This window comes from Cavia porcellus, unplaced genomic scaffold (assembly GCF_034190915.1).
Source record: "Cavia porcellus strain 051 isolate PalLab524CR breed Dunkin Hartley unplaced genomic scaffold, mCavPor4.1 scaffold_6, whole genome shotgun sequence".
NCBI classification, from domain to species: Eukaryota; Metazoa; Chordata; class Mammalia; order Rodentia; family Caviidae; genus Cavia; species Cavia porcellus.
In genome coordinates this window covers 39,467,211-40,031,714 of record NW_026947489.1, presented here as the reverse complement: position 1 = coordinate 40,031,714, position 564,504 = coordinate 39,467,211, and the positions used below count along the sequence as shown (strand labels likewise).

At 42.3% G+C, this 564,504-nt stretch overlaps 24 protein-coding genes, 2 long non-coding RNA genes, 5 other non-coding genes and 2 pseudogenes across 78 annotated transcripts; 18 read left to right on the top strand and 15 right to left on the bottom strand.

The window, feature by feature from the left end:
• The first annotated feature begins 10,692 nt into the window (after positions 1-10,692).
• Efna1 (ephrin A1) lies at positions 10,693-16,901 on the top strand. Its single transcript, XM_063250421.1, has 5 exons — positions 10,693-10,899; positions 14,227-14,522; positions 15,542-15,607; positions 15,766-15,816; positions 15,992-16,901. The coding sequence occupies exons 1-5, from the start codon at positions 10,808-10,810 to the stop codon at positions 16,102-16,104; spliced, it is 618 nt and encodes a 205-aa protein (XP_063106491.1). The 5' UTR covers positions 10,693-10,807; the 3' UTR covers positions 16,105-16,901.
• An 832-nt stretch (positions 16,902-17,733) lies between these two features.
• On the top strand, positions 17,734-20,531 carry Slc50a1 (solute carrier family 50 member 1). Of its 3 annotated transcripts, none has more exons than XM_003475603.5 (6): positions 17,734-17,922; positions 18,189-18,266; positions 18,397-18,520; positions 19,125-19,286; positions 19,535-19,654; positions 20,151-20,531. In XM_003475603.5, the coding sequence occupies exons 1-6, from the start codon at positions 17,843-17,845 to the stop codon at positions 20,250-20,252; spliced, it is 666 nt and encodes a 221-aa protein (XP_003475651.1). In that variant the 5' UTR covers positions 17,734-17,842; the 3' UTR covers positions 20,253-20,531. The 3 variants fall into 3 exon arrangements, with proteins under 3 accessions (XP_003475651.1, XP_063106492.1, XP_005006202.1); XM_005006145.3 differs by having other exon boundaries at positions 17,796-18,015; XM_063250422.1 differs by lacking the exon at positions 19,125-19,286.
• Positions 20,532-21,350: 819 nt separating this feature from the next.
• Positions 21,351-21,983, bottom strand: Dpm3 (dolichyl-phosphate mannosyltransferase subunit 3, regulatory). Of its 2 annotated transcripts, none has more exons than XM_003475376.5 (2): positions 21,827-21,983; positions 21,351-21,698 (listed from the first exon to the last, which is right to left on the bottom strand). In XM_003475376.5, the coding sequence occupies exon 2, from the start codon at positions 21,691-21,693 to the stop codon at positions 21,415-21,417; it is 279 nt and encodes a 92-aa protein (XP_003475424.2). In that variant the 5' UTR covers positions 21,694-21,698; positions 21,827-21,983; the 3' UTR covers positions 21,351-21,414. The 2 variants fall into 2 exon arrangements, with proteins under 2 accessions (XP_003475424.2, XP_013014026.1); XM_013158572.3 differs by having other exon boundaries at positions 21,797-21,884.
• A 6,531-nt stretch (positions 21,984-28,514) lies between these two features.
• LOC111758454 (sentrin-specific protease 1-like) lies at positions 28,515-30,178 on the top strand (annotated as a pseudogene).
• A 14,030-nt stretch (positions 30,179-44,208) lies between these two features.
• Positions 44,209-47,435, bottom strand: Krtcap2 (keratinocyte associated protein 2). The gene is made up of 5 exons (XM_003475604.5): positions 47,276-47,435; positions 46,822-46,976; positions 46,635-46,698; positions 44,570-44,636; positions 44,209-44,359 (listed from the first exon to the last, which is right to left on the bottom strand). The coding sequence occupies exons 1-5, from the start codon at positions 47,280-47,282 to the stop codon at positions 44,239-44,241; spliced, it is 414 nt and encodes a 137-aa protein (XP_003475652.1). The 5' UTR covers positions 47,283-47,435; the 3' UTR covers positions 44,209-44,238.
• Positions 47,436-48,119: 684 nt separating this feature from the next.
• Positions 48,120-58,662, top strand: Trim46 (tripartite motif containing 46). 6 transcript variants are annotated; one of them, XM_063250415.1, is made up of 10 exons: positions 48,122-48,302; positions 49,643-49,904; positions 50,139-50,482; positions 51,126-51,269; positions 51,386-51,481; positions 52,869-53,122; positions 53,392-53,513; positions 54,485-54,787; positions 56,271-56,568; positions 57,572-58,662. In XM_063250415.1, the coding sequence occupies exons 1-10, from the start codon at positions 48,240-48,242 to the stop codon at positions 57,963-57,965; spliced, it is 2,280 nt and encodes a 759-aa protein (XP_063106485.1). In that variant the 5' UTR covers positions 48,122-48,239; the 3' UTR covers positions 57,966-58,662. The 6 variants fall into 6 exon arrangements, with proteins under 6 accessions (XP_063106489.1, XP_063106485.1, XP_063106487.1 ...); XM_063250417.1 differs by lacking the exon at positions 48,122-48,302 and adding an exon at positions 48,309-48,656; XM_063250414.1 differs by lacking the exon at positions 48,122-48,302 and adding an exon at positions 48,309-48,899.
• Positions 58,663-60,310: 1,648 nt separating this feature from the next.
• Positions 60,311-64,725, bottom strand: Muc1 (mucin 1, cell surface associated). Its single transcript, XM_003475378.4, has 7 exons — positions 64,524-64,725; positions 62,528-63,957; positions 62,376-62,428; positions 62,080-62,213; positions 61,835-61,953; positions 61,602-61,751; positions 60,311-60,685 (listed from the first exon to the last, which is right to left on the bottom strand). The coding sequence occupies exons 1-7, from the start codon at positions 64,579-64,581 to the stop codon at positions 60,611-60,613; spliced, it is 2,019 nt and encodes a 672-aa protein (XP_003475426.1). The 5' UTR covers positions 64,582-64,725; the 3' UTR covers positions 60,311-60,610.
• A 2,215-nt stretch (positions 64,726-66,940) lies between these two features.
• Positions 66,941-77,741, bottom strand: Thbs3 (thrombospondin 3). Of its 5 annotated transcripts, XM_003475605.5 has the most exons (23): positions 77,574-77,741; positions 76,340-76,546; positions 75,485-75,741; positions 75,302-75,404; positions 74,049-74,075; positions 73,778-73,860; positions 73,647-73,698; positions 73,395-73,543; positions 72,902-73,042; positions 72,609-72,686; positions 72,084-72,236; positions 71,835-71,945; positions 71,640-71,747; positions 71,153-71,312; positions 70,709-70,827; positions 70,125-70,177; positions 69,680-69,873; positions 69,329-69,507; positions 69,191-69,239; positions 68,791-68,987; positions 68,371-68,543; positions 67,332-67,471; positions 66,941-67,249 (listed from the first exon to the last, which is right to left on the bottom strand). In XM_003475605.5, the coding sequence occupies exons 1-23, from the start codon at positions 77,650-77,652 to the stop codon at positions 67,191-67,193; spliced, it is 2,871 nt and encodes a 956-aa protein (XP_003475653.2). In that variant the 5' UTR covers positions 77,653-77,741; the 3' UTR covers positions 66,941-67,190. The 5 variants fall into 5 exon arrangements, with proteins under 5 accessions (XP_003475653.2, XP_013014377.2, XP_063106481.1 ...); XM_013158923.3 differs by lacking the exon at positions 67,332-67,471; XM_063250411.1 differs by lacking the exon at positions 73,778-73,860 and having other exon boundaries at positions 73,654-73,698.
• Positions 67,471-75,967, top strand: LOC134476424 (uncharacterized). Its single transcript, XR_010048052.1, has 2 exons — positions 67,471-68,285; positions 70,240-75,967. It is a non-coding gene; the product is annotated as an uncharacterized LOC134476424 (long non-coding RNA).
• Positions 77,742-78,376: 635 nt separating the features above from the next.
• On the top strand, positions 78,377-84,074 carry Mtx1 (metaxin 1). The gene is given in 9 exon segments (XM_005006151.3): positions 78,377-78,725; positions 78,728-79,071; positions 80,194-80,263; positions 80,553-80,632; positions 82,455-82,547; positions 82,669-82,851; positions 82,976-83,052; positions 83,501-83,655; positions 83,738-84,074. Coding segments are annotated over 9 exon segments (1,383 nt in total). The 5' UTR covers positions 78,377-78,556; the 3' UTR covers positions 83,950-84,074.
• Position 84,075: 1 nt separating this feature from the next.
• On the bottom strand, positions 84,076-90,050 carry Gba1 (glucosylceramidase beta 1). Of its 2 annotated transcripts, XM_005006149.4 has the most exons (11): positions 89,864-90,050; positions 89,159-89,246; positions 88,716-88,907; positions 88,444-88,590; positions 87,996-88,129; positions 87,612-87,784; positions 87,162-87,399; positions 85,955-86,179; positions 85,299-85,462; positions 84,803-84,919; positions 84,076-84,721 (listed from the first exon to the last, which is right to left on the bottom strand). In XM_005006149.4, exons 1-11 carry the CDS (start codon positions 89,888-89,890, stop codon positions 84,616-84,618), a joined length of 1,611 nt encoding a protein of 536 aa, XP_005006206.1. In that variant the 5' UTR covers positions 89,891-90,050; the 3' UTR covers positions 84,076-84,615. The 2 variants fall into 2 exon arrangements, with proteins under 2 accessions (XP_005006206.1, XP_063106482.1); XM_063250412.1 differs by lacking the exon at positions 89,159-89,246 and having other exon boundaries at positions 89,864-90,034.
• Positions 90,051-104,526: 14,476 nt separating this feature from the next.
• Positions 104,527-104,663, top strand: LOC111758560 (small nucleolar RNA SNORA2/SNORA34 family). Its single transcript, XR_002792733.1, has one exon. It is a non-coding gene; the product is annotated as a small nucleolar RNA SNORA2/SNORA34 family (small nucleolar RNA).
• Positions 104,664-106,609: 1,946 nt separating this feature from the next.
• On the bottom strand, positions 106,610-112,476 carry Entrep3 (endosomal transmembrane epsin interactor 3). Of its 6 annotated transcripts, none has more exons than XM_003475608.5 (12): positions 111,697-112,471; positions 111,431-111,487; positions 111,114-111,224; positions 110,888-111,007; positions 110,527-110,634; positions 109,890-110,065; positions 109,683-109,782; positions 109,317-109,386; positions 108,550-109,098; positions 107,790-107,858; positions 107,438-107,691; positions 106,610-107,350 (listed from the first exon to the last, which is right to left on the bottom strand). In XM_003475608.5, the coding sequence occupies exons 1-12, from the start codon at positions 111,919-111,921 to the stop codon at positions 107,177-107,179; spliced, it is 2,013 nt and encodes a 670-aa protein (XP_003475656.1). In that variant the 5' UTR covers positions 111,922-112,471; the 3' UTR covers positions 106,610-107,176. The 6 variants fall into 6 exon arrangements, with proteins under 6 accessions (XP_003475656.1, XP_005006209.1, XP_063106473.1 ...); XM_005006152.4 differs by having other exon boundaries at positions 109,890-110,062; positions 111,697-112,470; XM_063250403.1 differs by having other exon boundaries at positions 111,431-111,566; positions 111,697-111,875.
• A 574-nt stretch (positions 112,477-113,050) lies between these two features.
• Scamp3 (secretory carrier membrane protein 3) lies at positions 113,051-118,562 on the bottom strand. Of its 3 annotated transcripts, none has more exons than XM_063250407.1 (9): positions 118,430-118,562; positions 117,772-117,894; positions 116,907-117,035; positions 116,699-116,819; positions 115,539-115,667; positions 114,543-114,702; positions 114,340-114,441; positions 113,736-113,853; positions 113,051-113,501 (listed from the first exon to the last, which is right to left on the bottom strand). In XM_063250407.1, the coding sequence occupies exons 2-9, from the start codon at positions 117,775-117,777 to the stop codon at positions 113,355-113,357; spliced, it is 912 nt and encodes a 303-aa protein (XP_063106477.1). In that variant the 5' UTR covers positions 117,778-117,894; positions 118,430-118,562; the 3' UTR covers positions 113,051-113,354. The 3 variants fall into 3 exon arrangements, with proteins under 3 accessions (XP_063106477.1, XP_063106476.1, XP_003475427.2); XM_063250406.1 differs by lacking the exon at positions 118,430-118,562 and adding an exon at positions 118,229-118,423; XM_003475379.5 differs by lacking the exon at positions 118,430-118,562 and adding an exon at positions 118,229-118,423 and having other exon boundaries at positions 117,817-117,894.
• A 550-nt stretch (positions 118,563-119,112) lies between these two features.
• Clk2 (CDC like kinase 2) lies at positions 119,113-130,602 on the bottom strand. Of its 4 annotated transcripts, none has more exons than XM_005006157.3 (13): positions 130,336-130,602; positions 127,905-128,074; positions 126,420-126,645; positions 125,660-125,744; positions 125,242-125,308; positions 124,942-125,058; positions 123,743-123,909; positions 122,740-122,834; positions 121,408-121,537; positions 121,227-121,309; positions 121,015-121,094; positions 120,760-120,850; positions 119,113-119,635 (listed from the first exon to the last, which is right to left on the bottom strand). In XM_005006157.3, exons 2-13 carry the CDS (start codon positions 128,072-128,074, stop codon positions 119,450-119,452), a joined length of 1,497 nt encoding a protein of 498 aa, XP_005006214.1. In that variant the 5' UTR covers positions 130,336-130,602; the 3' UTR covers positions 119,113-119,449. The 4 variants fall into 4 exon arrangements, with proteins under 4 accessions (XP_005006214.1, XP_005006213.1, XP_003475658.1 ...); XM_005006156.3 differs by having other exon boundaries at positions 125,660-125,747; positions 130,336-130,601; XM_003475610.4 differs by having other exon boundaries at positions 126,420-126,648; positions 130,336-130,599.
• Positions 130,603-134,488: 3,886 nt separating this feature from the next.
• Hcn3 (hyperpolarization activated cyclic nucleotide gated potassium channel 3) lies at positions 134,489-152,151 on the top strand. Of its 3 annotated transcripts, XM_063249585.1 has the most exons (9): positions 134,489-134,921; positions 138,141-138,570; positions 140,479-140,640; positions 141,021-141,239; positions 141,607-141,753; positions 142,164-142,404; positions 143,375-143,539; positions 147,912-147,975; positions 148,247-152,151. In XM_063249585.1, exons 1-8 carry the CDS (start codon positions 134,644-134,646, stop codon positions 147,947-147,949), a joined length of 1,680 nt encoding a protein of 559 aa, XP_063105655.1. In that variant the 5' UTR covers positions 134,489-134,643; the 3' UTR covers positions 147,950-147,975; positions 148,247-152,151. The 3 variants fall into 3 exon arrangements, with proteins under 3 accessions (XP_063105655.1, XP_063105654.1, XP_003475659.1); XM_063249584.1 differs by lacking the exons at positions 147,912-147,975; positions 148,247-152,151 and adding an exon at positions 143,969-145,927 and having other exon boundaries at positions 134,490-134,921; positions 138,141-138,459; XM_003475611.5 differs by lacking the exons at positions 147,912-147,975; positions 148,247-152,151 and adding an exon at positions 143,969-145,927 and having other exon boundaries at positions 134,491-134,921.
• On the bottom strand, positions 146,268-153,821 carry Pklr (pyruvate kinase L/R). 2 transcript variants are annotated; one of them, XM_003475612.4, is made up of 11 exons: positions 153,676-153,821; positions 152,646-152,828; positions 150,782-150,873; positions 150,568-150,699; positions 150,303-150,489; positions 149,709-149,979; positions 149,476-149,626; positions 148,612-148,764; positions 148,352-148,518; positions 147,302-147,483; positions 146,268-146,750 (listed from the first exon to the last, which is right to left on the bottom strand). In XM_003475612.4, exons 1-11 carry the CDS (start codon positions 153,770-153,772, stop codon positions 146,644-146,646), a joined length of 1,722 nt encoding a protein of 573 aa, XP_003475660.1. In that variant the 5' UTR covers positions 153,773-153,821; the 3' UTR covers positions 146,268-146,643. The 2 variants fall into 2 exon arrangements, with proteins under 2 accessions (XP_003475660.1, XP_013014398.1); XM_013158944.3 differs by lacking the exon at positions 153,676-153,821 and adding an exon at positions 153,368-153,587.
• Positions 153,822-159,165: 5,344 nt separating this feature from the next.
• Positions 159,166-167,387, top strand: Fdps (farnesyl diphosphate synthase). Of its 2 annotated transcripts, none has more exons than XM_005008506.4 (10): positions 159,166-159,343; positions 160,369-160,531; positions 161,812-161,952; positions 164,297-164,377; positions 164,505-164,627; positions 165,048-165,136; positions 165,226-165,298; positions 166,266-166,343; positions 166,444-166,578; positions 167,117-167,387. In XM_005008506.4, the coding sequence occupies exons 2-10, from the start codon at positions 160,391-160,393 to the stop codon at positions 167,315-167,317; spliced, it is 1,062 nt and encodes a 353-aa protein (XP_005008563.2). In that variant the 5' UTR covers positions 159,166-159,343; positions 160,369-160,390; the 3' UTR covers positions 167,318-167,387. The 2 variants fall into 2 exon arrangements, with proteins under 2 accessions (XP_005008563.2, XP_063105658.1); XM_063249588.1 differs by lacking the exon at positions 159,166-159,343 and adding an exon at positions 159,474-160,294.
• A 195-nt stretch (positions 167,388-167,582) lies between these two features.
• On the top strand, positions 167,583-176,345 carry Rusc1 (RUN and SH3 domain containing 1). 3 transcript variants are annotated; one of them, XM_023567424.2, is made up of 11 exons: positions 167,583-167,729; positions 168,345-169,790; positions 170,060-170,470; positions 171,307-171,405; positions 171,574-171,650; positions 171,777-171,951; positions 172,022-172,127; positions 172,285-172,331; positions 172,914-173,463; positions 174,093-174,215; positions 175,546-176,345. In XM_023567424.2, the coding sequence occupies exons 2-11, from the start codon at positions 168,431-168,433 to the stop codon at positions 175,712-175,714; spliced, it is 3,117 nt and encodes a 1,038-aa protein (XP_023423192.2). In that variant the 5' UTR covers positions 167,583-167,729; positions 168,345-168,430; the 3' UTR covers positions 175,715-176,345. The 3 variants fall into 3 exon arrangements, with proteins under 3 accessions (XP_023423192.2, XP_063105652.1, XP_063105653.1); XM_063249582.1 differs by lacking the exon at positions 170,060-170,470 and having other exon boundaries at positions 167,584-167,729; XM_063249583.1 differs by lacking the exons at positions 167,583-167,729; positions 168,345-169,790; positions 170,060-170,470 and adding an exon at positions 170,893-171,203.
• A 2,818-nt stretch (positions 176,346-179,163) lies between these two features.
• Ash1l (ASH1 like histone lysine methyltransferase) lies at positions 179,164-346,556 on the bottom strand. Of its 7 annotated transcripts, none has more exons than XM_063249571.1 (28): positions 346,306-346,442; positions 329,752-330,278; positions 298,411-302,965; positions 281,701-281,802; positions 267,851-268,595; positions 251,869-252,048; positions 233,346-233,440; positions 214,502-214,575; positions 212,506-212,551; positions 212,291-212,399; positions 203,848-204,054; positions 203,594-203,740; positions 202,213-202,321; positions 200,917-201,081; positions 200,653-200,747; positions 198,733-198,890; positions 196,679-196,831; positions 195,959-196,013; positions 195,665-195,797; positions 194,165-194,413; positions 191,556-191,642; positions 190,264-190,354; positions 188,612-188,750; positions 188,328-188,500; positions 186,503-186,669; positions 183,899-183,939; positions 182,149-182,450; positions 179,164-181,622 (listed from the first exon to the last, which is right to left on the bottom strand). In XM_063249571.1, the coding sequence occupies exons 2-28, from the start codon at positions 330,175-330,177 to the stop codon at positions 181,531-181,533; spliced, it is 8,895 nt and encodes a 2,964-aa protein (XP_063105641.1). In that variant the 5' UTR covers positions 330,178-330,278; positions 346,306-346,442; the 3' UTR covers positions 179,164-181,530. The 7 variants fall into 7 exon arrangements, with proteins under 7 accessions (XP_063105641.1, XP_063105642.1, XP_063105643.1 ...); XM_063249572.1 differs by lacking the exon at positions 346,306-346,442 and adding an exon at positions 331,072-332,813; XM_063249573.1 differs by lacking the exon at positions 281,701-281,802 and having other exon boundaries at positions 346,306-346,556.
• On the top strand, positions 246,025-246,107 carry LOC111758520 (U4 spliceosomal RNA; annotated as a pseudogene).
• On the top strand, positions 290,580-290,698 carry LOC111758489 (5S ribosomal RNA). The gene has a single exon (XR_002792675.1). It is a non-coding gene; the product is annotated as a 5S ribosomal RNA (ribosomal RNA).
• Positions 346,557-347,282: 726 nt separating the features above from the next.
• Positions 347,283-379,416, top strand: Dap3 (death associated protein 3). Of its 3 annotated transcripts, none has more exons than XM_003475615.5 (13): positions 347,283-347,462; positions 359,046-359,098; positions 364,494-364,616; positions 366,755-366,856; positions 371,107-371,215; positions 371,348-371,440; positions 372,653-372,783; positions 374,017-374,097; positions 374,180-374,338; positions 374,855-374,914; positions 375,479-375,568; positions 377,200-377,317; positions 379,057-379,416. In XM_003475615.5, the coding sequence occupies exons 2-13, from the start codon at positions 359,057-359,059 to the stop codon at positions 379,140-379,142; spliced, it is 1,194 nt and encodes a 397-aa protein (XP_003475663.1). In that variant the 5' UTR covers positions 347,283-347,462; positions 359,046-359,056; the 3' UTR covers positions 379,143-379,416. The 3 variants fall into 3 exon arrangements, with proteins under 3 accessions (XP_003475663.1, XP_063105660.1, XP_063105659.1); XM_063249589.1 differs by having other exon boundaries at positions 347,429-347,604; XM_063249590.1 differs by lacking the exon at positions 359,046-359,098 and having other exon boundaries at positions 347,326-347,462.
• Positions 379,417-385,524: 6,108 nt separating this feature from the next.
• Positions 385,525-389,966, top strand: Msto1 (misato mitochondrial distribution and morphology regulator 1). Its single transcript, XM_003475380.5, has 14 exons — positions 385,525-385,681; positions 385,790-385,925; positions 386,307-386,376; positions 386,459-386,537; positions 386,862-386,913; positions 387,001-387,136; positions 387,273-387,390; positions 387,565-387,699; positions 387,818-387,970; positions 388,237-388,368; positions 388,442-388,626; positions 389,068-389,172; positions 389,259-389,371; positions 389,673-389,966. The coding sequence occupies exons 1-14, from the start codon at positions 385,598-385,600 to the stop codon at positions 389,885-389,887; spliced, it is 1,713 nt and encodes a 570-aa protein (XP_003475428.1). The 5' UTR covers positions 385,525-385,597; the 3' UTR covers positions 389,888-389,966.
• Positions 389,967-389,980: 14 nt separating this feature from the next.
• Positions 389,981-461,513, bottom strand: LOC100734653 (GON-4-like protein). Of its 8 annotated transcripts, XR_010047775.1 has the most exons (32): positions 461,389-461,513; positions 458,927-459,457; positions 444,943-445,136; positions 443,377-443,451; positions 443,128-443,178; positions 441,284-441,334; positions 440,812-440,907; positions 439,794-439,913; positions 438,748-438,918; positions 429,405-429,597; positions 423,430-423,531; positions 420,161-420,201; positions 418,842-418,945; positions 413,649-413,847; positions 413,128-413,214; positions 410,399-410,570; positions 408,635-408,779; positions 407,740-407,890; positions 402,177-402,293; positions 400,181-401,794; positions 399,087-399,342; positions 398,101-398,285; positions 396,900-397,097; positions 395,026-395,169; positions 394,442-394,585; positions 394,225-394,344; positions 392,850-392,966; positions 391,921-392,128; positions 391,065-391,686; positions 390,881-390,983; positions 390,554-390,640; positions 389,981-390,465 (listed from the first exon to the last, which is right to left on the bottom strand). XR_010047775.1 is itself a non-coding variant. In XM_013158734.3 (31 exons), the coding sequence occupies exons 2-31, from the start codon at positions 459,429-459,431 to the stop codon at positions 390,316-390,318; spliced, it is 6,435 nt and encodes a 2,144-aa protein (XP_013014188.2). In that variant the 5' UTR covers positions 459,432-459,457; positions 461,389-461,512; the 3' UTR covers positions 389,981-390,315. The 8 variants fall into 8 exon arrangements, 7 of the variants coding, with proteins under 7 accessions (XP_013014188.2, XP_013014189.2, XP_003475429.3 ...); XM_013158734.3 differs by lacking the exon at positions 390,554-390,640 and having other exon boundaries at positions 461,389-461,512; XM_013158735.3 differs by lacking the exon at positions 390,554-390,640 and having other exon boundaries at positions 461,393-461,444.
• LOC111758548 (small nucleolar RNA SNORA3/SNORA45 family) lies at positions 455,095-455,225 on the bottom strand. The gene has a single exon (XR_002792721.1). It is a non-coding gene; the product is annotated as a small nucleolar RNA SNORA3/SNORA45 family (small nucleolar RNA).
• A 2,284-nt stretch (positions 461,514-463,797) lies between the features above and the next one.
• Positions 463,798-484,805, top strand: Syt11 (synaptotagmin 11). Of its 2 annotated transcripts, none has more exons than XM_003475618.5 (4): positions 463,798-464,083; positions 471,010-471,836; positions 480,865-480,985; positions 481,577-484,805. In XM_003475618.5, exons 1-4 carry the CDS (start codon positions 464,050-464,052, stop codon positions 481,885-481,887), a joined length of 1,293 nt encoding a protein of 430 aa, XP_003475666.1. In that variant the 5' UTR covers positions 463,798-464,049; the 3' UTR covers positions 481,888-484,805. The 2 variants fall into 2 exon arrangements, with proteins under 2 accessions (XP_003475666.1, XP_005006221.1); XM_005006164.4 differs by having other exon boundaries at positions 463,800-464,083; positions 480,865-480,988.
• A 14,376-nt stretch (positions 484,806-499,181) lies between these two features.
• Rit1 (Ras like without CAAX 1) lies at positions 499,182-509,550 on the bottom strand. Its single transcript, XM_003475619.5, has 6 exons — positions 509,412-509,550; positions 508,845-508,991; positions 508,642-508,698; positions 504,423-504,496; positions 504,011-504,202; positions 499,182-502,143 (listed from the first exon to the last, which is right to left on the bottom strand). Exons 2-6 carry the CDS (start codon positions 508,948-508,950, stop codon positions 501,913-501,915), a joined length of 660 nt encoding a protein of 219 aa, XP_003475667.1. The 5' UTR covers positions 508,951-508,991; positions 509,412-509,550; the 3' UTR covers positions 499,182-501,912.
• Positions 509,551-510,447: 897 nt separating this feature from the next.
• Positions 510,448-530,037, bottom strand: Khdc4 (KH domain containing 4, pre-mRNA splicing factor). 2 transcript variants are annotated; one of them, XM_003475620.5, is made up of 14 exons: positions 529,837-530,037; positions 529,145-529,361; positions 525,730-525,858; positions 525,444-525,523; positions 522,721-522,773; positions 522,114-522,277; positions 521,090-521,301; positions 519,814-519,874; positions 517,336-517,393; positions 516,863-517,116; positions 514,588-514,755; positions 513,479-513,591; positions 512,578-512,669; positions 510,448-511,695 (listed from the first exon to the last, which is right to left on the bottom strand). In XM_003475620.5, the coding sequence occupies exons 1-14, from the start codon at positions 529,872-529,874 to the stop codon at positions 511,496-511,498; spliced, it is 1,839 nt and encodes a 612-aa protein (XP_003475668.1). In that variant the 5' UTR covers positions 529,875-530,037; the 3' UTR covers positions 510,448-511,495. The 2 variants fall into 2 exon arrangements, 1 of the variants encoding a protein (XP_003475668.1); XR_010047776.1 differs by having other exon boundaries at positions 511,588-511,695; positions 513,479-513,563.
• LOC111758498 (small Cajal body-specific RNA 4) lies at positions 521,730-521,858 on the bottom strand. Its single transcript, XR_002792684.1, has one exon. It is a non-coding gene; the product is annotated as a small Cajal body-specific RNA 4 (non-coding RNA).
• On the top strand, positions 529,273-561,466 carry LOC134476210 (uncharacterized). 2 transcript variants are annotated; one of them, XR_010047779.1, is made up of 2 exons: positions 529,273-529,367; positions 559,379-561,466. It is a non-coding gene; the product is annotated as an uncharacterized LOC134476210 (long non-coding RNA). The 2 variants fall into 2 exon arrangements; XR_010047780.1 differs by lacking the exon at positions 529,273-529,367 and adding an exon at positions 558,708-559,099.
• Positions 533,159-534,203, top strand: LOC100719348 (cyclin-dependent kinase 1-like). Its single transcript, XM_063249592.1, has one exon. It carries the CDS (start codon positions 533,255-533,257, stop codon positions 533,546-533,548), a length of 294 nt encoding a protein of 97 aa, XP_063105662.1. The 5' UTR covers positions 533,159-533,254; the 3' UTR covers positions 533,549-534,203.
• Positions 551,704-551,840, top strand: LOC111758559 (small nucleolar RNA SNORA2/SNORA34 family). Its single transcript, XR_002792732.1, has one exon. It is a non-coding gene; the product is annotated as a small nucleolar RNA SNORA2/SNORA34 family (small nucleolar RNA).
• Positions 561,467-564,504: the final 3,038 nt, after the last annotated feature.

Below are 564,504 nucleotides of genomic sequence, written 5' to 3'. Positions count from 1 at the left end.
CATTTCATAAAGGAGAAATAGAGGTAGCACTGATTGCCCAGCACCATGACCTAGTGAGTGGTGGGGGTGGGACTGGAATCCCTGAAGTCGGTGAGGCAGGGGAGCAGATTACCTGGAAGAGGCACTCGGGACTCTCCCAACACACCTCCCTCCCCATCGCCCTCCTCAACTGCACCCCTCCTTTGCCAAAATGAGCTCTTGCTTTCTGCCCTTCCCCTTGTCTCCTCCTGTTCCTCTTGGGGCCTGGATCCAAAGTTTCCCCCATGCCATTTGTCTACAGATTCACTCCCCTACAAAGGGCTCAAGTTTTCCCACCCAAATATAAAAACTCTTTCTCTCTGTTCTGAACTCTTTCCTGAAGTACCATACTCCCTCACCAACACCTAAGCCCCTCTGCTTATCTACTGTTCACCCCTCCTTTTAGGAACTGAAGCCCCATTTCCTGGGGTTGGGGTTGTAGCTTGGTAGTAGAGTTCCCACCTAGCATGCAGGAGATCCAGGGTTCAACCCCTAGCACCACAAAAAAGAAAAGGTCCCATGTCCCTTGGGGACTCCCTGGACTCTTAAGTCAAGTGGATTTGGGGGATCACCCCCCTTCTTGGGCCCAGTAGTGAGCACATGTCCTGAACTTGCCAGCACCAGTACAGCTCGGTGCAGCTCGAGCCTGGGGTTGGCTGCGTTCTGCCCCATGGCCAGGACAGGACAGCAAGCAGAGCTCCTGGGGCTGTCTGTCCTGAGAGTTGCTCCCTTCCTTCCTGGTAGTGGAGGTGACAGGAGCCGGCCAGAAGCCTGCACGGTCACTCATCACTCTCCTGGAGCAGCTGGAAAGTGCAGGGCAGCGGTTAGGACAGAAACTCAAGCTTTCACATTCTTGCTGTGTCACTTAGTAACTGTGATCTCACGAAGCTTATCACCCTCTCCGTGCTCAGCGGACTCTTCTGTAAGATGAGGATAACAGTACTGACCACCTTGCATGACGGTTGGGAAGCGGAGGAGCGCTAATGCATGCAAAGTGCTTCGATGAGCTGGGAATGCAGAGTGCATTCTAGAAACACAAGCTGGTGCTGTTACTATTCCCAGGGCACCTTACCCATTATCCACTCTCCAGAACTTTCCCATCTCCCTGCCATCCCAGACCAGGCAACCTCAGCTGACCATACCCCCTCAGCTTGTCCCAGGCCCCTTCTCCAGCCCAATTTGCAATGCAGCCCATTACAGCCCAGTCCTGCTCTGTACCCCGTTGTCTAGGGACCTCCCTGCTTCAAGGATCCATACATTTCTGCCCTCTCCTGAGTCCCACAGTGCCCTGTGCCTGCCCCAGGGTGTGTATCACATTCCACTTTCATTCCAGCTCCTTGCAGCTCCTGTCCCACCTCTCTGGGTGGCTTTGATCCCCTCCTGTCCCCTTAAGCTATGTCTCACTTCTCTGTCTTCTGTGCTCCCGCCATGACTTGTCCATTTGTCCTCTTGTGTAAGACCCAGCTCAGGATCTGCAGAAGCCCACAGCACCTGGCACAGTGTCAGTGAACTTGATGATGCCAAGGCCAGGGAAGGAAGAGGATAAGGGAGGCCAGAGAGGAGCCAGGGGAGGAAGAAGGGACAGGGAAGAGGGAAAAAGGACTCTGGAGATTCTCCCCTCACCCCTGCAGGGCTCCTGTGAGCCTGGGACACTCCACCCCACATTCAAATCCAGGGAAGCTGACAAGCCTTTTATCCCACTGCTCCGCAGGGCTCTCTTTGCTGGCACATCCCCAGGACATTTGTCACATGCTACCTGGTACAGCCAATATTTATGCTCCTGAGATTCCTCCTGCCTGCTTTTCCTGTAGTCTGACGACTCCTCCTTCACACTCCTATTCTCAGCACATCCTCCTCTAGTCAGCCTCGAAGGCTGGGACCACACAGTGCTCAGGGACAGTGCTGCCCCAGGCCTAGCATCAGGAGGCCCCGTACCTGTTATTTTATTTGCTCGCCATATTGCCTTCCCTAGAGAAGGTGATCTTGCTTCTAAGTCACAGGCAAGACCAAAAAAAAAAACAAAAACAAAAACAAAATCTAGCAGTACAGAGAGGTTAAATAACTCCCAAAAGCTTCTACAGCTGGGACCCAAACTGAGACACATTGGCACATTTTTATAGGTTGCCTTATCTGACATCCATACATCACCTCCTCCAGCACAGTGCCTGATACACAAGCAGATGAGTCACTATCTGGACATCTGTCACCCATGCCTTCGGGGACAGGCCAGGTCAGGCTGGGGAACTGTGTCTCGGGCCATCTCACCACGGCTCCCCCAGCACCTCACTCTCCTGGGAGCTCTCACCCTGTCTCCTCTCCTCCTTCTGCCTGCCTTGGTGCTCTGGCTCTGGAAGGAGCTGCGCCCCTCCAGCCTCTTCCTTCTCTCTGGGCACTCTGCATTTGCTCACAGTCAATTCAGCACTTTTTGCCAAAGGCTCTTGTCTGTCTCAGGAGAGCTGGGGGGCAAGGTGTGGATGGAAGAGAGCAAAGAAGACCTCAGCCCCACCAAAGGAGCCCAAGTGAGCCCTGAATGCCATAACTTGCCCTGTCCAAGCCTCAGTTTCCTCCTGCCTTTGCCCACCACAGTGTGCAAGTCTATAAAGAAGAAATAGTATGTGATAAAATGTACAACTGAAAACACTGGGCTGTTGTAAAATGTTACACAAATGTAAAGGATTCTGCTCTCATTGTAATGTGGTCATTAAAATGTAACCTTCCAAAGATATTTACCATAAAAAGTTACAGAGCCATGGGAAAAGAAAGGAGAGGTGCATGTGCTCCTGAAACTGTGCTCCTATGTGTGATTTGGTTTCTTTATTTGTATCTTGCCAAGTTTTCTGCACTGATCAAGAAATTCTGTTAAGGGGCTGGGGATTTAGCTCAGTGGCATAAGCGCCTGCCTTGCAAGCAGGCAATCACGAGTTCGATCCCTGGTACCGATAAAAAAGAAAAAGACAAAAAAAAAAAAAAGAAATTCTGTAAATATAGCATAAAGTTATATAAAAGTAAAACTTGGCTGAGGTGTGGCTCAGTGCAGAGCACAGCCCTGGTCTGTGTGAGGCCCTGGGTTCCAGTTCCAAAGAAACGAATACTTCTGAAATAAAGCTTCTCACACCTGCTCTTAACCTATGCTGCCCCGAAAGATTACAGCCAGACACGAGAAGAGGTTTAGCTGCTGAACCGAGTGGAGGCTCCTCTGCCCAAACCTCCCCTAACCTTTTCATGAGGAGCCCCTCATGGGGACCTGGCCCAAACCACAGGGAAGGGACTCCAAGCCCTGGGTTCCCTACCTGAAGGCACTGCAGTCTCTGGAAAGCCCTTCCATAAGCACCAAGGCTCAGCCTAAGCCCTCCAAATGACAATTGCTCTGAGCTCCTCAGACCCCCAAACTGCAGACCCTCATCTCGAGCTGCACCTGCCACCTTCCCGGAGAAGTCCGAAGTGGCCCCTCATCATGTCTCGGCTCACACTGTTCACTATCCCAAAGGTGTGCACCCCACCTGTTGCAGGCCATCAGAGCTAGTGCTGGAGCAGATTGCTGATAGAGAAGGTAGACTCTTGTCACCCCCAATCAGAGTATCTGCTCAACCTTTGCAGATACAGTGGTGCATGATGGACAGCTGGTCTCTGAAGCCAGGTCTGACCCTCCAGGGTAAACTGGCTAGAAAGCTGCTAGGCAGGATTTTCCCACTTTTACTTTTGGTGCTCAGGATGAAACCCAGGGCCTCAAACAAGCTAAGCACGTGTTCCCACACATCCCTGCCAAGATATTCTTATCAGTCAAAAAGAGAGCATCGGCACACCTTTCCCTCCCATTTTTTTTTTTTTTTTTCCGTGCAGCATCTGGAATTTGAAGGTGACTCTTGACTCAGGCAGCCACCTCATAAGCAGGGTCACAAGGACAGCAGAGCAGAGAGGCAGAAAGCATTCGTTTTTGTCTGGGTCTGGTTGAGGTTTGTTTCATTTCGTTTTGTTTTTGGTACTAGACACTGAACCCAGGGCCTTCACACAGAGTTGCAGAGTTACATCTTCAGCCCTTTTATATTTTGAGACAGGGTTTTGCTAAGTCTTTAAATTGCTCAGGCTTGGCTCTAACTTGCAATCCTCTTGCCTCAGCCTCTCAGAACGCTGGCATCACAGGTTGTGTACCGTCACCCTGAGCTGAATATTCTGTTACTTGCAGCTAAAATCATTGCTGGCTGACAGCGTTTCAAACCCAAGGCTTCATTTATCTTTCCCTGTCCCTCTGTTCCGTTTTCTAGCTAAAAGCCTCACTTTTGCCCTCTCTTCCCTGCCTCATACCCACAGCTCAGTTTTGGCTACCTCTGTCCTCTGCTCCCCACTATTTTCAGTTTGGGCCTTGTTGCTCCCCCAAGAGCTCCAGTCACTCAGGCCCCGCCAGCCCCCACCTCTGGGTTCCCTTTTCCACCTACATTCTATAACCACAAGGGCCTGGGACCACTGTTTGCTGTTGATGATGCTGTTTGTTTGTATTTGTTTTGTTTGGGGGTTTGGTTTTGCTACTGGAGATTGACCCACAGGCCAGGGACATGCTAGGCAAGCACTCTGCCACTGAGCACATCCCCACTCTTTTTCTTTTCTTTTTTTATTTTACTAAACTTTGAGACAAAGTCTCAGTAACTTGCCCAGGCTGACCTTGAATCTGCAATCCTCTTTCCTCAGCCTCTCCATTAGCTGTCATTATAGGCCAACTACACCAGACCCTCCACACCTCACTCTGTCCCAACTCTCCCCACTCCTCCAGATATATTTTATGATGTCTGCTACATTCATATTTACTGCACAGACCCTCCCACCTCTACTTATATTATCTGTTCCTGCATCCCTGAATGTGAATGTTTACTCATCCTCCAAAACCCATTGGTCTTACTCTCTCATTGCTGAGACATGATACCTGACACCCAAAATTGAAAGGAGAGATTTATCATGGCTCACATTTCAGCCCTTAGTTGGTTGGATCCAAGGCAGGATGGCACAGCACAGGGGTCTGGTAGAGGAAAAGTGGCTCAGAGTGTGACAGCAGGAAACAGAAAAGTTGCAGGAGGTGCTGGGAAGGCAATAGATCCTTCCTGGCCACAATTCCTGCGACCCAGCTCTTCAGATCAGGAGCCATTTCCTCATAGCAAGTCAGCTCTAAGGTCCTCATAATCTGATGGCTTTTCAAAAGTTCCCATGAGGCTCTCGGGGGACATCTAGCTATAAATCATAACACCGTTTCAAACATTCCCATCTCTGTAAAGCTCTCCCCAACCTGACCAAATATTCCTTCCTCTCTAAACCCGTGGATTTTTATATCAATTCTACCCCTATTGTAATTTTTTTCCTGGTACTGGAGATTGAACCCAGGGCCTTGGCAACATCCCCAGTTCCTTTTTATTTTTAATTTTGAGACAGGATCTTGCTAAGTAGCTATATTGTCCAGACAGGACTTGAACTTGCAACCTTCCTACTCAGCTTCCCAGAGTACTGGGATTACAGCATGTACCACTGCACTTGGCTTTTATTATAATTCTTATCTAACATTCTAACTGTATGTAATATAATTGCCAGTAAACTTAGAATCATTTAGGGCAAGGATGTATTTTCACATTCCCAGTGCCTAGACTGTGAGTGCATTAGTAAGTTTTAAATTTGTAAATTTGGCTAGGTGTGGTGGCACATACCTGTAGTCACAGCACTCTGGAGGCTAAGAAAGGATTGCTGTGAGTTCAAAGCCAACACAGAGCTACATAGTGAGTCCAAGGCTACCCTGAACTACAAAGTGAGACCCTGCCTCAAAAAAAATTGTAAATTTTTTTTTGGGGGGGGGGGGTTACTAGGGATTGAACTCACAACTTCCTGTTTGCCAGGCAGGCATTTACACGACTGAGCTAAACCTCCAGCCCAAAAATTTTAAATTTTTAAGTGATTAGTAAATGTTTGATGGAAGAAGTATCAAAATAAAGCACCGTGGTGTTTTCTATGAAGAATCCACAGTCTTATGCTCCCTAACTTTTGCCCCTCCCCAACAATTCCTCCTTATCCTGGTCCTGCCCAAACTCTCAGGGGGATGATCTCACTTACTCCGACTCTGGTCCCCTCTCAAAGGGACAGATCCATTAGATTCTGTTCACTCTAATCCTCAATAAAATAACTATTCTAATGGTCAAAAGACTAGTAGCATTGAGCCAGGTGTTGTGATACATGACTATAATCCCAGTACTCTGAGAGGCTGAGGCAGGAGGATTTTAAAGTTGAGTCTAGTCTGGGGAATTTAATGACTTAACAAGACCCTGTTTCAAAATAATAATTTTTAAAGGGCTAGGATATAACTCAGTGTGAAAGCTTCCCAGGACATCAAAAAACAATCTGGTTTTGGCTTGGCAATATTAAAATCTTTTACACCATCTGTGAAAATGTCCCCTATCCAGAAAAATACATGCCCTAATATGTGCTCAATAAAATCAGGGCAGTTACCCCTTGTCTTCCGGTGTCCCTCCACCATGGTCTGGAGCCACTCGGTCCAGAGTAGATGCTTCAACATATTTGTTAATGAAAGCCAATTACACAGTCATTTCCAAGCCCCAAGGACCCATCAATCCAATTGCTCAGCAACTGAAAAGTGTTTTCTATGTGAATATGGCCTTTGTTTTTAGTTTGACTTTGGTTTTTTTTGAGTAAATAAAATTTAATATTATGTTTTGAAGGAGATAATAGCCAATTTGAAGGGGTAATTACTATGTCCAAGTTTTGATTTTTTGAAACAAGGTCTCACCTTGTAGTCCAGGCTGGCCTGGAACTCACATCGATCCTCCTGCCTCAGCCTCCCAAGTGCTAGGTTTTCAGGTGTGCCCCACCATGGCCAGCTTATGAATGTGTTTATTTCTTTTTATGTGTGATTTTATTTCTATCCTGCTTCGTTACAATGGAAAACTGTGAGACACATTCAGTGAAACACTATGCATATGGCCCAAACTAGCTGAGACCACAGCTCAGAGGGGTTGCATGGCTTGTGCAAACCCCTGAGTTTGATTCCTAGCACCAAAATGTATATGTGTGGGTTATGTTTGTTTGTTTTGCAGCATGGAAAATGTCTTCTACCATAAAGTTAAAGGGTCAGGTGTGCTGGCACATGCCTATAATTCCACCCTGAACTACACAGGGAGTTGAAGACCAGGAAAGACAAAGGAAGACTCAAACAAACAGAAAAACAAAAAACACCAAAAAAATTAAAAATGGTTTGTGGGAAGGGAATGGTTAACACATACCTGTAATCTCAGCACTCTAGAAGGCTGAGGCAGGAGGATAGCAAATTCAAGTTCTATCTGTCCAAAAACACAAAAAAAATTGTTTGGGGATGTAGCGCAGTGTGAAGGTTGTGGGGTCAATCCCCAGTGCCATGTGAAAAGGAGGTAGACAGTGTTTTCCTGGCTCTCACATTCTCCTCCATTTTCCAACTGTGGTAAAAAGCACACATATCACTAATAAAATGAAAAACATATGCTTTTATTCTTCAAAATGACCTTGAGAAAACAGGACAGAGGCGGGTCCAGGCTCAGGCCTCTCCCCTTCATGCAGCCTCACCAGGCTGCCAGAGATACCCTCAGGGCTGAGCTGGTGTAGGCACAAGGCACTGGCCACGGGGGCGGGGCCAGCAACAAGCAGCTAGGCCAGCTCCAGACTGGAAACGCAGCTGACTGTGGATGGACAGGGCTCCGCAGATGGCACCCCTCCCTTCGGGTCGAGGCCTCCCCAGGGTGCCCAGAGGACTCACCTTGCTCCTCAGGAATCCTCTGCACGGACTCACTGGGAATTTCCCAGACTGAAGCTGGCAGACAGAACACCTCAGACTCTGTCGACTCTGAACACAGGTGTGTGCCTGGGGGTGGTGGCGCTGAGACATGGCGCAAAACAAGGATCTAGACGAGACCCGCCTGGGCAGGCTGGAGTACAGAGGGGCCCAAGGCAGTCCCCGCTCCAGGAAGTCCCTGCTATAGTCTGTCTGGACCGCACAGTGCCTGCGACTCTCCGCGTGGTCCACCAGGCGGCGCGGCGGCTCCGGGAGGGTCTGACGGTGCACGCTGCCACTCTGCCGCCTAGAGAGCTAATGGAGTCCCCACTCCTACCGAATCCAGGAAAAGCACGTCCCGGAGCCTCTGGCCACATGGATCCATGTGGTCTGCCTAGAGCACTGACTGTAGCTTAGCCTCCCTCCAGGTGCCCATCGCGATTCCCATCTTCGGGCTGTGGAAGTAGCTCAGTGGTACAGAGTTTGCCTACTCTATGTTGAGACCCGCTGCCACAAAAGAAAAAAAAAATCTCTGCACCTTATCTGTCGTCTGGGAGCCTTCCCAAATGCACAAATAAGTGGGTAGAGTGAAAGTCCTGTGATGTAGGGTGAGAACGCCTCAGCCCTCTTCTGGGTGCGAGTAGATGTGACCCCACCAAAGTGGGCCCTGCCAATTCCAACCTGTCCTGCCCCACCTGTGTTTTTTTATCCCCTTCCTTTCAGCACTGGGGTTTGAACCTAGGACATATGCACTGAGCTTACATCCCAAGTCCTATTTTTCAGTGTCTCGTTAAATCGCTAAATTACCTAAACTGGGCTTGAATTTTCAATTCTCCTGCTTCAGCTTCCCAAAGTGCTGGGATTACAGGTGAGCACCACCACGCCCTGCTTTTTCCCTTTGCCAAATCCTCCTCAGAGCAGCTAGCAGAAATTAACGCCTTCATGGAATACTGAGTGACCTCGCTCATCAACGAACATTTACAATAATTGAGCATCTACACATGTACTGGGTACAGTACCAGGCTCTACCATACCACATTGCACAAACCATAATTCCTGTCCTCACGCGGTTTCAAGTGTACAGAATTATAGGAGGTGAAAGGGGTGCCCTCACGTGACACCCAGGTGTCCCTCCCAGGTGAGCAAACAACGCATGAGGTGTGCCCCGTCTGGTCAGCACGAGGACTTCGGCCTGGCGGGCGGGACGGGTGCGCCAGAGAGAAACTGGAGCCCAAGCACGTCGCCCGGGGCAGGTGCACGCACGACGGTTTGTGGGGCCGAACTCTGACCCACCCCAGGGTCACTGGGCTCAGCGGTGCTGGAGCTTTGTCAATATTTACGTTCAGCGTGGCGGTCCGGCCTCCTGAGGCTGCAACCGCGGCCAGGGTGGCAAGAGGCTGGGGCTCTGCGCTCCGCTGGCTCCTCCCTAGCGGGGTCAGCGCCGGACTTGCCGCGGCGTCCGGGCCCCGCGTAATTACAGGGCTGTCGCCATGGCTGGCAGTAAATGAGTTGGATGAAACAGCCTGGGAGCAGAGGCAGCTGAGCCAGAGACGGCCAGAGACGCACATGCACCACCATCCGGGAGCACACCCTGCCCCAGGGTTGCACCCACACCATTACCCTGGAGAGCGCGCCTTGCCTCGGGGGTGCACACACACCACCGCCTGAGAGCACACACAGCCGAGGGAGGCACTTGCAGGCACACACAGCTCCGGCCCGCACAGGAGCTCGGTCAAACACCTGCCTGCGCTCTGCGACACCACCCCTTTCCAGACTGCAACCAAGCCTGCTGCGCCGGGAGCCCCAGGAGGCGAATTCCAGCGGGTCTGTTTACGCTGCGCGGGTGAAGGACCCAGCCGGTGCTCAAAGGCGTCCCAGGCCAGCTGGCCAGTCCCATCGCAGCCCAAACGCCCTACAAACACACCGCCCTCACTACACGCCCGAACATGTCTCCCGTCTCCACACACCGCTCACAAACATTAGTATACGTATGTCAAAGAGTTTCACGCGTGGCTCACGCGGCTGTGATAGTATGAGAATGTGTTCACACTGGCGCCATCACACACGTGTTTACACACGCCAGATGCACACGTGTTAGTTACAGTTTGTCACCCTTCATGCCAGATTCTCAATCCATATCCAAGAACCCATTATGTGATAGCACATATAGATCATTAGGGCCCTTCGCGCGTCCAGAAACACCGACCCACCTCGCGGGCCAAGATTCTCGCATGTGCCCCCGGTGCACGGGCACTATTGGCCCTAAAGCACCCTTAGCCCCGGCCGCACATGTTACACACTTGATCTCACACAGCGTCGCACTTTATTCCCGGCATCTAGGCGATGACACAATCCCCTGAACAAAGACAACATTGACAAACCCAACAAAAACAAACAGCCGCGTGTGTGGGGAGGGGCCGCGGAGAACAGAGTCCGGGAATGAGCTGGGGGTGGGGGTGGGAGGAGAGTGTGGGAACGCGGGCGCCCGAGCCCGCGGGTGCGAGGCCCAGCAAAGGTGTGAGCCTACCCAAACCCAGCGCCCAGCGAGATCTGCGCGGAGCTGCAAAGCGGGGTCCTGCACTCTCGCGTTCGCAGGCCTGCGCTTGTGAGTTAGTCCCTTCTGCAGCCCGCGGCAACGCCGACGCCCACAAAGCCCACTGGGCTTCGCGCAGCTCCCCCCCGGGTGGCACAGTGGAGACCTGCGGCGCCGAGCTGCTCACGCTCTCCCTTCCCTCCTTCTCTTCGGCCCCGTCCCACCCCCTCCCCAGCCCCCAGCCCCCAGTCCCCAGCCCCCAACCCCCAACCCCGGGGCAGCCGCGCGCCCGGCGGGGGCGGGGCGGGGGCGGGGCGCAGAGTCGGGCGGCGCCGGCCCAAAAGGCGGAGTCGCCAGGCGCCGGGGCCAGAACTGTGCGCTCCGGACTGACTTCGCGGTGTAAAGAGCCAGCGGGAGCCCGGCCCGAGGAGCTCCCTTCCCCGTCCGGCCAGGCCCGGCCCCGCGCCATGGAGTTCCTCTGGGCCCCTCTCTTGGGTCTGTGCTGCAGTCTGGCCGCTGCCGACCGCCACACCGTCTTCTGGAACAGTTCAAATCCCAAGTAAGCCCTGAGTCTCCCGCTGGAAGCATGGGCGCCCGGCTAGCATTGCTCTTCTTTAGTAACTGACCCTGCCAGCCCCAGACCTGAGCCAAAGGAAGGTGACCGGGCGGACGGGAGGGATTCTGTAGCTTTTTCCTCCTGAGACCTGGAGCACCCCACCCCGGGCAAGAACCTGCCTGTATTTGCTTGCACAGGCGCTATTTCTGCCCTTGCCTTCCTGCCCTCTGTCAGCCGTATCACTCTGTAATGAGGGACCCACGCCGAGCGCTGCTGCCTGAGTACCCGCCCTGCAGGGATCTTGTCCTAGGTCTGGAGACGCAAGACCTCCAAGCCCCACCTCCAGTAGACTTGGGATCTGCTCAGACTAACACTCCCTTGATGTGATAATCAAGAATGAGTAGTGCTCGGTGTAACACTGGAAAGACCCTCAGGAGGCCCCAACCATTGGGTATTAGGTATCCATGCTGTATTTAATACGCCGCTGAAGAACCCCTAGCAGGGGTTTCTTGGGGTGAAGTGAGGCACAGGCTCACTTGTGCATGAGTAGGTTAAAGGAATCACCTGTTTGTGCGGTCCGAGTAGAAAAGATGAAGAACTGGAGGGCAGATGGGAAGAAAGTCATGAAAAAGCTTCAATAGGAATGATAGGGATTCAAAAGGTTACAAAGGGCTCTGAGCAGGAAGGAGTTAATTTCTCTGGGGCAGATTTAAGGTTGTGAGGTAAATGGTACTGGAGGTAGACACTCTGTCTTGTCAGACCCTTTGTTCCTCCGCTTGAGTTTTGTGAAGTTAGGGGAACTATTTTCGGGCAAACTGGAGTGGGGTAGGGTGGAGCAGGTAGAGGAGAGCTGGGTAGCTGAGGATTCAAAACACCGCTCAGCTGCCCCCAGCCTTAGCATGCTTGCCTCCCACCCCCCTTGAGAAACAGATTGTGCCAGCTTCCTCTGACTCTTTGGCATTGCCTACTGGGGAAGGGTTGTGTGTGGGGGTGCTGTGGGGGAAGGGAACAGGCAGCTGCCAACCCCAGAGGCTACTACCCTTCTGGCCATGGCGTGGCGTGGCTGCCCAGCCAGCCCTCCTGTCCTCACTTTTTGCTGCCTGCTCTTTGCCTCCTTGACCCAATCCTGTCCTAATAGTGGGAGAAACAGAGCAAAGTCCCTGTTTATGCCCATGCCAGGTGTTGGCTGAAGGAGGAGGAGGGGACAGGAAGCCATAAGTGGGGGGGGGGGGGCTCTGGCCTTTTCCGTTCCCAAGCTCCCAGGTTTCCTCTCTTTCAGGAAGGAGCCTCTTCCTTGCCCCCTCCCTGCCTTCCCTGACGCCTAGGCGCTCCCCTTTCCCACAGGGAGAGCAAGAGTCAAAGGAGGGCTAAGTGTAGGAGGTGGTAACCCCTGGGGAAGAGTTGGAGGGGGGTATTGGGTGCCCCACCAGTACAGCTTTGCCATGCCCCTCCAGTTACACACATACACACACCCATACCCAAGACTAATCTAGAGTAGTGTCCATGGGCGGCCAAGCTGGGCCCTGCTCAGGGAGAGAAATGAGGTAGCAATGAACTGGGCGGTATTGAGACTGGCATGGGTGACTCAGGGCAATGGGCATTAGCCCTGGGATCTCCAGGCCTGGGGGCAGCATGAGGAGGAGGGTAGTGCCACTGGAAGCTGGGCCTTGGCGCCCTTGGTGCTGGAGGGGCAAGTACCCTGTGCCTTCAGACCTACTGCCACCCTTTGCCTGGAAGCCAGTGCCCAAGGCCAGCTTCCTGGCTTCCTGGGGGCTGCTGACACTGAAGGAGGTAAATTCTCACAGGTTCTTAGTAGTGCTAGCTGGGGCGGGGAACAGAGGTAGATGAGAAATGAGTCAGTGCCCATCACGGGAATGGGGGAAAGACGCCAGGCCCAGAGCTGAAATACCTGTTTCGAAATGGCTTCTATGTTTATCTCTCCAGAGAGGAATTTTAAAAGCTTCCCTCTGCTCCTCTTTCCCCGGGTTGGGGGAAGGGCCCTGGTAAACCCAGCTGGATCCTTGAAGCAAGCTGCTGCAAGACCAGGCCTCCAGGGGGTCAGTCAACTGGGCTCGGGTGCCCACTTCAGGGGTCTCTTGGCTTAATTCCTTCTTCTCCACCCATCCCACCACCCATGCCCAGGCCTTGGGTTTGAAGTAAATGGACGCCCAGGTCTGCTGAGTCTCTCCCTGGCAGTCCTTGGGGAATTCACTGAATCAGACCAGTTTGAAAAGGGAGGGGGACACTTTCCCCCTACAAACACCACCCACCATGCAGGCTGGAGCCAGGTGTCTGGAGCTGGGGGAGGGGCTGGTGGGCTGTGGGGCTGGAGCCTGTGGGGCTGGGGGAGGGGGTTGGAGGAGGGGATCTGGCTCCACCTGTGGAGGAGGGGCAGGAGTTGCAGCCTCAGGTCAGAGAACTCCAGCACTGCATCAGGGGGAGATGGGGCGTGGCCTCGGCAATAAAGAGGGACATTTGGGGTGCTTGAGAGAAGATGATGGGGAGACGGCATAAATATGAGTATCAAGAAAGGCAGACTGGGGTGAACTGGTGAGAATGATTTAACTGAAATGGGGGCAGCATTTGTGACCCAAGGTTTGACTTAGAAGTTTGGAGGGACAGGTGACTGGAAAGTATGGGAAAGATTCAGTAGATCAGGGAAAAGATGAGTTAAAAAAGTGAAGACATGGATTTGATGGGGCTCAGTGCAAGCGTGGTGTGGTAAAGACAGTGTTTTGGATTTTGACAGAACTGGCTTAGCAGGGAATGGTAGCACACACGTGTAATCTTCCTCAATGGAGAGGCTGAGGCTGAGGCAGGAAGACTGTAGTGAGTTCAAGGCCGTCCAGAGTGAGCCTAGAGACATTAAGAAATCTATCTTGGAGCAAATACCGGGGCTTACCGAAAATACACTGGTATCTGAGATATTGATGCTTTTTGGAGACTGAAAAGGAGATGATGGCTGGGCGGAAGAGATATTTGGAGATGAAGAGAGATTGTATCAGCCAGGCATGATGACATGCCTCTTACCCCTGGCACTCCGGGAGGCTAAGGCAGGAGAATCACAAGTTGCCTCAGCAACTCAGTGAGACCTCCTTGTCTTAAACTTAGAAAAAAATTAAAAGAACTGTGATGTAGCTTAGTGACAGAGTACCCCTGGGTTCAATCCCATGGAGACGAAGATTGGTAAACACTGAGAGCTGAGATTTTGGGAAAGTTTTTGGAGGCTTCAGTGTGAAAGGGGAGGGGTCATGTAAACAGCTGGAGACTCAAGGCTCTGGCCTGGCCTCTTAGTGACCACCTGCTTCGTCGTTTTCTGTGCATACCTAGGTTCCGGGATGAGGACTACACAGTACATGTGCGATTGAATGACTACCTGGACATTATCTGTCCCCATTATGAGGATGACTCTGTGGCAGACACTGCCATGGAGCGGTATACACTGTATCTGGTGGATTACGAGGAGTATGCAGTATGCCAGCCCCAGTCCAAAGACCAGGTCCGCTGGCGGTGCAACCAGCCCAGCGCCAGGCATGGTCCAGAGAAGCTGTCTGAGAAGTTCCAGCGCTTCACACCTTTCACCCTGGGCAAGGAATTCAAGGAAGGACATAGCTACTACTACATCTGTAAGTGCAGCGGAGACAGGCACACAAGGGCTTGCATTGAGGGCACAGCCGCATGATGGCATGGTGCATGTCACCAGGGATACCTGCTTAATGGGGACTCAGGTAGCTCAGGGCCCCTCCTGAGCCTGAATTCTATTTTCATTCATTCACATCACAGATGTGGTGTGAGCTTCTACTGTGTATTGGACGTTCTGCTTGGCAGAATGGGCACAGAGTTAAATAAAACATTTCAGAGCCCGTGAACTAGAGGAAGCTGTGTCACAGGCCATAGAACACAGTGATGTGGTAGACATGAGCATAGTAGCCTTAGAAGAAATGGCCTATGCATTTGCCAATTTAGGAGGCACACAAGAAGCCAAGCAAGGAAATGACCCCAGAGCTTAGGACATGAAGGAAAGCTGGCCAGGTGTGAGGGTACATGTACAAAGGGAACTCCCAGGTGTGGGACACACTCAGCAAGTGGGCAAAGATGAGCTTGGAAGGCAGACAGGACAGATGAGGGAGGCCTAAATACTGCAAAGGAGTTGAGGCTTTACCGTGAGGGCAGCGGAAAGTACTGATGGATTTGAAGCTGCAAGGTCAGCTTTATGTAGAATGGATCCAGGGCTGTCTGTGTGAGGGAGTCTAGGTAGGAGTGGTATAAGATGGCTCAGGTAAAGAGAAACATATATGAATGCCTCACCAAACTCCATGCTTGGAGGTGTGAAGGACAGAAGGGTCTGTCTTCTTCTTTTTTTTTTTGTCTTTTTCCTTTTTATCGGTACCGGGGATCGAACTCACTACTCCCTGCTTGCAAGGCAGGCGCTTATGCCCCTGAGCTAAATCCCCAACCCCCTGTCTTCTTTTTACTACCACTTGCAAACATTAGGGTTGTTCTAGGAAGTGAGTAAGAATCATGATTAGAGACAAGAAAGGAATTCAAATGACTAGGAGGCTAAGAAATCAGGGCCAGTCACATTTGGCCTTAGCTATTTCCAACAAAGGTTCTTTGCTTAATTCTCTGTGGGTTTATCTTACAGCCAAACCCATCTCCCATCAAGAAAACTACTGCTTGAAGTTGAAGGTGACTGTCAATGGCAAGATCAGTGAGTATCAAGTCCTATGAGCCTCCCCTCTATCTCTGTAGTAGACCAGCTCTAGTGACCTGGGAGGGTAGAGAAGTCCCACTGCCCAACCTACACAATGCTCACACCCTCTGCCTCCATGGTAGAATTCCTCATCTACTCTACTCTTTGTCTTTCAGCTCACAGTCCACAGGCCCATGCCAATCCACAAGAGAAAAGACTTCAGTCAGGTAGGTAGCTGAAACCAGTTTGTGTCTGAGACACAGGAAGGGGTCTGTCTGAGAAGGCTGGATACAGGAGGTGGTTCCTTTGCCATTCAGGGACTTGGAAACTCTGCTAGCCTGAAGGTCAGTGCAAAGGGCAAGGTCACTTATCCTGGGGGGCCTTTGTTCTCTCTCCTTGCAGATGACCCGGAAGTGCAGGTTCTACACAGCATTGGTCACAGTGCTGCCCCCCGCCTCTTCCCACTTGCTTGGGTTGTGCTGCTTCTGCCACTGATGCTGCTGCAAACTCAGTGAAGGTGTGCATTACATTAAGAAATGGAACTGGATTAAGTGGCCAGGGATAGACACCTGTTACTTGTCCTACGGTGGGCCCCAAGGCTGCAGCCCTGGGAACTGCTCCCACCACATGCACAAGCTGCCACCCATCAACCTCAAAATGGGCCATATTAAAGGTTTCCACCATCCTGTCAATGCCATCCCCACCCACACTTTAAAGGGATGGAGTAAGAAGTGGGAACAGTCCTTTCCCCACCATTCCTGCCTTTAAACCAAAGAAGCAAGCTATGCAGACATGGTCCCTTGAGAGGACACAGTAAGAGCCAAGCTGGAAAGGGCCTGAGGCCAAGCAGATGGACACTGAGCCTGGTACTAGGTGGGACAAGATGCCGCTCCCAGAGAAAGCCAGCATGCCCAGACGAACTGACTGAAGGAAAGAAGGAACAGTTTCCTGCACAGGAGCCAGGTACAGGAGAGGCAGCATGCTTGGGCTGACCCGGCATCTCACAGCAAGGTTTCCATCTGAAGACCTGCCAGGCACCGCATCCTTTCTCCCATTGTGGGGCAGCACTCCAAAGAGCTGTGCCAGCAGGGGGCTGTGCCAACCTGTTCTTAAGAAGAGCTGTAAGGGCTGTGCCCTTGTGTACAGTCTGCCTAAAGTGTAGCCTACAGGGCAGGGCCCTTGTGTATAGTGTCTGTATATAAACTTGTCGTGTGTCTAATATCCACAACTGGAGATTGTTGTTTTTTTTGTTTTTTTTTTTTTATACAGTGTTCTTTGTCTCAAAATAAAGGAATGTGTTTGGTTTTTTGGACATGTTTTTTTAATGAGCATAGAGTCCCTACTGTGTACTAGGCTCTGCTACATCAGAAACAACTGTTTATTTTTTTATCCAAGAAGTACAAGAAAGTGAAGTGGCTTCTCTCTGAGGGTTGGGCAGGACTGCAGTGCTCCCCAACAGCAGTCTTTCCACACCCCACTATGGAAGTTCTTCCTGTCCAACTTCTGCCCCACTCCCACCCCCTCAGCACTGGGCTTGGCATACCATTCAGGTACTCATGCTGGCTGTCTGCGTGACTCAAGGAAGCCAGAAGCCAGCTGAAACATGTGCCCCGCCCCTCAGCTCCACGCCAGGGGAGCCGTGGGAGGCTGAGAGGGGAAATGCCCAGCAGCAAATAGATGGGACCACGGGGTCAGTGGCAGGGGCTTAAGTGAACTGGGTATGGCTGGCCCTGTGGCTGTAGGAGGACTTCTGGTGAAGGAAGTCTGTAATTCCTGGCAAGACCAATTATTTAGAGGAGTTTGGGAGGAGGCTACAGTGAACTCAAGAGTAGTTTTCCCAAACCCTCCATCACTCAGGTCCTGATTTGGAGCTCTGGACAGCAAGATTTAAGTCCAGGAAGTCTAGCTTTTGAGTCCCACCACGTGTGCCTCTCTGGAATACAAAAGTTGAGGCCGGGGGTTAAATAATCCTAGTACGCAGAGCGAGAGGTGGACTGTGGGAAACACATACACTGAGCCCACTACCGACGCCTGGAGGACCACCTCCCTCTTGGAAAGGCCCAGCAGCCCCTAGTCGACCAGCGGGACCGGCGTCAGGAGGGGCGGGGCCTGAGTTCCGGCTCTGCGTTCTAGGAGAGGGCGGGTTTCCGGGGGGGAGGGGACGGCGCGGGGGCCGGCGCACGCCTGGCAAGGCTTTAGCGTCGGTGGCTCGTAGGCTGAGCTGTCCCGCGCCCGGGATCCGATTCGGGCAGGATGGAGACGAGCAGCGTGGCCGACTCGCTCCTTTCCGGAGCTTGCGTGGTCTTCACCCTTGGCATGTTCTCCACCGGCCTGTGAGAGCACAGCCCGGGTGGGCTGGGGCAGGACCAAGAAGTCAGGAAAGGAGAGCGAACGGCCATGCTCCCAGGCTGCATCCGGAACCCGCGGTCAACAATGGAATCGGGTCGAGGGGATTGGGATGCAAGGGCGAGCCTGGCTGCTCCGCCTGAGGGAGAAGGCAGGGGACCAGGGGGTGGGTTCTACGATCATATGGGGAGGATAATAAGCATCGGGGACCAACCACTCACCTGGCACCCCTCCCTTTGGGGCCCCATTACAGCTCGGACCTCAGGCACATGCAGATGACCCAGAGCGTGGACAGCGTCCAGTTCCTGCCCTTTCTTACCACGGATGTCAAGTGAGAGGGACGAGGGCTGCGGCGGTAAAGGCTGCTGGGGAGGTGGGGAGGAGTTGGAGGAAGATGAAGAGGCCTGTGGAAATCTGCTGCACTCAGCCCAGCATCTCAATTCCGCCCCTCCTCCCTGCAGCAACCTGGGCTGGCTGAGTTATGGGGTCTTGAAGGGAGACGGGACGCTCATCATTGTCAACGCCATAGGTGCTGTGCTTCAGACCCTGTATATCCTGGCCTATCTTCACTACTGCCCGCAGAAGGTAGAGGCCCTCCCTTGGACCCACCTCTGCTGCGTGCCCTGCCTTGTTGGCAGGGCAAACATTACTTCCTAGAACACTTAACAGGCTGGCACAGTCATCTTTTCCTAGAAGGCCCTCCAGTCTTCAGTTTCCTTTCTTTTGAAGCCCGTCTTCTGAAGCTCACACATTGCTCCCCACCCTAGCAAGGCTGGTAGCACTGCTTGGCCTGGTGATGCCTGTGCTGCCCTTAGCTTCCCTCTAGCATGCTGAAGAGAAAAGGGTTTTGTTTCTAGTTCCCTCAGGGCCATTAGCTGAGAATGAGGTGATTAGCTCTGATTCCCCACTCTTCACACAAGCATTTATTTATTAGAATCCTACAGTGTATGCCAAACTCAGAACACAGAAAAAAAAAATACCTTTCTCTCTCACAGAGGCCTTCAGTGCTGTGGCATAGGACTATTTCATTAAGTCACTGGGGGAGGGGGGGACTGTGACAAGTGCAATACTAAAAACAAAGGCAGGCTTCCCAGTGGAGAGTATGGGAGAGGGCAGGATGAATTAATTCCAGCAGGGAGATCAGACTGTGCTCCGGGCACACCTAGAAGAGACCCTCTCTCCCCTGCAGCGTGTAGTGCTCCTACAGACTGCAACCCTGCTGGGGGTCCTTCTCATGGGTTATGGCTACTTTTGGCTCCTGATGCCTGATGATGAGGCCCGGCTTCAGCAGCTCGGCCTCTTCTGCAGTGTCTTCACCATCAGCATGTATCTCTCACCACTGGCTGACTTGGTGAGTGGGGTGTCCAGGAGGTTGGGAGTTAAGGGCCAGACTCCTGTGACCAGAGAATGTGACTTACACCCCAGAGGAAAGGAAACTGTAGATCCTGGTAGACCAGGCAGTGGAGGTTGGTAAGTGGGAAGCAGAAGGGTTGGGTAACAGACCAGGGAGGATGTTTGACCTTTTTCCTAAGAGTCTTCTTAGGCAACCTGGGAACTTTCCTATGTGCCTGGTCCAGTGTCTTTAATCCTTTCTCACAGGCCAAGGTCATTCAAACTAAATCAACCCATCGTCTCTCCTTCTCACTCACCATTGCCACCCTGCTTACCTCTGCCTCTTGGTCCCTCTATGGGTTTCGACTCAGAGATTTCTACATCATGGTAAGCAAGATATAAATAGGGTGGTAAGTTTGCAAAGTGAAAACTGACTCCTGTCATTTTTTTTTCTTTTGAGACAGGGTCTTGATATGTAGTTCTGGCTAGTCCTTTTTTTTTCCTTCTTTTGAGACAGTGTCTCAATATGTAGTTCACGCTAACTTTGAACTCACTATGTAGCCCATGCTGGCCTTGAACTCATGACAATCCTGTCTCAGCCTCCTAAGTGCTGGGATTACAGGCACATGCTCTTTTTCTTTATTCTGAACATGGTCTCATGGTTCAGGATGGCCTTGAACTTGCAGCAATCCTCCTGCCTCACCTCCCCCAAGAGCTGAGATTACAGGCATGAGCTACCACACATGTCTTTTTTTTTTTTTTTTTTTTTTTTTTGGTGCCAGGGATCGACCTCACGACTTCGAGTTTGCCAAGCAGGCACTTACGCCACTGAGCTAAACCCCTGGCCTACCACACATGTCTTATAGCAACCCTTTTATTGCAGGTCCCCAACCTTCCAGGAATCCTTACCAGCTTTATTCGCCTCTGGCTTTTCTGGAAGTACCCCCCACAGCAAGACAAGAATTATCGGCTTCTGCAAACCTGAAGCAGCTCATCTGACCACTAGGCACCCTAATGCCAACTTGATACCAAAGAGTTCCTTGTTTCAGCTGGTCTTGGTGACCTGCTCCATGGGTGCAGTGGGTTGTGGGAAAGATAACTTTGAGATTAGAGGGTTCAAAAAATGAGCTTCACTCAGAAGACTGGATGGAATCTATGACATGAAATCACTTATTTGCTTGAGAGATTATCTTTTTTAATTTTGGAGGTTGGGGTGATATCTTTATACTGTGCCTTAAAATAAACTGTTCCCCACCCCTGCCAATCACAGTTTATTCTTTATTCATGATTCTCAACCTGCCTAGTTTGGTGAAGGGTAAATCTAGCTATTCTCAGGTAGAGTTGGCGTAGAAAAGATACCTGAAAAAAACCAAGAGATTGAAAAGACCTGAGAAGGCCTTAAAAGCTCTGAGCTAGGGGTGTTGGCGCACAACTATAACCCCAGTCCTCTGGCAGACTGAGGCAGACAGAGCATCATAAATTCAAACCCAACTTGGGTAATTTAGTGACTTAGCAAGACTCTGTCTCAAAATAAAAAATATTAAAGGGTGTGGAAAGCCCTAGGTTCAAGCCTTAGTAGCAACATTTTTTAATTCTTTTTTTTTTTTTAAATCAGAGTTTGGGAGCCTGGGATGTAGCTCAGTCACACAACACTAAGATTTTTTTTTTGGCGATACCAGGGATTGAACTCACGACTTCAGGCCTGCCAGGCAGACAGGCCACTGAGCCAAATTCCCAGCCCCCCAAATCGTATTTTGTAAATTATAAAGAATGAAAGTTAGGTTTAAGATGTACTTCCTTAAAAAAAAAAAAGTACTTCCTTGAGTTTGATTTCCTGGTACTGAAGGAAAAAAACTTAAAAAAAAAAAAAAAAAAAAAAACTTCCTGATGGGATTAAAACGACCAGGAAAGTGAAATAATATTTACATCCCCAGAAGTTTGAGAAAGTGTCTTTGCGTCCTCTAAAACAAAAATGGGAACAAAGATAAATACCGATAACTAGGATGGTAACTTTTCCACCTCTCACTTCACAACCGCTGGCACAGAGTCCCCAACCCCTACTCTCCACAAAAACTGGACGAGGTTAGAAAACAACCTTGCTTTTTAATCGGGACGGGAGGGAGACTGTCGCGAGCAGGGATAGGGTGTCAGAAACGCAGTCCCCTGCGGGCTAAGTCCGCTCGGGCCTCCTGGATCTGATTCTGCAGCTCCAGGGCGGCGTCCTCGCAGTCGTGAAACGTGGCTACGCGATAGCCCACAGTGCCCAAAGCATAGCAGCCAGCGGCCACCAGCAGGTAGGCAGGCAGTGGCCACAGGACTTCCCGGCAGGGTGAGGGTAACTCCAAGCCCAGAGCTCCCACAGTCAGGGCTGCCCAGGCAGAGCCCAAGAGCGCAAGTGCCCAAAGCCACTGCGCCAGTTTCGTCATGGTCACTGCAGGGAGAAAAAACGATGCTCAGGGTCCCTTCCATTCTGGTAACCCACTCTAACTTTGAGAACCATGCCCATCGCTTCCCATCCACCCACCTCACCCTCAATGTGTCCCTTCAACCCACTGGTACCTCCCAGGCTGCTCCTCTGTAGCGCGGCCCGGCCGAAACCCAGCGCCCGGAAGTCCTACGCGCGGCCCTCTGGGAGTTGTAGTTCTCAGAGGCCTTCTGGGAGTTGTGGTTCTGGGCCGTGCTGTCTGTGGGCACTCGGACCCTGGAGTGGTTCAGCTGTCTTGTTTAGCAAATGGCCGGCTGCGTCTGTTGGGGCCCAGGCGCCACAACCCTCCTTGAAACTCCCACTCCAAGCTGGTGGCAGAGCTCGTAGAAAGGCTGAGACTACCGTAAATGTAACCTTGCAACAAAGTGGGAATATAAAATCGTCCTTAAGTTCAGTCCTCCTGCGCACTGAATACAAGGCTAGCCTACAGAGCAAACAAGACCCTGTCTTAAAACAAAAGAAATAATAATAAAATGTTAAGAAAGAAAAAAATTTTTGAGACCAGAGAAATTATCTGTTTGATGTATTATCAAGTGAAGGTGCATACTTCTTTCAAAGAGTATGCAGAATGAATTCATGATTGATGCCTAGAAAAATCAAATAAAAGGTTAGGCAGCTGGGTGTGTTAACACAGGCCTGCAGTTCTGTCATTTGGCAAAGCTGAGACAAAAAGATCCAAACCTCGAGGTTAGCTGGGGATATAGCTCAGCAGCATGGCTCCTGCCTGGCAAGTGCAAGGTCCTGAGTTCAATTCCCGGTACAAAAAAAAAAGTTTGAGGCCAACCTGGGCAATCTGGCAATTTAGCAAGGACATGTCTAAAGAAAGAAAAAAGTGGGAATGTAGCTTGGATTCAGTCCCCAGTACTAGACTGACATGACAGTATACATCTGTGATCGCAGCACTCAGGATTAAAACTAGACTCATATCTTTCACTATGCACTAAACTAAAATCGAAATGGATCAATGATCTAAATATAAAGTGGAAGCACTAAATCTACTGGAAGATAAAATAGGTAGGATTCTTGAAGACACTGGCATAGGCAAAGACCTTATGAACAAAACCTGGATCATACAGAAAATTTCACCGAGTCAACACTTGGAATCTCTTCTTATTAAAAAGCTTTTACACTACCAACAGAGTGAAGATGTAATGCACAGTACAGGAAAAAATTTTGCCAACTATTCCTCAGACAAAGGATTAATATCTAAAATATATAAAGAACTAAAAAAAAAAATCAGATCCTGTGGATGGAGGGGGGCTTTTTCCTTTTTATCGGTACCAGGGATCAAACTCAGGACCACACACTTGCAAGGGAGGCACTTATGCCACTGAGCTAAATCCCCAGCCCTGATCCTGTGGATTTAAAGATCCAATCCAAAACTGGACATCTGAAGTGAATCCACACTTTTCAGATGAAGTATGTGGCAAATAAATATTTGAAAAACTGTTCAACATCTCTGGTCATTCAAGAGATGCAAATTTTTAAAATGCTAAGATTCCATCTCCAGAAAAATGGCTATTATCAAGAAGTCAACCTGTTGATGGGAGTGTAAACTGAAACAATCGCTGTGGAAATTAGTGTGAAAATTCCTCAAAAAAATTAAAACTATTTCCATATGATCTAGCTATTTCCTTTCTTGGTTTTTTACCAAAAGAACTAAAAGCATCATAACACAGCAATATATGCACACTCATGTTTATAGTGGCACAATCTATAATAGCTAAATCTTGGAAACAGCCCAAATGCCCAACTGATGAATGGATAAAGATGTGATTTTTTTTTGCGACTTTTTTAAAAATCGGTACCAGGGATCAAACTCACAACCATATGTTTGCAAGGCAGGTGCTTATGCCACTGAGCTAAATCCCTAGCCCCTCAACATGTGATTTTTTTATACAATGGAGTACCACTCTGCCATAAAGAAGGATATACCTGAGACATTTCTAGCTAAATAAATGCACCTTGAGACCATATGCTTAAGTGAAATAAATTGGACACATGCGTTTAAATAATGAATTGTTTCTCTGGTGTAAGAAACAGAAAGTGTAAATAAGGACCAAAATGCATAACAAATATTGGGATATAGGAAGAAAATGTTCAAATGAGGAGGGAAACAGGGAGAGGGAGGGGGAAAGGAAGCAAGGGAGAAGAAAAAACAATAGAAGGGAAAAGGGGAACAAAGCTTTTGTAAAGGAAGGGAAAAAGTGTTGAAGGAAAGGGAGGGGAATGGGAAAAAGGCAACATATAATATGTACAGGTACAAATTTCCTATAATGAATATTATTGCTATGTATATCTAAAATATACCAGTAAAATTGGAATTTGTGTGTCATATGCATGTCAGTGAACTGATTGTGTCAATATGAGTAAGAAATTCCCCATAGTAACAAATTCAGCATAGTTCTGGGCGTGGCTGAGATTTACCGGAGATTTGCTAGGATTTACTGGGTGTGAGTGACAGCAACCAATAGGCTTGCTGCCTCAGTGAAATAACTGGGAAACAAAAGATTCTTGCTGTTTCTTCAGGGGAGCTCCAGTCTTCACTTTTACCTTGGATGCTATTCTTTGGCTCCTAGCACTGATCTCTCAGCCCCTAGCATAGACCCATCAATCAGCCTTCCATCGCAGACCTCTCAGCCTCCTGATATGAACTCCTAAGGGACAGCATAGTGAGCTTCAGATATTTAACTGGGTCCTTTGGATCTCCAGCACATAGATCTTTTGCACTCTTCCACACCTGTCTCTGTGGGAAGCCATTGTAAACCAATCTTATAAATTCGTATATATTAGTGGTACACATGTTGCATCTAGTGGTACATGTGTTGCAACATGTGCAACACATGTTGCACTAAATGTGTTTCTCTTGTAAGCATTGATTAATACAGATTTGGGTACTGAGAGTGGGGTCAATGCTGTGATACTACCTGACCATGTGATTAACTGGCTTGTAGAAAGAGTTTGGAAAGATTTGGAAATGCCACTTGCAGATGCTTTACATTTACTTAATAGGAAATCCTGGTCAGAGGTCAGAAGACCAGAATGCTGACAGAAGTGCAGCCTGGGCCAGAGATATAGCTTAGTGGCTCAGTGCCTGCCTGGCAAGTGTGAAGTTGTGAGTTCAATTCCCAGTACAAAAAAAAAAAAAAAGTGCAGCCTGTAAAGACCAGATTCTAGAGGTTTCAGCTAGGAACAAAAACTTCATTGGGACCTCAGACATGTGTGTTAACCTTTTGCAGAAAATTTATCTGCATTTTGCTTATGTCCAGAAACTTTGCCTGAGACTAAGGTTAAAAACAGATGACTAGGGGCTGGGGATTTAGCTCAGCAGCATAAGCTCCTGCCTTGTAAAGCAGGCAGTCGTGAGTTCGATCCCCAGTACCGATAAAAAGGAAAAAGACAAAAAAAAAAAAAAACCAGATGACTAATTAATCTTATGGAAGAAACTTCAAAACAGTATAATGTTGCTGGGCATGGTGGCACACCCCTGTAATCCCAGCACTTGTGAGGCCGAGGCAGGAATATCACCACAAATTCAAGACCAGCCTGAACTATATAGCAAGACCCTGTCTCAAAAAAAAAAAAAGTCTAATGTTGAAGCAGTGGTATGTCTATGGTTGGGGGTTTTTATAGCCAGATATATATTGAGTATCAAGAACAAAGGGTACAGCAGAATGATTGAAAACATTTTGATTTTGACCAGAAAGGAAGCACCAATAAAGTTGCAGTCTGCAAAGATGAAACAGAGAATTTGATTGCTAAAGAGATTAGCCATAAAACACCAAGTGTTTCAGAAGAGGACAATAGAAAAGATGGCCCAGGAACAAAACAAGAGCTGGCAGGGCTCTTTTTTTTTTTTTTTTTTTTTTGTACATGGAAATTGAATTCACAACTTTGTGTTTGCCAGGCAGGCGCTTATGCCACTGATGTGAGTTCAACCTCCTGCCCAGGACTCCACATTTTTTTGTTTTGTTTTGTTTTTGTTTTTGGTACTGGGATGGAACTCGCAACCTTGCCCTTGCCAGGCAGGCACTTAAGCCACTGAGCTAAATCCCTGGCCCTAGGCCTCCACATTTTGCAGCCTCAAAATTGCAAAGGTGCTTGGAATATAGCTCAGTGGTATAAATGTTTGGCAAGTGCAAAATCATGAGTTTGATTCTCAGTACCAAGAAAAAAAATTGTGAGTGAGAATTAGGACCAGGGATTTAGTTCAGTGGCATGAGTGCCTGCTTGGCAAGTGTGAGGTTGTGAGTTCAATTTCCAGTACCAAAAAAAAAAAAAAAAAAATGCAAAGGTGAAAAACTGCTTTGAGAAGAGAGCTCCAGGCTACCATGTTCCAGAATAGTGGCAGCCTAGAGAATAAATTCCTTCAGATTGAGTTCAAAGTGTTCCCCAATCCAGGTACTCCACCCCTTTAGCCAACAGAGACAGAAACCTGGCTATTGCTCCACCTGGTGGCAGACACTGGTGTTATCTACATAATGCTGGTTTTAGGTGCATGCAGAATGCAAGAGTTGTGGAATCAGGAAGGCTTCCACTCAGATTTCAGAAGAAGGCCTGGGAGGCCAGGCAGGGTGTGCTAGTGAGACAGCACTTAGTGAAACTGTGAGTATAAAGTAGAAGATGCAGTGGACACCCCAGATGGTTGGAAAAACCAGGGACGTGAATCCTCAGAAAAGCTGCATGGAATGCATAAAGCCAACCCAGGGAGAGCCATGGGTGCTACAAACATTGGCAGTGCTTTAGGGGCTGAGCCACCCAAGCCCCTTGGAGTTCATCTCTTGCACAGATTTCCCAAGTTTCTGGAGATGGAACTGTGGGACTTCATGTTTTCCCTGCTGGATTTTGGATGTGCTTTGGTTGCATTCCTTCCTATCCCCCTATTTGGAATGGAATCTATGTTGTGCAATTGAATATTGGAAGTGCTTAACTATTTTCATTTATACAGAGGCCCACAACTAAGAGTTTGCCTTAAATCTCAGAAGAGACTTTGGACTTGGACTCCATAGCAATGCTGAAACTATTAGAATTTTGGCAACTCTTTGAGATGGGCTAAATACCTTTTGCATAAAGGATGTGCAAGCATCTTTTAAGGACCAGGGGAAGAACGTTATGGCTTGTATCTAGATGTTTCCCAAAGCCTGATGCACTCACAGATGGGGCATTTTGGAAATGGCTGGATCCAGGGATTAACAGTGTGAGGCCACCCCTGATGTGGGTGGCACCAATAAATAGGCTTACACCCTGGATAGAATATAAAGGCAGATCCTGTTGTTTCATTGCTAGGTGCTACTGCTGCTTGCTTGTTGTTTCAGCGCTTCCTGCCTGCTTACCATGTGCTATTTTTCCTCTGTGATGGCCCCCTGCCACTCTTAAAAGTCAATCAAGTATGGGCTAATATCTCCACAAACTCTGAGATAAAATAAATCTTTTTACATATTTTGTCTCAATTGTAGTTTCAGCACTCAGGAGGCTGAAGCAGGAAGATTGCTATGAGTCTGAGGCTGTAATTCACCTGGGCTCCATAGTGAACTACATAGTGAGACCCTGCCTCAAAAAAAAAGGTCAAAATCTGTCCATCTTGTGTCATTTACTCTGCTACTTCATCATCTGGATTGGACAGCATTTTAACTACCCAGGAACCGCTGACCCATAGTGCAAATTCCTGTCACCATATGCTCCAGATGTTGCATTTGGGGCCAAAGATTATGATTATGATTATGATTATGATTATGATTATGATTATGATTATGATTCTTGACATCAACAGGTTATGATATTAAGGTTATGATTCTTGCCATCGTCACTCTCTTCCACATCAGCCAGACAATTTGCCAGCATGAAGTACACAATCTGAAGAATCAGATGCTGTGATTTTAGTCAAAATCACAGATATTCAGACTCCAACTTCCAGTCTTACTTTCTTCCAGATAAAAGTGTGGATGAAAGAATTTTTTTTTTTTTTTTGGTCTTTTTGAAACAGGGTCTCGCTGTGCAGTTCAGGCTGGCCTTGAGCTCACTTTGTAGCCCAGGCTGGTCTCGAACTTGTAATGATCCTCCTGCCTCAGCCTCCTGAGTGCTGGGATTATAGGCATAAACCACCACGCCCAGCTTGATTGTTTGGTTTTCTTTGTTTTTGTTTTTTTTTGGGGGGGGGGTTGGTACGGAGGATCGAACTCACAACTGCGTGCTTGCAAGGCAGGTGCTTATGCCGCTGAGCTAAATCCCCAGCCCGGGTGAAAGAATAAATGAGTCTTTATGATTCTGAAACAGGAAAACTTGCGCCAGATTGAAAAGGAGGAAACAGTAGCATTATCGCTTCAAAAGTACATATTGTATAAACAAGAACATTCAGTCCATGATTCAACAGAATAAGAACATTCATGCCACGATTCAACCCATGTACCTCTTGAAAAAAAGATCCTTTCACCCAAAAAACAAAAAAGTCATAAATTACCTGATAGTGCAGGTGAATTTCCAGAAGTTGCTCTTTTTTTTTTTTTTTTTTTGTCTTTTTCGTTTTTATTGGTACCAGGGATCGAACTCACGACTGCCTGCTTGCAAGGCAGGCGCTTATGCCGCTGAGCTAAATCCCCAGCCCCGAATTTCCAGAAGTTACAGAGGAAATGAAGAAAGTAAGAAATAAGGAATGGGGGCTGGGGATTTAGCTCAGTCCTGTAAACACCTATCTTTCAAGCGCGCAGTAGTGAGTTTGATCCCTGGTATCGATTAAAAAAAAAAAAGAAAAAGAATGCATTTAAAATGCATTCAGTTTTCATTGAAGATTCAGTTTTCAGTGAAGCAGTTCACTTGACCATTACACACAAAAATATTCAAACTCTAAACCATCTGAATTGGCCCAATGAAATCATCAGTTTCTAATGAATATGCTAATGAGTGAGGTAAAGAAAAAGGATTTCCAAGTGCACATGTATTTAATGTATGTTCCTTCACTAACATAAAAATAGCTGGTTGACCAGCTATAGTGGCACATGCCTGCCAGCAATTGTAAGGCTGAGGCAAGAGGGTCATTGTGAGTTCAACACTACCCTGGGTTACACAGTGAGTTCAAGGCCAGCCTGAACTGCATAGCAAGACACTCTAGAAACAAAGAGAAAGAAAGAAAGAAAGAAAGCAAAAAAGAAAGAAAGAAAGAAAGCAAAAAAGAAAGAAAGAAAGAAAGAATACTAAGATGCTAAAAATTAAAATAATTGATCAAAAGATAATTAACAAAAATAGTTACTTAAAAAGATAGTTATTAGTAATATTGTCATTCTATACTGAGCTCATTACCCTAGTAACCAATCACCAACCAAATAGTTATAAATTAACTGACCGTATCGTTCTGCTGTTCTGTAATGCGTCATCCCCCCCACTTTAGTGACCCGTGTGCTATGTCAACTTTTGTTCCCCTTGTAAGAGACAAATGATGCTGTGTCAACCATTGTTCCCTTCATGAGAGACAAATGTTCCTGGAATTGGCAGACCAGGGGCTATGAATTGGCTCACCACCCACTATGAAATGCCTCTGATCTCAAGCAAAGGAGAACAAAGGCCCACCTTATTTCTGTTTCTCATCACTATGTACTTAATGATCAATGAGTTAATCATAAATGAACTATAAAAATCAGTCAAAACTCTAACTCAGTTGCACAGCTTTGCAAATTCCATCTGCACTGTGTCGCTGGGCCAGGTAAAATAAAAGCGCTTCTTTTAAAAAGACGTCTTGCCCCGTTTGTCATTTTGGGGTCTTGCCCCGTTTTTCATCATGGGGCCTTATTTTTTGAGTAGAGTACAACAAAAGAAAGAAAAGAAAGAAAGAAAGAAAGGCAGGCTGGGGATTTAGTTCAGCGGCATAAGTACCTGCCTTGCAAGCAGGCGGTTGTGAGTTCGATCCCCAGTACCAATAAAAATGAAAAAGACAAAAAAAAAAAAAGAAAGAAAGAAAGAAAAAAGTAGGAAAGAATGAAAGAATAAAAGAAATGAACTGGTTGTCAGGTATTCAAGCATTGGCAAAAAAGAGTGATTGCTTTTTCTGTTGATGTTTTCCTGGTGCCCATTCACCTGGGAGTGCACTTGTGTCTAGCTGTTGTAGACTTTAGAAAGGAGAACATTACCTACTATGATCCTATGGATGGAATAAGCAATGAAGCCAGCAGAATCATCTTGCAATGCCTAAGCAAGAAGGCATTGACGAGAAAAGGCGTTTGACATCAATAGTCAAACTCATCAACAAGTGCTAGGAAATTCCACAGCAGATGAATGGAAGTGACTGTGGATGTTTGCTTGTAAATATGCATCTTACTGCAGACAGACCAATCAACTTCACACAGCAACACATGCCATACTTCTGGAAGAGTGTGGTCTGGGAGGTCTTCCACCAAAAGCTCATGGGCAGACTCAACAAGCAGACATTTATCCAGTAGGTGACCAGCCCTTTGTTGTCTACCCAACCCTCTCTTCGTGGATAGCCCTGGATTCTGGACCAGGTCCTGGCAATATGCATTCACATCTGCCTTTCCTTTGTATCTCAGATGCTACTTTTGCAGAGAAATTTTAATACTGTGAAAGGGTGAGGATATTCCTAAGCCAAACAGAAACTAATTTTCACTTCCTTAGTTCTACCATCTTATTTTCAAAGAGCCCTGGCTTCACTCAGTTTCTAATCAGGAGACTGAGAAAGGATTAGAAAGAATCTTGGTTTCTTATAAACTGTTGTTGCTAGGCCTTACTAAGAAGTAGGAAAGGCCTAGTCAAGACAAAGTCCACCAGCATATACATATACATGTGATTTTCAGGAGGTATAGTCAGGAATGTTACTGTGTATTGGACTTGGAGCACATAAATAAGCTCCCACCCTCAAGTCCCTTCCTATTTGCCCCATTGGTAAAACCTGACCGTTTCTCTACAGGGCTGTAGTATTGGCAGTTTCATCTCACCCTGAGGCATAACACATGAGCCCTGTGTACCCCAAAGTCCCAAGCAGTCCTTTCCTTAAGGGCAGGGTTGCATGTGCTCACCACACATGCTAAAGGGAAGACCACCCAGAAAGGCTCACTTGTGCAACAAAAGCCCTGTTTCTAATGTTGCCTGTTCTGGTCAAGAAAAAGGATCTCAGCGTTAGCATAAATTTCCAGTGTTGGATTCATCTAGGTCTAGCTGACCTATGACTGGTTTAAATGTTTTTCTACCAATGAAAATGGCCATACTTTCAAAACTGTTATACAGATTTAGTATAATCCCAATCAAAATTCCAATAGCATATCTCACAGAATTAGAGAAAACAATCCTAAAATTCATCTGGAACCAGAAGAGACCTAGAATAGCAAAGGCAACCCTGGGCAACAAAACAAGAGAGGGGGCATCACAATCCCTGACTTTAAATTACACTATAAAGCTACTATGATAAAAACAATGTGGTACTAATGAAAAAAAAAAAAAAACAGACTCAAAGATCAGTGGAACAGATTAGAAGATGCAGAAACAATTCCAGACAGACTAGGCCACCTTATCTTTAACAAAGGTGCTAAATGCATTCCCTAGGAGAAAGATAGCCTCTTTAATAAATGGTGCTGGAAAAACTGGCTCTACAAATGCCAAAGGTTAAAACTGAACCCATATCTTTCACCATGCACTACTAAAATCACACTGGACCAAAGATCTTAATATTAAAACTGAAACATTAAATCTGCTAGAAAGATAGAGTGAGTAAAACTCCTGAAGACATTAGTGTTGGCAAAGACTTTATGCACATAACCCTGATTGCACAAGAACCATCACAAAACATCAACTGGGATCTCATCCTAAGCCTTTGCACGGCAAGAAAAACCACCAACAGACTGAAGAGACAACCCATATTGCAGAGAAAATGTTTGCCAGCTGTTCCCCGGGCAAAGGATTATTATGTAGAACATATAAAGAAGTCAAAAAAGTCAGTCCTCCCAGATTTAAAGACCCAATCCAAAAATGGGCATCTGAGATGATTACATACTTCTCAAATGAAGAGATACAAACAGCAAATAAATATGTGAAAAGATGTTCAACATCACTGGTCACTTGAGAGATACAAATTAAAACAACACTGAGATTCTACCTCACCCTAGAAAAAAGGACTACTATCAAGAAATCAAGCAACAAATGCTGGAGCAGCTGTGGGGGAACAGGAACCCTCCTCCACTGTTGGTGGGAATGCAGACTGGTGCAGTCGCTGTGGAAATCAATGTGGAGATTCCTCAAAACACCAGGGCTAGAGCCTGTCTGAAGCACAAGGTTTTAAGTTTGATACCTGGAACAACAACAAGAAACAAAAAAAAAAACCCTAGGACTAGAGGTCCCATTCAACCCAGCTATTCCTCTTCTGGATATCTTCCCAAAAGAATTGAAGCATCATATATGATATAATATATGTTCACCCACGTTTAGAGCAGCACATTTTGAAATAGCTAGGTCTAATTTTGTATTACTTGTACCCTTTTTCTGTTTTTTTCTTTTTCTCCTTATTTTTTTTCTTTTTCTCCTTAAATAAAATTTAAAAAAAGAAATAGCTAGGTCTTGGAAACAACCTAAATTCCCATCAACTGAGGAATGAATAAAAAAGATGTGGTATTTTTATGCAATGGAGTACTATTCAGCCACAAAGAAGGATAAACTGGACACTTTTATAGGTAAATGGGTGCAATTTGAGAACATACTCATTAGTGAAATAAGATAAATGTAAACATCTTACTGTTGCATTAGTGTAAGAAGCTGAAAGAAAAAACATGTAAATGTGTATGTATATGTGTATGTATATGTATATAAAAGAAAGAGTTAAGATAGTTATGCTACTGATTTCTCTGAGTTCACTAAAGAGAAAATTTGTGCTGGTATTGTTTGGACAATTGAATTCAGATGTCTTGTGCTCTGGGTGAATGATTTGGGTATGACAATGCACAATGTATGCACCATTGTTGCCCCCTGATTGACATGTTTTGAAATTTTATTGTAGTTTTTTTCTTTTGCTTTTTAAAAATTTTTATCCTTGAAATAAAATGGATTTGAAAAAAATGTGTTTCTAACCACAGAAAATTTACATATATGTGTATATATGCACACACACACACACACACATATATACACATAATCACTGGAGTATGCTTTCTTTTTCTTTTTAGTTTTTTAAGACATGGACTTACTGGGGCTGGGGATTTAGCTCAGCGGCATAAGCACCTGCCTTGCAAGCAGGTGGTCGTGTGTTCGATTCCCGGTACCGATAAGAATGAAAAAGACAAAAAAAAAATGAAAAAAAAAAGACATGGACTTACTATGTTGTTTAGACTGGCCTTGAACTCCTGGTAATCCTCCTGCCTCATCCTCCCAAGGGCTGGGATTGCTATGCCTAGCAGTCAGTGCTTTAAAAAAAAAAAAAAAAGGCCTGTCATGGTTGCTCACACCTGTTATCCCAGTACTCAGGAGGTCTGAGCAGGAGAATTGCCTTGTTTGAGACCAGTCTGGGCTACCTAGTCAGTTTAAAACCAGCCTGAACAGCAGAGTAAAGGAGATAAGTCAGTAAGTCAGGAATACAGCTTAGCAGCACAGTGCCTCCCTGGTGAGCATGAGGTCATGAGTTCAATTTCCACTACAAAAAAAAAAAAAAAAAAAAAAAAGAATGAACTACATAGTGAGACCCTGTCTCAAAAAGCAAAAAACCAGACAAAACCAAAAAAAGACTGAATGTGTTCCCATTTAGTCTATAGATCTATTTTAATTTTCCGAATTCTAGCACAGAGATTCCAGCCCTTATGAGTAGGGTGTTTGTGGACTTCCTAACAGAAAGATCTTTGATTTAGATCTGATTTAGATTTGATTTTTCCTTAATGGGAGAAAAATTTCAGCTGAAAAATAGGAGTTTCAAATGATCAACTTGAGATTTAAAAACTACTATTCTTTTTGTCTTTTCTAGGATCTTTCCTGCCCTTTGAGAGATCCTAAGGCTTGGATAATGCAATGCTCCAATTCCAGGGTCATATCATACTTAAGCTCCAAAATAGAAACATCTGTACTTTTTCTGTACTGCAATAGGTAGTTGTATATAATATTTTCTCTTCTGCCCTTGTACTTATTCACTGTAATTTTTCTCTGGGCTTATTTGAAAATTTTACTGTTTTATACCAAGCTTATTTGGTTGTTTGGTACATTTTTCTATGTTTTGCTACAATTTATAATTTGAAAAGACCAAATATATCTATAACCTGGGGACTGTGGCTGTGCTATGTGGCTCGTACAGGATGGACAGATAAGGACCATCTTAACAGTAGACATTTGCTGACTGATTACTAGGTACCAAACACTATGGTGAATGCTTCATGTGTGTTGTCTCATTTAATCTTTACAGCAACCATGTAAAATAGGTACTGTTGCTATCTCCACTTAACAAATGGGGAGACTGAGGTCCAACCCAGATAAATTGACTCCAACCACAATGTACCACTTCCAGCCAGTTGTGATGGCAAATGCCTGTAATCTCAGCTACTCAGGAAGCTGATATAGGAGGCCAGACTGGGCAAAGCAATATGACAAAACAAAAGCTGGAAATAATTTGCCCATCTCATAAAAAATATTTTTAATGTGAAAAGTGAAATTCTAAATATGCTACAAGAATTCTGGGCATGGTAATATAGGCAGGCCTGCAACCCAAGATTCTGGTAGGCTGAAGCCAGAGGATCGCTGGTTCTATCCTCACCCTGGCAAGGCTGTGATTTAGGGAGACAGTCTCCAAGACACAGAATTTTATGCTGGACATGATGGCATGAAGCTGTAATCCTAGCACTCAGGAGACTGAGACAGGAAGATGGTCTCCAAGTGCAGGCCGAGCTTGGCTACACAGTCAAATTCATCTTGAATATATAGCAAGACCCTGTCTCCAAAAATAAATAAATAAATAAATAAATAAATAAGCCAATGAATGAACAGCTACAATAAAGTGTACCTATTACTTTAATGTTCAACTCAAGCATCTTGTCCTCTAAGTAGCCCTCAGGCTTTCCTCTGTCTTGGAGGATGGTCACCACTCCCCTCCCTCTACTCACACAGAATCTCTTCTATAAGTCTCAGTAGCCATGCTGAGCTGCAGGAGTTTGGTTCCCTCCACATCCTGCCCAGGACCCAGGTATCGCCATGACCCAGTGTGGGAAACTCAGCAGAATCTCATAAATGTAAGATATGGGACAGGCTAACATCTAATGGTCTCTAAGGAAAGTGACCCAGCTTCCCTGATCCCCAGAAGTAGGATGAGTCCAAACACTCCAGCCTACCACACATGGGTCTTTGTCCCTAGGAAGCACTGGGAAAAGCTGGGCATTTGATTCCCAAGATCCAAATCCTTTCCCTTACATCTTTTTACAGGTCATCACCCTTCTGTTACCATAGTAAGATAAAGAATACATGAAATTGGGCTGTCAGAGCCCAAATGCCCTGGAATTGGGGCTTGTCTCCTTCCTTTACTTTAGCTATGTGACTTCAGGCAAGTAATTTCTCCTCTCTGGACTGTATTTTTCTCAGCTTATCATGAAACTAATAATTAACCTTGTCCTGTGTTGTTCTCAGAATTGATCAAGACAGCTATCTTGTATCTTCATGGCACCCACCCTATACTGTAGTGTGTATTTTTTTAAATCAATTTTTCCTGCCTTTTTTTGGTTCTGTAGAGCTCCCTTTTTTCCTCTACTCTTCTGTTTTTTCCCTATTTTTAATAAATGTGAAACTTTTCTGCCTCTAAAAAAAAAGGATTGAACAAGACAATGTAGGGAGGGTGGTTGAGATAAAGTTTGGTATTTGGGAGTCACACATGGAGCACCTCTCCTTAGCTACTCTGCTGATGAATAAGGATCATTAGCTACACTTCAGGCTTAGGACACGCTTTGGCTCCAGCACAGGCTCCCCGTTGCTTCCCCGCGCCATTCACAAACCATTGGAGGTAAGTGAACTTCTGCAGATGGCGAAGATCTTGCTTGTGGGCCTTGTCTGCTTTGCTAGCTTTGGTTTCAGAGGGAAACAAATTCCAAATCTGAGAATCCCTCATTCTAGTGCCCTGAGGGCAGAGGAATATGCAGAGTCTAATAGGACACGTGAGACAAAGGGCTGCACTGTCTGGGGAAGCTTCACAGAGTGAACCCACGGTGCTTCTGGAAGATGAGTAAGCTGTTCAGGTGGAGAATGAGTATGAAAGGCCAGGGAGCAGGCTGAACAACCCCAGTGAGACATGCAGGTTCAGGGTGAGTAATCACCGTGGCTTCCTCTGGTGGTGAAGACTGCCTCAGGTGGTGGTAATGGGGCGGCAGGAGATGAGGCTGTGAAAGCTGGCCAGAATCGGGTCATTAGACACCTTAAAAGTTTTGTGTTGGGGTGAGAACTGGGTCCCCAGGTCAGCTGTGTCACTCTGGACCTCTTGTGTGTGCCTGTGTGTACCTTTGCCAGCAAGTGCAATGTGATTACTTTGTCCCTGAGGAGGGCTTCGGGGGTCAGGTAGAGGTTAGTTCATCTCAGCCTCCAGGGCACCCACAGTTTCATAGGGCAAGAGGACAGACACACATATAATCAGCAAAAACACACTCTTGGAAAATTACAGACAGCCTTTCAGGGGAAAGGTAGATCAGGGATTGTGTAGCTGACTGGGGGAGAAGCTGGTGAGTCAGGGTGTCCAGTGAAGACAGCCTGGAGCAGACCAAGATCAGAAAAGATAACCTGCTGGGGAAGAAGGACAGAAAAACAGGTGTGTAAAGCCAAGGAGCATCTGGTTCATTCTGAAGTTTCAGCAATTTGGAATTGATGCAAGGTAAAAGCCAAGTTTCAGCAACTTGGAGTTTGGAGTTCTTCTTTCAATAAATATTTATTAGCTGGGGGCAGTGACATGCACCTATGGCTCAGGAAGATGAGTCAGTCTGGCTAATATAGCAAGACTCTGTCTCTAAGAAAATAATAAAAACTAAAACACATATGGGCTGAGTGAGTAGCTCAGTGGCAGAGCATTTGCCCTCCATGCATAAGATACTAGATCCTAGCATCGGCACTGAAAATCAGAATGTACTCAGCACCTGCTGTACATCAGGCAGTATCTAGTGAATAAAATAAGTGAATTCCTTGCCTTCAGTGAAGCTTATAGCAATGGTGGCAGGAGACAGACAAGAAACAGACAAATATTTTAATTTCAAGTAGTAAAAAGTACTGTGAAGAAAAGCTAGGTGAAGGGCTGGAGGATGAGAAGGTGTCTCTTACACAACACAGTCAGAAGGTCCTCTGGGAAGGAACCCTCTGCCAAGATCACAGTGAAGAGGAGGGAGGTGTGGCTGTCTGCGAGGAGCTCCCAGAACTGCAGAGGCAAAGTCAGAGGCTGAAAGGCTCTCCTTAAGCAGATTATTGTAACCCTTTTTTCTATATGCCCATTTCACTGCATGAAGACTGAGTGCACAACACATCAGGGTTCTCCAGAGAAATAAGTTGTGTAGCAGGAATTAATGTATTTATGTGTTTGTGCATTAAAACATAACTATATTGGGAACCAACAATCTAACAAAAGGAAAGAGCTGAAAAGAACGCAGTGACAGACAGAGAGTACACACCCTGCCTGGTAACCTGGGAACCGGACAGTCCATGCTCAGTCCTCTTTGTTGCCTTCCTCCAGGCTGAGCCTGCCAAAGAGAAAGCTGGCCAGGGGGCTGGGGATTTAGCTCAGCGGCATAAGCACCTGCCTTGCAAGCAGGCAGTCGTGAGTTCGATCCCCAGTACCGATATAAAGGAAAAAGGCAAAGAAAAAAAAAAAAAAAAAGAGAAAGCTGGCCAGGCCCTCCGTCCAGGTCCCCAACTTGCATTCATTGTTCAAGTACCCTCCAACCCCTGGAGCAGGCAGACCTGAGGGCGCAGGGAGTGGCACAGCATGAAGTCACAAGTGGAGTCGCTCCTGGCTCCTGCTGGCTGCCAGGCTATGCAGCACCAGTGCGTGTGTGCGCGCGTGTGTGTGTGTGTGTGTGTGTGTGTGCGCACACACACACACACGTGGGTTCCAGGTGGAAGGCATACTCCACGGTCTGGGTGTGCCTCACTAGTCCTCACTGTTGCTCCTTCTGCTTCCACATGAGGCTCTGGCGCTCTGCCTGGTGAGACCGCAGCAAAGAAGCGCAGAAATGCTTCACACCTGAGTTCAATTCCAGGTACGGAAAAACAAAACTGTTTGGGCTAGGAATATAACGCAGTGGCACAGCGGCAGCCTGGCAAGCACAAAGTCCTGAATTTGATTCCCGGTACAAAAAAAAAAAAAAAAAAAAAAAGGTGTTCAGAGCCTCGTCGAAGTGTCACAGTAGAGGGCCACAGACAGGTAGAGGAGAAGGCATACAGCTGCGGCTGGATCTGGACTTGGCTGCAGCCTCGCAGTCACGGTGGTTGTTCAGGCGGTGCTGCGGGACAAGGGGCGAAGGCAGTGCAGTTAGCCCAAGGAGATGGACATCAGTGGCACCAGCTGCAGAGAGGTCCTCCTGGTGGCCAAGGAAGCAGTTAGCCAAGGTGCAGAGCCTGGGGTGAGGTGAGGCAAGACCATGCAAGTCTGAAGCAAGGCAGAGATGGAAGGTTCCAGAAGCAGCTCTCCAGAGAAACAGGCATGGGGGTTGGTGTGGAGGGTGCCTTTGGATCAATTTTAAGGAATTGGCTCAGCAATTATGGAAGCTAGCAAGTCCAAAATTGTGTGGTGGACAAATGGAAATCCCCACCAGTGTTCTGTGCAAACCTGAAGTCTAGGTGCTGCTAAACTATCTTGGACACGGCAGAAGAGGGAAGAGATTGGTCTTTGTTCTATGCAGAACTTCAACCGATTAAGGCCCACTCACACTATGGAGGCCAATCTGTTTAACTTGAAATCTACCAGTGTACGACTTATTTATTTACTTATTTATTAGGTGGTGCTAGGCCTCTAACCCAGGGTATCACGTTCGCTAGACAAGAAGTCTACTACTGAGTTATATCTTCAAACCTTGCAGTTTTGGGTGAGAGTAACATTTACAAGCTGGATGTGGTGACACACACCTGAATACCAGCACCTGAGAAGCTGGAGCAGGAGCACTTCAAGTTTGAGGCCAACCTGGACTCAGAGACCTTGTGAGACCCTGTCACAAACAAACAAACAAAAAAGGGAAGAAGAGAGCTGGGGATATAGCTCAGGGGCCTAAGCACCTGCCTGGCAAGTGCAAGACCCTGAGTTCAATTGCTGATACAAAAACAAAAACAAAAAAAAAAGAGAGAGAGAGAGAGAATGAAAGAAACAAAAACAGGTTTTTGTCATTCATAGAAAAGAAGGTCCATTAGATCAAGTAACATCTTAGGGGCCAGGGATTTAGCTCAGCAGCATAAGCGCCTGCCTTGCAAGTGTGTGATCGTGAGTTCAGTACCAAAAATAAACAAACACACAAAAAAGTATCATTTTAGGCTTTCCCATGCTTTTATTTATTTGAATCTCTTGTGATCACAATTTGACTTAGGTATTATTATTCCCATATTATAGACAGGTAGTTTTTAAGGTATAGAGAGATCACTGAACCTGGCAGGTGTCAGAGTGAAGACTAGAACTTGAGGCTCTATGATTCCATGAAGCACTTCATTCCCATGTCCTATACACTGTCTGGAAAATTTAAACTCTTGAGTCATAATGGGCCTGAGTCAGAGGCTGGAAATGGATTAGAAGCTAAGGGCAGAAAGGAATGGGGGCCCTGGGGCATTTTGCCATACCCTAAAACAACAGTATTCATGCACCTCAGTTCCTCAAACACAGACACACATGTGCCTCAGACTCAGAAATCCCTGGAGCAGCCTGAGGTCAGCCCTCAGAACTACTGTTGACTCAGAAACTACTGTTGATTGTGGTATTCTTTTCTGTAGGATCTCGTCAGTGTGGACATGAATGCTTTGCTTCAATTCCTCCCATAGCATACATCAGCTGCAGACAGAGGGGGACCTTTCCAGCTCTTTCTGGTTTCTCTGAAGTGAGAGGGATTCTCAGAGCAGTCTTGTAGGCTAACAGGACCATTTGGTTCCTGGCTTTATTGTCACACAGAGCCTCCAATTTAGGTTTGTGGTATTATCTCCACTTATGAGTACAGTCATACTATTACTCTGATAGAACAGAAAGAAGGGACTTACCATAAAGTTAACTTTTATTATGAAATTTTAAAATGCATATAAATTAGCACAGTAAATCTGGTATACCCATTGTCACAGGCCTTTAAGTGATAAAATAGGACATATGGTTGTCTGCGATGGAAAAACTTTTATAGATCCTGTAATGATTTTGTGGATACCATAGTTATTTTTGTTTTTGGTATTTTGAGATAGAGTCTCACTATATAACCCAGTTTGTCAAATTTGTGCTGATCTTCCGGGCATGGCCTCCCAAGGGCTGAGATTACAGGCATGCACTACCACATCTAGCTTATATTGTGACTTTGTGTTAAACATGTTAATTTGTCAAATATAGACATGCCTTCTTTTCTCCTTTTGGGGGCAGGAAGTACTAGATATTGAATCTAGGGCCTCATACTTGCTACTGAGCATTATCTACAGCCCTTTTTAAAATTATTTGTTCATTTAGTGGTACAGGGGGTCAAATCCAGGGCCTTTATGCTAAGCTGCATCCCCAGCCCTTCATATATATGTGTTTGTGTGTGTGTGTGTGTGTGTGTGTTTATCGGTACCAGGGATTGAACTCACGACCATGCACTTGCAAGGCAGACGCTTATGCTGCTGAGCTTAATCCCCAGCCCCCGCCCTTTTTATATTTTAAAACACAGTCTCACTAAGTCTCTAAGTTACACAGGCTGGGCTCCAACTTGCAACTCTTCTACCTCAGCCTCCCAGATACTCAGATTATAGGTGTGCATTATCATGACAGACTTATCTCCATTTTTCATTTTGAGATAATTCCATTTTTTATTTTGAGATGATTAAATTGCCCAGCCTGAGATTGAATTTTACAGTTGTCCTGCCTCAGCCTCTTGGACTATGATAGTTTTCCTTGGTTTTTGAGTGTGCATGGACCCTCCATTGACAGTAGCAACCTGGACCTCTCTCCAGTTTGCAGAAGGCCTGTCTTTCAGGGAACAGTCAGTGAGATCCATGCGCCTAGGAGCTTCCTGCCCAGGTCCACTGCTGCCAAGGTGGGCATGACTACCTCTCAGAGCCCAAAGAAAGGTCTGTACTATACTCCTAGTGGTAACCAGGTCTATAGCTGTTTGCTCTTAACCCTTCACCCCAGGTAATGAGGTGCTTGACTGCAGGCCCAAGTAGGGGGACTTCTCTCTCTGCCTTTGTAAGAATTCAAGAAACAGCATTTACAGTGTGCTACTCTGTATGGCTGGCGGGTTCTTGACCCTGGGAGGACTGGATCTGGAAGCCAGATCTTGGCTGGGTCCCTGTCCCTCTCCCTCCAGAACTTCCAGTTCACCCTGAGGAGGAAACAAAGTACCTGAAGGAGAGCAATTAAGTGCCCCTAATGGTGCCTGCACTAGGATTCTGCCCAAGTCAAGAAAGTCTGTGCCTGGGAGGGGGCAGGCTGGAGGTCCTCCAGGGCAGGGCCTCCGCCTCCCATTCTTTCAGGGAGTTCCCACAGAGCCTAGGGCCTGCTCTGTGCACAATGAGTCTCAATGAGGCTTTTGATTGAACATTTTCCCTTTGTATCTGTCTTTAGGTCTCTCAGCATCTCTGTCTCAGGGTCTCTGGCTCTCTCTTGTTTTCCAACATCCTTCCCGAGCCCCTAGGGAGCAGAACCAGGAGAGCTGAGCAATGGGAATGGGACTGTGTCCTGTTCTCACCAAGGACAATAAGGGCCGGAAAGGGCTGGAGCCAAGGTCTGGCGCGGACTCCCCGTCACTGCCTGCCCTGGGCGCCTCAGTCCCTGCCCTGCCCTGCTAGTTTGTCCTAAAGTCAGGCACCCTCTTGACTGTGCTAACTCTACCCAGGTTAAGGAGACTATTTGCCCTGGGGCTCACCTTCACACTATTCTTTTCACAAGTGGCATCACCTTCTGCCCCAAGGAATACCCCCCCCCAGCCTAGAGACCTCGCTAACCACAGTCACCACCTTCTCCCCTCCATTATTTACTCCAGTTTCCGGAGCTGGGAGGGGTGGTGGTGAAGGAGGGTGTCATGGCCACGTGTGAGGGAGCCAGAGGAAACATCTGGCTTCCCTCATCCTCTGGGACAGAAACGCCTCTCTCACCTAGGGTGAAGCAGAGCCCTGGGAGCCCGGGGCCAATAGGTTAGACCTCCCCTCTGGTTCCATATCTGGAAGCCACAGTGTCCTTACAGGCCCTTACTTAATAATGGTGATTAGGTGGCTGGGATATCCTCACCAGTGTTAATTGGCAGGTCAGGTGCTACAGCCTGCAATAGGGACCAGAGATAGGCTGGGTGGAGAGCTGCACCCGGCGCCAAGCTGCCTTGTAAATGCACCTCTTCCTAGAGGAAGGGCTCATTATTCCTGGGCCTCATGCTGTCCCTAGTCCTAGAATAGGTGGCACCAGGTGCCCAGACCCCTTGGCACTGTCCTGGTTTCTGATCTCTTGGTCCTCCCTTCTCCTAGCCATAAAGGTGATGTGGCTGTCTGGCTGGCCCAGGCCAGCACTCACTGTGGGAGGCACAGGGCGCTCAAGGTGGCCTTTTTCTGCCCTCCTCCCCTGGACTATGATGAGGCTCTCTGCCCACTGGTCTCACTCCAGGTTAGAAGTCAAGGGGGCCAGGACTCAGCAGCAGAGTGCCTGCCTGGCATGTGCAAGGTCCCAAGTTTAATTTCCTGGTTCAAAAAAAAAGTCAAAATTCGACAGTAAGGTCTAAAGTCAACTTGGCCCACCCACTCAGTCCACTGTGGGCAAATCCCCGACTCCCTACAGAGGATCCCACAGAAGACAACTGTGTACTCCCAAGCAAACTCACTGGGTCAACTGACCTCTTTCCTGCAAGCCTCTGCTTTCCACCCAAATCTTCGCCCACTCCCAGCAGAAGAAAAAGATCCTTCTGTCTCTAGGCTCCTCCAAGCAGGTTGGCTCCCACAGGGAGACTCAGCAGCAACCCTCAACCTTCCCACCAGTCCTCACAAGTCCCTTGCACAGGAAGCTGTTGTTTACCCTCAGAAGACGTGGGCTCACAGCGCCCTCTGAAGACACTTTGGGTAAACTGCTTAGCACTCAGCCAGGAACAGAAGATTCTGGGGTCTGGCCACGAATGGGAAACAAGACTATTGTGGTCTCTAATCCTCGACCAGAATTCCTTTGACTCCCTTCTCTATCTTCACTGGGTCATCTCCCCTAACTCTGTAGTTCTCTTATACCAGATTTTGTTCTGGAAGGGTGGAATGGCAGGTTTTTTCAACTAACCCACCAGTCTACTGCCTATTACCAGGGACTGTGGAGAATGCAAAACTGAGCAAGACAGGTAGGTACACACTGCACCCAGGAGAGGCAATGCTTGGATGCCCCAAAAGACAGGCACTCTGGACAGAGCGGTTTCTCATGGCAGAGCAGTCAGAATAGGACCTGAGTAGCCACTCACCTGACTTCCATCAAGGCTGGCTCAGAGGTTGGTACCATTGCTCCTGCCATTTTATACACTTTGCTAAAATGCAGGAAGTTGTTTTTTTGTTTTTTGTACCAGGGATCACAACCTCATGTTTACAGGCAAGCATTTGAGTCACTGAGTTAAATCCCAGCCCAAGTGTAGGAAGTTCTTAATATATTGGCTGCAAAACCCAGCATGATAGTGCACACTTGTAATCTCAGCACTCAGGAGACTGAGGCAGAATTATCTCAAGTTCTGGGCCATCCTAGGCTACACAGTGTGTTCAAAGCCAGATTACACTACAAAGTAAGATCCTGTCTTAAGAAAAACAAAAAACCAAACAAGCAAACAAACGATTGTGTTGGGTAAGACAGTGAGAAATGAAGTACCAGAACAAAGAGGTTGGGACAGTGATGATCAACCTGGGGCATCTCGGAACACTGACACATTTATGCTGGAATGGAACATGTAGGTCCAAGGGGGCAATCTTGTGGACTTGCAGCAGAAGGGGCAAGGAGCCTTTACTCAGGATGGGGAGGCAAACAAAGCCTCACGTGGAACCCATGGCACAGCACAAGGCTGAGGGGCCCCTCCTTCTCTTACTCCTCTGTTCTAAGACCTATTCCAGTCTGACAAGAAGGCCATTCTGCAGGGCATTCATATACTTTTCTTCCATGATGATTCTCACACAAAAATATCCCACTTTAGCTTCTCTCAAAGTGCTTAGCACTGACAGCACTCAATAAATATTCGGTAAAATGAACCTTAGAGGAGAGCAAGTCTTATTATCCCCAAGGCCTGCAAAGAGTAGGTGCCCATCTGTTTTAACATTCTACAATATCCAGGCAGGCACTTAGAGATGAGATCCACAACATATCAACTCACAGAAGTACAAAGAATCAACTTTATTAGAAAGACAGTTAGTTCCTTTTCTTGCCTTTGCCAGTGACCTTGGTTTGTGTGAGAACTGGAGCTGTTGCCTGGTACAAAGTAGAGGAGATCTTGTTGATGTAGTACAAACCAACCATGGAGAAGATGAAGCTGCAGGTTAAAGACAGAAAAATCACAGTAATCAGTGAGTGTGCTGCTAGCCTACTGTCAGGACATTCTTCATAGAAAAAATCCTAGGAAAAATGGTTTGGGAAAATGGGGAAGGGGGAAGGGTAAATGAGGCGAAGGTTGGTGCCATCATATTAGGATACAATACCAAAAGACAAGGTGATAGGCTCACTCTTACTGTCTGGTACATACCAAGTGGTTACACAGACTCGGTGGATGAGACCAGATGCAAAGAGCGCCAACAGGAGACACAGGAGAACTAGAGAGCCAAAAAATGACAAGAACAATCAGGTGGTGGTCTGGATAGCAATACCAGGCAGTATTGCTGCAGAGACTAGGAGAAATCTAGAGCTTTTCACCAACTCTGCCCCAAATCTCACTAGTTTGTCTCCCATAAAAGGAAAAAAGGTAATACAGATCCTGAAGAGGAACACTTATTCCCATTTAGGAACACATTTCCAATACAAACCAGCAAACAAGAACTGCCCATATTAAGTTGCTGACGAGTGATAATAAGTTGAGGGTCTTCCTGGACACAGGCAGTGTCTGGATATATCCATTTACAAAAGCAAAACAGGGGGGCTGGGGATTTAGCTCAGCGGCATAAGCACCTGCCTTGCAAGCAGGCGGTTGTGAGTTCGATCCCTAGTACTGATTTAAAAGTAAAAAAAAAAAAAAAAAGAAAAAAGAAAAACAGGATATTAGGACATCCAGAATAGGATCATCTCATAATGAGCCAGGCATGGTAGCACATACCTATAATTTCAACACTCACAAGGCTGAGGCAGGAAGCCAGCCTGAACTGTGTAAGACTCTATCTCAAAAAAAAAAAAAAAAAAAAAAAAAAAAAGGCCAGAGATTTAGCTGCTGCCTGGCAAGTGTGAGGTCAGGTCATGGGTTCATCCCCAGTACCCAAAACAAAACCAAGGGTCATCTGGTAATGAGGAGGAAGAGGTGGGAAGGCAGAAAAGCCAAAAGGGACCTGAGCTTTGCCTCCCAACAAGTTTCTTGCAGAAATAAATGATGCCAGCATGCCTGTAATCCCTTAGGAAAATGAGTTAGGAGAATCATCATGAGTTCAAGGCCAGCCTGAACTACACAGGGACACTGTCTCAAAAAAAAAAAAAAAAAAAAAGAAGAAGAAGAAGAAGAAGAAGAAGAAGTAAACGATGATGGTACATATAGATATATACCCATAGAAGTATGGGAACTGCTGGATGGAAGGAGCTCTGTAAGCTTGTGATGGGCAAGGTGGAGAGCAAGACCTAGAATCAGGAAAGGAAACAAGGGCAAAAATGATAGATCTTTGTTTTACCATGTGATAATTTCACAGAGAAGGCATCTGCTGTCAATTTTTGAGCATGTGGCATTCCTTAGGTGACCTGGCCTTGATGCCTAATTTGCTTTATAAACTTAATTCTCCATAAGTAATTAAATCATCAGTTCTTAATTACACAAATAATTAAACATGGATTATTCCAAACAGAAAATAATCTAACAAGTATAATTTGGTCAGGATTCCTGCTGCCATAAAACTTTGGTATGTCAGGGCTGAGGATTTAGCTCAGCGGCATAAGCACCTGCCTTGCAAGCAGGTGGTCGTGAGTTCGATCCCTGGTACCAATAAAAATGAAAAAAGACAAAAAATAAATAAATTAATTAAAAAAACTTTAGTATGTCTAACATTTAGGCTTTACACAATTCCTTCAAATAAACAGAATTCACTAATATTAGATCAGCTTCTCACTGAACCCTTCAATGAAATTGGCCCTGCTGCTTTTGGGGGTGGGCACAAAGAACAGCTCCACAGGGTGGGTGCCAAATATCAGCTCAAATTTGCTTGTTCTCTTGAAACCTGCCCTGGCAGCTGACCAGAAAGCAACGGTTTCCTGTTCCAGAAGCCTTCTCTTCCAGTTCCACTGCCAGGAGCCAGATAAAATGCTGGATCCAAAAGCATCATCTGTCTTCACTGTTTTGGTACACATACTTCTTAGCAACTTTAACTTTTTTTGAGACAGGGTCTGGTTATGTAGTGCAGGCTGTCCTTAAACTGTGTAGCTCAGGCTGGCATCCAACTCACAGCGATCCTCCTGCCTCAGGCTCCCAAATGCACAGAGATTACAGGTGTGCACCACCACATCAGGCTCTCTCTAGCAATTTTTACTACCTAAACACCTGGAAATTCAATACTGTATCGTATTTGGGAGAGGTTAGAGAACAGACGGTTCAAGTAGTCAACCCCTATTTTTGCACTTACTCTCAGGGAAGATCTTGGCCTGGAATCCTTTGCCAAAGACCAGGTTCTCCAGATTATTGAAGGCCTGAGTAGCGGAGTTAAGGAGGAGGGCGTGCAAGGGCAGCAAGTTTGTGTGGCCAACGGTAATAGCCTACGTGGCCCTTCCTCCCTTCCAGCACTCCTCCCCTTCCCAGCACAGCGGGGATACGGTGAGAGAGAAGACGAACAGGCCGGAGCCCAGCAGGCCGCCCTGGATGGTGAGCCACTCGGTGGAGGCCAGTTGGCGGCTATATATCTGCATCCCGGCGAAGAGCAGCAGAGACAGGAGGGAGGACAGCGCCAGCGAGGTGCCAGTGCCTACCACTGGCAGCCATAAGGGTTGGAGTCAGCCGGGGCGGGCCTCCCAGGCCAGGCCGATCTAGCCAATCCCGGAGCTCGGCTGGTTCCAAGTTCCTAGGTCCGCAGCCACAGCCTAGCTCCCCACAGCCCGCGGGCACCCCGGCAAAACCCAGTCCCAGACACCCTGCTTTCTCCCGTCCCATAGAAATGCCTACTCCCTAAAGCCCAGGACACGTCAGCTTTGCTGGGAGAACCGGGAAAGCTGGCCCGCCCCCACTTCCACCCCAGCCGGCCCAGTCCAGGGGTCCAGCGGGTCCCGTTACCCATCATGCCCCGCCAGTCGTTCCAGTCAGCGGGCTTCAGTCAGCGGCTCCAGTCAGGGGCTCCGGCCAAGAAAGGGGAGTCGAACCCGGCGCGGGTCGCTGTGCGCGTGCGTCAGCGCCCAGCGCGGACCGCTGCACTCTGCCTCTTCCTCTTTCAGCCTCTTGGACTCTTGCTGCAGCGCCCTCTCCTGGCACGGAGGAGGTAATGCGTAGAAGAGCATCCCTCGGCCACCGCCCGGGTCCCTAGCCTTTGCTTACCCAGGGCATCCGCCAGCTCTCGGTACATCTGCCTTTCTGTCAAGTCCCTGGGCCCGTAGCATATCGCCTCGAGCCCAGTTCTGTCTTTTCCTGCATTCAGTTATGCCATCCTATAGTGCACGTTCCTCAAACTTCCCTGTCCCATGCTCGTTGCTCTAACGACTCCTGTGGACTTTTGCCCAACCCCAAAAGGTAGCACTCCCCACCTGAAGCTCATCCTCCCCTATAACTAGCCCTCGCTTTTATACAGTTAAGATTTGGGAGCCATAATTGACATGTTTTGACGTTTTCTTCTTCTTCTTCTTCTTCTTCTTCTTCTTCTTCTTCTTCTTCTTCTCTTCTCTTTTTATCCTTGAATAAAATGGATTTGAAAAAATACAGTAAGGCAGAAAAAAAGATTTGGGTGCCAATGAAGAACTCCAATATAAGAAACTGCTGCCCCCTCAAATACCATTTCATGTTACCCAACCTACCCCCCAACCCCCACCACCACAGCTCTTCTAGAACCACGTGGGGAGAACTATTTCCCACCCCCTACCCCGACAGACGCTGATCAAGGCTGGTCCCCTGAGCATGCGCAGTAACAGCTCACCCACCTCCCCACACCCCCACCCGGCTCCTGCTTTGAGCCCAGGGTTCGCAGCCGCAGCCGGGATCGAGCACCCGGGCACCCGGGCACTCGGGGGCGGGCGGGCACGGTAGGGCCATGGCTGAGGGTGAGGATATGCAGACCTTCACTTCCATCATGGATGCACTAGTCCGCATCAGTGTGAGTTAAGATGGGGTACAGGGAAGGGGGGGCACAAGGGATCCCGGGCAAGCCGGAACCTTGAACAGGTAGGGCTGAGGAAGATGCTGGGATGTAAACTGTGATGGCTAGTGACGCCAGAAGCCTCTGCGAGGGTCGGGCTGCAAGGATGAGAGGATAGCCCTAGAGAAGGGGGTGGCGAATGCCGCGACGCGCTCGCTGGCTGGATGTGAGCTGCGAGGAGCTGCCTGGGCAAGCCGGTGGGCTGCGGGAGCTGCCAGCAGTGCCCCCGGAACGGGCTTCAGGGGAAAGGAGCTATGACAGGAGAAGGGGGCATGTGTGCGCTTGGATATTTTCCAGGAAAACCGAGGACAGGTAGGGGACGATGAAGGAGCCGCCCCAGGGTCCAGTTTCCCCTTCTAAAGACCCCACCCCACCGCACCCCCACTCAGGGCTGCTTCCGAGCCTGAGGTTGTCATGGCAACCCGTACCCGGCTCTCCCAGGGGCGGTGCCAAACCTGCTCCCCACCACCACTTCCTTCTCCCTCCCTCCCTGTTCCTCCCTCCTTTGTGTCAGCTGCGCCCCTGACCGGGATGGCTGCAAAAAGAGGGACCAAGGTGAGGTGTGGGGGTGGGGCGTAGCCTGAGGACCCCCGCCACCAAAGAGGGGAGGGTTACTTCCGGTGGGGAGGGGGCAAGAAGGCGGGTCTCGTGTTCTACCACCACCACCCAGTTTGCTCTGGAAGAAGGGGCTGGAAGGCCAGAGGGTAGCGCAAAAGGGAATGGGTTGGAACCAGGTACTGAAGGAGATGGATGGGACGTGACGGATGGAGGATGGAGGCTGAGGCAGCCGCAGGCCTGAGCCGCGGCAGGAGGCTGAAGAGCCAGCGGCGCTGGGCTTTGGAAAGAGGCACGTTTGTAGGGAGTACGAGAGAAGGGGCTGAGGTCCTGCTTGGAACTCAGAGCGGACGGTGTCCTTGAGACCAAAGCCAGAGGCCCGCGGCCCAGACACTGAGGGATGGAGACAGGTGAGGGGGGCTGCCCATCGCCGCTGCAGCCTGGTGGGGGAGGGGCTTAAAGCTAGGGGAGGTTGGAGCTCCAACCATCCCTTCTTGTAGACCTATAAACGCTTAGAGAACTGGGAGCAAAAGACAGAGAGCGGGGGCAGGTGTATGTACCAGGCCAAAGAAGGTACCTGGCCAAAGGCATATGTACCAGGCCAAAGAAGGTACCTGGCCAAAGGCATAGGTAACTTGATTTGCCCCTTCCTGGGATCCCTGGGGTCTTTAGAGGCAGCTGAGGGACCTGTCGAGATTGCCCAGGTGTCCCAGCTCTGACTCAGCCTCCTGCTCCCTCCACAGACGAGCATGAAGAATATGGAGAAGGAACTGCTGTGTCCAGTGTGTCAAGAGATGTACAAGCAGCCACTGGTGCTGCCCTGTACCCACAATGTGTGCCAGGCCTGTGCCCGGGAGGTACTGGGCCAACAGGGCTACATAGGCCATGGTGGGGACCCCAGCTCCGAGCCCACCTCTCCTGCCTCTACCCCTTCCACCCGCAGCCCCCGCCTCTCCCGCAGAACGCTCCCCAAACCAGATCGCTTGGACCGACTGCTTAAATCAGGTGGGGCTGGGGCTGTTGGGGCAGGGTGGGAATGCAGGGCTGTCCATCACAAAGATTGAAAAGGTCCGTCTCTGGTCAGACACATTTACATGTCTTTCTGGGGAAAGCAATACTTAGCTGGGCTGTAATGAGAGCTGAGCTCTGGCCCAGTAAAAATCTAATTTTTCAGTTGAAAAATTCACCATCTCCAGCCAGCTGTAACTCATTTCCTCTACCTCCCGGGTCCATCCACAGGCTTTGGAACGTACCCTGGGCGGAAGCGAGGGGCGTTGCATCCCCAGGTGATCATGTTTCCCTGCCCAGCCTGCCAGGGTGACGTGGAGCTGGGGGAGAGGGGCCTGGCAGGGCTTTTCCGGAACCTGACCCTAGAGCGTGTGGTGGAACGGTACCGCCAGAGTGTGAGCGTGGGAGGTGCCATCCTGTGCCAGTTATGCAAGCCCCCACCACTAGAGGCCACCAAGGGCTGCACAGAGTGTCGTGCCACCTTCTGCAACGAGTGCTTCAAGCTTTTCCACCCCTGGGGCACCCAGAAGGCCCAGCATGAGCCCACTTTGCCCACCCTCTCCTTCCGCCCCAAGGTGAGCCAGCCCTTACAGGGCCTTGGGAGGGAGGGGCATGTTGGTGCCAGGTCTGTGGGGATGTCTGGCACTGTGGACTTCCAAAAGGAAGTAGGCAGGGGTTGGTACTGCCAAGCTCCTTTCTTTGTAACAAAGTCACTGGGAAAATCATTTTACATTTCTCAGCCTCCCTGCACAGGGATAATAGTACCTGCATATCTGCAGGATTGTTGATAGGATTGCAAGAGATAATATTTGTTCCCTAAAAAGTCTTATCTATGCACTAAAAAGGTTTGTATGTCTTTACTCAATGAACAGTTGCTGAGCATCTATAAGCACAGTCCTTTCCTACATGGTGCGAGCACAGCAGTAAACAAGATGGACAAAGTTAATTATGAACCACAGAACTTAGATTAATTATCATCCTTACTGTTATTACCACACATTCCTGCAAGGTAGATGGAAGGAGAAGCAATGCTGGTGAAATGGGCATTGTCTGGAGGATGAAGGGAAGAATTTGATACCAATGTGTACCACTGGGTGACACTGTAGAGCCTCACAGCTGATCTTTTGGCTGGAAACTGAAACTTGGAGGGAGGGCACCAAACTGGTCCTGGGGGGTAGGTCAGGACTCTAGCTATCTCACTGTGCTTTGTGTCGCTAGGGCCTGATGTGCCCAGACCACAAGGAAGAGGTGACTCACTACTGCAAAACATGTCAACGGCTCGTGTGCCAACTCTGCCGGGTGCGGCGCACCCACAGCGGGCACAAGATCACACCAGTGCTCAGCGCCTACCAGGCACTCAAGGTGAGGACCCTCCTCTTCAGCCCCAGCACCAGCTCACACTTACACCTCATGCGCCTTCTCCGGATGCTGGCATCTGCAAAGCCAAGCATGATCCCCACTGCTTTCTTCCCCCTCAGGACAAGCTGACAAAGAGCTTGACATACATCCTGGGAAACCAGGACATGGTACAGACCCAGATCTGTGAGCTGGAGGAGACCGTCCGGCACACAGAGGTGAGGGAGGGCAGGGAAGTGGGCCCTGGGCCCTGCCTGGGATGGGGGCAGGAAAGGACAAGCCCATGCTGTGCCCTGCGCAGGAAGCCTATGAGGAGTACACACATATGGAGGTGGGAGTTGTTGGTTGGTAGGAGCACCAGTGCCTGGGTCTGCATGTAGCCATAGCTCGAGAAGAGAATGGAAGGGCCCTCTGGTCTAGTTCCTTCCTAGGGTTAGCACATATTCCTGGAACTAGGATAGGTGAGAACTCAGTTGTCTTCCACCAGATTAGATCCGATAACTTGGGGGCTGACAAAAAGGATGCATAGCAGCCAGTGGACAGTGGCTAGTCCCATCCAAGAGGACAGTAGTAAAATGGTGGCCTTCTTATTTGGGTGTGTCTTTCAGGGCTAGGAATATAAAGGAAATATGGCAAAATATGCCAAATTGGTGCAGTAGTTATTTAAGGTTGGCATCACTTGAAGTGCTGTAACTGCAGAAAGGATATTTTGGTTCGTGTTTTCCCATATGCAGCAAGGCATAAAGATTCTTCTAAGAGGGATTGCCTTCACATACCTCAGCCCTGTAATCAGGGCTGCATCAGGAACCTGAATAAACAAACTCTGAAGAAACTCTTATCTCCCACTGGTTTCTATCCCTCCCCCCACTTACTTCATTGTAAGCCTAGAATTTATGACTCTAGTCCAGATATCCCCTGGCCTGCCATTCCTTCACAAAGGCATGGCTCTGGGGTGAGGCACGTAGCTCAGTTGTAGAGCAGAATAAGACCTTGGGTTTAATCCCTAGCAATACCCCTCACTCCAAAAAAGCAAATGGATTATTCTTTGTCTCCGAAGTTTAAAAGCATCATTCTTTGTTGATTGGTTTTTTTGGAATTTGTTTACTTGTTTTGTTTTATTTTGTTTTGTTTTTGAGACAAGGTCTCATGTAGTTTAGACTGGCCTTGAACTCACAGCAATCCTCCTGCCTCAACCTCCCCAGTGGTGGGATATAGATGTGTGCCACCATACTTGGCAAAAGTATCATTCTTTGGACATTTTATTTGGACTTCGTGCTCTTGTAAATATCCTCATGTACATGTAAAATTAATACAAAATTTTATGCTTTTTTTTCTGTATTCTAGATCTACTCAAAAAGGGGGAAGTGGAAGGGATCTCTGTCCCTACAATTATGATATGGGCATCCAGGAAGGTTAGAACAAATGGTTGGTCAGGAGCTGAGACCATCAGGGGCTACTGATGCCTTGGCCATTTTGAAAGGGTTGGTAGGATTTCCCCAGATCTTCTGTAATCCTAGTTGGGGTATTGTACCCAGGAGGGTACCCAGAAGGTAACCCTCCAAGAGAAAGAAAGTCATGCATCCTTTGGGTGTTGCTCCTGAGCAGGTTAGTGGTCAGCAAGCGAAGGAGGAGGTGTCACAGCTGGTACGGGGGCTGGGGACTGTGCTGGAAGAGAAGCGGGCCTCACTGCTTCAGGCCATCGAAGAATGCCAGCAGGAGCGGCTGGCCCGACTCAGCACCCAGCTCCAGGAGCACCGGAGCCTGCTGGATGGCTCAGGTCTGGTGGGCTATGTCCAGGAAGTGCTTAAGGAAACAGACCAGCCTTGCTTTGTGCAAGCAGCCAAGCAGCTGCACAACAGGTACTAAGGGATGTGGCACAGGGAACAGGCTCCTGGGAGGCAGGGGCATCTTGGGTGTAGCCAACATGCAAGACAATCTTTAAAGTTCTTCTAGATGGAGAGCTGGGGCCCTGGGGGCTTCCATTAGGTCAATACTGATGCTAGCTGTTCCAAGGGGTGAGAAAGACACCCAGAGCAGAGGCCAAGGCTCTAGGGACAGCAAGACAGAATGAAGGGGAAGGGTGGCTGCCCGGATGGCAGTCCCTGACCCTTTCCTGCCCCCATCTCAGGATTACCCGAGCCACTGAGGCCCTCCAGACCTTCCGGCCGGCTGCCAGCTCCTCCTTCCGCCATTGCCAGCTGGATGTGGGGCGTGAGATGAAGCTGCTAACAGAGCTTAACTTCCTACGAGGTAAGGAGATGGCCAGGCCCATGCCCAACCAGAGCCTTCTTCCCTTCCTCCCCAGCAGCGGGCCCGGGGGGCAGTGCCCACCAGGGACCTCCTGGCCTCCTGCCTGGCTTGGCCAGCCACTCCTCCCACCCTGCCACACTGTCCTACTGCGCTCAGCGCTGCTTCTCCCTCTCTTTGTTTGTAGGCTGTGGCCATCGCGGACTCTGCTCCGGAGCACCCCAGGCAAGTCAGCGGCCCTGCCCCGGGGGCCCTGCCCCTGACCCCCCCATTCCCCCATCCCACTCCCATGCAGCTTGCAGCTCAGCCACATACTCATGGCTTCCTTCTCTCCTGCCCTCACCAACCTCTCAGTCCTCCCACCTGAGCAGTGCTCTGTCTCTTCTGCCTTCTTTAGGCACTTTCCTAATCCTACTGCACTGACCCTTGTCATTGTGACCCTTGCCTTCTGGATTTTCACTCTTCCCTTTGTCCTGCATATCCCGTCCTGCTGGCAAGCTTGCTCTGCCTCTGTCCTGTCATCTCCCTGTTTTGTCTTGCTGTCTCTGTTACCTCCTTGCAGACCCCATTCCCTGCCTTCCTGCTCAGGGCCCTCTTGCCTGGGTTCTAGTGGCCTCCACCTACCTCACCCTAGGGCTCCTACACATAGACTAAGCTTCAAGGACCTTCAGAACCTTTCAGCTCTGAAAGGTTTGACTGAGGAGGAAACTGAGGTTCAGAAAGGGGCAGAGTCAGGCAGCAGCAGATCAGAACCAGGGCACAGCCCTTCTGACCATGCCCAGCAAGCCCCTCACCTTTTTCTCCCTTGGGCCCTGCCCATTCTGTGCCCAGTGCCCAGATGAGTTCTTTTCCCAGTTCCCTTACTCACACTCATCCCCCCGGCTCCCGCTGCTTTCCCTTTTCCTGTCTGCCCTGCCCTCCATCCCAGGCCAGTGGCCAGGCCCTGACTGACCTCTATTATCTCTTTCCAACAGTGCCTGAGGCTCCTGTCATTGACACCCAGCGCACCTTTGCCTACGATCAGATCTTCCTGTGCTGGCGGCTGCCCCCCCACTCACCACCTGCCTGGCACTACACCGTTGAGTTCCGGCGCACAGATGTGCCTGCTCAGCAGGGCCCCACACGCTGGCAGCGGCGGGAGGAGGTGAGGGGCACCAGCGCCCTTCTCGAGAACCCTGACACTGGCTCTGTGTATGTGCTGCGTGTCCGAGGCTGCAATAAGGCCGGCTATGGCGAGTACAGTGAGGATGTTCACCTGCACACGCCCCCGGCACCCGGTGAGTGACAGGCGTGTGTGTGGTGCGGTGGGCACAGGCATTCCAGCAGTGGGACTAGGATGCCAGCCTTGGTATTCGGCTGGTTTTATGTGGGCCCTGGAGAAGCTGTTTAATACCATGGTTCACACACATTTGCTCTGGAGCTAGGCTGCCTGGGTTTTACCCCCAGCTCTGCCTCTTCCCAACTGCGTGTCTTGGCCAGGTTTTCCCTTCTGTCAGCTTCAGAGTTCTCCTCTATAGGAGGATAATAATACATCATAGAGTATAGTGAGTAATAATACATCATAGATAATAATACATCATAGAGTTACTGTGAAATTTAAGACTGTTAGCCGGGTGTGGTGGCTCACGCCTGTAATCCTAGCACTCGGGAGGCTGAGGTGGAAGGATCCTTTAGAGTTCGAGACCAGCCCAGGCTACAAAGTGAGCTCAAGGCCAGCCTGAACTGCATAGCGAGACCCCATCTCAAAAAAAAGACCAAAAGAAAGAAAGAAAGAAAGAAAATTAAAACTGTTGTGAGATAATAAATACAAAGAGAGCAGATCCTAGCTTATAGTAAGGGCTCAATAAATGTTAGCAAAAATAGGCCAGGCGGGGGTGCATGCCTGGAATCCCAGTTACTTGAGACTGAGGCTGGAAGATGGCAAATTCTAGGATAGCACGGGCAACTTAGCAAGACCCTGTCTCAATATAAGAAATAAAAAATAAGCTGGGTGTGGTGGTACACATCTGTAATCCAAACACTCTGGGAGATTAAGGCAGAAGAATGGCAAATTCAAGCCCATCCTGTGCAACATAATGACTTAACAAGACCCTGTCTTGAAATTTAAAAAAATATTAGAAACAACTGGGGATGCAGCTCAGTGAAAAGGCCCAGCACCACACAGTAACAATAACAATGACAATAAAAATTATTACCATCATTATTATTATAAAAGGGCTGATGATATAGGTCCGTATAGTATGCTTGCCTAACACGTGTGAGGCCCTGGGTTCAGTTCCCTGCACTGTATAAAAGAAAGAGAGAGAAAAAGCAAGATGGCTCCAGAAAATAGTTTGTACCCTGAGGCTTAGGTATTGCTGAGACCACCCCAGAAACGGGCAAAAGGATTGGGGTTTGATGCAGGGGCCAGGCGTGAGCACTGGAGTGTGGTCTAGATGGTGGTGGGAATATCACCAAGCACAAGAGAGCAATTCTCTTACTACACAGCCATGAGAAAGGGGTTAGAGGAAGCCTGTCCCAGGTCTGGGACAGTGGTTTCTGTCCCTGTAGTTAACACAAAAGCTTCCCTGGCGTCCCACCTACACCTTTTGCTCAGCTCCTCAGGCCCAGTTCCCCTGCCTCTCTGCCCATTCCTGGTGACCGAAGGTTTTGACGACTTGTTTCCTCTTCTAAAAATCTATAATAACACCTCACAGTCCCTGGTGCCAGTGTTTGTCTCTAGAGTCCTTTCTTCTCTCTCAACTCTCCTCCTCCTTCCAGTCCTGCACTTCTTTCTCGATGGCCGCTGGGGTGCAAGCCGAGAACGGCTGGCCATCAGCAAGGACCAGCGAGCAGTGCGGAGTGTCCCAGGGTTGCCCTTGCTGCTGGCTGCTGAGCGGCTGCTGACCGGCTGCCACCTGAGCGTGGATGTGGTCCTGGGCGATGTGGCTGTGACCCAGGGCCGCAGCTACTGGGCCTGCGCTGTAGACCCTGCCTCCTACTTGGTCAAGGTGGGCGTCGGGCTGGAGAGCAAGCTTCAGGAAAGCTTCCAGGGTGCCCCCGATGTGATCAGCCCCAGGTCAGGCCCCTCTGGAAGGGGTGGGGTAGGGGAGCCCAGGGTGGATGCTGGGGGCAGGGTAGGCATACAGGGGGTACAGGCTTGCTGCAGTGGGGGAGGGGCTGATGAGGAGAAAGAAGCAGGAGGAGGGAACCAGGGTGGGAGACCTGGGGCCAGGAGAGAGATCTGCTCAGCAGAAGGGGCTCCACGGATTGGTTTTCAGGGTACGTGAAGGGAAAGGGACGGCAGAAGAGGAAGCCTCACCAATTCCTTCCATCTGTCACTCAGGGCCAGAATACCACCTCTCCAAGCCCCCTTTCCCTTTCTTCCTCTAAGGTCTCCTTCATCAACCTCTTTTCTCAGCATCCAAAACCCTTCCTTTAAACATCTCAACCCTCCTCACCCCCACACCCTACTTAACACCTCTGTGAATGCTTTCTCCCCAACACAATTCCTCCTGAGCCCTATTGTCCCTGATCCGACATCCCTCACATCTCTCTCTTCCTCTCTCTCTCATAGTCCTTCCTGCTTCCACTGCCCCCTTTATCTATCTTAATCATTAACCCCTCAGTCTTCCGGCATCCTCTCTCCAAACCCTCCCCCAAGCATGAATTCCCCAACAGCATTTTTTATGCCTCCTTATCTTGATGCACACCACATCCCTTCAGTGTGTTGTATCAATGTCTTCCCTCCCCATACCTCTCACCAATATTCTTTCCTTTCGGCACCCCTTTCCTGCCAAGCCAAGCCCCTACATTCCCCCTTTTTTTTTGGTACCAGGGATCAAACTTACAACCTTGTGCTTGCCAGGCAGGCACTGTGCCACTGAGCTAAATCCCCAGTCCTCAACCCTGGACTGTTAATACCTATCTCTTCAGCATGTCTTTTCCTTGATATCCAAAATTGATTCTTTCAACTTCTTGCTCCCCAACATCCGTCCTTCCATCATCCCAGTCCCCAGTCCCCATCTCCCACTTCCTTATTCCAGCCCCGAACACCTTATATCCAATGTTCACCCTTGCAGGTACGACCCAGACAGTGGGCATGACAGCGGTGCTGAGGATGCCACAGTGGAGGCGTCGCCACCCTTTGCCTTCCTAACTATCGGCATGGGCAAGATCCTGCTGGGGTCCGGAGCAAGCACAAATGCAGGGCTGACAGGGAGGGATGGCCCAGCAGCCAACTGCACAGTGCCCCTGCCACCCCGCCTGGGCATCTGCTTGGACTACGAGCGGGGCCGAGTTTCCTTCCTGGATGCTGTGTCTTTCCGTGGGCTCCTGGAGTGCCCCCTGGACTGCTCTGGGCCTGTGTGCCCTGCCTTCTGCTTCATTGGGGGTGGTGCAGTACAGCTCCAGGAACCTGTGGGCACCAAACCTGAGAGGAAAGTCACCATTGGGGGCTTTGCCAAATTGGACTGACCCTCTCAGGTGCCTCCTCCAGGCTGGGCCTCCCAAGCCTCCTGGCATTATGTTGTTCCTCCAGCAGCTTCTCTCTCAAACACTCCTTCCGGTGGCCCTCCCCATTCCCTTGTCTGTGTCTTCCCAGGGCTTTCTCTTGCCTAGGGGCTCTCCTTTGCTCACCTCTCTGGATGTGCCCAGGTCCTATACCCACCAAGCCTTTGCCCCATGCCCTCCCCTTGGCATCTTATCTAAATCAAGAAGGGACCCCTTCTTCCCCACCCCTGTCCTGTGTCCCTAAGGCTGACTGGGAAGGAGGACACCTAGAAAACTGGGCATGATCCTCAGTATGCCCTTTGCCTTGCCAATCTCCCTGCCCCATTGATGCTAAACCACAGCCTTGGGGCAGGCAGGCTTTGGCCTCCATAGTGAGGGAGAGGGGACCCTATCATCCTGCTTTATTTATTTGGGTCCCCACACCCCCAGACGCATGTCCCTATGTTCCTCTTCTCTTGCATGCTTTACCTGTCCTGCACCCATGCCAAAGTGCCAAGTCTCCCTTGAGAACAAACCTGAGGCTGGGTGTCCCTTCTGGTTTGGGTCAGGCAAGGCCTCTGGTGCCAATTCTGCCTCCCTGTGGTGGACACTGTTAGGCCCGTGCAGAACAACAGCTGAAATTTTCATGATTTATAAACAATAAACTGTGACATCAGGCACATTTTTGCCTTCCCAGAGTGTGCCATTCCTCTAAGTTTCTGTACCAGGTAGGGGAACAGAGTCTTTCAGGGTGCCCTGCTGTTGGTACAGCAAAGGTGCCAGGTGGATATGGTACCCAAGGGAAGGAGTCCCCAGTCCATCCCTAACCCTCCTGCCACACCTGTATCAGGTCCAGGTACTGTATGCCCTTAACTGCCGGGGAACAAAGCACTCTGCTGGCATCAGGCACTAGCTGGACATCCAGGCAGTGACACCAGGCCATTGGGAGACTTTTAGTGAGCCCTACCCAGGCCTAGTCGTGGTCTGGGAAGTTAATATTTGTAACCCTATGGAAAACTTATTGGAATTCTAGGGAATTCCAGTCTACCACTTCTAGTACAACTCACAGTGAGAATAAAGGCACTAAGGCATATTTCTAGTTGTGGGGAGCCAAGGGGGTCCTAAGTCCAGCTAGGATCATAGCTAACCAGAACAAAGGCCTCAACCCAGGGCCAAGCCCAGGTTTTCTTCCAGCTTTATTCATTTGTGAAGAAGGGAGTAGCTGAGGATGACTGACTGTGAGAATGATAGGACGTACATGAGTGCTGTGAGCTGAACTAGCTAGGCTTGAAATCACCTCTGCAATACGCACAGAGAAGGGTATGCAGAAAGAGTAATCTGCAGAATGCAATTCAAGGTAGTATCTAATGTTTTGGAGTCAGTGCTTCAGCTCTGATGTGTAAACTTTTATGCCCTGGAAAATCACAGCCTCTTATCTTGAGACTCCATCCCAGCCGACAGCATGGAGCCTGGCTCTCCTTCCTGCCCAGCTCACACAGGTTTTTTGGAACCTGTGGGGTAGGGAAACACTGACCTGTCACCTTGCTTCAAAGATCATATACATCAGCACCTAGGCCACACCAGTTTTTGCAGGGATAAGGAAAAACCTCAGCCAGCTCTGTACATAGCAATACATGGAAATAGGGCCAGGTTTAGCCAAATTGGAGATAATCGCTCTTCTTTCAAGGAGAGTCATCCAGGTGGTCCTCCACAGTGGTAGAGGGCACTAGGTACTGTTCCTGGGCCCAAAGAGGTCAGGGAACCAGAACAACTTTCCCATTCCCAGGGTTCCAGGGAGCCCATCCCAGAGGCAGTGGGTAAGTGGGGCAGCTAGGGGCCAGGAAAGGGACAGGCTGTAGTGCCAGCACCCGGATCTGTTCCAGCCCTTGCTTATCACTACCAGTGTTGACTCTGCTGCTGTTATCATTGCCCAAGGATTTACTTCACACTCAGGCAGCTAAGAATAGAGCTGCCTGAGGGCACAGTGCCAGCAGGGCCAGAACCAGTGAAACACAGGCCTGAAGAGAAGGGACTGTCACATCACAGGTGGAGCTCAGGCACTGGACCCAGACCAACAAAGCTAGCCTAGGTTTCGTTTCCTTCCTCCTCTGCTGCCAGGAATGGGAAAAGAAGTGACTCCCAGCTTCTTCCACAGGCCACCCTGGTGCTCGGTGTCACCTCTTCCCCACACTGCCTACTTCTCAAACACAGCTGCTATCTGGCCTCTTGTCCTCCCTTTGTGTTCTGCCAAAGTCCCTTCCAGGCCTCTTCCCAGACAATTTCTGACCACCCCTACTAGCCACGGTCACACATGAAGGATCACAAGTGGGCACAGGAAGACATACTTTATTGGGTCATGTTCGGGTTCCCACACTCCAGGCTTTCTAGACCAGTCCTCCTGGAAGGGCCAGCACACCAAGGCCATGCTGCCCCAGGCATCTTCCCTAGAGCAGGGCTGGGCTTCACCAGGCTAAGTAAGATGGGTAGGAGGCTTGGCAGAGCCTCTTGGAAAAGCTATGAGCAGCCCACCTTAGCTCCCAGATCACCAGCCCGGATCCGAGTGGAAGGAGCTTTGGCAGCGAAGAACCTGAGACTGACACTTCTGCCTGCCACCAAGCAGTGACCAGCTCCTACAAGTTGTCAGAAGTGACTGCCACTGCCGGATTCGTGTAAGAGAGGCTGCCACCGCCATTTCCTGTAGAAACCTGGGTGGAGAGAAAAAGCGCCTGGGGTGAGGGGCAGAAAACTACCTGCTAGGCTGAGGTATGGTATCTAGGGGCCCAGCCCACTCTCAAGGGGTTAACTGAGAAAGAGCACCTGCCCGCCCCACCAGCAGCCAGGTGACTATAAACAGGCTGCTCCTCCCCTCCTCTCCCTGCCCTTGGTCTACTCAGCTCCCCTGTCCACTCTTCCTGCCTCTTTCTGCCTCTATCTCTTGCTCCTCTAACACAAAGTGCGCGTGCTGTGTGTGTGTGTGTGTGTGTGTGTGTGTGTGTGTGTGTGTGTGTGTGTAACACTGAGAGGATGATCCCCAGGAAGAGGAAAATGGGGGCAAGAAAACGAAACTTCTCTCCTCCCCCACCTGAGTGACTCTTCAGCCCCAGGTGGTGTAGCAATTATTTACCAGGTCCTGGAGAGAAGGCCAGGAGAGGAAGGAGGGAGGGGTCCTTGCTCACCTGGCTTGACCAGACTTCTTAGACTGTGGAGAAAGCTCCCAACTTCCCTATCTGCTTCCTGCCTAAGAGGTGAGTGGGGCACAGGTAGTGTCACCCCTTGTGACTCCTGTGGGAAGGGCTCCCCTGGCCACAGTGCCCCACCCATTTTTCCTCAGGGCATCCTAATGAGCACCTCTCTGGTGCCAGTTCAGCCAGAGGTAAAAGTGGACAGGCCCAGGCAACACTAACAGTACTAACAGTGTAAGTGCTTGCTCCAAGGTCCCCTTTCTTCCACAGTGTCCTCCCCAGGTCTGACTCCCAAAACCACTCTCACCTCCACCTTCACCTCCACAGTTCACCTCTTCCAAGCTCCTTGGGTTTTCCAAATACCTATCCAGGATACCTGCTTGATCAGGGCCTCTATCCCAGCACCGTCCCAACCCTGGCCCATGAGGCCCAGCCTCACCTCCTCGTACGGGCTGCGCCTGGTGCTTCCAGGGGGCACATAACGCCCATGGGTGTGGTATGTGGGGTATTCGCTCATAGGGTGGTAGGTGTCCCGTGTTGGAAAGATGTCCAGGTGCCCGTAGCTCTTTCGGCGGCACTGACACATAGCCTAAGAATACAGGAGGTTACAATGGGTCATGGGATTCCTTCCCTGCCAGGGACTCCGGTGAAGGCCCAAGCCCAAGCACTCACCAGGGCAATGTAATAGACAATGGCCAGCAGGACCAGAACACAGACCAGCACCAGCAGAGCGATGCCCCAGCCTGGTACCCCAGACTGGGCAGTGGAAGAAGTAACCTGTACCTCACGTGCTAAAAGGAAAAGCAGTGGTCAGGACAGTCTCCTTCCATTAACAACACCACAAAGAGCAGGAACCCAGTGGTAGAGGAAAAGGGATGCTGCTTGGTGCTGGGCTGCAGCTGGGGATAGAGCCTCACCACTGACTTCTGAGATGACCAAATTGTATCTTGTTGCATCTTCTTTTCGCTGAGTGAGTTGTGACTTCACGAACTCTTCATTAACAGCATTCTTCCGGAAGATTACAGTTGATTCCACTGCCACAGATCCTGGCCTGGTCATTGGAAATAAGCAACTCAGGCACATTTTAGTCTCTTTCTCAGCATTTCCCCCCAACCACAAATGTAGCCTCCCTTCGCAATATCATGACAACACCGCACACAGAGTCCCACCCAGACAACAGCCAGCACACACAGAGTCCCACCCAGAGCCATACCTAAACTTGATATTCAAGAGGCCCAGAAAATCTTGTTGATAAATCTGCAAAAACTAAAGTGAGAGAGAAAGGACTCAACTTTAATGCAAAGGATTCAAGCAGCCCCAAAGGCTGCTTTAAAGGAGCACAGCAGAGGAAAGGCAGATACTCACCAATCTAGTAATGTTCCTCTCCAGCTCTTGATAGTAGCGGGTGCTGGGATTTTCCAGAGAAGAATTAAATGAGAGGTTCAAAATCTCAAAAGACAGAATGAAGAAAGAGACCATGACAGATGGCTGAGGAGAATGACTGGAGGAAGTGGAGGGAGGTACTGTGCTGTGGTTAGTGCTACTGGCAATTGTCCCACTGCTGGGGCTGGCAAGTGTGGCAGAAGCAGAAGACTGGTAGCTGGGAAATGACAATGTAGTATCCATGTTAACTGAGGTTGTAGTAGCCACAGCAGAGGAGCTATTGTGAGGTGGAGTGGTGGCTGAGCCTGATATAGAGTTGGTAGCTGGGCCCAAGGTGCCATCATGAAGTGTAGAGGTGGCCACTTCTGCAGAGCTGGTGGCTGTAGCTGAGGTGCCATGGTGGATTGTAGAGGTGGCCACTTCTGTAGAGCTGGTGGTAGCTGGTGCTGAGGTAGCATGGTGGACTGTAGAGGTGGCTACTTCTGTAGAGCTGGTGGCTATGACTGAGGTGCTGTGGTGGACTGTAGAGGTGGCTACTTCTATAGAGCTGGTGGTCGCTGGTGCTGAGGTACCATGGTGGATTGTAGAGGTGGCCACTTCTGTAGAGCTGGTGGCTGTGACTGAGGTGCCATGGTGGACTGTAGGGGTGGAAACTTCTGAAGAGTTGGTGGTAGCTGATGCTGAGATGCCATCATGGAGTGTAGGGGTGGTCACTTCTGCAGAACTGGTGGCTGTGACCAAGGTGCCATGGTGGACTGTAGGGGTGGACACTTCTGTAGAGCTGGTGGTAGCTGGTGCTGAGGTACCATGGTGGACTGTAGGTGTGGACACTTCTGTAGAGTTGGTGGTAGCTGGTGCTGAAGTACCATGGTGGACTATAGGGGTGGCCACTTCTGAAGAGTTGGTGGTAGCTGGTGCTGAGGTACCATCATGGAGTGTAGGGGTGGACACTTCTGTAGAGTTGGTGGTAGCTGGTGCTGAAGTACCATGGTGGACTATAGGGGTGGCCACTTCTGAAGAGTTGGTGGTAGCTGGTGCTGAGGTACCATGGTAGACTGTAGGGGTGGCCACTTCTGAAGAGTTGGTGGTAGCTAGTGCTGAGGTGCCATCATGCAGTGTAGGGGTGGCCAGTTCTGCAGAACTGGTGGCTGTGACCAAGGTGCCATGGTAGGTTGTAGAGGTGGCGACTTCTGTAGAGTTAGTTATAGCTGGTGCTGAGGTGCCACGGTGGACTGTAAAGGTGACCGCTTCTGGAGAGTTGGTGGTGGCTGGGGCTGAAGTGCTGGCATGAACTTTGGGGGTGGCTGACTCTGATGTAGAAGCCCTGGTGGTTATAGTGGAGCTGACACCATAGCCTGGAGTGGTAGCTGAGCTTGAGGTGCTCTGAGATAAGATGAGGACATTCTTCTGGCCTGGAATGGCAGCAGAGCCTGAACTAGGACTGAGGATGGGGAGTAAACTACTAGTCATACTCTAACACTGCTCTTAATGGTTGGGCACTGGGTTGCTTTGGGTAGCCAAAATTTGTTTTTCTGCTTTAAGAAGGGCCAGAAGTTGTAGGAGCCATTGGGTTGGAGAGCAAATCAGAGCAAAGAGAAAATACAACCTCTGGCAACAAAAAAACAATACCAGGAGGCTTGGGAAACAGGCGGTGTGAGCAGCCCCAGGGTCTGCCCTTCTTTTTGGCAGCTACCTTCTCTCTTCCCACAGAGTTGCCTCTGCCCGGCAACTACCTTTCCTGAGTTACTTCCCCTAGACTTCTCTTCAGGACATTTGCCTTCCCCTCTCTGATGCCCCCTCTCTTGGGGACCACCTCTTCTCAGCCTGTCCTCAGCTTCTCTCCATTTGGCCACAGGCCAAGCCACCCTTGTTTGCAGCTTTTGACGCTGGAGGTGCCATTGGCCAGGAAACCAAATCCAAAGAAAGGCCAGGAAGACTATGTGAGCAGGGTAGAACCCTCCCCACCTGTGCCCCTCACCTGTAAGCACCAGGAGTAGCTGCAGCAGGAAGAAGGGGGCCTGAGTGCCCGGTGTCATGGTGGTGGTGAACCGGCGGGAGCAGAGCAGGCTGGGGCTGGCACTTCAGCACTTGGTGTGTGAGGTGGAGCAGCACTGGTGCCTGCTGCTTTATACCGGTCCCCCCCTCCTGCCCTAGGCACAGCCGGAGCAGGTGACAGGTGACAACGCCCCGCCCCTTCCCCCCTTCTCTACCTCCTACTTTTTCCTCCTCCTCCCCCATTCCTGGGTAAGGTATGTGGGCTCCAATCAGTCAACCTTCTGACAACCTGTTTGCTCTGCAACTGGCCTCCCCCCTTTCATCAGCCACTCCCTGACTCCAGAAGGGGGAAGTAGGGAGTCTGAGATTTGGGGCCCTTGCTCCACTTTCGCCCCTGGACAACAGCTAAGGTGAAGACTGGGAGCAGAGAGAGACAGAGAGAGAGAGAGAGAGATTGGGTGGTCAAGGCCCGGGACCGCAAAGCCAGGAAGCCCACCCTAGATGTGCTCCACTCCCCTATTTTCTTGGGACCTTTGGAGCCCTACTCTGAGGGCTGAGTTGGGATAAGAGGGCTTAACAATGAGTGGATGAGTAGCCAGTTCTAAACTCCCCCCAGCCCCCGCCCCCTGTGCGCCACTTCCTGGAATCGCCCCACCTTGGAACCGCTCCCTGTCCCTTCCACGCGCAGCTCTACCCTGAAATCCGCAGTCCCCGCCCCGGCTGGACTCTCCAGCAGCCTAGGTTCCCTCGTTGGCTTTCGTCCCGGGTGGGAGGAAGTTTCCACTTAAAGAGGACAAAACCTGACCTCTGCCGAACCCTGAGGCTCTTCCTTCCCAACTCTGCACCTTGAGCGGTGGCCAGCTAGGTACGCTATGCGGGAGCGCTCGCCCCCTCGTGGCCACAGGCAACATCACTGGCCACTGGCGCGCGCGGAGGGGCTGCCCCAATGGTGTGGAGAGGTCGGCGATGCAGCCCAAATGGCGATAGGGAGGCCTTGGGGAGGTCGGTCCATGGCGAAGGAGTTGACGCTTTGGACAACGAAGAGGAAGGAGCAGCGTGGGGTGCTGTCTGAAGGAAATAGTGCTAAGTGGGTGGGGTCCTGAGGTATGTGTAGGACTTGGGGTTTATGGGAGGGGACATCGGAATGCGAGAGTGGGGATGAGACAGGTTTTGGAGGTCAGTGCATATTTAGGAGACAGACAGTAGGCGAGGCGACAGAATGGAATTTTGGGGCACAGAACTATCCTTTGTGGGAAAACAGTAGTAGGTAGTGGTAGTTGGGGCAGGTACGTTCATGGTGGAGAACAAAACCGTAGGGATGTGTATATTGGGGAAAACGATAGGTATTCTTAAGGGCAAATATATGGGGACAGTGAAGTATTCTGGACAGTGGGGCACATACAGGGCACCAGGTTGGGTCCAGCGGCCCCGTGTTACGGTCTAGGGGCCAGTACAGCAGTTACAACTGTGCTGGGCAATCAGTTCGTGGCCCCAACCAATACATTTTATAAACTAATCGGGCGCGGCACGACACAGCATCAGAGGCTCAGCTTCGGGCTTCAGGCGTCGGGCAGGGGGCGCTAGGCATTAGTGCGCGGGGCTGAAGGCGGGGAAGGCCCGAGTCAGCCGCGGCAGAAAGCGCTAGTATACAGGTGGGCGGCCCCAAACTTCTACTTCAGGAGTTGCCAGGCAACAGCCATTCACTTCGGTTGCTGGGACACGCATTACCATGGCGACGGCTCCAAGGAGCTCAGTCTGAATATTTAAAGAGCAAACGCGCACCGCCCCTGAGTCGGAAAGCGGCCTTTAGGGGCGCCACGGTCTTCCCTTCTTTCATCCCTCCCGCTTACTGTCCCTTTCACCGCTCCGGGCACTGAGTGTCTGGCCGGCCTCTAAGGTGAACCCTGCTCCCTTGAGCGCTCTGGGTCCTTGGGCCCTGCGGGCTAAAGTGGGTGGGGAGCGGGATTCCGGGCCCCGGGCGGGCGGGAGGGACGGGACGCGGTGCAGTGTTGTTCTTTCCCCCACCAATATTGCACTCGTCCCGGCCTCCGGCCTCCTCGGCCCCCCGGCCTCCCCTTCACCCTGAGCGGGGCAGCCCCCCCACCCCCCGCCCTCCTGGCTTTCGATCCGGCTGATCTAAGATAATCTGGAGTGTCGACACCACTACTACCACCACCGTGAGTAAGTGGGACTGGGAGGACTTTAGCTACTCTGTCACCAGTACCTCCTCATCCTTCATTTATTACCATCTAGCACCTCTCCCACCCACCCCAAACTCAGCCAAACTTTCTCCAAATCTCTAACTTTCAATTTACCAGCATTTCTCTCTTCCCCCATCAGGTTCCTTCCTGTTTCCCACGCTATCCCGAAAAATCCTTAAAATAAGCAATTGCACTGACATAGAAAACAACTGAAACTTTATGGCAATGTGCTATTATCTTTCCTGGGGTTGGTTCCTGAGTAATACCCCTTGAAAATTTCCCAAGCCCCGAATAGTGGGACACTAACCCTCTGGGGCTTAACTCCTATTGCACTCAGAGGAGGAGGATCTGTTTGGCTGAGGGGCTGTGGTTTAGATCTCAGGGTCTCCAGGATGGACCCCGAGGCCAAAGGGTCTAAAGTCAGGATTCTGAATCCGGTGGCCATTTCCTCACACCCGTCCCTGGAGCAGCTGCCTCCGGAATGGCTCAAAGTCCTCAGGTACTGTGTCTGAAGAAGGGAAATGAATAAGGTCAGACGGTAGCTCTCCCAGGACACGAGGGGTCAGGCTGGTCTTGGTGTAGAGCCTCACCATTGCACCGATACTGGAGATTGGACCAAATGATGTTTTCTTGGGAGAAGCAGAATACACCGAGACGCCCCCCTCGCATGGATGTGTCAATGATCACCCCAGAGTCCGCTACTAGTTGGGGACCCTCATAGAGCTTCACCCTGTCCAGGATAGGGGTGTCCGTTGGTGCTAAATGCCAGTGGGCACTGTGCCATCTTGTCCTGGGCCCTGCTCATCCCAGCCACCCCCTTCCCCAGCTCACCAGGCCTGAGAGGAGGGAGAGAGAAAGGGGAGGGAAGGGGGTGTTTTTCTCAGGCCTGGGGCCCCTAGCTCTTTGTGCGGCTCCTTTTGCATCTCAAAGCATCAGCCGAATTCCTAGCGAGGATTGGGTTGCCATGACGATGAACACAATGGGCTGGGGGGTGAAGTCACCCGCTTCCCAGGCTCTAGTCCACCCCCTTTATCCCTTGCCCTGGCACCCCACAGCCCCAGGCACCTTAAAGGAGAACCAACCCAATGCCCTGGACCAGGCTCTTGCCCCTAGAAAGTCCAGCTTCTGAGCAGACCCACTTCCCCTCCCTGCCCAAGTCACCCCCAACTAACTAGGGACCCTCAAGGGAAGCAAATTCAAAGTTGTAGACCAAGTACTAAACTGAGAGGCCTGTGAGATCTTAGCCTTGGTTTGTCACTCGTAAATGTTGATGATCCCTTTTAGGTCAGATGCTGATGAAGCAGGTTCTGGGCAGTACCACCTCACAGATTGGAAACATGGGCCCTCTACAGATGGGCCTGGGATTAGGAGGCTCGCGGGAACTGGAAAGGGCAGCTAGCTCAATGCCCATGTTTTACAGAGTCGAAGTACAGCACAGAGGAGGCTTGACTGTGCCCAACACTACCCACAGGTTATCTTGCCTTAATGAGAAGGGAGGTGGAGGGAAGTGGCCTACTCTCCTACTTCCAAGAAGTGGAACAGAGGTAAGGTCCCTGGTGAGTCCCAGCTATTGGGAAAGGAAAGGCCCCAGGCTAGAGTGCCCCCAGAGGGTGCAGGCTCTCTTCTCACCGAATGTAACCAACTTGAGGCCGGTGCAGTAGCTGCCAGCGATAGGAGGTCTTGTCACGCCAGCCCACATTTCGTGGGTCAGTCCACAGCAGCCGTACCTGATCAGGAGTGTGACCAGTATGCCACAGGGCATTCCGCAGGTGCTCACCTGGGCCAGACACTGATGTCACTGCCTGAGAATCATTGGCAAACACAGTGAGTCAACCATGGGATCATAGTGAAGGGAGACAAGTTCATAAATACCACTGGGAAAGCAAGTCAAAGAAGGTCAGGAGAATTTTTCTGAAGCCCAAGAATCAACTTTCAGGTCAGACCTCTGGGTAAGAGGGTTCCCAGGTAGGCCATGGGGGAGGCCCAGGGGTTGGATGGGAAGAACTTAGGAAAGGCCCCTGGGTTGAGGAAACTGGGCAGCTAGGAGACCTTGAGCTGCAGCCCGGGCTGGGCAACAGCCCGGAAAGGTGTGGCCTGCCAATAAGTCTGCTCCGTCTGCTTCCACATGACCACATAGAAGCGGCCACTGTCCTGGTAACTGAAGAGAAAGCCTGCATAGTCATCATCAGTAACTGTGTTCACATGGAAGGTGCCTTCGAAGTCCACACCATTGAAAGCTGTGTATCCTAGGGTGGGGGTGGGATAAAGGTTAGAGGCAGCAAGGTTACTCTTGGCTCACTGTGACGGTGTGTGCTGTACGTGTGGCCAGATTGCCCCACTGCCTTCTCACTTGCCTGCGCCCATCCTCTTCATCCACTTCCTCCCCTGCCCTCTGTCCCTGTAGGATACTTCCATTTGGAAGTTATTGAACTGGCCGTCCCTTACATACCAACTGCGAGGCCAGGGTCACTGTTCATAGTCTGAACGATTTCCATGCCCTGAAATTGTTAAATAAAGAACAAAACCCTGGTCCAAAAACCTGGTGGTGTACTACCCCAACAGGCCCCCATCCCAGTGCCCTAAGTACCTGATTGAGCACAACCCAATTTGGGTCAATCTGAGCATCACCCTCAGGATCCAGAACAACAGTCTGATAGGCCCGGAAATCTGTGAGGGTTACTTCTGCACTTTCAGGACACACATCCAGGGGATCAACTACTGCATCATTGTCAAAGTCATCCTCACATACATCACCAACGCCATTGCCTGCGTAAAGTGAAGCTAGATGCTCAGAAAGGCTGTGGCCAATGCTACTGGCAAACACTGTCACCTTGTGGATATTGTCTTCTTGACCTCTCCCCACCCTGACCTTCTACACCCCCCTGCTGCTGCCCCAAACAAAGCCATACAGTCAACTCTTCTGGGGCCCCAGCTTTACCATCTGAGTCCTTCTGATTGGGATTGGGTACCAGACGACAATTATCAGGACCAGGAGGCACATAATCCGGGATACCATCATTGTCATCATCTCCATCACACTCATCTCCAAGTCCATCATTGTCTGAGTCCAGCTGGGAGCTGTTGGGCAGCTGTGGGCAATTGTCCTTGGTATCCTGATGCCCATCCCCATCACTGCTCAGAAAAACAGGCAGCAGATAAGGCTGAAAGGTACCTCCATCTCTCCCCTGCTTAGGAATCTCTGAAACCTGCTCTCGTCCCAGCACACCCTGGGCCTTTAGCCAGATGTGGTACAGGTCCAGCCATAGGAATGGAAGGCAGACTATGTGAATGACTTTCTGCTCAAAAGTGCTATAGAATCAAGGCTAACCACAGAGAGAATTAAGAATGATTACAGGAAAGTAAACCCCCTTAAAAGACCTTACCTGTCTTCATTGGTGTCACAGACATCCCCCACCAGGTCACTGTCTGCATCTGTCTAAGAGAAAGGGGCCTGATCTCACCATTTTCTTTTCTAATATATATTTTTTTATTTCACAGACAAGATCTCCCTAAATTGCCCAGGCTTGGCTTCAATTTGTGATCCTCCTGCCTCAGCTTCCCAGAGTACTGGGATTACAGGTGTGCACCATCACACCCAACTCCCACTATCTCTTTTTTTGTTTTGTTTTGTTTTTAGAGGGTTTCACTGTGCAGGTCAGACAGGTCTTGAACTCATTTTGTAGCCCAGGCTGGCCTTGAACTCCCAGTGATCCTCCTGCCTCAGCCTCATCAGTGCTAGGATGACAGGCATGTGCCACCACACCCTGTTCCATCAACCCTTCTTTTTTTTTTGTCTTTTTCTTTTTTATTGGTACCAGGGATCGAACTCACGACCACACACTTGCAAGGCAGGTGCTTATGCCACTGAGCTAAATCCCCAGCCCCTCATCAACCCTTCTTGATAACTCAGAGTAACCTGACAACCCAGTCTCCTTACTTTTCCCCTACCCTCAACATTCCTCTGTACCTGGGTAGGATTGCTCATCTCAGGGCAACTGTCACAAGCATCTCCCACCCCATCCTCATCCCTGTCTGTCTGCAGTGGGTTGGGTACTTTAGGGCAATTGTCCAATCCATTGGGGATACCTAGAAGACATGTGGGAAGCACAAAATTGTTATTATGTCTTTCATATTCTTTTCTATGTTAGTAAAAACTCTGAGTTTTGTGTCTTCACCCAGAGCACAATTAGTCAAAAGTCAACCTTCCACCTTGTCCCATCCTCTCTCCCACATCCTGCTCACCCCTACTTCCTGCCTCACGTTTCTATCAATATCTGCTGTGAGTGATGTCCCCCTGCCAGGCCAACTCCCACAAGCATACCTCCCCACTTTCCTCAGACTCCCTGCCTCATCCTCACCTCTGCTAATTCACACAGGTCTCCCAGCCACCCCTACAACCCCAGGACCGCACCATCTCCATCCACGTCATTGTCACAGGCATCTCCTTCTCCATTGCCATCTGTGTCCTTCTGGTCATTGTTGGGAACATTGGGGCAGTTGTCACAGGCATCACCAAATGAATCTGTATCTGAGTTTTGCTGGTCCTTGTTGGGGAACAGTCGGCAGTTGTCCTGGGCAAAGAGTTGAGAGGGAAGGGTAAGGGGTCCCCCAAAACTTCCTTGTAAAGATTTCCATCCCATGACAATTGCCTTGTTCTAACAGTCGGCAGTTGTCCTGGGCAAAGAGTTGAGAGGGAGGGGTAAGGGGTCCCCCAAAACTTCCTTGTAAAGATTTCCATCCCATGACAATTGCCTTGTTCTAGGCCCCAGGTTTGGGCTGCCTTAGTTTGGTGTTCTAGGGCCCTTTCTACAGAATGGCCACGGACATTGCAGAGGCAGGAATATGAGCTACAGTGAGAGAAACAGACAACACAAGAGACAGGACAGTCTGGGAATCACCTCAACATTCTTGATCCCATCCCCATCAGCATCATCGTCACACTGGTCCCCAACACCATCATTATCAGCATCTTCCTGCCCAGAGTTGGGTGTCAAAAGGCAGTTGTCCTAAAGTCAGGGGGAAGAAGAAGACATATGAGTTCTGGCCAGAGCCAGCCTGGGGCTCCCTACCACACTGGCCCCCAAGCCCTGCACCTGCTTGCAATGTTTGTTATTGTCCATGCAGGGCAGCGCCTGGTCTGGGTAGCCATCGATGTCCGTGTCAGGCCCACATACGTTCCCGTTCCCTGCCCAGCCCACGTTACACTGGAACAACACAAATGGCGGAAGTTAGCACTCCTGCTTCCCATGGAGGTCCTCAGCCCAAGCCCTAAACATGCTCACCAACCTTCCTCTGTGCCCCAGCCTCTTCCCTTTTCCTTCTAAGCTCCAGCCTCAGCTCACCTGGCAGGACACTGCACCGTTGTGTTCAAAGAGACAGTGAGCGTGAACATGGCAAGGGCTGTGGGCTGGGCTGTGGCAGGTCCTCACAGGGAGGCAGCCCTGTGTCTGATTGCCCAAGAAACCCAATCGGCAGGGCCCACATTTGAAAGATCCCTAAGGGTGAAAAGTGCAGTTAGGAAGGAGTGGGCACCTGCTGGGTACTCTGGACCATCACTGCCTGCCTGTGAGGAATAGGATGGGCACTCACAGGCGTGCCAGGTATATATCTTCTTTAGGTGCTCAGGAGCTACCCTTCAAGGCAGGTAAATAGCCCCACTTTTCAAGTGAGGAAGTTGAGGCTCAAAAAGTCTAAATGACTTGCTAAAGGTCATAGCTAGTAAAAACCTGAAACCAGAATTTGCAGCCAGGTCCATGTGAATACCTACTATATGTAGTGTCCTAGGGAAGAAGCACAGGCAGCAGCAAATGTGAAGAGAGCGTTACATAGTATCACCCACCTAGACACACACAAGGTGTTCTACTCACCACAGTGTTGGTACAGATGGAGTTTGGGTCACAGCCACCGTTGTTACCATCATTGCATTCATCGATGTCACTGCAGACCTAAAGGGACAGACTCTGGGTGGAACCAACCCTGTGGTGCTTCTCCAGACAGAGGCACTGGTGTGGCCTTATCTGTAAGCACTAATAAGCTCAGATCCAAACCCAGTACAAAGCAGGCCTCACCCCATTAATCACAAAGGTCCCATGTCCAACCCAGAAGCCCTTGACCTCTACAAGCCCCAAACTGCATGGCCACACTAACTACCCAGCCTGACCTGTTTGCTGGCCCGGGCATAGTCGATGCCCACACCAGACACCTGGGTGCCCTTATACCCTCGAGGACAGGTCTCACAGTGGAAGCCAGGCATAGTGTTGATGCAGCTGGAGCCAGGGAAGCAGGGTTCAGCATGAGCACACTGGGGGCCAGATAAGAATGCAGAGGTCAGGCCCAAGGGGAAGTCCCTAAACCATCCCTCGTGTTCTTCCTCTGCAGTTGTCCCCACACAGCTGCACAGCTCCTGCCCCCTGCCCCAGCTTCTCCCTGGGTTGCTCCGCGCCTTTCCCATTTCCTCCCACCATCTCTGACTTCTCTGCCACTCCCCCAGCTTCTTCCCTGCAAAACCTCCCACGTGCCTCCCTCCAGTTTCACTTTGCTGCTCTCTGACCTCTCCTAAGCCTCAGATTCTTTTGCTTCCAACCAACATTTACCCCTCCCTCCTGACCTCCTCACCCCAGCTTTCTGCATTCTGTGGGCTCTGCCCTCCCCACCTCATTGATGTCCGCGCAGTGGGTGCCGTTGCCCTGCAGGCCCGGGGGACAGGGTCCACAGCGGTAGCCTGGGTACTCATACACTTCCATGCAGTCCACACCTTGGAAGCAGGGGTTGGGGCTGCAGTGCGAACGCTGCTCATGGAAGCCTGGGAGGTGGGCAGAGTCAGAGCCACCCAGAGGTCATTCAAACCATTGTCAGGGGAGGCCCTAACACTGCTCTCCGGAGCCCACCCCTGCTCTCCCACTCACCGCACACCTGACATTCCATGATGGTGTTTCGGATCAGGGACATCTCCTTCACCTGAAGGGCAGGGGGTAGTCAGCCCTCACATCTGCCACCCAATCAGAGTCAGTATCACCTGTGGCTGGCCCACCCATACCTGGTCTCGGATATCATCCCGCAGGTCCACCAGGATCTGGTTAAAGAGGGTGAGTTGGGTGACCAGCGCCTTGGTCTGTTCCCCTGTTGGAGTATGGAGAGGATCACAACTGGGGCAATAAGCCCTAGCTCTTCCATGGGCAGGTGATGAGCCAGCTCATGTCACTGCCACCTACTCCGAATCTTTTAAAAAGGCTTAGTTCCAGGAAGCTGCCAAAGCCTGAGGCCTCCTTGCCACCCTATTCCCTTCCACCTCCTGGTGGTCTACTCACCTAGAATGGACTGCAGCACACTGGTCACTAGAGAAGAGAAGAAAACATGATCAAGGGGGCACCTGCTGAAGAGGGAACGAGGGAGAGGGGGATGGAGGCAGGACTGGAGCCTCAGAGTATTGCAAGGTAGGGCAGAGGTGACAGGCAGCAGCTCCCCCTGCCTATGCTGGAGACTGAACCCAGGAACTTGTGTGTATTAGGCAAGTGCCCCACCACGGGGCTAGGAATCCTCCAAGGAGCTGCCTCATGGGACATCAAAACCCAAACCCTAGTTCCCAAGTATGATTATGGTGGAAGGAGTCAGGTGACAGGTCACCAAGCAGAACCAGGCCCCCCAATGCATTCCACTTCCTCCCTCCTGCCTTCCCAAGCATCCAGTTCCTTTGAAAGATCGGGGAGAAGTTGGTGTGACTTAGATGGCAGTCTCTGAGCATCCCTGTCAGAAGCCAAGCTGATGGGATATGCTGACAGACACTGCTAGTATGTGCCAGCTGTCATGGGAAGTACAAAAGACCTTGAGACTAGGATCTCAGCCAAGACCAAGCAATTACCTTCCCTCCCCTCTATCCCCTAAAAGTCCAGTGTTACAGTTTTCTCTTAGATCACTATCTTTCTGGCAACCCAGAAAGATAGAATGATCTGGTAGGTGGCATGACCTACATGGGGCTTTTGGTTTATGGTGGCACTGGGATAGAATTCAGAGCCTTTGCACATCATTTTTTTTTCTTTTTGGTACTGGCGATTGAACTCACAACCTCATGCTTGCCAGGTAAGCATGTGCACCACTGAGCTATATCCCCAGTGTATGTGTGTGTTGCCTTTGAGGGTTTCACTACACAGTCCAGGCTAGCCTTGAACTTACTTTGTAGCCGAGGCTGGTCTCAAACATACAGCAAATCCTCCTGCCTCGGCCTCCTGAGTGCTGGGATTACAGGTGTGCACCACCAAGCCAAAGCCCCCTTTTATATTTTAAAAACAGGGTCTAGCTAAATTGCCCAAATTGGGCTTGAATTTGCAATTCTCTCCTGTAACATCTCAGAGTGCTGAGACCATCACATGTGGTTTAGGGAGATATTTTTGACCCATACCTCCTGTATAGGAGACCAGAGAAGAAAGACTGGGGGCAATGGGATCAGAAGCCCCAGGATTAGGTGAGCTAGAGAAATAGGTGTTGGGGGAAGAGGGCAAAGGTTAGGAGTCATCAAAGACCACAGGACTATGGTCCAAGGCCAGCTAACGGGAGCCTCTGTTACCTGCACTGTGGATGGACTCGTCCCCTTGGAATGGACACTCACTCAAGGCTCCTACCCGGGCCATGGACCCGCCCAGAATAATTTTCATCGATTCCACAAAGCCCTGGGGGGACAGCAGGTAAGGTGCAAGGATCTACCATTTACTTCCCCCCTTGCTATGAACTAAGGGTCTTTCCTGCTCACCTGCATCCTCAAATAAGCCTTCTGACCAGTCCTAATCTCCATCCCACTGACCTCCGCTGGGGGGATGGGGGCCAGGGCTGGAAGGCCGGTGTGCTGGTCACCCAGTTTGCAGTCCACATAGAGCTGCAGGCTGGGGCTGGGCCGGGATGGACCTCGGAGCCGCAAGAGAGCTGTATGTGTGCGCCCATCAGCCAGGCCTGCTTGCTGTAGATTCACTGCGTGGACTTTGCCATCCTCCCGCTGGTACCGCACCAGTACTGTCCAGGAAGGGAGTCAGTATGTGCACTGTCCCCCATCCCATGTTTCCCTTGAGGATTAGCTCAACTCTTCCAAATACCACATCTCTAAAGCTACCACCCCTAATTCAATTGCATTTCTCAACACCATGTACCATGTTAGGTATAGAATAAATATTTTCAAATTGACTTAGAGACTAGGAGTTTCTTAGTCTTCAATAAATCTGATTACTTTATACTCTCCCAAGATTATAGCTAGTTCTGTACTCAGTGATTCCATCACTGCTAGGGCACAGACTTCCCAATGGGCATCCCCAAATACAACCTCCTATCCCTACATCTCCCTCACCCCCACAATGCAATGGATTGAAGTCAGGGTTCAAGCATGCTGGGCAAGTGCTCTACAACTGACCTCTACCCAACCTCTCCCATCCCTACAAATACTGTTTGGTTACCTGGCCTCCTGACTTAAGCACACCCTACACATGCCCTTGGCATACCTGGGCACAGCCTAATGGGCCCATGATCCCTAATGGAGGTCAAGGAGAAATAAGAGTGGGGATAAAAGTGCTCAGGTTTGTGGGATTCACTGGGACAGGAAAGAGACGCTCAAAGTCACCTTTGTTGATCTTGCCCACAACAGAGGTCTCCAGCCATCGTATGTTATCTTGGCGAGAGTACAGTCCAAAGAGGACACCACCTTGCTTGGGAGGCAGGCGAAAGGTAGACAAGAGGTAGATGTCCCCAGCAGTGAGTAGGGCTGTCCGGATCTTCTCTACCACAGCTACCATCTGCCGGGACTCTCCCACAGTCAGGAGATCAATTACTGACCAGACAAGAGAATAGAATCAAATGCTAAGGCCTGGACTCTCCCCTGAGCCTTCAGGGTTGCAGCACCCAATAACCACACTACCCCACCACCAGGTAACAAATCACTTTCTCAGAAATCAGCCTTTTTTTGCTATCCAATAATGGAAGCAGTGAGCCTTTCTCTTCCCTCATTATTGCCTACCCATCCCTCTGAGAACCTGCAGGACTGTGGCTTTGAAATTCAAAAACCACACCACAAACTTGAGATGCCACCACCAGGTGGCGCAAGAGACACAATGTGGAGATAGTCAGGAGTGGCACCTGGTGCCCATAGCACAGAAATGAGAGGCAGCTTCTCTCTCCATCCCCGGGTTTGGCTCATTTCACACCGTGATGCCCCTCCTCCCATCTAGGGGCTCAGCACACTCATTTGGATGAGAACAGCTGCCCACTGAGGGCTTTGACCCTCCCACCTGTGGAACTTCCCCCACCCCAGTGGAAAGTAGGACCTAGCTCCTCTGCCTCCTGTGTCCTGGCCAAACTGTGGTTTCTCCTCCAGTCAGCAAAGAATCTTTGCCTGTGTCATCTGCTCCAGCTACCTCTCCCACACCCAAGGGCCCATCCCACAGCTAGACCTCCGGGAGCGCCAGACCCTTCAGTCTCCACCCCCCATCCTGTCGTTGAGGGCTAGGAGCCTGGAGAGAAAGGGGACCAAGCCTAGGGACCCACACTGTGCACCCACCTTCAGGCTGCTCTCCCAGACCCTGAGATGCTTTGATGCCAGCCCAGCCAGGCAGCCCTATCAGCTTCCAAACTCACCACTCTGGCCTCATCCCTGACCCTGGCCAGTACTACTCAGCCACCACTCTCTGGTCCCCACTCCTCATCATGCCATAATTTCACCTACTCCAGGAAGTGTAATTCTTCCCTCTAGCTCAACTTCGGTACTCTTCCCCTCTCCTGTTTTTGTTCCCCAATACCCGGACTGGGAGTAAATAGGGAAGAAGCCGAAATGGGGTCTAAAAGGATGGACACAGGCTTACCCTGCAGGTCCTGACTGGCAGATGCAAAAGAGCAAAGGAAGAGAAGAGCCAGGGCCCCCCGAAGTTCCTGTGTCTCCATGCCGCTCAGCCGGCTCACTACCCTTGGCAGGCAAGCTGCTGGGAGGGGAAAAGGCTAGGCGGAGAGAGAAGGAGGGGGGAGGGACGGAGGGGGGAGTCGAGGGGGGGGCCAGCAGGCGGGGGGGGGGTGTGCTGAAACAAAGAGCTGCCAATCACCCTGGAGGCATCACCAGTCCGAGGAACCAGGGGCACTGAGAAGCCTTGGAGGCCTCCCAGTCTTCTGTTTCTCCCTAATGGTCCTCACCCCAGGTGTTTCCCTCTCCCCTATCACCCCACTATCGGGGGCCTCAACACAGCATGACCAAATGCTACTGTTTTCTGGAAGCCACAGTGAGGAAAGGTAGGAACCCCTGGCATGGGCCACACAGTGGGCATTATTCTTCAGCTGGCAGCAAAGGATGCCAAGGGAGTGGCCGGAACTAGCTTGCTATAGTGCCCAGAGGATGCCCACAAGGCATGAAGTTCGCTGCTCTGGCATGAAGTGCTCTTTATTAGTGTGGAGGTTCCCTGACTTGCGCCTGTTTCTCCATTTTCCCTCATTCTTAGGAAAACTTGGGAGTCTGAAAGCGTCCGATTAGAACTGGACTGAGAGTCGAAAACACTGGTCAGTGAGGTCGAAGCGAAGAAATCAAGAGGAAAAGGACTCCAGGGACAGAGTAGAAAACCAGGAGCCGAGGACCAGACTGGGGCAACGCGGTGGGTACCGGTGGGCCGGCCGTGACCCGGACAACTCGGAGGGGCGCCAGAGTTCCCGTTACTAAGGCAACAGTCCGCGAGCCCACCTCCCCTCCCCCACTCGGGCCCCAGCCGGGCCTCTGCTCCAGCCGCGGCCGCCACCGCCCCTGTTTTGTTTCCATAGCGACAGGCTACAGGGCTGGCTCCAAACATAACGCGCAGTGGAAAACATGCGGCTCAGGGGACCCCCCCCCCCCCGCAGCCCCCTTGCGGGGCCGAGCCCCGAATGACTCCGGAGCAGTGCAGGCCACGTGCAGTTCGGCAGGAGCCCGCAGAACAAGGCCAGGCGCCCAAGATTCCCGTCTCCTAAGCGCACATCGTCTTCAGGGGTTCGAGACTCCGCTCTTTGAGGCGCCCCTGGCCTACAGCCCGGACACCCTAGGGGAGCCGCCTCTGGATAGGCGAGCGGTCACCCTCCCCTGAGGCTCACAGCCCCGCCTCCTGTCACCCCGCAGCATCGCAGTCCCTGAAAAGCCGTGCCTTCCCGGGGACCTCCCCTTGCTCCCAGCCGGGAGCCTCCAGAGGGGCGGTGGCTGGGGACGGAACCGCGCGGGAGAAGACAGAAGCGTTCGAAGAGATGCTTCCGGGGCAGAGGGCGTGCAAGATGGCGGCGCCCATGGAGCTGTTCTGCTGGTCTGGGGGCTGGGGGCTGCCGTCAGTGGACCTAGACAGTCTGGCCGTGCTGGTGAGGGGTGGCGCCGGCGTCCTTGGTTGCGTCCTAGAGGACTGGGGAGGGAGTCCAAATTAGCTGAGCATCGGAACTTTGCCGGGCGGTGCTGGGGGAAACTGAGGCAAAGACCTGGAACAGATACGGTTTCAGTGCCCTATGCCATGGTTTCCTAGGATTCTGTCAATGGAAACAGGCTTGACCAGGGGTTTAGAGAGATAGATTATATCCTTGTTTATCTATTTACTACTTTTGTGACCTTGGGGCAATCCTTCTGGACGATCTCAGAGACCTTGGGATTTGGCTTTCTTGTCTTCTCAGCACTCCTTTTCCTCCTCCTAACTTAAACACCATTTATTGAGCCTATTTGTTGGACCAGATTCACAGCCAGACTGTGGAAAGAGTTTTGGAGTCAGACTTGATCCATATCACCTCTACATTCACTCTTTGATTTTAAAATCATGTTAGGCGGGGGCTGGAGGTTTAGCTCAGTGGCATAAGCGCCTGCTTTGGAAGCAGGCAGTCGTGAGTTCGATCCCCGGTACCGATAAAAAGGAAAAAGACCAAAGAAAAGTACATGTTAGGCTTTCTCCTTAATACCAAACATTGTCATGCAAAAAGTGAATAAGACTTGCTCTCTCCCCTAAAGTTATTTAGGGAAAGGCAGACTTGTAACCATTGAATAACATGCTCAAGTGTTAAGATATAACATATATAGGAAGTAGGAATAGCCCATAGAATCTTGTCAAAGAGAAGGCCATGATCAGTGCTATCAAGAAGAGGGTACTAGTTATGAAAAGCTTATGTGTTCAGACAGATGGCAGGAGAAAAGATAAGGAAGGGTTTTCCTATTTGTTTTTGTTTTGTTTTATCAGTACTGGGGATTGAACTCACCACTACCTACTTGCAAGGCAGGCGCTTATGCCACTGAGCTAAATCCCCAGCCCCAGGGTTTTCCTATTTGTAATCATGGACATGTCCATAATCTTTCTGAGCTCTGTTTTGCCCATTTGTAAAATATGAACAGTAATGTCTCTTTTTTGTGCAAAGGTGCTAAGCATAGGCATGACATAAAATATTCAGTAAACATTTTTCCTTTTGGCTCCCTGGCTCTTCTGTCTTCTCTTTCCTTCCCTGCAGACCTATGCCAGATTTACTGGTGCTCCACTCAAGGTACACAAGATCACCAACCCCTGGCGAAGCCCTTCAGGTATCCAGTATCCCTGGGGGTGAAGAAGGGAGTGTGTAAGGGGAGTAGCAGGAAACAAGCAGGAATGTGGTACAAATGTGTATGAATAGCAATCTCAGCACCAAAGTAGGAGGATCACTGCAAGTTCCAGGCCAGCCTGGACCATATAATGAGTTCAAGACCAGCGTGAACTACCACATAAATATATACATACATAAGTGCACACACATACTTAAATATATAAGTGCACACACATACATAAATAAATAAGACAACTAAAGATCTGGTGGCCATACTTTCTCAATGTCAGGAACTCTGCCTGCTCTTCGGACCAGCCACAGAGAAGTCATCTCAGTACCCCACAAGATCATCACCCACCTTCGAAAAGAGGTAGGTGTTTTGGATGGGAGTTACTGGTAAGACAGATTGAATCAGTTCAGTGTAACGTACTTATTGGGCACCACATAATGTGCCAAGCTGGGCAAAGGTGGTGCAGATCATTAAGGAACATACATTCTTTTTTTTTTTTTTTAATAATTTTTTTAAAAATCAGGACCTGGTGTTTGCCAGTCAGGCACTGCTCCGCTGAGCTGTTATCCCTGGCTCCCAGGAACACATTGTGATGAGGAAGACACATACACTGACACTGTGATATGCAGTAAAGCAGTTGGCTATAGATTAAGTTCAGAGCACTATTGGGGCATCTGGAGACAGTGCCTTCTGTATGCTGGGCAGGGAGGGGACAATATGGGCCAATAGCACATGAAAGAGAAAGACAGTAGAGAACAGCAGTTGGCTCTGATGAAGCCCTCAAAGGTGGTACTAGAAAGGAACTTCTAAGGCCAGCCGGAATTACACAGCAAGACCTTATCTCAAAAAAGAGAGAGATAAAGGGACATTTTTTTCCTTTCAGTGCTAGGAATTGGACCCAGGGCCTCATGTGTGCTAGGTAAGCACTGTACCACTGAGTTACATCAACTTTTTATATTTTTATTTTGAGGTTAAGGACTCACTAAGATGCCGTGCTAGCCTCCAACTTGTAATCCTCCAGCCTCTGCCTCTTAAGCTTTAGAAAGAAACTCAGTGACCACTTGTTTTTAAGGACCAGATTGGGCTGAATATGGGGCTTAGGAGGGACAAGGCTTAGAGCTAGGCTGGGGAATTTGAAAGAGCATTACAAGAGTTGGAGACTTACACTGTGATATTCACTCTGTCATTGATTGTGTGATCATCTTGGGCAAGTCACTTACTCACCCAGAGCTATAAGATCTGTCTTTATAAAATCAGGTGGCTTAGCCAACATGCTTTCCAAGGATTCTTCTACTACTTACAGCCTGGTTCCAAAAGGGAACATGTTATCAGAAATGGGACCCTCTTCCTCATTTCTGTTTTCCCAGGAACTAGAGAATGATTGGAAGCTTGACAGGCCTAGAGAAATAGGATCCAGATAAAAGTCAAAGAGCCATGGTCCTGATTATATGAACACAGCTCTTTATTTCCAAAGTGTTTTCTCCTACATTATTTACTAAGGCCACATTGAGAGAAAGAGATTATTATACCCAATTCCACTGGGGAGAAACTAATGATCAGAGACATTTAAGAGACCAAGCTTACTCAGGATGTGAAAGGGGTTGCTGAGGAGCTGAGACTGAAGTCTAGGAAGGTACAGCAGGTTAGACCTAGGGGTATAGGTGGAAGCATGCATGATGGTGGTGGTGCCTAGGCATGGAATGAGTAGACAGAACAGCCAGGGCCATGAGGGAATAAATCAGGGGGTCGTGGACATGATGAGTTCATGGGTCCAGAGAGTTGTCCCCTAGTACTTGAAGCATTGACTGCAGCCCAACCTTCATCTGAGCCCTGTTCTTCTGGTTTTGTGGAGTCTGGGTCGGAGCAGTTACTGTTAGGAAGTTGCCGTCAGCAGGCGTGTGGCCAGCTTTCCGTGGAAACTCTGGAAGCTGCTTCTAGTTTGTGGCAAGTCCTTCCTTTCCCCTGCAGGCGTAGGACCTTGACAGCCAGTAGGCTCCAAGGCCTAGGCTTTTTGCCAACAGCAACAGCCTACTGACTGGGCCTAGAGAAAGAGACTCAGGGGGTAAAGCTAACTGTATCTCCATTGCAATCAGATGCTGAGTGGGGGGTCCCATTCCCTCCCCACTTGGAAAGTGCCCCCTTACCATCCTCCTTGTCCACCTCATGGATATTTCTTCCACAGAAGTACAATGCTGACTATGATCTGTCAGCCCGACAAGGGGCAGACACCCTGGCCTTCATGTCTTTGCTAGAGGAAAAGCTGTTGCCAGTGCTGGTAAGTGTACCTGTCTTCCAAGCATTCCTGGCCTGTGGGGGTGAGGGGAGTCAGAAGCCTCCCTTGAGTCGGGGAGGTGCACTGGCTCAGATCTCTTACTCTTCCTGCCTACCCAATCCAGATCCATACTTTTTGGATAGATACCAAGAACTATGTGGAGGTGACCCGGAAGTGGTATGCAGAAGCTATGCCCTTTCCCCTCAACTTCTTCCTGCCTGGCCGCATGCAAAGGCAACACATGGAGCGGCTACAACTGCTATGTGGAGAGCACAGGCCTGAGAATGAAGAAGAACTGGAAAAGGAGGTACCTCTGGGATATGGGGCTGTAGTATGAGATGTGCCTCCCAGATGATGGCCAGGGATGGTAGAGTCAGGAGGGGAGTGGCACTGTTCCTGTGACTGAAAGCCTACTTGTGTCATGCCTACAGCTGTACCAGGAGGCTCGGGAGTGCCTGACCCTTCTCTCCCAGCGCTTGGGGTCTCAGAAGTTCTTCTTTGGAGATGCGTGAGTGACACTCTAGTGAGGGGAATGGGTGGCTTGGAAGGAAGATGATGCATGTTCAGATGCAGTGGCTGGGGTGGGCTTAGGCTCTGGGCAAGAGGTCCTTGGGCCAGACACTAGTTCTGGTGACAGCAGCTGTGTGGTGGGGCTGGAGACACCACGGTGGTACAGCAGGGTGGGGTGGGAGAGCAGCCAGGTGCAGGAGAGGCCTGCAGGGCTGTGGGGAGCTCAATGTGCTCTTTATGCTCCCTGGGATAGAGCCCCATTCAGGGCCAGGCTGGCGCCACCTGGGGAGGTCTTTCATACAAGGTCCAGAACTGTGTGTCCTGTCCTCCTCTGGTAGCTTCCTGCTGCCTAGAGCCCGCGTCCCAAGGGCGTCTCTTCCCCCCAGCTCCATTTTGAATCACCTACCCAGCTGTCATCCTCTACCCTTCTCCGTCTTTCTTTCCAGTCCTGCTTCCCTGGACGCCTTTGTTTTTAGCTACTTGGCCCTGCTGCTGCAGGCGAAGCTGCCCAGTGGGAAGCTGCAAGCCCACCTGCGGGGTCTGCACAACCTCTGCACTTACTGTGCCCACATCCTCAGCATCTATTTCCCCTGGGATGGAGGTAAGGAGACAGAGGGAGGACAGCTCTGGGAGGAGTGGGCTGCTATCCCGAGACTAGCTTCTCTTCCTTTCTTGGCCCACAGCTGAGGTGCCACCCTCACGGCAGACACCAGCAGGCCCAGAGACTGAGGAGGAGCCATACCCTCGGCGGAACCAGATCCTGTCTGTGCTGGTGGGGCTGGCAGCCATGGTGGGCTATGCCTTGCTCAGTGGCATCGTTTCCATCCAGCGAGCAGCACCTGCCCAGGCCCCCAGCACCCGGGCCCTAGGCATGGCTGAGGAGGATGAAGAGTAGATTTGTCTCCGTCCTTCCAGGACTGACATTTTTACTGTCATGCATTCCAGAGGCCCCTTTGCCTCCCCACTACTGATATAGCCAGAAATGGGGTGCTATGCTCCAAAATAAAACCACTCAACTGACTTAGGCTAAACATTCTCTTTAAGGGTCTGCCACTTTCCCAGCCAGTACCATGGAATCATTTGGGTGCCAGAGCGTACACAGTGGCTTTGGCTTCTGTGGCTGCTTCTGCCCTCATGCTGACATTGCTTTGCATGGGCCCAGTTTTGCATCTTCAAGAAAGACAAACAGTCCCCTTTTTTGGGTCCAGTTTTCTTAATCTCTTCTTTCCTCCCCCCACCACAATCTTGTGTTTGTACAGACAATGAGCTCATCCTGGGCATAGGCCCAGTTTCCACAGGCAACCAGCACTTAGCCCTCCTACAAAAGCATGGAGTCGGAGACACCAGGGTTTCCTGATCTTGCCCCTAGGGGCTTTTAGCCCCTGGCACCTACTAAAGAGAAGAGTGAGTCACCTAACCACTGCCCCTGGATTTGTGTCACTGTGAGCTCATCCTAGCCCTGTTGTCCCCTCTTAGCCACTTCCTTTATTCAGCATATGAGCTGACTCTGTGCCTTCAGTGCCCATGCCGGGCCCAGGGACCTGCTTGAGTATCTGCACCATCACTGGCGACGCCACAGGTAGGTGTGAATAGAGTAGCCAGGGGAGATGGTCTCCAGGAAGCCAATGGCAGGGTCCTTGATGGTGAGAGGCACATCCCTAGAGGAGCTGGGAAGGAGAAGAAAAGCAAGCATGTGAGCCTGCCAAGGCCCACCCCGGACCAGGTCCAGACCTGCCCACTGCCCTCACCGGTTCAGCACGACCACAACTGCAGAGCCATCAGGACGCAATAGTGCCACGGCCTCCAAGTCGTTCTCCTCACTGGCCACCAGCCCCACTCGCTGAGACCCCTCTGGAATGAACTTGCTGAATGTGGGAATAACAATCGTTAGCGACTGGCCCAGCCCCTCCACCCATCTGAACACCACCTACCAACTCTTGGCCACAAAGTCACACACCTGTCACACCCATAAATCCCGCCAAAGCTCTGCCCTAATTCTGTAGGCCTCAAACCCTGCTGCTTCACCTTGATACCACCCTCCCATGTCCCAGCCCCAGCAGCAGGCATCCTGGGTTTGGCTGTGTCTCTGCCTCTGCCTAGTCATGTTATGTCATATATCTCTAGGAAGGATAGGAATGCCTCTCCCAGCAGTTCGACCCTGAATGGCTGAATTCGGGGCAATGTAAGCCTGACGTGGAAGATGACAGGCCTGGTGTAGAATGGGAATGTGTGCCCTCCACTCACCTAAAGTGGCCAAGGTGATAGAACATGGGCTGTTTGTAAAACGTGTCCTTGGCAATATCTACAATGATGGGGCTGTCAACAAAGTTGCGGACCCAGTTAGGTCCCCCCTCAGGGTTCAGAGCGAGGTTCCAGTCGGTCCAGCCAACCACATGGTAGAGGAGGTTCTGAAGTAGAGACAAGGAAGGGCCAAGGCTCAACATGGAGGTCTCAGAGAAGGCAGCTGGGGTCAGGAGATGAATATGGGGCCAGGGGGCTCCTGTGAGTGAGGGTTCTGTTTCCTTAATAGCAAAGGAGAGGTCACTGTAAAGATGGAGACATTAGGGGCTGGGGATTTAGCTCAGTGCCATAAGTGCCTGCCTTGCAAGCAGGCAGTCGTGAGTTCGATCCCTGGTACCGATAAAAACTGAAAAAGACAAAAAAAAAAAAAAAAAAAAGATGGACACATTTTAAGGGAAGCCAAGAAAATAGAGGCCAGTCTGAATCCAAGCATCTGGAAAAGGCATAATCTAAAAAGAAGACAAGATAGAGAATTATAGTAGCCCAAAATTGCCCCAAAGAGCACGTAGGCAGCGAAGTTGGGAAGGAAGGACTTTGCCAGCCTTTTTGAGGTAGAAAAGGCTGCAGGTGCCTTGTGGGAAGAGAAGTCAGCGACTCACCGTGATGATGCTGGTGCTGTACTGCATCCCGCGATCCCAGGAACCCAGCCGCACACTCTGCTCCCAGAACTTGGAGCCCACACAGGCCTCTGAGGCAAAGAGCATGGTGTCAGGGAACAGGCGGTGTGTTGCCCCCAAAGTAGCTTTTGCTGGAGCCAGGAAGTCCAGATACCAGTGCACGGCGATCCCATGGACATACTTAGCTGCTTCTTGGTCTGTCAGCACCTACAGGCAAGAGAAAAGAGGTCTGAAGCCAGGCAGCCTGAGCCCTCAGGGCTTCAGGAAGACAAACTAGGAGTTCTTGAGATATGGCCTGCGCAGGTTGCTCTAGTAATCAAGTTGGGCAGGGTGGCAGCCAACACATGTAATCCCAGGTACTCAGGAAGCTGAGACAAGAGGATCATGAACTCAAGACCAGCCTGGGTGACATATAATGAGAGTCTGTGTCAAAAAACCAAAAATAATAAAAACAATGCTTTGAAGACATTGCTGTGCCAATGGGATTCCTTGAGCCTTTCCTGCAGGGCCATTTGCTCACCCTGCTTACTGTTTCTCAAGCACTCAAGATGAGCCCAGGCTCCTATTCCAGGCCCTTTTCACTTGGCCTGAGTACTGCACAGCCCCTCCCTCAGCTCCAGTGTTTGTTGAAGTGAAACCTGCTCGCTGGGACCTTCCCTAACTAGCTGTATTCAAACTATAGTTGCTGCTCCTGCTTTTTCCACAACGGAGTACTAATCAACATTTAATAATTAACATATTTTAATTTGTCTGCATCAGAATTTGAGAAGGTAGAAACTTGCATGTTTTGTCTACTATAACCACTACCTAGGATAGTTTCTGGCACTGATTATTGCTCAATAAACACATTAATTGAACCAAAGGTATCAATAAATATAAGGAAAAGAAAAATAATTCAAGGGAAAAAAAACTTAAGGATCAACTTGGGAATGGTGATGTACATCTGAAATCCCAACCATTGGGAGACTGGGGCAGGAGGATCACCTAGGGTTCAAGCCCAGTAAGATCCTGTCGGGAAAAACAAAAAACAAAAATAACTTGAGGGTCATCTTCATGAAGCAAGTAGAGAGTTATGAGATGGAACAAATACAAAGAGTTGGAACAGGAAGGCACTCTTGAGCTTGGAGCCAACTGTTTGGATGTTAGATTTGGGGTTTGCTAGAGTACCCATGGGGAGCCTAGGCCTTACCACCTGTGCCCAGTGAGGCAGCAGCAAGCGGTTGTCATCCAGCATGATCAGCCGGATATCACGATGCGTACTGTTGGCGAGGGTTGGACCCAGGTCACGGGCAATGAAATCTCGCTGGTGTTCAGGAGTGAAACCCAGACATTGGAAGGGGTACCCACTCATTAACCCTGCAGTAGGCTCATTCTCAACTGTCACTGCCCAGAACTTTAAGTTGTATGCAGCATAGGCATCCAGGAACCTAGCAAGAGAAAGGACAGGAGTGATCATGACCAAGAAAATGGACCACAACCCTCTGACATTAAGAGTGGGGACAGCTAAAAGGCCTCATCTGGAAGGCTCAGAAGGTAGGAGAGGCTGATGTAGAAGTAGCACCAAGTTGAGGGGTGGGACATGGATCAGATGTCTAAAGAGGAGGGCGGTCCAGGTCCCATGGCCTTGCTGATCCCTTACTTGACAAAGTATCTGGCCCAGGTCTGGTGGTAGATGTCCCCTGGCTGACCCTTGAGCGACCCCTTCCCATTCACTGCCCCATTGGTCTTGAGCCAAGTAGGTGATGTCCAGGGACTGGCGAAGAGTGAGACAGAGCGCTGGGACATTTGTAGGGCTCTGTGAATCAGGGGTATCTAGAAACAAAAGTAGTGAGAGAGACACCCAGAGGTGGATCACAAACCAGCCCAACCAGCATGTCAGGTTCAGCCATCAGCCCGCACCCTACCCCCCAGGACAAAACAGCAGCAGAGGCAGGTTTATATCCCTCTGCAGACAGCCCTAGCTGGACTCTCTCGACCCCCAGATATGAATGCCATCAGAGCCTGAGGCAACCAAAATGCCCACTTTGAGCTTGGTATCTTCCTCTGCAAGGCTGAAATTGTGCAACTGGAAGTCATCAGGGGTGTCATCATAGGTATAGGTACGGATGGAGAAGTCACAGCTGGCCATGGGTACCCGGATGATGTTATATTCAATCCCTGCAGAGGATGATCGAGATATGGGAGTCTGAATCAACAGGAGAACCTGGATCATGGCTTATCATTTGCCAGTCTTCAGTAGGGTCTCAAGACCATAGAGAATGTGGTGCTCGACCTGGGACAGTGGAAGCCAGAACCTGGGTAAAGCACAAGCCCTCTTTGCCTGAGACTCTCACACATTTAGTAGAACACTAACAAGGTAATCTATTCCAGTGGCATTAAGGGACTAAATATCAAAGAAACATGAAAAAATACAAGGAAGGGTCAAAGAAAAGTGTCAATGCATTGTGTCCTCTGGTCCCACTCCTCCTCACCTTCTTTAGAGAAGTATGACTTGAGTAGCAAATCCTGGGCAGGGGGTGACAAGGCAAGGATATTGAGAGCAGCAGCATCTGTCATGGCCCCTCCAAATCCTTTTACTTTCTGGAACTTTTCTTCTGGCTGCAGGGTCAATAGAAGCCCTGAAAATAACAGCAGGGAAAAAAAGGGTATCAGTGCCCAGCAAAGAAACTCTGAATTGGTCACTGGCATGACGGAGATCCAGGAGGACTGAGCCTAGTGGAGGGAGGGATGGGGAAGTGGTCACCTGTGCCAGTACGATTGGCCTGGAAGGCACCCACACTCAGCTCCATCCGACGTCCACTGCGTGTACTTTCATAGCGGCTGAAGTTCCCCAAGGCTGGGAAGGTCACGGGGTCAAGAGAGTCACAGTAGGTGGCATTGCAGACACAGACCACTGAGCTGTAGCCAAAGCTTTTAGGGATGCAGGGGTGGGCACCTGGAAGAAAAACACACAAGCAGAAGCAAGAGCAGGGGACAGGTAAGGGCAATAGTCATGCTAGTTAGTGGAAAAGACATCAGTTTCAAATACCCACTCCCTCCCTGCACCCCCATCCCAGTGCTGATCTCAATCACTCTCCAAGGTTTATCCAGTTCCTATAAGAAATTTCACCATGAGTATGCTGGAAGGCTATCAAAGGACCACAGAGCAGGAAGGAGCCTTGGTGCCCTTTTCCTTGGCACTCTTACCTGATGCCCATACCACCGCCTGAAGCAGAAGCAATCCTGTGAGGCTGGCAGCCATGATGCCTACCCTGCCCAGGCATTTGGGACATTCCTAAGAACAGAATGAGGAATAGCTAGAAGACAAGTCCTCTCCAGCCCCTCAGTCAGCTATCCTCCTGGCAGGCACTGTGCCACTGGGCTATATCCTCAGCCCTGTACCCTCCTGGCCAGGGTTGGGTGCCTATGAGTGTGTACAGCCTAGCTTTCTACCTTGATCAAGGATGGGACAAGGTCCACAAAGTGGCAGGTACAGCTCTCTCCACAACCCCTCTCCTGGAGACAGCTTTCTGTCCACCCTAAACAAAGATTTATGTTACCCCTCTTCCCATCCATTTCAACCTCAACCCCCACCCTCTCTTCATCTGCTGAAAAAGCCACAATGGCTTGCTTTCAGAGTCTGCTAAATGCTGTGCACAGTGGTGCAATCCTGGTTACTTGATTATGACTGTAATCTTGGCTACTTGGGACACTGAGACAAGAGGATTACAAGTTTGAGGTTAGCCTAGGCAACTTAGTGAGATCCTATATCAAAATAAAATAAAAAGGGCTGAGATGTATTTTGTTACACGCTGGATTCAATCGCCGGTACTAGGAGAAAAAAATGAGAGAAGGTGAGAGACACAGACAGAAAGAGGAAGTATCAATGATTGGGATTCCTGGTCCACTTACCTCTACTGAAGGCCTTGAAAACTCCATCACATCTGGTTACTGGATGAAGGGAAGACTGAAGGAGTTCCAGAGTCAGAAAGATGAGCGGATCTACAGGATAAAAATACACGTGCACATATATACTGCAGCCATAGGTACCTGACGAGCCCTATAGGTCAATCGCCGTCTGTGAAAAGGATGGGTCACGTGACATGCATGGGATGGTCACGTGATACAGGAAGTGAGGCAATTGCAGCCATATTTGTAATGGGCAATTGACCTCATCTTCTTTTTTTTTTTTTTTTTTTTTTTTTAACTCAAGACAGGGTCTCACTATATAGCCCAGGGGCTGACCTGGACTCAGTCTCCTGAGTACTGGGACTACAGGCACGCGCCACCACCACAGTTGACTCAGGACTTGGCCTCTGGAAGACTGGTGTGGATGTGGATGATAATTTTGGGAAGAGCCTAGAATAAAGATTTGAAGAAAAAAAAAGAAAAAGATTTGAGTGAAGTTGTGTTGGGCCTCCTCATTCCCAAAGAAGGTTCTCACATCTTGAGAAAAAATGGAAAGTGAAACTAGTAAGGGCTGATGCTCAGCAATAGAGCATTTGCATAGCATCTACAAAGTCCTGGGTTCATTCCCCAGGACCATAAGGAAAAAAAATTTGAGGCACTAAAAAAGAGGCTGACTCCCCAAATGCTGAAGCCACTGAGGTGTGTGTGTGTGTGTGTGTGTGTGTGTGTGGTCCCAGAAATTAGACCCAGAGGCTCGTGAAAGCTGGGCAAGCACCTTACCGCTGCATTACATCCTCAGCCATTTAAAACATTTTTTTTTTTAATTTTGAGATGGAGTCCTGCTTACTCATTAAATTGTTTGATCTTCGGGCCTCAGCCTCTTGAGTAGCTGGGATTACAGGTATGGGCCATAGTACTGGCCTTACATATTTAAGACCCAGCCTTTGCCCTAAAAGAGGCCTATAAACCACCAGAACCAGACACACACTTATCTACAGATAAAGGCAGAAATAGTAACATGTATACTTGGAGAGTACCCTGGGATTCAGAGAGAACACTCATGAGTTTACAGTAATCCAGAAAGGCTTCCTGGAGGAAGAGGAGTTACTAGTTGCACAGCTACAGGGAGGGTGGTTCTTGGGATGAATGCAGCCTGAGGAAGTTTGTGGCTGTTGATGCACTTTTTTTTTTTTTTGTCTTTATCGTTTTTTTATCGGTACCAGGGATCGAACTCACGACTGCCTGCTTGCAAGGCAGGCGCTTATGCCGCTGAGCTAAATCCCCAGCCCCTGGTGATGCACTTTTCTGTGCTCCTCTTGTTCCATCATCAGATATCCCGGCTCAGAAACTGGAGCATGCTGGGGGTTGGGAGGACAGCATAGTCCTAGAGTTTCCAAAGCCTCAGTGGAGCCCTAGCATTATAAAACAAAATAAAACTCCCAAATCAGGAAGTGCTACACAGAGTTAGATCTTAGGGTGGCTGTCCATGGGGTTGCTCCACAAAGCACACCAAACGATCAAATAAGATTTAGTGGGAGTGGCACACACAGTCCAACCTGACTAACTCCAGATCTGCCAGTCTGTTTCCTCATTGTAAAACAGAAGCAATCCCACGGAACCTGAAGGTAACCATGGGCATCAGAAAGATAAGCACTGGCTATGGGCACAGTAGACACCAGGAACCATTTGTTTATGGGTTGTTTTTTGTTTTGGTACTGGGCATCGAACTCAAACCTTGAGCTTGCCAGGATGGCACTTATGCCACTGAGCTAAATCCCTGGCTTTATTTTATTTTTTGAGACAAAGTCTCATGAAGTTGCATAGGCTGGGTTCAAACATGGGATCCCCCTGGCACAGTCTCCCAAAGTGCTAGGATTTCAGGTATTGGCCACCATGCCCTGTTTACTGGTTTGTGTATTTTTTTTTTATCGGTACCAGGGATTGAACTCATGACTGCCTGCTTGCAAGGCAGGCGCTTATGCCACTGAGCTAAATCCCCAGCCCCAGTGTATCAGTCCTTTTAAGACTTTTGAACTATCTCAGTGAAGTCCTTCCAAGACACACTCCACACAAAGTTGACATTTCTTTGGGGGCACATAACCTCAGAGAGACAAGCAAAATTTGGATCCTGGCTCCCCCACTTACTGGCTGTTTGACCATTGGTCAGTTTCTTACTCTCCCTCCTATAAAAGGGGAGCCGTAGCTCCTCTCTCACAGGATTATTCTGGGGTTGGGGCATGATCACGTGTATCTAGTACACTGGTGATGCCCTATGTCACAACCACCAGTGCTTGAGAAAGAACTGAGTTCCTTGAAGGAAGTGTCTTAGTCACCTTGGTGGCCTCATATCCGTGTCAAGAGACCATTCCAGGCTCAGGTGTCAAGGCGCTGGACCAAATGGGACCACCTATGTGGCTGTGTCAACATGCACTCCACTCATACCTGTTTTTCCAGGAAGCACTGGGCATGGTTTAGAAGGGCAGGTACATGACTTCCAACTCATTCCATTCAGCTCATTCACTTCCTCCAGTTCACTCGCACAATTCGCCATCTGCCCCTAGCTATCCTGTTGGGTTTTGAGGCCCCTTTCCTCCCTATTTCTCTCTCTCTCTCTCTCTCTGAGGACCCAGTGGAAGTCTCTTGTTTCTCCTCCTTCTCCTCCACCTTTCTTTGCATTATTTTCAGAGAGAGTCTGGTTAAATCCCAAGCTGGTTTTGAATTCGAAGTCCTCAAAAAAAAAAAAAAAAAAAAAAAAAAGAAAGGGGGCTGGGGATTTAGCTCAGCGGCATAAGCGCCTGCTTTGCAAGCAGGCAGTCGTGAGTTCCATCCCTGGTACCGATAAAAAGGAAAAAGACAGAAAAAAAAAAAAAAAGAAGGAAAGAAATCCTCCTGCCTCAGCCTCTCTAGTAGCTAGGATTAGCTACCATGCCTAGCTTTTTCCTTCTTATACTCCCTCTTTTCTTCAGTATAGAGGACTGAACCCACAATCTTTTTTACAATTTTTTAATTGTCAGACAGGGTCTCACATAAGTCTCTATATTATTGCCCAGCCTTGCTAGGTGTGATGGCATATGCCAGTGATTCCAGCACTTGGGAGGCTGAGGCAAGAGGATTCACATGAGTTCAAGGCCAGCATGAACTACATAGCAAGGCCTTGTCTCAAAAAAAAAAAAAAAAAAAAAAAAAGCAAGGGTTGGGGATTTGGCTCAAGGACACAGTCCTAGCAAGCATGAGGTCATAAGTTCAATCCTTGGGACCAAAAAAAAAAAAAAAAAAAATCAAACAAAAAATTCAAAACAACAACAAAAGCCAATTAGTTCTAAAAGCAAAATTGTAATTTTGTCTTCCAATAAAGCATATATATATATATATATATATATATATATATATATATCTTTTTGAGACAGGGCCCCACTATGCATTTCAGGCTGGCCTTGAACTCAATCTGTAGCCCAGGCTGGTCTCAAACTCACAGTGATCCTCCTGTTTTAGCCTTCCAACTGCTGGGATTACAGGCATGTGTCACCACACCCAACCTGATAAAGTATATTTTATTTAAACTTCTTTCTTCATAATGATCTCTCTCTCTTTTTTTTTTTTTTTCTTGTCTTTTTCGTTTTTATCGGTACTGGGGATCGAACTCACAACTGCCTGCTTGCAAGGCAAGCACTTATGCCGCTGAGCTAAATCCCCAGCCCCCAATAATGATCTCTTAAATGATTGTACTTTTCTTTTTTAAAAAGATATTTATAGGGGCTGGGGATTTAGCTCAGCAGCATAAGCACCTGCCTTCCAAGCAGGCAGTTGTGAGTTCGATCCCCGGTACCGATAAAAAGGAAAAAGACAAAAAAAAAAAAAAAAAAAAGATATTTATAGTTCTTTTTATTTTAAGCCTTTATTTATTTTTTATTTATTTATTTATCAGTACCGAGGATTGAACACACGACCGCCTGCTTGCAAGGCAGGTGCTTATGCCACTGAGCTAAATCTCCAGCCCATTATATTTGTTTTTGCAACACGCTCTTCTATGTAGTTCAGGCTGACCTTTGAACTTGCAAGAATCCTCTTGCCTCAGCCTTCTGAGCACTGGGATTACAGGTGTGAGCAACCACAAGCAGCTGTCCAGTGCTTTTTTAAAAACTTAGCTAGGGCTGAGGAATGTAGCTCTCGGTACTCTCTTGGTAATAGAGCACTTGCGCCGGATTCAATCCCCATACAGAAAAAAAAAAAAAAAAGGAAACTAAGCATTGTGGCACAGACGAACCTGTAATCCCAGAATATGGGGAGAAGGACTGAGGAAGAAGGACTGAAAAACTGAGCCCAGTCTAGCCAGTTTGTAATCCCTGGGAGGCTGAAACAGGAAGATTGCAAATTCAAGCCCAGCCTGGGCGATTCAGCAACTTTGTGAGACCCTGTCTCAAAATTTTAAAAATAATAATAAAATAATAGCCTTTTCAGGACTAGGAAATATAGGTCAGTATAAAGACCTTAAATTCAATGCCTATTAAAGAAAACAAAAAGTTTGAGGCTATCTTCAACCTGTCTCTGAAGAGGAAAAAAAGAGCTGGGCATGGTGGCCTCAATCCCAGCACTTGGAGGCTGGAGCAGGCGAAGCACTTTGAGATAAAGGTCAGCCTGAGCTACACAGGAAGACTGACCAGCACACACGCACTAAAGGAACAGTTAACCCAAGACTTGTCTTTCTTGAATTTTCTCTTTATGTAGGGGGTGGGGATGGCATAATGGGTCAACTCACTATTCCTGAGATTGAACCCAGGCTGAGCTATGGTTATAGTCACCATCCCCTACCATCTTTTTTCTTTTCTCTTCTCTTTCTTTTTTTTCTTTTTCCCTTTCTTTCTTTCTCTTTCTTTCTTTCTTTCCTTTGAGACAGATTCTCATCATGTACTGTAGGCTGACCTTAAACTCACTATGTAGCCAAGGCTGGCCTCAACCTCCCAGTGACACTCCTGCCTCAGCTTCCCAGAGTGTTGGGATTATAGTTGTATCCTACAGGCCCAGCACTGAACCTGACCTTTCAGTGTCTGTTTTCTGATCTGAGGACATCCCACTCCTTGATTATGGAACCAAAAATGACCCTACTCTCCTTGGAAACCTGAGACGGGAGGATCACTACGAGGTTCAGGCCAGTTGGGGCTACAAAGTCATTTCAGGACCAGCCTGAACAACATATGAAGACTTTGTCTCAGAAAACAAAACACACAGGGGCTCGGAATTAGCTCAGGAGCATAAGCACCTGTCTGGCAAGCGTGAGGTTGTGAGTTTGATCCCCGGTACCAAAAAAAAAAAAAAAAACCCAAAAACAACATAATAATATTACAGTATTAGAAAACAAAACACAGAAATCAACCAATAACAAATGCTGGAGGGGCTATGAGGAAAAAGGAACCCTTGACCAGTGCTGGTAGGAGTGCAGACTGGTACAACCACTGTGGAAATAAGCATGGCGATTCCTCAAAAAACTAGGACTAAAGGTTTCATTTGGCCCAGCTATTCCTCTTCTTGGTATCTTCCCGAGAGAATTAAAAGCATTGTACAATAACAATATATGTGCAACCATGTTTATAGTGGCACAATTTGTAATAGCTAAATCTTGGAAACAGCCCAAATGTTCATTAACAGATGAATGAATAAAGATGTGATTCTTGGCCAGTTGTGGTGGCTCATACCTGTAATCCCAGCACTTGGGAGGCTGAGGCAGGAGCGTCGTTTCGAGTTCGAGACCAGCCTGATCTACAAAGTGAGCTCAAAGCCAGCCTGAACTGCATTGTGAGACCCTGTCTCAAAAAAAAAGATGTGATTCTTAGGGGCCAGGGGTTTAGCTCAGTGGCATAAGCACCTGCCTTGGCAAGTGTGAGGTTGTGAGCTTGATCTCTGGTATAAAAAAAAAAAGTGATTCTTTTATATAATGGAGTACTACTTAACCAACAAGAAGGATAAAACTTGAGACATTTCTAGGTAAATGGATGGACCTCAAGACCATACTTTTTTCTTTTGTCATTTTTTTGTCTTTTTCTTTTTTATCGGTACCGGGGATCGAACTCACGACTGCCTGCTTGGAAGGCAGGTGCTTATGCCCCTGAGCTAAATCTCCAGCCCCTTGTCTTTTTCTTATCAGTACCACGGATTGAATTCATAACCACACACTTGCAAGGAAGGCGCTTATGCCGCTAAGCTAAATCCCCAGCCCCGTCATTTTTATTTTTAGGTACCAGGAATCGAACTCACAGCCTCAAGCTTGCCAGACAGGCACTTTTGCTACTGAGCTAAATCCCAGGCCAAGACCATACTCTTAAGTGAAATAAATCACACATATATAAATACCATATAGTATCTCTAGTGTGAGAAACCAAAAGTGTAAATAAGGATCAAAATATATGAGATATTGTGAAATAGGACAAAAATGTTCAAATGGGAAGGGGAACTAGTGAGGGCAGAGGGGGAAAGAAAAATAATAAAACAAGGAAAAAATGAGAACAAAACTTTTGTAGCTAGAAAAGAGAAGAAAGATTGAAGGGAAGGGAGGTGAATGGGAAAAAAGAAGCAAGATGTAACATGTACAGGTACAAGTTCTTCATGATGAATGTGGTCATTGTGTCATTATGCATATCTAAAATGAACCAATATGACCTTTATAATAAACATGGAATTTTAGGGTTAAAGAAAAATAAAAAATAAAATGTACCACGAAGGGCCAAGGATACAGCTCAGTGGCACAGTGCCTAACTGGCAAGCATAAGATTCTGAGTTCAATTTCCAGTACCAAAAATCTTTTAAGATTTTTTAAAAATAAAATGTACCGATAAATTTAATTAATTTTTTAAAATGACCCTCTTGGGCTGGGGATTTAGCTCAGTGGCATAAGGGCCTGTCTGGTAAGTGTAAGGTTGTAGGTTCAATTCCCAGTACAAAAATTAATTAATTAATTAACAACAAAAAATGACCCTCTTCTCCTACATGACCCTTTGGTCCCATACAGGGGGAGAAGGAGGTGCTATGATCAAACCCAGGGTTTCATGCATGCTAGGCAAATGCTCTAACCTTGAACTGTGTCTTCAGCCCTATTTCACCAACCATAGAAGAGTAACAGTAACCAAATGTTCACTGCATAGCTGAGTTCAAATGCAAGCTACTTGTACTCAAAAGTCAGATGTGGCAGCACATGCCTGTAATTCCAGCACTCTCGAGGCTGAGGCAGGAAGATTGCTGTGAGTACTAGACCAGCCTGGGCTATATAGTAAGTTCAGAGCCAGCCTGAACTGCACAGAAGAGCCTCTGTCTCAAAATTAAAAAAAAAAAAAAAAGGTACTTGCACCTCAAATACTGGATTCTCATTTTTCTTGAGATAAAACAGCAAAAATATTATTTTTCCTGCGTTAGGGATTGAACCCAGGGCCTCTTGCATACTAGACAAACACCCTGCTATGGAGCTACAACTCCTTTTTTATTTTTATTTTTTATTTATTTATTTTGGTCTTTTTCGTTTTTATCGGTACCAGGGATCGAACTCATGACTGCCTGCTTGCAAGGCAGGCGCTTATGCCGCTGAGCTAAATCCCCAGCCCCCCTTTTTTATTTTTTTTGTGACACAGTCTCACTAAACTGGCCTTGAAGTTGCCATCCTCCTGCCTCAGCCTCTGGAGTATCTGGGATTACAGGGCATACTACCATGTCTAGCACACAGCCAGGCTTTGATGAGTGCTTATTATGTGTACTAACCTGCCAAGTCCATGTTACAAGTGTGACAACTGAGACTCAGGGAGCTAAAGGAGGCAGGGCCACACCTAGATTCCTATCTGTGCTAAGCTAAAGTCACAGGGGATCTGAACCATTAGGTCATAACAGTCTCCCATGTGTTTCAGGGACATATTTTTAGCCTTCCTTAAAGGCTAAAAAGACTGTAATACTTGTAAAAAGCAAATTTCCTGGTGCCTAATTTTTTTAATGCAGCATATGGGCTTTTAATGGTACCTCATTTTTTAATCCTAATGCTCTTTTCCCCGGCACAAGTATGGAAAGAAATGCTCAAGAAAGAAATGTTTGTTGAATGAATGAATGAATGAAGCTACAAAGCAATCCCCAGTATCTACGGTCCTGCTTGTCCTTAGTGTGGTCTGAACTTCAGGAAGTGATATTAACTCTGAATGAAGTTATTAATCCAAGCAAGACCTAAAGGAAAAACAGAACTAGGGTATACAAAACAAAAATTCAGTACTGAATACTTGGTACCCTGCTTTGAGCCTTCTGTGTAGGGGTATAAGGGGCTCAGAGCTGGTGATAATATGTTGGGAAGGTATTTTGTGAATTTTTTTTTTTTTTTTGTCTTTTTCCTTTTTATCGGTACCGGGGATCGAACTCACGACTGCCTGCTTTCTTTTTTTTTTCTTTTTTTTTTTTTTTTTTTTTTGTCTTTTTCATTTTTATCGGTACCGGGGATCGAACTCACGACTGCCTGCTTTCTTTTTTTTTCTTTTTTTTTTTTTTTTTTTTTGTCTTTTTCATTTTTATCGGTACCGGGGATCGAACTCACGACCGCCTGCTTGCAAGGCAGGTGCTTATGCCGCTGAGCTAAATCCCCAACCCATGACTGCCTGCTTTCAAGGCAGGCGCTTATGCCGCTGAGCTAAACCCCCAGCCCCTTATTTTGTGAATTTTAAGGTTCCACAGAAATGGCAGGAATTTTTTCTTTCTGTTTCTGGGAATTGTTTTTTTTGTTGTTGTTGTTGGTTGTTTTTTTTTTTTTTTTTTTTTTTTGGTACTGAGGATTGAACTCACAACCTTGTACTTACCAGGCAAATGCTTGAGCCGCTGAGCTAAATCCCTGGCTGATTGTGGTTTTTTCAGACAGAGTCTCGCTATGTAGTTCAGGCTGTCCTTGAACTCACCATGTAGCCCAAACTGATTTTGAACTCATGGTGATCCTCCCGCCTCAGTCTCTCAAATTCTGGAATTACAGATGTGTACCACCTTACCTGGCTTCTGGTATAGGAGATTAGAAAAAGGATCTTATACTTGTTAGGCAAATACTTGAACACTGAAAATGGCACCCTGGCCCTTTTTACTTGAGACAGAGCCTTGTAAATTTTGTCCAGTTATCAGGTCCTGACTTAGATCCCCAATCTCCCAAACGAGTGTACGGCGAAGGCTTAAATAAAATGAGACAAGTGGTGTGATTTTAGGGTTCCAGGAGGTCAAAACCCTTTAGCTGAGCTCAAGACTCTGAGGGCTAAGACAAAGACTTCTCTGGATCACTCATATTTATTAGGTCCAACAACAAGGGGCGGGGAAACTGAGGAAAACGCAGGCAATGAGCAGGACCTTGGGAGTCACTTCAAGGACATCCCCAAGTAATGAATCATGTCAATTTAGGAGAACCACCTTATCATGATGACGTGGTAGGAGTGAGACTGTAGGAATAATTCCTGCACCTGCAGTCTCTATCTACTTAATTGATGTTTGAGCCAAGTGTCTGCAGCCGTGGCCTTATCGTGCCCTTTGAGGTATCTCTGGCCTCACAGGCCACTACAGGCCTCAGCCAGGACCAGTGATTCATAGAGGTTCACTTACTATGAATCAGCTCCTGTTGCCAGGCAAGGAGCCTAGGCCTAGGACAGACACACAGATAAACATAGAAAGCCAATTAGTTAATTTTAAATCCTGTTCAGAGCCCCTTTGTAAAGATCTCCAGCAACTGGTGGCCTCGGACTTGCAACCCTCTTATCTTAGCCTCCCAGGTATTTAGGATCACAATTGTGCTCCAGCCAGGAGTCTGATTAGATGGCAGGAATTACTGTTGTCACTGTTATTTGGCCCCTTTTATTCTGGGTAGTCAAAGGAGTCTTCTGTCTAAACCTCTACCCATCCTTATTCCTGACACTCACCATTCCATTTCTCTTGTCCCCTCACAGAAGGGAAACATGCGGGGCATCAGCCTGGCTGGGCACCACAGGACTCACACAGCCTTGCGGTCCTTGCTGCAGTGCTCATTAGATAGGAAGCCTAAGGGCCAGGGATTTAGCGCTGTGGCCCAGCACCTGCCTGGCAAGTGTGAGGTCCTGAGTTTGATTCCCTATATTAAAAAAAAAAAAAAGCTACAATGCCTAACCTTTCAGAGCCTGTTTCTTCATTACCAAGAACACTTTTTCCTCAAGCGTTGCCGTGTGGAATGGTGCATGCAATAATGTCCTTTACAGCAAACATCCTCTTACACCATATGACCCTCCTGCAGTGCATAACCAATCTTGCCCTGGCCACTAGGATCTTCCTAGTGAAGCTCCTGTCCTGTACGTCCTGTATGATGACCTTTAAGCTCAGTTGACACTCAGTTGCTCCTCTCCCCGAAGCAACTCCTCTTTCAAGACAAAGTCTCCCTAAATTTCTCAGCCTGGGCTCTAACTTGCAAGCCTCTTAATTCAGCCTCCTAAATCGCTGGGATCACAGCTCTATACTGCTGTGCCCAGCTCCACTCTGTCTTGTCTGCCAGAGTGGCCTTCCAGAGCGTGCCTCTGGGCGTTTTAGGCTTTTTGCCCCACATGAGATCAACCTCTCCTCGTTCCCCCAGCCAAATGTGATCTGCCTCCCATCCTCCTCCACAGGTAGAATCCCTTCCTCCAGGACCAGATGGAGCCCTACTCTGCCTTCTCCCCATTATTTCTCCCTTAGAACACCAAAGCGCTTAGTTCCCGACTCCCACACCCCACACATCCCATATACACTACACACACTGCAAACACTGTACACACGCTGTATACACCATGCACACAGAGAGAAAAGAAAAAGAATTGTTGAATTATCCAACTTTTTTTTGTCTTTTTGCTTTTTATTTATTTATTTATTTATTTTTATTATCGGTACCGGGGATCGAACTCACGACTGCCTGCTTGCAAGGCAGGCACTTACGCCACTGAGCTAAATCCCCAGCCTGAATTATCCAACTAAAACTCAAATTCCGAAAGCATCACTCACCCCCTCAAACCTCCCACTCCATACTGTATGTAAGAGGGACTGGGAGCTAGTATCCTTGCCCTTCCTCTTTTTTCCCCTTTCCATTTGTTTTTTGTTTGTTTGTTTGTTTTTGCTTTTTCGTTTTTATCAGTACCAGGGTTCAAACTCACGACTGCCTGCTTTCAAGGCAGGCGCTTATGCCGCTGAGCTAAATCCCCAGCCCCTCTCTTTCCATTTGTAGTCGCCTCCTCTCCAAGGCCACACTGCATCTCGTCCCTGCTGTCCCCTCTACTGTGCCCTCAACATTTTCTGCTTTTTTCCCCCTGGGAGAGTAAGCCCAGGGCCTCAGGCATGCTAAGCAAGCCCTTGGCCACCACTACACTACACCCTCATCTCTTCTCCCCTCCAGAAGAAAAGTAACTATTCATCATGAAGGGCTCAGTGGCAGCACCCTTGCTAGGCACTCTCAGGCCCACACACCAAGCAAACCTTACTTAGGTATCTATTGTACACAAGGCCTCCTTCCAGATCCTAGGGACACAGCCACAAATAAGATAAATTCCTGGCATGTTACGATTATGTTCTAAAGGGGCGAGTGGGCAAAAAACCATAATTTCAAGATAGAGGCAGTGGTTCAGGCTTAAAGTCCTCTGGGAAGCTGAGGCAGGAGGATCACAAGTTCAGCCCAGCTTGGACAACTCAGAAATGTAGTGAGACTCTGTCTTAAAGAGGTAGGTTGTGGTCCCTGGGAATGTAGTTCAGAGCAAAGGCTCTGAGTTCAATCCCCAGCACCACACACACATGCGCACACACACACACACACACACACACACACACACACACACACACACACGTCCATCCACACCCCAAGCACAGTTCAGTTGTGATAGCTATGAAAGAAATCAATCGGAAGGGCAGAAAGTGCTGGAGTGGCAGGGTAGGGTGGTGGTAGGAAGTCTGGACTTGAGACTCTGTGGGGCCTGGGTGGCCACAGTAAAGGACTGTAAACTCTGCACCAAGATGGGAATTCACTGGAGAGCTGGTGCAAGGAGGCGACAAGATCAGATTTATGTTAAGATCATTCTGCCTATGGGGTAGCAATCAAATGCAGACAGACTAGCATCGATGCTAGCCTGAACTACATAGCAAGACTCTGTCTCAAAAGAACAAAAGAAAAAAATCTCCTTTACACACACATACCCTCCTAACACAGGCACACAGCCTTCCCATCTCTTTGACTACTCTGATCACAAGTATAAGCATATACAAAGGATTTAATGTCTGATCTAGTGCTCAGCTCATGAACCCTGCAATAGTGACCTGCAAATTCAGTTGCCCACTGCCCTCCCTGAGCTTACGCGGGTAGGATTGGGACCAGTATGTCCCTGCTGTACTCTCAGGACTGGCACAGTGCCTGGCTTGAGCCAGCACTCAGTGAACGTTTGTCGAGTGACTCAAGAATGTATGAACTATATAAACTTTCCCCTCCACTCTTTAAAAAAGGAACTGCATAGGATTTGATTTTATCACTTCTTTTTTGTTAGTAAAATAAGACTATCCCTGCAATACTAATAACAACGACGACGAAAATGTTAAGCACAAACGTAGAGCGGGGAGCATTTAAGAACCAAAGCGTAACGGGGGGCTGGGGATTTAGCTCAGGGGCATAAGCGCCTGCCTGGCAAGCGTGAGGACGTGAGTTCGATTCGTAGTACAAAAAAAAAAAAAGAACTAAGGGACACAATCTCCATTCCGCCTACCATCGGCGTAGTGAAACAGCAGCCCCAACCCGAGGCCAAAGGAAATCCCATAGCAGGCGCAAGGCGAGAAGGCGGGGCGAGAAGCTGCTCCTAAGGCAGGCGGCCAGGGAGTTCAGCAGCAGCACCAAAATGCGCAGCCGCACACCAGCAGCCCGGGCGAGGCCGGATCCTTCTCGGAAAGGGCGGTTGATGCTTCCCCGGAGGCGGGAGTCAGGACCCTTCTGCACTTCTCATTGGTCCTTCTGGAGACGAACAATTTTCCCTCACCAGTTACAGCCCAATGGGAGGGAAAGAATATTTGTGATCTGCACTACGAAAGACTGAGTCGGTTGACAAGAAGGGACCCGGTAAAGTGGATTGAATTGTCTCCGTGACTCCAGCCCACCGAAACTGAGCAAGAAGTTTCCTTAGTTAGAGAGTTTCAAGACTTTAGTGTCCAGAACCTGTCCCAGTGGGAAGCTTGGTGTCCACCTTCTCTATCTTGTTTAGTCATTTTGGCTGCGACCCAGCCTTTCCTGAGGCTGTATTTTTGTTATGGCGAATTATTCAAGAAGCTTTGCAGGCTGCCGCCATCTCTGGACAATACTACTCCCCCTCCCCTTATCTGTAAGGCATTAATTACGGTGTTCTCACAATCAGAGGGTCCTGAGGCTTTTCTTTTCTGCTTTCTTTCTCTGTCTCTTTTTTTTTTTTTAAAAAAAAAAACAGGATCTCGCTATGTAGCTACAGCTGGGTTCGAACTCACAGTGATCCTGCCTCAGTGTCCCGTGTGCTGGGATTACAGGTGTGCACTACTCAGATCCTGAAGCTTTTTACACCCCACACAGCCATTATAGAAATTTAAGTGTCTGTTGACACTTAACATCTTCCTGTGTTTTAGATCTAGTGGTGCCCAGGTCCCTGCTCTTGGCAACTTATATTCTATGGGACAGCACAAATAAATAAAAAGATTATTTTTAACTGTCTAGGTGGCTTTTCAATTCTAGAATCTAGTAACACATCATTGCATAAAATCAGTGTTCTTCACAAAATAATTTTAAATAGTACTAAGTGGTCAAAACAACAAGCCAGGCCTGTGCCCGGGAGTCTTAGGTGCCTGAGGCCCTGAGTCTGAGCTCAATGCATTGTGATAAGTGATGATGATAGACTGGGACAGGTTTGGATGCTCACACAGTGAGATTGGAGCTAAGGCTCAACTTAGGTGAATCCACCAGTTACAAGGAAAAGTGTTCCAAACTTGGGAAACAGCACAAGTGCAAAGGTCCTGGGGTTTGGAGACAGATTGGCATCAGTGTGGCCCAGGTTGGAGATTACTTTAAATATAATGGGAAGCCAACAGATTTATGCAGAGCCTTCATAGAACATTATTCATCATCTCTTGAGAAGTGGAGAATGAAGTGTTAACAAGGAGTGCAAATAGACTAATTCAGAGATTGCAGAGAGGGTAGTAGCCTGAACCAGGTAGAAAGGAGGTGGCAAATATAGATGCATTTGAATTTGGATTGCTGCTGGACATGGTGTCCTACATTTAGAATCCCAGCATTCAGGAGGCTGAGGCAAGAGGATCACTGTTAGTAAAGCCTGAGTTATACAGTGAGTTCAAGACCAGCTGGATTATATATCAAGAATCTAAAAAATAAATAAAATAAAATAAAAAGGGGCTGGGGATTTAGCTCAGTGGCATAAGCGCCTGCCTTGCAACCAGGCAGTCATGAGTTCGATCCCCGGTACTGATAAAAAGGAAAAAGGCAAAAAAAAAAAAAAAAAAAAAAAAAAAAAAAAGAATCTATCTTAAAAAATAATCAAAACAAAAAATTTGTTTAAAGAATTTCTGTGTGGAGCCAGGCATGGTGGTATACTCCTGTAATCTCAGCACTCAGGAGGCTGAGACAGGAGAATCATTGCAAATTTGAGACCAACCTGGGCTACAAAGTGAGTCCACTGGCCCTGAATCAAGGCCGGCAGCTTCCTGACACTGTTGGTTTCAAGCAGGAGCCTCAAGAGATGTCTTTCTATGGTCTGTTGGCCATTTCAGAACTTGGGCAGTGAAATGGTCAGTTCATTAGAAAGAATGACCCCACCACCTTGGGTTGAGGCATGAGAACTGCTGTAATTTTGAGAGTTTCAAGACTTTAGTGTCCAGAACCTGTCCCAGTGAGGCCAACTTGGGCTATACAGTGAGTTCAAGGCCAGGCTGAACTGCACAGGAGACCTTGTCCCAAAAAACAAAACAAACAAAAACAATAAATACATGGATCTCGGCAGAGCCAGCAACATAAAGAGGTAGAAAAACAGGATGTAAACCACGTAAAGTGGTGCACAGCTATAAGCCTAGTTCTGAGGAGGCCGAGGCAGGAGGATAGCTGAGAATCTGAGACCAGCCTGGGCTACACACAGTGAGTTCATGGCCAGTTTAACTACATAATGAGACCCTGTTTTAAGGGGGAAAAAAGTGCCTTAGAGAGAACCCTGGGGACTGTTGTGTTCAGCAGTCTAGCGTGTAAAAGCTGTTAAAGGAGATCCAGAAGGTTAAAGTATCAGAACAAATGTGATATTTTAAAAGACAAGAAAAGGGAAAATTTAAGACGAAAAATCATGATTATCAGGATTAATTGCTGTCTTGGGGTCAAGTGAGATATAGGTAGAGAAAGTATCACTGGAAACTGTCCAAAGCAGTGGCTAGCCTGGTGTGGTGGGACACAGTGGTGATCCTAGCACTAGGGAAGCTGAAGCAAGAGGGTCACATTGGCTACACAGAAGGTTAAAAATCGGATTGAAATATATAGCAAGATGACCCTGTCTCAGACCAAAAAAAAGGAGAGGAAGGAGGAGTACTGGTAGTAACAGTAATACCGGGAGAAGCCTGACGTCAGTGGGTGAGGAGAGAACAGAGGTGCATGGGTGGAGAGGAGGTGACAGCTGCTTGCCAAGTGTGAGGTCCTGAGTTCCAGTCCTAGTTCCAAAAAAAAAAAAAAAAAAAAAGGTGGAGAGGAAGAAGAGAGGAAATCTTCTGCTATGCTAAGCAGCAGATATAATGTGGTTTTTGGAAATAGCATCTTGAGTTTTCTTTGAAAGTCCAGGAGAAATGCCAGAGATTTAGCTCTTCCACACAAGCACCTGTCTGGCTTGCGTAAGATCATGAGTTCGATCCCTGGCACACTCCCCCACCCCGCAAAAAAAAGTCCAGGAAAAACCTATGTGTTCGAAAAATGTCTATAATCCCAGTACTCAGGCAGCTAAGGCAGGAGGACTGCAGCAAATTTGAGGCCAGCTTGGGCTACACACTGAGTTCAAGGCTAGTCTGAACTACATAGCCAGACTCTGCCTCAAAACACCAAAAAAATGTGTTTAAAAAAGTCCAAGAGATGGCTGGGGATTTAGCTCAGTGGTGTAAGCATCTTCCTGGTGAGTGCAAGGTTGTGAGTTTGATCCCTGGTTTAAAGAAAAAAAAAAAAAAAATCCAACAGAACTGGGCCAAGTGGTCCACACCTGTAATTCCAGCACCAGGAGGCTGAGGCAGGATTACCACAATTTTGAGATCAGTTTGGAAAACAGCAAGACCCTATCTCAAAATAAACAAATAAAAATTTAAAAAGTCCAGAAGCCAGTTGTGGTGGCATACCCCAGCTACTCAGGAGGCTGATGTAGGAAGACTGCAAGTTCCAGGCCACCCTAGGCTGCTCAGGTAGATCTCCCCTTGTTTATTTATTTAGTTATTTATTTCAGGGCTCCGGGAGGATCAAAACTCTTTGCAGAGTTCACAGACTCTAGTGGCTAAGATGGGGATATTTCTGGATAGCCCATATTTATTTAGGAGGTTAGAGTGGAAAATGCAGGAAACTGAACAGACCTTGGGAGTGTTTCAGGGACTTTTCTAAGAAACAAATTATGTTAATTTAGGAGAACTATCTTATGAAAAGATTTTCATGTCACATTTCACTACAGGAATGAAATGTCTGCAGCTAATTGGAGTTGGAGCCAGGTGTCAATCTCCCCATATTAAAAAAAGGAAGTGTCTAGCAAAGAAGGGAAACTGAAATTTATTGAAGGCTTACTTAGTATGTTAAGAGCTTTACAAACAGTCATCTTCACAATGTTTTACTGATCGGGCAAATGAGGTTAAATAATTTGCCCAAGGTCATGCAGCTAGAAGTGGCAGAGCTGAGGCCACCTGGATTTCTCTGATTCTTTTCACGCCTGCCTCATCGCCCCACTGCACAGGCACAAATGCTCCTGGACTTAGATGTCTAGACGTGCATTACCTGTCCAGCATGCTCCTGAGAACACAAACAGCCACTCTCCAACTGGAGAGAGTTCAATGCTTTTCCTGCTCCCACACTGTAAGTGGGGCATCTCCCCCATAGCCCGCATAGCATAGGACAGAAGCTGTCACAGGACAGATGCAATCTCAGTCCAGAGGGGCAGAAAGCAGCAGAGGCCTCCAAGGGTAGGAGGGAAGGGGCACTTTGCGGGTACACACAGCAAGTTTCTTTGTGAGCCAGCTAGGACCGCTGGGGAATGTGGTCCTACCCAGATGGTGCCATGGCCCCAGCGTTCATGTGGATCTGTTCGGTGTGACCAGAAGCCCAGGTCAGAGTCCAGTCTCCCGGCCGCCCCCACTGAGGCTGAGGCTGTGGGGGCGAGTTCCACGCTCCAGCCTCCGGCCTGACAGGAGACGCCGCAGTGAGGAGCCTGAGCTCAGATCACCACAGCTTCGGAGGTGGAGGCTCTCTCGGCCCAGCCGGCCCCAAGGGCTCCGGGGCACCTGGAGGAAACACAGAAGACGGTGTGGAGTGGCCTATTCTGAAGCTCTAGGAGTTCCCAGGGATCTTTCCCTGAATAGAGTATCTACCTGCTTATGTCCATGGGCTCCCATCCCAGTGGGATCTGGTGACTTCTTGGACATCTGAAGGAAACGAGTGACCAGGCCCCGGCCTGGCCAGTTTCCTTTCAGGTCCCCCAGAGAGTGGGCGGGTGCAGGGCCCGAGGGCAAGGCAAATTTACGGAAGGTGGGCACAGGGCGCCGCTTCTCGGCTGATCGGGCACGGAGCAACTTGGGGGAAGGGCAGGGGGCCAGGCGGAAGAGGCAGGCTTCAGAACAGAGCCCTGAAGAGAAACAGCAAGAGCAGAGTGGAATGTGGGGGTACATGAGGACTAGGTTGTGTCCCCTACCCTCTACCCCAGTTGCCAACTACATGGCTGACCTGTATCTGCAGAGGAAATGGAAGCAGCTTCTTCCTCAAGCACTTTGGTATAAAGGTCCCTGAAGTCAGCTGAGGAGGAGAACGACAGGGACTGAATGCGGACACGCTGGACACATGTGCTCTCCCATAATCAGAGGACCATTAATTATGTCTGGCTGCATCAGCCAGTCCCTAGATGGTACAATGTCAGTGCTGCTGACATTACACCACCATCATTGCCGAGGAGCTTGTGTGTCATTTGGCATTATCTGCTTCCTAGGCACCAACCACCTGGGGCCCTGCTTAGCTTCCCAGGTCGGACGAGGCTGGGCACCTTCAGTCTATTTGACTAGTATTATCTTTTCTCTCAGCAATTCTATAGCACTTTTGTTTGAAATGCTGTTTTTATACCTGTTTTACAGGTAAGAAACTGATATACCAAATCCTCACCCACACCTGTAATCCCAGTATTCTGGGAGGCTGAGGCAAGAGGATCCTGAGTTTGAGCCCAAACTGGGCAATTTAATGACTTAGCAAAATCTAGTCTCCAAGTGAAAAAAATTATAAATGGCTGAGAATGTAACTCAGCAAGAATGAAGGCCTGTGTTTAACCGCCTGTCCCAAAAGAGGGGGTGAAAAAAGTCCTTTGTGGTCACTAAGCAATGGACAGCCTCTCTGGGAAGGGTACAGCAGGAGTCACTCTCTCTCTTCCTTAGGGATCTCAGCAGGGCCCAAATCCTGGCGGTGTCCATGATCCCCAGAACTGCAGTGGGGCACTCACCAGTGTCGCTGTAAGTGGTGATGCCCGGGTCACTGTGGGACCGCGGCAGCAGCAGCAGCGGGGCTGGGGTAGCCGGGCAAGGTGACTGGTGCCCGGGCGGGGTGAGGGAACCTGAGCTGTCACTGAAGCGTCGCGCCGGGGCTCGAGCGGGTGGGGCGGCTGCAGGGCGGCTGCCTGCCCGCGGGACCCGCCGCCTCAACTCGGGGAAGCAGGGCCCCACCCAGGGCGGCCAGCCCTCCAGCCGGTGGCAGCTGCGTGCGGCCGTGGGGGCGCCCAGTGCTGGCGGGGCCTCGGGGGCGGAGCAGGAATAGGAGCGCGCGGCGCGCGGCGGTCGCCGAGGCAGGGGGCTCTCCTCAAAGGGGCCCCGCAGGCCGCAGTCCAGGCTGAGGCAATAGCCGGCGCGGCTGCGCTGGATGGAGCGGAAGAGCACGTAATCGACGGAGCGCACGGAACCCTGCAACTCCAGCAGGCAAGAATCCTCGGACGGACTGGAACCTCCCGGGAGGTCGCCGATGGCGGACAGCACCAGAGACCCGCTGTCCATGGACACTGTGGGCAGCAGGGGGCGCTGAAAGCACTGCCAGCATGCCCCAGCTAGGCAGCACCACCTTCTGGCCAGTCTGTCTCCGCTTGTCTCAGAAGAGACAGGCAGGTCTGAGAAGCCACAACCCTCTTTTGTCCCTAAGTCATCAGCTGAGACCCTCACCCAGCCTTCCTGTCCCTGGCATCCCTGCCTCATTCACCCCTCCTCCCAGCTCTCTGCTCACCATCCACAATGGAAGCCACTCGCTCACACATGCAGGTGCCATCGTGAAGCTGAGGATCAAACAGAGTGGCCTGCAGAAGACAAGGGAATCAAAGGTCCAGCCCTGTATACTGGCATGGCCACTCATATGCTCTGGACAGAACTCTAAGATCCCAGACTAGCTCTGTCACTTGGCTAACTTCCCACATGTGTAACACAGAAGTCGTAGTGCCTGTCCTACCCACCTCACCGGGCTCTCGGGAAAATCAAAAATGACAGAGGATGTGGTGGAACTATAAAGATCACAAGAACTATCATTATCCTGACCCACAACAGCTTGTTCAGACTTTTGCCCAGCTCCCTGGCCTACAACAGGCCCTGTACTCACCTGGCTGTCTCCTCGAAGGCCCATGACAGCTTCGTAAGAAGGAGGGCAATCAGTAGGATATAAGGGCACAGGGCTGTCCATGGAGCCATTGTATGTGATGCTGGCAGGAGAGAGAAGATCAAAGTCTGGAAAGTAACTGCTCCCACCATTCCAGGCCCAGCCCAGCTCCCTTCCTTAGTTCCCCTGCAGGACCCCACCTGGCCTCACCTCTGTGCATCTGTCTCAGAGCTGCAGGTATACTCTGGGGGATAGTAGGGCGGTGGGGGCACAGGTGGTACAAATTCCTCCAAGTCCAGCATGGTGTGCAGGAGAGGGGCCGGAGGTGAGGATGTACAGGTAAGTGGCCCCAGGGGGCCTGAGATCGAGCGCTCAGGGGCCAGCTGCTGGGGGCAAGCAGGTCAAGCCTGGTTTCTGGGAGTCCAATTCTTCCTTACCCCCCATACTCTTCTCTTATGTATGCTACTTTTTAGGGCCCAATCCCCTCTAAGAAACTTCAGTTCTGTTCCTGCCCTCACATACAACCAGCTCCTCCTTAACCCTGTCACCCTGAGCCTACCCAGAAATTCTTTCTCCTTAATGCTCCTCCTACCAGAGTCACCACCTGTATTCTCTGTCACTTTATCCCTACCTCATCTAGAGTCTTTTTAACTTTTTAACTTTAACTTTTTAACATTCCTACCCTCTACAGTCTCCTCTCGTGGCCCAGACTAGCATCATCACACAGTTAGCCCCAGATGCCCAGAAGCCAGCCCTATGGTCACTGGCCTTCAGGCCCAGTTCCAGCACACTCATCCCTGGCCTCTCATGCCTGGCTGACACTACCTGCCTCTGGGTCCCCTCTTACCGTATGCATGAGGTCCAGAGAGAAGATTTGGATGCAGCAGACTATAGCAGAGAGGGTACAGATTATGGCAGCACAAATGGTGAGCCCACAGACACTGAAGAGCAGGTTCTGCATCAGGGAAGAAGGGAGGCTCAGGGGTCTGGGAAGGTGTATGTCCCACATATTCCTGGGGCTTCCCTAGAGCACAGTGGTAGAACGCTTGCTAGCATGTGTGAGGCCCTGGACTTGACCCCCAGTGTCCCTTAAACAAAACCAAACCACATTTTCTGGGCCTATGAGGATCCCAGGAAGAAGGGAAGGATGGGAACCAGGAAAATATGGGGGAAGGAGTGGGAAGGATAAGGGGGAGATGCCCACTTACTTTGAGGGCGCCTCGGGCTTCATCACAGGTGGAGTTAGGGGAAATTTTCAGTTCTTGTCCTGGCTCTGGACAGGGCCGGGGTAGGGGAACAGGGGGACAACACACACAGACCTTTCCATCCTGTGTGGGAATGGGGAGGGGGAGGTAGCATCAATCAGGACAAACTCAAATGTCCTGCACAACTCCCCCAACCAGTTCTTTCCAGCTCTCACCCCTCATATCTCACCATGGAGCACTGTCGGAAGTCCCGGGCCAGTTGAGCATTCTTACATGAGAGAACAGAGCCAGCCATGCTGAGCATGACACAGAGCACCGAAAGCAAGGAGAAGAAAGAGATCTGGGGAAAGAGGGTGCCAACTCAGGGCTGAGACCTGCATCCATACCCCTCTGCCACAGATGGAGCCCCCCCCCCACACCTCCATAGACATTTCTGTGCCTGCCTGGCACCAACTGGAAAGCCACTTCCCTTCCTGAGGGCACAGTGGGCATCCTCTCTGGTGCTGGGCACCTGCCTCCCAGGGGGTACTGGACCCTGGCACCTACCACTATAGTGAATGGCCGCTTCCAGGACACAATGCCAACTACCCCGGAGAACGCCAGCTGGAGACAGAGTGGGGATAGGCTCAGCCTGGCAGGGGAGCCACCTGAGTAAGCCCCTTGCCACAGGATGCACCCAGGCCTGCCAGGAGGGACAGGAACAGATGAGGGAGGCAAGGCGAGGCAAGGATATGGGCTTGAAGCTGGCGAGGAGGGGTGGGGCCCAGGAGCTTCTCCCACCCACCACTGAGTACCCTGTGCACCCAACTCACCGAGAACCCGGCCCAAGAAGGACAGGACCTCTTGATGCTCTCAGTGGTGGTGACTGAGGAGGCCACCATGCTGAAGGTTACCACCAGGATGCCTAGGAGTACCTGGGCCAGTCCCAGGGTGAGTAAAGCCTGCAGCCAGGGTCGATGGAGGCGAAGGTGGGTAAGCCCTCGGGTGCTGGGCCGGCTGGTTAGCGAGCGGATGGAGTCGCTAGGCGAGGGCATCATGCCTGCTGCCTGGCTGCTTGCGCCTTGCTCGGTACCCTCTGACGCTAAGGAGCATCTCAGAGGCACTCAAGGCCCTGTCCTTTCTCCCCTCCACCCATGTCGTTCTAGAGCCCACCCTCTGGCTGGGTCCCTGGGGGCATAGTCCAAGGACTCCAGCTGAGGTGAGAGCCACGGGATGGGCGTCACGGAGGGAGTGCGAAGTGCTCCCTCCCCACCACGGGCACTGGGCGGGCACCGTGCCTGGGGTGGCGATGAGGACGCGAGGGCACGGGCTCATCGCATCTCCCTAGGGCACAAGGGCGCCGAGAAGGGCTGGTCCCAGAGAGAGCTGAGCGGGCAGTGCTGAGCAGGGAGGGTGGAAAAAGGTCCGGAAGGGGTGCTGGGAGACTCGAGGGGCGCGGTCGGGGCGCCCCCCAGTGCGCAGCAAGATCCTGGCTGCCTGGGAGGAGGCCGCGGCCCCACCTCGCCCGCCCAGCTCCCGCCCAGCTCCAACGTTACTGTGCTCCGTTCTCTGGGCTCGGGCCCAGCAGGTCAGGCACAGAGACGGGGGTGGGGTAGGCAGGGTGCAGGGAGGGGAGCGCGGCGCGGTGCACCCCGGGAGTTGTAGTCTGGACTCAAACCTGGGGCGGAGCACAGGACTAGGCGCCATGCAACCTAGTTTTATCCCGACCCTGGCGGCGCTGCCAGCTCTACCTTCTGTACCCGCCTGCGCCCAGCCTAGCCTCACAGGCTCCCGGCTGCAGTTCCCAGAAGTATCAGGTTCTTCCTTGTCTTTAATGGAGGGATTGGTTCGCTGGTGTCCTGGCGTCTCCACCCCCAATTATGGATGTCCTGCCCCAGCCACAGGGACGATGCTCCCCTCTCCCGCCCCAACATGCTGTTTATACTTGAGCATGGTCCCACCTTTCCCTGGAAAGCCTTCAAACTACCTCCACCACAGTCCCTTCAGTTTGCTTTCTCTCAAAGCATATATAAATTACAGGATCACAAGTTTGACCCTAGCATGGGCAACTTAGTGATTTAGCAAGAGTTGGATTCAGTATCTGCAAACAAATGGGTTCAATTCCCAGGTACTTGAAAAGAAAAACAAAAGGCCTACATTCCAGTAAAAACTCAGGAAATGGTTGAATTCCAGTTTCACTTTCTTTTTATTTAAATAACTGAAGCAATGGCCTTGGCACAGCAGAGGGAAGCTGGGTCAGAGTGTAAGAGTGATGGCAGCAGTGTTGTCTGAGGAGAGGAAGGCCAAGGAGTGACAGGGGTCACAGTGGCCTCCTGGAATCCCTACATCAGGTTCAGCGGTCATGGCTGTGAATTTGGGGGCATTATAAAGAAGCCATCAACCAGTGATGTCTCCCCAGTCCCAGAGACCTCAGGGATAGGGGCTGTGTCAGCTCTTGCAAGAGGCAGGGCCAGGACATCCCAGTCAGGAATCATGGCCCCCGGAAGGCATTTTCAGCAGCCCCAGCAGCTGCATTGGCAGCTGCGGTTCGCACTGCTGGGTTGGAAAAGACACCAGCAGCAAATTCTTGTTGGGCTTTCTGAAAGCTGGCACCTGTGCGTCGATATAAGGAGTGGATCTGCAAGAAGAGGGCAGATGTTACAGCTAAGTGCAGCCAGTGCTACCCCACCCACCCAACTCCAAGGCCACTCCCAGCCTGCTGCCTCTTGGGCCTGACCATCTCTGGAAGCACATACGCACTCATACAGTGCCCAGAGATCCATTAGCTGAGAATTCTCTTAAATGTTCCACTGTGGCCCCTTGGGACCCATGATCTCACCCTCCTGGCCCAACCTCCCACACAGCCCCTCACCCGCTTCAGCATCACAATTCCCAGCACAGCGATGCCAGTGAAGAGCAGGGCAACCAGCAGCATGAGTACAGTTACGGCAGTGTTGATCTTCAGTGCTGACAAAGCAGAGATCCAGCCACTGTGAAAGGCACATGTGAGAAGGGGTGGCTTGGAGCTGGGTCTCTGCTGTCCCAGCTTCTCCACAGGTATATCACAAACATGCCCTATTCCCACCCCTACCAGTCTGGTAGCATTATACAAACCACAATCCCCATTACATCCACTCTTCAGTTTAATTTCAGTTTCTGAACCTTTAGTTCCCAGATCTCCAAGTTCTTGTAGCTCTCTTCCATCCAAACAGACTCCTCTCTTCACTCATTGTCACATATGCCTCCTCTATGAAGACTTCTTGATGGACCACATGCCTTCTTTACCTCAATCTCTGCCTGCCCAGTGTCAGCTGGACTCTCATTCGATAAGCATATCCTCCCTCTCCTTAAAGTAACACGTCCCAAGGAAAAAACACACCCCCTTTCTTTGAACAACCCCTACCACAGTAACCAGTACTGGCTTGGTCTAGAAGAGTAGCAGGGAGGGGAGATGGTGGACTGCGAGCCTCACGGACCTGAACCCCCAACCTGGGATGCCAATGGCTTGGAGGACAAAGAGCACATTCTGGGCGAAGAAAATGAAGAAAAAAACGAAGAAATTGAATGAACTATCACTCCTGTAAAGAGAAAAATATGGGGAGGGTGGGAGAAAAATTAGGACTAGAGGAGCAGGTATGGGGCCTAACACAGGCCCCACATCACCCCCTCCTCCACTTACCGGAAAGCCTTATACATGGGGCGGTACCAGCACACGAAGGAGCAGGGAGTAAAAAGGAGGACCCAGAGCAGAGAAAGCCCAAAGCCCGAGCCACTGTTGGTATCCACACAGAAGCTGGCCAGGCAGGCGAGGAAGTTCAGGAGAAGAGCCGCAGTGCTGCCTATGGGGCACAGGGACAATGTGACTGGGGCTTCTGGACTGGAGCAAAGCCTCTTTCCCCTATTCGCAGTTCTCAACAAGTGGATCATCACAAACAAAGGAAGACAGCTTCTACCTTCATGGATCAAGTCAACAAGGAACACACAGCAAGCAAATCTCATTTCCTCTGACTTCTTCACAAAGACGTTTATTTATACGTTTCTTTGTGGAGCTAGTTTTGTTTTTGTTTTTATTTTTTGAGACCAGGTTTCACTAAGTTGCTCAAACTGGCCCAGAATTTGTAATCGTCCTGCCCCAGCCTCCTGAGAACTAAGATGACAAATATATACCACTGTACCTGGGTCCTTGCAGACTTTTAAAAAACTCAGAATACAACCCAGCAGTATGGTTGTACTCCCAACTACTAGAGAGACTGAGGCAGGAAGATGACAAACTCAAAGCCAGTTTGAGCAACTTAGCAACACTCTATGTTGCAAAATAAGAAAAGCTCAAGGAATATAGTTCAGTAGTAAGGCACTTGCCTACCATGCATGAGGCTCTGGGTTCAAATCATAGCACCACCAAAAAAAGAAAAAAAAAACTCAGCATATATTTATGCACAAGAACAAATGCAAAAGAAGAGGAAAGAACATACAATTGGTAGCAGGCTAGTTAACAGATTAACAGTTTCAAAGAAGTCCTAAATATAATCAAAAGAGTAACACAGTAACTCCTGGAGATATTACCCTTGTTCTCAAATGCTGAGGAGAAATGAAATGTTTGGTTCTCAGTGAATGGAACTCCAGGGCACTAAGAGATCTACCTGTAACTTCCTTCAAAAGGCTTCTCACTACTTACACATCCAGAGGTAGTACATGGTGGATACTGTCTTCTGAAATTCTTGGGGAATCTCCATGGAGATATCTTGGAAAAAGCAGGGCTGGACTGGGCAAAATGAAGGTAGAGGGGGCCAATTGTTCTGTCGAGCTGTAAGGCACAGAGAACAGGAAGACCCCAGTAGTAAGGCAAAGACCGACTAGGGGATTACTTCCTCTTCCTTCTACCCTCAAGTCCTTTCAATCCTGGATCTTCAGAGACAAGGACAAGTTAAAAAGTAATAGTACCAAAATGTTTATTACTACAACATTTCCAACATCTAAACATTATGCCACCAAGTGTGATGGCGCATCCTGTAATCTCAGCACTTAAAAGGCTGAGGTAGGAGGATTGCCATAAATTCAACACCAGCATGAACTGAATAGTGAGACCCATCTCAAAAAAATAAACAAGTAATTGTGCCAAGTATGTCACACACAGTTTTGTTTAACCCTCACAATAATCATGTCAGATACAAATGTTATTCTCGTTTTAAAAATAAGATAATTGGGGGCTGGGGATTTAGCTCAGCGGCATAAGCACCTGCCTTGCAAGCAGGCAGTTGTGAGTTCGATCCCTGGTACCAATAAAAAGGAAAAAGACAAAAAAAAAAAAGAAAATCGCCAGACAAGGTGGCACACTCCTGGTGGCACACTCCTATAATCCCAACATTTGGGAGGCTGAGGTAGAAGGATATTTACAAGTTTGAGACCAGCCTGGGCTACACAGTAAGCCCAAGGTCAGCCTGAACTGCATAGCGAGACCCTGTCTCAAAAAGACAAAAAAAAAAAAAAAAAAAAAAAAAAGAAATAAGAAAATCAAGGCATTTAAGATTAAGTACCCAAGGGGCTAGGGTTGTGACTACGTGGTGAGGTGCTATAAGGCCCAAGGTTCAATACCAGCACAGAAAAAAAAAATTTTTTTTTTTGGTCTTTTTCATTTTTATCGGTACCAGGGATCAAACTCACGACCGCCTGCTTGCAAGACAGGTGTTTATGCCGCTGAGCTAAACCTCCAGCCCCTAGGAAAAAAAAAATTAAAAAAAGAGATTAAATAAGTTGCAGGGCCCATTCTCTTAAGGCGTTTTATTTGCTCTTTCCAAGACATCAGACACTCTTGCTCATCTATCAGATCCTACTCACTGGCTGTGCCCCCCAGGGCAACATGCTGCAGCTCTCGCTCCCTGCGGTCCAGCTCTTCTGCTTTCCGGTTGAGTTCCTCCTGCTTCTTTAGCAGCTCAGCCGTGGCTGCAGCAGCTGAGGCCTACCCAGCATGAAGAGAGGGAGATGTAAGGCCTGGGCCCCCGGCTTCATCCCTCTCCCTGTCCTTGCCTACACAAACACCTCATACCTGAGTGCTGTAGGAGCCATAGTTCTTGGGTTCTGTGGGGCTGAGCTTTCGTGAAGACTGTAAGGAAGGAGCTGAGGGGGCGGGAGCAGGGACAGAGGCAGGAGCAGAAGGTTCATAAGCTGGCGCTGGCTGTTGGAAAAAAAGGTCTTGGAGATCATCTGGTGTCTCGAAACACAGAAATCTAGAGCCTACTTGAAAATCTTTTAGTACCAGGATTCATTAAGGAGGGCAGCAGCTCTTCTTTTAGTTGCTAGTAAGCTAACACTTGTGTTCTGTATATGTTTAAAAACTCTTATGATGTGCAACATCCCTGCACACCTGTCATAGTAAGTTCATCAAGCACTCAAAGTACATACTGACCTACACATCCATTAAACTATTTTCTATCCAGTGGAACAGTCTAGTTTTCCACATCCTTACTTTCTAACTGAACACCTAACCACATTTTCCTCAACCCTAAGCAGCCCCAATCATTATTTTTCTTCTTTTCTGTGGTGCTGGGGATGGAATGTAGGGCCTTGTTCATGCAAGGCAAGAACTCTACCACTGAGTCACAGCCCTAACCTTCAAGTGTTTCCAAGGGGCTGGGGATATCGATCACTGAGATTAGTACTTGCCTAACAAATATGAGGTCGTGAGTTCAACTCAGCGTACCCAAAAAGAAAAGGAAAAAAAAAAAAAAAAAAAAGTGTTTCCAGATAGCTGCCTGGTTCAGGTCCTACCAGACTCCAGTTCCTTCCAAGACTACTCAAAGAATCAGGAATCTATCTATGGCGGACTGATGTCTTTCAGGGAGTTAAGACTACAATGCTTTCTATTTTCTCCATGCAGCGAAGTCCCCTGTCCCCCCAAAGACAGAGCTCACTGTCATACTCTGCCCTTCTTGATCCTGTGGTCTCCAGCAGCTCACCTCCCGGGTCTCGAAAGGGTTGTATACATCAAGCGTGGCATACTGCGGGCTCGGCCGGTGCTGGATCACAGCTGGATCCTAAGGATAGAGATTCCTGCTCAGATGGCACTCGGGGCCGGGGAAACTCCTCAGGATCTTTCCTAAAATACCCGTGGCTCCAAGTACTACCCCTTCAGAGCCGTGATGCTGCCCCAACATCAACTTCAAGTTCGTCGGCCACCGCTACATTGTTACTACCAGTTCATAACAGGGCAGGGTCATCCTCCGCCAAGTATTCACTCGTCTAGAACCACCGTCACCCCCACGTGGCGGCACTTCCCCAGATCAAATGTCACGAGCGGGCACACAAGTTAGCCCGACCCTACGGAACCGGGAAGAATCAACCTGACCAAAGGAGGCCGGCGCACATCACCTGAAAGGGGTTGTCCAGCTCGCCAGACTCGGCGAACGGGTTTCCGCCTTCTCGGTTCTGGGCCATGTTTGTTACTGCGGGATCAGCCGCCCCCTGCCCTTACAAGCCCCTGCCGCGGCAGTGGCGGCAGCGGTGGCCCTGAGCTCCCACCGCTCCTCTTGGTCCGCCCAGTTCTTCTGTGCACGGATTGGCTGAACTGACCGGAAGGGTTTTAAGGATCCCCGCAGCAGCATCGGGATGCGCCTGCGCCTTGACCAAAAGCAAAGACGGAAGTATCTCACGTGACACTTTCGACTCGGCGTCCACAGCTCTGCCTCTTCCCTCACGTGATTTCTCTCCCACAGCGAACTACATTTCCCAGGTGGCCTCGCGCTACAACTCCGGCCATCCGTCTGACTGGGAGCCTTGTACTTGGTTGCAGCAAAAGGCTGGAAGCCCAAATTGAACTTTTTTTTTTGGTACGGGGTTTGAACTGACAACCTTGCATTTGCCAAGTAAGACGCTCCTGCCACCGAACTAAGCTCCCAGCCCAGTTGAGCAGGTTTTGACCTTTTTTTTGCAGTACCTAACCCTTGCACAACTGAAATACCCATTCCAAGTTTTGACTACACCCAGGGGGTAGAGAAGGTACCTACTGGCTACAATCAGACCTTTCCCAACCCTAGTTACTCTGTATCAGAGAACTGCCACCTTGTAACTTGTCCCCATTTTAATCCCCAAGAAATGCTCTTCCACCCTCTGCTCACAACTCGAAGATACTCTGCTTGGCCATGACCAAGATTCTGGATGGCAAGATTAACTCTCTTTATACCGGAACTTTGGGAGGCTGCCAGTGTCACTCCCCCACCCGTTTCCCCAACCTAAAACTCCTTGGGAGGGGGAGGTCAGATGAAGCACGTCATTTATTTCACAAAGACTGTACAAAATTCCTTATAAAACATGGGGTAGATGCCACCTGGTTACCTCACTCCACCCCCATCCAACTCCACGTGAGGGGGCAGGCAAGGGCAAGAAGTGTGGATGAAAAGCATTATGTACAAGGCAGGGGCTGAAGTGATAGGTACAAGTTCTGTCATATTTACACTATTTCACATATTCACAGGTGTATAGAGAGCCAGAGGGCATAAGCTCTGGCTCTGTTCTTGTATATAAAAAAGCACCAGTGTCCTTGACTGGACACCCACTGCTGAAAGAGCTGCAGAGGGGCCCAGAGCCTGATCGTCACCGACTGATATCCCGACTGGAGTCCCATAGCTTGGTGTTGGGTGGCTCAGCCCGAAGGCGAGCGAAGAAAGGATGCTGAAGGGCTTCACCCAAAGTCAGCCGCTTAGCAGGTTCATATTCTAGCATGCTTTCAATCAGATCGAAGAGCTGGTGGTGTTCCTCTGCCTCTGAGGTCAGATACCGCTGGTGAAGGAGGGCAGGAAAGAGGTGAAGGAGGATGCTTAGAAACCCTGCCTTCCTTAAGGTTCCACCTCCATTCTGACTGCTGGCTTACCAGAACCAAGCCATGACCAATGTTTTTCTTTTGGGACTGAGGACTGAATCCAGGCACTTCTGCACTGAATTACATCCCTCACCCTTGTTTTGTTGTTGATTTTGGTACCAGGAATCAAACTTACAACCTTGCACTAGCCACACAAGCACTTGTGCAGCTGAGTTATACTCCCAACTCCCTTTTTTTTTGTCTGAGACAGGGTCTCAATGTATACTGTAGGCTGGCCTTGAATTTACTTGTGTTGATCCTCCTGCCTAGCTGCCCAAATGCTGGGATTACAGACATGTGCCCTCATGCCAGCTTCCTGGCCCTTTTTTTGGTACTTGGAATGAAACTCAGGACCTTGCACTTGCCAGGCAGGTACTTACACCACAACCTACATCCCTGGCCCTTCCAGCCCTTCTAAGACAGGGTCTCACCAAGTCACCCCGACTAAGCTCTAACTTGCAGTCCTCCAGTGTCAGCACTAAAAGTGCTGAGATTACAAGTCTGTGCCACCATACCTACCCCAATAGTTTCCATATTACAGTTCAACCCACCTTTCTACTAGCACAATTACTCTTTCATACTCTTTGAAGGTTTTTCTACTTGTAATTCTTGTCAACTTCATGAGTCTTCCATAGCTTCTCAATAAAACATAACATCTTCAAATGGTAAAATCTTTAAATGGTAATTTATTCTTTTCTGTCTAACCTAAAGAATCCAGGATACTGCTTTGTTCTCTCTAGTTGTCAAGGTTTAACCTCCTTACCTTTACAAACTAGTCCCTATTTGTTCTTTACTAACCAAAGGTTTTTTGTTTTGTTTGATTGTTTGAGACTGGACTTTAAACTCATGACGATCCTCCTTCCTCAACCTCCCTAATGCTGAGATTACAGGTGTGTGCCATTATGTCTATCACAAGATGTCTTCCTTCATTTTTGCTCCCCTCTATTCCTAGCCCTCCACTTGTGCAGTGCATTCCCAGGGCAAACTACCTTAAGAAGGAAGTGACCTCTGGATATTGGGCACTATTTGTCCCTGCCTGGCTCACCCGAAGTGGTTTGCAGTTCTCACGAACGTAACGCCCAGCTGATGTGTTCTCATCCCAATCCAGGCGACCACGGTAAAAATATTTCTGCTTTCTAGAGAAGGGGAGGTTGAAAAATCAGAAGGTTAAAACATAATTCTCTTTTTTCTCCATATGAAAGTGTAGGTGGGGCAGTATAGAACAAAAGAAGATGATGTGAAAAATCAGTTCTTTGGAAAGAAAAGGAAAACATGTAAGTCCCTTCCACTCAAGGTTTACCTCGTTTTTCGAATCATCCGAGAAGGGATGGGACCCAAGATCCTTTCCATCATGGCTAGATGCTCCCTGTTGTCATGAGTCTGGGAAACAAGAAGACCAATTATGACTATGGAACTGAAAAGGGATGTGGAGGAGTGTGCAGGCAGGTTCCCAGCGTAACCAAGAAAACCAGGCAGATGAAAGCCAGATGGTCAAGACCCCTTTCCACTTACCTGAAAGAGAGTGAAGCCAACATAGTACTCAAAGATGATGCAGCCTATACTCCATACGTCACAGGGCTGTGACCAGCCCAACTCTGGGTAGGAACAGGAGGGAACAAGTATTGTAAGGGCTAGAGGACCCTATGTTTACCACACCGTGTTATATTACTTAAGACAGTCTTCACTTCCTTACCAAGGATGACCTCTGGTGCTCGGTAGTGGCGAGTGGAGACAATGGTGCTATGATGCTCATGGTCAAAGGTAGCACTGCCAAAATCTACTACCCGCACAGCTGTGCTCTTTACACTGCGTTCATCTCGCTTCTAGGAACAAAGTAGAAAGTGATGAATCTCTGTACCACAGAATAGGATTCTACCACTATTCTCCACAGTGCTTCAGAGCCTTAAAAAAGCATCTGATGCCAGGTGTAGTGCTACAAGTCTATATAACCCAAGCCAGGGCAACCTAGTGAGACCCTGTCTCAAAACACAACGTAAGAAAAGGGTTCAGGACGTAGCTCACTACAGAGGTCCTGGGTTCAATTCCCAGTACCACATTTAAAAATTGCTGGGGATATAGCTCACATGAATGCCTGCTTGGTAACCACATGACTGCCTGCCTGGTAAGCACAAGGTTTTGAGTCTGATCCCCTGTACCAAAAATAAATAAATAAAAGCAGCTCTAGCCTGCTCCCTGCCACACACTCTGGAAAATCTCCTGACTTAAGAATAGTATTTTTGGGGCCAGGGGTTTAGCTCAGTGGCATTAAGTGCCTGCTTGCCAAACTTGAGGTTGTAAGTATAACCTGCAGCACCAAAAAAAGAAAACGTATTTTTTAACAGTGGGCATGGAAGAGAACCATGATTATGGTGTAGTATGCAAGTCTATAAACATGAGAAAACTATATCTAACTGATGATGTGCTTTTTCTGTTTTTTTCTTTCTTTTTTTTTGGGTACCAGGGATCGAACTCATGACCTTTCGCTTGGCAGGCAGGCGCTTATACAGCTGAGCTAAACCCCGGCCCCAAGACAGTCTTACTGTGTAATTCAGGCTGGCTTTGAACTCACTAGGGAGCCTTAGGCTGCCCTCAAACTTGCTGTGATCCTTGTGCCTCAGCCTCCTGAGTACTGGGATTACAGGTGCGTACCACCAGGGCCAGATGGTACAGTTTTTTTTTAAATATGTTAACATGTAGCAAAAGCTTAGAGTTACAGAAAGTATTTAGCCGTGAGATCTTGCCATTATTTCCAGTCACAGAATTGGGCTTTCCTACCTCACAGAAATATATGCCTTATATAAACTGGGGGTAGGGGTATGTGTGCTTTTTTGCTCCACTGGAAATCCTTTTTCAAGTCTTCTACCAATTAAAGTCTTCTTAAAACTTTCTCTTTCAACCTATTCTAGTATTCTGGCATTACCCAGTTACAGCCAGACACACAAAATGCTGAACAGACATAATGGAGAACAGAAAGAACAAAATCAAATGGTCCACCAGGGCCAAACAGCAGATCTATCCATCTTACCTTCTCCAGGTTGTAGGTGAGCTCATAGTCTGAATTCACAAATAGAATATTTTCAGGCTTGAGGTCCGTATGTGTCAACTTGTTATCATGAAGGACTGTAGGGGAAAATCCCAAGTCAGGCTTGCTTCAGATTGCTAGAGCTTACTGGCAGCAGCTCACCCCAAGCTAGCAACCCAATGTAAGCTGGTGCTGATCAAATCCCTAATTATTAGAGCTGCTTTCTGCTCTACAACTAAATGAAATGCCTGCTCTAAACCCTGCTCTTAACTAATGTAAGATACATATGTATCTCAACTGATACAAAAAAGTATGGTACATGTGCTAACTTATATTGACTCTGACATGACATGTATATCTGACATTCTGCAGACTAAGTTCTGTCAAACAGCTGGGAAGACTCAAAGGAACTATGAATTGTGAGATTTTTCTACCTGGCCTTTTAGCTGAACTACTACACATTTCCATCTGCTTTGCTGCAAAGAGAGCATCTCATCTCAGACATATGTAACCTTTAGCCAATGGGGGGAAAATTTTTTTTTTTTTTAATATAGGGTGCCACTATGGAGTTTAGGCTGGCCTCAAACTAACTTTGAAGCCTGCTGTCCTTGAACTTGCAGGTAATCTTTTTGCCTCAGTCTCCTGAGTGCTGGGATTGTCTTTCTGTGTTTTTGTGTTTGCTATCTAACACTTTCTCAATATAAGGAGAGAAGAAAAAACTAAGTCCTTTGATCTCTCCCAGTTCCCTTTAGGTTGAGTGTGGAATAAGAGCAATCAGTGATTGTGAACAACTTCACTAAGGAATTAAACCAGGTGATAAGATCTGGTGGATTCAGGGTAGTATGGCCATAAGCTACAGAAATTAAGTGAAAATCAAAAAAGAGTTGTGACGATAAGTTATCCTGAGTTAACTGCTTAGGGGCTTCACCATGTCCATAACTGGGACAGAAGAGATCTAGTGAAGGGAGGGGTTGCCCCAAAGTCCAGCTCGGACCACCACACTCACACTTGACGGCCTGGCACAGCTGGAAGGCCATGTGGCGCACTTGGTGGATGGGGTAGGGCAGGTAGTTGTTGTCTTTGAGGAAATCGAAGGTGCTAAGGCCCAGAAGCTCAAAGGAGATACACATGTGGCCATGGTAGTCAAACCAGTCAAACATCTGGACACAGAGGCTGGGAAGAGAGATGGAGGGAAGGGGACATCTGATGAGCTTCCTCTGCCCGTCACCCCTCCAAAAGGAGGGACTGCATAATTGTTGATTCCATGTGCTTGTATAGAAATATGCCAGCTAACATTACTAACAAAATTCAGTTCAGCTAGAAAACAGCCTTGCTGGCAAGTCCCTACCTGCCGGTCTTCCAAACTTTTTTTTTTTTTTTTTTTTGTCTTTTTTTGAGATGGGGTCTCACTATGCAGTTCAGGCTGGTCTTGAGCTCACTTTGTTGCCCAGGTTGGTCTCGAACTCCCAACGATCCTCCCACCTCAGCCTCCCGAGTGCTGGGATTACAGACGTGAGCCACCACGCCTGGCTCAAACTTTTCTTGCATACTTGCTGAAGTGCTGTTGAATGCCAAGCTCCAACCAATATAGTCCCTAAATTATCAAGTGTCACTTCTAAATCCCAACCCCATCCCCTGAATCGACTCACCATCTGTCACAGTTTTGCCCATATTTATCCCTATTTCCTTTTTGTCTTTAATGCTCTCTATTTTTGCCCTGTGAATGTATGTAAAACATTAACATATAAATGTAGCATCATCAGCATAGTACAATATTAAGTTAAATGCAGGTTTTTTTCAGTAGTGGGTATTGAACCCAGGACCTCATGCCTCTTAGGGAAGAGATCTACCACTGACCTACATCTCCAGCCCAACAATACTTCATCTTTTGATAAAGATATTATAATGCTGGGGGAGGGATATAATGCTGAGTCCCAGGACCAATTCTAGGGTATAGCTCAACAGAAACTGAGCTAAGCTGGGGCCAAATTGCAGAACAATTAACTGTCCTGAAAACAAGAGGGATGCTTTAGAAAACCTCACAGGCCCTCCCTGCCTACCCTCACGTTTTACTACTCTAAGATGATAAATAAAAGATGAATGGATGAGAAAGTCTAGACTCCCCACCTGTCTAAGCCCAGTCCGGAGTGTCCCTGAGCAGGGTGGAGGCTCTCAGCCACCCCACACACTCCTTTGCTTGCTTACTTTTTGTTGTCAGGGTCTTTCTCATTGATTTTTTCTAGCACATTAATTTCAAGTCGAGCTGCTTCCTTGTACTTTTCCACATTCTTAATGATCTTCAGGGCAACTCGAGCCCCACCCCTGTAGGTTCAAAATGGAGCACAGGAAGTTTTCACTGGGTTTTCAAGCACATTCCAGGCTGAAGGGGGGGAGCTGTGTGTGGACTAAGAAATCCTGCCTTTTGTTAATTAGTAAAAGAGTCCCAGTTGATTCCCATCATCTCTGTGCCTAGCGGTTTGGTATTGGAAGGAGGCTGCTGTTTACCTGCGATGGTCGACACACTGTACGACTCGGCCAAAGGTCCCCTCTCCTAAGGTGCTAACAATTTCATCTGCAATGAAAGACAGGAGGGTAGGGGAGAGGGAGGGAGAAAAAGAAGGGGAATGAGCTGAATTGGAAGAAGAAAACGTGTATCACATATGGGGTTAGGAGATGAAGTAAGGGGAACAGATATAGATGGTCACAGGGGAAGAAACCCCTGCATGATTCCCACCACCTTTAACCCAGGGGCCATGAGAGCTGGGAGTGGCCAACAAAGGTCAATTCTCAACAGCAACTCAAACCACCCAGATGAGCAACACCACTGAGAAAAGGCAAAAGAGGCTGTGACGGGTTGGCTCGGGACATTAGGATGGCTATGGGACCATTACAGGCTATAGGATTGTTACGATTTGGCTTGTACATCGCTCTTGTAGCCAGTCCCCGACGTGGTAGATGAGGTGGCCCTCAGCGTCGTCCTCTACACTCTTGGCTCTCCGGCTGCTGTGCTGCTGTCGGGGGGCGGGGGGGATCGGAGCAAGCCAGGTGTCGGAGCGGGGGCCGGAGGGAGGCGGGGTGGGGGGGTCACCGGTCACAGGCGCCCAGCCAGGGGGACAGACGATGATGGGGGACAGTGGAAGGGAACACGTCAGATGCAGTAAGACGGATTGATGTGAGAAGAGAGAGCGGCGCATAATCCCAAGTCCTCAAACCCAAAAGGGAACAGGGAGAGGTATGGGCAGAGCAGAAAAGTGATGTTGCCAGTGTCACCCACTACCCCATGCTCTTCATAATACCCTCAGTATGGGCACAAGTCTCCCCTTGCTCCCACCCAAGCTTGCCTGTTGAGGGGGCACAGAGCCCAGGGCTTGGAAGAAAAACACAGTTTACAAGCAAGGTCTCCTTCAGCAAGTGAAGACCTCTGGGGCAGAGAAGCTGCTCCCAACACAATATGCCCAGCATGCCAGGGAGGGCACGAGAGGTCATAAAGCCTCCATGCCTATCCAGCTCCAAAGCAGGTTCCCGGCCCTTCAAGAGTTGGAGAGCTTCCAAAAGAGTGGGCCGAATCAGAATCAGTGCCCACCTCCACGTTCATGCCCCAAGGCTGTTTAGAACAAGGATTCTTCTCACTTACCAGGGCTCCAGGGGGAGTGGGAAGAAGGAGGGTCTGAGCTGGCACTCACCGAAGATGAGCGGCTGAATGTCCGGCTGCGCCTCCTCCGCCGTCTGTGCTTCCTCCGGCTGCTGCGCTGGCTGCGGTAACTACTGTTTTCCCGGTGATATTCATAGGAATGTCGATAGTCTGTGTCATAGTAGGCCTCTCCCCGATCCCGGCTGTAGTCATTGCGCCTGTAGCTGCCACAGTATCTCCGGTCATACACCCTCCGGTCAGACGAATGGTCATCATAGCTGCTATTGGATAACAAACACCTATTAGGTACATTAGTTCAGACCATGCTCCCTGCCACACCATGAACAAAGACTTGCCTCTAGCAAGCTAGAAAAACTTCTCAGACATTCCAGTCACACTGAAAAGACCAGACAAGTAAGGCAAGGAAGCAGAGAGAATTCTCCACATCTTTTGTGTTGTCTAAACCTCTAAAACGGCACCCATAAAACCACTTCTTCTGGGGCCACATCCTTCTCTCTGTTTTTTTTTTTTTTTTTTTTTTTGTCTTTTTGTCTTTTTCATTTTTATCGGTAGCAGGGATCGAACTCACGACCGCCTGCTTGCAAGGCAGGTGCTTATGCCGCTGAGCTAAATCCCCAGCCCCAACATCCTTCTTTCTTATAAAATAACCAACCAAGAAGCCAGTTCATTCTCTAGTAGTCTTAACTGAAATCTAATGTTGCTGTAGTCCAAACATTCCTCCCACTCAACATGCCACCAAATTATAAAGCCATGCAATCCAAGCCAGGTGTGGTATGGTGCACCTGCAATCCTAGCACTCAGGAGCTTGAGGCAGGAGGATTGTGAGTTCAAGGCCAACCTGATCTATAAAGCAAGAACTTGTCTCAAAATACCTTTTGCAAAACAAGACAATACCAAAAACCCCACAACTTTTGTAAGTGGGAAGGGGACCAAGACATGGAGGAAAAGGCAACTAAAAATTATTGAGATAAATTACATACATACCAACTCTCCATGATGAATGCAATCATTATATACTGGAAACATGACTAATAAAAATTTAAAATAAAAAAAAAGTCTCCTCTCAACTCACATGCTCATCCACCCCAAACAGACCCACTGGGTATACCCTTAGCCATTTACTAAGCACAAACCTCCTTTATCTTTTTTTTTTTTTGGCTTTTTTGTTTTTATCGGTACCAGGGATCGAACTCAGGACTGCCTGCTTGCAAGGCAGGCGCTTATGCCGCTAAGCTAAATCCCCAGCCCCACAAACCTCCTTTATAATCACACTGCAGTAAAAATGGTTCATTGTGCTATCCTTTTCCCTTCCCTAGTGATAAGAATTAAACCCAGAGGCCCAGGCATGCTAAGCAAAAGCCCTGCCACTGAACTACACCTCTTCCCCTTGTCATCTACCTGCAAAACACCTTGAGCCAACAGCTCAATACAGAGCTCTTAGCACATAACCAGTAAGTATTTGCTGAACAAATCCATACATAACATCCAGAGTCAATTTCTCTCCTAGACATCTTACCTCCGGGAACGAACATGGTAGCTATCTTCTCGCCGGCGCCGCCGTGTACGGTCACTACTACTAGACCAGGAGCGACTTCTTCGTCGCTTATGCTTTCGGCTCCGATAGTGTTCATGGTAACTCCCCCGGCTGCCTCGCTCTGAGGAATGGTACCTTCGGGGATGAGGCATCTGGAAGGGAAAGGAAAAAAGAAACAACAGGGAAAGATCTAAGTTTTCTCAAAACAAAGATTACTCCAATGGTACAAAACTGCTTTCTGCTCTTTTACATTTTGACTTGTTTTTTTGAGATTTGATCTCTCTAAGTAGTTTAGGTTTTTAACGGCTAAGTAGTTTAATCTTTGGGAAAGGGGTCTGAGTCAGGGTTTCAATATTTAGTTCATGGCCTTCCACTCACTATGTAGCCCAGGATGGCCTCACACTTTTGGAAATAATCCTGCCTCAGCCTTCTGAGTGCTGGCATTACAGTTGTGCACCATGATGTCCAGTCATTTAGGCTAGTTTTGAAGTGGGGACTCTCCTGCCTCAGCTGCCTGAGTGCATGTGCCACCATTCTTGGCTATCTGCTCTTTTCTTTTTCTTTTTTTTTTTTTGTCTTTTTCGATTTTATCGGTACCGGGGATTGAACTCACAACTGCCTGCTTGCAAGGCAGACACTTATGCCGCTGAGCTAAATCCCCAGCCCCTGCTCTTTTCTCTTTAACACATACAATTTTCTCAGGCTTCCTTTGTGTTTATAATTCCTTTTTCTTGAAATATATAGTAACCTACTAATGTAAGTTGGAAACTTTAGAATTTCTCAGTTCAGCTGCTCTATCTGATTTTCTTCAAACATAGCTCTATAATCACCCTTAGGTCAGAGACATGGCTGATTTAAAGGTTAGACTGTATGGTTGATGGAGACTGTCACATTGTTTAGCCCAGTTATACTCTAAGCTACACATCAGTGCCACTCTGATTTTTTTCAAAGTCAACAGAATAGAGCTTTAGTTTACAGAGTATACTTAAATCTCAAATAGACCACCTGGACAAAGGACTGGATTTCAGTTTCTCAGAATTCTACATACAGCAGGTAAACACCAAACAATAGAAAGTCTTAGGGATCATTTCTCATATCTCTGGCTAAATCTCCCACGTGTAGTTTTTTGTAATCTTCGGGACTCAAACCCAGAGCCTAATGCATGCTAGGCAACTGCTCTATGATTTTCCTACATTCTCAGCTCTCATCAGAAGTTTTAATACAGTCAGCCAAAACTATACTTTTCTATTTGGCCTCTCCTGTCTTATGCTTAGAAACTAAAGAAAAATTGATTTTTAGTTAATATCAGCACTACTGCCAGTCGTGGTAGCACACTCCTATAATCCCAGCACTCAGGAGGCTGAGGCAGACAGACTTTTGCAAGTTCAAGACCAGCCAAGGCTACAAAGTAAACCCAAGGCCAACCTGAATCAAATAGCGAGATCCTGTCTCAAAAAACACAAAAAGAAAAAAAAAAAAAAATCAGCACTACGTGGCCAAACACTGGGCTCTTTTTTTTAAATTTCTTTTTGTCTTTTTCTTTTTTATCGGTACCGGGGATCGACCTCGCGACTGCCTGCTTGCAAGGCAGGCGCTTATGCCGCTGAGCTAAATCCCCAGCCCCCAAACACTGGGCTCTTTCGATAAAGAGAATTGGAATGACACAATTCACAAATGCCTTTTTCCTTCAAGGAATAAAAAAATATGCATCAGAGATATCATTGTTCCAATCCAAGAGATGAGAGAGGCAAAATGAAAAGCCTTGGGACAGAAGTCTTGCTAAGTAGTTTGGAGGACCAGGAGTGCACAAGTTTTAACAACTCCAACATCTGGCTGCCATTCCAGGATACTTCTTCCCAACGGCCTCAAATTGAGGAAGGTGACATTTGATGCATTCTTGGCCTAACGGTGCTGGCAGGAAATCAAGAATGGAAGTGAAAGACTCTCCCAGGTAATGCAACCTTGATTAGCACAGCTACATAAACGCCATCTCACTCCATACATACTGCCATCAAAGTCCTTCAAAGGTCTTTTTCCCACAAAGCACCCCTAACCCACCTGTCTACATTTCAGAACCTTTTCCTCCCCTTAGGAAATTCAGAACTAATTCTCATTATGCTCCAAGTGACACTTCTCTGGCCTGGACTGGACCCCCGATCCAACTAGTAATATTCTGCTATTTTGTATCTCCGGAAGCACGCCTATTCCTACCTCACCGCCCTTCCCCTACTGCTTTCTCCCTAAGTTTCCTGGGTTAGTCTTCCTGGGTACCTCCACGGCAGGCCCCTCACCTCCCACTCCTCCTCACCTTCAACCTCGCCCGGGTTCCTTGCCCCCAATCCCGTCCCGTCCCCGCCCGCCCGCGGTCGCCATCTTCCCGCGCGACCCCGCGCTCCCCAGCCCGCGCGCTCACCGTTCTGGCGGCGAGGCCCGTGCGCTTGTCCCACAGGAAGTCCGTGATGGCGGCGGCACTGCGGCCGGAGTCCCGGCACCCCCGCGGAGACGAAGTGGGGCTCCACCCCCCCAACCCGGGACCCTGGGCCCTCCCGACCCGTTCCCGGGCTCTGCTCCAATCCCGCCCGCCCCGGCTCCGTCCCCGCCTCCAAGATCCGCTGGGCGCCGTTCGCACCGCCCCCGCCCGGGGCTCGATCTTCAGCTCGGTCTCCGGCTCTGGCCTCTCCGCTCCGCCGCCGCCGCCGTGAGCGAGCACGTACGCACGCGCGTACGTCCTGCGTCGCCTCCCAGCCTGCCCCTGGGCCCCGCCCCCAGGGCCGCCCGCGCCACCACGTGCTCAGTAGTTCTGGGGCGTGGGCAAGCCTGGCCCAACCCGGAGGTTCTTAGTGCGGAAGTTCTTGGGCAGGGAGGGAGTGGGCACATCGCCTTCTGTCCTAAACTATCATTCCTCATCCTTGTATGTTTCCTAAGGCATCTGTGCTTGCTTAGTTTTGAAGGTTTAAAAGAAAGAAAAAAAGTATCACAAGATGTCCTTGTTCGTCAAATGTGATTCTGAATGGTGAGACTTGCTGGGGTCTGATTCAATAGCATAGGCTGAAAATACCTATTTTTAAAAACCGTGTACCTACTGGGGCTGGGGATTTAGCTCAGTGTTATAAGCGCCTGCCTGGCAAATGCGAGGTCATGAGTTTGATCCCTGGCATTACAAAAAAAGCCAAAGCCAAAACAGTTCACTTACCTAATCCCAGCAAAGAAAAGCTTCTACTTTTGGTTCTGAATTAAAGTTATCTATGTGTGGTGAGTGTACAGATGGGAAGGACAAGGGAGTAGAAGTACCAAAGAAGGGGAATCACTTGAAAACTACCTCTGTGTGCTTTACGTGATGAATACTAAGTATACATTTACTGAATCTTAACAGAAAGGAAAACAAGATTTTGTAATGTGAATTTTTATTTTCCTGTAAGAGAAAAGCCAAGGTGGCTAAACGGTGCCCTGAACATTTCCTTATTACAAAAGAAACTGAACTCCCACTGACTGATGTACCCCGGGATGACTTCTTGTGTTGGATTGACAACTGGTGGTCAACTTGTAATAACCAGCCTCGTCCTAGATTTGGATGACCCACCTAAAGATTGCCAACATAAAAGGGAAAACTGGAGAAGAGTGGTGTTATTGGTTTTCCTGGTTGTTGGTTCTCCTGTTGCCGTGGGTTCTCCTAGAGGAGCTTGTTGAGCCTCCTTTCCTGATATGAACTTGACTGTTCTCACTGTCAGCGGAGTTCAGGACCTTGGAGCAGAGCATGGCTGTGGCACTTTTTCGGGGAGCTCTGGTCCTTACTTTGAGCGTTACTTCCTGGATCCCGTGCAGATCCCTCAGCCTACTGGCACAGATCCTTTATCCCACTGGCACAGATTTTCTGGCTTTCCTCACTGACCTTTGAGCCCTCCCAGCACAGATCCCTGAAAACAGACTTGCATAAGTCATCTTCATGGGCTCTAGGTCTTCAGCAAGACTCATGCAGGCATCGCCACAGATCAGGGCCCTCAGCTGGATTATTTGGGGTCTTTAGAGCGTGGACATGAAAACAAGATCTTTAAGCAAACTAGAATGAGAGATGTAGAGAAAGAACTGAGCTACCAGCCTGGCATAGTGGCACACATCTCTTATCCCAGCACTCTGGAGGTTGAAGTAGGAGGATCACCTAGAGTTCAAGACCAGCTGGAACTACATAGTGATACTGTTTCCAAACAACAAGTTAATTAACTAAGGGCTGGGGATTTAGCTCAGCGGCATAAGCACCTGCCTTGTGAGCAGGCGGTCGTGAGTTTGATCCCGGGAACCGGTAAAAAAAAAAAAAAAAAAAAAAAAAAATTAGGGGCTGGGGATTTAGCTCAGCGGCTTAAGCACCTGCCTTGCAAGGAGGCAGTCCTGAGTTCGATCGCTGGTACCGATAAAAAAAAAAAAAAAAATTTAAAGGGCTAGAGGTGTAGCCCTGGGTTCATTCCCAAGTACCAAGGCAAAGAGGAAAGAGAGGGAAAGGAAAATTGAAAAGGAAACAAAATAACCTGAGAATAACAAAAGGAAACTGAAAGTGAAACAAAATAATCTGAAGATAACAAAGGAAAACTGGAAGGGAAACAAAATAACCTGAAGATGTATAACCTGAAGATGTTGGTGTAGTGGTGCACAATAGAATCCCAGCACTAAGGAGGCTGAGGCAGGAAAATTGCTGATTTTGAGCCCAGCCTGGGCTACACAGCAAGATCCTGTATCAGAGTGGGAGTGGGGAAGCCCTGGATTACAACTGTGGTTTTTTTTTTTTTTTTTTTTTTTTTTGTCTTTTTCATTTTTATCGGTACCAGGGATCGAACTTACGACTGCCTGCTTGCAAGGCAGGCACTAATGCTGCTGAGCTAAATCCCCAGCCCCTACAACTGTGTTTCTAGGTTTTCTAGAGGAGATGAAATTTGAGACAGCTGTTGGAGAGAGTTGGAGAATGTCAAACAGAGAAAACACAATATTTTGTGAAGGTCTGGAAACAAGACAGAAAAACCTATCTCAGCACATTGGGTTGCCAGCAGAGAGGTATTGAAACTAGGTCCAAATTTTGCAGTGCATTAGTTTGTCATGATAAGAGATTTAAATTTGTTTGTTCGGGATCTTGCTCTGAGTTCAGGCTGACCTTGAACTCACTATGTAGCCCAGGCTGGCCTCGAACTTGTGGCAATTCTGCTTCAGCCTTCCATGTGATGGGATCACACCACTATGCCAGGCTTGGAGTTTAAATATGATTTTATGGAGAATTTTAAAGGACTTTACACAAATGATACAGGTATATTTTGATTTTCTTTTTCATTGAGTTTTTATTATTAGCTATGTTTCAGGGTTCCAGGGTAAGGACTGTCATATATCTAGGTCCCTCTTTACCACTGAGGAAAAGGACTGAGAAGCAGGATGGAACCAGTTCAGATCTCTCATCCTAGGCTGAGATCCAGGGCATGGGACAGAAGGACATATACACATGCTGGTACCAGCCACATCACCCCTTTGGTGGTCATTGCCTTCTGGCAATGGTGAGAGTCCAGGTAGTTGTGCTGGCAGTACATGGTTTGCTTATAGTTGAGGAAGCAGCTAGTAAAAGGGGCAGTCTTGCAGTACTTGATTTTGGTCCTGTCTCCTGCCACTGGTGCTGACTCCTGAGGAGGATCCTGAAGCACCATAACCTCAGCAAAAACCTCAGTGTCAGAAAGGAAGCTGAATTAGAGAGGAAACTGGGAGAGTGTGAATAAAGGGTTAAGACTGGTGTGCTGGTGCAAACCTAAAATCCTAGAATTGGAATGTTGAGACAGGAGGATCTCAAATTCGAGCCAGTTTGGGCAAATTATAGAGACTCTGCTTCAAAATAAAATATAAAAGGGCCAGGGATGTGGCTTAATGATACAGCACCCCTGGTTCCACCCCAGTATCTTTAAAAAACAGGGCTGGGGAAGTTGAAGATTCTTTTAGAGGTCTCTGAAACAATTTAAATGTGAAAAAGTGCTGAGGGTTTGAAATAGGGGAGTGGCAATTAGAAACGGAGACAGAGGAATTTGGCATAGTTCCAAATGTCTAGGGTATAACACCCTTGATAGCATCCTAAATGCCTTTTCTTCTTCAGGCACAGATGGGCAGCAGCTGTAAAGCTAGGTGTTTTGTACTGTATCTTGTGTGTTCAGCGTCCACTCGGTGAGGGGCAGCATTGCCTTTGGTGAAGGCTGGAAGGACGCTTTAGGAGTGTACTAGTCCAAGCAACTAGTGGGCTCAAAAGGAAAGAATATGCCTAGGACAGTGCAGAGAGGAGACAGAATCCGAACAGAATACCGAGCGTAAGTCTGCAACTCCTCACCTTCCGGGAGCTGCACAACGCGGACCGGTTTTCCCGCCGCTAGCAGGCGGCCCCACCTCCCAGATAGGCCCCGCCCTCGCCCCGCCCCCGCCCCGGCTCCGCCGCTCCTCGCCAGTCCCCGGGCGCGCGAGGCCACACCCACCTCGGAGTCCCCGCGTCCCCCTCCCGCCCTGCCTCGCCTGCGCGCGGCCCCGCCAGGGGGCGCCGTACGGCTCACTGCCCACCGTCTGTCTCACACACCCCCTCCGCGCCGCGCGCCGGCAGTTCCAGTCTGTGAGGCGAGGCTGTCAGCCCCGGGCTGCGCCGTCTCCCAGGGCCAGGGGTCAGGGCCCCGATGGCCGCGGCGGGGTTCTGGAAGCCCGGTGCGTAGCTGCAGGCGTCATGGAGGCGGAGCGGCTGCCAGCCTCGGGGGTCAGAGAGGGGACGACCCCTGGGCTGGAGGCGGTGCCTCCCGCGGCTCCCACGCCGACCGCCGCGGCCTCGGGTCCCACCGCGGGGTCTGCGCCCGAGCCGAAGAGGAGGCCGCTCGGGACTCTGCTGCAGCCCACAGTCAACAAGTTCTCGCTTCGGGTGTTCGGCAGCCACAAAGCAGTGGAAATCGAGCAGGAGCGCGTGAAGTCGGCGGGGGCCTGGATCATCCACCCCTACAGCGACTTCCGGTACTGGGGGCCGGCAGGGAGAGGGGACACCGATCCCACCCCACGGGCTGCGACGCAGGTCCGAGCCCGCCCATCCTCGGCTGTCACCCAAATGTCCCGACTGAGGCAGGAGTCTCCTACCCCGACCTAGCCCAGGAATTCCTGGGCAGGATATCCCGGCCACAGGTCCAACGTGACTTGTCAGGCTAAGCGGCCGACCTGGCAGGCCGACATCAGGGATTTCCAGAGACCATGTATTTCCGTGCCAGCAACACAGGACCCCTCTGCACTCCCTCCGAACCAGAGACTACCTGAGTCTGGAGCCCCTGCCTCCTGCAGTCCTGTTGTTTGGCATCTGAGAAATTGTGTCGTATCCCAAGCCCTAGGGTCAGCCTGAGACAGAAGCCTAGCTCCGTTCTGGCCTACTTCACCCCTAGCACCTGCCTCATTCAGCCGGAAAACAACCCGGACCCTGGGGAGGGTAGGGGGCTAGACCGCGGCTGGTCGCTGTCCCTGGTGCTGAAGATGGGGTGCGGCGGGGCGGGGCTAGTTTCCAGCAACTGAGGCCGCGAGCCCCGCAGACCTCAGTCCGGATTACCCCAGAGAGGAGGAACGGAGATTAGGGAAGGGCCGTTTCTCCGTCCCCATCAGGCTGCACCTCTGCGTGAAGGTCGGCAGGGGAGGAGAGAGCAGCCCTGTCCTTGGGGGAAATGAAGGACAGCTTTTGGGGGAGGTGGGGATGTGTGCATGGGAGAGAAAAGAAACAGGATGAGGTCTGAGTCTGGAGGCTGAAAACACAGTCGGAGACCCAGACGTTATCTTTAATCCAGACATCTCCCTAAATGTTCCTCTTCTTCCCATTGTTTCTTCACTTCCCCTACCTCACTCTCCACCCCAGTGGCGCACCTTTTCTGGTCTCTCTTGGTGCTTTTTCCCTTCCTACAATTCACCCTCAGACACATCCTCAGAAGCCATGTGCCCCTTAGAATGGTGCTGCTTCTCCATCCCCTCTCCTTCATCACCCTCTGGGCTTGTGACCGCCCATGAGTCAGGCTGTGAAGATGCTCTGCTGGTTAGGCAAACCCTCTTTCCCTCCTTCTCTCAGTGTCTCACAGTTCAGGAGCCCAAGAGAGAGGGGGAGGGGATCAAGGGTTTGTTGTTGAATGAAAGCTCACAGTCTGAGAGGTTTCCTGGAGACTGGACTTGGGAACCATCAAGTCTCTGAGAGGATGAAAGAATTGATTTGGCAGGCAATCAGGACAGTCTGTATCCTGGGTTTATGCTAGGATTAGATGTGTCCTAGAATTAAAAGCACTGTAGGAAATTGAATCCCTCAGATTATCCAGCGATTTTTGTTTGAATGAGGTTTCCCCCAGCTCTCTCCTGACCTCTTTCTACAGCTTCTGCCACAGCAATGTACTCTCTTGTGCGCATGCCCTTGCTTGGCTCAGAGTCCAGTGGGCTCAGGAAGGTCGATGAAGGAAAGGAACATAGGGGTCAAACTGTGCTGCCTCAGGGCCCCTCTGTGTGTACAGCACCCCTCACCCCAAGTGCTATGAGGGAAGGGACATCCTTGGAACACTCAGTTCAGATGAGAGGCAGGAAAAACCACTCCCACCGCAGACAGGGATGATCAGGTTTTCATGGAGAAACAGGATTCATGAGTCCAACTGTGTTGGGGAGGAAGAATGAGGTGGGGAAAGATGAGGAGTACATGAAATCCTAGAAGATGAATGGGTAAAGAGCTGGAGATGAGAGAAGCAACAACATTTCCAGAGGTCTGCAAATAAAAAGGGTAGGTGAGTCATAACACCAACTACTGCTTGTACGGCATTGCTACATCCATTGTCTCCGTAGAAATTTTTTGCAACAACCTTGTAAAATTAGCCCATGGCACTTTATTTTTTTGGTACTTTTTAATTTTTTAAAAAATGCTTGATAATGATGCAGAAATCTTACATAGTAATGATCATACAATAGTTATCTATGATACTAAATTGCTAAATTGTTTAGCCTGGGCTCAAACTTGGGATCTTCCTGTCTCAGACTGCCACAGAGCTAGGATTACAGACATATGTCACCATACCTGGTTCACTTGTCTTTTTTTTTTTTTTAGTCAGTACCGGGGATCACACTCATGACCATCTGCTTGCAAGACAGGTGCTTATGCCATTGAGCTAAATCCCCAGCCCCTCCCTGTGTAGTTCAGGGTGTCTTTGACCTCACTATGTAGCTCAGGGTGGCCTTGAACTCATGACATCCTCCTGCTTCAGCCTTCCCAGAATGCTGGGATTACAGTCATGCGCCACCATGCCTGACTATTTCCATTTTCTACTAATGGACATTTGGGTTGTTCCTAAAGTTAATCCTGCAAAAGCATTCTCATATATTTCTTCCATAGTATTTGTTTCTCTTGTCTAAGAAAACCTAAAAAAGGCCAGGGATTTAGCTCAGCAGCATAAGCACCTGCTTTGCAAGCGTAAGGTCGTGAGTTCGATCCCTGGTACCAAAAAAAAAAAAAAAAAAAAAAAAAAAAAAAGCATGGGATTCCAAACTGGCAGTGGTAAGTAGCAGCCCATATTTGACATCAAGGCCAGAGATGGGATGGCCTTGATGGAAGAACCTGATTATCAGTGTTGTTCCTAGCCTAGTGTTTTTTGGATGAGGCCTACTCCTCTGACTTGGAGGATGAATTCCAGGATGACTTCCAGACACTAGCTTCAGTGGATTGTGATGACAGCTTTCCAAGAAGGAAGGGGATGATCATAAACATCACCTCCTTCTAAGATAACCTTGACCTCCACTGGTTGGGCTTAAAGGAATACATTAGTCAATTCTGTTTTCAAAAAAAAAAAAAAAGTGAAAAAAAAAAAAAAAAAAGAAAACCTAAAAAAGGAAGTTATGGATGGCAAGAAATGCAAATGTTGGGGCTGGGGGTTTAGCTCAGCAGCATAAGCACTTGCCTTGCAAGCAGGCGGTCGTGAGTTCAATCCATGGTACCGATAAAAATGAAAAAGACAAAAAAAAAAAAAAAAAAAAGAAATGCAAATGTTAGCCTTTAGCAGATAATGCTGAATTGTTTTCCAAGTAGTGGTCTCAGTTTTACTCCCTTGGGCTATAAATGGTTATTCCATTATTTTATATTCTTGCCCACTCCTGGAATTGCCAGATAGCTTCTCTCAGTCTAGTGGCTGGTGAGATATCACAGTAGTCTTACTCCACATCCTACTCCCACCTTAGGTTTTACTGGGACCTGATCATGCTGCTGTTGATGGTGGGGAACCTCATTGTACTGCCTGTGGGCATCACTTTCTTCAAAGAAGAGAACTCTCCCCCTTGGATTGTCTTCAATGTCCTCTCTGATACTTTCTTCCTGCTGGATCTGGTGCTTAACTTCCGTACGGGCATTGTGGTAGAGGAGGGCGCTGAGATCCTGCTAGCACCTCGGGCCATCCGCACTCGCTACCTGCGTACCTGGTTCCTGGTTGACTTCATCTCTTCCATCCCAGTGGATTACATCTTCCTGGTGGTGGAGCTGGAGCCCCGGCTGGATGCTGAGGTCTACAAAACAGCTCGGGCCCTGCGCATTGTTCGATTCACCAAGATCCTCAGCCTACTGCGGTTGCTCCGCCTCTCCCGCCTCATCAGATACATACACCAGTGGGAGGAGGTGGGGCAGGGAGGTGGGCAGGGGGATCAGAGACCCTTCACGGGCAGGATGTATGGGTGGGCCTTCTGGTAACTTTATGGAGCAGGGCAGAGATGTGGGGCTTCCATGGTTGAGTTCTTTCCAAAATTTGTGAGGAAGAAACAGGGACAGAATAAGGGTCTGGATAATGAGGCCTTTGCTGGATAATTAGGGACAACTGGAGGAAGCCCAACAACTAGACAAACACTTTAGAATTAGTAGATGCTGGATGCTGTGGGGTACACAGAAAGCTGGAGCTGGAGCTTCAGGGCAAGCTTAATGGTTCATGATAGAGCCTGTCAAATCTCATTGCCTGTGGTCACATCCTAGATTGATTGATGTACCAGGAATCAAACTCAGGATCTTGTACTTGACAGGAAGGTGCTTGTGCTCTGAGCTATATTCCTGGTCCCACACCCCAGATTTATTATTTATTAGTATATAAGAGATTTGGTTTCCTCTTATCTAACATGAGAATGTTACAGTTTGGTTTTAAGAATCAAAGTAGAGGGCTGGGAATTTAGCTCAGCGGCATAAGCACCTGCCTTGCAAGCAAGCAGTCGTGAGTTCTATCCCCAGTACCAGTAAAAAGGAAAAAGACAAAAAAAAAAAAAAAAAAAAAAAAAAATTAAAAAAAAAAAGAATCAAAGTAGTGACCAGATGTGACAGCACACACCTGTAATCCTGAGGCAGGAGGATTGCTCTGAGTTTGAGGCTGGCCTGGACTAAAAAATAAGTTCAAGGCCAGATTGAACTGCAGAGTGAAACCCTGCCTCAAAAAACAAAAATAAAAACAAAAAGAATCGAAGTACTTAAGAAGTTTCAGGATGTGGGGGCTGGGGATTTAGCTCAGCGGCATAAGAACCTGCCTTGAAAGCAGGTGGTCATGAGTTCAATCCCCAGTACCAATTAAAAAAAAAAACTATAAAATAAAATAAATTAAAAAAAAAAAAAAGAAGTTTCAGGATGTGGTAATGAATGCCTGCAATCCCAGTACGCTGGGAGGCTAAAATAAGAGGATCAGAAGTTCAAACTCAGGCTGGGCAACTTAATGATTTAGCAAGACCCTGTCTCAGACTAAAAAATAAAAAAGTGTTGGTGCTGTAACTCAGTATGAAGACCTTGGATTCAATCCCAGTAGTGCATGTATACACACACACACCTGTTAAATTACCTGTTGGAAACAAAGTGGTCATTAATCCTTATACACACACCCTGGGGGCATTACGTTGTGAAATACCCCTGCTCTTGTCCAGTCTACATCTGAGCAAGTTGTGCAATATGTTTCTTTGGGTCTCTGCTGTCATGCTTATGTAATTCTGGGCATAAGATTGACTTTATTGGGGGAGCACCTGCTTGGCAAGCATGAGGTCCTGAGTTCGACTCCTGGTACCAAAAAAAAAGCCACCAACATGATTCATCTCAGTTTCCTACCTAGAACAGACAATATATGAGAGTAATAAAAATTAGACATGGGGTATGTATCTGTAATCTCAGCTCGTCAGGCAGCTAAAATGGGAGGGTCACAAGTTCAAGGCCAGTTTGGAGGAATTTAGTGAGACCCTGTCTCAAAATAAAAAGGGATAGGGGACATAACTCAGTGGTAGACTTTGCTGGGCATATGCAACATGTGCAAGGCCCTGTGTTCTATCTCCAGCACCACACACACACACACACACACACACACACACACAATGAGATTGCTAGCACAACCTACTTTGTATTAGCTACATATGTGTGCTATAAAATTATACAAATAAATAATAGCCATGTTTTTTAATTCAGGGAGGCTAGGGAAAGGTAGAAGTTCAAAGAGAATTTGCAAAGCTGGGACTAGAGGACCAGCAGGGAAGGTTCCTGTCCATAGCAGCCCCTCCTCGGACTTCTCAGATCTTTCACATGACCTATGACCTGGCCAGCGCTGTGGTTCGTATCTTCAACCTCATTGGGATGATGCTGCTGCTCTGTCACTGGGATGGCTGTCTGCAGTTCCTGGTCCCCATGCTGCAGGACTTCCCGCCTGACTGCTGGGTCTCCATGAACCGCATGGTGGTGAGAAGTCCCCACAGCTCTGCCACTCCTGGGCTTTCTAAGGGCTCTTCTGTCTGAGCATCTGGGAGCAGGAGGTGGAGATGATTAAGAAAGAAGATAGTAGCAGGTGGGAAGGAGGGAGGAGAAGGGGAAGAGATTCAGAAGTATCTTTGTATTAGAGAAAACAGGCAAGGAAAGAAACCTATGCAAAAACCAATGCCCCAGTCTACAAGAGTTCCCTTTTGCTTTGAGGACCCCAGAACCAAACAGGTCTCCCTACCACCAGGGGAAGAAGGTCTGAAGCAGAAGGGGCAGCCAGAACAAAAAGAGAAATGGACAGGTGCAGAATATGGCTCAGAAGGGGCCATGCAATATGCTTTGCAATATGCTCTGCCCCCTAGAACCACTCCTGGGGCCGCCAGTACTCCCATGCCCTGTTCAAGGCCATGAGCCACATGCTGTGCATTGGCTATGGGCAGCAGGCACCTGTGGGCATGCCTGACGTCTGGCTCACCATGCTCAGCATGATTGTGGGCGCCACCTGCTACGCCATGTTCATCGGTCATGCAACTGCCCTCATCCAGTCCCTGGACTCTTCCCGGCGCCAGTACCAAGAGAAGGTCAGCAGGGACAGCAGAGTGAAGGGGAGGATGGGGAGGTGCTCGAGGCTGGGTAGCTAGATGCAAGGCCCATTCTGATATATGCTCCTGTTGGGTCTCTGTGTTCTTCCCTGCCCCATGTCCATTTGTTCCATCCCCTGTGTGACCTTTTCCTTGTTTGGACCTATGCCTCTGTCATTGGACCCCTCCTCTGCTCATATGTTCATTTTCCTGTCACGGTGGTATGTGTCATCTCTATCCACCATTATTCACATGTCCTGTATGGCCACGTGCACCTATATCTGGCTCCATGTTTCATCTGGATCTGACCTTTGATCTTCCATACACCCTGTGTCCTCTTCCTGCTGGCCATGGGTTGGCCCTGCAGTACAAGCAGGTGGAACAGTACATGTCCTTCCACAAGTTGCCAGCTGACACCCGGCAGCGCATCCATGAGTACTATGAGCACCGCTACCAGGGCAAGATGTTCAATGAAGAGAGCATCCTGGGGGAACTGAGTGAGCCACTGAGAGAGGTGGGACCAGGCTGGGCTCTGAATACAACTTTTTGGGATCTGGGCTTCTGCTCTCTAGGGTGGGAATATTTATCAGTGGATGCTCCTGTACGGAGGAAGATTTGCAGAGGGCTTCATAGGAGGTCAAGTATTCGGCGGGGGAGGGAGTTTATGGGCTGACTTAAGCATCTTAAGAAGGTAGAGTATCCATGAAAGGACTGTAGGGGTTTCTATTTGGGGGGAGGTTCCATGAGGCCCCATGGGAGTGCTCTGAAGACAAGGGCTTCAGGATGGTGCAGGGTCCCTGCAGCATCCTTCTCTTTTGGCAGATATTGACCCAAGGGGTAGAGTTTCTGGAAAAAAGATGGGTTTGGTGGGGGCATCTTGGGCCAGAGGTTACAGCCTGTCTGACAGGCCCCTCTTCTGTCCAGGAGATCATTAACTTCACCTGCCGGGGCCTGGTGGCCCACATGCCGCTGTTTGCCCACGCCGACCCCAGCTTTGTCACTGCAGTTCTCACCAAGCTACGCTTTGAGGTCTTCCAGCCGGGGGACCTCGTGGTGCGTGAAGGCTCTGTGGGGAGGAAGATGTACTTTATCCAGCACGGCCTGCTCAGTGTGCTGGCACGTGGCGTCCGGGACACCCGTCTGACTGATGGATCCTATTTTGGGGGTTAGCTGGCCTCAGGGAGGGTGGTAAGGTCACAACCACTAGATAGAGGGCAACTGCTCCCTGGGATCAGAGTCCCTACCCAGCTGTGGTGTTCCAGCCCAGGGCTGCTCAGTGAGGGCAGCTGGGTCAGGGCCCAGGGTCTATAGTTTTTAAAGCTTCTCAGGAGATTGCAGTTCACAGGCAGGTTTGCAATTATGGGGATGGAGGGCCTTTTGGGACTCCTACCCACTGACATCTAAGGATCCTATGCATTTAGGAAAGATAGGGATGAAGCAGAACTGTCCCAGGGGCTTGAGCTTCATGGAGCTGTCCTGGCAGCATGATTCAGGGACTTGGCCTGTGGCAATGGGGTGGGGCGGATCTGAAGCTGGTGCTCAAAGTGATTTGAGGTTCATGTAACCTCCCAGCCCCAAGTCATTACAGACGTCCATTAGCTCTGTCCAGGTGCCCTTTGCCCTCCCCACTTTGGCACTGCTTTTCTCCTCTAGAATGGTCTTTGGTATTCATCCTTTGAGATGGGAAGGGAGGTACACAGGGTGAGTTGTCCCTGCTATATCCCTGGGGATGAAGCAGAGGAGCTGCATCTGGGCTGAAAGTGGATGGAGTCACTGGAAATCTGGAGGCCAGCAAGACCTGCTTGTTGCACTTTTTTTTTTTTTTTTTTTTTTTTTTTGAGACAGGATCTTGCTATGTAGCCCAGGCTGGCCTCCAACTCATAGCAATCCTCCTGCTTCAACCTCCAAAGTTCTAGGATTACACTATATGCCATTATAACTGGCTATTCTTATCAGTTTAATATGAAGAGAGTAAAATCAAGAAGAATTGCGCAGAAATTGTGCAGGTCTGGAGAGAGACAATTCTTGGAGCATTTAGGGATTCTGAGTAAAGGGGAAGGCTAAGCATTAGGTTCTCCCAAGTCTAGGGAGGATTCTGAGGACAGTGGTTCTGAGCCTTCTTCTGACTTCTGCAGAGATCTGCCTGCTGACTCGGGGGCGGCGCACGGCCAGTGTTCGGGCCGACACCTACTGCCGCCTCTACTCCCTAAGTGTGGACCACTTCAATGCTGTGCTTGAGGAATTCCCGATGATGCGCCGGGCTTTTGAGACTGTGGCCATGGACCGGCTACGCCGCATCGGTGAGGACTGTCCACCCTGTCCACTCTGAGTCCCAGCTGTGCTTCACCCCATCTCCATAGCAAGGAGTCCAGCACGTCACACTCCAAGCCCCCTCGTCCCAGCAAATGCCCCCAACAGGACTTTCAACACTGGCCCACTGTTCTCAGCATGTCTTACACCTGGAGATCTTATCCAGTCCCCCTGCCCTGATGCCTCCTGCTGAGTACCAGTCCCTCAACCTCTCCATCTTGATCCATACCCATTCCTTCTAACCCGTCTTCAGTCCCTGTCCCAGCAGCTTCTCCATACTCCTGAGTCCTCCCAGTCCCTACTCCCAATGCCACCCCATCCCTTGACTGCACCCAGGTAGCTTTACATTCTTCAGTATCCAACATCTATCTTGAATTCCTTCCCTATCCTTAACTCTTCCTTCCTGGGGCGACTTCTAGGCAAGAAGAATTCCATACTGCATCGAAAACCCTCAGAACCAAGTCCAGGCAGCAGCAGTGGCATCATGGAGCAGCACCTGGTCCAACACGATAGGGACATGGCCCGGGGTGTTCGTGGCCTGGCCCCAGGCACAGGAGCTCTGCTCAGCGGAAAGCCAGTGCTGTGGGAGCCACTGGTGCATGCACCTCTGCAAGCAGCTGCTGTCACCTCCAACGTGGCCATTGCCCTGACTCACCAGCGTGGCCCTCTGTCCCTTTCCCCTGACTCTCCAGCCACCTTCCTGGCTCGTTCTGCTCGGCGCTCAGCAGGTTCCCCAGCCTCCCCACTGGTACCTGTCCGAGCTGGCCCTCTGCTGGCACAGGGGCCATGGGCATCCACCTCCCGCCTGCCTGCCCCATCAGTCCGAACCCTCCATGCCAGCCTTTCCCGGGCAGGGCGCTCCCAGGTGTCCCTGCTGGGCCCTCCCCCAGGAGGCGGTGGACGTAGATTAGGACCTCGGGGCCGCCCACTCTCAGCCTCCCAACCTTCTCTGCCTCAGCGAGTGACAGGTGATGGCTCTCCTGGGCGGAAGGGCTCAGGAAGTGAGCGCCTCCCACCCTCGGGGATCCTGTCCAAGCCTACAGGGACATCCCAGCCACCCAGGCCACCAGTGCCTGAGCCAGTCACCCCCCGGGGCCCTCAGCTCTCTGCCAATATGTGAAACCCTAGGTTACACAGGCCTTAGCTCTTAGGGTGCAACAGTATGTGCCTGAGGGCAGATGCCTTTTGGGGAAGGTCCAGAGGACTCAAAAGAGTGCCTCCCTGATCACCACGAAGAGTTCTCGTATCCTAAGCTCAAGCAGCCACAGCTTGTCTGATATCTTAGTTCATTCACCCATTTGTCTTGTGTACCTAGCCTACGACAGTGAAGGCACCAGGCTGGGCACTGTGTCTCCACTGCCAAGTAGAAGTGACCCAGAGTCCTCTGCCCAGGTACTTCCTGGCCCTGATCCTGCCAGGTGCAGGCCTGTACCTATGACCCCCTCTCTTTACTAAGCAAGCACAAATACTTGCCACAACCATCACTGCCCAGTAACTAGATGTTTGTTTCCTAGCAATGGCCCTGCAAGGCTAGTCTGTTGTGATTATCTTTCTGTCCCTTTAGTGTAGATGGGTACTGTCAACTACCTGTGCCTCCATTGCTGCTGACAAATATCTTGGGTCCCGAGTGTGGGCATTCGTATCACCTTTGGCTTCTTACTGCCACCTGTGGACCCTCCCAGTCTACAGCCTCTGAGTGGGAATACGCATCTGTCTGTGTGGTAGGACTGTCTTTGCCTAAGCTAGGAGCTGCCTCTTTCTGTGTCCCTGTGGTGTCTTCCTCTGAAGCTAAAGGACAACTGGCATCCCCTTAGTGTACTAGCCTAGATTCCCTTGGGTGGGGGTAAGTAGCTGAACCCTTACGTGACCTTTTCTTTGTCTTCTTTATACAGTTATTTATTAATTTTACTTATTTGTTCATTTGCTAATTTGACGTGCCAACCTATTTTGTTTACCGATTCCTTTACCTGTCCCTTCATGCCAGCCTCTGTGGTCCTCAAACAATGCCATCAGCAATATTCGAACCCTCTCCCTATGTAGGTAAGGACAGGAGGGGCTGCCTGAGAAGGGGAGGAAGATGGTTTTCACTGATGAGTTTTTCTCTTGACTCTGCTGTTAGTGCAGGAGTAAGAGGAGGGCCCGAGGTGTCCAAGCCTGGGGAAGGGCAACCCAGCCAGCCCCTTTGCCTTCTCAGGGACAAGTATAATCCCTTACCCATCCACTCTGTCCCCCTCTCCTCTTCTGCAGCATAAAAGAATGTGGGGGGCCCAGGGCCTTAAATCTCCTTTCTTTCCTTGCGAGAGTTCCGGGTTCTTGGTGTATGGGGAAAGTTTTATTATTGCTCTGAAACAGCTGGGTTTAAAAAGAAAAGATACTCATTTTGACTCCTGGTTTGTGTCTGGGAATAAAATGGGTGTGAAGGAATTTCTGGGTGCAGGAGGGGGACACTGGATCCCACCAGGCATGAGGTATCATGACAGCGGCCAGGCAAGTGGTCTGCAAACCCAGCACCGAGGCTGTGCTAGCCAAGATGTGCTCGCTCCTGGTTCATCCCAGGAACCGTCTGTCCCAACTGCCCTCAGAGCATGCTTTGATGGCTCTATCAGTCATCACAAGGACATAACCTGTCCTGGTTTGAGGCCATCAGGAGGAGGTGGCATTGTTCCCAGGTGACCATGAGGGCCACAAAGGAAAGCAATAGGCTGCATGGACACAAAGTGTTGTGAAATAGTGATTCTATAGCCATGGTGGACAAGATGGCCCTGTCTCCTCTCCCCAGCCCCAGGGATGGGAACCCTGGAGAAAGGGAGTTAACCAGTCAAGCTGAGATTAAAGGATCTGGATTAAAGGATCACGTTAGGGATTAGATACGGAGAATGTAGGATCAGTGCTGCTGGACAGCCAGCACATAATTGGACACAGACTTTCAAGGGCTGTGAGAAACAGAGAGGAGGAGGGGTGCCCTAGAATGGGGCTAGATGGCAGATGTGGTCTCAGATTGGGAGCGTGGGTGTACAGAGACAGAGGCTGTGTGTCGGAGGGAGCCAAGTAGGGAAGGAAGGGGTGGGGGGCTGGGTTGGAGGAAGAGGGCCTCTCAGGAGACACTCAGGACCCGCATGATGTTGGTATAGCCAGAGCCAGGTCGCCAGCCTGTCACCACAATCACCAGATCCCCAACATGGAGGAAGCCACGAAGCTTTCCTAGGGGAAGGAAAGATGACAGCCAGTCACTGAGGGTGGCCAGGTAGCCCTGTAAGGGGAAGCTGCTACACTCCCTGCCTCAAGGCCACCTTGAAGGAATGAGGAACCTGAAGTGAACCCAGGCCCTGCAGGGAACGTGACCACTGTGGTATGTTAAAGTGGTCACATGTCCTCGAGTGGAATAGCGTACATCTTGCTAAGTAGCAAGCTGAGGCTATGCTGATAAGAAGACATCAGGTATGATTACCTGTAAATTTGATTTTAGTTCCAGATGTTTCGGCTTCCTCACTGTTACAATGAGCTCTAGCCATCTGGGACAGGCAGCAGCTGGGCCCTGCCCTTCTCCCTCTTCATGGCTCAGCTTAACCGCCCCCTGATTAGAGTCCCTTACCTCTCAGTCTCTCTCTCTTTTTACCTCTGAGTTTTTGTAATCTTGGAGGGAAAATCTGGGGCAGAGGAGACAGGCAAGGATCTGAGTGGGTGTGGGAAGCTGGTGTGGGGGATGGTTTTCATGCAAGTGCCAGGAAGGGAGGAAGGTCTTGGAATCTCACCACTCTCAATGCCAAACTGGACCCGGCGATCCACATCATCTGCCCAGATGGCCTCTGGAGGCTCACGGTAGAGCAAGGGGAAGACTCCTCGGCACAGGTGGATCTGGCGCGCAGCCTGGGCAGAGCGGGTGACAGCAATGACTGCTGCCCGAGGTCGGTACCGAGACAGAAGCTGAGCTGAGCTGGAGGAGGCAGAGAAGGTCAGCCCAGAGCAGCAAATGGGTGTTGAACCAGTAAACAAGGTGTCACCAACAAACTGTGTGAGCCTGAGTAGGTCATCATACTTCTCTGGGCCCTGCAAAACCAGTATAAGAATATTTTTTCTTCCTACTACACAAGGAAGACAGGAGATAGAAAAGATATGCCAAATAGATAAAGAGAAAAGAAACATAAAGTGGCCAGACATGGTGGCACATGCCTGTGATCCCAGCATTTGGGAAGCTGAGGCGGGGGGCTGAGGTAGGGTAATAACCATGAATTCAAGGTACATAGTGAGTTCAAGACCAGCCTGAATTGCATAGCAAGACCCTATCCCAAAAAAAAAGTTTTAGAGAACGTACATCATACAGCACTTAACTACATAGAATTCATGTCTCTTATTAATTCTCAGCACCCCATGAGGAACAAATGGCTAATTCACAAGCCTGAGGAGATGAGCAGGCTTACAGAGCCCGGTGAGTTACCCAAGGTGTCATTGCTGAGTTTCAGAGCAAAGACGTGAACTCAGACCTACTGGGGCTTTGAGCAACATCTCAGTGTTGTAAATCTGTGGGCTAAAAGGACTTGTCCCCAGCCCCAAGAGTCCAACGGCCCCAAAGCTAGTGTGCTCGGTGATGCCATGTGCCCTGCCAGTGCCCTGTACCTCTCTGGCATGAGTCCTGGGGTACTCCAAGTCCTGCCTCTCCCAGCCTCCGCCTCTCATAGGGGCTTCTCTTCTTGCCCTAGGGCACTATCTTTCACCCCCGAGGATCAGCCTACACCCAGGCTATGGCCTATTCCTGCCTATGCCTGATGTAACACCCTGTCTGGGCTTCCCAGCATCTTCCTCACCGGCCAGTTGTGGTCAGCACGATGATGGCAGCAGCACAGCACTTGAAGGCAGCCTCCACAGCACCGATGGCAGTGACTTCCGTGGGGTCACGGCTCAGAGGTGCTGCCCGGCGTAGCTCCTCAAAAAGCTGCCGGTGGTACACTGCAGCCTCTGCCTCCCGAGCAATCTGTAAGCAACAGGAAGTCAGGTTGGACAGAGACACTGAGGTCCAGAAGGGGTTTGGTTTCCTGCCCGTTTGCTTTTCATTCTAAGCTCCTACCGCGTGCTGCATCTTCACGGCCTCCACTGGGAAGTTGCCCTTGGCAGTCTCCCCTGACAACATGATGCAGTCGGCCCCATCTAGAACAGCATTGGCTACATCACTGGTCTCTGCTCGTGTCGGCCGGGGCTTTGTGATCATGCTCTCCAGCATCTGGGGGAGGCCATGGATGGCAGCATGTTAGGAGTCACACACTGGTGGGAAATCTGCTCATGGTTTTTCCCTGACACCCCTATATCCAGACCCCTTAAAGCCAGGATTAAAGATATAAACTGTGTGACCCTGGGGCAGTTGAGTTTCCTCACCTAAAAAATGGGGGTCTGCCAGGGTTAGGGATGTAGCTCAGTGGCACAGCACCTGCCTGGCAAGTGTAAGGTCATGAGTTTGATCCTCAGTACAGAAACAAAAAACTCCTAAGCATATTTTTTTTCTTTTTTTTTTTATTGGTACCAGGGGTCAAACTCAGGACCTTGCACTTTCCTAAGCATATCTGTAAGGAGAAGCATGTTATTTGGGGCTGGCAATTTAGCTCATTGGCAAAAGTACCTGCCTAGCAAGTGAAAGTCCTGAGTTTGATCCCTGGTACCCCCCCCCCAAAAAAAAAACAGTACCCATAGGCAGTGGAAAGTCCAAGGGCCAAATCAGGTGTCAAAGACTGAGACAAATAGTCCTCGAGTGCCAGACTTAGACTCCCTTCTTACTAAAAAAAAAAAGAGTGGGTGCGTCATGGTATCTCTACCTAACTTCATTATTTGGGGGTCAAACACCAGACAGCAGGATGTGCTATGGACTTAAGGTGTGGGTATTTTCCCTCAGTGTCCCTAAAACCTCAGACCGTCCTAGCCCCAAAGGCTCACTGCAGACCTGTGTGGCACAGACCACGGGTTTGCCCGCCAAGTTGCAGCGCCCAATCATCATCTTCTGAGCAAGGAAAACCTTCTCAGCTGGGATCTCGATGCCTAGATCCCCTCGTGCCACCATGATGCCATCGCTTGCCTCCAGAATTTCATCAAACCTGGGCAGATGGAGGAATCAGGGCTGGAACAAAGCAGGATACACCAGGGAGAGGCAGGCAGAAGAGACAGTAAAAGGCTCACTTCTTCACGCCTTCATGATTCTCGATTTTGCTGATGATTTTAATGCCCTGTCCTTCTGGCCCCAGGGCATTCCGTACAGCAACCACATCGCTGGATTTCCGCACAAAGGAGGCAAAGATGATGTCCACCCCATGTTCCACCCCGAAACGCAGGTCCTTGACATCTTGCTCTGACAGGCTGGGCAGGTCCACCTCGACGCCTGGCAAGTTCACGCCCTTCCTGCTGCCCAGGATGCCACCACTCTCCACTTCAGTCTGCAGCCCCTCTGGGCCTGAGGACAGGGAGAGAGCAAGCTTCCATTAGCAGAGAGGTTGGGCTTACAGACAAGGGGGAACGCTGGATAGGCCTTCAGGAGATTGACCCGTGCCTTGCCCTTCTCTCTCGGCCTTGTTGTGGGTTCCACACACAATAAGTGGCGGGTGGAAATCTGTATGAGACGACCAACCCACGAGTTCAGCCCCACCCCAGGGTTAGGATAGGAGTTTGGGTGTGGGTGACTCCAGATGGGTGGGGAGTATAGGGTGACAAGAGTATAGGGGCTTAAGGGTGAAGGGGGCACCAAGGGGTGGGCAGGAAGGACCTGGCGGTCCGCACCGATTTTCCGGACCACAAGGGAGATGAGTCCGTCGTCAATGTAGATGCGGCCCCCCACTGGCACGACCCGGGTGATGTTGCAGTAGTCCACCCACACGGTGTTCGCGTCCCCCCGGGTCCGGAAGGCCGGGTCCACAGTCACCAGCACCTGAGTGCCCCTCACAATCTCCACTTCGGACTCGGGGCCCTAGGGCCAGAGAAGTGAGCTTCAAGTCCCCACCAGCCGCCCCTGACCGCCACCCCCAGCCCTGACCCCCCTTCTCACCCCCTGCAGGATCCCGGTGCGGATCTCAGGGCCCTTGGTGTCCAAAGCGATGCCCACCGGCCTGTAGCTGAAGGGGGAGGTTGCAAAGCTCTCCGCTGCCTCCCGGATGTTGGCGATGGACTCTGCGTGATACTGGAGGCGGAGCGGGTCGGAATTTCAGGAGAAAGTGCCTAGGACCCGGCGACCTCCGGTTCACCCTTCTCGCCCTTCCCACCTGGTGGGAGCCATGAGAGAAGTTGAGTCGTGCAATGTCCATGCCGGCCTTGATCATCTCCTTGAGGCGCTCCACGGAGCGAGATGCCGGCCCTGGAACCAGAGACCCAGCTCAGATTTTCCTTCTAAACCTGGGAGACAATCAACCCATCACCTTGCTCAGAATACACCTAGTCATCTGGTCTTTCTCTGTTTCTGTGTCTTGAATTTTTTTTTTTTTTTTTCCCATTTTGAGACAAGGTCTTGCTATGCAGCTCAGGCTGAACTTGAGCTCACTTTGTAGCCCAGGCTGGTCTTGAATTTGCAGTGATCCTCCTCCACCATGTTCCTTTTTTTTGGACTGGACCCACAGCTTTCTCAATGAGCTACGTCTCCCGCCCTTTTTAATTTAATTTTTATTTTAGAGTCTCGCCAAGTCACTATGTAATCCATGTTGGCTTTGAGCTCATACTTTTCCAGCCTTCGCCACCGTAGTGCTGGGATTGGATTACGGGTGTGCCACACTCCTGGCTCCCCTGGATGATTAATACGTGCTTCAATACCTGGACACATCTCAGCTGGACTCCTGAAGACTCTCCTGTAACTTTCCACCAGCTTTTTGACCAGTTGATAACGCTGCCTCCTTCCGCCTCTCGCCTTCCAGTTTCCCTCTTCCTCACCCTCATCCCCACAGGGTCCATCTGGAGATCCCACGGGCTCCGCCCGCACGGCGCCTTCTGAATCTGACCACTTCTCACTGCCTCCAGCCTCCACCGCCACCACCCGGGCCGAGCCAGAAGTGCCGCAGAAGCAGTTTCTGTCCTAACCCCGCCAGTCCCCAACCTATTTCAGTCCAGCAGCAAGTGGTTCTGGTAGAACAGGAGGGCTTGGTGGCATAGGACCACAATCCCAGCACTGCCGAGACTGAGCTAGACAGATCGCCAGGGGTTTGAGGCCGGCCTGTGCTACTTACTGAGTTCAGAGCCAGCTTGAAATACATAGAGACTCTGTCTCAAGAAACCAAAAACCGTATGTACATAATTACATACAGAGAGCTTGCTCAAGATTGCGTAGTCTCCTCCACGAGTGGAGGACAATGTCATTCTAATGGCCTATGAACCCTTGCCCTGTCCTCCCTCATTCCTGTCTCTTCCCATCTATCTTGCCCTTAATGCTTTTAGGTACTCTAGCTTCCTAATGGCTGCTGTTACCTGTAACTGTCTCCCAGTGGCTGCCCTGCCCTTCCTGTCTGGGGCTGTAACCTGTCTCCCATTTCACATCCCTTATTCCCTTACTGTATACCATGTCTCTCTTTTTTCCCATAATATTTGTTACTCTCTAACACATTATTTTGCAATAAATGTTTTATTATTTATTGTTTTATCCAGCAAAGGTATCAGTTCCTTAAGGGAACTGCTGTTTGCTTTCTTCTCTGATCTACACTCCCTCCATCTGCACCCACTCCTGGGTCCCAAGCCTTGCCTATTACGTGCCCAACAAATATTTGTTCAATGCACACCTGTTGGAAAGCTGAGGCAGGAGGATTATAGTATGAGCCTAGACTTAGCAACACACAAGACTGTCAGACTAGTAAAAACAAAAAAAATGATAAAAAGGCTAGACATAGTTGGGCATGGTGGCACATACCCGTGATCCCAGCAGTCAGGAGGCTGAGGCAGGATGATTACCATGAGTTTGAGGGCAGCCTAGACTACATAGTGAGTTCAAGGACAGCCTGAACTACAAAGTGAGATTCTATCTTAAAAAAAAATTTCAGTGCTGCAAAAAACAACAATAAAAGATAATTACTGAATGAATAGTTGTATCAAACATGGCACTGTGCTGAAAGACAGTGAAGTTAAGGAAGCACAACAAGATGGCCTTACCAATGGTGGCGATGATGCTGGTGCTGCGAGCAGCCACTGGCTCTGAGTCTATGTCCAGCAGGCAGAGGTGTTCCAGGAAAGTGTCAGCCATGGCAGCTGGCAACTGCTGCTGCTGGAAGAAGGCGGTGCCCAGCTCCTGGGTCAGCTGGGTCACACTGGCTCGCCGCAGGTACCCTGCCGGCCCTGCAGTAGAAGGGGCTCAGAGGCTGCATCTCAGCTCCCACACGCCTTCTGTGGGTACTCCCTTGTGTGAAGAACTCTCCCTTTGTGCTAGGCATCACATACACATGACCTTGTACATGGGCATCATGTACACGTGACCAAGGGACTTATGGAACAGATACTCTTACTAATACTCACATCCTGACTTTACAATAGGGCAAAAGAGAACAGTAAAATATATTACCCAAGGGCATGTGGCTTCTAAGTAACGAAGATGAGACTCAGATCTAGATCTTACCAATTCTAGGCTCAATTTCCAGTCACGCACCTATACCTGACTTCTGTCCCCAGGCTCCCCCTCTTCGACCTGCCACCATATGCATAGTAGGATTTCATTATCCATGCCAGGATTACCCAGTTCCCTCTTCCAAGGTCCTCATTTATTTCTGGCAACACCTGGCACGGATTGCCTCCCCTGCGCCCAGTTTCCATGTGCCACTAATGCTACCTCAGGCCCAGGGCATGAGTTTGGTCCAGTGAAGCCCTGTGTCTAGTCTCACCTTCCATGCCTCTGTAGTCGGAGTCCATCTCTGTAGATCTGCTTTGCACTGTGTCCAGCCCTGAGGTCCAGTGCCTGGGGCTGAGCTGGGCTGTGCAGTGACACTAGTTAAAGTATCACTAGTGTCTCTCCAGCTTGTATGCCAAGGTTCAGAGTCCAGGCAGCATGGGAGTGCCCCGTGCACCAGCCTGCAGGACCTGGACAGGAGGCCTAGACCAGGGTCTACACTTTGACAGACACAGATCCATCCTGGTCCTCTGCCACACTCCTGATGTCCATGCTTATTTCCTCCTCTGTTCCCCTTCTTACCTCCTGGAGCTCCAATGAGAACGGACTTGGCTAAGTCTCTTTGAGACTGTGAGATCCATGGGCAGAGCTGCTGAGGTAGACTGTTAGGAATTGACATGCTTCCAAAACGTGCGCACTGAGAGGAGAAAGTGACAAAACTGCTGGTCTTATCTATAGGAGCCAGAGAATGCAGAAGGCACACACCCAGTGGGCAGCCCTGTCCCTCCAGAACCACTCCCCAAGACCTCTGCTCTCTGCTCCTGCCTCTGCCATTTCTCTATCTCACCCATCTTTTTGATCGATTTTCAATCCATTCACACTGCCTAGTCATCAACCTGAATAGAGATTTTTAAAAATCATCTCTATTTTTTCCACTTTATTGAAGCGAATGCTAGATGAATCTAGAGCTCAGGGTGTTCCCGAAGCCACTAAGTCTGAAGAAATAGGAAGGGAAACCTTTTCATAGTGTGATAGGTGACTGGTCCCTCGGTTTCCCCACTTGTTTTCTTTGTCCTGACCAAGGAATACAGAGACCACTGTGTGATGTGGGCAGCCACAACCCAAGATGATGTCTTGAGTATTCCTAGGTGCTGACAAACCTCAGGCTGTTGCTGAACATGGGGTTGCTAAACATAGGAGCTAGCCCTACCTGAGGCAAATTTCTTCAACCCACACAAAAACTGCATAACCCAACAACCTTCGCTACCCAGGTAGAACATTCTTCATCTTGCTGTGCACAGAAAGGATACAGTGTAGCCCCCCTCAACATAAAGTCCTCTAATAAGTGATTTTGGACCCGTCATCCTACCATTTAGTGCTTCTTTCTTAGGAATCCCTACATGCTCTGTTTGGGTGTGGTATGGTTCGGTCTCTGTAGGTACTTCCTGGCTACCTCTGTTGTATGACTCTTGCTGTAGGTTTAGCTTTGATGAACAGTAGGGTTCTCCAGAGGTGGATTTCACCATCAATCATCATCATCATCATCATCATCATCATCATCATCATCATCACATTCTCTACCATTTACCTTCCAATATTTATCAAGTACCTCATGTTTGATAGGCCCTGAGAATACAGTTGTGAGCAAGATAGACAGAGCCTAGCCAGACCTGGTGACACACAGCTATAATTCTAGCTACTTGGGAGCCTGAGGCAAATGGATTGCAAATTTGAGGCCAGTTTGGGCAATAAGGTAAAACCTTGTCTCAAAAGAAAAAAGTAAAGGGGCTGGAGATTTAGCTCAGCGGCATAAGCACCTGCCTTGCAAGCAGGCAGTCTTGAGTTCGATCCCCAGTACCAATAAAAATGAAAAAGAGAAAAAGACAAAAAAAAAAAGTTAGAAGTCAGAGTCCAGGCAGATAGGAGTGCTCATTTCCTGGGTTTAGTTCCTAGTACTGAAAACCCAAACCAAGTCAAACAAACAAAAAATTGAGTCTTTCCTATCAGTTGAATTTATAGCAATATAATGGGGAGAGAGAGAGATTATAACAAAATATCAAGGAAACTATACTTTGTAAGTGCTATTGAGGCAGGGATCATGGTTCTGGAACAGATGGAACAGGAGAATGTCTTAAATTAAATTATGGCCCAGAGAGGTGGCACATGTTTATAATTCTAGCACTTGGAAGGTTGAAGCAGGAGGATTGCCATGCGTTTGAGGTCAGTTTGGGCTACATAGTGAGTTCAAGGCCAGCTGCACTATAGAGCAAGACCCTGTCTCAAAAATAAAACAAAACAATGAAATTAAATTAATTTAATTAAATTATAGCACTAAGGATTGAAATCAGGGCCATTTTTATTCTTTTAATTTTGACAAAATTCTTTTTAAGACACTAAGTTGTCCAAGCTGGGCTTATATTTGGAATTCAAGAGTCACAGGGTCATAGGCACATGCCACTATGCCTGGCTGGGAATGTATTTTATTATTATTATTATAATTTTGTCTTTTTCCTTTTTATCGGTACTGGGGATTGAACTCACGACTGCCTGCTTGCAAGGCAGGTGCTTATGCCGCTGAGCTAAATCCCCAGTCCTGGGAATGTATTTTAGATGAGATGAAAGGGAGGAGCTCTTTGATGTTAACATGTTGAAAGAAGGAAACACCAGGGGCAAAGGGAGAAAAGGAGTTTTCTGTGGTCATGGACATATATGTCAAGGCTCTAGGGAAGAACCTAGAGGTGCCTATATATAGTGTGTGTGTATGTGCAGTGCCAGTAGTAGTAGAGCTGAGATTCAGGCCCAAGGGAATCACCACTCAGCTCCATTCTGTACTTCTTTGGACTGTCTCAGAGTCCTAAGGTGAGGGAAAGGGAGGTGTCTGAATATTGCAAAAGAATGGGTTACACAGATTCTCGGCCCATGGTCCCTTTTGCTGCTTGCTCCCTTTTGGCTGGGCGTGGCCTATTCCTACAGTTTCAGCACTCAGGTAACTGAGACAGGAGGATCACTGCAAATTCAAGAGGAACCTGGGCTACATAGTGAAGCCAGCCTGAACTACATAGTGGGGTGTGTGTGTGTGTGTGTGTGTGTGTGTGTGTGTGTGTGTTACACAGTAGCAAGGACTTCCCAAGACAAAACAAGCACAGGGGCTGGATATAGCTCAGTGGCACAAGCACCAGTCTGGCAAGTATAAGGTCATGAGTTTGATTCCTGGTACCAACAACAACAACAACAACAACAACAAAAACCAACCACAGGGTTCTACAATTAGGTGTATCAGTTTTGTCCTTTCCCTGCAAACATACACACTCAGACACACACTCAATCACAAACATGGCCATCTTGCCTCAATTCCCTGAGTGCTGGGATGACAGGTGTGTGCCATACACTCAGCTTTGACCGGTTAACGAATGGGGGAATTGTGTCCAGCACACAGAAGGGCCCAGGAGAGAGGGGGTCAGGGTGGCTTTGCAGAGCTAACACTGGGGCCCTAATGAGTCAAGATCTGAGGCTGTCAATGCTACACCTAGACACACATGCACGCACTCTACCTTACCGCTTCCCACTCACCGACACATACACATTCCCAGAATCACACACGGGAACAGCTGGATTTCACAGAGTTCTCCCGGGCTCGCACACCTACAGTATGCCCAAGGCTACCTCCATCTGTACACCTGGGAACCTCGGGTCTCCGCCGGGAAGGTCCTCGGCCGGCTTGCAGGGGGCGCCCGAGAGCCGCAGGTCCCTGGTGACAATAAAGGGGCACATGGCCTCTTAAAAAAGCGGGGAATTCAGTTTCTTCCTCTGCAGTCTGAGATAACAAACCTTCGCAAGGCTGCGGGACGATAATGTTGGTGGAAGCCTGTGAGCGTAGTTCCAAAACAGCACCGAGTCATTGTTGTCTGCACGTGGAACACGGAGCGACCGTTTGACTGTAGGAGAGCTCCGGAGGTGACACCCTAAGCCGCAGAATTTCTTCAAAATGTGTGTCCATTTATTTAAATAGGTATTTGGCAATATACAAGTTCCAGAGGTACAAGATATGGGTGAAGAACTTCACCTTTTTCACTAAGCCTCCCCGACTGCTCAGGTCCCCATAACACCTCACCAGTTTCTGAATTTTCTAGGCACCCTCCCTGATATTTCTTTCTTTCTCTCTCTCTCTTTTTTTTTTTTTTTTTTGTATCAGGGTTTGAACTCATGACCTTGCACTTACCAGGCAAGCACTTAAGCCACTGAGCTAAATCCCCAGCCCTTCCCTGATATTTCTGTCAGAAACAAATGATGTACAATCTTTTCCTTCTTTTTTTTTTAATTTGGTCTTTTTTTTTTTTTTTGAGACAGGGTCTCACTATGCAGTTCAGGCTGGCCTTGAGCTCACTTTGTAGCCCAGGCTGGTCTAGAACTCCAAACGATCCTCCTGCCTCAGCCTCCCGAGTGTTGGGATTACAGGCGTGAGCTACCATACCAGGCTCAATCTTTTCCTTTTTTATGCAGACAACAGAATAGCACAATATATACTACCCAGAACCAACTTTTACAGTCTTAGCAACAATCTATCTTAGCCTGCTATATGTTCTTCCTTCCTCTTGAGAGGACTTGGTTGTCCTCATGTTTTTTGTCTTGGATCCCCTGAAATCCATCCTTGGAACCCTCACTCACACAAGTGAGGATACTGCCAGAGGTATAGGGTTGGTCTGGGCCCTTCATTGTGATAAACTATAAGATAAAATTAATCACTTTGAAATATACAGTTTAGGGATATTAAGTGCATTTATAATGCTTTGCAATCATTTTCACTACCAGTTTCCCAAACTTTTCACCAGCTCAAACAGAAACTCTGAGTTTGGCATGATGGTGCATACCCGCAATCTCAGTTATCTTGGAGGCCAGTGCAGGAAGATCACAAGCTTGAGACTAGCCTTAGTGAGACCCTGTCTCAAAAAAAAAAAAAAAAAAAAAAAAAAAAAGTACAAAAAACTAGAGATGTAGCTCAGTGTAAAGGCCCTGGTCCAACCCCCAATACACAAAAGAACAACACAAAACCAGAAACCAGACTTAATCAGGGCCTTTGCCCCTAAGCTATGTCTTTAGCCCTTTAATTTTTTTTTTTTTTTTTTTTTTTTAGAATTGGGCATGGTGCAACACACTTGTAATCCCAGGACTCAGGAGGTTGCGGCAGAAGGATTTCAAATTGGGGTCAGCCCAGGTTGGCACAGGCTGGAATTACACAGGGAGATAATGATGTCTCATTAATGAAAGAAAGAAAGACAGACAGACAGACAGACAGACAAACAGAAAGAAAAAAAAAGAAAAAAAGTTGATAATGGAGTTCAGTGGTAGAATGCTTGCTTAGCATGGGTGAGACCTTGGGTTCAATTTCCAGGAACATCTCTCCTTCCACAAAGCAGATCCTGGGGTTGGGGATTTAGCTCAGCGGCATAAGCACCTTTTTTTTTTTTTTTTTTAGTACTGGAGATCGAACTCAGAACCCCTCACTTGCCAGGAAGGTGTTTATGTCGCTAAAATACACCCCCCCTTTTTTTTAGGCAGCTCCCACTCTAGCCTACGTTACACAGGATCACGAGAACCTTCTACTTCAGCTTCCCAAGTGCAGGCATTATAGGCTTGAGCCACCACAGCTGGCAGTAAATAATTTTTGCGTGGTGAATGGATGGAGAGGGAACCCAGCTCCAGCTATCTCATTCAACAGATGAGCAAAGCCAGTTTCAGGAAAGTCAACTGAAGATCCTGGGTTTTAAGTGATTTTTCCGACTAAGAATAGGTGGTAAGTTTGTTTTGCTGGGGTTTTACTAACGTGCTAGTCAGCTGTACGCGAAGAGAATAAAACTGAAGCAAAGAGCCAAGGCTACAGCCAGACTGAGAGTTCCCAGCCTCAAATGCTTCTGGCTTCATGCCCTACACCACCTAGACCCTAAAGCTGTCTCCTGACCTTTCACAAGGCGAGCAGCCCTCCTATTGGTCGTCCGTCACAGAGCCCCATACTCACGCGAGGGTAAGTAGCCAATCAAGGTTGCCTGCCTCCACAGCGCCAGTCACGCTCGCTCACCTCGTTCCGCCCCTTTCCGAGGAATGCCGGAATTTGTAGTCTAGTCTTTCATAGTCTTGCTGCCAGCTAGAGGAGATCGAGAACTACCCGACCCAGAGGGCTCAGCGCCGAGCGTGGACCCTCTTTCGGTTTACCCCGCCAACAATCTGGACCGAGCAGGAGAAGCGTCCAGAACAGGTGAGGATGGTTGCGCGTTGGGGCTGGAGGTAGAGGTCTCAGACTTAGCCTTACTTCCGGCAATAAAGTGACGCACGGAGATCCTAGCCTGTTGCGCCGGGCTTGACCTTTTAGGAGTCCGTAGATCGGACTGGCTGGCCTCTCTGTTCTTGAGGAAACTTCCCAACTCTGCTCATGTACTTTCCTGAAGCTCCAAAGATGCCCGCACCTCCGATTAACTCCTACTGCCAGCCCTCTCCACCTTCCCGGAGCGGTTCCGAGGTCATCTGAGTGGTCCCAGCTCTCCTGTGAGGCTCGGGAATCCGTTTCGGTGTTGCAAACTATATGCCCGCAGCACCTACGGGTTCCGGCTCATTACTGCCCGCTCCCCGGCGCGTAGATCAGGATTCTAGATTTGTGTCTGCCGCTCCTTGGCTCTTTACCTCCCGGAACCTTTGGTTTCTGTACAATGGGTGATTTGAGGTCCTCTGCAGCCCCTTATCCCTGGTATCGTTTTTGCGCTATCTCCACCACCTTGTGCACAGAACCTTGAATGCGTTGTTTTAGTTACCTTGTTTTAAGTGAAGGTCTGTTGGATCTCAGTCACTCAGAAATATTTTTTGTCTTCTACATATTCATCTGTAATTGTACCCAGATATTGGCCACTATAGGGCGGGAGGCCAGGAGGCAAAAGTTTGGTTTGGGGGTGATACAGGTGTTGTCTCCCTGCATCTGCCTTCGCTGCTTGCCCCTGCAGGGAGTGCACGTGCCCTTTCCCTATTCCACCCCCACGATGCCCTTGTCCCGCTTGCTGAGATCTGTAGGGGTCTTCCTGCTGCCAGCCCCCTGCTGGGCACCCAGGGAGAGGTGGCTAGGTTCCCTACGGAGCCCCTCCCTGATACACGGGTGCCCAGTCCTGGGGGCCTGGCACGGTGCCCGCTACTGGTGCCAAGTGTGGACAGAGGAGCCTCGGTGAGTGTGGTTAGGAGGAGCTTTGGGGAGGGGCACACCTGGTCAAGTTTCTTACTTGTTCTTTCTTTTCTCAGAGCACTTTGCTCCTCTCTCAGGATGAATGGAGAGCAGAAATCTGATGTTTATGCTCAAGAAATGCAGAATTTCATCCAGCACTTCTCTCAGATTGTTAGAGTGCTGACTGAAGATGACATAGGGCACCCAGAAATAGGAGATGTCATTGCCCGGCTCAAGGAGGTGAGGGATTCATGACTTGAGGAAGTGAGACTTTGTCACTGCATGTGGGTGACATTCACTGAGGGCCTGGGTGGGGGGACTTGTGGATATGGGTTGAGGCTTTCACTTGAGTGACTCTGGGTCATCCCTGGAGTCACTGGGGTCTGGGCAGGTATACTAATGCAGCTCATCACCCTGACTTTTGATTGTGTAGAAGGTGGACCATCCAAACTGCTTTTCTGGCAGTAGAGTCCTTGAACCTGCTAAATCTTTGACCCTGTGTCCTGAAATGTTAAGATGTTCCTGTGGCAGACATCTAGGGGGAAGGCCATCTGAGGTTGTATTTCTCTGCAGAGAGCTAAGGGAAAGGAGTTACTGTATTGTCAGAAATCCCTATTGTAGGACAGGGAGAGTTGCTGTAACATGTTCTTTTATTTTTTTCCCTTTATTTTCATGAAATATCTAGTAATATTCTTTTTATGAATGTGGTCTGTTTCATCTGTCTGAAGGGAACCAAGGCAAAGGGAGGGGGAACCTTTTTCTATTCTGCAATAAGGACTAAGAGGGACTCTTTTGTCTTTTTGAGACAGGGTCTTGCTATGAATTTAGGGTGGTCTTGAGCTCACCTTGTTGCCCAGGCTGGTCTCGAACTTCCAACAATCCGCCTACCTCAGCCTTTTGAGTGCTGGGATTACAGGCATGAGCCACCATGACCAGTTTAAAAGGGATATCTTCCCTCTGAGTTAGCTCTGGATGGCAGCAGGGCAGTAAAAGGCACAGTGAAAGGCCCTAGTAGGAGGAAGTGCCATTGGAGGAGGGGGAAATGGCTCACAACTTGGCTCTCCTCTAAGCTTCCTCTGGCAAACTGTGGAGGAGCACTGTCTTCAATGCAGGTGTTTCACTGGCAGATGGGTGGGATTGTGGGAAGGAGGAAGTAGGGACAGTAGGGATAGATTGTGAAGAGGAAGTGCTTGGGGGTACAATCAGGTGGGAGACGTGAGCAAGTCAACTGTTTCTATACGGGTGTTTTCCCAGAGTTCTGGGTTTGGAGCAAAATTTAGTCATTTCCGGTGAAGAAGAATTGAGTCTGCAGGAGCCTTTGCATTTACCAGGGAAAGTTGCTAGGCACTGGGCACTTGGCAACTCGTCTAGCTGTGCTATGGGACTCTGGGGATGGAATGAAGAAAGAATCCAAGGGCTCTCTGGAGAGGGGGAGTTTGTGTTTAGGTGTTATTGTAAAGGAAAAGTCATGGTCACTGCTCTGTGTACCCTGATGCTCTGTCCTTCTCTCCTGGCTGCAGATCCTGGAGTACAATGCCATTGGAGGCAAGTACAACCGGGGTTTGACAGTGCTAGTGGCATTCCGAGAGCTGGTGGACTCAAGGAAACAGGATGCGGACAGTCTGCAACGAGCAATGACCGTGGGCTGGTGTGTGGAACTGGTGAGAAGCTGTTTTAAATGGGTGTGCTATGTGAGGAAGGGAGAGTCAAGGTATTCCTGGGCCCAGTGCTACAGCCAGATTAGGCACAGTGACTTACTTAAGGATTAATCAGTGAACAGAACCTCTTTTGCCAAAAGTGACAGAATTTGGCAGCAAGGTGTCATATTTTCTCTCTGAGTGGAAGTCAACCATGTTCCTTCCAAAAAAGATTATTGTAAAGCAAAAATTGAACACTAGCAGCCCACTGGAAGTTTCTGAAAATGCTTTAAGCTAAATCTCTAAACTTCATGCCATGAGGTGAGGCTATACACTCCTGCAATTTCAGTTGTGATGAAGCTGAGGCAAGAGGATAGCGAAATTTGAGACCAGCCTGGCAGCAACTTGTCAAAAAATAAAAAGGGCTGGAGATGTAGCACTCCCTGTGTTCAGTTCTTGGTACTGTAAAACTGAACTAAACCAAAAAACAACCCAGATTCCTGGCATTAGTTGGAAGTTTGCAACATCTGGATCTATATGTTTGATAACATACATACTTGGCTGAAGCCAAGTGGAGCTGCTTCCCCAAGACAGCGCACAGGCTGTCCTGTATGTCTCTGCTTTACTTCCATCCTCACAGCTCCTTGCCTTCTCTTTCTGGGCTTCTTGGTCTTTGAAAGTTTATATGGTTTGCTGGCCTAGCCTAAAGCCTTACTGTGTGGTAGGAGGTCTGGGTTATATATATATATATATATATATATATATATTTTTTTTTTTTTTTTTTTTTTTTTTTTCCAGTTCTGGAAGTTGAGCTATGGGCCTATGGCACTGAACTATGTCCCAAGCTGTACTCCCCCACTAATTTCTTTGAGAGAGTATCTTTGTACCATTGTCAAGTGTAGCCTTAAACTCACTGTGATCTTCCTGCAATGCCAGCCTTGACTACATCAGCTAGGCTTGCATAATGAGACCCTGTCTTGAAAAAAGGAGTGGAACGAGGTGTTAGAAGCCGGTGTGGGACCCCGGCCACTCTAGAGGCCAAGGCTTAGAGTTTGAGGCCAGCCTGAACTGCATGGCAAGTTCAAGGCTACCCTGAACTGCATAGGGAGACCTTGTATCAAAAAACAAAAACAGGCTCAGCGGCCTAAGTGCCTGCTTGGCAAACGTGAGGTTGTGAGTTTGATCCCCGGCACCAAAAAAAAAAAAAAAAAAAGAGTGAGGGTTGGGAGGTAGCACAGTGGTAGTGTGACTCTGACTTGGAGAGGAGGTGAATGTATACCTCAGTTGCAGAGCACTTGCCTAGTATGTGAGGCCCTAGGTTCAATCCTTAGTAACGATTAAAAAAAAAAAAAATGTCGTATAAAGACATTTAAAAAATTTAATTTTTTTGTTTTGAGACAGGGTTTCATTGTATAGTTCAGACTGGCCTTGAACTCATTATGTAGGCTAGGCTGGCCTTGAACTTGCAGCATTCCTCCTGCCTCAGCCTCCTGAGTGCTGGGATTACAGGTGTGCATCACCATGCCCAGCCTAAGAAATGATTTTTACGTTTTTTTAAAGATGTCTTTTGTATGTATATATGTATTTATTTGCAATATTGGTAATTGAACTCTAAGCACTTTTCACTGAGCTACATCTAGGTCTTGATAAATTGCCTAGATTGGCTCACGTTTGGAATCCCCATGCCTCAGCTGGGATTACAGGCATGTGACACCTTTGTGGCTTTGTAGTGTTTTCAGTTGATGATGAGATAATCTTTCATTGTAGTTTTTGGCAAGGAGTACCTTATCTGAAAGTGTTTTATAGTCTGCTAACAGAAATCCACATGCCTGTAGCTGTAGTATTTAGGAGCTGAGGCAGGAGAACCTGGAGTTTGAGGCCAGCCTGGGTACAACTCTTCTCTCTCTTTTTTTTTCTTTTTTCCGGTACCAGGGATTGAACTCACGACTGCCTGCTTGCAAGGCAGGTGCTTATGCTGCTGAGCTAAATCCCCAGCCCCAACTCTGTTCTCTTTAAAAATAAGAGATGTTGGGGGCTGGGGATTTAGCTCAGTGGCATAAGCGCCTGCCTTTCAAGCAGGCAGTCGTGAGTTCGATCCCTGGTACCGATAAAAAGGAAAAAAGACAAAAAAAAAAAAGAGATGTCAGAGTTTCATCTGTTACCCTGATAATAAGTATTGTTGCCCCATCTTACAGATAGTGAATCTGAGCCAAAGAGGTCTTGTCACCTTTCAAGTTCTTCTGTAACACAAGCCCTTGGCCTTCCCACCCTAGTGGTCCTTCCCAACTCACAGGGAGCGTGTAGAGCATCTGTGCTATTGCCCACAGAAGGCATAGTAAAGGGCCCTGGGATCTTTTCCTTTTTCTAGCTGCAAGCTTTCTTCCTGGTGACAGATGATATTATGGACTCATCCCTTACCCGGCGGGGAAAAGTCTGCTGGTATCAGAAGGTAATGTGGGCAAGGACAGGCCCTCCTCCATGGGGAGGTGACTGCCTGCAGCCTGGTGGTGGTGTGACAGTTCTAGGTAGAAATGAAGGGCAGAGATAAATGACTTGTTTTCTCTTGCCCCTAACAGCCAGGCATAGGTTTGGATGCTATCAATGATGCTCTCCTCCTAGAAGCCTGTATCTATCGTCTGCTGAAGTTCTACTGCCGAGAGCAGCCCTACTACCTGAACCTGCTTGAGCTCTTCCTGCAGGTGTGCTACCAGTCAGCACCTGTGCCCAGAGGTTGCCACAGTGGCCTTGGCCTCTAGGATGTGCTCATGAGATTGCCTGAAAGAGGAAGTCGAGAGGGCTGGGAGTGTGGTGGTTGTGCCAAGAAGGGCCTAGGACCAAGGGGTGTTGTCCTCAAGCCCCTTGGGAGGTGAAGTCACTGAGCTTGGTCTGAGTGGGTGGCAGGCATGATGCTAAGTGCGGGGGACAGGTTTAAGCTACGCACACCCTTATGGGTGGTGATAAGGTACCTGCGTGAATGTGGGTCTGGAGTTTCCATGCCTCCAGCTCAATTTCTGACTTCTCAGTTGTCAGCTGGGATGGGGCATGAGATGCAAGCCCTGGATGTCTGCAGTCCCGTATCTGGAGAAGTCTTGTCTCATGACCATGTTCCTTTCCTTTAGACTACCTATCAGACAGAGGTTGGGCAGACTCTAGATGTCATCACAGCTCCTCAGGACCATGTGGATCTCAGTAAATACACTGAAAAGAGGTGAGCCTCATGGGAAGCATGTCTGGCCAGTGAGAAGCTGTGCAGAGTGGGCATTGCCTTCTGAGTGGTTTATCTTCTCCACTACACAGGTACAAATCTCTTGTCAAGTACAAGACAGCTTTCTACTCCTTCTGTCTGCCTGTTGCTGCTGCCATGTACATGGTGAGTTAGCCTCCTGAGCCTCACAGCCCAACATGGGCTCTGGGACAGGAAGGCACAGAGTAAATAACTGGGACAATTGAATGGCTATGTCACTTAGAGAGAAAGTCACTTAGTCTTTGGCTTTGAAGTCACTTATGTAGTACAGGTACAGTGATCCACTTACCTCAGCTTTCTAGGTGCTGGGATTACAGGTGTGTACCACCACGATCAGCTTTGACTATTTCCTCAGTTGTAAAATTGGATCAGCCTCCTCCTCGCAGGGTTGTTGTTTTTATTTATTTATTTATTTTTGGTATTAGAAATCGAACTCAGGGCCTTATGCTTACCAGACAGGTGCTGTTCTGCTGAGCTACATCCCCGGCTCCAAATGTATATTTTAGTATAATAAAAGAATAAAAAGAATGAAAGGCTGATTTTTCATTTGTGGTTTTTGTTTTGATTTTTTGGTACCAGGAATCAAATTCAGGACCTTGCACTGTGCTCCTCAGCTATATCCTCTGCCCCATAGGATTATAAACATCAACCTGGCACAGGAAAGCCTTTGGCTCCAAGCAGGAATGCAGCGGGTCCTGTATCTGAGTATGGACAGGAGTGAGGAGCAGATAACTCAGGCTGAGAGGGAGGAGACTGGACTCAAAGGCTGTCAGTAACATTAACTGCAGTTTGCTTCCTTAAAGACACTGGAGGTGGCAAAAAGATTAGGAAGAAGGGTCAAAGTGACTGAGGCTCACAAGGACCTTGAGAATCGCTTCATCTGGAGCCCATTCCAGATGGAAGAGTTCCAGGAGGTGCCCACAAGGCCAGCCAAAATAAGTGATAGGGAGGTTGGAGTGCTGGTCAGGACTTCTGGATCAGGGAGGGCAAGGATGTCTGGAAGGAGAGACCTGTGGGGCCTGCAGTAGGGTGGGACCCCACTGGAGGCAGTGGAAGATGAGGCAGTGTGGCTTCTGCTCCCGCTTCCCTGCAGGCTGGCATTGATGGGGAGAAGGAGCACAGCAATGCCAGGAGGATCCTGTTGGAGATGGGCGAGTTCTTCCAGATCCAGGTAGGAAAACCCAACAGAGGCTAAGGCAGGGAGTGGGGCCTTAACTTTCCTCCTGCCCTGCCTGGGAACCCCTCATCTTTTCTTTGCTGCCCTCCTCTAGGATGATTTCCTTGATGTCTTTGGGGACCCCAGTGTGACGGGAAAGATTGGCACCGACATTCAGGATAACAAATGCAGCTGGCTGGTGGTTCAGTGTTTGCAGCGGGCTACTCTGGAACAGCGCCAGATCTTGGAGGTGCCCAGGGGGTGAACCTGGAATCTCTGGGCTGATAAGATGGGATAGACTCCAGGCATGACGGCGCACTTCTGTATTTCCAGTACTTGGGAGGTTGAGGCAGGAGGATCAGAGTTCAAGGTCAGCCTGATTACGTAGCAAGACTATCCACCCCCTCCATCAGAAAAGAAAGGTAGAGCAGTGGTGGTTTTCAGATGAGATATGTGGCAATGACAACAAATAATTTTTGTCACAGCTTAAACACGTGGTAAAGGTGTCTAGTGGTTAGAGGTGAGGGATGCCAAATATACAGCACATAGAAGAGCTCACCCAAACCATGATCTGGCCCAAAGCTTCCACATTGTAAAGGTTGAGGAACTCTAGAGAAAGATGGGCCTGAGTCTGCGTCTGAACCTTTGGGATGGGGGAGTAGAAGCTGGCGGTCTCAGACTCCAGAGACACTTGAAAATGAGGCATTCTGGGAACTGGATGAGGGAGTGCAGAAGTTTTGAGGGCCCTAGTGAAGGCCATCCATTGTCCCGCCTCTGATGCTTTCCAGGAGAATTACGGGCAGAAGGACGCTGAGAAGGTGGCCAAGGTGAAAGAGCTATACAAGGAGCTGGATCTGCCGGGTACATTCCTTCGATATGAGGAAGACAGCTATACTCATCTCATGAACCTCATCCAGCAGTATGCTGCGCCACTGCCCCCAGCCATCTTCCTGGCGCTGGCTAATAAGATCTACAAGCGGAAAAAGTGACCTGGACACCATAAGGGCAGGGAAGGAGGGACGGAGGGAGGTGCTCAATAAATTATCATGTAACACTGTTGTGCTGCTGTCTGTTTTTGCTCCTGTGCAGGAGCCGAGTTCTGTCCAGCATCAGGCAGTAAAGGGGGCAAGGGGAGGGTGGCTGTACAGGAGCCAGGCTCAGGACCAAGGGGTGGTGTTCTCAAGCTCCTTGGGAGGTGAAGCCACTGCACTCTGTGAGTGGGTGACAGGCATGACGTTAAGTGGAGGGGCGGGTCTGAGTTATGCCACGCCCTTGCGTGAAGGGGTGCGGCTGCGCATCGGAGTGGGCTGTCCTAGCACCCCTCCCCTTCGCTCTGTACCCCGCTAGGCGGGGACCGCGGGAGCCTCCAGCATAAGGCCGGAGCAGATCCAGAGGACTCCGGTGAGGATGGCTTGGCCTGGCTGCCAGTGTGGATGGGTGGGGCAGGAGGAGGAAATCTTAAAATGAATAGAGAAGGGGTGGGGCGGTGGCTGGCTGAGGGAGCCCGACAGAATGGCCAGATTTTGTGTTGAGAGGTGAAGGCGACCAAGGCTGCGGGTTGCAGACCACAAAGGAACTGTGCAGATTCGGAGGCCTCTTCACTCCCGCCCCTTTTCTGCATTTATACCTTGCCCATTTCATTTCAGTTCACTGGGGTGGGGTCTCCCTGGGGTTCCTCTCGGGGTAGGTTAGAGGGCGGGGGTAGATGGCTGCCGAAAGGTTGGGGTTCCTTTCTGTACGAAGCTCCGAAATGACACGGAGAGCCGGAGCAGAGCCAGAGCGCAGCCTCATTCTCTGACCCGCCCTTCTCTATTCCCGGGGGTTTATATTCAACTCCACCTGCAAACACTGCAGTGAAAACTAATGGCCAGTCGAGGGCGATTTGCATCTCATTTAAAATATTCCAAAACAGCCAGCGCCTTTCCAGGCCAATACCCGCTGTTGCTGTCGGTCACCCCGGTGTCCTTCTTGCAGCCCATGCCCTCCCTGGCTGGCTTCATCATTTCTGTCTTCCAGGACTGCACCTGCGTTTCCAGGTAGGTGGATGCGAGAGGCCCGGTCCTGCTGGTTCTCCGGAGGCCACTCTGTCGGTTGCAGGCACCATGCTGTCTCCTCAGAGGGCTTTACTCTGCAACCTCAACCACATCCACCTCCAGCACATCTCTCTGGGCCTGCACTTGTCCCGCCGTCCTGAGTTACAGGAGGGGCCTTCAAGCACGTCCCCTCCCCCAGGCGATACTGGAGGCAAGGAGAGCAGCGGCCCCTACAGAGGGACCCTGGTAGATGCCAACTCCAACAGCCCAGCGGTGCCCTGCCGATGCTGCCAGGAGCACGGACCGAGCCTAGAGAATCGGCCGGACCCGACCCAGGAGGAGGAGGAGGAGGAGGAGGGTGCTGCCTCTCCCTCTGACCCTGGCTGCTCATCTTCGCTTAGCTCCTGCTCTGACCTCAGCCCCGATGAGTCCCCCGTTTCCGTCTACTCTCGGCACCTGCCTAACAAGGAGGATGCTCAGCCCCAGCCCAGCATCATCGCCTTGGATCAGGGCTCCCCACTGGCTTTGGTGGGCCTGGGCAACTGCTCCCCAGACAGCTTCTGCTGCTCTCCCGATTCCTGCTCCGGAGCCTCCTCCCCGCCCAGGTCTGGCCTCGACTCGAACTGCAACGCCCTAACGATCGGTCAGGACTTTCCTTCCCCAAGGTTGGAGGAAGAGGACGAGAGCGGGGATCAAGACCTCCCCACCTCCGAGCTCTTCGAGGTGGAGGATGGGAAAATCGATGCCGGGAAAACAGAGCCCAGTTGGAAAATTAATCCCATTTGGAAAATTGATACAGATAAAACTGAAGCTGCATGGAAAGTCACGGAGCACAATAATTCTGGTTGGAAAATCAACGGAAATACTAACTCTGGTTGGAAAACAGAAAGTGGAAAATCCGATGGTTGGAGCAGCAACACAGGAATAACCGATTCTGGCTCGAAAACAGACGCTGGATGGACGAGTGACGTCAGCGAGGAGCCGGCGCCCCACCGGACCATCACGTCCTTTCACGAGCTGGCCCAGAAGCGCAAGCGGGGGCCGGGGCTGCCCCTCTTGCCGCAGGCCAAGAAAGACCGCAGCGACTGGCTCATCCTTTTCTCACCCGACTCCGAGCTGCCCCCCAGCGGGTCGCAGAACTGCTCCTCTGCAACCCCCCGCGAGATCACCACCTTCAAGGAACTCAGGTCCCGCAGCCGCGCCCCGCCCCCGCCGGTCCCGCCCCGGGATCCTCCAGCTGGCTGGGCCCTGGTCCCGCCCCGTCCTCCGCCCCCACCTGTCCCTCCCAGGAGGAAGAAGAATCGGCCAGGGCTGCAGCCCATCGCAGAGGGGCAGCCCGAGGAGCGAAAGACAGCGAGCCCCGTGGTGGGCGAGGAGGTCCCTGCTGCGCACGAGGCAGAGCAGCCCGGCACGCGAGCGGACTCGGAAGGTAAGGGGGAGTCTGAGGAGGTAAAGAAGGGCGGGCCTACCTCGGCCTCGCCCACGTTCCAAGCTTCCCACCCCGCCCAGTCTCCCTGTCACTCCGCGACACCTCCCCTCCCACCCCTTCTGTCTGGGAGGCTCGGGGAAGGGAACCGATGGAGCCTCTGGCTGGGGACTAACTTTCTGCTCCCTCTTTCTCCTGCTCCTCCTTGCCTGGCTGCGCGTTCCGCTGTTCTCCTTCCCCTCTGTGCCTGGCCCTGCCAATCCCGCCTGCAGCCGGTCCCCTCCTGCTCTCGGGGCCCCAAGTTTTTCGGTTTTCGGCCGACAGGCGCCCCCTTTTGGAGGGTGGGGGCGCAGGCGCCCCTGGGTCTCTGCTCCTGGCGCCTTTGGCCGGGTGGCCCGGCGCCCGGCTGCGGCTGCTGAGGGGACCGAGCCCCCCCGAGGAACAGCTGCTTCCGGTCCGCCTATCCCCAGTGGGAGCGTATTCACCCCCCACTCGGGGCGCCCTGCCCTGCCTGGCCAGCCCCGAGCTGGCGCTGCTGCTCTCCCCGCTCTTCCCCAGAAGTAGCACCTTCCCCGCCGTGGCCTCCCCACCCCGCCAGGTGCCCGCCCCCCCACCACCTCGGCCACCGCGTCCTCAGAAGGCCACGCGCTGGACCCGGAGCCCGCCGCCTGCACCCAGGCTACGTAAGACGGACCCGGCCTCGCAGGGCGCTCGTCCCGCCTACGTTGAGGCCCCGCCCACCCTCGCTCAGCTTTCCTTGGTAGCTTTTTCCAGGGTGCACTGCTGGGTCCCACCTTTCAACTCTGGCAAATACCAAACTCTAAAGCACCGAGGAGTGTGGCTTCCTCTCATGCTGGCGCTGGGTGGGGTTACTGCGCTCCTCCCTGCGTGCCTGTCACTCTCCGGGCCCGCTTTGGACACCGGGTCTCCGGCTTGCCTCGGCAAAGCTATGGTTAGGGACCCTGGGTCACAACCGCGGCGGAACCCCTGGTTAACGCGGTTCGGGCTGGACCCGCCTTGCCCCAGGAGTGTGAAGGGTGCAGCCCAGGAACCTTTGGGTCCCTGACGTTTCGATCCCGCCCCACAGGGTTTGGGTAGGCGCGGGACCAGGTTTCCTCTTTCCGGCTCCTTGCAGTCGTCAGACCTGGGTTCAGCGCCCCCTTTCTTTCCACTGGCCCGTCTGTCTGTCCATTGGCCCTGGCTCCCCACGTGCTTCCCTCGGTCCACAGCTCAGTTTCCTCCCGCTTCCGAGCCGCAGCGGGCCGGGCGGAGATTCCCGGGGCTTCCGCGAGGCTCTTTTGGGGAGGTGGGGCCTGTGCCCTGAGGGAGGGGCCTGGGAGCCGACCTGGGGGCGGCGCGTGCTGAGACCGTGCAGGGTTTCCGGCCGCCGGGACCAAGATCTCAGCGTTCCTCGAGGTCCAGTCCCCCCTTCTCAGGACTCTATGGCAGGTCCCTGTGTGGGTGCCAGCGTCCTCGGTCACCTTTGGTAAGGTCGCTGAGTCCTTCTTTCCTCACCTAGTGCGTAGTTCCTGGTCATTCGCCGGTGTCCCCGGGGCCCAGCGCCTGTGGATGGCAGAAGCCCAGAGTGGAACTGGGCAACTGCAGGAGCAGAAAAAAGGTCGGTTGAGCTGACACCTGGCCTCTGGGTTACGGTGATCTGCTTCTCAGGCAGGCGTCCCTTGGGCTTTTAGGGTCTAATGGCACAAACCAGCCACTCGGAGCCCCTTGGTTGCATCCACCTGGAGACTGGTGGTTTTGAGGTCTTACCTTCCGGGTCCTTCCCCAGGTCTCCTGATAGCTGTTAGCGCCTCAGTGGATAAAATCATCTCACATTTCGGCACTGCCCGGAACTTGGTTCAGAAGGTAAACATGGTTGGAGGGAGGGTGCTGGGGATTTGCAGATTCATGTAGTTGGTGGGGGCAGGAGCATTAGTGGATGCTGGCTAGATGGGTCTCGGGACCCACTCAATAGCATCGCGCCGCCTCCAGGCCCAGTTGGGAGATAGCCGGCTGAGCCCGGATGTGGGGCACCTGGTGCTGACTACTCTTTGCCCGGCCCTCCACGCCCTGGTGGCTGACGGGCTGAAGCCTTTCCGGAAGGACCTCATCACCGGGCAGCGAAGAAGCAGCCCTTGGAGTGTGGTAGAGGCATCCGTGAAGCCAGGTGAGCGGAGAGGGCCTGCACCGGGTGTGAGCAGAGTTGAGGCCTTACTGACCATGCCTCCTGTCTGCAGGGTCCTGCATCCGGTCCTTGGGATCTCTGTACAACCAGGTCAGCCAACTAGCCCCGTTGAGTAGCAGCCGCAGCCGCTTCCATGCTTTTATCCTGGGCCTCCTCAAGTGAGTGGCCCACACTGCACCGTGGGGGACACAGTAGTGGTGTTTTGTGTACCCAGAGAAGGCACCTCCATCCTTGCTGTTCACCCTCCATTCCCTACCCTTAGAGGGCTGCAGTCCTCCACTTCTTTGAACTTGCCTTCTCTCCTTTCTCTGTCAGCACCAAGCAGTTGGAGCTGTGGTTCTCCAGTCTCCAGGAAGATGCAGGTCAGAAGCTCAGATGGGAGAGGCAAAGCCCGGAGGGAGGGAGGGAGGGAGAGGGAGAGTGGTTCCTGCTGGCTCCCACTGATCCCAGAATGAGTCCAGATTTCTGATTTTATTATGCTTTCTTCTTGGAACTTCTAGGAGAAGAAAGAACAAAGCCTTGTTGTCTCGCCCCTGCCTTCTTTTCCTGCCTGAGATGCAGGGTTTTCTTGTCGGCAGTTTTCCTGTCTGGTCCTCTGTGGCCCAAGGCTGTATGGATGCTGGCCCTTTACCTCAAATAGGCCTCCCTGCCCCTCCTGCCTGTTCATTACCTTTTATTCATCCTGTGGGCCTTCTTCAATAAGGCTCCTGAGGGCCTCTGCGCTTTTTCTTTCTTTCCTATTATTTCTTTTACCTCCACTTGCTCTTTAAGCGTCTCACTCTGGACGCCATGGACCACATAGGCAGGAGTGTGTTAGACATGTGGCCTTCCTGTACCCAGCTCAGAGTAAAGCCTAGGGAATTGTTTGTTGACTGTGGGACTGAAGTAGGGGTTTCGTGGGCCTGGGCTCAGGGTGGGAGGTGATGTGAACCTTTCTTTCTCAGGCCTGCTGTCCCTCCTGTATCTTCCCACTGGATTCTTCTCCCTGGCTCGAGGAGGCTGCCCGTCCCTGTCCACAGAGCTGCTGCTCCTGCTGCAGCCATTGTCGGTGCTCACCTTCCACCTGGACCTGCTCTTTGAGCACCATCATCACCTGCCCCTGGGCCCACTGCAGGCTCCTGTTCCTCCAGTCCCACCTCCGACACTGCAGCAGACCATGCAGGCTGTGCTGCACTGGGGGGGTCGGCTGGCCCAGAGTCTCCGGGGGCCCTCTGAGGAGGCCATTCCTAATCCTTCTGCGCCTTCCAGTCCTCCTACACCAGGCAGCTGGTGGGAGCAGCTGACCCAGGCCTCCCGGGTCTATACTTCTAGGGGCACCGAGGGCTTCCCTCTTCCCCGATGGGGACCAAGGCATCATGGAACTGCAGCTGAGAGTGCACAGGAGAGACCCCTGCCCACAGAGGAAGTTGCACCAGGCAGAGGCGTGTGGTTTGGGAGACTGTTTGGTGTGTCTGGGGTCCCCACAGAAAATGAGAGTGGAGCCCAGAAGTCCAGGTATTGGAGACCATGTCTGCTCCATGACCCTCTGACCCCATCTCAGAATCCCCAATGGCCTCATTTGAAACTCTAGTGACTCATGCATGATCTTTTAGGTGAGCAGTCAGTCAGTGATGATGTTTTGTGTGTATGTGTCATGAGACAGGGTCTCACAATGTAGTTCAGGCTGGCCTTGGGCTCACTTTGCAGCCCAGGCTGGTCTTGAACTCGCAAGGATCCTCCTGTCTCAGACTCCCGAGTGCTGGGACTAGGAGTGCTGCCACCGTGCCTGGCTAGTCAGTGGTAATTTTTAACAGCCATGAACAAAAGAAAATAAAAATGTTTTCTAATGCCATCTCTAGGGCTTGATCACTGCAGGGCCTTGAATAGCTTTCAGGTATTCTCCTAGGACCTTCTGGATCTTTCTGATCTTGTTGGTCCTGTAGGTCCCTTGTGACTTTCCATATTTTAAGACATTTGTCATTATGTCCCTAATCACAGTAAAGATACTTATAGCCCACAGCTGCCACTTTGCCCTCAGCAGTGCCAGTTCCTAAGTTGTTAGAACTAGTTAGGGCACTCATCCTCTTTCCCTTCAAAGCCTAGGTTCCTGGGTGACCTCTGTGATCCTGTGTTCTTCCCCCCAGGAGACCATCCAGCTGGCTCCCCGCAACAGTGAGTGTATTGGCTCTGGTGAAGCGAGGGCCACCTCCTGAAACACCTCCCAAAGAGCTTGTGCCTTCGGCACCCTGCACAGTGCAAGCCCACAGGTGAGGACCAAGAAGGTGTCTTCTGTCCAAGTACTAACCAGGCCCAACTCTGCTTAGCTTCTGAGATCAGATGAGATTGGGCGCACTCAGTGTGGTATGGCCCTACATTGGAAAGCTGCCTGTGTGTAGTTCTGTTTCTGTTGTCAGAGTGGGCAGGAGGGAGTGTATTAGGTTTTAAAATCAGAGTATTGCGTTTTCTGTTTACTACTGGTGTGGCACTCATTGAGCCTTGTTTCTTTCTTTTTCTATAAAAAGAAAGTAATTTATCAGATTTTTGTTACGGTTGCTCTGAAGATAAAACATAATTTTAGAAAAGCATTTGGCCCAAAGTAGATGTGTATACACTGAGGAATTGTTTCTTTAGTGGAATTTTCAAATTTGTGCCGTGAGGTTTTCTGTGGGTTCTTCAAGTTCACTGAACTGAGTTCTTGATTTTTCATTTGTCCAGTAATGTTTTTTAGGTGCCTTCTGTGTGCCACACATTATGCCAGAGGGGACTTCGGGTCAGCATATTGGAGTCTGTGCTCTCAAGGAGCTTGTGGTGTGGTGCAGATACAAATTAATAGATGAGGAAAGGTCATGTCCCAGGCTTTCAAGGGAGGCTCACTGATGGCATGAAAATGTGCATCTGGCAGGAGGAACAGGAGGTGAAGGCGAGGAGGTCCAAGCGTGGTGAGGAACTGTGGATACTTGGGGAAGGGAGTGGTCCTTGGGCCAGCTAAGGATCCTGGACTTTATCCAGAGTCAGTGGGAGCCCTTGAAGGCCCTCAAGACTGGCAGTGATGTGCTTGTTGGCTTGTATTTTGCAGAGATCTCTGACAGCTATGTGGAGAAGGGTACTGGAAATAGAGACCTCCAAAGATGCATGGTGACTTGCTTAATATGGACCGTGGTCTAGAGGGAGAGGATAAAGGCCAAAACTAGGGTATTGAAGACAGTAGTGTAGTAGTAGGCTATATGGACATCAAACTAGTTTTGATGATAGATCAGATCCAAGGACTAAGATGTCCACATTTTTGCCAGGAACAATTGAGTTGAAAGTGGAGCTGTTTATCATCCTCAGGGACATGAACAGGATCCGGTTGGGAATATTAAGAGGAATCATTTGGTACGTTAAACATGAAGCATCAGACAGAAGTGTAAATAGTGTCAAGGAGATTGGGTTTGGTGTTCAGGAGAAGGCTGGCTTCGGAAGGAATCAATATGTTGATGGAAGTCTTCAAGTCCCTCTGGAGTCCAGAGCTAACTGAGCTGAACCAACAATAGGAGGCTAGGACATCTAAGGACTGCCACCTTTTTCATCCCTGCAATCTTCCTTTGACCCATGCAGGGTGGTTCGGGCCCTCTGTGACCACACTGCTACCAGACCTGACCAGTTGAGCTTCCGGCGAGGTGAAGTGTTGCGTGTCATCACCACAGTGGATGAAGACTGGCTCCGCTGCGGGCGCGATGGCATGGAAGGGCTGGTGCCTGTGGGGTACACCTCCCTTGTTCTCTAGCCTTGGATTCTTCCTACATGTGTCTCTTCTGTCAGCTGGGAAAGGCATGGCCCATAAATACTACTCCATGTAAACTATAACCATCCCAGAAGCGTTTTTTTGCTGCTTGCAAAATATCCCCTTCCACATACATTACTGATGTTTAAATGTTTCTTCTTCCCAGGGGCTGGGGATTTAGCTCAAGCACATAAGCATAAGCACCTGCCTTGCAAGCAGGCGATCATGAGTTCGATCCCTGGTACCGATTAAAAAAAAAAAAAAGTTTCTTCTTTCCTCCATGCCCATCTGTAAGGTGAACTCTGCTCTTTCAAATATGTAAGAAGGAATTCTCTGTGCAACTTCTTTCCCCTTCCCATGTGTGTAAGGGATCATTTCCCTATCTGCAGAGTGGAATCTGGTACCCTCTTCCTCTTTTCATCCCTAATTGGACTGTGCCAGCTCAGCAATCCTCAGCCTGCAAGCTGACACGTGCCAGACCTCCTTCCTCAGTATGACTCCCCCATTACTTACCTTGCCTGTATTTATGATGTATTCATGCTATGCTAGCTGCTGAAGCTTGGACACCCCTGGTGGGTGAGCCTATGGTATTGGTCTATTTCCTCTTTTGTCCCAATAAAGTATGGGAGCTGAATGTGTGTGTCACTGTGGCTTTTAGGACACAGGTTATTGGGTTAAGTCCTGTTAACAGAGGCCTAAGGCAGAGGCTTTCTTAATGCAAGGGCAGTCTTTTTTTCCGTACTAGTGATTAAATCCAAGGTCTTCACATTGAGTTACATCTCTGCCTCCCTCCTTCTTTTAAAAATTTTGAGTCTTGCTAGATCATTAAGTTGCCCAGGCTGGGCCGAAACTTGCAACCTTCCTGCTTAAGCCTCCTAGAGTGCTAGGATTACCACTGTGCAGTGCAGCACCAGTCAAACTTAGGTGCGGGAGTTTTTTTTTTTTTTTTTTGGTCTGAGACAGGGTTTTACTATACAGTTTAGGCTGGCTCAGACTCACTTTGTAGCCCAGGCTGGCCTCAAACTCTGTGATCTTCCTGCCTCAGCCTCCTGTACTGGGATTACAGGTGTGCACCATTAGGTGCAGTTCTTGATGTTCCCTGAAGAATGGGTGACTGGCTTTTGCTTTGTACCTGAACTCTCACAAGTGCTTGTCTTTTTTGTTTTTTGAAACAGGATCTCACTATGTAGTCCAAGCTGGCCTTGACCTCATGTTATTCCTTCTGGCTCAAGTGTGTGCTACCATGCCCAGCTAAGTGCTTGTCTATTCTGAGATTTTTGCTAGACTGCTATGACAGAAGCTTCAAAAAATGAGGGAAGAAGACCAGGGTTATAGCTCAGTGGCACAAGCAGCTGGCTGGCAAGCACAAAGTCCTGAGTTTGACTCTCAAACCAAAAAAAAAAAAAAAAAAAAAGAGGAGGGAAGACTTAGCCCTTAAAATTATGCTTTTTAGGTAGAGAAAAGGAATACTATTGCAAAAAGTTGCTAATTGTTTTTTTGGCCTAGCATTCTGCATGGCCACATCTCCACCTGGACACCATTTTTCTTTATTGACTATTGCTATGCTGAAGGAAAAAAAAAAGTATTACTATTCTGGTGATGCACATTAAGTAAAAACAGAATGACTTGGTATTTATTACTTTTTCAGGAGTTGAAGAGGTTCCTTTTGACCTTTGGAAATAATAGTAAGAGCTAATGACATTTTAGAGGCTGCCCAACAATGGGGCTGGGAATCCAATAATGGATTTAGATAGAGCTAAAAAACAGCCCTAATTATAACTAGGCAGTTGGAAAGTTAGTGAATAAAGATCTATGAGATGAAATAGGGCAAAGAAAACTGAAGTTTTCTTAAACTTTGGGAACCAGGTTGAAGACAATGGGTAGTAATAGGAGAGAGATCTTGGGGAGATGACACTCTTAAGAGTCAAAGCTCTGCAAGTTGGAGCAGGGCTGACTAGACTTCTGTCATTCACTAAACTTGGCCAGTTGATGTTATGCATCCGCTCTTTGCTTTTTTTTTTTTCTTTTTTCTTAGCTTTAGTTTTGCCTCTGTATTCTCTTTCAGCTTCAGACCTGTTTGCATTTGGATTAACATTTCTCAAATTGAATTCTGAGGGCCTCTGGCAATTCCATTATGGAGGAGTGAGTTTTTGAGTTTATGAAGCTCCTTCAATCGTAAACTATTACCACAAATGAAGTTACACATATATTTTAATTAGCATTTCTACATTTTAAACTTAGGGTTTACTATTTAGTTTTTTTTGAGGTAGGGCCTATGTATTTAAATAATTATTTTGATATTGGGGATCAAACTCATGACCTCATGCTTGCCAGGCAGGTGCTTGTGCCACTGAGCTAAACCCCTAACCCCTTGCTGTTGTGTTTTAGAATAACCTTGAACATTTAGTAATCTTCTTGCCACCAACAAATAAAGTTGTATCTTCATATTTAGTTAGATGACACAGCTGGGCACGGTGGTGCGTGCCTGTAACCCCAGCACTCAGGAGGCAGAGGCAGGAAGATCACTGTGAGTCTGAGGCCAGCCTGAGCTACAAAGTGAGTTCAAGGTCAGTATGAACTACATAGTAAAACCATCTCAAGAAACAAAACAAAACAAACATTCAGGAGGCTGAGTCAGGAGGACTGCTATGAGATCTAGGCCAGTGAGGGCTACACAGTAAGTTCAAGGACAGCTGGAATTTACAAGGTGAGACCCTGTCAAAAAAAAAAAAAAAAAAAAAATGGGCACTTAGCTCAGTGGAAAGACTGGAACTATAACTCAGAGTAGGCTAGGGTAGGATGGCCCCTAAAAAGTAGTTATCTGTGCATATGGAAGACTGCAGACTGCTATTACTTGGATACCAGAACCAGTATTTCTCAAAAGATCTGTAGCATAGTCTGAGGCCTAGGACTTATGTTCTGGAAACAGTGATAATAACTTGCATTCTCATAATGCAACTTGGTTCCAGCTCATATTACCATGTGCTTGATTTCAGAGTAGTGAGCCAAATTAGTATGAAATTGTGGCAAACTGTTAGGGCCTATGTAAGCCTGGGTCTAACAAATGAATAATAAATAACTAATAAATGATACAAGGAAACTGCTTTTGACACAAATGTTCTGACACACAGACATAGTTGCCTAAAAATGTGGCCTCAGATTATTGCCAGCTTCAATGGTTGTCAGCATTAAATGAGATAATGTATGTCTGTGCAAAGTATGGATGTACAGAGTATCAAGGCATGTGGTGGCTGTGCTGTGTTGGCTAGGCTGGTAAAAAACTGAAGAAATGGTCATATTTCACAGTCAACAGTGAGGGTGCTCATGTAGGGCCTAGCATACTGATGACATGGTCATAGAGAGAGCTCCTTGGAACAAGAGTGGAGAAGATGCTGGAAGAGAAATCAAAGGTAAGAAAGAGGAAAAAAAATAGCAAGCTCACCAGTCCGCAGTTAGCAAAGTTTTTTTCCATTTAATACTAGACTTTCAAGGATTGAGATGCAAGCTTTTTATGCAATTACATCCAATGTTAAAATTGGTAATACATAATTTACAAAGATTAACATCAAAACAATCATCTATTTAGATATGCTTTTGTAAAAAGGAAATATATTAGCAGCATTTATATTTTCCGCAATCACACAGCCTACAGACATGCAGACTACTCTGTATCTATTTGCAGTGATGTAGTGCTTTGCCCCGCATTTCAAACACCAAAACCCGCCTGGCAGATGGGGGGGTTCTTTTTATTGTTATAAAATAACTGACAAATAAAAAAAGGCATTAATTTCTACACCAGTAAGAAAAAAACAAGTTTTTGCACTTACCTAACATTTGATTGTCTAAAAAACATTTCAGTTTTTAGTCTTTCAACAAAAGAAAGATAAAATGACAGAGCGTAGTGTCTTTTGCTTCTGTTCTCCCATTTTACAAATTTTTTTTCTTTTTTTTCTTTTTTTAAAATTTTAGTGTTTAACACTATTAAAAGAAACATTGGGTTTTAATCTCTTTCTTGTCATTTTCTTGCTTTTGACTAAAAGGAGACCCCCAAAGTGCCCCTAGTCCCACCTCCCTCCCACCCACTCCCTGCAATGTAAAACAAAGGAAACCACTCAAACGGGCTTGGACATGCGATTTTTCCAGCTCCACACGTGAGTATCTTATACCCAGATCTCTTAGTAATGTACAGTGCTTCTCTACAGTAAGAAAATACTCCAAACTATTTTCTTAATTCTCTTTTTTCTTTAATAAAATATTTATTTTGCTTTTTCTCTGCTCAAGGGGCTCTATGGCATCCCCTGTCTCTTGTTTTTTTCCTCAAGAATGACACAGAAAGGAGAAAAAGAAAAAAAAGTTAATGGAATGAAAGATGGTCAATGTTTCTACCTAAACGAGTCAGAGCGTTGTCATCATAAGGGAAAATGTACAATTAGGACAGCATTGGTCCAGTATTAGAAAAAAGTAATGGGGACATGTTTACTACTGTATTGCTTACCAATCACACAGCATGTATGTGTATATACCCACGTATCTATGTATCTAAAGATACATGTATATCATACACACACACATATACACACTCAACTTGGCACATTTAAAAACGATCTTCTCTCTTACAAGAACATTTAAACATATATGCATATGTATGTCTGAGAAGACAACAAAGCAAAGACTTTTAAATTTTATTTTTAAAGAGACAATATAGCCTGGTAACTTCTAGTCAAGAGAATGGGTAGGAAGGAGACACCCTGGATACAACTCCTGATGATGAAGCCATTCAGGAGGATGGAGGGAAGATGGGACTAGGATGAAAGAGAACACATTGTCTCTTGAAGAGATGTACATAAAAAACTATGCGATTAAGAAAACAGTGTAGTGTTTTCAATTAATAATCTACACTTACAACAAATAGGTGAATACTGCTTAACAGTTTATGTAGTGACTTTTATTGGGGGAGTGGATTAGAGTTTTTAAATGTAGTTTTCAAAATGGTTTTATTTTGAAATGAATCTATTTTCACAGCACAGCAGATACACAAGAACCATAGTGCATCAAAAACAGCATGTGCTGGCGGGGACCTGGCTTTCTCAGAAAAAACATGTTCTGCAGGTTATGAAAAGTCCAACAGAAATAATTAAAAGTGCTGCCCCTTCTGACCCCATGGGGGCTTTTCCCTATCCCATGATTCTATTCTGGGGAGTAGAGGTAGTGAAGGGGCAGCAGATACAAGTGCTTTGAGCTGACAACTTACATTTTACTTTGACCCGGTTGGGCAAGAAAGGAGAGAGAAACTTTCCTGGTCAAGGAACTGGGAAGAGGCCTTAGCTGTTACCTCCGTTTTAGGTCTCTGGGGTAGCTCGTAGAGCCAACAGAGAACAGATAGGGTAGGGCTGGGGACCCTGGCCCTTTCCCTTTGGATTCTGAGTTATACCTGGGTATAGGAAGCAGCATCTTAGCAGTGCCTGTGGGATCAGAGGATGACCCAGAAAAACCCAAGCTGTGGGGAAAGGCAAGTCCTGTAAAGTACCAATAGGTTCTGGTCATCCCCAATGTGGTCTTCTCTTTTCTCCACATTATTAAGTCTTAGGGTGAAGCAATGGAGAGAAAATTAAACTTGAGCTGTCTTAGACAGCTCAAAGGGATCTTCTTCTGCCTCTCTACTAGCTCCAAGGTTTATTGAGTACCTAATATCAACAACATGGCCCCTTTCCCCTTGCCTGGATGGACCTTCCTGCCCCGGTTTAACATCCAGTGGGCAGGAAGCAGGACTGGTTAGCTTCACTGGATCCCAGATGCTTGAGTTTCTCATTCTGTGAGGGTCACTTCCGAAAGCTGCTTTCTGGGATAAACAAAGTACGCCTTCGCAGTTTCCTGCCCGATCCTTCTTCCAGCAAGTAAGTAACATCAATGGCTGAAAACAGAACCAAGAAGTTCCATCAGGTACCACTTTGTAACTCTTTATTCAGACTGAGCTTTAAGGAGAACACAGAAATTCAATGAGTCCTTTTCAGACCAAGAGCAATTCAGGCCCTAGATGAAAGGGGTGGTTCTGCAGGGAAGGAGATCATTTCCCAGTTTCACTTGGAAGATATAACTAGACGCAAACCTATGAAAGAACTATTCCATTTCCTTACAACATTTTCCATGCTAGATCAGTAATTAAAAGTTGCTTGGGGAAAAGAAGTCTTTCTGGGGTTTGAGTGGTAGAGTGCTTGGCTAGCATGTAAAAGCCTGCCTGCAGTGGATTGATAACAATCTTTTCCATTACCTTTTCTTTTGGTCTTTTTCATTTTTATCGGTACCAGGGATTGAACTCACAACCGCCTGCTTGCAAGGCAGGTGCTTATGCCGCTGAGCTAAATCCCCAGCCCCTCCATTACCTCTTAACCTACTTCTTGCTTATTTTTAACGCTAGTTGGAAGCCTGATTTTTCTTACCGTTTTTTCCAGGGATTTTTTCAAGGAGGTTGAGCAAGATCTGGTTAAGTCGTTCTCGCTGGCTATGCCGTCGTTCCTCAGCGGTACAGGCTGGCTGGGGTTCTTGACTACTTCCCTCTAGTTTTTTCTCACCCTCACTGACTTCAGCAGGGTTTCCTTCCCTTTCGGGCTCCTCCAGACTGGGTATTTCATTGGCTGCTTGTTCTTGACTGGCTAGCACCTCTTCAATCAAGGGCAGAGCATCATCCTCCTGGCCCAGGTCTTTCAGGGGTGGCTTTGAGCGCTCAGACTTCCAAGATGATCTGCCGAAAGGATATGGAGATTTAGTATAAGACTGAATAAGACATCTGGGGAAGAAAGAATAAAAGGGTGGAAGCCTGGGATGTCTTAAATTCTATTAGAGGCTTTCTACTTGATGTGAGAAACTTAACTGTTTTTTACTTTATTATTATTTGAACAAGTCCCTACCTTTCTCTAAAATTAAATTTGTATTTGTAAAATGAAATCTTTTTATCTTATCACAGATCTGAAGCAAAAATGAGACAGAAATTCATAAAATATAGCAGGGCTGGTAAAACTGCGTAGCTGGCTCTGATTGCTTCATGAGTACAAGGAAGTGTAGGATTAATGGTGATACCAATAAGCTATCTACAGTAATAATTAATGAAAAAAAATTTTTTTGGAGACCGAGTCTTGCCTTGAACTCATGAGCCTCCTGCTTCACCCTTCTGAGTGTATCATCATGACTGGCTTTTTTCGTTTGTTTTTGTGTTGTGAGACAGGGTCTCACTATGCATTTCAGGCTGGCCTTGAACTCACCAAGTAGCCCAGGCTGGCCTTGAACTCATGGTATCCTCTTGCGCCAGTTTCTGGATTACAGGAATGCGTTACCACATCCAGTTTTCCTTTGTATTTTTAACTCAGGGTCTCAGTATGTAGTTCAGTTGACCTTTAACTCACTATGTACATACCTGTAATGCCAGCACTCTGGGAGCCTGAAAAGGACTTACTAGTATAGTATTTCTAGGTTCAATTTTTTTTTTTTTTTTTTTTTTTTGAGACAAAGTCTTGCTATGTAGTTCAAGATGGCCTTAAACTCACTATGTAGCACAGGGTGGTCTCAAACTCAAAGGTGATCCTCTTGCCTCTGTCTCTTCAATGTTGGGATTATAGATATGCGTCATTATCAATTCTCATGATTGCAACAACAAAACACAAAAACTATGAACACATATTGTGTTCTTCTAACTGTATCTTAATCTTCACAGAGGTATTCAGAGTTAATACATCTAAATCAGGCATGGTGGCACACAATGTGCCAATGTGTAATCCTAGCACTCAGGAGCCTGAGATAGGAGGATTGCTGTGGGTTCAAGGCCAGCCTGGGCTACATAGTGAGTTCAAGGCCAGCTTGAACCACATAGCAAGACCTTGTCTCAAAATCAGTAACACAAAGTTGAGACACCATGAGATTAACAGGTAAAGTCTTACAGGCATTTAAAAAAGAGGCTATTCTAGGTCTATCTAAAGTTTTGTTCTAAATCTTTTTCTCTGCTTCCCACAAATCCCCCTGTCCAACTAAGACTGTACAATGGGACTACACTGAAGTCAGGTTCTTGTGTGGTGGTGCTGACACTATACAGGGCTACCTGGCAAGGGCTGTGAAGCTGAGTGGGCAAGGGTTTGTTATTGTGCTCCATTTGTACTCTTGGTCAGGCTCTTAGGGTCCCTTATTTCCCTCATGACTCACCTCCCTCCATTCCTCTTGTAGTTGTCTGGAACATAGTGAGGCTGCAGAAAAGAAAAGGAAGAGGTTAAGGGCACTGAGGAGACTGGCAAAGCTAGATCTGATCTGGGGCCATTGGGAAAGGCTAAGTTTTTTGGTTTTAATGGCACTGAGGGAATGAACCTAGGGGTTCTGAACTGCACTATATCCAGTCCTTTTTTTCTTTTTTAGAAGAGTTAATCACTAAGTTGCCCAGTCTGGGCTTGAACTTGCAAGCTTGTTGTTTCAGAGTTCCAGCATGCTACAATTATAGGTGAGGACCACCATGCTCAGTTGGGTTATGGTGTTTTAAGGTAAGATTTCAAGACTTGTAGTGATCTATAAGCCACAATAGTTTTTAGCAATTTTGTAATTCCCGAATGATAGTAAAAGAGACAAGCTCATAATTTTCTCTGTTCTAGCCTATCTCTGCTTTTTTTTTTTTTTGAGACAGGCTCTTACACTATATAGGTCAGGTTGGCCTTGAACTCACTATGTAGCCTGGGCTACCTCACCATGTGTGTACCATTATGCCTGGACTACCCTACTTTTCAAACAGTTAAGATTAGAGTTTGAAAGTTATTGACTAAGCAAGCAACACCAAGGAAGTCTGGATGATAGAAATGAAGCTGATATCAGGCAAAGAGAAGAAAAAAGAATGGGGAACCCCCTTCCCTCAAAAAAAATACACTAAAAGGATCAGGGATTTAGCTCAGTGGCATAAGTGCCTGCCTGTCAAGCTGCAAGATCACGAGTTTAATTCCTGATATCAAAACAAAAAATAACACACTAAAGGAAGAATAGTATTGTATAGCTGGGCATGGTGGCATACACCTATTAATTCCAACACTCATGAGGCTGAGGCAGGAAGCTTGCCATTAATTCAAGGCCAGCACCGGCTACATAGTGAGCTCAAGGCCAGCCTGAAATATAGAGTAAGACCCTGTCTCAAAAAACAAAAGCATAGGGATATATAAATTTGTTTTTCTGACTAGTCCAGGATGGTGACTAGGAATTTTGACAGACTCACTGATACAGAACTGTCCCCCAAAGACCTATGTGTTTAGGGCTTGGTCCCTAGTGTGTAGGACATGGGATTTCAATGGAAAGGGTACCAGAGAGTACCCTTGAGGGTTTTTTTTTTTTGAGACAAGGTCTCCCTATGTAATTCAGGCTGGCCTCAAATTCAGGTGATTCTCTTGCCTCAGCCTCCAGACTGCTGGGATTATAGGTGTGTACCACCACACCCAGTTTGGAGGGGATACTGATCTCTTCCTTTCACTTTGCTTCCTGACTGCCATGAGCAGCCTCTTCTCCCAAGTGCTACCCACCATGAAGTACTGGACAACCACAGGCCCAAGTAATGTAGTGATATCTGTGAAAACATGAGCCCAAATCACTCTTTTCTCTCTTTTTTTTTTTGGTACCAGGAATTGAATTCAGGATCTTGCTTTTGCTGGACAGGCATTTTCTTTTCTTCATTTAAGCTGATTATATCAAAACTGAGGATCTTGTCAAGTGTGGCTTCATTACAACAAACAGATGAATGGATGACCAAAATATTTGTCTGATGACAAATGAAAATTACTCAAAAACCTCTTCAACAATTTGAAAGAAAATATATAAAGGGAAGAGGCTGAAAATATATGTTAAAACCAAATATTTTATGTGTAAACATTGTATTGTCTCACTAGTGTGAGAAGCTGAAACACACACACACACACACATACACATACATATAGTTAACATAGTTAAAAAAAGAACAAATATTTTTTAGGTTACTATGAAATTTTTTCCTTTCAAATTTTATTTAATGAACATGCCTTACTTTTTTTCTTTTTGGTACCAAGGATCGAACTCATGACCTTGCGCTTGTCAGACGGCAGGTACTTATGCTGCTGAGCTAAAACCCTGGCCCCGCTTTGTTTTTTTAGACAGTCTTGCTATGTAGTCCAGGCTGGCCTCAAACTCACTACCATAGCCAAGGTTAGCTTCAAATTTGTGGTGATCCTCCCAAGTGCTAAGATTACAGGTATGAGGGGCTGGGGATTTAGCTCAGCAGCATAAGCACCTGCCTTGCAAGCAGGCGGTCGTGAGCTCAATCTCCGGTACCGATAAAAAGGAAAAAGACAAAAAAAAAAAAAGATTACAGGTATGCACCACTGTGCTCTGCAAAAGGGTATTTTCCACAAAAGATTTTCAGGATTCTTGCCATTCTTTCTACTTCTTAAAGTTACGAACGAGAATAATGGTAGTGCTCTTGCCTTGAGAGTGAGGCATCTAGATCCCAAACAAAAGTTACAGATACGGGACTCAACAGCAAAGACTGAAAGGTGAAAAAAAAAAAAAAAAAAAGGGAACACTCAACCACAGAGTAATACTAATCAGCAATTTCTTGAGATGTATGTTAGGAAGTGTTATTCTTTATAAGGAAATGGATTTATGCTATTTAGTTATCCCAAAGAGAAATGGCAATTTTATGTCTGAAAAGGAAACAGGATGAAGAAGCAGAGAGCCACTAGAATATGCTGTGATTTCCATGCATGGACCAGACTGTCCTGACTAATTAGTGTTAGGAAAGTGACTTACTGAGAAATCTCTCTTGGGAGTGAGCTTCTTGGGGAAGTGCTCAAAGGCATAGGGTTTGGTGCAGACAGGATAGCGGTTTCGATGGATCTTGTAAAACAGGTGTGCTGACTTGTCAAGCCGATAATCACAGATGTACACATCTTGTTCCTTTACTCCTTTGGGTCTCCCTGTGAGTCCAAACATTGTTAAAGAATCCGACTTCCCTTTGATTTCCCTTAGCTGCCCAGAGGCCAGCAAAGACCTGTGGGAGATCAGCTAGATCTATAAGAGGAAAACACTGTAGCTATTTGGAATGGCTGCACAACTAAGTATTTAGTAACTGGAGAAGAAAGAATAATTTTTATTTATTTATTTATTTTTAGGAAGAATAAAATTTTTTTTTGGTACCAGGGATTGAACTCATGACCTCACGCTTGCCAGGCAGGCGCTTATGCCGCTGAGCTAAATCCCCAGCCTGAAAGAATAATTTTTAAGACACCAACGTCCAAAAATGATACAGGAAATAAAAGTGCAAAATGGAATAACATAGGAGTAAAAGAAATGAGAAATGCAGATTGAGTATTGCAGAAATTGTTGACTAAATATTTTGAGAGGAACACATATTTTGGGTGGAGTCACGAGAAAAAGAGAGGGAAACACATTTGGATTCTTTATTTTTTTGTTTTTTTTGGTACCAGGGATTGAACTCACGACCTTGTGCTTGCCAGGCAGGCGCTTATGCTGCTGAGCTAAATCCCCAGCCTTTTTCATTGTTTTGTTTTTTGAGAATCTTATCCAGGCTGGCCCTGAACTCACAATCTTTCTGCCTCAGCCTCCCAAGTTCTAGGATTCCATGTGACCCCCATGCTGATCTTCGACATAGAACCTTTTTTTTTTGGGACAGGGTTTTCCTATGTAGTACATACTGGTCTTGAACTTACTGTAATCCAGGCTGGCCTCTTGTGGCAATCCTCCTGCTCAGCCTCCCAAGTGCTGAAACTACAAGGATGTGCTATGACACTTGGCCAAAAACAATTTTAATGGGAGGAGATGTCATAGAACTGCAAGCAGCTTGTCAGTTTTGGAGTAGTATATTTGGACTACCTTGCTTTGTAACTGAACTCCACTAATTATGACAAGCAATAATCAAGCTTTTACTGTAAGCCATAAACTGAGCAAGTACTTTTGTAGATTATCTAATCATTACCATACCTCACTCCATGGCAACTGAACCCAGGGCTACTATGCAGCATCTCTACTTTTTTCTAGTCTTTGAGACAGGCTCTTGCTAAATTCTTAAAACTGTGCCGGCTGGGCATGAATTGGCAATCCTCCTATATCAGCCTCCCAGATTGGGAGGCTGGATTACAGGAATATGCTTTAAAATAAATACTAATTTATCTTCTGTAAGAAAACACTTAGAGGCCTAGTATTTCGTTAACTTAGGAGACTGAGGCAGGAGGCTCACCATGACTTTGAGGAAAGCCTGAACTACCCTGTCTCAAAAACAAAAACAAAATCAAAACTAGAAAACCTCAAAAACAATCCACTTAGGTTAAGTATCTTGCTTAAGGGCCAGAGGTAAAGTGTGTTAAAGTAGTAGTTTACAATTAAGAACAGTATTTAAAAGTTTTACCTAAATTAAAAAAAATAGTAGGAATTAACATTTAATGAATATCAAGCACTAGGTAAAACAAAGACAAAATGTAGTATTTTTCTTTGAAGTTTCACAGCTAGCTAGCTCTAAATAAACTTTCATTAGAGGCAACAAGGTAATGAAGTGACTAACTACAGATCAACAAACAGGAGCTATGCAGCTGATTCTTAACTAGCCCAAATCATTTACCTTTGCAATATGTATAAAGGTCCAGCACACAGCAGGTCCCCACTACAGCCTCCAAGGGAATGATTTCATAGAGTGGCACCCGAAATAGCTCATTGTGATAGAACCGACGGGATGGAGAATGGTGGGTTTCATGGGGACGGAAATAATGGTGACCAAAGGCAAACCTTTCTTCTCTAAATAAAAGGAAAATGAGAAAGGATACATTAGTTGATTAGCAGAATCTAGTGAATATCCAACTAGAGGAGGGTACAGGTGAAAGAAAATGAAAGGAACACAGCACATACTTTTCATTCTTCCAAAGCTTCTCAATACGGAAGATGTCAAGCTTATCTCGGTTAATGTGAGATAAAAGTCTATAGGACTGACGGACAGGGTGGCCATCAGGAGTGCGACGACTATCCCTCATCAGATACACACAGTCACCTGAAAGGTAAATAGCAAAGGACAGGATTAAAATAATTTCCAAAGCTGGGTGTAGGGGTGCATGCCTGGTATCATAGCTCTAGAGAAGTTAAAGTAGGAGGATCCTTGTGAGTTGCAGAACAGCCTGGGCTACATAGTGAACACAATGCTAGCCTGAACTACACAGGGAGACCCTATTTCACAAAGCAAAGCAAAATAAAACAAAACAAAATTAAAAAAAAAAATTCTATTCACCTGACCTAGGGTTTACAGAGAAAGAACTCATTATCTAAAACAACACAATACATAGATGGAGAGCTAAAGCACCAGTGCAACAGTGATGATAATAAGTTTTAGACTGTAAAAACAACTCAAGGGGCTGGGCATGTGATACATGGCTGAAATCTCAGCACCTGGATTTCTGGTCTCTCACTGCTTCCTTTAAAAAGGCACCCCAGTGACTTTTCTGTATTTTTTTGGTACCAGGAATTAAACTCAGGTCCTTACATTTGTAAGGTAGGGGTTTGTGCTGTATCCCCAGTCCAATCCCAGCACTTGAGAGGCTGAGGCAGGAGGATGGCCTCAAATTTAAATGCAGCCTGGGCTACATAGTGAGTCCAGGCCAGCCTGAACTACATAGAGGCACCCTACCTCAAAACTCTCCCCCAAAAATAAATAAAACAAAATGACTTGAGGGAGATGTTCCCATTTTGGACTTCCTAAGTATCATTCTTAGGTTTAAAGTTAGCTTTTTACATGGTAAAGTTCTTTGTTAACAAAGTATTACTATTTTATCAATACTTTTTTTTTTTCTTTTGACCGGTACTGGGAATTGAACTCACAACCGTCTGCTTGCAAGGCAGGTGCTTATGCCGCTGAGCTAAATCCCCAGCCCCTATTTTATCAATAAATGAACACTATTTAAAAAAACAAATTTAGCTTTCACTTTTTTGGAAACAGGGTCTTTGTAGTTCAGGCTGGTCTCAAACTCACAGTGATCCTCCTGCCTAAGCCTCTCAAGCACTGGGATTACAGGAATGCACCACAATGCTGAGTCTGTGTTCAGCTTTATAAACCTCTCTCTTTACAAATTAGTATTATAAAGTGGAAGTATGATGTTATATAAGTATAAAATATAAGATTCTATATTCTATTGCTAGTAAAGGCCACGTAGGACAATAACTATTATATAAATAGCAGATACTTTTTCCCGTTCATGAAGATCATATTATTACTACTTTTTATTATTTATTTATTTTTTTGGTAATGGGAATTGAACTCATGACCTTGTGCTGACCAGGCAGGCACTTACGCAGCTGAGCTAAATTCCCAGCCCTTATTACTACTTTTTTTAGAGACAAGATCTAGCTATCATGTCCAGGCCAGACTTGAGCTCACTTCATAGACTACGCTGGCTTACAATTTATAATCCTTCTGCCTTAGCTTCTTAAGTGCTGAGATTACAGGTATGTGCCATAGTGGCCAACAAAGGACAGTTCTGACAAGTAGGGTTTGTTAGAATCTGTGTACACACCTTGACGAAGCAGCAGGTCATCTCGAAGCAAGCAGATGAAGTAGACACAGCCAGGCTGGGCATAGTGGGGCCGTGGGATCATGGGTACCTCCTGATAGGAGCAAAAAGCAATGGATAAGGACTGGAATCAATACCCCAAACCTACTGATTTCTAATAAAAGAAAGAGAAGAACTAAAATCTAAATCCTGAGGCTTACTGTTAACTCATTCCATTACACCATAGATAAAAAATGAAAGACAAAAGCAACTGGAGTTATTGAAGTTGGAACAGTGGAATTAGAGGATAAAGTTAGCAGGCTGAGTATCTCAATCAATATGCTAAGGAGCATCCCTTACAACAAGGAGCTGTTCACCTAAAAATGACAGCAGTGGCACAGTTAAAAAATACTGGGCTGTTAATATTTAGCTTAGTGGTAGAGTACTTGCCTAGTATGTGTAAGGTACTGGGTTCCGTCCCCAACCCTCTGCTTCCTGCACAAGAGCTGCCTAAATCTCTTCTTTTATAGAGATGACTTGCCTAAGATCTCACATGTAAATGTGGCAGCATCAAGAGAACAACCCACTTAATAACTTGGGCAGGTTATCAGATCTTATGTGTAGAGTAGGCCAAATATAAACCTTTGTTGATTCTAAGTCCAGTACTCTTTTCTCATACTGCCTAATGTAAGTGGTATTTACATTACTAAGCTCTTTATTTTATAAGCTGTTCTTCATATGGACAACAGTATTCATAAAAAACTTTGTTTTTTTTGACATGGGGTCATAGGGTCTAGTCATGTAGCCTAGGCTGACCTCAAAATTGTGGTGATCCTCCTGCTTAGTTTCCTGAGTGCTTAGATTACAACTATGTGCCACTATGCCCAGCTAAAAATCTTAATTTTTATAATAGTTCCATTCCTTCCATAATTTCTAAGTATTTTTATTATTCCTTTGATCATTCTCCTTGAGAAGAAGGATATATTATTATCCTCAATGTAAAATTTAAGAAACTGAAGCCCACAGTGGGGGCACCTTAAACAACTTGAACAACGTAAAGGAAATTCTGTGTAGTAGAAGTTGGGTGGAAAAGACATAAAATGCTACAACTTTTTTTTTTGGTCTTTTTGAGACAGGGTCTCGTTATGCAGTTCAGGTTGGCCTTGAGCTCACTTTGTAGCCCAGGCTGGTTTTGAACTTGCAATGATCTTCCTGCCACAGCCTCCCAAGTGCTGGGATTATAGATGTGTGCCACCATGCCCAGGTCATGTGCTACATTTTCTACTTATAAATCAAAATTTTCTCAGATAGCTTACCCTTTCTACAGGCCTGGGGTCACACTGTTCACAAAGGTAGTGTTCCACATCTGAGTTCACACCCATACAGTCACAGTGCTGCCACACCTATAGAAAAAGCAGAGTTGAGGAGATGACAGGAGAATTCAGATTTACTAGGAAAATCTTAATGTCCAGTCGAGGATGGTAGCATACAGCTAAAATCCTAGCACTCAGGAGTCTGAGACAAGAGGATCACGTGAGTTGAGGCCAGCCTGGGCAACATATTGAGTTCAAGACCAGCCTGAATACATAATGAGGCCTCATCTTAACAACAAAACAAAACAGTGGCTCAAGGACTTGCCTGGTAAGTGTGAGATCCTAAGTTTGTTCCCTATACCAAAACAAAACAAAGCAAAACGAAATAAAACAAAACCAAAACCAACCAATCAAAACATAAAAGCAACAAAGTCTTAGGAGTAAAAATGAAAAAACAGGGGCTGGAGATTTAGCTCAGCAGCATAAGCGCCTGCCTTGCAAGCAGGCAGTTGTGAGTTCGATCCCTGGTACCGATAAAAAGGAAAAAGATGGGGCTGGGGATTTAGCTCAGCGGCATAAGCGCCTGCTTTGCAAGCAGGCAGTTGTGAGTTCAATCCCCGGTACTGATAAAAAGGAAAAAAGACAGGAAAAAAAAAAAAAAAAAAAAAAAAAAACCCCCCAAAAAACAGGGCCTGTGATACAGTTCAGTAACACATGCCTATCTGGCAAGAGTGAGACCCCAAGTTCAATGCCAGTACGGGGGAAAAAAAAAAAAAAAAAAAAAGAACGAATAGCAAGGGTAAAATAAAACAGAATTATCTGCTATCAGGAGGTGAAGCAGATCAATAGGGAGTTCAAGTGTAGCCTGAACTACACAGTAAGACCATATCACAAAAAAACAAATTAAATGACACATGTTGGGGATGGTGCTGCACAATTGTAATTCTAGCACTTGGGAGGCTGAGGCAGCACGATAGGCAGAGTGAGTTCATGATAGGCAGAGTGAGTTCATGGCTGGTGGGGACTGTACAGTGAGCCCAGGCTAAAATAAAAACAAACAAAAATCCCCCAAAATAGATTAAAAAAAGGAACTAAGGAATAAGTAGGTGACAGTTAATGGTAAGATAATGAAGAAGAAAAAGAGGCTGGGGATTTAGCACAGTGGCACAAGTGCCTAGTTGGCAAGTGTAAGGTTGTGAGTTTTGATCTCTAGTACCAAAAAACAAACAAACAAAAAACAAAAATAAAGAGGGAAAAGAATGTGTACAAACAAAAAGTACATAGATTGATTCATAATATAGAGAGATCTAGGCAAATAAATGTGGAAATGCATAAAAAGGTTACAAAACAAAAAAGAATAGCCGGGCATGGTGGCTCACGCCTGTAATCCCAGCACTTGGGAGGCTGAGGCAGGAGGACCACTGGGAGCTGGAGACCAGCCTAGGCTATAAAGTGAGCTCAAGGCCAGCCTGAACTGCATAGGGAGATCCTGCCTCATAAAGACAAAAAAAAAAAAAAAAAAAAAAAAAACAACAAAAAAAAACATACTACCAAATTCTTATTAAAAACACGTATTTATGACAGACTACAAAAGTCTTTAGTCATAAAATTTTTTCACTTATCCTTGCTTTAACTATTCGCTGAACACCATGTGTATTACGCATAGCTCTACTTTATACAAAATATAATGGGTTCATATATATTAAATGAAGATAATAGGGCCCAAATCCAGGCCTTGATTCCGTCATCAGCAGTCTTACACGTATTTATCTCTGACAATATCTGTATCCATGCTTTAGAGATATTAACTCTAATGCTTTTCAAGATAAAGCACTATCCTAAGTACTATACCCCTTGATCTAGATTATGAGAGATGAATACAGTGAAAAGTAACAGAAAGAAAATGGGGGGTAGTTTTTGTGGCATCTAGGGGGGAAAAACAAGAGGTAAAACTAGAAATGGGAGGTGAAGAGTAAGGGGGGAAGAAAGAATTGAGGTATGCAAGGTACATGTAATAATTCTCCACATTGAATGTATCATTATAAACAGGTACTTAATAAAAAAAAAGGACCAGGGATGGTGATGCATGTTTGTAATCCCAGCATTTGGGGCCAAGACTGGAGCATCAATGCAAGTTTGAGGACACCCGGGGCTACACAGTGAGGTCGAACCAGTTTGAACTATACAGTAAGACTCTATCTCAAAAAAAGCAAAGCAAAACAAAAAAAAGTGGAAGGGAAAAATTACAGAAGGGGAAAATGACCAAGGGGATTGGCGTGGGGTTGGACGAGAGGAAACTGAGTAGATGTGAATGAAGTATGTTATATATATGTATGAAAATGTCACATTGGAACTTATTTTGTGTTTTTAATATGTACTAATGATTATAATCATAAAAAGAATGGAAGGTAGAAAAAGAAGGGAAAGAGTAACAAGAGAGAAATAAAAGAGGGAGAAAGACAGGATGTTTAACAATGAGGGATAATAAGACACCAAAGCTAAGTTCCAGCTCATAAAAATCCTGCTAAGTCAAGAGAGGAAATGTCTGCTTCCGTGAATGAAGTCACCAAACTCATCAGGACCAGGTTTTTATTTCACCTCCTGGGCCTCACCATGCACTTGTCACACTGGATCATGAGGCCTTCATCCTTGTAGAGGCCACAGATACAGCGGATAATGTCATCATCCTTCTCATGCCCATTCTCTTTCTCAGAGACTGAGGTTTCACTGCTGTCCGCCTCACTTGCTGTTTCTCCCACAATCTCGTCAATTTGTGCTGATGCCTCATGCCGGGCATTGTAATAGGCCTTTCGTAGGCGGCAAACACCTCTGCCAATTGGGGATTTACGCCCGTAGTACTTCTGAAGAAAGCAGAAGAGAAAATCATGTTTGGTCTTAATTTAACAATATAGCGGAATGAATAGCATGACTTCTATGCTTCCACTTGGGGTAACAGATTTTTTATAGCATCAAGTGTAGTGACAAGCAGTTGGTAACAACTTAAACTGAATTATAATGAATTAAAATTAGAATTTTCATGTATTTTTTCATTGGCCCTACTGCTATGTCATTCTATTTCTGTCAACAGCCTCACTGTCCGTAAGATCAAATACATGATAAACACTGAACAGAAATTTATTAATCTAATGAACTGTAAAACTTCTCTATTTGCCTTTGTTTTGCAGATATTTAGAACATATTTAGATGATGAATAAATGTGAAAGTTGAGTTCCAGTAGAAAGAATGCTATGTAACTCAAGAATGCTCTAATTCTCCTACTGTCTGCTATTTTCTCATTTTGTCTTTCAACCTTTATTCATCTTTTATCCAGGAGCCTCTTCTATCCTCCAAACACTTTCCAGGATACTTTTGAAATCACTGAATAATTTTCCTTTTTTGTACTATACAATGTTATACCTTGTTCCATAAATCATTTCAGGGCCATGTTGTCTCCAATTGGATTCACTTATTCCATAATTTATCAGTATAATTTCCCTCCATTCCAGCTTTGAGATGTATTTCCTAACTATTTAGCTAAATTTTTATGTTTCATATGTACTTATTTTCTTGAGGAAAAATCTAATTATAAGCTTCAAATATAGTAAAAGGACTATGTAATGTAAATATAAAAGTTCTAGGCCAAATTAGATTTTTACAAAAATGCTGTGTCTACGTATGTATGTACATGTGTATTTACTTATTGTCTTTTTGAGACAGGGTTTCACCATGTAGTTTATTTAGGCTGGCCCTGAACTCACTTTGTAGCCCAGGCTGGCCTTGAACGCACAGTGATCCTCCTGCCTCAGCCTCCCAAGTGCTGGGATTACAGGTGTGAGCCACCACGCCCGGCAAAAACAAAACAAAACAAAACAAAAAATCTATTTTTTTTTGAGAAATGATTTACTCTTTCACTCTAGCATGCCTTTTATTATATAGGATTATATAGTATTTAGCACACTGTAATTCATTTACCAAGAATATTCTATAAAAATGAGTGCCCTTCTAACCAGTAATATGGAAGATGACTGAGGGTAAAAAATCTTAAACTTATATAGAATAGTTCTCTTTAGAACAAACTTATTAAATCTGTGCTTGAAGTCAGTGAATTATACCTCAGCATTCCGAAAGACCTTGAGCATATCAGCATCAAAAGCTTCCACTGTCTTATAATAACCAATGAGGATCTGCTTTTCTATGGTGATTAGATCTAGGGGGTCAGAGATCTTCTCATAATAATCAGCATTCCTAAGGGGAAAAGAAAAAAGCCAGGTGTCAATCTGGCTCCTTTAGTAATTTTTATTTTATTTAAAAATGTTTTTTCACTTAGCATTTTTTAAGATCTCAGATGATTACTACAAATAGCATTTTTTTAAGATCTCAGATGATTACTACAAATATGAACCTACTTTTTCTTAGAGGGGAGGTTCAAAAGCGGAGCTGCCAATTCTTGTCGGGATGAATCTGCAAAAGAATGCAAGATTTAGTAGAAAGACTAAGTAAGGTACAAGAAGTGTAAGCATATGTCTTTATTTTTGAAATTTTTTATCTTGAGACAGGGGCCCAGGCTGGTCTTGAAATCATAGGCTCAATCCTCCTATCTCAAGACAGCTCAGAGCTGGGATACAGATATGTGCTACTGTGCCTGTCTTTATTTAAGCTTTTATTTTTTTGGTAGTACTAGGGATCAAAATTTAGTGCCTCATGCATGCTAAAGTGCTCTTCAACTGAGCTATGCCTCTAGCTCACAAGTGTTATCTTCTAACTAAAAAAAGTAAAATCTCTACCTGGAAGGTTAGAAAATAATGTCTTTTTTTTTTTTTTAAAGATAGGGTCAAACAAAAGCAAACAACAACAAAACACTCTCCTTTCTCTTTTCCTGCTCCCCTACACACATGTGTCTGGGAAAAGAAAAAAGGTATAGAATAGAGCTGTTTGGTGAAAACTCTCCTAGAGTAAATGGTAGTATTTTTAAATGTTTTTATTGGTTTGTTTTTACAGTGTTAGGGTTTGAACCCTAAGCCCCTTACATGCTACATTCCCCCACCCCACCTCGCCCAGGAATGGGAAAAGATCCATAGTTTTTATTGGATTCTCAAAGACATGTTAATTGCAGGGGCTATGGTTACCTTTGTAGGAGATGATTCCATCACAGATCTCTTTGAAGATCTGGGCCAGACGTGCTGCCCGACCCACTTCAATGTTTTCCTCAGCAGCTGCCAATCGTCTTGTTCGAACAGATCGAGCCGTCTGCAGGGCAGAGAACTGGGTCATGAAGACATCTGAAAGGGTAAAGTGAAAATTTATTTCAGAAAATGTATTTTTATTTTGGAATGAGGTTTTTTTAGAGACAGAGGTCTCACTATGTAGTGTAGGTATACCTTAAACTTGTTTGTATAGCCCAGGCTGGCCCTGAACTCACGGCGATCCTCCTGCCTTGGCCTCCCAAGTGCTGAGTGATGAGAATACAGGCACTGTGTTTGAATGAATTCTCATCACTTGTTTTATTTTCTTGGAAGTAACGAAGTAGAATTAGTGGGCAGAGAAGTTTTTCTTAAACAAAAATTGAACCACTAGTATTTACCAGAGGTATAAATGTTACAAAAGGGACATTAATTTAATGGACAAGTGCTATATACTATAGTAATTCAAAATGAGTCAGTCTAGCCAGGCACAGTAGTACATGTCTGCAATTCCACATTCTGGGAGGCAGGAGGTTGTGAGGAAGAGCCTACCTCCAGAAATTTAGAGAAGTTTTGTCTCAAAAAAAAAAAAAAAGAAGTGCAAGACGTATCATGTACAGGTACAAATTCCCTATGATAAACATTATTATGCATATCTTTCCTTTTTCTTTGGTACCAAGATCGAACTCATGACCTTGCACTTGACAGGCAGGCACTTACACTACTGAGCTAAATCCTCCAGCATACACAAAATCTAAAACGTACCAATTAAAAAGAACAACAGAAACATCTTGGGGGATTTCCTTCTATCTTTTTTTTTTTTTGTGCCGGGAATTGAACTCATGACCTTGCACTTGCCAAGCAGGCACTTATACCACAGAGCTAAATCTCTGGCAATTTCCCCCACCCCCATACCAGGATCAAACTCATGACTTCACGCTTGACAGGCAGGTGCTTAATGACCCTAAGCTGAATTCCTGGCCCTTATCTTGTCTTTGAAGTCCAATATTACTTTCACTGTTTTGCTTTGTTCTGATTGTTTTTGTTCTATTTGATATTGTATTGATTAGTTTTATAGTATTTTGATTTTGGTTTGATTTTGCAATACTGATGGAATGGATAACTATTGTGAAGGTAACAAGATATACTATGATAGCTATTGTTTTCTAGTATCCTGTTCTGAAGTTCTGCATTGTCTTGATTGGCTTTGTTCTGTCTTGTTTGTTATATTTTACTATCTTTAAAATAACAATAAATAAAGGAAGGTAGGTTAGGGAATCCTATGCATGGTGATACATGCCTGTAATCCTAGCACTTGGGAGGCTGAGGCAGGAGGACTGCTTTGAGTTCAAGGATACCCTGGCCTACAGAGTGAGTTTAAGTCCAGCCTAAACTAGAAAAACAAAAATTGAACCACTAGTATTTACCAAAGGTATAAATGTTACAAAAGGGACATCAACTGTCTCAAAAAAAAAAAAAAAAGACTGATCTGAATGTGGGGAAGAAGTAAATTTATGGTAATATTTTTCTCCCTGTAGTGCATCTGCCATCAGTATTTAATCTGTTTGCAAGTTATTTTCCAAGTAGGAAGTAACACAGCTTATTATCTCATTTCTTGTAACTATTTCAGAAAGTAGGTGATGTATAGGAAGGTAGTAAAAGATTTTTCCCTATTTCCTAGAACAAGAACAGTGAAGCTGAAGAGCTAGGATGGGTAAATTCGGTTATTAATGATCAATATGTGTAGTTTGTATCTTAAATATTTTGGTCTAGATTACACGGAAGCTTTCAATAGACTCCTTAAAAAAGAACTAAAATAATTACCTTGGGTACAATTTCATGGAAATTTATTCTCTGGTTTTTTTAGAGACAAGGTCTTGTTATGTATTCCAGCTGGCACTGAACTATGTAGCCCATGCTGGGCTCACTGATCCATCTGCTTCAATTTCTCAAGTGCTACGATTTTATTAAAATTTAATAGGACATTTCTCAAGCCTTACCTGATTTAATATTCCCATCATCTCGGCAGATACCATTCCAACGGGTATATAATGATGATGAGTGAATATTATCACTGGTGTGCTTTACTTCCTCCTGTTTCTGATGAATCTTTTCCCAGTTTCGGACTAAGAACACATGATGCTTTAATACAAAGTTTCTGCAAGGAAAGAAAAAAGTATTCCTTTATTAATTAATTATTACATGTCCATGTAAGCCACCATTAAGTGATTTAAATGAGTATCAGTGAATGGAGCAGCTGTAAACAGAATTATATGAGTAAAATGTTACTCAATCTTGCAATTTGGTTTTTCTCATGTATTTCCTGTGCTATTCACAAACATCTGGCAAACATTATTAAAGGCTACAAAAATCTTAGCAAGTGAAATAGACTGTTAAGGGCAGAGATTTATGAAGTATTATGCAAATTTTCAGGGATGTTCCTAAGATGAAGTATGGGCTTAGAATAGCTAGAACAAGGAGAACTGAAATAGAAGGTACAGGCAAAGATATGTGAGTTGGACAGAGGCTGGGCAACCTGACAGATTAATAGATACAGTGCTTCTACGGATCTCTAAACTCTAATGAATTATATGTACCTTTTTTCTTGTTAGGTACAACGAACTGAACTGAGAGGCTCAAGCCTGCCAGGCAGATGTTGTGCTGCTGAGCCACATCCCCAGTTTGAATAATTTTTTTATATTTTATTTTGGTGTTTTTGAGATAAGAGTTTCACTATGCAGTTGTGGCTGGCCTTGAACTCACTTTATAGCCCAAGATGGTCTCAAATTTGCAATAATACTCCTGCCTCAGCCTCCCAATGGCTAGTGTAATACAGGCACATGCCCCCATGCCTGGCTGAATTACATGAATCTTGAATGATGCTGTATGAGTTTTTGGTCAGTTGTCTTTGATTTGTATAACTTTGATGATTCTATCATTTAATTTTCATAGTAACATACATATAAATAAATGTGAGCTTGGATAATTCCCAAAACTATTTGTAATAGTAAGTGGAGATTACTGTTCTTATAGGTGTGTGCCACCATGCCCAGTTGGGGTAGTTCTTATCTAAATACAGGGAATAGGAAAAATGATTACTAAAGATACTTTCTATTGCTCTGTTAACACATCAACAAAGTAACGATTATATTTTATTTTAGACTGGTTGTGGATTCCTGAACTCAAGTGATCCACCTGAATTAGCCTCCTCAGACTAAAGCTGCATATACCAATATATCCAACTTCAAGACAGTGATTTTTTTCTTTTTTGAGACAAGATATGTTACACAGGCTGGTCTTGGACAATGCATCCTAAAATTGCCTTTAATTTGTGGTGATTCTCCTGCCTCAGCCTCCTGATCTATGGAGTGTCCAGTTCTGTTACTTCTTCACCAAAATGCTTTCTTATCTTTTTTTTTTTGGTTTTGTCTCTTTGAGACAGGGTCTCACTATGCTGTTCTGGCAGGCCTTGAACTCACTTTGTAGCATGGGCTGGTCTCGAACTCAAAAAGATCCATCTGAGCCTCAGCCTTCTGAGAGTTGGATTACAGGCATGCGACACCATGCTTGGATTGTCTCTTTCTAAACACACACCCAAATATTTTTCCTACAGTCATATTTGAAGGAAATACCACATTTCAGTGTGCAATCAGGAAATACAACGAAAATCAGGGCTGGAGGTTTAGCTCAGTGGTACAACCGCCTGCCTAGCAAATACAAGATCATGAGTTCAATCCTTGGTCCAAAAAAAAAAGGGACATAAGTATTTTTCCCCATCCAAGGTCACAGATCCTTCAAAACCTGGGCGTCAGACCTCCTGTACAAAATAATTGAATCAATGGTAACAAATAGAATAATTTTTTAAACTGACAAGTAAATTGCGTAATTTAAAAAGAACTCAGATAAGAAAATCTCTTTACCTTTCTCGATTGGACATTGGCTTCATCTGTAATTGAGGGATCAATCTTGTTGGGGTACTGATATTTTCACTGGGTTCCTCAGAAAGATGTCCTCTCTAAAACACGTATGTATAAAGATGATAGAAAAAAATCAATCAGAAATCAGCTCTAAGAATATTAAAACCATTCTTAAACTGCCACCATCCAATAATCCCTTCATTCTAGTAATTGACACAAAGCAGCTCATGAGCAGCTTCCAAGAAAAGCCATGAGATCATTATTCACCCTTTTCTTGAGCTTGTGTTTAGACTTTCTCTTTTCTTTTGACCGTCCAGACTTTTTATGTGTAGACACAGGCTGGGTGCTTTTGCTGCTGGTAAGTCCATTCACGCGCTGACTCTTGCCTCCGATGATTCCTCGACATTTCTCAAAGCCGCACTTACAAAGTTGCTTTTAAGGGAAAAATAATTATTTTTTAATCCTGTGACCTCACTTATAAGTTCAAAGAAGGAAAAAAATGGAAACAAAGTTTCTGTAAATGGGGAGGGGAAGAGAGACTGAGGAAAGAGTAGGGGTGATGGGGAAATAAAAGAATCAAGATATTTCACATACAGGTACAAATTCCCTACGATGAATGTGATTATTATGTATACCTAAAATGTACCAATAAACTTTAAAAAAACCCACAAGACCAAAGAAGATGACTGACAATTTGGACACCCAAAGTTATATATGAATCAAGGAATCTGAATAAAATAGAAACTAGTTGGACTAGTAAAGAAAATTAAAACTTTGTTTTGTCTTTTAGCGCAGAGTCTCATTATGCAGTTCAGGTGGCCTTGAACTTGCAGTGATCCTCCTCCCTCAGCCATTCAAATGCTGGGATTATAGGCATGCACCATCATACCCAGTAGGAAAAGTAAATGTAAGTAATACTTCTTCATTAAAAGAGAACTGACCAAGAAACAAAAATGACAGAGTAGTTTCTTCAGGTTTTTAAAATAGAAACTGACACATATTTCCCAGATAGGTGGAGGAGAGAATGAAAAACTTTCTTCTCCCACGTACTTCTCAGTGACTCCAATTCAACAATATTAGGACAGGTGTAGTGATGCACACCTGTAATCCAAGGACTCAGGAGGCTGAGGCAGGAGGGTTGCTGCCAGTCTGAGGCAGCTTGGGGTAAAAAGTGAGTTCAAGGCCAGCTTGAACTGTACAGTAAAACCCTCTCTCTTTTTTGTACTAGGAACTGAACTTACAACCTCGTACTTTCCAGGAAGGTGCTGTATCACTGAGTTATATCCCTGACCCCTAAAGCCATGTCTCAAAAACAATTCAATAATGTTTACTCAAAGTCTGTATTATATTATATAACTTTGTAAAATGACTGTAATTCCAGCACTTGAGAGGCTGAAGCAAAAGGACTGCTGCAGGTTTGAGGCCAGCCTGGGTGCATAGTGAGTTCTAGAGTTTATACATTGAAACTGTCTCAAAAAAACAAAACAAAACAAAACAAAACAAAGACACTCCCCAAAATATACTGCAAATGATAAAGTGCAACATTGCTCTTGGATTTATTACCTGTTTCTCAACATTGAAGGAATGAAAGTTGTAATCATAAGTAAGTTCAGTTCCAGCTGGCATATCTTTAAGGGCATACAATCCAATCCGATATACGCCATTAACAGACCTATGATGGGAAGAAAAAACAAATGTAAAGGCTGGGATTTCTCTTCCTTGTGGCACTAGGGATTAAACTCAGGGCTTCACACTTGTCAAGCAATGACATCCCCAGTCCTGTAATTTTTCAGGAAGACAAACCAGGTATGGTGACACATGCCTATAATCTCAGCACTTGGGAGGTTGAGGCAAAAGAAATGCAGTGTGAGGCCAGCCTGAGCTACATAGTCAGTTTAAGGCCAGCCTGAAGTACATAACAGGACCCTGTCTCAAACAAAACAAAAAACAAAACAAAACAAAATTAAACTGCCAGGTATGGTGGCACATGCCTATAACCCCAGCAACTCAGGAGGCTGAAGCAGGAAGATCACTGTGAGTTTGAGGCCAATATAGGTTCAAAGGTGAGTTCAAGGCCAGGCTGCACTGCATAGTGAAACCTTGTCTCAAAAAGACCAACAAAACAAAACCAACAAAACTACATTATAGCACTGAGGGTTGAAACCAAAGAAAAAATTAATTCCAAATCTCTTTCTTGAAACCTGATTGGGCTATAGTACATCGTTTTATTTATTTGGGTTGAGACTGGGTCTTATTATGCAGTTCAGATTGGCCTTTAACTCATGGTAAGGCCTACTTAAGCCTCTCTCCTCAGGATTGCAGCATGTGCCTCCATGCCTTGCTTTTGTGTGTGTGTGTGTGTGTGTGTGTGTGTGTGTGTGTGTGTGTGTGCTGACTTCAGGGCCTTTTGCATTAAGATACAAACTCGGACCTTTTTACTTTTGAGACTGGGTTTTATTAAGTTTTCCATGAGACTCAAACTTGCAATCCTCCTGGCTCAGTTTCCCAAATGGTGAGACTGCAAGCACTGTAGTTGGCCCCCCCCATTGTTTAAACATTTTTTTTTCTTCTTAGTTCAATTCTAATCATTTAAGTGAAGGGACCTGAACCTCATATTTCACCTACTTTTATTTCTTATTATGACAATCCACTGAGCATGTAATAAATTTGCAATACAGATTGAACTGGTATGATTCATGTAACATAGTGTATAGCATATGATAAACAGAGGATATTAGATATAGGTATTATCATTATTACTATATTTTTCTGAAAGTAATTAGGATGAGTTGAAGAAACAGCAGGAGCTTACTTTGCCTAAATGATGACGTATAACTGTGAATTGCCTGAGATGTTTTGTGTAAGGTGAATAAGGTATTATGGAGATCATTTCTTGCTGCCCTCAATGCCTCCTATTGTGCTTCTCCTTTTTTTGCTTGCTTACCATTTCTGCATTTCACAATTTGGGTCACAGCTGTGGTTGATGAATCTGGCCTCATTTCCCATGCGGTAACTGTCAATCACCATCCCACTATCCAGGTTCAGGCAGTAGTGGTCACTGTGATTATGATACTGCTCAATCATCCTGTTCCTGAAGAGAGAAATGATTGAAATCAAAGCATTAAACTGAAAGTAATTTTCAAGTATTTTATTCTTGTATCTTTATAATTTTATTGGTGTTAATATTTACTACTGTACCTGAACTCTTGTTCGCTGACAACCTCCCCAAGGTATTCAATGATGAACTGCCCAGCTTTTAAGGGTTCTTTTGTTCTGATTCCCCAACCTTTTTCCTCAGCTCGAAACCGTTCTAGACACTGCACCCATTCATGCCTCTGTATTCTCTGATTACAGCACTGTTCACCACAGGGGCAGGTATTGGGGGAACACTCAGCAAATATCATTCTAGAAGGAAACAAAATAATTTTACTTCAATTTACATAATATGTACTTTACTCATTTTCTTTTACTGTGTTAACAGAATTGTCCAAGTTGCTATGTAGGCTCAGGCTGGCCTCAAATTCATGATCTTCTGTCTTAGCCTCCTGAATACTGGGGTATCCAGATTGGGTTATATCCATCTTTTTTTCTTTACAAGAATATCTAAAGCGAGAAAAAATAATTTTTTTTTCTGATGCTGCGGACTAAACCCAAGGTTTTTTGCACTGAGATACATCCACAGTCTTTTAAAATTTTGATTTTTTGACACAGTCTTGCTAAATCACCAAGTTATCCAAGCTGGGTCAGAATACACAATCAACCTGTCTCAGCCTGTGGGTACCGGGACTATAGGTGTTCAACACGCGCAGCTCAAGGGGCTGGAGATTTAGCTCAGCGGCATAAGAGCCTGCCTTGCAAGTAGGAAGTTGTGAGTTTGATCCCTGGTACTGATAAAAAGGAAAAAGACAAAACAACAACAACAACAACAAAAAAACACAAAACATGTGCAGCTCAAATAAAGTTTTATTCTAAGAAAAGCAGCCAAACCACTAAGATTAAAATTTTACAGTATTCAAAACTAGCTGGGGGGCTGGAGATTTAGCTCAGCGGCATAAGCGCCTGCCTTGCAAGCAGGCAGTCGTGAGTTCGATCCCCAGTACCGATAAAAAGGAAAAAGACAAAAAAAAACCCAAAAAACAAAAAACAAAAAAACTAGCTGGGTGTGGTGGTTTACACCTGTAACCACAGGACTCAGGAGGATGAGACAGGAGAATAAACTGGCAAGTGAGTTTAAGGCCAGTCTGTGATACACAGTGAATTGAAGCTCAGCTTGAACTTGATACCGGGACCCTGTTTCAAAAAACAAAAAAAACAAAGCTACAAAAGTAAAACCATTTTTGCCCCAAATCTACTTTATTTCAAGGAAAAAGAAAGAAGAGGAAGAGGAGGAGGAGGAAAAAGAAAACAAACAAAGTAAGGAAAACTTCAGAGACAAAAAAATAAAAAACAAAAAACAACACTTTTTCCAGAGTTCTCTAGTTTATTCTTCTGAAAAATGCCATTCTTATTCTATTTTTTTTTTTTTTTTTTTTTGGCACCAGGAATTGAACTCACGACCTCTAGCTTTTCAGACAGATGCTGTGTCACTGAGCTATATCCCAGGGTCCCACTCTTAATCTAAAGGAATTCTAAATAGCATTAATGTCAAATCATACAGGAATAAAATACAGAGAGAGTATCTACTGGCTTATTCTTTAAGACAATCAACTTCAGTTGTGAAGAACTGTTTTACTGCTATTTCAACCATATTTACCTTTAATTACATTAATTAATTTTAGTGCTGGGAATACAGCACAGGGATTTTAGTACGTCAATATTCTACTACTTAGCAATAACCCCAACACTCCATTCATTCATTCATTTATTTTGTGTGTGTGTGTGTGTGTGTGTGTGTGCGTGGTATGTTGTGCTAGGGATTGAACCCAGGGCCTGTGCACTGACACTGAGCTACATTAGCAGCTCTTTCTTCATTTTTGGATGGAGGTCTAAGTTGGCCAGGCTGGGCTGAAACTTTTGATTGTCCTGTTTCAGCCTCCCAGAGTGCTGGAATTACAGGGATGTACCACCTCATCTAACTAGTTTATTGATGACTGCTTTAATACATGAATACTGTTGAAACCCTCCTAAAAATATTCTATTTTTGGTTTTCTTTTGAGAGTAGATTTCCCAACATCCATATATCCATCCATCCATCCATCCTCTCTCTCCCTCGACCTCTCTTTGTTTTTTTCTGGTCTTTTTGACAGAGGGCTTGCTATGCAGTTCAGGCCAGCCATGAGTTCATTTTTTAGCTCAAGCTGGTCTCAAACTTGCAAAAATACTCCTGTCTTAGCCTCCCAAGTGCTGGGTTTACAGCATGTGCCACCACAGCTAACTCATTTTTTCTCTCTTTCTCCCACTCTCTTTCTCTGACACAGGGTCTTGCTAAATATTCCAAGAGTACCTTTGCACTTGTGTTGGCACTCCTGCCTCAGCATCCTGAGTGTTGGGATGATGGATATGTATCACCATGCCTGGCCGAATTTCCTACTTTCTTAGTAATAATTCTTATCTTTTTTGGGGAAAGAACCTTTTTTTCTTCTCATTCTATGGCATATTCCTTGATGATCATTTCTTAGGGTCATCTACTCTCATGGTTTTAATTAATATCTCAGTCAAAATATTGCAGTAAAGTTTTCATTAATTCTTCATAACACAAGAATAAATTTTAGGTGCATTAGAAAACTAAAATATGCTGGGTGTGGTGGCACATTTTTGTAATCCCATCACATAGGAGGCAGGAAGGAGGCAGGAGGGTTGCTGTGAGTTTGAGGTCAGCTTGGGCTACAAAGTGAGTTCAAGGTTAGCTTGAAATGCATAATGAAACCCTGTCTCAAAAAAACAAACAAGGGCCAGGGATTTAGCTCAGCAGCATAAGTGTTTGCCTGGCAGGTTTGAGGTCATGAGTTTGATCCCCAGTACCAATCAAACAAACAAACCCCACTAAAATATAAGCTGGGTGTGGTGGCACATGTTTCTAGTCTTAACATTTGGAGAATGAGGCAAGAGGACTGCTGTGAGTTCGAGACCAGTCCGAACCACATATGAGATCCTGTGCCAAAAAACCCTGCTAAGCCAGAACAGGTGTGGTGGCTCATGCCTGTAATCCCAGCCCTCGGGAGGCTGAGGCAGGAGGATCATTTTGAGTTCAAGACCAGCCTAAGCTACAAAGTGAGCTTAGGGTCAGCCTGAACTGCATAGAAAGACCCTGTCTCAAAAAGACAAAGCAAAGCAAAACAAAACAACAACAACTAAACCAATCTGCTAAAAACAAAACAAAACAAAACAAAATAAAATACAGAGCCAGAGCTGGGCACGGTGCTGTATGCTTTCATAGACACCCTTTTCTTATAAATGATCTCTTCGAAAGAGAAATAGATGCCTTACTGAAGGATGTCATCTCATTGGTTAAATTCCAACAGACTCTTGCACAGCTAACAGAAACAGCCTAAAGAGAAGGGAAATTTCATATTTCACCCCAGAGACTTAGTACTGATAGTCTCTCCTTCATCATCTCCTTCCCTAGGACCAATTTGGGAATGATCACACAATTGTAATGCTGTCAACTCCATCAGCTGTCATGGTACCAGGCATGGACTCCTGGGATATATCACATCCTAACTCAAGCCCTAAGGAAAAAAACCTGTCCCACCCCACAACCACCCTGGGACTTCAATATTACATAAGAAACTATACTTGTGATCTTAACTAGTTGATTATAGTGTCCCACCTTGAGCACACCTCGCCTCATAAGTTTCCAGGCCCTCTTCTGTTCCTCTTAGAAACTTTTTTTCTTTCCATAAATTCTTCCTACTCTTAAAAAAAAAAAAAACACACAAACACACAAAAAACCCTACAAAAAAACAGCCAGAGCTGAACATGATGGTGCACACCTGTAATCCCAAAGTTCATGAGGTATCAGGATCATCTTGAGTTCCAGGCCAGCCTGGGTTACATAGTGAGATCCTGTCTGAAAAAACCAAACCAGAGTCAGGTGCAGAGATGTGTGTGGGAGGTTAAGGCTGGAGGATTGCTTGAAACCCAGGAATTCAAGGATAAGCCTTAAACAGTAAGATCCTGTCTCAAAAACAAAACTAAGGGGGGTGGGTCTGGGGTTTTAGCTCAGCAGCATAAGTGCCTGCCTTGCAAGCACAGAGTCATGAGTTGGATCCCCAGTACCAAAAAAAAAAAAAAAAAAAAAAAAAAAAAAAAAAAAAAAAAAAAAAGTCAAAAAACCGCCAAAACTAAGGCATAAGTGCACCTAGATGAGAGATACTTCAAAAAAACTTTTTTTTTTTTCTTTGAGGCAAGGTCTTATGTAGTTCAGGCTGACTTTCAACTCATGACAGTCCTCTTCAGCTTCTCAAGTGCTAGGATTATAGGCATGTGCCACAACCAGCCAGAATTACACAGTGATACACTGTTTTACACCCCCCCCCCCAGATTCTGTAGCTCCGACAAGAGTATTACCATCGTATAGCACTTAATGACTCAATCTTCATATATCCTCTAAATGCCTAGTGTTTACCATGTTTTCCTCCAGAATATATCATGCCCCTCCATTTTATTTTCACTATCACTTCTTTACTTCATTATGGCTACCCATCTACTAAGAACTAGGAAGCTATCTAAAATTTTTGTTGTTGTTGTTTTTTTTTTGAGCAGGTTCTCACTATGTAGCCCAGGCTGGCCTCTTACTCCTGTTGATCCTCCTGCCTCAACCTCCCAAATGCTGGGATTACAGGTGTGTGCTTTCATGCCTAGCTAAAATTATGCTTTTTTTTTTGGATGTCATAATGAACCTTATTGTCTTCATAGTTTTGCCTATACTTTTGAACTTGGTACTATCAAGCAAAGCAGAATAGGGGAAAATCAGTCAAAACAAGATGGTAAGGGCAATACAGGATTTCAAATCAAGTTAATAGGAAATCAAAGTAGGTTACAATAACATATCCTGCTATTTTTTATTTATTTTTCCCTTAATTAAAAAGATAAAAAGAAGAAAGTAAATAATTAAAAAAAAAGGGGGGGATTGAGATAAAAGAGGGCATAACAACAGAACAGCGCAGGTCAAAACATAACCATTGAAGCAAAATAGTGTTTCACCACAAGATATCCTGACATAAAAATAGTTACCACATGGTCTCTTTCCTTGAAATCTTTGAGTATAACTTCGTATACTGTAGCACCAAACATATCAAGACACTATAAAACCATTCAAGAGAATGACATTATTACAGGGTATTTAGAACCAATTAACAGAAAATGAACAATGGTTTCTGTATAATCACCTTGTCTATAAAAGTTTTTACTTATATTATCATATATAATAAAATAAAATAAGATATAACTGAGACCCTACTGGGTCTTGAGATTTAGAATTTTAAGACCGATGGAGACAGAAGAATACAAGTTTGATGGGACTTCAAAACAAAATGATACCAAATTAGCACTAGCTATTATGATGTCTTGTTTTCTCCAAAATAGCTGTTCCTACCATCCAATCTTCTCTGCCTCGTTTCTGTTGAGCTCTTTTTCTGTCGTTTGTTGTCAGTTTGTCTTCTTCATTTCGCTTTCTGCTCCATTCATTGTGGCCTCTCTGCCACTATTTCTGGAATCTTGGTATTTTCCTTTTTTAGAATATCCTGTAGTATTCTCTGTAAAGTTGAATTGGTGGTTGCAAGTTCCCCTAGTTCCTCTTTATCCTGGAAGCACCTTTTTTTCCATCAATTTCTAGGGACAGTTGTGCAGGATATATCAATCTTGGCTGGAGGTTATTATCTTTCAAAGCTTGAATTATTTCCCCCCACCCTCTTTGTGATTTGATGGTTTGTGCTGAGAAGTCTGCTATATGGGTGTTCCCTTGTAAGTGATCTGTTTCTTGTCTCTGATGGTTTTTAATATTCTGTTCTTATATTGGATTTCTGGAATTTTGATTATTATATGCCGGGGTATAGCTCTGTTTGGGTTGTAGGTGGCTGGGGTCCTGTATGCCTCACACATCTGAGTATCTTTACCATTTGCTAAATTAGGGAAATTCTCTTGGATTATTTCTGTTAATAGCTTTTGTAGTCCATTTGTTTGTGTCCCTACTTCTTCTTTTATGTTCTTAATTCTTAAGTTATAGATCATCTTCTAGCCTTTGTATTGTTGCTATTTGTTTTTTTGTTATTTTTAAGTTTTTCATTTCATGCTCCCATATTACAAATCTGCCCTCCAGTTCAGATAATCTATCCTTAGTTTCTTTCAAGCTGTTATGCCAGTTTCTGATAGAGTTTTTAGTTTCCTGGTAATCTCTTTGAACCTGCTTCATGTATTCTATGTTTTCTCTATTTTCTCCATCAAACAATTCTCCCCTTTCTTTTCTTTTTTTTTTTTTTTTGTCTTTTTTATTTTTATTGGTACCAGGGATCGAACTCACGACTGCCTGCTTGCAAGGTAGGCGCTTATGCCGCTGAGCTAAATCCCCAGCCTCTTCTCCCCTTTATTTCTGTTCTTCCATTCCACCCTGTGTTTTTTCTTGGGAGATGCTTAGCATTTCTTTAACTATTCTACTTATATCTTGCTTTAGGTTGTTAAATACTTCACTTTTGAACTCGTCTATGAGGTCCTGGAGATACTGCTTTATGTCTATTGATGCCCTGCCTGATATTGCATGTTTCTCAGCATTGGGGACCAAGGACCCTTTCTTGTTGCTCCCTCTTCCCATATTTTTTGTTCCTTTTATACAAGCATATATAGGAGGTCCAGTTTCTTTCTTTGTTGGTTACAGTTTGTTTGAATTGTGCCAGCTAGGTGTTCCCGCCCACTGTAGTGTACCAGGGAGACATAGACCTGGGCAGCCTATGCTGGGCCCGCCCCTCCAGGTCAACCTACCAAAAGTTTCACTCCAGGCGCTGGGATCTGGTTTGGGGTAACCTATTGGGTCTTAGTCAGCGGCCTCACGCACGCCAGGCACTGCCCACCAATCCCACTTGAGAGGGGAATATGTGACTGAAGTCACTGCAACAACCTGTTCCGGCTATCTGCCTGGTCCCAGTATGTCCTTTGTTGAAGCCTCCTACTCTAATGGAAGGGTCCCGGATCCGCTCACTCACCGCAGGTCGATGCAGGGCTCCCGGTCAGTCCCACTCTCAACTCCATTCACCGCTTCCCACTCTCAGAGCTTTTGTGCCTTTCCTTGCCGTACCAATTGGGACACAGCAGTGGCTGCAGGAAATTCAAATCACAGCTTCCAGTGGCGCAGGGTCCAGCTTCCGCACTGAGACCTTATCTGTTCCTGTTATATGACTGTGATTTCCAGTTGGTTTCTCTTAGTTTAGTTTGTTCCTGGGTCGGCAAAGTATATCTCCCCTTGCTTAGGATTTCTCGCCCGGCACCAATCCTGCATTTTAAGTGCGGTTTCTCAGAGAGCCTACGAAGGTGCTGCTATCTATCTACCATGTTCTCCCGGAAGTCTTGTAATTACTTTCTTGATCTCTGTTGCAGGTTGATGCAGGGCTCCCTGCCAGTCCCACTCTCAACTCCATTCACTGCTTCCCACTCTCAGAGCTTTCATGCCTCTCTCTTTGCCATGCGGAATGGGACACAGCAGCAGCTGCAGGAAATTCAAATCGCAGCTTCCAGTGGCACGGAGCCCAGCTTCCGCACTGAGACCTTATCTGTTCTTGTTGTATCACTGGGATTGCGTTTCCAGTTGGTTTCTCTTAGTTTAGTTCGTTCCTGGGTTGGCAAAGTATATCTTCCCTTGCTTAGGGTTTCTCGCCCAGCATCAATCCTGGATTTTAAGTGCGGTTTCTCAGAGAGTCTCCAAAGCTGCTGCTATCTATCCGCCATGTTCTCCTGGAAGTCCTAAAATTATGCTTATTAATACTTTATGAACATTGTGTCATATAATCCTATGAGCATATTAAATTCACAAACCCTTCAAAAATAAATATTATTATTGTGGTACTGGAAATTGAACCCAGGGATTTCACACTAAGGTACATCTTCAACCCTTTTTAATTTTGAGATTGGGTTTCGCTAAATCACTAAATTGTTTAGGTTGGGTGTGAACTGGTGATCACCTTGACCAGCATTTCTTTTTTTTTTAGTTTATTTTTTTTTTTTTTGTCTTTTTCCTTTTTATTGGTACCAGGGTTGACCAGCATTTCAAAGTGCTGGGATTACAGGGATATGCTATCACATGATATTTATATTTCTTTTCTTTCTTGTTTTTTTGGAGACAGGGTATCACTGTGTAGTGTAGGCTGGCCTTGAACTCACTATGCAGCTCAGGATTGCCTAAGAACTTAAAGTGACCCTCCTGCCTCAGCCTTCCAACTGGTGGGATTATAGGTAGGTGCTACTATGACTAGCAGAAGTATTATTTTTATCAAAGAGGTTAAATAACTTTCTCTAGGCCTTGTAAGTACTATAGCAGGCAGATTAGAATCCAGGGACATAAGACTAATTTTGTAGGAGCTGGGGATTTAGCTCAGTGGCATAAATGCCTGCCTGGCATGTATGAGATTGTGAGTTCAATTCCCCGTACCCAAAAAAAAAAAAGAGAGAGAAGAAAAAAGACTAAGATTATACTTAGAGGAATCAATTACAGTACCTATTGAGGCAGTCATCCACACAGCCCTTCCTGGTCTCATCATCTGGCCTCTTACAGTTACAGGTAGTAGCCTCATAACCAGAAAGGGGCTTGACATCGACGTAGACATCTTGAGAGGACAGTAAAAATAATTTGTGAACATCCAGATAATTTTTCAAGTGTGAATAAAACAGTGGTGATATGGAGGCAGCAAAAATAGCTCCCAAGTTACTTACTTGAACGGATTTTTTTATACAGTGGGACATCTGGCTTTTTGTATAGCTAGAAGAAAAAGAAAAATCTTGAGATAGTATTAAAATTCAAATGCCTGACAGTGGTATCAATCCCTAAAAATATAGGAAACTATACATGTGCACTATTCCTTTGGCAGATCTTTCATATATGAAGTATTTATAAGATTTTCTGGGCTGGATACAATTCAGAGAAACTGTAGGTGTGACACTTTTTTTTTTTTTTGTCTCTTTGAGACAGAGCCTTGCTATGCAATTCTAGCTGGCCCATGGACTCACTTTGTAGCCCAGGCTGGTCTTGAACTTGCAAAAGATTCTCCTGCCTTGGCCTCCCAAGTGCTGGGATTATAGGAGTGTACCACCACACCTGGCAAAATGTGACACTACATTTGAATTAAAAGAGGAGAAACTGATTCAATAGAAGAAGCATTACATATTGTACAGAAATATACTTTTTTGTGTGTGCGGTACTGGGGATCGAACTCACAACCTCATGCTTGCCAGGCAGGCATTTATGCCACTGAGCTAAATCCCCAGCCCAGAAATGTACTTTGAATGATAGTTATTTTTCACCAAGCCGTTGAAGAGACTTAAATGAAAATCACAATGAAAATGAAAACTATTCATTTAGACAAATCATGTATGAGATCTTGAGTTCACACCATCACCAAAAAACAAACAAAAAGTACACAGGACTTTTGTTTAGATGATCTGGGTAGGTATATAAAATTAAAAAAGATAGGTATTGGGAATTTTAGGAAACCCATTTCAAATTTTATTTAAGGCAATTAAGTTATTGAATAAAGGATAGAGGAAAGGTAGGGAAAATTAAGCTCTCACATTTTAATCAAGAAGACATGGGGGAAGGGAGAATGAGACATTAGGTAGAGTCTGCAAGCATTTTTGCCATAGAGAATATACAAAACAGACAGCAACTAGGAAATAAAACAGACTGTTTGTTAACTAGTTGGAAATAATCTCATCTCATTTTTAAGCTCATATGATCAAAGTACTGTCATCATTGTTAAAATTAGATAAAAGAATCTAATATATGGAACTCTAAGAATTAACATCATTGTTAAAATTAGATAAAAGAATCTAATATATGGAACTCTAAGAATTAAAGAGAGGCCATCAAAGGAGAAAGGTCAATAGGAATATTAACTACTTTTGGCTTTCTAAAGATGAACTTTGGTAGTATTTTGAAAAAACTGAAAAGCCTGTTTACTCCGTTTGTACCAGCACTTCTATTTCCTGATGGTTGTTTTCAATGTTGTTTCAAACCTAGGAGCTATAACTTAATACACAAATCACTGGAGAACACTTTTCAAGTAGGAATGCAAGGAAGAGAATACAGGATCTTCCTATCTTTTAGTAGGTAATATATTTAAAGGTCTTTTAGGGCCTTTTAGTGAGGAGGGAGGTAAGCAGGTAAAAAAGATTAAGATGTATTATACAAGTTTACCAACCCCTACAATGAATGCAATTATTATATACTACAACCATATACTTTAAAAAAAAGTCTTTAAAAAAGGCCTTTAAAAAGTACCTTAATTCCTTTGGTAGAAATGTGTCTTTTTTACGTGAAAAATAGATTTCAAACTAATGGGAACAAGCCAACAAAAATAAAGCCTAAAATTTTGTAGTGCAGTACACCTAAATTCTCCTGAGATATGCAGAATTCTTACAGAACAAAATCTGTATATATATATATTTTTTTACCAAAATAAAAGCCAGGAATAACAACAGAAGGTTGCCTAGGGAAGCAGGAACTTACTGCTATTTTGCAGTACGAAATGACAAATAGGTCACATTAAATATGGATGCAAATTCATTTCTGTTAGTCTTTAACCTTCACAGGGACACTTTTCAATATTTTGTAAGTTGAAAATGTAACAATTAAGAGGAAAAGACTTGTTCTTCCTGGCCTCTACCCCTTAACTACTTAAGAATGAAACCTGATAAAACAGGTTCTTTGTACCTGATTGTGTTTCCACTGCCAGAGGATGTCATAAGGAAGCTGGAAGTCAATTCTCTTTTGTCTTAGATATTTTCCTGAAACAAAGAACATTATCAGGCATCAGATCTAATATGTACTCAGAAGAAAATTTTTTATTTTATGAATTTTCCATCATTGATTTTTAATTTTAGTTATTATCTTCTTCCATATAGTAACATGCTAAAGATTATTTTAATTTTATACTAGTCTCTATCAAACAAGTAACAGCAAAATTACTACCAAAACACATGAGCCAGGAGGACTGCCTTGGGAGTGTCAAGCCAGCCTGGGTTACATAAAGAAACCCTGTTTCAAAAAACCAGAAAAGAGCTGAATGTTGTGGTCAACACCTGTAAATTCAGCACTCAGGAGGCTGAGACAAGGGAATTGTCTCAAAAAACAAACAAACAAATAAAACCAGGCCAAATGCCAGGAAAGGCAGGACATGCCTGTAAGCACCTTCCAGGCTGAGGCAGGCGGCTTACACTGTAAGTCTTAAGTCAATCTGACAGCAAAACTATCTCAATGAAAACAAAGAACAAACAAAAAACAAGTTTCTTTATAAAAAAAAATTTCATAGTCATGACCTAATGTAAAATTATCAAACCCTAGACCACAAAAGCTGGGCCCTTTCCTTTGTTAATGAGGCAGCTTATGAAAGGTTCTTGCCCTAGAATAAATTACTGTAGGGTTATGGCGGTGGTCTAACGTGGTGGAAGGCCAAAGCAGGAACGGACCGCCTACCACTTCCTGCTTCTTCCTCAGCCTTAATTGCAACTCCCCTTCATGTTTGCGAGGGAAGAAAACTCCAATCGCTCCTAGCGCCTCATCAATGCCCACCCTAAGCGCCACCCTGGTCAGAGATTATATATAGATCCCATACCCCATGTCCCAGCAGAGAAAGCCAAGCCACTGGCGGTCATGGAGTTCTCTCCACGCCTTTGGAGTAAAGGCTATTGTTACTTTATATTGTTTCTTTTTTCACTGAAAATTCTTTCACCTGATATTCTATTAAGGCCCACATCCCCAATAGGCCTTCTCCTCAAACTCAAGTCCCTAGTCTGTTGTGTCTATTTTTTTGAGTCTACTTTTATAAGAGCAAAATATATTTATTGAGGGAAAGAAAGCTTCTACCCAAGAGACAGAAAGGGTCCCGAGTTGTTTGGTGTGGATACTGCCTTTCCTAGAGATTTTTATAGAGCAAAACCACGAGGTGAGATGGGTCCAAAGTGGGGAAAAATGGGAACTCCCAAGGTGGGCATAAGGTGGGACAGAATTATGATCAACAAATAAGATTATAACTACCCAGGTAATATTAAATCAGGATCGAATAGGGAAGCAAATCAAGTAGCAAGTGGGAACAGGGTTTCTGCCTGTTTCAACAGTGATCAAGGTGTCAAGGTAATACCTATTCAGAATGTCAATCCCTGAGGTTTATGCTTGGGAATGCCTATTTGTTTGTCTTTTGTCTTGAGATTTGGCCTGCAGTGGAGGTGTCAGTTTGGGCTACATAATAGTTTCAACCCAGCCTGAACTACATAGCAAGACTCTGTCTCAAAAAATCAGAAATAAAAACAAACAAAAAAAAGAGACCAAAAGATGTTAATGTAACTGGGTACAAAAAGTTCAATGCATAGCCAGGTACATGGTGTAAACCTGTGATCTTGCCTGTAATCCTGGCACTTAGGAGGTTGAGATACAAGGGTCACTGTGAGTTTGAGACCAGTCTACATTACAGAGAGAGTTCAGGGGACAGCCTGAACTACAAAATGAGAACCTGTCTCAAAAACAAACAAACAAACCAAATCAAACCCAAAACCAAAACAAACCAAACAAATCAAACATAAAAAAAGCTCAATGATTTCAAAATCTACACTTCAATTAAAATTTTAAGGAACTGTCACATATATGCTTTTGGTACCATATCTAACGTTTTAGAGATCAACAATTTTCTGAATTATTTCTGAAATATGCCTTCGTTGGCCTGGTGATGTAGCTCAGTGGAACAGCCCTTGCCTGGCAAGTGCCCTGAGTTCAATTTCCAATACCAAACCCCAAAAACGAAAAAACAAAAAACAGAAACAAGAAGAAAAAAAGAAAGAAAGAAAAAAGGAAGAATGAAATACTGCTCTTTGTGTGTGTGTGAAGTCACATTTCTTCATCTATTTATATCCCTCCAATCACAATAGACTGAATGCAAAAACATTAGAAACCAGTTGTTTTCTGTTAAACTGGGTATTGAAAGATATGTAAAAATGTACACTAAAGTAAATCTTCATACTTTTTTGGGTAAAATATTATTGATTCTAATATATATCATGAATTATAGGTACTATATATCTATGGGAAAATCACTCATGGAGGTAAGGAAGTATTTTAAGATTCTGGGATTATTGATGTAGGACTAGAGACCATTTGTTGACAGGGAATTATAACTGAAAGAATAAATATGCAGCCTATATTGAAAAAGTAGATGGGCTGGAGACATGGCTCTATGGTAGAGCACTTGTCTAGCACATGTGCAGCCTTGAGTTCAATCCCTAATACATACCCGAAACAAAACAAAAACCCAACAACAAAGTAGAAATAAAAGATTTAAAATGAGGTATATATATTTTCACATGTAAACACAATATATTTGCTAACTTAGAACAGTATTATAGCATTTATATAAACACTAAAAAGCAAAGATATATGGTGGGTCTAAAAAAGAAGGGGCATGAAGAGATCGAACCTAGGGCCTAAACATGCTAGGCAAACTCTATCACTGATTTTTACCTGCAACCCTAGAAAGTTTACATATGTCTGCAGCTTACTTTAAAGTAGATCTAAAAATTGATTAAAACTTGTATATATAGATGGACAATAAAGCTGATACTGCAAAATGTTAGTAATAGAATAGATGGGATACTTTGTATTCACTATAAAAAGTTTTCACTGTTTTTGTTGTTGTTTTTGAGATGGGCACTCTTTGTAGTTCAGGCTGGCCTTGTGCACTGCCATGCCCGGCTGTTTTGTTTTTTTAAGACAGGGTCTCACTCTATAATTCACGCTGGCCTTGAACTCACTGCATATCCCTGGCTGGCCTTGAACCCATGGCAATCCTCCTTTCTTGGCCTCCCAAATGCTGGGATTAAAGGCATGTATCACTATATCTGGCTTTCACTTTTCTGCATGATGAAAAATGTCATTATTGGTGCTGGAGATTTAGCTCAGCGGCATAAGCGCCTGCCTTGCAAGCAGGTAGTCGTGAGTTCAATCCCCAGTACCCATAAAAAGGAAAAAGACACATACACACACACACACACACACACACACACACACACACACACACAAGTCATTATGAGCTGCAAAAAAAAAAAAAAAAAAAAAGCCTATATATATGGAAAAAAGTCCAAAAGGCCACCGATAGTGAACTTTTTAGAGTTTTCAATCATAACTAATAGCTGGCTGTGGCATGCATACCATTGGTTTATCACTACTGAGCTAAAGGATTACTGTATATCCTTGGGAGGAAACTTCATCTTTTTTTTTTTGTATTGGGAACTGAACTCAGGACCTTGTGCTGGTCAAGCAGGTGCTTATGTCTGCTGGGTTATATCCCTGGCTTTTTTTTTTTTTTTTTTTTTTAAAAGAGTAGGAAAATTTGTTGGAGAATAGGATAGCTCCTGAGACAGGAGGAGTCTCAAATGGGTTACCCAAAAGCTTCATCATTTTGTTCACTCCTTTCTTTTCTTTTTTTTTTTTTTTTGAGACTGGGTCTCACTTTGTTGTATAGGTGAGCATTGAACTTCCAGTGACCCTGTCTCAGCTTGCTGAGTGTTGGGATTATAGGTGTGCATCACCATGTCCAGCTGTTTACTCCCTTCCTTTTTTATAGTTTTTTTTTTTTTTGTCTTTTTCCTTTTTATTGGTACCAGGGATCAAACTCGCGACTGCCTGCTTACAAGGCAGGCGCTTATGCCGCTGAGCTAAATCCCCAGCCCCTGTTTACTTCCTTCCTTAAAACGTTTTCAGCAAGGGACTATAAGGAATGAGAAGCCAGTGCTGATGTACGTCTGTGATTCCTGGGTTATATAGTGAGATCCTGATCCCCCCATTTTTTTTTTTTTGTCTTTTTTGAGACGGGGTCTCCCTATGCAGTTCAGGCTGGCCTTGAGCTCACTTTGTAGCCCAGGCTGGTCTCGAACTCACAATGATCCTCCCAAGTGTTGGGATTACAGGCGTGAGCCACCATGCCTGGCATGATCCCCGTTTTTTTCCAATGTGCTTTTACGCTATTTGTACTTACCATGAAATATATGACTTCATTTAAAAACTGAACTGCATCTATCATAATTTTTCCTTTATATTCCTAGTTAGTAATCTACTATATATCAGTTTCTCTTTTCTTCTACTGGTAACTACGCTGGGGAGACTATAGCCATTTGTAATGAAGCTACTATGAACATTCCTATAGAGTTATGTATTCATTTCTCTTGGGTAGGTGTTTATTGTTTTTACTGGTACCAGGGATCGAACTCACTACCGCATACTTGCAAGGCTGGTGCTTATGCCGCTGAGCTAAATCCCCAGCCCTGGGTGTTTAATTTTAAAAAAGATGTGAGAGCTTGTTTTTATTGTTTTTTTTGGGTCAGGGTCTTGTTTTATAGTTCATTCTGGCCTTGAACCCATGGCCATCCTCCTGTTTCAGTCTCCTAAAGGCTGGGATTATAGACATGCACTACCACACATAGCCAACTTTTTAAAAAAAAAAAAAATTGTGTATTTTACTCTCCTACAACTGACTTATGATCACTGGATATTTGGTATGATTGCCAACATGTGGTGCTGTTAGGCCATTTAAGGTAGAGTGTGGTCTCTCACTGAGGTTCTAATTTATATTCTCCTGATGGCTAATGAAGTTAAGATTTTTATCATAGATTTACTGTTCTGATATGTATTTTCTTTGAAGACTGTTCAAAGTTGGGCACTTATTGTCTTTCTGTATTCAGGATACATACAATTTTTGAGTATTTTATTCCAGTTTATGCACTGTCAATTTTTTTTTTTTTAAACTAGGAATCAAAACTCCGGGCCTTATGCTTGCCAGGCAAGCCCTTGTGACTGTGCTATATCTCAGCCACACCAATTTTTGATTTTTGGTACTAGGCAATCAAACTCAAGACCTTGTGCTTGCCAGGCAGGCAGTTATGCTGCTGAGCTATATCCTTGGTCTGTCCAATGTGTTTTTGTAATGACATCTTTGGACACTTGAAATGTTTACTTAAATGCAGCATCAAGATAGTACTCTATGATTTCTTTTCTTTTTTAATTTTTTTGTCTTTTGAGATAAGGTTTCAGTTTTGTTATGCAGTGTAGGCTGGCCTGGAGATTACTGTGCAGCCTATGCTAGCCTTGAATTTGCAGGGATCCTCCTGTCTCAGCTTCCTGAGTGCTGAGATTATAGGAACATGCCACCATGCCCAGTCACCCTATGCTTTCTTTTAGAAGTCTTCCAGTTTTAGTTTTTACATTTATTCTGTGCTCCAAGTCAAATGAAGACTGTGAATGGTATGAACTAAGCATCAAAGTTGAAATGTTTTCATAAGAACATTTAGTTGTTATAGCATCATTTGCTGAAAGGATGTTACTTTCTCTAGTGGACTATGTTGGCAATTTCTACTAACAAAATGAGTGAAAGTATGAGTCTATTTCCTCTATTCAACAAATCTAATAGTATAGTACGATTCTTTTTTTTTTTTTTTTTGGGTACTTGTAACTGAACCCAGTGGCTCAGGCATGTGAGGCAAGCACTCTGCCACTAAGCTGCATCCCAGGTTATTTTTTTGAAATTCTGAGAGAAGATCACCTTGCTAACTTGCGTAGGTTGCTCTCAAACTGGCAATCCTATTATTTACGCCTCCCAAGAAACTGGGGTACAGCTGTTTGCCACCCTAGCTGACAGCTTTGATTCAACTGCTTTACAGTAATTCTTGAAGTCAGAAAGTAAAAAGTTTACAATTTATTAATTTTTACAATAAACTGTTAATATGATCCGGACTGCCCCAAATGTAAGGATAGAGGTTTCTAGAACAAAGCATATCTCTCACTTTAGGCTTTGATTTGAGCAAACAGTTTAACTTTTAATATAGTAGGAATTCAGTTTCAGCTCCCTGCTAATAGGACTAAACTATTTTTCATCCAATTCCAATTCCCAGCCTCAAAGGTCTATATATAGTCATGAGAGTAATGCAAAACAGTTACAGATCTCCATTAGAGAGCTGACTTTGTGTTTTCCATTTGCAATGAAAATTTGGGAATGTTATATCCTCTTATCAAGCTTCACTATGCATTGAAAATGTTTGTTATCATGTTATTCTTTTTGTTATCTAACTATAAGATGTATTTCCTACCCATATTTCATTTGCACATTTCTGAAAACAGAGTATATCCTTCATTGTCAGTTATAATATTTATGGTAATAGAATTTTCTTTCTTAATAAAACAAAAAGTGATAATGTATCTTATAATTGAGACTTTGTCTTTTCTTTCTGTAGTAGTGGAGGTTGAACCTGAGGTACTCTACCACTTGGCTACATTCTCAAGCTATTTTATTTTAATTTTACCTTTTTAAAAAAAATTTTGGGGTCACTGTATTTGAGATAGAGTCTCACCATACTTCCCAGGCTGGCCTAAAATTTAGTCTTCCTGCTTCAGTCTCTCACATAGGTGGGTCATACATAGGCTTGTGCAACCTTATCACACTAACATGAGGCACTGTATAATTTTCTCACTTGTTAAATAACAGGCCCATGAAATTCCTTATTTAAAACTGTTAGCTGGGTATGGCAGCTACACTTGGAATCCCAGCACTAGGGAGACAGGAGGAGGATCCAGTGAATGAATGCAAGGCCAGCCTAAAATATATGCAGTAGTGAGCTCACACACACACACACCCAACAACAATAACAAAACTCCCCCCAAAACAACAAAGCTCGGTGTGGTGGTACATGCTGTAAATTCTAGCATTCAGGAGGCTGAGGGAGGAAATAAATTTGAGGCCAGCCTGGCCTAGACTAGGGAGTTCAAAGCCAGCTTGCACTACACAGCGAGGCCCTGTCTCAAAAACAAAACAAAACAACAGAATAAAACAAAAGCTGGGTGTGGTGACACATGCTTACAATCTCAGCATGTGAGAAATTCAGGCAAGAAGGTTGAGAGTTCAAAGCTAGCCTAAATTACATAGTGAGTTCAAGACCAGACTGGTCTATACAGTAAGACCTTGTTTCAAAAGACCAACCAACCACCTAAACCTCTTTATGCTTAAGTTAAAAAGAGTTCTTTACATGTATGGATATATGAAACAAATTTCTTAATTGACACTGGATTTCCCTTTATTGTAGTTTTGCTTTCCAAGATTAGTTGTGCAGTTAAACACATTTCAAAAAATGTTAAATGCAAAATTCCAGAAATAAACAATTTGTAAGTTTTAAATTGGGTGACATTCAGAATAACATGATGAAATCTCTTGCCCTGTTGCTGATGACACATTTTGAATTAATTTTTGCATATGGTATGAGGTAGAGACCCAATTTTATTCTTTTGTGTGTATGTGTATGTTAATAAAGAATCATTCGTTGAATAGATTATTCTTTCCTCATTGTTTTAGCACTCGTCAAAAACAAATTGAGGTGGGTGTAGTGGCACATGCCTGTTATCCCAATTAGAGGGATGTCTGTCACAGAACAATCAAGTTCAAGGCCAGTATGGGCAACTTAGTGAGACTTTGTCTTGAAATAATAAAAAAAGGGGCTGAGATTTAGCTCAGTGGCATAAGCACCTGCCTTGCAAGCAGGGAGTTGTGAGTTCGATCCCTGGTACCGATAAAAAGGAAAAAAAAAAAATAAAATAAATAAAATAAATAAAATAAAATAAAATAATAAATAAAAAAAAAAAAGGCTGATGAGCTAGCACAGTGGCAGATCATTCTTGGGTTTAATCCCTAGTACTACTATGAGGAAAAAAAAAAATCAACTGATCACAAATTTAAGGGAACATACACTATGTTAAATATATATTTATTTTAAAAGGAAAATTGACCTATATATCTCTAGTCTACAGAAATACTTGGTGGTACATACCTGTAATCCCACTGTTCAGGAGGCTGAGGCAGGAGGATTGCTGTGAGTTTTGAGGCCACCCTGGTTTATATAGTGAGATCAAGGTCAGCCTGGATTACATAGTGAGAACCTATCTCACATACTATCACTCCCTCCAGGTATTTCTGTAATGAGGTGATTTAATTTCATTAGAGAATTTCTTTTTCTCTTTTTTTTTTTTGTAGTGCTACGATTAAATTATGGTGCTGTATATAGTAGATAAAAATATTACTGAGCTACATATTCCTAGTTTATAGAAATATTTAATCTGATTTTACTTTACTTTTAAATCTGACTCCACTAACTGTAAAATGCATCATTATTTGATTTGTGTAACTATTATATTCATGTAACTACTATGGCAAACATAAACTAGTTCTGGCTGATTCTTTAAATCATGCTTTTGGGCTGGAGGTTTAGCTCTGTGGCAAAAGTGCCTGCCTGGCGATCGTGAGGTCCTGAGTGTGATCCCTGGTAACCCCCCCCAATAAAAAAAAATCATGCTTTTTGATTTACATGATACACAAAATACTCTGTCAAAGCAACTGGTTTTTCCAGAAAACAAAGCAAAACAACTATTCCGCAATAGACTGATTTTAAGCAGTATCTGACCATAAAATGACCTCCGAGCCACGTATGGTAGCTCATGGCTACAGTCCTTGAACTTGGGAGAGACTGAACCAGCAAGATCACTGTGAGTTCAAAGGCCCGGCTGAATTTTAAAGTGAGAGCCTGTCTCAAAAACAAAACAAAACAAAACAACAAAAACAAATAACAAAACTCCTTACCTCAATACTTGTGCTTTCATAAGCCATTGATTATTACAGCATAATGACAAGTCTTATTAATGAAGTGGGGACTAGAGACACATCACTATTTATCCCAGAGATGTGATAGAAATAATGCTCTTTTATTATTCACCCCGCCTCCCCAGGAATTTAGTGGACCCTTTATCCTCCTGGATAATTTAAAGCTTTATTCTTTTTTTCCTTTTTGAGACATGGTTTCACTATGCAGTTCAGCCTGGCCTCAAACTCACATCACAGAGATTCTCCTGACTCAGCCTCCTAAGTGCTGGTATAATAGGCATGTGCCACCACGTCTGACTCAAAGTTTGATTCTAAGATCTAGAACAGCAAATTTCCCACTCAGGACAAAACTGGTAGAACTAAAGTAGTCATGTTTTCCTTAAATTGGAATTTTTTTTTTCCAGTAATAAGGATCAAGCCTGATCTACCCCTGAGCTACAACCCTAGCTACTTTTTAAGAGAAAAAAATATTTTTTTCAAAACAAGATAACTAGAAGGTAACAATGATGAATACATTGCGTATTATTGTCTTTAAATTAGTTACAAAGAGTACAAGACACTGGCATTTAATTGTCTAATGTCTCTAATTGCATCCATTTACCTACCTACAAAGCCTTGAGTTTTATCATTCTTTATGGCTGAGTAACACTCCACTGTATAAAAACACCACAATCTTTCTATCCATTCTTCAGTTGATGGAAATTTAGGGTGTTTCTAAGATCTAGCTATTACAAATTGTAGCACAATAAACATGGGTGCCCACATATCACTGTGGTATGATGTTTTTAATTCTTCTGGGAAGATACTCAGATAGTGAATAGCTGGGTCAAATGAGACCTTCAACACTAGTTTTCTTAAGAAAGCTTCACACTGATTCCCACAGCGGTTGCATCAGTCTACACTCCTATCAATAGCATTTTCCCCACAGCCCCACCAGCATTTGTTGCTGGCTGATTTCTTCATAATAGCCATTCTTTTAGGAGATGAAATCTTAGCATTGTTTTAAGTTGCATCTCTCAAATGACCAGTGATGCTGAACATTTTTTCGTGTATTTATATGCTATTTGTACTTCTTCACCTGAGAAGTGTGTATTTATATCGCATGTCCATTTCTGGATTAGGTCTTTAAATCTGGGGAGGGGGATCCCTGATTTTTTGAGTTCTTTGTATATTCTAGATCTTGGTCCTCTGTCTGAGGAACAGCTGGTAAAAATATTTTCCCACACTGTGTGTTCTCTTTACTCTTGTTGGTTGGTTTCTCTTGCTGGGAAAAACTTTATTTTTTAAAATATTTTTTGTTTTAAAGAAAATACAACAAAAACGAAACAGTACAATGAGAATGACCTTGGATTTCAAAAACAAGACCGTAGGCAATCAACAATAGTTATTATACTGTACACTGTCATCCCCCAAATAGTTGCTCAGACCTCCAGACCCAGACACACAAAATTATTCAAGCAACCCTAGTTGTCTCGCTACTTCAGCTGCCACCATCTCAGAAATTTCAGTTGTGTGGCCTCCAACCACTTCTATGTTTATGTCTCCCAGACTTGTTCTGGGTGAGATACAGGCATGTAAAATCAAACAATGTAAGTACCAAGTTGTTTCCCTATCTCAATTGCCATTATTCTAGAAACTTCAGGTGTGTGACCACTAACTTCTTTTGCATCTAGTCTCCAGAAAACTTGTTTTGGGTGGGGTTTGTGGGGGCATGGCGTGACTCCTTCTTGGGATTTGGCTGCTGGCTCACTAGGAGGTTGCAGCCTATAGCAGCTGGCTCACAGACAGGGAGTGGGAATGGGGTGGGATGGGCCATGGCTTTCTTTTGTCAGGTCCACAGTGCGTATGGTCTTTTTATTTTTGATGGGTTCTTGAAGTATTGCTCTCTCCATGGGCTTCAAGTCTCACTTCCCTCCTTTAATCCTCCTCAGGTTTCTATATTCCAGTGTCTGGACACCAAATCTTGAAGAGGTGCTTTCTCTGCTGCTCACTGCTCTGCCATCTTCCCAGAAGTCCTGAGTAAAACTTTTTTCAATAAGATGAGATCCCACCTCTGGGAGAACATGGCAGATAGATAACAGCAGCTATGGAGGCTCTCTGAGATAGCCAGCTTAGAATCCAGGAATGGTGCGGTGTGGGGAGTCGTAAACAAGGGGAAGATATACCCTGTCGACCCAGGAACGAACTAAGCTGAGAGAAACCAACTGGTAATGCAATCCCGGAACAGATAAAATCTCAGCACTGAAGCTGGAACCCGTGCCTCTGGAAACCTTGATTTGAATTTCCTGCTGCTGCTACTGTGTCTGAAGTGGCACAGCAGGAATAGAGATGCAAAAGTTCGGAGAGCGGGAATTGGCGAACCAAGTTGAGAGCGGGACTGGCAGGAAGCACTGCATCGAACTACGGTGAGCGAGAGGAACGGGGACCTCTCCATAGATAAGGAGGCTCCAACAGAGAGCATTCTGGGACCCGGCAGACTAGCTGGAACAGGGTGCTGCAGTGACTTTAGTTGCATATTCCCCTCTCAAACGGGATTGGTGGGGAGCGCTTGACCTGGGTGATGCCGCAGACTAAGATCCAGTAGGCCAGCCCAAACCAGGTCCCTGTGCCTGGCAGTGCACCCTAGCAGTAAAGCCTTTGGTAGGTGGACTGACCTAGAGGGGTGGACCTAACATACGCTGCCCCAGTCTGTGTCTCCCTAGTACACTGCAGTGGGAACGCCTAGCTGGCGGATTGAAACAAACTGTAACCCACAAAGAAAGAAACTGGGCCTCCTATATATGCCTGTATGGAAGGAACAAACAATGAGAAGAGGAGGCAACAAGAAAGGGTCCTTGGTCCCCAATCTTGAGAATATTGATCCAGGAAAGGTAAATGCAAAGGAGAATGATGACAGAAAACATGCAATATCAGACATGGCACCAATAGACATAAAGCGATATCTCCAGAGCCTCATAGATGAGTTCAAAAGTGAAGTATTTAACGACCTACAGGAAGATATAAGTAGAATAGTTAGAGAAATGCTAAGCACCGCCCAAGAAAAAACAGATAGTGGAATGGAAGAACAGAAAAAAAAGGGGAGAATTGTTTGATGGAGAAAATAGAGAAAATATAGAATATGTGAAGCAGGTTCAAAGAGATTACCAGGAAACTAAAAACTCTATTGAAAGCTGGCATAACAGCTTGAAAAAAACTAAGGATAGATTATCTGAACTGGAGGATAGATTTGTAACGTGGGAGCATGAAATGAAAAACTTCTTAAAAATAACAAGGAAACAAACAGCAATAATACAAAGGCTAGAAGATGATAACTGGATCTATAACTTAAGAGTTAAGAACGTAAATGAAGAAGTAGGGACACAAACAGATGAACTACAAAGGCTATTCACAGAAATAATCCAGAAGAAATTCCCTAATTTAGCAAAAGATAAAGATACTCAGATGTATGAGGCATACAGGACCCCAGCCACCTACAACCCAAACAGAACTACACCCAGGCATATAATAATCAAAATTCCAGAAATCCAATATAAGAACAGAGTATTAAAAGCCGTCAGAGACAAGAAACAGATCACTTACAAGGGAACACCCATCAGAATTATAGCAGACTTCTCAGCACAAACCATCAAATCACGAAGAGGGTGGGGGGAAATAATTCAAGCTTTGAAAGATAATAACCTCCAACCAAGATTGATATATCCTGCACAACTGTCCCTAGAAATTAATGGAGAAACAAGGTACTTCCAGGATAAAGAGGAACTAGGGGAATTTGCAACCACCAATACAACTTTACAGAGAATACTGTAGGAGATTCTAAAAAAGAAAAATACCAAGATTCCAGAAACAGTGGCAGACAGGCTACAATGAATGGAGCAGAAAGCGAAATGAAGAAGACAAACTGACAACTAATGACAGAAAAAGAGCTCAACAGAAATGAGGCAGAGAAGGTTGGATTGTAGCTATTTTGGAGAAAACAAGATATCATAATAGCTCGTGCTGATTTACTATCATCTTGTTTTGAAGTCCCATCAAGCTTTTGTTCTTCTGTCTCCATCAGTCTTAAAATGTTGTATCTTATTGGATTTTATTATATGTGATAATATAAGTAAAAACTTTTATAGACAAGGAGATTATACAGAAACCACTGCTCATTTTCTGTTAGCTGGTTCTAAATACCCTGTAATACTGTCATTCTCTTGAATGGTTTTACATTGTCTTGATATGTTTGATGCTACAGTATATGAAGTTATACTCAAAGATTTCAAGGAAAGAGACACTATGGTAACTACCTTTATGTTGGGATATCTTGTGGTGAAACACTATTTTGCTTAAATGGTTATGTTCTGACCTGTGCTGTTTTGTTGTTATGTACTCTTTTATCTCAATCTCCTTTTTTTATTTACTTTTTTATCTTTTTAATTACGGGAAAAATAAAAAATAGCAGGATATATTATAGTAACCCACTTTGATTTCCTATTAACTTGATTTGAAACCGTATATTGCTCTTGCCATCTTATTTTGACTGATTTTCCTCTATTCTGTTTTGATTGATAGTACCAAGTTTGAGAGTATAGGCAACAACTGTGAAGACAATAAGATTCACTATGATGCCCATTCTGGTTTGACTACTAGTCCTGCAATGTCTCCAGTGTTTTGGTTTTATTCTTTACTATTTTGTTCAATTTTTTTTATAACTGATGATATAGGCAATTCTTTTTAAGACAGCAAGAGGTATTATGGTAACCATTGTTGATCACCTTGTATTCTGTTTTTACATTATGTATTATGTCCATCCTTTTGATTTGACTGACTCTGTTTTGTTATGTCACATTTGGTTTTATTCTCTTCAAAAAAAGGTATTAAGAACTGTGGGAGTAATAAAACCCAAAATGTGTAATTGTCATTGTAAAAAACAGAGGAAAAGAAAGTGCTCTAAAGGATATAACTGCATGTATATTTAAGCGTGTAAGACAGATAACCCTATTACTGAGTTTTTGTTGGATCACTGAACAGAACTGTTTGCAGTCTCGCTGTTTGAATGTCCACTTTATATGCTTTAATTTTGTATGTTGAACAACTATTTCTAAGATGACAATATATAATCTATTAACTAGTGATTTCCTAATGTTTATTTTTTCTGAAATTCTGTATAAATTGTACCCTTTTTCTGTTTTTCTTTTTTTCCTTAAATTAAAAAAAAAAAACAAAAAACCTTAAAAAAAAATGAGATCCCGGTTGTAGATTCTTTGCGAAAGTTCCTGTGCAATTAGGGTTCTGTTCGTGAAGTCTTTGCTTACACCAATGTCTTCAAGAATTCTACCTATTCTATCTTCCAGCAGATTTAATATTTTTGTTTTGATAGTTAAGTCTTTGATCCACTTAGGTTTAAGGTTAGTGCACTGTAAAAGATATGGGTCTAATTTTAATCTTTGGCATGTGTAAAGTCAGTTTTTGCAGCACAATTTGTTAAAATAGGCTATCTTTCTTCCAGTGAATGTATTTGGCACCTTTGTCAAAGATAAGGTGGCTTAGTATGTCTGGCGTTGTTTCTGCATCTTTTCATTTGTTCCACTGATCTTCAGGTCTATTTTTTTATTTGCCAGTACCAAACTGTTTTTATCCCAGTAGCTTTATAGTATGCTAAGTAAGGGATTGTGATGCCCCATCTTGCCTTTGTGGCCCAGAATTGCCTTTGCTATTCTAGGTCTATTCTGGTTTGAGGCGAATTTTTGGATTTTTTCTATTTCTGTGAGATATACTATTGGAATTTTTATCAGAATTGCATTAAATCTGTGTAAGTTTTGGAAGTATGGTCATTTTTAGTATACTGGTTTTTCCTACAAGTGCAGGGGATGTCTTTCCATTTTCTGATATCCTCCTTCAATCTTTTTTAGAGTATTGTAGTTTTCAGTGTAAAGGTCTTTTCATTCTTCATTAAATTGCTTCCTCCATATTTCGTTCTTTTGGATGCTATTGTGAAAGATATTGTTTTCCTAACTTCTCCCAGTGAGTTTTGTTATTTGTATACAGGAATGATATTGAGTTCTGAGTGCTGACTTTGTATCCAGCTACATTACTGAATTTGTCTAGCCACTTTTATTTTTTAATTTGAGAAAGGATGTCACTAAATTGCTCATGAAGGCCTTGAGTTTGTGATTCTCCTGCCTCTGCCTACTGAATAGTTAGGATTAGAGGTATGCAACATTTTGTGATGCTTCAGTTCTTATTTTCAAAGCCTATTGAGTTTTAGCAAGTTTAAGGAAAAAGCTAAGTTTGCTGAGAATCTTATACAATTATTATCTCACCAGTAAAAACAAAAGGCTGTTTCAAAGAACTTTGACAATGGGAAAGCCCAGAGAACATGACATTTATTCTTATCTTCATTAAGGAAAGCAAATTACCTAGCTGTGAATTAAACCTGTAGAATAGTTAACGAAAGATAATTTTTATTGTAGGACTTTTTATACCTGTTGATTTAAAAATAATGATGATGGTGCTGTACTCTGGGTGGGGGAAGAGAAAAATCAGTGAATTATAGGTTGAGAAGAGCCCTCAAATTAAGAGAGTCACAGGGGTTAGGGGAAGGTGATACATGCCTGTCGTTCCAGCACTCCACAGGTTGAGGCAGAAGAATTGCTTTGAGTTCAAGGCCAGCCTGAACTGTATGGCTAGATCCTGCCCCCAAAGAGAGTTTAGAGGGTTGTACTGCAAGAGAACAGTATGCAACACAGGATCAACATCTACTATACAAGTAAGAGATTCCTAGCTTTAATTTTTTTTTTTTTTTTTTGGACACAGGAGCTTACTATATAGTTCAAGCTGGCCTGCACTCACTATGTAGCCCAAGATTGGCCTGGTCCTTCAATTTTGTATTTTATGAATCTCTTTAAAGCAAGTTTCTCCAGATTCATTATGAGAAAATAAAACAAAGTGAAACAAACAAACAAAAAACCTTCCTGAGTTCTATACTGAATAACCTATCCTGCTTTCTTCTTTTTCTTTGATTTATATAATAAATTCGTTAAGCCTCTATTATATATAGGCACTGGGAAATCAATGTAGAAAAAGTTAATGATCCTGCACTCTTAAGAATTTAGAATCTTTTGAGGGAGCTGGGCATGGTAGCACTCACCTGAGATTCCAGCACTCATGAGGCCAAGGCTGAGTTCCAAGTCACCCTGCACTACACAAGCAAGTTCAAGACCAGCCGCACTACATAGTGAGACCCGTCTCAAAAACAAAAACAACCTCCCCAACACAACACAATAAGACTAACAAAAAACCACAAAACAAAACAAAATGTAATGTGGGAGACAGATTACAAATGCATGTGCAAATACTTTAATTGTGGGCACTGAAATGAAATAAATAGGGTGTCATGATCTCATATAAAGGTAGAGACCTTCCATTGGTGAAACAATCAGGAAAATCATTTTAAAGAAAATAGTATTGACGCTTATACTGACAGAAAGTTTACCTTTAAAGTATAAAAATAAACTATGGGAAGAGTTTAAAGAAGAGATTTTAAGGCAACAGGAATAGTAAGCATAACAATTCTCCTGTGGGAAAGGGTTTAGTACATCCTAGAAACTAAAAGGCCACTATAACACAATGTAAGTAGGTATGGAAGTACTTGCCTATGCTATGATCTCTGTATTCCAGAGTCTGAGTCAAGAGGATCACTGAGAGTTTGAGGGAAGTTTAGGGTAAATAGTGATTTCAAGGCCAGTCTGAACTACAAAGCAAGATCCTGTCTCAAAAAACCAGAGAAGAAAACATAAAAAAACTCAACAACAAAACAAAAACTGTAAGAAACAAGTGAGAGTTAGGGCTAGATAGATAAGGAGAGATGGGCTACTTGGAGACAGATCACTCTTAGAAACATAGTAAAAAAGATTGTATTTTAATACTGATGATGAACCACTAACCCTTTATCAGAATTTTTTCTTCTTTTGAGAAGGGTCTCTCTATGTAGTTCAGGTTGACCTTAAATGCATTATGTAGCTTATGCTGGTCTTCAACTCCTAATGATCCTCCTCCTTCAGCCTTCTACATGCTGGGATTATAGGCATGTGCCACCATGCCTATCTTAAAATCTTAAAAGATTTTAAATATTGCAATGGTTAAATCTGAAACTCATTTCTGTTTTTCTTTTTTTTGGTAGTGGGGACTGAACTCAGGACCTCATGCCTGCCAGGCAGGTGCTTACAGCACTGAGTCAAACACCTGGCCCCTGAAAACCATTTCTTTTTTCCCTATATGGAGTCTCAATGATATGGAAAAGAAGCAGAAAGATATGTTAGAAAGGAAGTACTATTTGTCCCCCTACAAATTCATGTAGAGCTTGTGATCCCAGCACTTGAGAGGCTGAGGCAGGAAGACTGCTGCAAGTTTGAGGATAGCCTAGAATACACAATGAGTGGTAGAGTGTCCCTGGGTTCCATCCTCAGTGTTATGAAAATTAGATCATGAGAATTATACTCTTATGAATTGGTTAATGTCTTTCTTGTGAAATTGTATTACGTCTCATACTGAGAGGGTTGGAATTTATGGATCAAACTAGTCACCCACAGCATCAGGTACTTACAAAGCAGCCTACCAATGTTGTCTTTGATCGCTTCTGTACACTGGTAATCCTATGATAAAGTATGTCATGAGGTCCTTACCAGACGCAGGATTATGCTCAGCCCTCCAGAACTGTGAGCTAAGGCATCTTTTCACTATAAATCATCCAGCCTCTGGAATTTTGTTATAACAAAAGTGAGTAAGACATAGGTTGGTTACTGCGGCAGATCAAAGAGAAGACAATAATGGCATAGATGTCAGTGACTGCAAAGGAATTTATGAGTGTTTCAGGCAACAGAGTAACAGAATCTAGAGACAGACCAGATGAAGGGTTGAGAAGTAGAAGGAACTACATATAGCATAGATAACTTTTACTAATTTGTTTTGCAGTACTAAACTTGGACCCAAAGCCTTTGTGCTGACCCAGCACTTCTGAGATAAGGTCTCTTGAATTTACCCTGTCTGGGCTCACACTTGCGAACCTCCTGTCTTAGCTTTCCACAGTGCTGGATTATAGGTGTACACCACGTCTGGCCAGAACCCCAATCTTATCAAGTAAAAATTAGCTGGCATAGTGGTATATGCTTGTAATTTCAGGACTCCGGGAGGCTGAGGCAAGAAGGTAAGCCAGCCTGGGTAACTTAAGAGAGATGTCTCAAAAACAAAATGAGGAGGAACTGGGAACCTCAAAGTCTTTAGTTGGATTTGCAGTACCAAAACCAAAACCACACAAAAGAGGGGTGATCCTCAAAGTTACTATTACCGAAGTGCTAAACAAATCTTTGATATTCTCTCAAAAAATGTAAAGAAAGACAAATCCTGCTCCATTTTCAAGAAGACTGATGACCAGGAAAGCAGCTGACCCTTTCTTTGATTATAAATCCATAAATCATCTAACTCTTTTGAATATGGAAAATATTTGAAGCTGAACTGCCAACTACTTTGATTTTTTTTAGCTGATATATATAATGTAGTCAAAAGCTATGTTACAGTTATATTATTTATTAAAACTCTAATAGACGAGATTTATGCCATGTTCACTCTGTACTTATCAAGTAATGTACAAAATTCCTTCTCTTTTTGGTACTAGGACTTGAACTCAGGACCTCGAGCTTGATGGCAGGTGCCATGCCACTTGGGCTACATCCTGGACCCCAACAATTCTTCAGAGTAAGTAAAAATAAGATGGTAAAGACTGTGAAGCCACGAGGGAAGAAAGTACAGTAAAAAAGAATACAAAGACACCTCTCTCAAACTCCAAGGATTAGAGTTTCGTTTTAGCAATATATATTCTGTGGACTTAATACTCACCAACATGAATGGGGGCTGGAAATAATCCATATTCGTGCTCTCCTGGAGTGTACTCCAGCTTTTCTTTCTTTAACTGGATCAATCGGCTCTTTGGACTGTGATCAGAAAAGAATGAGAAATAGAGGCAATGAAATTTATTTTGTGGTCCAACATAAACAACAGAAACCTAGTGTGTATTTTAACAGTAAGTTAGATTATTGTTTTGAGACAGGGTTGCACTAGGGTAGTCCAGTCTGGCCTTGAACTCCCTTCTGCAGTCCAAGCTCATGATCTTACTGCCTCAGCCACATAAGGGCAAGAATTTTGAGAAGGTGTCCTTATGTCCAGCTACAGTGAGTGATATCTTACTTAGTTTTAAAAATGACAGTCAAGTCTTACTATTAAAAGAAACAAGTTCTGTAAAGAGACTTTGGGCCAAGTAAAAGTGAGCAATGAAGTATACCCTACAGCATGAGGGTGGGCCACCATGAAAGAGAGAAAATAGTAACCACGGATGACATCTTAAATGCACTCCATGGGGCAGGGTAATAAGAATTCTTCATTTTACAAATTGGCAGTCTTGGAAATCCTTTTAGGAAAGAGGGCCCTGGCTGGTGTGGTGGCATATGCCTGTAATTCTAGCACTCAGGAGGCCAAGGCAGGAAGACAGCTATGAGTTCAAGACCAACCTAGGCTATATAGTTAGCTCAAGGCCAATCTGGGGTATAGTGAGATCCTGTCTCAAAAAACAGACAATCCTTTCAGAATGAAGTTCATCAGCAAGTAATCAAATAACAGCAAATGCTAGCAAGTCTGCAGGGAAAAGGAAACAATTCTATAATGTTAGTGGGAATGCAAACAAGTAGAACCACTAGGGAAATTAATATGAAGATTTCTCAAAACACTAAACATAAAAATTTCACTAGACCAAATGATTCCCTTAGAGATACTTAGTGAAAGAGCTAAAGACATCATTATTACAGTGATGCATAAATACCTACATTTTATTTTTTTTTGCACAACTCGTAACAGCTAAATCTTGGAAGCAGTCAATTATCTGTAGGAAAATGGATGGACTCCAAGACCATAATACAAGACAGATGTGGTGGTGCATACCAGCACTTGGGATGCAGAGGCAAAATCGCCATGGGCCCCATAGAGGCCTGCCTATGCTATTCTACATTGTAAGTTTAAGGACAACCTGAACTACATAGTCACAAAAAAAAAAAAAAAAAAGGCCACCCAAAGAAGACCAAAAAAAAGATATTATAGTGCAAAATAAAAAATAACAGCAAACAAACATATTTTGAAAATGGAAAGGAAAATCTAAAGATGGGGGAGGGAGAGGAGGACAATGGGATTTAAAGTGAATTAAGATATTTGCAGTAATTCTCCTATTTCGGCTTTTAAATGCTGGGATTACAGGCATGATTAGTGGGAGACTCAGGCACGAAGATGCAAATTCAAGACCAGCTTGGGCAATTTTGTAAGACCCTGTCTTAACAGAAAAAAATAAAATAAAAAAAGATGCAACCCAGTGCCAAGGCCCTGGGTTCAATGACAAGATCTGAGAAGTGGAGGAAAATCAGCCAAGAGCTGGTGTAAGGACAAAGATAGTTGGCATGGTGGTGCATGCCTATAATACCAGGACTTGGGAGGCTGAAGGATCACTGAGTCTGAGGTCATCCTGGGCTACACAGTGATTTAAAGGTCAGCCTGAACTACATAGCAAGACTCTGATTCAAAAAACAAACAAACACTCAAAACAAAAACAAAAGGAACAAAGCTGGAGAACTACAGGAAATGAAAAAAGACTGTATAATTGAAGATGTTCCAAAGAAGTCAGAAAGTTGGTCATGAGAAATTTATTTTTTATTAGTACGATTTCAATACATAATGAATATATTTATTATAGGATGTGAAAATTTTATAGCAGTGGATGGAGCTTGGAAAATCAGTTATAAACAGAAAGGAAAGATACTAGACTGATACACTTATATCTGAGAAAAATTTTCTAATTAACCACTTAAACAGTTTACCCTGCATGTCACTTGGGCAGCACGTTTGTTTTTCGACTGACTATTCTGAGCAATGCTTGGGCTGGTGTCATTTCTTTTTTTTGTAATTTTTTTTTTTTTACCGGTACAGGGAATTGAACTCACAACCGCCTGCTTGCAAGGCAGGTGCTTATGCTGCTGAGCCAAATCCCCAGCTCCAGGGCTGGTGTCATTTCAACCACGTGATCATTAGCATGAGATATACGTGGATGTCTGTTTATTTATTTATTTCTATTTTATTTTTTGGTGCTGGGAATTGAACTCAGGACCTCAACTTTGCCCAGCAAGTGCTGTACTGCTGAGCCATATCCCCAGTCCTGTTTGGTTGTTTTGTATTAACTATTTTTTTGCATACTTTTTAAATTTAGAACATTGTATTCACCTTTGACATTTGTTTCTAGTGAAATCTAGTAAGTTCTGGTTATTTTCTTTTATTAGTTTGTGTTCATTTTACTTGTGAATATTATAATTTTGTGTTACAATCTATAAAAACTCCTAAGTACATTAGATATAAGTTTTATAGTTCTGCAAAACATAGTGATACTTTTGTTTTTTTGGGACATTTTTTGAGGCAGGATCACACTTTGTAGTGCAGGCTGGCCTTGAACTCACTAAGTAGCCCAGGATGGCCTCGAACTCATAGAGATTCTCCTACCTCAGCTCCTGAGTGCTGGGATTACAGGCATGTGCCACCACACCTAGCTAGTGATACTCTTTTACAATATAAAATTGACACCTGTGGGACACTGAGACTGAACAGGAAGGAAGTGCCAAAAGATCTGCAAAAAAACTGTGAAAGGGAGAAATGTTAGCATATCACAGAAGAAAAGTCTGTATTATGAAATGGAAAGACAAAAAAGACATCCCCTAAGTACCAACTATTCATAATATAGAAATAACAGAATTTGAAGTAAGAAATAGCTGGTCATTCTGGTATACGCCTATAATCCCAGCACTAAGCAGGCTGAGGAAGGAGGATTGCAGTGAGTTCCACGTCAGCCTGGGCTACATGGTCAGTTCAAGGCCAGTCTGTACTACAGAGTGAGATCCCGTGTCAAAGAAAGAAACAAAGAAAGAAGGAAGAGAAAAATGAAAACAAACAAACAAAAGCATGATTATAATAATTCCACAGGGAGGGGTTGACAGAAATGACCAACATCTGACAAGCTATCTTATAATCAAAAGCCAGGACAGAGCCTGGGATTTAGCTCAGTGATATAAGTGCCTGCCTGGTGAGTGCGAAGTCGTGAGTTCAATCCTTGGTACCAAAAACTAACAAACAAACAAAGTATTGACAGAAATATTATAGTATAATATCTATGCACTTTTGTATCAAACAATACGGAATTTGTTTGCTATTATCCAACACAAGGGGTTCAAAAAGTCATTTACAATTTAGGTCTAACAGATCAAATAATTGAAAAATATAAGATAGAGAAATGCCAACCAGGATATCTATCATCAACATCTTTATGACTATGGTTAATAATGGACATTTTATTAAATGTGGAAATTTTACTAAAATTTTGCTCATTTTAGCAAATTGGACATTCTACTAAAATTATACCAGCCAAGGGCTGGGGATATAGCTCAGTGGCACAAAGAGCTTGCCTGTAAAGTGTGAGGTTGTGCATTTGATCCCTGGTACCAAATAAATAAATAAATAAATAAGGACTGTACATGTGGCTTAATGTGATAGGTCAGGGTTCAATCCTCAGTACCATGGGAGGGAAGTTACATTTTAACCTTTTAGAAGGGTTTCCTAACAAAAACTGATCCTCAAACCTTAGAAAGGTGTTACTTTGGCATTAGCAACAAACTACAAATAGATATCTGTATGTTAACTAATATCAATTATGTAAGTGTAACTGGTCAGCTTGGCAATATGGTTCATTCTTACAATACTAGCTACTCTTAAGGCTGAGGGCGAACAAGGTCATCTTGGGAAATACATTGAGAGCCCAATTTCAAAAACAAAAATCAAAAACAAGAAAATCAGAACAGAAAAGGCGAAAATTCAGTTGAAGGGAGGGTAGAATGGGGGAAAAATCAAGTTATATCATGTATAAATACAAATTCCCTATAATGAACGTGATCATTATGTATACCTAGCATGTACCAATAAATAATTTTAGAAAAAGGTAAAAAACCAAATATATCCTATATACCAGCAAGAAAACCATCTAAAACTTAAACATCCCCAATTCCACTTATAATAGTATCATGAGAAAAAAATACCTGTTGAGTGAAGTGGTGCAAACCTGTAATCCCAAACTCAGATTGCCACAAATTCTAGGCCAGCCTAGGCTACAACAGTGAGTTCAAGGCCAGCCTGAATTTATAGCAAGACCTCTCAAAACAAACCAACAAACAAATAAATGCCAAACTGAAACAACAACAATAACAAAATATACTAAGAAATACAATTAACAAAAAAAAAAAATGCAAGAGTTGCATACTAGTTGGGCACATTGGTGCACTGCTGTAATCCCAGCATTCAGGAGGCTGGGGTAGAATTGCCAAGAGTTCTCGGTCAGCATAAGTTCAATACACAGTGTACCCTGCCTCAAACCCACCAAAAAGAAGTTTTCAGTATACTGAAAACTACCAAAAACTGTTTGAAGAACTTTCAAAAGATTTGAATGGCAAGACATACTATTTTCATGAATAAAATGACTAAATATTAAAATAGCAAAACTTCCTAAATTCACCTATATGTCCTGTCAGAATCCCAGCTGGCATTTTGTAAAAATAGACAAGCTGTACCTAAAATTCACAAAACAAAACGAAAACTAGAATATCCAAGGACAAATTGCAAGAATCATACTTTCAAAGTTGAATACTACAAAAATACAGTCTTCAATACTACATGACCAGTAATGAAATAGGAGATTAGGGATGGCAAAAACTGTCTGGGAAATTAGGTGTAGTGTGATCTGTTAATTACAAAATCCAAGACACTTGTGTAGAATAGTTCTCAAGCCTTACATGAGGACTTCTTGTGAGAACTCTAGCAGGTTTTCAATAGAGATCCAAACACTGATTCTTAGGACTCCATGTAGAAAGTTCTCATGAGTTTCCTTGAGATGTAGACAGCACAAAAGGACACAGCCATGCCATAAAGAATTTGCTATTATAATTTTCTATGACAACCGACACTGTTTCCTTGGTGCAGTGTGTATTTTTACCTTTGGCCATACCCTCCACTTTCTATTTACTTGTACCAACTTCACTCTGCAGAGCCAGTTTCTCTTTCACTCTTCATTTTTATTTCCTCAAATAAACTATGCCACTGCTTTTGCTCACTGCATCTAATTCTTTGCTCCAGATGAGCAGAACCGGAAATCTAACTTTAGGGAAAGTAAGCAACCCAAACACGGTAATGTTTAGTTGTTGAGTCACTTTTTAGGAAACAAGCTGCATGGCTAGGCACGATGTTGCATGCCTGTAATAATTCCAACACTCATGAGATTGAGGCAGGAGGATCCACGTGACTTCCATGCCAAACTGGGCTACATAAGCAAGTTCAAAGCTAGTCAGCACTACATAGTGAGCTTTGTTTCAAAAACAACAAAGGTAATCAGAAAAAAAAAAAAAAGAAACAAGCTATATAATAATGGTAATGACATATTGCTATTAGTGTAATACAAACGTACCACAAACTACAAAAAAATATTTTCAGGTTACAAAGTATCACAACGGGAGCAAGGTGTGGTGCAGCATGACTATGACCAATCCCACCATTGAGGAGGTTAAGGCAGGAGGACTGTCAAGAGCTCCAGGCTGGTGCGTTCAATGAAATACCAAACTGCTTACCTAGAAAGACCCTGACTCAAAAAACCAAACCAAACAAAAACACTACAAAAACAAGGGAAAACTCTTCCTCAAAAGAAACTATTGAGAACTTCAGGGGTAAAAAATAACAACAAATGACTAAATCTAGAGACAATATACAAAGCGTTTAGGAGAGAGACTGAGATGAACAATATTAAGTAGCAGAGAAAACTGCCTCTTTGAGAGCTGCACTCCAGATGCTGGAATACAGCATTGTGAAGACGACAAGGAGGAGGGAAGTGGGACTACTGGATCAAGGAAAAATCTAAAGTGTGAACTGAAGCCCACAAGAGAGAGTGAAGAGAAAAACTTCAAAGAAGAATGTAGTAGCTGGCAATGCCTTCCCGCAGACATAGAACTCACTGCACAAGGGGAGTGGTTTGAAGCTGCGGACCCATGCTAATGGTGACTGTGATGGCTAGCAACCCCGCAGGCCTTTATAGAAACAAGGCAGTTGGGGGGAGCAGCAGATGTGAACTGCACTGGTTGGCAGTGAGTGCAGAGACTCAGTTCTCCTGCAGGAGAAAGTGATTAGCCAGGAACCATCTTGGAGATGGGCTAGTTGAGCTCAGAACCCATAACTCCTGCTGGCTCCATCTAGCAGCTCCCAGTTGGGCTTAGACCTGTGAAAACTGCTCAAAAGGTAGTGAGCCCAATGAGTATAGTATGGGGGCAGGCCTGCTGAGATTATCTACTACCTTGCCAAAAAGCTACTGTTGGCTTGCTGGGAGAGATCTGCATGGTTTGGAGACCATAGATTGTGTACTAGCAAAACCAGAGAGAATCCTGGAAGTGGACTGGTTTCTTCTTCTTTTCTTTCCCTTTTTCCTTCATTGTTTTGATTCCTAGCTTCTTGGTGGGTACAGTTCTGTTCTGTTCCTCCTTTTATCTTTTCTGTCTCTCTTTGTCTCTCTTCAATCTTCGGCACATTTCCCAAAGTTGGCCTGATCTACTTTTGTCCTCCAGTCTTACTTGTAATCACTTCCTCTTCTTCCATTTCTCTATTTTCTCCTTAATCCATTTTAAATTTTAACCCCCGAGGGCAAAACTGACACATAATTTTCTGGTTTGTTTTACATTTTATTATATAATCATAAATCTAGTTCATACATTTAAAAGTGGCAAAGTACTGGGTCTTGGAGGAGTACAAGAAGCCAATTCGTCCTTTCTGTAAGTCACACAAACCATACAGGGCCCAGGAAGAGAGAAGCCAGGTCTATACAGTGTTCCATCCCACAATATCAGAATATACATTTTTCTCAGCTGCACACTAAAACCAGAGAAGGACCCAACTAAGAAAGAGAATTATAGGCCAATTTTCCTAATGAATGTAGATACAAAAATCCTCAAAATGATATTAGCAAACAGACTGCAGAAAATCATCAAGAAGATTATATACCATGATGAAGTAGGATTCATTCCAGGAATGAAGAGATGGTTCAACACATGTAAATCAATAAATGTAATACACCATATAAACAGAGCCAAGGACAAAAATTGTATGACTATCTCAATAGATACAGAAAAAGCTTTAGACAAAGTACAACACTGATTCATGGTAAAAACCCTACAGAAAATTAAAACAGATGGTCTTTAATCTGATAAAACTCATCTGTGACAAACCAACGGCCAACATCATACTAAATGGACAAAAACTGAAAACTATCTCTCTAAAATCAGGAACATGACAAGGATGTCCACTGTCTCCACTCTTATTCAACGTAATCCTAGAAACTTCAGTTGGAGCAATTAGACAGGAGAAAGAAATAAAAGGAATAAAGATAAGAAAGAAGTTAAACTATCATTATTTGCAGACAACATTATACTCTACATAGAAGATGCCAAAACTCCACCAAGAGACTACTAAATTTAATAAGCAAATTCATAGCTGCAATATATTGCATAGCTGCAATATAAAGTCAACACCCAAAAATCAATAGCCTTTCTGTAAACAAATCACAAACTCACTGAAGAGAGAAATCAGGGAAACAACACCTTTCACAATAGCATCCAAAAAAAAAAAATACCTAGGAATCAACCTAACAAAGGATATAAAAGACCTCTATACTGAACACTACAGTACTCTGAAAAAGGATACTGAAGTAAATATTAGAAAATGAAGAGATATCCCATGTTCTTGGGTAGGAAGAAGAGCAGGAAGAAGCAATATAGTGAAAATGGCTATACTTCCAAAAACTGTTATACAGATTCAAAGCAATCACAATCAAAATTCCAATAGTACATCTCACAGAACAACAATCCTAAATTCATCTGGAACCAGAAGAGACCTAGAATAACAAAGGTAATTCTGGGTAACAAAGACAAGACAGGAGACACCACAGTCCCTGACTTGAAATTATACTATATAACTACTGTGATAAAAACTGGCACAAAACAAAACAGACCAGACTCAAAGATCAATGGAACAGATTAGAAGATGCAGAAACAATTCCAGACACACTAAGCTACATTAATGTATTTGAAAAAGGTGGAAACAGAGTCACTGGAGGATAGTCTCTTTAATAAATGGTGCTGGAAAAACTGACTCTACATGCCAAAGATAAAAACTGGACCCATATCTTTCTTTTTTTTGGTACTGGGGATCAAACTCACAACCTTGCACTTGCCAGGCAGGTGCTTAAGCCATTAGCTAAATCCCCAGCTGGACCCGTATCTTTCACCATGCACTAAGCTAAAATGAGAATGGATTAAAGATCTTAATATTAAAATAGAAATATTAAATCTTCTATAAGACAGAGCAAGTAAAACTCCTGAAAATACTGTGTAGGCAAAGACTTTATGAACAAAACTCTGCACAGGAAATACCACAAAGAATCAACAACTGGTATCTCATCCTATTGAAAAGCTTTTGCACAGCTACAGAAACCAGTAACATAGGGAAGAGACAATAAATAATATGGGAGAAAATGTTGCCAGTTGTACCTCAGACAAAAGATTATTATTGAGAAGTTATAAAATACTGAAAAAAACAAATCAATCCTCTTACATTTAAAGACCCAGGCCAAAAATGGGTATCTCAGATGAACATGCTTCTTAGATGAAGAAATACAAACAGCAAATAAATAGGTGAAAAAATGTTCAACATCATTCATTACTCAAGAGATGCAAACTAAAACAACACTGAGATTCCGTCTTACCCCAGAAAGAATGGCTACTATCAAGAAATCAACCCCTCCCCCCAAAAAGAAATCAACCAATAACAAATGCTGGAGCAGCTGTGGGGAAAAAGAAATCATTCTCCATTGTTGGTGGGAAGGCAGCCTGGTGCAATCACTGTGGAAATGTGTGTGGAGATTCCTCAAAAAACTACGACAAGCTAATCTCCTTCTGGTTATCTTCCCAAAAGAATTAAAAAACATCATATCACAACAATATATGCACACCCATGTTTAAAGCAGCACAGTCTGTAATAGCCAGATCTTGGAAACAACCTAAATGCCCATCGACTGAGGAATGGATAAAAAAGGTGTACCACTTTTTTTTCATACTGGGGATTGATCTCATGACCTTGTGCTTGCCAGGCAGGTGCTGATGCCACTAAGGTATATTCCTGGCCCAAGATGTGGTATTTTTATATAATGGAGAACTACTAAGCCATAAAGAAGGATAAACTGGAGACTTTAATAGGAAAATGAATGCAATTTCACTGAGAAAATACTCAATGAAATAAAGACACACAAGTCAACATCGCATCATCTTACTAGTGTGAGAAGGCTGAAACTATGTATATGTGTACATATATAAAAAATTGTTACACTACTGATAGTTACACCATTGTGTAAGTAGTATGTAAGATAGTTACACAACTGATTTCTCTGAGTTCACTAAAAAGAAAGATTTGTGCTGGTATTGTTTGGACAATTAAATGCAATGTGTTGTGCTATGGGTGAATGATTTGGGGATGACAATGAGCAATATAAGTACCATTATTGCTTCCTGATTAACGTGTTTTGAAATTTCATTTTTTTTCTTTAAAATAAAATGGATCTGGAAAAAAAGACTAAAATCTAATGAAAACTGTGGTAACAGACAAGAAGTTAACAGTTCACAAAAAATACAATTAAATCATCATACATTTGAAAAGATGTTCAGTAGTCTCATGAAAAGTGTACTTGAAGCTGTGAGGTATCTAAGCACATCAGCAAACAACTATAATCTGTGTACCAGGGAAGTGGAAATAGGAAGATCCAGAGTTTGAGGCCAGCCTGGGCTACAGAGTAAATTTAAGGATAAGTCTGAGGTACACAGCAACATCTGTTGGAGATCACTAAGAAGCAGCACTGAGCAGGATTTAAAATTAACTAATTGGCTTTCTATGTTTATCTGTGAGTCTGTCTTAGGCCTAGGCCTTTCTTCTTGTCTGAGGAAAGGCAGCAGACTCAGAGTAAATGAACTTCATGTATCACTGGTTCTGGCCAAGACCTACAGTGAATGGCCTATGATGCCAGAAATGCTCAAAGGTCAAGGTAAGGCCACTGCTGAGGATACCTGGCTCCAACCCCAATTAAGTAAGTAAATAAAGACTGCAGCTGCAGGCATCTCACTTCTATTGTCTTATTCCCACCATAAATGTTGTCATGGAGATAAGACAGTTTTCCTAAATGGAATAATTTAATACTTGGAGAAGTCTTTGAAGTGACTCCCAAGGTCCTGCTCAGTTCCACCGCTTTCCTTACTATCCCCTCTCTTTGTTTGAAAGCCTAATAAATATGGGCCACACAGAGAAGCTCTTTGTCTCAGCTCCCAGACTTTCAAACTCTGCCAGAGAGTTTTTATCCTTCTAGAGCCCTAAAATCATACCACTTGTCTTATTTATTTAAGCCTTTGCTGAACATTTGTTTGGGAGACTGGGGATCTTGACCAGGTCCCCGATTAAAACCTTGTCTCAAAAAAAAAAAAAAAAAAAAAAAAAGCCAGGTGGTTCGGGAGGTTGAGATAGAAGGATTGCCATGAGTTCAACACCAACTGAGGTTGCAGAGTTCAAGGGCACTTGAATTGCATAGTGAAACTATTTCTAAAAAAAAAAAAAAAATGGGGGTGCATATGGGGCACAGTCCCTGCCTGGCAAGCATGAGGTCCCGAGTTTTGAGTCCTGGTACCAAAAAAAAAAAAAAAAAAAAAAAAAAAAGCAAGCCTGAGAAACCACAAAACAAAACTAACAACTACAAAACAAAACAGCTGAACACAGGTGCCTGTAATCACAGCATTCTGGGAGGCCTGGGCAGGAGGACCATGAGTTTCAGCTCAGCCTGGGCAATTTAGTAAGACCTAGTTTCAAAACTTAAAAAAAAAAAGTAAGTATTTGACAACATGATCATATAGATTTCTAGGACTCCAAAAGGAGTCCAATAGCACTCATGGAAGCAGATTTTGGCAATATTTACATTTTATATAGATGTCCCTGGATTTATGGAGTTGCATTCCAGTAAACCACCTACGCTAAGATACTGTAAAACGAGCATTCATTTAGGTGGGAGTAGTATCACAGGCCTGTAAACCCAGCTATTCAAGAGGCTGAGGTAGAATGATCATAAATTTGAGGACATCATGTACAATTTAGAGATTCTGTCTCAAAATGAAATTAAGATCTGGATGGGGTGGCACACACCTGTGATTCCAACCCCCGGAAGGAAGCTTTAGGCATTATGAATGTAATGAGTTCAAGTCCAGCTGTGACAATACATAGCAATATCCAATTTCAAAAAAACCCAAGAAGAAGATATAGCTCATCATTCCCTGAGTTCAATTCCAAGTTAAAAAAATTTTTTTTAAAAAAAGCATTTAGAGCCAGGTGTGGTGGTGCATGCCTGTAATCCCAGCACTTGGGAGGCTGAGGCAGGAGAATCTTTGCAAGCCTGGGCTACAAAGTGAGCTCAAGGCCAGCCTCAACTGCATAGCGAGACCCTGTCTCAAAAAGACAATAAATAACAGCAACAACAAAAAAAATCACTTAGCACACCTAAACACAGTGCACTGTCTAGAATACTAATTGCTTGCTGATCTTTACAATCTTGTGGTTGTGAATCACAAGAATATGAATGTTACAAGGCATATCGAGAAAAGATCAAAAACCAAATTCTAAATGTGGTTTCTGCTGTAGGTTTGCATAACTGATGCCATCTTGTGCCGTATATTTGACTAGTGCCCTGTATTTGACCCAGAAGAGCAAAAAACTACTCAGGGCACAAATCCCTAAGAAAAGTAAAATGAGCTGCACCCACGAGAGAAAAATTAACTTGCTTAACAAAGAAGCAGGATACAGGTGTCAAACAAAATTAATGTAAGAGTCTAGCTAGACTGTTTCCAACACAATGTCTTGCTTTGCGGTTTTTTTGCTTTTAATGCCCTGTGACCCCTCAGTTCAGTGCCACTTGGTGGGACTCTGAAACAGGGGTCTATGTGAGTGGTTGCTGAGCTCAGCTAAAAAAATTCCAAATTTATCAGTTTCACTGCTTGGATTCCTATATTGTACAGGAACTCACTTCAGTTTCTAATGAATGTGAATGGCTTGTGGACCATTACAAAGTTGAGCAATGTCGGGGCTAGGGATTTAGCTCAGCGGCATAAGCGCCTGCCTTGCAAGCAGGCAGTCGTGAGTTCGATCCCCGGTACCGATAAAAAGGAAAAAGACAAAAAAAAAAAAAAAAAAAAAAAAAAAAAAATTACAAAGTTGAGCAATGTCAAACTTCCACTAAGTGGTGAACTACCTATATAACAAAGACAAATGTACACATTACATAAGAAAGCTTGTTTGATGTGTGAATTACATCTCAAGAAAACTACATAAGAGCTTTGCGCAGTGGCAGTATCGTAGCCAATGAGGTTTATCCGAGGCGCGATTATTGCTAATTGAAAACTACATAAGAAAAACAGATGAAGAACTAAGATTTACTATGACTATCTCCTGGATGCTAGGTATTTTACATGTATCATATAGATACATTTACATTTACATATATCGTATCTGAGCAGCCATGGGTGAGAAATTAGAATCTCTATTTTAAGAATAAAATAACTCAGTTTGAGTGATAAAAAAATTATTGGGATGGATAGTATTAATGGTTGCACAACAATTGTAGTGTTTTTGCTGTTGCGGACTGAACTCAAGAGTTTTGCACATAGTAATCTTTTGTTCTACCATGGAGCTACACTGCCATCCATTCAGTAGTGTATTTTACTGAATGGAACATGTAGTAAAATTTATTTATTTATCTTTTATTGATATGATATCTTTTATTGATATATTTTATTGATATTTATTTATCTTTTATTGATCTAAATTGCTATGCAGTTTAGACTGTCCCTGAAATTGCTAGGCCTGATGTTCCAAAGGTTCTATCACCAACAAAAGATATAGGATGGTAAATGAAACTTTGTTACATGAGCCTTTGCAGGGACATTTCCCAAAGTAGGAGGGATGGTCTTCTTTTAGAGTCTCTCAAAATGTAGTCTATCTCCTTCTCTTTTTGGTTTTTTGGATTCAGGGTTTAGTCATCCAGTTTAGGCTGGTCTTAAAACTCAGCGGCATAAGTGCCTGCCTTGCAAGCAGGCAGTCGTGAGCTCGATCCCCGGTACCAATAAAAAGGAAAAAGAAAAACAAAACAAAAGAAAAACCTCACTACGTAGCCCAAACTGGCCTCCAACTCACAACAATCCTCCTGGCTCAGTCTTCTGTACGCTGGGATTATAAGTGTGTGCTACCATAATGGGCTCTTTTATCTTGAACCCCTCACCCTTTTTTTCTACTCCCTCTTTTTTTAAATATACAAAGGAACTTGTTTGATGAAAAGAAAAATTAATTTTATTGGTATAAAATTTTTTAATAAGGGGCTGGGGATTTAGCTCAGCGGCATAAGCGCCTGCCTTGCGAGCAGGCAGTCGTCAGTTTGATCCCCGGTACTGATAAAAAGGAAAAAAAAAAAAAAACAACAAATTTTTTAAATAAAGATGACAAAAATTAGCAAGAGCCTTGAAGTCAAAAAGAGAAAGACAGAACAAGAGAGAACAAAGAAAAACAAGAAAAGAAACAGAAGGTAACGAAAAGGACCAAAGCTTATATGGAGACAAGATTTATTCACTTCATGTATTAAAGAGTGAACCCAGGCCCTTGTATATGTTAAATAAGCACTCTAGTGCTGACCTACACCTTGCCAAATTGTCCAGGTCTTAAACTTAGAATCCTCCTGCCTCAGCATCCTGAGTAACAGGTATAGTTGGGTAACAGGTATATATACCAGCATACCAGCTTGTGATTTTAACTGGAATCATTCTTCCCAGAAAGACTGTCAGAGCACAGAGGATTTTTTAGTTGTTTTTGAGAAAGAATGTTACTATGTATTTGAGGATGGTCTTGAACTCATTATGTAGCCTGGGCTGGCCTTGAAGTCATGGTGATCCTCCTACTGGAATTAAGAGGTATGAGCCACAACATTTGGCTCAGTGAAACTACTTTGTGATACTAGAATAGCTGACATGTCATTAATATGTGTTAAAAATCTACTGACTATACAACACCAAGATTGAACCCTACTGTAAATTATGTACTCTGGATGACAATAATGTCTCATTGTAGTGTCTTAATTATAACACAAGTACCAGAGTTGTGTAGTCCATACTGGGGAATGCTGTACACGTGCAGGGACAGAGGACATATGAAGTATTTGAAAATTCCATTCAATTTTGGTGGGGACTTAAAATTGCTCTAAAAAGTAAAGTTTATCAGTTAAAAAAAAAATTGCCACTAAGAAAATACAGCTCACAAAAATGCACTAGAAGGGAAATTTGCCACTAAGAAAAAATAGCTCACAAAATGCAGTGGAGGGGCTGGGGATTTAGCTCAGCGGCATAAGCACCTGCCTTGCAAGCAGGCAGTCATGAGTTTGATCCCTGGTACTGATAAAAACGAAAAAGACAAAAAAAAAAAAAAAAAAAAAAAAAAATGCAGTGGAAATACACTCAATGGCACAGCACCTGCCTGGCAAGTGTAAGGTCCTGAGTTTGAGTCCCAGTACAAAAAAATACACTGGAATCAGTTTTTAATAATACATATGCAAGGGCCGAGAGTGTATGTCATTGTTACACCATGTGTATAGCATGTGAAGGTTCTGGATTCAACCTCCAGCACTAAAATACAACCACACACACACATACACACTCATGCACACACACTTAGTAGTCTGGCTTATTAGTCTGTTTACTTTTCTTTTTTGGGGTGGAGAGGGCAATACCAGATTTCTAACCCTAGGCTTTTGCACTGATCTACATTCCATTTATTGACTAATTCATCCATTCACTCAGAATTTTTTTGAAGACAGGGTCTCACTTTGTAGTGGATGCTGTTTTGAACTCATGACAGTCCTCCTGACTAAGCCTCCTGAGTGCTAAGATTACAGGTGCACACCACTGCGCCTGGCAGCCTTTTTTTATTTTTTGAGGCAAGGTCTTATGAAGGTCTCTGTGTAGGTTTTGAACTTGTTATTCTTCTACCTTAGCTTTCCAGAATGTAGGATTTCAGGGACCACCACGCCTGGCCTATTCAAAGTAATAGTGTTGTGGTACACAACTATAATTCTAACAATTGAGATTACAGATGCAACTCTGACAACTGAGGCAGTAAGACTGTAAGTTTAAGACCATTCTGAGCAAGCAAAAGCAAGATTCTTTGTCTGTAAAAAGGGGGTTGAGGTGTAGCTGAGGGCTACAGTGTTTAGCATGTATGAGGGCCTAGTTTTTCAACACAGGAAAATAAAAGTACTCCAGAACAAACCATTTTCTTCCTATTTAGTTTTACAAAATGAAGACTAGTTGTAGCATAAAGTGATATTTGATTTTTTTTAAAACAGGATCTCACTATTGTAGTCTAGGCTGGACTTGAGCTCATGGCCATCCTTCTGCCTCTCGCTTACAAAAGTGCACCACCATGCCCGGTAACAAAGTGATATTATTTCAGTCCATTTTCACAATAGGGATTTTTGAATCTCAGAGAAATTTTTAAAACACAAATATGGTGGCAATTCATGGGCTACAGGGAAGAGAACAGGAAGCCAGACACTTCCTGTCAGTCGACATCATGTGTGGGCTGCAAGGAGGAAAACCAGATGCCAGCCCCTCCTGGCACGCAGGCTAAAAGACAAAAAGAACCAAGGTTCTCCCACCACACACATACACTGTGATGACTGGCTGATCTGGAGATACACAAGCTGAGTTGACAATTACTGAAGTAAAATACAACCTAATGTTTGCAATGTTAAGTGTTTCATTGACTTTGCAGGCCTGAAGTCAGTAATTTGATCATCTATTTAGAGGATAACAATATACAGTATGGCATCTATGGGGGATTTCCTTCTGAAGGTGGTAGCTACAGTTAATTCTCTACTATCTTGTTTTAAAAGTCCTGTATCATTTTCATTATTTTGTTTGGTTTTATTCTGTTTTGTCTTATTTGATTGTATCTGTTGCTCTCTTTACACCAAATGATATGTAACTCTTAAATCTCTAGTTTCCTCTTTTTATCTCTTTTTTTCCCCTCTAAATTCAGATCCTAATGACTTTTTTCCTTCTATGCTGGTATGGAATGAAGCACAGTAGATATATGTTCTAGAACTGAAAATGTCACTGATTAGTCATTTTCTACCCTGTTACCATCTTAAAAGACAAGCTTACATATACTGTTTGTAACTATTTCTTTGCATGTTATCACCAGTGGTTGTTGCTTGTATCATCTTTCTTCTGTGATCCCCCTATCTTTGGGAAGCTATTAACTGCCACCTTACTGTTTTTGGTCTCTGTTCTCTTTGAAGCGACTCTTCTGGGTTTTCCCACTATAAAACTTCCCTTCATGACTGTAATATTTTTTCCTAGAAAAGCTAATGTGTACAGACCAGTCATTTCTCAATCATAAGGTGCATCTGAAATTTTGCTGGATTACTGTTTGGATGAGAATGTGAATTTGAACTGTGAATAGGATTGTGGTTGTGTGAATTTTCTTGTACAGAGTGACTACACACTACACCTAACCTCTTTCTCTGTTGAATGTATCTCTCTCTCTCTTTTTTGGGGGGGGGGTGATCTGTGCTATTGTATGTGTCTTCAAGGCTGTCAGATTTCTGCAACATTGTATTTGGTGGTGAAATATCTGTGGTGTCTCTCTTATTTTTTTTCTTCTCTTCTCTTCTCTTCCGGTAATGGGACAAGAACTCAGGACCTTGTATTTGCCATAATTTTTCTAATGTACCAGGAATGGAACTCAGGACCTCATGCTTGCCAGGCAGTTGCTGTGTCACTGAGCAGTATCCCTGCCCTCTCTCATCTCTTTTCATTATCTGTAATTACTTCTACTAAGGTGACTTTGATCAATGCTTAAGTGCCTGGTCCTTCTCCTCTGTCACTGGCACTGGTGTATTGTCACTGCTCTACCAATTATATCCAGTTAACTCAGACCATCAGGGAGAATTTAAAGTATACCCTTAAAGAAAATTGAGTGCAGGCCCTCAAGAAAATTAGGCAACCATAGTCACGAGAAATATTTATGTGTTTTGGGAAGTGGAAATTTGTAAAACTGGAATCCAAACTAAAGCAATGTAATCTGGAAAGGTAGGGAGGACTGGCTGTGGAGGTGCATACCTACAACCCCAGTCTTGGGAGGCTGAGGCAGAAGGATTGCTGTGAGTTTGAGGTCAATAGGGGCCACCTATGAGTACAAGGTCAGTGTGAATTATAGAGCAAGACCCTGTCTCAAAACAAAAACAAAAACAAAAACAAAACAAAAAAACCAGAGAAGAGAGGCTGAAGGTAGGTTAGGGAATGGGGGAAAAAAAGAATCGTTATATTATGTACAGGTACCAATTCTCTACGATGAATGTGATCACTATGTATAAGTAAAATGTACCAATAAACTTTTTAATTTTTTTTTTGTCTTTTTGAGATGGGGTTTCATTATGCAGTTTAGGCTGGCCTTTGTAGCTCAAGCTGGCCTCGAACCTGTAGTGATCCTCCTGCTTCAGCCTCACAAGTGCTGGGATTACAGGCATTTGCTGCCTTGCCTGGCCTATACCAATAAATTTTTAAATTTTTTTTGGCTCTTTGAAATAGTGTCTCATTATATAGTTCACTAAACTCACTATGTAGACTAAGCTAGCCCCAAACTTGCAGAAATTGTCCTGCCTCAACCTCTGGTATGCAGGGATTTGTATCAATAAATTTAATAAAATAAACAAAAGAAAAAAAAGATAGGAAGACTAAGATCTGGTGGCGTCAATTAATAGGCTTGTGGCAAGGTTAGAATGTAAGGAACAGAAAGATGGCAGGTTGCTGTTGCTTATGGCTTGCTGTCAGCTGCCTCCTCTCTGCCTTGCAAAGGACTGTTTTTGTTCTGTGGTGTCCCTCTGCCATACAGCCCTACCTTGGAATCAGTATGGACTAAGAACTCTATAAACTGAGATGAAATAAACCTTTCCTCAACTGGTATTTTGTCTAAGCAATCAAAAAAAAAGGTAAGACACTAACATATTTGAGATGAGACTGATATCTGTATATATAAAGCTTACATGTTTTTCTGATAGTCTATTTTTTTAAAATCATAGAAAAATAATAGACATTTGAAAGATACCAGCTGACTGTTAACCATTACTTACTCCGTAGTTTTGTAAACATCAGAATATAGCCCAGCCTTCTGATACTTCTTTTTTGGAGGACGAGGTGCCTTCTTTTCTCTTGGGATAAGAGACAGTACAGGCTGTAAGGTACTTTCAGGTTCAGGAGGTTTGGCTGGGGTTTCAGGAGGACTGGGAATCTCAACTTGTGCTTCTGTAAACCTAGAAAGAGAAGTTTAAGAATAATTTTAATTATCTGGGTATGTTATGTTAACTGATACTAGACTTGTCCACTTAAGACCTAACAGTAAACAGTAAACATAGAGATGATCTGTGAAATAATTATTATTAGATTGGGTGACAGTTAATGCAACATTGGGATTCCTGAAGAAACTTGAAAGGAGTGAGTGAGTGACAGAACCACCTCGTCTTTCTCAGAATGATCTTGGTGCAGAAATAGATATGCTATTTCTGCTGAAATAAATGGGTAAATGCTGAAAAGCTCAAGCTATAGAAAATGACTGTAAATCTGAGTCTTTTATTATATTGCTAAATACTAAGATATGCATATGAAGGGTAAAATAACATACAGCCAAACAAAGAAATCAGAGAATTATAAACTAAACACTTTTTAGAGAATTCCATGTTGGTAAATACTCAAGACTCTACTAGGCATAGTGGAAACATGCAACGAAAATCCTAAAAAGTGATGTTACCCAGTGTTGTAGAGATTATCATTAGACTAAATGTCAGTTAAACTAAGTTCAAAAAGAACCTTCAAAAGACTACATGCTGGTTCACAAGAGACTTAAATGCTTCCCAAAACAGTGGATACTCATGAAAAACCTCAAAAGCCAGATAGACAATACTGTGACATTCATTATGTCCTGTATCCAGCAAAAAATTCCTACAAATGTTAAAATGCAGAAAACTATGATACAGGAAAAAATATCATTCAACAAAAACTGTCAGAAATCACAAAGATAGAAAAGGACTCTTTTTTTGTGGTACCAGGAATTTAACTCAGGACGCTGCACTTGCCAGACAGGTATTACTTATGCCTCTGAGCTCTCTCTCCAGCCCCAGAAAAGGGCTTTTAAGTACTATTTCAAGTATAACAATAATTTAGAGTACATATCAATATTTCAGCTACTCAAAAGACTAAAGCAGAAGGAAGCCAGCCTGGGGGCAATTTTGTAAGACTAGGTCTCAAAATAAAAAATAAAAAGGACTGGGAATGTAGCTCAGTGTTAAGAATTTCCTTGGGTTCAATCCTGAGTACACATAAAACATACACACACACACACACACAATATGAAGAAGGACTGATATGTATGAAGGAGCACTGATATGGGAGAGAAAAAAAAATAAAACAAAGTAAGATAGGTATGGTCGTACATGCCTATAATCTCACCACTCAGAAAGCTGAGGAGGGATGACTGCTAGTTCAAGTCCAGCTTAAACTACATAGTGAGATCGACTCAAAAGGAACAAAACAAAACAACTCCTAGAACTTGTTCAAGGATCATCCAAAGACTGCATAGAAAGGCAGGAATCAAGAGTGAATGGAGAAAGCTGGGTGTGTGGTGCACATCTGCAATTCCAATACCTGGACAATGAGGTGAGAGGACTCCCCAAAAAGACGGAGGCCAGCCTGGGCTACAAAGTGGGTGTAGGGCCAGCCTGAACTTGTTTTTTTTTTGGGTACCAGGGATTAAACTCACAACTGCACACTTGCAAGGCAGGCGCTTATGCTACTAAGCTAAATCCCTAGGCCCTTGGCCAACCTAAATTACACAGAGAAACTTTGAGTGCACAAGGAAGCCTATCACCAAAAAACAAACAACACTGTGAATTGAAATCTAAAATGAAAATTCAGGAGTATTCAACAACAAAGCAGACTGGAGTGTAAACACACACACACACACACACACACACACAGAGATCAGTGGCCTAGGGCACAACAGAAAGCAACTGGAATCCTGGCATCCAAGAAACAAAGGACAACACTGACTTCTGAGAAGCAAATCCTTCTAAAGGAAAACAACAGGAGCCAAACGTAAGACAGTATAACATTAAGAGAAAACAAATTCAAAATAGAAAAAAAGATGTTTAAGAGTGATGGTTATGGGCCAGGGATTTAGCTCAGTGGAATAAGTGTCTGTCTTGCAAGTGCGTGATTGTGGGTTTGATCCTGGTACCAAAAAAAAAGTGATGGTTACAATCCCTCTAACTTGATAATCAACACTAGAAACTTGAAAGTATGAACAGCCAAACAAGCCATAAGCAGGACTGACTCAAAATACATGCCTGTGTTGGTGACACACACTTTTAATCCTAGAACTTGGGAGGCTGAGGCAGAATTGCTACACAGTGAGTACAGTCAGTTAAAGGCCAGCCTGAACAACAGTTAAGAGTGCATCTCAAACACACACACACACACACACACACACACACACACACACACACACAATTATAAATCTCCTGAGAACTACTGACAAAGGCATATGGCACCTCTAGTTTCACTTTTTTGAGGAATCTTCATATTGATCTCCATAGTAATTGTACCAATTTATATTTCTACCAACAATGGAAAAGGGTTTCTTTTTCCCTACAGTTTGTCCAGTATTCTTATTGGTTGACTTACCCATGATAGCCAGTCTTTCTAGAGTGAGACAGAATCCCAGTGTTGTTTTAATTTTCATTTTACATACATTCACATTCTTGTAGCATTATGAATCTTCAAAACTGAGATAGGAAGTCAGAGGTAGTGATAAATGTCTGTAATTCCAAAATTTGGGAACCTGAGGCAGGAGGATTGCTACAAATTTGAGGCCAGCTTAAGCTACATAGCAAGACCACGTCTTAAAAAACAAATAAACAATCCCTCCAAAACCCAAACAAACAAAACCAAACCTGAGCTAGGAGGATAAGGGATGATATACTAATTACTAAATTCCAGAACATGTGCAGTCTTGTTGTATATGGACTTCTGGTGAGAAGCCCAACAGGTTTTCGATAGATAGGATGGCCTAGACCTGAGCTGAGACATGGGATCCTAGCACTGAATATATTAGCTCTAGAGCATTTTCTTGAGATTTGAACAGCATAAAAGGAGAGGTGAGCCATGAGGAGCTTGGTATCCGAACTTTCCACAACAGCCCGCGCTCTGTTTCTCAGAAGCAGCATGCGTTTTTATTTTTGCCTTTTCCCTCCTTTTTCTCTTGACCTAGCCCAAGCTCACTTTTCAGAACCAGTTTACTTCCCCTTCGCTTCTAATATATCAAATAAACTTTGTTATTTTTTTCCCTTTTGCTTGTTTTGTCCTATTCTTTGTTCCAGAGGAGCACCTGGAATCTAATGAGAGACAGAGACAGAGTCAGAGAGAGAGAGAGAAAAGCAACTCAGATCCAAGTAATGCTTAGTTGAAGGGCCACTTTTGAAAGAAGGCTACCTGATAACAGAACCATTTTACCATTCCAAACACAAAGGATTATATTAAAGAAAAATACCCCCTTCCACTTTCATTCCTACCCATAATAAGATTACCAATTTTTGGTTCCTTAGCTAAGTCGAGTCATGTAATAGTGCCATTTGTGACTGTATTTTTTCATATTTATCAATACTGTGATTTCCTTTCTCTCTCTTTTTTTTTTTGGTAGTCATGGGGAGAACCCAGGGGGTACTCTGTGACTGAGCTACATCCTCAGTCTCTTTAAATTTATTGTGAAAAAGGGTCTCACTGAATTGATCCAGTTGGACTTGACGCTTTTTTTTTTTGGTCTTTTTCCTTTTTATCGGTACCGTGAATCGAACTCACGACTGCCTGCTTGCAAAGCAGGCGTTTATGCCGCTGAGCTAAATCCCCAGGCCCTGGATTTGAAGCTTTGATTGTCCTGCCTCAACCTGCTGAGAAAGTGAGATTATAGGTGTGTGCCACCACATTCTGGGAATTTGACTCCTTTTCAAGGATAGAGAACAATCTATTGCACACAAATATCACATTTTATCTACCATTCATCTGCTGGATTTGTTTTTTTGTTTGTTTGTTTTGTCTTTTTGAGACAAGGTCTGACAGTTGACCTTGGCTCACTTTGTAGCTCAGGCTGGTCTAGAACTCACTACAATCCTTCTGCTTCAACCTCCCAAGTGCTGGGATTATAGACGTATGTCACCATGCCCAGCTGTTGCTGGATATTTGAGAGTGTTTCTGCTTTTTGTTGATTGTAATTAATGCTATCATGAAGAAGGTATTTTGGCCAGGTGTGGTGGTGCCTACCTGTAATCCCGTTACTTGAGAGACTGAGACCAGAAGATCACTGTGAGTTCAAGGCTAGGCTAGGCTAGGCTACAAAGTAAGTTTAAGGCCAGTCTAAACTACACAGCAAGACTCAAAAACAAACAAACAAACAACAATTCTGAGTTGGGCATGGTGGAATACACCTGTAATTCCAACACTTGGGAGGCTCAGGCAGGACTGTTGAGTTTGAGGCCAGCCTGGGTTGCATACTGAGGTGAAGGCTAGCATGACTTACACAGTGAAACTTGTCCCAAAAAACAACAACAAAACTGAAAAAATTTGCAAAGCACATTTCCCTGAAAATAAGACCTAACCAGAAAATAAGTTATACTATGCTTTTTCAGGATATTTCTAAACATAAGCCCTACCCCCCTCATAAGCTCCGTGATATTGCAATAGATGATGGGTCTGCTAAACTATAAAATATTAATATATAATTACATATAAGTTATCATTGACATTAATACTCAAATGATCTAAATTATAATGAACTATTTACAATTTAGCATGTGACTTACAGGTAAACATCTAATGTAAACAGATGAACCCAAGACTTAATGCTAAATAACCAGTTATAGTGTAAAGACACAACAAATCAATAATATGTACACTTGACAATGAATGGAAATGTTTGTGTCTAATATGAAATGTTTTGGAGGGGACAGTTTGAGACAGAGTCTTACTATGTAGTTCAAGCTGGTCTTGAACACACAGGAATCCTGCCTCAGCCTCTGAAGTGCTGGGATCACAGGCAGGTACTACCAACCCGACTGCCATTTTTAACAGTCATTTTTGTTGCCACTCCTGTCTGTTTGTCTTCATTTAACACTTGATTTATTGGAAACTTCATGAAGTTCAGCCTTTGATTTGAATGAATTCATGGGATCAAATTGACAGCTGTACAAGAAATGCTCATTTAAGGAGAGCTCTATTGCTGGACATGAGAGACTGGGACAATAGTTCTACTGGAAATGAAGTTACAAGAAATTCAGGTCAGAATTCAGGATTTAGAGGATCACCTAGCCCGTGTGCTTCAGAAGAACGGTAACCAACAAAGAAAGAGACTGAGACCTTCTATATATGCCTTTATGGAAGAAACAAAATATATGAGAAGAGGAAGCAACAAGAAAAAGCCCTACCTGGTTCCGGTAAAGATGGCGGATAGATAAAAGCAGGCTACAGAGGCTCCCTGAGATAGTCAACTTAGACTACAAAAATAATACAGTGTGGGGAGTCCCAAACAGAGGAAGATGGATGTACCTAACCCAGGAACAAACTAAGTTGAGAGAAAACCAATTAAACATACAGTCCCAGTGCTACTATTGGAGCAGCTAAAGGCTCGGTGCTCCCACTGCAGCGCTTGAACTCACACAGCTGAGACTTACCGAGCTACCAAAAGCCCGCTGCTTCAGCTCACTGGAGATGAACTCATATATTGGGGGTTGGCTGAGCTGAATGGAGAGCTGAGCTGGTGGGGAACCTGCATTGACCTGCGGTGAGCGACGGAAATAAAACCAATCCTCAGAAAAAAGGGGCTCTAACAGATGACATTCTGGGGCTGGGCAGACTGGTGAGAACAAGGAGCAATAGTGACTTTAGTTAGCTGCTCCCTTCTCAAGCAGGATTGGTGGGGTATGCTTGACCTGTGTCATGCCCTGGGCCGAGATCCAATAGGTTAGCCCAAACCAAATTCTTACGCCTGGCAGCGTACCCTAATGCAGTGAAGCCCTCAGCAGGTTGACTGACGTGGAGGGGAGGGCCCAGCATATGCTGCCCGTTTGTACCTCCATTCTACACTGCAGTGGGCAGGAGCACCAGGTCAGCACGCTTCAGATGAACTGTAACCAACAAAAAAGAAACTGGAGTCTCCTATATATACCTGTATGAAAGGAACAAAAATTATGAGAAGAGGAAGCAACAAGAAAGGGTCCCCAACCCCCAACCCTGAGAACACTGACCCAGGAAAGGTAAATGTGAAGGAGATTGAGGACAGCAAACACACAATATCAGACACAGCACCAGTGGACATAAAACGGTATCTTGGGGACCTCATAGACAAGTTGAAAAGTGAAATATTTAACAAGTAAAGCAAGATATAAGTAGATTAATAAAAGTAATGCTAAGCACTTCTCAAGAAGACACAGATGGAAGAATGGAGGAACAAAAAAAAGAGGAAGAACCATTTGATGGAGAATATAAAGAAAACATAGAATTCATGAAGCAGGTTCAGAGAGATTATCAGAAAATTAAAAACTCCACTGAAAGTTGGCAAAACTAAAAAAAAAAAAAAAAAAGGAAGCTTGCAAAACTGCTTGAAAGAAACTAAGGGTAGATTATCCAAACCAGAGGACAGGTTTGCAAAGTGGGATCATGAAAGGAAAAAAATTTCTTAAAAATAACAAGGAAACAAGCAGTAATAATACAAAGGCTGGAAGACGACAAGAGGATCTATAACTTAAGAATGAAGAATGTGAATGAAGAACCAGGGGTACAAACAAAGAACTACAAAGGCTATTCACAGAAAAAATTAAGGAAAACTTCCCAAACATAGGAAAAGTAAATGATATTCAGATGTATGAAGCATATAGAACTCCAGCCACCTACAAACAAAACAGAACTACTCCCAGGCATATAATAATCAAGATCCTAGAAATTCAAAGAATATTAAAAGCTGTCACAGACAAGAAACAGATTACTTACAAGGGAAAGCCCATCAGAATTACAGCAGAATTCTCGGCACAAACCATCAAATCGAGAAGAGCATGGAGCAAAGTATTCAAAGCCCTGAAAGAAAATAACCTCCAGCCCAGAATGATGTATCTGGAAAAACTGTCTCTAGAAATTAATGGAGAAACAAGATGCTCCCAAGTTAAAGAGGAACTGGGGGAATTCACAACCACCAATCCAACTCTACAGAGAATACTGAAAGAATTCTAAAGAGAGAGAAAAGTACCAGGATTTCAGGAACAGTGGCAAAGAGGCCGCAATGAATGGAGCAGAAAGCAAAATGAAGAAGACAAACAGACTAATGACAGAAAAAGAGCACAACAGAAATGAGACAGAGAAGGTTGGATATAATTACTAATATAAATGGCCTAGATACACTAAATTAAGAAAAAAAGAAGAGAGAATCGCAGGCAGAGTGGATCAAGAGGTAGGGTCCACTGAGATGCTCTTTATAGGAAATATAATTAACCTGAAGGAGGGTATATGGACCAAAAATAAAGTATGAGAAAACAGTACTCTATGTGATAAGGAACCAGAGAGTAATAGGGGCAACTGGACCAGTATTTATGGATAGGTTGGAAAGACAGGCTTTAATAGGTTAATAAATACAACCAGAGATTAAGTCCAAGAGTGAGAAGGTTTGGAACCACTTAAGTAAATAGCAGGTTGCCCCCCCCAATATAAAACCGAGGGTGTTGGGGAGACCCCAAAATGCACAGTACACCCTGGGGGAGTGAAAGGGGAGGAATAGTCTTAAAAAAGACAGCAGAAGATATTGTTAATAGTATATCAGAAATTAAAACCCCTATTACTTGCACCACTCTGCTTAGATAGAACCTATTCCATCCCAGTTTGTATATGAGCACTATATCTGAGGGCACAGACAACTATCCCAAAAATATCAGGATATAGCACAGTAATCATCTTTAATTTCTTATAAACTTAATCTGGATCCCTGTATAACTTATACTGTTATATCATGACTGATCTTAGTTAAATTTTATTTGATTGCTGTTTATTGACAGATTTTATTCAAAACAATTAAGGTTGATAGTATCAACTCTGAGAGTATAGACAACTATAATGAAAATGATAATGATTCACTATGATGCCAATTCTGGTTTGATTACTACCTGTTTTTGTAGTTCTACACTATCTACAAAGTTGGATTTCTATTAATACTGTTATGTACTGATATATTCAATTATATTATATCTGATGATATAGCCAATTCTATTGATGATAACAGATAACAAGAGACAACACAGTAACCATGATAGAACTCCTTGTACAACAGTTTTATATGTTTTTTAGTTTTACGTGTCTATAGGAATATGGCTCACTTTAAAAACACTTTTTTTTTCAGTCTTTCTGAGACAGTGTTTCACTATGCAGTTCAGGCTGGCCTTGAATTTTCAAAGTCCTATGATGCTTTTATCTCACCCTCTTAAGTTCTGAGATTACAGGTGTGTACCACCACAACTTTCTCCAATTTTAAAATATTTTACATTTTAAGTTTTATTTTGAAGACAATAAAACCGAATGAGACAAAACAAAATGGGATCAGTCAAAACAAAAGGATGGACACAGTACATGACTTAAAACCAAAATACAAGGTCATCAACAATGATCACCATAAGGCCTCTTGTTATCTTCAAGAGAATTGCCCATATCATCAGGCATAATAAATTTGAAAACAGTATAGAGCAAAATCAATAAAAATGAAACACTGGTGGGCTGGGGATTTAGCTCAGCGGCATAAATACCTGCCTTGCAAGCAGGCGGTCGTGAGTTCGATCCCTGGTACCGATAAAAAGAAAAAAAAAAAAAAATGAAAACACTGGAGACATTATAGGACTTCAAAAGATTATAGTCAAACCATAATGGGTATCAAAGTGAATCTGTCTTCAAACTAGTTGCCTATACCCTCAGACTTGATACTATGAAACAAAACAGATTCAAATAAAATCAGTCAAAACAAGATAGTGAAAGCAATACAGGGTTTCAAATTAAGTTAATAGGAAATCAAAAATGGTCACCAGAGTACTTCTCACTACCTTTGGAATACCTGTCCATGCTATCAAATCTAGTACAAGCAGACAATTGGAGTATAAGCAGGGGCGGGGCAGGCTGGCCCCTCCCTTCTGAGCTGGTTAACTACAGAGAGTCTTCACCAAATTAGTGTGTGCCATGCGCAGGCAGGGTTGGTTAGGGATATCTTTAGGGAAACCTTTCCTTGGTTAATGAACAGGGCCCACGGGCGGGACTCAGTCCAAGCAATTTTCACCCATCAGTTCTGGTTCCGGGTTTATCTTGCTGGACTCCAAAATAGTCTACCACCTCTACCACCGGTCTGCTGCTCCCCGCTACCACCGTATCTCCCTGTTGAGGTCTTCGGGTTTGCCAGCCACCCGCTTCACTGTGACCGTGCGTCTCTGGATTCCAGTGGCACTTCCTGCACACTTGAGTGAAGGTGACCCTGGCTACCACCTTCTGTCGAGGCGTCTTTTTTCTTCTCTCTGTGGGCTTTGATTCTCACCTTAGTTCCTTCCTGGGTTGAGGAGAACCATTTTTTTTTTCCTTCTGGTCTTCTCCAGAATGCTATATTCCAGCATCTGGGTTGTTTCTTTCAGAAAGGCTATTTATTCTGCTGCTTACTTTTCCGCCATCTTCTCAGAATCCTTAAATTTATTTTAGTAGTACTGGGGATTGAACCCAACACCTCAGGCAAGCTTTGGAAGTGCCACTATGGTATGTACCAGGTCTTATTTTTAACATTTTATTTCTTTTTAACTTGAATTTTATAAATTGTTTCTAAAATTTACCTTGTCCTCAGATTTGTGTAAAGGTTTTTGTCTGAGCCTACAGTTCAGCTTGTAGCCATTATTTTGCATTATGGCTTATTACTAATCAACAAATAGGTACTAAATAATCTATTCTATTTTACTCTGTTTTGGCTATAATTGCTTTCTTTCACTTCCCCTGAAACTAATTTTCTTTCTTCTTTCCATTCTTTTCCTTTCCTGTCCTTCCTCTTCCCTTTTCTTTTCCTTCTTTTTAAAGTTTCCCTGAAACTTTAATGTCTTTTCAACTTACACTTTCCTAAAATGTTTATTCTGGCCTTATTCATTTAAATAACACAAGAAGTCTATTCTACTTGCCCAGAAAAACTAAGTCACTTCTTCTATATATGCTCATCATCCTAAATAATTCATAAAAACACTAAACCAGTGAACAGGGAAGGGGATACAGCTCAGTGGTATAAGCACCTGTCTGGCAAGTGTAAGATTCATAAAAGCAGGGAAAGTATTTTCATTCATCACTGTATTCCTTAGAAGCTGGATTCTAATGACCTTGTAATAAACTTTTCTTTAGTACCAGGGATCAAACTCGACCTCACGCTTGCCAGGCAGGTGCTTAGGCCACTGAGGTAAATCCCCTACCCTCTTATAATCTATTCACATTTCAGAATTTGTGGCAAAATATGTGTTTACTGTTGCAACTATGATACTAGATGGAAGAGGAAAAAAGGTCTAACCTAAACTTAAACCATTCTCTGAATCATATTTTTAAGGTGATATTTCCCTAAAGTGAATGGTCAATATGTCTTTACAGTAAAGTCAGAAATCACTTTCTGTAGAGGTGTTTTAAAGCCCCAGTAATTAAAATAGTACAACAGTGAAATCAAAACAGATTTTAAAGTATTTAAATGTTTTTATGATTACTATTTAAATATCTGATAAGAAAAAAATAAACCTCTAAATCATGTTATACAAAATAAATTACAAGTTATTAAAAGAGCTAAACATACCTAGGTGTACAGTTGAGAAAAGGAACATCAACTTGAGTTTGAGGCCTGCTTGGAGTACATAGTAACTTCAAAGCCAGCCTGAATTGTATAGCAAGACTGTATCTCAAAAAACTAGTGAACAGGGAAGGGAATACAGCTCAGTGGTATAAGTACCTGTCTGTCAAGTGTAAGGTCCTAAGTTTGAGTTCTATTACCAACAAAACAAGTAAAACCAGCAAATGAACAACCAAGCAACATGAAATTCACTGAAGGAAAGTAGTTAATTAAATTACGACATGTGCCTACCATAGAATAAGGTGAAGTTTTTTTGTTTTGTTTTTTTGGTGGCACTAAGGATTGAGCCTAAGGCTTTTTTTTTTTTTTTTTTTTTTTTGTCTTTTTCGTTTTTATTGGTACCAGGGATTGAATTCACGACTGCCTGCTTGCAAGGTAGGCGCTTATGCCGCTGAGCTAAATCCCCAGGCCCCAAGCCTAGGGCTTTTGAATTTAGCTACATTCCTAATCTGCTTTTCATGTTTTTTATTTTGAGACACTGTCTAAGTCATTAAACTGTCCAAAAAGGTTTGAAATCTGACCTGCCTTAGAATCCTAGAAAATAGGGACTATAGGTGTATGCCACTATCCAGAGGAATAAACTAACTCTACAGGTACTTACAACAACAAGAACTGGTTTTTGTTTGTTTTGTTTTTTTCTGTCTCTTTAACACAGAGTATTACTACGCAGTTCAGAATGGCCTTTAACTCACTTTGTAGCTCAGGCTGTCCTTGAACTTGGTCTCAGTCTCCTAAGTACTCTTTTATACATTAAGGGAAAAGGAAGGACTGTGGTAGAGCACTTGCTTAGAGCATGCATAAGTGGGGAAAACCTATATTATCAAACAATACACAGCACTTTACCATTTACATAAAACAGTTCTGTGTTGATCTATCTATAAATGTATTCTACTAGTTAATATTCAGACCCATGGAGGTAAGAACAGAAAACAAAAGAGGAACTGAGACTTACTCCACCCCGGTACAGGGATAACTCAAGGCCTTGCATTTGCTAGGTAGGTGCTGTGCCACTAAGCTATATCCTTGGCCTGAGACTAACTTTTTTTTTTTTTGTCTTTTTTGAGACAGGGACTCACTATGCAGTTCAGGCTGGCCTTGAGCTCACCGTGTAGCCCAGGCTAATCTCAAACTCACAACGATCCTCCCACCTCAGCCTCCCGAGTACTGGGATTACAGGTGTGAGCCACCACACCCGGCAAGACTAACTTTTGAATCAGTAAACTACTGAGTGTATACTGATTTATTTATAACAATCACATATTATCCTTTAAAAAAAAAAAAGCTGGGCAATCCCAGCTACACACAGGAAGATATCTACATTTTAAAGGAAAGAAAGAAATAGTGGTGTCATACACCTTGTAATCCTATTCCAGCACTTCACAGGTTTAGGTAATAGGATCACTCCAAGTTTAAGGCCAGCCTGGACAAAATAGCAACAGTTGGTCTCAGCCTCTACCTCCACTCCAGCCTCCCAAGCCAAAGATAAAATGAAATACCCATAACCCGCAATCCAAAAAAACCACGCAACACATTTTTATACAGGTATATATACATAAAGAGGTCCAATAAACATTTTAAAGTAGGATTCACCACACGAGAGGCAAAGAATATAAACAAGAACAAACCAAGGGGCAAGAGATGGTTGTGAAACTCTCATGTCCTCCAGTGTCATAGTGGGTGGGGGTGAAGGGTAACGCCTGTTGCTAAAAATGGGAGAAAATGGGCCTGTGATCCTAGCACTTTGTAGCCTGAAGTAGGAGGATTGCACTGAGTTTGAGGGCAATCTGGTGAGTTCAAGGCTGGCCTGAGCTACATAGCAAGACCGTACCTCAAAAATAAATGAATAAATAAATACATAAATAAATTACTTATATATGGTAAATATTCTATGGATTCATTTAAAAGTAATATATTTTTCACTCATGGTCTGTACCTTTGGTATAATATTAAGAAAATTGCCAAATATGTTACTTAGTTTTTGTCTTGTTTTCTTCTAAGACCTTATTGTTCTTGATCTTGCATTTAGGTCTTTGACCCATTTTTGAGTTTAACTTTGTATATGGTGTAAGATAAGAGTCTGGGGCCGGGGATATAGCTTAGCAGCACAGCATCTGCCTGGCAAGCGCGAGATTGTAAGTTTGATCTCTGGTACCAAAAAACAAAACAAAACACAACAATATAAGATAACGGTCTAATTTCATTTTGTGTATAGATATCCAGTAGTTTTTATTGACATACTACCCTTTCTTCACTGAATGGTTTTGGCATCTTTGTCAAAAGTCAATTGAAAATATATACAAAGTTTTATTTATAAACTCTTGTTCACTGTTTATACTATGTCTTTATACTAGTACTGTAATAGTTTGATTACTGTAGTTTTGTAGGAAAAATAAATTAAGGTTTGTAGTATTAGAAAATTTTACATATCAAAAGACAGTAGCAACAGTATAAAAATATAAAGGGGCGACTGACAGAATGAGAAGAAATTTTGCTAACTGTTTACCTAATTAGAAGCTAGTATGGACAAGATATTGTAAATTCCTACAAATAACCCAACTTAAAAAGTACCCCAAACTGGGCATGGTTGCGCATATCTGTAATCCAAACACTTGAGACTGAGGCAGGAGGATTGCTATGAGTTTGAGGCCAGCCTGGGCTACAATGTGAGTTTAAGGCTGGTCTGAAATGCAGAGTAAAACCTGTCTCAAAAAAGAAGGAAAGAGAAAAAGAAAAGAAAGACAGACCCCTCAAAAAAAAAAAAAAAAAAAGACAATCCCCTCCAAATACCCAGAACACCCATAACTACATGAAAAGATAGTCAGCATCACTAATCATTAGGGAAATGTAAATCAAAACAACAGTGAGGAATTACTTCATATGCATCAGGATGGCTACAATGACAAAAAAGTAGAAACTAAGTACTTGTAAGAGTATGAAGCAACTGAAGAAAAAAAAAATACAAAGCAACTGAAAACACTGCGTTGTTGATGGTAATGTGTAATGGTACTGCTACTTTCGAAAATAGCACAGTAGTTCTATAAAAAATGAAAAATATAATTGTCATATGACTCAGCAAAAGTACTAAATAGAGGGCCTGAAAGTGACATCAGAATACCTTCTACTTACCCAGCATAATTGAGTAATCACCTAAAAACTGGAAGCCACCCAAATGCTCACCAATGGATAAACAAAAATGAGGTGTGGTCATAGATGGCTGAACTTTAAGGATTTTAATACTAGTCACAAAAATACAAACACCATGATTTAACTCATATGAGGTATTCAGAGTAATCTAAATCACCAAGACAAAAAATAAGATGGCAGTGTTTAGAGGCTTTGCAAAGGAAAGAATTGGGAAAGAATTGGGTATTAGTATTTAATTGGTACAGTTTCACTTTTGTAAGAACTATGGAGCTATAAAAATGAATGGTGGTACATGCCTATAATCCCAGCACTCAGAAGGCTGAGGCAGGAAGACTGACACAAATTTAAGACCAGCCTGAGCTACAAAGTGAGTTCAAGGCCAATCTGAACTGCATAGCGAGACCCTTTCTCAAAAAGAAAAAAAATGAATGGTAAAAATTGTACATTTTTAATACCACTGAAATGTACACTTGAAAATGGTTAAAGGCAGCTAGAAGCAGTGGCAATTCTGTAATTCCAGCACTTTGGGAAAACTGAGAAAGGAATATGGCAAATTTAGGCTAAGCCGGGGGAAACTTAAGTGATTTAGTAAGATCCTGTCTCAAAAATAAAAGCTAAAGGATGCTGGGGATATAGCTATGTGGTAGTACACTTGCCTAGCATGTACAATGCCCTCGGTGTTTCACCTCCAGCAATGCACCCCTACCAAGGGTAAAGGCTAGGGTTACTGCTCAGTGGTGGAACATATGTGAGGTCTTGGGTTTAATCCACAGCACCCAAAAAGAAACAAAAAGATGGAACTAATCAAAACAAAGCATAACAAAAGAATTTTCAAACACCAAGTACACTCTCAGGAAAAGAAGAATCTGGTGGGATACACAAAAGAATTAAATGATTTTTTAACAATGATTTTTACTTTCTGTGATACATCTTTGGAAATAAAGCAAATTATTATTATTATTATTGTTGTTAATTAATTAATTTTTCTTTCTGAGACAGGGTCTCACCATACAGTTCAGGCTGGCCTTGAGCTCACTTTGTAGCCCAGGCTGGTCTTGAACTTGCAAGGATCCTCCTACCTCAGACTCCCAGAATGTTTTTGGATTACAGGTATGTGCCACCATGCCCAGCAACAGAGCAAAATTATAAAAAGGATACTACTGCCAGGTGTGGTGGCACAGGCCTATCATTCCAGCAATTGGGAGGGTGAGGCAGGAGGATGGCCAAGAGTTTCAGGCCAACTTGGGCTATATAGGGAGTTCAAGGATAGCCTGAAGGACTACAGAGTGAGACCCTGTCACACACACTCACATACATTCTCACACATACTCACTCTCACACACACACACACACACACACACACACACACACACACAGAGGGGGTGGGAGGAAGAGAGAGAAAGGAGGAAGAGGGAAACAGAGAGAAAGGAGAGACTCTGAATAAAATAAATCCAACATGCTAAAAGACTTAAAAATCTGATGACTGGATAAAAATCTGAGAGCAGAGAAAATGGATAGAAAGTACGATAGGAAAAATAATTCCATGTATGCAGCTATATGTTGGATAAAATATAATTCATGTTTTGTTTTGCCTAAAATCTTAAGATTACACTGCTGTACTGCCTTTGATTCTAACTTACAATTTTGGATAGCCATAAATAAGAACAGTTTAAAAAAGAACAGCTGGATGTGGTGGTGCATGCCTGTAATCCTAGCACTTGGAAGGCTGAAATAGGAGAACTGCTGTGATTTTTGAAGTCAGCCTGGGCTACAATACAGGGACAGTGAGTTCAAGGCCAGGGTTGAACTACACAGTGAGATCCTGTCTCCAAAACAAAAACAAAACAAAATAAAACACAAAAAATAACAGTGCTTACATTAAAAAAAAAAAGTTTTTAAGATTAACAGAATAATCCACCTGTAGAGGTGTATTACAGTTTTACAAAGCTAACTGGTTCTACTTAGATAATATTTAAATTAGGAATTACCTTTTATTATTTTCTTGCTCTTCCTCCTCTGGTAATGGCTTTTGCTTTTTCCTGGCTTGTTCCTCTAACATCCAATTTTTCCTCTTCAATCCCTTCTTATGCTCTGAGTTCAAGTTGACACTCTGAACAACAGCCTCAATTACATCAGTAACTGTATCAGGACTGAGATGGAGTGGTGTTTCTTCCTCACCTTCGTTCAGTTCTGGGTTGACGAACTGCGCAGCCTGGAATGCTTGCATTGATACCACAGCCTGGAGGGGACATTTCCGAGGTCGACCAGGTCTGCGTTTCACAAAGTTATTCCCTGTCCTTGCCTGCCTTTGAAGTTTTTTGGCTTTTAAAATTTTATTAACATGGTCCAGGTTTTTCTTGGTAGCCAAGATTTTGTCATAATTGCACATTTTCCGAGCTTGGCGTTGCATAGCTTCCACTACACTTCTCTTGATGTGATGGGGTGAACAGCTGTTTGTGGTTAACTTTTCAGAAAGGAGTGAGATACTGTTACTGCAAGAATCACTTGGGACTGTAGGCACTAGAAGACTGTCTGGTTTTCCCAGGGTTCGTTCCTTGCTATGGGTACAGCCTGGGCTAGAGGAAGGTGATACAGAGGCAGCTGCAATCATAGCATCAATATTTTTCTCCATGGGCTCTTGGTCCTCATGCTGTACCATCCGCTGCAGTAGACTATCCACGGAGTCATCCATGGAAGCAACCAATCTTGGACTTCGAGAGGAAATTCCATTTACTAAAAAAGACAACGAATGACATATAGACAAAAATTAATCCCAGCTAGTTAAATGATAATTTTCCACACCGATTAAAGATAAGGGAGTTATTTTCCATAGCAAGACTAAACATAGTAACTGTAAGCATTTATTTTTCACAGGTAAATCAGTAGTTCACAGTATTTTTCTTGAAGGATTATCATACTAAGCCAAAGAAAACCAAAATTGGTATACATTTCCATATAACATGTAGATTAAAAATAATCATCTGGCCAGGCTTGGTGATGCACACTCATAATCCCAGCACTCAGGAGGCTGAGCAGGAGGTTATATCCTTGGCTTGCCTACATAGTCAGCTCAAGGCCATCATGAATTCCACAGTGAGACCCAGTCTCAAAAAAAAAAACTGTAATACAAAACAACAAAAACATTCTGTATGAGACAAAGTGCCAAACGTAACAGTTTAATTCTTCAAAAATGAAGCTCTTAATTTAAAGACCTTGATAATTAAATGCTGGATAAAGAGTTAAACAATTATGAACAATACTTCTAGTGTAATATTTTAAGTGCACAGGCTTAGGGACAAACTTTTCTTCTTGGTATAAGCTTTAAAATTAGACAAACATTTGCATAAACTTTTTAAAAAGAGTAGGTATTAAATGAAGGATTCAAAAGAAAGCAGTCCTGGATAAACTGTTGTTAGTGACCCAATGATTTTGTGTCTTTTGCTTCCTCTGAAATAATTTTTTAAAAATTAAGTTTACTGGTACATTTTAGGTCATATATAATGATCATACTCATCATATAACTTGATTCTTTTTTTTCCCATTCCTCTACCCTCCCATCAAATCCTCTTCCCCTCTTCTTTTCAAAAGCTGTGTCTATTTTCGTTATTTTTTCTTTTCCCCCTTCACTCCTACCTCCTTTGTTTCCCTTCCCATATGAACATTTTCTTCCTATTTCACAATATCTATTATACATATTGGCCCTTATCTACACATTTGGTTTCTCACACCAGAGAAACAATCTGTTATTCACACATGTATCCGATTTATTTTGCTTAAGGGTAGGATCTCAGGAGCTGGGGGGTTTATCTCAGCAGCCTAAGTGCCTGCTTGCCAAACTTGATGTCCTAAGTTCGATCCCCAGTACCCCCCCACCCCAAAAGAACAACAACAACAACAACAAAAAGATCTTGAAGTCTATCCATTTACTTAGAAACGTCTGAAGTTGAACCTTTTTAAATAGGTGAATAGTACTGCACTGTTCAATCATTGGTTGATAGACACTTGGGCTATTTCCAAGATTTAATTATTACAAACTGTGTTGCTATAAACATGAGTGTTGCATATACTGCTGTGGTATGATGCTTTTAATTATTTTGGGAGGATACCAAGAAAGAAAACAGGTCAAATGGAATTTCTAGTCTTAGTTTTTTGAGGAATCTCTACAATTATTTCCACAGTGGTTGCACCAGTCTATACTCCCAAAAACATTGGGAAAATGTTTCTTTTTCCTCAGTCCTGCCAGCATTTTTTTCAGTTGATTTCTTGATAATAGTAATTCTTTCTGGAGTGAGATGGAATCTTGGTGGTGTTTTAATTTGCAGGAGATAACTTATTTTTAACTGTAATTATTTTTGGAAATGCTCAACCACCAGCAAGGAATGCTCATTTCATAATATAATAAACATCAATTCAAAATAAGTCACTTTCGGCTGGTTTATCAATGACCATAGGTCACGCTTCTCTATCCAATGGGTTTATCTATATGACTTCAAAATGTGGTACTATTGTAGATATGCCTTTATTAGTGCTAGGCATTCTTAATTTCTATTTCACAAGACTATACTGAACTAAGACCACTTGATTCCTATTTAACAGGACTCTCCCTCAAATTATGAGTAACTTCCTTCAAATAAAATTTTTAAATTTCAAACTCTCAAGGATATTTGATATTACAATTCTTCAAAAATATCCTGCCTATATTGTTTATATACTCTGACTTACAATTACTTATGACTTCATTAAATTTAATTGTAAAGGTTCTCAATACACAGGACTTGTTATTTACTTTTTATACTTACTTTCCTTTGAGGAACATGTTTGTTTATTTTTTGAGACAGTGTTTCACTATGCAGAGTTCAGGCTGGCCTTGAACTCAGTTTGTAGCCCAGACTGGCCTCAAACTTGCAGTGATTCTACTGAGTGCTAGGATTACAGGTATGTGCCATGATGCCCAGAAAGAATATATTTATTTTCATAGCTTCAATTATTATCAGTGTACAAGTAACTCCTAAATATACATAACAATCTTCAGTTGTATGAAAATAACTCTAATGAAAAATGACCTCTCCCTTCTCTTCAACATTTAAAAGCTACAATTTCTTCAGTTTTCTAGTTCAATCTCTTTGTCTCATTCTATACTGGCTTTGGCAATTTATTCAACTATCATCTATATGCTGGTATTTCCTGAAGAGACTTGTTCTAATTTTCTACTTTTCCATGTTTCACCAAAATTCTCAAAATCAGCCAAGCATGCTGGCTAATTCCTGTAATCTCACCACTCTGGAGGCTGAAGCAGGTGGACTGCTGAAGTTTGTGGGCAGCCTGGGCTTATATACTGAGTTCAAGGCCAACCTGAATTACAGAGACCGACTCTTGTTTTTAAACCAAACAAAACCACGATCCCTCCCAAAACAAAAACAACAAAAGTTTACAAAATCATATTCACATCTTATTTCATTATATGCTCCTTAATCATGCTCCTCATTTGGATTCCCTACAGCAGAGAGTGATATCACAAAACGAAGTATTCAAGATTGTATGCACTGACCACAACCATGTGGCAGGAATTTGGTTATCCACATTATCTGTTCTTTCTCCTTCATTCTCTTTCATAAATCATAAAATTATTTTCTCCATAAAATTTTATCTAATGTTAGTATGATCCCCTGGATCTGTAAATTAAACAGAAATAAAGTGATGATTTTTAATGTTAAGTTAGGTAAGGCCCCACAACTTCTACGCAGTCTGTGTCTTGGGAAACTTGCTGTGGGATCATAGGTTACACATTTTAAGGAAAATGATGCAATGTGTTACATGAAGGCCAACAAATCCTGTTGAGGTCATGGCCGAAAGTCAGTAACAATGGTCAGGTATCTGAATGAAGATAGCTCTGGGATAATTTCAATCTACTGCCATCTGGTTTTAACTACAGGACAGACTCTAAGAAACTTTTGAGATAATAAATTATTATTACGATTTTTTTTTTGGTACCAGAAATCAAACTCATGCTTGCCAGATCACTACGATTTAATGCCAGTAAATTTAGTATAGTTTCTTACTCAGAAAAAGGTAGGTGAAACTGTGCGTGTCGTGGGTGTGTGTTTATAATTCTGGTTACTCAGGAAGCTAAGACAGGAGAATTCCAAGTCAAAGGTCAGGCTGCATAATTTAGCAAGACCCTGTTTCAAAACAAGAAATAAACAGAATGGGCTGGGGATGTAATTCAGTGCTAAGAATACTCACATACCATGTACAATGGCCTGGGTACACACAAACGCACTTCTTTGAGATCTTCAGAAATCTTCTCTTTGCCTGTAACAATCTTTCCCTACAAATTTATCTGCTCAGTTATTGTTCAGTTTACAGTGAGGAAATTACTTCTTTAAGGAGAACTTTCCTTAAGAGACACGCTCTCCATCCCAAGGAGGACCCCTATTAAGAACTGTAACATTTGTTTTCTACCACCAATTACATTTTTCTTTTTAAAGCCCATCTGTTTTGTTTTGTTTTTTTGTACTAGGGATCAAAGTTTTTTTGTACTCACGATGCTGCACTTGCCAGGCAGGTGCTTATGCTGCTCATTATATCCCTAACTACATTTTTTTTTTTTTTTTAAGACAGAGTTCAGTCACACAGCATGACCATCAGATTCATTCATGTTGCTTTCTCTTTTTCCTTTCTTAATTACATATTGTTTTGTTATACTGAACTATATAAATGTACCACAATATTCATCTGTAAATCTGAGTTATTTCCAGGTTTTGTACATAAAGAATAACATTTTTATGAAGATTTGTAAAGCTATTTTTTCTTGATTTAATATTTAAGACTGGAATTACTAGGTCCAATGAAGTACATTTAACTAAAAATGTTTATCAAAGTGACTGAACTGTCCATTAGCAACAATGAAATTTACAGATATTACAGATCTTAACTAAGACTTGGTAAAACTAGTCTTAATTTAATTTCAAACATTTTAATTAGGCATGAAGTTATGCCTCTTAATAGACCTCCCTTCCCCATCCCAACAGCTTCTGGTTTGTAGAAACAGGGTCATGGTACACAGCTCAAGATAGTCTCAAACTAGATTCTTTTGTCCTATTTCTCAAGAAGTATCTTTTTTTTTTTTTTTTTTTTTTTTTTGGTATTGGGGATCAAACTCAGGACCTAGCGCTTGCCAGGCAGGTACTCATGCCGCTGAACTAAATCCCCTTGTCCTAATCTCTCAAGTGTTAGGATTAATAGTTACATACCACCATATCCTGTTTCATGGTCTTTATTTTGTCCTGAATTTGGAGGTCGTGGGGATGGAATCCAGGGGCTCAGGCATGTAAGCAACCATTCTACCAATGAGCTGCTTCTTCAGATCTTTCAAATTTTTATTTCAGGACAAAGTCTAAATGGCCCACACTGGGTTCAAATTTGGAATCTTGTTCTCTTATCTTCCCAAACTGTGAAAATTATAGACATATGCCATCATGCAGGGTTTGTACCTTTTATTATTATTATTATTATTATTATTATATAGATCCAGTACACATTTTACCAGATTTAGTTATTCTTCAAGAATTTCATGGCTTTGGTCAGTGTCATGGCCCAGGCCTACAATCCCAGTATTTGGGAGTCAAGAGGATCAATGTGAATTTTAGGCCAGCCTGAACTGCAAAGTGAGACCCTGTCTAAAAAAAAAAAAAATAATAATAATTTTATGGCTTTTAAATGTAGCAGTATTTTGTTTACATTTCATTTAAAAATTGTTTAAGTACCCAATTACAATGATTTTTGTAAGTTCACCTTAAACACACAGAAATCATATTGTTAAACTCCTACCAGTAGCATTTAAGATTTTTTTTTCTCCCTCAAGCCAGGGCTTTGCTGCATTCAATGTTTTAAAATTTATGAACTCTGTACTCAGGCTGTCCTCAAATTCATGATCCTCCTCCAAGCACTGCTTGGATCACCATGCTCATTCTGAGATTCACAGACACAAAGTGTAGAATGATGCTTGTTAGGTGGTTGTGGGGAGGAGTAAGTTGCCGTTACATGGATAGTTTCAGTTATATAAGATGAAAAGTTAAGGAAACTTGTACAAGAAGAATGTATTTAACACTGGTGAACTAACTATACTTAAGGAAATGGTTAAGATCATAAACTTCATGTACTTTGACATAATTTTAAAAATTTTTGTTAATGTTAAAAGTTTAAGAGGCAAGTTAGGGGCTGGGGATTTAGCTCAGCGGCATAAACGCCTGCCTTGCAAGCAGGTAGTTGTGAGTTCGATTCCTGGTACTGATAAAAACAAAAAGGACCAAAAAAAAAAAGCAGGTTAACTGTAAAACAGTTTGACTCCCTGCAATCCTATTTTAAATCTTTACTAGGGTTCCTCAAAGTGTAGACACTACTCCAGGGATATCTTAGCCCTGCAAGATGTAATCTTTACTGGTCTTTTTCATAATTACATCAAGAATTCTAAAGTTGGTACTCAGAATTCAAATGTCTTTTGCCATGTATAAATTTTGGGGAATTTCATTTTATAATTTGTTGCTTACTGATGGTCTTTTTCTAGTTTTCACTTTAACATTTCTCATGTGTCAATACTTTCTCTTTTCACATACACCTTTTAGCTACAGCACATGTATGATGTCTTCTAAGCCTCAATCCCAAATTTATGAAAGCCATTTGTGATTAACCTTAATATGGTTCTCTGAATACAGCAGATGCTCCATAATATAAAAGGACTATCTGTGTTATCAGTGTAACAATATTTGTAAGTCAGCTAAAGAAAGATGAAATGGTCTTATAAAGCTGGGTGTGGTGGTGCATGCTGAGGCAGGAGAGTCATGAGTGCCACCATTGGCTACTATGTTTAAAAAAGTTCTATGATACACTTTTTTGAAGACAAGGGATTGCTGTGTAGTGCTGGCTGGCCTTGAACTTACTATATAGGTTAGGTTGGCCTCAAACTCATAATGATTCTCCTGCCTCAGCCTGCCAAGTGCTAGGTTTACAAGTATGCTTATGATGCACAATTGCAGGTCTTTATTTCTTCTGAGCAGTGGTAAATTACTGTGGATTTCTGCCCTAACTATAAAATCTTCAGGGTAATATCAAATTCATGAGAAAAGAGAAAAACAGATCAATAGAAGTATCTTCAAAAAGATGCAAATGTAAGAAAAAAAATTTTTTTTGAGAGAGAATCTTGCTATGTAGGTCAGGTTGGCCTTGAATTCACTATGTAGCTCAGGCAGACCTAGAATTGCTTACAATTCTCCTCAGCCTCCCAAGTGCTGAGATTACATGCCAACTAACTTGCTAAGAAAAAAATTCTGTGATAGAATCAAGCATTAACAAAGTTCACCTGAATATATTCATTTTATCTGTATGGCAAGACTTAAAAGACCTAATATGATACTTAACACTTCTGAAAAAGACTTAGATTTTATTCATCAGTGATACTATCCTTATCATGCATAACAATGACTGTGGCTATTAGCAAAGTTATACAATCTTAGTTTGATTCTTATGGATTTATTTCTACACAGAATTTATTCATGAGACATCTTATTTAAAAATGTGAGTTACCTTTCATTTTTACATTTGTATACCTTACTTTATTAAACAGACTACATATTCTAGAGACTTTTTTTATTCTCCGAATATATGTAGAAGGTGAAGACATGATTCTAGTTATTTGCCTTTGAACTGCAAAATAAACGCTGTTATTCTTTGTCTTGCTGGCATGTATCAGAAGGCTAAAGCAACTAAGATTGAGCATATACTGATTAAAAAACTTACATTTATATTTAATTAAAATTCTCTAGACCAATGTAATTGGTCCACACATAATGATGAATTGAAATTATTTTTTTTTCCTGAATCTCACAGAGAATACAAAACTGTAAGAAACACAGAACACTAATTAGTGTTTGTAGTTAGAAACATTTTTTCCTGTTCCTTCCCATTACAGATAGCTTTATTTTTAACTCTGGTATCACCTTTGAGGATTCCAGTTTTTTGGATGAAAATCTGTTGTGATTTTCTGTCCTAATGGTGTCTCAGGCTTTGTCCTTCATCTCTTGTACTTGACTGTGATCCAATGAATCAAGTAAACAGATTTAAGGACAACTCTAATAACTATATCTCTGAATCGATGTTATGAAAATTACTGGTTTCCAATTTACTTAAAGTTCAGTCATGTTACAAGATATGTTTTCCACATTTCATCTACTTTACGTTTTAAGTATTAAAATGTTTGTTTTGCACAACTAATCTAGAAGAGTAGTAAAAAGGGCTCAATTTATTCTAATACAATCAGAATTTGAATAGTCCATTTATCCTTTTTGAGCTGATGAACCATTCTCATGCTACAGTCCTAGTCTGTTTTGTCAATTAGTCAACACATTTGTTTATTTGCTTATTTATTTAGTGGTACTGGAGATTGAACTCAGTACCTTGTGCATGCTAACGCAGCACTCTTATCACTGGTCTATGTCCCCAGCCCAATTCAACACATTTTGCTTTATTTGACTTCTTAGTGACACAACACTTTTCTACTCTTTAGCCACCCCTTTTGAGAGTTCTTTATTTTTGAGACAGGGTCTCCTTATGTAGTTCAAGCTGGCCTTGAGCTTGCTACATGCCCTAGGCTAGCCTTGAACTTCCAACAAGCTGCCTGCCTCAACCTCCTGAGTGCTAGGATTATAGGTGTGTGCCACTACACTTGCCCCTTTGTAGGTTTCTGTAAGATGTACCATTTGATTTTTCCTATTTCTGTCTCACTTGCTGACATCTTTTTTTCCAGTGATCTCTCAAGTGCTGATCTTAAGTCTCTAGCCTGCTACCTTCTCATTTTAAACATGTTTCTCGGGCAATCTCATTCACTGTCACCTTCAAGTTTATATACATGCTACTAGGTTTATATCACTATTATAGATGACTCTGAAACTACAGACCTCTACATTTCCAATTGTCTGTTCAACATCTACACCTCAACAGCCCAATTACAGTTTAATATATTAAAATGTGAAGTCATTACGTACTGCTTGCCTGTCTGCCTTTTTCTTTTTTTCCTTCTTTTTTTGGCATTGGGTTTGAACTCAAGGTCTTGCACGTGCTGAAGAAGCACTCTATCAGTGAGCTACACCTTCCAGTGATTATCTACTGCTTTTGCCCATTTCTTCTGTCACTCCAGTTTAGAAAGTGCTACTGCATGTGTCACATAAATTATTATTCATAAATATTTGCTGTCTTCCCTTCAAAAGTTTTTACTTTCCACTTCTACTGATAGAACTTTACTAGCTTTCAGACTGAAATGTGAGAAGAGCCAGTGAATACTATAGCACGCTCCTTGTCACTCTGCACAGATACAGGTCTGTCATCCAGGAGCTCAAGGAAAGACAACATGGAACAGACTCTTGATGGTCAGATTATAAAAATATAGTTAAGCCTTCCTGGTTTAAAGTCCCTGGGATTTGAGGATCACTCAAAATGGTAAATCCTAGGCAATTTTCACTGATGTAACACACTAAACATTTATCTTCCTTATTAAAAAATTTTTCCCAAGATCCTAATTCTAATTACAGTAAAGTTTTGACTCTTCTGAATGGAAATGCAAATCTCTTTGTGATACAGCATTATTACTTCTTTTACAGCTTCATTTATAACCACCACCATGTATTATTCTTTGGATGCTTGGCACATCTAACAATAGGTAATTCTCTAAAACTTTGGAGAATTACCTATTGACTTTCTGGAGGTACTGTTGTTATGGTGCAAATACATTCTTAATTGTGATGTTGTACAACTTGTCTACTGAATTTAATATATAGTAGTATATGTATCACTTTTTCACAAAGTCTTCTTAGTGATCCCAAGTAGTCAGAATATCTGTGTGTAGCCTTTGTACATAATTCTATTACAAAATTTAATACTGTTTATAAGTATGTCTGAATCCCTGAGAGCAATAATCTTATCTTATTTATGTTTTGAACCCTGCTGGTCAGTACTCACAGTATTTCACAATAAGTATCTGATTCAATGAATAAAATAGTCTCATGGTTAGAGAAATTATGGGTTTAGATATCTCTGCTTTTGGTTACTAAAGCATTTTGGTACCTTCATTGATATTCCTGTTATCAAAATCTCATTCATTGTTCTGTGATACATCAATGTTTTCATAAAAGGCTATATGATAAATCTTTTAGGCTTTTAAGGACACGTATAATTCCTGTCATGTTTCCCTCATTCATTCATTCATTCATTCACTTATTCAGACACAGTCTCAGTATGTAGTATATTCCGGCCCTGAACTCAACTGTGTAGCCCAGGCTGTCCTGGAACTCACAGCAATCTTCTTGCCTCAGCCTCCCAGTGTTGGCACTATAGGTGTACACCCCTATGCCCTGCTGTTTTCTATTTAACAGGCCTTTAAAAATATAAAAGACCAAATTTCTAATTTGAGAGCTGTGGGGCAGTGGGGGAGCGGAAGGAGGATGGGAGAGCATGAGATAGAATGGGACAGATGGACAGACTACAGACTTTGGACTGCATTTGGCCCTGTGGGCAGAAATATTTTTATCCTACTCCAGGTAGACTATATAAATCATTAACATTTATTATTGTTAAGGAGTTTGAAAGTTTCCCTAAGGTACCACAGAGGCAAAGCAGCATGAAAGACACAAGTATTGCTATTGCTACTGTTTAAATTCCACAGTTCCTTTGGCATAATGGTTCTAGAAAGGGGTTCTGGAATGTTGAAGCTAATCGCCAAATGAACTCAACCAATAGTATGTTGAAACAATTTGACACTGAAGTCTTACACAGATGAAAAAAATAAGATAAAATTTTAAAGACCCAATAAGATAAAATTTTAAAGACCCAATCCAAAAATGGGTATCTGGGGGCTGGGGGTTTAGCTCAGCGGTGTAAGTGCCTGCTTGGCAAATGCAAAGTCATGAGTTCAATCCTTGGCACCAAAAAAAACCAAAAACGGGTATCTGAGATAAATACACAATTCTCAGAGGAAGGAATACAAATGGCAGGGGGCTGGGGATTTAGCTCAGCGGCATAAGCACCTGCCTTGCAAGCAGGCGGTCGTGAGTTTGATCCCTGGTACCGATTTAAAAAAAAAAAGAATGTGAGAATACAAATGGCAAACAAATACACGAAAAAATGTTCAACATCACTGGTAATTCAAAAAACCCAAGTTAAAACAACACTGAGAAATCATCTCACTAGAGAAAGAATGGTCAAAATCATGAAATTAACCAATAAATACTGGTGGGGCTACAAGGAAAAAGAATGCTTTTCCATTGTTGGTAGGAGTGTAGACTGGTACAACCACTGTGGAAATTCCTCAAAATACTAGGATTAGAGGTTCTGTTCAACCCAGGTATTTCTTTCTGGGTATTTTCCCAGAAGAACTGAAAAGATTATACTGCAGTGATATATGTGCACTCATGTTTACAGCTGCACAATTTGTAAAAGCTAGATCTTGGAAACATAAAGTTGTAAAATGGTTGATCTCAGCTATAAAATGGATGATCTTGAGGTTTGTATAATTAAATGGAGGCAACTTGAGACTATCTTTGTAAGTGAAATAAATCAGACTCATATTTGTAAATATACTGTCTTTTTAGTATAAAAGTAATAAAAACTGAAAACAGTAGTAAGATCCAAAATGTGTAACAGATGTTATAATAATGAAAGGGAAAGAAAGTGCTCTAATGGATATGTGTAAGTGTGCAAGATAGAAAACCATACTACCAAGTTTTGTTAGTTTATCAAACAGAATTTTTCATTGTTTGACTGTCCATTTTTTATGCTTTGATTTTGTAATTTGAACAACTACTTCTAAGATAACAATAAATAATTAATCAACTAGTGATTTCGTACTTTTTTTGACTAGTCATTTCTTACTGTTACTTTCTTTAAAATTCTGTATTCTATCATTTTTTTCTGTTTTGCTTTTTTTCTCTAAAAAAAAAGATATGGTACTTTTTTTTTCTTCAGACGTGGTACTTTTATACAATGGAAACTACTCGGCCATAAAAACGATAAACTAGAGGCTTTTATAGGTAAATGGATGCAGTTAGAAACCATACTCGTAAGTGAAAGAAATCAGACTTGTATGTGTAAACACCATACAGTTTTGCTACTATAAAAAACTGAAAGAGTAAACAAGATCCAAAAGTTACAACAGATATATAGTAAAAGGGAAAGAAACTGCTCAAAAGGAAATTGTATTGTTTGATCAATCTTGCATCTGATAACCTGAGCAACTTTTTTGAAGATAACAATATGCATTCTAACAACCTGTTATATTCCCATCATCGTATATTGAAATTCTGTATCATTTTTGTTTTTTGTTGCTGTCATCATTTTGCTTTTGCTGTTTTATTTGCTTCTTGATTTTTTTCTCTTTAAAAAACTATGTATGATTCAACTGATTAAAGTTCAATATCACTAATCTTTGCAGCCTCACATTCAAAAACTATTCTTATTCTCAATATGTTGTTTTATTCATTTATTTTCTTCAACAGACTATTTCTGCTTTACATATATTACACTACCTGAAGTGAACCTGCCACTCCTTGTCTCTCTTGATATCACTAATATATTTTAAATTATCTCTTACTCTTTAATTCTGAATAAAGGCAGAGGAGGCAAGAAAAAAAAAAGGAAGGAAAAAATGTATGTTTTTGGTTTGTTTTTTTGAGATAGGGTCATCATACATACTCCAGGCTGGCCTTAAATTTCTCTTACATAGATTAGCATTAAACTTGCAAACCTCTAGCCTTAGCTGCCCAAGCTTTGGGGTTACAGGAATGCACTACCACATCTGACTTTTTTTTGTTTTTATGGTGCTGGGGACTTAACTTAGTATTCTACCATTAAACTACACCCCACCCCTAAATCTCTGGATAAATTACACAAATATGTTATAGTTTGTCAATTTGTTTATTATTCTTTGAGACAGAGTCTTGCTTTGTAATTCAGGATGACCTTCAACTTACTTTATAGCTCAGGCTGGCCTTGAACCATATTCAACTTTATGTATTTTGAAACATACAAATACAGAAAGAAATTTTAAAAATGAGATTAAAAATACATTTTTTGGGGCTGGGGATTTAGCTCAGTGGCATAAGTGCCTGCCTGGAAAGTGCAAGGTCATGAGTTCAATCCCCAGTATCAAAAAAAAAAATGATTTTGTTTGTGTCTTTTTTTTTTGGTGGTGAGACAGAGCCTCACTATGTAGTTCAGGCTGGCCTTGAACTTGCAGTGACCCTCCTGCTTCAGCCTCCCTAGTGCTTGGATCACAGGCATGTGACACCATGTTTAAATTTTAATATAGGTTCTTCTCATTGTGTCCTAAGAAATTTATGAAATACTATTTTGGAAATTGAATTTTAGGCCAGGCATGGTGGCACATACCTATAATACCAGCATCTGGATCACTGTGAGTCTGAGGCCAGTCTGGGCTACAAAGTGAGTCTAGGACAACCTGAACTACATATACAGTAAGATACTGTCGCAAAAACAAGTACCAGAGCAAAAACATATGTTATTATTGATTCTCACACATCAAAACCTCCCTTCATCCTTTCCTTCCATGGAACAGGGAACCTTTGTACCAACTATATCCCCATTCCCATCAACTCCCTCACATCTACCCATCTTGAGAAAGGGTCTTGAAAGTCACTAAATTGCCTCAACTTCCCAGTGTGCTGAGATTATACCACATCTGGCTCACTTTTGTTTTCTTTTTACAATACTATATAGTAAGTCGCTACAGGTAAGGAAAGTATCTTGAAAATCTAGTAAAACAAATAGTACTAGCCTGTAGAAGAAGTACTCTCAGATGATGACCTCTTTCGGGCTGGGCTACAGTTTGTGCTCTCTGATGGTCGCTGAGAAGGTTTATCTGAGGTTGACTGGGAACCTAAAAAGACAGAAATCACAGGAAAACTCATGCTTACGAGTATCAAACCAGTCTGTGTCAGAATTGTATATTTTAGTTGCTGCTACTGCCATTCCCTGTAATAACATAACTTGTAAACTGACAATAAGAGAAAAATAAGCAGAGGATAAACCACACTAAGATGCTGCTGACAGAATTTCCCATGTGACATATAATTCCTTTCTCTTTTTTTTCACTTTGTCTTTTGTATTTGAAAAATAGTATTCGGAAGCTGTGCTATTTCCTGTGCTTACTCGCTGTTTTTTTTTTTTTTTAATCGGTACCAGGGATTGAATTCATGACCATGCGTGTTCCAAGGCAGGCGCTTATGCCGCTGAGCTAAATCCCCAGCCCCTTGTGACATATAATTTCTCCTGTACATAAAATTCTTTACATACATTAGCAGAGGGAAAACTAGTTTTAGTGGATTAATGAACAGCATATATAATTTAATTTTTATGTATCACTACTATGAAACATTAAATTTATGAAAACAATGTTCTAACCAAAGTCATTCTTGCCTTTGATTTTATTAAAATTCATATAAACCCATAAATAAAACTTGTATTACAATTAATTAGGAATAGTTGTGAGAAAAGTAGATCCCATTGAAGTGTTTCATTTAATAGAATCAAAGAAAAAAAGTAAATAGTTGGACCTTAATGCACACACTGTATCCAATTCACAAAAATAACTTTCACATTGCTTTTCATCTATAAAAATTCTGCAAGCATGAGTTAATTAATCCATGGAACAGAGTAACTTTAAAGTCATATAAGGTTGCTTTGCGGTATACATAAAAGGTCTTTAAAATAAACTCAATTTCCTTTCAAAAAAACTTTAGTTAATTTTAGCAAAGTCCCAAAATGATGTGGCAAATTTAACTATCTCTTGTACTATTCAGGAAGATTATCTTCCTGAATAAAATATACTTGTTATGACACTAGTTTCCTCATAATCTAAAAAGCCAACTGTTGAAAATAACATAACATATGTCCATCTTAGTTTTACCAAAAACAAAAACATATAGCAGCACTTGAAATTTTCAAATTTATCTTAAAAAAATTCATGATAGAAAATTCTAACATAAAAAATTTCTAACATATAATTGAATTGGAGACATAAAAGACACAAGGAATCTAGCACTTGAAGATAAGATTATTAAGATCTGTCTTAAATAAGAGTAAATTCTTTAATGAAGATGTGACTAAATCACTGAAAGAAAACACAGGGACAGAAGAAATGAACAGAGATAAGTTTCTAATACTTCCTTTTCTTTAAGAGAAACAGACCATAAGCTTTCTTTTAAGTAAGCAGTATCTTAAATCACATCACTCTTAGTAGGCTACTGGCAGCAATGTTCAGGTGAGATATAAGACTAGCCACTCAAGAGTTGTAAATATACATTCTCCTAAAACTGCGACAACTCATAAGAACTATTCAAGAAGTGAGACTGTATATTACTCAATCTTAAAAACAGATACAAAGGGATTTTAAAAGCCAACAGTATAATAAATCCCCTTGGAATATAGTTCAGATAGGATAAGATTCCCACTAATGAGCTAAATATAATAAAACACCTAAGAAATAAAAGCCCAGGCATCTATGAAGATTTTAAGTATTAATAGTGAAAACTCTATACAGAGAATAGATATATACTCCCTACCCGGACACACAGCCAAGACAGAAGACAACAGTGGCCAAGAAGCTTGAGACATTACTGAACTCTATCACCATTCCTGATGAATGGACGACTGCAGATTAAGTACCAGGAAAAAAAGGAGTTTGAGAGCACTTTTAAATCTTCTCTCTCAGTCATAAACTAACATATATTAAGTATATTTTTATGTGTTCAGTATAGTAGATACTGTGAGGTGGGCGGAAGAGATTATAGAACAGTATTTTAATAGTCTCTGCCCTCAAGGAACTTATTTGGGGTGTGTAAGTCACCACGTATTACATTTTAGGTGGCATCTGTGCCATCCATTCTTGAGCTCTGTCTTCAGTTCCTAGACTATTTGGTAACGTTTCCCAAATTTCTTGGTCATCTTCAAGAAAGTCTTGATGAAGGCTTCAACTATACCTTTGATCATCAGGATATCCTGAGAATCACCCTGCCTGGCCTCACCCACCTCAGGGTAAAAGAGGGTACAGGCACTTTCTTCAAAGCTCCGTCTTTTGGTGGCATCTGGAGCTGCAGAGGAGGCAGTGGGAGGTGGAATGGGGGTCAGATCCCCGGAGATCGTTATTGGCAGCATTGTACAGCAATTCCTGAGAAACTGAAACAATTGAGAGAGAGATGGCTTAGCTCATTTAGCTTCTGAGCCATTTTTCATTTCCTGAAAGTAATGGAGGCCAGCAGCCTATTCTTAGGATTTCATAAGAGGTCGGAATAAAACTTCATGAAGGTTTTCACTTTGCATTTTTGAAAGTCTGTTTGAATTCCCTCTTCACACAGAGCAGAGTGGTTCTTAACAGTATTCCACATTTAAAGAGAATAAAGTTGTATCCCTGAGATACAGATCTGTATGGCCTGATTATCATCAGCTTTAGAATGTTACTCGTTCAAAAAGTATTGTAGATGTAGTAAGAGGATGAGGATACTGAAAAAAACATTACTCAATGATGCAAAGTAAACAAGTTTAAGACTAGAAAAATGATGCAGTCAACAATGTATGAGAAGTAGCAACCTGCTAAAGATGTACATAAGTACCATATGTTAAAATTGGCCTAACAGCAGAAATCATAAGAAATCTGCAAACATTATCTTTAATACTGCCAGAGAAATATTGTTTTATAAATCACATTATGCAGCTGGGTGGCTAAAGAAGAATAAGATAATGTGCAGAGAGAACCATCTTATCTGTTTCAACAGAGACCAATATACCTGTTTCCAAAATCTAAAGCAAAGTGAAATGCCAAGTTGAGCGTAGTAGTCTATACTAGTATGTAGTGTAGTATGAGAAAATTACATGGAGTGTGGAGAGACAGCCTCCTGGATTTGATTTCTGAATATGCAACAACTTACAGGATCAAGGCAAGTAAATACGCCTAAATCAAATGCACTCTCTTTATATATATATATTGTTAGACAGGGTCTTGCTAGGAGTTCCAGCTCGTTCTTGACCTCACTATGTAGCCCAGGTTGGCCTTGAATTCATGGAAATCCTCCTGCTCAAATAAATTACAGGTTTGTTTTGAGTACCAAAACAAGATAAAGTAATCTCAAAATCATTTTACAAAATTTAAAGTGCTTTATAAATATAGTTATCTGGAGGTGTACGGGGAAAAAAGCTATTTCACGTACAAGCACAAATTCCCTATGATGAATCTGATTATGCATGTCTAAACTTAATGAAAATGTTAGTTATCATTACAGAAATATTGGCTCCCCATGCTTATTATGGAATATATATCCATTTAATTTAGTTTTCAGCGAAAAGGTTTAATTTGGCTCATGTGTCTATTTTATTTATTATTGGTGATGGGGATTTAAACTCAGGGCTTTATGCATACTAAGCAGGTACTTTAGCACTGAGCTGTACCTACACTAGCCTCATCACAGAATTTTAATACCTTAAATATTTACTTATGTTATTGACATGGTTAGGCTAACATTCACTATTAAAATAAAAATTAAAGGGGCTGGGGATTTAGCTCAGCGGCATAAGCGCCTGCCTTGCAAGCAGGCAGTCGTGAGTTCGATCCCTGGTACCGATAAAAATGAAAACAACAACAACAACAAAAAATAATAAAAAAAATAAAAATTAAAGAGAAACCTATGCTAACTAGGCAGTTGGAACTAACTTAGAATTTTAATCATTTATCTTAAATACAAAGTGAATTCAGTTAGGGAATATTCATAAGACAAGTCCCTGTGCTGGCAGCTACTTGTAGAAAAGACAGCTTAGCTCCTCTGCAATGCATCTGCAATTCATTGACTCTTTACCACTGCTTCTCTAGGGCTAGGATTATACCTTGGATTATAAACAAAAAAATAAAAAACCCCAAATGTGCCCAAATGACAAGTCCAAAGCAGAAGTTACCTGGGTTTTTGTTTAGTTCTTTACCAGGGAACAAAATACTTTTCTGTTTCCTACATGTAGTTCTTTTAAATTATAGTTGTTTCCACAGGGGTTGCTACTTTATTGCTTGCTCTATCAAGTGAGGAATGTTTGCTCACGTCTCAAAGGGATAATTTTAGATCTGATGGAAGGATATGTAAAGACCCTCCAAACTCAAGAAAATCCAATTCAACTCTTCAAATCAAGAAAATGTGATACTTTCTTAAAGAACACAGAGATACCAGAGAGTTCTCATCATTTCTCATTTCAAGTTACTATAAAGCTGAATAATTACATTAGGTAAATAAACAATTCAAAAGAGAATTCCACAGTTCACAAAATTTGGTAGCAGAAACACTCTAGCATCTCTCAATAATCAAAATAAGAACCTCAGAACTATGTTTAGAATTCTACACATATAAGTAGAAATCATAGATGGGTCATAAAATAATATATATCTAATAAAACCAGACTTTACCATAAATATGTATTATTAAAAAGTATATTCTTTTTCAGTGCTGGAAATAAACTCCTTCAGGTATAAATAAGAAGGCGGACTACTAGGGAAATTGACAAACAGTATTACAAACTGAAATAGTACATAGAGGCAACTACTTTGAAGTAGTTCTGATTATAGACTGAATTTTATTTGATCATTATTTGGTGAACTTTTTTAAAGATAAAAGACAGGTCTTGGGAAAACATTTGTGTCAATCTAGAAAAAAGGGGGAAAGAATAATTTTATAGCAAAACTATAAGATGAAACCATGGAAAACAATGTCAGAAAGATGAAAAATAAAAAAAGAATGTAACAATGAGGCATAAGAATCTGGCAATCTTTCCATTATACACAAAAATGAGTAGAGACCAAGAAGCTGTTCTGAGACTCACTTGTCTCCAAAGAACTTGACTGCCATCTAAATAGGAGGAATGCAAAGACATCAAAGATTAAAAAAAAATTGCTCTTATAGCTTACAGATGCCTGGATGTGAGGAAAAAGTCAAATGGGTAAAGATATTAGAATAAAGAAAATTCTTACTGATAATAGTTTTGGTATAGGGGAGGGGAAAAGAGGGGATGGAGGCATCACAAAGCAAACATAAGAAAAAAGATTCAATGTAATCACTTCAATGAAATTCTGAATATTCAATGCTGAAAAATGATGAATTTCCTGGTACTGAATATAAATCACTAGAAGAACACAATAAATAAACCCAACAGTTTGGCTGGATAAAACATGTATTTCTTTTACTTTAAATTTACTATTGTATTTTTATTTTTATAATTTAAAGTAGTATGGATTTTGGACACACCCTATTTGGAATTCAACTTTTAAAGTACCACGCAGCAGGGAAATGATTTAAATAAGCAGAATGTCTGATGTTTCTAAAGATAATGACCATTAAAGAAGACATAAATTTATTTAAAAACAATATGTTTTAAAATAGTTTTAGCTGGAATATAGCTCAGAGTTCAGAGTATTTAATTGGAATGACAAGGCCCTGAGATTAATCCCCAGTACAAACAAAAAAGTTTTATAACATTTAAGTCAATTTTCCCCACCAAAATTCAGATGTTTATAATATTAAGTTTTTAAAAAATCTTATTTATTTTTGTGGTACTGGAGATTGAATCCTGGGCCTGAAGAACAATAGGCAAGTGCTTGACACTGACCTACATCCCCAATCCCTTTTAATTTAGACATTTTAAAAATTTTGAGACAAATTCTTGCCAAACTGCCCAGGGTGGCCTCAAAGATGTGATCCTCCTGCTCAGCCTTCTTTACAACTGGAACTACAGGTATGTGCCACTATGCCCAAGTCAAAATATTTGTTTTTTAAAAGTCCTTTTTCTTCGTTATCTATAAATTATAATTATTAAACATGAAGACTACTTGGGGATGAATAATCGAGTCAAAATTACTTGGTTTCTGTGTGTGGTGTTTTTTTTTTTTTTTTTGGTACCGGGAATGGAACGCATGATCTCATGTTTGCCAGGCAAGCACTTATGCTGCTGAACTAAATCGCCAGCCCCAAATTACTTGTAATATAAATGGTTATTATGATAACCAGAAATGACCATAAAATACTGAACTATTTGGAAGCTTACAATTAAGTTTTTTGTTCCCATATTAAAGTTCTGAGTCTTTTGCTATGGTTCATGGCCCACAGCAGTCCTAGAAGCTTCTTGTTAATGAGCAGACTGGTAAGATAAACTTTGGATCTACAAAAAAAACAACTGCTTCCAATTGTGGGAAATACATTTACAGAAAACAATATACTACGTCTGACTAACCAACTAAATGTACTATAAGAATGATTCTGAGACTATACTGTTGACTTTGATGTTAAAAGGTCTGTATTTTTTTCCTCCTAGTTATGCTGCTGCTTATAATGTCCAAATCATAACATTCCACTGTCCCATTGCATGCTTATTTTATCCTTTGTAATCTGTAAAAACTAAATACAAGACACTTGATACTACTGCTTTGTCTGTTTTAGAAATAAGCTCACCAGTTCTATCCTCCTGATTCAGCCTCCTGAGTGCTGGGATTACAAGTATATGCCACCAAGCTAGCTTATTTCTTCATTTTGAGAACTGTGCCTTAGCTATGTAAAGTATTAACATTAGTTAGGAGAAAGATATATGAGAATTCTTCTTGGGCATCTTTGCAAACTTTCTATCAATCTAGAATTATCTCAAAGTAACAAGTTGTTTTAAAAAGCAGAGTTCAAATTATTAAAATATATCTCAAACTGATAAGTGATTATAGAAAAACTAGACTTTTTGCTATTTCCTTTAAGTGAATTTATCATGTTTTAAGGTATGTTTTAGCAAGGAGTGGTAATAGAGATTAAAACCTAAGGACTGCTAAGCTACATCTCCATTTTATTATTTTGAGGCCAAGGTTCCCTAGAAGTATCATGAGGCCAAGGTTGACCCTAAAAGTATCAGGATCCCACTGCTTTTGCCTTCTGAGTAAGAGATTACAGATGTGCTCCTGACCCCACACCCAGCAAAGCAGATGTATTTGATAAGTAAGTAATGTTGGTGTAAATTTCAGCAAAAATAAGTAAAATCAGATTAAGGGCATAGGCAAAGAATTACATATCCAATCAGTTCTGGGTTACTGGGTGTATTTTTGTTTGTTTGTTGGGAGTACAGATGAACCCAAGACTTTGGCAAAGAGTTACATCCTCAGCTTTTATTTATTTATTTATTTATTTTAATTTCAAAATAGGCTAGGCTCAAACTTGTGATCATTTTGCCTCAGCCTGCCAGAGTTCTGAAATTATAGTGTGTACCACCAGATCTAATTGTAACTAGTTTTTTATAAACTGTGTGCATGTGATGGTTTGCCTATTTTCCTAAGTTGTACACTGGTCTGTATTAAAAAAAAAAATCAAAGATTAATAATCTAAAACCAGGCATGCCTAAAACCCTAACAGGCCAGCTTGGGCTACAAAGCAAGTTTAAGACCACCCTGAACTGCACAGTCAGACCCTGTCTCAAAAAGGAAAAAAAAAAAAAAAAAAAGCAAGAGCATCCATAAACAAAATGGCAGTGCTACGTTTCATTAAAACTAAGAAATTAACCCCGGCCCTTTGTTATTAATGCAATTCTAGATATTGTTTAGCTTTCACTGATTTTTCTACTTAATATCCCTTTCCTGTTAAAGGGCACAATCTACACTATCATAGTATATTCAGTTATCACATGTCCCTTAGTTTTCTCTGATCTGTAACAGTTTCTCAATCTTTCTAGTTTTCCTAGGTCCTTGATACCATTTTCAAAGATGGGGCGAACACAGGGCTGTAGCACTTTATTTATTTTTTAATTTTGAGACAAAAATCTCACCAGTCACTCAAGATGGACTGGAACTTGCAAGTCCATCCTGCCTCAAGGATCTCACATTGCTGAAATTAACAAGTGTGTGCCACCATTCCCTGCACTTGATACTTTTCAGCAATAGAGAACAAGTATTTTGTCCCTTTTTCCTGTTAGGCTGGGATTGTAGGTTTCTGGAAAACATACACAGGGATTGTAGAGGATTGACAACTGGTATGAAATTTGTGACACCGAGGTGAACTGAATCAGCACGGTGCTGGGTGTGGAGAGCCCACCTGAGAACTGTTGCCAACAATATAAAAAGGAGAACTGGAGAAAAGAGGTAGGGCTGTTGGTTCTCCTGTAGGACCTTTTTGCACTGGCTTCCCTGATACGAACTTGACTGTTTCCATCATGGGAGGAGCTTGGGACCTCATTATCACTGAAGATAGCTTTGGTACTTTTTGGGGGAGCTCTAATCCTTACTTTGGGGCCCCTTTTGGCTCCAGTGCAGATCCCTCAGCCTGCTGGCACAGACTTTCTAGCTTCTACCACTGACCTTTGGGCCTTTCCAGAGCAGTTCTGTGAAACATTTGTATGAGAGATTGTCATGGGCTTTAGGCCTCTGGTTGGACTCAAGGAGGCATTATCAGGGGCTCTAGGTCTTCTATTGGACTCATGCAGGACACTGTCATGAGATCTAGGCCCTCAGCTGGATTCTCTGTGCCTCTAGTGTGTGGACATATTTCCTGCACTCTTTTTGTATTTGATGCTTTAGGTGACTATTATAAATAATCCTATAAATTATGTGCCCTGCATTAAATTATTTTCAGTGGAAACCTTGACTACAATAGAAATGAAGTTCCCGTCTACAGCCATACCACCCTGAACGCGCCCAATCTCGTCTGAACTCGGAAGCTAAGCAGGGTCGGGCCTGGTTAGTACTTGGATAGGAAACTGCCTGGAAATACCGGGTGCTGTAGGCTTAAAAAAAAAAACAAATGAAGTTCCCTTCTTATCACATTATAGCATCATGTCGTATCATAGATAAAGTCAATCCTGTACTTGGTGAAACTTATGTTTGTCAGGACTTTTCCATGCAAAGCTACTATTTTCCCCTCTGCACACTCTATCTTTGGAAATAAGTCATTATCCAGCCCATATTCAAGAGGAGGATTAATAGGGGATGATCTACCTATATCATTTTGAATTTTTCTATAAAGAATATTTGCTCTTTTCCCTCTACATATTTATTCATTTACTTTTAGCAACACAGATTTTTGGATACTGATCTTTAAGATTATAGCCTAATACTGTTACTATTTCATCACTTAAATTGTCTGGCCTTTGGCCACTGGGAGCCGTTTCAGGATAATAATGTCTCAAAGGTGATTAACAATTTTTTCTTTTATCGGTACTGGGGACTGAACTCACAACTACTTGCTTGCAAGGCAGGCGCTTATGCCGCTGAGCTAAATTCCCGGCCCCGATTAACAATTTTATAATCACTGAGGGCAGAGTTTTAAGATTAACAACCAGAAAAAGGTGAGAATAAAAATATAAAATTTTTAAATATCTTTATCTCAATTCCCATTTATTAATTGGTGTCCAGAAACCTAACATTTCTTACTACACAAACCACTCTCAGGTCACCGGTAACCTACTGCCAAAAGTCAGCTATATACTTTTAGTCCACTTCCAACTGATCTAACCACTTGACAATGCTGACTTAAATCCCTTAAGAAACTCTAGTGTGAAAGCATGTGTGTAATCCAAGCACTTGGAGGCTGAGGCAAGAGGACTGTTGCAAGTTTAAGGCCAGCCTGAGCCATATAAATAGTGAATACAAGGTCAGAGCCTGTCATACGCAGTGAGTCAGGTATAGTGGTGCATTCTTGTAGTTCCAGAACTGGGGAAGTGAAGCCAGGAGGATCACCCCAAGTTGGGGTCAGTTTAGGTCACACAGACCAGCCTAAATTCAACAGTAAGCCCCTGTCTAAAAAACAAGCAAAAAAAGAAACTGTGTTCACTCAATAGTCATTTCTTTTTTCTTATCTTTTTCCCCCCCGATACTGGGGCTTGAACTCACGACCTTGTACTTGCCACAAGGCACTCTGCCAGAGCTATATTCCCAGCTTTATTGTCATTTCTTAGAGCTTTAATAATCACCTATGTAAAAAATTCAGCTTTGACCTCTCTTTTGAGTTATAGATCTTTATGTCCCATAAAACAAAACAGAACTAAAACTATTTCTAACTTTCTCCGTTGGGTGAATCTTTGTTCACCAACTGCCCAGTATCTGGGAGTCATTTAGTATTTCTTGTTTCCTTATTAACTAGTACTTCTGAATATGCCTTTTCTGTTTCTACCCACATTTAGGCCCTCATAGTATTATTTTGGGATAATTTCCCAAGTACTCTGATGCTCCTTTCTTTAATTCATTTTTTATACTGCTGTCAATGTAATCTCAGCAAACTGTTCTTCTGCTTAAAATTCTTATTTATTACATATTTATTCCATTGCTTACAGGATAAGTTCCAAATCGTTGATGTCGTATATGTGAGAAGTTTTTTTAAACTGTCTCTCCCTAGTTTTCCATTCTTATATCTTGGGTCTCACACCAGACTACTACTGTTACCTGAGTCCAGTATCACAATCCTGTGGTAATTCATTTCTCAGCAAGAAACATTCTTCACCCCTTGTTTTGAGGACTAAATTTAAAACTCCTTCTCAACACCTTTAAAGTGAGTTCTTTACTTCTCAATATCAGAAATTATCAACACTTAACTTGTACATGTCTGTGTCCTATGCTAAACTAGAAATTCTTTGAAGCAGAAATTATGATGTTACTTATGGCTGCATTCCTTACACCAGGTACACATCAGGCACAAAATAATTCAGGATAGCTACCACAAGGAAAGCAGTAAGAATAAAAACATATAAAGTATACTGTAAACAAAGTAAGTTCTGATTTTCAAAGTAATCAAATTAGGAGATATTTGAGGTTGGTGTAGTATTTCTTAATATTCTGCTTAACTAAAAGCCTTTCCCCAACTGTTTTTTTTTTTTTTTTTTTTTTTTTGTTGTTGTTTTGTTTTGTTTTTTTTGATACCAGGGATCAAACTCTCGACCTCACGTTTGCCAATCAGGCACTTATGCTGCTGAGCTAAACCCCTGGCCCCTCAACTGTTTTTTAATTAAAAGGTTAAACTTGTTGCCATGTTTACCTGAAAAAAAGCTTACTACATTTCTACTAGAAAATCAAGGCAAGAGTTAGTTCTGGGTTCACAGAAAGAACTGAAGTAGGGGGTTTGGGAAACAGTTTGTTGTTGAAGGCCTGTTCCTTGCTTTAGGTGAGAAAAGAGTAGAATTTGACATGAATGAGCTGGGATCTGACCAAGCACCCACTTCCCTGCTTGAGGACTCAGGTATTCAGTCCCCAGCTCACCCCCAGCTTTTATAGTTCCCCTCAGGAAACCAAAGTTTCAGCCCTCTTTTCCCAAATCCTAGGCACTCACCCCTCCTCAATTTCTCCTTGCCATAGCACAAAGGCTAAGAAATGTAAGGAAGAAAAGAACGGTAAGCAGAGATTTCCTCAGGATAAGAATGGCTTGGTCCCTGTTAACTCTACCACTAAGCTTCCATCCCTTCTTCCTCTAAGGACCTGCCACAAACCTTGGAACCCTGCTTGGCCTCCTGGCTCTTCCTACACAATGAAATTCTGAACCTGGTGGCTAAGACCTATTACTGATGACAAAGAAGAGCTCTATAGCAGGACCCTCTGTCACTAATGCCAGAGGAATAAAGCCCGAGGTAGAGCTTCCTACCTTCCCTCAATAGGACAAGAGCTCTTAAGAGTATGTGCTATGTGGGACTGATTGGAAGAGCAAAAACTGCCCTAATTCCTCCCCCAACTTTTTTTTTGGGGGGGAGGTCTTTTTGAGACAGGGTCTTGCTATGCAGGTCAGGCTGGCCTTGAGCTCACTTTGTAGACTAGGCTGGTCTCGAACTCCCAATGATTCTCCTGCCTCAGCCTCCCGAGTACAGGGATTACAGATGTGAACCACCAAGCCCGGCTTTCCTCCCCAATTTAAACCCATCATGGGAGCTCCTAACCAGCTGCTCCCTCACTTTTAAGAGCTCAAAAGCTGGGCAGCCCACTGTCCATTCTTGACCCTGCTGTGCAGGACAACCAATAACTGGAGGATCCAGCAAGAATCACAGTACTCATAATCCTCGTCATCTTCCTTGGGAACTGGAAGGGTTGAAAGTCAACCAAGTCAAACTTTGGGAATAGTCAAAGTAGAACTCCTTCCACCCAAGTATGCAAGGGCTTGAATAAAAGCAGGAAAACACATGTGTTTTCACATGTGCATCACAACACCTGACTTGAAATTGTACTATAATGCTGTGATAACAAACAAAACAAAACAGCATGGTAGCGGCAAAAAACGCCCCCAAAACCTAAAGATCAATGGAACAGATTAGAAGATACAGAAACAACTCTTAAGTCATCTTATCTTTGACAAAGGTGCCAAATGCATTCACTGGAAGAAAGACAGCCTCTTTAATAAATGGTGCTGCAAAACTGGCTCTGCACATGCCAAAGAGTAAAACTGGATCCATACCTTTCATCATGCACTAAACTAAATTCAGAAAGGATCAAACATCTAGATATTAAAACAGAAACATTAAGTCTGCTGAAAGATAAGTTTACAGCAGCACAATCTGTAATAGTTAGATCTTGGAAACAACTTCAATGTCCATGAATCAAAGAATGGATAAAAAAAGATGGGATACCTTTATACAATGGAGTACTACTTAGCCACAAAGAAGGATAAACTGGAGATGTTTATAGGGAAATGGATGCAACTAGAGACCACACTCATAAGTGAAATAAATCAGATTTGCATGTTTAAACATCATACTATCTCCCTAGTGTGAAATCTGAAAGAAATACATGTGTGTGTATATATATATATATACACACACATATATATATACACTCATTCACACACACACACACACACACACACACACACACACACACACATATATATATTTAGTTAACATAATTATACTACTAATTTCTCTGAGTTCACTGAAAAGAAAGGTTTTGTGTTAATGGTGTTTGGACAATTAAATGCAGATATTTTGTACTCTAAATAATTTAAAAATAACAATATGCAATGTATTAACCATTGTTACCTTCTAATTTTTGTGCATTGCAATTATTTTCTCTTTAAAAGAAAAAAAAGCAAAACAAACAAACAAAAATCCCAAAACACAACAAAACCTTAAAAAAGGACTCGGGTTGAAGCTCAGGGTAAATGTTCTAGGCTCAATCCCTACTATCATAAATATACAAATAAATAGATAGACAAGACATTTTCTACTATGAACATAAAAAAACAGTATGCTAGGGCTTAAGGCATTAAGAACATCACAATGATTGGGAGTCTGTCTGTACTGAGCTGTGTTGAACTGTAATGCAGGATGTGGGGATTTAGACCTGCCCCTCCAAGAAAAGGTGAATCTTCAAAGGTTATACTTGAGGACAGTTCTACCTTTCTTCTCAGTAAGAGGAGATAAGCACAGAAAGTGAGATTAAGAATATTCTCCCATCCCTACCACTGGTAAATCCTAGCCCTAAGACTGAAGAACCTACGGGCTGCAAGAAGACTTTTAGTCCTTCCCATCCTCCTTCCCCACTAGACTTTGCTCTTCTGAAGAATGTATTAACTTCAGGTGGTATTAGAATTGAATTGAATTGAACTGTAGTTCACAAAGCTGGCGACAAAGAACTGGTAACAGAACAACAACTTCACTGAGGTCTTGTTATTTTTTTCTTAAAGGAAAAAACAAAACAAAAAAAAGTGAGAAAAGAAAAGAATTCTTATTGTTAAAGCAGACAATTCTTGTTTGGTTTTTTGGGAAACGATATCTCTGGGTAGTTCAGGTTCATCATTTTTTGAGACAGGGTCTTGTTATGTAGATCATGCTGGCCTTGAACTCATGGGGCTCCTTCTGATCTCAGCCTCCCAAGCGTTACAATTATAGACCTGTGTCACCATACCTAGCCATTCAGGCAGGTCTTGAACTCACTATGTAGCCCAGGCTGGCCTACAACTCATGATCTTCCGGGCCCAGCCATACAGGTATGCACCACCATGCCAATTTTAAATCAGATGTTTCAGCACATTTAGATTTCTCTATTATCTCCTTGAGGACTCTCAATCCAGGTTAACATTCATTATTTCAACCTGTGTGCCCTCTTGGGTGTATGTATACAATATGTTTGTTAACGTATTATTGTTAACGTATTTTTACGTGTTAATGTGTAGTGAAATTAACTCCTACAACATTGATAAATGAAGAGTATTACCAAGATAATAACTAAGTTGTGTTGGGTCATACATTATTTTTCAAAATACACAAATGTTTTCCAATGCCAAGTTAGCTGTTGAGCAAACAGTATATTACTAGCACAAAAATAAACACAAAAAGAGGAGTAAAGCAATTCTGTCCGAAATGCCTATTATAACCACTTTCTACTATAGGCTTTCCTGCAACTATGTGGCTTATCCCAAACTTTGTGCGTAAGAAACAAAGGAGAGTAAACTAGAACTATCACTAATACATGTACCTTGCTAATAACATCCTTTTTATGTCTACAATTGAGCAGCTTTAGCCCAACTATATACCGCCTTCCATCATGCTACCTTTATCTTTTCCTTAAAAATTAACTACTAATTATTTTTCATTATTAAAAAATTTATTTTTAAGAAGTTTAATTTTTTTGGTGTTGAGTCAAGCCCTCACTATACATAATCCAGGCTACTTTAGAATTTACTATGTAGCCCAGGCTAGCCTCAAACTTGCCATTCTCCTGCTTCTGTCTCCTGTTGCTATTTCTTGAATTATTCCTTTCCTTAGTGCTCTGTTTACAAAGTTGTATAGGTTTTAAGGGTCAGAATCAAACTCTACTTTACCTAGAAGCTCTTCAATGTTTTGTTAATGAGACTACTAAACAAGTTTTCAAAAATTAACTCATAGCAGAATTCTCTGATCTCCAGCCAAAACGTCTCTAATAAGCCTCAGAATAAGGTATCTAATGCTTGAAACCAAACTTTTACAGGTAACTCAAGTCTTACGTACTGAGGGCCAGGAACAGCTTAGGGATAAAAGGGCTTGCCTAGCATGTATGAGACCCTAGGTTCTAGCATGTGAGAGGGCCTGGGTTCAACCTTCAGCATACTCAAACAAACAAAAACTATGTATTAGAAAGTAAATTTACGCTCTCTTCTAAATCTGCTCCACTTCCAGTCTTTCCTCAGTACACAGTACCACTAAAATCATCTATCCAACATTCATACAGAAGTCTCCTAAAACCCTGGTCTAATAATCACCATCTTATTTAAATTACTGCAATTCCTTACTAGTTTCCTTGTCATTAGTTTTCTCTCTTTTAATTCAGTGTTCACATAGGAATCAACATGATCTTTTAAAAATGCAAGACTATACTCAATACTTACTGCTTGCTTTTCTTTTTTTGAGACAGGGTCTCCCTACGTATGTAGTCCAGGCCAGTTTTGGGCTCACTATGTAGTGCAGGCTGGATTCAAATTTACAGCAATCCTCCTGCTTCTGCTTCTCAAATACTGGGACAACAGGTGTGTGTCACCACAAATTCTCTGGTTTTTTGCTTTTACAAGAAAATCCAAAAATCATTAATATACTGCCTGGACTCTTTCTTTTACCACATCTCTTATTAGTCTCTCTTTTTTATTCCTCCTCCTACTACAATGAAGCTTTTTTGTCTAACATTTATTTCCTTGTTCAGGTTCTTAAAACATGTAGCTCACTATTATTTCTCATTCTTCAAGTCCTAACTTGTTAATTCTCTTCCCATAACTTAATATATCTATGTAGATTCTCTTTCCCTTGTCTTTTATTTTTATTTCTTTATTCTGATATATTAACTTTGCAGCACTCCATTATATTAATTTCATGGCACTTTCTTCAATAATGGTATTATTTATTGACTTACCACTTAACTCCACTGTATCTTCCTTCACTAAACTAAAAATGAATGAGATCAGATGCCAGGTCTTTACTATATGCCAGTGGTTAGAAAGTGCTGATATTTTTAAAAATTCAATAACTGTACAAATAAATGAATTAAATGAAAGAGTAGATTACTATTTACCCAGCTAACTGCTGTTCAACTTTCAGTTCTGGTTTGGGATCACTTTCTTAGGGAAGTCTTTTCTGAGTAGACCATTTCATGCTTTCACAGATGCCTGATCTTTTTCTCTACCATTATCACAATTTTAATGAAACTAAATGTGATTTTATTAAGCTATCTCTTCCTCTAAAATCTACTATGCAAATCTATAACTCATTTCTTGTTAAGGAAATTGCACACAGAAAGATAAAACTGTTTTTCTTGGATTTCAAAAATTGTGCTTTTGTTTTCACGATACCTCTTTTTGAACAGCAAAATAATGCCAAGATGTATCTTATCATATTTTTTACATCTAAGGAAAATTAGAACTTCAAAGATTCCAAAGTAATTTATAAAAACAAAACTGAAAGGGAAGACTTACGAAACTTCAACAGTATGCATCAGACAACCAGTAGGAACATAAACTTATTGCTGTAACACAAATGACTGACAATAAAATTATCCTCTTACCTGTTAACGTCTGTATTGCCCTTTCACTGGAAGGCAGTGGCTCCTTTCTGTGAGGTCGATTTAGTGAAGTGTCTTGTGCAGAAAAGAGTCCAGGGCTGTCAGTTAATTTCTTCCGGCTACTGGAGTTAGGGTTTGAAACTCTGCAGCTGCCTATTGCACTTGTGAAAAGGTTTGTATGTTCATCACTGCTGGCTGGCTCAGAGTTGGGAGTGAATCCTCCAAGGGATAAACTAGGAGAACTTTCTGAACAGTCAATTTGTAAAGGTGTCTGCAATCCCAAGGCTAATGGATTAGCTTCTGAAGGTTCTCGGTGGACCCACTGCTCTTCTCTGTTTATTAAACTCTTTGAAGGAGAGAGGTGAGGGCAGGACATGTGACACCGGTGCTTTTCCTTATGCTTATATCGCTCTCCAACAGTATCCTTTCCAAATCGGTAGCGCTTCAAAGACTCCAGGACAGATCTGGAAGAGCCAGGATCCATGGAAACCTGGGGTTGTTCAGAAGAACGGTGTTCTCTGCGTTTGTGACGGTGTCTGTGTTTGTGCTCGACCATCCAACCATAGGCCATTTCAGGAGGTACACCGGGATAAGTACTCATGGAAAGGAGAGGAGTCCTGCTGGTTGTAAGGAAGGCCTCTTGTCGAAGGAGTTTATGCTTTTTCTTATGGTATTTAGTGGGATTGAGAAGTAAATGACCAGCATGCATGTAGGAAGGAGGTGGAAGTGGAGTGGTAAAAGAAGGAGATGGAGGAGGTGGATAAAGAGTGGGAGGATACCTTCCATAGTAACCTAATCCTATAGGAGCAGCTGTAAGGGGTGAAGGAGAATAAGGCATGCCATAAGAGGGATAGAATCCAGTACTAGAAAGGGGAAAACTAAGACTGTGCATAAAAGGCATTTCAGCCATTGCCTCCCTCATTTTAGGGGGTCTCCCTCTTTTCTTTTTTAAGTCAGGTTTTCGAATGTAGTGCAAAGGGTCTAAAGGAAAAGAAGGATGTGTGTAGAAACTATTAAAGTTGATTCGAAAAATAGTTGGCAAAAGGTCTCGGGGGATAAAATGATGACTTCTATGGGTGATCCGAATTTCACTTAGACGACTTATGAGTTCCTCCAACTCTGCAATAAAGTCTGGATCCTGTCTATTTCGGAGTTGGGGGTATTTCTTTTTCCGTTTTCGTTTCTGTCTTTTCATCTTGTCATAACTGAGGTAATCATGACTCCTGCGCTTACATTTGTGTTTATGCTTTTCTTTAAGACTGCTTAGGACTGTAGATGTTTCAGGGGGGATCAGAGAAACATGCTCAAAAGAATGTCTCCTCTTTTTTTGTCCACAAAATTTTTCTGCCCTGTCTGATGTGCTGTTATTATCTGTTCCAATTCCACTATCACTGGGAATGGTCTCATCACTATGAGACTCACTGATTGGGGAAGGTGTAGCTTCTTTCAGAGACGTGAGTTCACTCAAGTGTGAAGGAGAATTTGGCAGCAAAGTGGGAGGAGATAATCGCCTCCTCCCCTTTGAAGCCTTTTTCATTGCCAGAGTCTGAATCATGCTGCCTGGTCTAGAGTGTAAATGCAAATATGGCACTGAGCTGGGTTCAATAAAACCTGGATCACTACTTACAGGACTCTGACCTCCACTAGTCCCAGAAGACTGAGAGCAAATAGGTGATGGAAGAATCTCAGAACTACTGGCAGATGAAGGCAGTAAAGGGGGTAGGATCTGTCCTAATGCTGACCCACCTGCCTGCTGAGCTGTTTGCTCAAGAACAGCAAGGCTGGTAGGGCTACCAGCAAGGATTCCATTTAAGACAGTTTTTGGTTTGCGACCCCTTCTCTTTCCTATGTAAATGGTTCCTTTCTTGCTGACATTTATTTGTTGGCCCAATTTAGAGCCAAAGGTGGCAGCAAGACTTGACACTGTATTATGGAGTTTGGATTGCACTTTCCCTTTATTACTTGACTCTACAGAACTTGAAAGTATCTGATTCAACAGTTTCTTCCTCTTTAAAGTCTTCATTTTATTTATCTTGCGGATAATTGTTTTCATTAATTGTCCATTGTTTCGCTTGGTAATTTTTTTATCTGATTCCATCTCAAGGTCACTCATACTACAGACATTTTGCCTATGACTGTCATCTAAATCATCTGGATCCTGAAGCTGATCTTCACTCTCAAAGAAATCACTGCCATTTCTATGGTTTTCACTTTCAGACTCTAGCTTGCTTGGACTTTCGGTGGCAACAAATGGAGCTACTGACAGTACAGGTGGTTTCATCTTGACTGGTGACCTCATTTGCCTTTTAGGCCTGCCTCTCTTTTTTGGAAAAGGAGATACAGACAGGCTTTGTTTGAAAGAAGGAATTTCAATTTCTGGCTGTAAAATTGGGGGTTCTTGTTCTTCCTTAGACTGTAAAGAAAAAACTTTAGAGGCAGGGATTTTTAAAGTCCTTTTAGGTGGACCTTCTAGTTGAGGCATCTCCTTAGATTTAGGTCTTCCTCTTTTGGGTTTATAAATATCAGACAAAAGGTCACTAGAGACACACACACTGGAGGATAGTTTGTGACTAGGAAATGACTTATGAGATGGCTTATCACTATCCGTTAAAAGAGCAAGAGAAGGAGCTGCAGATTTGCTCAGCTTTGGCAATCGGCGTTTAAGGAAGTCATGATCAACAAATGAAGATGATCCAATGCTTTTGATGAATTTGGCTGGCTCAGAATTACTATTTGATAGTGAACTACAAGAAACATTTTTAAAAAGCTCTGATCTTTCCAATTCTAGCCCTTTTGGAGACCGACATGTGCTTCTTGCCACCACTTTAGTCCATCGAGGTTTTCTTCCTTTTCTTTTTTTTAAAGGTTTGGACTGCAAACTAGTGCTTAGGCTTTCAGTAACTTGGCAGTGTTTGTCTGATGCAGTTACCGCACCAAGTTTTAGAAAAGGTTTGTTGCTAAATAAACTAGTGAAGTTCACAACTGAAGGAGTAATTGTATGAATACTAGATTCAGTCAAACCTGGCTTTTTTCCTAAGGAAGAGCTTATTCTTGGAATATCAATATGTGTAGTTTTTGAATCATTTAGCTCTTTATCAATTCCTTTACATTCAATACTTATGCTATGACCCATTGACCTATGACTGACATTCAAGTGAGTACTTTCAGAAGTAAACTGGTTCTTTCCAACAGATTCAGAAATTTCTTCCATTAATTCTGTGGTAGGACTTAAAAGTAAAGTATTGGGAGCCAACTGTGAAGAAGTTTCAGGGGGACTTCTTGTTAAAGGATTAATAGATACAGTAGGGGATGGGGAAGGGAGATTGCTTTCTCCTACTGCACTAAAAGGGGATTTAGCTATAGATGCATCAGAAGCACCTCCCATTTGAAAGTCTGGAGAAGTGCAATATATGGGAGGTTGCTTTTCATGCTTTGAGGTTTCAAAAGATCCCCTTTCACTGGATGAGAAATTGTCTTGCTGAATGCACGCTCCTTCATTAAACATTTCTTTTTCCAAATTAATGATTTCCTTTCGGACTGAGAACTTTTCCAATATGCCTTCTTTACTCTGCCGTATAATATTCTTCTCAAAAGTTTTGCTGGTGGCACTGTCTTTCAGAGATTCAGAAAGTTCTTGGTTTTCATGATTACTGATGCTTGCACTACAAGAAGCCTTCAGTTGTTCCTGAGTGGGGAGCAGTGCTTCAGCTTTAAGGTTTATGGCATCTTTACTGACTAATCCTGCCACAGGACAACTCACTAATTTCTTTCCAATGTCTTTATTAACTAATCCCATTGCTGAACTTGCTATAATCTTCTTCCCACAGTCCTTGGCTACTAGGCTAACAGTAGAACCCAATTTCTTCCCCAGGTCTTTATTAACCAGTCCAACCACAGTGCCAAGTCCTAACTTCTTGCCAGACTCCTTATTCACTAAACCTGGAACAATACCAATCCCTAGCTTCTTTCCTGTATCCTTGCTCAGCAGTCCTAGTGTAGTGATAGTCCCTGGCTTTTTGCCTAAGTCTTTATTAATGAATACTGCTGTAGTGCCAGCTCCCAGTTTTTTCACGGAGTCCTTATTGACCAATCCTACTGCTGCATTAAACACTGGCTTTTTCCCAGGATCTTTAGTTACCAATCCAACTCCTGTGCTGATAGCTGGTTTTTTAATTAAGTCCTTATGTATTATTCCAGCTACAGAGCCTATACCTGCTTTCCTGATCAAATCTTTGCTAATCAATCCAGCTGTAGAGCCAGTTCCTAACTTCTTCGGTTTTGTCTTGGAAGACTTGGAAGGAGGACAAGTAGCAATGAGCTGTGCCAACTTTTCTGTTACACTAGTTCCTCCATTAAGTAACGATCTGTCCTTTAAATCAGGATCCCGGCTACCAACAAGTGTAGATGGTGTTGCATTAATGTAATCTGCCATTTCTGAGTGTACTGGAGAAAGTTTCTTAAGATTATTTTCTCCCTGTAAATGAAGATAGATGCTTTCTTCAGATTGGCATTCAATGGCTGCAACATCACCTGCTTTCTTGTACAACTTTGAAGGGTCCTAAAATTTGAACAAGAAAAAGATTTCAGAGAAATTCTTGTATTTGATTTAGCATTATGATCCAACAAACTATTCAAGTATCATATATAACAAAGGCAACAGAGCTTCTTTTTTGGAGATAAGATCTCATTATGTAGCCCAGGTTGGAGCTGAATATACTATGTAACCCAGGCTGGCCTTGAACTCCTGGAAATCTTCCTGCCTCAGACTCACAAGAGCCAGGATGACAGGCATGCATTACCATGCCGGGCTAATAAGCAACAAGCTTTCTATAAAATTAGCATTATACTAATGTCACACTATATTAATTTACTGCTACATCAAAAACTATCAAGATACTATCTTTGTTGCCCTTCCATTCTGGAAACCCAAATAAATAAATAAATAAATATATATATATATTTTTTAAATGGATCTACAGTATTCTTTAAGTTGTTTTAAACAGAAAATTAATAGTCTCTATTTTCGTCTTACTTTTGGCTGACTGGTAAATATGCTTCAAAAATATGTTTTTGAAAATAAACATTTTTAGCTATAAAAATATTTTCCGTTATGGCCCTCTTTCAAATAATAGTTCAGTGCCTACCTCTTTCATTGACTTCAAATGAAAGTAGGACAATCTCTGACCTACTTTATTCCTTTAACTGTTCTCAATATGGGAAAACTAAAAAAATAATTCTTTTCTTATTATGTTTGGAATATTTTTATGTAACACTAGGATTGGGAGTTATTTACTGTAAAGTATTATCAAATTCATGAATCCTTGCTGAATATTTTACAAATGAATTGACTATTTCATACAACAGTTTTTAATGTTGGGGTAGCTACTAAACAGTTCTTCCCAACTATAAAGTTCTCACTAAAGACTTAAGGAAATGTAAAGGCATGCATATTTATGTCTAGGAGTATAAAAGATGACAATTTCTCCTATGTAAAGTTATAAATTTAAGGCTAGCTCAATAATACCATCAGATTTAGGAATTAGAAAAACTGATTATAATGTTCACTGGGAAAAATACACATATATACTGTTTTAATGACACATGAAAAGACAAAAGAACCAATGGAACAGGTTAGATAGAAGATTCAAAACCAAATCAAGCATGTATGGAAAAATACTATGCGGGCTGGAGATTTAGCTCAGTGGCATAAGTGCCTGCTTTGCAAGCACATGGTCATGAGTTTGATCCCTGGTACTGATAAAAAAAAAAAAGAAAAGAAAAATGCTATGCATAAAATATTTCCATCTTTAGAAAATTTGGTAATACCTAGAAGAGTCTATATCCGTTAAACTACAGCTTTTAAAACAGGAATCATACTTCAAAGATTTATTCTAAGATACATCAGGAAAAATAACACCTACAGGTTATAAAACACATGGCTATTGGCTAGGGATTTAGCTCAGCAGCATAAGCACCTACCTGGCAAGCATGAGGTCCTGAGTTCAATCCCAGTACCCTACCCCCGCAAAAAAAAAAAAACCACATCACTACTTTAACAGCAGAATTATGAACCCATCCAGACCATTATCTACAGGGGCATGGTTAAGTAGACCAATGTACATTTGTACAACAGAGCACTAAGAAACTCACCCCCCCAAAAAAGATTATACTAATAAAGAAACCTAAGCTGTAACCAGACAGCATATTATGGCAATATTGGTATATATAATTATTTTAAACTAAGATGGATTCCATGGATAACTGGTAGACATATAGATCAAATAAGTAATTATGAATGTCATCAGGAACCAAACTTGGGGGAGAAAAAAAAGATACAAACATGTAATCAAAAAAGAAAAGCCCCGTAATCTTTAGGTTAGAATTAGAAATGTGAATATATTCTTGTCTTTCTTCACATTGTTTTTTTTGTTCTGTTTTTGGTACCAGAGATTGAAGTTCTGGTTGGCTTAATGGAAAATGATATTAGAGATTGCATTCTTAAGTATTAGAAGTATTTACTGCTAGATTATCACTGTGTTTAGGCATTTCCTAGTATCTCACACTGTCCGCATGTTACACCTTTTTAAAAAATGATCTAGACCAGAGGTATGGCTCAGCTCTACCATGTGCAAGTCCTTAAATTCAATCCCTAGTAGTGCACAACAACAATAAAAGTTGATCTAACTTAGAATTTCTGTGTTCTGAAGACAGCAATTACGCATATTTTTCCCTTTTCTCCACATACATTTCTCTCATCCTTCAAACTTTATTTCCCATTTTGTTTCTTCTTCCCTACTGTTTTCACAGGTACAGTTTATAACTTCAATTTTATGTGACTTTCCCCCTTCCTTTTGCATTCTAAGGTTGTTATAGCTTGTGTTTCATTGTCTTTTAATGTCTCATTGTTTCCTACAATTGCATATTACTGTTTCATCCTTTGTTGAGTTTTACAGTTTGTTATAGTTGTTTTTATAACTTCCAGCAAAACACAACATCCACACAATTCATTATGCCACACCATGTCAGCTGGAGAAGCTCAGTTATCAATTGACAGGTGTATCTCTCAGCATTTTGAAGATGTAATTCTTTTCTTTTTTTCTTTTTGAGACAGGATCTCGTTACATAGTTCAGGCTGGCCTTACACTCACTTTCCAGCCCAGGCTGGTCTCAAACTTTCAACAATCCTCCAGTCTCAGCCTTCTGAGTGCTGAGATTATAGGCATGTGCCACCATGCCTGGCTATTTTCTTACTTTTCATGGTTGCTATTGAGAAACCTGGCATTAGTCTGTCATTCCTTTATTTCATGCTTATTTGCTCCTTTCAAGACTTTTTGGATTTTGATATTTTATAAATTCACAAAGATATGTCTCAGCATGCATAAAAGTTTTATCAGTCTTTTTTAAAATTTCTTCCTCAATCATCAGTTCTATAAAATTATCCTTTTAAATACTGTATCTGCTTAATTCTTCCTCCTGTATAGGGCTCCAGTTAGAACATACTGAAACAACTCTTACCATCCTTTATCTTCTTTTAACAATATGACATTTCTAGCTCTGCTACATTTTAATCAGTATTTTCAATGCTATTTCCAATTCACTTTTCTCTCCACAGATGTGTCTAAATTAGATGAATGAATGGGGCCTTGAATTTCAATGCATGCATTATTTCATTAAGAAAATACAGCTCAAATGTCTGAAAAATACATTTCGGCCAGATGTGGTGATACATGCCTGTAACCCCAGCACTAGGAAGGCTGAGGCAAGAGGATCATTTTAAGTTCAAGGCCAGTCTGGCTACATGTGAGACCTGTCTCACTTCCCAACCCCCAAATAAAAGAAAGATTAAAAAAAAAAAAAAAAAAAAGTGTGTCCCTGATCCTTTTTTTTTTTTGGTTTTTTGTCTTTTTGAGACAGGGTCTCATTATGCAGTTCAGGCTGGCTTTGAGTTCACTTTATAGCCCAAGCTGGTCTTGAACCTGCTACCATCCTCCTGCCTCCCTGGTCATTTTTTTACAGGCTTATTCTTTTGTTTTGCTTTTTCTTTAGACAGGGTCTCCTTTATGTAGTTCAGGCTGGTCTCAAACTTGAGTGATCCCTCTGCTTTAGCATCCCAAATACTAGGGATTACAGGTGCAAGGGACCACATCTGGCCAAGCTCATTCTTATGTATGTCTTCAATATTTTCAAAGGTAGTTATTATATTTAATCCAAAACCTATACTCTAAATTTCTTACATAGTTTAATTGTGTTTAGTAGTGTCTGCTAATGTTTGCTGCTCATGATGAATAACTTCTTTTTCTCAAAGTCCACTTTTTTGAGTGGGCTTAGAGTAAAATACAGAGCTATCCCCTACCCCTGTACTGAACTAAATTTTCAGCTCTTCAGAAAACATTTTTAAAATTTTGAGACAGGGTCTCACTAAGTCACTAAATTGCCCAGGCTGTGCTCAAACTTGCAACCTTTTTCCCCCAGTCTCTCAGACTGCTGGGATTACAGATGTGTGCCACCACACCTAATGGAAAGTACATTTTTTTTTTTTTTGTCTTTTTGACACTGAATCTTTCTATGCAGTTCAGGCTGACACTGAACTCACTTTGTAGCCTAGGGTGGCCTCAACCTCACAGCAATCTTCCTGCCTCAGTTTCCCAAGTGCAGGGACTTATTACAGGTGTGCACCACCATGCCCAGCTGGAAAGTAAAAAAATTTTTTCATCTTATTCAATTTTATTTTAAAAATTTATTATTTTGAAGAGAATAAAACCAAAAGAAAATAGAATAGAGACAATCAAAACAAAACAATGAATGTGAAACAAGACTTCAAAATAAGACAAAAGGAAACCAGCAATGGCTACTATGATGCCACTTGCTATCTTCAAAACAACTTCCTATATCATCAGGTACAATAAAATCAAACAGAACAGAACAAAAAAAACAAAATAAAAATAATGAACAAAGCAAAATAATGAAAGCAATACAGGACTTCAAAACAAGACAATAGGAATACAACAGTGGCTACCATAATGCATCTTATCTTCAAAGTAGCCATATATACCATCAGACATAATAAAATCAAACAAAACAAAATAGAATAGCCAGTCAAAACAAAACAATGAACATGATACAAGGCTTCAAAACAAGATAAAAGTAAATCAATAACAGCTATCCTAATTCCTCTTGTTGTTTTCAAAATTACTGCCTATATCATCAAGGATAATAAAATCAAATAAAGCAGAACAGAATAAAACTAACCAAAACAAAACAATGAAAGCAATACAGGACTTCAAAACAAGACAACAGGAATACAACAGTGGCTACCACAATGCATCTTGTTATCTTCAAAATAGCTGCTTATACCGCCAGACATAATAAAATCAAATAAAACAAAATAGAACAAAATTCAAAACACAAGTAAAGCATTACAGGGTTTTGAAACAAGATAATAGGAAATCAATAATGGCTACTATAATACATTTTATTTTTGAAATAGCTGTCCATGTCATTAAATATCAAAAAATCAAACAAAACAACAGAACTCAGCTAAACAGAACAATGAAAACAATACAAGGTTTCAAAATAGGTCACAGATTAACAATGGCCACTGCCTTTCCCCTCTAGGTTATTTCCTCTACTTTCACCTTCACATCTGTTGTACATTTTGGATCCCACTAACTACTTAGTTTTTTATACTAGGGAGACAACATGATGTTCACCCATGTGACTCTGAACCACTTCATCCATGAGCATGATCTCAAGTTGTACCCATTTACCTACAAGAGCCTTGAGGTTATCTTTTATTGCTAAGTAACTTTCTCTTGTATAGAAATGCCATACCTCTCTTATCCATTCTGCAGTCATTAGGCAAGCTAGCCCTACATTTTTTTCTGACTCTGTCACACAGAGCATTGCTTTCTCTCCTTTGAATTTCCTTTTGAGTTAAATGTTTCTTGAATAAAGCATATTGATGGATCTTGTCTCCTGACCCACTCTGCCTGTATTTCTTTTTATTGGTGAAATGAGGCCATCTACATTAACAGTTATGGCCAACATGCACTGGCTCATCTCTACCATGCTATTTTCCTACTGTTGGCTGCCTACTTTCCCCCTCCATTCAAGTATCTGCCCCACTTGGTGACCCCTCTCTGCTGCTGTTCCTGGAACCACGGTCTTTTTTATCTCTTTCTAGAATGTCTTTTAGTATGCTTTGTAGGGTTGATTTGGTGATCATGAATTCCTTCAGTTGTTCATTGTCATGAAAGCATCTTGTTTCTCCATTAATTTTGAAAGATAGTTTTGCAGCGTACATCAATATGGGTTAGAAATGGTTTTCTTTCAGGACTTGAAATACTTCACTCCAAGCTCTTCCTGACTTGACGATTTGTGTTGAGAAGTTCATCGTGATTCTGATGGGTTTTCCTTCATAGGTGATATTTCTTTTCTCTAATATAATAGCTTTTAATCTTCTGCCCTTGTGTTGAATTTCTGGAATCTTGATTATTATATGTCTAGGTATAGATTCATTTTGGTTACAGCTAGGTGGAATTCTATATGACTCAATTATCTGTATATCATGTACTTTTCCCATGTTTGGGAAATTTGCTTATACTTTTGTAAATAGAATTTTAATGCCATTTGTGTTGTCCCTTGCTTTTTCATTAACACATATTATTCTTAAATTATTTTGCTTTGCATCATCTTGCAGTGATTTAATTATTATTTTTTGGTTCCTCATTATTTTTAATAGAGCTTTCCTTTCATGGTCGCAAGCTGCACACCTGTCTTCAAGGTCTGAAAGTCTATTTCAGTTTCTTTCAATAGTTTTGTCAGCTTTCAATGGAGTTTTAAATTTCCAGGATATCTCTTTGAATCTCTTTCATGTATTCTAAAACTCTTTTATATTGTTCATTCATGGTTTCCCTCATTTTTCTATGCTCCTCTATAGAGATGCTTAGCAATTTTTTTGTTTCTCATTTTTCTTTTATCTGGGATAGTATTTCTGTTCTAATTTCTTTTATAACCTCATAAAGTTGTCTCTTCAGTTGTCATCACTTCAGAAACTTCAGGCATACGACTCCAGATCTCTTCCACGTTTTCATCACTTAGACTTGGTCTGCTTGGGTTGGAGTCCAGGGACTGCCTTTTGCTTCTTCGTCTTGACATTTTCTTGGGTTCTTCCAAATATGCGGGTAATGGGGCCCCAGGCACTTCTTATGTTAGCTACAATTTCTCCAGAGTATGACTGTTTGGTTCTCCTAGGCAGTGCTGGCTATAGGTATACAATGGTGGCCACTGGGTGCATTGGTGCAGGGCCAGCTGCTGTTTTTCCCAGTGTGTGCAGACATGTCCCAAAGGCTGCTGGAGTGCGTGAGAGGGCAGGGCCTGCCTCTGCCTCCCAAGCTGCTCACCTATGGGCAGTGTCTTCCCATGGCTGCTAGAGTGCAATGTGGGGGCAGGGCCCGCTGCTGCCTCCCCACTGAACTTATTTTTTATTTATTTTTTTTTTGGAAAGTAAATTTTTAATTCAACAGAAATGGAGTAATTTTTCTGTGAGAAAGGTAACAACTGTATATGTAAATTTTTATATGTAACTTTTAGAAGGCAAGAATATCACTATTACCACATGGACATCACCAAAAATGTAAACAGACAATTCTCATTAGAAAATTAGGTAACAGAAGAGTAAGAAAACAAAAGATATTCTAATTCACTGGTATAGAAAGAAAAACAGAGTCAAAAGTAGGAATTTCAGGTTTTACTATTGTTATGTGGGACTGCCAAGGAGAGAATAAAAAATGACAAAAACACTATGATAAATGAGAGCACCATAAAAGATTTACAGCACTGGGTGTAGTGGCACACATCTGTAATTCCAGCATTCGGGAGGCTGAGGCAGGACTGCCGCAAGTTGAAGGCCAGCCTGGGCTACAAAGTAAGTTCAAGGCCAGCCTGAACTACATAATGAAACCCTGTCTCAAAAAGACCAAAAAATAAGTAAATAAAATACTTACAGACACTAATGCAGGAAAAGTACAAAAGGAAACATACAAAAGAATAAAAGCCACAAAAATATTTTAAACTATACCCTTTTAATTGAGTAATACTTAAAAACAAATTTTTAGGATTAAGGATATAGTTCAGCAGCACAGCAACTGCCTAGTAAGCATAAGGTCATGAGTTTGATTCTTAGTATCAAAAAACAAATAAACAGAAAAACCCAAATTTGTACCAACATCTGGCTTCATCTGCAGGAAAAGTAATTTCTAAATCCTACTTTCATATTACTTCTGGTATCACAAAACTTGTGAGTAATGAACTTGAGAGAAAAGATTACTAGCAATTATCAACACTTTACCATGAATAGCAAAATAAACAAGGTGTTCCACTCAGGCTAATGGTTATAGTCAGACTATTTTAAAATAAAAGCAAGTATTCTATTTGAAATACAGAGTGAAGAAATTACTTATGGGTATCTTGTATTGAAATTAAGTAAATTAAAATATATATATAACTGCAAAGTGAAATGCTAAGCATGATCATGGAAGTGTTTCCACTTCAAGTCCTAATATAACTACCAAATAATTTTTAAAAATCAACTTTATTTCACAGATCATCTTAGTTTAACTAATTTTGTGGTGGTTGCAGATTGACCTCAGGGTCTTTGCATCAAACTACATCCCTCTTCTTTGTTTATTGTGAGAAAGTATCTTGCTAAGTCACTAAATTGCCTGTGCTGGGCTTAAACTTTCCATCTTGCCTCAAGTCTTTCAGGGTGTGTGCCATCATGCCCAGCTTTTACTGCTTTTTAATTTTTTCATTTTCTCCTGTTCTCATCTGTAATGGAAAGAAAGACATTCTGAAAATAAATCCAGGCATTTATAACTGATTCTATGTGTGTGTGTGTGTCCCTGACCAGCTTTGTTTAAAGATTCAGTCAACTGATTCTTGACAAAGGTATCAAAAACAAGGGTTGGATCTTTAACTAAACAACATTAGGACAACCAGACATCAACATGTGTAACAATGAAATCAGATCTTTATTTCTCATCATATAAAAAAATGCAAAGCAAATTAAACACTTAAATGCCAGGCTGAAAATTATAATACTCTTGAAAGAAAACACAAGGGAAAACTCCATGAATTTGATCTGATAGTGAGTTTTTTAAATATGATTGCAAAAGCAAAGGCAAAAGGTGTGGTTTGGGTTGCATTTGTTTCCACCAAAGGTTCATATGGTGAAGTTTATTCCTCATTGTGAGGTATTATAGAGGGTGGAAACTTAAAACTATGATGTTCAGAGGTGGGGCCTTTAGACAATGATTAGATTGTATAAAGCCATCAAAGGTTAGCTCCCACAACTGAATACTGATCCTGGAATTTTTAAGGTTTTTGAGACAGCATCTTCCTATCTAGTTTAGGTGGCCTTGAGCTCACTAAGTAGCCTAGGCTGGCCTCAAATTCATGGCAATCCTCCTCCCTCAACATCCTGAGTGCTAGATTACAGGCATGTGTTATCACGCTCAACTTGAAAATGAACAGTTTTGGGCCTGAGGATTTAGCTCAGCGGTATAAGCGCCTGCCTTGCAAGCAGGCAGTCGTGAGTTCGATCCCCGGTACCGATAAAAAGGAAAAAGACAAAAAAAAAAAAAAAAAAAAAAAAAAGAAAAGAAAAGAAAATGAACCGTTTAATAAGAGGAAGAGACACCCACAGTTGATTGCTCACTCTTTCTTGTCACAATACTCTCCCTGTGGCACCATGAGATTCTCCTAGGAAGAAGGCAATATGTGAGCTCTTGAATCTACAAAACTATAGGACAAAACCTCTTTTCTTTAAAAAGTTAGTCTGCTTCACGTATGAGGTTACATCAAATTTTAAAACTCCTCCAAAAGCCAGGCTTGACCCTACCTCAAAAATGGAAAACAAAAACAAGAGAAAAGTTCTTTTATTACAAAGGAAACAACTGGCAAGATAGAATCAACTTATACAATAGGAGCAAATATTTGCAAACTATACATCTGATAAAGAAGTAATACCAACATATACAAGTTTTAAAAATTCAATACTGAGAAAATAACCCTATTAAAAGATGGGCCAAAACCTAAAAAGAACACACAGGAATGAACCACAGGGTACATATGAAAAATGATAAATGTCACTAATTATCCATGTGAATCAAAACCACATCCCTTAGAATAGCTATTATCACAAAGACAAAGGGTAGCCAGGCATCCTGTGGCATGCCTGTAATCCTAGATATAGGTTAAGTGAAGAAGGAGAATCTTAAATGTGAGGTCAGATTAGGCAAATTGGCCAGACTCTCAAAATGAAAAAAACATGGGCTAGGGATGCAGCACAGTACTATTTTAGGGGGGAAAAAAATAAAAGTAAATGTCTGAACAAAAGAAAGCTTAAAATTACATTTGGCAGATAACAATACCAACAAAGGAAGATGAAGTTGTTTACGATTTTCTTTCTTTTAAGACAGCAATGCAGGCAGTGGCAAAGCTGGCTGGGAAAGTAGATGTGACTTGTTAATTACAAGATCTCAGTCAGACATGTGAGGACTGAAGAGTCCCCCAAGCCCAGCGCATGGATTTTTCTCCGGAGCAGTCTTAACAGGTTTTCAGTAGGATGGCTTAGACATGATGTCAGTCTGAGAGGTGGGAACCCAACACAGACTCTCAGGACCCAGATATAGATGTTCTCAAGGGTTTCTTGAGATTTGGACAGCATAAAAGGACATATGAGCTATGAAGATTTGCTATCTTGACTTTCTTTAGGGTAGCACCCACTGCTTTCTCCACAGTGTCCTTGAAAGGTTTTGGCCCAGACAAGACACTGTAGCCAGGAAAGCCACAACCGGAAGCAGGAAGCCCCATCTTGCCCTGCCCCTAGGAAGTTACCTGTGACGCCATCTTCCCGCCCCTGGGAATTTACATATGGCGCCAAACCTAGGACCAATGGGCTACCTGTGTATCCCTAATGCCCGCCTTAGGTTCCACCCCAAACCGAGGCTATTTACAGGCCCCCACGCCGCGTGTCCGCCGGAGAGATCGCCGGACGCCAGTGGTGGGGTGCCGGTCATCTCTCTCCGTGTTCTCAGAACAAAGGCCGCTTTTTATTTTATATTTCTCATCTTTTGGAAATAACTCTATCAGTCCTTTTATTGCTTTTTCTTTTATTTGGCTCACACTTGCTCTGCAGAGCTAGTTTCTCTCTCATTCTCCACTTCTCCTTTCTTGAATAAACTTTGCCACTGCTTTTTTCTTTATTCAAGATAAGAACAACCTAGTAACATTTAATTGGCAAGCCATTTTTAGAAAAAGACTTCTCATTTGGGGGGGGGGTGTTGTTTTGTTTTTGGCTATTTGAAATGGTCTTATTATATATAGCGTGTGTTAGCCTTCAGCTTGAACTAGTTGTGTAGCCCAGGCTGGCCAGGAACTCCTTATCCTCCTGCTCACTCTCCCTATAGTTGTAATCACAGACACGCACTGCCAACAGTGCATCAGGGTATATTTTTCTACGTGTGGTGGGCCATGCTAGTAAGTCTATTACAGGCAGCTAAGTTAGACAAATTAATATACAGTCAGAGAGGGACTGGGCTCTCAAGGAAGTCATCAGACATCAGAATTGTGGCTAGAGGTACATTTGAAGGCAAAACTCCAAGATAAAGCTACAATGGTCAGACTTGCATACTTCCCTAAGGGAAAGGCAGAATTTAGTCTATACAGTAATTAGTACCAGCCAGTCCATTAAGTCCAGATATGCATCAGACACCAGGGTGGGTGACTAGAACACCTAGACCAATCTCTTCCCAACAGTGTTCCTGTTTTAGAAGTCATAGATAAACCAAGGTTAACAATATCAAGTTTAACAATGTCCTTTGCAGAGTGCCCTGCTTCCTCCCTACAGGATCATTATTAGCTAAGCAGCCATACTTGTAGCCCTATAGGTTGATTATAGTTTGACTCACATTGTCCACACATTGTGACTTTGCTCTATAAATTATCCCTCACAAAGGGCCTCATTAGCAACCTACTTGGGACATCTTCTGCGTTTCAGGAGCCATCTCTCAATAAACCTTTCCTATTATTAACCTCCATTTTTTTTTTTTTTTTTAGAGACAGGGTTTCACTATACAGTTCAGGCTGGCCTCACTGTCATGGTACTCCTCCTGCCTCAGCCTCCCAAGTGCTGAGATTGCAGGTATGTACCACCTTTCTAACCTCTATTTTCCTTTTGAATTCATTCAATTTTAGGAGACATGAACTTGACACATCTGACATCTAACAGATTAGGAGTTGTATTTCTCCTACTATAACAATCCCAAGTACTCTGGAGGATAAGGCAGGAGGATTGCTGGGAGTTGGAAGCCAATCTGCATTCCACAGTGAGATACTGTCTCAAACAAAATAGAAATGTACATTATTTTCTTATATGACACCCACTTCAAAGCTGCTCCTATCATTTTATGATGGAGGAGATACTGAAATTAGTGGGCATGTAATGCGAAGATACAAATGGAAAACTCACAATTTTATCTTGTAGGCCACACTTTCTTTGCAAGTTTCTACAGAAAAGACTTATGGATATATTTTTCCAAATGATTGTATGATGCTTAAGTCACCTGTAAAAATGGTAGAAATGTGAAACATAAGAGCAAGAGTCTTAAATTTGCTTCTGAAAGTATTTAGAAGCCACTTTTAAGAAATTTACAAAATTTCAGATTGTGTCAGTTCATCAAAAGAACAAAAACATGCAAGAAAGATGAAAATGCAGAACAAACATCATAAAAAAATTAAACAGATCAGACATTTTAGTGGAAAATCACCAATGATTTTCTATGACTGTGTGGGTGTGCTTGGGCACAGATGAGGCAGGAGTTTGAGGCTAGTGTGGACTACATGGTAAGACTCTTTCGCAAAAAACAGAAACAGATCACTATGGAGCCCCTCCCCATCTTTCTTCCTCCAACCTCTCTTTCTTCCCCCCAGCCCCTTCCTTTCTAATACTAACGCACTCTAACCACTGAGCTACACATCTAGCCCTTTTCATTTTTTCTTTTGAGAAAAAGTCTCACCAAATTGCTCAAGATAGACTCATACTTGAGATCATGTCTCAGCTCCCCAAGCATCTGAGATAACAGGTATGTGCCACCATGGCTGGTTTACTATATGGTACTGGACTAACTGAAGCCTAGACTGAATCTCAAATTCTATACTCATTCTCATTATACTATATTGAACCCATTATAATTAAAAATAGGCCAAAATATATTAGTAAATAAAGTATAGTTTCTTTAGAAAACATCTGAAGAATAGTGATAATAATACACAAATTATGTGAGGTGAACTTCCACCATTGAAGAGCTCTTACTGCTTGTAATTCAAGGAACAAACATAAGATACCAATTTGTCTCATGATTAGCAGTAGAGAACAAGTCTTTAGATTGTTTTCTATACTTAGTTTATTATTCATATGAAAAAAAGTCACTATCAACAGAACATATCTGACTTAATCTATAATCTTTCTACTATGATTTCTCCCCACAAATTCCTATTTGACTAGTTGAGAAAGTTCAATTTAGAGATTTGATTTTGACTCACAAAGTGAGGTCAGGCAGGAAGCAACTTCTGTCACCATGGTCAACCATGTCTCCCAATTAATTAACTTTCACTAAAAGCTCCAGGTTTTATCACATAGGCCTTTAATTCTGATCTCTATCCAGAAGTCTTCAATAATTTCCATATGACTGTACCTCAGAATGAATTACTAATATGCCTTTACTTAGTCTTGCATGTGACCATCTCTGGAGTGGTTTATAATCATTAAAATGAAAGATAAAAAACCATAAAAAGTAGCATATGATTTAGTAAGTCAAAGTAATGATATTTAAGGTGTCAAAATTAAAAGGTAATATTTAGGCTTAATTCTCTGGTACTATGGAAGCTATGTCTTCCAACAATTTGATTCAATAATCACTTTTTCCATTCACAAGATTAACATGAGAAGCATTCAGTTGTCATACTTCTATTCACATTAAATTAAAACACAATATAGACCCAAATAGATATATCTTCCATTTTACATTGAGCACTGCTCAATAAGCCAAATGTAAAACTTTTTAAAGAGACGTTTCTAATACAAAATGAAAGGAAGAATTGAAAATGAACCTTATTAAAAACTAATTATGGTGGCCAGGTATTTAGCTTAGCAGTATAAGTACCTGCCTGGCGAGTGCAACATCATGAGTTCAATCCCCAGTACCAAAAATAAATAAATAAAACTAATTATGGCAGCCTTAGATCTTTCTGGTACATTTACAGCACAGGCTGCAAGGTACAACAAAAGGGATCTGGTTCTACCCTCCTTTTAAGGGAACACATTCTTCATAATGGGAAAAGTAGTACCTTGCCATTTTGTATTGTACTGAAATATTTGAAGCGAAGTTTTTCTATGATTTTTTCTTCTTTTTTTTTTTTTTTGGTACCAGGGATCGAACTCATAACCATGTCACCATAATCAACCATGGTGACACTTATGACCTTGCAAGGCAGGCGTTTATGCCACTGAGCTAAATCCCCAGCCCAACTATGATCTTTTGTAAGACTAGTAGGTTCTTTCTTATATGGGCGGAATGATACTTTTTAATAGAAAATCATGGACCCAGGTAGCAGTGTTGTTACAAATAATACTAATTTCTTAAAAACAAGGAAGTACAGGTTATGAGATACAAAAATTTTATTATATATTTTTAGTAAATGAGTATAATCAAGAGAAAGTATGAACTGTTCAATTGTGAATAGTAAAGCAACGTTTTTAGGATTAGGGAAAGAAATCCTATTTTCAAGCCACATATTAAGGGTGTTATTTTACACTTAAAGATTTTACTTTCAGGGCTGGGGATTTAGATCCGTGGCTCAAGCGCTTGCCTGGCAAGTGCAAGGTCATGAGTTCATTTCCTAGTACCAACAAAAAAAAATCTTACTTTCAGTCTCAGTAAACTAATTTTTTTCCCCTGTCATACTGGGGAGTAAACCCAGGTCCTTGCATGTGCTAGGTAAGCAAGCACTCTATAACTGAGCTACATTCCTAGAGCTATTTATTTATTTATTTATTTATTTAAGGACAGGGTCTCACTAGTGGCCCAAGCTGATTTGAAACTCACAATCTTTCTGTTCAGTCTCCCAAGTAGCCATTTTTTGTTTTTTGTAGTACTGGAGGTTGAACACAGGGTTTTTGTATTGAGTGATGTCCCAAGTCCTTTATTTGTGATTCTGAGACAGTATCTTGCTAAGTTGCCCAGGTGGAGGATGAATTTGGCAGTCCTGCTGCCTCAGACTGCCAGAATGCTGGGATTATAGGTACATGGCACCATGCCTGGCTGTGAACAGTTTTCAAAGCATTTTCTGTATTGGTCATGAAGTACAAATGATAAAAAGATAACTCTAATACTCTGGCGTTATCACTACCAAGAAATAAGTAGTTATGCTACAACATGTCATATGTTAAAAACAAATAATGATAATGGTAGCGCAGAGACTACATCAATTGTCTCAGAAGTTCCACGGAGCACTCATTTCATAGAGCTGGGTGATGTTTTCAGCAGGGTCTTTCTTCTTTCTACCTCAACATTTTTCTTCTCTCTCTGCTGCATAAACTTTTTCTTCTGCTTTTTATTTAGAAATTAGTAACACTAAATTTATTTTTGTAATTTTTATGTCACAGGTAATTTAATTTTTGAAATTGAAAAAATAGAAGAAAAAAAGTCATTATGCTTAGAAATTTTGTTTGATAATTCCTGTCATAATTACCCAAACTGTTATAATCAACAACTGCTTGTAACTCTGCCTTATAACTTGCACTATTTGCTTGTGACTTTAGCAGTTATTTTAGAACTTCCTATCTATACAATCAAGAACTGAACAAGAAACAACAGCCTAATTACTAGGATTTTGCTGAAAAATAAAAAGGTGGCATTTCAAAGAACTCAATCTTGTTTTCCTGCTTTCACTGGAAAACTTACTATTAAACCTTCCAACAGTTAGGATGGTAACTTTGCCAAAAATAGTGCATACATCTACCTATTATGATAATTTAGCTCTACAATGTCTCCTAAAGTGTGTTCAGAGGTAGAGCTCTTTTGGAAGGCTAATGGATTATGGAATTACTTTAGTCACTAGTAGATTAACCCACTAATAAATTTACCACTGAATACATTTGTAGGAAGTATGATCTGGGTATATCTCCCTCTTTAGTTCTTTCTTTCTCTTTCTGCTTCTTGGCCATCCTGACCTGAATGAACACTGCCCTTTTGTCCTGTTCTTCCACCAAGCTGTGAGCCAAAACAAATCCCTCATGGCTTAAACTGTGGATATTAGATATTTTGTCCCAGTGACAAGGAAAGTGACTAATCTGCACATTTTTCTCAAAATGCTTTTGTACCCCTCCTAACGTGACTTCCTCATGTAGTTGCAGAACTCTGTATTGTAAGTTTATACAATGAGATGTTTTCCAAAATTGAAGGTGAAAGTGTAAAATTGATCAAGACCTGGCTTTTTAAAAGAAGGAGCAGAAAAGATCAACTAGGTAATATTTTTTTAAGAGTGAGTTCTGGTTACAACATCACTTTAACAATACAAGTCATTTCTGGTGTCTTTATTGACATTGTCTTCTTTTGACAGTGTATTCTCTGAATTTAGATAATAGATGAGAGAAATTAAAATCTTAGAAGGCTGGGGATTTAGCTCAGTGGCGTAAGTGCCTGACCAGGAAGTCATGAGTCGATCCCTGACACCAAAAATAAGTAAGTCTAAGAGAAAAAAAAAGAGAAATACCATAAAACCATATTAAAGAAAGATCTACATCCACAATAAGTAGTTCCAAGGAAATCAGAGTTAACATATAAGCTACTATTCCTATTATATTTTTGTGTATATTTCTCTTAACTCCAGCTTTTAAGCATTTGTTGGTGCAAAGTAATACTCATTTGTAACAGAACGGGTAAGGTTATTAAGTTGACTCTGGAATTCATCCTGTATTTTTTTTTTAACTGCTTAGCTCATGGTAGAGGGTAAGAAAAGTGGATACAAGACATCAAATAAATGTATTTCCTTTTGTAAGAGGATTCTATGTCCTATCCCCTCAAGGACTGAACCCAGAGCCTGGAGCATGCTATAAAAATGTTCTAGCACAGGGCTAAATCCTTAGCGCCAGAGAATTCTAAATTACTACATTTTTGAAGTGATTAGATTAAAAATCACACACATGCCAACTGTAATCTTTAAACAGGGCAACACCACCAAAGGGTCAAGCTGAGCTTTGCCAGTTGTACCCACAATGTTCAATCTATCTCACTTCTCTTTAACAGTTAAACTGCTGCAACATATTCTTAAACCTAACCTCTACTGGCATCTGCTGCTGTAATTCTGGGAACTTAATAAGCTCAAAGAATCTGACCCAATATTATTCCTGCTAGACATTCACTCTAGCGTTGACACCAAAGCAGTTCACTATTAACAATGCACAAAGAGATTTATTTATTTAGCAAGACATGGTCTCACCAAGTCCCGAGGTTACCCAGGCAATACTCCTGCCTCAGTGTCCCCAGAGAGTGCTAGTATTAAAGGCAAGGGCACAAGGCCCAAGTTTTAGTCATGCAAGTCTTATTTTAAAGTCTTATTCTTTAAGTCTTATTCTACGCTGCTAAAAACAACACTATTTTTTGAGACAGGGTCTTGCTATGTAGGGCTTCAGTTCAGGCTGACCTTGAGCTCATAATGTAGCCCAGGCTGGACTTAAACTCACAGCAATCTTTCTGCCTCAGCCTCCTGAGTGCTGGCATTATTAGCAAGTACCTCCCTGCCTGGTTCAAAGTAACTGAATTTTGTTTGTAGCATCTGAAAAGTAGCCAGTAGAATCATCTATATGAAGCAAGAGGTTAAGGTAGCGTAGCCATCATTGTCATTCTTGTATTTTCACAAGAATCCACAGTAATCTACCAGTTCTGAACTTTAATAAAATCTCAGGCCAACAACCCTTAAGTCTAGTACTTGAATTAATGTGAGTTTTGGTAATTTTCTACAATAGCTAGATAAAATGCACACCTGTAATCCCAGTTACACTGGAGGCTAAGGCAGGAATATCATGCATTCAAAGTCAGCTAGGCAATTTAGTGAGATGCTGTTCTGAAAATAATAAAATTTTTTAAAAGATGGGGGGAACTGGGAATGTAATTCAGTGATACAGCACATGCTTAACATGCCATGGAGATGGGTTCAATCTCCAGTATTACAAACAAACACCAAAAAAAAAAAAAAAAAAAATCATTAATGGAAATTCAACATTGCATTGTCAAAGGACTGCTTTTTAAATTTGCATGTAAATGTTTCTTTTCTAAACAAAAAATTATCTTTTGGAAGAGAAATTATAATTGTGGCTACCTATATTATTCATTGTATTCATTAAAATGTGTGTAGACTACAGCATGGTAAACTAACAGGTAACATGTTACTCAATACAGCAATAAGCAACAATCCTACCTGTAATTTGCAATGAGTATGCAATGGCAGTGAAATACCTACACTCCCCTCTTAATTTCTTTCTGTTCAATCAATTTTTAGTTTTTAATTATTTTTCATAGGAGATATTTTATTTTTCATTTACCACAAAGTATGCTAGCTAAAATGTGCTAACAAGTTACACAAAATTACAAAAGCTGGAATATGACTTAACTTCTAACAAGAAATGCATCACTACCTTGTAAGTTAGTGTGATAAATGCAGCATTACGACTCTTACTTTCTAAAATACTGCAGAAGAATGAATGTACCATTCTCACAATTTATAAAATGACACAGAGGCAGATGATGTTGCAAGAAAGCCAAATTCAAACTTCTGTAGGAAATTTACAACTAAATTTTTTCCTTTCCACTTTAGAAAGAACAAAGGAGGCAAGAAAATCTGCTCTAAAATTAACAATGAACACATTTCTTATGAAACAATCGGGATAGCTACTTCTAGTAAATGACTCATTAAATACTACAAAAAGTCTTTATTACAACAAAGTAACTTACTCCAACATAAGATAAAATGTTTACTGCACTCCTGGTCATAGAGGAAGTTAAGAAAAATCTCCAAAAAGCCAAGAAAGAAAAGAAAAAAGGAAAGAGAAAATGTGAAAAGGGGGCAGACTCTATATGTACAGTTGTCCAGAAGGTAAATACACCAAACCATGGTCTAGAACAGTTTTGTCCAACCTGCAGCATATGTGGCCCTGAATAGCTGAAAGTGTGGTCCCACAAGATTGCACCCTTTAATTATTATAGTATTTTTTGTCACATAATTGCACAGTGCAGACTGCATAGGCAATCAAGGAACACCAGAAAGCACAGTACAGGGCTATGCTAACTGTAGCTCCTTCCTACTCCCCTAGTCTGTTAAATCAAAACCTGTATATATTAGATGTTAACAGTAGTTGTGCTTGTGTGACCCAATGAGTAAAACACTGCCATTACTAATTATATTTCAACCCTACATGTGTGTGTCTCTGAAGAGAAGTGTTTGGCTTTATAAGAAGACATGTACGTTTTCTTATACAACCATTAAACTTGGGCTTGTGTCAATGTTACAATAAAAAATAAAAAACTAATGGAAGTTTTGTTACTTATATAGATTAACTATAGTATGTATTTTATATATGGCCCAATGAAGTTTTTCTTCATTCAGTGAAGCCCAGGCAAGTTGATTGGTTGAACACTCATAGTCTAGAGATAAAGTAAGAGTGTAAAAGGTCATTTACACTCTAACTCCTGGCAAAACAAATTGAAAGGCTTCTATTACAGATGAATAAATACAAAAAATAATCTGCTGGAAAAACTCTAGAAAGTTCAACAAAATTGCATTTCATTTGTAAATTAACATACAATAATGAATAATGAGGTATTAGTCATATCTATAAAACATAATTAAAACTATCACAGTAGCAATTATAGAAGTAACAGTGACAAAATGGAAAATTAGAACAAAATAAGATTTTTTTTTCTTTGTGGTAACTTAAAGAGTCTTTTACAAAGTTGTATCTTTCAATCCTTTTTAATTTTTGAGACAGGTCTTCCCAAGTTGCTGAATTGCCTAGAGTGGGCTCAAACTTGAAACCCTCCTGCTTAAACCTCTAAGAGTGCAGAGAAACAGAATGATCACAAAACATAAGGCCTGCCTGAGCTGTCTAGTGAGATGCTGTCTTAAAAACAAAAACAGCTGGGCAGGGTGGTACATACCTATTAGAACATCAGCCCTAGTAAGGCTGAGTGAGACAGGAGAATTGTCCTAACCACCAGATCCCCTATACTAACAGGAAGCAGCTAGACCTGCATTCATCTTCCTTGGTGACAGTTAAAGATACTGTGCATATTATTTTGTGGGGGAAGTATAATGGTGTATAACAGAGTAGAGAGAGCTAGATAAAAAGAAAATAGAGCATATGTTAAGAGCTAATTGAAGTTCTGCTGCTAGTGAAGCTTAAAAATAAAAACACAGGAAGATGGTTCTTGGGCAGAATATGCTATAATTGACAGTTCCTTCCCACCTCTGGACTGCACTTTGAGGAACATTAGAAATACAAAATGATCAGTTTTCTTTAAATGCATTTGCTTCGAATGAGAGGAATGATTTACTTCTTCATTCTGTTTCTTCATACAAGAACAGGACAAGAAAGACAATTTGGACTTTCATTCAAAATGCCACCCACTAGTTGGGCATGCTGGCGCACTCCTATAATCCCAGCACTCAGGAGGCTGAGGCAGGAGGATGGTTGCAAGTTTGAGACCAGCCTGGGTTACAAAGTGAGCCCAAGGGCAGCCTGAACTGCACAGTGAGACCTTGTCTCAAAACAAAACAAAACACAACAAAACAAAACAAAAAAAAAGAAGAAAGAAAAGAAAAAGCCACTTACTTGTGACAAGAGCTACTTCTCTTAAGAGCTATTTCTCTTATTACCAATAATACTCTTCTAACTTCCTCCTTCAGTCTGTAATTTTATTCTTATACTTTGTGAGACTATAAGGTAAGATTTATACAAAAATAGTACTTCAATAGTATTTCACTGCTTTTTCTCTTTTAAATCTTGAATGATAGGAGTAAATCAAGTAAATTAAAACTATGTCTTACATATGTCATGTTATACATGTTTACACATATGTATATGGTATATATAGAATGAGCAAATTATGTTAATGAATGATTTCAGCAAAGTTGTAGGATATAGAATCAGTTACATTTCTATATATTTAAAATGAAAAATCTAAAAAAGAAACTAAAAGCAATTCTACTTCCACTAGCAACAAAAAATGGTGGTAAGTTTAACCAAGGAAGTGAAAAGTTTATACACTGAAAAATTTATAAAGTACTGCAGAAAGAAACTAGAGACCTAAATTAAAGGAAAGACATTCCATATTCACAGGTTGGAAGACTTGATACTGTAAAGATGACAATTACTATTGAAAATGAACTACAAATGCTCTACAATTTCTGTCAAAAATCGCAAAACATTTTTTGAAGAAATGGAAAAACATCCTAAAATTCGTATCAAATCATAATCTCAAAAAGCCAAAACAATCGTGTGAAACAGCAAAGTTGGAGCACTCATATACCCTTATATTGAAACTTACACCTCTCTTTTGCCAAGGACATAGCTCAGTGGTACAGTGCTTGCCTTGCAAGCACAAGATCCTGAGTTAGATTCCTGCTACCAAATATAAATAAATAAATAGTCACTCTCACTTCAAATACACCTAGTCTATCGCTCCTGTCACTTTCTGAAACAGTTTACAGAGTCTTCTTTCAGGACTATCTTTACAAGGTTAAAAAAAAAATAAAAAAAGCAGTGAAAAAAAACCTACAAAGGAATGCGGTGAAAATTGCTACTGAGTACCACTCACCAAAACGTAGGCTTATAGAAAACATTACCTTATTCATCGGATATGATAACCTTGCAACTTCTGGGTCTTCCCCAAAGTCAAAACTACCATGAAAAGTAAATATTCTGAATTGATTCAGAAGGCGTCCACAGCAGTACAACAAAAGATCCTCCAAAAGACTTCTAGAACCACTTCAAAAAGTGGCAAGAACAGGGTTAAGTTTGTTGGAAGTGAAGGAAAGTGTTTTGAGGGGGTTAATGGCAATGTGTCTGTCTTTCATTGTACAATAACAAACAAAAATTTTAATGTTCATTGTATTTTTCAATCATAACACATATAGACCAACAGAATGGAACAGAACCCAAAACCAAACCCCCACATATATGGTTATATTTTTAAAGGTATCAAAATCATTTGACTTGGAAAGGATACAACAAATGATGATAAAAAAAGTGTTCCACATGTGAAACAGAATGAAGTTAAATCCCTATACCATATACAAAATTTAACTTGAAATGGATCAAGATCCTCAACATAGCAAAGTGTAGTGGTACACACCTACAATTCCAATGTGTGGAGGCTAGAGCAGGAAGGTCATTTGAGCTTAAGGCAGCCCAAATTACAAAGTGTGACCGTGTCTCAAAACAAACAAACAACAAATCACAGAAGTCAAAATCATAAAACCCTTAGAAGAAAACATGGAAAACTTGCACATACTGCATTTGCCAGTTATTTCTAAAATACTGACGTAGGAAATTTAAAAAGTGGGCAGAGGGTAGCCAGGCATGGTGGTGCACATCTGTGATCTCAGCACTGGTGAGACTGAACTATCTAACAAGACCCTGGAAACAAAGGCTGGGAGGGGTGAACAGGTGGTGGTGACAAGGAAAACTGTAATTTTAAAAATAACAACTGCAACAAAGGAACCCGTTTGCCTCCCTGGTAAGCAGCTGTGGCTCAAGTGAGTGGTGGGCAACCCAGGGAAAGAACCAGCCATCCAGTGTCTCCCGAGATCTGCTCCATGTTGGAACTTAGGGCGCCAGGCAACAAAGCAATATGCTCACCCTCTGGTAGGCAGCCATGGCTCGAGCGAGCAGAAGGTGACCCAAGGATAGAACAAGCCAGCCAGTGTCTCCTAAGATCTGTTCCATGTTGGAACTTAGGGCGCTGGGCAACAAAGCAACCCGCTCACCTCCCTGGTAGGCAGCCATGAGTCTACCATCATGCAGGCTGAGAATCAAACATCCCACTCACCCCGTTAGCAAATGGGAGCCAAAGGTCTGAGCATCTCTTGGGAGGATGACCATATGCAATATAGCAAATATAGGGGATTTCCTTCTACCATCTCTTTGAAGGCAAATATTGTTATCACTATTTTGCTTTGTTTTGATTAATTGTATTGCTCTAGTCAATACTCTGTTTTGACAGGTTTTATGATGCTTGGTTTGATTTTGCTATATCTGATTGAAAGGACAACTACTGTGAAGATAATGAGATATACTATGGTACCTATTATTGTTATCCTGGTAACCTGCTGTGAAGTACCAATTTCACTGCATTGTCTCAATTGACTTTACTCTATTGTATTTTACCACCTTCAAAATAAAAATAAATAAATAAAAATGACAACTGTAGCAGCTTCAAAACACAGAGCAGAACTCTAATTAGGCTTTCCCTTTTTCATGGACCATCATCTTACTATTGGTGGGCCAACTGTACCCACCAAATGAAGACCTCAGATTTCCACTGCACAAAACACACAAAGTACTTTCAATTCTTACACAAAAGAATTCTGAAAATTCAACACTACCACCCCTCAAAAATGGTCAAAAGATTTGAGCATATATTTCTGTAAGATACACAAATTGTCAATAAGCATGTGAAAAGATGCTGAAATCATTAGTCATCAGTTTGATTTACAGTAAATCAAACTATAAATCAAAATTACATTTGTTTTGTTTTATACTGGGAATCAAACTCATGACCTCAAGCTTGCCAGGCAGGTACTGTGCCACTGAGTTACATCCCTGGCCCAATCAAAACCACAGTGAGCTACAATTTCATATTCTTTAGGATGCCAAGGAAGGAATAGAAAACAAGAAGGAAGGAGAGGTTCTGGAAACACTAGATCCCTCATCTGTTGTTGGTAATATGAAGTGAGCTGCACACACGGAAAACTGCTTGAATTTTCTCAAAAAGCCAGCCAGAGATTATCTTATGAACTCCACATCTAAGCCCTCACTACCTATGAAATCCAAAAGCATAGATTCAACCAACCTTGGACTGAAAATGTTCGAGATTAAAAACTGCATCTGTACTGAACATGAGCAGATGTTTTTTCTTGTCATTGCTCCCCAAATAATACCATATAACTATTTACATATCACTCATATTGCATTATCTATTAAAAGTAATTGAGAAATGATTTAAAGTATACAAGAAAGTACATAGGTTAAACATTAGTATTATGCTATTTTATAGAAGAGACTTGAGAATCCAAGAATTTTTGTAAACAAAGGAGTTTTGGGACCAATCCTAAGGATACAGAGGGGTGATTGTACATATCCAAAGAACTGAAACCAAGATCTCCAACAGATTAGTGACATAACAATGGTCACTGCAACATTATTCACTACAGCTAGAGGTAGAGGCAAAACCAAGATTTTAACAACAGATGATAAACACACACAACTCCATTGGGTATTTAACAAACGACCTTTGCACTGAGCAACATCACAGTCCTTTTGAGACACTGCCTAACAAACTTGCTAAATTTCCTATAATGGACTCAGACTTGTATTCTTCCTGCCTCAGTTTCCCAAAGTGGTAGGATTTCACACACATACCACTAAATCTGGGCAGTGGAATGATTAAAAACAAAAGTCTATCTGACAGAGAAAGAGAAAACACAAAATTGATAGTCCAAGCAGGTTTATTGCTAAACTTGAGAGAGACCTCTCTGTGAGCACAGCAGAGGTATCTTTTACAGTCTAAGAGGCTTTTTTTAAATAGCATTTTTTTTGGCAAGCTATTGAGAAACAGCAGGTTTGTGGTTTACTGATGCATCATCTGTGACCTACTGACATATCCTCTGTGACTGACATAAAGTAAAACCTATGTTTCTCTAACTTGGTGAGTGGGCTCATTCAAACTGGTAGTATCCCTGTCCAGACTCTTATCAATATCCATATGACATACTATTCTGATATTAAAAGGAATTCGGCACAAGACGTGGTGGCAAATGCCTCTAATCCCAGCACTCAGGAGCCTGAGACAGCAGTATCATTATAAATTTGAGGCTATCCTGGGCTGCACACTGAGTTTAAGGCCAGCCAGAACTATACAGCAATACCTCATCCCCCCCCAAAAAAAAAAAGAAAAAAAGAAAGAATAAATCCTGGTATAAACTGCAACATGAATTAACCTTGAGGACACTATGTAAAGTAAAACAAGACAAATATTGTATTGTATATCATGTATGTACAGATACATGAGTGAGGTAGGTAAAATAGGCAAAAAAAAAAGTATATTAGACATTGTCAGTTACTAGAGTTACTGATTGATGGTTACATAGTTTTTGTTTGGGGGTAATGAAAAAGTTTTGGAAGTGTAGTAACAGTCACACATATTGCAGGGTTTTTTGTTTTTTGGTTTTTTTTTTTAAGATAGGGTCTCATTACGTAGTGCAGGCTGGCCTTGCATTTGCTTATGTAGCCCAGGCTGGTCTCAAACTCATAGTGATTCTCCTACTTCTGCTTCCCAGAGTGCTGGGATACAGGTGTGCACCACCACACCCAGCTGCAAATGTAATTAATACCACTGAGTTGTATACTTAAAATGACTAAAATAGTAAGTTCTATATTACATATACTTTACATCAATTAATTATTAATCATGTAATGGGGGGCACACACCTATAATCCTAACACTTGGGAGGCTGAGGCAGGAGGAACACTGCAAGTTTGAGACCAACCAACCATGGGCAACACAGTGAGATCCTGTCTCAAAACAAATTCCTGCCGTCCTCCTAGCTATCCAAATATAGTGATCTCTTTTCTCTCTTCTTTTGGAGAACAGGCTCTTGCTATGTAATTTAGGCTTGAACTCACAGGGTTCCTACTGCTTCTGCCTCCCAAGTGCTGGGGGTTATGGTATGTGCCACCATGCATAGCCTCATTTTCTTTTTTTTTTCTTTTTTATTGGTACCAGGGATCGAACTCACGACTACCTGCTTGCAAGGCAGGTACTTATGCCACGGAGCTAAATCCCCAGCCCCCAGCCTCATTTTCTTAACTATGTTTACTTTGTCTAGTAAAGACACTAAATTTGTATTGTATCACATTTACCACACATTTTACTTACTTTATGCATTAATTTCATACAGTAAGAACTGGCACAAGCCAGGTATAGTGGTGCACGCCTGTAATTCCAGCACTCAGGAAGCTGAGGCAGGACGACTGCTGAAATGAGTTCAAGGCCTAAACTGTATAGTGAAACTCTGTCTCAAAAAAAAAAAAAAACAAAAAACTCCAAGAAACAAAAAGAAATGGCACAGTACTCATTTTTTCCTGATCTTAAGTTTATTAACTTATTCACACATTTTTTCAACAAGTCATCCCAAGCTATCTCACATCTCTATGACCTCATGGAGGGCAGCAAGTATTAAAAATTTCTGGATGCCATAGCAATTTGAAGAACAAATTGCCTGCAGTATTATGGTTTCTGGCAACACTTAAAAAGCATATGAATTTTACAGTGAAGAATGTTAAAAACCAAGTCATTGTGAACAATAAGGCATATTCCTAAATTTTAACCAAAATGTTAAGTCAACTCTTTTTGCTTAGCTCTACTGTGTGTAAGAATACTTCCAACTCTGTGTACAGACACACATGCCACTTACAAGCGTCTTCCTGCCTCAGCCTCTTAAGCAACTGCAACTACAGCTATTGTGCTTGGCTAACATTTTTAGTATATTAACTTGCCTTGAGGCATGACAGGAATACTTTACAAAATAATTCATTTAACGAAAGTTTTCAACATATTCCAGAATATGTCCTGGAACAACCATCCTGGAGGTTAGTATTACAACTGTTTTGACAACTCTGATCTTCAATTTCTCTTCTGTTAATTTGTCCATGATCTCTTATTAGTAAATAGGGAAGCAGGATTCCAATCTAGGTTCCTTATCTACAAATCCAGTATTTTTTCTAGCATCACACTGAAAGCAACAATCTGAGTACCCACTATTTAAAATGTCATAATTTTCAAATAAAAATACATATACAGCTTTTATTACATTGGTGACATACCATTTGGAAATAGTAAAGACTAAAATCAAACTTCCTCATATATGTACGTAGGTTAGATAAAAATTAATAGACAAGAAACCCAAATATCGCCAGTACCATACATGGTTGAGAATTCTACTTACCCGTTTTGAAGGACAGTGTTCATTCTTTTCCTCTGTCATCTTCCCACTTTTAAGTGCTTTCTTTGGGTGCTTGATGCTTGTTTTTATAGCAGGTCGACATACATAATTCTCCAAGTTCTTTGGAGGTTTTTTAGTTCTCTTAGCCTGAAGGCCAATTTTCAATTTTAAATTTCCCTCTGAAAAGTTTGTTTCTTTAACTGAAAACTGCTGCTGCTGTGCATCAGTCAAACCATCATCCTTCCCTGTTTCAATGTTTCTTTCTCGATTTCGCTTGCGAAGGTCCTCTTCCTCAGACTTTGTGTTGTTCTCTGGCTCTACTTCTCTCTTGCTGACCAGTGTGCCAGAATTGATGGCAGAAGGACTCTTTCTTGAAAAACCTTCGGAATCAGAACCCAATCCTAACATAGCAATACTTCTAGGGTCCATCACAAGCCTATATTATTGCCAACGAATCTTGTGAAAATTTTACAAAATTGTATTCCACAGAAAACAGGGATTTCCAAAACTTCTGACCAGCATCTCTTTCTCTGCAGAACAGAAAATAACACAAATTTATCAGAAAAAAAGGGACAAGGAAATAAACACCCAAAATCAGAGTTACACAAATCCAAATGTAGTTGAGAATAAATTTAAATTCATTTAGTTATAAATACATTTAAAATACGTTATTCTACAGATACAGTAAACAAGGTGTAGAGTGGAAATAAAAAAATTTAAGAATCACTGTCGTAGGCCAGGGTTTTAGCTCAGTGGCTCAATGGCTTGCCTGGTAAGCATGAGTTTGTGAGTTCGATCCCTGGTACCAAAAAAAAAAAAAAGAATCACTGTCATAACTCAACGCTGTTATAACACCTGCCATGGATGCTCCAGCAAATGTAACTGAAGTTAAAAATAATTTTTTGTTTTTTGAGACAGTCTCATTATATAGTTAAGATTGGCCTTGAAAGCCTCAAACTTGCTATGATTCTCCTTTCTCTGCCTCCCAAGAACTGAGATTACAGGTGTGCAGCACCATGTTCAGCTCAAAAAATAAGATTTTATATTTTAGCATCCATCAATTTGAAAGGAATATATTTTGTACATTTCAGTTGAATAAAATTAAGGTGTTTTTTTGTTTGGTTGGTGGCTTTGTTTTTTTTTTTTTTTGGTCCAGAATCAAACTCAGGACCTTGTACCTGCCAAGTGAGCACTTGTGAGAATTAAGTTTTATTGAGCGTAAATATTTTACTGGTTTTAGGTTGGTCTCAGTGTTTAAACTTTTTATAAGAAATTGTCAAGAGTTTTTGTTTTATGGTACTGAGGGAGTTCTTGTGTACTAACCTGAGAAGTATGAAGGGAGTGCTGCTTAGTTAAGCAGCAGGGGGTGGCACTTATTTGGCTTTGTTCATATCACAGGTCTACAATTGGTCCAAGTTAAATTCCGCCATGGTGACACCTGTGACTGGTCCAGATTCATTCCTGCTGCAGTCAGGGCTGAAATCTTGTGCAGGCTATAAAGTCTCAAGGATACCTGCAGCTATCAGGGTAGTAGCTCTACAGAACAATGGGAAAAGTAGCTACTTGATTTACACCTGCCACTGCTTTCCATGAGTTTCCATTAAACTGGCTATGATGGTGACAGCCCTTTGGAGTTTTAGCATTTTGGGGATAACAAGAGTGAGCCGTGGTTCTTTCCTAGTCTCAATTTTGTCAAGGCCAATGGTTACCTGCACCCCCACTAGAGTGGAGTGATGCTTTGACTATCAGCTGAGCTGCAGTTTCCTTTCAGCAGCACTCAGAAGACAGCTGTGAAGTATCCTAGTATCTAGAATAGTAAATGTTTGTTGAATTAATTCTATACTTTATGTGAATTATATTTTATTTCAATTTGTCCGTTTTTCTATTTTATTTTTCCCTTTCTTGTTTTCTATACAATTTCTAATCATTATCCTCTGCTTCATTTCACTAATGGAAATTTAATAGGCCTACTAGTTATCTTTCTGGTTAGTTGTTAAAACAATTCCTTTGTGGTATAAAAACAACATTTAACAACTTACACAAAACAACTGCTTTTATATTTATTATTCATAAAAATGTATGAAAGCCCCTGAAAAAATTTGTAATGAGAGAATTCCGGAACTTCAACATTTACAAACAAAAAAATAGTATTTTAGCATTTCCCCCAAATAACTGAAATCACTTTTAACTGGTTTTTATTCACTATCAAAAACACTAGAGAAGGCTTTGGGAGAGACACTAGTCTCATTCTAACAATGGGAAAAACTAAATCTATGTGACACATTAGTAAACAGCAAGGTTTCAATAAACAGAAATTTCAATAAACAGACCAATTTAAGAATATTCATTACCCCTCTAGAAATGTAAAAAATAAAAATTTCATATTTTCATAAACTAACGGAGGAAGAGTATGGGCATATTTTGTGAATCCACTTGGTACTGAAACTAGAAAATCACTATTGACAAACCCCACACACTAACGTTTCTAATAAAGGCATGCTGAAATTCTGAACAAATTTTACAACAGAGTATTTTTAAATCTCCTGAATGTAAACTACTTGAAAAACAGTCCCTCTAGCAGCTGCCAGAATGCTGTTATTTGAATTTTCTTTTTTTTTTTTTTTTTTTGTTATTTGAATTTTCAAAGCAAAGTTGTTTGTGAGTGATATTGTGTCCACTTTTGGAAAGATACCTAAACCTACACAATCCAGGTTTCCTATCCAGGGTCAAAGATAACATGTTACACAACTTCTTCTTGTTCTCACTCTAACATTCAATGCAAAATCCAGTTCCAAGGAGAAAAAGAAAACTAAGACTGATGGCATCGCTTTGCTCAAAGAAGCAAACTCAACCTTTATCCCACATGCAAACTTTGAGATTTATGTTTTCAAATGTCTGGAAAAACCCAGAAAAACCGATTATTAAAAAACAAAAAACCAGTATCTTTGTGGCAAAAAACCCTTTTGCATAGATTACAGCTATGAACAAATTTTTTAGGAAATTACTAACTATATCAGGACATATGTATCAACACAAAGGATGATAAACTAACAATATGATTCAGAGTGACTTTTTTTTTTGTCATTTTCCTTTTAATCGGTACCAGGGATCGAACTCACCACTGCCTGCTTGCAAGGCAGGCGCTTATGCCGCTGAGCTAAATCCCCAGCCCCAATCCTGGAACTCTAGAAGCTGATGAAAGAGGAATAAAGTTTGAGGCCAGCCTGGTCAACATAGGAAGATTCTGCTTCAGAAAAAAGACAAAAATAAAAGTTATGATATCTTAATACACATTTAAATGATAAACTGTTGTAAACCACTACATCTGCTTAGGAGTGATGCAAATTAGAAAGCCTAGATTGGGTGCAAAATCTCAGCTCTATATAATTTGATAATCCAATTTTCTCACGGTAACACATGAAGATAGTTCCCCCCCTTTTTTTAAATGGCTTCTGTCTTGAACATGGGGCTAGCAACGAAGATATGTCTTAACTGTATTTGCATTATGTTTATTTAAATGTAGTTAGCAGCAAAATTTTCCAAAAATAAAAAAGGCACAGCCAGATCTGCCTTGTTCTTGTAACTACTATTCTGTTACGCTGCTTACAATAGATAATTTCTAGTCCCATATTCTCTGCTGGATTTAGCACACCTGCTACATTTGAAATTCTTGACTTCTACCATAATACATTCTACTGACTTTGCTAGAAAAGAAACCCTCCAGCAATCCTATCATTTAATCTGTCCTTTCATTATGTCAAAAATATTTTCTGAAAGCCCCCAAAGTATGTTTTGAGAATTGTGACATATTGTTAGATGTAGTTATATGAACTCAGGGCAGATGGGGAATAATCATATAAATGCATAATTATAACACACAGTAAATATAACTACAAAGAGTTCTATGAAGAGAATTTGGAAAGATGGAACGTATCTTAAATGTTTAACGTTTACGGTGAGACTCAAAGACTGAAAAGAAAAAGACACAGGCCAAATGCAGAAGGAAATTGAATCAGAAATGGTAACAATATGTATAAAATTATAAAGATCGGCAGCAGATTAAAGAATTAAGAGCACAAAATGAAAATGCAAAGAAAAATGAGATTATAGTTGTTTGCCCACACCTATAGGAGGATCCCTGTGACTTCAATGCCAGCCTGATGCTACAGAGTGAGTCAAAAATCAGCCTGAACTATATATATAGCCAAACCCTGTGTTGTCCCCTTCCCAAAAATGGTTACTGAGCTCTGAGTAAGTGAGTAACAAAAAATTCACCTACTGAGAAGATTTCTCAGTTGAAAGTACAGAGAAGTATCATCATTGTACTTGTCAAAGAGAAGCTAGACCTTTGGTTCCCCATTCTGGACTAGGCAGGGAGAGAGACTGCAAGGAGTCTTTTTTGGGGAGGGCAGGATTGAGACAGGTTCTTGCTCACTATGAAGCCCAGGATGGCCTTAAACTATGTAGCTCCTGAACTCACTGTGTAGCTCTGGCTGACCTTATACTCCAAGAGATGCCCCTTCCTGCCTCAGCTCCCTAAGTGCTGGAATTACAGGTGTTCTAGCTAAGGTGGCTAAGGGGTCTTTACAGTGAGACAAAGGCACATAGGGTAAATTACCCACAACTATACTGCCAGCACTCAAGAGGCTGAGACAGGAGGACTGCTATGAGTTTGAAGGCAGCCTGGGCTATTGAGTTCAAGGTCAGTCTGAACTACAGAGGGAGACTCTCTCAGGGAAAAAAAATAAATAAATAAAACCTTCTGTTTTTGAATCAAGTAAGGTTGTTTAGGCAAACAGGTAAATCCTACTTTAAACAGAATACACTGAACATCTAAGAAATAAATGAAGTCCTTGTAAGCTAATCCCTAATCATAACCCTAAGACAACTATTATAACCAACCTGATTTTTTTTCTTAGGGCCAGGATTTAGCTCAGTGGCGCAGCGCCTACCTGGCAAGTGTGAGTCCTGAGTTCAATTCCTGACACCCCCTCTCAAAACAAGACTTTTCTTCCTATGAAAAATTTACAGAGTAAGGTACACTCCTATGCACTTTGGAAATACATTCTTGATTTGCTAAGAAGGTGAAAAGAGACAACTAAACAAAGTATAAAATCCTAGGCTGACATTAAGTGACAAAAGCAAAATTGGAATTTATGTGGAATCAGGCATGGTGGCCTAATACTCTGTGAGGCTGAGGAGGAGGATCACAAATTTGATTCCAGCCTGGGCAGTTTAGTGACTTTGCAAGACTATGTGATAAAATAAAAAAACAAGATATGAATAAAATTTATATGAAGAAAGTAAGATTAAAAGTACCCTAAAAGTTGAGGACTAGAATATATACACACGCATAAAAGTTGTTTACATTTAGTTTCAAAAACATATTTTACAATGCTGGATGTATTTGGTGGTGCATGACTGTTATCCCAGCACTAGGAAGGCTGAGGCAGGAGGACTGAGTTCCAAACCAGCCTGGACTACATACTGGGTTCAAATCTGGGCTAGACTATGTTGTAAAACATATTACAAAACAAAAAATAAAACAATACCAAATATGTATTATACACTCAGGCAACATGGCACACATTATACTAGTAATGTCAAATATGTCATCTCATAAAGTTCCTTAACAAGTCTATTTTACAAATATCACCATTATCATCACTATTTTACAGTCAGGAAAACCATAAACCACAAGTAGCTTGCTCAAGATTACACAGTAAGTTAACAAAACAGAAATCTGAGTTTAGTCAATCTGATTTCAGAATTCATTGAAATTGTCAACAAACTGAAGAGACATATACAAAATGTAGAGATGGAGATATTTCTATTTTTAAGAAAATGAATTATTCATTTTAAATTTGACTACATATTTAAAGGCCTGATTAACTATAACATTGAAGGAATAGGCTATGTTTCAGTAAAAATTTAATGAGTAACTGAAACATAACCAAATATTTTCTTGATTTTAACATTTGTTAGGAATTACTACTGGGTGTGGTGGCACACATCTGTAATTCCAGCACTAAGGAGGCTGATGCAGGAAGATCACTGAGTTCAAAGCCAGCTTGGGCTACAGAGTGAGTTTAAGACTAGCCTGAACTACATAGTGAAACACTGTCTCAAAAAACAGAAAACAACAAAATTACTTTCCGCTGTGACTTAGTTTCTTTTTGGTGGGGATGGGTTGGGTGGGGATGGGTTGGTTGAGGAAAGGTCTTACTATATAGTCCAGGTTGGCCTGAAATATACCCTGTAGCCTGGGTTTGAAACTGGAGATTCTTCTCCCTCAGCCTCCCAAGTGCTGGGGTTATAGGTGTGTGCAACAATCCCTAGCTATAGTATGCACCCAGCTACAGCATACTTTTTTTGTATGCGTGAAGTATGTTGAACATATTTTCACCATTACTGTACTTGGTAGATGATTTTTTTTTTTTTTTTTGTCTATTTCCTTTTTATCAGTACTGGGGATCGAACTCACGACTGCCTTCTTGCAAGGCAGGTGCTTATGCTGCTGAGCTAATCTTCGGGGCTGGGGATTTAGCTCAGCGGCATAAGCACCTGCCTTGCAAGCAGGCGGTCGTGAGTTCGATCCCTGGTACCAATAAAAAGGAAAAAGACCAAAAAAAAAAAAAAAAAAATCTTCTTTTCTTGTCCTGTGAAGCTGCAGGAGATCAAAAGAGAATCAGCTGAAAGTACACTGATCCAACTTACAGCAGTCATCTGCTATGTAACACTCATTTTCATACCTTTTCAGGTGTTCTTTCTCTACCTAGAATGCCCTAAGGCAGTGATGCCAAATTTTTCAGAGATACAAACAGTCCATAAACTTGCTACCACTACCCTACAGCTTACTCGGTATAGTTTTGGATCTTTAAAATCCAGTCTTTCCCCTTATTAGAAGGTATCCTAATCTTTCCTTTACCCTTACAGATTTAAAAACTTTTCTCCCTTTGCACCCTTCAGAAAGGTATCACACTGTCTCATAACTAATTATCATATTCCTCTTACTACAATGCAAACCCTTGGAAACAAAAGTTTTTTTCCTTATCTCCAAGTACAGAACTGGGTATGAAGAAAATACTGACAAAATTTTTGTTGACACTGAATGATAAATGAATGCATAAATAAATGAACAAATGAGTGCTAGGAATATTTTTTTGTTTTTTGTTCTAATTAAGATGATCTGAGAAACTTATTTTATGCTATATGTTTGCTAAATAAACTAAGTTTTAAGAATGTAATTACCTGATTAAACTGTATTTTTTTGAGATGGGATTTCCTTATGTTATCCAGGCTGATTTCGAACTTCTGTGAACTAAAGTGACCCTTCTTTCATAGGGTTCTGAGTACCCAATACTATAAGAGAGTACTATTATGATCATACCCAGCTCAACATTGTTTTATTTTGCAGCACTGCGGATTGAACTCAGCACTTACCCACTGAGCTATATCGCCAACCTGTTTGCTTCTTTAATTCTGAGACAGGTTTCCTAAACACAAAACTGCCCAGGAAAGCTCAAACCAGCAGCTATTCCTGCCTGAAGGTGCTGGAATTACAAGCACATGTCAGCATGCCAGACTCAATAGTCCCTTTTGCTTTTTAAATTTTTAGTTGATATACAAAAATTATACAGGAAGTACTTATTAAAGTAAGTGAAAGGATTGTTTGATACTTAATTTCCCTCGTAAACACAGAGGTGCTGAGTATGGTGGCACAAGCCTGTACTTCCAATCTGGCGAGGTTGAAGTAGGACTGAGAGGTGTATAGCCTGGGCTATACAGTAAATTCAAGTACAGTTTGAGCTACATTGTAAGACCTTCTCTCAAAAAATCAAAATTTAAAAAATTAACCATACATACACACGAATGATCTTCTGCATCCACAATTTGTATTATCACTTATATGAAACTACTGCTTATTTGAGACTTGTATCTTCCAACCTTCTTTGAAGACTGTAATGTTCACCATTAATCTTTACACAGGACTAAGTCAAACTCCCCTCTTCCACTACCATTTTTCCAAATGTCAGAGTTATCAGTTTACTCTCTCAAATTCTCTCCATTCATGACTTCAGTCAGGTCTTCAAATAAACTCTGGATCTTTCATTTGCAGCAGCACTGAATTTAAGAAACACTACCTTAAGAAATGTTTCCTCCTTATTTCAAATAATGTCATTTACTCCAAGAAGCCACCACACACATAACTACTTTATAATCTGACACACTATCTTTCTATAGACTTAGGGCAAATAAAATGTTTTTGAATGAGAAGAGTGCTTTGTATGAAGTGTGCTAAACATATTGAATGGAATGTAGAACCAAAAGATGAAGTCAAGCATTCATGACTTACTTCCTTGGGATTATAAAACACAATAAAAGATTAATGAAACACTGCTGATAAAACTTGTACTCACATGGGCTGTAATACAACTGTCAGCTTTCCTGGAAAGAAGGACATGCATCTGAACACTACTTTCTTTTTTTTTTTTTGTCTTTTTCTTTTTTATCGGTACTGGGGATCGAACTCATGACCGCCTGCTTGCAAGGCAGGTGCTTATGCTGCTGAGCTAAATCCCCAGCCCCTTGAACACTACTTTCATAACAACCTTTTAAAATCTATATACTCTGATTCATTTTTGTAACTCAACAGCAATACCTCCCCCCCCCCACAACATTGAAGGCATCCACACTCTGAAAAATACTCTAAGGTATGCAACATAAAGGTATAAATTTTCAAATAGTCATGCAGAATATCCACAATTGGAATTTCAAATTTAAAATAATGTGGATTTCATTCTCTAAAATATTAAGTTTGAGTCAAGACCAATCTCAGTTTTGTTCAATATTACCAAAACCATCTGACTTCTTAACTATCTCAATAGATAATCAAGTGGAAGCAAAAACTAAAAAATGTTTTTATAATCATGTTACTACGACTAAAACTTCAAAAACAAAAACAGTAATTATTTCATACAGGTATTTGAAAAAATTGATACGCTTTTTTGGCTACCTGGAACTTCAAATATTTTAATATAAACACCTAAAACCAGTGATGTGAATTTCTTTTTCTTAGTACCAAGATTTGAACTCAGGAATTAGCATTTGCCAGGGCAGGTACTGTACTGCTTGGACTCAATGATAATTTCTTAGTTGACAGAGGAATTTCCTATTGAAAGGTAATACAGATTACAAGTAGCCTATGTAACTGATTTAGTTGCAACTATTATCAGTTAATTTTAAAGTTATAGACACCAGTTTCCTTTAAGAATGAAAACACAGGACCAGGGATATAGTTCAGTTGCATAAGTGCCTGCCTGTCAAGCACAAGCTCCTAAATTCAATTCCTGGTACCAAAACAAATAAAAAACAAACAAACAAACAACAACAACAACAACAACAACAAAACTATCACTCAGGAAGTCTGAAGCAGAAAGGCTGAAGCAGAAAAATTCCAAATTGAAGCCCAGCTTAGACAACTGGCAATTTAGAAATCTTGTCTCAAAATTAAAAAAAAAAAAAAAAAAAAAGACTCAGTGCAAAGACTCTGGGTTCAATCCCCAGTACCCACTTCTCCCAGAAAGTGAAGAGGTCTAGGGTCCAGGAATGATGGCTCATGCCTGCAATTCCAGCACTCTGGAAGGCTGACAGAGTAGGGTCACAAGTTTGATCCCATCCTGCAAAAGTTAGCAAGACCGTATATCAAAAGAAAAAATACAAAAAGGACTAGAGATTTCGCTCAGTGCAAAGGCCCCAAATTTAGTCTCCAGTACCACATACCCCCATATGAAGGCGTGAGCAAAAAACACAATGAATGCTTACAATGCCATTAATCACCTTCAAAACATTCCTTATTTTGGCTGGGCGCACTCCTGTAATCCCAGCACACGGGAGGGCTGAGGCTGGAGGATTGTTTCAAATTCAAGACCAGCCTGGGCTACAAAATGAGCATATGGCCAGCCTGAACCACATAATGAGACCTTGTCTCAAAAAAACAAACAAACAAACCCTTACTTCAAACGCTGATCCCATCATTCTTGTCCCTTTCTGAAGCAGGGAACAACTCTTTTTTCAGTTCCTTTGATTGTGCTGGTGTAGCTATCTAGTCCTGAATCCATCTGAAATGTTTATCTTTATGGGTCATTTTCCCTTTGGGGAAGACACAGAAATCACAGGGTGCCTCAACCAACGAATAAGGTATATAAAAACGTACCTTAATGTTTTTGTAACCTTGCCTTTTGGTTGGATAGCACTTGGCAGCAACATTCACCATGTATTTTTTAATCATACCTCATAAAGACACTCACCAAAACAAAAACAAAAACACTTACAGAATTGTTTCAAAAAATGGCAAGAATGATGAAGTATACTCCAAGCAAAGGGAATATTTTTTTTCCAGATACTGCAGTTTAAACTCAGGACCTTTCCACTGAACTACACATTTAGTTTCTTTATTTTTTAAATATGATACAAACTCTAAATTGCTAAATTTCCCATGCTGGGCTTGAATTATCAATTCTCCTACCTCAGCCTCCCAGAGCACTTGGATTAGAGGTTTGAGCCACCAATACCAGCTTCAAAAGAAGTAGTATATTGAGTTGGATTAATGGCAATGCATCTTTTATGATAATAAACTGTCTTTAAAACTGTATTGATAAAATCTAAAGGGGACATTCAGTACATAAAGCCTCATTATACTCTATTACTGCATATGTTTGAAATCTGTCACATTTAAACAATGGACAAAATTTAACAAAAAAGTATATAAAATATTTTCATTAATTTGCTTCTATTTCAGAATAAACAACTAAAAACTATGAAGAGTAGAAACAATGCTAAAGTTAAAATTTCATAGGTTCTTCAAACATGAAAAAAATTAATAATCAATGAAAGAAATGCAAATGTAAAACAGCAATAAGATTATGAGTCAAATTTCTGTCATCACTGGGAGCAAAGGGGTCAATATCACACTCTACCATTAACATCTCCAGTGAGATGTTCCCTTTTTTTAAAGGGAAAATATAAGATTGGCAATTATTGACTAAAATGACATTAACAGACAGGAACGCTAATCTCTTCATACAAAGAAAAACATATTTCAACAACTAGATTTGAGGAAAATGTTAAAAAACAAGTAGCAGTATATATCAAAACAAAAAACAAACATACTACAAACACTCCCATCTCCTCTGGCAAGCCAGTTTAACCTGTGACATTAGTGGAAAGGCTGGCACAAAAGAGACCTCACAGCAGGTTAAAGTAAGGTTGTATATTACTTTTCAAATATCCAGATCAATACATAATAGCTCCGATAGCAACATGCAATTGTTGCTTTTTTTTTTTTTTAAATCTTTTTGAGACAAGGTCTCACTATGCAGGTTCAGGCTGACCATGAGTTTACTTTGTAGCCCAGGTTGGTCTCAAACTTTGCAGAGATCCTCCTGCCTCAACCTCCCAAGTGCTGGAATCTTTCCCCATTCTTGATATTAAGGTCCTGACTCACTTTTCTTTTATGACTTACAAGCATTTTTTATTTGTTTTTGTGTCAGGGTACTACTGTTCCCAGCCTGGCCTTGAATCCCTGGGCTCAAGTTATCCTCCAGCCTCAGCCTTCTTAGTAACTTAAAAATTATAGATGTGCTTCACTATGCCCAACAAGTAGCATTTTATTTTAAATTGTCTAGTATCTAGTACATATAATACTGTAATGATACCTACATGTTTACATGTATGTATACATGCATACTACACACATATATGGCATACATAAAATTAAAACACTGTCAACATACTACCCATCTAAAATAGGAGAAACTAGCTGGGCATGGTGGTATGTACCTATAATCTTAAGACTGTGGGAGGTGAATGCAGGAGGATCACAAGTTCTAGTCCCTGCCGACAACTTGTCAACTTAGCCTCTCAGTGAGACTCTGTCTCAAAAAATTCAAAACAGGCAGATGTCCCTGAGGATGTAGCTCAGTGCAAAGGCCCTGACCTGAGCTCAATAATCAGTAATGAAAAAAGAATGGAGAAAATAAACTTTTCACAAATCTACATTACAAAGGGCCATGCTAATATAAAGAAAAGGAAATTAATATCTCTTCAGGGCCAAGGTGGTGGCACATGCCTGTAATTCTAGTACTCGAGCATGAGGCAGGAAAAGCATGAGGCAAGAGGATCCCTGTGAGTTCAAGGCCATGGGCTATGAAGTGGGTTCAAAGTCAGCCTTAACTGCACAGTAAAACCCTATCTCAAAATAAGATCAAAAAATAAAATAAAATTGTCTTCATTACCTTATTGAATCCTATATTGTGTCCTATTAAAACATCTTCTTCAATTTCTTGCTCTTTTAAAAGACTACAGTTTTTTGTTTTGTTGCAGTACTGGATGAATCCAGGGCCTTCACACTGAGGTATATATCCAGTCCTTTTTTATTTTGAGACAAAGTCTCCCTAAATTGCTAAATTGACCAGATGAGCTCCAATTTTTGATTGCCTCAGCCTCTCAGAGTAATGGGATAACATCTGGCCTGCAGTAATGATTTTTAATTTCCAATTGTAAATTCAGATTGAGTAGTCTGTCAAATTGCTTCTGAATTTTATCTACACAAGAGTTTTCTAGATGTATATGTATACCCCCAAAATGATATATTTACATAGACTTACTACAGAAATATAACCCAAAACAAAGAATGAATACAAATCGTAGTGGTGCACACCTGTAATCTCCGCACTCAAGAAGTTCAAGAAGGAAGAATTTGCTACTTTGAGGCCTGTACTACACAGCTAAGTCCATGTCCCAAAAAACAAAACAACCAAACATAGGAATGTTTGCTTCCTTGGAGGGAGGAAGGGGGTGATACTGGAGATTAAACCCAGGGCCTTCACACTGAGCTACATTTCTAGCCCCTTTTAAAATCTTTTTTAAATTTTGAGAAAAGAGTCTTGCTAAGTGCCAAACTGTCCAAGCTGGGCTTGAAATTGCAATCGTCTACCAGCCTCAGTCTTCCTGTGTGCTTACAGGTGTGCACCACCATGCCCAGGTGTCTGTCTCCTTTCCAAACCAGATAGTTCCTTTATCCAAAAACATCGGATGATACTAAATATTTTTCTACCAAGTTGTTCACTCTATAGGTTCCCAAGAACAATGGCAAACTCTGTGAATGGTTATAAAATCTCAACTTCTAGAAATCTGTTTTTCCTCTAGTCCTTCTGAGAGCCCCTTTTATCATTCAACTCAGTGATTCAATTAGCTTAGAATCTCAAGACCAGAGGCCACATAATTTTATGCGTCTGTTGCATAGGAGTAATGCAGTGTTTATTATAACTAAACTAAACTCTGTAACAAATGAACTTCAAACCATCTCAGTTCCAGCACAAAATAGAAAGGAAATGGGCCTACCCCTCAAGACTCTGGGGCTAGACGTGGTGGCACATGCCCGTAATTCCAGTATTTGGGAGGCTGAGGCAGAAGGATCACTGCTGACTTGGAAGCCAACCTGGCCTACATAGTGAGTCTAAGGCCAACCTTCTACTACACAGCAAGACCCTGTCTCAGAAAACACAAAAAAGAAAAAAAAAACTTGGGGATAAAGACACTACACATACTTGTGTAATTCAAAATCATGTACTAACATTGCAGAAATAAATTCATAAAGAAAAGATAAAATAAGGCTGGGTTCAATGGCCAGTACAATAAAAATAAACAAAAGTTTTAAAAATAATTTTAAATTTCTTCTGTTGTATCTTCAAATACTATGGCAGAATCTTTTACCTTAAACTCATACCAGCATCTTTACCCCTAAACAAGCTTAACCTAAGGTAAGGAGCAAAGACCTAAACATAAATTGGTTCCATTTCATTACAGGTTTTTTGTTTTGTTTTGAAAACAGGGTTTCACTGTGCAGTTCAGCTTGGCTTTGAGTACACTATGTAGCCCAGGCTAGCCTCTAATGCCTTGATCTTCCTGCCTCAGCCTACCAAGTGCTGGGATTACAGGTGTACTCTACTTCAACCAGTTTAGATTCTTGTAAACCTTACATATTAAATTGTCTGAAACATCTAAACTCCCTCCAAAAGGGGAGAGAGTGCTAGGGATTTAATCTCAGGGCCTTCACATGAGCTACACCCCCAGTAGTTTTATTTTCAATTTATTTCAAAACAAGGTCTCGGTTGGATGTGGTGGCACATGCCTATAATCCCAGCACTCAGGAAGTTGAAGAAGGAGGATTGAGTTCTAGGCCAACATGAATTACATAGGAGACTAACCCTGTCACGAGGAGGGGGACATACATGGATGGGGACACACACACACACACACACACACACACACACACACGAGCAGGTTTGAGAGCTAAGAGGCTGAGGCAAGAAAATCACCTTGAATTCAAGGCCAGCCTAAACTACATAGAGATTCCATCTTGAAAAAAATTAAAAATAAAAAGACAATAACAAGGTCTCACAAAATTGCCCAGGTTAAATTCAAACCTGAAATCCTCCTGTCTCAGTTGAACAGACTTTGAAAGGCTTTTTAATTTCAATTCCACATTGAGTTGCTTGCTCACTCAACTTAATACATATGACTGTCAAGACAACCCCCCCCCCAATATGCACCCAGACTATCTCAACAATGGCACCTTTATTATTCTAACCCCAAGGCAAGGACCATTTCTTGAATAGGTAATTCAATAAACACTATTTACTAGGTGAATGAAAGAGGATCCTTCTAAAGGTTTACTGTCTAGCTGGGCATGTAGCTCAGTAGTAGACTCATATTTGGCAGGTATGAGGTCCTGAGTTCAAACTTCAACACTAAAGTATTAAAAAAATAAAGTTAAATTGTCAGCACCGGAGCAAAGCTGTGAAACCCTTCCCTCCTTCAAATGCACAAGCTAATGTATCAGATATACTTTGCTTCAGCTGGGCATGGTGTCTTAGCAAGACTGTCAATCAATCAACAGGCTGGGGGTGCAGTCAGTGCAAAGACTGTGGGTTCTATACCAGTACTGCAAAATGCAGGGCTCCCCTTCTTCCACAAAAACAAAATAAAAGTCTAGGACTGAATGCCTGTACTTCCAGCACTCTAGAGGCAGAGGCAGGAGAATCCATACAAGTTCAAGGCCAGTTTGGTCCACATAATGAGTCCAAGGCCAGCCTGAACTACATAGCGAGACCTTGTCTAAAAAAAAATTAAAAAAAAAAAAAAAGCCTGGGATATAATTCAGCGGCATAAGTGCCTGGCTGGCAAGCTCAAGGTCCTGAGTTCGATTCCCAGGACCAAAAAATAAAAAGATAATAAAGTCAAAGATATTTATTTCATACAGGTCAGACAGGCAAGATCAACACACATTCCATACACGTTTAACACTATTAAGCTCTAAACACTAAGCCTCTGCCAAATATAATCCGACAAGTTATTTCTGCCCCTGTCTTTTCAATATACTCACCTTTGCCAATAAGACCTTTTGGGGCATTACAATATGATGAATGTAATTCTGGATAAAACTTGAAGTATACTTAAAATATCTGCACTATAATCTCAACTTTGTCACCAACTTACTGTGATCTTGGAAAAGCTACCTCTTTATGCTGCAATTTACTATTTCATAATATGGGAGAAAATACATGCCCTACCATATTCAGAGATTTAGAATCACAAAAAGTTGAAACAGTATTCTGAATATAAAAGCTCAATGTAAAATGTTACCATAATTATTCTATGAAAGATGTTTTGGACCTTCACATTTACATAATTCATTCTATATTCAAAGGCACAAATTATTCCTAAGACCTCAATTGGCTACGCCAAGTTTCTTCCCCCTCCAATTACACATAAACATATATAATAAACTGTCTAGAGTAATGCCTTTAATGCTCTTTCACACGTAATTAGGCATTCCCAATCCCTAAAATACACATACGTATCAATCTGCAAAAAACACCTCAACATTTATTTTAAAAATAAACTTAACTTACAAGGAGTACTCCATTACACTTATACAAATACAAAGAAACTCTTCTGGAACACTTTCCATCCTTGCATAAACACACAAACACAGTCGCTCTCCATCAACAGACCATCTGTCTTCCAGACCAAAAACATCCTTCCATGTACAAACTAAACAGTGACATTTATTAAACTATCACTGAGATCATTCTTTCGTTCTTGTATATAGTTCTGCGCTTCAGGGCTACCATAGACCTTGCCACACAGGTAAAGTGCCCTCTGAACACCCTTTAGCAGACTCAAACTGGACTACAGGAGATGCTCCAACCATGCCTCCAGACACAAACTAACCTGTCAGGGGCACAACCGACTCCGCCTCCATCACTTACTTTCCAGCCCCGGCCCACAAGCCAGGAGCACGCCTGTCAGGGACATCCCTTCAACCCCGACTGAAAGGATTTCCCCGATAGCTCAGGATCCCCTTTCCTCCTCCCCTCCCCCATCCTACCACCTCTCCCCCAGAGGGTCCGGGAGATGACAGGACATCCCAGAACTGAGTCTCAGAGAGCGCACTTAGGCCCCAAGGCCTGCCCGAACCGCTCCACTCACCGTGTCAGAGGCCGAGGCCGAGAGCGATGAGAGTGCAGGGAAGTGGGGATGAGGGGGTGGCTGCCAGGCGCCTCCGCTTCCCTCAGTCCACAGCGGCTCTCTCCCGCGTGTCAGGAGGCGGCCTTTGGGTGAGCGGACTGGCGGAAATGCGAGAGAGAAGGGAAAGACGTAGGGCTCAAAGGGGGAAACTGAGGGGAGGCGGGTCCCGCACCCAAGAAGGGGATCGTCTCCCCCTCCGCAAAGCGAACCCAAAATGGCGGCGGGAGCGGCGGCAGCGGCGGCGGTGGCTGCTCCTCAGGAGGGAGGGAGCGAAGGGCGCCTCAGCCCCCCCACCGCCTCCCACTCCTCCCTCCCCGCTCTCTCCCACCGCCCCCCTCCGGCCGTCGCGCGCGCACGCCCGCCGGCTCGCGTAGGAGTGGATCTGGCTCCGCGCTCCCGCGCCCACCAACCACCACCGCCCGCCGTCCCGCGCGCCCACCAGCCTGTGCGCGTTCGCTCAGGGGCTCCTCCTCTCGCGGGCCTCTGTGCACCACCCCCCCAGCCCCTGTCAAACCCGCTGTGGCGCAGGCCCTCAAGCGTACCTTCGGCGGCGCGGGCGCGCGCCCAAGCCGCCGCCTCCTCCGCCTCCTCCTCCTCCTCCTCCTCCACCTTCTCCACCTCCTCCTCCTCCACCTCCTCTTCTTTCCTCTCCCCCTTCCCCGCCCCCACGGCCACCAACCGCCGCCACGGCTGCCGCCGCCTCCACCCCCCCCACCCTCCACTCTTCGCGCCTGCGCCTCCCACAATCCCCATGGCAGGACTGTTCCATTCTAGACGGCTGCAGGGGCGGAGGAGAAAAGGACAGGGCAAAGGCAGGTAGAGCTCTCCTTGACGACTGGAATTATCCGAGAAGCGAGTAAATACCTGTAACTACCTGCCTCTCTGGGCTCGTCGCCGCAGCGCTGAGGCTCGCCGCCCCCTTCTCCTGCTGGCCACCCAGAGCGGGTCAAGGGTGGCGTAGCGCCCCTCTGCTGGCTGGCGGTTGGAGGCTGCGGCGACTGCGCGTTGTGTGGTTTCCTGCAGTAGGACCTGCGCGATCTCAGGGACCGGCGTTTTGGAGTTGCCTGCTGATTGTGTCTGCTGGATACCGCGTCGGGAAAGCTGAACCTTAACTATCGGTGAGGGCATGGATCCACAGAGGGTTTTAGCGATGAGGGAATAAAGTGGGACTCCGAACCTCCAGGAGGGAGATAAGGCCATAAGGGTCGCCGCTCTCCTACAGTTCTTCGCGGGCTCAGCGTCTCAGAAGAAGAAGAAGCGGTGCAGTAGTCTCTTTTTTGTTGATATTGTTAATCCAGTTAAGGTTTTCCGAATTTCATATGTCTGTGTGTATACTATGATGTTTTCTTGTCGTTTATGCACTCTTCAGAGATCGTGTATTTTCAGTTCATTAAGCAGAATAGTAGCGTTAGGGTGTAAAGGAACCATGTATTTCTAATTTCGAAGTACAGTTTAATGATCTCCCAGGACTTTCTTACCACCCGCCCCTGGTCCTGGGATGTTGAACCCTCCCACTGAGCTACATCCTCAGTCTGTTGTTGTTGTCGTTGATATTTTTTCCTTAGGATCTCACCAAGTTGCTAAATTGCCCAGTCGGAGCTTGAACATGAGATCCTCCTGTCTCTACCTCTCGAACGCTCCAACATGCCTCGTTTGGGCTTGTGTGTCCGCTGGCAAGATATTTTTCTTAATTCTTTATCGGAAATTGGACATAAAAGTTAGTTACCTGCAAATATGCTTTAGGGTTTGTGTGTGAAATACATAATACATGTAAGATGGAATTATTCCTAGACATAGGGAAAATGTAGAGTATTGTTGCCGTTTACAATACCGTTGATGTTGGTGAGGTTTGTTGGTAATGTTCCGTCTTTTCAAATCGTTATTAAAATGTAAAAAACAGTCAGATTCTGTGATAAATACTTATTTCTCAAAACGCACTGACATTTTATGATTGAATTCAGGAAACCTATGGTCTTAAAATGCATACATAATCCTAGATTTGATAGTATATGCTTGTCACAGAAGGGTAAAGCAATTCAAAACCACATTTGGGAAACAATCGCTTGGGTTTCCCTTCCCTTCTTTACATCTGTGAATTCTCAAGGATCGAATTATCCAATATACTCACTGAATTACAGATCTTCAAAAGATAGAAGAGGGGAGCAAAAGAGTCTAAATGAAAGGGAGCCATGAATCAGGTAACCTGTGGGCTTGGCAATGATTACAAAAAAGACTCTTAGAAGGCAAACTCTCTAGAAAGGCAAACAATGCTGCTTCACTTTTATTTCCCATTTCTAAACTACAAAACTATAATTTTTTCTTGTGTTAACACTACTCAAGTTTGTGGAACTTATTAAAGCAGCAATAGGAAATTAATACATAATGGTAACCAACCGCTGGCTAACCTGCCATGTGGTCTACTTTACTTCACGGTTTTATGCTTTAATTTAAATGAGAGTTTAATTTAAATGAGACTGTTTAATTGAAATTTCGTAAAGCAAAATGTCAGGCAATCAACAGAGCTGCCTGTGTTTCCAGTATTGCCTTCATGGCAGCAGTCCTCAACCTGTAAAGACAACTGGGCTTTTCTGCTGCTCTACTGCAGCAGTGTTGGCTGAGCTGCCCTCTGACTTTCCCATGAGAGAAACAGCAGTTAAGTATTTCATGGTGCTTTCACCCAGAGATATTATCTTAAATGCAGTATAAGTAAACAAAGTTTCAAATGTCTAAAGAATGGAATGTGGTGGGGGCCTATATTTGACCATATGTAAGTAAATACTATGGAGACATAGAGTCTGTAAATTATTTTTTATTTAAAATCATGCTGTAGATGATTACCTGCAAAACACAAATAATGTATTAGGCTGCCCAGATTCAGAGCTCAGCATTTTCCTTGGTAGCCATGTAAACTTTGTAGAAACAGCAGTAATAATAAACTAATTTATGAATCATTTAATCCATACCTGCAATTCTGTTTGTAGATACTATTATTACCTCCATTTTTCTTGTATTAAGGGGACAACTTTTCTAGTGTGGTACTGTACACCAGTAATCTTAGCTGCCTAGGGCCTGAGGTGGGAAAAGCCTAAATTGAAGGCCAGCCTGAGCAATTTAAGACCCTCTTTCAAAATAAAGTGGGCTGGGAATGTAGCTCATTGCTTTCAACTTCTGATCCCCAGTATCAGGAAAAAAAAAAAAAAATAAGGTAAGAGTCTGGAAAACTGTTCTCTGGTTTAATGCCTTTGTTTTAATTTTATCTTCAATCTCAGCATAACACTGTTAGCATCAGGATTTTATATATACAGATTTATACAGAGTAATTATTTGTTATCTCTAAAAGATTCACTGGCATTTTGCTTATTAGTCTTTAAATTACTTTTTGTCTGGGTATTAGTAATACGATTAATCATTGATGTACAGGAAATACTCCATAGAAATCCATTTCCTCTCTCTGAAATTGACCAGTTTTATTAGTTTTTTGGATGTCCTTCAAAATATTTACCTCCTGTTTACAAATGTATTAAATATATACTCTCCTTTTTTGGGTTTTTTTTTGGGGGGGGGGCTTTTTCTTTTTTTATTGGTACCAGGGATCAAACTCACGACTGCCTGCTTACAAGGCAGGCGCTTATGCCACTGAGCTAAATCCCCAGCCCCTTTTGGTTTTTTTTTGAGACAACACTCTCACTATATAGACCATGCTGGCCTTGAACTCATAATCTTCCTGCCTCAGCCTTCTGATTACTGGCATCATAGACATGTGCCATCAGTTATTTCCCTCCTTTTAATACAGTGATAGCATGCTGTACACATTACTCTGTCTTGATATTTTCACTGTGTGTTAGAGATTCTTATCAATATTCAAACAGTACATAAGCATCTAGAATTTGTTGTTCTTTATTTTTATTTATTTTTAATCTTTTTGATATTGGGGATTGAACTCACGACCCTGTGCTTGCCAGGAAAGCACTGCACTGCTGAGCTATGTTCCCAGCCCTGTTCTTTTATTTTTAAATGGATTTATAGTATTTTATTATATAGATAAATATGCTTATTATTATTGACAGACACTTAGGGGTTTTTTGTTTTTTTGCCAGGGGGATGAAATCCAGCACACCTGTCAGGCAAAAGGCAAGAGCTACATCACAACCCTTTTTATATTGAGACAAAGTCATACTAAATTATCCTAGCTAGTCTTCAAATTGGAGCCTCAGCCTCCCTCCTAAGTATTAGAAACAGTGTTGCACTTGAATAGTTTTGGGATTTTTTTCTTTTTTTTTTTTTTTTTTTTTTTTTTTTTTGTACCAAGGGTCAAAGTCACTCAGGCTTGCCAGGCAGGCAACTTATGTGACTGAGCTAAATCCCCAGCTTGTTTGGGAAGTTTTTATTACAGAAAAAATGTTATCAATAATGCTAATTATTACTGGTAACATCAGAAATCAAAATCAAGAAAAAATTACCAGAGGCTGAGGATGTAGCTCAGTGGTATAGAGCACATGCTCAGCATGCATAAGGCCTTCATTCAGCCTCTGGCACTTAAAGAAAAAAGGATAATTACCTATAATATTATCCCAAAATGCCAAATTCTTTTCTTTTCTTTTTGTACTGGGGATCTAACTCACAACCTCACATTTACTAGGCAGGCACTGTGCCATTGAGCTGTATCTCTGGCCCCCAAATTATTTTCTTGTATCTTTTTTCTTTCAGTCTTTATTCATCCCCACTTCAGAATTATAAGTTAAATATACAACTGAATTACAATCAGTAGTATAATCGAGAGCTGTATAATTCTGGGATGTTAACTCTGTTAAGGTATATGTGTGCATTTGTCATGCCCTTTGTGAAATCTTTATTAACCTACTAGATACATCCTGGAGCTCAGTGCTGGGTTCAGTTTATTGAGGAATATCTTGAAGACTCTATAGCCAGGAAGCACAAAGAGAGTTTTGTACTACTGGGGTTTGACAACATCAGTGTCTCAGAACTCCTGTACTTCCATAGCTTTAATATTCTAGGAATCCAAACCTGGAGAAATAGAATGATAGAATTAGAAAAAGGAGCATAACTAAATCTGTTAGTTTTTTCTAATTAAAATTATGAAAGCAATGAGATTAGTCTCCATGAACCCAATTTTTTTTGTAAGACTTAGGATTGAGATCAACCTTTTCAACTTAAACACTACTGACATTTGAGGATAGACCATTCCTTGTTGTGAGGAACTCCTGGGCGGTATAGAATGTTTAGCAACATCCTGGCCTCCACCCACAAGGTGTAGCCACAGCATCCTCCCTTCCTTCACCCAGGTATAAGAGCCAGAAATGCCTCAAGATCTTCATCGCCAAATACTCCAGGGAATAGGATGCTAGGCAGTCATACCAGAATAGATAATGTGTTGATGAGAGATTTAGAAAAGCAAAAAGATTGCACTATGTGGGTTCTTGATCCCCAGCACCACAGACAATACCAATAACTCTACCTACTTGGAAAGTTGAGGCAGAAGGATCATTAAGTTCAAGGCCAGATGGGGAAACTTAGTGAAACCTTGTTGTCCTAAAAATAAAGTAAGGATTGGAGATACAGCTCAGTGGCAGAATATTGACCTAGTATGTGCAAGGCTGAGTTCAATACTTACTGCTAGAAGGGAAAAACATTTGAGTAGTGTGTGAACAGAATAAAAGCTTCTATTTATTATTTTATGGGAAATGGGTTTGCCACGTAGTTTAGGTCAGCCTCAAAGTCTCAGCAGTCCTCCTGCCTCAGCCTCCCAAGTCTTGGAATTATAGTCATGCGCCATCACACTCAGCTAGAAAAGCTAAATTTTATTGGATACTGAGACAGATAGGAAACTGCTACCACTCCATAATTTCTGATTTAAAATATTATCAAAATATTTTGGCTGGGGATTTAACTCAATGGCACAAGTGGCTGCTTAGTAAGCGTGAGGTCATGAGTTCAATCCCCGGTACCCCCCCAAAATAAATTTTTTTTTAGTTTTCACTGATTAACTTTATAAGTAAATGTTCAGGGGCTGGGGATTTAGCTCGGTGGCATTAAGTGCCTGCTTTGCAAATGCATGGTTGTGAGTTCGATATCCGGTACTGATTAAATAAATAAATAAATGTTCAAAAGCATTAACATGTAAATTTTGTTAGTAAAAATTTCATAAGGTTTACTATTACTTAATGAGGTTATTAATTCTTTTAGCTAAGATCAGGATCAGAAATTAACTACATAAATGAAGGATTGAGGTTGCCTATGAAAAAATACAATATAGTAGTGAAAGTTGTAGGCTTTTAAAATCCAGTTACCACATGTGACATAATAAAATACATATATTTTGTATCTGACCCACATTCCTAACAACAGCATCTAAAACCATTCTAATTTCCTGAGTGATAGGGTACCAAGTTCATCTTTATTCTTGTATTTGGACTTTGGCCTGGTTCTGACATAGTTCCTAAATCCCTTGGATTTTCCTGAATGCTAAAATTTTATTTTGTTTTATTAGGGACTGGGATATAGTTCAGTGGCTCAGTGCCTGCCTGAAAAGCATGAGGTTATGAGTTTGATTTCTGGTGCCAAAAAAATTTTTATTTTATTTTATCGTGTTAATTTTATTTTTTTGGTACTGGGAATCAAACTTAGGAACTTGTGCTTCAGGCACTGTGCTACTGGGCTATGTATATCCCCATCTAGTATTTTTTTTTTTTAATGAAGTGACTCTCAGCAGGCTCTATATAGCCTCAGAATAAGGGCTGGTCACCAGAAAGACTAAACCATGATTAATTAGAAGTTTGGAATTGTCAGTGCCATTGCCTGTCCTCCTGGGAAGTTAGAATAATAGTCTTACCTATCCGATGAAACCTGCAGAGCTTCCAGGTTAGTGAAAGTATCCACGTGCCAAAAATGTACTCCAAATTCTATTGAGTTAAAACAACTCTTGTATCCAGGACCTCCTTGGGCCTCACTCTGTGTACTCTTCATGTGATTGTTTACCTTTTAATATTCTAATAAACCCTAAGTTCTGAGTCATTTTAGCAAATTCTTGAACCTGAGCAGTTATAGGAACCTATAGTGCATAGCCAAATCAATTAGAAGGATGGGTAACTTAAGGTCCTGCCACTTGCTGTTGGCTTTTGAAGTTAGGGGCAGTCTTGTGGAACAGAACCCTTAGTTTGTATAATCTGAAAGTAGATAGTGCCCCATTCTGTTAAACAGTAGGACCCCCAAATGTTATCCACAGAGTTAGATAAATGCTTGCTTTGGAAACCCCATACATTTCTGTCAGAAGTGGTGGGAGTAAAGGAAACAATGGTTTTTGTTGTTATTTTGGGGTTGGTTGGTTTGTTTTGCTTTGTTTTCTTTTCTTTTGAGACAGGGTCTCATGGCAATCCTCCTGCTCTGCCTCCTGAGTCCTGGGACTATAACCATCCACCATCATGCCCAGCTTGAGAAAACAGTATTTCCTTTGTCATATTTATATCCAAACTTCATTTTTAATTAGGCAGTTGTCCTTTATATCAATAAATTTGTTACTTTGTGGCACTATCCATAAAAAAGGTAAAGTGTTTATGTTTATACGAGAATATACAATTGTTCAACACCATTTGTCAAAAAGACTGTTCTTTCCTCTACTGCATTGTCTTGGCATCTGTGTAAAAATCAGTTGATCATGGATAAAGGTTTATTCCTGGAACTTTGTTCCTGTAATTGTAACCATGTAGATTAGATGTGTGTGATCTATAGATATATTCCAATACCACATTGTCTTAATTACTATAGTTTTCTGGTGAGTTTCCAGATCAAGATATGTGAATCTTCCCTCTTTGCTGCCAAACCCCCAAGATTATTTGGGCCATTCTAGGTCTTTTGCATTGCTATTTGAATTTGATTCATACATAACAAGATTTTTTTTAAGGCATAATGATTTTACTGAAGTATAATCTCATGAAACAAGAGTATGACGGAATTGCAAAATAGTCACTCTTTGAAATTTAATACATAAAATAAGGGAAAGAATAGGTCATACCTTACCTCAAAAGTATTGACATAAATTGGGCATGGTGGCCCATGCCTGTAATCCCAGCCCTCAGGAGGCTGAGATAGAAGAATTGCTGTCAGTTCAAGGTCACCCTGAACTGCATAGTAAGACTCTGTCTCAAAAAAGACCCCACACACACACACAAAAAGTATTGACATAATGTAGAGAAGGGACTTACGTTCCATGATGAAGGTATTTTTGCCCAGGAACAGAGAAAAACAGAGGCAATGATTACCTTCACTATTTTAAAAAGTTGGCAAGTAGCAGATAATTTGTCAAACCTATGAGAAAGATTATGGTGGCAAATGGAAGCTACAAGGAGACATTTCACCTTAAGTCTATATAACTTAAAAATTATATGATAGCCTTGTGAGTCTGTCAATGGGAATGATAGACATCATTGATTGGTGGTGTAACATATACAATGACTAACGACTAATGAGAAGGCCTGTAGAAGTTCAGTCTGCCTAAAACTGCCAGTTTTAGGCTATATATCGTTGCATGGGTTATTTAATCTACTTACTTTAACCTGAGGATAATAATGTCTACCTCATAGTATTGTTGTGAGATAATACCTATAAATTGCTTATTATAGGGCCAGGGATATAGCTCGGTGTTACAGCACCTGCCTGGCAAGCACAAGGCCTTGGGTTCAAGTCTCTGTACCAAAAAATTTGCTTATTATAAAGCTGGTTTCTTAATAACTTATCAGTCCAATTATGTAAATACAGGATGACTAAAAATTGCATTTTTTGTTAACTTTTATACGAATATAACAGAAAATATAAAAACAATTCTATTAAATGTATTTAGTGATTTTTTTCCATGTATGATATATTTTGAAACATTCAATACACAATGCAATGTTATAATCCAGACAGTAATATCTAGTTTCTTTCCAAATTCTTTTTGCATTATTGTCTTCCTTTGATCAACACACTTTACACCATCATGTTGTCCTTTTCTTTTTCTCTGTGAGTGGTATAATTCAGTAAAAATGTCCATCCACTAAACATAATGGTAAAGATGTCAAGGATGGGCAGCCTGGTTGGCATTTTACTATCCCATATTGTTCATTTTTGTGATCTATTAAGCCTAATCTAAATTGTACAACTTTTTGAAACCCCTTATTTTGAACAAGTAATAAACAAGTTTCATATTGTTACACACCGGAAGGTCTGTAAATATTTTGTAATAACCTTTAATATACTATTATGTGTTGAAATGACTAAGAAATGAAGAACTCCATGATTTGACTTTAGAACTTTTGTGTTTTTTATAGGACTAGTGAGTATCTACCAAGCTTATTCTAGGAATTGCTACTTTATGCCTCTGATATTTCAGATACAGAAAGAGGCCTGGAATCCCACAGGTATGGGAGAGGCAGCCTAGTAGCAATCATAGCCATCCTGGTCACCACTGGATATTCTGCATGATGTAAGCTTGTGGAAGCATATCACACATTTCTGAAAAGACTGAATTAAGAAGTACATTGGCATCTTTATCAAAAAGTAAACATGAAAACCAAAGGGAAGTGAAATTAGAAGTTTATGATTCTCTTGTTAAATCTCCCCCAGGTCAGGGGCTGTATCAGCTTGCTCACTGTCACTCACAGGGCTTGGCACACAGAAACTTGAGTTAAATGGCTGCAGCTCTGTTGTTGCTTTAACAATTTTGGTTTTAAGAAAGTGGGGTGCCAGGCATGCCTGTAATCCCAGCACTCCAGAGGCTGAGGCAAGAGGATTGCTGCAAGTTGGAACCCAGGCTAGGCTACATGAGTTCAAGGCCATACTGATCTCCATAAGGAGTCCTTATCTCATAAAACCAAAAAAAGAAAGGTGAAAATGATGATGCAAAATAAAGTAACTGAGTCCCTAAAGACTCACTGTAGTTATTCTACCATTACTAAATATTGAGAGTTGTGTTTAAGTACACTAGTCTCCATTTGTCCCTGGTTTTGCTTTCTGCAGTTTGTTACCCAGGGTCAGCCATGCTCAAAAATCTTAAATGAAAAATTAAATAAATAATTTGTAAATTTTAAATTGCCTGCCATTCTGAGCAGGACAGTAAAATCTTGTGCTATCCTACTCTGTGTTGCGTAGGACCAGAATCGTGCCCACATCCAACACAGCCACTGTGCCATACTACTACATATGCTACCCACCCACCAGTCAGTACCCATCTGGTTATCAGATCCACTGTAACTATGTCACAATGAGAGTAGCCCTTATTTTACTTATAATGATCCTAGAGCACAAGAATATTATGTTGGAAAGCCTCTGGTTTTGATTCCCAACACAGGAGAAAAAAAAAAAAAGAAGAGTGGTTCCAGCAGTTGTATAGAGAAGCTGTAAAGTGCTTCCTCTTACATGAAAAGGAGAAAGTAGCTGGGCATCTGTTTGGGAGGCTGAGGCAGGAGAATCATAAGTCAAGGCCAGCCTGAGCAAATTGGCAAGAGCTTGTCTCAAAACTTAAAGGCTAGGGAAATCCTTGTGCCTAGCATTTGCCTAGCATATACAAGGACCAGGGTTCAATAATGAGTATAGGAAAAGCAAAAAAGAAATAACAATATTACAGTAAGATATTTTAAGAGTCAGTGGCCATATTCAAATAACAACACAGTTTATTGTTATAATTTCTCTATTGTTTTTTTTACTGCTGTTAATCTCTTATTGTGCCTAATTTGTAAAACCAAGTTTATTGTGGTTATTTACATATACGGAAAAATATATGCATGGTCTGGAATTGTCTCAGGTTTTAGGGATCCTCTAATATTTATATATCATTCCCCCAATGGGTAAAGGGGGAATGCTGTATTCTAACTTCCTCTTAGCTCCCAAAGATTAGATTTTTTAAATTAACAATTTCCAGCGTACAAAGGGATAATTATAACATGGTATAAAAGTAATTCATGTCTGAGTTTGCTTCAGAGACAGATTTGTGCTGGTATTATTTGGACAACTGAATGCAGATGTCTTTTGCTTTGGGTAAATGATTTGGGGATGACAATATGCAGCGTATGTACCATTGTGCCCCAATTGATGTGTTTTGAAAAAAATAATTCATGTATACATTATCCAGCATTAGAAATAGTTCATTACCATTTCCTGCATGTCCTGCCCCAACCTTTTTTTTCTCCCTTAGAGTAACCATTATTCTCAATGTTGTTCTTAACATGCCTTGGTTTTTACTCACTGTGTGTACCCCTAAAATAAGTTTTATTATTTTGAAGTTTATATAATTTTATCATCCTAGATACAATATTTTTCACTCAGTACTCATTTTGGGAGTTGATGCTCGTTTTATTGCTGTATAGTATTCCACTATGTAACTATGTCTCTTAATTGTCTACTTTTGCCTCTTTTTTTTGTACCAGGGATCAAACTCATGACCTTGCATTTGCCAAGCAGGCTGCTAGGCTAAATCCCCAGCTCAATCTACTCTTTTATCAAGAGATGTTTGAGTCTTTTTGATAATTTATACTCTGTCCCTATGAACATTCTTATATATCCCAATGTACATTTTTGTAAAATAAGTTACCAAGTACTAGAATAGCTAGGTAATAGAGTTGTACATATTCATCTTTGCAAAGTTAATGCTAAATTTACTTTATAGTATATTTATGTTTATACCCCTGTTGGGGATGGAATGACTTTCCCAATGCTCCACAGCCTCTTTATCATTTGCTATTCTCTGACTTTTCTTTTTTCCCCAAAATAGTGGTTGCTAATGGCATTTCATCGAGGTTTTAATTTGCATTTCCCCAATTTGTTAGCGTCACATCTGGAGTTAGGATAGATTTATTTGCCTGAGGTTTGTAAACTATATACTAATAAAAAGAGATACACGTTTTGATAGGGAAACAAGCTCACCTTTTTGGAAAGAAGAAAGAAATGAGATAGATCGTTACCTTATCAGAGTAAGATGGGGAGCCTGGAGTCAGTGTTTGAGCTTCTTTGTTCTCAACCCCTTTTATGACATGGCAAGAAAGGGACTCTGCCCCTTTGAGAACTGTTATAACTTGACTATTTTAGGCTCTGAGACCCTTGATTTAGCAAACATTGATCCTCCCTACTACAAGTACTAATTGTTGGGTAAGCCCCCTTTGGCCTTCTTTGTTTTATCAAGGTGATACCTCAAATTTATAGCAGAGCCTTATATGCAAGGCCAACTAAGCATTTATTAAAGGAATACATGTACAATTCAGTGCATTAACATTGTGAGAGAAGGCTAGAACATAAATGTATTTATATGTAAGTGTGTGAGCGTCCAGTTGTGAGTATATATTTTTCATACTAAGTGAGTAAGGTAGCCTTCTCTCCACTTTGTCTTCTTTGTACTTAACCAGAGGTGGAGAGGAGTGAATTGGGGCCACTTGGCTGCTTATCAGTTCCTTTGTTTCTCTTAATTGCTGTAGCAGGGGTTTAACTCTTTCCAATCAGGATTTGCCAGAAGTCTCACTTTCTCTACATTTGGAGATTGAAGATTTCATGGGTTTATTAGCCATTTGCTTCCTTTTTTCTGTGAAATACCTATTTTTGCCTTCCACCCATTTTTATCACTTCATAGGCATGCTTTATATATTCTAAATATTATTGTCAGTTTTGTGGGTCAGTGTTACTTTTTCCCAGTTGTGACTTGCCTTTTCACTTTTATTCAGAGTGCAGAACAATGCTGAAAGGAGCAACAAGGTTTATTTCCAGAAACTACAAGGTAAGTGAGTGCTATCAGACCTGCACACTTTGTGCAAACTGACTTTAGGTAGATGTCTTGGCGTTACATGGTATTATTATATCCATGGTCAAATACTCTGGAGAACACCACCAGATTACTGCTTTGGTTTTAAGTATGTACTCAAAACAACAGTTATGCAGGGCATAGTGACACACATCTTTAATCCCAACAGCTCAGGAGACTGAGGCAGGAAGATTGCAAGTTCAAGGACAGCCTCAAAATAAAAAATAAAAAGTACGAGGAGTCCAGTTCATTGCAAAAGCCTTGGGTTCAATCATAGTACCACCAAAAACATAACAAGGAAAAACCAGTCACAGCTCCATTCACTATATTTACTCCCCACTGCAATAAAAATTATCAAGTAAGAAATCTCACTAAAAGATTTGTGTATGAGTATTTACAATGTGATACTAATATTTTTTCAAAAGCATGGGTAAGTTTGATTGTAGTTATCTTTATTAACTTTTTTATTGTTGATTATCATCCCTTAATGAAGTATTGTATGTACGTATTTTTGGTTCTAGGAATCAACTCGGAACCTTGCACTTACCAGGCAGGCACTTGTGCCACTGAGCTATGTATCCCTGGTCCCTTAATGAAATATTTAAAAGAAAAATGAGTTGCCAATTTTTTGTTTTGTTTCGTTTCGTTTTGTTTTGAGATAGGGCCTCACTTTGTAGCCCAGGTTATCCTCGAACTCCTGGTGATCGTCTTGTCTCAACCACCCTAGTGCTGAGATTACAGGCATGTGCCACCATGCCTAACCTTTTCTTTACCAAGTAGTTTTTCACATCTCTGTGGCAAGTACTCAAAATTCTTTGTTTCTTTCTATTTTATTTTTCTTACTATAGGGAATTGAACCCAGGCCATTCACACTGAGCTGCATACTTGGCTGGTTGTTTTTTTTTATTTTTTTTTAATTTTCAGACAGTCTTGCTAAATTCCCTAGGCTAGGCTTAAACTAATAATCCTCCTGCCTCAGTCTCCCAGTGTGCTAGAATTACTGGTATGCATCTTCACACCTGGCAGGTACTCATAATTTTAAGATGACTTATTTCACTATTATAATTTTTTATTTATTTATTTATTTATTTATTTTGGTACTGGGATTGAACTCATGACCTAGTGCTTGCCAGACAGACACTTATGCCACTGGGCCCCCGGCTATAATTATTATTTATATGTACAGTATATATATTTTATATTTATATTATAATAGTATTGTATTTGTTATTTTAGGGATATTTCATTTTGTGCAGGACAGTACACTGAGTGCTTTCTTTTTGACCTCATGATCAGTCCATGAAGTAGATAATAAATTTGTTTTGAAGAAGTAAGAACAGGATTAGGATGCTGGGTAACTTTCCTGTAGGAAAAGGCTAGATGCCAGATCTGCCTGTCTCTCAAGCCTATGGCCTACACTGGATCACCACAGTTTCAGCTCTTTCTGCTCAAAACTGGTGGGATCATGAGTAAAGACTGCTGCTCTGTGGTGCTGTGGCAGCCCTCAAGAGGGTACCTCCTGCAGCAGCTGCACCCAGAGCTAAATCCTGAGGAGGAAGCCTGAGTCAGAAGGGCCTAACCACTCTAGTCAGATAATGTAATTACAAGTTCCAGTTCCTATAAAAGGAGCCTTTTCTCCTATAAGTGTTGCTTTGTTTTTAAAAGCCTGTAGGGGCTGGGGATTTAGCTCAGGGACAAAAGTGCTCCCCTGCCAAGCGCAAGGTCATAAATTTGATCCCTGGTACAAAAAAAAAAAAGCTTATAAACGTAAAATAATCCAGTATTTTAAAATAAAAGCAAAGAGAAAGAGAAGAGGGATTCTAGCCATAACTGATAATATGAAAAGGTGAGCATGTCTTCCCTAAACCAGTCAAGAATTACCTGAGGCCCAGTAAAGATAAGTTGGCGAAAGGATTTTGTGCATGTTTGTAGTCTGCTTGGGCAAAACTTTCTGGATTGGCCCATGAATGCTGTTTGTTCAGGAACTGCACGATGTTCATTCTGCAATTATACAGAAGCAGTTGTACATATGTGATTTTCCTAGAAAGGAGACTTGCTGGTGATGCCATTTGTAACACTCCAAGAAGGAATCCATTTTGCTAGCTTTTAATTTCCTGCACAAACTGTATCTAAAAAAGTCATCAGATTACTGTAGAATAGCACCACCGTGTGGCCCTTAAATATTTTCAGTTTTCTACTTTATAAAGAGACATGCTTTCTGTCCAGTAGATAAAAAACTGAATAGGATGAGTATAACGGTATATTCAGGTGGCTTTGTTGAGGTAGCGGGCCCTTAATTCTTGTTTGTGCTGTATATATCACTTTTGCTCTCCTTATATTTTGTAAAATAATGATCTTGTGGACAAGATTAAGAACACAGATTCTTGGGATACCATCCTAATGTGTAGCTTTTTCTTTTTTCTTTTTTGTCCTGGAGATTGAACTCAGGACCATGTGCTTACCAGCAGGTACTTGTACTGCTGAGATAAACCACTGGCCTTTTTTGAGACAGCATCTCACTGTTTTTGCCCAAGCCTGGAATCCTCTTGCCTCAGCCTCCCTTGTAGCTGGGACTACAGATGCATTGCGAAGAAGAAGAAGAATTTATATCTACTCTCAAATGATTTTGACTCGAAATGACAGTAATTTCTTTAGTCAGAAGTAATCATGTGATTCCTACCTATTATGGGAGGTGGAGATATTTAGAGGATTATTTGGTAAACATTGTGTTCTCTGCTGTATCCTTAATTTACAATCCTGCTTTATCAAAGCTGGAGGACCCTGTTAACTTTGCAGTATTACTATATACAAGTTAGGATTCAGAAGTTCCCATTTGTAGTTTAGTAAATCACCTATGAAATAGTTTCTTTTTCTTTAGCTAGATGCTCTATATACTCCTTCATTACAAATCTTCAACCAGGTGTGGCGGCACATTCCTCTAATCTCAGCACTTGGGAGGTTGAGGCAGAAGGATCGCTGTAAATTTGAGTGTAGTCTGGGACACATAGTGAGTTCGAGAGCAGCCTAAACTACATAGCGAGACTCTGTCTAAAAAAATAAAAGTAAAAAAACAAGTCTTCAAGAAATTCTTTTTTGGAGGAGAGACAAGCACTTTACTGCTAACCTACATTCCTAGCCTGCACCCTCTCCCTTTTTAGTTATTTTCAGATAGGTTTAAACTTTCAGTCCTCCTGCCTAGCCTTCCTAGTAGCTAGGATTACAGGGTTATGCCACCCACACCCACCTAAGGAAAGATTATTCTCAGACACCCATCCTTAACTATTTGTAGTATGAGTTGGGCACAATGTCCACACCTGTAATCCCAGCACTTGAGGAGGCTGAGGCAGGGAGATCAAAAGTTCAAGGCCAGGCTGGGTAGTTTAAACTTAGCAAGGCTGTCTTAAACATATAAAGGCATTCAGGGTTGCAGAGGATGAAACTCAGTGTGAAGACTCTGGCTTCTATCCTGAGAACTAGGAGAGAAAATTGTGTCATGTTAGATCCTTGAAGAATAATACCTGATTCCTTTTCTTCCAAGTGTCAGCTTAGAATGGGTGACAAACATATATAAGATAAAATGATGTAATTTTTTAAATAGAGATTTAAGAGTCAAAGTTGGATATGAATTCTAGTTCCAACTCTGACCTTTAGTCAAAATTTTTTAATTTCCTTGGACTTTGTTTTTCCCTGTCAGAAACAGGGACAGTAATATTCAGCCTATCTTCAAGGATTCTGCAATCAAATATAATACATACAAAAGATTGTACTGCCCAGCATTTAAAGACTACTCATTTAACAGTGACTCTAAGTGCACTTCCAGGAAGAGTACAACTACTATGCAATGAAAAGAAAGTGCTGTTAACAAGAAAACTACGTGCTTTTGATTGGAATTGTGTGGCAAGTCTGCATGGGGAAACATACGGCATTTGAGTTGGGTGTAAGTGTTAGGAGAAGTAGTACAAAAATAATGGCCATTTTCTGCGCTCTGGAAGTTGCTTGGAGCTGAGTGTTGTTGGTACACACCTACAATTACAGCACTCAGCAGGGCGAAAGGAGGATCATGCATCCGAGTCCAGCCTGGGCTGCAGAGCAAGATCTTGTCTCAAACAAAACTCAAAAAGTGATCTGGTGAGACTAAGTATAAATACCGCATTTTGTTATTCCCTGTCAATCTTATCAAGCAGTTCTCACGTTACACCCATCTTTCATATCCCTGTGCTGCTCCTGGTTTCAGACCTTAATCTTTTCTTCCTAACTGGCATCTTTTTCACTTCTACAGTAAGATTGTGATCTTTAAACTTAAGTTTTGGGTGTTCTCTGCTTAATATTTTCTCAGATTTCTCTGCTGAGTTTTTATCCTTCCCCTTTCCCCTGGTTTGGGAGTTTTGGTATGTAGTTCATCAAACAACTTGAAGAACAGTTTCTTTCACGCTGCATGCTTTACATACTCCATCACACATCTCATTAAAGAGTCCCTGTTCCAGGATGTTGGTAGCAAATAGATGGTTAGCAGTCATATCTGTCAACACTGCACTAACCCTCTGAGCAGGGTAACTGCTGGATTACTGAGAATTTCATTGTATTCACAGCCATGCATCACAGTGAGCAAATGCATTTATAGAAATATCCTAGAGGTGTGGTGCTACATACCTATGATCCTAATGCTTTGAGAGGCTGAAGCAGGAGGGTGGAAGGTTTTGAGCCCAGCCTGGGCAACTCACCAATTTAATGAATCTGTCTCAAAATAATGGAACTATAGCTCAGTGCAAAGGCCCCAGATTCAGTCTCCACAAATTGTGGTGGCGGTGGTGGTGGTGGTACTTAAGAGGCTGAGGTGGAAAGATTTCTCGAATCCAGGAGTTTGAAGCTAACCTGGGCAATATAATGAAACACCATCCCAAAAATAAAAAATAATTTCTGCCTTTAGGTTATAATGGCTGTACTGTATTCCTGAACAGTCTTAACAGAATTGTTTATTTCCATGTGACACAGAGTCCTGGTAAGTCAGTACACAAGCTGGAGCAGAATGAGATGACTGAGATGAATGGATTTAGTGAATTATAAATAATGACAAGGATATTTTTTCTGTAGAATTAAAACACATTATTGAGCCGGGCGTGAGGTGGTACACAGCTGTAATCCTAGCACTCCAGAGGCTGAGGCAGGAGGAACGTTGCAAGTTCGAGACCAGCCTGGGCTACAGAGTGAGCTCAAGGCAAGCCTCAACTGCATAGCAAGATCCTGTCTCAAAAAGACAAAAACCACGTTAATGACATTTTTCCATGTTGTAGATACGGCTTGCATCGTTAATGTTACAGCAAACATAAAAAAATCTGATAATTCTACAACACTATACTGGTTTCTTTTCTAGTTGAATCCTCGATGTTTTTTCCACATGGGAACCCAAGCACCCCAAAGCATTGATGTTCAACCAGATAACCAGGTTCCAGTTGAGAGGCCCAGAACTATATCCCGAACCAATGAAACTGACCCGGTAAGTTGCTAATGTATGTATGAAGTTTCTCAGGGATTATAATTTGTGTTGTATCTTCTTTTTTTGTATCAAGGAAAGTACAATTTAAGAAGCTAAGCAAGTTTACCAATAATCAGATAGACTGTGTACCTGAGGTAATACTCTGCAACCCTGGCCAACACAACCATAATGGAAAGTACTCAGCTAAGTCCACTGTGCTTCTGACTTTATTTATTTAGGTGTGCTGGGGATCGAACTCACAGCCTTATGCTTGCCAGAAAGGTGCTTATGCCCCTGAGCTAAATCGCCAGCTGTGCTTCTGATTTTAATCCCTCTTAGTGGGATTAAAGAGTCAAGGGTCTTCCTTAGTGTACAGTAGGGACAAAGCAAAAATTTACTAATTTAATTCCTTGTAAGGAGCCAAATGTGAGGTGCACACTTGTAATCCCAGCACTTAGGAGGTTGAGGCATGAAGATCACTTAGCGTTTGAAGCCAGCTGAGCTACATGGTGAGTTCAAGGCCAGCCTAAACTACATAGTGAGACCCTGTTTAAAAAAAATTCCTTGCAAGGTATACTTAACACTTATATTAACCTTATTGTATATTGGGTGGCAGGCTTTTCCTTAAAGACTAGGAAGTAAATATTTTCGATTTATGAGTTATAACAGTCTCTGTCATAGCTACTCACCTCTGCCATTAGCAAATATGTATGGCTGTGTTCTAATAAATACTTATTTATGAAACAAGTAAGTAGAACTTGAGGTTGTAACTCAGAGGTAGCACACTTGCCTAACATGTGAAATGCCCTAGGTTTGATGTTCTGCACTTCACAATATAAAAAGAAATGACCAATGTTAGCTTACCAAGCCCTGGTATGGAAGTACATAGTTAGCCCAGAATCACACAACAGGGCAGGTCTGGCCCTACTTTTCATACAAACCAAACTGGTAGTATTTTCCATCTTGGTAAATGCATTTCCTATTATCTGTAAAGTGTCAGGATGCTACCTTGATTTGTTGTCAAAAGAGCAACATCTAAAGTGAAGTTTGACAGCAGAAGACAAGATTCTGGTAGCATCCAGTGATTCATTTTATAATTGAGATTCTATAAGATGGATATTTCAGGGGCTGGGGATTTAGCTCAGTGGCATAAGCACCTGCCTTGCAAGCAGGCAGTCGTGAGTTCAATCCCTGATACCAGTAAAAAGAAAAAAAAAAATCAGAAAGACTGGATATTGTCTTCCTTTCTTCACCCATCATTGCTGCTGCCTCTCATGAATAAAATTTAGTTGTGTGTTCTGTGCTAAAATGTGAAGAATCCACCAGCATTTTTTGTCCCCGCCCCTCCCTTCTGAGTCTACCCATCTTAAATGTGGCTATGTGGAAAGGGACATGGTAGCCCAGGTCTGTAATCCCAACACTTGGGAGGCTGAGGCAGGAGTGTTGCTGTGCCATCATGGCTAGGCTGAGCTACATAATGAATTCAAGGCCAGCCTGAATTACACAATGAGACCATGTTGCCCCCTCCAAAAAAAGAAAAAAAAAAAAACTAAACAAGGGCTGGAGGTCAACTCAGTGGCACCATATCTACCTGGAAAATGTGAATTCTTGAGTTTGATTCCCAGTGCAAAAAAAAAAAAAAAAACAAATAAAATAAAAATTGAAAATAGCTATGTGGAAATAAAAAAAATGACACATCTGTACTCCCCCCCCCGCAACCATATTAGCATGTGTTTTAAATATCTCTATCATTTACCTATTTTCACAAGCACAGAATGAAATAGAATAAATGAATGAAATTACTAATGTTTTTCAACTTCCTCTGTAATTGTAGTCCTTTTATCTGCCAATGCCTTTGGGGTTTCTATGGAAACAGAAGCATGCAGATTATCTTGTCACATGACTGGAGCATCTTCCCACAGCACAGAAGAACCCAAATGGCAAAGACTGTCTGTCACTTCCATATCTAGGGTTTACTCTAGTCAACAACTGGCTTTGTTGTAAAGGTTATCACCTTTATAGTGCATTATACACGGAGAAACTGAAGCCAGCAGCCAACATTTTTCACAAAGATAAATGAGTGTGTCCAGCAAACCCCATTCCCTATCGAAGTCCTAACCACTTTGTGTCCATTTCTACCTGTTTGCATTGTGTTCTAGGCCCAGCATGGGGAGCAGCATGAGGGGCAGCACTACAGCGTCCCTCTGCAGGATCTGAAGACTGTGTTTCCGCATGGTCTGCCTCCGCGCTTTGTAATGCAGGTGCTTCATGTGGGGGAACTGGGGGAGACCAGAATGTAAAGTGCATGACTGCCACCTCTAAAATTAAAATTTGAATCTTAAAAACAGAAATTCAACTATTATCTTTTTTTTTTTTTTTAATTTTATTTAAGGAGAAAAGAAAAAAAAAAGCAGGCAAAGGGTACAAGTTATACAGATTTACAGAAAAAAATGAACAGTAGGAAATCACTAGTTAATGGATTACATATTGTCATCTTAGAAATAATTGTTCAAGTCACAAAATTAAAGCTTGTAAAGTGGACATTCCATCAATGATACTGCAAACAGTTCTGTTCATTGATCCAATAAAACTCTGTGATATCATTTTCTATCTTATACACTTAAATATACATGCAGTTATATAGTTTGGAGCACTTTCTTTTCCTCTCTTTTGTACCATGACTATTACACATTTTGGGTTTCATTGCTCCCACGGTTCTTATTACTTTTTTGGAAGAGAGTAAAACCAAATGTGACATAGCAGAACAGAATCAGTCAAGTCAAAAGGGTGGACATAATAGATAATGTAAAAACATAATACAAGGTGAACAACAATGGTTACTATAATGCCTCCCGCTATCTCTAATAGAATTGCCTATATCGTTAGTTATAATACAATTGAACAAAACAGTAAAGAATTAAACTGACAAAACCAAAACATTGGAGATATTGTAGGTCTTCAAAAGTAGATAAAAGTCAACAAGAGTGGGCGTCACAATGAATCTCATTATCTTCACAGCTGATGCCTAAACTTTTGAACCTGATACTATCCAGCAAAACAGAATAGGGGAACATCAGTTAAAAACCAGAGGGTGAGAGTAATACAGGGCTTTAAATCAAGGTAATGAAAAGTCAAAGTGGGTTACTATAATATATCCTGCTATTTTTTTCCTTTAATTAAAAGGATAAAGATAAAAAAGTAAATAATGGAGTGGAGATTGAGATAAAAGAGGGCATAACAACGAAACAGCGCAGATCAAAACATAACCATTTAAGCAGAATAGTGTTTCACCACCAGATAATCCTAACCTAAAAGTAGTTACCATATTGTCTCTTTCTTTGAAATCCTTGAGTACAACTTCGTATACTGTAGCATTAAGTATATCAAAACAATGTAAAACCATTCAAGAGAATGACAGCATTACAGAGTATTTAGAATCGACTAACAGAAAATGAATAATGGTTTCTGTATAATCTCCTTGTCTTTATAAGGTTTTTGCTTATACTATCGTACATAATAAAATCCAGTAAGATACAACCTATTTAGACCATTGGAGACAGAAGGACAAAAGCTAGATGAGACTTCAAAACAAGATGATACTAAATCAGTATTACCTATTAAGATGTCATTTTCTCCAAAATAGCTGTTCCTATCCTCCAATCTTCTCTGCCTCATTTCTGTTGAGCTCTTTTTCTGTCAGTAGCTGTCAGTTTGTCTTCTTCATTTTGTTCTCTGCTCCATTCGTTGTGGCCTCTCTGCCATTATTTCTGCATTCTTTGTATTTTTCTTTTTTTTAGAATATCCTGCAATACTCTCTGTAGAGTTGAATTGGTGGTTGCAAATTCCCCCAGTTCCTCTTTATCCTGGAAGCACCTTGTTTTTCCATCAATTTCCAGGGACAGTTGTGCAGGATATCTCAATCTTGGCTGGAGATTATTATCTTTCAAAGCTTGAATTATTTCCCCCCACGCTCTTCGTGATTTGATGGTTTGTGCCGAGAAATCTGCTGTAATTCTGATGGGTGTTCCCTTGTAAGTGGTCTGTTTCTTGTCTCTTACAGCTTTTAATATTCTGTTCTTGTATTGAATTTCTGGAATTTTTATTATTATATGCCTGGGTGTTGCTCTGTTTGGGTTGTAGGTAGCTGGGGTCCTGTATGCCTCATACATCTGAGTATCTTTACCTTTTGCTAAATTAGGAAAATTCTCCTGGATTATTTCTGTGAGTAGCTTTTGTAGTTCACTTGTTTGTGTCCCTACTTCTTCTTTTATGTTCTTTATCCTTAAGTTATGGATCCTCTTATCATCTTCTTGTCTTTGTATTATTGCTGTGTGTTTCTTTGTTATTTTTAAGAAGTTTTTCATTTCATTCTCCCATATTACAAGTCTGCCCTCCAGTTCAGATAGTCTGTCCTTAGTTTCTTTCAAGCTGTTATGCCAGTCTTCTATAGACTTCTTGGTATCTTGGTAGTCCCTTTGAACCTGCTTCACGTATTCTATGCTTTCTCTGTTTTCTCCATCAAACAATTCTCCCCTTTTTTTCTGTTCTTCCATTCCACCGCCTGTTTTTTCTTGGGTGGTACTTAGCATTTCTCTAACTATTCTGCATACTTCTAGCTTCAGGTCATTGATAACTTCATTCCTGAATTGGTCTATGAGACTCTCTATATGGTGCCTTATGTATATTGGTGCGGTGTCTGCTATTGCCTGTTTCTCAGAATTGGGGGCCGAGGAGTCTTTCTTGTTGCTGCCTCTTCCCATGCTGCCTCTTCTTCTCTGTTCCTTATATATGCAAGCTTATATAAGAGGCCCAGCTTCTCTCCCAGTCAGCCACAGCCTGATCGAATTGCGCCAGTTAGGTGTTCCCGCTCACCGCTGTGCACCAGGGATTTACGGACCAGGCAGCCTACGCGTCTCCCCTCCCGGCCACCGTCAGGCTCTGGGATCTGGGTTGGGACAGCCTACCAGGTCCGCCGGCAGCGTCACGCAGGCCTGGCACTTTTCACCAATTCCGCCCGAGAGGGGGATGTGTGGCTGGAGTCGCCACCGCGCCCTGCTCCCGCAGGACTGCTCAGGCCCAGAAAGTCCTCCGCTGGAGTCAAACTGTGGTAGAGTGTCAGCTTCTCTCACTCACCTCACCACAAGTCAGTGCACGCCTCCCTGCCGTTCGCAGATTGCCGTTCTCAAGAGCTTCTGCGCATCTCTCTCCTTGCCGAGCCACTGTAGAGGCAGCCAGCCGCCGCGCGGCGGGAAACCCAAATCGCGGCTTACAATGGCGCGGGGTCCAGCCTCCACACCGAGGCTTTTCTGTTCCTGTTTTAGCACCAGGAATGCATTCCAAGTTGGTTTCTCTCAGCCCAGTTCGTTCCTGAGTCAGCAGAGCATATCTCCACCTGCTTATGTCTCCTTAGTCCGCACCATTCCTGGCTTCTGAGCCGAGTCTTTCAGAGAGCCTCCGGTAGTTGCTGTTATCTGTCCGCCATGTTCTCCCGGAAGCCTCAACTATTATCTTTTGTGAATAGTACAGTTGCTTTATTTTTGACCTAATGTAATTTTCTATCTACTGACTCCTTTTTCGAGCCTGGTAAATATAGACATATCTTTTTCCTTGTATTACCCAATCAGTCTCTAGAAATTTTGGCACTCAAATAATTATTTTGAATGAATTAATATTTGCCATAGCAAAATAAACAATAGTTAATCTGCTATACATGCACACACACAAAATCCTAATAATCTTGGTCTAAAGAGAATTGAAGGCCAGGTGTGGTGGCGCCCACCTGTAATCCCAGCACTCTGGAGATTGAGGCAGAAAGATCTCTTCGAGTTCAAGGCCAGCCTGAGTTATATAGTGAGTTTAATCTCAGCCTGTACTACACAGCCTGCCTTGAATGAATAAATAAATAAATAGAAATGCTATTTTGATTAAGTTCATCTTTGTCCCTCATGGTAGCTTTCCTGTCATGCACATTGCCATGGGCACGATCTCTAGAACTGGAAAAATTTGTGATTTAACTGCAAGAATAGTTGCTGGTATTGGTATAATTGTTCTCACTAGTTCCTGCTGATTTTTTTTTTTCCCTGTATTTCTAGAGACAAGGATGGATGGTTATAGTAATATGATTCACCTAAACATAAATTTAAAATGTTTATTGAGTCCTTACTATGTATTAAATGCCATGTTAAAAATTTTATATCTTTTTAAGGTTTATCTTGATTCTACATAGTATATTTATATAGTTATATCTGAATTATTTATAGATGCCAGTTAACTGATAGAGTATGTTTCATTAATAAGAATAATCAAAAACTAATACTGGGTTATGTCCAGAGTAATGTATTTTAGCTAAGTTATAAGGGTTGGTTTTCAAATTAAATAACAACTTAGCCTTTCCCAACTGAATAAATTAAAAACATACAATTCTATGCTCTTGTTGTTCCCTTTGACTCAACATGAATTCCAACAGTGGTTGGAAGTCCCCATTCTACCTCCTGCCTCTCCATTTTCTTAGGTGAAGACATTTGGTGAAGCTTGTCTGATGGTAAGGAAACCAGCCCTAGAGCTTCTGCATTACCTGAAAAACACTAATTTTGCTTACCCAGCTGTACGGTATGTTCTCTGTATCCTTTCCTGCCTGCCTGGGACACTTTTAGCCAGTATTTCTCCTCTCATGACAGCATAGAAGAAATGCAAATGTACACTGGCAGAAGACTTGTGTCTGGTGGTGTTTTCTTTAACAGCAAGTATATTAGATGGAGAAAGGGGAACAGGAAAAACTCTCAGTCTTTGCCATGCTATTCATTTTTGTGCAAAACACGGTTGGCTAATCTTGCATATTCCAGATGGTAAGAACTTCCCTTCTTCTGTGTGTCAAGCTAGTTCTCCTGTTACCAAGGCAGCACTGTGATTTTATTTTCTGACCAAGCTCATCTAAATGGAGAGCTTTTGGTTCATCAAGACTTCTTTATAATGTTAGTGCCAAGCAGCTTGCAAAGTAAAGTACACGTGACAACAAGAAACTTAGCTGAAAATTTCCTGAAGTCTTTTGATACTAAAGGGTTTTGTTTTTGCTTTTGGTACCAGGGATCGAACTCACTATCTTGTACTTATCAGGGAAGCACTTGAGCCACTGAGCTAAATCCTCAGCCCGATACTAGGTTTTTACTTTGATATTTAATGCCCAAGAACACAAAGTCCCACCTTAGAGGTGACCACAGTATTCTGTGTTAGCTGTGTTTTGTTTAAGAAATTGGTCCTAGCTGGGCATGGTGGTGCAGCACTCCAGAAGCTGAGGGGAGAAGATCACCGTGAATTTAACTTCAAGACCCTTTCTCAAAACTGCCCCCTCCAAAAAAAAAAAAAAGAGAGAGAGACGGGTCTTGTTTTGTTGCCCTAGCTGGTCTTGAATCCCTGGGCTCATGCAGCCCTCATTCCCCAGCCTCCCAAGTACCTGGGAGTATAACCATGCATTACTTTACTTTTATGTTGCTATCACTTATGATTTTGAGTACCCATAGAACTTTTTATCAGCATTTTACAGGAGTCAGTTTGAATAGTATAAACTGAAACCCTCACACTTGGCATACATCCCTTTTTTTATTCACTCTTGTGTGTGTCTACAGTTTCTGATTCAGCTTTTAAAATGTCAGTAGGCAGAAGTAATATTAAACTACTTGGTATCTTATGCATTGAATTTCGACAGAGGGTCTCACTATGTAGTTCAGACTGGCCTTAGACAGGAGGCAATTCTCCTGCCCCAGTCTTCTGAGGAGCACAGGAGTTACAGGCCTGTGCTCACGTGTCCAGCTCTTAGGCATTGATTTGTAATGCTAATGTTTAGTATAAGGGGAACCTGATGAAAAAGCCCCTGATGCCAGAATGCTGGAATAAACATGTGGAGGACTAGGAATACAGTTCAGTGGTAGATCACTTGCCACGAATGCATGACATAAATGTAATATTCCTTGCAACTTAAAGGTACTCTAAATAAGTATAGTCAGTTCCTGCGCAGTTGGTTGTTTTTTGGTTTTTGGTTTTATTTTTTGTATTTTGTTTAGCTCATCTTTGGGTGAAAAATTGTCGGGAACTTCTACAGTCTACCTACAACAAACAACGCTTCGATCAACCTTTAGAGGCTTCAACCTGGCTGAAGAATTTCAAAATTACAAATGAACACTTCCTGAGCCAGGTGAACTAGACTCCCGGAAGATCAATGCTAGGCTTCTTTATTCACAATTGTACCTTCTTTGTGCTTCAAGTACTTGGGAGACTACACCAAATTGCTGTGTGGGATATATGTAACAGCACTTGTATGTCTTTTGTACATTTTACTTACAGTGGACTCACAACTCGAAACTCATTCATCTATGTAAAATAAAAAGACAATAGTAAACTTCCCATTTAATAGATAACAAAATTCAGATTGATTCACTGACTTTTTTAGTGTACAGCCTCAAGTATACCACAGCACATTTCCAACTATACATTTTTCTCCAGACCTTTTTGGGAACCAGAAATGTATTGGTAAAACTTTTTAACTGTGTTTTCTTGGTTGTGACCTCTAAGACTTTTGTACTGTGGTTTTAAAGAGTAAGACAGTGGTAGCGAACCTTCTAGAGCTTTCTGCAGCACACATTCCATAGGTTCACCACTGGACTAGGAGCTTATTAAAAGTGCAGTAGAAAAAAATGGAAATAGTAGTGCATACATGTCATCCCACACTCCAGAGGCTTAGGAAGAAACCAAATGCAAAGCCAGTTGGGGTCAATTAGCAAGAACCTGTTTCAATAATAAGGGCTGATGAGTAGCTCCAAAGTACAGCACTTGTCTGGCATGTATAAGGTCCTGGGTTCAGCCCCTTGCACTAAAAAATAATTAAAACGCAGCTGCTAGTATCTCATTTTGGATTTTTATAGTCAGAGTCCCTCATGTATTTTTTTTCTTTCTAAGTTTGCAGCAGAGACAGCAGAGATGGGCTCACATTGTCTGTCTCTCTGTTAGTTTTGTTTTGTTTCTTCCCCTCTTTTTTTCAGTATACAGGATTGAACCCAGGGACTTTTCACTGAGCTATATCCACAGCCCTTTTGTGTTTTTCTTTTTTGAGTCAGGGTCTCTAAATTTCCCAGCCCAAGTTTGAACTTGTGATCCTCCTGGCTCCGGCCTACTAGAGTGCTTGGATTATAGATGTGTGTCACTATGTCTGGCTTATATCAAATCTCTTACAGGGGGCTGGGGATTTAGCTCAGTGGCATAGGCACCTACTTTGCAAGCATGTAGTCATGAGTTGGATCCCCAGTACAAAAAAAAGTCTTATAGGATATATGAAACAGATTTAAACTGACTCCTATTAGCCTTGGCCTCCTGTCCTAACTAGGGATAGGTTTGGTTATTTATAGTTTTTGTTTTGTTTCCTTGCTTTTAGATAAAAGTTCAAGAGAAGTATATCTGGAATAAGAGAGAGAGCACTGAGAAAGGCAGTCCTCTGGGAGAAGTGGTGGAACAGGTACTGGAAAAGGCCCACATGTGTAGGTATCAGAGCCTGAGGAGGCCTCCAGAAGTGCTCTAAGTCGCTCTCTTTCCCACAGGGCATTACCCGGGTAAAAAATGCCACAGACGCAGTCGGCATTGTCTTGAAGGAGCTCAAGAGGCAAAGTTCTTCCGGGCTGTTTCACCTCCTCGTGGCTGTGGATGGCGTCAATGCTCTCTGGGGCAGAACCACACTGAAAAGAGAAGATAAAAGCCCAGTACGAGGACTGGCTTTCTCTCTACTAGTTTCACTGGTTTCTGGCTGTATCATGTACAAAGGCCAAGACTTCTCTGTGTGGATCATGTACAGTACTTTCTTGGCTTGGAGTGGTAGAGTTAATGCGTACAGTGAAAACAGCATCAGGATGAGACAGTGACTCCAAGGGTTCCACTGTGCATTGGAAACTTAAGTCACAGTGTCTTGGAGAGAAGGACAACAGCTGTTTTCTTGCCTAACTTGCTCTGTTATTCTTTCAAAGTGAGGCTATGCAGTCTTCATGGAGAAATCCAGAAGCATTAAGGAAGGCAGTTGGTTTGGGGTATAGGGGCCTCGTCTCCTGGTAACAGGCATAAAGGTTCTTGGGCCAGTGCCTGTAGCTGATCCCAGAGGTGTATACTCAGGTACCACAACTGTATATGATTTAGAGCTGCTGTTGTTGGCAGTTTAGTTGTCTCATGGGTGCTTCCTGGAAAACAAGTAATGATCCCTCCATTCTCATGTTGACAACTTACAGATTGCACCAGAGGAGCTAGCACTTATTTACAACCTGAGGAAGATGATGTGGAATGACTGGGTAAGACCACGATGCTTAGCATGCTTAGCATGTTTCAGGAGTGCTTGTGTTTTCCTTTTAACTGTATTTCGCTTTGTAGTCGCTTGGTTCTGAAGACTAGAATATTTAATTCCTATAACTGTCAATTTAGGAGTAAAGTCTGGAATAAAATTTATGTATTTGATTTCTAATCTTTTAATTTGACTGGAGTAAGATCAAAACTGTTTTATCCCATTATTGACGTGTTTGTGTATGTGCATGACAGCGAGTACTACAGACTGAACTGAGAGCCTGTGCACTGAGCTATGTCCCCAACTCCCTGGCCCTTTTTTGAGACAGTGTCCTGCTAACCCAATTTGCGCTTGCATTCCTCTTACCTCAGCCTCCAACCATGCCATAATTACAGACATGGACCACCATACCTGGCTCTCATGGTTTTATTTGCAATTGTTAACAGTATCTTTTTTTTTTTTTAACAATATCTTTATGTTATCTTTGGAAAAAGAGTTTGAAATCCAAAAATATATATGCTAAGTTGATACTATTTGAGCTTTTTCTAATCATGCCTTATTTCCTTTCTTTCAGCATGGAGGTGCCATTGTGTTAACTTTGAGCCAAACGGGGTCTCTCTTCAAGCGCTCAAAAGCTTATCTGCCCCATGAGCTACTGGGCAAGGTCAGGTCATGGAGAAATTTGTTTCCCCTTGGATAACCATTCTGTCTAAAGAAATACCACTTTATGAATCTGTTTGTTTTGATACAATTTCAGGTTTAGAGAAAAAATCTTGTTCTTATGTTGCCTTTACCCAGATTCCAAAAGTTTTAACTTTATCATATTTGCTTTTTTTCCATTTCTCTTTCTACTTTGTGTTCTTTTAGATAAGGTCTCATTGTGTAGTTGAGGTTGGCTTTCACCTCACACTGTGATCTTCCTGCCTCAGCCTCCTGAGTACTGGGATTGCAGGCCTATGCCACCACACCCAGCCCTTGTGTCTGTCTTTAAAATAAAAAAAGTAAAAGGAAAGATTCTAATTGTATATCCAGAGCACAGAGAATTGACATCGGTATAATATTTGAATGTGTAAGATTTATTTTGATTTTGCCAGTTAACCCAATATTCCAATATAGAAAAAAAAAATATTCAATAATTTGTCAGTTTAGTTGTTGTGTCTTACATATAATCTGGTAATTCCTCCACATTTTGTCTTTTATTATCTTACGTTTCATGGTTTTGAAAAGTACTGCGTCAGTTATTTTGTAGCTGATTTTCTTTGCTTGTCTGATGTTTCCTCCTAAATGTGTCTTCTCAGCACATTACATCAGGGAAAACATGAAATCTATCACTTGCTTTACTCATGTTGTTCAATTTGACACGGTAGTGTCCATCTATATCTCCTCAGTAATTATTTTCCTTGTGTAATTAACATGTTTCCCTGAAAATAACACCTGGCTGGAAAATAATCAGCCTTGAAAACTACAAAAGACAAATGCCAGCCCCTATCAGCCTGTCCCAACCCTATGTGTCTTACAAATAGCCACTGAGCAAGAGAATAGTAATGGCAGGTAAGGCATGTATATTAATTAGATATTAATTATTAGTTAACATAAAGGATATTATTAATTATGAGTTTTGAGTTCATACTGATACATGCCGTTTCCATACTAGCATCACAACCTGAATTATACTTCTCCCCCTCCCATATTTCTTTCTTTCTTTTTTTTTTTTTTTTTTTTTTTGGTAGTGGGGATCAAACTCACATTTGTGCGCTTGTAAGGCAGGCACTTATGCTGCTGAGCTACATCCCCATCCCCAAGTGAAATACCATTTCTTTCTTTCGTTTGGTCTTTCTTTCTTAGTTGCAGATTTGCCAACTCTGAACTCTGAAAATTAAGAACTCAGTAACTAGTTTTTGTCTTAAGCCAAAAGCTCAGTAGTGTAGACCTGGTACTCAGAAGTTATTTGCCTTAATTCCTCCTCCCCTTCAATGATATTTTAAGGGTTTGATTGATATGTTATTTTTGCTTATGTTCCATTTGGGGTCTTTCTCCCCTTTTTTCTTTATTTTCTGGTTTTAAGTACATGAAATATAACGTGGTTCCAAAAGTCAGAACAAACAAACAAAAAAAACTACATCAGACAAATGGCTCTCCCTTTTCTCTTTAAAGTGTGATTCTTGGCTGTGTGCAGTGGAGCGTCTTGTCAGAGAGAAAGGTCAAGGAGGATGAGGGAACCACACGTGTAAGATGCTCCCTCCGCTGACCAGTCACATAACTAACACTGCATCCTCATCCTGTTTCCTTCTCCAGGAAGGATTTGATGCCCTGGATCCCTTTGTTCCCATCCTGGTTTCTAACTACAACCTAAAGGAGTTTGAAAGTTGCATTCATTATTATTTGGAGAACAGTTGGCTTCAACATGAGAAAGGTCAGTTGTTTGCTGGTTCTCAGGGCTTTGTGGTTATAGTAAGATCCCAATGACCTGGGCCGTCCCCTTTTTGAGTACCTGGCCTAGATCCCCAATCTCTCAAATGAGTATACGGCCAAGGTTTAAATAAATGAGATAAGTGGTATGATTTTAGGGCTTCAGGAGGATCAAAACCCTCTGCAGAGTTCAAGACTCTCTGGCTAAGACAAGAAATGTCTCTGGGGCCATTTTTATTTAGTATCCAAGGAAGGGGTTAGAGTAGTGAAAACCACAGGAAACTGAACAAACCTTGGGAGTGGTTCATAATAAATTACATTTTAATTTAGGAGAACTATCTTAGGAGATGATCTGCATGTTATTTTCACTACGGGAGTAAATGCCTATTTAGTTAATTGGAATTAGAGCCAGATGTTCTCAGCTGTGACTTTATCTTGCCCTTTGAGGCATCTTTCTTCTCGAATCTGAATCTGCCCTGCTACAGCCCTGCAAGTGTGTTCAATTTCTTATTTCAACCGGTTCCCAACATCCCCTGTCTTTCCTTAAAAGCTTGTGATTTGCATTTTATCATTTTTCCCCTTACCTTGGCTTCTCTAGCTGATAAGATGCTATGGAAGTGTTTTACAAAAGAAATTCTGTTTCTCTCCAAATTCTCATGTTGTCCAAAATAAAATGTTCATATAAGAAACAGCAAAGCCATGTCAAGCCACAGGCAGTTTCTACATGTTTGGGTTGCTAGAGATGGAACTCAATGCCTGATGCACGGTAGGCAAATGCTCTACTGCTGAACTGTATTTCCTAGTGTTTTGTTTTGCTCTGTTGATACAGAATCTTACTATATACCCCATTCTGTCCTCAAACTCATGGGGAATCCTGCTGCCTCAGCCTCCTGTGTGCTGGGATTATAGGCACATGCTACCACACCCACCCTTTTATTTTTTTATTTTGTGGCAGGGTCTGACTAAGTCGCTGAGTTGACCAGACAGGCCTCAAACATGTGATCCTCTTGAATCGGCCTCCCAGAGTGCTAGGATTACAGGCCTTTCCCACTATACCCAACTTTCATTGTTATAGTTATTGAACAAATTTCATTTGAGAGACTAATGCACTTGGACATCCACAGACAATTTAATATGTATGAGAACCTGCACTGACACCAAACTAGGTCTTTGCCATACCTATCCTAATATATGTATAGAAAATGTTAACAAATATTAAGAGATGGGTCCTAACTAGACATAATCCCAGCTTTTGGGAGGCTGAAGTGGGAGGATTGCCATGACTTTGAGGCCAGCCTGAACTATAGATAAAGCAAGACCTTATGTACAAATTTAAAAAAAAAAGTTGGGGCTGAGGATTTAGCTCAGCGGCATAAGCGCCTGCCTTGCAAGCAGGTAGTTGTGAGTTCGATTCCCGGTACCGATTAAAAAAAAAAAAGTTAACCCTCAGTACCAGATTTAATCTATGCTAATTGAAAACATTCTGTCTGTCCATTTATATCTACCTCATCTCTGGATATGGAAGGAGATGTAGAAGAAAAGTAAAAGGTTCTGACACTAGGTAATAGTGCCTTCATACTAACAGGAACAGGTTATTAGAGATGGAAGAGTCAAAGTAGCTGCAGCATGGTGACTGGGAAAGCACAAAAAATGAGATGTTGGGGAGACTGCTAGAGAGTTCTTCTAGGAGACACAATGTAGCCACAGAAATTGCCACCTCACCTGTGCTTGTCTCCCTTTTAGCTCCTACAGAAGAAGGAAAGAAAGAGCTGCTGTTCCTAAGTAATGCCAACCCTGCACAGCTGGAGCGGCTCTGTGCCTACCTCTAAGCCACAGTCCCAGAGTGCATGGAAGACAATGGACATTTGCTTCAAGATGGACCCAGTTACAATTGGAGGTGGCACAGTGCTGAGCAGAGCAGCCAGCCCTGGTTTGGGGGATGAGACAGGTTTGCCTTGGGCTTCAGGCCTACACTGCCTCAAGTTCCTTGTGACATGACCGTATACCCCTTGTTCCTAAAACTACTTCATGTTTCTGGATGTGGTTTTTACCTGTAATATAATTGTGGATCTTTTTCTAAAAATAAAAAAGCAAGGCAAGAGACCAGATTGGCTACATTGAATCTCACTCACATTCTGCTGTGGGCAGAGCGGGCTGAGGAGAAGAATCAGACTAATCGGTTCAGTAGATCCAGATTCACAGTCTCATTCTCCCTTCTATGCATTTGTACTTTTATCCTTGGGGACCCAGGTAGAGATTTTAGCAGCCCTATGTGGGATACCCCCTCCCACAAGTTCCTGAGAGAAGCAAGCACTGTAAGATCTGTATACCAGACATTGTGCAGGATGAATTAACTTAACCTTTAATACTCTTAGGGTTATTTAGCTGTGTCATCCGTGGGAGGGTCAAGAAAATGCTAAGTCACATCACTTACAGTTGTAATACCCAGTTTGTGTTTTTTGTTTGTTTTTTGCAAACCTTTATAATTTAGATTTTATGCTTTATTTTTAAAAGTCCCTATCACAGGCCAGGGTTACAGCTGGGCGGCACAGTGCCTGCCTGTCAACCACAAGGTCTTGAGTTCAGTTCCTAGTACCTAAAGAAAAATCCCTACCACAAATAGAACTGCTACCCCAGCCCAATCCCAGGCACCCAGTTTGTAGGACGTCAGTGTTGGTAGACTAATGTGCTGGTGTCAGACACACAGACCTTCTGGCCTTACAGATTGTTTAACTAGCTCCACAAGTACAGAGACTGAAGTTGCTTTTTGGATTTCTCGGTTGCGGTGCTTCTCTATTGAGATAGATTGCTATATCCCCCAGTGTGGGTCAGTAGGCTTTGCAGCTTACGTTTATGTTAAGGAACAGGGTTACTTTAATACTGAGTGCTGAACCCAGGGCTTCAGATATGGTAAGACATCTCTAACACTGAACTATATCCTTGGTCCCTTTTATTTTAGAGTCAGCGTCTCGCTACTTGTCCAGGCTGGCCTTGACTTTGCAATCCTTCTGCCTCAGCCTCCAAAGTAATTGGGGTTACAGGCCTGTAGTACCACATTGAACTGAAGCTCAGACCACCTTTTCCTCATCCTCACCTATAAAAAGTTCCTTGGTTTTTTGTTTGTTTGTTTTTTTGTTTTCTGCCTTTTTGAGGGGGGTCTCGCTATGCTGTTGATGGCTTTGAGCTCATTTTTGTAACCCAAGCTGGTCTCAAATTTGCAAGAATGCTCCTGCCTCAGCCTCCCCAGTGCTGGGATTGCAGGCATGTGCTAACACACCCAGTCTAGTTCCTTGTTTTTTGTGCTACTTGTATTTGAACTAGGACCTTTATACTGAGTTACATCATCAGCCCTGTTTGCTGCTTTAATTTAGAGATAGGGTCTCAGTACATCACTAAATTGCCCAGGCTGGGCTTGAATTTTGTGATTTTTCTGCCTCAGCCTTTCAGAGTGCTAGAATTTTTATAGACATGCACCACTCTCCCTGGCTTAAAGTATTCTTTTTAAAAATATACACACACACACAAAAAAAAAATATACACACATACAGAGTATATTGTGTTCCTGCTTTTTTTGCTGGAAATTTAATGTGTCATTTGTTTGTGTGTAAATTAAGTACCCATTCAAATTTATTTTTTATTCAAACTCATCTTAAAAGAAGGGATTACATAGCACACAGAACTTCTAACAAAGCAGTATCATAAGCTTTGTTGCCACTGACAACAACTGGCCATCCCAGAGGAGAAGGGAACTGTGACAAGGGTACCATTGCCAGTGTGAACATCTGCCATGCTAATGGCAGTGGTCACCAGCCCCTATAATTCCAGTGCTCAAGCCTTCTGGAGTCACATGGTGCCACTGCTCTTACCAGAGTGAATCCTGACCAGGATCCTTGGCTCTAAATGAGGCTGGAAAACTTTTGGAAAGCTAAACTCAAAACACAAGCTGTATATCATCACTGATGTACACAGTCCTATTCTGAAGAGCTGCCTCATTTCTTATGGGGTTGCTAAATAGGAATCCTGAGGTTTTCCTACTCTCCTTTTTTTTTTGGTGTTTTTTGAAAAAGTGTTTCACTATATAGTTCAGGCTGGCCTTGAACTCACTTTGTAGCCAGGCTGACCACAAACTCACAGCAATCCTCCTGCCTTAGCCTCCTGAATACTGGGATTACATGCATGCACCACTGCACCCAGCAATTTTTCCTCTTTTTTTTTTTTTTTACACTTTTTTTTAATAAGCACCGGGGATCGAACTCACGACCGCCACCTGCTTGCAAGGCAGGCGCTTATGCCGCTGAGCTAAATCCCCAGCCCCAATTTTTCCTACTCTTAACATCTACTTTATCCAGACCTCTTTCCCATAAGAACCGCCTGTAGTCCTGATGTTCATAACAGTTATTTTCTTTGAGTACCAGGATCAAAGCAGTCATATTGCTTTAGGTCTTTTAAAGTTTCATTTCGCTTTTCCTTTTTTTGAAACATTTTCGCTTTTTCCTTTTAGTACAGACTCTAGCCCAATCTGGCCTTGAACTCTAGGTTGTTTTATCTCAGCCTCCCAAGTGCTGGGATTACAGCTATACCTGGCTCCTGTTTTCATTTTTTATTTTGAGATAAGTTCTCACCACGCAGCCCAGCCTGACTTTAAATGTACTGTCTTTCTGCCTTGGCCTCCTAAATAGCCAGGATTATAGGTTCGTACCGCCACACCCAGCCATACTCCTATTTTTATCTATACACTGGGTAGCTACACAGCTGACCTTTTGGGCTCCTCTTTTTCTTTTTTTTTTTTTTTTTTTTTTTTTTTTTTTTTTGTCTTTTTCATTTTTATCGGTACCAGGGATCGAACTCACGACTGCCTGCTTGCAAGGCAGGTGCTTATGCTGCTGAGCTAAATCCCCAGCCCCGAGGGCTCCTCTTTATCACTCAACTGCACTAGATTCTGACAGGACAGAAACGAGCAAAACTACCTTTATACATTTCTCTGGTTATAGAAAACATGATAGCCCCCAAAACCTACCAGACCTGAAAACAGGGTCATAATAATGTGAGGTCAATATATACAAATCAATTGTATTTCTGTTTACCAGCAATGAGCCATCCAAAAATGAAATTAAAAATAATTCTATTCACAGCAATAAGAGAGCATTTCCTTCAATGTATTTCCTTCAGTAATTATTTTTGTGTACATTTCACATTTATTAAATTTACTTCTAAGTATCTTATTGCTGTGAACAGAATTATTTTTAATTTCATTTTTGGATCTAAATAAATGAGAAAACAGTCTACATTCATTGAGTGGAAGACTTAATACTGTTAATACTCAGCTGTCCCCAGGTTGTCTTACAGATTCATTTCAATTACTGTCTGAATTTCAGCAGATTGGGGCAAGAAGCATAGTTCAGGAGCAGACCCATTGGCTAGCAAGAATAAAGCTCTAATCTCCAGACCACCACCAAATGTCTGTAACATAAATATATGTATATGTGTGTATGTGTGTGTGTGTGTGTATGTGTGGTGTGTGTTTTATATATATTTTTTATAACAATTGAAAACTGTTAAAATTTATATAGAAAGTAACAAACCTTGAATAACCAAAACAATTTTTTAAATCACTGTATTGGGAGTTTTTAATATTTTAAAAACTTGGACAGAAAGCTTTGCCATTAAAAAAAAAATGAAAAAGAAAAAAAATAATATTTTAAAAACAAATACAAAGTTATGGTAATCAAAACAGTGTTGTATTATTACTGAGTTTTGTTGGATCATTGAACAGAACTGTTTGGTCTCACTGTTTGAATGTCTACTATATAAGCTTTAATTTTGTAACTTGAACAAATATTTCTAAGATGACAATATGTAATCCATTAACTAGTGATTTCCTACTGTTTATTTTTTTTTTCTGAAATTCTGTATAACTTGTACCCTTTTTCTGCTTTTTTGTTTCTTTTTCTCCTTAAATAAAATTAAAAAAAAAAAAGTGTTGTGTATTGGCATACAAGTAGGTGTCAGGTCAATGGAACAAAACAATCCAAAAAAACCTTTATTATATTTATGGTCAGTTGATTTTCCAACAGAGATGTCAATGCAATTCAATGAAAAATATAATGTTCAACAAATAGTTTTGGGATAACTGGATGTAGATGTACAGAAAGATGAATGTTACACCTTCACATCAGACAAAAACATCATGGATTTGAAAGTAAGAAATGAACTATAGAACACTGAAAATAAACAGGTCCAATGCAGCAGTACACATCTAGTGCCAGCTACTTGAAAGGCTGAGGTGAAGGTGTTACTAAAGCCCAGGACTTTGATACCAACTGGACAACAAAGCTCTGTCTCAGAAAATAAATATAGGAGAACATCATCTTTAATTAGATAAACATTTCTTAGATATACCAAAGGTATTCATAATAGGAAATTTTAATTGTTAAGAGATTTGATAAATCAGACTTTGTCAAAGTGAAAACTTTCCCTCAAGATACCATTAAGAAGAAAAAACCTGGATGCAGGAAGCAAGTATCTGCAGAATAGACAGATTTGCATCATATAAAGGATTTATCAAACATAAAATATTGCCTTAAGATAACTTACAATTTATTGGGATCGTTTTGAGACAAGGTCTCGCTACATATGTCAGGCTAGGTTTGAATTCACTGTAGCCCAGGCTGGCCTCATCCTATTGAGTGTTAGAATTACAATTCTACCCCCATGCCTGGTAATAATTTACAATTTAAAAATGATCTGCATTTGCACTTGTAACTCAGTTACAGTTTACTCAGTAGGCTGACACAGGAGGATCACAAGTTCAAGTGGAGCCTGGACAATTTAGCAAGAACATGTCTCAAAATTGAAAATGAACAAAAGCTACCTGGCAGAATAGAAATTAAAAAACAAAATGAGCTGGGGGCATGGTGGAAGTGGAAGAATACTTGCCTAGCATGAGTGAGACCTTAGCTTCAACTCCCAACATCACAAAAACACAGTATTTGGAAAAATCAATATATACAACTATCCCCTGCATTACAGAAGACAAAGTGACTATAAAATTAAAAACTGTTCTTAAGAAGACCTCTTTAAGAAAATCAAAAGGCAAACCACCGTGGAAGAAGATATTTTTGACACATAACAACAATCAACACAAAAGGAGTCTGAACAAAAGGCATGAAATAAGCAATTCAGGAAGAGACTAAAAAGCTGACAAATGGGGCTCTCGACCTTGCTAATAGCCAAGAAAAGTAAGTCATTGAATATAAGTTTCAAATAGTGCCGCTTTTGGAACATCAGCTGATGTATTGTCAGTGACAATATAAATTGGTAAAGAATTTTTAGGAAATGTCTTTTTTTTTTTTTAATCAAATTCAAACATACCCAACCTCCGGATTGCAACAATTAACTTTCCTAAACCAGGCGAGGTGGCTCATGCCCTTAATCACAAGCACTCAAAAGACTGAAGCAGGAATGTGAGTTCAAGCCAGGCTGGGCTACATAGTGAGTTCAGGTTCTGGCCGAGCCAAACAGAAAAAAAAAAAAATACAAATAAAAACTCCTAGAAATATATGCATAGGCAAAGAAGGCAAATGTTTCAAAGGCTATTACTAGCAGAATTGGCCATTCTGCAGAACACATCATTTGGGATACAGTCATATAATGGACTGTTGTAGCATTAAAAACGAACAAGTATATGCCACAAAGAGACAATTATCACACCTGATAAAGGCACGAGCTCCACTTAGTAGGCTGATGTCTGTCGGACCTGACAGATGACTGCCCAGTCCATAGGGCTGAAGATCAAGATGGCTGTGACTTGGGAGAATCAGGAAGCTTTAAGGGATCTTGCTGGTTTTTTTTTCTTTTTTTTTTTTCCCCAACCTCCGGTATTGGGAATGGAACCCAAGACTTTCACCCTGAGCTGTACCTCCATCCCAGTAGTTTTTTCTAATCGGGCAGGTCGTGGCTGTGGAGTCTACTGAGAGCAAGCCAGCGCCGCCGGGAGGAGATCCAGTGTCACTAAAAGGTGACCTTTGAGAGGAGGGGACCTCCCCCATACCCCGCCCAGCAAGACAGCGGCTTGCAAGACTTTCGGCTCTGCCTTCGAAGCCCCACCCCTCGCGAGAATGAGGCGGAGTGGGAAGGACCTGCGAACCGTTTATCCAATTGGAAAGGATATGGCTGTAGACCAATAGGATGCAAAGTTAGGGGCCCGCCCACAAGCCTATTGAGCCAATCAGCTAGGAGCGGCTGGCCGACGTGATAGGCAATACCGCCTAGTAAGCTGCGCGGCATGGCGGGCTGGGCCCGAGAGGTGCTCACGCTGCAATTGGGACACTTTGCAGGTTTTGTGGGAGCACACTGGTGGAACCAGCAGGTGAGATCTCCACATAGTTGACCCAATGGACTCGTTCGGAATCTTGAGTCCTGTCGCTGTCCTGCCCCTATCGTACTCGAGTCTAGTTTGCCTTGTTTGCTTTCTCAGGATGCTGCGTTGGGCAGGGCCACGGATGCCATGGAGCCGTCGGGAGAGCTGTGCCCTGACGTCCTGTACCGAAGGGGCCGGACGCTGCATGGCCAGGAAACCTATACACCTCGACTCATCCTCATGGACCTGAAGGGTGAGGGTGGCAGACTCTGTAGCATCCTTTCACCTCAAGAGCCTCTAACCTTACTGGGCCGAGAGATGAAAAGATGAATGCTAACTCGGGAGATATGTTGGAGGCAGACTTTTCTGCTCAAGAGCCATCATGGGAATAGGCTAGAAATACGGAGATGCAGAACTGCCACGCTAGGACCTCCGGGTGTGACCGAGCTCTGGCAGCCAGGATGAAATCTGTTTTAGACACCGCCCCCCTGCCATGTATCTCCAGGAAAATTTCACAGTGCCAGCTGCTGGAGGAATGACAGCTGATTGTTAGGTGCATCCGCGGAAGACAAGTTTGAGGGCAGTAGAGGATACCCTAGGGTTTGACCTAGGGTTCCCTATTATTTCCTTACAGGCAGTCTGAGCTCCCTAAAAGAGGAAGGAGGACTCTACCGGGACAGACAGCTGGATACTGCAATAGCATGGTGTGTATTTGATGAGTGGAAGGGTTGGGAGACAGAATACTGTACATCTCATCATAGTGACAGTTTCTTGGATCTTTTTCAGGCAGGGCAAGCTCACCACACACAAAGAGGAGGAAGTCTACCCCAAGAATCCTTATCTCCAAGACTTTCAGAGTGCAGAGGTAAGGGCCTATACCCTGAGCCCTTTAACCCTGGCTAAAACCCAAGTGCCTCTACAAAGGACAAAGGAAAAGGACCACCTTAAAGTATTTTGGGAAGGATCACTTTTCCCAAGGACTGTGATGACCTAAAACAGACAAGAAGCTGCAACCATGTGTAGTGATACTAACTGTAATCCCAGCACTTGGGGGGCTAAGGCAAGAGGATCACTGTAAGTTCAAAGCCAGCATCAATTACATAGCAAGATGCAGTCTCAAAGAAAAACAAAGGAAAGAAGAGTTTGCAAGATTATGACCTGGAACTAAATTTTCCTTCACTCCTTCCAGGGAGTGCTTAGCAATGGTGTCTGGAGGATCAAATCCATCCCTAATGGCAAAGGTGAGACTTCTCTGATGCTGGAGACCTGGGAGTTATGGGTAGGAGCCTGAACAGGAAAAAGGTGCATCTCTTCTGCTTTATGTTCAGGTCCCCCACCAGTCACCAATGTTTCAAATCCAAAGCCACTTATCCCAGCGGGCAGCATCAAAGTCTGGTCAGACTTCCTCACAGTCCATCTTCATCCCCGGAGCATCTGTCTGATTCAGAAATACAACCATGAAGGGTATGGAGACTGGAGGCTGGGAGGCAGAGTTGAGGGCCCCACAAATTGCTCTTACAGCTATCTTTTCCCAAGAGATGGAGAAGTTGAGGTGGGAAGGGAGTTTAAAGTCGTGTCTTGGACTGTCTTTTTGTGGCAGAGAAACAGGTCGGCTGGAGGCTTTTGGCCAAGGAGAAAGTATCCTGAAGGAACCCAGATACCTGGAGGAGTTGGAGGACAGGCTGCATTTCTATGTGGAAGAATGTGACTACTTGCAGGTAAGTGTCTGACAAGACATACACTGGGCAGAACATACCTCCCCCTACCCCTACTGATTTTATTTTACTGTCTTTTTGAGACAGGGTTTCAGCCTCCTGAGTGTGGAGATTTACAGGCGTGTGCCACCACACCTGACCCCTCCTATTGATTTTTATACTTCCTCCCTTTTTCAGGGTTTCCAGATCCTGTGTGACTTGCATGATGGCTTCGCTGGAGTAAGCACCAAAACTGCAGAGCTGCTACAAGACGAGTATTCAGGGCGGGGCATAATAACCTGGGGCCTGCTGCCGGGTCCCTGTAATCTTGGAGTAAGTAAAACTTGGGGAAAAAGAATTCAGAATGAAAAAAAAAAAGAATTCAGAATGGAGAGGGAGAAATGAGAATACTATGGAAAAAGTAGCTTGACACAAAGTATTCTTTTACTAGGAACCACAGAAAAACATCTATCGTCTGTTAAACACAGTGTTTGGTCTGGTGCACCTGACTGCTTACAGCTCTTTCGTCTGTCCCTTATCCTTGAGTGGCAGCCTAGGCCTGCGTCCTCAACCACCTGTGAACTTTCCTTACCTGGACTATGACGTAAGGCTCTGCGCTTGTCTGGATTGCAGCTGGCCATGGGGCACTCCTAATGTTCCCCAACTCAGCCTTGGTTGGTGGCTGTTTTGAAGCTCTTTAGTTTGAATTCAGCTATGACATTAGCACCCTGGACCCCACTGTCCTGTGCTGTCCAGCCTTTGGCCAAACATACCATCACTTTATCTTTTAGTCCTCCACCATTACTGTTTTGTCTCAACACTTTCTTTTCCAGGTCTGGAAGCCTGAGTGCACTCATGTCCCCTTTACAGGCCACCCTACCCTTCCACTGCAGTGCCATCTTGGCCACAGCCCTGGATACAGTCACTGTTCCTTACCGCCTCCGTTCCTCCCCAGTTTCCATGGTTCGGCTGGCAGATATGCTGAGCTTCTCTGGGAAGAAGGTATGAAGTTTTGGGAGAGTTGAGGGCAGCACTGAGAAAAAGCTCTGTAACCTGATCTCCTCCTGATCTTTAGGTGGTGACAGCAGAAGCGATCATCCCCTTCCCTTGGATTCCAGGCCAGTCCCTTCCTGATACCCTTGTACAGCTTGAAGGAAACACTCCATGGACCCCACTGTCTGCATGTGGGGACACCTTTGGAACACGCTGCTATGCCCAGTCAGTGGTACTGAGGGGTATAGACAAAGCAAGTCATATTAGGTAAGAACTGTTGGTCCTTCTCTTTTTCTCCCAACATCCAGGCTTTCTAAGGACATTGCTCCCTCTCACCAATATCACCCTCATTTAAAAAAAGGAAAAAAGAAAAAGTGAGGTAGACAGCTCTGAACTTTCTGACTGTGCTAAAGCCCCATCTTATAAGAATGTAACAATTTGGGGGCTGGGGATTTAGCTCAGTGGCGTAAGCACCTACCTTGCAAGCAGGCGGTCGTGAGTTCGATCTCTCGTACCAATAAAAATGAAAAAGACAAAAAAAAGAATGTAACAATTTGCACCTTGCAATTCCAGCACTCAAGAGGCTGAGACAAGATCAGACTGAACTGTATAGCAAAACCCTGTCTTAAAAAGATAGAAAAAAATAGAAATTCTTAGCTCCTATTCAGGCTGTCACACAGTAAAGGTGGTTTGGCTTTGTTCCTGCAGTCAGCTCCCCTCAGGGACACCTCTGCCTTCCCAGCTCCATGCGTGCCCCACTGGGGAAGAAGTCTTAGCCCAGTATTTACAACAGCAGCAGCCTAGAGTAATAAGGTCAGTATAGCACTTGCTGTCACCTTTCTGAGATCCCAACCTCCCTTACCATCTCCTACACTTAACTGCCCTTCTTGGCCCCACAGTTCTTCCCATCTGCTGCTGGCGCCCTGCAGGGTGGACCCTCCCTACCCCCACTTTTTCTCCACAAGCTTTGGCCAGCAAGGTGTGGTCCCTGGCTGTCCTCTCAGGAGCACAGGTATGTAGGAGTTGAAGAGAACTAAGATTTCAAGCATGGAGAAGGGTTTTATGGGTTTTTCCTGGATTAAAAGTGATTTTTTTTTTATTTAAAAAAAAAAGTTCACATTTAAACGTCCCTTTATTCATCCCATGGCTCCTGAGTACCATTCCACTGGAGATTGGTATACTAAAGGGACTGCACACAGATTCACTGAGTGCACCTCACAGTCAGGCCTACCAAGCACCCACACTTCCCTGTGGGTTCCTACAAGAATCCCAGGCAAAATATAACCTAGCCTGCCTGACATTTCTCTCCACAGCTGTGCAGAGCATCCCAGTGTTTGGGGCCCTGCGTTCTTCTTCATCCTTGCACCAGACTCTGAGAGGCTTGGCTAAGGAGCTCACACAACTGGATCTGCGGCGCTGGGCCAGCTTTCTGGAGGCTGGGATGGAACAGGATGATGTGGAAGAGCTGTTACAGGAGCTGCACAGCCTGGCCCAGTGCTATCGGGAGAGTGACAGCCTCACAGGCTGAAGCTCCCCAGATGGGGACTTCATTTGCAATAAAAACCACTGGCTGCAGAGCCCAGTGTCCTCCGGCAGAGGAGCATAAATGTCTTGGACTGGCTACATGACACAGATGTTTATTACAGCTAGAGACACTGTATGGACCACAGAATAATAAATATGTACCATCTGACACAAAGGAGGGAGAGGGAGTAGAGCCCCACTCCCTCAATGACTATTTACACAGAGGAACTGGAAGGTCTTCGTAAGGTCTACCCTGAGAGGCACAGGACGCAGAGCCCTCAACCACCTCCACAATCACCTTGTCCTTGTCCTCGGCTCCACTCTAGTTCTTCATGCAGAGCTCAAGGACTGGACAGGGAAGGACAGCCACTGTGACTCTAGTGCAGGCTGCCTACAGAGCAGTCTTGAGCAGGTGACACGCACATCCCAGTCTCACTCATCCAGCTCTTCCTCAGAAAGCAGGTCCCCGTGGTCTGACAGCTGGTCTGTGTTGCTGGTACTGGTGGCATCATCCTCATCCTCAGAGCTTGCCTCACAGGACGTGTGGAAGAGCTGCATGAGTTCTCCAAAGCGGTGAGAGACCTAGCAAAGAAGAAAGGCTAGTTTACTGTTCAGAACCAGTAACACTGTGACATTTATTAGCACTGGGTACCAATTTGGAAAATCTTACTTATTCCACACAGTAATGCTGAGAGAGCTGTGTCCTGTTTATAGGTGAGGCACCCAAAGCCAAGTATTTTTCCCAAAGTCAGACTTCCTAAAATCAAAGACAATGGAAACTGGGAGCTTCTACCTCCCAATCTAACATCCTTTCTCCCACAACTACCAGCACCCAGAGGGGTTAAGCACTTCATTAAGTCAGTGTCTTGAACCTGTCAGCCCCATGTATTAATCTCTCACTGGACACCATCTATCCTTGTGTAGGCTGGCTCAGTTCTTTAGCCTTGGGGTACAGGCAAGCACGGTGCACCACACTCTCCCCTAATGTCTGACTCACCTCGGCTGGGGTCTTGTTTCCCAGCTGCTGAGAGATGCTGCTGAAAGTCTGCGGCTGTGCTCCTTGTTCCTGACACATCGTAAGAATCACACGGTCGGCTTCCCTGTAACCCACATATGATTAGCCCTTCAGAGCTGTACAGGTGTGACTGCTCTTCCCACAAACGTTCTACAATCTGACCCACCTGGTCCACAGGACGACCTTCTCCCCGGTGGAGCTGACCTTGCTATTATTTGCACACACTGTAGCTTCCGTGGCTTTTGGCTGCTGTTCCCCATCTGGACCCCTGACCTGCACTCCACTGTCTTTAGTTAGACTCCCTTTGGGAACTTGAGGAGATGTCTCGGAGGTGTTAATTCCCACAGATGGTTCATAGCCAGGGGACAGCCTATTTGCTCTCCTTGTCCCGGCTCTGCTCGAGGAGAGCCAGGTGTCTTGAGTGTCTGGATTCCTAGACACATGTCTCCTCCCAACACCTTTGGTCCTTGAGGAAGCAGGACTCAGGAAAGGAGCAGAGGGCTCCACAGTACCATGTGATGTCTCAGGCTGTGAGACATCCCAGACCAGCAAAGAGGCCTCTGAGTCACCCACTGCCTTGTATCCGTTCCTTTCTTTTTCGTGTCCAAGGGATGCACTGGTGGAGAGAACCTCAGGCCCAGCCTGGCTTCTCTGAACAGTGTGTGGTACAGCTGCAGTTGGGGCAGGGTGCTGAGGAGTCTCTGGTGTGGGAGACGGTGCACCCTCCAGGAGCCGTTCTGTAAGAGGTACTTCTTGAGGGGACGGCAACATGCTCTGCACTGTTGTTCCTGAGTAGGAGGAAAATAAGGATCTAAGGGCACGATAAGGGTGTAGAACTAAAAACTACCCTTAGTTCTGAGAGAGTCACTGGAGAGAAAATACTGGCTCAGTACAACAGGGTTTTCTATTGTCCCATCAACCAGAGGTACTCTGTCCATCCCTCAAAGGCTGTTCTTCAAGCCTGGCTGAGCACTCCCGAGTGAAAGCTGGGGCTGGCCCTGCCTGGTCACTGCAGCACTCACCGGGAACAGGCATCTCCTCCTTCTGGGTGGTCCTGCTGGTCTTCTGCAGAGCCTCAGTGCTCTCTCGTTCTTCCAGGGCTTCCTCCTCCACCAGCTCCTTTCCCTGCCCTGCTTCCTTTGTGCCGAGCACAGGACTGGCCTCTCCATGGGGGCTGCTGCTCACAGATTCCTGGGGCTCCTTGTGCTTGTAGGGTTTGCTGTCACAGACCTGTAGGGATGGCCTTCCGCATCAAGTCCTGTCCTGACCTACATCTCGGGGGTCATATTCTGTGCAGGCTCCAAGAATTCTGAATGTCCCACAGCAGGCAACCCCACTACTCTGAGGACTACAGTTTTGCTGCCAACCAACTGCATTCTAGAAAACGTGAATTACCTTTAGAGTCTGTTCTTCTAACACACGTTTATATTACTTAAAAACATACAAAAAAATCACCCTCTCCAATTCCAGAAAGCTTTACTCATGGAACTCTCTTTAAAAAGAAAAATCTGTTCTGTATTTCTTTTAAACTTCATAGGCTAGGGGATACAGCTTAGTAGCATAGGCACCTGCCTAGCAAACATGAGGTAATGAGTTCAATCCCCAGTACCAAAAAAGGAAAAAATAAATCACAGGCTAGATGTGGCACTGCACCCACCACATGTGATCCCAGTACTCAGAAGGCTAATGCAGGATTGCAGTGAATTAGAGGTCAGCCTGGGCTACATAGTAGGTTGGAAGCCAGCCTGAACTGCATAGTAAGAAACTGTCCCAAAAATCCAAAAATATAAATACGTACACTTACATGTTTACCACACTAGTTATATGTGTATAATCTTTCAAGAAGGCAAAAACCTGTGGTAGTAGATAACACGACCACCATGTCCTGAGGTCACCCCAGCTGCTGACACCCTCAGTCCCAGCAACCTGGGCACTGAGGCAAGTTCCTCACCTTGCTGCCACTACAGTGGCTACAATTTCTCCGTTTGCTCTTCTTCAGCTTGGAATCAGGACCCCCTTCATGGCAGGAACAGGCACAATCCTTGGCCCCATCTGGCCACTCAGTGTCCTATGAAGTATCTAAGCTTGATTAGTTGCCATTATTTTTAGTGCCAAGAAAGGAAGCTAACTTGCAAGCCATGGAAAGAAGCCCCTCCCAACACTTTCTTCCCTTTCTCTTACACATTCCCATTGCACTGCCTGGGGAAATCAATGGCCCAAACTCAATTAAAGCCTATTATGAATCCTAGAAAAAATCCCTGAACAGCTCAATGACAACTATGTCAATCGCCCAGAAATTCCAAGCAAAAGTCACCAGAAAGGTCGAGGTGAAGCTGATCTACTGAGTCATCTGTCTGGTTTCTTCTCCCTAGTGCCTTAACTCTCTGCTCTCCTCCAAACCTCTTAAGAGAAGACTGTGTGCACACAGAAGGCTGATCAGTGATGCTGTGTCAGAGGCCCAAGACATAAGTTACGGTGAAGAAGTTAAAGCAGAGAGGTTAAGTAAGTTGCCTGAGGTTGTTCTACAATGAAGCAGTTTCTCCACAGAAGAGTAAGATACATAGTAAAGAAACATGTGTTTAAAGTACTTTTGAAGAACAGTCAGTTTGATCAGATTTGCAAGCTGGATGGATTATCTGGGTTCACGTACCAACACTGCCAATTGTTAAATGTGGCCCTATCAAAGCCTCTCTGCACTTCAGCTACTTTGTAAAATGTAAACAATAATCTCTCCAAACCAAGTGTGGTGACTGTAATCCTAGCACTCAGGAGGCTAAAGCAGGAGGATGGTCTTGAGTTGAAGATTACCTGTGCTAAATAGTGAGACTTTGCCTCAAGGAGAAAAAAAAAATGACCACCAGAAGTTTAGCTCAGCAGCACAAGTGCCTGCCTCATGAACACCAGGTTGTGAGTTCAATTCCTGGTACCAAACACATACACACACACATCATTTCACAGCATTAGAGTGCAAACTTAAAAAAAAAAAAAAACAGAACTGAGAGTTAATAAACAGTGTAAAAGACTTCTAAGCAATGCTGACATTTGATAACATGGCCAAGTATTAGCTGCTGTCATCATGATTGCAGGAATCTTTGGTACTTCTCTCATGAATAAAGACCAAGAGTTAGAAAACAGCCCTGGGCTAGGGAGAAAAGGAAAAGCCACCTTCTAGCAAGGGACTCCTGGGTCTCAATGTGTCTACACAGTGTTCCCCAGGTTCAGTGTGTCCACAGGAGTCGACATCTGGATGGTTTTTCCTAAACCCAGAGAAACGTTTAAGAAGAAACTTAGGCTTGATTTATGAGAAACTCAAAAGCTTGGCATACCTTATCATGATTTTGAACCCCAACCTCTTTTCTTCTCTTGTTCTTTGAGGCTGTGGGTATCTTGGGTGGTTCTTCTTCCTCTTCCACATCAGGCAGTGCCACTTCTTCGAAGCCATCAAACTAGGGAGGAGTTAGTGCCAGTGAACACAGACTCCAAGCTGATACCTCCCATGAGTGGCCTTCCCCTGAACACCCTGCTGCAACTCAGGGCCTGTACCTCGTACTCTTTCTCTTCAGTCCAATTTATCTCTTCAAAGTCACCCATACGGCTTGCTGCTGGACGCAGATGGTCAAAGAAGATGGAGAATTCATCCTGTAGGTGATCGTGGCCCTTGAGGAGCTGCCACATCTGTGTCTTGAGCTGAGGAGAGTGGTTGAGACAACAATGACATCTCCAGAGATTCTCAAGGCTATAAATCAAAGCAATTATATACACTGCCAAATTCTGCTCTCCATAACAGAATTCTCAAAACTGATCTCTGCTTTTTGCCAGCTACAGGCAGAGGTATGAATGGCAGATCTGATTCCTGATGAAACTGCTTCCCAAGCAGAGCTAAGAGGCTGGGCCTTCCCAGGTCTCAGTACCACCTTACATCACGTTGGTTGGTCCTCAGGACTGGGATGCAGATTTGACCCTTCCCTAGCTCTGCTTTATGCTATAAGTAATGCTAAAAAGTCATTTCCTCCTTTTCTTCCAGGAGCCCTGACACGCAAAAGCCAAGGGTATAAGACAGATTAAGGGGACAAAGAAAAAAGGGTCAGAGGCCCAAATGACAGAAAGCAGATGGAAGCAAAGAATACCTCTGTGATCTCGTGAGGAATGCAGTCTGCACAACCCTGGAGGACTTTGATAATCTTCTGGTGGTGTGAGGGGTTTTCTGCAAAGCAAATCTCAAGCTGCCGAAGGAACTTGCGACTCTTCTCAAAAGCCTGCTGCTCCTCAAACTACCAGAGGAAAGAAGGCAAAAAAGGAGTCATCTACAAAGAGAGTGGCACTTAAGGATAAGAACTAAGAACATGGAGACATGAGATTGGCAGGACCCTATTTAAAACTTTAGCATCCATCAACCTTGGGTCCCAAGAAATCTAAAATTTGTAAGGAAGATTCAAAAGTTGTGAGTATCTCAAACTGTTCATGTTTTCTGGATTGAAAATAAAGATACACAAAACTCACGTGAATACCCACTCCTATAAGAAGATAGGCACTATATGTATTGCTTACCCATTGTCATTTGGCCTAATCCTAATCTAACCCTAATTGTAAGCCCTCAGAACATCCCACTATTCCCTTTTATCATTATGAGAAAAAGTCCAAGACAGATGGGACAGCTCTGGTGTCTGGATTCCTATTCAACATTTGAAACAAAAAAAAGCTGCCACCATGGCCTTTCCAGATCACTGTGTGTCAAATGGTGCATGCCCAATCCTGCACCCAACTTACAACTCTCCAACCCTGTTTTGTTGTTTTTTTTTTTTTTTTTTATTGATACCAGGGATTGAACTCATGACCTCATGCTTGTCAGGTAGGCACTCACGGTGCTTAGCTAAATCCCCAGCCCCTCAAGCCTCTTTTCTACTTTAGTTTTCTTTTCTTTTTTTTTGGTACCAGAGATAGAACTCATGACCTCACACTTAGCAGGCAAGTGCTTGTGCCACTGAGCTAAATCTCTTGCCCTCCACTTTAGTTTTCTATAAAGCCCTATCAACACAAAGCACATATATATACAAATATGTATATATAATATATACAAATATGTATATATAATATATACTGTTTATTCCATAATCTATAGATTACATACTACGTAATTTTACATATTAACACCTAACTCCTTGAATGCAGGGAATTTCACCTAGTACAAGGGACTGAACACAGTGCCTTCACACAGAACTATATCCCCCAGTCCTTTTCTTATTTTTGATTCATTTATTTTTTTTCTACTTGGGATTAAACTCATGACCTCATGCTTTCCAGGCTTGTGCTGCTGAGCTAAATCCTTTGCTCTTATTTTTCTTTTGACACAGGGATTATATTGCTAAATTGCCCAGGCTGGGTTCAAACTGTATGCTCCTTCTGTCTCGGCCTCCCAAGTGCTGTGATTACAAGTATGCGCCACTACACCCAGCCCTAGCTTTTCTAATTGCTGTACTGCTAGCACTTGTCTGACACTGTGCCTGAAATTCAACAAGTATTTACTAAAGGAATGCCTATTTTATACCAGAGAGGCACAGAGCAACTAAGGAAGGTCTCAAGGGCAAATAACACTCCCTCACTTGCCACAGAAAGAAAATGGGGCATGTTGGGCAAAGGTGGCACATGCCTGCAAGTCCAGCACATGGGGAAGCTGAGGCAAGAGACTGATGTTCAGGCTCAGTCCAGGCAACCCAGCAAAAGCCTGTTCAAAAAATGCGGGATAGGGTGATGGGATGTAGTTCAATGTGAATGCCCTGCATTCAACATGAATTTGTAGGGAGGCAAGCCAAAGGAAGAGAGGAAAACCAGAGAAGAGGGCTGGGAAGAACACCACCTGAAAAGACAACTCTTACCACCTTGGGGAGACGGGCAGGAAAAACCTGTCAAGAGGCAGTCAGGCTCCTGAAGTCTTAGTTAACTTCATTCAACTTGTTTCCCTCTGACCCAGGAATTCTGTGTGCTATTTTACCCATTTACTTACTAATCCACAGGCCAGAGCTTGCTCAGGTAAGAGGAAAGCAGCAAAGTCCTTTAACAACTGAGGCCAGTCTTGGAGCAGAATCTGCAGGCTTTTATAGAGATCCACAGCTGTTTGCCTCTGAGAACTGGACTCAAATTCATAGAGGACCTGAAGGAAGTCTTCATACTTCCCAGGGATGTGCTGTAGGGCTTCTCGTACCTAAACAGGAAGACTTCCTATCATTAGTACCCTTTGTTTGAGCAAAAGCACAAAGGAAAAGGAGGAGTCATGGCCAAAGAGTTCCAAGAACTACCCATCAAGGACTCCCAAAAAGGCTTCCTATCTAATGGTTACCAGAAGACGTGGGTAAGAAAGTAGAGCTGTTTTCTGCTAACAGGATTTGGGACCACAGAAAGAATTTGATTTTGGGACCACAGTGAAATGAAGTATTTCAAGATAGTCCAATTCAATGATACATAATACATAAATCCAGGATGTTAGTAAGATATTAAGTAATCAAACAAAAGTTGTCATTGCTAGTATTTCAGTTTACCAGTAGGATGAAGGAACATGCTGGCTGCCAAGAGAAGAGGCAGCTACCCAGAACAAGACTAGACACAGAAAGGTTCTGTTTGTTTGTTTGTTTGTTTGTTTGGAGACAGGGTCTCGCTATGCAGTTCAGGCTGGCCTTAAGCTCACTTTGTAGCCCAGGCTGGTCTCGAACTCACAACGATCCTCCTGCCTCAGCCTCCTGAGTGCTGGGATTATAGGCCTGAGCCACCACGCCTGGCCACAGGAAGGTTCTGAGATTAACATTTTCCCCAGTGTCCCAGTAGTCCCTGTCCTAGCACCTATGGCCTCATTGGCCCATCAATGAAGTCATGACCTCCCACTGACACAGAGTATCCCCTTTCCCCAATCTCCAGGCAAGAAAGATTCTAGGGTGCTCACCATCAACCCATGTAGGATGAACTCTGTCTTTTTATGATTCTCTTGAAGAATTCTTTTTGTAATTTTGGCCAAGCTAAGGCACAGCTAGACAGCCTATGTCAGTTTGAAAATCAGATGTTTGTTTTCTTTTGGCATTGCTGGGGCTGAGCCCATAGCCATGCCTCACTACTAAGCTATACCCTCAGTCCCACACTTTATTTTTAAAACACCTCTGGGGGAGAAGCAGCCTTATTCATAAAGTCTGGCAGTTACAGAAGCAGCATTTGCCTACCCTGGTCAGATAAGCTTGGGCAAAGGCCAAGTCCTTCTGCTCCCTGAGTGGATCCCGCTCGAGAATGTCCTCGTCATACAGCAACAGCAGCTTGGAGGTGTCCTTGCTAGCCCGAGCCCGACTTCCACGCTTGCTGCGAGCTCGGTGGTTGTTCCGACTCTTTCCAGTAGCTTTGATGCTCTCTCCTTGGAGTACATGTAAAAAAATTATTTTTTGGCCCTGTAATCCCAATTCCTTCCATCTTTCCCACCACACACAGCACCCCATGTAATCCTAGTCCATGTCATATAACAACTCAAGAGAAGAGTGAGAGGAACTTGATAGGAAAGCTAAGCTTCTCACATCAGATCAGCTCCACACAGAGCCTACAGTAGTACAGTTACATTATATGGGATTACAAGGTTGCCAAATGACCAATGCATCCCGAGAGAGGCAGTCTGAAAAGTGCAGTTTTGGGCTGGGGATTTAGCTCAGCGGCATAAGCACCTGCCTTGCAGGCAGGCGGTCCTGAGTTCGATCCCCAGAACTGATAAAAAAAAAAGTGTGGTCTTATGTTAGACCTACAAAGTATGACGTCCTTTTCTTTTTTGGGGGGAAACTATGTCTTGATAAGGAGCATTGTTTTCTGAAATAAACACAGATCAACCCCATGCATGATAGACAAGGCAAGATCCAATATGCAAATCCTGAACAGGCTAGTACCAATTGAGCAGCTGATGAGGATCAAATTAAACTTCTTTTTTGGTGCCAGGGATCAAACTCGTGACCTCACATTTGCCAGGCAGTCACTTTTGCCCCTGAGCTAAATTCCCAGCCCCAAATTAAACGTTTTCAAGCCTCTCTTTTCTGCAAAGGCACCTTTAAGCATATGTTTGGGAAAGGGAGGCTGCAGGGAAGATTCAGAGGATTCGGTCTAGACTGCCCAGCCAGTGTGTAAGCTGACTACTGTGCAAACCTGCCCCTTAGCACACACTAGCTACATTCACCTGGTGAGATTCGGCATGACTCTACTTCAGGAGCAGCCTTGGGGGACACCAAGGGGGAAGCGAGCTTCTCAGCAGTGTCTGCAACTGGGTCATCAGTCATCTCATCCTCTTTCTGCAGGCTTTCCACTCCTTCTGCTTCTTCTTCCTCTTCTTCTTCTGGCTCAGAATTCTCCTCCTGGGAATTCTCTTCCTCAGATTCACCCTCCTGACTCATGCGCCTTTCAGATGCCAGCCAAGTCAGTTTCTCCATTGTTTCCTGAAAACTCCCAGGGAATGCTCATAAGCTACCCTTAGTAGCTCAAAAAGAATCCTAATGCTTGGTGCTATATCAAGAGGATCTGAGGTTCAGCCATTACCCCCTGGGAGATGGGGGCCTAGGAGTTTTTGTTTTGTTTGGGTCCTTCAAACAGGCTCTTGCTATGCAGTTAAGGCTAGCCTTGAACTCGCTATATAGCCCAGGCTGGCCTTGAACCCACAGAAATCTTCCTGCTTCAGCTTCCTGAGTGCTATTACAGGAATGTACCACTACACACAGCCCCAGGAGCTTTTTAAAATGTTCATGTATAACACATTTTTTGTCACAGCCTATACCTCTGAGCTATTCTTTTTCCTTTTCTGCAGTGCTAGGAATTGAACTCATGTCCTCACGCATGTTAGGCAAGTGTTTTATTGCCAAGCTATACTCCCAGCCTCAAGGAATTATTTTTTTAAAGCACTTACAAGTTTGCAAGACAATGCAATTTAATCCTTAAATGAGTCTAACTCAAATATAATAGGTACAATTTTACCCTTCCCCTCTCATTTTACATTAATGCCAAAATTATGTCACATAAGGCACACGAAAGTTCAACACAAATGCTATTAGGAACATGTCTTGTAGAGCAAGTAAGGCAGCAGATGATTACAGATGTGGTGATACATGCTTGTTATCTCAGCACTTGGGAGGCTGAGACAGGAGGATTGCCATGAGTATGGCCAGCCTCAACTGCATAGCAACACTTTGTCTCAAAAAAATAACAACAACAACAAAAATGAGGCAGATGGTAGATCAGTAAGTTAAACATCCCCAAAATAGTTGAAATAGCTCCTCTTACCTGAAGCTCAGGTACAGAAAGCACAGATTCCTCAGATGCTGATGACATCTCATCTTCTTCATCCTGGGTGAGGTCATCAAAGTCCTCTTCTTCCTCTTCCTCAGGTCCATCCTTCTCTCCTCCAACATCTGGCCCTGCTGGGGTCCCCACTGATTGACCATCAACACTAGATGCCTCTTCAGCCTTCCCCAGGGGACTGCTTAGGACCATCTCAGGCTCAACAGAAGACAGAGCATTCCTTGGGGAGTCTTTGCTCACATCCCCAACTGCATTTCCCTCAGCAGGAGACTCTTGAGAAGCTGCAGAGGTGTGAGTTGGCTGACTCCTCTCCTCCTTCTGCAGGATTGATTGCTTTTTTAACGCTCTAGCACTGCTCAACTCCTCTCGTGGGGAGCCAGTGTCCCGTTCTACAAACCATTCCTTTTTTATTTCATCACAAATGTGCTGCTCAGGTGACCCACTGGAGATCACCTCCCCAGGGTCTTCAGGTTCCATCTTGACAACTTCCTTTAAATCCCCAGAGGAAGACTTCAGAAATCCCTGGAAACCTTGAGGCAGTGGCTCCAGACCTTGTCTCCCCTCCTCTGTTTCCACAATCATCCGACCACAACCACTGTTTTCTGACAATCCTACCTGGTTTTCTCTACTGGCTGCCAGAGACCTGGGGCTGTGTTCCTCTTTGGGAAAGACAGGAACACAGAGAGGAGTTATTTCCTGAGGTTCTAATTTGGGTTCTAAGCTTTGAAAGGCATTTTTTCCTTCAGCCAAAGGACAACCAATGTCCACATTCACTTGAGCCTTATCTTCAGGAGTAGAAGACACAGAGAGATTCACAGCATTACTAGAAACAATTAAGGGTGGGATGGAGGAGGCCACAAGGGGCTGGCTCAGTGGACAGGAAAAGGAAGTGGGGTTAACCAGGAGGGTGGTGATGGGAATGGTCTGAGGGCTCGGGGCCACTGCTGCATTGACGGGTTGGATCACGTTACAACCACTGCCCAGGCTCACAACCTTCACAGTGGTGGCCGGAACAGTGAAGATAACAGGTGCAGAGTGGATTAGGGGGGCAGGTTTGGGACAAGGAAAGGTCTTGGCTCCCTTTTTTCTTGAGGGTTTCCGCCTCACACATGGCTTTCGAAACCTAGAAGGGCCAAGTGAGGGCAGCATTACCTTGGGCACAGGGGCAGAGGAGAGGATAGTCTGGGACTCAGACAGAGGGAAGCTGGTCCTGACCTCAGGGGGCACAGCAGACAGTGGTGCCGGTGACTCAAAGCTATCTTCACCACTGACCCCCAATGGAGGGACTCCAGGAACAGTTTGCAAGACAGTAGCAGGCTGAATCAACTGTGGAATCCGGACCACCATTTTGTTAGGAGGAACTGATGACCGCTTCTGTCTCCAAGTCTTCCTGGGAAAACGGTTAGCAACAGGCTTCAACTTCAGCACCACCCCTTTGGGCAACAGCAATGGATACCGAGTCTCACTCCCCAGTTCTGATCTGGCTTTTTCTAGGCCTTGGTCTGTACTGATCTCGGTGGTCACAGTCTCATTTCCCACCTCCCTGGCACCATCAGCTATGTGCCGCAGCTCGTCCTGGATGGATGGCAGACTGGCCTGTTGGGAACAAGAACATTCTGATCCAGCTCATGTCAGATTTAGGGTAAAGAATAGGGCTTTCTAGAGTATAGAAAACTTTCCAAGACAGTCTTAAGGGATCTTTTCACAAATGTTTTCCTGTATAACCAATTAGTATATAGACCATATATAATTATGTGTTCTTCTCAGAATTTCCTACAGGAAACTATCATTCTACCTACTATTTGAAAAGGCTGTAGAATCACCAGGGGCATGGACAAAAAAGGGAAGAAGAGTAGATAAGGAAGATTTCTGAAGTCCTATCCTACTGCTATAGCACAAGAAGCTTCTAGAGGCCCTTGAGTTCCCAACAACATTTTCAGTGAGCTACCTCCTGCAGACTCTGAAGAAGAGGTTGTACCTTTAACCAGAAAGGGAGCCGATGCTCTTCCCTCTCGATAGGAGGCTTCCACTGATGGGGCTGGACCTCTTCACAGCACTTTAACAGAACTGGCAGCTGTTTGGTCTTCTTATAAAACTGATCATGAAGAAATAAAGCATGAGTTATATTCCAAGGCTGGGGATTCAGCTCAGCGGCACAAGCACTTGCCTGGTAAGCACAATATTGTGAGTTTGATCCCCAATACCAAAAAAAAAAGTTACATTCCAGAAATACTGCCCATCATGCTGGAGAATGAAATGGGTAGTCTCTCTGTCTTTCACACAAACTTGTATGTTGAATGTTGTATATTTCCAATTAAAATAATCTCTAATTAGTAAAGATTTCAGAATCTTTTATCTTCTGTCCATCCCTATTCTGCCTGCAGAAAAATAAAAAGTAAAACAGGAGGCAGATGGTCAGAGTCCTCCTCCTCTCAGATTTGCTCCTGTTCTACAATTGCAAGATGGTACAGGCATTCTGCTTTTTTGTTTGTTTTTGGTGCTAGGGATTGAATTCATGACCCAGAGCTTGCCAGACACTTATGCCACTGAGCTAAATAACCAGCCCTAATTTTTTTTTTTTTTTTTTTTGCTTTTTTTTTTCCAATCAATACCAGGGATCGAACTCACGACTGCACGCTTGCAAGGCAGGCGCTTATGCCGCTGAGCTAAATCTCCAGCCCCTTTTTTTTAATCAATTAAGAAATCAAATTCAATTGCAAGATTTATAATAGTTGAGTGTTTCTGCTATTTTCAAGTTTTACGGAAAAGTAGACTGCATTTCAGAATCAGCTCTATGGATGACTTCTTACTTTCTTCTTTATTTTTTTCCTTTATGAGATGTATAAATAATGAAAAGTTTTAGGAAACCACAATTTATAATACAGCAATTTGGCAGCTGGCCCTCATTTAAAAGTCATTTTCCGGGGGCTGGGGATTTAGCTCAGCGGCATAAGTGCCTGCCTTGCAAGCAGGCAGTCGCGAGTTCAAACCCCGGTACCGATAAAAAGGAAAAAGACAAAAAAAAAAAAGTCATTTTCCTTTCTATGTGTACAAATCATTTTAATACTAGGTCTCATCATGTAGTTTAAACTGGCCTTTAACTATGTAGCCCAAGCTTTCTGGAACTCATGGGAATCCTCTTGCCTCAGCCTCCCAAATGCTAGCATAACAGATATGTGGTACCACACCTGGCAGAAAAAAATTTTTAAATGACTATTTTAGCACTCAGAGGGAAAAACTGGCATGTTAGTATGTTTATGTACGTGGAATTTGGTTTGGTTTGGCTTTTTTGTGTTGTTTTTTTCACCCAGGGTCTCCCTATGCAGTTCAAACTGGCCTTGAGCTCGTGAGTAAACCCATGCTGGTCTTGAATTTGGAATGATTCTCCTGCCTCAGCCTCCCAAGTGCTGGGATTACAGGCATGAGCCACCATGTTTTGGTTTGGTTGGGGTTTTCTTGTTTTTGTTTGTGTTTTTTGTGAAACAGTGTTTTACTATGCAGCTTGGTTTTGGTTTGGTTTTTTTTTGAGACAGTGTTTCGCTATACAGTTCAGGCTGGCCTTGAACTCATAGTGATCCTCTTGCCTCAGCCTACTGAAGGCTGAGAGTACAGGCATGCACCACTATGTCCAGCTGGAATATTATTTATTTGTTTGTTTGTTTGTTTTGGTAATGGGGATGGAACTCATGACCAACCAACCTTGCATTTGCAAGGCAGGTGCTTATGCCACTGAGCTAAATCCCCCAACCCATGTACTCTGGCTTTAAAACTCTTCCATAAAGTGAGGAAAACACAAAAATTTCACTTTCTAAACCGATTAATAATAACCACTGTGCACTTGGGCTGGGTATTTAGCTCAGTACTACACCAAGCAAGCACGAGATCCTGAGTTCGATGATCCCCATACCAAAAATAATAATAATAACCATTGATAATAATAGTAACCACTGATACTACGTATTTTTCTTCATTTTAAAAGACTAATAAAACCCATTAGACATGCAAGGCAGGAACATCTATGCGGGCTTTAGATCTCAGCCACCTGCCAGTACACAGGTGAACCACAAAGGCAAGGGGGAAAATGGCTGGTGAAGCAGCCAGAACAAAAATATATTCTTAGTATTCTACCATCTCTCAGGTCTACCTGTCATGTTTGCTTTAAAACACAAAGGCACTAAACAAGGTGGCCAACACCTGAAGCCCAGCACTGTAGGAGGCTGATGGGGGAGGATCATGAGTTAGAGCCTAGACAAACTGTTAGTAATCCCAGCACACAGGAGACCAAGTCAGGAGGACTGCAAACTAGAGATCAGCCCTGAGGATACACAGTGAGATGGAGACCAGCCTTGAATCAGCAAAATGCTATCTAAAAAAGAAAAGGAAAGGGAATATTTGCCTTAAGCCACTGCAAGCTACTAACAATAAGCATCCAGTCACTCAGCATATGTTGAGTACTTCCTATAAAACATAGCAGTGGTCACAAGCTAAGCATAAACAAAAGAGAAACACTTCCTGCTCTCAAAGAGCAGACCAGTGGGAAAAATAGTCAAGCGGACTATAACCTTCTACATTTGTTTGTAAAATTACAAAGATGTGTATAAAAAAATGAGACACAACTCAAATTTGAACAAAAGATTTTTCTGAAGGAAGTATAACTAAAAATGAATCTTAGAAATTGCTGTACAAGGTAGGAGAAAACAGAATAAACTAAAATCAAAACCATAAATGTGTTTGAGCTTGACCTGGAGCCCTAGGCATGGTGACACACTCCTGTAATCCCAACACACAGAGGCTGAAGTAGGAGAATCACTTTGAGCTTGAGGCCAGCCTGGGGTACACAGTGAGTTCAGGGCAAGTCTGAGCTACATAATAAGACCCTGTCTCAAGTCCTGCTCCCCCAAAAAGCAACTAGACAGAAAAAAAAAATCTGCTTGTAAAAAAAATAATATCAAGATAGACATGATGGCACATGCCTGTAATCCCAGCAGCCTTCCCAGAAGTAGCAGCTTTGGTTCTCTAATTCTCGCATGAGGTTTGTTCAAAAAGGTGAGATGATATTATAGTGAGGAATGGCCAAAGTGTGTTGGCTGCTAGCAGTTACATAGGGTCAACAGTGTTGTTTGTTTATTCCTTCATTCATTTGAGACAAGCTCTCAGGTTGGCCTTGAACTCATTATGTAGCTTAGGATGGCCTCGAATTCATTCCAACCCTTCTCCCACAGGAGTGTACCACTACACCTAGCACAACAATATTTCTCATGATATGATTTGTAGAAGTTGAGTCAAAACGGAGGAGGCAGGAAATGTGGCAATGTAAAGGCCAAAGTTGTGAGGTCTCAATTACAGACACCAGTGAATAAAATACTGTATTAATCCAGCAATAAGAAAATCCAGAAGTAAGCAGAAAATGAACACTGAGGATGTGTGACTACAGACTGTGGTGCTGATCAAGCCAAAGTCAAGCATGAGACCCAGCTCTGTGGATTGAGAAAATAGCATGACAGTCATGCCATGTACAAAGACAAGTATCACACGAAGGGAACTGAGGAGGGGCATCTGCCCTTGGTGATGGTATCAGCAGCAACAACTGAAGAGCCACAGAACCAGACAGAAATTCAGTTTGATAGGGAAAAGCTGACAGTTCCTTTAAGGAGTCAGCTACACTGAGCTGAAACTCAAGAGAAAAATCTGGACTAAAAATACAGATGCGAACATCATCAGAAGACAGGTGATATTGAAAACTAAGGCTGTGCCTGAGACTGTACACTACAAATCCACTGGGGAGCACTGACATTTCAGAAGACAGCAGAAAAGACACTGGAACAATTTCAAGACCATGAATAGTTCAAAGGTAAACTTTGTTTCTCAGCAATGTCCCTCAGAAGACTACTTATATGTTCCACTAAAATAAATAGTTGGACATATGGTGCACACATGTAACTCCAGGACTTGAGAGACTGAGCAGGTGCATTGGTGAAAGTCTGAGGCCACTCTGTGTTATACAATGAGTCCAAGGTCAGTATGACTATACAGCAAGATTCTATCTCAAAAAACCAAAACTAAGTAAATAAAATAAGGAAGTTATGCAAATAAAAAGGCGTAGAGGTCAGAAAATAAGAGGATCCAAAACAAAGGAGAGATAAAGGCAGCCCCAGGATGATAATTAAGTAACATGTTCAAGGAGCAATTACTTCAAAACAACAATATACCTATAACTCTTAAACACTGGAAGGAGACTTAGGAAATTCAAGTAAACTTTACTGCTGATCTAGTAAGAAGTACCTAAGACCAAGCATTCCACCCCAATGCAATCATTAACTCTAAGAGAAACAAAATGCTCAGCAGGAAACACAAAGTATCATATAGGTAATATTATACTGGGATGAGCATTTATAGCCTGCAGAACAGTAAAAAGATTGGAGAAAGCTCACTACTCAGCATCCAAAGAACAATGGTGGTGCACACCTGTAATTCCAGCACTCAGGGGGCTAAGGCAGAAGAATCGCCACAAGTTTGAGGCCATCACAGGTTGCACAGGGAATTCAAAGCCCACCTGGGCTCAGTGAGACACTGTCTCCAAAAAAAGGGCAACTATAAGCATGCTAGCTAAACATGAAAGTAAACGCACTATCCCCCCAAAAATGCTGAATAGCAAGAAAAGGTGAAATAATGATTTTTTCATACCAAGCTCAGAATTTGACTCTTTAAAGTTTATGTATCTGGAACAGTGAGGCAGGAAAATCACAAGTTTGAACCTAGCCTGCCCAAGTTAGTAACTCAGTGAAACCCACTCTCAAAATTTAAAAAAAGAGGAGGTCAGGGGATAGATGGAAGGGATGCAGGGAGGGAGAGAGGAAGGAAAGAAGGAAGCAAGCAAGCCAAGAAAGAAGGAGAAAATTTAAGAAAAGGACTGGAGATGTAGATCAGTGTGTCACTGTGGAGGCTCTGGGATCAATCTCTAGCACTACCAAAAAAATGAATACTGTGTGACTGATATAATATCTAAATAAAGAAGCATTAAGCTGGATGTAATGATGCATGCCTGTAATCCCAGCACTGAAAAGGTGGAGGCAGGAGGATCATTGTGAATTCAAGGCCAGCCTGCTGGACTACATAGTGAGACCCGTCTCAAAAAAAGGTAAAGAATGAGAAGCCTTAGGGGCTGGGGATTTAGCTCAGCTGCATAAGCGCCTGCCTTACAGGCAGGCAGTCATGAGTTCGATCCCCGGTACCAATAAAAAGCAAAAGGACAAAAAAAAAAAAAAAAGAATGAAAAGCCTCTATGACTAGAAGAAACCAAGAATTTGTAATACCTTGTAGGACTTGAACAATTTCACTTATAGGGGAATTATCCATAAGACAGAAAGAGGATGAAGATAACCTAGAGGAAAACAATGCACAAATAGCCTTGAAAAGGAGAATGAACCTAGGAGCAAAGAGCCTTAGAAATAAGAGCCCTCCTATCTACCAGTATCAAGAGGAGGTGGGAAAGCTGGCACACACAGGCAGGAAGCATGGGCAGAACTTCCAGAGGCACTCACCTTGATGATGTTGTCAGGGGCTCTGTTTTGGTTGAGGTTCTTGATCCGAACCGTCAGCTGATGGGCAGTTTTGCACGTTAGTAGGTACTTGCTGATTAGAGGCTTAGGAAGCTCGGTACCTTCAAAATGCTTCAGTCCTAAAGCTAGCAAACTCAGGAGAGGAGCAATGGCATTATATTTCAGTTTGGTCCTTCCTTTGATAACCCTCCTTGGGGTATAAAGTGAATTCAAGGCAGACCTGGACTATAAAGCATGATCCAGTCTTTAAAAAACTAACTAAATAAACATTAAAAAATAGAAACACTCCCCAGATTACTTCTTGTTTTTGTTTTGTTTTGTTTTTTTCTTTCACCTGTCTGTCTGTGTTTTGAAGCAGGGTCTTGCTACATATTCAGGTTGGCCTCATCCTAAGTGCTGCAATGAGGCTGGGGCACAGGTAAGAGCAATAAGCTTTAGAAACAAGAGCCATTCCATCCATTGACAGTATGAGGACACACAAGCAGGAAGAAGAGGCAGAGCTTCTAGATCAACGCACCTTGATGATGTTGTTAGGGGCTCTGTTCTACTTGGCTCGTAAGGTTATAGGCCACCATGCTCAGCTACCAGTATGTTATAAACCACTTTTTCTATATCTAATTGTTGTGCAGCTAAGCACTGTAGCCCAAACCTGTAATCCCAGCACTCAGTGAAGTTGAGGCAGGAGAATCACAACTTCAAGCCTCGCTTGGTTAACGCAGCAAACTTATCTCATAAAAACTCTTAAAAAGGGCTGTGGATGTATCTCAGTGTGAAGGTCCTCAGCTCAATCTCTAATACTGCCAATAACAGTAATAATAATTCTTGCACATATTGTTGGCTACATAATAGATAATTTCAATAAACAGTAAACACTTACTTGTCTTCAGCCTTGGTGAAGATGAGCTTATCCTGAGGATTCTTAGCCTTCAGGGAACACACTGGAAGTAGCTCTGGATACATGAACACTTTACTTGTGGCTAGGATCCAAGCCACTTGCTTTGGTAAACAAGAGAATTCATAAACTGTAAGATAAAACACCTCTGGTAAGTGCAATTCTTGGACCAAAATAGACTTCACAAAAGCTTTTGAATGTTTATAGATAGTTTATCTGACTTAATCCCCAATCCCCTTTTGCTTGCCTACTCTCCCCCAAAAATCTCCCCTAAAAGCAGCTCCATTCAATCTTAATAAAATTTAATTACTGTATTCCTTTTTATGTGGAACACTTAACAAAGTAACAAACACAAAGCACCTAATAATGCCTGACATTAGTGTACACTCAAGATATTTTTTTTACCTCCTTCTCCCTTTAAATCCTTGAAAGAGAAGAGACCTTCAACAATGCTTTCTTTCAGGATGAGTCCAACTTCTTTAACCTCCCTCACAAATATGGTATTCCAAATTTTATTTTTATTTGAGTCTTACTTAACTTTTAAGTTCTCCCAGATTCCTCCTGAGATTGGGGGGAAAAAAAAACCCATAAAGGGAAAGAGACAATTCAGTCTCATTCATTTCTGTCTTCAGCGCTAAGCCTCTGAATTCCAGGACCTCTACCTTTCTATATACATGAACTATTACATCTGTGTTATTTTTATATGCCCAGAAGAAAACACAAGATACTGTCAAAGTTATAACTATATTTTGGTTTTAAGTTTTCAATGCCAACTATCAATAAAAAGCAGCTTGGAGATCTGTGTCTATGATATAATGAATGCAAATTTAACTGTATTGAATTTAACCATAAGATTCAGGAGTTTAAAGCAAAATACACATACAAACCAAATCCAGAACAAACTACAACTAATGGCTTTGCTAAATTAGGAAATACGTGATAAGCAAATATTTAGCCATGGAGTACAACAAATATTTTCTCAAAAAAAAAAACACTAAAAACACTAGTGTCACCCAAAGTAGTGATATATACTGCTAATCTCAACTACCTCAACTAAGGCAGGAATATCACAAATTGGAGGCTGGTCTCAGGAATTTAGGAAATCCATCACAAAATAAAATTTAAACATGGCTAGCATTGAAACCAGATACAGTGGCATATGCCTGTAACACCAATCCTCCAGAAGGCTGAGCCTAAAGGACTACAGTAATACAGTGAGATCCTATCTCCAAAAGGAAAAAAAAAAGTATTGCCTACCCTACAATCACGGAAAAATAAAAGAGTCAGGGGTCAATTTTAATGAAGAAGAGAATAACCACCTAAATATGACCAATTTTCCCCATTGGACTTTCACTTTTTTTTTTTTTTTTTTTTGGCTTTTTCGTTTTTACCGGTACCAGGGATCGAACTCACAACTGCCTGCTTTCAAGGCAGGCGCTTATGCCGCTGAGCTAAATCCCCAGCCCCCGGACTTTCACCTTTAAAAGACCCCAGTTTGTCTTGATCCAATACCTAACATACATCAGTTAAGTCTAATTCTCAGCAATACATCATGCATATCTGGTCTCCAGTAATCTCTATGCCTGGCTTCCCTAAGCATTAATATTATTGTGCAATTATAAAACTTAAAAGATACAAAGACAGGACAAAAGACAGAGAGAGCCCTTGTGTCCTCCACCCCTAGGGAAGTATCTATCTAAGACATTTATGTTTCACTACAACAGAAAACTTGACACCTCTGTCCCCTACCATTCTTGCGCACAGGTTTTGGGGGGCTCCAGTCAACACTGACATGTGTGCTGAAGTCCTCGATCAGCTGCATGGCTCCCATCAAGTTACAGGGTTGAAACAATGTCTGAAACATGGGGTTGGACTGGTGGTGAAGGGCAGTGGAGCTCTGAGCAAAGGTCCCCAGCTCTTTCTGGGAAAACAGGACAAAAAAGAAATCCAGCAATTAGTAGCTGTGAGTCTCAGAATGAGAATCTATTCCTCCTGCTACAAAGTAGACCCAAAAAAAAGTACACAAAAAATACAGTGTCATAATTAACATTATTCTATTAACTTCTTTTAAAGGATAAACTTGAGACTTTTATAGGTAAATGGATACAATTTGAGGAAATAAATCACTCACATGTGTAAACATTTTACTGTTTCACTAGTGTGAGAAAAAAATATACATACATACAAAAGATAGTTAAAATAGTTATAATACTGATTTCTCTGAGTGAACTGAAGAGAAAGGTTTGTGCTAATATTGTTTGGACAACTGAATTGAATGCATATTGAGCACATATAAATATGTGCTCTGAGTAACTGATTTGAAAATAACAATAGTATATACCATTATTACCCCCTAATTATTGCGTTTTGAAATTTTTTTTTTCTCTCTTAAAATAAAATAGATTTGGGGCTGAGGATTTAGCTGAGTGGCTGAGGATTTAGCTCAGTGGCATAAGCGCCTGTCTGGCAAGTGTGAGCTCTTGAGTTCGAACCCCAGTATCCCCCAAAACATAAGAAACAAAAGAAAAACATAAAACAAAAGAAAGCTTCTTTTGGCTGAGTCCTTAGACACTCAGGGACTGTGTGATATGTTCATTTGTTGTTGTTGTTGTTGTTTTCTCAGCCTTATAGATACAGTCCACAAGCTCCAAGGGGAAAATTAAAGATCTCAAAAATGAGGGCCATTGTTTGTAAATATTTCTCTGAATAACTTCTAGAACAAAGTCCTCATCAAGATCCTCTGACACAGTAAGAGGTTAATACATTCTGCTGCTCATGAAGGAAGCTTGGACAATTAGCAAACATACTACTCAAATTCCAAAGAGATAGACCTGAGAAGTAGATATTATTATCATTACCCATTCAAAAGTTCAGGGGTAATTTGTTGGGGTTTTTGAGAGAGATGACTGATTTTTTGAGACAGGGTCATGCTATGTAATTCAGGTTCACATTGAGCTCCTTTTGTAGCGCAAGCAAGTCTCAAACTCACAACGATCCTCCTGCTTCAACCTCCCAAGTGCTGGTATTACAGGAATGCATCACCATGCCCAGAGCAATTTGTAATGAATTTCATATTTTAAACTTAAAAGCCCTTCCAGTCAGGCATGGTGGTACATGCCTATGGTCCCAGCTCAGGAGGCTGACACAGGATGACTGTATCAAGTTCCATGCCAAGGTGGGCCAGTCAGAACTACATAGCAAGATCTTGTCTAAGAAAAAAAAAAAAAAAAAAAAAATTCAAAATGTCACCAGCAAAACTAATTCTATACAGAAAACATTAATGTGGAGCTATGACAAGATAATGAATTCAACATCTATAAAAACAGCAGTATCAGGGGCTGGGGATTTAGCTCAGTGGCATAAGCGCCTGACTTACAAGCAGGGAGTCATGAGTTCAATCCCCGGTACCAATAAAAAGGAAAAGGTAAAAAAAAAACAAAAACAAACAAACAAACAAAAAAAAACAGCAGTATCAACTCAGGTATCATAATGCATGCTTAGGAGCTGGGGATTTAGCACACTGGCATAAGCGCTCACTTGACAAGTGTGAGGTTGAGTTTGATCCCCCCCCCCAAAAAAAGCACACTTATAATCCCAACATTCTGAAAGACTGAAACAACAGGGTCACAAGTTAGTAATGCAGCAACTTAGTAATACTATCTCAAAATTTTAAAATGGCTGGGCATATAGCTATGTCAGAACTCCCTGGGTTCAATGGCCAATACAGAAAGAATAAAAATAGCAATACCAAAAATATAAGCGGTCAGGTAAAAGCCAGCAGGTCAAGCAGCACATGCATGTAATCCCACCACTCCGAAGCCTGAGGCAGGAAGATTACCCCAACTACATACCAAGTTTGAGGCCAACTACATACCAAGACCTTGTCTCAGAAAAGAACAAAAGACAGAGAGAGAGGGAGGGAGGGAAGGAGCGAGGGGAAGACATCAGGTAGATTCAAAGACAAGAAGGACATGATAAAAATATAAAATGTATCACATATTGAAGCCCAATTTGTGCAACTTAATGACTTAATAGGACCAAATCTCAAAATAAACATAAAACAGGACTGGGAGGCAGCTCAGTGCAAATTCCCTGAGTTCAATTTTAAATAAAAGTGGGAGAGGGCAGACGGATAGTACTGAGAAAACAGACCAGGCATGGTGGCACACATTTGTAATCTCAGATTAAGAGACTGAAGCTGAAAGACTGAATTTGAGAGCAGCATATGCTACCCCGTGATTTCAAGCCCAGTCTGGACATAGAAAACCTGGTCTAAAGAGAAAATTGAATACACTATAATTGGAATCAGTGGCTTACATTGTATCAGTAAACATAAACATAGGAAGCTTTATAAAACAAGGTATAAAACCAAAACCATGGAAGTGAAAATCAAAGTAAATTACACTCAGTGAGTAATGTGAGAAGTGAGTTACTAATTTCAGTCAATTCTTTCATATTAGTGACAACTGGAACCTTACAAGAAATATCTTGGTGGTACTGGCCTCTGAACTGAGGTTGGGGTTGGAGGAGGCGAGAAGATGGATTTGCGTCAAGAGTTGAACATGCTGAGAAGGGAAAGAAAACATTGACATGTTATGATGTTGCCATTTCAGAAACAGAAATTATCAACGTTTGCAAATTTACCACACTTATTTTCCTTATGGTGAAACAGCATAAATTTTCAAGTATATTCCCATAAGCAAAAAGATAAACCACAGAATGTTTAACATCCAGTCAGAGTGACTAATTAAAAAACTCTATGGCAGTTGAGGCTATTATAAATTTCAGAACATATTTCTAAGGACTCTCTGAAGCCCATTCTGAATACTATAAGGATCCTTATGGTGAGTCATAGGGCACAAACATGACGTTCTCAAGGTTTAACTGATGTGAGGATCCCAGGGTTTCAGTGAAGTTACTCAGACTCCTATAGAGCTGCTCGTTCTGGGCGTCAGGGTCAAGCCCAGAGATAATTCAGTATTACCAAGAAGAGTCGTACCTGCTGCATCTGCTGCTGCAGTCTCTTCCTCTGCGCAACATCTAGAATCAGAGTCTGATGAACTTTCTCAGCCTGAGGCTTAAGCTTCTCCATTTCTTGTTGCTGTTTGGCTGAAGATTTCTTCATCTTCAGCTGTTCAAGTAGTTCCTTTACTGCCCGATGTTGTTCATTTAGCAAGTTAGCCAATGGTTCCTCAAACCTACCCTCAACAGGGAGATATCTGGTAACTGAATATGGACATTTTCCCAGGTCTACAACACTTGCAATTCCTTCTAATGGTGCACTAAGAAAGCACAGAGAGCATCTATTTGCTGCTAATCCCTAAACCCCACTTTAGCCATCAAACTCCTTAGTTGAGTATTTCCCCCAAATTGCTAGCACAAACAAATAAAATGATTCTGGGGCTAGGAATATAGTTCAGGAATAGAGCACTTGTCTAGTACATGCAAGGCTCTGCGTATGACTTCCAGCACCAGGACAAAATAAAAATAAATAAAATGATGCTGAATTAGACTCCACCCTATTTTTCCACAATTACTCTTCTAAACAATATTCAATGCAGAGAAAACTACACAAAATCTAGGGTAGAGAAATACCTGAATAACAGAGTAATGAACAAGCTCGTGAGAACTCATCACACTCACATCTACTGATACCCACATTACTCTGCAGTTTGTTCTTAATAGTGACATGGAATCTTCTAAAGATAAAGCATTTGTTCTCTAATTTATCTGTGACGCCTATTTTAAATCCAGTTTCTTCTATGTCCTTATCCATTCAACTGTCATGCTTTCCCATCTTACAAACTCAAAGCTCTTACAGAATAAAGTAGGAAAGAGATACACTGACATATATGGTAAATTTGATGAACAGAACTGAAAAGTTGATTCAATTATTTCCATACTATCTTCCATGAAAATACCTTCTTTTAGCCTTTTGAATTCTTCCTCAAATTTCCTAACCTTAATTTGACACCCAGTACTCAGAAATCAAATACCAAGCACTACCATGTTCTTTTTTTTTTTTTGACAGACTCTTACTGCGTCCCTATGTTGACCATACAGGGGTTCAATTTGTATCCTCCTACCTCAGCCTCTTAGAATGCTGCGGTTACACGTGTGCATGATCATTTCTGATCCTAGCACTTTAGTTTTTAAGTAAAAGCAGAACAAAAGAGATGTAAGTGCTTAAGCACATGCTGATAACCTATGCAGTCAGGAGAAAAACATGCTGATATAGCTATGACTATAGGTTATCATATTTATAGTCTATAGTGAGTGTAGTAATAGTTAAAAATAACATTTTAGTTGCCCTTATAGTTGTTTTTATTTTTGAGACAGGGTCTTGCTGTGCAGTTCAGGCTGGCCTTGAACTCACCATACAGCCCATACTGGCCTTAACTTTCTTGTTGCAATACTCCTGCCTCAACCTCTTAAATGCTAGGATTATAGGTCTGAGCCACCACACGCAGTGTGTTTTGAAACAGGGTCTCCAGCTCACTATGCATTCTAGGCTGGCCTTGATCTAACTCACAGTATAGCCAAGGCTAGCCCAAAACCTGCAGCGATCTTGCCTCAAATTATGGGGGCGCCTGGGATTATAGGTATGCACCACTATACCCAACTAAATGTTAACCCTTTTTAATATTCTCAAGGATGAAGATGACACTTCTTTTTATAGTTTATCTTTGTTATAATATTTATTTCAGATTTAGGTAAAGCTGTATGACCTGAGACTAAAAAGTTCTGACTGTGCTATTATCACCCAAAACAAGAGAAAGCATGATGAAATAGATGATATAGTTAGGTATGCTGGTACACATCTATAATCCCAGGACTCCTGGAGGCTGAGGCAAAAGAACTTCAAATCAACCCCAGCCTAGACATTTTAGCATATTAGTGAGGCTTTCTCTCAAAATAAAATGTAAAACTAAAAAGTTCTGGAGATACAGCTCAGTGGGAAGATCTTGGGGGTTCAATAATCTTCAGTACCACACACACACACACACACACACACACACACAAAGATTAAACCAGGTTTCCATTTGTGACTAAAAGAGAAGCAGTGGCAGCCCAAGTAATACATGGAATGCAAGAAAATACCTGAATTCTTTTTTTTTTAATAATGAAATACACTTTTATTTTATTAGTGGGTAATTTATGCTCAGAAAAAAAATACCTGAATTCTAAGAGAAATTTTTGATTTTGTTTTTCATAAAGAAGATCTCACCATATATATATATTTCAAGCTGGCCTCAAACTCATGGTGATCCTCCTGCCTTGGCCTCCTAAGTGCTGGGAATAGATATGTGCCACCACCTTGCCTCTAACAGGAATCTTAAAAGAGTTATTAATTCCTAAATCTGAAAAATCACATGCAGAGTCAATCAGAACCAAAATGTGTTTATAGATCAAATCCCATAATAATGCATCCCCAAGAAGAATGGTTACATTCTGCTAAACCAGAACTTTGTTATATGACTTAAAGTAGGTTGAATCCTGACCCTAATAATTGTAAGATTTTTGGGGTGGTTATTATGGTATTTGTTAAAATACAGTACGATGGGTATTTATGGTTTGTACACACTAATTAGTGTAACTTGTCCTTTTCACTAAAGCACACAGTCCCTGAAATTCTAGTTTCCGGATGAATCCCAAATTGCCTTCTTAGGTGGTGCTATTACATTAAAACGCAGGACTCACAAGAGGCTGCAGGGCTGTTATCACTGCTGTACCCGGACCTCTGGTCACACAACTGAAACAGAACTGAAAACTTCACAGGGAGAAGAGATGGAGGGAGTGTTGACCCTTAATTCACGACTTACTGCTCACTGAAAGTGAAAACATATCTTTTTACCAACACTATATCAAATGTGCCCTTCCTTATCCCATTACTCTGACTGAAAGGACCAAGTACAAGACGGCAGACGGGGGGTGGGGGAATGGGGGGTGGCAACCACCACCAACTCAGTGACTGGTTTTGCGTATTTCTCTATGGGATAAAAGGAAGGATTGGACTGTTGATATCACCCATCTGGAATTTCCCATTGGATCTTCCAAGCATGGGATCATCTATACCTTCCTGAGTCATCTCAGGATCATATTCAGTGTCAAGATACTTCTAAGCATAAAATCATCCACCCTTGAGTTATCTCAGGATTATACTCAAGGTCAAAATATTTCTAAGCATAAGTTTACCTATACCGCCAGGGATTTAGCTCAAGGTAGGCCTGCCTGGCAAGTGCAAGGTCATGAGTTTGATCGCATGAGTCTTCAGATGAACTGTGATTTTTCACTAGCCTCACCTATTCACAGTATGCAGCAAATCCATAGTGGCTGATTTGGGAGTAGAGGGTTCAGATCCAGAGACACTGACTTCCCAGCCATTGTTGGAATACGATTCTTGTCTCTGTTTTTTATATTTTTCTCACCACATTCCTGATATTGATAATTGGGACTCTTGGCCGGATTCCTGATACTGACAATAGGAGCTACTGGCCAGCATACTGATGTGGGGGATGCACCATGATGTCTCCAAGAATAAGGACAGTATCTTTTTGTTTTTGTTTTTGTAACCAGGGATCAAACTCATGACTTTGTGTTTGCCAGGCAGGCACTTACACCAATGAGCTAAATCCTCTGCCCAAGGACAATATCATATAAAATGAACATTTTATAAAATGAAGAAATCCTTTCAAACAGAGGGAAAATTTTCTAAGAAATTTTATACTATTACCAAATATCCCATAAAAGGCCCCTTAGCTGGGCATGATGGTTCATGTCAGTAATCCCAGCACCTGGGAAACTGAGGGATCACAGATGATCATCATGAGTTCAAGGCCAGCCTGAATTACATTGTATAACCCTGTTTCAGAAAACCAAAAACCAAAAATCAAAAACTAAAAACCAAAAATCAAAAAGCAACAAAAAGATGACAACGCTGGCCTTTCATCACAGACTAGCCTGATCTTCTCATCAATGCCATGCTCTCCCACTGTAGTTCTTTCGGTTAAACTCAAGTCCCTTCCTCATTTTCTCTTATATTGCAATTAGAGCTTTGCCTCCCTTCTCACAATTCTTAGCCAGTTTTAATTTTTATTTATAACTTGGTCAATGTCCATTCTCACATCTAGTAACTATATGCTTTCACTAACAACAGGTAACAAAAGACTGAAGGACAGATCCATGGTGGCACACACCTGTAATAGTAGAATCAGGTGAGCCAGAAGTTTGAGCCCAGTTTAGACAACTTAATGATTTACCAAGACCTTGCCTCAAATAGAGGCCAGAGATTTAGCTCAGTGGCAAAATCTCTTGGCAAGCACAAAGTCATGAGTTCGGACCCCAGTACCAAAAAAAAGAAAAGGGACAGAGCATGTAGGGTAGTGTGAAGGCCCTGGGTTCAATCTCTAGTACAGGAAGGGGAGGAGAGAGAAGGGGAGAGGAGGAAAAAGAAGAAAAGTAAAGGTGATCCAAATCCATTACAAGGGGAAAATTAAAACATCTACTATCTGCCAACTTCAGCCAGATAAGTGGAATACATTTGTGGTACATTACTTTAATTCCAGGACTCTAAGAAACTACGCAGGAAGATGGCAAATTTGAGCCTAACTAGAGCAACTCAGCAATGCCCTGTCTCAAAGTAAAAAATAAAAAGGGATGGGAACATAGCTCAGTGTGAAGTACCTGGACTCAATTCCCCATCACTGCAAAAAAAAAAAACTTACCAACTTAGTGTGAAAAGGTCAGTGCATTTATTTCTAACTCCTGGGACATTATAGAAGGTGCTATATTGCTTGCTCAATTAATACCTAGGTGACTAAGAAACTTTCAGTCCCATCTACCAGACATTAATGGCAGTAAGAAAGATGAAAGAGATAGAACAGTTACCATAATTTAGAGCAGTTTCTGTGGCTGGCCACATACAGTCCTATATACTTCTCCAGCACCACTCTCCTGGAGAAGCCGTGATCAGATGCCAGCTGCTGTTCTTTCTCCCTTCCCAAACAGATACAGCTTAGTCTGCTGTACTGCCCCTTAACAAGGAGATTTTTCACTTACCACCTAAGTCCCTTCAGCACTCTGCATCCTTACATGATTAACAGAAGACAGTTGAAGAGGAGAAATTATTTAATATGATGTCCAGAAACATACATTTCTTTATTTTAAATCTTAAGGTTTATGGCCAGCATACCGTAAGGCTTGAGGTGTGTTAAAATTAGGCCGAGACTCAGCCACACGCTCCTCCTCCTCTGGGCCATCATCTTCCATGTTTGAGAACCCCATCTCATCTTGGAACTAAAGGCAAAGAAAAGGAGGGTTTCCTGGAGAAATGGCCTCTGTAAGTCACTCCCATAGCAACACAGGTAAGTAAAAACTATAGATTACAGGACTTTAATCATGATGCCACCAGGTAGGGTTTGCACTTTAAGACTCACAGAAACCCACATTTAGGGTAACTATTATGCCAAAAAAAAAAATCTCTCAACTAGCCAACTTATAATGGTCAGGACTGACTTAATAACTCAAAAACAACCACTCTTTTAGAAATATCTCTTAAAGGGCTGGGATTGAACTCAGTAGCACAAGCATCATGTATTTTTATACAATGGAATACTACTCAGCCATAAAGAATGATGATCTTGAGGGTTTTATAGGTAAATGGAGGCAACTTGGAAATATCCCCAATAGTGAAATAAACAAGACTCACAATAGTAAATATCACATTGTCTCTCCAATCTAAAAATAATAAACACTGGCAGAATAATGGGATCCAAAATGTATAACAGATATTGTGAAAGTGAAAGGGAAGGAAAGTGCTCTTTAAATAGTAAAATGGTATGTACAGTGTGTAAGATAGATGACTATATTACTGAATTTCTTTTTTTTGTTTTCTGGGTTTTTTTTTTTTTTTTTTTGTCTTTTTCTTTTTTATCAGTACCAGCAACCGAACTCACGACTGCCTGCTTACAAGGCAGGTGCTTATGCCGCTGAGCTAAATCCCCACCCCCTATTACTGAATTTCTGTTGGAACATTAAACAGAAAGATTTGCACTGTCAATGTTTGAGTGTCTAGCAACTATTTATGCTTTGATTTTGCGAATTTGACAACTATTTTTTAAGATGACAATGAGTAATGTATCAACTAGCAACTCTATGATGATAATTTTTTTTTAATTCAGTATTATTCTACCCTTCTTTTCTGTTTTTTCTATTTTCTTTAATTTTCTTTCTTTGAAAAACAAAAGAGAATATGCAATGTAACCACCACTGTAAAAATTTCTTTCATTCTGTTTTGAAAACCTATATTGTTATTGTCTTGAGTTTGCTGTTGTTATGCCTTTTGTTTTTTGGGGTTTTTTTTTTTTCTGACTTTTCTCTTTTTAAAATAAAATAAAATAAAATAAAATAAAATAAAATAAAATAAAAAGAAACAGAATCCCAAACCAAAGGCTGGAGCTTGCCGAAAAATCTACTTTCATCATATGATCTTATTCAAGTATCATTACTCACAGTTTCAAACAGTTCTTCCATCAGTTCATTTACTTCCTTTTCTGTTAAAAAAAAAATGAAAGAAAAAGTACATTGTTGGCAAAAATTATTTCCATTTGACAATAAGGGGGAACTTTACGAAAACATGCATCCCGCTTCCAGCAAAATGTTACAAAATGTTCGTAAATACTTTTCATTCAAGTCAAAAACGCTTTACTGAAGACCAATTATTCCTCAACTGTGGCCCTAAATGCTTGCAAACATGAGATAACATACTTTTAGCCAGGCATGGTGGCTCATGCCTGTAATCCCAGCACTCGGGAGGCTGAGGCAAGAGGATTGTTGCGAGTTTGAGACCAGCCAGGGCTACAAAGTGAGCTCAAGGCCAGCCTGAACTGCACAGAAAAACTCGGTCTCAAAAAAAAAAGTTATATTTTCATGTAGCTTAAAATTTAGTAGAAAGACACATGTGAGTTGAATGATTCTACAATTAAATAATCTCATAGTTGGTTGGCCCATATAGCACCAAATGGAACCAAGAGAAAGTCTCCCAAAATACGTCAGAGCACTGTATCTTTAGACCTGAAGTATTCAGCCATTCCATCTGTTACAGCTTATGTTTGGATGACCCTCAAGCCTCATGCAGTTATGGAGGTGGATGAATCTAGCATTTGTGATTGGTTTATTGTCTAGTGCTGGGATTCGTGGTGAGGACTGAATCCACCCAGAGGTGGGTGTGCAGCATACTATGTAAGAGAGGGAAGGAGACATGCTTTGCCCTTTTGCCCTTTCACCCCTGTCACTTGTAACTGCCATGAACAGCTACTGCTTAGCCACACCACCAGCTTTGGACCCAGTTGAGTATAGATTGAAACCTCCAAAAACTATAAGCTAAATAAACCTTTCCTCCCTTCATTTTGGGCATCTTTTGTCTGAGCAATAAGAGAAAAGTAACCAAGACATCATCAATGACAGAAGATTTTAAAAAGTACATTTATAAATTTGTACATGATAGGGAGCTGTTACATAGTAATAGAAGCTAGGTGAAGATCCAATTGATAACAGATTCAAAATTCTGTTTTCTCAATCAACTATAGAATACAAGAAGCTCAAATATTAAGTATTATATTATGGATTTTTTTTTAAAAATCAGCTAAGTGCTCAAAAAGATGGAATGGCCTAAAAATCTGAAAAAGACCTAAACAGTTTTGCTTGACTTCAAGTTCAAGATGTCCCAGTTACACCAAAAAGATAAATATATCCCTGACCACAGCAGAGCCTCACACTACATCCAGAAGACTCAGCTCAGTAAAACGCAATGAAAATCTTAACCAGTATGATGGCCCACAACTGTATCCCAGAGCTACTCCAGAGGCTAAGGAAGAGAGACCTCAAACTCAAGGTCAGCCTGGGCAACTTAACAAAACATTGTTTCAAAATAAAATTTCAAAAAGCATGCACAAGAGGTTGAACAGAAGGCACCAGCAGCAGTGGCTTGTGTCCAGCTTTACCACAGAGGAACAGGGAAGACATTAATGTGAGTGATCACTCTCAGTCCCAGGTCTTGCCTGGGCAGATTTATACTAGGACCCAATGGCCTTAGTCCTTCAGGTAGAAAAGTATACAATATGGGAAAGAAAATTAAGAGGCTGAGGAGGAGTGGGTCATAAAGAAAGTGTCAGGTGCATGGCTAACAGGCAAACGGAGTATCTGCTAAAGTAAAAAGGCTTTTCAAAGAAGCACAATACTTGAGAACTAAAGAAAAGCTTGGACTACTCTAAGCTTATTTCTGAGTTATAAGAAAGTTGTAAGATGAAGGAGAGTAAGAATAATAAATCCAGGGTAAAGTCAGAAAGTAATAAGAAATCCAGTTTCTTGAACACAGCTGATGATATCAAATCCAAAAGAGAGAGACCAGAGGAACGATATAACTCCAGGCATTGAGAGAAGACTGGAACCAGAAAGAATTACTGGGGCAACACATTCCAGTGATGATGTAATGTTCCTAATGAAATGGAAAAACATGGAAGAGGCTGACCTGGTTCTTGCAAAAGAAGCTAATGTGAACATGTCCACAAACTGTGATACTGTTTTATGAAGAGAGACTGACATGGCATGCATATCCTGAAGATGTAGAAAACAAAGAGAAAGAAACTGCAAGAGCTAAAGGAGGTCGTGGTCTCTGTCATTTCTCCTTGCACATAATACATTCACTCTCCTGTCTCCTCTCCCTTCTACCTATACCCTTCTAGCCTAAACACATCTGCAAAAATATGCTTATCACTGTGCTCCATGGTGGGGGGTGGGAGGTAGGGGGAAGTTTGTACAAGGGCCTGAGTTCAATCCCCAGTACTACCCCTGGCGGGGCAGGAAAGCCTTCATAAGTCAGATATAAACACTGGTGAGAGGCTTGTGTGGTGTGAATGCTGGTAATTCCAGTACTTTGAAGGCTGAGGTAGGAGGATTGTTCTGAGTTCAAGGTTAGCCTGGGCTATGTAGAGAGTTAAAGGCCAACCTAAATTACAGAGTGAAACCCTGTAAAATAAATAAAACCTAAACAAAACAAAACAAAACCTCTGAAAGTCCAAAGATCCCTAAGATTCTAACACTATTTATCTTTCCAACCACCACTCACTCATTCACACAACTACACCAAACTAGTCACTATTTTCCCAATGCATTTTTTGTTGCTTTACAATTTAAGGATTGCAGATGCACTTCTTTTTTTTTTTCTTTTTTTTTTTTTCTTTTTCCTTTTTATCGGTACCAGGGATCGAACCCACGACTGCCTGATTGCAAGGCAGGCACTTATGCCGCTGAGCTAAACCCCCAGTCCCCTGCAGGTGCACTTCGATCTGTAATGTCCCTCTCAGTTCCTGTTTTCTAAAAATATTATTCTTCCTTCAATACTTTCATAAACTTCTCAGCCTGCTCCTTACTCCACCTTAGAAGAGGACAACCGCTTCAAGACAATCTTCTCTGTCACTCTGTATTACAACTCCTTTTGCTGAACTCACTCCCATCACAGGGCACAGCCCATGTCTTAATTCATCCTGGTACTGCCAAACCTTACCGAATTGTGAGAACTTGACGCACCACTACAGGGTGAAGAAGAAAATACCTGACATATGCAACAACTATATATTTAAAGTATTATAGAAACAAACAAACACAGGAAACTTAAATGTCTTAACTTAGATGGACTGTGAACATCCCTTCTGAAAACCTACAGAGTACACAAAAGATAAACATGACGCAGACAACAGTAGGATTCATAAGAACAGACTCACTGGTGATCCTCACTGCCCGGTCAGTACGAAAATCTTCTGTGTCAGGTTCATCAAGATCTTCTAGGAAATTATATTCTGGATCATCATCATCATCTGCTTCATCTAGGGAAGAAAAACGTTTTGGATTCACATTGCCTACTCTGAACTCATATCTGCAGTCTAAGATATTCAATGCTGTAACAATCTGTTCCAATGAAACAAATTTATTCTTCTTTGTACTTGTTATTCACATAAAATTTGATTACTAAGGAAACAAAGATCTGTACTTTTAGTACTTCTACTACCCTAACAAATGTTTTTGTTCATTTGTATTCACTTATGGCTCTTATTGCAGAAACACAATTTGCTGTACTTGTGATTATTATACAAGATACTGTGTTGTACTTTGGTCATCAATGAACATTTTCAGAGAGATACATTTAATACAATAACTACTAGCCACATGGGACTACTGAGAACTTGAAATATGGCCAGTGCATCTGTGGAATTGAACTGAAAAACAACAACAAAAAAAAGGACTACCATAAAGAGAATAACTAAATTCCTTACTATTGTGCATTCACTAAACAGTAGAGATTTCTGTATGGTATAATTTTTAAAAATCTAAATTATATCATTAAAGAAAGGAAAAAGCTGTAGACATAGAATATGTATATTATTATTTTGGTGGGAAAAAATCTGAAATATATGCTTGATTAAATACATAAAGAATATCTATAAAGCAACACCACAAGTTTGAAGAGTATAACTCGCTTTATGGAATTCCATTTCATTTTTCATGAAAAATGGGAATCTTTTGTTAAAAGTAATACATACGTTTTTTTCCCTTTTTTTAATTTTATCTTTTAGATGGGTTCTTGCTGTGCTCCCCAACATAGTCTCAAACTTCTGGGCTCAGTAAGATCCTTCTACCTAGCATCCTGAATAGCTGGTACATACCACGGTGCTTATCTTTTTTCTTCTTTCATTCTTTCTTTTTTTTTTTTTGAGACAAGATTTTGGTCTTACTGGCCTTAAACTATACAGTCACAGCAACCCTCCTGCCTCTATCTCCCAAGTACTGGAATTACAGGTGTGTGCCAGTCCTTTTCTGTTTTGTGTGTGCAGTGCTAGGGACAGAACTCAAGGTCTCACATAAGCTAGGCTGAGGAGCATCTCTTAGATTATACACATATTTTGATTTACAGTTATTGAGAAACTTTACGATTAACCTTGTATCTTTTTTACATAAATTTCATTTTTCTTTCAAACTGTTATTTTTATTAGTACTGTACATATTTGCAGTACATAATGATTACACTCATTTTGGGGAGATGAAATATGCACATTATGCATCTTTTTTTTTTTTACTTCTTCCTTTCCCTTTCTTTTGCTCTCCCTCTATCTCTTAGTGTCTTTCCATTTGCAAAAGATCTATCTCTGTTTCCTATTATTTTCTTTTTCATTTTGCTCTTTACTTATGCTTTGGGTTTCTCATATATGAGAAACTGTGCGATATTTAAGCTTGTGTGCCTGGTTTATTTCACTTAACTGTATGGGCAGGCCAGGCATGGTAGCACATGCCTTTAATTCCAGCACTCAAGAGGCTAAGGCAGGAGGATTACTGAGCATTCAAAACCAGCCTGGGCTACATAGTGAGTTTAAGGCAAACCTAAACTACATTGGAAGACCCTGTCTTAATAAAAGAAAGAAAGAAAGCAAAAAAGAAAGAAAGAATAAAGCATACCTTGATACCATAATGTTAAGTAAAATAAATCTAACCTGATAACTTCTTACTCAGAATTTACACTCAGTTCATGACATATTAATATGCACTAAATCTGAGTCTTTTTGATCAATTATGGGTTCATCTCAACAAACAAAATTCCTGAATTCCTAAGGAACAGAATCTTGTCTTCCCAATCACCAAAGTATATTCTATGTAAGTCTTCACAACAGGCTCTTTATAAATGTGGCTCAATCATGGAAGTTCTGGGAATAGCCTGTGACATATGGGTACTAAGTACACACTTGGACCCCATCTGTTTGGGTGCAAGAACTCTAATAGACAGCTCCTGCCTACACCATACAGATAGGTTGACCAATATTTTTCTCAGAACACCCATTTGGCAAATATGTTGAAAACCATTTAGGAAGATCTTTTCTGAGTTCTGATTAGCCAGTGTCTACCCAGCTAATCTTAGGTTGGTATGCCCCTCAATGCTCTCTTAATTATGTCCTACAAATAAGCTCTTGAAACAACACACAGATCAGATGGTACTAGAAACATGAGAAAACATTAGTGAGGCATATGATGCTACAATAATAGACCAGCATATGGTGATAGTTTTGTATTGGGATTCTACAGCTAGCATCATTTCCTATTTTTCCAGACCTCAGTAAATACAGCTGGTAGACACAGGGCTACAATGTTTATCATTGGCTTTGGGTGTTGTTGTTTTTTTTTAAACTTCTTAATAGGCACAGAAAAACATGCTGCAATTGTATGTTTTGTTTTTTGTTTGTTTGTTTTGTCTTTTTGAGACAAGGTCTCACTATGCAATTCAGGGTAGCCTGGAGCTTACTTTGTAACCCAGGCTGGTCTCAAATTCACAACAATCCTCCTTTCTCATTCTCCCAAGTGCTAGGGTTACAGACATGCGCTACCACATCCAGTTCATGTTACAGTTTTAAAGTGGTTTTACTCTCTCCCCAACCATCAGTTCATTTCATCAGTCAATCTTTTTTTTTTTTTCCACCAGTCAATCTATAACATACTTGGACTCCTTCCAAGCCAAGGACACTAAGAACTACACACCCACATTACAGCCATGCACTTTATATTCAGGAAGCGTGAAGGGAGGCCCTAGAAACTGTACCCTCAGTAAACACCACCTCACATTCTCAGTTGTTTGTTTGTTTTACAGACAGGACCTCACTATGTAGCCTAGGCTGTCCTCGAGCTCAAGGCAATCCTCTTGCCTCAGCTTCCCAAATGCTGGGATTATAGGCGTGTGCCACCCCAGCTGCTTAATTCTGATTCAAATTCTACATATCGTTATGAGAAATACTGCTGACTGCTGACACTCCCCAACTCCCAACAGCCAGTACATTTGAAGAAACTACCTGGTCATTATTGTTTCTTGGTCAGTTCTCATTTGGTGAAGGAATATTACTTAAATTTACTTCTCCTACTGGGTGTGAAGGTGCATGCCCTTCCTCCTAATATAACCATCTCATCTTCTGAACAAACCTCATGAGAAAGTTAAAACCATCAAAGTTGTTACTAATAAAAAAGTTTAAGAATGCACTTTACTATCAGTATTTTCTTTTTTTCTTTTTTTTATTTTGGGACTGGGGATCATATTCATGACCTCGTGCTTGCCAGGCAGGCACTTAGGCCACTGAGCTAAATCCCTGGGCCTATTTTCTAATAGCCTAGATCAGTGTTAGTAAACTTATGGCATAGGCTGTTAGTATCACTGAAGTGCCATCACTGGCCTAGACCAAAGACAAAAAAACAGACTTTGCATTCCTTAAGGCTGAGGCAAGAGGATGTTAAAGTCAAACTTAGCTTGGCAACATAAAAAACGTAACAAAACAGGTGCTTATAATTCCAGCACCTGGCAGACTGAGGCAAGAGAACTGCAGTGAATTCAAGGCCATCCTGGGCTACATAGCAAGACTCTGTCTGAAACAAAGAAACAACAACAAAAATTAAATTGCCAAGAGACCCTGTGATTGAAACATGTTCCTCAAATATTAAACTGAGTTTTAGTCCTAGTAATAGAACAAAATGACTCTACAACATAGCCAGACAATAAATTTTCCTCAGATTTTACTATCTACTAAATATATTAGCCAGGTTTAGAGGTACACACCTATAATCCCAGCATTCTGGAAGGCTGAGGCAAGAGGATGCTAAAGTCAAACTTAGCCTGGCAACTTTTCAATTGAGATTCTATCTCAACATAAAAAAGGGCTGTGGATGTAGTTTAGTGTGAAGGCCCTGGGTTCAAAACCTAGTACCACAAAACAAACTACAACAGAAATGGTAAACCTTTTAGAACTTTCAATGACATAAATAGCCCACTGTGGCATGTATGCCACAGGTTCACTACCACTGGGCCAGAACTCTGTCCTAGTCATTTCTTTGTGCAAAGAATTTGAAGCCTGGTGTCAAACATCTTTGGACAGCTCTGTTAGGAGAGCTGTTAAAAATAAGAAACTTCAATAAGTGAATTTTGAGATTAATGCAAACCCCCACACACCGAAAAAATTATACAGAAATTTTTTGTATATAAATATACACAATTTGGGGGAGAAAAGCTTAAAAGTTTTCATCAGATTATCAAAGGGGTGAATAAGAAAGCCCAGAAGCTTAGGCCGTTACGGAACACACTAATGGGAAATAGTCTTCTTTCCCTGTCATCATCATGTTCAAAATTAAGGTTGTAATGGTTTCAAAGTTTGTAATGGTTAAGCTTAGGCTGGCTGGCTTGGGAACCTTCTGGGTGTATGTGGGTGGGTCCTAGAAGTATGACCCTGGATATGATCTGGTCTCTATCCCTTTTCTTTCTGGCACTGTTCCCCTACTACACTTCACAGTCATCATGAAATGAGCAGGTCTGCTCTGCCACAATATTTCTGCCTTGAAGCTATCCAAACATGGACTGAGTCCTCAAAAACCATGAGCCAAGGCAAACTTTCTGTCCTAGAGGAAAGCTGTGAGTATTCAGTACTTGGTCTCAGTAATAGGAAAGCTGACTAATACAAAGGTCCATTTCAAGCACGCAATTCTTCTTTTTTTTTTTTTTCTGTTGGTATCAGGGATTAAACTCACAACCTCACACTTGTCAGGCAGGTGCTTATGCCACTGAGCTAAATTCCTCGCCCACTCAATTCTTTTATGTAGCTATAACTGAACTTCCTAAACAAGAATTACCTTTTCCTTTTCCAAAATCTCACAAGCTGGGCGTGGTGGCATATACCTATAATACCTGCTACTTGACATACTGGGACAGGAGAGTTGCTTGAGCTCAAGAGTTCAAGGACAGCAATACTGCCAGGTAGCAATAACATAGCAAGATCCCATCTCTTAAAAAAATAAAATGAAATAAAGTAAAAATGAGTATATTAAGAACCTAGTAATGGGCCAGGTACTCTGATATTCATATAGATTTTATTTCCAGATGAAACAAGTTAGATTCTTTTACCTTTCACAGACCATAGCAGGATGCCTACATGAGAAAAATACTTAATAAACATTTGCCAAATGATGTACAAAATAATGATTAACAGCATGATAAAGTACATTCAAGGACTTATTATTTTTGTTCACTTACTTAGTCTTATTATATACTCTAGTTTCAACTACCTATCTATCCAATTGTTTAGTCTATTTCCATCCAAACTTTTATGTGATCAATAGTTCTTCCTCAGTTCTGGTAACATTCTTCCTTTGGGCAACTGCATCTAAAAGTTGGTAGTATTGGGGACTGAGCTCTCAACCTTTGGGATCTAAGGCTGTATTAAGGTACATAGTATTGAATGGAATCAGAGGCTCAGCTGATGTCTATAGCTGCAGAATTGTTTGCGTAGTGGTAAGGAGAAATTTCTATACTTTCGGAGATCACAGTCATTCTATGTGTTAATTATAGCTTAAGAACAGAAGAAAAATACGACGCTGTTTTTCTGACACAACCACATTTTTTACTTTGTGGTTGTTGCTGGGGATTAAGCCCAGAGCTTTTTCCACATGCTTTGCACATGCTCTACCACTGAACTACATCCTCAGCTTCCACAATCCCATTCTTCTGTTTTTCTTTTTGTTTTGGTATCAGGGATCAAACTCATAACCCTGCACCTACGAGGCAAGCATTCAAACTGCTGAGCTAAACCCCTAGTCCACACAATCCCATTCTTTAGACTTCCAATTAGTGAAAACTTTACCATAATGAGTAGAGCAAGTGATAGATGCAAACGAAATCACTTACCTTCATTCCCCACATCATCATTCATGAGTCCCCCTAGCCACATCTTCCAGTCTTCATCGTCAGCTGTATTGGGGTCATACATATCAGGGGTGATGTCTGGAGCTTGAAGCTCTGCCTCTAGTTGGCCCAGAGGAACATCCTTCAGGGGCATCTTAGAACGGGTTCTGAAGGCAATGAGACTATCATCCATAGGCTAGCCATCGGAGCAAGAAAAGGAAACCACTAAGTGAATAATGTTTCCACATTCTCCAAACCTCAGCTTCTCCATGCTTTGACTCCTAGCCTCAGTCACAAGATCTCGTCTCTAAATAATCTAGGTCTATTATTATCTGAAAAATTTTAGGCAGCTTTACTGAGATATATGACTCATATGTTAAAAAGTTCATCCTTTTAAAGGTGGATATCTTCACAGAATTATGCAACTTCACCACTAATTCCAGAACATTTTCATCATCCTGAAAAGAAATTCCATAGCCAATTAAGTCACTTGCTCCTCCTCCTCCTCTTAGTCTCTATAAATTTCCTCCTATTGCACATTTCATATAAACAGAAACCTTGCCTGTTTACGCTCACTTAGCATGGGTTCAAACTTCATCTTTGTAACATGTACCAGTACTTTTTTATTGCCCAATAATATTTCATTGTGTGAATATACCATGTTTTCTTTACCACTTGTCATTAAATGGTAATTTGGGTTGTTTCTATTTTGAAGCTATTTAGAATAATGCTACTATAAACATTAGTCTATAGGGGTTTTGTTTGTTTGTTTGTGTCTTTTTGAGACAGGGTCTCACTATGCAAGTGGCCTTGAGCTCACTTTGTAGCCCAGGCTGGTTTTGAACTCACAATAATCCTCCTGCCTCAGCCTCTTGTGTGCTGGGATTACAGGTGTGCACCACCACACCCAGCCTAGTCTAGAGTTTTTGTGTGAACATATACTTTCAGCCCTTTTTGAATGGAACTGCTAAGTCAGACAATAACAATATTTAACTTTTAAAAGAACTGCCAGACCATTTCCAAAAGCAGTAAAACCATTTTACAGTCCCACAATCACTATATAAGAGTTCTACATTTCTCCAAATCTTTGCCAACATTTGTTATTGTTTACATATCTTTTTCATAATAGCCAACATAGTAAGAATAAAGTGATAACCAACTGCTTGTTAGTTTGGTATTAAGTTTTTTTCTCTTTTTGGAGATTGAAACCAAAGCATCATGAAAGCAAAGCAAGTGTACTACCCCTAAGCTATACTCCTGGTCCTGTTTGTTTGTTTTGGTTTTGAGGCAGGGTCTCAATAGCCTTGAACTCCCACTGTAGCCCAGGACAGCCTCAAACTCGTAAATCCTCCGCCTCAGCCTCCTGAGTGCTGAGATTACAGGCATACACCACCATACCTGGTATCTTTTTCCTTTTGATGAAATCTAATATATTAACTTTTTTATTTTATTGCTTACGCATTTGGTGTTACAGCTAAAAAAAGAAAAATCACTGCTTCATTAAAAGTTGTAAAGACTTACTCCTGTCTTTTTTAAAAAGTTATTTAGTGCTAAATTTAGGCTGATGGGGTTTTTTTGACACTCATGGATTAAACCCAGAGCCTCAGGCATGCTAGGCAAGTGCTCTGCTTCTGATCTATGCTGTCAGCCCTGACAACACATTTTGAGTTAATTTTAAACATGGTGTGCAGTAACAATCCAGTTTCATTCTTTTGCAGGAGGACTTTGGGTTGTTCTACTATTATCTGTTGAAAAGATTATTCTTTTCCCATTAAATGATATTTACATACTTGTCAAAAATCAATTAACTAGCCGGGCAGGAGACTCTATTTCAAAAAGACCAAAAAAAAAAAAATCAATTGACTGTAAACGTGTTAATATTTTCTTCTGGGGGCTGGGGATTTAGTTCAGTGGCATAAGCGCCTGCCTTGGAAGCGCACAGTTATGAGTTTGATCCCTGGTACCGATTAAAAAAAAAAAAATATATATATATATATATATATTTTTTTTTTTTTTTTCTTCTAACCTCTAAATTTTGTTCCATTTATCTGTAGGCCTATATATGGAACAGTACTGGAATTTCCTCATTATTGTAACAATGTATTAATTTTGAAACCAGAAAGTATAAAATTTGTTGTTTTTCAACATTATTTTGGCTATGCGTGTTTTCTTTGCATTTCCAAATGAACTTATAGATTTGCATGTCAATTTCTGCAAAATTAGTAAATAGGGCTAGGCGTGGTGTTACACGTCTATAGTTCTAACACTTGGAAGGCAGAAGCAGGAAGATCACTGCAATCTGAGGCCAGCCTGGGCTACACGCTGAGTTCAAGGTCAACTTGAATTATATAGCAAGACCCTGTGTCAAAAAACAAAAAATTATCCAAACAATATTAACACAAACCCTTCTTTTTTATGAATAGACACTAGTAGCAGAACTTTTTTTTTCCCCCCTTTTCCCTTGCTTCCTTCCTTTCCCTTTTCCCCTACCCTAGCTCCTCTTTCTATCTAAACAATTTCTTTTATTGTACATTTTGGTTATTTACGATTTCAGTTTCTCAATATCACATTTACCCATGTGACTTTTACTAACTACTGCTCTTGTAACTTTTACTAACTACTTTGAAGACAACAATACTTGTGATCACCCTGTCTTAGCCTCCTTAAATGCTGGAATTACAGACATACACTGCTGCACCCAGCCTGGAGGCTTTTAGCATCAATCAGAAAATATTCCAAGAAGTTTTTGTTTTTTTTTTTTAACAGAATAAAGCCAAACAAAATAAAACAGAATAAAGCCAATCAAAACAAAACAGGGGAAGTGATACAGGATTTCAAAACAAGATAATCAGAAATCAATAATGGTTCACATAATGCCTTGTGTTTTCAAAATAGCTGCTCATACTATCAGATCTAACAAAATCAAATAAAACAACTAAATCTATCAAAACAAAACAGTGAAGGCCTGGCATATAGCTCACCAGCAAAAGCACTTGCCTCGTAAGCACAAGGTCATGAGTTCAATCTCCAATACCGAAAAACAAAACAAACAAAACAAAACCAAAAAACAACAGTGAAAGCAATACAGGACTTCAAAACAAAATAATAGGAAATCAACAATGGCTACCATATTTTATCTTGCTATCTTCGAAACAGCTGCCCATACTATCAGGTATAATAAACTCAAACCAGGAGGCTGTGGATTTAGCTCATTGGCCTAAGCACTTGCCTGGCAGGTGCAAAAGTCATGAGTTCAATCCCCGGTACCAAAAAATAAAATACAGTCAAACCTAGCAAAACAGAATTAAACTAATCAAAACGAAACAATGAGAACAAGACTTTAAAATGAAATAATAGAGAATTAACAATGACTACCTCCCCTTCCCTTTTAGATGTTTCCTCCCTTTGCACTTTCATAGGATCTACTTCTTGAGTTTTTTATACTAGGGAGACAACATGGATGTTCACCTATGTGAATCCAAACCATTTCCCCAAAAGCATGATCTCCAGTTATATCCATTTACCTACAAGAGCCTCATGATTATCCTTTACATCTGAGCAGTTTTCCATTGTATAAATATGCTGTTTCTTTCTTATCCCTTATGCAGTTGATAGGTAAACTACCCCTGCTTTTTTCTGGTTCCCTGTTGTATGCAGCATTGTGTTTCTCCTTTAACTTTCAGTCTATGAATTTCCTTTCAAGTTAATGTGTTTCTTGTATATTACATATTGATGGATCTTGTTTCTTGATCCATTCTGCCTGTGTTTCTTTGTATCAGTGAACTGAGGCCATCTACATTAATGGTTACAGCCAACACGAACTGGTTCATCACTGCCATGCTTTTTTCCTGCTACTGGCTCCCCACTTTTCCCCTCCATTCAACTGTCTGTCCCACTTGGTAATCCCACTGTGCTGCTATTCCTGAGACCATAGTCATTTTTATCTCTTTAGAATATCCTTCAGTATTCTCTGTAAGGTTGGTTTGGTGGTAATGAATTCCTTCAGTTGTTCTTTATCATGGAAATACCTTATTTCTCCATTAATTTTGTCATTGCTGTTGTCTTTTTTTTTTTTTTTCCTCTTTTTGAGACAAGGTTTCACTATGCAGTTAAAACTGTCCTTGAGACCTGGCTGGTCTTGAACTTGCTGCAATCCTCCTGCCTCAGCCTCCTAAGTGCTGGGATTATACTGTGCAGCATCACATCCAACAGTTTTTGTATTTTTGAGACAGGGTCATGCCATGCAGATCAGGCTGGCCTTGAACTCACTTTGTAGTCCAGGCTGGCCTTGAACTCACTTTGTAGCCCAGGCTGGCCTTCAAATCACAGCAATTTCCCTGCCTCAGCCTCTTGAGTGCTGGAATTACAGGCACATTCCACCAAGCCCCGCTTCATTAATTTTGAAAGACAATTTTGCAGATTACCTCAATCTGGGTTGGAAGTTGTTTTCTTTCAAGACCTGAAATATTTCAAGCTCTTCTTTTTTTTTTTTTTTTTTTTTTTTTTTTTGGTCTTTTTCCTTTTTATCGGTACCAGGGATCAAACTCACGACTGCCTGCTTGCAAGGCAGGCGCTTAAGCCACTGAGCTAAATCCCCAGCCCCTGTTCAAGCTCTTCTTGACTTCATAGTTTGTGTTAAGAAGTCTGTCATGATTCTGATGGGTTTTCCTTTATAGGTGATGTTTCTTTTCTCTAACAGCCTTTAATTTTCTGTTCTTGCGCTACATTTCTGAGATCTTGATTATTGTGTGGCTGGGTACAGATTTATTTTGGTTATGGCTAGCTGGAGTTCTATATGCCTCACTCATTTGTGCTTGGGAAGTTCTCTATTATTACTTCTATAAATAGTCTCTTTACATCATTTGTGTTGACTCCTGCTTTTTCACTGAAACCTATCATTCTCAAATTATTTTGGGGTCATCTTACAGCCGTTGAATTGTTTCTTCCTGGTTCCTTGTTGTTTTTAAGAGATCTTTCCATTCACAAGTGCTGTCATCTTGCCTTCCAATCTATCTTCAAGTTTCATTCAAAAGTTGCTGGTTTTGCCAACTTTCAATTGAGCTTTTAATTTCCTGGATACTTCTTTGAATCTGTTTCATACATTCCAATTTTCTTGTTCATTCAATGTTTCCCTCATTCTCCCATGCTTCTCTTTTTATCTGTATCTTCTTTAGATATACTTAGCAGCCCTTATATTGTTTGTCATTTCATCTTTTACCTGAGATGATATTATTTCTGATGTGAATTTTTTTTTTTTTTTTTTTTTTTTTTGTCTTTTTGAGACAGGGTCTTGCTATGGAGTTCAGGCTGGCCTTGAACTCACTTTGTAGCCTACACTGATCTCGAACTCCCAGCTCCTCCTGCCTCAGCATCTAGAGTGCTGGGATTACAGGCTTGAGCCACCACGCCTAGCTTCTGATCTGATTTCTTTTACAGCCTCATGAAGTAGTTTCTTTACTTCAACTGCCATCATTCTAGAAATTTCAAGTGTACGACTTCCACTGTCTTCCATGTCTAAATCTACTGGGACTTCTGTTTGGGCCAGAAGCCCGAGACTGTCTTTGGCTCCTTCATCTTACTATTTTCTTGGGTTTCTCCAGACAGATGGGTTGTGGGAACTTCCTAGGAACTTCCCACATTGGCTACCTGTCCACAGTGTAGGGGGTTAGGGTCAGGCACTTTGGTTTCTCCTAATCAAGGTTCCCCAAGAGGCTATAGAGTGTGGGAAGGACTTCTTTTAGATACTCACAGCTTCACCAAGGCATGGCTGGCTGGTTTTCTCAGCACACGCTGGCTATCTGTGGGAGAGTCCCCTACATGTGCACAGAGGCTGGGCTGAATGCTTCTCCTCCCTGCCCGGACTGGTTGGCTATACAAGAGTCCCAATGGTGGCCTGCCCCTAAGAAGTTTTTCTAATGATTAAAATAAAACCTCTTACAAAGTAAGAAGCCTGGCTAAAAATAAAATAAAATAAAATAAAATAAAACCTCAACTCTGTACCACAAGCATGCCAAGACTTGCATGACCTAGCTCTCACCTATGGCTCATCTCACTCCTACCACTCTCTCCTGTAAGTCCATCCCAGAGCTACTTTCTATTCCTTAACATACCAACATGCTCTGACCGTAAGGACTTAAAATGTGCTATCTCCTCTGTAGGAAGCATCTTTACCTCCAGATCTTTTACAAACCTAGCTCCTTCACATTTGGATCCAATGTCATTTCCTCAAGATTTTTTGCTCTATAGTTCTCTGATAGGCATTATCATACTTCCTGTATTTCAATTCAGTCAACAGCATTTATCACAGTCTGAAATTATTGAATTGCTTTTTCCTCCTAATAAACTAAAAGTTCCATAAAGAATAATTTTTGTTCCTTAGTTTTTTTTTTCAATTTTAACCATTCAATATTTGTTAAATGATTAGATAAAATAGCACTACTATTTAATTATTCCAAAGCAGGATAATGAAATAAAATGATCCTTTTAAAGTTGTTTCATTCAACTGTCTTTTTTTTTTTTATTTGGTACAAGGGTTCGAACTCATGACTCTGTGCTTGCCAGGCAGGCACTGTACAGCTGAGCTATATATCCCTGGCCTGTCAATCAGATATTTTTAAATTTTAGGACTGACATGCTTCCCACAGGCCTACAAGCCTGATGGGGATATACTATTAATTTCTCTCAGTTCACTGAAAAAAATGTTTTGTGTGATTATCTATTTGTTGCTTCTCTGTAAGAGAATCTTTCTCATCAATGTCTTATACTTAAGAGTAACTAGTACTTTGAAGATAATGATACACAGTGTATTAATTACTGCTATACTTTAACTACTTGATAATGAAATTTTATTTTTTCATAAAATAAAAACTGAGTAAGGGGAAAAAAGTCTGGGGAGGAATACTGGAAACATTAAAAATAACTAAAATAAAATCAAAATTATACATCTAATTTTTTTTTCCCAATACCGGGTATAGAACTTTCGACCAAGTGCTTGCCAGGCTGGCCCTTATGTTAGGGAGGTAAATCCCCAGCCCTTAAAAACAGAATTATAAAGTCATCATTTAGCCACAGATATACCTCAGCAGCACGGACTTGTCTGGGAAGTGTGAGGTCTTGAGTTTTATTCCAATTATAAAAAAGAAAAAGTAATCATTTGATGTTAACCATAGTAATAAATGCTTCAGGCAACTAAAATTAGTTGACCACTGCCAGGCATGGTGCCGCATCCTTGTAATCCCAACACTAGGGAATCTGAAGCAGGAGGACTACTATGAGTTCAAGGTCAGCCTGAACTGCACAGTGAGATCCTGTCTCAAAAAAACAAATAAACAAAAAATTAAATGAATAAATAAATAAGATATTGGCCTCAAATGATATCTCTAATAAGATACATACTGCTTAAAAATGGAAAATTTCAGTAGGGGGCCGAGGATTTAGCTCAGTGGTATAAGCACCTGCCTGGCAAGCGCAAGGTCATGAGATCAATCCCCAGGACCAAATTTAAAAAAAGAAGAAAATTACAGTGAGGAAAAGAAGTAGACAACTTGGCCAAGTGATGAGAGTTGAGGTGACAGACAACTGTGCCTCCTGATATGATTAACTGAGGATATAGCTCTTCTGTAGTGTACATACAAAAGTTACAGGGCCAGGGATTTAGCTCAGTGGCATAAGCACCTGCCTGGCAAGCATAAGATCATGAGTTCGATCCCCAGTACTCCCCCAAAAAAGTACAAAGCTGAATATGATTATGAGGAAATACCAGAAAAATCAAATTGAAGAATATTTTACAGATAATTGTCCTATAATCTTCTAAAACATCAAAGTTATGAAACACCAAAAAAAGCCTGAGACATTTCCAGGTTAAATAAATTAAGGGCAAGAAACAAAATGCACATCTAATCCTAGAATAGGTCTTGGATCAAAAAAGACAAATTTTATTTTCTACTGTAACAGGTGTCATTAGGACAGCCAGCAAAATCTGAGTTCAATAAATTAAGTGAGATTACTGAATTCTAAAAGAAAAAACAAACATGTAGTGGCACACACCTGTAATCCCAGTAGCTGGGAGGCCCAGGTAAGAGAATCACTACAAATTCAAGGCCAGCCTGGGCTACATAGTGAGTTCACAGCCAGCATGAACTACACAGCAAGGCCCTGCCTCTAAATAAGTAAGGAAGAAAAGTTATCATACTCTGATTTTGGTAACCACTTTTTGGGAGTTTTGGGTTTGTTGTTTTTGTTTTTGGTAACTGTACTGTGGCAATAAAGGAAAATGAACTTTTATATTACACAACAAAACATTTGGGGTAAAAGAACACCATGACTGCAATATATCCCATATAATAATTTTTATTTATTTATTTATTTTGCTTTTTGTTTTTTGACATAGGGTCTGGCTATGTAATTCAGGCTGGCCATGAACTATGTAGCCCAGGCTGACCTCAAACTCAAACTTGCAGCAATTCTCCTGCCTCAGCCTCCCCAGTGCTGGGATTTTAAGTGTGCACCAGCACACTCAGTACTGTTTTGAGTGTTTTGTTTTGTTTTGTTGTGTTGCGCTGTGTGGAAGCTGAGTGTTGCTCAGTGGTAGAGCACCTGCCTAGCATACATGAAGATACTGGGATTCAATCCTCGACACTTGGATCAAAAAGTAAAACATGCACAAAGACAGAGGAAGACAGTAGAAAAGTAACTAAGACAAATGGTTAGTATCTGGGAGAATCCATCTGAAGATTATTCCTTTGATCTACATTTAAAAATGTGCTGCCATTGTTTATTCCTTCCATTGGAACTTGCTATTCTCAGGGCTCAGTGGTGTACACAACTGCAATTCCAGCACTCGGGAGGTTGAGCCAGAAGGATCTCTAGAAGTTGGAGGCCAACCTAGGTTATGTAGTGAGTTGAAAACCAGCCTGAACTACATGGTAAGACAGTATCTCAAAAAAAATTTTAAAAGTCAGGTGTAGTTACACATGGCTGTAATCTCAGCACTGAGAAGACTGAGGCAAGAGAATAATTGAGAGTTCAAGGCCAGCCTGGCTACACAGTATGTTCAAGGCTGGTATGAACAACTATCATTTTTCTGTAAGAGAAAATGGCACAAACCAAATAGGGAACAAATACTATATCATGGCTTTTACTATATAAAAAGTAAATGCTCCCCAACATAAGCAACAACTAAATTACCACATTCTTTTCTTTTTTGTCTTTTTCCTTTTTATCGGTACCAGGGATCGAACTCATGACTGCCTGCTTGCAAGGCAGGCACTTATGCCGCTGAGCTAAATCCCCAGGAACCTAAATTACCACGTTTTCACTTCTTTAGTGACTAGAATAATGATCTTACCTGGAAAGAATCCATGCAGACAGGACTAGAAGCCAGTTCCTCATCTACTGCATGCAACTTCTCCATGAAAGTGCTATCTCTGGTCTGCTTTGGCTTTGGAGGGGGTGGAGGCCCCATGGGCACTACCTCAGCACTGATGTGTCTGATGGCAGGTGTGGTAACTTTCTCAGCCTGATTAAAAAGGGCAATTGTGTTAAGGACGAAATGAAAGGGGTACAGGGAAGAGAAAAGGAAAAGGGAGGGAGGAAAGAGAGAAAGAGGCAAAGTCCCAGTACAACAGATCTTTTTCTTCTTGTCTCAATAGAGATACAGGAAAACAAAGGCACTGTCAAGTACACAGACCTAATAAGGATTCATCCTATTTCCAGTGAAGCCAACAGAACGCTACTTAGGTTACCAAAAAGTGACAAATCCTTCAGGACATTGAAGCAGGAGGATCACAAATTCAAGCCCAGCCTGAGCAACTTAGCAGCATAGTGAAACCCTATCTCAAAATTTAAATATAAAGTCAGCCAGAGATACAGCTTAGTACAAAAGCTCTACATTCAATCCAGTACCACAAAAACAAAATAAAACAAAAACCAAGTAGAAAATCTAATAAAAATTATTTAAGGACAATGGGTATGAGAGAAAAAAAGGTAGGAAAAAAAAAAAACCTGCCAGTTACATATTTCTAGTCCCTTAATGAGAACTCAGAATAGTTCTTCCTCTATCACTAGGTCCCAGTCTTCTCTCTCTTGCTCTTTTTTTATGTTTTATTTTGGAGACAGGGTCTCAGTATGTAGCTCAGGCTGACCTTGAGCTCACTATGTAGTCCAGACTGGCTTCAAATTTGCAGCAATTCTCCTGCATCTGCCTCCTGTGTGTTGGGATTACAGACATGTGCCATAACAGCCTGTCTCATGCAACTGTTCACTAAGGTAAGAAACTTCAAAAGGGGTAAAGAGATCAGAATCACTATAAATATATCATCTATTTGAACAGCTGAATGAGGTTTGCTTCTATGGTTGTGTCTAATTCATCTCTTTTATAAATTGCTGGTTTACCTCTAATAATACACCACTCTCTTCATCTGTTTCTGTCATCTCGGAAGACTGTCTCAATCTGGATTTCTTTGCCCCACGTGGAGATGATGCTGTGCTTTCAACATCACTTTCCAATAAGCTCTAGAAAACAACCAGTTCATATGTGTGTGTGTATCCGTAACTCAAGGCATTGATTTGGAAGTAGCATGATAATGAATCACAAAATATCAATCACTTAATTACAGAAAGAAAATGAATTTAAATAGCTTAATATCCAAAGAGGGGATAGGTATCTGACCACTACCCTCATCTACATTACAGTGTTTGCAGTAAGTATAAGACACTGGCTGAAAATTCTTACTAACAAGTCAAAGAAAATACTAAAAATCAAACAGCATATTAACACAGTGATAAAAATGAACAAACTGGGCTGCAGATTTAGCTCAGTGGCCCAAGTATAATGTCATGAGTTCGATCCCAAGTACATAAAAAAGAAAAAAAGAACAAACTATGGCTACAAGCAACAATATACACAAATCTCAAAGGCATGACGTTGAACAAAAATGAAAAAACCCAGAACAAAACACCATACGTCCATTTACATAGTTTTTAGAAAGTGAAAACTGAACTACATTGTACAAAGATGCACAATTTAGGGGATGTAACTAAAAGGAAAAGCAAGCAAGGAATTAACAAAAAAGGCAGGATAGTGATTATCTTTAGAGAGAAAGAGAAGAAACAAATTGAGAAGAACAAATTGGGTTTGTCCTGGCAATGTTACATTTCTTGACTCTGGAAGAAGTTTCATCAGGATTCACAATATAATTATTTCAACTGTACTAAGTTTATTCAATATACGTTTTCTACATTGTTTATGTTACAATCTGTAATATAAGCTACAAAACTGAGATAAAGAACAGAAAAACAACTTACATCAAAGAAATGATTAAAAAAAACTGTTTCAATATTCTATATAAAACATACCAATACTATACACTGCCTTATTAAACTATTACCTATGAACACTCCATTCACTGACCTCTTCAGCAGTCTCATCTTCCTCTTCTTCATCTGGCTGGTACTCCTCATCTGAGGAGTCATCTTCTTCAAGGTGGATATCCACAAACTGGGGAGGCTACATGGCACAGGTAGAAATTAGTAGGGCTGGGGAGTGTGGCTAGTGGTAAAGCATGGACTCAGCAACATCAAAATAAGAAAGAAAAAAGGAAAAAAGAAAGAAATACAGTATTGGGAAATGCAAAACTACATGAATTTAGAAAATAAGGGGAGAGAGTAAGACAGAAAAAAAAAAACTAAGAGCGTAACGGGCAGCTAGACCAACAAACTCAAAGTAAGGGTTAAAGGATCTGATATACAAACTTAAGAATAAGAGAATGGAAAAGAAATCAAAGCTGGAATTAAAACAAAAAAAATCTAGAAAGTGTAAGGGACATACTCAGATTTCAAAATTGATGAAGTTTTTCTGGAAAAGAAAGTCACTTCCAAGTTACCTTAATTTCATTGGCCTTCTTAATTGGAGAAATATTCCATGTTGGAATCACCTATCAAAGAGAACGTTAAGAATTCCCTGAAGTTTATCACTTTGCTTTTTTTTTTTAAACAGGGTCTCACTATGTGATTCAGCTTGAACTTGTGCTCACGTTGTAACCCACAAAGAGTTATCTAACTAACAAGTATCTACAATGACCTAGTGTGGAGGGTATACCCTCAAATATTTGTCAAGACTTGACTTAAGGTAAATCTATTAAGATTCATTTTTATCTTTAAAGAAGAAAAAAAGCCTGGCTTACCAACTTTATATCATAGCATGGGTTCATACAGAACAATGGATATGAAAACTACCTGTAAATTTATAAACTATAAAACTAAACACACCTAAAATTTTTAGTCACAGTAGCCTTCTGACATCAGAACTCTTTTTTAGTGCTGGGGATCCAACCCTAGACCACATGGGTTCTTGGAAAATACCACTTAAGAGACATAACAATAATTTTAAAAAATCAATTATACAAATGCACTACTGGCATACCTCCAAAACATCAACCACAAAGAGTTCTTACAGAAGGATTTAGGGGAAAGCATCATGTCATCCAGCCTTAAACAGTTTGGGAAGAAGCAAATAAATACAGACAATAAAGCAAACATGATGAAATATTACACTTGGAATCATGATTGACTATAACATTCTTTCAACATTTTGTAGTTTGAAAATTTTCATAAGAAAAAAAAGAAAAAGAAAATTTTCATAGTGGAGTTGAAAGAAAAGTTTTGTTTCTCTTATTTTCTTACAGTGTTGGGGACTGAACCTAGGAAGGAAACTTTTTTTTTTTTTTTTTTTTTTTTTTGTCTTTTTCCTTTTTTATCGGTACCGGGGATCGAACTCACAACTGCCTGCTTGCAAGGCAGGCGTTTATGCCACTGAGCTAAATTCCCAGCCCCGGAAACTTTTTTTTTTGGGAGTCAAGATCTCCCTATGAAGTTCAGGCTGGCCTTGAACTCATTACATAGCCCACATCGGCCTCAAATTCATGGTGATCTTCCTGCCTCAGCCTCCGAAGTTCTGAGATCACAGGCATGTGCCACCATCAGCCTGAAAAACTTTTTTCTGACCTTGTGCTTGCCAGACAGGCACTTAAGCTCTGAGCTATATCCTCAGCTCCTAAAATGGAAATATTTTAAAGAATCTTTTAATAGCTTTTACGTACTGCTAAGAAGACACCACTAAGGATATATAATTTCTTGTGCATTAATTGTGACACAATCAGAATCACCTTACAAACAAAAGACAACTAGACCCTAAGATCTTTCTCTAAAGAGCCTTAAGATGTCACATTTCAGGTCTGTTATGCTCTGACCATTTTGTCAGAACCAGTATAGGGTAAAGGGTTTGATGTAATTCAGGAGCATCCTTCCCTATCCCTGTTTCTTGTTTCTTGGTGGTGGGGGATATATAACTAGGGAGTGAATCCTAGCACTTTGCACTCTACTACAGCTCCAGTCTTTTATTTATTTAGAAACAGGAAATCACTAAGTTCCCTAAGCGAGCCTCAAAATTGCAATCCTCTTGCCTTAGCCCCAGTGCTGAGATTACAGCTGTGTGCTACCGCACCTGGCTTACAAATAATTCTTTAAAAAGGAAAACCCAGGGCTGGGGATTTAGCTCAGTAGCATAAACACCTACCTGGCAAGCGCAAGGTCATGAGTTCTATCCCCAGTACAAAAAAAAAAAGGAAAACCCAAAACAAAATTTTTCCATATTTTCTCCCTATGAATAACCTAGAATTAAATTCTAATTACCAAGCCAAAAAAGTAAAGAAAATGCCACACCACTTACCACTCCCTTCTCTACCACTTCCTTCAGTTTAGAGCGTGTCATTTTAGGCTCCTAAAGGGGAGAGATAGGGAGAAAATAGTCAATAAAAATTGTCATGTGACCCTTGGGTTTGGAGAGGTTAACTTTACACCCAGCTGTTAAGCTGGTCATTGTTTAAGAACTCCAAAGTGACCTCCTTTTTAAAGGTTTTTGGCCATTTCATGGATAATTCTGTTACACAAAATTAAAAAGCAACAATCAATTACTCACAAACATTGGCATGTCTTCTGTCTCACTGATGGCTGCTTTCATCATAGCTACAACATGTTCATTTGTGATTACTTCCTGGAAAAAGATTAAATTTCTCTTTATGCAAAAGGAAGCTTGTTATCTAGCTAAAATTCATCTCTATATAACTGTATTACATCAATATGGAGAATAAATGAAATTTCATTATATTCTCAAGTGGTTTCAGACTAGAGTAAAGCAAAGCAACCAAATGCCAAAAAAGGCAAGTCTGGACAAAAGCATACCATTGTAAATAATATAGCAGCATATGGGCCTATTTTATTAGATGCTCTTAGAAATAGGAATAAAAAGACATCCTAACATAACTAAATATACGTTGAAGAGAAAGAGTAATAAGCCAAGCATGGGGCAACACCGATAATCCCAAAACTCAGGGAGACTGAGACAAGAGGATCTCAAATTTGAGACCAGCTTGCACAATTTAGTGACTCAGTAAGACGTTTCAAAATCAAAACTTACAAAGGGCTGGGTCTTATAATCCCAGCACTCAGTGGGCTGAGGCAAAAAATTTGTTCCAAGTTCCAGGCCTGCCACGGCTACATAGTAAGTTTAAGGCCAGTCAGAAGTATGTAAGAAGAGTCTGTCTCAAAATACCAAAAAACCCCAAAAATAACAGAGGAAGACTCCTAATTATAAATAAAGTTCTTTTTAAAAGAGTAACAAGGGCTGGGGATCTAGCCCAGCGGCATAAACGCCTGCCTTGAAAGCATGTGGTCAAATTCAATCCTGGCTACCAATTAAAAAAAAAAAAGTAACAAGGGCTGGGGATATAACTCAGTGACATAAGAGCCTGCCTGGGAAGTAGAAAGTCCTGAGTTCAAGTCCTGGTACCAATAAATAAATAGTAACAAATAGCACAAATTATAGAAATAGCTGTGTTGTGACATATTCAGAACACCTACCACATACACACAAAGTATTATAACTGTTAAGTGGGATTTTTATTAGACATATCACCCCACAAAATAGCAAATCTACTATGTATGGTATCATCTTCAAATCTGCTAACCAAAAAACAATCAAAACGTGGAAAGAAGCAAAGGTAGTTTGTCTTCCAAATTAAACTTTCCTTTCACATGTGCTCAGATTTCACACTTGCTTCTTTCTTATTTTATTGAAAGACAAGGTCTCAGGTAGTCAGTCTGATCTTGAACTCACTATGTAACAAGGCTGGCTTCCGTCTCATGGTGATCCTCCTATAGGTGTGCACCACCACATCTGGCTAAGATTTTCTACTTGTGTGGAGTACAAAAAAAAAGCTATCTTTTTTTATTTTATTTTTTGTTTGTTTTCATTTTTTGAGACAGACTTGCTATACAGTTCAGGTTGGTCTTGAACTCTCAAGGATCCTCCTGCCTCAGCCTCTAAGTGCTGGGAGTACAGGCACATCCTACCTGGAGAGAGAAAGCTCTTGTGAGTAAATTCTGGTAATCATATATATAAGAATCAAAAATTAGCTGAGCATTTTTATTTGCATCCCATGGGAAATTTCCACTCCAGTGACAACGATGCCCTAGCCTCACTCACATGAAGGATGTTTCGCACATTGACAGCTGTTAGATTGTGCTGCTTGGCACCATCCTCTAAGGTACGATCAAGCATGTCATCCAGTTTCAGGTCACCCATCAAGGTCCCTTGCTCTTGACCCCTTCCATCTCGTTTCCTCTTGGTACCCTTTTTCTTTTTTCTCCTTTTTTCGTTTTCTTCATTGTTTTGCTCTTCTGCCAAAAAAAAAAAAAAAAAAAAAAAAGAGCATCACAAGACTCTGAAAAACTACTGTTCTAGGAAATTAGTCCAAAAGGCCAGGGCTGAAAGAAAACCAAGCTACCAGCTGGCTGGCACTGAAAATCAGACTATGACATGGCAGTGGTAGTGACAGTGGGCTTCACAATGGGAGTCCAATAGTAAGGATAGCTAATGCTCATTGAGTATTGCTAGATGTCAGACACTCTTCTGTATACTTTATAGAAAATGATTCACTTTACACTCCTGTGAATAACGACCCTATGTGGGCCAAAACAGGGCACACTACCCAACACTGAGTGAGGCTAAGGCAAGATTACAAGTTCAAGCCACTTAAAAACTTTAAAATATAGACACTATTATTTTTCCCACTGTACAGATGAAACAAAAAAGTTAAGAAACTTTCCAAAGAGCTAATAAATAAGGGATTCATTTTTTGAAGCCAAAATCTAAGAATTTTGAAGCCACATTCTAAGACTTGTATTATAGGGTATACCAGAAATCCTTGGTTTATGTAAACTCTATGACTTGGTAACAGAGTTTGAATTTTTCTTTTGTAAAGTATGGATGTTTGCCCAGTAGGCAAGTCATGGAGATTAACAATATTCAACAAAGCACTTTACAAGTAATGAAACATTACACATATGTAATTTATCATGATTATTATTATTACATGCTTCAGTCTATAAAAGGGAACAAGCAATAAAAATTCTACTTTCTGAACTCTGAGGAAAGAAGTTGATTAAATAATTCAGTCTTCCAGAAAAGTGTATCTATAACCAGATGAAAAGAACAGCTTATTGACCATGAAACCTTGTTAAGTCTTAGAATGTAATATCATCAAACACTCAAACAAGATTTATATCTCACTGACAGTTCTGGTCTGCTACTATTTGAAGTCTCAGAGTTAGAGAATATTAACATGAAGATGACTTCTCTGTTTACAAAGACGTTATCAGAGTGTAGGCCAGGGTTGGTGGCACACACCTGTAATGTCAATACCTGGGAGGCTGAGGCAGGAGGATGACCATTACTTCAAGGCCAGCCTGGGACACACAGTGAGTTCAAACCCACCCTAAACTATATAGAGAGACCCTGTCTGAAAAAGAAAAAAAAAAGAATGCAGCCATAATGTTAAAATATTGTAAATTTTTCTAATGTGTTATTCTTAGTTTCCATCAGTTGTTTTGTTTCAAATCTATAATATACAGACTTGCACAAATTCATATGGATAGGCTGGATCATACCATGGGAAAACCATTTAGTCACAATAAAAACTGAAATACAAACTAAGCATGGTGTTGCATGCCTGTAATCCTAGCACTCGGGAGGCAGAGGCAGGACTACCAGAGTTTGAGACCAGCCTGGGCTACGTAGTGAGTTCAAGGCCAGCCTAGACTACACAACAAAAGCAAGATTCCACTTAAATGTATTCCACTTCAATATAATTTAAATGAATTTATAACGACAACAGACAACATCATAGAATTAAAGAACAATGAAACTCACTGCATAAAAAGTTTTCCATGGAAAAACCATTAGGGTTAGCATAATTCCAATTTAGGAAAGTACCTTCTAAACACAGAATCAAAACCATAACAATGGAGCCCCTGTAATTCCAGTTAGCCAAGACATCTGGTCCTAGCCATGACGAAAAAGTTACTAGACTAACCTTACTGCTGGAAACACTGAAAAACTACACACAGTCGGGTGTGGTGGCACATGCCTGTAGTCCCAGCACTCAGGAGGCTGAGACAGGAGGATCATTGCAAGTTCAAAGCCAGTATGGGCTATAAACTGAGTTCAAGAGCAGCCTGAACTGCACAGTGAGACCCTGCTTCAAAAAAACAAAACAAAAAAAAAAAGACAGAAAAAATAAATGAAAACTACATACAAGGAAAACTTTCAATATATACAATGACAGTCTACAGACACTGGAGAACAGCCATTGTGGACAGGATGGAAGAGTATGATTGTTGCAAGTAGGAATGCTCACAGTAACCTACACTAAAAACAACAGTTAGGGGTGGCTAAGTCAGACCTCAGACAGCCACAGTTGCAGAAGCTGAGGGATGATGCCCTGCAAAGGAAGGAACCCTGTTAAAAATGTGTCTGTGTACTAACTTTTCATAAGACTCTTAAACAGTATACAGACAGAATACAACTCCAAGATGCCAGGCCTGGTGGTGCACACTTGTAATCCTAGCACTCAGGAGGCTGAGGCAGGAGTATCATGGCAAGTTTGAGATCAGCTTGTGTTACAAAGTGAACTTAAGATCAGCCTAAACTGCATAGCGAGTCCCTGTTTCAAAAAGACCAAAAAAAAAAAACGTAAAAAAAGAATACTACTCCAACAAATCCATCATGAAATGAAGCGATGAGGTTAAGACAAATGCAGAAATCTCAGCATTTCACAGTGATGTGAAGACGGAGGCTGTAGCTCAAATCTCGTGAAGGAGGGAAGGCCTTGAAAAATAGCTTTCTTCACTTGAAATCCCCAGAACAATCCACTAAGAATAAAGCCTCGTTCTGAAAGTTATATGAAAAACCGAAACACAGTGATGTGGTGGCACATGCCTGTAATTCCATCACTCAGGAGACTGGCACCAGCCTGGACTACAAAAGGAATTTCAAGGCCAGCCTGCATCAGATAGTGAGATCCTGTCTCAAAAAACAAAATTAAAAAAAAAAAAAGACTGATAAGCTGCAATGGAAGACAGAAGTTTCTAGAAATTCACTTTGACAAAGGCATGAAAGATGGCTAGGAGATTATACTCCACAGCAAAGGAAACCAAGAAACAGGACTGGAGCCAAAAGATATCTATCAGTGTGTTACATTTAAAGGACCACACTTCTTACTCAACAAGGAAACCTTTTCATGTGTACAGATGGACAGGTGGCTGAAGTACTACGTGGCTTCCAAAAACCAATGCCTGCTCCTGATGACCAAACCACAGTGATTGGATCTCCTCCAGCTCAGCCCAGAGACATCAAGGGTACGCTAATTGAAGGCATGCCAATTTGTCATAGACAATATGAAAAGGGACACCTAATTATCCAATTTAAGGTAATCGTTCCTGAAAATGCCCTTCTCTCTCCTGATAAAACTCTTTGCTAGAAACACTCCTATCTGAGAAGAAGAGACTGATAAAAAGACCAGGCAGAATTTAAACACTTTAATCCAAATCAGGAAAGCCACATTATTGTAATGGAGTAACCTATGTTACCCAGAGGTGGTTCTGTGTCAGACCTTGTAATGTGGCCAATAAGTAACACTACTGCTGTATTTTATGTGTAGTAGTGAAAGCACGAAGGACTATAATCATGCTATTGTTTTGGTTTTGATAATCAATTATAGTAGTACTACTATACTTAAATGGGAAAACGCAAATATAAAAAGTTCCAACTTTCTCTGTACATGTGACTTCAGTATATAAGATGAAGTTTAATAGTTGTGGAAAGTAAAATGTACGTATCCCTGACATCTAGTAAGCCATACCCTGAAAATGATTCCAGCTTTGTACGACTAACTTAGAATGAAATGCATTCAATTCAGTGTATAGCCCTCTATTGTTAAGCTACAAAATAAAACAGTATTTAACTGGAAATCAGAAAAAGGAGAAAGAAATAAAAAGAAAGGTGTTAGGGACTACAAATTATACACTGAATCTAGGAGACGTCCATGCTTGTTCTTGTCCTGCCTGTGAGCCAGACTGGAACATGGAAACCCCCACTCTTTTCTGGTCACAGCTGGAAGCCCTAGGGCCAATCATTGCTGTGATGCTCACAGGGCAAGACACGACCTGCTGGAGACAACAGGCATGTGCAAAAACTAGTTTCTTCATCCCCCCACTATCTTCTCCCCTCCTTCTTGTCCTTGCAAGAATGCTTTGTTCTTACTAGTCCACTGCAGTCCCCATTATTGTTCTGGAAACACTCACTGTCCTTGACCCATTGTCTTTAATTCAGATCTAACCAATAAATACTCAGGTTCTGGGTGGCTCATAGCCTTTTGTTCCCCAGGAACAACTGGTCGTCCCAGATCTCTGCCTGCACCCTTATTTCATCACTTGCTCTCTTTCTTCCCATCCTGGCTGTAACACTTGACAGGAAATTAAGGACTCTCTGCAGGAGTCCCCATTAACTGGCACCATGGAAAGAGTATCTAATTAGGAAGGAAGGAAGGAAGGAAGGAAGGAAGGAAGGAAGGAAGGAAGGAAGGAGAGAATGGGGAAGAGAGAGGAAAAAGGAGGGAAGAGTGAGGAGGGAAGGGAGCCAGAGAGAAACAAAAAGAAAAGAGATGAAGCTAAATAAGGCAGTGCATGGCTATAATCACAGCACTGAGGGACGCTGAGCTAGAAGTCAAGCTGGAGTTGTAGCTAGACAATTTAAGACAGCAAAATAAAGTTTATAAAAAGAGGGACTTCCAGCACTTGGTAGGCTGAGGCAGACGGATCACCATGAGTTAAGAGTGTATCCTGGACTACATAATAAGTTCAATGCTAGTCTGAATTAAATAGTGAGATCCGGTCTCAGTCAATCAATCAATAACTTAATCAATAGAGGGTGAGGGCCAGATATATAGCTCAGCAGCACAGTGCCTGCCTGGCAAGCACAAGGTCGTGAGTTTGACTGCCAGTAAAAAAACAAAAAAAATCAACAGAAGGTGTAAGGACATTGTAATCCCCAGTATTACAAACAGAAAGAAAGAAAGAAGAAAAGAACAGAACACAACAGAATGGTTTAATGATTTAATGTATTAGACAAAACAAAACAGACTTCTTGAACAGGATCACAGCGAAGACTGAAGCATGGAGAGGAAAATGAATAAAGGGAATATACAGGCTGGAGTGTAGTGCAGGCGTAGAGCTCTTAGTTGGCATGCACAGGCCTGGGTTCAATCGCTAGTACTAAAAAAAATTTTTTCCTTAAAGAATATACAAGAAGGGGCTGGGGGTTTAGCTCAGCGGCATAAGCACCTGCCTGGCAAGCAGGTGGTCGTGAGTTCGATCCCTGGTACCGATAAAAATGAAAAAGACAAAAAAAAAAAAAAAAAGAATATACAAGAAAAAAACATACATGGGAAATACGAAAAGATCTGCATACATGTGACTGGAATACCAGAAGAAAAGAAAGACAGTGGAACACATGTGGTATCTTTAAAAATACTAGCAAGAAATCAGCCAGGCATGGGGCACTCTGGGAGACTGAAGAAGACAGACCACAGGTTCAGCGTGGACAAGTTAGTGACTTAAGGGAACCCTATCTCAAAAGAAAATCATTGGGGACATAACTCAATATAAAGGCCTTGATACCCAGTATCAATGGGTAAAAGGGCTAGGAACAATTTATTTTAAACTGATGAAAAAACTCAATCTCAGATTCAAGAAGGTCCACATACCCAGTAAAAGATACAGAAAACCAAACTAGACACATTATAGTCAAATGCTGCAAACTAAAACAGAAAATATTAAAACAGTCAACAAAAAATACACATTATCAAAGTAAAAACAAGGCTGGGGATTTAGCTCAGCAGCATAAGCACCAGCCTTGCAAGCGCACAGTCATGAGTTTGATCCCTGGTACCAAAAAAAAAAAATTTTTTTTTAAAACTTTCAAAAAAAAAACTGTAGGTGAGTTTATAACAAATCAGTGAAAACAAGACTATAATGAAATATATCTTAAAGTATTAGGACAGCTGGGTGCAGTGGCACACACCCGTAATCCCAGCACTTGGAAGGCAGGCAGGAAGATAGCTGCAAGTTCAAGACCAGCGTAAACCACATAGTGAAACTTTGCCTCAAAAAAAGACCAAAAACATTTTAAAAATAAATAAAGTACCAGGAGAAAGACTGCCAACCTAAAATTATATATCCAGTGAGTATTTTTTTTTTTTCCTAAATAATGGAAAAGGGCCTGGGATGTAGCTAAGTGGTAGAGGGCTTATCTGGCATGTGCAAGTTCCTGGGTTCAATCCCCAGCACTATTCCCCTAAAAACGGCAGACCTTTTTTTTCCCCAGACATCTCACCCCAAAATGTAAAATAAACTGGGTATATTGATGAGTATCTCTAATCCCAGCAGTTGGGAAGCAAAGGAAGGACGATCACCAGAAGTTCAAAGGCCAAGATGGGCTAGACAGTGATTTCATGCCTACTCTACAACACATAGAGAGACCCTATCTAAAAACAACAAAAAACAGACAAATAAGTATCTGAAATACTTCACTGACAGATTAACTGCACAGAATGAAGCAAATTCTTCAAATTCTTCCTTTCCTCAAAAGGAAAATGATCACAAAGGCAATAAATTCAAGATGAATCAAAAGCATCCAAAAGGTTAGCTATGTGATAAAAACTTATTAACTATGAGTAAGGAATCATTAAAAGCAGTAATAAAAGTTGAATTTCACTGCACATGCTTGAACCAGGAATGCTTGAGCTCAGGAGTTCAAGGTCAGCCTGGGCCACCCAGTGAGATCCAGTCTCAAGAAAGAAAACCATGGGCATGGTGCCAAACACCTGTAATTCCAGAACTCAGAAAACTGAGGAAGGAGGAGCAAATGGAGTTCCAGGACAGGCTGAGGTACACACTAAGATCGGGTCTCAAAAAGCCGGGGTTTAGCTCAGCTGCACAAACAACTGCCTGGCAAGTGTTAGGTCGTAAATTTGATACCTGGTATCAAAAACAAAAAAGCACAACCAGGGATATAACTCAGTGGCACACACAGTGCCTGCCTGGCAAGCACAAGGTCCTGAGTTTGATTCCCAATACCAAACAAACACACACACACACAAAAGAGAAAAAAACAAAGAAAAAACAATAACAACAAAACAGTAAGTATGTCTTTTTTTTTTTCTCTTTGAGACAGTGTCTTAATATGTATCTCAGGTTTCCCTTGAGCTCACTATGTAGCCCAGCTGGTCTCCAACTTGAGCCAGTCCTCCTTGGAATAGCCTACCAACTGCTGGGATTACAGGTATTCATCAATTTGCCCAGTTTGTAATAAGCATGCCTTGCAGGATTATAAATATAGGGCCAAGGATTTAGCTCAGTAGCATAGGCACCTACATGGCAAGCACAAAGTCGTGAGTTCATTCCCTGGTACCAAAAAAAACAAAAAAGAAAGAAAGAGGACTCATATAAGGATTATAAATATAGACAGAGTAGCTAAACTCATAAATTATTACAGTGAGGGTGGTAAAATACAATTAAGGTAGACTGAAATAATGTCAAGAATATATATTATCAGTCTCTAGGGTAAAATATAAAACAACAAAAGGTAAAATTGAAAAAATGAGGCAGATGAATTTGAGTTCAAAGCTAGCCTGAACTAATTAGTGAGACCCTGTCTCAAATAAATAAATAACATTAAAATCAACTAAATACTTAAATGCAACTATGTTAAGACTAGAAACAAAAAATATTTTTTGCTGGGAGTGGTGGCACATGCCTGTTATTTTAGCACTGTGGAGTCTTAGGCAAGAGGATTGCCCCAAGTTTAAGGCCATCCTGGGATCTATGGTGAATTAAAGGCCAGCCTAAATTATAGCAAGACCCTGTCTCAAGAAAAAAATTTTTATACTATTTATAAAAAATATAGAGCCAGGCATTGTGATGCATGCCTGTAACCCCAGCACTCGGGAGGCTGAGGCAAGAGGATTGTTGCAAGTTCGAGACCAGTCTGGGCTACAAAGTGAGCTCAAAGCCAGCCTAAACAGCTTCGTGAAAGCCTGTCTCAAGAAAAAGAAAAAGAGACAGGAGAAAGAGAAGAAAAAGAAAAGGAAAAAGAAAAAGAAAGAAAAGAAATATAGAGCCAGGTATGGTGACACACACCTGTAATCCCAGCACTCAAAAGGCTGAGGCAGGAGGATAGCTGTGAGTTTGAGGCCAGCCTGGGCTACAAAGTAAGTTCAAGGGCAAATTGAACTGCAGAGCGAGACCCTGACTCAAAAAGGAAAAAAGGAAATATAGCCTGAGAAAGTAGATCAGTTGCCTGGCATATGGAAGGTCTTGGGTTTAAACCTTAGGACTGACCACCTCCCAGAAAACAGAGAGACATGTTTCTAGATATAAAAAGCTGAAATGGTTGAAAGTAAAAGATTAGCCTGGCATGGGGCACACACCTGTAATCCCAAAACCACTTGACAGGCTGAGGCAGGAGGACTGCTGTGAGTTCTAGGTCAGCCTGAGCTACATAGTGAATTCAAGGCCAGCCTGAACTATATAGCAAGACCGTGTCTCAAGACACCACAAAAGAAAGATTAGAAACATGCCTATCATATAAACACAAGTGGTAGATTCACAGTAGACTTTAAAATTATACAGAGGTAAAAAGAATATTTCACAATAAATGAATCAATTCAACAGATAGCCAGAACAACTGTTAATTGAGCATGCAGACACATGGCTGGTCATTCAAGCTACGAAGGAGGGTGAGGAAAAAGGATCCCAATTCTGGGGTCAGCATTAGCAAACCTTGTTCAAAATAAAAAAGGGCTGAGCATATACCTAAGCACTCCTGGGGGTAGAGGCAGAAAGAAGGAAAGGAGAGAAAGAGAAAAGAAGTGAAGGAATGAGAGAAAGAGAAAGGGAAGGAAGAAGAGGAGGGAGAGAGCAAGAGAAAAAAGGGAGGTGGGAGAAAGGAAGGAGAAAGCCTACCCATTAGAATAAAGAGTCCACCATCCTGTCTCTCTTCCTCTGCTTGGTGAACCAGAGTCCTGAGTGATTTTTCTTGAGGGGAGGCACAAACATCTGGCTGGGATGATTTCCTAGGTTGAGCTTCTAGTTTTACAGATTAGTTGCCTAATGGCAACAAAGGTGTCTCCCCTCCAGAATGCATTTGAGGTTTTCCTAGAAGAATCACAAATATTCCCACACTACCCATTCTCAAATCATACTCTGCTGCAGCAATCAGCAGCTTGTCATAAAACTTTTTAGTTAAGAGAGTTTCATGAATGAAGTAAACTATATATACAGGTACTGCCTTTTCCTAAAGCCAGGATCCTAAGAAAAATACTAAAATAAAAGTTGAAAAATCACTCATCTTAAAGTCAGGGAGTTGAACTAGATAACCACCATTAAGGTCTTTACAATTCTAATATGCTCTGAACTTTTCAATTTTTCTAATAGAAAAATCAATTTCAAACAGATTCAGTGGTACATGACTGCACTTGGGAGGCTAAAGCATGAGGATCACAAGTCTGAGACCAGCCTGGATAACACTGCAAGACTCTGAGTCAAAAAATAAGAGCAAGTAGTAGAGCACTCAATAGTAGAGCACTTACCTAGCACATGTCATGTCCTGGGTTAATCCCTGGATATCTATCTATCTATCTATACCCACACACATATACATACATGTAAGCATTTATATCTCACTGGTGCTTCATTCCCATCTAACCCAGTATAGCACTCTGCCCAAAAAGCTGAAAAATCACCAGACTTTTAGCCAGGTGTGATAGCATACTCCTTAATCCCAGAACTTGAGAGAATTAGGCAGGAGGATTGCCACAAATTCAAGGCCAGTCTGGGCTACACAGTGAGATCCTATCACTAAAAAACAAAACAAAGGACTGAGGATATAGCTCAGACACAAGCGCCTGTCTGGCAAGTGCGAGGTCATGAGTTTGATTCCCCAAACCAAAAAAGACCAAAGATCACCAAATTTTGAACATAGTCCTGCACTAGGTATCATTATCTTTCTCTCTCCTTTGCCACTCAAATTATTTTTGGAGTGTGCTGGGAATCAAACTCAGAGCCTCTCTCACACTAGGCAAATGCGCTACCACTAGCCTCCATCTCGGGCCCTTGCTACTAAATTTGAAAATATTCTAAGGGGCTGGGGATTTAGATCAGTGGCATAAGCGTCTGCCTTGTAAGTGCACAGCCGTGAATTCGATCCCCAGTACCCTTTTTTTTTTTTTCCCCCCTTAGGGGATGTCCCTGACCTGGGCGCTAACGGGGGCACTCATTGCCCCCGCCAGTGAATCAAGGTCAGCGGATTCTCTCCGAGAACTCTAGCACACCAGGACAAGAGCTGTGTCAGGATGTGACTCTGGTCCCAGTACCACCAAAAAAAAAAAAAAAAAAGAAAGTATTCTATTCTTAAAACTCTCCTTCTTTTGACTTTGTGGTAACTATTACTTCTTTAGTCTTCTTCCTCAGTCCAAGATTTCTTTACTCTGCCACTCTACTCCCTCCAAATAAAATATAAGTGCTGCAGAAATGATACAGTAACACAAGCTACTCTGTACAAGATTCTAACCACAGAGCCCTTTCTGATGACAAGGACTGATTCTACAATAGGGCACGTTTCCCTAAAAGAACTTTCATCTCTGACCACATCTTTCAAACAATTTATCTACTATTCCATGAGTTCTCAAACACAGAAATCAAAAATATGAAATTCTGCTGTATAAACAAACACAATACACTGCCAGTATTGACCCAGTATATTAATTGTGGAAGAATCCCAGAAGGACAATGTACCCAAAGGACAAAACAAGACCAAGTCTTAAAAGATTAGCTCATCGGCACAAGCACTTACCTTGGGAAGTGCAACATCATGAGTTCAATCTCCAGTACCCCCCAAAAAAAAAAAACTCAAGAGGTCTGAGCATAGCGATATACACCTATAATCCCAGCACTTGGGAGACTCAGGCAGGAGGACTGCCATGAGTTCAAGGCCAGGCCGGACTACAGGAGAAGTTCAAAGCCAGGTTGAACTACATACCAAGATCCTGTCACGTAAACAAACAAACCAAAAATTCTAGGGAGGGAAGTACCCCAGGCTGAGGAGATGTTCCATGTGAAAGCCCCAACATAGGAGTGGGCCAGCAATGCAATATGAGGAACCATGTCAGTGTGGCTTGAGCTGAGGCCTGGGGGGTATTATCTTTAAACTTGCTCTTTGGGGCCCTGGACATCTACCTGGCCTACCAGCATTCCCTGTTTGATGTTGATGTGGACAATGCCACATAAAAGCAAGCGTACACTATCCACGAATGGTCCAATCTCAGCTGGGTCAATCACTGGGTCACTTCTGGGTGCTGGATCTGCTATCATCTCATAGGAAACACAAAAGACTCTTCATAATCCTTCAGAACCCATCCTCAGGGTGCTAGTTTTGATGGAAAATGATAGAAGGCCCTCCACTCCAACTGCTATCCATTTTTTTTTTTTCAAATTGGCAACTGAACTCAGGACCTTGCGCTTGCCAGGCAGGTGCCATGCCGCTGAGCTATACCCTTGGCCCTTCCTCCCCATTTTTGACTCCCAGGACCCCTATACACATAGACACACCCAGCATTCCCATGCCTGTCAATCCCCAGCCCCTACAAAGTGGGAAGGGGTGATCCCCACTGGGGTTTAGGGGTAGAGAATACTTGGGAAGCAAAGAAGGGGAAATCCAGGGCCTCCCTGCTTGCCTTTCCCTTTTTATAGTTTATTATTGTAAAATAAAAGTAGAAAGATTTTTAGAAAATTTTAAACTCGAAATGGAGAGGCTGATATCTTTTTGTTTTTGGTCTTTTTCCTTTTTATTGGTACCGGGAATCGAACTCAGGACTGCCTGCTTGCAAAACAGGCGCTTATGCCGCTGAGCTAAATCCCCAGCCCCGAGGCTGATATCTTTTTAAAGCATAAATATGTTCCGCTTAGCCAATTAAAATGTCTATCACCTACCAACATGGAAAAATTCATACTTTAGTATGAAAAATGATGTTGAGCTGGGAATTTAGCTCAATGGCTCAAGCGCTTGCCTGGTAAATACAAGGTCATGAGTTCAATCCCCAGTACAAAAAAAAAAAGAAAAAGAAAACAAAAATGATGTCATCTGCAACCTAAATACAATTTACCACTCTGAAGTCTTCTCCCACCACTTCTAACCCACCAGATCATTATACACTTTTGCCTATGTACCTTTTGACTGTTCTTGACCTCAGTGAGCATTCTGTCATTCTGTCAAATTACAATGCAGCCTTAAAGACCTGAGAGTTCTTCTCCCTAGAGCCTTTCACATGTCTCACATGCCAATCTCCTTTTTTCGTATATATATATATATATATGTATTTTTTTTTTTTTAAATAGCAGTACTAGGATTGAACCTAGGAATTCCATACTGAGCTATCACCTCTGTGTTCATCATCATCATCTTTTTTTTTTTTTTTTTTTCCCTGAAACAAGGTCTCATTAAATTGTTTCACTGGCTCAGCTGGGCTTAATTAAACTTGCAATCCTCCTGACTCAGTCTCCCAGAGTATTGGAATCTTAGGCATATGCCATCACTATGGGCCAGTCACTTCTTTAAAAATTCCTGGTTGCTCTCTTCTACAAGCCTTATTTCATGGATACTCACCAACTCACAAAGCCCATGCATAACTCATCTTCCCAGACATGCAGAATACAGGATAAAAGTAAAGGACAAAGTATTCAGGTGGTGGGAGGAGAAAAGTATCTCTCTCCATTCATAAAGTTTACTGCTGATGCTTAATGAGCCTCCTGGTTCCAATTCCATATGAAATCAGTATCCTCTTGAGAACCACTTGTCTGAAGGTCATTACAGAAAAACCAATGACAAAGTGGTACAGACTGAATATCCCTGAGGATCTCTTATCTGAAATGGGTCTAGCAAGTTTCAGATTTCAAGTTTTTCTTTTTCTTTTTTTTTTTTTGGTACCAGGAATCAAACTCACAAACTCCTGCTTATCAGGAAGGTGCCTAAACCACTGTGCTAAATCCCTAGTTTAAGTTTTTCAATTTTGGAATCTGTACATATATATCAATGAGATACCTCAGAAATAGGACTTACATCTAAATACAAAACTCATATATTTCATTTATTTTCAAAAAAACCTTACATACACATCCTGAAGATTTTTTTTTGTTAGTGGTATCAAGAACTGAATGCAGCCTTGACATTGAGCTAAATCTGCAGACCTTTATTATTTTAATTTTATATATTTACTTCTTCTGTTTTTTTGAGACAGAATCTCACTATCAGCTCTAGCTGACCTCACACTTGCCATTCTCCCTTCTTAGCCTCTGGAGCACTGACTATGAATATGTGTCAATACATCAGCCCTTTTTTGAGACAGCCTCTCATAGCATCTCACTAAACTGCTCAGGCTAGACTAGAATTTGCAATCCTCCAGCCTCCGGCCCCACCCTCAACCCCACTTCATCATAGCCCGAGCCTAGTAGTTGGGATTAAGGCATATGCCTGCACCTGAAGGTAATTATTTTTTGGATTTTTTCCATTGGGAGAGGAGTGTTGTAGTACCAGACTCTTAAATTTTTTGGTTTTTTTATTTGTTTTTTGAGACAAGGTCTCACCATATAATGCAGGCTGGCCTTCACTTATAGAGCTCAAGCTGGCCTCAAACTCATGGTGATTCTCCTGCCTCAGCCTCCTGAGTACTGGGATTACAGGCATGTATTATTAACAGTCACTTATCTTTTATTTTGAAAAAGGTTCTAAGCTGCTAAGTTTTCAAGGTTGGGTTCAAACTTTCTGATCATCCTGCCTGTCTTTCAAAAAGTAATTTTACAAAGAAGAAAAAAAAAAAAGGGATTTTACAAAACATTTTTAGTACACTTGCATTTTGATTACAATCCTCCACATAAAGTCAGGTATAGAATTTTCTACTTATAATATCATGCCACCACTCAAAATTTTTGATTTTGAAGCACTTTCAGGTTTTGGATTTTGGATTAGGGATGCTCAAATTAAAATGGAAAACAGAGCCTACAGACCTTTCATATCTTACCTCCTCCCTCCTTGACTTCTTCACTAGGGTCTCCTGAAAAAAGCTTCTTCATGACAGGAAGATCACCTCTGTCTTCTTGGGTTACCAGTCCAGGCCTGAGAACAACTTTCTTCCCTCTCTTTGAAGCAGTGGCCTGGAGTTTTCCTTTACCAATGTGTACATTAGGAGAGTGGGAAGACTCCAAGGAAGTCAGGGTGATTCCCTGAGAAATGGCCTCATCAGCAGCTTCTAAACTTGGTAAATTCGCATCCTGGGTGAGAATCCTAGAGCTCAATGATGGAACCTCCACACCAGGCTGATTTCCTGCATTCTGCACAGAATGAACTTCAACTCCAACTGCTCTACCATGACTTGGACCCCAAGACAGGGGCACTGACCCAAAGTCAGTAACCTGGTCAGATTCTTGTTTAACAGCTGACTCTTGGTCTAAGTTGTCTTCCTCCTGGCTGCTCTTATCCTGTGAGTTCTCTGTCACTGTAGTTCTTCTCTTCTTACAAGGCAACATGTTTAAAGTTCCACTTTTGTTTCATCCTAAAAGGATACAAGTTCTTATTACCTTCATATTAATTATTTACTCAATTAAATTTTAATTTTTATTCATGTCCAATCATGAATATTCCTTATCAAATGCATTCTATTCCTTTAGATCAAAAATAAGAAACAATTAGAATGAGTTCAAATCTCAGCTCTACTATTGATTAGTATATGTCAAGTGACTTGATCTCTCTACACTTTCAACAGTAAAAAAGAAAAAAAAGTAATTGATCTTATCTCAGAGGTGTTATACATATTAAATAGAAGTGACTAATAAATTTTAGCTACTAGTGTAACTAAATCAGGGAAAGAAAACAGTGTGATGCTGAATGCAAAGTGTAAAGTCAAACTGTTTGGATTTGTTTCCCAAGTCACCTCTCCATTCTTAGGACGTTCATAAGTTACTTAACATGAATCTGTTTCCGCATCTATAAAATGAAACAAAAATAGCACCTACATCATTAGATAATAAGTGATCAATAAGTGTTTGCTCTTGGTGTTTGCATAAAAAGACTTCCATTAATAGAAACAACCCAAAAGCAAAGTGATTATTTTAGAAGATGGCTATATTAACAGAAATTTTGTGTTGAAACAAGAGATTTTTACTGTTCTCTGGATTGTTACTATTGGGCTCTTGGTTTTAATTGTAATTTAAACATTTTAAAGGCAATACCGGGCTTTTGGGCTCTTGGTTTCAACTGTAATTTACACTTTTTTTGTCCTGGAGATCGAACTCACGACCTCAAGCTTGCAAGGCAGGTACTTATGCTACTGAGTTAAATTCCCGGCATAATTTAAACATTTAACGGCAATATTGACCTAAACTGAAGGGTATCTCTTTTATATTTTTAGAAGAACCTATCTGCAACGCATTTTTTACGTTCTAAGTATCTCTACCTGTCTGCTTCCCTCCTTCAAAACTATGTACTTGCTGAGATAAAGGAATCCTTTAACCGGTATCGTTAGTATCCGACGTTATCTAGGTACTGTAGACACTCAGCATAGGTTTCCCTGAATAAACAATTGAAAGAAATCTTATATTGTATAGAATTTGGACCAAGCATTAAGCATTATTTGAGAACTGGTTCCATCTGTCTACGAAAACATTACTCTCATAAACAGGTCCAAGAACAGAAATAAGCTGTCTGGTGTTCAAGGGAGTTATTCGTCACTGGCAATGTTTAAGCAATGGGTAACAGACTAAGGAAAGACTGGCTGATTCTTGCAAGGGAGGGTGGTGAGTGGGTCAGATGGGAGTAGGAATAACCCAGGAGAGTTGCTATCCCACATAAGTCCAGAAAAGACAAAGAAAGGAAGGAAAGAAGGAAAGAAAGAAAAGAAAAGAAAGCTACCATTCAAGTCAGCAGAGCCGGGCATACAGCTCAGCGGCACAGCACCTGCCTGGTAAGCTCGAGGTCATGAGTTCCGATTCCCGGTACAAAAAAACAAAAAACAAACAAACAACAACAACAACAACAAAAACAGGATGCAGGACTCGACTGCAAGCACCTCAAACATAGCAGTGGCTCTAGAGTCTGCTCTTAAGGTTGGGGTATAGCTCAGTTGCACGGCGCCTGCCTGGCAAGCGCAAGGTTCTCAGTTCGATTCCCAAACCAAAATAAAATAAAAGTTCGCCCCTTTGGAAACTTCAGTCAGCCCAACATGGTGAATGAATGCCAACCTGGAGACAGCCCCGGTGCGGCTTCTTCCTAAGGAACATTTCAAAAACGGGTCCTAACTGTGCCACTTCTACGCCGAGCGGTGGCCCAAGTCCCCAGCACCAATTAAACACTGTGCACCTGTAACTCCCAGGACGCAGCCCGCACCCACCCTCAGACCGACCCCCCTCATCCTGAACTAGCTCTGCCCAGACGTCCCGGGTCCATGCTGCCTCTTCCCTCCCACCACACGCTACATAGTGCACTCACAAACCGGTCTGATCCCGCGGAAACTCGGTTGCCGTAACAGCGGAAGTCAAGCAACGACAGAGACTGACGTGCGCAACCCCGAAGCGCGGCGCGCGGCCGCTAGTGGCGCAAAGGAGCATGCGCCAAACGCTAGGCGCCATCTTATTTAGGGCTAAATGAAGCCCAGAACCTACAACGTCATTTCCTGGCAAAAAAAAAAAAAGTGGAGGGGGGGCAGTAGTTCCCTTTCTGCACCAGTGAAGCGCTGCTGTCCTACTAAACAGTGGAAACTGAAATTCAGTGCTTTAGTTTCACAAGTAAGGGGCTGGGAATTTAGTTCAGCGGCATAAGCACCTATCTTACAAGCGCACGTTCATGAGTTCGATCCCCGGTACGAATTTAAAAAAAAAAAAAAAAGTGTCAGTTTCGCAAGTAATTAGTCCATCTGAAAGACAGTTGAAATATAAGTAGAAAAAGAGAATTTATAAAGTTTCAGAAAGGCATCTCTAGGTTACAAATAGTGTAGGTTCCTGACTGAAACTAAGGCAGATTTAGAATCAAGCTATAGCAATTTTTCATGTCTATGTAATAGTCATCATTTTAAAAAATACTTTCACTTATATTAAATGATCAGGCCTCCACAATAAACCCTGTGGATATTATTACGTACTTAATTTTTAACTTTGAACAGTACACAGTTTTGGCTCAGCTGGGTAGGTGTTCACAAGCTACACAGTTATTAGAATTGGTAATTGGATCTTAGGCAGCTTTAGGTGCTGAAGTATAGACCCAAAACTCAGAAAAGTGCCTGGAGCGTAGTCAGTAGTTTAATAGCTCAACAGTTTTTTGAAGGAATGATTGAGTGGGGGAGGCACATTCTTTCCACTTTTCTAGAAGGGCATCACAGCTGGAAAAACTCATTTGGTTCTGTCATATTACAAATGAACCACCAATAAAATTTCTGCTACACTGCAACTGATCTGGCTTATCTGGCTATAAACCTAACAGGACAGGGTAAAAGTACTCACAACCAAAATGAGGCTGAAATAGTGGCTACAATTCCAGTAATCTGACTATCCTAAATCACCTCAACTCTCCCTAATGCCAAGGAAGACTGCCTGAAGTTTGGCATTTCATCTGAGTTTTTTTTTTTTTTTTTTTTTTTTTGTCTTTTTTCCTTTTTTTATCGGTACCAGGGATCTAACTCACGACTGCCTGCTTGAAAGCAGGCGCTTAGGCTGCTGAGGTAAATCTCCAGGCCCCAGCGCTCTCCTTTTGACATACAGAAGACCCTTTCCTAAGCAGCTGTAAGATCATGAAGATGAATGTCCAACACAGACTCTTTGACTTCTTTCATTGGTCTTTTATATATATAGTTCAGGCTTTGCTAGTGCTTACTATGTAGCTCAGGTTGACCGAGAACTCATAGCAATCTTCCAGTTTTAGCCTCCCAAGTGCCGGGATTATAGGTGTGTGCCACCATGCCTGGCTAATCTTCTTTTATTTTTAAACTGCTTCAATTCACATCTTTTTTTTTTTTTTCTTTTCTTTTTTGTCTTTTTGAGACAGGGTCTCACTATACATTTCAGGTTGGCTTTGAGCTCACTTTGTAGCCCAGGCTGGTCTCGAACTCCCAAGGATCCTCCTAGCTCAGCCTCCCAAGTGCTGGGATTACAGGCATGAGCCATCATGCCCGGCTTGATTCACATGTTTTATGCGTACAATTAAATGATTTTTAGTTAATTTTCAGATTCATGCAGCCATCTTCGGCATTGGTTTTTCTTCTAAGCTTCTAAATTGCTGTAATTACGGTTAATGGTCTCAGAAATGTATACTATTGGCAATGCAGAAATTTTGTTTTCCCAAAATCTTGAAACTCAGAACATTCTGCTCCTTTAAAAGTCAGAGGAACCGAAATCACAGGATTACAGATCTATAAAAGTATCGTGGGGGCTGGGCATTTAGCTCAGCGGCATAAGCTCCTGCCTTGCAAGCAGGCAATCGTGAGTTCGATCCCCGGTACCGATAAAAAAGAAAAAGACAAAAAAAAAAAAAAAAGAAGAAGAAGAAGAAGAAGAAGAAGAAGAAGAAGAAACACAATTATCTGCAACTGTGAAGCAATTTCTCTTTTTTCTTTTTTTTTTTTTTTTTTTTTGTGGTGCTGGGATCAAACTCACGACTTTGCATTTACCAAGCAAGCACTTACGCTGCTGAGATAAACCCCCAGCCCTAACACGATAATCTTACCTACAGTCGTGTACTGTCGCGGGTACTCAGCCCCAAGAAATCACAACCAATTAGTGGGCGGGGCCTCGTTCCCGCGACCACGCTGGGGTGGGAGGTGTCACCTCTAAGAGTTTCCGGCAAGGGGCAGGATCTGCTTTCCGGAACCTTTCGGCAGAGGCGGAGTCTTTTGCCGAAGACCGTTCGGAAAAAGGCGGAGCCTGTCCCGCATCAGGACCAGTCTGACTGCACCTGCATCCTGAGCTCAGAGCGTCCCTGGAGCATCTCAAGAGGAGGCCGCAGCTGCCTACTAGGGACTGGACCGTCGCAGGAGAAGTCTGCCAAATACCTTCCCCCACCCAGACCTAGAGATCTACAGCTGCAGCCTCTGTACTGGGGTGGGGGTTTCCCAGAGTTACCTGACCTTTGCATTAAATAGCAACAACCTCTGATTACGACATGGCTGAGATCACCAACATCCGACCTAGCTTTGGTAAGTAGAGTGAGGCAAACGGAACTCGCTGTGGTCAAACCATTGCAGAGCAAAGGGCACCGCAGTGAGCAGGGGTGAATACCGGGAGAGGGGAGCCCTTCAGGGTGCCAGCCCCGCCAAAATCGGATCTATGTGGCTGGCAGCAAGCAGTGGGCAGCGTCTGCACTTGCGCTTTGGGCTACAGGGGATAGCAAGGCCAGAAAGTCCAGGATGCTGAATCTTGTGGGGTGCAGTGTCAGCGCTGTTGGAGGTGAGGAACAGCGAGCAGGGAGAGGACGGCAACCCCTCCTTCTGGGGGAGGAGAGGGGGTAGGTCGAGCCCTCCCCCTCGGGACACGCAGGGCGGTGCCCTTTCCTCCCCCTCCCTTATGAAAGGCTGCGGGGGCGGGAGATGCACGGGGGATGGGGCACCAAGATGGCAGCTTCGAGACTGTAGGCTGCATGGCTAGCAGCCAGGGGAGGTGGCGGGCCTTTGGGGAAATAGCGGTGCGGGGGTGGAAAGCAAAAGGGAAACCACTCCTTAAGCTGGTCAGCTGGTTGCTGGAGCTAAGAGGAAACGTGAGGCCTGCGGGCTCCGTTCTGCATCGTAATGGTGGGATCCGTCGGATGCTACCAAATGGCGCTTGGCGCTGCAAGGCTAGAGGATGACGTGATGTCTATTTTTGGGCCTCCTGGCAGCGTCTGGACTCTCCTTCCGGGGCTTTTGTTGCCTGTTTCCCTGGGCTGTCTTTTGAAAAAGGGGCGCTCACCCGCGCTGGTGCTGGAGCGAGGGGGGGAGGGGTTAGGGGGCGGAGCAGTGGAGGCCAGCCCAGGGGAGGCCGCTTTGTGTATGGGAGAAAGCATTACGTCATTCTTGAGCAGCTGGTCCCCAACCCGCCCTAGAGGCTCTAGGGTCAGTTTTAAACCTCCTTGGGGCAGAAAGTGGAGTAGAAAATAGGGGAAAAGGTAAGAAAAACAAGCTCGAGATACAAGGGTTTTTTTTTTTTCCCCTCTTTGGGAAGTCCTCCAAAATAGAGAACCAACTTCTTAAATTGTGCTCCATGGTGAAATTAAGTTGGCCTGCCTATTTCTCTTGGCTACTACAGTTCAAGTTGGGGGAAGTGAATAAGAGTTGCTGCCAGCCTAAGAACCTTCATATTTCTTAAGGAATTCTGTCCCTCAAACAATCCAGAAAGTTTGAGTTTTGGAATCCAGTATTTAGGGTGAGGCCACAAGCCAGCTAGAAAATGGCTTTTTTTTACTCCCTGTAAGAGGTACATTGGAGATATCAGGGAAAAAAATCAGACAACAGATCTTCACATGAACTATGTTCCCACTTATTCCCCAAGGCTAATTCTTGATTGTCTTTCTCTCATTCACCTACTGCATCTCTATTTTTTTGAGTTCTAAATTTCCAAAAATGAAGTCCCTTTTGTGATTACCTGAGCAACCCATGATGCTCTTAGTGATCTTTCTTCTTTATGCTCTTTCCAGCCGTTTCTGTTCTCTCTGTTCCAGAGTCCTTGAGAAAGTAATTGACATAAAACATAATGTGGCTGGGTGTTGTGGCTCACGTCTGTAACCTCAGCATTTAGGAAGCTGAGGCAGAAGGATTTTTTTCATTCGAGACCAGCCTGGACTTTATAGCAAGACCCTGTCTCAAAAAAGACCCCCCTCCAAAAAAAAAAAAAAAACACATCATAATATAGTGATTTCTTTTAGAGGGACTATTAGTAAAAAAAAATTATCCTTTTATTTACATTTTATTTAATCCTAGCAAATACCTCCTGGTGTAGATATGATTACTTCATCGAATGAGGAAACTGAAGCCAATGGAGATACAATAAATTGACCAAAGCCAAATGAACTAGTAAAGGTACCACTAGGATTTGAATCAATGTCTGATTGAGGTCAAATTAATCTCGGTGCACTGTATTTCACTGGCCTATTTGACTGTAGAAGGGTATGTTGAAGAAAGGAAGGGGTCAGTGATCTGGTCTGATCAGAGGCTGAAAGAGCTGGGCATAGCCAAGATATGTCTTGTGGGTCTCTGGACCACTTCAGAGAATGTTCTCCATAGAGAACTGCTGCTTCTGACTATTCTGTATCTCATATTGCTTCATTTCAAATGTTCTAGCACTTGGTGGATACACCGAGTCAACACATCATTTTCTTTCTTTCTTTCTTTCTTTTTTTTTTCAACACATCATTTTCTGACCATGAAGTACAAAAGAGCGGCTCAGGCCATTTCAACTTACACCTGCTTTGGGACACTCACTTCAACCATTTAAGTACAGCTTCCTTTTTCCATCAAATTTTTGATGAAAGCAAGGCAGAGGGCTTTGAGTTTTAGTATCTGATTCTTCTGGTTCACTGCCTTGGATGTTGAAGACAGAGGCAAAAGTTAAATATTTAATATTAAAGTAGGGCAGAGCTAGGCATGGTAGGGTACACCTGTAATCCCATGATTTGGAGGCTGAGACAGAAGGATCACTGTCAGTTCATGGCCAATCTGGACTACATAAGCAAAGACCAGCCTGAACTACATAGCATGACTCTCAAAAATAAAAAAAGTAGGGCAAAAATGGGGACAAAGGTGAGGGAGAACACCTGAACAATCCACAAATCCATTTACCTGTTTCCCTTCTTTTCTTTCTTTATTGTTTGTTTGTTTGAGACAGGGTCTTACTACGCAGTTCAGGCTGGCCTTGGGCTCACTTTGTAGCCCAGGTTGGTCTCAAATTTGCAACAATCCTCCTATCTGAGCCTCTCAAGTGCTGGGATTACAGGAGTGCACCACCATGACCAGTCTTCTTCCTTTTGAATGATGAGAATCTTTCCCTTTCTTTTTCACCCTGCCTCCATTTTCTCAAAGAAAAAAAAAATTAATCCAAGCCACAGTGGGTTCCCTCACAGTCACAGAGTAAATCAGTGATACAGCTTTTAGATTTCCCCCTCAAATCATTTTCCTTTTTTAAATTTTTGAGACAGGGTCTCATTATGCAGTTCAGGCTGGCCTTGAGCTCACTTTTTAGCCCAGGATGGTCTCAAACTCACAACAATCCTCCTGTCTCAGCCTCCTAAGCACATGTGTCACCACACCTGGGATTATAGGCATGTGCCATCACACCTGGCTTCCCTTCAAATCATTCTCAAAATGATAATTTTCTTGGTAGTACCCTGCTTTCCTGTTCTCATAGATATAATCAATGTTCAGTTTCACTAAGCAATAGAAAAAAACTTACAGAAACAAACCTAATTAGGAAATAGCTACTTCTTCGGACAGTGGCCATGCTAATTGATGATTGAATCCAGTCAGTTATTCAAACAAATGTCTGAACTCCTGTTAGATGTAAGAGATTAAGGGACTCAAAGATGCACAGAATGGTTTTTGTGCCTGCCCTTGGGGAACTTATCACCAAGTTTGCCTCCCTTTTTTTTAAAAAAAAAAACTCTCCCTAAAGCACTTATTTCATTCACTACTTTGAGACTGAACTCTTATTACTGTTTAGTATGAACATAGTCACTTTGATTTGTTACTAATGACTTTACACCTTACCTATATTATTTAAAAAATATAACCCCTTGTTTTTATTAGTTCCCAGCTTTCACAGAATCATGAAGATAGCATTTCAAAGACAGCTACTCTAGTCCTCATTGAAAAAACCCTTTAGAACATGCTTGATCAATCATGATCCAGCCTCTCCATTTGAAAGTTTTGCACTGTGTTTGCTTCCGCAGCATATATACTGGAAATTTTGTGCTGGAGAATTACCGCCTCATGAAGCAGTCTGGGCCACTGTGCGGCAATTCTAATAACGGACTCAAATAATAACTCGCTGAGTCAAAACCTGTCTTCCTGTAACCTGTGCACATGATTGTATGTGCTGTGCTCCAGAGTAACATCAAACTAAACACTCTTCCATAGAGATACCTAAAATGATTATATTGAAGATGATGATTATTCCTAGATACTCCTCAGCTTCAGTTTCTTCAATTTTTCATTTGATGTGGTTGTCAGATTTTTTTACTTTTGTGATTATCCATAATATAGAATGTGGACTCTTATCTAGCAGACCAGAATTTACATCCCATTAGTGCCATTTTGCTACTATGTAGGTAGGGATATCAATGGTCCTATCCAACAGGATCTTTGATTGAGACATAAAAAGCTCTGCACAGTGCGTTGCAGAAACATAATAATGCATGCACACAAAAACCAGCAGTTTGGGCTGGGGATTTAGCTCAGTGGCTTAAGCACCTGCCTGGAAAGCACAAGGTCATGAGTTCGATCCCTGGTACCAAAAAACAAAGAAATGAAAAAAAACCCGAAGTTTTATTATTGTCAGTGTTGCATAGAATGCTCTATATATGTTGTGCCAGTACAGATGAAACTGTTTACCCCTTATGGAATGTGAATATCATGCTTAATAGTATAAACTAGTACTAATTTAAATTTAGTCCAACTTCATAGTCACCTAAGCCACTAAGATATGTTTGCTCAAGTTTACCAATTAAAGTTATTGCCTATAGGTAAGTTTTTATGTTCAAATAGAAATTTACTCTTATACTTGATGTTTGTAGTCATAGCAAACATCCTTTGTTCTAATCTATGAAGGCAGTTTTTTGGAGGTTTTTTTTTTTGAGATAGTGTCTTGCTCTATAGTTCAGGCTGGCTTTGAATCTTTTGTAGCTCAGGCTGGCTTGGAATTTGTAAGGATTCTCCTGCCTCAGCCTCCCAGAGTGCTGGAATTACAAGTGTGTGCCACCATGCCCAGACTGAAGAAGCTGTTTTTGAATTTACTAACTGTGTTCACTGAGCACTTACTATGCATCACATGGTTCTGGGACCCTACTAATTTTACGAAAGACCGATAAACAGATATATGTCAGAGAAATAAGCACTATGATGAAAATTAAAACAGAATGATGGAGTTATTATCTCACAGGTGTGCAGCAGACAGTAAAAACTTCTCTGGTAATGGGAGCTTTGGGAAAAGGCCTACTGTTCTCTGCAATAAATGCAAGTGATACCTGCAATAAATGCAAGTGCCTGGTAGTAGAATGTTCTAGGGAAAACCTAGAATATTCTAGAAGTGCATTCATTTTCCTACTTCTCGCTACTTCCCCCCCCCCCTTTTTTTTTTTTTTTTTTTTGTAACGGGGATTGAACTCACAACCTCATGCTTGGCAGGCAGGTGCTTATGCCACTGAGCTAAATCCTGAGCCGTACTTTCCCATTCTTGTCCTGAAAAATAAGGTGAAAACTATAGGCCTTTCTTGACCTTTAAGGCCCAAACCCAATTTGGCTTCAAAGAACTCGTTTGGGTATAAAGGAAACAAGCCTAAATATATAAGGCAAAGTCTTATCTTTTCCCATAAAGGAAGAGGAAAAGAGGAAAAGATCTGTTTCTCTACTTTATTTGTTCATTCACCAAATGTATATTAAGTGGCTGCTATGTGTTTTTTTTTTTTTTTTTTTTTTCACTTTTTATCGGTTCTAGGGATCAAACTCATGACCACCTGCTTGTAAGGCAGGTGCTTATGCCGCTGAGCTAAATCCCCAGCCCCTCTGCTATGTGGTTTTTTTTTTTTTGTTTTTTTGTTTTGTTTTTTTTTGTGTGTGTGTGTGTGTGTGTGTGTGTGTGTGTGTGTGTGTTTCCTTTTTATCGGTACCGGGTATGATTGAACTCACAACTGCCTACTTGCAAGGCAGGCGCTTATGCCGCTGAGCTAAATCCCCAGCCCTTCTGCTATGTGTTTTAAGGATTCCAAATACAGCAATGAGCAAAACAGACAAAAAGTTCTCTCCTCATAAGGCTTACACTCTAGGGAAGACAAACCCTAAGTAGTAAAATTATGGCTAGTGTGTATATTTATTCTTACAGAAGTGTGCATTATATTTTTATATGTGTGTATATATGTGCATGAAAGATAATGACCAAGCAACAAGAAGAAAAATTAAACAGCTCAGAAAAGTGAGTGAAGAAGATTGCATTTTCAAATAATGGATGTAGCTCAGTGATAAGAGTGCTCACCTAGGGGCCGGGGATTTAGCTCAGCGGCATAAGCACCTGCAATTGAAAGCAGGCAGTCGTGAGTTTAATCCCTGGTAGCGATAAAAACTAAAAAGACAAAAAAAAAAAGAGTGCTCACCTAGAATGTCCAATGTGTTGCGTTTGATCCTTAGCACCAGAATAGGTAGGTAGGTAAGTAGGTAGACAGACAGACAGATGGATAGACTGACTAGAAGAAAGTGACACTGGTCAAAGTTCTGGCATTTTTCACAGTCCTATTTCTTCCTATTTAAAATAACTATGTTTTAAATATTTAGTAACTAAAATTTTGGAGCATATTTAAAAGTGTTCAGACCCAGAGTTTTTTTTTAATCACCCATCCACTATTACCACCCTTGTTCATCCAACCAAGACAATCTAAATATAATCCCACGTCATTTTACCCATCTGATAAGGCAGCCTACACAGGACCACTATTTGCACACTTAGTGCAGAAAGTTGTGGAAAATCCTCTAGAAACCAGACATACCTGATACCCACAAAGTAAGCAGGTTCTTATGGAAAAAGGTGACCTTAGAACATTACAGAACAGCTTTATGGGACATGCAAATCAACTAATGTACCAAGTCTAGAAGTGCTTAGAGAAGGTCAAGAAAAAATAGAGAATCAGGGACAATCAGAGAAGGATTGGTAGAGAAGCTGAATGCTTCATCCAGGTCTAGCAGGAAAGGAAAAATAGTGGATTGGACAGAGAGAGTGATAAGAGCATGAATCCCTAAGAGGGAGGAAGCTCTAAAGCCCAGAGAAATGCGTTCTGCTCTGGAAGTCAGGTTGCAGATCCACCCAGCTCCAGCACAGGTACTGAACAGGACATCGCTCTGGACAGGGGTTGAATCCACTGTCTTGATACATCTCTGGTCTCTGTCTTCAGATGTGTCCCCAGTGGTGGCTGGCCTCATCGGTGCCTCTGTGCTGGTGGTATGTGTTTCAGTGACTGTCTTTGTCTGGACATGCTGCCACCAACAGGCAGAAAAGAAGCACAAGACCCCACCATACAAGTTTATTCACATGCTTAAAGGCATCAGTATATATCCAGAGACCCTCAGCAACAAGAAGAAAATCATCAAAGTTCGGAGAGACAAAGATGGCTCTGGGAGGGAAGGTGGACGTGGGAACCTGTTGGTGGATGCAGCAGAGGCTGGCCTGCTAAGCGGAGACAAGGGCCCTAGGGGGCCCAGCTCTGGATCTTGTATAGACCAGTTACCCATCAAAATGGACTATGGGGAAGAACTTAGGAGCCCCATTACAAGCCTGACCCCAGGGGAGAGCAAAACCACCTCTCCATCATCTCCAGAGGAAGATGTCATGCTGGGATCCCTCACCTTCTCAGTGGACTATAATTTCCCGAAAAAAGCCTTGGTGGTGACAATCCAGGAGGCCCATGGGCTGCCAGTGATGGATGACCAGACCCAGGGCTCTGACCCCTACATCAAAATGACCATTCTGCCTGACAAGCGGCATCGAGTGAAGACCAGGGTGCTGCGGAAGACCCTGGATCCTGTGTTTGATGAGACTTTCACCTTCTATGGCATCCCGTACAGCCAGCTGCAGGACCTGGTGCTACACTTCCTTGTCCTCAGCTTCGATCGCTTCTCTCGGGATGACGTCATCGGAGAGGTCATGGTGCCATTGGCCGGGGTGGACCCCAGCACAGGCAAGGTCCAGCTGACCAGGGACATCATCAAGAGAAACATCCAGGTGAGAAGGAAGAGTGTGTTGGGGTGGGGTAGTGGGTTGGGGAAGACAAAATTTCAAGGCAGTCAAGCAAGGGGAAAGATGGGGTTCTTATAAGAACCTCCAGAAGACAGAATGGGAGATGACCTTGAAAACATCACTTAAAAGTATCACTTAGGGGCTGGGGATTTAGCTTAGCAGTATAAGCACCTGCCTGGCAAGTGTGAGGTCATGAGTTTAATCCCCAGTACCACCAAAAAAAAAAAAAAAGTGTCACTTAGTGGTTAGCCTCCTGCTGCTATGTCTAGTTTGCTTGGGATGGCCTGCCCCACTAGTGGGAGACCTTTCATCATATGAAGGATGTAGGTCCTAAATTATTCTCCAAAATGACATATGATCTTCCTCCAGTGAACTTACTTATTACTGTGGAAAAACTAAAAGAAATAGCTCGTTAATTTTGTCCTCAGCCTCCTTTTCCCACTCCAAATCCAGGGGTGTAAAGAATATGATGTGTACGTTCTTTCTTCTTCTTCTTCTTCTTCTTCTTTTTTTTTTTTTTTTTTTTTTTTTTTTTGTACCAGGAATCAAACTCACAACCTCATACTTGTCAGGCAAGCACTTGTGCCACTGAGCTAAATCCCTGACCCCCATCATGTCCATGTCTTCTTATAAACATTTTATAAAAGCACAGTTAAATGACTGGCTTCACCCTTCAAGATCCAAACCTGTGCTACAGATACTTCACCTTTCTCCACTCTTCCTCTGCCATTTGCATTAGAAGAGGGGTGAGAATGCTCCACCATCCCTACTGGGCCAACATCAGCTCTTGAATTCATTTTAGGAGGACAATAAACATATTTCCCACACTAGTTCATTTGTTTCTTCCTATCTGTGTGACAGTTTTTCAGCCCCTCTGTTTCCTTAGCTTTGTAACACTGCCTTTCTTACTTACAAAGTCAAATAAGATAATATACCTGGCATATTACTGTCCCTGAAGAGCTTTCACTTTACTGCAGAAAGACAAACGTTTTAGATAATTATCATATATAAGGGTGCTATAGGTGCTATAGAAGTTCTTGAGGGGCCAGGTATATAGTACAATGGTGTGGTGCCTGCCTGGCAAGTAAAAGGTCCCGAGTTTGATTCTTTTTTTTTTTTTTTTTTTTTTTTGTCTTTTTCGTTTTTATTGGTACCAGGGATCTAACTCACGACTGCCTGCTTGCAAGGCAGGTGCTTATGCCGCTGAGCTAAATCCCCAGCCCCGCGAGTTTGATTCTTAGTCAAAAAAAAAATCTTGAAATTTTGAACTTAGAATTTTATTTCTTTTTTAGGGTATAATTTAGGTGATTAATTTCAAGACCTTTGAAGTCAATCCAAATTCTACCAGCTAAATGACCTTGGGAAAGCCATTCGACTTCTCTACCTCTTGGTTTCTCATAGGGATTAGGCAATAAATAGGTGAATTTGCATAGCCTTTAGCACATAGTAAGCCATTAATAAATTGTGACCATTACCATTTTTTTTTAACTATTATTACATCTTTTACTTATTTAGGTACTGGGGATTGAACTCATGACCTCGTGCTTGATAGGCAGGTGCTTGTGCCACTGAGCTAAACCCCCAGCCCCTCTTTTATTTTGGGGGGACAAGGTCTTACCATGTAGTTTAAAATGGCCTTGAGCTCACTATGTAGTCCACATTGGCCTTGAACTTTCAGTGCCTCGACCTCCCAAGTGCTGGGATTATAGGTATGCACCCCTACATCCAGCTGTATCTATTGCTAATAATATTTGGTCTTTAGAAGGTATATGTGGTCTTACATTTATATTGTGTTTTGACATGGTACAAGAAGACAAAGGAAGCCTGAATCAGTGGAGAAATAGATTCAGGAAGGATAGCAACTATATATCTCCTAGAAAGAGCCCTGCCCCCCCCAACACACACAACCCAACCCCTATTTTGGTGGTCTTTGAATTTAATTCAGGGCACTCATATATCTCCAGCCTTCTTTTAAATTTTCATCCTCCTAGCTCAGCCTCCCCGAGTGCTGAGATTACAGGCCTGTGCTGCCACATTTCTTTTGATGCCTTTTTGGATGCAAAAGGAGACAGGGAACTCAGAACTGAACTAAAGAAGATCCTACACTAGCAGAAGTAGATGTTCAGTGAGTGCCCCAGAAAGTTTGTCCACCAAGGAATGGCACTGTAGCAGTCTGAGGGGTGATGTGGCAGGGGAGCGCACCCTCTGAGCATATGTTCTTTTTTTTTTTTTTTTTTTTTTTTGTCTTTTTCGTTTTTATCGGTACCAGGGATCGAGCTCACGACTGCCTGTTTGCAAGGCAGGCACTTATGCTGCTGAGCTAAATCCCCAGCCCCCTGAGCATATGTTCTTGCCTCTTTGCTGTGTAGTAGGCACTATCCCACTGCATCCAGCCCAATCATGGCCCAAAACTGCTAGTGCCACTTGGCATGCTGCAATTCCTCTCACAGGAGCCAGAGTAGTCAGAGTAGTCCAGAAATCGTGGAGAATATGAGGCTCTGAGGGCAAAGACAAGGTGCTGGGTCAGTGCCAGGATACAAGGAGATGTACTAGCCTGGCACTCCAGGGAGCTTGCATGCTCTGAGGTTGGAGGCAGAGGGTGGGTAGAGACTGACAAAGTGTCTTGTTTCACCCTTTCTCTGTGTGCCTTCTACCCAGCTCTTTTCCTCAGGCCCTGATACCCCATTCTCTCATTCCTGTACAGTGACTCCAGTGCTCCACACACTGCCTCTGGCTGTGTCATAAAATGCTTTCTAACAGCTCCGGCCTGATAAAGCCACTGACCAGCTGTACCCCTGCAGACAGTGCATCCTCTTGCAGTCCATGCCTAGGTGCGGAGGGTGGCTCTGTGCCAGGTTGCTGGGTAGATACTGCCAAGGAAAGGGACTCATTTGGGCTGAAAATAAAACAACCTCAAATACAAAGCGCAGACAATGGCATTTGCTAAACTGCCAAGGACTCTTGGTGAGAACCAAGTTTCTTTCCACTTTGTTAACTCCTTTCAGAAGCAGTAAGTCTGGTTAGGATGCTAAGTAGTCTAAACCCTCAGAGGCCCCAGACACACTCCAGAGCCTTCCAGCCTCCCAGGCTTCTTAAGTCCATTTCCCTTCCCATGCTGGCAGGCAGGACTGTCCCATGTGAGCCATGCCTGGCTTTCCAAGTAACTCACACTCAGCCCCTTGCATGTGAGCCTCCAAATGTCTATGCCAAATTCTCCATACTATAGCCAAGAATCTGTCCTGTGTCTTCCTTTAGAGGCCACCAGCTGGAGCTTCTGTGGACTATCTCACATGCTGGTTCATCATGTAAGGCATCCCCTTCGCATGGGTCCAGTGATGTTCCTGCGGAGTCCAGGGGGAGACTGGTAGTTGCATTTCTATATAGTCCCCACCTCTAACTTCACTTCTAATACCAGAAAAGTCATCTCTCTTTCCACCATTAGTACTTGGGGAGACTGAGACAGGAGAATTGTTTGAATCCAGGGGTTCAAGCCTAGCCTACACAACATAATAAATATTCCTCTCACCTTTTCCTTCTAAAAAACAAAAATAATTATTGTTCATGAAAGAAGGTTACAGTATAACAGTATCAACTATAATGCTCAACATCTCTAAGCTGCATGTTAGAAAAAAAAATTTTTTAGGTAGGGTCTACTATGTAATACAGGAGGGCCTCAAACTCTTGTTTCTCCTGGCTTGGCCTCCTGAATGCTAGGATTACGGGCATGGGCTATCACATCTGGTGGAACTAATTTCTTTGAGGAGATAGCTTTGTTTTCCAATATTTTATTCAGATGATAATTAAGTGAATTTACACTCCTGTAATAAATCCCCACAAAAAGAAGAAAGATGTACAGAGGGGATGGTGAGAGGTAAATGATTGACAAAGTGGGTAATAGTGTTGTTAGGCTGCTCCTAATTTTTTAGGTCATGTGGATGACCTGGGATGTTGGTCATGGGAATAAGAGGATTCTTAAAATCTTGGATTTAAAAGGACCTTAGAGGTCATCCAGCGTAGCCAGTGGGACTGAAAGAGGGAAAGAAAAAGTAATGCCCATTTTCCAGGAACATAAAGACAGTTGTTATGTCTGTATTTTATGGGGAGGGGAAAGGGAATGAGGTTGAAGACTAAGGTTTTCTTTCTTTCACTTTCTCAAAGTTGTAATTTAGGGCAGGCATGGCCCTCAGACATCTGGCCCCACAAAAGGGCTATTGAGTGTACAGGTTCCTTCTAGTATAGACGCCCATGACTACGGAATCATTGACACTCACCCTAGGGAACAGACATCCTGGCCTGTCCTTGCTTCTCCGAATGCATTCTTTTGAAGTAGCTGCCTATCCTCGGGCCCCTGCTCTGTGAGATGCCCTTTCTCCCCCTTGTCTTTCTGCATGCCTGCCCCCAACAGGGTCTTTGCCTCACTATGCCCAAGGCTGGGAAACAGAGCTGCACTTGCAGTCCTCAAAAGACCTTTTCAAAAGACAGAACCGTAGACAATGCCACTTGTAATGGGAATTGAGTGGGAAGAGAAGAGGCTGGAGAGTGAGAGGCCACCAGGAAACTCTGCTCTCACTGCCTAGTGGTTCTCACCTGCTCAAGAGGTGATGCTGTGGCTCCAGCTGAGAAAGGATGGGCATTCTGCCCACCTGAGTTGGCAAAAGGTGAAGAAGGCACTCAGAAGGGCAACAGTTGTTTATGGAATGACTGGGGGAGGAAATAATTAAGAAGGTAAATAGCAGTTGTCTACTTTCTCATGTAACTAGAGAAAGAGAACAGAGATTTTGATTAAGAAGATTAACTTTAATGGATAACTTAGAAAACTGATTTAACTAGTCAGGAAACATGAGTTATAACTGTTTGAGAGGCAATACTATGGATTGTACCGCAGACCTTGCCCATACTAGACTAGCACTCTTACCACTTTTTAAAATTTCATTTTAAACCAGAATCTCCCTAAAGTGCCCTGGCTAACCTCAAACTGATGTTCTTCCTATCTCAACCTCCCGAGTAGGTGAGATTACAGGCATTAGGACACGTAACCCTAATTAGAAACTCACAATCAATGTCATATTTAGAAATAAAACTGAATTGTGAGGTCCTGGGTTCAAACCCCAGTACCCCTACACATAAACCTCTGTTTGTATACCAAATTTCTTTTGTACTAACAATGTATCCTTCAAAATATAAAGTTACAATTCTATTCAAAGGCTTCATATTCTTTTTTTTTTTTTTGTCTTTTTCTTTTTTATCAGTACCGGGGATTGAACTCATGACCACCTACTTGCAAGGCAGGTCCTTATGCCGCTGAGCTAAATCCCCAGCCCCTAAAGGCTTCATATTCTATTCAAAGGCTTCATATGTACTGTATTCAAAGAGGGCTCCAGAAAGTGACATCAAATCTAATTAACATTTCACCGTGCATGCCAATGAAGAAGGCCAAGATAAGCCAAAAGTTCTTCTAGATTAGTGCAATCCAAGAATGATAGAAATGTTCTGTTTTTTATCCGACAGTATGATAGATATTAGCCACATGTGACTATTGAGCAATTGAAATGTGGCTAGTATGACTAAGGAACTAGAATTTTAATTTCATGTAATTTTAATAAATTTAAATTAACATTTAAATTTAAATTAATATGTTGCCAGTAGCTGCTGTATTGGACAACTCAGTTTTGAATGCTTGGGAAGGCATTTGATTTTCTTTTTCACAAGGGATTACTTTTTCACAAGAGATTATTGTCCATCTGGTTGTAGTAAGAGTGAGTTATGTTCCCTAGTCACATTCTGAGTAATGGCAAAAGGAAACAGCCCAGAAGTATATTGGTTGGCAAGGGCAACCAGCTTGCCATGTTAAACTGGCGGAGGGTGATTCCCACGGATATAGTTGGGAACTGACAATAGATAAGGGTAAGAACAAAATGCAAGGCTACAATCTAGCAGAGAAAAAAAACACACTGAGGCTTGAACCCAAGACCTTCACACTGAGCTAAACCCTTAGCCTTCTGTATTTTTTATTTTGAAAGAAAGTTTCACTAAGATGCCTGGGTGAAACTCAGATTTACAGTCCTCCTGATAGGCAATAGAATGCCTGCTTATCATGGGTAAAGCCCTGGGTTTGAGCCCAAGCACCACAAGAAAAACTAAAAACCAAGTTTAAGTTTAACTCATGTTCTGTGCCTACTGAAAGCCTTCCTATACGCTCCTAATATGAAATATAGACTCATGAACTTTTTAAAACCATTTGAGGGGCTGGGGATTTAGCTCAGCGGCATAAGTGCCTGCTGTTCAAGCAGGCAGTCGTGAGTTCGATCCCCGGTACCGATAAAAAGGAAAAAGACAAAAAAAAAAAAAAAAAAAACCCATTTCAAATACTTTGATTCATTTCTTAACATGACTTACAGCTCATAATCAAAGCACAAGTTATTACAATAGGGTTATTCTACATCTCAGTGCAGAGCCACCCAGTCTACTTAAGAGGGTGGTTCTTTCCCGCTCCAGCCATGCTTGAGCAGGTCATGCACATGCTCCTTGGGGAGCTTCCTGAGAGTTCTAAACTCCAGCAGAGGACCTGGCACTGAAATACATCAGTCATTCTTGGCATGTGACATGTAGAAGGCTGGGGAAGGCAGTCTATCCTTCGAGCAGTGTGAGAATTCTTGAATTGGTGACTTCTCTTTGGGAGTTTGAAAACACAAACAATGAAATTTGATAACAAAAAGATTATACTGTCCCAAATGTAACTTAGTATGCCCTAAATTCCTCAAACCTTACTTCTTTTTATTTCCTGGTCCCAACTTTATCTCCATCTTGTAAGTTAGAAACACAAGAAATTGTCCTCCCTTTCTTCCATCTCCCTTCCAGTTCCCATCCAAATGGCTATGCAGCTGTAAAAACTCCTGCCACTTCCTCATGCTATGCACCCCACCCTGTGCCCTTGTGCCCACCCCTCTGCAAGAGCTCTGGGTACATCCCCAGCATTGCTTCCTGAGCCTCCTACAGCTGCCTGTGTGTGTATGTGTGTGTGTCTTTGTGTGTTTGTGTATGCTTGTAGGGATTGAATTTAGAGCTTTCACATTAAGTTATATCCTCAGGTTTGGCTTGAATTTGTGATTATCCTGCCTCGGGGTCCCAGAGTGGTGAGATTACAGGTGTGGGCCACCAGCCTGGCTTGCAGCTGCCTCTTCACCTTTAGTCTTAACTTTAGGTCATTCCCAGTTTTTTCTAAAATGATAATGACTTTACCACTCTGACACTTACAGACCAGCCTTGCCTGTGTGCTGCAGCCTCCACCATCTTGCTCGAGTTGTCCCACACCTCCAACACTGTGGTCTCACCCATTGCCCTGGGTCCCTGGCAAGCCCCTGATGTCAGGCACACTCACCTCCCACCATTCTCTAACTGCAGTGGATTCTTTATGCCAGCTGTTCCCATCACTCCACTTGATGTGATCTCTCTGCTCAGGACCTCATGGTCTGTTTCCCTCCATTACCTCAGCCCACACAACAGCCGGCACAGGCTTCCCTTCATTTCCTGGCAAAGCCAGCCTCGTTGCCAAAGGGCACCCAGAGTTCCTAGGCAAGCTGCTAAATTCTCTGACAAGTAAATGTTGTTTATACCTTTGTCTTTTCTACTACATCATAAGTTCCTGGAGAGTGAGAACTGAGTTCTGTTAGGAACTCACATGCAGTGGGCATCAATATGCTATAGAAAATATTCTTCAAAGGCTAAAAGCCTGGTGATGCATGTCTGTAATCCCAGAAGTAGGCTGAGGCAGGAGGATCACCCAGCCTGGACAATTTAGTAACTTAGTGAAACACTGTTTCAAAACAAGAAATGAGAGACTATAGCTCAGTGACATAAGTGCCTGCCTAAAAAAAAGAAAAGAGCTGAAGATGTAGCCCAGCATGAAGGCTCTGTGTGCAATTCCCAGTACTACAAAAAACAACAAAATGGCTAAAGGATTTCTGTTATTGTTTTTGTTTCCAACTCAAAATAGAATCTAGAATAAAATTTAAAAATGGAGAGACAAAGACAAGCAGCGAGGAAGGAAAATGACTGGGAAAAATCACTGAAGTGCACACAGCGGCAGTTAGAACATGCTGGTGATGCACCTTGTGAAGTGGAGGGACAGGTTCCAGAAAGCTTGAAGACTTGCCCAAGGTTGTGCAGGAAATGAATGACAAAATTAAGACTCAAACTGCTTTTCTGTTTCCCACTGTACAGTCTTCATGTCTCATAGTCTGTCTGTCTGGCCCTCCCTCTCTCTCTCCCTCTTCCCCTCACCCCTCATGCTGAGGAATTGAACCCAGAGCCTCACACATATTGAGCACATTCTACTACTAAGCTGTGCTCCCAGACTAGTTTTGTTTTTGTCCCTGAATTCTTTTGAGACTGAATCTTGCTATGTAGACCATGGCTGATGTTCAAATCTTTTTTGTTTGTTTGTTTGTTTTCTAATCATAAGAACCAAATGAGAAGCCAGGCACCACAGTGCACACTTGTAACCCTAGCACTTGGTGCTGAGGTAGGATGGTTGCAAGTTCAAGCACAGCCTGAGCAATTTAGCGACTTAGGGAGATATCTCAAAACTTACAAAGATAAAAATAAAAAGGGCTGGGGACATAGCTCAGTATGAAGGCCCTGAGTCAAAATGAAAGAATATTATATACTGGGCATTGGTGGTGGTTCATAAATTTGAACCTATTTAATCTTCCTGTAAGTCTTATGAAGTAGATATAATTTTTGATCTCCCTTTTATAGATGAGAAATCTGAAATATAGCACTGAGATGCTGAATAACTTGCTCAAAGTCAGTAACAGGAAAGAGCAGTCAGGATTTGATTAAGGCTGCATAGTCCCTGCTCAGATCTGTAGACTAAGCTGCCTCTGTCTGCTGACCATTTTATTTCATATCAGGGTATGATGGTGCTTCCTTCCCCTCTCTCCTGTGGACTCCTCCTCCAAGGCTTGCCCGCCTCCAGACTGCCTATATCTCATACATCCTTTCTCCCTTACAGAAGTGCATTAGCAGAGGGGAGCTCCAGGTGTCTCTGTCCTATCAGCCCGTGGCACAGAGAATGACAGTGGTGGTCCTCAAAGCCAGACAACTGCCGAAGATGGATATCACCGGACTTTCAGGTAGCAGCTATTAACCCCAACCTGTCCCTCCCTGTCCAAGCCACCCTGCTTCCTGCCCTTGGGCCAGACACATCCCCCAGCTTCAAGACTCAGCCCATTTCTGGCCCAGTCTATCCCTTCCTGTCTCTGTGTAGGCTTTCTTCCTGACATCTACATAGAGACGTCAGCCAAGAGTTCCCTAGCTGGGGAAGTGCTTTGGAGGAGCAGATGAGGTGCTTGCACTGGGCTAGGCATCCTCTGTGCCAGGCATGCAAGGTGCTAGGTACTTTTCCCAAGGGAGAGTCCCCAAAGACTGTGCACACAGTCATCCCCAGGCACTAGAGGACACTTCCTGGTGTCACAAGGTTGCTTCAGCCCTGACAATGGGATTGCTTGTTCTCTCCCTACATAGTTTCTTTGGCTCCCTCTCCAGGCAGACAGACTCACATAATCTGTGCACATTTACTGTGCAGTGACTGATGGCCACAAGGGGTGGTACCAAGGATATGGGGCAGCAGTATCCCCTCCTGCCTAGCATAAAGACACCATTATACAGGAGAGGACTGTGTCATAGGCCTGTGTCTCTCCTTCTTATCTCCTTGGGGGCCCCAGATCCGTATGTCAAGGTGAACGTCTACTATGGCAGAAAGCGTATTGCCAAGAAGAAGACCCATGTCAAGAAGTGCACTTTGAATCCCGTCTTCAATGAGTCATTCATCTATGACATCCCCACTGACCTCCTGCCTGATATCAGCATCGAGTTCCTCGTCATCGATTTCGATCGCACCACCAAGAACGAGGTGGTGGGGAGGCTGATCCTGGGAGCTCACAGTGTCACAGCCAGTGGTGCCGAACACTGGAGAGAGGTCTGTGAGAGTCCCCGTAAGCCTGTAGCCAAGTGGCACAGTCTGAGCGAGTACTAATCCTATTCTTCTTGCCTCTAATCCTGGAGCCAGGCTGGGGAGGGATGTGGCAGGGAGAGATGACAGAGAAGCGGACTCAAAACCTCATTTTAGTTGTAGAAGAAAATTTCTTACAAAACGAACCCCACAGAGAACACCCTACACCACAGCTTCAGATCAGTTCTTAGTGGTGATTTTTTTTCCTCCTTCACAAGGCACTAGAAAATCTTTCTTTTTTTAAATGGGGGGAAAACAAAGGGGAAGACCCTAGAAGTCTATATATAACAATGTAACCTTATACTTGCATGTCTAATACAAACTGAAGAAATTAGCCTATCTGCCATTATCGAGTTGCAGATTTTAATCCATGAAAATTGTGTTTTGTGCCGAACTGTATTTGCTGATTACCTAAAATTGGCATCTTTTCATTGGGCTTCTCTGGAGAGTTACTCCCACTCCCTACCTCTGCAGAAGAAAATTTTGCTCTTGTAAAATCTCATATTTTCATCATTCCCATCTTTTCTCCCACCTTTTATATCTCTGCGCTTTGAATGAGCTCAAGGCCTAGAGGTTTCCATAAGCTAAGAAACAAAGGTGGGTGATACGGCAGGGATTGCAGGAGAAAGCATGACCAGAAATGGGGTATTATTGCTGCTAGCCCAGCTGCTGCAAAGGAGCAGTGGGCAGTTATGTTTAACTGATGTCCCCCAATGAAGCACATAGAACATATCACTTTTATCAGGTAGAACTTAGATCTACAAAACTACCTGACTTTTCTAAAAAGAGTTTTGGAGACTTCACATTCAGCTGCAGTAAAGAAGCAGCAGACACGACCAGCTTACCCTAAATGTTATTTGCAGGTATGAGGACAAGTAGAGAACCAAGGAAGTGAATGCCACCCCCCTTTGCAGCTTTGTCCCATAGTGACATCTATTTCTAGGTTAATCTGTTGAAAGTCCTTGGAAATTTAAAGGGTTACATTGGCCTTTGGTTTCCCAGAAATGCTGACTATGAGGAAGCTTTAGGTCTTCTCAAGTGACTTAGATGTTCTAATGAGGCTAGTTTTGTTTCGTAAGGCAAAGGCCCTCAGATTATTCCTTCTCCTTGAATTTTCAAAAATACAGATCTTTAAACAAGTAACCAAGTGACTAAGATGTAAAGATAAATTTTCCTGTCCCTCAAATTAAGTGCATATTCTTGGGACTTTAATCTCATGATATGGAAAGGATGGGAGATCTAGTCTTTCTGCTGTTGGGCAGTACAGGTTGAGAGATTCAGCCTTAGACTGCAGTCAGAATTCAGGTCTCTGTCCTACTGTAGCCACTTTCTTCATGTGGAGACCATGTGGCAGGGCCTTCAGTTAAGTGGGTGAGCTTGGGTGGGCAGTTCATAGTTTTGACAGCCTGAAGAGGAATTTGTGCAGCAGCTTGACCCAGGGCCTGAAAGATGAGATTGTAGTGTTCACTTCCTAACTTGCTCCTGAGAAGGGAGTGGAGAAGCTGAGTCTCCATGGAGAGGGTGGTGACATTGCCTTTGGTGTTCCCTGAGCTCTTGTGGATTTAAATCCAGTTCACTGCCCTCAACCCCACCCTCTACTTTGGTTTTGTTTTAACCCAAATTATTGACAGTTCAGAGCAGTTCTGTGCAGGCACAAAGCCCCTTCTTCTGTCTTTGTCCCTATCACCCTTCCCCTCCTAAAATCAGACTCATCACCAATTGGGGCCACACCACTAGTCTCTGTCCTCTAACCCATGGAAATGTAAATATTGTATCATACGTAGAAGAAAATAATTTTGTTTTCTAAAAAATGCATTTTGAGATAGTTTAAATGTAAATCTGGCAGGAGCATTCTGAAGCCCCATTAGAAAAAATTTAAATGGTTCCTCTTCATCGCCTTAATATCTAAAGATCAGAAACCGCTGAGCAACCCGCTTTTGTTTCCTTTCCAGAAACAATGCAGAGCGACAGGTGGAGATAGTCTGGTCTTTGCCCTGCAGTGTGTGCCTCTGTAGCTCCTCCTGCCATAATCCAGGGGAGACAGCCTCACTCACCCCTGATTCCCACCTCCTGGTAGCTTTATTCCTTCCATCCTTTGGGTCTGTGGAGCAGTGGGTGGTGAGATGACAGAAGAACTGGCCACTCTAGGCCAGGAGCTGCCTCTGTGCCTTTATCACGAAAAAGCAAAGAGGTAGCCAGCATAGAATTCCTCCCTCCAACCTCAGGCCTGATCCATCCTGCCCTGGAGTATGCTGTCCCAAAGTTTCTTAGCTGACTTTGGCTTTATTTATTCTTTGCAGAGAAAACTGATAAGGGTTGAGGCAGAGCGCCTCTTCCTAACAGTCAGTTGACAGACAAGAGAGTCATGTCCTAGCATTTGCACAAGGCGCTCGTAGTCAGGAATAGGTTAGGCAATGGTCACGTCTGGTTTTCCAAAAGCTAATCCTTCTCTGTGGAAATCTTGCTCTCTTTGAGAAGACAAGAGTTTTTCTTAATAACAAAAGGCCCTTTATGAGTTGTTCCTTCCTTCAGTTCCCAGTGGAGCACAGGCAAAAACATACCTGTATCCTGACAGTGCTCTAGGTAGGAAACCACATAGAACTGCTCTGTGGGACAAGGGTGGCTTGCTCAGGAGAGGAAAATGCAAGTCCCTTTTCTCGGAAGGCTCTCACAATGGCCATGATAGTGACATTGCCCTTGCCATGATCCCTCTCCAAAGTGTTCGTCTTTCTTTACCTTGTGTCTTCTCTTGTAAAAATGAAACTCAAAAGATAAACATGTCAAATTAAAAAAGAAAAACATGAAAAAGCTAACATGAATTGTGTGAAATTGCATAATGCTGTAACACTAACCTACAATATGTAATGCTATCTTGTATGTTGAATTTGTTAATGCACTTACATGAGTGCAAAATAAAGACTGACTGATTCACATTAACTAGGTATAGTGATGTCAGGTTGATTCTTTCAGAAGCTGAATGACCACAAAGGAAGTTCACATGCAAACATCCAAAGGATGGAGAGCACATTTTACAAACAGTGGCTCCAAGACTGCCTCATTTGGAATCATCTAGGGTATTACTTTCAAAAGTATAGATTGCAGTTGGGGGTATAGCTTAGTGATGGAACATGTGCCTAACATGATAGGGCATATGTTTTAGCATGATGGAGCATGTGCTTAGCACGCACAAAACCCTGGGTTTGATCCCTAGCTCTGGGAGGTGGGAGTACAATCTGACTCACATTTGGGAGTTGACTTAGTTTACTACTTTTTCTAATCTTTGTTTTCCTCTTGAAATACAATTTCTTTTTTGGGTTGGCAGAGAAGTTGGGACAAAGACTCACTAGGCAGTCTAGGATGGCCTTGAACTCATGGTGATCCTCGCCTCCCGCATGCTGGAATTGCAGCTATGACCTATCACACCCAGCTTGTTGAAATGTTTTGTTTTTTGGTACCAGGGATTGAACTCAATATTGGGCTTGTCAGGCAAGCGCTTATGCCATTGAGCTAAATTCCCAGCCTACTTTTTTATGTATGTCTTTCTTTTTATTTTAAAGGGAATAAAACAACAATAAAATGAAAGTGATAAGGCAGTAGGAAATCTACAATAGTTACTATGTTGCAGACTATGGGCTGTAGGCTTGCTTGCAGGCAGGGGTTTAGATGCCCTCCTGGTTCTTCTGTTCTTCCTGGCCTGGCCTGAGGCTGGCTCACAAGTAGGGGCACTGCTTTCATCTGGGTTCTCCTTATTCTGAGTGCCCCGCTGGTTCACAGTTGGGGGTTTAGTTTCCTTCCTGGTTCTCCCTGGTCCTTGCTCCCTGAAATGTAATTTCTAAGACCATAAGGAGAATTGTTTTTAATGCTCAGAATTAGTCCTCTGCCTCTTTAATTGGATTTATTTGTTCCAGAAGGTATTGCTAAGATTGGTTAATTCTGTTCTCTCATTCATTAATCAATAAATGTTTATTTATTGTGTACTATATTTCAGGTACTAGATAAAATATATGGATAGGCAAGAGTCCTTTTTGTAGGGCTTAGCAGAGGATGAGTATTAATCAAATAATCATGCTAATAAATGTATACTTACAAACTTCAAGATAGTTTGCAGGGAAAGGGTCAGAGGTCAGTGCAATGCAGGGTGATATGACCAATGTAGCAATTTAAGGAGATCTTATCTAAAAAATAAAAGGGCTGGGGATGTAGTTCACTGTAAAGGCAGTGGGTTGAATCCCCAGTACAAAAAGCCACAGAAGTCTAAGATGATTCATTTTTCATTATTTCTGTTTTATATAATTGTTCTTCCTCTGGAAGAAGAATAAACAGTCCCTGTTTTTTTTAAAAGTCATTAATAGCCGGGCGTGGTGGCGCACTCCTGTAATTCCAGCACTCAGGAGGCTGGGGAAGGCGGACCACTGCAAATTAGAGACCAGCCTGGGTTACAAAGTGAACCCAAGGCCAGCCTGAACTGCATAGCAAGACCCTGTCTCAAAAAGACAAAAATTAAAAAAAAAAAAAAGTCACTAATGGAACTTTTTTAAATTACAGAAGTAATATAAACATGTAATAATAAAGTGGGAAGCCTGGCATGGTGGTACACAGCTGTAACCCCAGCACTTCAAGGCCAGCTAGGACTACATAGTGAGTTTAAGGACAGCCAGCTTAAACTACAAAGTGAGACCCTTGCTCAAAAGAAAAAAAAAATTTGGAAAACAGAAAAAAATCAAACTTCCAAAATCTTAACCATTAAAAAATGGTTAAACATTCTAAACATTTCTGCATATTTTTCTCCCTAATACATCATTCAGAATCAGTATAGAAAATATGTAAATTGCTGAGTGCAATAGTGGAACATGGCAAGCAGGCATGAATCCTAACACTCACAGAATGAAGCAGGAGGAACACTACAAGTTCAAGGCTAGCCTGCACTACAAAGTGAGTTCAAGGGCAGTCTAAACTGCATAGTGAGACCATGTGTCAAAAAGATGAAGAAAAAAAAAAAAGATAAATAGAATGTGTAACATAAACCAGGCATACTGGCCCATGTAATCTCAGGTACTCAGGAGGCTGAGGCAGGAGGATCTTAGGTTTGAGTCCAGCCTGGGCTACACAGCAAGACCTTGTCTCAAAATAAAAAGCCATGTGTGTGATCCCAACATTCTGGAGGCTAAGGCAGCAGGACTGACATGAGTTTGAGGCCAGCTTGGACTACAGAGTGAGTTCAAGGACAGCCTGAACTACACAGTGAGACCCTACCTCAAGAAAAACCAAAAAGAGTTACCGAGGATTTAGCTCAGTAGTTCAAGTGCTTGCTTGGTAAGAGCAAGGTTATGAGTTCGATCCCCAACACACAAAAAAATAAAAATAACAAAAAACCAAGAAAACACATAAAATTTAGTATGCACTCAAAGAAATGGAAAAAGTCTATTTAGAAGCAAGCATTATTGGCTTTTTGTTTGTTTTTTGTCTTTCACTATGGAGTTCAGGCTGGCCTTTCAACTCACTTTTTAGCCCAACCTGGCCCCAAATTCCCAGTGATTTTCCTGCCTCAGCCTCCCAAGTGTCAGAATCACAGGCATTCACTACCGCGTCCAGCCGCATCTTGACACATTTTCAATCTGTCTTTATTATATGGCTACAATTATGTCATGTATCTTTCTCTGACTGAATCCCAGCAAGTAGAATAGTTCCCAGGCTTTTATCCAAAATATCCTAGGCTAAAGCTGTTTTGGCGGTACCGGTGACAGTCACTTAAAATTCTGCTTGGTCTTCAGGAACAAACACCTTGAGGCTGTATTAAAGTTCAACAAGATGTGCTACATTTTGGATAAAAGCCTGGGAACTATTCTACTTGCTGGCATTCAGTCCCATTGAACTGGGAATTTACCTCAAATGTTATATTAAATTTTAATGGAATTGAAAAGCTCTGACATAATCATAGAGAATTATTTTATTTCATTTTCTGTCTTTTCTTTCTCCTCTTTATTTTATTTATTTATTGTCTTTTTCCTTTTTATCGGTACCGGGGATCGAACTCACGACTAACTGCTTGCAAGGCAGGCGCTTAGCCACTGAGCTAAATCCCCAGCCCCCTCCTCTTTATATTTTTTGCAGCACTGGGAATTGAATCCAGGGCCTCACTCATGTTAGGCAAATGGCCTACCACTGATACAACTCCAATTTTTAATACAATTATATACATATAAAATACAGCACAGTGCTTAAAAATATGTATGCAAGTTGGGCACAGTAGTGCATACTTGCAATCACTGTTACTTTGGAGGCGGAGGCAGGAAGATCATAGATTTGAGATCAGGATGGACAATTTAGCAAAAAACCCTGTCTCAAACTTTAAAAAACAAAACAAAACAAAACTCTGGGAGGTGGCTCAATGGTAGAGCACTGCCTGGCATGTGCAAAGCCTGGGGTTCAGTCCCCAGCAGTACGCGCATAACACACACACACACACACACACACACACACACACACACACCACATGTAAAGTGCACATTATGGAATAACTAAACTAGGCTCATGAATCCATCTCACCTGATAATACTTATGTATTGGCAATAAGAACAATTACTAAAAATCTCTCCAAGCAACTATCAAGTATATAATAGTTATAATTATCATAACCATGTTGTACAACAGAACTCACAAATTTATTTTTCCTGAGACTTTGACTAACATCTACCCAATGTGCCAGGGATTTAGCTCAGTGGCACAAGCAACTGTCTGGCAGGCCTGAGTTCAATCCTGGTTCAAAAAAAAAAAAACTAAAACATCTACCCAATATGTTCCCCCCCCCCCCCCGGTACCAGGGATTGAAGTTGGGGATTGAACCGTGACACTGAGCAATACTCCAGCTTTTTTTTTTTTTTTTTTTTTTTTTTTAATCTTTTATTTTTGAAGCAGGGTCTCACTATGCAGTTTAGGCTGGCCTTGAACTCACTTTGTAGCCCAGGTTGGCCTCAAACTTGTAGCAATCCTCCTGCCTCAACTTCCCAAGTGCTGGGATTACAGGCACATGCCACCACACCTGGCTTTTTTTTTTAAAGACAGAATCTCAACAAATCCATAAATTGCTTAGGCTAGTGTCAAATTCAAAATCTTTTTACCTCAACTTTCCAGAGTGCTGGGACTACAGGTATGCCTCACCATGCCCATCTATCACTTCTTTTTGATAATAATTATAAAAGCATCTAACATGGTTAGCAATGTTAGATACTATTGTAAGCATTTAATATATATAAAATTCATTAAATCCTTACAAACCTGTTAGAAAGTTAATATCCTCATTTAACAGATAAGAAAACTGAAACCCTGAAATTAAACTTCCTCCAACCTCACATTAACTTGTAAACCATGAAGCTGTGTTACTGCAGTTTCTGTATTTTTATAAATCACTAAGGGTAGAGATTTCTAAGATACAAAGAGAGCTTAAAAGGAGGAACTAAAACAAATTGGAATGTGCTCATGATCTTTGTAAGTGCATACACACAAGTGTGTATGTGTGTTTTAACTCAGGGTCACTGTATAGTTCAGGCTGGCCTTGAACTCACTATGTACCCCAGCCTGGCCTCAAACTCATGGCAATCCTCCTGCCTTAGCCTCTTGAGTGCTAAGATTACAGATATGTGCCACTCCCCCCACACCACACTCATGATCTTGATGCCACTGTCCTCAGGAATGCTTTAAAGAACTAACTATAATATATGAAACTAAACATATCAATAATTTACATTCAGTCACACCAAACTTGATATCTGGTATCTTCTTGAGCACTTTTCCATGTTAACTTTTTAAAAATTGTTTTTTGGTCTTTTTCTTTTTTTATCGGTACCAGAGATCGAACTCAAGACCACACACTTGTAAGGCAGGCGCTTATGCCTCTGAGCTAAATCCCCAGCCCCAACTTTTTTTTTTTTTTTTTTTTTTGGAGACATGGACTATGTAGTTTAGTCTGGCCTTAAACTCACTATGTAGCTGAAGCTAGCCTACAACTCAGTTTCTCAAATGCTAGGATTTAGACATGTGCTGCCACACCTGGCCCCCCAAAATGAACATTTAATGATTATTTACTGAGCAGGCGAAATTGCTGTTCATCCCTTCTCCTTTCTCCCACTGTTAGATCCAAATCTCTCATGTTAGCTTTTTTTTTTTTTTTTTTTTTTGTTATCAGAGATAGAATTCACAACCTCACACTTGCCAAGTAGGCACTTGAGCTATATATATCCCCAGCACCTCTCACATTAGCTTTTGCACTTTAGAATCAGAGGTGCTCAAGAGCAAAAGTGAGACACCAAGAACGCTGTTTGTTGTTTTTTTTTTAGGGTTTTTTTTGGGGGGGGGGGCATGTTTCCTTTTCATAGTCGCTTCTGGTATCAGACAAGCCTGGCATGCAGTGGGACTCAATGCAGGCATGATACAGAACACTGTCTAGGAAGCAGACCCCACAAGTCTTTGTCTCTTCTTCCTGCTTATTCTGACTTGGAGTTGCAAAAGATGTTTGGCCTAGGGCTGAGGTTGAAGCTCAGTGGTAAAGCACTAAGTTCCCGAGGCCCTGAGTTTACCCCCAGCACCATCTCTTTTCCCCAAAACAAAGCTTTGGTCTAGAATTAATTTTGGTTATGCTGTTTTCATGGTGGTGGGGTGTGAATTAGCTGTCAGAGACATATATGTGCTTTTGAGGAGTCTAAGGAAATGAGTAAGAACATGCAGAATGTTCTGGATGACACTAAAAGTCCTTCTTACCAGTGCAATGGAGATGGGGTGCCTGCTGGCTAGCACAAATTTTGTTAAGAGCACACTGTTTGAGCACCTATTGAGATTCACCTTCCCATAAACCACAGGTTCATGGGCCTCTGCCCCTCTCTTATCTGCTCCTTGGCAAGGAAATAAGGGAAAGCCTCTGGAAACAAGATGGAGATATTTTGAGAGCTACATTCTTCCAGCTCAAAGCAAACTGTAGTAGGCTCTAGCAATCACTAGTTCTGGGAAGGGAGGAAATGAGCCATGTCCCCACCCAGCAGTTTTTGTTCAGAAAACTGGGTGATTAGATGATATAACCGTATGTGTGTGTGGAATGCATACCCAGAACCAAAAGTAGCTGCTCAAATCTTTTTTTAAAGCTCATTTCAGTGATTTTTGTCTTAAGACAAACTCTTGTTTAAAAGTTGACTAACAGGGGCTGGGGGTTTAGCTCAGCGGCATAAGCACCTGCCTTGCAAGCAGGCGGTCGTGAGTTCGATCCCCGGTACCGATAAAAATGAAAAAGACAAAAAAAAAAAAAAAAAAAGTAAAAGTTGACTAACAGCCAGGCATAGAGGTGCTTGCGTGTAATCCCAGCACTCAGAAGGAGGACTGTCATGAGTTTGAGGTAAGCCTGGGCTACACAGTGAATTCAAGGCCAGCCTGAACTACATAGTGAGTCTCTGTCTCAAAACAAACAAAAAATATTGACTAGAAACTTCAGCATATCCCAAACATGAAGATCTAATTCTTTTGTTCTCTCCAGGGACTCAAACTTGAGATCCTCTTGCTTTAGCCTCTCCAGTGCTGGGAATATGGGAATATAGGTGTGCCACCAGGTCCAGCTACATCCAATACATTGATATTTATTTATTTATTTATAGGGTCTTGATGGCTTGTCTCACTATGTAACCCAGACTGGCATCAAGTTTGCAGTAATCCTCCTGCCTCAGCTTCCTCAGTGCTGGGATTACAGGTGTCCACAACTATAACTGGCAATGCAGTGAGTCTTAATCTTGGAATGAGTATATGGCTGCAATCAGAAGTAAAAAAGTTTTTGCTTTAATGTATATTCCAGACTGCTATCAACAACCTATCAAATCAAGATTTCCAGAGGATAAAGTGAGAAAATAAGGGGAAAAAAATCCCTCAAAAAAGTTCTCGGGATAGGGATTTAGCTCAGAGGCACAAGCACCTGTCATGCAAACGTGCCATTGAGGCTGATCCCTGGTACCAAAAGAAAAAAAAAAATCAGTTTTCCAACTACTGCAATTCAGGAGTTACTTGGGGCCACTCAGCCCCACCCTGTTGACCTATTCTTCCTCCCTGCTCCAATGCATTAAGCTTCTTGATGCCCAGGTTGTGGACAAAGCAACACAATTCTGACTTTTCCAAGTTCAAGCCCATCCCAAAGATCCCCTGCACATGCATGTGGTTTTTTTTCTGCTGCTCCAAATCACACTGTTCCTTCTCCTGTTCAAACTACAACTCTGACAGAGTTTCATGATTTAATTCTACTTCATCAACTTGATTTTAGACCCTTCAGTGTAGTCTTTTAATCAATGTAATCCCCACCACCACCATTTTCCTTTTCTTTTTTTGGAAACAGGGGTTTTGCTATATTGCCCAATATGATGTGAAACTCAGGCTCAAGTGATGTCTGTCATTTGTCTGTTTCTGTTTTTTTTTTTTTTTTTTTGTCTTTTTTTTTACCGGTACCGGGGATCGAACTCACAAATGCCTGCTTGCAAGGCAGGCACTTATGCCGCTGAGCTAAATCCCCAGCCCCTCTGTTTCTTTTTTTTTTTTTCTTTTTTGTGGGGGTACTGGGAATAGAACTCACGACTTCACACTTGCCAGGCCCTTAAGCTTCTGAGCTAAATCCCCAGCCTGTTTTTTCTTTTGTGGTACCAGGAATTGAACCCAGGGGCACTCTACTACTGAGATTTTTTTTAATATTATTTTGAGACAGAGTTTTATGAATTTGTCCAGGTTAGTCCTGAATTTGCAACCTTCCTGCCTCAGCCTCCTGAGTAGCTTGGATTATAGGCCTATACTACACTGCCTGCCAACATCTCTCTTTATGTTGCTTGATGGCTACTTATTTATTTATTTATTGGGTACTGGGAATCAAACTGAGGACCTTGTGCTTGCCAGGCAGATGCTGTGCCAGTGAGCTACATTCCTGACCCTATGTTGTTTATTTAGTGCCCTCCTTTCCAGCCAATGGTATGTAAGCCCCGTAGGACCAGAGATCACACTTTAGGCACTTCTGTTTAGGTAAAGTATTTCAGCCTAAGGAAACTGGCTGTGTTCCACTTGTGGCCATGGGGACCACTGAAGGAAATGCAGCAGGTCTGCAAGCCTCCAGAGATAAGATTCCTTATGCGGTAACCACATCTTTCTAAAAACAAAACTTCATCCTGGAGCCTACAGACCTGGTCCCAGGTTCCCAATGATACTAAACAAGTAGCAAGTGAATTTAACTCAACTGTTCGAAGGACAATGCCCTTTCTGTAGGTGAGAGCTAAGGCAAAGCTTGCTTATTTTATCAAACTGGGTGCAGCATGGCCAAAGCCAAATGGGAAGAGCATACACTCCTGCAGCCAGTAAGCCAAGGAACAATAACCACAAAGTTACCTTTTGATTTCTATTAAAAGGAAAGAACTTTTTGAAATTCCTGAGCAAAATATAGATATAGCCAACTACTTCCCTATGGTTATGCCACCTAAATTTTAGTTCTAGCTAAGCTGCTGAAATGTGAAAGGAAAAATTAGAAAATAAATTTTATTTTTTTTCATTTTTTTCTATATTTACTCAGTCTCTTTTTATATAAACATTAAGTGTTATGTTCCCATCAAAACATTAGACAATTACATCTGTGCTTTAGAAAAAAGAGTTGAAAAAAAAAGTTGGTCAAAGATTTTTTTTTTTAATTTATCGATACTAGGGATCAAACTCACTCAGGTGCTTATGCCGCTGAGCTAAATCCCCAGCCCCCAAAGATATAATATTTTAAAGGATTTAAATGATCAGAATGTTCAGACGTAGCTCAATATAAACGGTAGCCAAAAAAGAAATGAAGATGAAAATATCAAGTCATTCACAAGGAATAAAAACATTATTAATTAGATGAGTTAAATACTCAAAAGATATGGGAAAAAAAGATGGAATGCGACAATATATATATATATATACATATCTACATATATTATCTATACATTATATGTATCTACTTCAGAACTAAGAAGGGTATGGAAAGTTTAATATGTAATAATTTGTAACATTTATTTATTTATTTATCTATCTATTTATTTATTTATGTTTTTTTTCTTTTTATCGGTATTGGGGTTCAAACTCACGACTGCCTGCTTGCAAGGCAGGCGCTTATGCCGCTGAGCTAAATCCCCAGCCCCTTGTACCTTATATTTAATTAATATAAACATTTGTTATTTATACATAAAACTGCTTTCAAAAACCAACTAATAACCAGGCATGATGGTGCACAATGTAATGGGAGGCTGAGGCAAGAGGATCATTGCAAGTTTGAGACCAGCCTGTACTACAAAGTGAGCCCGAGGCCAGCCTAAAACTACATACTGCATAACATAGCGAGACCCTGTCTCAAAAAGACCAAAAACATTCAGCTATTTAATCTTAAACAAAGGGGCTAAAAACACACTGGAAGAGCGATCATCTCTTTAACAAGTGATGCTGGGAAAATTGGCTACCTACACACAGAAGATTGAACCAGGATCCATGTACTAAACTAAAATCAAAATGCATCAAAGTTCTAAATTTTAAAACAAAAACAATCTGGTAAAAGATACAATAGGTAAAAGTCTTGAAAACATAGGTTTAGGCAAGGAATTTCTGAGCAGAACTCCAATGGCACAAGAAAAATAGTACCAAGAATCAACAAATTTAAGATCACACCAAATTAAAAAGCTTCTACACAGCAAAGGAAACAAACAACAGAGTAAAGAGACAATTTTCTGTTTCCCAAAGAATGGGAAATAATTTTTGTTGGCTCCTCTTTAGACAAAACAATAATATTTACAATATACAAAGAACTCAAAAAAAAAAAAAAAAAAAAAACAAGACCCCTCAAATAAAAGACCCAATTAAAAAATAGGCAAGCAGGGGCTGGGGATTTAGCTCAGCAGCACAAGCGTCTGCCTTGCAAGCACGTGGTCATGAGTTCAATCCCTGGTACCGATAAAAAGAAAAAAAAAAAATTAAAAAAAGGTAGGCAAGCAAAATAAATACACACTTCTTACAAGAAGTGCAAGTGGCCAATAAATACAAGAAAAAATGTTCAACATTGTTGGCCATTTGAGAAATGCTAATTAAAACAACAGTGAGATTGCATCTTACTCCAGAAAGAATAGTTATCATTAGAAAATCAGTAACAAATGAAGGAGAGGTTGTGGGGGCAAAGGAATCCATTTCTATTTTCAGTAAGAGTTTAAACGAGTACAGCCACTACAGAAATCAATACAGAAATTTCCTCAATAAACAAAAACCAGAAATTCCACTTGACCCAACTATTTCCTTCCTAGGTATCATCCCCAAAGACATCATACCACATTGACCCATGCATGCCTATGTTCATAGAAGCACAATTCATAATAACTAAATCTTGGAAGCTGTCTATTCATCAATAGATGAACGGGCAACAAAAATGAGGTATTTACACACCACACAGTGCTACTCCGCCATAAAGAAAGATAAACTTGCGTCATTTGCAGGAAAATGGATACACCTTGAGACCATCCCTTTAAGTGAAATGAATCAGAATTACAAGCTTAAATATCACATGATTTCTCTTGTAGGAAGAACCCAAATTATAAATAAAGAGAAAAATAAGAAATAGGTAATAGGAAAAAAAATAAAGATAATAGGAAGTAGGAAGACAGATCTAATATAAAGTAGGAAAATGGATCCAGAAATAAAAGGTTAGGCAGAGGACGCAAAGGGGATGAGAAAGAAAGAACTAAAATGTGTTATGTGCATATATCAACTCTACACAAGGAATATAAACATCATGTACTGCAAACATATTCTAAAAAAAGGGGGGGGGGTGTCTTTCACAAGAGCAAAACAAAAAAATGAACAAGGAACCTAAAAATAAGATTGCAAAATTTTATATATTTCACCCTTCTCAAGATTGACTTTGGGGTGCTTTCTGCTTTGAAGCCACCTATAGCTTTATGGTAGCTGTCTTTTTTTCCTGCCTTTTCTCTTCAAATAAACCATCTTTTGATATACTTTTTAAATAAAGGACTGAGTTTGAGCCAGGCATGGTGCTGCATACCTATAATCCCAGCACTTGGAAGGCTGAGTTAGGTGGATCACCGTGAGTCGAAGGCCAACCTAAACTACACAGGGAGACTCTGTATCAAAGGAAAAAAAATGAGTTTGGGCCGGACACGCATGTCTGTGATCCTAGCATTTCAAAGGCAGAAGTAGGAAATAGAATTCCACACCATCTTGGGCTACACTGGTCTCAAACAATAAAAACAAAAAGAGGTTGAATTTGAAAAAGTCATAGCACTACAAATTATTTATCAATTATCATAGCACTACAAATTATTTATTTAGTTAATTAGTTGTTTACTAAATTTATACTAGAAAAAAATTCAGGTTAAGTTTAATTTCCTCCATTTAGTCTTCCAAAGTCAGTTTCCTCTTACCTGACTTGGATCACGCTAACTCCCTCTTCTGGATTCCTGCAATATTCCAGGGTTGAAGCACATATCCTACGTTAGGGCTGATCTTCTGGTCGGAGGGCAGCTCACGGTAGAACCTTACGCAGCATGCCAGCGTCCTGGCTTGATCTCTGGCACTACTACTATTGTGAGTGGAGTGGGAATTGCTCTCTAGCTGTTTTATACGTGCACAATTTATTTGAGAATTCATATTTATAGAATAATGAACGTAAGTGACCTGGAATTTCTGAATTCCAAATAAACAAATCTCCCTCTGAACAAGTGACTCATTACTCTTTTGGTTGCTGTTATTTAGTTTTTTGGTACCAGGAATTGAACTCACAACCTCTCACTTACCAGGTAAGTGAGCTGATGAGCTAAATCCCTTGCCTGTAACTCATTACTTTTTAACAAGGACAGACTTATTAATAGCCTAATTGGCAACTCTCTCCTGAGGTTCTTCAGCCAAGTCTTTTGTTGTTGTCACTCTCTTGTGGGAAGCTATCCAGTTCTCCTTTCTGTACAACCTGGACAAGCCAAAGGTGGGGCAGTGCAGGTGAAGCTGTCCACACAGCTAGAGGGATTTTCTAGTGCAAAAGTAAGTGACTGGCCAGAACCCAAACTGGGGCCCACAGACTGATGTGCATGTAGAGTGAACTGTGAACCTTGCCTGCTTTACCAGGTCCCCAGAGAGCTTGGCAAGTGTTTTTTTGTTGTTTTGTTTGTTTTTTGGCACCAGGGATTGGGTTTATGACCCCACACTTGCTAGGCAAGTACCTGTGCTGCTGAGCTAAACTCCCAGCCCACTGGCAGGTGCTTTGTCCAACTCTGCCACTGTCAGCATAGGACGGCTCAGGACTCTTTTTTTTTTTTTTTTTTTTTTTTTTTGTGGTACTGTCACATACTAGTCAAGTACTTTTACTCCACATGCCTGCTTCTCCACCTTTTCAATTCTAAGATAGCTTCACAAAGTTGTCCAGATTGGCTTTCAACTTGACATTGTCCTGCCTCAGCTTCTTGAATAGTTGAGGTTATTGGTGTGCACCACAATGCCCAGTTTATTTATGTATTTATTACTATCCTGGGACCTGATCCCAAAGCTTCTAACATGACTGACAAACACTCTTGTACTACTGAGTTACATCCCCAGCTGAACACACAAATTTTTTTTTTTTTTTTTGGTCTTTTTCCTTTTTATCGATACCGGGGATCGAACTCACGACTGCCTGCTTGCAAGGCAGGTGCTTATGCTGCTGAGCTAAATCCCTAGCCCCTGAATACACAAATTTTATCTATACTCTGGAGCAAGAATATTTTAATTCCTTGAATTCCTCACAGCTTTAAAACAATGCTTAGCACTCTAGGGTGTAATTCCATTACCTAAGGGAAGTTACACTAGAAAATAAAATGTCATTCCTCCATTATCCTCATTTCAGTTGTGGTCAACATTGGTAATTAAAAGGAGAACTGGAGGGGAAAAAAAAAAAAAAAACCCATTGGTATTTATTGACCCTTCAAAAAATGTTAAGCTGGGGGAAAAAAAAGTTTAAAAAAAAAAAAACTGGACATGGTAGCACACATGTGGAATCCTAGCATTCAGGAAGGCTGAGTCAGTAGATGACAAGTTCAAACCTTGCCTGGATGTGACAGTCCCAGTGCTTGAGAGGCTGAGGCAGGAGGGCCACCAGGAGTTTGAGGCTAGCTTGCAATTCACAGTGAGTTCAAGGCTACCCTGGACTACACAGTGAGATCCTCACTTTATCTTTTCAGTTTCTTGAGACAGGTCTGACTTATGTAGTCCAGGATGGCCTTGAACTCATTATGCAGATCAGGCTGGCCTTGAACTCATGGTTGACCCTTCTGCCTCAGCATCATGAGTGCTAGGATTACGAGCGTATGTCATCAGACCCTGCCTCAAACAAACGAAACAAATCAGAAGATCAATTCAAACCCAGCCTGGGCAATTTAGCCAAAATAAAAAAGAACTGAGAATATAGCAGAGTACAAAGTAGGATCATCCCCTTTGCGTCCTCTGCCTAACCTTTTATTTCTGGATCCATTTTCCTACTTTATCCTACTTTGAGTTTAGTCCCCAGTACCACCAAAGAAAGTATTAAAAAGTGCTAAACGAGGAAACAAATACATTCTTTTAATGTGTCAACTAGGTCTTCTCTACCAATACTGGTACCCACTTAAAGTAGAAAAAACAAAAGCAATGACTTTGACACAAGCAATTCTCCTCTTATATATCACTGAGGTGACTCTACACAGCTCTGGTCTGTATGGACTATGTTATCACTCTGTATTTGTTTCCCTGTCACCTCACGAAGAAGTCATCTCTGCAATCCAAGGTCCTTTTGTAGCATGCTAACACTTGACAAACAGCATTTATACTTGGTGAATGCTCAAAAACATTTTCTTGGGGCTAGGGTTACAGCACAGTGGCACAAATGCCTGTCTGGTCATGAGTTTGATCCCCAGTACCACACAAAACAAAACATTTTTTTGAGCTGGGGATCAAACCCAGGGGGTACCCTACCCTTTGTATTTCTTCAAATAAGGTCTTGCTAAGTTGCCTAAGTTGGCCTCTACCTTGTGACTCTCCTATCTCAGCCTCCCCAGAAGATCAGACAGCAGGCATATTCAGTTCAAATTTTTTCAACTATTGCTTTCCATAATATAAAATCTCATGGTATTTTGTCCTTTTTTAAGTGCTGGGGATTGAACCTAGGGACTCAAGTACACTAGGCAATATATACTACACCCACAATTTTATATATATTTTCTTAAAAATCATCTTTTTGTAATGATTCCAAGTTTCTACCCACTTACAAGCAAAACAAAATCCCAACAAAATTGTTTAAAAATTTTGTATTGTGTCATACAAACTGTCTTCATATACATGTGCATTAAGGTGAAAAACCTTCCCTCTATCCAAACATCACAGTAGGCCCATTTTTGGAATATATCACCAGTCCCCTTGTGGATCCTGAACAGCTAATTCTAGACACTAGCTTTTCAATGTTTCATTTTGGTTTTTAATCGAGGCTGGCCTTGAACTCCTGATTATCCTACTTTGGGCTTCCTGAATGTAGGGATTACAGGTGTGTGCCCTGACATGCAGCTTGAGCCTTGGAGTCTTAGCTTACTGATCTGGTATGAACATGAATGGAAGTTCCAGTGCCTTTTAACTCATCCCTGAATTTCTCTCTTTGAAGTTCCAGGCAGTAATTAATTTTAATGGTCTCAAACTGGTTAAAGCAGATTACTTAGAGCTCATAAATTACCTACACTCTATCTGTGGTCACTAAGAATAAAGGTATGAGTTATATCCTGAAACCAGCTAGTGCTAACCACCTAGCACAATTCTATTCAGCACTAACCAAAGGATTAGAGTTCATCCAAAGCTCAGGGGTGACAGTGATAATGTCAAAAAACCCTAACTTATTTTATTTTTTTATATGCAGTACACATTCACTTACAGATCTTTCTTGCTGGAAATGTTGTTATCTTAATTATCTTTAATAATTACATAGCTGATACTTTCTTTTTTGTTGTTGTTGTCTTTAGGAGACAGGGTCTCACTATGCAGTTCAGGCTGGCCTTGAACTCATTTTGCAGCCCAGGCAGGTCTTGAACTCACAAAGATCTTTCTGCCTCAGCCTCCCAAGTGCTGAGATTATAGGCGTGCACCACCATGCCAGGCTACAGCTGACATTTTCTTGCTTGGTGCTCTGACAATTCCCTGGGTCATTAGTAATGAGAAGCTAAGGGGTCAAACTTAAAGGGTTCTAAACCAGTTTAAATGAGATATAATATCATAATAGAACTGCACCATTTCTTTTCTGCTCTCTGGCTTCTCCCATGGTTTCTGTGATACCCTACAAAGACTTGACGTGTGGTCTTTCACATTTAGATGGGATGAGTACCAGAAACAGGACTGATCTGGTAGCAAAGTGTTTCAGGAGTTTGAAAAGGGACAACTACTCAGAGTTAAAAAAAAAATGCTCCATCAGTCATTCTTCTTTAAATCTGGACCACAGACCATTGACTTATATAGAAAAACACCTTATCTTCCTGCCTTTAATAGCAATGGGAAATAAGTTCAGCCACGTGCTTTTCCAGGGGTGCAAAGAAAGTTGCCTAAATAGACAAACACTGCTTCGGTGATATTAATTCTCAGCACTAGGTGTGCTGCTCTTGCCCCTTATGCATGCAGTGTCCACACACAGAACAGTTGCCACTAAGTTAAAGCTGTGTCTTCGTAGGATATAGTTTCTCAACATGTACACAGTCAAGTGGTTTTTCTCTTAGTCTAAACTTTGCCAAGATTAATAAAACCCTGAGGTAAACTTTGTAAGGTCTTTCTAAGTAAATCTTCAGGTTACAAACTATACATTAATGTTAAAAGCATGAAGAAGACTCCCAATAAACAGGAAAACCATGGGCTTTCTTTTCTTTTTTGGTTTTTTGAGGCATCGTCTCACTATGTAGTTCAGGCAAGCCATTCTCTTGCTCGGCTTCCCAAGTGTTAAGATTCATAGGTGTGTACCACTACACCTGGCCACATGCTTTCTTAGAATACGGAGTCGAATAACTCTAATGTCAAGGAGACACACATGTAATATATTCAAACTCCTGACATTTCTTCTGTATGGAAAATGCAGCCAGACAAATGAAGGGCCTAAAAACAACTTTGCCAGGCCTAAAGTGTCTAAAAAGCAAGGAGTAAGCAAGGGCAAGCACTGGGAAGCAATTTCTGTACTGATGTATCTATCTGTTATAGATAAACCTGTTATAGATGCTGGCTCTTCTGATTAGGGATTTAAAAAGGAGATAGCAATCCAGTAATGGCCCCCAAATGTTTACCTTTGAAAAGAAAGGTACACCCTAAACAGTAAAACAGCTCTTCCAAGAAACCAGCACTATATTTTATAGGTGTCTGTCCATTCTTATGCACTCCAATGCCTTGGAGCAAATTTGCATGTCTCAGAAAAACCAGATTCATCCTGCTTGGACTCTAGCAAGTCCCTATAAGCACATGGCCCACTCTCAGCACTCCAAGTTTGCAGCAGGAGCCAGTTCCACAGCTATTTGCTGGGCTTTGGCATTTATCTTTTTAGCACTGATTTCCCTATAGAGTTTTCCCTTTGTCTCTGGGAAGCACCATGCAGAAAACATACTGAGGCCCTTCTCAGAGAACTGAAGGCGAACGTCAACAGGACTACACAGCACAAGACTCCACTGTGCTCTTGGTCAAACACCCAGGGCCTAGACGCTCTCCTGGTGTAAATGATTCACATGGATTAATATCAGCAACATGATCCCAAGAGTGGCAGATTCAAATTCTAATGTGACAACTGAAAAGCCAGTGCTCTGCTGGTTAATAAATCAGAATCAATTAAGAAACAATACTTTAAATACCACATCATTGGAAACTCCTAGTAGCCATGTCCCCCTCATCAGTTACTTTTTAAAAAACGGTCATTAACAGAAGAAAGAGCAAGTACCATGCTCACTACTGCAGGTTACTGGACTGCTTGGATTAAGCACTGCAGTTCACAGGTAAGCACTCCATGCCTTCCCTTCAAGTTACTGAATCCTTCTTCTTCCGAAATGGGGACTTCAGCCTCTTCCAGACACTGCTTTTAGGTTTAAATTTTTTCTCCATGGCCAGCACTGCCTCCTTCTCTTTCCTACGTATTTCTCGGACAAGTGCATGAAAAACGTCATCAATGTAGTAGCGGTATGCAGCAGAAGTCTCAAAAAAGGGACAGCTGAACTCTCGGGCCAGAGCCAACCCTTCTTCTTTAGTGACCTTTAAAAATATAAACACAAGTAAATTTATAGTGGGGAAAGTGTGAAACAATTACAATTATCCAAAAAAAAAAGAGGGATGAGCAACTCATTCCAGACCTCTTCTCTCAGGAGTTATTCCTATTTCCCAATAAGTTTACATACTCTTAAAAAAAGTGAGGAGGTTACATCAGCAGGAAGAGCTCAACTATCCAAGTTTGTAAGCACTTGGAAGTTCACAATTTGGGGAGGCCCTATTTCACTACTTCTAAGGCTGCTTCCACCTTCAAAACGCAATCTTAATTTTCTTTCCTTTTTTTTTTTTTTCCTGGGGGTAAGAGTACCAGGAATCAAACTTAGGACCTTGCCTTTGCCAGGCAGGTGCTGTGCCACTGAGCTATATATCCCCCAAATTTAATTTTCTTCATGCTTTTTAAAGTAAGAAGGCCCAAGTATGGTTTGCCTATAATTACAGCACTCAAGAGGCTGAGGCAGAAGGATCGCCTTGAGTTTGAGTCCTGCCTGGTCTACACAGTTAAGTTCAAGACCAATCTAAACTCCATAGTGAGCCTCTGTCTCAAAACAACAACAACAAAAAAGTAGGTAAGCAAGCACAGGCAAAGGAGCTATATACTTAAACTACAATACTGAAAACTTTAGAAACCCAAAATTGATGTAGCCAATTACAGATATATAAAAAAGGTATATATACTTTTTTTTTTTTTTTGGTTCCGGGGATTGAACTCACAACTTCGTGCTTGTCAGGCAGGCGCTTATACTACTGAGCTAAATCTCTAGCCCCTATTGCCTATATTTTTATTTGCTTTTTTGAGACAAGGTCTCTCTAGGTAGTCAAGACCAGTCCTAAAATTGCTATGTAATCCACACTGACCTTGAAGTCATGATCCTCCTACCTCAGCCTTGTGCCTAGCAATTTCTTTTGCTTCTGGATGGTTAGACTAGCTCTCATTTTCTATTACCATAGTCTGGCAATAAACATTTTATATATAAATTTAGTCTTCCAATGGTTTAACTAAGAAATATTATGAATTTACTGCCAAGGTTTGTACTACTCATTGCTTTTACTATTAGTCATAGATGTATATATTTCCCTACACCCTTATCTCCGCACCAGACAGCACAAGTTTTTGTTTTGTTTGCAGTAATGCTAATTGAATCAGGATCTTGTGCATGCTAGGCAAGTGTTATACTGCTGAGTTACATCCCCAATCCTTTTGACTTTTGAGTCAAGTTTCTGCCAAGTTGCCCAGGCTAGCCTTGATCTTGTAATCCTCCTGCCTCAGCCTTTCAAAAAGCTCAGATTACAAGCATGTACCACCACTCCACCAGCTCAAACAAAAGATTTTAAGTCATTGCTAATTTAAGAGAATCACTTATTCTATAGTGTCCTTTTTCTGAGTTCATAACCCTCACCACAGGAGGGTACTGAAGGTGAAATCTGATAGAAGTTTATCCTCCTGCAATGTAAATGTAAACATTTTTATTTCTGAAGTCTCAGGAAAGGAACATTCCATGACTCATTGCTTAATGAGTATTCTATTTGTCATTTGGTTATAATCTAGTGTATTATGACTTGTAAACTGATTCCTAAAATTCAGATTTCAGGGGCTAGGGATTTAGCTCAGCGGCCTAAGCACCTGCCTTGCAAGCAGGCAGTCGTGAATTCGATCCCCGGTACCGATAAAAAGTTAAAAAAAAAAAAAATTCAGATTTCATCTTTAATAATAGCAAATCAGTAGATATATGAAAATTTTCAAGGTTAGAGAGAAGCTAATGTTGATTTTTCTATTATAAAGCAAAGGAATCTTTAAATCAAGAAACAAAAATCATTCATTCCACAAGATTACAGTGTTTCTTTTCTTTTTCACCTGTCTTAGCTGTTTCAAGTCAGACTTGTTTCCCACAAGAACCACAGGTGTATCATCAGTACGTCGAACTCGATAAATAAGCTGTTTAAACTCTCGAACTTCATGGAAACTTCGGCGATCCGTGATAGAGTAACAGATAATAAATCCTTCTCCTGCCCTCATGTACTGATCCCGCATGGCTGTAAATTCTGCCTAGAGGGATACAAGAGTCAGTCAGTAATGTATGGAGGCAGCCTAGAACCACACAGATTAGCTATTCACTTCAGATTGAAGAGATATGCTGGTTACCTGCTATCCTGAGTCAGTGTGCATGGAAAATTAAAGAGATAAACTAGTGATCTCTGTGCAAGCTTTCCATGCTCCTTTAACAGAGGAAAAATATTTTAACTCATAACATTCTGGGATTTAATACCTGTCCAGCTGTATCCAAAATATCCAGATTGGCAGGTTCATCATCAATACGGATCCGGATTTTATAAGCATCTTCTACAGGAGAAAAAAAAGCCGTATTATTAACTCATACACAAAGGAAGAAATACCTATTTTAGAAGGATCACAAATTTGTACCCAGGATGGGCAACTTAGGGGGACTCTGTCTCAAACCTACTCCTCAATAAATAGATAATCCCTTGGGTTCAATCTCTAGTATCATACCTCCCCAATAAAGAATCACCTTATGAAGAAGTTGATTCTACCCAATTTCTTTAAATACCCAAATTTCCTCAGGAAGCATGATAAATCCATCGAGAGATGTAAGCTGGGTGTTCAACTCAGGCTTTTTTCTTTTTATGTAGGTGGTAGTACAGTTTATTCATAGCTTAAATAGTTTAAGTTTGTAAGACTTAACTATAATTCTATGCCACAAAAGGTTTCTGAGATTAGTGGTGGTAGTTTGTACCTGTAATCCCAGCACTTGGATGCTGATGCAGAAGGATTTATATGAGTTTGTTTAAGATCAGCCTCAGTTACATAGTGAGTGTTAAAACCAGTCTGAACTATATAACAAGACCTGTCTCAAAAAACACAAACAAACAAAAAAAACCCCTTCAAATTATAGTTAACTGGACTGGAGATATAGCTCAGCAGCACAGCACTTGCCTGGCAAGTGCAAGGTCCTGAGTTCAATTCCTGGTACAAAAAGAAATTACAGTTAATTAGTAACAGAGATAAAATATAACTCAGGGTTGCTTCACTCAAAAGTCTATGTACTTAATTATATCCTGTAGTTCTTCATTTTAGTATTACAGAAAAAGGAAAAACTATAATTTATATTTTCTAAAGAATCCTTGTCATAATTCCTCCTTTATGAAAGCAAATTTCTCTTTTGCATATATTATTATTTTAAGAGAGACAGGGTTTTGCTGTGTTCCTCAGCCAGAACCTGGGCTCAAAAGAGTCTCCTGCCTGAGGTTCTCCATTAGCTAGAATTATAGTATGTGCTACCATACCTGGCTTCTTTTATACATATTATTACAGTAAACCTGTAAGATACAGAAATGTAAAAAAAAAAAAAAAAATTTTATCACTCAAAAGCAACTGCTACTTATATCCTAATGAACTTCCTTTTAACAATTCTTATACATCTTTCCTTCTAACTCCTTTTCCAAGATGAAAAGCCCATTAAATTCTGTAAAACACAGAAAAGTAAAAAAGAAAGGAAATTCAATACTTTTATCACTCAAAAGTAACTGCCACAGGCCCAGTGATATAGCTCAGTGGCACAAGGGCCTGACTGCCAAGTACAAGGTCCTAGAGCTCGATTCCTGGTACCAAAAATACAAAAAACAACAACATAGCAACTGTCACTTACATCCTAATGAACTTCCATTTAACAATTCTTATAAATCTTTGCTTCTAACTCCTCTTCAAAGATGAGGAGCCCACTGCCCATTAAAACAATATTTTTCTCCTTTTCATTTCTTCTCCTTTTTTTTCCAGCACTGGAAATTGAAATCAAGGCCTTTATAATGAATTATAATCCCAGCCCTTTTTTAGGGAAAACAAGTTTTTATTTCGAAATAGGGTCTCACTATATCACTACCCAGGCTGTGCATTTGCAATCTCCTGCCTCAACCTCCCAGAGTGCTAGGACTGCTGGCCTGTGGCACTATACCCAGCTAAATCAATGTTTCTTAAACAATAAGCAAGAATCTATTGGGATTAGTGAATAGTAAAATCAACCAAATGGGCTGAAACCAACATTCAAATACACAAGCAAAATCCTAAATAAAACAGAAAATATGAGTGAGCACCTAAGTAGTAAGGGAAACACAGATTCGTATTTTACTTTCTTTCTTTCTTTTCTTTCTTTTTGGTCTTTTCGTCTTTTGAGACAGGGTCTTACCTTGCAGTCCAGGCTGGCCTTGAGCTCACTTTGTAGCCCAAGCTGGTCTCAAACTTGCAACAATCCTGCCTCAGCCTCCCAAGTACTGGGATCACAGGTGTGCACCACCATGCCTGGCTTCATATTTTAATTTTAGATACAGACATGTGCTAATAAAGAAGTACTCAGAGACAACACAGTTTCATACTTACAACTGTACTGGCTATGATGTAAATTTTTATTCTTAGAGTTTTTAACCAAAGTTTAAAACAAAATACACTAAACTGTCAACTGAATCATAGTAGTCACCCCTCAAGGTCCCACCACAGTGGCTGGCACATAATAGCAATTAAGAGACACAGAATTTACTGTTGAATCTGAGAATACTGTCAGGAGAACAGGTGACAACACTGGGGAGAATGGGAAGTTTTTAAAATTACCTCACAAAGCTGGGCATGGTGGCACATACTTGTAATTCCAGCAGCCAGGAGGCTGAGGCAGGTGCATCTCTGTGAGTTAAAATACAGCCTGGGCTACTACATAGAACAAGACCCTGTCTAAAAAAACAAAAACAAACTACCTCATGCTGGGGTGTATCACAGTGGCAGAGTGACTGCTTACGGTGTACAAGGTCTTGGGCTTGGTCCCAGCACAAAAAAGAAAGGGAAACAGGAAAATAAAAAGTACCAAATTAAATAAAAAAAAGAAAAAACTAAAAAATGCCTATTACATGGAATAAATATGAGTTTTATTTTGAAGATAGGAGTTGTTTCTGGAATTTTTGTTTGTTCGTTTTGGTATGGGGAATCAAACTCTTGTGCCTCTGAGCTATATCTCCAGCACATTTCTAGAATTTCTAAGTAAATTATCCAAACCTCTAAACTGTTTTTTTCTTTTTTCTTTTTTGGAGGCAATGCTGGAAATGGAACCCAGGGCATCACACATGCTATGTATACACTCTAAAGGGGTCTACATCCTCATGTCTCTAATTGATTTTATTCCTGAAACTCTCACCTATAGGACAATGTTCTTGGTTTTTTTGTTTTGTTTTGTTTTTGGTTTTTTTGGTCTTTTTTGTTTTTTATCGGTACCAGGGATCCAACTCACGACTGCCTGCTTGCCAAGGCAGGCGCTTATGCCGCTGAGCTAAATCCCCAGCCCCCTAGGACAATGTTCTTAAATTTGATATACCTGGGTTTGGGTGTCACTCAGTGGCAGACTGTGTAGTTAGCACACATAAAGCCTTGGGTTGGATCCTCAGCAATTCTCTTCCCCAAATCTGATATAGTACATGAAAAAAAACCCATAACTGTTTCTATTTCCCCCAAATCCACAGAACGACCTACTGTGTAAAATAACTACATCCAACATTGGGCTACCACAAACACTCACTGGTTTTGCAGAACAGCAGCAGCCCAGCCCCGTGGAAATCACTCCCAGGGCCCTGGCATCATGGTACAGCGCCACATATGAAACAACACTAGGACAGCAGACTTTGTATGCCCCCCCCACCCGCTGCTGTTATAGAAGAATGGGACCCTCAGAATACAACCTGCTTCCTATTGGTTTAGGAATGACATCAATGTTTTTAGTGGTTGTAAAGAATAGTGATTAAGAAAATGAAAAGGTAAAGCAGACAAAATGACTTTTTAACTCTACTGTACTGTGACAACAGAGAGTTAGAGACATGAGAAAAGACATCACAGTACCGTGAACTTCAGGTATAAGGAAATAAGTGAAGGGTTCAGGCGGAAGACATCCAGGTCGGGTAAGCCAGCTTTAAGAGTTCAGGAGGCTGGCTCTACTTGTTTTTCTACTTCCTTTTGTGGAAGTTCAAACCAGCTGACTCATACTTAAAGAGTCAGTCTCAAGTCAGACCCTTAGAGAAGTGACAGCAAAAAGACTTCAGTTTGTAAGTTTCCTTTTGGTGTAACAATACAGTATAGAAACCAAACTGTGCAAAGAAAGTTATCCTATTAATGCTCAGCTCATGACAGGGATAAAGGTGACTTACATACAGAGCTAAATACAGAAAAAAGGAAATAATTGCTTAACAACTTCTATGATAAATCTAAATAAATCTGAATGAGATAGCAAGGAGGCGGGCTCAAAATACATTCAGAAATAGCATTTTAAAACTGGCATTGAAGGTCCGGGGATTTAGCATAGTAGCTCAAGCAATTTTCTGCTAAGTGCAAAGTCTTGAGTTCATCCCCGGTACCAAAAAATATATAAAAATAAAATAAAACTAATATTCAACCGGATAGCTTCCTATCAAGTTTGGGAATCAGAGCCTTCGCTGACTTACCAATAGTGGGATCATGGTCTTCTGGAAACCGATGGCTGATGAACTGCATGGTCATAGCTTCAAAACAAGAAATGAAAGTTAAAACCCTCCTTCAGGTGACACACAAAAGGTCAAGTATCGCCATGGCACACTCCCCAGTATCCCATCTGGATTCTGTAGAGGTCATTTGTTTTATGTTTTGTCAAATGCCAAGTGTCACCTACCACTCTTGCCCACGCCGCCGGCACCCAGCATCACCAGCTTGTATTCCCGGGACAGCCCGGCAGGGCTGCTACAGCTGCCACCCCCAGGGCGAGCTCCAGAGTCCATTGTGCTTTTGGGGACCCTGGGCCACTCCGAAGAAAGGCCACCTGGAAGCAAAGCACAGCATATTTAGGGCAGCACAGGACAGCAAGGGGACGGCAGTGCTCGCATGTCTGCCTCCAGAGCCTGGCCTACGCCTGTTGCTCACTGGGCGACAAACCCTAAAAAGCCCCACAGCCTCGTCCTTGGTCCTGTCATAGGGTTTCCAACATAATACATATGAAAAGCGACAAAAAATCTAGAGCTTTTCAGAACGGGCCCAGGGAAGAGCCAAGGTCGCCATGTGGCCGCTGAAAACACGCGACCCCCAAGGCCAGGCGCCGGGATCCTGGGGTCCCAGAGCCATTGCCTCAGCGCCACGCCCCGCCCCTCCTTTCCCAAGAGCCCCTTCCTGCAGGCCAGTACCCGGGTCGCATATGCCCCGCCCTGCCCCACTGCCCGGGAAAAGTGCGGTCGGCCAGCCATACCCGCGGGGCCTCTCGGCGCTCCACCGTGCCAAGGCCTTACACTGACCAGTGATCACTCTTCCGCAGAGCTGGGAAAGATGGCGCCACGGCCGCGTCCCATCGGGAGGGGCCAGGCCACCCTGACGCCCGCCCCGCCCCCGGGGGCGGGACATCCCCTTTTGGGGCCCCGAGACTTGGTTACCGAAACTTGGGTGTGAAAAGGAACAGAAAGTAGATAGAGGTAAGGAAAAATAACACGTGGACCCCCAGAGGCTAAAGCACTTTACTCAAGCTCTGCAAAAATAGAGGAAATGGCTAAAGGCACAACCTCCCACCCTTTCAAATCCTCTCCCAAACACAGGCTGAGGTCAAAACAAGACTGGCTCAGCATAGAGGGAACATTCACCAGTAAGTCACCGACTTGGCTCCTGAAACAAAGATTGTGTCTTAAGACTAGATAATAACGATTATCCTAAGTACTTTATAGGTATTCTAAATGCACCAAAAAAAAAAAAAAAATTGGTTTGTATGATGCATTACTCTGGCAGATCAGAATTCCTAGTTCCCTTGAATTAAAGACAGTACTAACTACATGTCTAGGCAGTACACAGTACTGGAAGGAGCTTAACACTGGAACACTTTCAAATGCAGCTTGTGCCTATTGCTTTTCAACAACCTTTTCCCCTTAAAACGTGTTTTATTCAGTCCCCTTAGACCTCTGGGAATAAAGGAGGGCAATGGTATGAAATGAAATGTATCTAGAATATTCATTAGAATTTTTTCATCTGGACTTTATGCACATACCCTTTTGTAGTTATAAACTCTTATACTTCTATATACATTATGGGGGGCTGCAATTGCATTATGTGGGGAGTAAAAAAAAATTTTTTTTAAAGACAAGTTGCTGCTATGTAGTTGGTGTCTATAATAGCACTGAAATGACTGCAATCCTCCTGTCCTAGCTTCCAGTGTGCAGGGATTATACCGCATGCTTCATCAATGAACCAGCTGCTTCAGTGTAAAGATGGGTTATGAGGAAAAGAAAGAACACAGAAAACAGAGTATTTATACATTTATTTATATTGAAATTATGGTCTAATTATTTACAACATATAGGAAACCAGAGGATTAAGTTTGTACAAAGCCAGCCTGGAAAATATTCAAATGTGCAAAAAATGACAGTTCAGAATCTTAAAACTATTCCTGGTTCAGCAGACTAGCTCCTTCACTTTCACATATCAATATTTGATACAAAAAAGTTCTTTTGGCAAAACCTGTAATGCCAAGAAAAAAGAACAAGTTGCAATTCAGTCACTAAGTCCACCATCCTACTGGATGTAGTCAAATCTCTTAGCTGCAACCTGTTCTATGACAGACAGACCACTGTGTTTCTGTGATGAGAGCTGACCAGCTTTTATTCAAGTAGTTTTCTCTGACCCAGCTGGAGACATGGAGTTTAGAAGAGCAATGGCTGTCTGAACAAATGTGCCTGAAGGTGCCAGCTTCGCATTATCCCAATAAAAAGACACAATGAAAAGTAATTTCATTTTCCTATTCAGGATCCATCTGTATCCAGCATTTTTAAATTAGTAAAACAGCAATTTTCAAAATGAAGAATCCAAACTGAAATAGGGATGAGGATCTCTGAAAATTAAATACTGAAAGCAAAAGATAATTTTAAAACTAACTTCCCACTAATAAATAGTAAGGCCTTGTTTGTAACCAGTTGAGTATCAAAACTCACCCAACAATAGTAAAATACAAATAAACCTTTCTTTAGGTGAGGGTTTCTAACTGTTCATTTGGACCTTTCAAATGTACATGGGAATCATCCTACTGGGATATGTCATCTGACAAGCACATTTTACCAACCATTAAAAAGCTCTGAGACAAATCTGTGATCCTAAGTAAACTTTTAACAGAAGTTAATGTCACCGCAGAAACGTTTTTTAAAAAGAATAGAATCCCTTTAAGAAAAAGGGACACTACATTTTTAACTTTTGCAAGGTCCATGATGGCTCCCAGGACAGGCCCCAAGTCTTGTTAAATCAAATGCATGCATTATTGCTAAGAAGTCTCCAACATCAAAACTCTTCCACTGCTTCCTACGGGGCCATCCAGAATGGCATCTGTTGCTTAGCTCGTGGTTGTGATGATGGGTACTGATAGCCCAAACTCCAGCCCTGCGGAAAACTACTTGCATTTTTATGACCTCCATGTTCCTCCTCTTCATCAGATGAATCTGCAGCATAAGCCACTAAGCCAAATCCCTTCTCTGTAGTTTTCATCTTCTTGGCAGGATAATCTAAAACAGAAAAAAAAAAAAAAAAAAAAAAACCCAACCCCATTCCCCACGAAGGAAAAAAAAAAGATAATACCATAAATTCGTTAATTAAAAAAAAAAAGATGTTAATTGTAAGTAGTTAGTTGGACACCATTTTGAAGTCACAGGGTCATGGTCACCCAAAAATGTTGAAGATCACACGAAAAACAGCACCAGCATCAGCACATGTGAATCCACCAGAACCATGTAAGAAAACAGAAAGAAAAAAGAAACGCACACACACAAAAAACAAAAACAAAAAAAAAAAAAAAAGAAAAAAGAAAAAGACAAAAAGGAAAGTTAGCAAATGAGTCTCTGGGGGCTGACATTTCACCTTTTAGAGTTAAAAGAAAAGAAGTCCAGAAAAGAAAAAAATGTATTTTCTTCTGTTTATTTTTATTATGACTATAGCCAAGAACAAAACTGACCCCATGCACCACTACTGGATTTAGAGTTGTGGGATTCTGTAACAGCCTCAGGCTACAAGAGGATATGTGGCTCAGCTCCCAATACAAAGAAAAATCAATCTTGATTAAGTCTGTAGCAGATCACCTTCAGGTATTCGGACAACACTGGCAACAGAATTTTGAAATGACCTACCAATCATTAGCATTTCCTAGGGTTTTATGTATAGAATAAGTGAACTGTCTTTTCTAGACACATGATAGTTGAAAGTAAGCCTGCATACAGCTATATGCTGTTCCCGTTAAAACCAAACCAAACCAAACCAAACAAAACACAAGTATTCGCAAGTATTCTCATTAGCCAGATTATAGAGGTTAAACACCTGAATGAACATCAGGTTAGAAAAATAAAGATTAAAATCAGGCTTATTCCCTAGTCTCCCAGCTACACCTGACTCACCATGGCTTCCAGGTAAAGTCCCAGACCCATTCCTTTCATCAGTCTCTGTTTTCATTCCAGTCACTGGAAAGGCTGGTGGAGGCATCAACTGCCTGTAATAAATAAGTAAATAAATAAATAAATACTTCTCTCAGACAAACTAAAAAATTTAACTTTTCCAGTAGATAAGAGAAGTACAATGTTTATAAAATATTTTTTTTCACTTTAGCATTAATTGTCTTTGCTTTGCCCTTGCATTCTTCAAACTATTAAGCTTAATTGTTATAAAGTCTATGTACATAAAGCCAGATCAAAAACAAGTATGGCAGGAAGAAGTCAGCTCCCTCTTATGAAGATGAAAGTCAAAGGAAGGAGACTTTAAGCACCTGTTATCCTTCCATTCAAGTATTTCCACCTATACCATTCTGTGTTCCTAAAGCAGTAAAAATGCCTGACTGTGTAACATTTGTTACCAACGACTCTTAGGAAAACAGCTAAGGTGGAGACAATATTACAGTAATATCTTGCTTCATGAACTTAATTCTTTCCATGATTCTAGTCATGAATCAAATTGAACAAGAAGCAAATCAAATTCAATGGTTAGGTTCAATGTTGACCTTATGGGGAAATTTGATTTGGTTATCTCGTGACCGTAATTGTGGAAAGAATTAAGTCCATGAACACTGTAAAGGCAAATGTCTGAACAAATGACTACTGTATTATTTACAGCTGGATGAAATGTTTCTAACCAAGGGAAAGGCGCATTTCCACTGCAGCTTCAATTGTAACAAGAACTTACTTGATTCAAATGATGTCATTTCAATTCAAAACACTGCACCTCATAGCAATGATCACTACTCACACTAATAGTGCAAACAAGTGACGTCTTAATGTATTCATGTAATTATTCCTATTGACTTACCTGTCCCTCTCTCGCTCTTTGCCTGAGGAACTTGCTGGCTTCGATCCTGCGCCTTCGATCTCATTCTGACTGGAGAAGCCTGTACCTAAATTAGTCATATGAATGGGTCCATGCTATGAGCAGAAAAATACAGTGGCATTAGCAAATCTACAACTGCTGTATTGACTTTAGCTCCTTAATGTAACTGTCAAGTGTCTCATCTTTCTGATAAACTATAATAATTAAACTACACTACAGGGGCTGGGGATTTAGCTCAGCGGCATAAGTGCCTGCCTTACAAGCAGGCAGTTGTGAGTTCGATCCCTGGTACCGATAAAAAGGAAAAAGACAAAAAAAAAAAAAAAAAAACTACACTACATACACTGGGATTTGGCGCATAACTAGTCAAAGTGGAGATTTTTCTGTATGATTCAGGCATGCTGTATCATTATGTAATGCTTTCAACTGACTGGCCATAACTCAACTGTTTTCTAAAAACCTAGTTATAACTGTAAAAATGCTGTGATTTAAGAATGCTCCAAGGGGCATGATGTAAAGGTGCTTCTCCTGATAAAATCACGCCAAGTATTTGAGGTATCAGAGACTGAATCCAGGGCTTCAAACATGCCAGGGCTAGGGATCCACCAGAAAGGTATTAATTATCCCAAACTTTATTCTTTTGGCAAGTTTTTTTGGTAGGGCAGGGAGCTAACAGATAGGAGGTTCTCAAAAAATCATTTAAAGTAAGGGTCAAAGGAAACAGCAAGTTGAAAGCCAAAGTTTACACATGAACCATACATTCACTGGTAGACTGATAGCATCTAGTAACATATGTAAGAAAATCTGAGCCTTTCATGAGTCTACTATACAAATACAGGAACATCTATAGAAGTCCTTTGAGATGTCACACATGAGACCTCTCTCTAAATGGAGCTTTGTATTTTCTTATCACACTGAACTCTGACAAAACCCACTTCAAGAAATTAATTTCTCATGAATATTAACCTAAATGGATTCTAGAAAGCAGAACTCTTAGTGTTAGGACAGTTGATATAGATGTATCTTTCTTTAAAGGGAGAATATAGCAGGAGCATAAGACAAGGAAAGGAAGACAAGGTATTTTATTTAACCTGATATCCAAGAAGTCCTGATTCCCGTTCATCTGGTAGCTCCTCTGTGAATCGTCTCTTCTGTGACTGGGGTTGTGATGGGAGTGGAGGCTGGGGCTGGGGCTGAGGGCCAGCAGGTAAGGCAGTTTTGATTGGAGCAGCAGGAATAAAAGGACCACTCATTGGACTCTGGGACCAAAACAAACCAAAGAGGAAAAGAACTGTGAGGTTGTCCAACTAATGAATAAATAAAATGATCAGCAAGCACTATAATGATCAGTATGTATGTATGTATGTATGTATGTAACTTTCATCTTCAGGGATGATCTGGCAATAACATCACCTAACCTTCCCACCTTCATCCAAGTGTAACAGCAAAGTGACAATCTACAGACAGTTCTTTGACTTCCCAGGAAAAACCAGTAGTGCACATCGGTATTTAGAATAAACATGAACATTAATAAACAGTAAGAACTCCAACTACTTACTTAGTTCAGAAGCCTCTTATTTAAAGCCCCTTCATCCATGTGATCTCTTTCTGTATCATATACAGTTAATGCTTGTGGCAAAGGCAACTTCATTTACTACTTCCACGGTTACTGAGTTACCATATCAACAAGTCTGACTAATATTTTTAGGAGGTTGCTCCAAAAAGGCAACAGGGTGATTCAACATACAGCATATATCAGAGAAAAATATGTACATATAAAATACTTTTTTTTGAGACATTATCTCACTACATATAGTTCACACTAGCCTCAAACTCACAATCCTTTGGCCTCCCCCTTCTGAGTGCTGAGATTACTGGTGTATACTACCAAGCCCAGGATCTCAAGCATTTATTGACTGCTTAGATCAACTTATCAATGTAATCCTTTGAGATTTTTAATACTACTCCCATTTTCCATCTAAGGAAATTTAATCCCTAAATAGGTCTTATCCCAAGATTGCACAGCTCAAAAAAGGGAAAGCATGATGAACTCTACCAATCTAACTCTAACAACCACTCTGCCACACTGCTTCCCAATTACAAATGGCTGTAGCTCAAAACTAAGAGCTATAGATTTTACTATATATAATTCCGACTAGGAACTATAAATAGCATTTAGTTCAAATACCCTGTTTTTTGTGGTAGGGATTGAACTCAGAGCCTCTGCACTGAGTTATTAGCTCCAGGTCTTCTTCAATTTTTAAGGTAACTGCTCAATTCTCTAGTCTTCAACTTGCAATCCACATCCCTCAAACTCCTAAGGTGCTGGAATTTCAGGAGTGCACCACCACACCCAGTCCATATGTGCTGTTGGTGACAAACTCTGCAATCCTCTTCAGTGTTCACAGCACATATAGTGAAGCAGGGCAATGGTTCAAGGCCAGTTTGCACTAGCATGGGTACACTATGAAAGACACACATAGAAGGGGCCACCATCCATTACTACCCTCTCAAGTCTCCACACTGTCTCCAAGTATATGTATATAAATCCCTCAGATGAACTAGGCATCTGCTCTTTTCTAAAATTCCAGTCTTACATAATTTAAGAAATTGTGAAAGAAACTACTAGCATTTGTAATCCTTAAGTTTAAAAAGTCTGTAAGTCTTAGATTAGGAGTATTGGTTTATATATTTCTAACTTCAAAACTGTCAATGCAGTTCCAACCACTGGGAGGTATGCTACAGGCCAGCCTCCTTTGCCCTGAGGATTAAGTTAACACTGCAAAGCTATTATTACCATTAGTATCTGGTCTTTTTGAGACAGTTTCACTATATAGTTGAGGCAGGCCTCAAACCTGTAACAATTCTTCTGCCTCAACCTCCTGAATGCTGGGCTTACAGGCATGTGCCACCACACCCAGGTTAACAAACTATAACCACAGTACAATGAACAGGGATTGAACTGCCACTCATTAATTAATTAATTATTGTAAATAAACTTCTAATGGGTACAGCCACTCTTGTTTTGTCTATGGTTGCTTTTGCACTACAACAGAAGACAGTAGCTGGTCAACTCTAACCGAAAAATCCTGAAATATTTACCATGCGGCCCTTAACAAAAAGTCTACTGAACATCTCTATTTTAAACAATTATTTGGTGCTGAGAATTTTAAAAGTAACTGCAAACTTTAAGATGATGCATAAACATGTACATACAAACAAGCACTCAGGCAAGGCTCATCATGAGAAAAACAAGATGGTAGAAAAAAAAAATAGCTCACATTACATGATTTGAATCTGGAATACCACCTGTCTCCAGTTTTCCCTAATTTCAATGACAGCATGTTACAGACTCTGGCATCTTACCTGTCCAGTGCTAACTGGAGGTTGCACTTGTGTTATCGGGTATTGTGTTGGCACAGGTGGGACTCCAGTAGGTAAAGCTGGCAAGACTCCAGGTGCCAATGAAACAGCTGGTGGCACTATGCTTGGTACTCCATAGGGAGGTTGAACTGGCTGCTGAGGAGGGGGAACAACAGGGTAACCAGACTGATAGCCATTGGATGGATAATATGGTGGTTGAGGAGGGACACTACTTATGGCAGAGGGTTGTGAATAGCCTGAGGGGGAAGAAAAAAAGTGTTTAATCAGCTGCAGCAGAATGAGACATTTTAGCTGAAAATTAAACTTTCTATCTAGGGAAGAAAAACAGAGGCACAAATGGCTTTCCAAATTAACCTAAGCTGAATTGAAAATTACTAGTAACCTGGGAGTTAGCCTAGTCTGACACCTAACACATCACTAGCAAAGTATTTTTAAACACCTCAAGACATACATACCTGGTAAGGGTACCGCAGTATTGATTTGATTCACAAATCTAGAATATTCAGCATGAACCTGGGAGAGAGGCGAAAACAAATTAACATAGGACAGTCCCAACTGACTTTGTATCTATAATAGTGTGATTAAATAATTTTAGGACCAAAACTATTAAAAGTATTTACATTAACCTGGGTGAGGAGACACACACAATTCTGTTTGGGAGGCTGAGGCGTAAGGATCACTGTGTTTATTTTGGCTATACAGTTCAAGAGCGGCCTGAACTACATAGCAAGATCCTCTCAACAAAATCAATCAAGGTGGGACATAGTGGTGCACACCTGTGATCCCAGCACACGGAAGACTGAGGCCTAAAATTCAAGGATACTTGAGCTACATAGTAAATTCAAGATTGAACTAGTGACCCTGTCACCCAAACCAAACCAAACCAGACCAGTGGAGCGTGGTAGCACATGCCTATAATCCCAGCACTCAGGAGGCTAAGGCAGAGAGATCACTTTGAGTTTGAGGCCAGCCTGGCTACAAAGCAAGTTGAATGCCAGCCTGAAATTGCATAACGAGACCCTGTCTCAAAAAGACCAAAAAAGGGGCAGGGGATTTAGCTCAGCGGCATAAGTACCTGCCTTGCAAGCAGCGGTCGTGAGTTCAATTCCCGGTACCGGTAAAAAGAAAAAGAAAAAAAAAAAAGTGTAAAAAAAGAAAAAGACAAAAAAAAAAAAATTAAAATAATAATAATAATAATAATAATAATAAAAAATGTAAGATGAACCTAATAGGGCCAAGAATTTAGCTCAGTGGCTCAAGTACTTGCCTACTAAGTGTAAGGTTGTGAATTCGATCCCCAATACAAAAAAAAAATAAGGTGAATCTGTATACCTATATACAAGCTAGTTTTGGAAATGAGGAACACATAAAATCCTAACATTCCCAAACTAGACTTAATTCTGGGGTTCAAAATCATTCAGAAAGTCACAAAACTTTTGTAATTAGGAAACTTCTAAATTGCTAGTGCAACTAGCAATGAAATGAAAACTCGTTCATATTTAATGAGTGACACGTTCTCAAGGAGCTGCCAATTTTTCCAATCTATTCTTTAGTTCAAGCATCTGAGTAAATCTGTAACTTCAAGCATCAATAAACAAAAAGATTATCAAAGAAATTATGTGATACAAGTGTTGGCAATCTGTTAATAGGCTCAAAAGCAAACATTAGCTTCCCAAAAAGGTCCCTTTAAATACCAAAGAACACAAGGTTCAATGTAATTCAATCCAGAACCTGATTTTAAGTGCTACCAAAGAAGTCATAACTGTGTGTGTGTATCTGTGCAGTATTGAGGATACTCAAAGCCTTCTCACTAACTTACACTCCAATCTTGGTGAGACAGTATCTCACCAAGTCACTAAATTGTCCACGCTGAGCTCAATTTGTCACCTTATTTCAGCCTCCCATAGTGTAGGGTGGAAGGATGCACCACTACACCTAGCTGTAACTCTCAGTTGTTTACAGACTACAGTGGAAGGTGGGAGTGGTGGCTCAAGCCTGTCAACTTAGTACTTTAGCATTCTTGAGAGGCTGAGGGAGGAGGATCATTGTGAATCTGAGGCCAGCCTGCATTACACAGTGAGTTTAAGACAAAGTTACATAGTAGTTCAAGTTGTGAATTACACAGAGAGACCCTGCCTCCAAAAAAGCCAAAAACAAAATACAATGGAAAACCAAGTAAGCCAAGTATCCCAAAAACTTTTGCTAATTATTTTTTTGGGTTTTCTGAGTCAGATTCTTAGTAGTTCAGGCTGTCTTTCAACTCACTGTATAAAGCAGGCTGGCCTTGAACTCCCATGGATCCTCCTGCCTTAGCTTCCTAAGTACTGGGATAACATACATGTGCCACCATCCCCAGCTGCTGATTTGTTACAATCTGTCATAGTTCTACTGTACTCTTTAGACTGACAACCAAAGAATGCCAACACAACTATCGGAAGGAAGCACTGTCTAAGATTTCGAACATATCTAGAAGTGAAGCTCAGTGGCAGTAAATGTGCTTAGTAAATGTGAGGCCCTGGGTTCAATCCTCAGCACTGAAAAAATACTCCAAGTGAACCAATAATTCTTTTTGGTGGTACACAGAATCAAACTCAGCACCTTGTGCTTGCTAGACAGACAGTTATGCTGCCCAGAACCAACAATCTTGCCAGTTCCCTGATTTTAGATTCCTGACTTCAAGTGTCAGAGTAATTTGTTCTTGTAGTCCATCTAATTTATGACATTTTGGTATGCCCTAAGAAGCTAACACAGGTAGATAAAAAAACATACTCCAAAATCAGCAATTCTTCTAAACAAATACCAGACAAATACAACTTATTGGAGCTAAAAGTGGGGATGTACTTTAGTCATAAATGCATGCTTATCATGTGTGAAGCCCAAGAGTTCAGTCTCCAGCATAAATACATGCATATATACACAAACTCACAACTCACTGTTTGCAAGAGATTCTCACAGAGCTTCTTGGCAGCAGCCAGACCTTCTGATTTAGGATGACTGGAAAGAAAAAAAAAAAAAAACATATAATATATATATATAGAATTTAAGTGCGGAAAACTATAGGATAAAGAATTCTACATAAACTTTCACATAGGGAGGTTTTTTTGTTTTTTTTTTCGGCAGGGGGGTACTGGAAATTGAACCCAGGGCCCTTTGAGTTAACCTACATCTCAAAGCTTTTCATATTTTATTTTTTGTTTGCTTTTTTTGTTACGGTACCAGGGATCAAACTCATGACCTCACGCTTGCCAGGCAGGCGCTTATGCCACTAAGCTAAATCCCCAGCTCCAGCTTTTCATATTTTATTTTGAGACAAGGTGTCACCAGGTTGCTAAATCACTCAAGCTGGACTTAACCTTTCAATTCTCCTGCCTCAGTCTACTAGAATTACAGGTATATGCCACCACATCCAGTCTTCATGATATTTTATATCTAGACTTCTGAAAATCATAAAAGGAACATAAATAACATCATGTAAGTCTTTTAAGACATAATTAGATGTCTACTTAGCCTACAGTCCTCTGCTATATGAGCTGGGTGCAATTACGGTATTAGAAAACAAGCAAAAAAGAAAAGAAAAAGCTGGATGTGGTGGCACACACCTGTAATCCCAGCATTTAGAAGGCTGAGACAGAAGGATCACTGCAGTTCAGCTAGCCTCAGCAATACAGTGAGTTCAAAGTCAGCCTACACTGAATGAGACTCTCTCACAAAAAACTAAAAATTACGATGCAATTAAAATCATATAATTACCACAAATATTTTATTAGCCTGTTTGGGTAATGATGCTTCTTCTTTTTTTTGTCTTTTTCCTTTTTATCGATACCGGGGATCGAACTCACGACTGCCTGCTTGCAAGGCAGGTGCTTATGCCGCTGAACTAGATCTCCAGCCCCCGTAATGATGCTTCTTGATATAAAAACATTTGAAGATTATAAAACACAGTAATATAAGTTTCACTGAAAGCTATTCTAGCCTTTTCACAACTCATTTTATGATTACAAACTTGTATAAAACAATGACTTAAAACACTAAAGATATAATTATGCTTCCTAATTCATTTGCATCAATTACTTAAAAGTGATTATTCCCAGTGTTTATATAAATCTCATATTTCTATTAAGCCTATTTACTCCTGTTACTTTTGAATCATTCTAATCTACACAGCACACTAACAAGGATTTAAACATTCTCCACCTCACCCATCCATACCTGATGTAAATATACATAGGTTCAAAAGCTTCTCTGCCTGATGCTGGCTCAATGCAGCCTGAACCCTTGCCCCGCAGGAAGACTTTGGCACCTGTTTCAATCTGAATGTGCTGCAAGTAGGAGCAGCCTGGACCTTCCACCTTTTCTTTGACATTAAATGTGGGCACAGCATGTTCTAGACCCACAAATAATTTATCTTGAACATAATGCATCTGTAAAAAAAAAAAAGAACACCTCAGATATGAACAGAATATAAAATTAAATCTTATAGCAAATTACACAAAATACATTAATCCTTCAGATACTTTTGATCACTTCTAGAAATACCTCTATCATTTCTATAAGAAACTAGTTCAATTTAAAACTTCAGTAGTGTGTGACACAGGGATAAAGCACCTGCCTAGCAAGCCTAAAACATAAAAGACCTTGAGTTTGATCCTCAAGCCCTAAAGGAAAATAAATAAAAGCCCTCCAAATTAATATATGTACCTAACCTGCAAAGAGCTTATTCTGCTCAGCAAAAGACATTCATAAGGCAAAAGCCTAGGCTCCAATGATGAGAAAGCACATCCTCGTCCCTTCAACAAAAGTCATCTAGTCCAAAACCATAGCAAAGGCAGTGTGCTGTAAGACTAGACTAGAATGTTGGGTAGTACAGTCAGCCCTGTGACGTTCTCCAATTTGGGCTGCTCTCTCCAACCCCTTTTTTTAGGAGGAATGTATCAGCAAAGTCTTGCTTCATCAGACTCAGCCTTCTTAGTCCTCCAGTAGCCACAAGGTCTACAAATACAAATTATAACACCATCTTATCATGGTGCAATGTGCACACCCTTTGATCTAGCCATCTCCCTGCTATGTCAGAATGAGAATACATTTGTCCTATTTTGGAAACCTACAGAGCCCATGGTAGACCACCAATAGCAGATAGCTCAGATTAGAATCTCACTATTGCATTTTTTCTTCATATGTACTATTTAACATGGATCATTTTGATAGGAGTAATGACTCCTGGGCCAAAACATACCCCTGACTGGAAGGGAGGTTTCTGGCTAACTGCTGGAGACAGCTGTGCAATGGGTGCTGGTTGGTGATAGACAGTGACAGTTGCACCATTAAAAGTTGGACTTGTCCCTGTTGCAGCCTTCACTACCCCATTGGTGATAATTTCTTTGATTCGGTTTACAGCTCCTAGGGAAAAAGCAGACAGTAAGATACTATACCAAAGAAATAAAAGAACTAGTACCCAATGATAGTCCAGGCCATTGCCCTGATTCTAGCAGTCAAGGTAGCTGAGGCAGGACCTCAAGTTTCAACTCAGGATAGGCTAAGACACTTTCTCAAAATTAAAAAAAAAAAAAAAAAAAAAAATCATAAAGTGCTGGGGATATAGCTCAGTGCAAATGTACTAGATTCAATCCTTACTATCAGAAAACACACACACACACACATACAAGTCAATGTTGAATTACTCAAGTATTAACTCATTGTTTAGGTTATCGAAACATGGCTTCTCAACTAACCACCCCCTATACTGGAATATAATTTATAAACAAGAGCAGCCACTAGATATTTATACATAACTTGTACTTTCCTCTTCACAAAAGTGTTACATAAAACAAAGTATTACTTACTGTCCACCAGTTCCCGTGTCTGTCCCTGAACGTGAAGATATAATGGACGATCCCTATAGAGAGAAAAGGCTAAATTCAGACTGTCAAAGGACTTAAAATGTATCAACAAATTTAAATGAAGATTCCAGATTAAAAAAAAAGAAAGCTAATGCTAATGTCTAAAAAGTTTTATAGGTGGGGGATACCATTAACTGCCAACACAGGAGTTAAATCTTTCCACACAGGCTCATTAGTGTAGTCATTCCATCACTGCAAATAACCCAAGATTCAAGAACAGGATGTAGTCAAGCAAGGTGGTACATGCCTATAATCCCAGCAGTCAGGTGACTGAAGCAGGAAGATCACTAAGACTGGCCAGCCTGGGCTAAATAAGCCAAGTTCAGAGGTCAGTCTGGATTACATAGTGAGACTCTCTCAAAAAAGAAACAAAAAAGTGCAGGATGCAATTGTTATTCCAGCAACTGAGAATCTAAGGTTGGAAAATTATAATATTGTAAGCTAAAAAAGAAAAAAGTGGGCCTTGGGCTTAGCTCAGTGGTGTAAGCATCTGCTTGGCAAGTGTGAGATTATGAGTTTGAACCACAGTACCAAAAAAAAAAAAAAAAAAAAAAAAAACCCTAATAACTAAGGTCAAAACAGCAGCTACCACATATACAAATTCAAAAAAATCTCTTGGAGAAGAGAAAAGTCAGCGCCTCCTGAGAATCAGCCATGCAGGCAATTGGGAGGATCTAACATGAAGCCAACTAGCCAGCCTTGCTGGTAAGCTGCACAAGCCATGCAAGGGGACAAGGAAGAGAAAAGTGAAAAGGCTAAGAATCGAATCCCCCACCCTCACTGCATGCAACCTGCTGATTCAGAGGACAGACTGAGTTGATAGCAACTAAGGTACAAAAAGCAACTAAATAGGGGGCTGGGGACTTAGCTCAGCAGCATAAACGCCTGCCTTGCAAGCAGGCAGTCGTGAGTTCAATCCCCAGTACCAATAAAAAGGAAAATGACACACACACAAAAAAAGCAACTAAATGTTTGTATTGTTTGGTTGATTTTGCAGGCCTGGGGCCAGCAGTCTGAACATCTCTTGGGAGGATGACAGTAAGCAATATAGCAAATAGGGAGGATTCCTTCTATCTTGTCTTTCAAATCTAATATTGTTGTGTTTTGCTTTGTTCTGATTGGTTTTATCCTGTTGTTTTGATTTTGCTATACCTGATAGAATGGATAACTACTGTAAAGATAACAAGATATACTATGGCAGTTGTTTGCCTAGTAACCTGCTTCGAAGTTCTGTACTAATTTTACTGCTCTTTTTTGATTGGCTTTGTTCTGTTTTGATCTGTTGGATTTTATTATCTTTAAAATAAAAATAAACTTCTGGCTTGGTACTGGAAGACAGTTTTGCCTTCTAGCTATATTTAGTTTAAGCTGACGTTATATTTCCTGCTGGGAGTACAGCTTTATGTATAGCATGTACTTAGCATGTGAGTGGCCTGTATTATATCACTAAGCAGGAACATCAACAACAGAAAGTTCGATTTTCTGAATCCAACTGATGGTAAAGACAAGCTAAAACATTAAATCATGGAATGAAAGAAACTAAAAAGATTTAACCAGATTACTTACAGCCTATGATTGCAACAGAAACACAGAAATGATAACCAGGAATTGGAGGCAATTTAATGTTGGACTAGCACTCACAAGGAATCAATCCTTATAAAAATGTCAGGCCCTGATCTCTGGTGGTCTAGGGCTTACATGTAATAAGCAAGCAGGAGTACACATGCAGACTGGCTTGTCATCTGAGGACTGGTTCTTACAATACGCATCATAGTGACCTACTATACATCAGAGTGACCAGCCATTACTAAGAAACAGAAGTAACATAACTGTAGGAGGAATTGTTACCTGGGTAACTGGCAGGGTGGGGGCATTTACTGTTGTATAATAATCACAGAGGCAATAAAAATAAAATTTCTTCTTAAAAAGGGAGGGGGCTGAAGGTTCCTCAATGGTAAAGCCTGTGCTCAGTAAATGTGAGGTCCTGAGTTCAATCCCCAGCAGGGAGTGAAGGTTGGTTTACAATAAAATGAGCCCATCTGAAGAAACTATTTCTACCAGATAAAGAAGTATATGTATTAAATGTTAACCATTATTCCTTTTTTCTATGCTACCCTGTAACTTGTTGCCTCAAAAACAAAACAAAACATTTAAAAAAAAAAAAAAAGCCACCTGTGAAATGAAGTTTTCAGGAGGTATGGCATGAAGACTACCAAATTTGACGCCAGCTTGTAAAACTTGTTAAGACCTTCTCTTGATAAATAAATCAGACAAGATGAACAAACGATGCAGTTCAGTGCATTCAGTGCAAAGATCTTGGTTTTAATAATCCCAATTTCTGTCTTTTTTTTTTTTTTGGTACTGGATATTGAATTCAAGACCTAACATTTGCCAGGCAGGCACTTGTGCCACTGAGCTATATCCCCAGCCCCTTTAATCCCAATTTCAACTTCACAATGATAGGAAAATAAGTGGGTTCCCAACATTTCTTATACTTGAAATGCCCCAAATTCTGCCACAACACATATGCACACATATACAAATACACGGCCACCCTCAACCTACTAACCAAATACACTTTACACACACTGAAAATTGTGTTCAGAATGGAAGCTAGTATCACAGCCTAACCAAACCCAAACCAAAGAAAGGGTAAGCTTACACACCCTGGTCCCACTTTAGCTTTCTCTTCAGTTGTCATGAACCTCCCTCGAGTGGACACAGCAGCCCCACTAAGTCGGCTGATCTAAAAGGAAAATTTTTTGTTGAAAAGATGAGGTATACGTATGACATCATATCCCATAAATACATACATTAAACCCAACATCATATCCCATTAATGCATACATTAAACTCAACACCGATACAGGACTATGACCGAAACCCTCTCAAATACTTGTGTCTTTTTGTCAGTTCACCTACCCGCTTCCCCAGAGTCCCAACCCTTCACACCTCATCTTGAGTCTGTCCTCGGGTCAGTAAGTTCCTACATGTCAGAGGCACATCATTGATTTCTACTTCAGCTACCACCAGGTCATCCTTGCTTTTATTGCTAGTTAGGCCTTTTCCAGGGGCCTGAAGCTAAAAAAAAAAAAAAGTTTATATGATAACATCTTTTAGATATTCAGTTTTTAAATATTCCTTCCCAAGTTCCATCAGCTCCCTACCTTTTCCTTTACCTACCTGCAACATGTTTTTATTGCCACACTTTTTAAGTGGAATAAAAGACACACAAAAATCTCATCAAAGTAACAATAAATTAACTCCCTTATCTGCTGGCCACCATCAGATTCTTTGTAACCTTGGCCATGTGTATGTGCATACGTGTGCATGCTTTTATGGTCACATCAATGCAGAACCTGTATAAATAAGAAGTTCTAAAAGGAAAATAAAAGGGCCAACGCATATAATAAAATATTTAAAGCACAAAGAATGCATGCAACCCATAGACCTCATACATGCAACAAGAAATTGCCTTTGTACAAACCCTATAGCCACCACACCCAATCCAACTGATTTATTCTTGTGATAGTTTCAAAAATCCTAAAATTGCAGCTGATCAATCATTCCCTTGCCCTCAATTATGTAAGAACAAAGAGAATGGATGATAAGTTAGTCAGGTCTGTTAGCCTAATTTGGTTCTAATTTAAACTACAATAACTCAGATTGTTGAATTTGAGTATCTCAGGAAAAGTACTAAGACTGCATTCCTGTAACCCATGGCCAGCAAATCTGCTCAAGCAAGGTAAAATACTGTTTATTCTGTGCAGATACATTTTTTTAAACATGGACGCAAAACCAAACACACACTCTATAGTATCACTCCAGTTTTATTCAGCACCTTACAGAAGTCACCAACATATTTTATCTTGTTCAATTTTCAGGATCACCATTACAGGTTTGTATCAACACTATCCAACAGAACTGTCTATAATAATAAAGTATGCTTGAGCCAGGCATGGCAGCATATTCCTGCAATCCCAACACTTAGGAGGCTGAGGCAGGAAGACTATTGCAAGTTCAAGGCCAGCCTGGGCTACAGAGAGTGTTCAAAGCCAGCCCTGGATCAAATAAATAAATAAATAAATAAATAGTATCCTGTATCTAAGCAATCTAATCGGGTTGCCATTAGCTACCGGTGTTTCCTAAGCCCTTGAAATGTGGCTACTGGGATTAAAGTGAATCTGACATTATATTCAGATTATATTCAGTGAGTGTATTTTATACACCCACATGTAGCTGGAGACTACTGCACTAGACAATGCAGGAACCTATGAGAAACCTGAGATTCAAGATGTCAAAGCCATATAACCAATTACTTGGACATTAGAGCTGTGAAACAGATACTATGATTCTAAATACAATTTTAATTCACTGCACTGCTTTCTATTGAGCACAGCTATCATTTGAAGATTACTTTTTAGAGAAACAAACATGAATATAAGTGATGAACATCCAGTACTAAGAATATGGATATTTACGCCAGGCTTGGTGGTGTGTGTATTAATCCCAGCTACTTGGGAGGCTGAGGCAGAAGGATCACAAGTCCAAAGCCAGCCCAGGCAAAGGATATTCAGGTAGTACTCCACCTTTGTCAACGTGTTCCTTTTTCACACAGGGCTCAGCAATAGGCAACCAATACAAATGATTTTTGAAGTCACTGACAATATAATCTGTATTGCAATTTTTACTCAAAGTTCTGATCAAGTCTGTAGAATTTTAGTATTTAAACATCCAAAGAGATTATGGCTGACTGATAAAATATACCATGGAAGTGGAAGGTCACTAAGCACTGCATTTTCTTTTTCTGATTAACTTATTTTTGTTTTTATTTGTACATGAGTTTTTAGGCTCGGGAATTGAGCTCAGGACCTTACACTTGCCAGGCAGGTATTTGTCCAGCTGAGCTATTTCCCCAGCCCCTTTTTTCTTTTTAGAACAGGATTTCACTATGAAGTTCAGGCTAGTTCTGAACTCATGCTGTACCCCAAAATGGCCTCAAACTCACAGTAAACCTGCATCAGCCTCCCAAGTGCTGGAATTATAGGCATGAGCTACAATCCACAGCTATTAGAACACATCTGCAGTATATATGAAACCATTCGTTGTAGGGAACTGGTACCTGTACGTAACAACACATCTTTTTTTTATGCCCCTTCCTCCCCTCCACCTCTTAAACACTGCATTTTCAAATATTACTTCTTCAGAAGTACAATAGGAGGCAAATCTTAATTTAAGCCAAAAAATTCTTTTCAAATGATATACATCGGGCACAGCAGCACATGCCTGTAATCCCAGCATTTGACAGACTGAGTGAGGCAGGAGGATTGCCCTGAGTTCAAGGCCAACCTGAACTAAGTAGTTAAGACAGTACTGAAATTTCCTCCCCGCAAAAAATTAGTGTACCTGACTACACTGGAATGTAACTCTGGAGGTTTTCAGCCAAAAGCTCAACATTCATTTGTATGAGGTAACTTTGAAGTCATCTGAACTATTTGTGGCTTGGACAAATTATTTTACATTCATTAGCCAAATTTTCCTCATGTCAAAGTGTTCTTACTCTTGCTGCAAAGAATTTTTTTAATTTACAAAGCATACAATGTAAATAGCCACTATCATTATCTTATAATAAAACTCTTGCACTTCATGGCAAAGGCTTCAGTCAGGTCCCCTTTAACTGTGAGATTCTAGTTATATCAACAGTTTTTATTAACTTCTATTTAACTTCCCTCACTATTTGTATGAAAGCAACCAAATCAGTCAAATATAAATTGTACCTCCATGTTAGTCATGTTTAATTGTATTCAGTCATTAAGCATCGATACAGTCTAATTAGAGGTGACAGTTTAAAGCTCACGCGTTACCTTAATTTTTTTTCTTTCTTTTTTATTGTTTTTCCATTTCCGGAAACTGAACCTAGGAACTTTGCTCTGAACTCCATTCTGAGCTGTCCTTTTTTAAAGATAAAGTCTAATTCTCCAGGTTGGGCTCAAACTTCCAGTCCTACCTCAGCTTCCTAGAGCGAGGGATTACATGACTGCATCACCATGCCAGTCTTTTCTATTTCAGGGAAAAAAGCACGTGTATCCATAGACATTAACATGCTTTAAATGATGACAGTGGATAGAGCTGAAATTCAAGTTAGCGAACATGGACAAAAAACAAGCTATTTGGTTCATAAAATGTAATGAGTCCAATAAAAATACTTTGTAAAAATTTATGACAAAATACTACCTAAATGTTCCAAAACTAAATGATCTTTAAATTACTGCACCCCTTTTCTCCTTCATTAACCCAAAAGATTTTAAGATTACAGGATTTTAAAAGTCCTACTGAAACTGCAATTAGCTCAGACTCGTCGAATTACCTTCTCAGCAGCATTCTGGGTTGGTTTCAGCTTCCCTTTAGCCATAAGCATGGCATTGATTTTGGCAGCCACGGCAGCGGCAGCATCCAGAGCTCCCGAGGGAGGAGCCGGGGCGGCCCCTGGGCTTCCTCCACTGCTGGTGACCTCTGTACCGGAGGCCGCTGGCGGGAGAAAGAGAAGAGGGGCGGGAGCCGGCTGGTCCCATTTGCTGCGGCGCCTACAGGTAGGAAAAGGAAAATATTAGACCGAAAAGCTTCATTTATGTAACGTTGTCCACACTGCGCCTTAGCATTCCTTTTTACCAGGGTCGTGTTCCACACCCATCTGCTCCGAAATATAAAATGTCCAGCTCTCCTTAACATTACATTTCTCCAAATGCCTTTCCTCAAACCCCTCCCTACATCCACTTTCTCTCTCCGTCATCGATACCCAGAGACTCTACTCAAAGTCGCATGCCCTAGTCTTAGGCTTCTCCTTGTCTCGCCCTTGTAAACTCCCCGGTTCCTTCCCTCAGATCCCCGGCGGGCCGTTTCTGGGGCCTGAGGCCTGCTCAGAGTGTCTCCACAAAGTGCGGTCTTCCGGTAGGTAGGCCTTCTATCAAGCGCTCCACCACCCACACGCAACTGCCCCCAGTCTCTCCGCCTCTCCTCGCCTTCAACCTGGCTACGAAGCCCACCACCGAGAACCTTTACCCGCCAGCTCCAGGATGTGTCGCGCTCCCCGCGGACATGGCGACCGGCTCCACTCAACCACCCGCCAACTACTCCACTACCACCTTCCCGTCACTTCCGCCCCAACTCCCGGACGCACAGTCTCTTCCGGTCTCGAAGCAGCGAGGTTCCGGCGAGAAAGCCGATTCCAATTGGACACTTGGTGATTCGAACGCGTTTGGCGTTTAGAAGGCGGGTGTAGAAAGTGACTTTCCGGTTTGAGTTTTGCCCTAAGGAAAAATGGCTGCTGCGTCCAATTTAGAAGTGGACTGAAGAACCAGAAGAATTCATCTTTGTTGTGGGCAAATAGGAAGCCTGGAAGACAATGCGCATGAATCGGAATAAACAGGTCTCTCCCCAAATTTATGTTTATTTGGGTGGTGTCCCAGCTTCAGGCTGAAGACGAAGTCTTCTTATGGTATTTCTATAATTTACATTTCAGTTACTTATTTAGGAAGGGAACTGTTTCGTTCCAAAGGGAAATTGTAGAATTCTGATTTCGTTGGGCGTAGTCCCAGGATTCGGGAGGCCCAACGCAGGAGGATCACTGCAAGTTCGAGGCCAGCCTGGGCTATGAAGCGACTTCAGGGCCAGCCTGAACTGCATAGTGAAAACCTGTTTCAAAAAGGCTAAAATAAAATAAGATAAAATTTAAACCGGTCTTGTACCCCAAAGTAATCTGGGAAACTGAGGCAGAAAATTTAAAGATTCTAGCCCATCGGGGCAATTTAGCCACACTTGAGAAATATCACATATATGGCCCTAACTATATAACTGAAGTTAACATCAGCAATAATCCACATGCTGTATTGAAGGACATACTCGCACATTGTATTTCTGAATTCTATTGAATTGGTCTATTCATTCCTTTGTTTTTATTACAACAGCTACCCATATTTTAATAGCTGTTAGATTTCTTCAGTTTTCCCTTGCCTGTTCTGAGAGGCATTTTATTTTATTTTGAAAGTAGTAAAATACAACAGAATAAGACAGAATAAAGCCAACTAAGATCGTACAGTGAAATTGGTACAGAACTTCACAGCAGGTTACTGAGATAACACTAATAGGTATATTTCGTTATCTTTACAATAGTTGTTCTTTCAATCATGTATATCAAAATAAAGTGAAATACAGAATATTATAGAACTTATCAAAACAGAATATTGAATAGAGTAGTACCATTAATCAGAATAGAGCAAAACAGTAATAAAAATATTTGTCTTCAAAGAGATGGTAGAAGGAAATCCACCTTATTTGCTTATGGTCAACCTCCCAGGAGATGCTCAGATTTCTGGTTCCCATTTGCTAAGCGGGGGGTGGGGGACACATGGACAGGACAAGAGAAAGTGGGTAGGGGAAGTGGGATGTTTGACTCTAGGCCATGCACGAATAGGTTCACTATTGCTTAACAGGGAGGCAGGCTGGTTGCTTGGTTTCCCAGCTTCGTAAGTTTCAACATGGCGTGGATCTCAGAAGACACTGGTGGTTCTCCCCCTGGAAGGGCCACAGTCTGCCACACCCTGAGAGGCATAGTTTTTCAAATAATATTTGGGTTATAGATTGTTTTCCCTTTGACTCTTCTCTACAAACACAATGTTGTTGGGATTCTGCTGAAATTACACTTTTTTTTTTTTTTTTGTCTTTTTTCCTTTTTATCGGTACCAGGGATCAAACTCACGACTGCCTGCTTGCAAGGCAGGCGCTTATGCCGCTGAGCTAAATCCCCAGCCCACACTTTTTTTTTTAAGGAGATACAAATCATATACTATAATCTTTGCCTTATTTATTTTTGTGGTGCCGAGAAATCATTATCCTTTTAAAGAGTGTATTTTAAGTATACAATTCAAGGTTTTTAGTGTATTCACAAGTGTATGGAATCATTGTGGTGGTTTAATTCCAGATAATTTTCCTGACACATCCCCCCTAAAAAGATGCAACCATTAACAATTACTGGATGCTGGCAAAGACTAATTTACTGTATGATTTTGGATAGTCTAAAAAAATTTAAAAATATAACTATTTTTTGTGTTGTGCTTCTTAGTATGATATTTTCAAGGTTGCCCACATATCATGTATCAATATTTCATTCCTTTTTTCATTTTATTTTTTTTAGTACTGGAAATCGAACTCAGATCCTTGCATTTGCCAAGCACTTTTTTCATGTTTTTGAGACAGGGTTTCACTATGTAATTAGTGAAATTTTCACTATGTAATTAGCTGTCCTTGAATTCATTTCATAGCCCAGGCTGGCCTTGAACTCAAAGTGATTCTCCCGCCTCGGCTTCCCAAATGCTGGGAATATAGACATGCACTACCACACCCAGCTTCATTCCTTTTTATAGACTGGTAATATTCCAGTGGGTACATAGACCACCATTATCCACTTATCTGTCCATAACCAGCTGAGTACTTTTCATCTTTTGGCTATTGTGAATACTATTCCTGTGAACATTCATAAGTATTGGGCCTGGGATATAGTTTAACAACGCAGCACTTGCCTGCCTATCAGGTGTGAGGTTGTGAATTCAATTCCCAAAAGTATTAATACATGTTTTTAATTCTGTGTGTGTGCGTCTGTGTCTGTACTGTGTGTATGTGATACTGGGGGATGAATCAAGGGCCTTCGCAATGATCTATGCAGCTCTTTCTGATCTCTTTAAATATTGAGGCAAGGCCTTCCTCTCTGTCCCCTTCTCTCACCTCTCCCCCCGCCCTCCTTCAGCAGTATCTCACTATGCAATTCAGGCCGGCCTATAACTCTAGAACCTCCTGTTTTAGTCCCCTGAATACCTAAGATTACAGCACTATGCTACCATGTACAGCCTGGCTTAGATTTCCTAAGGTAGAACAGTTCTATTTTGTTTTTTTGTTTGTTTGTTTGTTTTTTGTCTTTTTTGAGACGGGGTCTCGCTATGCAGTTCAGGCTGGCATTGAACTCACTTTGTAGCCCAGGCTGGTCTTGAACTCGAGAGGATCCTCCCACCTCAGCCTCCCCAGTGCTGGGATTACAGGCATGAACCACCATGCCCGGCTAAATAGTTCTATTTTGAAAGAAATTTAACTTGAAGTATTGTTCTTTCATCCCCTGCTGTATTTGATTTGCTATTTTATTTTACCTTTTGCATGTGTACTCACAGGTCATGTGTGTGTGTGTGTGTGTGTGTGTGTGTGTGTGTGTGTATATATTTTTTTTTTTTGTACTGGGACTCAAACTCATGACCTGGGACTTGCAAGGCAAGCACTTGTGCTGCTGAGCTACATCCCTGGCCCAGAGATGATATTTTGATATTTTAAAAATTCAAACTATAGGCACTTAACTACAAAGGCTGGCACTGGCAGGTTCTCTGAGGAGAGACACAATCGAGATAGCTTGAGCATCTATCATATCTGTTGAATAAGCATGGAAGACTACACTAAAATAGAGAAAATTGGAGAAGGTACTTACGGAGTTGTATATAAGGGTAGACACAAAACTACAGGTCAAGTAGTAGCCATGAAGAAAATCAGACTAGAAAGTGAAGAGGAAGGGGTTCCTAGTACTGCAATTCGGGAAATTTCTACATTAAAAGAACTTCGTCATCCAAATATAGTCAGTCTTCAAGATGTGATTATGCAAGATTCCAGGTTATATCTCATTTTTGAATTCCTTTCAGTGGATCTCAAGAAATACTTGGATTCTATTCCTGCTGGGTAGTTCATGGATTCACCACTTGTTAAGAGTTATTTGTACCAGATCCTTCAGGGTATTGTATTTTGTCACTCTAGAAGAGTTCTTCACAGAGACTTAAAACCTCAAAATCTGTTGATTGATGACAAAGGAACAGTTAAACTGGCTGACTTTGGCCTTGCTAGAGCTTTTGGGATACCTATTAGAGTATATACACATGAGGTAGTAACACTCTGGTATAGATCTCCAGAAGTATTGATGGGGTCAGCTCAGTACTCTACTCCAGTAGACATTTGGAGTATAGGCACAATCTTTGCAGAATTGGCAACTAAGAAACCACTTTTCCATGGGGATTCAGAAATTGATCAACTGTTCAGGATTTTCAGAGCTTTAGGCACTCCCAACAATGAAGTATGGCCAGAAGTGGAATCTTTACAGGACTATAAGAATACATTTCCCAAGTGGAAACCAGGAAGCCTAGCATCCCATGTCAAAAACTTGGATGAAAATGGCTTGGATTTACTCTCGAAAATGTTAGCCTATGATCCTGCTAAACGAATTTCTGGCAAAATGGCACTGAATCATCCATATTTTAATGATTTGGACAATCAGATTAAGAAGATGTAGGGTTCTGACAAAAAGTTTCCACACATTATAATCCAAGATGAATAGTTATATTTTTACTGTTGATTTTTTTTGTTGTTTTCTACTTTTTTTTTTTCATCTATTTTTTTTTTCATTTTTATCGGTACTGGGGATCGAACTCATGACCACCTGCTTGCAAGGCAGGTGCTTATGCCGCTGAGCTAAATCTCCAGCCCCTGTTTTCTACATTTTTCTTCTTTGCTGTACAACTGAAACTATACTTCACTTTCTAATTTCAAAATATAACTTAAACATGTAAATATTGTTCTATATAAATTTAAATGTAATTCTATATATGTGTGTAGATCTCACTGTGACAATTATTTGTTACTACAATAAACTGTAAATCTAAAAAAAAAAATTCAAACTATAGCCACATGTGGTGGCTCATGCCTATAATCCCAGCTGAGGCAGGAGGATTGCAGTAAATTTCAGATCAACCTGAGCTACACAGTAAATTCAAAGCTACCCTAAACTATACAGTTAAAACCTGTCTCAAAAAATAATTTAATGGCCTAGGATTTAGCTCAGTGACTTAAGCACCTGCCTGGCGAGCACACGGTTGTGAATTCGATCCCTGGTACAAAAAGAATAAAAATTTAATAAATAAAATAATTCAAATTGTGTCTGTGTGTGGGGCACATATCTATAATCCTAGTACTCAGAGCTGTGGTGTGGCTCACACCTGTATTCTCAGCACTTGGGTGATTGATGCAGGAGAATTATTGCAAGTTCAAGACCAACATGGGCTATAATGTGAGCTCAAGGCTAGTCTGACCTACATAGTGAGACCCTGTCTCAAAAAAGACCCCCACACCCAAAAAAATCTTAGGACTCAGAAGGCAGATGGAGGAAAAGGATCTCAAGATCAAGACCAGTTTGGAGTAAAAGAAGGAAAAGGAAAGAAAGAAGAAAGAAAAAAAGAGAAAGAAAAGAAAGGAGTACATGATGGTTTTGAAAAACTCGCAACATTCATGAATTCAAGCCAAGCCTGAGCTATATAGCAAGAGTCTGTCTCAAGAAAAAAAAAAAATGCAGCTTTTCATTTTTTTTGTGTCATACTTTGAATAACAGGAATTATTGTTTCTTTGAAGGGTAGACTGAACTTATTTGTAAAAATCATCTGGCTCTAGAAGCTTTTTAGTGGTATTTGAAAACCTTTTCAGTTTCTTGTGTGGTTTTTCATCTGTTCAGGATTATTATTATTATTGCCTTTTTCAGGCAAGGTTTCACTATGTAGGTCAGCCTGGCCTCAAATTCACTTTGTAGTCCTGACTGGCCTCAAACTCACATCCATCCTCCTGTCTTAGCTTCCTGAGTGCTGGGATTACAGGTGTGCACTACCACACCTGGTTGAGGATTATTTTTTATTAATCATTTTAATTTTCTAAACTTGCCACAATGGTACATGCCTATAATTCAAGCACTCTGGGAGGTTGAGGCAGTAGGAGCACAAGTCTGAGCCCAACCTGGACAAATTAGCAATTTATTGACATGCTGTCTCAAATTAAAAATAAAAACAGTTGAGGATAGGGGCTGGGGATTTAGCTCAGGATAAGCGCCTGCCTTGTAAAGCAGGCAGTCGTGAATTAGATCCCCGGTACTGATAAAATAGAAAAAGACAAAAAACAAACAAACAAACAAAAAAAACAGTTGAGAATGTACCTCAGTGTGAAAGCCCTGGGTTCAATCCCAGTACATATATCTATATACATACATGAATTTCTTTTTAAAGTCATCTATTTTACCTAAAATTAAACCTTATTTCATGAAATTTCACCAAAAGTCTCTTCTTTCTTGTGTGAACCCAGGGCCTCATGCACACTAGGCAAGCATTCTACTAATTAACCACATCTCTAGCCCAAAACCCATTTTAGTTTTATTCATCAATATGTTCATCAATTCCATATTTATTTCAAGTTTTTTTCTTTTTTTTCCCCAAATCCATTTTAGAACACAGAAAAAAAAAAAAAAGAAAAAGAAAAAATAAAACAAAAAGTCAAAACATGTCAATCAGGGGACAACAATGCTGCATACATTGCATGTTGTTGTCCCCAAATATTCACCCAGAGCACAAAACATTTGCATTCAATTGTCTGAGCAATATCAGCACAAATCTTTCTCCTCCGTGAACTCAGAGAAACAGTAGTATAACTATCTTATTCTATCTTATAACTATCTTAAACATATGCATATGTTGTATCAGAGTCTTACCGTAGCAATACAACACAATATTTTTGCATGTGTCTGGTTTATTTCACTTATGGGTATGGTCTCAAGTTATATACTATTTCCTATAAGTCTCCAGTTTATCCTCCTTTTTTTTTTTTCAGTTTATCCTTCTTTATTGCCGAGTAGCACACCACTGTATTATCCATTTCTCAGTCAATTGTCATTTAGGTTGTTTTCAAGATCTAACTATTATAAATTGTGCTGCTATAAACATGGGTGCACATATATTACTGTGGTATGATGTTTTTAATTCTTTTTTTTTTTTTATCTTTTTCCTTTTTATCGGTACCAGGGATCGAACTCACGACTGCCTGCTTGCAAGGCAGGCGCCCAGCCCCGATGTTTTTAATTCTTTTGGGAAGATACCCAGAAGGGGAATAGCTGGGTCAAATGGGACTTCTAATCCTAGTTTTTTGAGGAATTTCCATACTGATTTTCCACAGTGGTTGCACCAATCTACATTCTCACCAAAGAGTGGAGAAGGATTCCTTTCTTCCTACAGCCCCACTAGCATTTGTTATTGGTTAATTTTTTTTTTTTTTGTCTTTTTCGTTTTTATCGGTACCAGGGATCAAACTCACGACTGCCTGTTTGCAAGGCAGGCGCTTATGCCGCTGAGCTAAATCCCCAGTCCCAGTTAATTTCTTGATAGTAGCCATTCTTTTTGTGATGAGATGGAGTCTCTGTATTGTTTTAATTTGCATCTCTCTGATAGCCAGCGATATTGAACATTTTTTACATATTTATTTGCTGTTTGTATTTCTTTATCTGAGAAGCCCATAGTTATCCCAGATGTCCATTATTGGGCTGGATCTTTAAATTTGGGAGGATTGATTTTTTTTTTTTAGTTCTTTATATGTTCTCAATAGTAATCCTTTGTCTGAGGTACAGGTGGCAAACATTTTCTCCTGTATTGTAAGTTATCTCTTCACTCAGGGGTTTCTCTTGCTGTGCAGATGTTTACAATAGGGTGAGATCCCAGTTGTTGATTTGTGATAGTTCCTGTGAAATTGGGATTCTCTTCACAAAGTCTTTGCCTACACCAATGTCTTCAACAGTGTTACCTATTTTATTTTCCAGCAGATTTAATGTTTCTGGGTTTTTTTTATTTTGTTTTGTTTTTAACTGGGGATCAAATTCATGACCTTGCACTTGCCAGGCAGGCCCTTATGCCACTGAACTGGGCACTGTTTCTGTTTTAATATTAAGATCTTTGATCCATTCCAATTTTAGCTTAGTGCATGTTGAAATCTATGGGTCCAGTTTTAATCTCCAGCATATGTAGAGCCAGTTTTTCTGGCACCATTTATTAAAGAGTCTATCTTTCTTCCAGTGAAAGTGTTTGGCACCTTTGTCAGAGATAGGTGGTTAGAGTTATTTCTGTGTCTTCTACTCTGTTTCACTGATCTTTGGGTCTGGGTTATTTTTTTTCATGTTTTTATCATAGTAGCAATATAGTATAATTTCAAGTCAGGGATTGTGATGCCCCTGTCTTTTCTTTGTTGTCCAGGATTGCCTTTGCTATTCTAGGTCTTTTCTGGTTCCATATGAATTTTAGGATTGTTTTCTCTAATTTTGTGAGATATGCTATGGGAATTTTGATTGGGATTCCATTGAACCTGTAAAACAATTTTGGAAGTATGGCCACTTCCACTATATTGCTTCTTCCTACCCAAGAGCATGGAATATCTCTATTTTCTAATATCCTCTTTACTCTCCTTTTGGAGAGTACTGTAATTTTCAATGTAGAGGTCTTTTATATCCTTTGTTAAATTCCTTCCTAGGTATTTCTTTCTTTTCTTTTCTTTTTCTTCTTTTTGGATACCATTGTAAAAGGTACTGTTTCTCTGATTTCTTTCTCCGTGAGTTTGTTATTTACGTGCAGAAAAACTATTGATTTTTGAGTGTTGACTCTGTATGCAGCTGTGCTACTGAATTTGCTTATTAAATCTACTAGCTTTTTAGTGGAGTTTTTGAGGTCTTCTATGTAAAGTATCATATAATTTGTAAACAATGACAGTTTAACTTCTTCCTTTCCTATATTTATTCTTTTTATTTCTTTCTCTCATCTAATTGCTCCAGCTAAAGTTTCCAGGGCTATGCTGAACAAGAGTGGAGACAGTGGACATCCTTTTGTTTTGTTTCTGATTTTAGAGAGATAGTTTTTAGTTTTTGTCCACTTAGTACGATGTTGGCTGTTGGTTTGTCATAGATGGCTTTTATCAGATTGAGTTAAAGACTATCTATTCCAATTTCCTGTAAGAATTTTTTATCATGAATGGGTGCTGGGCTTTTCAAAAGCTTTTTCTCCATCTATTGAAATGATCATATGATTTTTGTCTTTGGATCTGTTAATATGGTATATTACATTTATGGATTTACATATATGAACCATTCCTGCATCCTTGGGATGAATTCTACTTGATCATGATGTACAATCTTCTTGACGATTTGCTGTAGTCTGTCTGCCAGTATCTTATTGAGAATTTTTGCATCAATGCTCATTAGAGAGATTGGCCTGTAATTCTATTTTTTAGCTGGGACTTCTCTGGTTTTGCTATCAGGGTAATGCTTGCTTCCAGGAATGAACCTGGAAGTATTGCTTTTCTTTCAATTTCATTAAAGAGTTTAAGAAGCAGTAGTGTTAGGTCTCTAAATTTCTTATAGAATTCAGCAGTGAATCTCACAGGGCCTGGGCTTTTCTTTGTCGATAGGGTTTTAATTACATCTTCAATTTCATTTATCAGTATTGGGTTATCTAAGATTTTTATCTCTTCTTGATTCAGCTTTGATAATTCATATGTAGCTAGGAGTCTGTCCATTTCTTTTGTGTTTTCTGTCTGATTAGAGTATGAGTTTTCAAAGTAGGTACGGATGATTTTCTAGATTCCTGTAGGGTCTGTTGTAATTTTGCCCTTTTCACTCCTAATTGTGTGGATTTCAGTCTTTTTTTTTTGATAAGGTTAGTTAAGGGTTTGTCAATTTTACTTGATCTTTCAAAGAACCAGCTGTGATTCATTGAGTTTTTATGTTTTTTTTTTTAATCTGCAGTGTTGTTAATTTCTGCTTTGATCTTTATAATTTTCTCCCTCATATGAGCTTTTGGCATTTCGCTGTTCTGTTTCTAGAAGTTTGAGGTTCAACTTTAAGTTGTTTATATGTGCTTGCTCTGTTTTCCTGATATGGGTATTTACTGCTATAAATTTCTCTATTAAGACTGCTTCCATTGTGTCCTACAAGTTCCAGTATGTTGTATTATTATCATTCAACTGTAAAACCTGTTTAATTTCTTCTTTGATTTCATCTGTGAGTCATTGATTATTCAGTAGGGTGCTATTTAATTTCCATGTGTTTATGAAGTTCTTATTGTTTTCTTTGGCATTGATTTCTTTTTTTTTTTTTTTTTGTCTTTTTCATTTTTTATCGGTACCAGGGATCGAACTCACGACTGCCTGCTTGCAAGGCAGGCGCTTATGCCGCTGAGCTAAATCCCCAGCCCCTTGGCATTGATTTCTAAACTCAGACCATTGCACTATGGTCTGATACTATGCATAAGATAATTTCAATTCCTTTGCATTTATTTAAGCATATTCTATGAGCCAGTATGTGGTCCATTTTGGAGAATGTCCCATGTGCAGCTGAGAAGAATGTGTATTCTGATGTTGTGGGGTGAAACACTTTATAGACATCTACTAAAACCATTTTCTCAAAAGTATGATTTAGTTCTAATATTTCATTATTGATTTTTTTTGTCTAGTTAATCTGTCTTTTTGTGACAGTGGGGAATTGAGGTCTTCCAATACAATAGTATTAGGGCTTATTTGATTTTTCATGTTTGTTAGTAATTTTAGTTCCTTTGCACTTACTTAAGCATGTCTTTTTTTTTTTTTACTTAAGCATGTCTTGTGAGACATTAGATGGTCTCTTTGGAGAACATCCAGAAGAACGTGTATTCTGATGTTGGGTGGAACACTCTATAGACATCTACTAAGTCCATTTGTTCAGAAGATTGATTTACTTCTCATACTTCATTATTGATTTTTTTGTCTAGTTAATCTGTCTTTTTGTGACAGTGGGGTATTGAGGTCTCCCGATACAGTTGTATTAGGGCTTCTTACATTTTTCATGTTCATTAGCAATTGTTTTATATAGTTGGGTGTACTGGTATTTGTTGCATAGTTATTTATGATTATTATCTCTTCTTCTTGATTGTTCCTTTTACAAGGATGTAGTGACCTTCTTTCTTTCTCTTAATCAGTCTTGGTTTGAAATTCACTTTGTCTGCAAATAGAATAGCTATCCCTGCTTTATTTTCTGATTTCTTGTCACATGGAGTGTTGCTTTCCATCCCTTGATTTTCAGCCTATGAATTTCATTTTGAATTAAATGTTTTTCTTGTATGCAGCATATTGTTGGATCTTGCTTCTTGATCCACTCTGCCAGTCTGTGTCTTTTGACTGGTGAATTGAGACCATTAATAGTTATAACTGATATGTATTGACATCTTTGCCGGGTTATTTTTCTGGTGTTGGATCTCCTTCCTTTTTTTTCCCCTCTAATTGTTTGCCTTTCCTGGTGGATTCCTTTCATTGGGGTTCATGGAGCTGTAGTCCTTATCTCTTTCTAGAAAGTCCTTCAAAACATTTTGGAGTGCTGGTTGGGTGGTCATAAATTTCCTCAGATGTTCTTTGTCATTTAAGTATCTGATTTCTCCATCAGTTTTGAAAGATAGTTTTGCAGAAAACATCAATCTGGATTGAAAGTTGTTTTCCTTTAGAACCTGGAGTACTTCACTCCAAGATCTCCTTGACTTGAGAGTTTGTGCTGAGAAGTCAGCTGTCATTCTGTTGGGCTTTCCTTTATAGGTGATTTGTTTCCTTTCCCTAACAGCTTTTAAGATTCTGTTCTTCTCCACCATGCTGGTGGGTAAGAATGTCATCCAGAAGATAAACCATGCCTTCCCATGAGCCAGCCAGTGCTCTAGCTGAAAAACCAGAAGAGCAGAAACCAGAAAACCCTCCCCTCCCTTTGCTGATTTGGACGACTCATAATGAGATGATAGCAACTGAGGGGAAGGGAATAACTTAATGCTTATATTGGTTGGTTGACTCTGCAAGCCTGGGGCGGGTGATCTGGGCATCTACTTGAAGGATGGCAGTATACGTTGTATCAACTGTGGGAGATATCTTCCTGGATTTTTTTTTATTTTTGTTTTTTGTACCTGGGATTGAACTCATGATCACATACTTTCCAGGAAGGCATTTATGCCACTGAGCTAAATCCTCAGCCTTCCCTGTCTTGTTTTGAAATCCAGTGTTTTATTCCATTTTACTGTTTTGTTTTATCCATGCATCTGGTAACCTGAGCAACTATTTTGAGGATAGCAATGTGCAGTATTGTTCTTCCTGTTTTGTTTTGTGCTGATTTATTGACTTGTTTTATTCAATGTTGTGTTTGGATTGCCCATTTTCACTGCTTTGTTTTGGATTGTTTTTATTCTTTATTTGTTTGATTGGGTTCTATTCTCTTTAAAGTAAAAAAAAATTCCATTCTTGTGTTGAATTTCTGAAATCTTGATATGCCTGCTGTAGAATTTTTGATCATAGCTAATTGGATTCTATATGCCTCACTTATCTGAATGTCAAATTGCTTTTCTCTCCCAGGAAAGTTTTCTGCCATGACATCTGTGAACATTTTTTTAACTTCATTTGTGATATATTCTGCTTTTTGTTTTTTGTTTTTTTTTTGTTTTTGGTCTTTTTATCGGTACCGGGGATCAAACTCACGACTGCCTGCTTGCAAGTCAGGCGCTTATGCCGCTGAGCTAAATCCCCAGCCCCAAACTTTCATAATTTTCTTAAGCTCATCTATTTTTTGTCTATATCTGCTCTAGTGTCACTATGCATGGTCTTTATCTGAGAGATTATTTCTGTTTTCATTTTTTCCATATCCTCATTCAATTGCTTTTGTTGTTACCACTTCAGGGGGGCCAGGTGGTAGGCTTTCAGATTATCCTACCTCATTGTCCCCTGGATTTGCCTTTGGTGAACTTGATGTCTGGGGTTGAATTTTGTTTAAGTGTCTTTTTCTTTTCTTTTTTTTTTTTTTTTTAGTTTAATTCCTGGGGTGAAGCCTGTAAACTGCGTTGGTGGATTGCTTTATTGCTAGTATTTAGGATCCCTAGATGATAGTTACTTCTCTGCGGTATCTTCCAGGTGTAGCTGGTTTTTGGGTTTGAGTCTATTGGAAGATCTTACATCTTCAGTTTGCTGGAGATGAGAAGTTGTTGCTTGTTTGGCCTGGTCCCTGATTCTTTTGCACTGAGCCACAGTATTTTGTGTGACCCTTAGTCAATATCAGTCATGGAATACCAGGAAGAACAGCTGTTTAGAACAGTTATGTCAATGTTGGCTATAGTGATCAAATGAGAGCATCAAATGCAACCTAACAAGTGACAAACCGAGCTATCTCTTAATTTGCTGTATGAACTAGATTTATGGTTATATAACAAAACCTAAAACAAACCAGAAAATTATATGCAGTGTACAAGTCAATTTTGCCCTCAGGGGTTAGAATTTAAGGTTTAAGAAGAAGATAGAGAAGTGGAAGAAGAGGAAGAGATAAGAAATAAAAAACAGACAAAATTTCAGAGCACTTGTTTTTTGAGCCATCATCTTACTGTATAGTTCCCCCTAACCTTGGACTCCCTATGTAGCCCAGACTGGCCCCAAACTAGCAGCAATCCTCCTACCTCAGCCTCCCTGGTACTGCCACCATACCCAGCCAAAGTTTTAATTTCTTAAATAACATTTCTCTGTCTCTAAAACCAAAGATAATCTTCTAACCTTCTTTCAATGCTTGTTATATTACTAATTTCTTTTTTTTTAATCGGTACGGGAGATCAAACTCATGACCGCCTGCTTGCAAGAAAGGTGCTTATGCCGCTGAGCTAAATCCCCAGCCCCGTTATATTACTAATTTAAAAAGATCTCTAAAATGAGAGTGGTTAAACTGAGGTGATTTTTCCTTTCTGTTTAGTGCATGGTCAAAAATTGATATGTCAGGCTTGGGGATGTAGCTCAGCAGTACAGTGCCTACCTGGCAAACGTGAGGCCCTGAGTTTGATCCTGGGTACAAAAAAAGAGCCTGCCTAAATGGTGAAGAGAAGGGCATATAGCTCAGCCTGAAATCTCTGGGCTCAATGCCCCTACTGAAGCAGAAGCAGAAGCAGAAGCAGAAGCAGAAAAAGAAGCAGCAGCAGCAGCAGCAGCAGCAGCAGCAGCAGCAGCAGCAGCAGCAGAAGAAGAAGAAGAAGAAGAAGAAGAAGAAGAAGAAGAAGTAAAAGAGGTGTATTGTGCCAGTTCTAGCCTGCCTGCATTTTGTGCCATGTCCTTAGTCATGAGATTATCCAATGAATCTTTGTAATTCCCTTCTTTTTCTCGAGCCTCACTGGGCTTTGGTTATTTGTGTAATGGGAAATCAATACTAAGCATGGGTTTGCAGACCACGGGCCCTCAGCAGAACCACAGAACTGACCACTATGGATTAACCTGTTCCTGCCTATGAAGTGAGCAGGGACAGAGCCAGAGTAGATGTCAAGGTGAGGCTTTGGGTCATACATTGACAGGAGCTACTATGCTGTGTCAATCATTCTTTTGTGCCTGAGGAAAAGCACAGTCTCTGAAAAGATCAGCTTTCTGTCCCAGATTTTGCTGATGACAAGGGATCGGGAAAAAGTCGTGTAGAGGAAATTTTTCCTGTCTACTGTTGGAAATGATGTAAGGACAGGCTAGGAAAATTAACCCATTCCTTGTCAGATGTTAAACCATACCAAATTATTTGCCAACTAGATTTTGTGACTGAAGTTATGGTGTTCATTGGCCTTGAGGAGCCTCCTGACAAATGCCATGTATATTGATGGGAGAAAGAAAAAGCCTAACATTCAGGACACGGAGGAACATTTCTCTGTACAATGCTGCCCCACTAGAACATGATTTTTCATAGGTTATAGTAAGTGGACTTGGAGATAATGTGTAAGACATAACAGTACTTCCCAGATGTCCTTTCACATTAGAAGCCTGAGAACTAGGTCGGGAAAAGAGTACTGAGGATGACTAAAGTTAGACTTTGAGTGCCTGGAAGGTCCCTATAGAACTAACATCCTAAAGAAATGACGACTGTCAGGAAGAGATCATGTCTTTAAAACCATAGCATTGGCCTGCTGTGGTGGCTCATGCCTGTAATCCCAGCACTAGGGAGGCTGAGGCAGGAGGATCACCATGAGTTTGAGGCCAGCCTGGGCTATAAAGTGAGTTCAAGGCCAGGCTGAACTGCATAGTGAAACTCTATCTCAAAAAGAAAAAAGAAAATGAAGAAAATGCTGGTGATGTAGCTCAAAGGCACTGAGTTTAATCTCCAGTCTCTCTATCAGCTAATGTATGGATCAAAGTTAGCTTCAAAGTATTTCCTCAAAGTCTCAAAGATACTTATTAATTATAAATCGGTAATGATATCTTTACATTTTAGAAACTTCACAGATAGTGACTTAACTATATGACAAGTTAATATCAGCAGAAATTGGGGCTGGGGATTTAGCTCAGCGGCATAAGCGCCTGCCTCGCAAGCAGGCAGTCATGAGTTCGATCCCTGGTACTGATAAAAACGAAAAAGACAAAAAATATATATATATCAGCAGAAATCCATGTCATGTGCCTCTAATTTAATGTGCTACAATAAACACATCACTCATCATATTCCTGCCACATTTACACAGCCTGAGAACTAATAATGCGGATTATTGAACAAACCAAATTGAGGGATGCTCAAAATTACTGGCCTTTACCATTTGAAAACATGATATGGCTGGGTCTGGTGGAACACATGTGTATTCCCACCACTCTGGGATGCTGAGCCAGAAGGATGACATTTGAGCCCAACCTGGGCAATTTAGCAACTTAGTGAGGTCCTGCTTCAAGATAAACAGAAAAAATACTGGGGATGTAGCTCAATGCAAAGGCCCTGGGTTCAACTTTCAGTACTGGAAAAACCAGATGATATTAAAATATGATGCAAGACTTCCAGGAGAACATGGCGGACAGATAGCAGCAGCTTCGGAGGCTCTCTGAGAAACCGCACTTAAAATCCAGGAACGGTGCTGGGCGAGAAATCCTAAGCAAAGGGAGATATACTTTGCCAACCCAGGAATGAACTAAACTAAGAGAAACCAACTGGAAATGTAATCCCGGTGATAAAACAGGAACAGATAAGGTCTCAGTGCAGAAGCTGGACCCTGCACCACTGGAAGCTGGGATTTGAATTTCCTGCAGCAACTGCTGCGTCCCAATCACTGCGGCAAGGAGAGAGGCGCGAAAGCTCTGAGAGTGGGAAGCAGTGAATGGAGTTGAGAGTGGGATCGGCCAGGAGCCCTGCATCGACCTGGGATGAGTGAGCAGATTAGGGATCCTTCCGTTAGAGTAGGAAACTTCAGCAAAGGACATATTGGGATCGGGCAGACTAGCCGGAACAGGCTGTTGCAGTGACTTCAGTCACATATTCCCCTCTCAAGTGGGATTGGTGGGCAGTGCCTGGCCTGCATGACACCACTGACTAAGACCCAGTAGGCTAGTCCAAACCAGGTTCCAGCACATGGAGGTGCACTCTAGCAGTGAAACCTTTGGCAGGTTGACCTGGAGGGGCGGGCCCAGCATAGGCTGCCCAGGTCTGTGTCTTCCTAGTACACTGCAGTGAGCAGGAACACCTAGCTGGCACAATTCAAACAAACTGTAACCAACAAAGAAAGAAACTGGGCCTCCTATATACACTTATATGGAAGGAACAAAAAATATGGGAAGAGGGAGCAACAAGAAAGGGGCCCCCAATCCTGAGAAACATGCAATATCAGACACGGCACCAATAGACATAAAGCGCTATTTCCAGAGCCTCATAGACGAGTTCAGGAATGAAGTTATTAATGACCTGAAGCAAGATATAAGTAGAATAGTTAGAGAAATGCTAAGCACTGCCCAAGAAAAAACAAATGGTCGAATGGAAGAACAGAAAAAAAAGGGAGAATTGTTTGATGGAGAAAATAGAGAAAACATAGAATACGTGAAGCAGGTTCAAAGACATTACCAGGAAACTAAAACAAAACACTGGCATAACAGCTTGAAAGAAACTAAGGATAGATTATCTGAATTGGAGGGCAGATTTGTAATATGGGAGCATGAAATGAAAAACTTCTTTAAAAAAACAAAAAAACAGCAACAATACAAAGGCTAGAAGATGATAAGAGGATCTATAACTTAAGAATTAAAAACATAAAAGAAGAAATAGGGACACAAACAAATGGACTACAAAAGCTATTCACAGAACTAATCCAAGAGAATTTCCCTAATTTAGCAAATGGTAAAGATACTCAGATGTATGAGGCATACAGAACCCCAGCCACCTACAACCCAAACAGAGCTACACCCAGGCATATAATAATCAAAATTCTAGAAATTCAATATAAGAACAGAATATTAAAAGCTGGCAGAGACAAGAAACAAGTCACTTATAAGGAAATACCCATCAGAATTACAGCAGACTTCTCGGCACAAACCATCAAATCACAAAGAGTGTGGAGGGAAATAATTCAAGCTTTGAAAGATAATAACCTCCAGCCAAGATTGGTATATCCTGCACAACTGTCCCTAGAAATTGATGGGAAAACAAGGTGCTTCCAGGATAAAGAGGAACTGGGGGAATTTGCAACCACTAATTCAACTCTACAGAGAATACTGCAGGATATTCCAAAAAAGGAAAATACCAAGATTCTAGAAATAGAGGCAGAGAGGCCACAATAAATGGAGCAGAAAGCGAAATGAAGAAGACAAACTGACAACTAATGACAGAAAAAGAGCTCAACAGAAATGAAGCAGAGAAGATCGATTGGTAGGAACAGCTATTTTGGAGAAAACAAGACATCATAATAGCTAGTGCTGATTTAGTATCATCTTGTTTTAAAGTCCCACCAAACTTGTATTTTTCTGTCTCCATTGGTCTTAAAAGGTTGTATCTTATTGGATTTTATTATATATGATAATATAAGTAAAAACTTTTACAGACAAGGAGATTATACAGAAACCATTGTTTATTTTCTGTTAATTGGTTCTAAATACCCTGTAATAATGTCACTCCCTTGAATGGTTTTATAGTGTCTTGATATGTTTGGTGCTACAGTATATGAAGTTATACTCAAAGATTTCAAGGAAAGAGACACTACGGTAACTATTTTTATGTCAGGATATCTTGTGGTGAAACACTGTTTTGCTAAAATGGTTATGTTTTGACCTGCGCTGTTCTGTTGTTACGCCCTCATTTATCTCAATCCCCCCTTTTGTTACTTTTTTCTTTCTATGTTTTTAATTAAGGGAAAAATAAATAAAAAATAGCAGGGTACATTATAGTAAACTACTTTGATTTCCTATTAACTTGATTTGAAATCCTGTATTGTCCTCACCATCTTGTTTTCACTGATTTTCCTCTATTCTGCTTTGTTTGATAGTGCCAAGTTCGAAAGTATAGGCAAAACTGTGAAGTCAATAAGAATCATTATGACGCCCATCCTGTTGACTATTATCTTCTTATAAAGTCCTGTAATGTCTCCAATGCTTTGGTTTTATTCTTTACGGTTTTGTTCAATTTTATTATAACTGGCAATTCTTCTTAAAATAGCAAGAGGCAGTATGGTAACCATTGTTGATCACCTTGTATTTTGTTTTTACATTATCTATTATGTCCATCCTTTTGATTTGACTGACTCTGTTCTGATATGTCACATTTGGTTTTACTCTCTTCAAAAAAAGTAATAAGAACTGTGGGAGTAATAAAACCCAAAATGTGTAATTGTCATTGTACAAAAGAAAAGAAAAGAAAGTGCTCTAAAGGTTATAACTGCATGTATGTTTAAGTGTATAAGATAGATAACCAGGGCTGGGGATTTAGCTCAGCGGCATAAGCGCCTGCCTTGCAAGCAGGCAGTCGTAAGTTCAATCCCTGGTACTGATAAAAATGAAAAAGACAAAAAAAAAAAAAAGATAGATAACCACATTACTGAGTTTTTTGGGATCACTGAACAAAACCGTTTGCACTCTCACTGTTTGAACGTCCACTTTATATGCTCCAATTTTGTAACTTGAACAACTATTGCTAAGATGAGAATATGTAATCTAAAAAAAAAATATGATGCAAAAGGCCAGGGAGTTAGCTCAGCAACCTAAGTGTCTGCCTGGCAAGCACAAGGTCGTGAATTCCATACCCTGTACCAAAAAAAAAAAAAAAAAAAAAAAAAAAAAAAACACACACACACACACAAAACAAAGCCTGAAGAATCAGTCTAGATTAAATGAGACTAAAGAAGTTTGACAGTTGACTATAATGCATGAACCAGGATTTCTTTTCTATAGAAGATATTATCGGGCACCTGGAAATATGAAATTTTTTCCAGATTAGATAGAAGTATTCTAGTGCCAGGTATGGTAGCATACCTCTGTAACCCCAGCACTTGGAGAGCTGAGGCAGGAGGATTGCCATGAGTTGCAGTTCAGCTTGGGTTACATAATGAGTTCAAGGCCATCCTGCACTGTATGTATAGCAAGATCCTGTCTCCAAAAAAATTGCACTGTAGCATTGTCTTTGTTGGTTTGTTTGTTTTTTGTTTTTTGTCTTTTCAAGATAGGGTCTTGCTATGCAGTTCAGGCTGGCCTTGAGCTCACTTTGTAGCCCAGGCTGGTCTCTAACTTACAATCATCCTCCTGTCTCAGCTTCCTAAGTACTGGGATTACAGGCATACGCCATTGTGTCTGATTTATAGCATTGTTAATTTGTTGATTTTAGTAATGATACTCTGGTTGTATAAGAGAATATCCAGAGAGAAAGAGAGAGATAGTGAGAGAGAGAGAGAGAGAGAGAGAGAGAATATCTTGTTTTTAGGAAACATATACTAAATAACTTAGAAGTAAAAAAGCATCATATCTTCAATTTACTTTCAGAATGTTCAGAAAATTTTACATACATGTACACAAACACACACAGTAGGAACAAAACAAATGTCAAGAAATATTAACATTTGGAGAATCTGGGTGAAGGGACTCCAAAAATTGTATTATTTTTTGGTCTGCTACCCTCCAACTCATAAAAATCCTCCTGCATCAGTGTCCTGAATGCAGGGATTATAGGCATACGCCGTCATGTACAGCTCTTTCGATTATCTTTATAGCTTCTGCATAAGTCTGACATGTCAAAAAGAAATTTTTTTGAGACAGGGCCTCTATGCAGTTTAGGCTGGCCTTGGGCTCACTTTGTAGCTCAGGCTGGTCTCGAACTTGCAGCGATCCTCCTGCCTCAGCCTCCCGAGTGCTGGGATTACAAGTATGCACTACCACACCCAGCTATATCAAAATTTTAAAAAGGAAAATAATTCTAATTTTTTTTAAATGAGGGAGTTTTGTTGTTATATTGTTTTGTTTTCTTTGTTGTTGTTTGTTTTTTTGAGACAGGTCTCACTATGTAGTTCAACCTGACTTTCAACTCACTGTGTAGCCTAGGCTGGCCTCAAATTCACAGCAATCCACCTGCTTCATCCTCGCAAGTGCTTGGATGATAGGCATGCACCATTATGGCCAGCCTTTAAGTGAGAAATTTATGATGATAGTGAACCATAAAACCAGAGAGTGTAGCTCAGTAGTACAGTGTGAACCCTGGGTTCAAACTCCTGCATCACCACCACTTTTTAAAATGCATAAAGGATTAAAATCCTGCAGAAACTGAACTGCCTCCAAAATGCCAGGCTTGAACAGGTAGGTCCTATATTTGACCCAAATTAACATGACAGAGATACTCACTCTGCCTCTCCAGCAATTCTATTTATTTATTTACTTATTTGTGCTGGGGATCAAACTCATGACCTTCTGCTTGCCAGGCAGGCGCTAATGCACCTGAGCTAAATCCCAGCCCTCTCTAGCAATTCTTGATCCTAAATTGGGATAATGGCAGAAAAGAATCATTTGATAAAGTAAACTCCATGTGGGGACATTTTCATCAGTTACTCTCTTGGGGTCGATCTGAACCAGTAGTGACTAGAAACTTCATAATAAGCAAAAAAAATTTTTTTTGCTTTTAAATTCTTGAGAAACAAGCAAAAATTGACATAATCAAATTTTCATTATTTTTTCCTTTCCTTCTCTTCCCTTTTTTTCAATCAGATTTTATTGGTATTTTTTAGATATACATAAGAATTTTTTTTTGGTACTGAGGATTGAACTCATGACCTCATGCTTGCAAGGCAGGCACTTGCACCATTGAGCTAAACCTCCATCTCATTTTAGATATACATAATGATCACATTTATCATAGGGACTTTGTGCCTGTACATGATAGAACTTGATTCTTTTTTTCCCCATTCCTCTACCTTCCCTTCAACTCTTCCCCTCCTGCCCATTTACAAAAGCTTTATTTCCATTCTTTTTTATTTTATTTTGTTTTTTTGTTTTTGAGACAGGGCCTCACTATGTAATTCAGACTGGTTTCGAATTCATGATGGTCCTCCTGCCTCAGCCTTCCAAGTGCTGGGATTACAGAGAATTACAGAGGTAATCACAGCAGTAAGGTGCCACTGAACCTGGCACCTTAATCAAATATTCTGACCGAGGGTCTTGCTCCATTTCAAAAAATTTGAGTCAGCAAACTAGGGCTGGGAGTTGACTTCAGTCCTCACGTACTTTGTCACCACCCTACTGCCCCTGCCAGGTGGGGTTCCTGCTGAGGCACTATGCGGAGGGATGCCCCATAACCAGAGACTGGCTGTTAAATGATACTAATCTAGAGGGCTCCAACTTTTTTTCTTTCTTTCTTTCTTTCTTTCTTTCTTTCTTTCTTTCTTTCTTTCCTTCTTATTTCTTGGTGCTAGAGTTGAACCCAAGGCCTCACTGATGCTAAGCACATACTCCACCACTGAGCTATACTCCCAGTGCCAAGGTTTTTTCTTTCAGTGAAGACTTCTTTAGGGAAAAGTATACAACAGTGTTCTGGGGAATTAATCTTTTGATTTAATCTCAAAAGAAAGAACAAAAGCAAAAATTGATAAATGAAATTACATCAAACTAAAAAGCTTTTACAGAGCAAAGAAAACAGCAGTATCATGAAACAACCTGCAGATTGGCAGAAAATATTTGCATGTCATGCATTTGATAAAGGGTGAATATCCAAAATATATAAGAAACTCAACAGTAAGAAAATAAATAACCTGATTTAAGAATGCACAAAGACTGGCCCTGAATCAAGGCTGGCAGCTTCTTGACACTGTTGGTTTCAAGCAGGAGCCTAAAGAGATGTTTTTCTATGGCCTGTTGGCTATTTCAGAACTTGGGCAGTGAAATGGCCAATTCATTAGAAAGAAACAGCTTGAAGCAAACCCCCCCCCTCCATGAGCAGCTGTGAACCTGGCAGGCTGCGGAGCAGCTGCAGTGACCTGTGCCATGCTGGGACCTAGAATGCTGGGAAACCAAGCAACTCCACCCCCTTCCACGGTAAGCCACTGTGAGCGTGGCAGGCTCTGGCAGCCGAGGAAGGGAGCCACTGGAGTTTACTGGGATTTGCACCATGCCAGGACCTGGAACTCTGAGAAACCAAGCAACCCCTCCCAGCCCTGGTGAGCAGCTGGGAGCATGGCAGGCTACGGCAGCCCAGGACAGAAGCCACTGGGTTTACTAGGACCCGTGTCATGCTGAGACCTGGAACATTGGGAAACCAAGCAACCTCTACCCCCCTGGTGAGCGGCTGTGATCGTGGCAGGCTCCGGTGGCTCAGGATAGGAGCCACAGGCATTTACTGTAACCCGAGCCATGCTGGGACCTGGAGCACCAGGAAACCAAGAAACCCCTTCCCCCAACCTGTTTTGTTTTGTTGAACTTCAATATACATGAAAGTATGGATAGATGTTTTGAAGAGAACAAGAGAGACGATGACAGCCATTAGTGACTTCTCTATTGTCTGGTTTTGAAGACCTAAATCGCCTTCCTCATTCTGTTCAGATCAGTTTTATACTATGTTGTTTTGAATGAATTCTCTGTATGCGAAGACATGGACAACTATTTGGAAGAAAACAAGAGACAATATGATAGACAGTGAAGATCTCCAGTCAACTAGCTTTGAAATTTATATCTCTTACATTGCTTTCTTATGTCCTATTTTGTTCTGTTTCATTGTGTTTAATTTTACCCCCTTTAAAATAAAAATAAAAATTAAAAATAAAGAATGTGCAAAGAGGGGCTGGGAGGAGCCGGGGGCTTAGCTCTGCGGCATAAGTAGTGCCTGCTTGGCAAACATGAAGTCATGAGTTCGATTCCTAGTATCAAAAAAATAAGAGAGAGAGAGAGAGAGAGAGAGAGAGAGAGAGGCTGGGGATTTAGCTCAGTGGCATAAACACCTGCCTGGCAAGTATGAAGTCATGAATTTGATCCCTTAGAAAGAAAAAAAAAGAATGGGCAAAGAACCTAAGTAGACAATTCTGAGAAGAAAAAATACAAGTCAGACACGGTGGCACATGTTTATAATCCCAGCACTCCTGGGAGACTAACACAAGAAAAGTGCAAGTTTGAACACAGCATGGGCAAAATAGTGACTTAGCAAGACCCTGTCCTAAAATAGAAAATAGGATCAAGAATATAGTTCAGTACAAAGGCCCTGGATTCAATATCTAATAACATAAATAAATAAATATATTTTTAAAATTAAATAACTATGGGGGTGCATTAAAAGACAAGCCTTAAAAAAAATAAAAGACAAGCCTTTGGAGTTTTTCAAAAGAAAAAAAAACAAGCATGAAAAACAGAAGAAATTATTTTAGTCCATCTCTTCATCAAAGGTGTCTGCACTGAAAGCATCATTCTTGTTGGCTAACTGCACTGCTAAAGCTAAGAAACCCTGTACTACTGTTGAAGGGTTGATCCTGCCTACTGCCAGGCAGGTTTGTCAAGAACTTGTAAGAGAGACTGACGTTTAAAAGGTGGCATGTATTACTCTTTCAGCCAGCACCATGACTAGATCAATTTATGAAATAGTACAGTTCAGGTTGACAAGCCTAACAATAAGGCAGCAATGCTTGTTTTTGTGGGATATGTTTTCAGGAGGATGTACACGAGGAACTATTGTGTGCACTTTTGTTGCCAACCAATAACAACACATCTGAGAAAATATTCCAGTGTTTCATAATTACCTATCAGGAAAATTGACCTGGTCATTTTGTGCCAGTATGTGCACAGACAGAGCAGCTCCCATGACTGGACAGTTTTTTGATTTCACTACTCAAGTCAAAGAGGTTGCTTCTGAATATCAGTCTATGCACTGCGTCATCAATGGAGAAACACCAACTAGTTGAAAAATGTCATCAAAACTTAACATTTTTCAGGGTGTGATTAAAACTTCCAATCACATTAAAGCGCATTCCTTTAACTTACATCTGTTTATGCAGCTCTGAGAAAATGGGTGACATCATACCCATTGTCTCATGCACAGAAATGAAACAGCTTTATGAATGTTGTGTACCCATAGTTTTTGAGTTTTACAAGCTACTCCAGAGATTTCTTTTGGGAAAATAGTTGTCATTGGCAGAATATTTCAGTGACATAGAATAGTTGCAAAACTTGCTTATTCATGTGACATATTTAACCTGCTCCGTAATCTCAATCAGTCAGTTCAAGGGAGAATAAGAACCATGTTAAAATCAGCAGATAAAGTGGCTACATTCAAAGCCAAAGTACAGTTATGGGAGTAGCAAGTGAACATTGGGATTTTTGATGTTTTAAACATTAGCAGAGATGCCAGGTCCTTCTTTCTCCCAGCTGGTGCATGATTACTTTTTTTTTTTTTTTTTTTGTACCAAGGATCAAACTCATGACCTCATGCTTACCAGGCAGGTGCTTGTGCCACTGAGCTAAATCCCCAGCCCTTACTGCATAATTATTTATCTCAGCTTTCAAGAGTTTCCACTCTTTTGCTCCTTTGCCTTTGCTGTCTTTAACCACCATGAATGATTCGTCCTCTGCCATGCCACCCTGCTTTGGAGCCAGCTGATTATGGAATGAAACCTCTACAAACTGAGCTAAATAAATCTTTCTCTCTTTAACTCTGGGTGTGTCTCAGCAATGAGAAAAAAGTAACCAGTACAAAATTTGTTACCAGAGAAGTGGGGTCATTACTGTGACTATCCCTTACCATGTGGTTCAGGAGTCTGGGAATGGCCTGTGAGAAGAATTTGGAAAGGTTCAGAGATGCCAACTGAAAAAGCACAGCTGGAATGCTTTAGGCTGTTCTGTGGGGGAGATTCTTGTCAGAACTCAGGAAACCCAAAGCCTGATAGAAATCCTGCAGGCTCAGGAGGTTTCTTCTGGGAAGAAGAAATGCATTGGTTGTTGGGCTCTAGACAATGTGTGTTATGGCGTGGAAGAAAGTTTGTCTGCATTTTGCTCCTTTCCAGAGACTGCCTGAGACTAGTTAATTAATCTGGCAGAAGCAATTTCAAGGCAGTCGAATGCTGACGTGGTGGCATGGCTACTATTGGGGGCTTTTAGCCAAATTTATGTTGTGAACCAAGAGCAAAGAGCTCAGCAGAATGATTTAAACTGTTGTGAGTTTGGCCAGGAAGGAAACTCCAGTAAAGCTGTGGACTGCACAGATAGAGCAGAGGAGATCTTGATTGCTGCATAGGAACAGGAGAATATAAAAGATGGCCTGGAGGCTGGGGATTGATCTCAGCAGCATAAGCGCCGATCCCTGGTACCTATAAAAAGGAAAAAGACAAAAAAGACAAAAAAAAAGATGGCCTGAGGGCATCACAAGAAGCCTCAGGACTCTACCCTTTGTAGTCTCAAAATTGCAAAAACTAAAGACTTTGCTCTGAGACCGGGGATATAGTTCAGCAGCACAGTGCCTGCCTGGCAAGCACAAGGTCCAGAATTTGATGTCCTGAATTTGATTCCCAGTACAAAAAAACAAAAGACTTTGCTTTGACAGAAAAGTTGCAGAGCACTATATTCCCAGAATGGTAGTGGCATGCAAAATTTGTTTCTCAGTATTGGATTCCTCCAAGTGTTCAGCAATGCAGGCACTCAAACCCTATAGCTAAAAGACAGGGAAGTCTGATTACTGCTTCAATTGGCAGCAGATCTTGGCATCATCCACATGGTGCAGTTTTTAGATGCATACAGAATGGAAGAGTTGTGGTCTCAGGGAGGCTTCCCCACAGATTTCAGAAGGCCTGGGAAACCAGGCAGTATGCCCCTAAGAGGACAGGGCATGAAGCTGTGAGTGAGAATCTAAAGGAAGAGTGGAGAAGTTTGGAGAATCCAGGAACATGGATCATCTAAAGAAAATTGCAAGGAGGGAGCAGAGAAGGCCTACAAGAGAAGCTATGGAAGTTACAACCACTATTACAGAAGTTACAGAGCCACCCAACCCCTTTGGGGTTCACAACTTGCCTCAGATTGCCTCAAATGCTACACATGGAATTATAGAATTTAATGTTTGCCTTGCTGGATTTTTTACTTGTTTTGGTCTCATTCTTTTGTATCCCCATTTGTAGCTTTTAGAATGAAAAGGTATATTTTGTGCTGTTGAATGTTGGAAGTGTTTAACTTTCTTTTCATTTTTACAGAGGCGGGTAGCTAAGAGTTTGCCTTAAATCTCAGAAGAGACTTGGGACTTGGATTTTTCAGTAATGCTAAGTCAGTTAGAAGTTTGTTAACTCTTTCAGATGAACTAAATGCCTTTTGCATGAAGGAATGTACATGAGTCATTGGGGGACTAGGGGCAGAATGTTATGGTTTGTGTCCAGATATCCCCCCAAAGCCTCATGCAATCACAAGGTGGGGACGGCTTTTTCAGAGGTATCCGAATCTAGAGTTTGTAACTGATTCATAGTGCAATGCTGGAGAAAGAGTGCTGAGATTAAGGCTGGATGATTGCTGAGTCACTCCACTGATGGGATTCACACCACCCTAATCCCAGCAGTTTGGGTAAGATAAAAAGGGAAGAAAGAGATCCCTTTCTGCCATTTTGCTCTTGTTGTTTTTGTTGTCTTCTGCTGCCATGAACTGCTGCCCCTCTGCCATGACACCCTGCCTTGGAGCCAACTGATTATGGACTGAAACCTTTATACACTGTGAACTAAATAAACCTTTCCTCCTTAAAAAATTAGAATTTCAGCATTACTTCTCCACTACCAAGGATCCTAGAACTCAGAAGGAATCGATCCATACCACTTGTGAATAAGCCAGGTGAATTAACTTTGTTTTTGCTAGCAGAGGATTTACTGCTTGAGATCACAAATGATGATGATCTTAAATGTATGTCTGAAACAACTTCAAATCTCCATATATTCTGGATTAAAGTCAAGGCACAGTATCCTGAGATTGCCATAAAATCAATGCAAAGCCTGCTTTCATTTCTTTTCTTTCTTTCTTTTTTTTTTTTTTTTGTCTTTGTCCTTTTAATCGGTACCAGGGATCGAACTCACGACTGCCTGCTTGCAAGGCAGGCGCTTATGTTGCTGAGCTAAATCCCCAGCCCCCCCTGCTTCCATTTCTAACATCCTGTCTTTGTGAGGCAGGGGTTGCTTCAATGACAACAACCAAAAGGAAATTACAGAATAGACAACGTAAGCAATGTACCTTAGTGTTTACAATATGTCTGTGGTGATTGAGTGTCACTCTTTCCTGTCACCCATTAGATGGGTCCATCTGGTTGCAGGAACACAAGCTCAGGCCTCCCATTGATTCTGAATTATTTTATTATATATAATAATAGTAGAAATGAAATCCAGAATAAATGTAGTACAGCTGAATCATCCTGAAGCTAGCCCATCACTGCCATTCATGAAAAATCTATTTTCCATTAAACCAGTTCTTGGTGCCAGAAAGGTCAGGACCACTGTTATTTATGCCTTTTTGATACAGTTCCCCTACTCTGCTTCCCAGCTGCCATAAACTGAACAGCTTTGCTCGTCCACCATGATATTCCTGCCTTGGAACCAGATAACTATGACTGAATTCCCCAAAACTGTGAGCCAAGTTAAATCTTTGCTCCTTTAAGATGTGGATATTGGGTATTGTGTCTCAGTGATGAGAAGAAATGTGACTAATACAAATACAAATTGGGCTGGACTAAAATCTGAAATGTTAATTTTCCCTCAAGGATTTTCAGAACCAAAGAGTTGGTATAATCACTGGTAGCAGCATGTGAAGACTGGGATAATTCTTTTAGGTATGCTTAAGATCAGCAGGAAGAAGATCTGGGCTGTCTGGACAAACAGAAGAGTGAAGCACAAACTTTGCTGTCAGTGAAAGCAGCAAAATGGGAATATAATGAGAAACATAAAAGTATAGAACCTGCCTCTTGAGAGCTGTACTGTTTTGTCTTCTCATTACCTTACCTGAATCTACTCAAACCTATTGCAGTGTAGAATGCATTTAGGACCCTAACCCTTCAGTCCAACATTCCCATCTACCGAACTGATGGTGAGAGGAAAAAGTAGAGATAGGGAAGCAAAGGTTAAAGGGTTTTCAAGGACTTCTATAGCCAGTGTCGTTCTGTCTCTAGATAGCTCTCTGTGTCATCACTGGAAGTAGCTTGAAGTGATTTCTGTTATTTGCAATAAAAGAAGCATCATTGCCAAGCTCTCAGGAGGCTGAGACAGGAGGATTCCCATGAGTTTGAGGCCAGCCTGGGATACATAATGAGTTCAAGGCCAACCTGAACTACATAGGGAAATGCTGTCTGGAAAAAAAAAAAGAGAGAGAGAAAGAATGTGGCTGAAGAGCATAATTTGGGAAGAAAAAATTTTAAGAACACAAGGAGGGGGGCTGGGGGTTTAGCTCAGCGGCATAAGCGCCTGCCTTACAAGCAGGCAGCCGTGAGTTCGATCCCTGGTACCGATAAAAACGAAAAAGACAAAAAAAAAAAAAAAAAACACAAGGAGGGACTGGCCTTGGAATGGAGGATGTAAGGAAGAGTGAGGGGGAGGAAAGAGAATGAAAGAAAAATTAAGATATGTTATATTTTTAAAACCACATCATGGGGTGAGGGGTTTAGCTCAGCAGTGTAAGTGCCTGCCTGGCAAGCATGAGGTCATTAGTTCAATCCCTGGTACCAAAAAAATAAATAAAAAAAGATATTCTAAAAACCACATCATGTACACATGTTATGTTTTGTACACATACCAATTCCCTACAAGGAATATAACTATTAAATACTGCACATATGTACTAATAAAAATAAAAATTAAAAGAGACTTGTAAATAAAGTTCCCATAAACTTATAAAAAATCTGATTTGATTTGTCTGTAACCATGGCAAGAAGTAACTATCAGAACTGTTTACACTAGAACCGGGGATTTAGGTCACTGGCGTAAGTGTCTGCCTGGCAAGCACAAGGTCCTGAGTTTGATCCCCAGTACAGCAAAAAAAAAAAAAAAATTGTTTACACTTGTTGAGTCATTTAATAACTTACCAAAGTGAACATTTTCCCATCAGTGTCAGCCTGGCTGCTGAGTGCCAACCAGTCAGCACAGTCTTATCGGAGTAGCCATCTGCTGTAGAGACGTCTATCTACTTACATCTCTGAAAACTCACCAAACCCTGAACGTCACCTTCCACCAAAATCATACAAGTAAGATGGTTTAGGGTATGCTCTGATGGAGTGACCTAGCAGTTCTCTCTTCTCCTACAGTAAACTGTATGTTTAGTAAATATAACTGGTCCCCTCTGCTTTAAAAATTACTGTTCATCAATCATGCATCCTTTCAGGTTTGAACTAGGGTGTTTATCATTACAGGTGATGGGAAACTCAATTCAAAATAGTTTAAACAATAATAATAAAATGTGTTGTCTCTCACAACTAGAGGTTCAAAGACAGTGCTTGCTTAGGTGTCTCTGTCTTTCTCTATAGGAAATCTTGTTCGTGGCCTGGCTCCTTTCATCATGACAGGATAACTGCCAGATGCTTCTGTGTTTGAGTCCAACAAAAGAAAGAAAACCTTTCCACCTTTCACAGTGAAAAGCTTCCTCCATTTCTGTCTGATTAGACCAACTTACAGACTGACAGCAATCATCTGGATGAAATGGTGTATAGATTAGCATAATCCTTGGCTCCTGCACAAATTGCAGTCAAGAGAGATCATATAATTATGCCTAAACCTGCCTCAAAAACATAATCCTCCTGCCTCAGCCTCCTGAGTAGCTGAGATTATAGACGTGTGCCCCTACACGAAGCATAAATTGATTACATTGAAATTGGATTAAACTAATTGGGATCAACTCTAGAAGTGGAGATAGAATTACTTTCTTCTAAATCATCTGGACTCAGAGGAAAAGTAGATACTGGAACAAAATTAAATTCTCTAGAAAAGAAGAAGGGAGAAATGGTCACTGGGAAAGCTGCCAGCCATACTCAGTGAGCTATTGGACCTTTCCTTCCACAGGTTTGCCCATCGCCATCTTCTACTGAAGATCTTTAGGAGACTAAGTCTCTCTCCAGACCAGGTGGCCAGCTGCATGTTAGCTCTTCTATACCCACAAACATTCACAAACATTTCAACCTGTTACTCTTCCTATATTTTCTCTTCCTTGTTTCCTCTCTTTTCTTTTTCTTTTTTTTTTTTAAACTACTGCTGGGGATTAAATTTAGGGCCTTCATACTGAACTACATCCCTAGACCTTTTTATTATTTAAGTTTTGAGACTGAGTCTGGCTATGTCACTACACTGCCAAGATGGGGCTTGAATTGTGGAATCGCAAGTGTGTAGCACCAGCTGCCTTTCATTCTTTCCATCCTGGAGCTCAAACCCAAGGCTTGTGCATGCTCGGCAATTGCTCTACCACTGAGCTCCTTTCTGTATTTTCTAATGCTGTATGTGATGCATATTACCATACATCTATCCATCCATTCTTCCACATAACCTCCCGACACTTAACTCCCTGAGCAAATAAACTAGTGGTCATTCTCTCTTTCCTTTCTTCTTTTTTCTTACTGGTACTGGAGAGCAAACCTAGAGGCTTGTGCTTTTTTTTTTTTTGGTCTTTTTCGTTTTTATCGGTACCAGCGATTGAACTCACGACTACACACTTGTAAGGCAGGCGCTTATGCCACTGAGCTAAATCCCCAGCCCCAAGCCTTGTGCATGTTAAGCGAACTACTCTCTCAGCTCTCCTTCCTTTTTAATGCCGGTCCATCTCCGGTCATGTGATTCTCCTTCCTGAATATAATTCACACTCCTTCTCTTCTCTACTTTCTACATCAGCCTCTGTTTATAAAAACTTACTATTTGCTATTCCTCCTCCATTCTAAACCCTCTCAAATGGTCTTTTATATATTATCAACAGAGGCGACTCTAAAAAATCAATCTGATTCCATCACTCCTTAAAAGATTTTGATGACTTCTCACCTACAGGATAAAATCCAAGCTGATTTGCCGGGCTAAGGTCCTCATAACCTCACACTTGGCTTCTCCTCCCATCCCTCCTGCTCTTGCTTGGGGTGCACACAGAGTCATGCTAACCATGCTGACTGGCTTGAATTTTCCCAGGCACTGCATGACTCAGGTCCCTCAACACAGTACTGAAGCTGAACTCACAGCTTTCATACTGAGCTACATCTCCGGCCTTTTAGTTTTTATTTTGAGACAAAGTCTTTCTAAGTCACTAAATTGACCAGGATAGGCCCAAAATTGTAATCCTCCTGCCTCAATCTTCCAGAGTGCAGTGATTACAGGTGTGTGCCACCATGTCTACCCATGTCTTTTTTTTTTCTTTTCTCAAAATGCATTTTATTTCAAGGAGAAAAAGAGAAAAAAGAAGAAAAACCCCAAAACTAAATTTCAAAATACATCAATCAGGGCTGCCCTCATGTCTTTAATAGAATTGTTCCGTCCACCTGACATGCCATTTCCCTGGGCAAATGTCTAGTACTTTTTCAGAATCAATTCCAAAAGTCATCTCTGTGATCATCACAAGTAAAATTAAATACTTCATCCTTTGAGCACCTTCTGGACTCATTAAATCTTTTACATAGTAAATTTCTATACTGTATTTATGAAAAAGAATTTATACTTTTACTTGTCCTTCCTAACGGTGAGCTCCTTGAGGAAAGGAATTCTGCTTTCATTCTCTTTCTATAGGGGCTGGAGATTTAGCTCAGTGGCATAGGTGCCTGCCTGGCAAGCACAAGGTCCTGAGCTTGATTCCCAGTATTGCAAAAAAAAGAAAGAAAGAAAGAAAAAACTCATTTTCTTTCTGTATCCCATGTCTGCATAGTGTGGGTCGCTTACTTTTATATGAAGATATGAAAAGAATTGATCAGGAATATGTAAATTTTAGTAACTTTTGCATAAAGATAGGAAAGATTAGTTGATCAGGGATATATAAGCTGTAATATAGACCCACTGCCAGATGTCAAGTATAATAAAATACCTCACTAAGGATTTAACTAGTGGTCTCACTACTGAAGACTTGGTTTCTGCTTGGTCTTAGAAGAGCAACCTTAGAAAGAGCCTTGTCTCATCTTCAAGCATGGGAGTTACTGAAATTTGAATCTCTCCCTCAAAAACTCACATTGAAATTTTCGGGGCTGGAGGTTTAGCTCAGTGGCATAAGCACCTGCCTTGCAAGCAGGCAGTCATGAGTTCGATCCCCGGTACTGATAAAAAGGAAAAAGACAAAAAAAAAAAAAAAAAAAAAAAGAAATTTTCAATGGTGGGCCCTTGAATAGGTCACAAGTGTCCTTTCCTTGTGAGTGGATAAATGCAGTTATCATGGCAGTAGTTTCCTAAGATGAGTTCAGCCCAGTTTCCTTTCACTGTCCACACACGCTTGCTCCACTCTGTTATGACACAGGGTATCTGTCCACCCTGTTATGAAGGGCCCTTGTTAACTGCCAGCACTAAATTCTCAGAATTCCTAGCCTCTGCAACTGAGAGGCAAATTACCTTCAATTGTTTATAAACTACTTGGTCTGTGGCATTCTGTTATACTAGCAGAAAACTGACCAAGATAGGATGCATTTGCCACTCCTGTTTTGGAATGATAAACACCTTGGTGTCTGAAATGAAAACCAATATAGAGGACAGGGATGTGGGCATACACTGAGCCACAGCCTAGATGGCACCCAGAGTTAGCACAGTCTAGAGCAAATGGATGCAGCACAGGGTCATCCTGTTTTAGAGGAGTGCATTCCAGGATTAGGGGCTGGTGAATATAGGATATGGATATGCAGGTGGACCAGTGATGCTGGCCTAAGGGGGAGAATAGATGCTTCAATGAAACTAACGGAGAGACAGCAATGTGGTCTGGAAGCCACCAGGGCTGTGTCCCTGCATCTTATTGCATTTTTTTCATTGTCCATTTGTTTTCATTGTAGAGTAATAATCCATTGTAGAAATAGGCCACAATCTGCTTATCTATTCACTTGTTGTCTTTTTATGACAGGGCCTTGTTATGTAGTTCAGGCTGCCCTTGAACTCATTTTGTAACCCAGCTTGGCCTTAACTTGTAGCAGTTTTACTGCTGAGATTAGAGGTATGCACCACCACACCCAGTTTATATGAATTTTTGAGAGAGAAATAGTCTGTTAAAAAGTGTCTGCCTCAGGGCTGGGGATTTAGCGCAGCGGCATAAGAACCTATCCGGCAAGTACAAGGTTGTGAGTTTGATCCCCAGTACAAAAAAAAAAAAAAGTTTACCTAAGGACATTATACAAGTATTTTAATACTAAATGTATTGAGACATAATGAGACTAATACGAGTTACTTTTGGCCTCTACAATTACAAGAGGTGCTCAGAGTGGTGGCCAGTCTCTTCCACTTATTAGTATGGTGAACTGCTGAAAATATGCATGCATTTTTTGAGCTGTCTCTTTTTCTCTGTCTCTTGCTCTCTCTCTCTCTCTCTCTCTCTCTATATATATATATATATATATATATATGCTATATATATGTGTTTAATATGCACACACATATATGTGCATGTACATACAACTATGTTATGATTTTGATTAGCATTACATTGAATCTACAATTATAAGAGTTGATATCTTAATATGTTATGAATCCCAGCATTCTGAGGCAGGAGGATCACAAGTTTATGTTCAAATTCAGTCTGTGCAGTTTAGCAAAGTCCTGTCTCAAAAAAGAAAGAAAGAACCAGTAGTTCAGTGCAAAGATGCTGGATTCAGTCCACAGCATTGCTGCACACACACACAAAGCATATTATTGCATCCATCCCCTCACACCCTCATTAACATGCTATACCTCTCCATTATTCAGGTCTTCTTTAATTTTTTCAGCAATGCTTTAAATTTTTAAGTATTCTGGTATTGGGCATCTTTTGTCATACTTACCCCTCAGAATTTTAATTTTTTTTTCCTTTTTTATCGGTACCGGGGATTGAACTCACGACTGCCTGCTTACAAGGCCGGTGCTTATGCCGCTGAGCTAAATCCTCAGCCACTAGAATTTTAATTTTTTTTGATGTTCTGCTAGTTTTAATCTGGAAAGTAAAAAACATGTATCATTCTCATTGTGTTTTTTTTTTTTTTTTTTCTGTAAATCTAAAACTATTCCAGGGGCTGGAGATTTAGCTCAGTGGCATAAGCATCTGCCTGGCAAGCGTGAGGTTGTGAGTTCAATCCCCAGTACAGAAAAAAACTATTCCAATATATGAAGTTAAAGAGGGGCTAGGCTGGGGGGTGAGGGAGGGGACGGTACCCAAGACTGGAGGGGGGGGTCCTTTTTGTGCAAGGCAGACAGACACCGTCATCTACCACTGCAGGGCCTGCAAGTCTGACTGAAATGGAAACTAGCACTAGTATAGCATGGCTTAAGAGGGCAATGTGAATTGAGGAACAGGAAAAGTATTTTTAGGACTCAAGTTCCTCCTCCTCTGTCAGGAGCTGTGAATGGAGACCATCTCTAGGCAGGTTGTCAACGTCCCTCTGTCTACACGTTGGTACGATTTCTGTCTTCAGCCTTGGAGACCCCAAAGGCAGGGGCTGGAGCTCCTGATGGCCAAGAAGGAGCAAGG

Excerpts from the sequence above, each read along its gene's own strand:
- Efna1 (XM_063250421.1), top strand. The coding sequence starts at position 10,808 with ATGGAGTTCCTCTGGGCCCCTCTCTTGGGTCTGTGCTGCAGTCTGGCC. Across the intron at positions 10,900-14,226 it reads TGGAACAGTTCAAATCCCAA|GTTCCGGGATGAGGACTACA; the intron begins GTAAGCCCTGAG and ends GTGCATACCTAG. Across the intron at positions 15,817-15,991 it reads AGAGAAAAGACTTCAGTCAG|ATGACCCGGAAGTGCAGGTT; the intron begins GTAGGTAGCTGA and ends CTCTCCTTGCAG.
- Slc50a1 (XM_003475603.5), top strand. The coding sequence starts at position 17,843 with ATGGAGACGAGCAGCGTGGCCGACTCGCTCCTTTCCGGAGCTTGCGTG. Across the intron at positions 17,923-18,188 it reads GGCATGTTCTCCACCGGCCT|CTCGGACCTCAGGCACATGC; the intron begins GTGAGAGCACAG and ends GCCCCATTACAG. Across the intron at positions 19,655-20,150 it reads TCAGAGATTTCTACATCATG|GTCCCCAACCTTCCAGGAAT; the intron begins GTAAGCAAGATA and ends CTTTTATTGCAG.
- Dpm3 (XM_003475376.5), bottom strand. The coding sequence starts at position 21,693 with ATGACGAAACTGGCGCAGTGGCTTTGGGCACTTGCGCTCTTGGGCTCT.
- Krtcap2 (XM_003475604.5), bottom strand. Across the intron at positions 46,699-46,821 it reads TGTTCGTCTTCTCTCTCACC|GCCTTCAATAATCTGGAGAA; the intron begins GTATCCCCGCTG and ends TCCGCTACTCAG. Across the intron at positions 44,637-46,634 it reads GGCCAAGATCTTCCCTGAGA|TTCTCCTGTGTCTCCTGTTG; the intron begins GTAAGTGCAAAA and ends TTGGCTCTCTAG.
- Trim46 (XM_063250414.1), top strand. The coding sequence starts at position 48,759 with ATGGCAACCCGTACCCGGCTCTCCCAGGGGCGGTGCCAAACCTGCTCC. Across the intron at positions 48,900-49,642 it reads CTGCAAAAAGAGGGACCAAG|ACGAGCATGAAGAATATGGA; the intron begins GTGAGGTGTGGG and ends CTCCCTCCACAG. Across the intron at positions 53,123-53,391 it reads GCCAAGCAGCTGCACAACAG|GATTACCCGAGCCACTGAGG; the intron begins GTACTAAGGGAT and ends CCCCCATCTCAG.
- Muc1 (XM_003475378.4), bottom strand. The coding sequence starts at position 64,581 with ATGACACCGGGCACTCAGGCCCCCTTCTTCCTGCTGCAGCTACTCCTG. Across the intron at positions 63,958-64,523 it reads GCTACTCCTGGTGCTTACAG|GCCAGAAGAATGTCCTCATC; the intron begins GTGAGGGGCACA and ends CTGCCATTCCAG. Across the intron at positions 60,686-61,601 it reads GGCGCAGCCCGTACGAGGAG|GTTTCTACAGGAAATGGCGG; the intron begins GTGAGGCTGGGC and ends CTCTCCACCCAG.
- Thbs3 (XM_003475605.5), bottom strand. The coding sequence starts at position 77,652 with ATGGAGACACAGGAACTTCGGGGGGCCCTGGCTCTTCTCTTCCTTTGC. Across the intron at positions 73,544-73,646 it reads CATGGAATGTCAGGTGTGCG|GCTTCCATGAGCAGCGTTCG; the intron begins GTGAGTGGGAGA and ends CCCACCTCCCAG. Across the intron at positions 71,946-72,083 it reads ACGGTGCAGTGTCCTGCCAG|TGTAACGTGGGCTGGGCAGG; the intron begins GTGAGCTGAGGC and ends GTGTTGTTCCAG.
- Gba1 (XM_005006149.4), bottom strand. The coding sequence starts at position 89,890 with ATGGAGTTTTCAAGGCCTTCAGTAGAG. Across the intron at positions 88,591-88,715 it reads GGCCAATCGTACTGGCACAG|GGCTTCTATTGACCCTGCAG; the intron begins GTGACCACTTCC and ends TGTTATTTTCAG. Across the intron at positions 87,785-87,995 it reads AGGAAGATACCAAGCTCAAA|ATACCCCTGATTCACAGAGC; the intron begins GTGGGCATTTTG and ends TTTTGTTTCTAG.
- Entrep3 (XM_003475608.5), bottom strand. The coding sequence starts at position 111,921 with ATGATGCCCTCGCCTAGCGACTCCATCCGCTCGCTAACCAGCCGGCCC. Across the intron at positions 107,692-107,789 it reads CATTTCCTCTGCAGATACAG|GGCTCTGTTCTGAAGCCTGC; the intron begins GTCAGCCATGTA and ends GTTTCTCTTCAG. Across the intron at positions 107,351-107,437 it reads GAGCCCATGGACATAAGCAG|GTGCCCCGGAGCCCTTGGGG; the intron begins GTAGATACTCTA and ends TGTTTCCTCCAG.
- Scamp3 (XM_063250406.1), bottom strand. The coding sequence starts at position 118,294 with ATGGCCCAGAACCGAGAAGGCGGAAACCCGTTCGCCGAGTCTGGCGAG. Across the intron at positions 117,036-117,771 it reads AAGAAGGGCAGAGTATGACA|CCAGCGCCAGCTTATGAACC; the intron begins GTGAGCTCTGTC and ends TTTTTCCAACAG. Across the intron at positions 116,820-116,906 it reads ATGGCTCCTACAGCACTCAG|GCCTCAGCTGCTGCAGCCAC; the intron begins GTATGAGGTGTT and ends CATGCTGGGTAG.
- Clk2 (XM_005006155.3), bottom strand. The coding sequence starts at position 128,074 with ATGCCTCATCCCCGAAGGTACCATTCCTCAGAGCGAGGCAGCCGGGGG. Across the intron at positions 125,059-125,241 it reads CAGTGTGTCGACCATCGCAG|GGGTGGGGCTCGAGTTGCCC; the intron begins GTAAACAGCAGC and ends TTGAACCTACAG. Across the intron at positions 121,095-121,226 it reads TTGGCTTCACTCTCTTTCAG|ACTCATGACAACAGGGAGCA; the intron begins GTAAGTGGAAAG and ends CTTGTTTCCCAG.
- Hcn3 (XM_003475611.5), top strand. The coding sequence starts at position 134,644 with ATGGAGGCGGAGCGGCTGCCAGCCTCGGGGGTCAGAGAGGGGACGACC. Across the intron at positions 134,922-138,140 it reads CACCCCTACAGCGACTTCCG|GTTTTACTGGGACCTGATCA; the intron begins GTACTGGGGGCC and ends CTCCCACCTTAG. Across the intron at positions 141,240-141,606 it reads GGCGCCAGTACCAAGAGAAG|TACAAGCAGGTGGAACAGTA; the intron begins GTCAGCAGGGAC and ends TTGGCCCTGCAG.
- Pklr (XM_003475612.4), bottom strand. The coding sequence starts at position 153,772 with ATGTCAATTCCTAACAGTCTACCTCAGCAGCTCTGCCCATGGATCTCA. Across the intron at positions 150,700-150,781 it reads TCTCTCATGGCTCCCACCAG|TATCACGCAGAGTCCATCGC; the intron begins GTGGGAAGGGCG and ends CTCCGCCTCCAG. Across the intron at positions 150,490-150,567 it reads GCACCGGGATCCTGCAGGGG|GGCCCCGAGTCCGAAGTGGA; the intron begins GTGAGAAGGGGG and ends CTCTGGCCCTAG.
- Fdps (XM_063249588.1), top strand. The coding sequence starts at position 159,876 with ATGCGTTGTTTTAGTTACCTTGTTTTAAGTGAAGGTCTGTTGGATCTC. Across the intron at positions 160,295-160,368 it reads GTGTGGACAGAGGAGCCTCG|AGCACTTTGCTCCTCTCTCA; the intron begins GTGAGTGTGGTT and ends TTCTTTTCTCAG. Across the intron at positions 164,378-164,504 it reads AAGTCTGCTGGTATCAGAAG|CCAGGCATAGGTTTGGATGC; the intron begins GTAATGTGGGCA and ends TGCCCCTAACAG.
- Rusc1 (XM_023567424.2), top strand. The coding sequence starts at position 168,431 with ATGCTGTCTCCTCAGAGGGCTTTACTCTGCAACCTCAACCACATCCAC. Across the intron at positions 170,471-171,306 it reads GCCGCCTGCACCCAGGCTAC|TGCGTAGTTCCTGGTCATTC; the intron begins GTAAGACGGACC and ends TTCCTCACCTAG. Across the intron at positions 172,128-172,284 it reads TTTATCCTGGGCCTCCTCAA|CACCAAGCAGTTGGAGCTGT; the intron begins GTGAGTGGCCCA and ends TTTCTCTGTCAG.
- Ash1l (XM_063249571.1), bottom strand. The coding sequence starts at position 330,177 with ATGGACCCTAGAAGTATTGCTATGTTAGGATTGGGTTCTGATTCCGAA. Across the intron at positions 196,014-196,678 it reads TGGAATCATCTCCTACAAAG|ATTCATCCCGACAAGAATTG; the intron begins GTAACCATAGCC and ends ATTCTTTTGCAG. Across the intron at positions 181,623-182,148 it reads AAAAATCCCTGGAAAAAACG|CCATTGATGTTACTTACTTG; the intron begins GTAAGAAAAATC and ends TTCTGTTTTCAG.
- Dap3 (XM_003475615.5), top strand. The coding sequence starts at position 359,057 with ATGCTGAAAGGAGCAACAAGGTTTATTTCCAGAAACTACAAG. Across the intron at positions 371,441-372,652 it reads AATCTTGCATATTCCAGATG|CTCATCTTTGGGTGAAAAAT; the intron begins GTAAGAACTTCC and ends TATTTTGTTTAG. Across the intron at positions 372,784-374,016 it reads ATGAACACTTCCTGAGCCAG|ATAAAAGTTCAAGAGAAGTA; the intron begins GTGAACTAGACT and ends CCTTGCTTTTAG.
- Msto1 (XM_003475380.5), top strand. The coding sequence starts at position 385,598 with ATGGCGGGCTGGGCCCGAGAGGTGCTCACGCTGCAATTGGGACACTTT. Across the intron at positions 385,682-385,789 it reads CACACTGGTGGAACCAGCAG|GATGCTGCGTTGGGCAGGGC; the intron begins GTGAGATCTCCA and ends TTGCTTTCTCAG. Across the intron at positions 389,372-389,672 it reads CTGTCCTCTCAGGAGCACAG|CTGTGCAGAGCATCCCAGTG; the intron begins GTATGTAGGAGT and ends TTCTCTCCACAG.
- LOC100734653 (XM_013158734.3), bottom strand. The coding sequence starts at position 459,431 with ATGTTGCCTTGTAAGAAGAGAAGAACTACAGTGACAGAGAACTCACAG. Across the intron at positions 410,571-413,127 it reads GTACCACCAAGATATTTCTT|AAAGAGCTGGGGACCTTTGC; the intron begins GTAAGGTTCCAG and ends CTGTTTTCCCAG. Across the intron at positions 394,345-394,441 it reads CTGAAGAGAAAGAGTACGAG|TTTGATGGCTTCGAAGAAGT; the intron begins GTACAGGCCCTG and ends ACTCCTCCCTAG.
- Syt11 (XM_005006164.4), top strand. The coding sequence starts at position 464,050 with ATGGCTGAGATCACCAACATCCGACCTAGCTTTG. Across the intron at positions 471,837-480,864 it reads TCATCAAGAGAAACATCCAG|AAGTGCATTAGCAGAGGGGA; the intron begins GTGAGAAGGAAG and ends TCTCCCTTACAG. Across the intron at positions 480,989-481,576 it reads TATCACCGGACTTTCAGGTA|ATCCGTATGTCAAGGTGAAC; the intron begins GCAGCTATTAAC and ends TGGGGGCCCCAG.
- Rit1 (XM_003475619.5), bottom strand. The coding sequence starts at position 508,950 with ATGGACTCTGGAGCTCGCCCTGGGGGTGGCAGCTGTAGCAGCCCTGCC. Across the intron at positions 504,203-504,422 it reads TTTTGGATACAGCTGGACAG|GCAGAATTTACAGCCATGCG; the intron begins GTATTAAATCCC and ends GTATCCCTCTAG. Across the intron at positions 502,144-504,010 it reads ACTTGAAACAGCTAAGACAG|GTCACTAAAGAAGAAGGGTT; the intron begins GTGAAAAAGAAA and ends ATATTTTTAAAG.
- Khdc4 (XM_003475620.5), bottom strand. The coding sequence starts at position 529,874 with ATGTCCGCGGGGAGCGCGACACATCCTGGAGCTGGCGG. Across the intron at positions 522,278-522,720 it reads GACACGGGAACTGGTGGACA|GAGCTGTAAACCGAATCAAA; the intron begins GTAAGTAATACT and ends CTTTTTCCCTAG. Across the intron at positions 517,117-517,335 it reads TACTGCGGTACCCTTACCAG|GCTATTCACAACCCTCTGCC; the intron begins GTATGTATGTCT and ends CTTCCCCCTCAG.
- LOC100719348 (XM_063249592.1), top strand. The coding sequence starts at position 533,255 with ATGGAAGACTACACTAAAATAGAGAAAATTGGAGAAGGTACTTACGGA.